We start from the raw sequence: 576,716 nt of genomic DNA, 5'->3' as shown, positions 1-576,716 counted from the left end.
GAGATAAATGGACTTTCACTGGAATTCAAAGTCGTTGTTTACATTTATTCAGCTGAAGAAAGAAACGATGAAATTCAGGTTTGAATATATTTAGATATTAATCAATGCAATTACGATAATTGCGAAACATGACATATGTCACTACTGTCACTACCTGTACAACTTCTACTCCCCCTCCTACCACCATCTCCAGTAGAGCTTCCACTCCCCCTCCTACCACCATCTCCAGTAGAGCTTCTACTCCCCCTCCTACCACGATCTCCAGTAGAGCTTCTACTCCCCCTCCTACCACCATCTCCAGTAGAGCTTCTACTCCCCCTCCTACCACCATCTCCAGTAGAGCTTCTACTCCCCCTCCTACCACCATCTCCAGTAGAGCTTCCACTGCAACTACCGCCATCTCCAGTAGAGCTTCTACTCCCCCTCCTACCACGATCTCCAGTAGAGCTTCTACTCCCCCTCCTACCACCATCTCCAGTAGAGCTTCTACTCCCCCTCCTACCACCATCTCCAGTAGAGCTTCTACTCCCCCTCCTACCACCATCTCCAGTAGAGCTTCTACTCCCCCTCCTACCACCATCTCCAGTAGAGCTTCTACTCCCCCTCCTACCACCATCTCCAGTAGAGCTTCTACTGCAACTACCGCCATCTGCAGTAGAGCTTCCACTGCAACTACCGCCATCTCCAGTAGAGCTTCTACTGCTAGTACCACCATCTCCAGTAGAGCTTCTACTGCTAGTACCACCATCTCCAGTAGAGCTTCTACTCCCCCTCCTACCACGATCTCCAGTAGAGCTTCTACTCCCCCTCCTACCACCATCTGCAGTAGAGCTTCCACTGCAACTACCACCATCTCCAGTAGAGCTTCTACTCCCCCTCCTACCACCATCTCCAGTAGAGCTTCTACTCCCCCTCCTACCACCATCTCCAGTAGAGCTTCTACTCCCCCTCCTACCACCATCTCCAGTAGAGCGTCTACTCCCCCTCCTACCACCATCTCCAGTAGAGCTTCTACTCCCCCTCCTACCACCATCTCCAGTAGAGCTTCTACTGCAACTACCACCATCTCCAGTAGAGCTTCTACTGCAACTACCACCATCTCCAGTAGAGCTTCTACTCCCCCTCCTACCACCATCTCCAGTAGAGCTTCCACTGCAACTACCGCCATCTGCAGTAGAGCTTCTACTGCTAGTACAACCATCTCCAGTAGAGCTTCTACTGCTAGTACCACCATCTCCAGTAGAGCTTCCACTGCTAGTACCACCATCTCCAGTAGAGCTTCTACTGCAACTACCACCATCTCCAGTAGAGCTTCTACTGCAACTACCACCATCTCCAGTAGAGCTTCTACTCCCCCTCCTACCACCATCTCCAGTAGAGCTTCCACTGCAACTACCGCCATCTGCAGTAGAGCTTCTACTGCTAGTACAACCATCTCCAGTAGAGCTTCTACTGCTAGTACCACCATCTCCAGTAGAGCTTCCACTGCTAGTACCACCATCTCCAGTAGAGCTTCTACTGCAACTACCACCATCTCCAGTAGAGCTTCTACTGCAACTACCGCCATCTGCAGTAGAGCTTCCACTGCAACTACCGCCATCTCCAGTAGAGCTTCTACTCCCCCTCCTACCACCATCTCCAGTAGAGCTTCCACTGCAACTACCGCCATCTGCAGTAGAGCTTCCACTGCAACTACCGCCATCTCCAGTAGAGCTTCTACTGCTAGTACCACCATCTCCAGTAGAGCTTCTACTGCTAGTACCACCATCTCCAGTAGAGCTTCCACTGCTAGTACCACCATCTCCAGTAGAGCTTCTACTGCAACTACCACCATCTCCAGTAGAGCTTCTACTGCAACTACCGCCATCTGCAGTAGAGCTTCCACTGCAACTACCGCCATCTGCAGTAGAGCTTCTACTGCAACTACCACCATCTCCAGTAGAGCTTCTACTGCTAGTACCACCATCTCCAGTAGAGCTTCTACTGCTAGTACCACCATCTCCAGTAGAGCTTCTACTGCTAGTACCACCATCTCCAGTAGAACTTCTACTGCAACTACCACCATCTCCAGTAGAGCTTCTACTGCTAGTACCACCATCTCCAGTAGAGCTTCTACTGCAACTACCACCATCTCCAGTAGAGCTTCTACTGCTAGTACCACCATCTCCAGTAGAGCTTCTACTGCAACTACCACCATCTCCAGTAGAGCTTCTACTGCTAGTACCACCATCTCCAGTAGAGCTTCTACTGCTAGTACCACCATCTCCAGTAGAGCTTCTACTGCTAGTACCACCATCTCCAGTAGAGCTTCTACTGCTAGTACCACCATCTCCAGTAGAACTTCTACTGCAACTACCACCATCTCCAGTAGAGCTTCTACTGCTAGTACCACCATCTCCAGTAGAGCTTCTACTGCAACTACCACCATCTCCAGTAGAGCTTCTACTGCTAGTACCACCATCTCCAGTAGAGCTTCTACTGCAACTACCACCATCTCCAGTAAAGCTTCTACTGCTAGTACCACCATCTCCAGTAAAGCTTCTACTGCAACTACCACCATCTCCAGTAGAGCTTCTACTGCAACTACCACCAGCTCCAGTAGAGCTTCTACTGCAACTACCACCATCTCCAGTAGAACTTCTACTGCAACTACCACCATCTCCAGTAGAGCTTATACTGCTAGTACCACCATCTCCAGTAGAGCTTCTACTGCTAGTACCACCATCTCCAGTAGAGCTTCTACTGCTAGTACCACCATCTCCAGTAAAGCTTCTACTGCTAGTACCACCATCTCCAGTAGAGCTTCTACTGCAACTACCACCATCTCCAGTAGAGCTTCTACTGCAACTACCACCATCTCCAGTAGAGCTTCTACTGCAACTACCACCATCTCCATTAGAGCTTCTACTGCTAGTACCACCATCTCCAGTAGAGCTTCTACTGCTAGTACCACCATCTCCAGTAGAGCTTCTACTGCTAGTACCACCATCTCCAGTAGAGCTTCTACTGCTAGTACCACCATCTCCAGTAGAGCTTCTACTGCAACTACCACCATCTCCAGAACAGCTTTTCCTGCAACTACCGCCATCTGCAGTAGAGCTTCTACTGCAACTACCACCATGTCCAGAACAGCTTTTACTAATACTACCACCATCTCCAGTACATACGGATACAGTGTTCACACTCGGGTACATATACAGGTACGGTGTTCACATTCATGGCACACCGGTAGGGTGTTCACACTCAACCTGCTTGGTCTGGGAAGCACGAACCTACTCACAAAACACCCAACAGATATCCAAAATGAGGGTTTAAACTAGCATAAGATACTTCTCTGTATAGTTGTATGGAAACCAAATGCCACACTTAAATTGAATAATTCAAATAGGTTTCATGATTGCAGCAAGGTAATTATAGATATGTTCCTTTGTCAACATTTTCACAAAATACACCCACGTGTTAAGATTGGACGTCCAGACGGAAGCATTCCATTTGAATCAAATTACTGAATCACCCATCCACCAGAAAGACTTATGCAAACAATGTTGCAATTCAGAGAAACACAATTTTATACCATGGAATAATCAAGATATGTTCAGCATAATCTAAGCCCCATGTAAAGATTTCAATCATCTTCCCAATACAGTTCCATTCTTTAAAGAAAGATAAGTATATTATCTTCATGGGCATGTTATTGTCGTCAATTTCTCAAATCTCAGAAAAGGCAATCTCATTCTCCTGATTACAACTTGATGCAATTCTCATGGTATTTAGCCATTAACTTCACCATGTAGTTCATCCCCCGTTACATTGTCCACTTCTTGGTTTGCAGCGCTCCAAACCTGCACTCCATGTGAATTGGATTCTCCTTTCCTAAACCAAAATATACAAAGCAGAAATTATTACACTAAGATCTCGAATCTTATGAACGTCTTGATACTCCCAACCCATCGCGATTGTAACCAACCGTTCTCATGGTATTCGATCAATACCTTAAAATGTTCACAAAATGTTCATCCCGTCTCATCATCAAGACAGTAACCCAAGTTACACATTGCAACCGCCGATGTCCCCTTTCCGTGACTACTCTTCAACAAGGTGGTATCGGAGACACATTCTGAGTACAGGGCTGTCCTTATTACACATGACTTGCTCTAAACCAAATTTTATAATTGCTCTATAAACATATCTCTGTAAATTGCTCGTCTTAAAGTGCAAGTAACCTGACAAAAACTTATTGTAATTTTGTTGCAAATATCAATTTTCCCAGATTCAATTCAATTCAAGTCAATTCACGAGAGAAATAATTCATAACATTCAAAGAAAGTATTTAATCCAGATCCATAATCGGATTCCAAAATAAAACTACTTTGGGGGCGTGGCCTAAAAAATGCCCTGAGGAGCTTGACATTAGTTTTTATTGCCTGATATGTGGACTCGGTTGTAGCGTCTATCGACTATAGAATCTTTTTTTTTCTGTTTAGGGGACGATTTCGCCTCACACGTTTTATCGTCTCGAGGTTTTCAACTGTGTACATCACTATCCCAGATGACAAACGTAAGGGAAAACTTCATTCCTTGATCCATTGATCTTTTGAAACGAAACGTGGCGAGCAAAGATACAGTCACATATGTATCTTCAGAGATTCAGGTCAATTTATCAAAAATGAAAGCATTTATGCCTTCTGAAGTTTATTGAGAAATAAAGGAGACCAGTGCGACCACTTCATCTGTTTTATATTTATTTTATGTACAAAGATTCAGACCGACAAAACACTCCCCACAAGACTGTACAACAAGAGGTATGACTTCAACTTTCCAATAGTCAACTTTTCCTTTATGCCGAGAAATATTCCTGCAGCTCCAGCCCTTGGTGTTTACATTTCACAACTTTTGAGCAAAAATCGAGAATGCTCTTTCTACCAAGATTTCAGAGAGCGTGATACGACTCTTGCTCAGAAGCTGTTTCGTCAAGGTTACTAAAGGCCACAGTAATCCTTTCGAAACGTTTTATGGTCGCCACGTGGACGACGTTTCCAAATTTGACGCATCAGTGACAAAATTGATGTCCGATGCAATTCCTTATTGTGACTTATAGCATATGCCCTGTGTTTTCAAGTGAACAAATGACTTGCCTTTGCATGTGTTTGTTACCGTTGCCACTGGTTGGGGCAGGATACGCACACCGTTTCGCGAACACCTGGTACCATTACTATTTGATAGTGATTCATAAACACATGCTCATGATGCAGTCGGAGTCGTACAATTCCTTACGTGAGTGAGTGAGTATGGTTTTACGCCGCTTTTAGCAATATTCCAGCAATATCACGGCGGGGGACACCAGAAATGGGCTTCACACATTGTACCCATGTCGGGATTCGAACCCGGGTCTTCGGCGTGACGAGCGAACGCTTTAACCACTAGGCTACCCGACCGCCCCCAATTCCTTACGAGTAAGGAAGGAGTTTTGTCGCTTTAATTTACGCTATTTCCGTTTTTCAAATATAATTTTGGTGAAGCATTTGTTATAAGGTATGGCCTATAGTATCAATGTCTGTCAAGTTACTAAACTGACGGCCAAATGAAACTTTACAAAAGGTATGCATGAAGTAAATTGTATTGAAAAGATCAAAATCTCAACGAAATCAACGTTTTAAAATGACAGTCATACAGCATACGATGTTGGCATAACAGTTGCCTGAATTGAGGTGGGATAGCAAAAACAAGGTTTCGGCGTAAGGGACAAAGGGCACACGCATCTAAAGTCGCTCAAGTTCAATAACACGTCACATTATTAGCTTGTGTGTCCAGACCCTGCTACAAGACGCACAGAAAAAGTCAGTCGTCTGATGACATCAAGAGGGACACGTCGCCATTCTTTTTGGGATGGACTGGATCAATTGTGTTGGTTGGCTGGAGGGTGTGGTCGCTGTCGAAAACGATGATCCGTTGCGTCCAAGAGGTGTTCTATGGGGAACATGTCTGGGGGGGGGGGGGGGGGGGGGGGTAGGCCTGGGACCCTACGTGCTACGTCGCAGCTTTTGCAGAACTGGTAGGACAATCGGACGAAGAAAGTCATCCATGTAATGCTGAGGTGTCAAATGTCGGTTAACGATGACCACTGGTGGTGGTGATGACCAACACATTCCTTCCAAAAGCATGCGAAGTACCGTTCTTCATTTGTTGTTTGTTACCCGAGGTCTGCCTGATCTTAGCCTGTTTGATGCCTGCCCTGTCTGTCTGTTTACGTCGCATCAGGTTATTTACATCATCACGGGAGCAACCAACAGTCCTAGCAATGTGGGCATGGGTGGCTCCCATCTGTATCATACCCAGGGTCTTTTGCGTTGTCGGGGTGTCAGTCGTGGCATTTATGTAGTGTTTTTTATAAGTGTGCCGTGGACGTGTGTCACTTTCTGCATAGAGCATTGTTGTGTTAGGACGATGTATTTTGCATTATTTACTTTGAACTTGTGTTTTTAAACTTTTGCAATTTAATTTTTAAAGTGGTAAAATTTCTTTTGGCCGTCCGTGTATGTTGAGTTGACTTGTGCTGCGACTCGTGTGCAGCCGTCTTTGACCGCGAAAGGGGATGGGCTTGTGTGATCAAGAGTGAAAATTTGGAGGACATCAACTCCAAGAGAAACCATATATGGAGCCTCCATATATAAAATCTCCGCCTTCACAGTATTTTAATTTCAGGCTTCGAAACTGAAACTAGACTAGACAGGACAAACCTATCAATTGATTTTATTTACGTTTTGAATATGATCTATCCATTTCTACAAAGTTCTACCAACCCATTTGACTTGTGCTTATTCGACCCAAGGAAGGTACGTAAGTGATATTTAGGATCTCTTTCATATAAGTTTGCTCATTCATTTTTGCCTAATATTATTTCTTTCTAATCTAAATACAACGTGGTTAATACTAACTCTTCTCATGTCATTCAACTGTTAACTTATAAAGACTGTCAACTTATATGTATATTATGCTCTTTTCCCAGACGGAAATAGACTAAGACGAAAAATGTAGTGTAACCTTTTGAAATTTGGTGCTTGATGCAATAAGACAAAGTATATACTCAATACATTATGCTGCTGATACCACGTCTAGCCACAGCATCATTTCTTTTCCACGATAGAATATCAGCTGGACACCTTAGATCTCTGGGTCTCAAATCTCTCCTTTGTCAAAGATGAAACACCAGCATTTACAACACACGTTCACTGAACTCTGGTGTTACAAGCATGACGAATGAAGAACAATAGATGGACGAGGGAACACCTGGCTCACTCCTGCATGCTTCTCGCAGAGTGGGTTCCCAAGCCCTCAGGTCTGTTTATATAGAACATCACAGTGGCATATTTTAAGAAGAAAGGGTGATCGTGGCGTCTTGGAGAGTCTAGAATCATGGATGCGTGGTGATTACGTTAATCAAGTGCGCACAAAGAAAGTTGGGCAACCATTTCCTTGGCTGAAGGATGGGGGTGGGATAGAGAACTAATGGTTTATTTTGTTTCGTAATTGACGTCAGTTATCACGTCAGGTTTCTCCATTTAGAAGATTAGTCGTTGTGGCTAAATATCAGACATTTCAATTTGGCAATAAAGAAAATTACACAGATGAACACTAAATACAGGATCGTTGAACTAAGATATTATTTTTGACGTTTGACGTAAAATTGCGACATAGGCTACTCAGTTGAGCCTTTAGAGAAAAACAAGACATAAATCTAGATATACGTGAAACACAACTCCATATTTCTATTTTCATCAGAATATACAAAAGACATTGTATATAGAAAATGTATTTTCAAACCCAAACCAGTAAGTTGGTGAGTGAGGTAGGTTAAACGCCGCTTTTAACAGTATTCGAATTTCAACACCGCGTATCAGCTTTGTTTGGAGGAAAGCCCGAGGTGATGCAGGTCTTAGACGTTTTCCACTATGGTGAAACCCACCAGCACGAGCATGGTGCAGACAAACCTAGAAACATGAACGGGGCGATCCGGGGTTCGAACCCAAAGTCATAGATTTCTGGCGCCACTCTGCACAGGGAATTGCGGCGCCAAAAAAAACTGGGCTACCTTCTCCCCGAAACCTTTAAGATAAATATATGACAGTGCGTATCAAATTATACACACCAAAGCAGTCAACACAAGGTACTGATGGATAATAGCAACTCAAATCAACAACATAATTACTCATTTTGCTTATACAATATCAATATCACCGATACGAAATCAACATATAAGGAAACTTGAATCACACGCAAAGGTGTATACCTCTGTGTTATAAATTGCAGGATCAAAATTTTATTGTGACACCAGTTCTACTGACAATAATCTGACAACAATCAGACAAGTCCTCATTGAATACTGCCAGAAAAAACATGAGACACGAGTTATTAATCAAGCGGATCTTGAAAACTTCAAAAGATTTATTTTTATGAAATCTCAGACCAGGACAATTTAATCAAGTTTTAAACCATTCCTTTTTTCTATACTTTTCGTGAAAGAAAAATGCGATCTCCAATTGACAGGATTTTTGTTTCCATGAAAGGAGTTCTGAAATTGAATATTATTATTTATTTGTAATGTGATAAATTTATTAAAACAGAAAGTAACTCTACTAAGAATATTCAGAATGTGGGTTGCTAGATTTCATGATATGTCCAATTTGAGGAAAGGGATCACGACATGCGGTTGGTATCGCAATGAGTAGTAATTGTGCCCCTCTCCCAGCTGATCTTTTTGTTTGGGCATACAAATGGATTTTGTAAACGCCAGTTTTCTGTTAACTCCCCATAGAAAGTCTTTCGTCTGATAATCGAGACTGGTTATTCTCTGGCTTTGAAAGTCTACATTTCAACAATGCCAAGATAAGTGAGTATCTTCACCTTATGTATCCACAACATTTGGAAATCAAGGAAACACCTGAGACTCTATATTAATTGTGGTATGTGGATCTATGCATAAACATTGAATATGATGGCAACCTCAGTACCAAGCAGTGTGACAAGAGGGGGGATTTACATCTGTGACATCGTGTTCTCACTAATGTCGAAAAAATTACTTTAGCTCCAGCATATGGCGTTCATATTTCCCAGTTACTCAGGTACATAATATTTCAATCCGAGTTTCATAATCAAAGGCCTGGTTAAATCATTCCAGATATTGTCCGGGGTACATTTAGAGGAATTTACTTAATGTGACACGTTGCTTGTGAACATGAAACAATGCCGATGGACGTTAAACTCTCTCACTCAACATGATGCGCAGTGCTATCCCATACTATGGCCTCTGCGGGATGTGTTCACACCTCCCCACCCGCTGTCACGTACTATGACCTCTACTCGCTGGCACGTACTATGACCTCTACTCGCTGGCACGTAGTATGACCTCTCTTCTCGCTGGCACGTAGTATGACCTCTCCTCGCTGGCACGTACTATGACCTCTTCTCGCTGGCACGTACTATGGCCTCTACTCGCTGGCATGTAGTATGACCTCTACTCGCTGGCACTTAGTATGACCTCTACTCGCTGGCACGTACTGACATCTACTAGGTGGCACGTACTATTACCTCTACTCGCTGGCACGAAGTATGACCTCTACTCGCTGGCACGTACTATGACCTCTACTCGCTGGCACGTACTATGACCTCTACTCGCTGGCACGTACTATGACCTCTACTCGCTGGCACGTACTATGACCTCTACTCGCTGGCGCGTAGTATGACCTCTACGGGGTGTGTTCACGCATACCTACTCTCTAGCACGTACTAGGACCGTGTGGATCGGTAGGTCAGGCTTGATGACGTGTCTGGCAGCGTGGTGTCCAACCCCGATGGCGTGGATCATTGCTCATGATAGTGATCACTGGATTGTCTGGTCCAGCCTCGACTGTTTCCTGGCCGCCGTCGAATGACAGATGTGTTGGGTGTATGTTGGACAACAAACAAACACTTACTTTCTATTGAAAACTGTGAGTGGTGGCAGCACCCGGTAGAACAGAACATGCTTGTCCAGCATCTGTTATCACTGAGTTTCAATTATCCATTCATATAATTTTCACCACAATTTTGCCTTTTACGCCCAACTGAATTTGTTTTCGCAGATAATCGAGACTGAATATTCTCTGGCGTTGACAATTTGAAATTAAATACTTTAAATATGATTATTCTTCTTGAATAAGTTTGACATATTCCTGAAACAATGTGTGACTGCAGCCACAAAGTCCCCTCTATAGATAGCCACTACAGATACATCCGGCAATGTTGGGAGATTAACAAGAAACATGTGACCACCTATCCAGCCGCTTCGATACGTCAGGCAAAGTCAGGAGGAAAACTAACACATTGTAAAGATCTGTGAAGGAAATGTTATCACGTGCATGTGTATAAATGAAAAGCCTTAACTTTTAATCAAAGGTAAGTGCATGAGGATTCCAACGTCATGTTCCTCTTTCTACTATTAGTTCAGAAGCTATGAATGTATACCTATCATAGAATGATATACTTATATAAACTTAGTTTTTAGAAGATGTAAAACGCGAACGCCTGAAAATACCAGTCTCGATTGTCCGATGAAACAGATTTAAAATATTTTATCTGTTTAACAATTGAAAGAAATATGAAACACACTTTAAATAACACGTCTGAATTAATAGCTGATGGCTAGTCAAGTATATACTGAACTAGCTTTTGTAACGTTCTCATGAAGAGATTCGTATTAATGAATTTGTGGAAATATAGAAGGCAGGTTTGACAGCTTGGGAATGGCCAGCAGTCCGAACTTGACCACATAGGTGGGATCAAGTTACAAGAACAAACTTCATATCATTGGAATGCTCTGGATGAGATCAAAAGGATCTGGTTTATGTCCCAATGTGAAATGATGTTTTACTTCAGAAACAGCGTGCAGAATTAACGTTTTTCACAAATATTACTTCATTTGTATTATGTACTTCAGAAATATCACTCAGCTGTCATTTGGCATTAACAAATCTGCTTTAGAGTTCAAACATTAGGCTCTGTGGTAAATCAGTCCATTTAGCAGTGAGAGCAAATCCCGTGGTCTGACAGATGGGGGATTGATATATAGACAGCCCACAAATCATTCCACAAACTCACCTGGCTTGAAGAGCCTGATGAGCTACAAAGGGAAACCATCAGTTGATTTGTTATACGTTTTTTATTATTAGTATGATACAGCACAATAGTGTGACACTTTAGTTCATGAAAGCAGCCTCACAAGTATGATATTGCAACCACCAAGTACCCAGCATAAACTACAGGGTGGACATTTGTATATGCTACGCAGTCTGGCAATACGATCTTGTCCAATACGTTGTGTCCTTGTACCCAGTCAACCTCATTTGTCCGGAAACCGCTCATTATGGACGTTTGCTGATGGAAAGGTTTCTGTATTCACGAGGTGGACGTATTATATGACACCAGCATTATTATGTTTCAACGGGTGCCAGCTGCTTACCCTTATTCCCGGCTTCATGTTGTCCAAAACCGTCATCACTTGGGCCGTCCTACCACACCACGCCGTAATGTAACTGAAATTCACTCGTGAATCATTGGACGACTTTAGATAAACAAACTGAATCATTGTTCGCTGTTTGACATTAAAGACACAGAATTGCGTTCCTGCGAACCCTGTTCGCTGATATTTTTCATTAAAAATTAAATCCGGACGATTACATAGAGAACTGTGTTGTCCGTATTATAAAGGTTTCTCTGTACAGACAATTGTCTCTTAATAGTTGAGCCTCTTTGTTCAGGTGAATTTAATATAAACAAGAGTGACTAAGTATAGTTTTACGCCGCTTTTAGGAACATTCCAGCAATATCACGGCAGGGTACATCGTGTTGGGAATCGAACCCGGGTCTTCGGCGTGACGAGCGAACGCTTTAACCACTAGGCTACCGCCCCTGATAACTAACAAGAAGGTTCATCAAAAATGAGTTCATGCATTTTGCACTTTACCTGTCAAAATGCAATACAATTGTACAGCTGTGGCGTTGGGGAAGCGTAGTCGTTAAAGTGTTCGCGCTTCACGCCGGTGGCCCTGGTTCGATTCCCTGCATATGACAATATGAAGCCCCTTTACTGGTGTTTCCCCCCGTAATACTGCGGTCATATTTCTAAAAGCGGCGTAAAGCCATACTCACCCACTCATTTCACGGTTGATGTATAATGTACATGCTTGTATGATCAAACATTGGCACATGAAGATCCGGGTTAGAATAGGTCTTCAAAAACCCATGCTTGTCGTAAGAGGAGTGGTGAGGCTCGCTGACTTGATTGATTCTTGATGTTCATGAAATCAATCACTGGAATGCCTTGTCCCGACTCGATTATTTACAGACCGTAGGTGGAATATTGCTGAGTGGGGCGTTCAACAACAAACAAACAAACAACGAACACACATTGATAAAAGGAGTGATTTACAGTTCTGAAACAGATGGCAGAGGGACCTCTGTGTCAGGAATTTATATACAAAAGGTGCAAACGTTCGTCATGTGGTATTTATCGATAAGTTCCTGATGAAATGAAATGCTAGTAATTTCTATTTTAAACAGGTTCTATTTTAACACTGTCATGCTAGTGTAGAACATCGCTATTTCCTACCATATAAAACCAATGTTTTATTTTTCTGATGGTGTGTTGTAATACGATTTTGTTTTGTATCCAGTTCATAGTTTCTTTTCTAATTTCATTTGTCGGTTTCAGTTAAAGGACAGATGTGCTGAGCGTCTTTTATTTTAGCGCTTTACAAAAAGAAAACATTTCGGTGTCTAATCCATCTTAAAAAGTTGTGTAAGAGTCGTTGTGCATACTGTTGTAACCAATTACATTGTGTAGTTTGTTGTCATCTAATGGAACTTTCCATTCCCATTTGTTTATGTCATGCCCGTGTTTCTTCATGTACATATTAGTTTTGCTTCATTTGTAGCGTTGTCAGTTATTCCCTGTGAGAACAAGTACAAGAGACATTTCTAATTTGCTACTTTTTCACCCCCTTCTCCTTGCAGTAATATTTGATTTGACCTGACAATATTTTCCTACACAAGGATATTTGTTTTGCACTGCCATATATTTCTGAATGGGTGACAGGTAATGATATTTCCGTACTTAACCCCAAGTGTATTTTCAAACGTCACACCTGTTGCCGAGTAGTATGTGTAAGCAATTACATTTGATCTCCAATAAGTATCTATCTATCTATCTATCTATCTATCTATCTATCTATCTATCTATCTATGAAAACAATATTTCAGTCACATTATGTCGTGCCTGCTTTATGTGGGAGGGAAGCCCGAAGTTATGCAGTTACCACTTTGGTATCTATCTATCTATCTATGAAAACAATATTTCAGTCACATTACGTCGTGCCTGCTTCGTGTCGGAGGGAAGCCCGAAGTTATGCAGTTACCACTTTGGTGAAACCCACAAGCACAGGTATGGTGCCGATAAACCTAAAATATAATAAGGGAGAACCGGGAAATCTGGGTCCCTGAACCGGGATTCGAACCCACAACCGCTGGTTCCTGGGACGCCAAGGGAGGCACCTGCACATCATAAACTACTCGTTCACTCATACACTATTAGAATACTCCCACTGGACTATTTATAATAGAGACTCACACATCATAAACCATTGGTGGGTTGGTGTCCCACACTACCAACAATAGAAAGTCTTTTAAATCCAACATGTAACCTTTTTTTAAATACACATATCCCATAGGCGGATAAAACCCACGACACATAAAACCAGGTGAGGTGTACCTTCATCACAGAGAGCACTGCAGCCAACATCAAAGTCCACCTCGTTGGTTAAATCTCCACAAACTGTTATAAGTGGCAACCATTGAGAGTACAAGCGTGAGGCAAGTGCTATCAATACTCATCCATTAGCATTACAAACAAGGTCGACCGACAAATCTTTTGGTCAAGTAACTACAATTGGTAATCAGTATAAATGACGTTTGTGATTAGTAAATGGAGCATCCACGATCAGCAACCACTTACAACGACATAAATACGGCTTTCTGAGAGAGTATAGGATCATGTTCTAGCGGATACAGTATTCAGAAACAATCCATTTTATAAGGGATAGATTCCCCTACTAAATCATCTGTTTGATATTTCAGGGAGCTCGGTTCAGATCACTATTCCGGCGTTATCATATCATGGCGTTTCTCTGGCTCTTTTGGTGTGTGTACTTCGTGCGTGTGAGAGTACGTGCGTGTGTGTCTGTATGGTGTGTATGTGTGTTTGTGTGTGTGTGTGGGGGGGGGGGGGGGGGGGGTGTCGGGGGGGGGGAGGGTTCGGGGGGTGCGTCAGCGTGTGTTGAGGGAGTGGTATGTGCGTTTGCATTTGGGGCAAAGGGGTGTGTGTGTGTGTGAGGTTGAGTGTATGTGGGGGCGTCTGCGTGTGCGTGTATTCACTCGTTGCCTTAGTAACTATTTAAGATGGTTTGTAATAAATGAAGACTTGGCGTTATTCTCCAGTGTATGTCACTGTAATGAGGCAGTGGTCTGGACTCCCAGTGTGTAGTTTTCATGTATCACTACGCCTGTACAGGAAGGCGGACTCACACAATAACTTGCGATGGTGTTCGACCACTTCCTCCTGTACAGTATCCCTTGTAATCACTGTACTTATTGAACTCATGTTTCTTTTAGCATAAATAGATGACTGACAATTTGCGCTTCTTTGTGTCCCTCAGCTCAATCAAGACGCGTTATTTTCTTTTTCTTTACTGTAATGAATAGGAAAGGTTGCTTTATGTGTTTTCAATTAGAAGGTTAAAAACTCGATACACATGACTAGAAGAGATAACTTGCCCATGTTCTACAGTACAAACATATCAAACACAAGCCCATTAGCAATTTCAGATATTCAGAATATAATGCCGCCACTTTAGGGCATAACGGGAAAATTGCTGCATTAAGTATTTATTCCGAGGCATACCAAGCTGGTACCAATGACTGGTTCCACTCCTTCTCTCGCGGGTCAAGGAGGGCCGAAGGTAATGGTTCTTAGAGACAATACCTTTACACTAACAACTCCTTCTCTCGCGGGTCAAGGAGGGCCGAAGGTAATGGTTCTTAGAGACAATACCTTTACACTAACAACAATTCTAACGCCTCGGAACCCGGGATGGAGCGGACGACTGTTTTAAGTGCAAACCTTGTACACTTGTGTAAACCAAGGTTGTCCATTGATTCTAATAACTTGAGTTTCGTCATGGGAACTCGATATTGAATAGTGTTTACTGAATGTAAATCTCTCATCATTAAAGAGTGGGCGCACCATCTACCGTCCAAGTAGCTGGGATGCTTTGTGGCGCCACTCCCCGATAAGATTCCCATGTTCAGAATATTGTTACAGGTGACAGGTAACGTTTCAGTCAATAACTTATCGCTCATTAGAAATACATCAGCGTCTCTGTTACTCGCTATCTGTGAGGGCGCCCACGTCCGACTGCAGGGACGGGCACAACATGCAAGACTGATCGCTACGCTCCAACCCAATCGTCGATAAACCGTATTAGGCTGATAAGCTTCTGAATGCTTTGATGGGTAGTGGCTTTTCTTATGTTATTGATAAATGTTCCACTCGAAAATAATATTCCCTCATCTCCCCTCAGCTTGCCCTGCTCGAACATATTATATGGTTATCTCTTTAAGTGGCACTGTAGTAGTGGTAGCATCAATGAATCACCTGATAGAGGCACTAGCATCTCTACCGCATGTCGCATGGACAGACTGAAAGTTGAAATATTTGAATATTTTACTTACTATGCATCGTTCTCTTTGGCGAGGGATCATCATAAAATACCAAGTCTGTTATAAGGTAAATTATAGCAACCAAACGATTCCAATAATGCTATCGTATACTGTAATTACGCAGTTGATGTCCCTGTTTCTACTGATGTTTGTCTTTCTCTTGTGAACAGATATTTAGTATCCTCATAGATAGTCACGGCCATAGATAAATTATCACGGCCATAGCTATAAAATTGTTAAATCTGACTTAAATTGGGCATTGTACCCAATTGCACATCTTTGACATGGATGTTATCAAGCCAAACGTCCTGAGAGGGTTTTCCCTTAACTATGTTCATCAGATTAAACACATTTCCTCAACAGATTATAAAGATTTCATGTACTTCAATTTCGCTTGAACAGTTAAGAAACAAGAGCACTTTAATTTATCTTGGGCTGACCGGAAACGTGCAGCACTCAAAAATATCCCGGCTGCATGACTGCGGTCTGTAAATAATCGACTCGGGACCAGACAATCCAGTGACCATCGATACAGTCATAGTCGTCACAGGAAAGGAATAAAGGATTTGCAAAGAAGGATTTGACCAAAAACAGTATTAACTCGATCAAAACGTTACTAGGCTTGGTTACTTGAAACGTTATGCATAGATCCAGAAATGACGCCGAATACGGTTTCTCTATATATGTTTCTTTGATTTCCAACATTGGTTGACAGATGAGATAATAGACTCAATTGTCGTGGCATTGGTGACAGGAATGAGGTTATCTATGTGTATGAATTTCGAGGGTAATCATCCTATTATTCAAGCGATTTTATTGCAAGTAAATTGAGGAGGTATGGCAGTATGATTCATTACTCTAAGAAATTAAGTGCATAAAATGTCTTTGGGGGAATTTCTCGTATAAATGGATATATTTCGGATTCCAAATGATACCAAACCATGCAATATATATTAATATCCCTCAAACAAGATAACAAGCCCAGAGTTGGCAAGTTGTAGGAAAAAATCTTGTCTCAGTTTCGTTGATTGCAGTTTAAAAGAAGGTATTTAGAGGACGGCGGTCGGTCCTTTCTTGGAACAAACAGACGTTTAATTCTCTGCAAATAAGAGTCATTTTAGGTCTTATACGCATTTGACTTTCTCTTATGAGATTCAAGCTTTATTGCGTTGAACGTAGGCTTTATAAGAGCAGGGGCCTTCCCATGAAAGGAGTAACTAGTCGATAAATCACAAACCTCTGGTCCAATTATATCGCCCCTGTATTCATGACGACTGAATGTGTGTTATCATACGACGGTTTCTCCATGACATCGTATAGTTACAGGACACGTGTCCCCGTGGTCGTGCATACTTTCTCAACAAGAAACTTTGTGGTCTTTGGTTTTAAGAACAAGAAGATGTCGCCTTAGTTCTTTCCTATCTTAACACCGAGATCCAACGAACATGACATCTTATCGACTGTAATGCCTGGACCCCACTTTACAGCAGTTAAAGCTGCATGTTCCCAAAACAAGCCCATTTTCTTAAGACCACAATAACGATTTGTGATCGACACCATCACAAGATGTAAGAATTCTGTCCTGACATACGTTATAGCATTACATCTGCGCACGCGCATTTTTTGGCACTTGTAAATGTAGTGTCTCATCGAGATGCTTGTCTCCATTGTTTGTAGAGTATCAGGATTTTAACCTTGTCGTGTGCGTCTTGTGTAAAAAAAATGAGACATTGACACTACCTGATAGAGATTTTGCTGGCTTGATCAAGATGATATCAAGACCAGCACTGATTGACCTGAGTCAAACCAACAAGGACTGTAACCCCATACCCGCCTCTTCTCAAAACTGATTTTAAGAGGACTTGTTCAAGTTAGGACAGTAAAGTTAAACAGGCTTGATGATTTAGCCATTTTTTTCTTCATTGATAAGAAACTTAAAAAAAGTTGACAAGATAATATTGACAAATAATTTGTACAAATATTCTTATATGAATAACAGTTTTGAAAACTTCAGAAAAGAAAGGTAAGCCCATTGTTTTGTCATGAAAAAGAGAAATACAAACTACAGTTTAATGAAATGTATGTAAAGACATTCAAATGCGAGAAAGAAAATCACATTTGAAAAGAAATAAATGAAAGAGAGATGTCATTATCATCATCAATCTATGAAAATATCTTCATATATATTGTCTTTGATTTGTCTTTGATAAGGCCTTTAATCTATATTCATTCAATTGAAAAAAGACCCCTTCCTTTACAGATATCATTATATTTGAAAATACATCTCTTAGAATATGGATTAACGTATCTGGGGAATACGGTCTCAAGTTAACCCGTTTCTTCTCTCTATACAGTATTTTATGTAAGTGATTGTCTTTTAGCACCGTACATTTCCTCCCTCCGTCTCTCTCTCTCTCTGCGTTTAACAGATATTTCTTATGAAATGGATTTGGTTGCTTTTACTTATATATGTTTGATCCATATCATTAGAAATTGTTGGGTCACAGAGGCAGAAAGTGAATGAACCTGAACGTCTTTCTTCAAGTGAGTGAGGGGGCCAGGCGAAGATGAAATCCAGTTGTAATCTATCTGTCTTGTGTCTCGTCTTGTGTATAAGTTTGATCAGATAATACAGGAAATGAGTTTACAAGAAAACATAGGAATAGTTTGTGGCAAAAGAAGGTTATTTTTTAAACTTTATTTTCATCAGTACATGTGGCAAAACAAAATTCAGAAAATACCCCAGTTCTTCCCAGCGCAAACTGTAATTCCAGGATCCTACACAATGAGAAGTGACAGTAGATCCTATAATGCAGCTCTTTCATAAGGATGCCAGAAGACATGCAGGCTTTCTCGTAATCTTATTTGATATTATGGATCAATACAAATGTTTAAGTAATAGGATTTACGACGTCCTAAAAATCTTTTAAAATTAAGTTTAAATTGATGTGTGTGCACTGTGCCATAGTATGTTACATGTATTCCTCCTACAAATGTATATTCATAAACAACATGTGTATAATCATCCTCTTCAAAGGATTCATCAGTAAGGTAATAGTTATTAATCAGAATATCATAACATGTACTAATCCTTTGAGTTGATATTACAGGCGAACAGAACAATATTGTTTGCCATCACTATTTTTATTAGACTTCAACTTTCTAATTGTCAACTTTCACTTCAACTTTTGAGGTACAATCGAGCATGTTTTTTAAAAAAAGAAAACGTCATACGACTTTTGCTCAGAGGTTGTTGATCAAGGTCACAGCGTTCAAGGCCTCAGTAAAGCTTTCTAAAGTTTTATGTAAGACATGTGAAGGACATTTCCAAGTTCGTTGTCCAATCCCTATTTTAGACTTACCATATGTTCTCGTGTTTTTTCGGTCAAACAATCGACTTACGTTTTCATGTGTTTGTGATATGTGCCAGCGGTGGGGCAGGATACGATTCTCTTTTCGCCTGTTATCATCACAGTGCTTCAAAAACAAAAACAGATGTTCATTATACAGTCGGAATCGTAGATCGACACTGTCTTCGGCAGTGATTTCTTATGAAAATAGAAGGGGTTTTGACGCTTTTTTATTAAAAAATGCATGCATGCACGTGTGTGTGTGTGTGTGTGTGGGGGGGGGGGGGTGGTGTGTGTGTGTGTGTGTGTGTGTGTGTGGGTGTGGGTGGGTGTGTGTGGGTGTGGGTGGGGGGGGGGTGTGTGGGGGTGGGTGGGGGTGTGGGTGTGTGTGTGTGTGGGTGTGTGGGTGTGGGTGTGTGTGTGGGTGGGTGTGTGGGTGTGTGGGTGGGTGTGTGGGTGTGTGGGTGTGTGGGTGTGTGCTTGCTTGTTCTTGTCCGGACTGATGCTGATTTTTATTGCTAGCCAAATGAGATAGCATGTCAGAGTTTAACATGAATACCCCACTCAAACACTGTATTCTGACTCCGAACGCCAGGTAGGGAAACAATAAGTACCATCGTCATACGTCTTTTGGTATGACGCGACCAGGAATCGGACCCCGAATCATCCGCTCCCCGGGCGGATGCTCTAGACAGTATAAGAGGGTGATTAGAGAATATATTAGGCAATTGCGCGTACTGCTTTGGTATGTACAATTTGCGATGAAGTACGGACATTTGGAAATGTTCAGATATTCGCCTGCAACATGATTTACATCACATAGGTTACTTATTCGTTCATGGATTGGGAAGTCCAAGGTTGGAGTTTGTTTGACATGGTGGAGTGGGTCTGTGGCTTGACTTCACCAGATTTAATCGTCCTGTAACCCTATTGCCGGACGTGTCTCTAGTAGCTCTTGTGTATGTAGTCACGCAGATTGTCTCGACGCGATGAGCAACATGTTTAAAATTTGATTCTCATTTGTGGGAGTAAAACCACCGTTAAACTATGTAAAACACGTGGACCAATACACTTTTACGTCTGATTCAATTTTACTTAAAGGCCATATTGATTGCTGGCACGAGTGGAATGAGTGAGTGTATCGGAGCCTCGATTACATCTATCCATATCAATTGTGTCAGTGCTATTGCATCCTATCCATTGGTCGTGTAGAGTTTGTATGCGCTTTCCTGTTGGTTTTTTTAGTGTTAGCCACTGAGACACCACGCCCCGAGTTCACATGGATACCCTCAGACACAGTATACTGACCCTGAGCCGACCAGCCATTGTTTTACCAGATAAATGCCGAGCTCCATGCCGGGTCCCATCAAGTATGTCGCGGTCAGACGATCGAACAATAGACCTTTCACTTTACAGACGCATTATTCACTAGACTAAGGAGGCGCTCTCCGGACAGATGCTCTATCCACTAGACCACGGAGGTGGGTCCAGGCAGAAGCTCTATCCACCACACTCAGGAGTCGGTCTCCAGGGAGACGCTCTATCCACCACATCACGGAGACGGTCTCCAGTCAGACGCTCTATCCACCACACCACGGAGACGGTCTCCAGGCACACACTCTATCCACCACACCACGGAGACGGTCTCGAGGCACACACTCTATCCACCACATCACGGAGACGGTCTCCAGGCACACACTCTATCCACCACACCACGGAGACGGTCTCGAGGCACACACTCTATCCACCACATCACGGAGACGGTCTCCAGGCACACACTCTATCCACCACACCACGGAGACGGTCTCCAGGCACACACTCTATCCACCACATCACGGAGACGGTCTCCAGGCACACACTCTATCCACCACACCACGGAGACGGTCTCCAGGCACACACTCTATCCACCACACCACGGAGACGGTCTCCAGGCACACACTCTATCCACCACACCACGGAGACGGTCTCCAGGCACACACTCTATCCACCACACCACGGAGACGGTCTCCAGTCAGACGCTCTATCCACCACACCACGGAGACGGTCTCGAGGCACACACTCTATCCACTACACCACGGAGACGGTCTCCAGGCAGACTCTGTCCACGCCAAGAAGATGGTTGCAAAATGAAGAGGAAGTTCTTTAACTAGGTTGAGCCATCTAAATTGCAATCCAAATTAGTAGCAGGCTGAATAGATGACGAAGGTCGTTATTGGCAACAATAGAGAAGTCACATGTGATTATATGACCAATAGGTTGGTAGCAGTATGATGAATCTTGGCAGCCCCAAGTAGTGGAATTTTCACCATGAGCTGCCAGCTTCACGTTCAGCAACACGTTCCTACAATACAACAATTTCGATGAGATGGTTTTCACACAGGAGAATGGTAGTTCCTGGAATTTGAAATATTGTGGGACATTTTGGGAAAGGTATCTTTGTCTGAGACTGTCACTTAAGTTGATAGCGTCAATTCCCATGTTTGCATCATGAGGATTTAGTGGAGACTGTTTCTGGGCCAATCCTTTCAAAGCAATGTCAAGAACTATCATCTCTAAACCTTACTGTGGGCTCTTGCTGTTTGTGCACCCATCAGCAAATGTTCCAACGACACAGAGTAGAGTCGTGTTCTTACTTTGAGCAATCCCAATGGTTCCTGAAGTCGGGGAAACATTTTTTTTCAAATCAGTTGCATCATTTGGCATTTAGCCTTTCTTGTGACAATGGATAAAGTAAAATTTAAATATTTGAATATGAGAAAGAACCAACTAAAAAACTGATTGTGCAAATAATGAGGCAATTCCGAGAAACATATTGTTCGTGATATGTTTAACAACTGAAACAAATTTATATAAGACTTACTTATTGCATGTCTGTTTCATTCGTCATCACTCGGCTGTTCCTTGGCGGGATTATATGCCAGGTCATAATGCCCAAAGGTTTACGTTAAAGGAGGTCCTGGCAGTTTCGGGAAAAACGAATTATTGTATGCCAATATTAATTCCTGTGGTTCAAAAAAATATTAAGCGTCGTTAAACCAAATGTAGCTATCTTAAAAATATGAGGTTAAACTTTAAATCATTAACGTTTTGTGGAAAAAATAAAGTATACATTTTATAACATATTTTCAAATAAACGACAAATATATATATTTCATTAAAAAAACGCTGAAGTTATGAAATGTTGAGTTTTAAATACATTTCAATGCTGAAAGGATTTATATTCTCAAGTATCGAAAGGCCAATGTTAACACAAGGTTGATTCCATATGTTTCAACGAAGCAGCCTCAGATCAACCACGTGTCCACATTGAAACAATGTCATGTGGTTGTTGGGAGATTATTGAAATTGTAGACGCAGCATACGGATCCCATGGAAACTTGAACACGTCCAGTAAAGGTAATGTCTGCCGGTCACATATCTGCCGGTGAATCAAATACCAGAAACGTAGATGACGAGTATTTCAAATATCAAAACACTAAACAAAGAAGAAACTTAACTGAAGAAAATTATTTACACAAATATTCACAAAATTGATGAGAGTTTGAAAGAGCTTCCATACAAATAACCACAAACAATTTTAATAAGAAAGTAAAATATTTCCGACTAATGAAGTAACCTTCTGAATTATTACACATTTCCTACAACCATTATTTTGCTTCCGGCAATATTCAGTCCCGTTTCATGTCCAATATCTATTGCTGTAATGTTTTTACAATGAAGACGCTATGTTTTCTATTTCATTAGAATTCTAAGAAGCATTTCAAATAGGCTACGGCTTCCGAGTCATCTTGAAGGCGCCCTTCAGTGACGCTCTTTCACTTGATTGGAATCTGTTGGTCGATCATAATTTTAATAAAACGTCTTCTTTAATGAATATACACCCTCTTTTCAATTTAAGTCATTGAATATCGAGTCGCTATTCATACACCAAAATATTAATATTCTAAACTGTGCTCAGGGTGTTTTTCCAATAAATATCATAATATTATATTGTTTTATGGCAAGTAAATCCAGGAGGTATGGCGGTATTATTCATTACACCAAGAAACTAATTGTATAAAATGTCTTTGGTGGAGCTTCTCGTATAAAATGATTAATTTCGGATTATCTGAGCAAATGATACCAGACTATGCAATATATTAATATCTCAAAGCAAGACAAAATTCCCAGACGTTATTTCAAATGAAATTCGCTTTAGATTTTCCCTACCGAATTTGACTTTTTCGCTTGGAATTTATAGGAACAAATTTGGTCTCAATTTTGTTGATTGCAGTTTTATATGTGGACTGTAGAAGAGAGGACTGCGGTCGCCACTTTCTTGGAGCAAACAGACATCTTAATTCTTTCCAAATAGCAGTCATTTGGGTCTTATGCGCATTTGACTTTCTCTTATGAGATTCTAGCTTTATTGCGTTGAACGACGGCTTTAAAACAACAGCGGCCTTCCCACGAAAGGAGTAACTAGTCGATAAATCACAAACCAGTGGTCCAATTATATCGCCCCTGTATTCATGACGACTGAATGTTTGTGTTATCATACGACGGTTTCCCAATAACATCGTGTATTTACGCCTACAGTTGACTCTGCAATTAGTTACATCTTGTGAGTTTGCTTTATTGAACACCACACGTCTTGCCGTGGCCATGATAAACATAGCTGAAACAAAAGAGAACGTTTCATCTTTAATTCTCTTCTTAACCTAACCCTGAGCCTAAACGAACTTGAGACCGTGACGCCTGTGACCCGAGCCCCACTTTACGGTGTTTATTTGTGATTACAATAGCTAAAGACGCACTGTCCTCGAAATAACTGTACACATGTCTGGAGAAGCCTATAACTTTAAGACCACAATAACAGTCTGTGATTTTAACTGATCATGATGTTAACATCACAAGGAATATAAAAAAGAATACATGCTCTCCTACCCACGGTGCATGCCATGTCCCGGCAGCACAGCTTATGTCTATCATAAAACTGAGACTGTGTCCACATAATCAGGATACTGCTAGCCTGGTCTAGATAACACAAACTAAGTTAGCACCGGAGTGTACTGAACTGATTCAATCTCGCAAGGAACGTCCCCCAAAACCTGTCTCGTCTGTCACTTCTTCTACCCGCAGGCACAGGCCACAAGTTAGGGTGCGTTAGCTTCTAAACTTGTGGCATGTTTTTTTTTGTTTCAACATTGTTGTGTCTGCAGGGTTAATTTTCATTTGTTGGATGTCAACATGGAAGTTTTTCTTGGCTGTATTATATAATTGCCAGCGGTCCAATCGCCAACATTCCTGACGTTAGGGGGGGGTAGCCCCACATTTATCTTGTGAGTGAGTGTCAGCTTATTGTGGGAGGAAAGACCGAAGTGATGCAGGTCTCAGACCTTTACCATTTTGGTGAAATCCACGAGCAAGGTGTGCGACTGATAAACGTAGAAACTTAATTGGGGCGAATCGAGATTCGAACCCACAATCATAGGTTCCTGGGACGCAACTCTGCAAGGCGCATTGTGACGTCTTATAATATTTCGAAACCCTTGCCCCGAATGACGTTCGTAACGCTAGTAGTAGAAGTTGTTTGTGGCCGTGGCGGCGGTGTCAGTAGAAGGTATTGGCGGTGAGAAAATGACTCATCCATATATTAAAAATATGAAAATTACAAACATGGTACCTACATGTATCAGTCATTGGTATAACCATTCCCATATAAAGGAAATTGATGGTCTCAAGAAAAGTGGGCATATTGTTTTGTCACAAAAAAAAGGTTTTCGAAAACTACAGTTTCATGATTAATATTTTAAGAGCACCACTCGTGAAAACATTGACATGAAAGAGAGAATTGGTAGCACTGAAAAAGAATTATGATAGGAAGAGGAAACCTGGCGTTATCAAGTTATGAAAATGTCAAATAAACTACAGATTTTGTTTCATACTCATACAACGTGTATAGAGTAAGGAAATGAGAAAGTCTTGTATCAGTTTGCTTCAGTTGTTAAACATACCACGAGTATACATAGGTCGAACAATATGTTTCTCGGAATTGCCTCATCATTTGCACAATCAGTTTTTAGATGGCTCTTTCTCAAAAGACAAACCACTATGTAATGATACCAGGACAAGAGAGAGAGGGAATCAATGGTGCTAAAAGACAATCACTTACATATAATACCGTAAACAGACAAGAAACGGGTTAAAAAATATACCTTGCGGCAGTATTCCCTAGATACATTAATCCATATTCTAATAGATGTGATTCCAAATATAACAATGTCGGTGAAAGAAGGGGTCTTTTTTCTATTGTATGAATAAAGATTAAAACATTATCAAAGACAAATCACAGACAATATATATGAAAATATTTTCATAGCTTGATGATGATAATGACATGTCTCTTTCACATAGTTCTTTTCAAATGTTAATTTCGTTCTTTCATTGGAATGTCTTAACGTACATTTCTAATAAAATATTTATCATTAAACTGTAGTTTGTATTTCTATTTTTCTTATTACAAAACAATGGGCTTACCTTTGGAGACAAGCATCTCGATAAGACACTACCTTTACAAGTGCCCAATTTCCACGTGCGCAGATGTAATGCTATAACGTATGTCAGGACAGAATTCTTATATCAGGTGATGGTGTCGATCACAAATCGTTATTGTGGTCTTAAGATAATGGGTTTGTTTTGGGAACATGCAGCTTTAACTGCTGTAAAGTGGGGTCCAGGCTTTACAGTCGATAAGATGTCATGTCCGTTGGATCTCGGTGTTAAGATTAGAAGACAACTAAAGTTCTTGTTCTTAAAACCAAAGACCACAAAGTTTCTTGTTGAGAGGGTATACACGAACACGAGACCACGTGTGCTGTAATATAAAGCAGCCCCATAAGCAGCGACTAATTCCAGAGTGAACGATAGTCGTGACTTTACCATGTTATTGAGAAACCGTCGTTTGATAACAAACACATTCAGTCGTCATGAATACAGGGGCGATATAATTCGACCACTAGTTTCTGATTTATCGACTAGTTACTCCTTTCGTGGGAAAACGGATACTGTTTGAAAGCCTTCGTTCAACGCAATAAAGCTAGAATCTCAAACGAGAAAGTCAAATGCGTATAAGACCTTAAACTATTTGGGGACAATAAGAACGTCTGTTTGCTCCAAGAAAGTGCCGCCCGCCGTCCTCTAAATATCATCTATTAAACTGCAATCAACGAAAATGAGACAAGATTGTTTTCCTATAACTTGAAAGGGTAACAGCTTAAGTGAATTTCATTTTCCAATAATGTCTGGGCTTGTTATCTTGTTTGGGGGATATTAATATATTGCATGGTTTGGTATCATTTGCAATCAGAAATATATCCGTTTATATGAAAAAATTCACCAAAGCCATTTCTTAAAGTGATGAATAATACTGCCTCGTTCCTGTCAACAATGCCACGACAATCGAGTATATTCACCTCATCTATCAACCAAAGTTGGAAATCAAAGAAACAACTGAGAAACCATAATCAGCGCCATTCTGGGCCTGTGCATAAATGTTTAAAGTAACCTAACGTTAGTAATACATTGATCAAATCCATATTTGCATCTTATTGCTGTTCTGTGATGATTATGACCATATCGATGGCCCCTGGAGTGTCTCGTCCAGACTCGATTATTCACAGACCGCCGTCATACAGCTGGAATATTGCTGAGTGCTACACGTTTCCAGTCAGCCCACTCTAAGTTAAAGTGCTCTTGTTTCTTAACTGTTCAAAGCGAATGTGCACTCAAAAGCACATGAAACCTTCATACCTGTTGAGGAAACATGTTTCATCTGATGAACAGAGTTTAGGGAAAATACTTTTAAGGATTTTCACAATACCAGGCATACATAACGTTCTGTTGTTACTCTAATTGCATTTTATTGACTAAACACAACAGGATTCAACAAAGGCGATACACATACGAGATCTTTTCCTCACTGGCATATCAAGACATTGACATCAACTAAATCTACATGTTGGCTGTAAAACATCCATGTCAAACCTTCTGAATTGGGTACAATGCCCAATGCAAGTCATATTGAACAATGTTATAGCTATAGCAGTGATAATTTAGCAATGGGCGTGACTGTCTATGAGGATACTAAATATCTGTTCACAGTTGTAAGACCAGCATCAGTAGAAACAGGGACATCAACTGTGTAATTACAGTATACGATAGGATTATTGGAATCGTTTGGTTGCTATAATTTACTTTATAACAGACTTGGTATTTAATGACGATCCCTCGCCAAAGAGAACGATGAATAGTAAGTAAGGTATTCCTATATGAAGAGCGAGTTAATGGATTTCAACTTTCAGTCTGTCCATGCGACATGCGGTAGAGATGCTAGTGCCTCTATCAAGTGATTCATTGATGCTACATCTTCTACAGTGCCACTTAAAAGGATAAAAATAAAATATGTTCGTGAAGGGCAAGCTGAGGGGAGATGAGGGAATATTATTTTCCAGTGGAACATTTATCAATAACATAAGAAAAGCCACTACCCATCAAGGCATTCAGAAGCTTATCAGCCTAATACGGGTTATCGACGATTGGGTTGGAGCGTAGCCATCAGTCTTGCATGTTGTGCCCGTCCCTGCAGTCGGACGTTGGCGCCCTCACAGATAACGAGTATCAGAGACGTTGATGTATTTCCAATGAGCGATAAGGTATTGACTGAAACGTTACCTGTCACCTGTAACAATATTCTGAACGTGAGAATCTTATCGGGGAGTGGCGCCACAAAGCATCCCAGCTACTTGGACGGTAGATGGTGCGCCTACTCCGATGATCTATAATGATGAGAGATTTACATTCAGTAAACAATATTCAATATCGAGTTCCCATGACGAAACTCATGTTATTACAATTAATGGACAACCTTGGTTTATACAAGTGTACAGGTTTGCAATTAAAACCGTCGTACGCTCCATCCCGGTTCCGAGGCGTTAGAATTGTTGTTAGTGTAAAGGTATTGTCTCTAAGAACCATTAACTTCGGCCCTCCTTGACCCGCGAAAGAAGGAGTGGAACCAATCATTGGTACCAGCTTGGTATGCCTCGGAATAAATACTTAATGCAGCAATTTTCCCGTTATGCCCTAAAGTGGCGGCATTATATTCTGAATATCTGTAATTGCTAATGGGTTTGTGTTTGATATGTTTGTACTGTAGAACATGGGCAAGTTATCTCTTCTAGTCATGAGTATCGAGTTTTTAACCTTCTAATTGAAAACACATAAAGCAACCTTTCCTGTTCATTACAGTAGAGAAACAGAAAATATCGCTTCTTGATTGAGCTGAGGGACACAAAGAAGCGCAAATTGTCAGTCATCTACTGATGCTAAAAGAAACATGAGTTCAATAAGTACAGTGATTACAAGGGATACTGTACAGGAGGAAGAGGTCGAACACCATCGCAAGTTATTGTGTGAGTCCGCCTTCCTGTACAGGCGTAGTGATACATGAAAACTACACACTGGGAGTCCAGGCCACTGTCTCATTACAGTGACTTGACACTGGAGAATAACGCCAAGTCTTCATTTTTACAAACCATCTGAAATAGTTACTAAGGCAACGAGTGAATACACGCACAAGCAGACGCACGCACATACACTCAACCTCACACACACACATACACACACCTTTGCCTCAAACGCAAACGCACATACCTCTCCCTTAACACACGCACCTTACTCACCCCACCCTCTCAAAACTATACACACTATACAGACAAATACACCAAACGAGCCGAGGTCAGGCCGAAAGATGATAGCACCGGAACAGTGATCTGGACCGATTCCCAGAAATATCAAAAGTGATGATTTAGTAGGGGAATCTATCTATATAAAATGGATTATTCCTGAATACTGTACCCACTAGAACATAATCCTGTACTCTCTCAGAAATCCGTATTTAAGTCGTTGTAAGTGGTTGCTGATCGTCGATGCTCCATTTACTAATCACAAAAGTCATTTATACTGATTACCAATTGTAGTTACTTGACCATAAGATTTGTCGGTCGACCTTCTTTGTAATGCTAATGGATGAGTATTGATAGCACTTGATCACGCTTGTACTCTCAAGGGTTGCGACCAATATCTGTTCGTTGAGATTTAACCAACGAGGTGGACTTTGATGTGGGATTTCAAGTCTGCAATGCTATCTGTAATGAAGGGTACACCTCACCTGGTTTTATGTGTCGAGGGCGGTCGGGTAGCCTAGTGGTTAAAGCGTTTGCTTGTCACACCGAAGACCCGGGTTCGAATCCCGACATGGGTACAATGTGTGAAGCCTATTTGTGGTGTCCCCCACCATGATATTGCTGGAATATTGCGAAAAACGGCGAAAAACCTCACTCACTCACTAATGTGTCGTGGGTTTTATCCTTATATGGGATCTGTGTATTTAAACATGGTCACGTGTGGGATTTTAAAGACTTTCTATTGTTGGTAGTGTGGAACACCAACCTATCAATGGTTTATGATGTGTGAGTCTCTACTATAAATACAACGGTGGGAGTATTCTGTAGTGTAATGGCGACTGAGGAGCCGAAGGTGTGCAGTTGCAGTTGCAGGGAAGTACTCTCCCATCCAGTCTGAAGAAGCGAAAATACACTTATTGGAGATCAAATGTAATTGCTTACACACACTACTCGGCAACAGGTGTGACGTTTGTAAATACACTTGGGGTTTAGTACGGAAATACCTCACCTGTCAGCCATTAACAAATATACACCAGTGCAAAACAAATATCCTTGTGTAGGAAAATATTGTCAGGCCAACTCAAATATTACTGCAAGGAGAAGGGGGTTAAAAAGTAGCAAATTAGAAATGTCTCTTGTACTGGTTCTCACAGGGAATAAGTGACAACGCTACAAATGAAGCAAAACTAATATGTACATGAAGAAACACGGGCATGACATAAACAAATGGGAATGGAAAGTTCCATTAGATGACAACAAACTACACAATCTAATTGGTTACAACAGTATGCACAGCGACTCTTACACAACTTTTGAAGATGGATTAGACACCGAAATGTTTTCTTTTTGTAAAGCGTTAAAATGAAACACCTTCAGCACATCTTTCCTACAACTGCACACGACAAATGAAATTAGAAAAGAAACTATGAACTTGATACAAAACCAAATCGTATTGCAACATGCATCAACCAAGTCAGCGAACCTGACAACACAGTCCCGTTTGTCTCCTCTTATGGAAAGCATGGGTTGTTGAAGACCTATTCTAACCCGGATCTTCATGTGTCATGTACATTATACCTTAATCGTGAAAAGAGTGAGTGAGTATGGATTCACACTGCTTTTAGAAACATGACAGCAATATAACGATGGGAACAACAGAAAAGGGGCTTCATATTGCAACCATGTTGAGAATCGAACCAGGGCCACCGGTGTGAATAGTTAACACTTTAACCACTATGCTACCTCAACGCCGGTCACCAACATTGAAGTGAAATTGTCACAACAGCTGTACAAATGTATCGCGTTATGACAAGTAACATGTAAAATGTACGAAATCATTTGTTTAACCTTCTTGTTATCAGGAGCGGTGGGGTAGCCTAGTGGTTAAAGCGTTCCCTCGTCACAGCGAAGACCAGGTTCTATTCCCAACATGGATACAATGTGTGAAGCCCGTTTCTGATGTCCCTCACCGTTATAATATTGTTAAAAGCGGCGTAAAACTATAGTCACTCACTCACTCTTGTTAGTTATCAATTCACCTGAACAAAGAGGTCCATCTATTAAGAGAGTGTTTTCAGAAGAGAGAATCCTCTATAATACAGACTGCACAGTTGTCTATGAAATCGTCCGGACTTACTACAAAATCAGCCTACAGGATTCACAGGAACGCAATACTGTGTTAAATAGGGAGAGACAGGGAAACCTCTAAAATACGGGCAGCACAGTTCTCGGATTTTTATTTTTAATGAAAGAAATCAGTCCACATGGGTCATTGGAACGCAATACTGTGTCTTTTATGTTAAATAGTGAACAATGATTCAGTTTGTTTATCTAATGTAGTCCAATGATTCACGATTGAATTTCATTTACATCACGGCGTGTCAGCTTGGTGCGGGGGGATGGACAGGAGACAGGTTTGGGGGACGTTCCTTGCGAGATTGAAACAGTTCAGTACACTCCGGTGCTGACTTAGTTTGTGTTATCTAGACCAGGCTGGCAGTATTCTGATTATGTGGACACAGTCTCTCAGTTTTATGATAGACATAAACTGTGCTGTCGAGACATGACATGCACCGTGCGTAGGAGAGCATGTATTCTTGTTTATATTCCTTGTGATGTTAACATCATGATCAGTTAACATCACAAACCGTAATTGTGGCCTTAAGGTTATAGGCTTCTCCAGACATGTGTACGGTTATTTCGGGGACAGTGCGTCTTTAGCAATTGTAATTACGAATAAACACAGTAAAGTGGGGTCTCGGGTCACAGGCGTCACGATCTCAAGTTCGTTTAGGCTCAGGGTTAAGATTAGAAGAGAAATAAAGATGAAACGTTCTCTTTTGTTTCAGCTGTGTTTATCATGGCCACGGAAACACTTGTGCTCTTCAATAAAGCAAACTCACAAGCTGTAACTAATTGCAGAGTCAACAATAGGCGTAACTACACGATGTTATTGGGAAGTCGTCGTATGATAACACACACATTCAGTCGTCATGAATACAGGGGCGATATTATTGGACAACTGGTTTGTGATTTATCGACTAGTTACTCATTTCGTGGGAAAGCCGTTGCTGTTATAAAGCCGTCGTTCAACGCAATAAAGCTAGAATCTCATAAGAGAAAGTCAAATCACTGCTATTTGGGAAGAATTAAAATGTCTGTTTGCGCCAAGAAAATGTCGTCCGCCGCCCTCTGCTCTAACTACCGCACATCAAACTGCAATCAACGAAATTGAGACCAAATTTGTTCCTATAAATTCCAAGCGAAAAAGTCAAATTCGGTAGGGAAGAGCTTAAGCGAATTTCATTTGAAATAACGTCTGGAAATTTTGTCTTCTTTGGGAATATTCATATATTGCATAGTGTGGTATCAATTGCTCAGATTATCCGAAATTAATCCTTTTATACCAGAAGCTCCACCAAAGACATTTTATACAATTAGTTTCTTGGTGTAATGAATAATACCGCCATACCTCCTGGATTTATTTGCCATAAAACCGAATAATATTATGATATTTATTGGAAAAACACCCTGAGCACAGTTTAGAATATTAATATTTTGGTGTATGAATAGCGACTCGATATTCAATGACTTAAATTGAAAAGAGGGTGTATATTCATTAAAGAAGACGTTTTATTAAAATTATGATCGACCAACAGATTCCAATCAAGTGAAAGAGCGTCACTGAAGGGCGCCTTCAAGATGACTCGGAAGCCGTAGCCTATTTGAAATGCTTCTTAGAATTCTAATGAAATAGAAAACACAGCGTCTTCATTGTAAAAACATTACAGCAATAGATATTGGACATGAAACGGGACTGAATAATGCCAGAATCAAAATAACGATCGTAGGATATATTTAATAATCCAGACGGTTGCTGTATTAGTCGGAAATATGTTACTTCCTTATTAAAATGGTTGTGATTTATTGTATGGAAAATCTTTAAAATTGTCATTAATTTTGTGAATATTTGTGTAAATATTTTTCTTCAGTTAAGTTTTATCTTTGTTTAGTGTTTTGATATTTGAAATACTCGTCATCTACATTTCTGGTATTTGATTCACCGGCAGATATGTGACCGGCAGTCCATTACCATTGCTGGACGTGTTCAAGTTTCCATGGGATCCATATGCTGCGTCTACAATTTCTATCATCTCCCAACAACCACATGACATTGGAAATTAAGTTGATCTGAGGTTCCGACATTGAAACATTTTGAATCAACCTTGTGTCAACATTGACCTTTCGTGCTTGAAAAATCTCGAAAGCTAAATTTATTTCAACTTTGAAATGTAATCTGAAAACTCAACTGTCATAAATTCAGCAAATTTTTTATATAATATATATTTTTGTCGTTGATATCAATATATTTATAGAATTTTGACTTTATGTTTTCTACCAAACGACAATGATTTAAAGGTAAACCTCACATTTTAAATACAGACACATTTGGTTTAATGACGATATTGATCCGTGTTAACATAGGTCTTCAACAACCCATGCTTGTCGTAAGAGGCGACTGACGGGATCGGGTGGTCAGGCTCGCTGACTTGGTTGATGTATGTCATCGCATCCCAATTGCGTGGATCAATGCCCACGATATCAATCACTGGATTGTCTGGTCCAGACTCGATCATTTACAGATCGCCGTCATATAGCTGAAATATTGCTTTTCTCAACCGCAGGAGTAAATATTGACATACAATAATTCGTTTTTCCCGAAACTGACAGGGCTGCCTTTAACCTGAACCTTTTGGCATTATGACCTCAGACCTTTGCCAATTTGGTGAAAGCCACGAGCACGGTATGGTGTTGACAAACCTAGAAACATCATTGGGGCGAACCGGGATTCGAACCCAAAATCATAGGTTCCTGACGTGCCCAAGGAACGCAACTCTGCACAGCCAATTGTGACGCCTTGTAAGTCACACATGCCTAGGATGACGTTCCTAACGTTAGTAGTTGAAGCTTTTGTGGGCGTGGGCGCGGTATCAGCAGTGTCAGTGGAATTGGTATTGGCGGTGAGAGAATGACTCACCCTTATATTATAAATGCAAATATTGAAAAGATGGTATATACATGTATCAGTCATTGGAATAGCCATTCCCATACAAAGAAATTGATAGTCTGAAGTGAAGTGAGAAGAAAAAGAGTTTCACAAACAAAGGTTTCAGAATAAATATTTGAAGAGAACCATTCGCGACGACTTTGCTTTGAAAGGGATAATTGTCAACTTTGGAAAAAAGGTTTTTGACAAAGACGAAACCTGCCATCATCAAGTTATAAAAATGTCAAATAAGCTACAACTTTTGACTAAAACTCAAACTTGCATTAAGTAAGGGAATGAGTGAGTCGTATATCAATTTGCTTCAGTTGTTAAACATGTCACGACTATACATTGGTCGAACAATATGTTTCTCAAAATTAACTCATCATTTGCACCAGTTATTCAGATTATTCTTTCTCATATTTTAATCTCTAAATTTTAGTTTATCCATTGTCACAAAATGACCAAAGGCCAAACTGAGTTGAAAAAAATATGTTTCCCCTCCTTCAGGGGACATTGGGATTGCACAAAGTAAGAACACGACTCTACTCTGTGTCGTTGAAAGACATCAAACGACCCCAGCCACATTTGTTGATGGGTGCACAAACAGTAAGTGCCCACAGCATCGACGAGGGAGTATAGTTCTATACATTGCTTTGAAACAATTGGCCCAGAAACAGCCTCAACTAAATCCGCATGTTGCAAACAAGGGAATTGACGATTTAAACTTAAGTACCATTCTCAGACAAAGATCAGATTCCCAAAATGTCCCAAAATATTTTAAAATTCAAGAACTACCACTATCATCATACTATTACAAATCTGTGGGTCATATAATCACAGGCCACTTTCCTACCTTTGACAATAACATCTTTCGTCAGTTATTCAGACTGCTACTATTTGGGACCAAAAGATGATTATTGTTGCTGCAAGTTAGTCAAAAAAGACAAAACCCCTTCTATTTTCATAAGAAATCACTGCCAAAGACAGTGTCAGTTTACGATTCTGACTGTATAATGTGCATCTGTTTATGTCACAAACACATGCAAAGGGTTAGTAAAAGTTTACCAAAACAAACAGAGAAAGTATAGTGAGTTCAAAATAGGGAAATAAATCTGTCACTGATCTTGAAAATGCCCGTTAGATGTTTAACTTAAAACTTGTGATCTCGGTCAAACAACCTTTTCGCAAGAGTCGTGAGATGCTCTAAATCTTCGTCGAAAAAACATGCTCAATTGTACCTCAAAAGTTGAAGGGAAAGTTGACAATTGGAAAGTTGAAGTCTAATAATAATGATATGGATGGCTAACAATATTATTCTGTTCGCCTGTAATATAAACTCAAAGGATTTGTACATGTTATGAGTTTCTGATTCATAAACAACCACTATAATCGTACTGATGAATCCTTAGAAGAGGATGATTATACACATGTTGTTTATGAATATACATTTGTAGGAGGAATAGACGTAACATACTATGGCACAGTGCACACACAACAATTTCAACTTAATTTTAAAAGATTTTAAGACGTCGTAAATCCTATTACTTAAACATTTGTATTGATCCATAATATCAAATAAGATTACGAGAAAGCCTGCATGTCTTCTGGCATCCTCATGAACGAGCTGCATCCAGCATCTACTGTCACTTCTCATTGTGTAGGTTCCTGGAATTACAGTTCGCGCTGGGGAGAACTGGGGTGTTTTCTGAATTTTGTTTTGCCACATGTACTGATGAAAATAAAGTTTTAAAAATAACCTTCGTTTGCTACAAACTATTCCTATGTTTTCTTGTGAACTCATTTCCAGTTTTATCTGATCAGACTTATACACAAGACAAGACACAAGATAGATTGGTTTCAACTGGATTTCATCTTCGTAGGGTTTCTTGAAGAAAAACGTTTAGGTCCATTCATCTTCTACCTCTGTGAACCAACAATTTCTAATTGCCTGGATCAAATATATAAGCGACAAAACCCTTTCCATAAGCATACGAAATCTCAGTTAAAAGCAGATTCTATTGTACGATTCCAACTATATCATAAGCATGCGTTAATGAATCACTGTCACCAGGTGTTCACGAAAAAGGGAAATATTTAAAAAAAGAAACGATTCTACAGTCCCTATGGAGGAAACGTTTTTGTAAAATTAACCACCAAACTCACCGTCCTTCTGTGAACAATCATCTAAAGACAAACCACTTTGTAATGATACCAGGTCAAGAGAGAGAGGGAATCAATGGTGCTAAAGGACAATCACGTATATATAATACCGTATGCAGACAAGAAACGGGTTAAAAATTTACCTTGAGGCAGTAATCCCCAGATACATTAATCCATATTCTAATAGATGTGTTTCCAAATATAATGGTATCTGTGAAGGAAGGGTCTTTTTCTATTGTAAGAGTATAGATTAAAAACCTTATCAAAGACAAATCAAAGACAATAAATATGAATATATTTTCATACCTTCATAATGATAATGGCATGTCTCTTTCATACATTTCTTTTCAAATGTTAATTTCGTTCTTTCATTGGAATGTCTTCACGTACATTTCCAATAAAATATTGATCATTACTCTGTAGTTTGTATTTGTCTTTTTCTTATGACAAAACAATGGGCTTACTTTTCTTATATTTACTTTCAAAACTGTTATTTGTATTAGAATATTTGTACAAATTATTTCTCAATACTCTCTTGTCAGGTGTTTTTGTAGTTTTGTAACAATGGAGAAGAAAATGGCTGAATCATCAAGCTTGTTGAGTTTTACTGTCCTAACTTGAACAAGTCCTCGTGAAATCAGTTTTGAGAAGAAGCGAGTATGGGGTTACATTCCTTGGTTTGAATCAGGTCAATCAGTGCTGATCTTGATTTCATGATCTAGATCAAGCCAGCAAAATCTCTATCAGGTAGTGTCAATGTCTCATTTTTGTACACAACACGCACATGACAAGGTTAAAATCCTGACTCTCTACAAACAATGGAGACAAGCATCTCGATAAGACACTACCTTAACAAGTGCCGACAAAATGCGCGTGTGCAGATGTAATGCTATAATGTATGTCAGGACAGAATTCTTACATCTTGTGATGGTGTCGATCACAAATCGTAATTGTGGTCTTAAGATAATGGGCTTGTTTTGGGAACATGCGGCTTTAACTGCTGTAAAGTGGGGTCCAGGCTTTACAGTCGATAAGATGTCATGTCCGTTGGATCTCGGTGTTAAGATAGAAGGGAACTAAAGGCGACATGTCCTTGTTCCTAAAACCAAAGGCCACAAAGTTTCTTGTTGAGAGGGTATGCACGATGAATCAAACCTACAAGCAGCGACTAATTCCAGAGTCAACAATAGTCGTAACTATACGATGTCATGGAGAAACCGTCGTATGATTCATTCGGTCGTTATGAATACAGGGGCGATATAACTGGACCACTGGTTTGTGATTTATCGACTAGTTACTCCTTTCGTGGGAAGGCCGCTGCTGTTTTAAAGCCTTCGTTCAACGCAATAAAGCAAGAATCTCATAAGAGAAAGTCAAATGTGACCTAAAATGATAGCATTGGGGGATAATAAAAACGTCTGATTGCTCCAAGAAAGTGTCGACCGCTATGCTCTAAATACCGTCTATTAAACTGAAATCAATGAAACTGGGGCACGATTTTCTACTTTAACTTGAAAGGGGAACAACGCATACATATTTCATTTTTCAAAAAATGTCTGGGCTTGTTATCTTGTTTGGAGAATATTAATATATTGCATGGTTTGGTATCATTTGCAATCAGAAATATATCCGTTAATCTGTATATTCGAGAAACTCCACCAAAGACATTTTATACACTTAATTTCTCAGAGTAATGAATCATACTGCCATGCCTCATCAATTGACTTTCCATAAAATCGCATGATAGTAGGACGTTTACATACCCTCAGTTTGAGATACACAGATAACCTCATATCTGTCAACAGTGCCACGACAATCCAGTATATTCACCTCATTCCTGTCAACAGTGCCACGACAATCCAGTATATTCACCTCATTCCTGTCAACAGTGCCACGACAATCCAGTATATTCACCGCATTCCTGTCAACAATGCCACGACAATCCAGTATATTCACCTCATTCCTGTCAACAGTGCCACGACAATCCAGTATATTCACCTCATTCCTGTCAACAGTGCCAGGACAATCGAGAATATTCACCTCATTCCTGTCAACAGTGCCAGGACAATCCAGTATATTCATCTCATTCCTGTCAACAGTGTCACGACAATCCAGTATATTCACCTCATTCCTGTCAACAGTGCCAGGACAATCGAGAATATTCACCTCATTCCTGTCAACAGTGCCACGACAATCCAGTATATTCATCTCATTCCTGTCAACAGTGCCGCGACAATCCAGTATATTAACCTCATTCCTGTCAACAGTGCCACGACAATCCAGTATATTCACCTCATTCCTGTCAACAATGCGACGACAATCCAGTATATTCACCTCATTCCTGTCAAAAGTGCCACGACAATCCAGTATATTCATCTCATTCCTGTCAACGGTGCCAGGACAATCCAGTATATTCATCTCATTCCTGTCAACAGTGCCACGACAATCCAGTATATTCACCTCATTCCTGTCAACAGTGCCAGGACAATCGAGAATATTCACCTCATTCCTGTCAACAATGCCACGACAATCGAGAATATTCACCTCATCTATCAACCAAGGTTGGAAATCAAAGAAACAACTGAGAAACCATATTCAGCGTAATTTCTGGATCTGTGCAGAAATGTTTTAAGTAACCTAACCTAGTAACGTTTTGATAACGTCAGTAACGTCTCATCAAATCCATATTTGCAGTTTATTGCTGTTCTGTGAAGACTTTGTCATTAGGAATCCCCACAATACCAAACAAACAAACAAACATATTCGTATTTTATTGACTTAACACAATTGGATTGGACAAAGGTGATTCAAATGTGAGATACTCTCTTTATTGACATCAACTAAATCCACATGTGTGGCTTTATAACTTCAATGTCACCTATGTACTTTTGGGTACAATGTCCAGTGCAAGTCATATTGAACAATTTTATAGCTATAGCAGTAACAATTTAGTTATGGCCGTGACTGTCTATGAGGATACTAAATATCTGTTCACAATTGTAAGACCAGCATCAGTAGAAACAGGGACATCAACTGCGTAATTACAGTATACGATAGGATTATTGGAATCGTTTGGTTGCTAAAATTTACTTATAACAGACTTGGTATTTTATGATGATCCCTCGCCAAAGAGAACGATGCATAGTAAGTAAGGTATTCCTATATGAAGAGCGAGTTAATGAATTTCAACTTTCAGTCTGTCCATGCCACATGCGGTAGAGATGCTAGTGCCTCTATCAAGTGATTCATTGATGCTACCACTTCTTCAGTGCCACTTAAAGAGATAACAATAAAATATGTTCGTGAAGGGCAAGCTGAGGGGAGATGAGGGGATATTATTTGCCAGTGGAACATTTATCAATAACATAAGAAAAGCCACTACCCATCAAGGCATTCAGAAGCTTATCAGCCTAATACGGGTTATCGATGATTGGGTTGGAGCGTAGCCATCAGTCTTGCATGTTGTGCCCGTCCCTGCATTCGGACTTTGGCGCCCTCACAGACAGCGAGTATCAGAGACGCTGATCTATAATGATGAGAGATTACATTCAGTAAACAATATTCAATATCGAGTTCCCATGACGAAACTCATGTTATTACAATTAAAAGACAACCTTGGTTTATACAAGTGTACAGGTTTGTAATTAAAACCGTCGTCCGCTCGATCCCGGGTTCCGAGGCGATAGAATTGTTATTCGTGTAAAGGTATTGTCTCTAAGAACCATTAACTTCGGCCCTTTTTCACCCGCGAAAGAAGGAGTGGAACCAATCATTGGTACCAGCTTGGTATGCCTCGGAATAAATACTTAATGCAGCAATTTTCCCGTTATGCCCTAAAGTGGCGGCATTATATTCTGAATATCTGAACTTCCTAATGGGCTTGTGTTTGATATGTTTGTACTGCAGAACATGTCCATGTTATGTCTTCTAGTCATGAGTATCGAGTTTTTAACCTTCTAATTGAAAACACATAAAGCAACCTTTCCTATTCATTACAGTAGAGAAACAGAAAATAACGCTTCTTGATTGAGCTGAGGGACACAAAGAAGCGCAAATTGTCAGTCATCTATTGATGCTAACAGAAACATGAGTTCAATAAGTACAGTGATTAGAGGGGATGCTATACAGGAGGAAGAGGTCGAACACCATCGCAAGTTATTGTGTGAGTCCGCCTTCCTGTACAGGCGTAGTGATACATGAAAACTACACACTGGGAGTCCAGACCACTGCCTCATTACAGTGACATACACTGGAGAATAACACCAAGTCTTCATTTATTACAAACCATCTGAAATAGTTACTAAGGCAACGGGTAAGTACACGCACACTAGACGCACACACATACACTCAACCTCACACACACACATACACACACACCTTTGCCTCAAACGCACATACCTCTCCCTTAAGACACGCACCTTACTCACCCCACCCTCTCAACACTATACACGCATGCACATACATTCACCCCTCGCATACACACAACGCATTCACACACACACACACACGCACGCACGCACGCACGCACGCACGCACGCACGCACGCACGCACGCACGAGGCAAATACACCATACAAGCCGAGGTCAGGCCGAAAGATGATAGCACCGGAACAGTGATCTGGACCGATTCCCAGAAATATCAAAAGTGATGATTTATTAGCGGAATCTATCTATATAAAATAGATTATTCCTGAATACTGTACCCACTAGAACATGATCCTATACTCTCTCAGAAAGCCGTATTTAAGTCGTTGTGAGTGGTTGCTGATCAGCTGTTCTCCATTTACTAATCACAAAAGTCATTTATACTGATTACCAATTGTAGTTACTTGACAATAAGATTTGTCGGTTGACCTTGTTTGTAATGCTAATGGATGAGTATTGAATGCACTTGATCACGCTTGTACTCTAAAGGGTTGCGACCAATATCTGTTCGTTGAGATTTAACCAACGAAGTGGACTTTGATGTGGGATTTCAAGCCTACAATGCTATCTGTAATGAAGGGTACACCTCACCTGGTTTTATGTGTCGTTGGGCGGTCGGGTAGCCTAGTGGTTAAAGCGTTTGCTTGTCACACCGAAGACCCGGGTTTGAATCCCGACGTGAATACAATGTGTCAAGCCCATGATATTGCTGGAATATTGCGAAAAGCAGGGTAAAACCTCACTCACTCACTCACGTATGTGTCGTGGGTTTTATCCTTATATGGTATCTGTGTATTGAAAAAAAGGTCACGTGTGGGATTTTAAAGACTTTCTATTGTTGGTAGTGTGGAACACCAACCCACCAATGGTTTATGATGTGAGTCTCTATTATAAATACAACGGTGGGAGTATTCTGTAGTGTAATGGCGACTGAGGAGCCGAAGGTGTGCAGTTGCAGGGAAGTACTCTCCCATCCAGTCTGAAGAAGCGGAAATACACTTATTGGAGATCAAATGTAGTTGCTTACACACACTACTCGGCAACAGGTGTGACGTTTGTAAATACACTTGGGGTTAAGTACGGAAATACCTCACCTGTCAGACATTAACAAATATACACCAGTGCAAAACAAATATCCTTGTGTAGGAAAATATTGTCAGGCCAACTCAAATATTACTGCAAGGAGAAGGGGGTTAAAAAGTAGCAAATTAGAAATGTCTCTTGTACTGGTTCTCACAGGGAATAAGTGACAACGCTACAAATGAAGCAAAACTAATATGTACATGAAGAAACACGGGCATGACATAAACAAATGGGAATGGAAAGTTCCATTAGATGACAACAAACTACACAATGTAATTGGTTACAACAGTATGCACAGCGACTCTTACACAACTTTTGAAGATGGATTAGACACCGAAATGTTTTCTTTTTGTAAAGCGTTAAAATGAAACACCTTCAGCACATCTTTCCTACAACTGCACACGACAAATGAAATTAGAAAAGAAACTATGAACTTGATACAAAACCAAATCGTATTGCAACATGCATCAACCAAGTCAGCGAGCCTGACAACACGGTCCCGTTTGTCTCCTCTTATGGAAAGCATGGGTTGTTGAAGACCTATTTTAACCCGGATCTTCATGTGTCATGTACATTATACCTTAATCGTGAAAAGAGTGAGTGAGTATGGATTCACACTGCTTTTAGAAACATGACAGCAATATAACGATGGGAACAACAGAAAAGGGGCTTCATATTGCAGCCATGTTGAGAATCGAACCAGGGCCACCGGTGTGAATAGTTAACACTTTAACCACTATGCTACCTCAACGCCGGTCACCAACATTGAAGTGAAATTGTCACAACAGCTGTACAAATGTATCGCGTTATGACAAGTAACATGTAAAATGTACGAAATCATTTGTTTAACCTTCTTGTAAGTTATCAGGAGCGGTGGGGTAGCCTAGTGGTTAAAGCGTTCCCTCGTCACAACGAAGACCAGGTTCTATTCCCAACATGGGTACAATGTGTGAAGCCCGTTTCTGATGTCCCTCACCGTTATAGTATTGTTAAGAGCGGCGTAAAACTATAGTCACTCATTCACTCTTGTTAGTTATCAATTCACCTGAACAAAGAGGTCCATCTATTAAGAGAGTGTTTTCAGTAGAGAGAACCCTCTATAATACAGACTGCACAGTTGTCTATGAAATCGTCCGGACTTACTACAAAATCAGCCTACAGGGTTCACAGGAACGCAATACTGTGTTAAATAGGGAGAGACAGGGAAACCTCTAAAATACGGGCAGCACAGTTCTCGGACTTTAACTTTTAATGAAAGAAATCAGTCCACATGGGTCATTGGAACGCAATACTGTGTCTTTTATGTTAAATAGTGAACAATGATACAGTTTGTTTATCTAATGTAGTCCAATGATTCACGATTGAATTTCATTTACATCACGGCGTGTCAGCTTGGTGCGGGGGGATGGACAGGAGACAGGTTTGGGGGGACGTTCCTTGCGAGATTGAATCAGTTCAGTACACTCCGGTGCTGACTTAGTTTGTGTTATCTAGACCAGGCTAGCAGTATTCTGATTATGTGGACACAGTCTCTCAGTTTTATGATAGACATAAACTGTGCTGGGGAGACATGGCATGCACCGTGCGTAGGAGAGCATGTATTCTTTTTTATATTCCTTGTGATGTTAACATCATGATCAGTTAACATCACAAACCGTAATTGTGGCCTTAAGGTTATAGAGCTCTCGAGACATGTGTACGGTTATTTCGGGGACAGTGCGTCTTTAGCTATTGTAATTACGAATAAACACAGTAAAGTGGGGTCTCGGGTCACAGGTGTCACGATCTCAAATTCGTTTAGGCTCAGGGTTAAGATTAGAAGAGAATTAAAGATGAAACGTTCTCTTTTGTTTCAGTTGTGTTTATCATGGCCACGGAAACACTTGTGCTCTTCAATAAAGCAAACTCACAAGCTGTAACTAATTGCAGAGTCAACAATAGGCGTAACTACACGATGTTATTGGGAAGACGTCGTATGATAACACACACATTCAGTCGTCATGAATACAGGGGCGATATTATTGGACAACTGGTTTGTGATTTATCGACTAGTTACTCATTTCGTGGGAAAGCCGTTGCTGTTATAAAGCCGTCGTTCAACGCAATAAAGCTAGAATCTCATAAGAGAAAGTCAAATCACTGCTATTTGGGAAGAATTAAAATGTCTGTTTGCGCCAAGAAAATGTCGTCCGCCGCCCTCTGCTCTAACTACCGCACATCAAACTGCAATCAACGAAATTGAGACCAAATTTGTTCCTATAAATTCCAAGCGAAAAAGTCAAATTCGGTAGGGAAGAGCTTAAGCGAATTTCATTTGAAATAACGTCTGGAAATTTTGTCTTCTTTGGGAATATTCATATATTGCATAGTGTGGTATCAATTGCTCAGATTATCCGAAATTAATCCTTTTATACCAGAAGCTCCACCAAAGACATTTTATACAATTAGTTTCTTGGTGTAATGAATAATACCGCCATACCTCCTGGATTTATTTGCCATAAAACCGAATAATATTATGATATTTATTGGAAAAACACCCTGAGCACAGTTTAGAATATTAATATTTTGGTGTATGAATAGCGACTCGATATTCAATGACTTAAATTGAAAAGAGGGTGTATATTCATTAAAGAAGACGTTTTATTAAAATTATGATCGACCAACAGATTCCAATCAAGTGAAAGAGCGTCACTGAAGGGCGCCTTCAAGATGACTCGGAAGCCGTAGCCTATTTGAAATGCTTCTTAGAATTCTAATGAAATAGAAAACACAGCGTCTTCATTGTAAAAACATTACAGCAATAGATATTGGACATGAAACGGGACTGAATAATGCCAGAATCAAAATAACGATCGTAGGATATATTTAATAATCCAGACGGTTGCTGTATTAGTCGGAAATATGTTACTTCCTTATTAAAATGGTTGTGATTTATTGTATGGAAAATCTTTAAAATTGTCATTAATTTTGTGAATATTTGTGTAAATATTTTTCTTCAGTTAAGTTTTATCTTTGTTTAGTGTTTTGATATTTGAAATACTCGTCATCTACATTTCTGGTATTTGATTCACCGGCAGATATGTGACCGGCAGTCCATTACCATTGCTGGACGTGTTCAAGTTTCCATGGGATCCATATGCTGCGTCTACCATTTTTATCATCTCCCAACAACCACATGACATTGGAAATTAGGTTGATCTGAGGTTCCGACATTGAAACATTTTGAATCAACCTTGTGTCAACATTGACCTTTCGTGCTTGAAAAATCTCGAAAGCTGACAGGGCTGAAAACTCAACTTGTCATAAATTCAGCAATTTTTTATATAATATATATTTTTGTCGTTGATATCAATATATTTATAGAATTTTGACTTTATGTTTCTACCAAACGACAATGATTTAAAGGTAAACCTTACATTTTTAATACAGACATATTTGGTTTAATGACGATATTGATCCGTGGTAACATAGGTCTTCAACAACCCATGCTTGTCGTAAGAGGCAACTGACGGGATCGGGTGGTCAGGATCGCTGACTTGGTTGATGCATGTCATCGTATTCCAATTGCGTGGATCAATGCTCATGATGTTAATCACTGGATTGTCTGGTCGAGACTCGATCATTTACAGACCGCTGTCTACAGCTAGGATATTGCTTTTCTCAACCACAGGAGTAAATATTGACATACAATAATTCGTTTTTCCCGAAACTGACAGGGCTGCCTTTAACCTGAACCTTTTGGCATTATGACCTCAGACCTTTACCAATTTGGTGAAACCTACGAACACGGTGTGGTGTTGACAAACGTAAAAACATAATTGGGGCGAACCGGGATTCGAACCCACAATCATAGGTTCCTGACGTGCCCAAGGAACGCAACTCTGCACAGCCAATTGTGACGCCTTATAAGACTGTGCCACCCATGCCTAGGATGACGTTCCTAGTAGTTGAAGTTTTTGTGGGCGTGGTCGCGGTATCAGCTGTATCAGTGGAATTGGTATTGGCGGTAAGAGAATGACTCACCCTTATATTATAAATGCAAATATTGAAAAGATGGTATATACATGTATCAGTCATTGGAATAGCCATTCCCATACAAAGGAAATTGATAGTCTGAAGTGAAGTGAGAAGAAAAAGAGTCTCACAAACAAAGGTTTCAGAATAAACATTTGAAGAGAACCATTCGCGAAGACTTTGCTTTGAAAGGGATTATTGTCAACTTTGGAAAAAAAGGTTATAGGACAAAGACGAAACCTACCATCATCAAGTTATAAAAATGTCAAATAAACTACAACTTTTGACTAAAACTCAAACTTGCATTAAGTAAGGGAATGAGAGTCGTATATCAATTTGCATCAGTTGTTAAACATGTCACGACTATACATTGGTCGAACAATATGTTTCTCAAAACTAACTCATCATTTGCACCAGTTATTCAGATTATTCTTTCTCATATTTTAATCTCTAAATTTTAGTTGATCCATTGACACAAAAAGACCACAGGCCAAACTGAGTTGAAAAAATGTGTTTCCCCTCCTTCAGGGGCCACTGGGGTTGCACAAAGTGAGAACACGACTCTACTCTGTGTCGTTGAAAGACATCAAACGACCCCAGCTACATTTGTTGATGGGTGCACAAACTGTGTAACAGCCCACAGCATCGACTAGGGAGTATAGTTCTATACATTGCTTTGAAACGATTGGCCCAGAAACAGCCTCAACTAAATCCGCATGGTGCAAACAAGGGAACTGACGATTTAAACTTAAGTACCATTCTCAGACAAAGACCAGATTCCCAAAATGTCCCACAATATTTTAAATTTCAAGAACTACTACTATCATCATACTAATACAAAGCTGTGGGTCATATAATCACAGGTCACTTTCCTACTGTTGACAATAACATCTTTCGTCAGTTATTCAGCCTGCTACTAATTGGGACCAAAAAATTATTATGGTTGTTGCAAGCTAGTCCAAAACCCAAATAAAGAACTTCACCTTCATTCTGCGACAGCCTCCGTGTTCTAGTGGACAGAGTGTCTACCTGGAGACAGCCTCCGTGTTCTAATGGACAGAGTGTCTACCTGGAGACAGCCCCCGTGTTCTAGTGGACAGAGTGTCTGCCTGGAGACAGCCTTCGTGTTCTAGTGGACAGAGTGTCTGCCTGGAGACAGCCCCCGTGTTCTAGTGGACAGAGTGTCTACCTGGAGACAGCCTCAGTGTTCTAGTGGACAGAGTGTCTACCTGGAGACCGCCTCCGTGTTCTAGTGGACAGAGTGTCTGCCTGGAGACAGCCTCCGTGTTCTAGTGGACAGAGTGTCTACCTGGAGACAGCCTCCGTGTTCTAGTGGACAGAGAGTCTACCTGGAGACCGCCTCCGTGTTCTAGTGGACAGAGTGTCTGCCTGGAGACAGCCTCCGTGTTCTAGTGGACAGAGTGTCTGCCTGGAGACAGCCCCCGTGTTCTAGTGGACAGAGTGTCTGCCTGGAGACAGCCTTCGTGTTCTAGTGGACAGAGTGTCTGCCTGGAGACAGCCCCCGTGTTCTAGTGGACAGAGTGTCTACCTGGAGACCGCCTCCGTCCTCTAGTGGACAGAGAGTCTACCTGGAGACAGCCTCCGTGTTCTAGTGGACAGAGTGTCTGCCTGGAGACAGCCTCCGTGTTCTAGTGGACAGAGTGTCTGCCTGGAGACAGCCCCCGTGTTCTAGTGGACAGAGTGTCTACCTGGAGACCGCCTCCGTGTTCTTGTGGATAAAGCATCTGTCCGGAGACCGCCTCCGTGGTGTAATGGATGGAACGTCTGCCCGGAAAGCGGAAGGTCGATGTGTTGATCCTCTGCGAGCGAGATACGAAAATACGTCAAAAAAAGGAATTTGTTGTGACCCCACATGGCGCTCGGCACGAATCTGGTAAAACAATGCCTGGTCGGCTCGGAGCCAGTATACTGTGCGGGTATCCATGTTAAATAGGGACATGGTATGTCAGTGGCTAACAATATAAAACCAGGAAAGCGCATACAAACTCTACACGATCAACGGATAGTATTCAATAGTCCTGACACAATTGATATGAATAAATGTAACTGACGCACTCATACACTCACTCATTCCGCTCGTGCCACCAATCAATATGGCCAAAGTAAAATTGCATCAGACGTAAAAGTGTATTGGTCTACGCGTTTTACAGTTTAAAAGTGATCATACTTCCCACAAATGAGAATCAAATTTTAAACATGTTGCTCATCGCGTCGAGAAAATCGGCGTGACTACATACACAAGGGCCACTAGAGACACGTCCGGCAATAGGGTTACAGGACGATTAAATCTGGTGAAGTCAAGCCACAGACCCACTCCACCATGTCAAACAAACTCCAACCTTGGACTTCCCAATGAATCAACGAATAAGTAACCTATGTGATGTAAATCATGTTGCAGGCGAATATCTGAACATTTCCAAATGTCCGTACTTCATCGCAAATTGTACATACCAAAGCAGTACGCGCAATTGCCTAATCTATTACAGTTCCACCCTCTCTTAAACTGTCAGTACTAATACCATCACTAGATTTACCATAATATTATGAAAAGACTTCCGGCTTACCCCTGCGCGCCAATACAAGCCCATTTTATTTTGTACGGCCTGAGAGAAATAAAGTTCTGTTCTGACTGGTTTATTAAATGAAAAAGCGACAAAACCCCTTCCATTTTCAAAAGAAATCACTGCCAAAGACAGTGACGATTTACGATTCCGACTGTATAATGTGCATGTGTTTATGTCACAAACACATGCAAAGGTTAGTCAAACGTTTACCCAAAAAAACAGACAAAATATAGTGAGTTCAAAAAAGGGAAATGAATCTGTCACTGATCTTGAAAATGCCCGTTACATGTCTAACATAAAACTTGTGATCTTGGACAAACAACCTATGAGCAAGGGTCGTATGATGCTCTAAATCTTCGTTGAAAAAACATGCTCAGTTGTCCCTCAAACGTTGAAGGGAAAGTTCACTATTGGACAGTTGAAGTCTAATAATAATAATATGGATGGCTAACAATATTATTCTGTTCGCATGTAATATAAACTCAAAGGAATAGTACATGTTATGAGTTTCTGATTCATAAACAACCACTATTACCTTACTGATGAATCCTTAGAAGAGGATGATTATGCACATGTTGTTCATGAATATACATTTGTAGGAGGAATAGATGTAACATACTATGGTACAGTGCACACACATCAATTTAAACTCAATTTTAAAAGATTTTTAAGAAGTCGTAAATCATATTACTTAAACATTTGTATTGATCCATAATATCAAATAAGATTACGAGAAAGCCTGCATGTCTTCTAGCATCCTCATGAACGAGCTGCATCCAGCATCTACTGTCACTTCTCATTGTGTAGGTTCCTGGAATTACAGTTCGCGCTGGGGAGAACTGTGGTGTTTTCTGAATTTTGTTTTGCCACATGTACTGATGAAAATAAAGTTTTAAAAATAACCTTCGTTTGCCACAAACTATTCCTATGTTTTCTTGTGAACTCATTTCCAGTTTTATTTGATCAGACTTATACACAGGACGAGACACAAGATAGATTGGTTTCAACTGGATTTCATCTTCGTAGGGTTTCTTGAAGAAAAACGTTTAGGTCCATTCATCTTCTACCTCTGTGAACCAACAATTTCTAATTGCCTGGATCAAATATATAAGCGACAAAACCCTTTCCATAAGCATACGAAATCTCAGTTAAAAGCAGATTCTATTGTACGATTCCAACTATATCATAAGCATGCGTTTATGAATCACTATCAATCACTATCACCAGGTGTTCACGAAAAAGGGAAATATTTAAAAAAAGAAACGATTGTACAGTCCCTATGGAGGAAACGTTTTTGTAAAACTAACCACCAAACTCACCGTCCTTCTGTGAACAATCATCTAAAGACAAACCACTTTGTAATGGTGCTAAAGGACAATCACGTATATATAATACCGTATGCAGACAAGAAACGGGTTAAAAATTTACCTTGAGGCAGTAATCCCCAGATACAAATAATCCAGATGTGTTTCCAAATATAATGGTATATGTGAAGGAAGGGTCTTTTTCTATTGTAAGAGTATAGATTAAAAACCTTATCAAAGACAATTCAAAGACAATAAATATGAATATATTTTCATACCTGCATGATGATAATGGCATGTCCCTTTCATATATTTCTTTTCAAATGTTAATTTCGTTCTTTCATTTGAATGTCTTCACGTACATTTCCAATAAAATATTGATCATTACTCTCTAGTTTGTATTTGTCTTTTTCTTATGACAAAACAATGGGCTTACTTTTCTTATATTTAGTTTCAAAACTGTTATTTGTATAAGAATATTTGTTCAAAGTATTTCTCAATACATTCTTGTCAGGTGTTTTTTGTAGTATTGTAACAATGGAGAAGAAAATGGCTGAATCATCAAGCTTGTTGAGTTTTACTGTCCTAACCTGAACAAGTCCTCGTGAAATCAGTTTTGGGAAGAAGCGAGTATGGGGTTACATTCCTTGGTTTGAATCAGGTCAATCAGTGCTGATCTTGATTTCATGATCTAGATCAAGCCAGCAAAATCTCTATCAGGTAGTGTCAATGTCTCAATTTTGTACACGACACGCACATGAAAAGGTTAAAATCCTGACACTCTACAAACAATGGAGACAAGCATCTCGACAAGACACTACCTTTACAAGTGCCAACAGAATGCGCGTGTGCAGATGTAATGCTATAACGTATGTCAGGACAGAATTCTTACATCTTGTGATGGTGTCGATCACAAATCGTTATTGTGGTCTTAAGATAATGGGCTTGTTTTGGGAACATGCAGCTTTAACTGCTGTAAAGTGGGGTCCAGGCTTAACAGTCGATAAGATGTCATGTCCGTTGGATCTCGGTGTTAAGATAGAAGGGAACTTAAGGCGACATGTCCTTGTTCCTAAAACCAAAGGCCACAAAGTTTCTTGTTGAGAGGGTATGCATGATGAATCAAACCTACAAGCAGCGCCTAATAGTCGTAACAATAGTCGTAACTATACGATGTCATGGAGAAACCGTCGTATGATAAGAGACACATTCAGTCGTTATGAATACAGGGGCGATATAACTGGACCACTGGTTTGTGATTTATCGACAAGTTACTCCTTTCGTGGGAAGGCCTCTGCTGTTTTAAAGCCTTCGTTCAACGCAATAAAGCAAGAATCTCATAAGAGAAAGTCAAATGTGCATAAGACCTAAAATGATAGTATTGGGGGATAATAAAAACGTCTGATTGCTCCAAGAAAATGTCGACCGCTATCCTCTAAATACCGTCTATTAAACTGCAATCAATGAAACTGGGGCACGATTTTCTACTTTAACTTGAAAGGGGACCACCTAAACAAATTTCATTTTTCAAAAAATGTCTGGGCTTGTTATCTTGTTTGGGGAATATTAATATATTGCATGGTTTGGTATCATTTGCAATCTGAAATATATCCGTTTATCTGTATATTCGAGAAACTCCACCAAAGACATTTTATACACTTAATTTCTCAGAGTAATGAATAATACTGCCATGTCTCATCAATTTACTTTCCATAAAATCGCATGATAGTAGGACGTTTACATACCCTCAGTTTGAGATACACAGATAACTTCATTCCTGTCAACAGTGCCACGACAATCGAGAATATTCACCTCATTTCTGTCAACAGTGCCACGACAATCGAGAATATTCACCTCATTTCTGTCAACAGTGCCACGACAATCGAGAATATTCACCTCATTCCTGTCAACAGTGCCACGACAATCCAGTATATTCACCTCATTCCTGTCAACAGTGCCAGGACAATCGAGAATATTCACCTCATTCCTGTCAAGTGCCACGACAATCCAGTATATTCACCTCATTCCTGTCAACAGTGCCACGACAATCCAGTATATTCACCTCATTCCTGTCAACAGTGCCACGACAATCCAGTATATTCACCTCATTCCTGCCAACAGTGCCACGACTATCCAGTATATTCACCTCATTCCTGTCAACAATGCGACGACAATCCAGTATATTCACCTCATTCCTGTCAACAGTGCCGCGACAATCCAGTATATTAACCTCATTCCTGTCAACAGTGCCACGACAATCCAGTATATTCACCTCATTCCTGTCAACAATGCCAAGACAATCCAGTATATTCACCTCATTCCTGTCAACAGTGCCACGACAATCCAGTATATTCACCTCATTCCTGTCAACAGTGCCACGACAATCCAGTATATTCACCTCATTCCTGTCAACAATGCCACGACAATCGAGAATATTCACCTCATCTATCAACCAAGGTTGGAAATCAAAGAAACAACTGAGAAACCATATTCAGCGTAATTTCTGGATCTGTGCAGAAATGTTTTAAGTAACCTAACCTAGTAACGTTTTGATAACGTCTGTAACGTCTCATCAAATCTATATTTGCAGTTTATTGCTGTTTTGTGAAGACTTTGTCTATATCGATGGCCACTGGATTAGCCAATCCATTATTTATAGACCGCCGTCATACAGATGTAATACATTTCCGGTCAACCCACACTAAGCTAAAGTGCTGTTGTATCTTTACTGTTCAAAGTGAATTTAAACTCAAAGTACATGAAACCTTCATACCTGTTGACGAAATATGTTTCATCTGATAAACATAGTTTGGGAAAAACCCTCTTTAAAATCCCCACAATACCAAACAAACAAACAAACAAACAAACATATTCGTATTTTATTGACTTAACACAATAGGATTGGACAAAGGTGATCCACATACGATATACTCTCTTTATTGACATCAACTAAATCCACATGCGTGGCTTTATAACTTCAATGTCACCTATGTACTTTTGGGTACAATGTCCAGTGCAAGTCATATTGAACAATTTTATAGCTACAGCAGTAATAATTTAGCTATGGCCGTGACTGTCTATGAGGATACTAAATATCTGTTCACAATTGTAAGACCAGCATCAGTAGAAACAGGGACATCAACTGTGTAATTACAGTATACGATAGGATTATTGGAATCGTTTGGTTGCTATAATTTACTTATAACAGACTTGGTATTTTATGATGATCCCTCGCCAAAGAGAACGATGCATAGTAAGTAAGGTATTCCTATATGAAGAGCGAGTTAATGGATTTCAACTTTCAGTCTGTCCATGCCACATGCGGTAGAGATGCTAGTGCCTCTATCAAGTGATTCATTGATGCTACCACTTCTTCAGTGCCACTTAAAGAGATAACAATAAAATATGTTCGTGAAGGGCAAGCTGAGGGGAGATGAGGGGATATTATTTTCCAGTGGAACATTTATCAATAACATAAGAAAAGCCACTACACATCAAGGCATTCAGAAGCTTATCAGCCTAATACGGGTTATCGATGATTGGGTTGGAGCGTAGCCATCAGTCTTGCATGTTGTGCCCGTCCCTGCAGTCGGACGTGGGCGCCCTCACAGACAGCGAGTATCAGAGACGCTGATGTATTTCTAATGAGCGATAAGGTATTGACTGAAACGTTACCTGTCACCTGTAACAATATTCTGAACATGGGAATCTTATCGGGGAGTGGCGCCACAAAGCATCCCAGCTACTTGGACGGTAGATGGTGCACCCACTCCGATGATCTATAATGATGAGAGATTACATTCAGTAAACAATATTCAATATCGAGTTCCCATGACGAAACTCATGTTATTACAATTAATAGACAACCTTGGTTTATACAAGTGTACAGGTTTGTAATTAAAACCGTCGTCCGCTCGATCCCGGGTTCCGAGGCGATAGAATTGTTATTAGTGTAAAGGTATTGTCTCTAAGAACCATTAACTTCGGCCCTTTTTCACCCGCGAAAGAAGGAGTGGAACCAATCATTGGTACCAGCTTGGTATGCCTCGGAATAAATACTTAATGCAGCAATTTTCCCGTTATGCCCTAAAGTGGCGGCATTATATTCTGAATATCTGAAATTGCTAATGGGCTTGTGTTTGATATGTTTGTACTGTAGAACATGGGCATGTTATGTCTTCTAGTCATGAGTATCGAGTTTTTAACCTTCTAATTGAAAACACATAAAGCAACCTTTCCTATTCATTACAGTAGAGAAACAGAAAATAACGCTTCTTGATTGAGCTGAGGGACACAAAGAAGCGCAAATTGTCAGTCATCTATTGATGCTAACAGAAACATGAGTTCAATAAGTACAGTGATTAGAGGGGATGCTATACAGGAGGAAGAGGTCGAACACCATCGCAAGTTATTGTGTGAGTCCGCCTTCCTGTACAGGCGTAGTGATACATGAAAACTACACACTGGGAGTCCAGACCACTGCCTCATTACAGTGACATGACACTGGAGAATAACACCAAGTCTTCATTTATTACAAACCATCTGAAATACTTACTAAGGCAACGAGTGAATACACGCACAAGCAGACGCACGCACATACACTCAACCTCACACACACACATACACACACCTTTGCCTCAAACGCAAACGCACGTACCTCTCCCTTAACACACGCACCTAACTCACCCCACCCTCTCAACACTATACACACTATACAGACAAATACACCAAACGAGCCGAGGTCAGGCCGAAAGATGATAGCACTGGAACAGTGATCTGGACCGATTCCCAGAAATATCAAAAGTGATGATTTAGTAGGGGAATCTATCTATATAAAATGGATTATTCCTGAATACTGTACCCACTAGAACATAATCCTGTACTCTCTCAGAAATCCGTATTTAAGTCGTTGTAAGTGGTTGCTGATCGTCGATGCTCCATTTACTAATCACAAAAATCATTTATACTGATTACCAATTGTAGTTACTTGACCATAAGATTTGTCGGTTGACCTTGTTTGTAATGCTAATGGAAAGCACTTGATCACGCTTGTACTCTCATGGGTTGCGACCAATATCTGTTCGTTGAGATTTAACCAACGAAGTGGACTTTGATGTGGGATTTCAAGCCTGCAATGCTATCTGTAATGAAGGGTACACCTCACCTGGTTTTATGTGTCGAGGGGCGGTCGGGTAGCCTAGTGGTTAAAGCGTTTGCTCGTCACACCGAAGACCCGCTTTCGAATCCCGACATGGGTACAATGTGTCAAGCCCGTTTGTGGTGTCCCCCGCCATGATATTGCTGGAATATTGCGAAAAGCGGCGAAAAACCTCACTCACTAACTCACTAGCTCACTCTGTGTATTTAAACATGGTCACGTGTGGGATTTTAAAGACTTGCTATTGTTGGTAGTGTGGAACACCAACCCACCAATGGTTTATGATGTGAGTCTCTACTATAAATACAACGGTAGGAGTAGTCTGTAGTGTAATGGTGACTGAGGAGCCGAAGGTGTGCAGTTGCAGGGAAGTACTCTCCCATCCAGTCTGAAGAAGCGGAAATACACTTATTGGAGATCAAATGTAATTGCTTACACACACTACTCGGCAACAGGTGTGACGTTTGTAAATACACTTGGGGTTAAGTACGGAAATACCTCACCTGTCAGCCATTAACAAATATACACCAGTGCAAAACAAATATCCTTGAATGGGAAAATATTGTCAGGCCAACTCAAATATTACTGCAAGGAGAAGGGGGTTAAAAAGTAGCAAATTAGAAATGTCTCTTGTACTGGTTCTCACAGGGAATAAGTGACAACGCTACAAATGCAGCAAAACTAATATGTACATGAAGAAACACGGGCATGACATAAACAAATGGGAATGGAAAGTTCCATTAGATGACAACAAACTACACAATGTAATTGGTTACAACAGTATGCACAGCGACTCTTACACAACTTTTGAAGATGAATTAGACACCGAAATGTTTTCTTTTTGTAAAGCGTTAAAATGAAACACCTTCAGCACATCTTTCCTACAACTGCATACGACAAATGAAATTAGAAAAGAAACTATGAACTTGATACAAAACCAAATCGTATTGCAACATGCATCAACCAAGTCAGCGAGCCTGACAACACGGTCCCGTTTGTCTCCTCTTATGGAAAGCATGGGTTGTTGAAGACCTATTTTAACCCGGATCTTCATGTGTCATGTACATTATACCTTAACCGTGAAAAGAGTGAGTGAGTATGGATTCACACTGCTTTCAGAAACATGACAGCAATATAACGATGGGAACAACAGAAAAGGGGCTTCATATTGCAACCATGTTGAGAATCGAACCAGGGCCACCGGTGTGAATAGTTAACACTTTAACCACTATGCTACCTCAACGCCGGTCACCAACATTGAAGTGAAATTGTCACAACAGCTGTACAAATGTATCGCGTTATGAAATGTAACATGTAAAATGTACGAAATCATTTGTTTAACCTTCTTGTAAGTTATCAGGAGCGGTGGGGTAGCCTAGTGGTTAAAGCGTTCCCTCGTCACAACGAAGACCAGGTTCTATTCCCAACATGGGTACAATGTGTGAAGCCCGTTTCTGATGTCCCTCACCGTTATAATATTGTTAAAAGCGGCGTAAAACTATAGTCACTCATTCACTCGTGTTAGTTATCAATTCACCTGAACAAAGAGGTCCATCTATTAAGAGAGTGTTTTCAGTAGAGAGAACCCTCTATAATACAGACTGCACAGTTGTCTATGAAATCGTCCGGACTTACTAAAAAATCAGCCTACAGGATTCACAGGAACGCAATACTGTGTTAAATAGGGAGAGACAGGGAAACCTCTAAAATACGGGCAGCACAGTTCTCGGATTTTAATTTTTAATGAAAGAAATCAGTCCACATGGGTCATTGGAACGCAATACTGTGTCTTTTATGTTAAATAGTGAACAATGATTCAGTTTGTTTATCTAATGTAGTCCAATGATTCACGAGTGAATTTCATTTACATCACGGCGTGTCAGCTTGGTGCGGGGGGATAGCCAGGAGACAGGTTTGGGGGACGTTCTTTGCGAGATTGAATCAGTTCAGTACACTCCGGTGCTGACTTAGTTTGTGTTATCTAGACCAGGCTAGCAGTATTCTGATTATGTGGACACAGTCTCTCAGTTTTATGATAGACATAAACTGTGCTGGGGAGACATGGCATGCATCGTGCGTAGGAGAGCATGTATATTTTATATTCCTTGTGATGTTAACATCATGATCAGTTAACATCACAAACCGTAATTGTGGCCTTAAGGTTATAGAGCTCTCCAGACATGTGTACGGTTATTTCGGGGACAGTGCGTCTTTAGCAATTGTAATTACGAATAAACACAGTTAAGTGGGGTCTCGGGTCACAGGCGTCACGATCTCAAGTTCGTTTAGGCTCATGGTTAAGATTAGAAGAGAATTAAAGATGAAACGTTCTCTTTTGTTTCAGCTATGTTTATCATGGCCACGGAAACACTTGTGCTCTTCAATAAAGCAAACTCACAAGCTGTAACTAATTGCAGAGTCAACAATAGGCGTAACTACACGATGTTATTGGGAAGACGTCGTATGATAACACACACATTCAGTCGTCATGAATACAGGGGCGATATTATTCGACAACTGGTTTGTGATTTATCGACTAGTTACTCATTTCGTGGGAAAGCCGTTGCTGTTATAAAGCCGTCGTTCAACGCAATAAAGCTAGAATCTCATAAGAGAAAGTCAAATCACTGCTATTTGGGAAGAATTAAAATGTCTGTTTGCGCCAAGAAAATGTCGTCCGCCGCCCTCTGCTCTAACTACCGCACATCAAACTGCAATCAACGAAATTGAGACCAAATTTGTTCCTATAAATTCCAAGCGAAAAAGTCAAATTCGGTAGGGAAGAGCTTAAGCGAATTTCATTTGAAATAACGTCTGGAAATTTTGTCTTCTTTGGGAATATTCATATATTGCATAGTGTGGTATCAATTGCTCAGATTTTTACGAAATTAATCCTTTTATACCAGAAGCTCCACCAAAGACATTTTATACAATTAGTTTCTTGGTGTAATGAATAATACCGCCATACCTCCTGGATTTATTTGCCATAAAACCGAATAATATTATGATATTTATTGGAAAAACACCCTGAGCACAGTTTAGAATATTAATATTTTGGTGTATGAATAGCGACTCGATATTCAATGACTTAAATTGAAAAGAGGGTGTATATTCATTAAAGAAGACGTTTTATTAAAATTATGATCGACCAACAGATTCCAATCAAGTGAAAGAGCGTCACTGAAGGGCGCCTTCAAGATGACTCGGAAGCCGTAGCCTATTTGAAATGCTTCTTAGAATTCTAATGAAATAGAAAACACAGCGTCTTCATTGTAAAAACATTACAGCAATAGATATTGGACATGAAACGGGACTGAATAATGCCAAAATCAAAATAACGATCGTAGGATATATTTAATAATCCAGACGGTTGCTGTATTAGTCGGAAATATGTTACTTCCTTATTAAAATGGTTGTGATTTATTGTATGGAAAATCTTTAAAATTGTCATTAATTTTGTGAATATTTGTGTAAATATTTTTCTTCAGTTAAGTTTTATCTTTGTTTAGTGTTTTGATATTTGAAATACTCGTCATCTACGTTTCTGGTATTTGATTCACCGGCAGATATGTGACCGGCAGTCCATTACCATTGCTGGACGTGTTCAAGTTTCCATGGGATCCATATGCTGCGTCTACCATTTTTATCATCTCCCAACAACCACATGACATTGGAAATTAGGTTGATCTGAGGTTCCGACATTGAAACATTTTGAATCAACCTTGTGTCAACATTGACCTTTCGTGCTTGAAAAATCTCGAAAGCTGACAGGGCTGAAAACTCAACTTGTCATAAATTCAGCAATTTTTTATATAATATATATTTTTGTCGTTGATATCAATATATTTATAGAATTTTGACTTTATGTTTCTACCAAACGACAATGATTTAAAGGTAAACCTTACATTTTTAATACAGACATATTTGGTTTAATGACGATATTGATCCGTGGTAACATAGGTCTTCAACAACCCATGCTTGTCGTAAGAGGCGACTGACGGGATCGGGTGGTCAGGATCGCTGACTTGGTTGATGCATGTCATCGTATTCCAATTGCGTGGATCAATGCTCATGATGTTAATCACTGGATTGTCTGGTCGAGACTCGATCATTTACAGACCGCTGTCTACAGCTAGGATATTGCTTTTCTCAACCACAGGAGTAAATATTGACATACTATAATTCGTTTTTCCCGAAACTGACAGGGCTGCCTTTAACCTGAACCTTTTGGCATTATGACCTCAGACCTTTACCAATTTGGTGAAACCTACGAACACGGTGTGGTGTTGACAAACGTAAAAACATAATTGGGGCGAACCGGGATTCGAACCCACAATCATAGGTTCCTGACGTGCCCAAGGAACGCAACTCTGCACAGCCAATTGTGACGCCTTATAAGACTGTGCCACCCATGCCTAGGATGACGTTCCTAGTAGTTGAAGTTTTGTGGGCGTGGTCGCGGTATCAGCTGTATCAGTGGAATTGGTATTGGCGGTAAGAGAATGACTCACCCTTATATTATAAATGCAAATATTGAAAAGATGGTATATACATGTATCAGTCATTGGAATAGCCATTCCCATACAAAGGAAATTGATAGTCTGAAGTGAAGTGAGAAGAAAAAGAGTCTCACAAACAAAGGTTTCAGAATAAACATTTGAAGAGAACCATTCGCGAAGACTTTGCTTTGAAAGGGATAATTGTCAACTTTGGAAAAAAAGGTTATAGGACAAAGACGAAACCTACCATCATCAAGTTATAAAAATGTCAAATAAACTACAACTTTTGACTAAAACTCAAACTTGCATTAAGTAAGGGAATGAGAGTCGTATATCAATTTGCATCAGTTGTTAAACATGTCACGACTATACATTGGTCGAACAATATGTTTCTCAAAACTAACTCATCATTTGCACCAGTTATTCAGATTATTCTTTCTCATATTTTAATCTCTAAATTTTAGTTGATCCATTGACACAAAAAGACCAAAGGCCAAACTGAGTTGAAAAAATGTGTTTCCCCTCCTTCAGGGGCCACTGGGATTGCACAAAGTGAGAACACGACTCTACTCTGTGTCGTTGAAAGACATCAAACGACCCCAGCTACATTTGTTGATGGGTGCACAAACTGTGTAACAGCCCACAGCATCGACTAGGGAGTATAGTTCTATACATTGCTTTGAAACGATTGGCCCAGAAACAGCCTCAACTAAATCCGCATGGTGCAAACAAGGGAACTGACGATTTAAACTTAAGTACCATTCTCAGACAAAGACCAGATTCCCAAAATGTCCCACAATATTTTAAATTTCAAGAACTACTACTATCATCATACTAATACAAAGCTGTGGGTCATATAATCACAGGTCACTTTCCTACTGTTGACAATAACATCTTTCGTCAGTTATTCAGCCTGCTACTAATTGGGACCAAAAAATTATTATGGTTGTTGCAAGCTAGTCCAAAACCCAAATAAAGAACTTCACCTTCATTCTGCGACAGCCTCCGTGTTCTAGTGGACAGAGTGTCTACCTGGAGACCGCCTCCGTGTTCTAATGGACAGAGTGTCTACCTGGAGACAGCCTCCGTGTTCTAGTGGACAGAGTGTCTGCCTGGAGACCGCCTCAGTGTTCTAGTGGACAGAGTGTCTACCTGGAGACCGCCTCCGTGTTCTAGTGGACAGAGTGTCTACCTGGAGACAGCCTCCGTGTTCAAGTAGACAGAGTGTCTACCTGGAGACCGCCTCCGTCTTCTAGTGGACAGAGTGTCTACCTGGAGACAGCCTCCGTGTTCTAGTGGACAGAGTGTCTGCCTGGAGACAGCCTCCGTGTTCTAGTGGACAGAGCGTCTACCTGGAGACAGCCTCCGTGTTCTAGTGGACAGAGTGTCTGCCTGGAGACAGCCTCAGTGTTCTAGTGGACAGAGTGTCTACCTGGAGACCGCCTCCGTGTTCTAGTGGACAGAGTGTCTACCTGGAGACAGCCTCCGTGTTCTAGTAGACAGAGTGTCTACCTGGAGACAGCCTCCGTAATCTAGTGGACAGAGTGTCTACCTGGAGACAGCCTCCGTGTTCTAGTGGACAGAGTGTCTACCTGGAGACAGCCTCCGTGTTCTAATGGACAGAGTGTCTACTTGGAGACAGCCTCCGTGTTCTAGTGGACAGAGTGTCTACCTGGAGACCGCCTCCGTGTTCGAGTGGACAGAGTGTCTACCTGGAGACCGCCTCCGTGTTCTAGTGGACAGAGTGTCTACCTGGAGACAGCCTCCGTGTTCAAGTAGACAGAGTGTCTACCTGGAGACCGCCTCCGTCTTCTAGTGGACAGAGTGTCTACCTGGAGACCGCCTCCGTGTTCTAGTGGACAGAGTGTTTGCCTGGAGACAGCCTCCGTGTTCTAGTGGACAGAGTGTCTACCTGGAGACAGCCTCCGTGTTCTAGTGGACAGAGTGTCTGCCTGGAGACAGCCTCCGTGTTCTAGTGGACAGAGTGTCTACCTGGAGACCGACTCCGTGTTCTAGTGGACAGAGTGTCTACCTGGAGACAGCCTCCGTGTTCTAGTAGACAGAGTGTCTACCTGGAGACAGCCTCCGTAATCTAGTGGACAGAGTGTCTACCTGGAGACAGCCTCCGTGTTCTAGTGGACAGAGTGTCTACCTGGAGACCGCCTCCGTGTTCTAGTGGACAGAGTGTCTACCTGGAGACAGCCTCAGTGTTCTAGTGAACAGAGTGTCTGCCTGGAGACAGCCTCCGTGTTCTAATGGACAGAGTGTGTACCTGGAGACCGCCTCCGTGTTCTAGTGGACAGAGCGTCTACCTGGAGACCGCCTCCGTCTTCTAGTGGACAGAGTGTCTACCTGGAGACCGCCTCCGTGTTCTAGTGGACAGAGTGTCTGCCTGGAGACAGCCTCCGTGTTCTAATGGACAGAGTGTCTATCTGGAGACAGACTCCGTGTTCTAGTGGACAGAGTGTCTGCCTGGAGACAGCCTCCGTGTTCTAGTGAACAGAGTGTCTACCTGGAGACCGCCTCCGTCTTCTAGTGGACAGAGTGTCTACCTGGAGACAGCCTCCGTGTTCTAGTGGACAGAGTGTCTGCCTGGAGACAGCCTCCGTGTTCTAATGGACAGAGTGTCTATCTGGAATCAGCCTCCGTGTTCTAGTGGACAGAGTGTCTGCCTGGAGACAGCCTCCGTGTTCTAGTGGACAGAGTGTCTACCTGGAGACAGCCTCCGTGTTCTAATGGACAGAGTGTCTGCCTGGAGACAGCCTCCGTGTTCTAGTGGACAGAGTGTCTGCCTGGAGACAGCCCCCGTGTTCTAGTGGACAGAGTGTCTGCCTGGAGACAGCCTTCGTGTTCTAGTGGACAGAGTGTCTGCCTGGAGACAGCCCCCGTGTTCTAGTGGACAGAGTGTCTACCTGGAGACCGCCTCAGTGTTCTAGTGGACAGAGAGTCTACCTGGAGACCGCCTCCGTGTTCTAGTGGACAGAGTGTCTGCCTGGAGACAGCCTCCGTGTTCTAGTGGACAGAGTGTCTACCTGGAGACCGCCTCCGTGTTCTAGTGGACAGAGAGTCTACCTGGAGACCGCCTCCGTGTTCTAGTGGACAGAGTGTCTGCCTGGAGACAGCCTCCGTGTTCTAGTGGACAGAGTGTCTGCCTGGAGACAGCCCCCGTGTTCTAGTGGACAGAGTGTCTGCCTGGAGACAGCCTTCGTGTTCTAGTGGACAGAGTGTCTGCCTGGAGACAGCCCCCGTGTTCTAGTGGACAGAGTGTCTACCTGGAGACCGCCTCAGTGTTCTAGTGGACAGAGAGTCTACCTGGAGACAGCCTCCGTGTTCTAGTGGACAGAGTGTCTGCCTGGAGACAGCCCCCGTGTTCTAGTGGACAGAGTGTCTGCCTGGAGACAGCCCCCGTGTTCTAGTGGACAGAGTGTCTACCTGGAGACCGCCTCCGTGTTCTTGTGGATAAAGCATCTGTCCGGAGACCGCCTCCGTGGTGTAATGGATGGAACGTCTGCCCGGAAAGCGGAAGGTCGATGTGTCGATCCTCTGCGAGCGAGATACGAAAATACGTCAAAAAAAGGAATTTGTTGTGACCCCACATGGCGCTCGGCACGAATCTGGTAAAACAATGCCTGGTCGGCTCGGAGCCAGTATACTGTGCGGGTATCCATGTTAAATAGGGACATGGTATGTCAGTGGCTAACAATATAAAACCAGGAAAGCGCATACAAACTCTACACGATCAACGGATAGTATTCAATAGTCCTGACACAATTGATATGAATAAATGTAACTGACGCACTCATAAACTCACTCATTCCGCTCGTGCCACCAATCAATATGGCCCAAGTAAAATTGCATCAGACGTAAAAGTGTATTGGTCTACGCGTTTTACACAGTTTAAAAGTGATCATACTTCCCACAAATGAGAATCAAATTTTAAACATGTTGCTCATCGCGTCGAGAAAATCTGCGTGACTACAGACACAAGAGCTACTAGAGACACGTCCGGCAATAGGGTTACAGGACGATTAAATCTGGTGAAGTCAAGCCACAGACCCACTCCACCATGTCAAACAAACTCCAACCTTGGACTTCCCAATCCATGAACGAATAAGTAACCTATGTGATGTAAATCATGTTGCAGGCGAATATCTGAACATTTCCAAATGTCCGTACTTCATCGCAAATTGTACATACCAAAGCAGTATGCGCAATTGCCTAATGTATTACAGTTCCACACTCTCTTAAACTGTCAGTACTAATACCATCACTAAATTTACCATAATATTATGAAAAGACTTCCGGCTTACCCCTGCGCGCCAATACAAGCCCATTTTATTTTGTACGGCCTGAGAGAAATAAAGTTCTGTTCTGACTGGTTTATTAAATGAAAAAGCGACAAAACCCCTTCCATTTTCAAAAGAAATCACTGCCAAAGACAGTGTCGATTTACGATTCCGACTGTATAATGTGCATGTGTTTATGTCACAAACACATGCAAAGGTTAGTCAAACGTTTACCAAAAAAAACAGACAAAATATAGTGAGTTCAAAAAAGGGAAATGAATCTGTCACTGATCTTGAAAATGCCCGTTACATGTCTAACATAAAACTTGTGATCTTGGACAAACAACCTATGAGCAAGGGTCGTATGATGCTCTAAATCTTCGTTGAAAAAACATGCTCAGTTGTCCCTCAAACGTTGAAGGGAAAGTTCACTATTGGACAGTTGAAGTCTAATAATAATAATATGGATGGCTAACAATATTATTCTGTTCGCATGTAATATAAACTCAAAGGAATAGTACATGTTATGAGTTTCTGATTCATAAACAACCACTATTACCTTACTGATGAATCCTTAGAAGAGGATGATTATGCACATGTTGTTCATGAATATACATTTGTAGGAGGAATAGATGTAACATACTATGGCACAGTGCACACACATCAATTTAAACTCAATTTTAAAAGATTTTTAAGAAGTCGTAAATCCTATTACTTAAACATTTGTATTGATCCATAATATCAAATAAGATTACGAGAAAGCCTGCATGTCTTCTAGCATCCTCATGAACGAGCTGCATCCAGCATCTACTGTCACTTCTCATTGTGTAGGTTCCTGGAATTACAGTTCGCGCTGGGGAGAACTGTGGTGTTTTCTGAATTTTGTTTTGCCACATGTACTGATGAAAATAAAGTTTTAAAAATAACCTTCGTTTGCCACAAACTATTCCTATGTTTTCTTGTGAACTCATTTCCAGTTTTATTTGATCAGACTTATACACAAGACAAGACACAAGATAGATTGGTTTCAACTGGATTTCATCTTCGTAGGGTTTCTTGAAGAAAAACGTTTAGGTCCATTCATCTTCTACCTCTGTGAACCAACAATTTCTAATTGCCTGGATCAAATATATAAGCGACAAAACCCTTTCCATAAGCATACGAAATCTCAGTTAAAAGCAGATTCTATTGTACGATTCCAACTATATCATAAGCATGCGTTTATGAATCACTATCACCAGGTGTTCACGAAAAAGGGAAATATTTAAAAAAAGAAACGATTGTACAGTCCCTATGGAGGAAACGTTTTTGTAAAACTAACCACCAAACTCACCGTCCTTCTGTGAACAATCATCTAAAGACAAACCACTTTGTAATGGTGCTAAAGGACAATCACGTATATATAATACCGTATGCAGACAAGAAACGGGTTAAAAATTTACCTTGAGGCAGTAATCCCCAGATACAAATAATCCAGATTCTAATAGATGTGTTTCCAAATATAATGGTATATGTGAAGGAAGGGTCTTTTTCTATTGTAAGAGTATAGATTAAAAACCTTATCAAAGACAAATCAAAGACAATAAATATGAATATATTTTCATACCTGCATGATGATAATGGCATGTCCCTTTCATATATTTCTTTTCAAATGTTAATTTCGTTCTTTCATTTGAATGTCTTCACGTACATTTCCAATAAAATATTTATCATTACTCTCTAGTTTGTATTTGTCTTTTTCTTATGACAAATCAATGGGCGTACTTTTCTTATATTTAGTTTCAAAACTGTTATTTGTATAAGAATATTTGTTCAAAGTATTTCTCAATACATTCTTGTCAGGTGTTTTTTGTAGTATTGTAACAATGGAGAAGAAAATGGCTGAATCATCAAGCTTATTTGAGTTTTACTGTCCTAACCTGAACAAGTCCTCGTGAAATCAGTTTTGGGAAGAAGCAAGTATGGGGTTACATTCCTTGGTTTGAATCAGGTCAATCAGTGCTGATCTTGATTTCATGATCTAGATCAAGCCAGCAAAATCTCTATCAGGTAGTGTCAATGTCTCAATTTTGTACACGACACGCACATGAAAAGGTTAAAATCCCGACACTCTACAAACAATGGAGACAAGCATCTCGACAAGACACTACCTTTACAAGTGCCAACAGAATGCGCGTGTGCAGATGTAATGCTATAACGTATGTCAGGACAGAATTCTTACATCTTGTGATGGTGTCGATCACAAATCGTTATTGTGGTCTTAAGATAATGGGCTTGTTTTGGGAACATGCAGCTTTAACTGCTGTAAAGTGGGGTCCAGGCTTAACAGTCGATAAGATGTCATGTCCGTTGGATCTCGGTGTTAAGATAGAAGGGAACTTAAGGCGACATGTCCTTGTTCCTAAAACCAAAGGCCACAAAGTTTCTTGTTGAGAGGGTATGCACGATGAATCAAACCTACAAGCAGCGCCTAATAGTCGTAACAATAGTCGTAACTATACGATGTCATGGAGAAACCGTCGTATGATAAGAGACACATTCAGTCGTTATGAATACAGGGGCGATATAACTGGACCACTGGTTTGTGATTTATCGACAAGTTACTCCTTTCGTGGGAAGGCCGCTGCTGTTTTAAAGCCTTCGTTCAACGCAATAAAGCAAGAATCTCATAAGAGAAAGTCAAATGTGCATAAGACCTAAAATGATAGCATTGGGGGATAATAAAAACGTCTGATTGCTCCAAGAAAGTGTCGACCGCTATCCTCTAAATACCGTCTATTAAACTGCAATCAATGAAACTGGGGCACGATTTTCTACTTTAACTTGAAAGGGGACCACCTTAACAAATTTCATTTTTCAAAAAATGTCTGGGCTTGTTATCTTGTTTGGGGAATATTAATATATTGCATGGTTTGGTATCATTTGCAATCTGAAATATATCCGTTTATCTGTATATTCGAGAAACTCCACCAAAGACATTTTATACACTTAATTTCTCAGAGTAATGAATAATACTGCCATGTCTCATCAATTTACTTTCCATAAAATCGCATGATAGTAGGACGTTTACATACCCTCAGTTTGAGATACACAGATAACTTCATTCCTGTCAACAGTGCCACGACGATCGAGAATATTCACCTCATTTCTGTCAACAGTGCCACGACAATCGAGAATATTCACCTCATTCCTGTCAACAGTGCCACGACAATCCAGTATATTCACCTCATTCCTGTCAACAGTGCCAGGACAATCGAGAATATTCACCTCATTCCTGTCAACAGTGCCACGACAATCCAGTATATTCACCTCATTCCTGTCAACAGTGCCACGACAATCCAGTATATTCACCTCATTCCTGTCAACAGTGCCACGACAATCCAGTATATTCATCTCATTCCTGCCAACAGTGCCACGACAATCCAGTATATTCACCTCATTCCTGTCAACAATGCGACGACAATCCAGTATATTCACCTCATTCCTGTCAACAGTGCCGCGACAATCCAGTATATTAACCTCATTCCTGTCAACAGTGCCACGACAATCCAGTATATTCACCTCATTCCTGTCAACAATGCGACGACAATCCAGTATATTCACCTCATTCCTGTCAACAGTGCCACGACAATCCAGTATATTCACCTCATTCCTGTCAACAGTGCCACGACAATCCAGTATATTCACCTCATTCCTGTCAACAATGCCACGACAATCGAGAATATTCACCTCATCTATCAACCAAGGTTGGAAATCAAAGAAACAACTGAGAAACCATATTCAGCGTAATTTCTGGATCTGTGCAGAAATGTTTTAAGTAACCTAACCTAGTAACGTTTTGATAACGTCTGTAACGTCTCATCAAATCTATATTTGCAGTTTATTGCTGTTTTGTGAAGACTTTGTCTATATCGATGGCCACTGGATTAGCCAATCCATTATTTATAGACCGCCGTCATACAGATGTAATACATTTCCGGTCAACCCACACTAAGCTAAAGTGCTGTTGTATCTTTACTGTTCAAAGTGAATTTAAACTCAAAGTACATGAAACCTTCATACCTGTTGACGAAATATGTTTCATCTGATAAACATAGTTTGGGAAAAACCCTCTTAAGAATCCCCACAATACCAAACAAACAAACAAACAAACATATTCGTATTTTATTGACTTAACACAATAGGATTGGACAAAGGTGATCCACATACGATATACTCTCTTTATTGACATCAACTAAATCCACATGCGTGGCTTTATAACTTCAATGTCACCCATGTACTTTTGGGTACAATGTCCAGTGCAAGTCATATTGAACAATTTTATAGCTACAGCAGTAATAATTTAGCTATGGCCGTGACTGTCTATGAGGATACTAAATATCTGTTCACAATTGTAAGACCAGCATCAGTAGAAACAGGGACATCAACTGCGTAATTACAGTATACGATAGGATTATTGGAATCGTTTGGTTGCTAAAATTTACTTATAACAGACTTGGTATTTTATGATGATCCCTCGCCAAAGAGAACGATGCATAGTAAGTAAAATATTCAAATATTTCAACTTTCAGTCTGTCCATGCGACATGCGGTAGAGATGCTAGTGCCTCTATCAGGTGATTCATTGATGCTACCACTACTACAGTGCCACTTAAAGAGATAACCATATAATATGTTCGTGCAGGGCAAGCTGAGGGGAGATGAGGGAATATTATTTTCCAGTGGAACATTTATCAATAACATAAGAAAAGCCACTACCCATCAAGGCATTCAGAAGCTTATCAGCCTAATACGGGTTATCGACGATTGGGTTGGAGCGTAGCCATTAGTCTTGCATGTTGTGCCCGTCCCTGCAGTCGGACGTGGGCGCCCTCACAGACAGCGAGTATCAGAGACGCTGATGTATTTCTAATGAGCGATAAGGTATTGACTGAAACGTTACCTGTCACCTGTAACAATATTCTGAACATGGGAATCTTATCGGGGAGTGGCGCCACAAAGCATCCCAGCTACTTGGACGGTAGATGGTGCACCCACTCCGATGATCTATAATGATGAGAGATTACATTCAGTAAACAATATTCAATATCGGGTTCCCATGATGAAACTCATGTTATTAGAATTAATGGACAACCTTGGTTTACACAAGTGTACAGGTTTGCAATTAAAACCGTCGTACGCTCCATCCCGGTTCCGAGGCGTTATAATTGTTGTTAGTGTAAAGGTATTGTCTCTAAGAACCATTACCTTCGGCCCTCCTTGACCACGGAGAGAAGGAGTGGAACCAATCATTGGTACCAGCTTGGTATGCCTCGGAATAAATACTTAATGCAGCAATTTTGCTTTTATGGATGCATTATATTCTGAATATCTGAAATTGCTAATGGGCTTGTGTTTGATATGTTTGTACTGCAGAACATGTCCATGTTATGTCTTCTAGTCATGAGTATCGAGTTTTATACCTTCTAATTGAAAACACATAAAGCAACCTTTCCTATTCATTACAGTAGAGAAACAGAAAATATCGCTTCTTGATTGAGCTGAGGGACACAAAGAAGCGCAAATTGTCAGTCATCTATTGATGCTAAAAGAAACATGAGTTCAATAAGTACAGTGATTACAGGGGATACTGTACAGGAGGAAGAGGTCGAACACCATCGCAAGTTATTGTGTGAGTCCGCCTTCCTGTACAGGCGTAGTGATACATGAAAGCTACACACTGGGAGTCCAGACCACTGCCTCATTACAGTGACATACACTGGAGAATAACACCAAGTCTTCATTTATTACAAACCATCTTAAATAGTTACTAAGGCAACGAGTGAATACACGCACAAGCAGACGCACACACATACACTCAACCTCACACACACACACACACACCTTTGCCTCAAACGCAAACGCACGTACCTCTCCCTTAAGACACGCACCTTACTCACCCCACCCTCTCAACACTATACACGCACGCACATACATTCACCCCTCGCTCGAGTGAATACACGCTCATCCAACCTCACCCACAGATACATACACACACATACAACGCAAACGCATATACCACTCCCTCAACATCCCCCCCCCCCCCCCCACCCCTCAACACTATACACGCACATACATACATTCACCCCTCACACACACACAACACATTCACACACACACACACACGCACGCACGCACGCACGAGGCACACACACACCAACGAGCCGAGGAGAGGCCGAAACGTGGTAGCACCGGAACAGTGATCTATACCGAGCTCCCAGAAATATCAAACACATGATTTATTAGGGGAATCTATCCCATATAAAATGGATTATTCCTGAATACTGTATCCGGTAGAACATGATCCTATACTCTCTCAGAAAGCCGTATTTATGTCGTTGTAAGTGGTTGCTGATCGTGGATGCTCCATTTACTAATCACAAAAGTCATTTATACTGATTACCAATTGTAGTTACTTGACCATAAGATTTGTCGGTTGACCTTGTTTGTAATTCTAATGGATGAGTATTGATAGCACTTGCCTCACGCAGTTTGTGGAGATTTAACCAACGAGGTGGACTTTGATGTGGGCTGCAATGCTCTCTGTGATGAAGGTACACCTCACCTGGTTTTATGTGTCGTGGGTTTTATCCGCCTATGGGATATGTGTATTTAAACATGGTCACGTGTGGGATTTTAAAGACTTTCTATTGTTGGTAGTGTGGAACACCAACCCACCAATGGTTTATGATGTGTGAGTCTCTACTATAAATACAACGCTAGGAGTATTCTGTAGTGAAATGGCGACTGAGGAGCCGAAGGTGTGCAGTTGCAGTTGCAGGGAAGTACTCCCCATCCAGTCTGAAGAAGCGGAAATACACTTATTGGAGATCAAATGTAATTGCTTACACACACTACTCGGCAACAGGTGTGACGTTTGTAAATACACTTGGGGTTAAGTACGGAAATATCATTACCTGTCACCCATTCAGAAATATACGCCAGTGCAAAACAAATATCCTTGGGTAGGGAAATATTGTCAGGTCAAATCAAATATTACTGCAAGGAGAAGGGGGTGAAAAAGTAGCAAATTAGAAATGTCTCTTGTACTGGTTCTCACAGGGAATAAGTGACAACGCTACAAATGCAGCAAAACTAATATGTACATGAAGAAACACGGGCATGACATAAACAAATGGGAATGGAAAGTTCCATTAGATGACAACAAACTACACAATGTAATTGGTTACAACAGTATGCACAACGACCCTTACACAACTTTTTAAGATGGATTAGACACCGAAATGTTTTCTTTTTGTAAAGCGCTAAAATAAAAGACGCTCAGCACATCTGTCCTGTAACTGCAAACGACAAATGAAATTAGAAAAGAAACTATGAACTGGATACAAAACAAAATCTTATTACAACACACCATCAGAAAAATAAAACATTGTGTATGTATGGTAGAACGCAGCGATGTTTTAAACTAATATGACAGTGGCAAAATAGAACCTGTTTAAAATAGAAATTACTAGCATTTCATTTCATCAAGAACTTATCGATATATACTACATGACTACGTGTGCACCTTTTGCATACGCAAGTCCTGACATACAGGTCTCTTTGCCATCTGTTTCAGTACTGGAAATCACTTCTCGAAGTCCGTTCTGTGTTTGTTTGTTTGTTTGTTTGATTGTTCGTTGTTTAACGCCGCACTCAGCCATATTCCAGCTACAGGACGGCGGTCTGTAAATAATCGAGTCTGGACCAGAAAATCCAGTGATTGATATCATGAGCATCGATCCACGCAATTGGGATACGATGACATGCATCAACCAAGTCAGCGAGCCTGACCACCCGTTCCGTAAGTCGCCTCTTACGACAAGCATGGGTTACTGAAGACCTATTCTAACCCGGATCTTCATGTTTGTTCATACAAGCATGTACATTATACATCAACCGTAAAAGGAGTGAGTGAGTATGGCTTATCGGCGATTTTAGAAATATGACAGCGGTATTACGGTGGCAACAGCAGACGAGGGGCTTCTTATTGCAACCATGTTGGGAATCGAATCAGGGCCACCGGCGTGAAGCGCGTACACTTTAACCACAACGCCTCTCGGGGGCACGGGTGGCCCAGTCGTCCAAGGCGCCGCAATTCGCTGTGCAGAGTTGCGTCCCTTGGGCACGCCAGAAACATATGATTGTGGGTTCGAATCCAGGTTCGCCCCGATTATGTTTCAGCACCATACCCGTGCTGATGGGTTTCACCGAAGTTGTAAACGTCTGAGACCTGCATCACTTCGGGCTTTCCTCCCACATTAAGATGACACGCCGTGATATAACTGGAATAATGTTAAAAGCGGCGTTAAACCCAGCTCACTCACTCACTCACTTAAAGCCTTTCATCGACATTGTGAAATTGTCACAACAGCTGTACATATGTATTGCGTTTTGACATGTAACATGCAAATTGCTTTTGTTTAACCTTCTTGTTATCAGGGGAGGAAGGGTAGCCTAGTGGTTATAGCGTTCGCTCGTCACACCGAAGACCTGGGTTCGATTCCCCACATGGTGTCTCCTGCCGTGATATTGCTGGAATGTTCCTAAAGCGGTGTAAAACTATACTCACTCACTCTTGTTAGTTATCAATCCCCTGAACAAAGAGGTTCAACTATTAAGAGACAGAGAAACCTCTATAATACGGACTGCACAGTTCTCTACGAAATCGTCCGGATTTATTTTTTAATGAAAAAGATCAGCGAACATTGTTCACAGGAACGCAATACTGTGTCTTTAATGACAAATAGTGAACAATGATTCAGTTTGTTTACCTAAAGTCGTCCAATGATTCACGAGTGAATTTCAGTTACATTACGGCGTGGTGTGGGAGGACGGCCCAAGTGATGACGGTTTTGGACAAAAGGTAGCCAGGAATAAGGGTAAGCAGCTTGCACCCGTTGAAACATTATAATGCTGGTATCATATAAAATGTCCACCCCGCGAATACAGAAACCTTTCCATCAGCAAACGTCCATAATGAGCGGTTTCCGGACAAAGGAGGTTGACTGGGGACAAGGACACAACGTATTGGACAAGATTGTATTGCCAGACTGTGTTTCATCATCATTACTTCCCACCTGGGTGCCAACACACCTGGGTGCTGTATCTCCATCCTCCTGTACGTGGTGTGGACAACATGTCACCGGCCGCTCAGGCGTCACTTGGCGTCGTGTTTCAAGACGTTCAAGAAATCGTATAATATTAAAAGAAGTCAATATGTTGGGTGGGTTTAGGAGGCGATCAGGCTTCGCGTGATTGATAAATTGCACTTTGAAGATATTAGTAACTGGTGAATCTGATAGAGAGCACGCATTGCACCCTGATCGTGTGAACTAATGGATTTTACAAATATGCATGTACAAGGCAGGAGACTATTCAACTCGGTGTTCACACATTGCTATTGACGCTGTGCAGTATTATGTGCATATGTTGAAGAGAGTCGAGCACCTCTCAAGCCGGGATATCAATATATATAATGGATCATTCTCTGTGTCCATGGACAAATGTGCTATATTTGTTACAAGTCAGAGAGTGCATGTAAAGTAAAAGCTTTTTACAAACCCTATCAGCAGATTACAACGCCGGCCTCTGTTAAAATGTTACAACGCCGACCTCTATCAAAATGTAAATGTTGCAACGCCGTCCTCTGTTAAAATGTTACAACGCCGACCTCTATCAAAATGTAAATGTTGCAACGCCGTCCTCTGTTAAAATGTTACAACGCCGACCTCTATCAAAATGTAAATGTTGCAACGCCGTCCTCTGTTAAAATGTTACAACGCCGACCTCTATCAAAATATAAATGTTGCAACGCCGTCCTCTGTTAAAATGTTGCAACGCCGACCTCTATCAAAATGTAAATGTTGCAACGCCGTCCTCTGTTAAAATGTTGCAACGCCGACCTCTATCAAAATATAAATGTTGCAACGCCGTCCTCTGTTAAAATGTTACAACGCCGACCTCTATCAAAATGTAAATGTTGCAACGCCGTCCTCTGTTAAAATGTTACAACGCCGACCTCTATCAAAATATAAATGTTGCAACGCCGTCCTCTGTTAAAATGTTGCAACGCCGACCTCTATCAAAATGTAAATGTTGCAACGCCGTCCTCTGTTAAAATGTTACAACGCCGACCTCTATCAAAATATAAATGTTGCAACGCCGGCCTCTGTTAAAATGTTACAACGCCGACCTCTATCAAAATATAAATGTTGCAACGCCGTCCTCTGTTAAAATGTTACAACGCCGACCTCTATCAAAATGTTGCAACGCCGTCCTCTGTTAAAATGTTACAACGCCGTCCTCTATCAAAATGTTGCAACGCCGTCCTCTGTTAAAATGTTACAACGCCGACCTCTATCAAAATATAAATGTTGCAACGCCGTCCTCTGTTAAAATGTTACAACGCCGACCTCTATCAAAATGTAAATGTTGCAACGCCGTCCTCTGTTAAAATGTTACAACGCCGACCTCTATCAAAATATAAATGTTGCAACGCCGTCCTCTGTTAAAATGTTGCAACGCCGACCTCTATCAAAATGTAAATGTTGCAACGCCGTCCTCTGTTAAAATGTTACAACGCCGACCTCTATCAAAATATAAATGTTGCAACGCCGTCCTCTGTTAAAATGTTACAACGCCGACCTCTATCAAAATGTAAATGTTGCAACGCCGTCCTCTGTTAAAATGTTACAACGCCGACCTCTATCAAAATATAAATGTTGCAACGCCGTCCTCTGTTAAAATGTTACAACGCCGTCCTCTATCAAAATGTTGCAACGCCGTCCTCTGTTAAAATGTTACAACGCCGACCTCTGTTAAAATGTTACAACGCCGTCCTCTATCAAAATGTTGCAACGCCGTCCTCTGTTAAAATGTTACAACGCCGACCTCTATCAAAATGTTGCAACGCCGTCCTCTGTTAAAATGTTACAACGCCGACCTCTATCAAAATATAAATGTTGCAACGCCGTCCTCTGTTAAAATGTTACAACGCCGACCTCTATCAAAATGTAAATGTTGCAACGCCGTCCTCTGTTAAAATGTTACAACGCCGACCTCTATCAAAATATAAATGTTGCAACGCCGTCCTCTGTTAAAATGTTGCAACGCCGACCTCTATCAAAATGTAAATGTTGCAACGCCGTCCTCTGTTAAAATGTTACAACGCCGACCTCTATCAAAATATAAATGTTGCAACGCCGTCCTCTGTTAAAATGTTACAACGCCGACCTCTATCAAAATGTAAATGTTGCAACGCCGTCCTCTGTTAAAATGTTACAACGCCGACCTCTATCAAAATATAAATGTTGCAACGCCGTCCTCTGTTAAAATGTTACAACGCCGACCTCTATCAAAATGTAAATGTTGCAACGCCGTCCTCTGTTAAAATGTTACAACGCCGACCTCTATCAAAATGTTGCAACGCCGTCCTCTGTTAAAATGTTACAACGCCGACCTCTATCAAAATATAAATGTTGCAACGCCGTCCTCTGTTAAAATGTTACAACGCCGACCTCTATCAAAATATAAATGTTGCAACGCCCTCCTCTGTTAAAATGTTACAACGCCGTCCTCTATCAAAATGTTGCAACGCCGTCCTCTGTTAAAATGTTACAACGCCGACCTCTGTTAAAATGTTACAACGCCGTCCTCTGTTAAAATGTTACAACGCCGTCCTCTATCAAAATGTTGCAACGCCGTCCTCTGTTAAAATGTTGCAACGCCGTCCTCTGTTAAAATGTTACAACGCCGACCTCTATCAAAATATAAATGTTGCAACGCCGTCCTCTGTTAAAATGTTACAACGCCGACCTCTATCAAAATGTAAAGGTTGCAACGCCGTCCTCTGTTAAAATGTTACAACGCCGTCCTCTATCAAAATGTAAATGTTGCAACGCCGTCCTCTGTTAAAATGTTACAACGCCGACCTCTGTTAAAATGTTACAACGCCGACCTCTATCAAAATGTAAATGTTACAACGCCGACCTCTGTTAAAATGTTACAACGCCGACCTCTATCAAAATGTAAATGTTACAACGCCGTCCTCTGTTAAAATGTTACAACGCCGACCTCTATCAAAATGTAAATGTTGCAACGCCGTCCTCTGTTAAAATGTTACAACGCCGACCTCTGTTAAAATGTTACAACGCCGACCTCTATCAAAATGTAAATGTTACAACGCCGACCTCTGTTAAAATGTTACAACGCCGACCTCTATCAAAATGTAAATGTTGCAACGCCGTCCTCTGTTAAAATGTTGCAACGCCGTCCTCTGTTAAAATGTTACAACGCCGACCTCTATCAAAATGTAAATGTTGCAACGCCGTCCTCTGTTAAAATGTTACAACGCCGACCTCTGTTAAAATGTTACAACGCCGACCTCTATCAAAATGTAAATGTTACAACGCCGACCTCTGTTAAAATGTTACAACGCCGACCTCTATCAAAATGTAAATGTTGCAACGCCGTCCTCTGTTAAAATGTTACAACGCCGACCTCTATCAAAATATAAATGTTGCAACGCCGTCCTCTGTTAAAATGTTGCAACGCCGTCCTCTGTTAAAATGTTACAACGCCGACCTCTATCAAAATGTAAATGTTGCAACGCCGTCCTCTGTTAAAATGTTACAACGCCGACCTCTGTTAAAATGTTACAACGCCGACCTCTATCAAAATGTAAATGTTACAACGCCGACCTCTGTTAAAATGTTACAACGCCGACCTCTATCAAAATGTAAATGTTACAACGCCGACCTCTATCAAAATGTAAATGTTACAACGCCGACCTCTATCAAAATGTAAATGTTACAACGCCGTCCTCTATCAAAATGTAAATGTTGCAACGCCGACCTCTATCAAAATGTTACAACGCCGACCTCTATCAAAATGTAAATGTTGCAACGCCGTCCTCTGTTAAAATGTTACAACGCGTTCTCTATCAAAATGTAAAAGTCACAAGGCCGGCCTCTGTTAAAATGTGACAACGCCGACCTCTATCAAAATGTAAATGTTGCAACGCCGGCCTCTGTTAAAATGTTACAACGCCAGCCCCTGTAAAAGTGTTGCCACGCCAGCCCCTGTTAAAATGTTACAACGCCAGCGTCTGTTAACATTTCACGTAACACCCTGTTAAAATGGTACAACGCCTGTTAAAATGTTATAATGCCGAGCTCACTTAAAATATTGCAACACCGGCCCCTGTTAAAATGTTGCAACGCCAGCCTCTGCTAACATGCTACAATGCTAGCTCCTGTTTAAATGTTACTATGCCAGCGCCTGTTAAACTGTTGCAACGCCATCCCCTGTTAAAATGTTCCTATGCCAGCGCCTGTTAAAATGTTGCATCAGGAAAACCGAACCCGGGCCTGCGGTGTGACGATCGAACGCTTTAACCACTCGGCTACCCTACCGCCTCCTGAGATTATTAGGCAGGGTAGTCACACGCAATATACCAACATTTCTTTCTGTTTGTTTGGTATTTAACGCCGCACTCGGCAATATTCCAGTGATTGATATTGTGAGCAAAGATCCACGATGTCGGGATAAAGATGACACGCAATCAACTGTCGATTTAGTCAACTGTCACGGAAAGCTGCAATGTCTGCTGGGACCTATTCCAACCTACCCGTGAAGATCCGGAGTGGAATAGGTCTGCAGTAACCCATGATTGCTGTTAAATGGCGACTGTGCTTGTCGTAAGAGGAGACTAACGGGATCGGATGGTCAGGCTCGCTGACTTGGTTGATGCATGTCATCGTAAACAACAAACAAACATAACAATATATCAAAAACATCGATGTAGAAAATGAACATTATCAAAACCTAGCTTATACAGTGAGTCTAGGCAATCACATTTGAAATGATCACATGACGTGTTCTTGACCCACCTTGTCCACCACTAACGTAACAGTTCACATGAACTTCCCAATCGTATCCCAATTACGTAGATCGATGCTCATGACGACAAACACTCGATTTTCTGGTCCAGACTCGATTATTTACAGATTGCCGCCATGTAGCTGAAATATTGCTGAGTGCGGCGTTAAACAACAAACAAACAAACAAACCTATTCCGGAATCCCCACGGGATAATTCAGTCCATGTCCCATTATGATGTAAACCTCCGGTGCATGTTACCTTATTTATTTTCTTCAAAACACACACACACACACACACACACACACACACACACACACACGCTGGCAACGGCTTTCGTAAATATGAAGGTTGAGAACAGAACAAACGGGATTCAAAATGGTGCTTGATATCTGGAATCGAGACCAAGACGTCCACTTTCGAGCGCTTGGTGTCTCCGCGCTTAAAGCGATCGCTCGTTAAACGGACGGCCTGGGTTCGACATTAGTACTTAGTCAGAAATGGAGTCCCCACCGTGATGTTGCTCACTGGCTGTTCCATGGGGCAAGCGACTGCATCCGTCACTGTGATACCGCGTGGTCCCCGACATTGACTTCACGGTTACAACAAGATTTGACTGGTTCTTGGTTTCCGTCTGTGAAGAGAAGACGCGATAAGCCACAATTTTTAAGGCTGTCTGTGAATCCTTTTAATAATTGCTGTTGAGATCAAGGGAACATTTATCATCCTTTGTACAAGGAAACAGAAATTGATCAATTCAAACTTGACATTTTGTTATCTTTTAAAGCAAGCAAAATAACGCAGTCGATATCAACTGAAATATTGAGTAGCGCTCTTTCAGTGTGTTGCCGCTGGATATCCTTGAGATGGTATTCAGACATTAACGCGAAGTTCAACCATGAAATATGCATTCATTGATCGCGATATGTTCTCGGTTGCTGGGTACATGGTTAAAATATGCTCACTTTTGTAGCGTAACTGATCTGAAGAGCACAATGGTGAATGGGGTAATAGAAACCCATTTGCGTTGAGCTTCAATGGTAAACTGTTACGGATCTGCCATTTGACAAATGGAATGAATAGAGGCTTTGTATAGTGAAGAAAACGTATGGAAAATACCAATAAGGTTACCCGCTCCCTTCTCTGAAGTAATATCGATGATTATTCTTCGTGAAGTGACTTAGCGAATGATGTTTCAGTTATGTCACGGTGACCTGTCTATAATGGAGTCTGGCCAAGAAAAACAGGTGTTGATAGCATGAGACACGCCCCAGGCCGCCAGGTCGCGATGACATACGATCAGCCAGTTCAAACCGTGTAACTATCCTATCATAATCAGTACACTCAGAGACCACAAAATAGATTTTATGGTGTCTGGTACATGATTGACCTGTCTCAGTAATATACTACTCGAAAGAAGTTAAGAAGTAAGATTGTTTCATAGTTAATCTGCCGTGACTGGTGGGTGTTGCAAACCGCCTTCCAATTGTTCTTTAACTTGTTTTGAGTAGTATATTTCTGTGTACACGACTTTGCGGAAAGTGTCATCGTTGCCGGCTGTTCATGCTATCAATTACTCCTTTATCCAAACCAACCTCGATTATCCATACCGCTATGTATTGGCTGCAATATGCTGACTGCTGTGTAAATGAAGTCTGTCATATAATCGACTTATTATTGGGTTTACTGATTCTCGACCCAAAATATTGTGATAATGCAAATAAAAATTGTCATTCTTGTAAATATGTATTTATCACTGACTAGCCGAAAAAAAGCTTGGTATGAGAATTAAAAAGAAACATATTTAGATTTTGTAACGCAGTTACGAGACGAAGTAATCGCCCCAGCACTGATTTATCCGACAGTGAAGACAGCATTAAAGGGGAGGTAACTCCAGACACATCCGGGAATATTGACTTATGACAGAATGTTTTCTTTCGTGTTTTCCCTCAACCGAACCGAATGACATGGGGGAAATATCCGAAAACTAGGGAAAAGGGAGCCTATGTATTACACGCATTGTAATAATTGCCGTGTAGATGAAGTCGACCATATGATCGTTCACGGAGACACAAGACAGATCGCAGCTGAGAGAGACGGCCGTCCACACAGACGCTGGCCATAAGCAGGGACCATTGTGACCACCCGATATTCTGTCGATCGTTGTTTGTTTGTTTGTTGTTTAACGCCACACTCTGCAATATGACGGCGGTCTGTAAATAATCCAGTCGGGACCAGACAATCCAGTGATTGACATCATGAGCATCGATCCACGCAATTGGGACATGATGACATGCATCAACCATGTCAGTGAGCCTGACCATCTGATCCCGTTAGTCGCCTCTTACGACAAAAATTGTCCCCTTTTACGGCAGCATGGGTTGCTGAAGACCTATTCTACCCCGGTTTTTCACAGATTCTGTCGAACTTTGAAACTTTGAAAATATGCAGTATACAAGATGCCATGTTAGATTAAACCATTAAACGTCTTGTAAAGTTTCTCCATGACGTAAAGTGATTGGTAAAGCTTTTGACCAGGAGGCAACTAAATTGTAAGTTTGACAGCGTGGAACTATTATATTCTGTAGATGATAAAGAATTTTGATGAAAAACGTTTTTTCCAGTCGTGTTCGACAATCAGAAGTCTACAAATGAGGGTATTGATATTGCCATGGACGATATAGTGTTAAAATATACATTAGACCATAACATGGTTGATAAGCGTTCAGTTCAATGCTTGGAGACAATTAATTGAACCACAGTAGGTTTATTTCACTTTACATCTAGATTAATATTTAATTCATTTAGGAGATAAACCTACTTTTTAAAATTTAATGTAGTCCCACTGTGGGGTAGATATTTCTTATTTTCATTTGGAACTAAGCGCTTGAGATATGTAATCGTGTCAAAACTTTGGTTGATTCACGGCTAAAGAAACTGATCGACGAAAATACACCTTTCTTTATCACGAAAACAGCAGCTGAGTAGTCCCATCAACATGAGCATATATGATAGCTATAGTGATAGCTACAGATATATATGATAGCTACAGTGAACAGTGAAGAACGAAGAGTGCTTTATTTCACGATAAAACATTGTTCTATCATAGCGTCCTTTCTGGGGATTCGAACACGCGCTCGCAACTCCATGCCGTCGTATATTGATTAGACGACGTTATTTTTGAGAGGGGGGTGTCTAGTGAGTTGTTCCCCATAGATGAAGCTGGGCATAGGATAGGGCTTCAACGGGTCCAAGAATATAAACTCGAGTACCCGAGGGGTAAGACTCTGCTTCTGCACGAGTACCCGCAATTATACATCTACTCAATAAAATTGGCAATTATCCTGTCGTATACAAAATGAAAGAATCACAATGACATCGTAGACCACTAAGAAAACCAATGTGATCGCGTATCAAATAAAATACCTTTGACATTTGTATGCTGATTCGCTGAAGCTTCATTGAAATAAGAATTGTCAACTTGGGAAAAGAAATCCTTTACATCTCAATGTAACACGCGCCATGTTCGTAGGGGGGGGGGGGGGGGAATATTGCACACGTGATCGTCACATGATGTATGTTGCGATTGGTGATTGGCTGGATTTGGGCGGGCTGGCTTCTTGGGTATACCTTAAGATCATTTGATGCCAGCGCCGAAGGAAATTGTCAATAAATGACAAAATATAGATAATAAGTTAAAAGTAACGTTTTCAATGTTATCACAAATTCACAAGTCAGTATTTACCTTTTTTTTCTTAATTGATAACATAACATAGAAAGATTACTAGGCTTGTAAATTAATGGTTGACTTCTTCAAGACGTTTTCCCGACAATTGAAGAGATAATTAGAATTAGATACAGTAACACAATGTGTTATTATTCAATAATGTGATGTCCAGTTATAAATATCTTATGAAAATATTGAATTGATAATGATTAACGTTGCGACGCTAATTTAGAATGAATAGGTCTACAGCTTGCGACAGTTTAATAGTTTCGTAAAACACCCCTTTTAAACAAGAAATAAAGTACTTTTTTTAAACCAGGAAATATCCTTAATAAATGGTTGTAAATATGTGCATTGTTTCGAAAAATGACGAAAAGAAAAGCTATTGACAATTTCATTTGATTTAATTGATTACTCATGTACGTTTCAATTAACGTATTGAAAGTCGATCAAATTAGAGTTATCTCCCTTTGTCGAGTACCCGAGTCCTTCAAACTGGCGTCATTCCCACTAAACTCGGCCCGTGCCCAAGTACTCTTTGAAGCCCTACTGCGCAACGCAGATAAACGCGATGGCGAATGCCTTCAAAACTGGGAGATATATGACATGAGATATAATGTGTTTGTTGTTAACGCCGCACTCAGCAGTATTCCAGCTATATGACGGCGGTCTGTAAATAATCGAGTCTGCACCAAACAATCCAGTTCATGAGCATCGTACCGCGCAATCGGGATACGGTGACATGCATCAACCAAGTCAGCAAGCCTGACCATCCGATCACTATAGTCGCTTCTCACGACAAGCATAGTCACCTTTTACGCCAAGCATGGGTTGCTGAAGACCTTTTCTACCCCGGATCTTCACGGGTCGACATCATGTCGAGCAGTAATAGTGAAGCAGTACATGGCTACACTTTCCCAGCTACAAAATATATTTACTTAGGTCGGTGATCAATACAGTTGGTCCACTATGTATACTTGCCCCGGGAGATACCTTCGCGAGCATGGTCGCCACAGAGCGAGGGACACACGTGGCCACACTTCAGCATGAATGATATGTTATAATACACAATGCCATGGAAGGCACAATCTTCAACGGACCTTCGGTAACATGAATATTTTTCACAAGCCGACATTTCCGAGAAAGAATACTTCAAATATGCCGGTTTCCGTATATTTTAGGGGCGCTTCAATTATTATCTATTTTTTTACGTCTGTGGTAGATTTCGAATGGTCATAATTTCACTTTAAATAAATCGGGTCTAATTAAATAAATTTCACTTTTCCAAAATAGGGTTTTAACATTGCGTGCATGTGTGTGTCCGGACTAATACTGGTTTATAAGTGCTAGCCCTGAGCTTCCATGCTGTAGTTTCACATGGATACCCCACTCAAATACAGTACAGGGACTCCGAGCTGACCAGTCGTTATTTTATTTCCTAATGACCTGCGCCAGGCAATGTTACAACAGCTACCATCCTATAACGTCTTTTGGTATGACGCGGCCAGGGGATCGAAGCATCGACCTTCCGTCTCCGGCCAGACGATCCAGACACCATAAAGGCAGTTGAACAATGCAATACGTATATATATATATATGGAACATATAAAGACAAAACAGTATAGACCCGTGAAGATCCGGGGTAGAATAGGTCTTCAGTAACCCATGCTTGCTGTAGAAAGGCGACTATACATGTCGTAAGAGGCGACTTACGGGATCGAGTGGTCAGGCTTGCTGACTTGGTTGATGCATGTCATCGTATCCCAGTGGCGTGGATCGTTGCTCAAGATGTTAATCACTGGATTGTCTGACTCCGACTCGATTTTTTTACAGACCGGTGTTTTACGGCGTTAAACAACAAACAAACATAACAGTATATCAAAAACATCGTTCTAGAAAATGAACATTATCAAAACCTAGCTTATACAGTGAGTCTAGGCAATCCCATTTGAAATGATCACATGACGTGTTCTTGCCACATCTTGTCCACCACTGACGTAACAGTTCACATGAATTTCCAATCTCCTCTTGCCTTAACCGTAACAGTTCATCGCCCTCACTTCGACCTGTTAAACAGTAACTGGATTACCAACCGTTTATGAATCTTACATAAGATCCCAACAAGCCTACAATTACTGGACAAGCACGGGGAGAATATCTCATTACCTCTTACAAACTTCCATGGAGGCATGTTCTTAATGGTACTGCATATGGAGATAAAGCGTGAGTGACTTGTTTCACCCAGGAGTCTGTGTTGTTCATGCTACCGGGGTCAGGCCACACGGCCTGACAATATCTGTTTTAGTGGTTCTTTCCTTGACAGGTATTGGACTCCAGGGACCTCTTCTGTCACAGAAACACCAAAGGGAGACAATCATGGAGTACCTGAGGCCAGGTATCCCTTAAAATCTTCAAAGGGAGACAAGTAAAGGCACTAGGGACCTATTCTTCCCCTAAAATCCCCACATTAATACAAGCATGGCAGACTAGGAACCTATTCTGTCCACATCTCAAAGGTGGAGGAGATAAGCACGGGGCACCAGGGATCCATTCTACTTGGAGACAAGCATGAGGCACCTGATCTTCAGTCTGATCCAACAGCCTTTCCTTCTTGTGTATGTATGTCAAGAAAAGAAAGAGAAAACAAAACCAGCACAAGACAAATTTATCATTTATTCGTACAATCACAAAAGTCAATTGTTTCATGATTTATGGCAAAAATAATTAGAAAAACAATTTATTTATTAGATGAAAAGGAAAACTGATAATAAAGCATGGAATACTACATAGCCTGCAGAGCTCTCTGTAATCATCACACACCAAACAGCATGTCGTGTAAAAAACTTACAATTTTCACATAATGAATCATATACAAGGCATACATTTGTTTCACAGTCAGTACAAATCACAAACTTGAATTTTACTTTGAGTCTCATACTGATGGTCATAGGTCAAGCAACTATCCATGATTTAATGACTGCAGAGAGAATGGTAGAACTTTAAAGTGCTGGTCACATATCACTGATATTGTTAAATTAGAGAGACAGTTCCATTGATATCAACATCTGTGGCTTTAGTTCGCAATGCCATCAATTGGACATTTATAGTATGTATAGTTGTAACATGCTTCTATCATACACTGACCAAGGAGAATCCAAGGTTGCACAAGCTTTGACCAACAGTAGATGTTTCATTAATAACAACACCCCCGGTTATCCACACTGAATTCAACATTACACCAGAGATTTATCTACAATTCAAAACTAAGTGTCCCTGGCATGCAATTCGGGAAAAAATCATCATTTTATTCAAAATTGGGATTACTTCAATCCTTTTAACATTGTATGATAAGATTGCATGCAATTTAACAATATAAAACCAAGCATTGAAACCTCTTCCTATTTATTGATCCTATTATCAGTGAAATGCAGGTTACCTCTCCAAACCCATACACTTAGTTATGAGTTATAACATAATTGGAAAAATATAAATTCCAAATTGGGAATTTTTAATGACATTTGCCATGGACTTGGGGCAAAATATATCGGCCCCCGCACAGGTCCATATAAATCCCTGTACACGGAGAGGGTCGAGATCAAATCAAACTGAAGAATGGAACTGTTTCAGGATAACGTCATGTAAAACATATTTTCTCTTTGAAATTGACATTAGTATTAAGCTGAATATTTTGTGAAGTTAGGTCTAGCATTGCTTTTGAACAGTATTACAGGTGAATCATGAGGTGTGAGAAAGTGAGTCGGGTATTACACCACTTTGAATAGTGTTCCAATGATATCACGGTGTGTCAGCATAATGTGGTAGGACAGCCTGAAGTGAAACAGAACTCAAGACGTGCTGACAAACCAAGTATCTCAGTTCAATCTGAGATCCAAACCTACAACTAACTGATCCTGACACAGCAAAGGAACACACTCTTACACTAATGACAGACTATTGCGGAACCTTGACTAGTGTGAATGCCAATGACCTACCTATGTTGGTCTAAAATCTCTTTAACCAGTAACAGATTTCAGTATATATCCTATCAAAGCAGATAACTTTGCTTAGTTTAAGTTTATTCAAAAATCATGTCCTGTTATCTGATTCAGTTTTTCCTCAATGTATACCATTGTATACAGGATGTGGTGGTATTGAACCTGTGATGCCATCAGGGGCGAGAGCCCTGTCATAGTCACTAGGCAACTGGAACACCTCTCAAGTAGGATTTCTAAAGCTATATTTGAAATTAAACCGGTATTCAGTAAAAGCAAATAAAAATAAGTTCCTATTTGTGATTTATCTAGACTGGTAACTTCAAAGCAGCAGTCAGCCAGCAGTCAAGCAGCATTTCATTCAGAAAGTATATAATATTTACACTCCTATCATCTGACTGTTTACAATACCACACATCATAGCACAGGGATAAGGCATATATATGCATATTATATACAAATATCCTGCAATAACATCATACATTAAGGCAATGGAAAAGATGAACATGTGAATGTTGGTTTTATTAATTTTGTTATCTTGTTGATAAGAACATGACTAATAAACAGTATATACATGACATTATTGCTAAATTGTGAGGTCTCTTCTCACTATGTTAACAGGACCAGAAAGTTTTCCTCAAGTACAAAATAATGTATCATGATAGGATTAGTCTAATATATCACCATGCCGCGATTCACAAAGCATGACATATTTCATTGGGGAGTACACCAATAACTATGGACATCTTGGCCAGACCAACGTTTGCCTTGTATCATCCTCGATTATCCAGGGTATTATATTCTGTAATGACCAATATCCAGGACCCATAGCTCCGTTTTGAGTTCAATATGATTAACTAGATACTAAATATAGCCATCAAATTACACTCATGAGCGAGAGAAATGTGGGAAATTTTCTATGAGTGAAGTCACTTTCAAGCAAGTGGGCCCCAAGGTACTTATCATGAATGACTGGCGACATAACTGGGTTCCTGAGGGTCTTGTATCAGTCACATTTCAAAATTCGCAAATCTTATGTTTACATGGAATGTTCTTTCATGAAGATAACAAACAGTTTCTCTTCCCAAAAACTGGCATAGAAAACTCCACAACATGAGTGAGTTTCAAGTTGTTCAGAGCAACATCCAAGCCCTATCTCAACACTGAGCACACATAGTGGGCTTTACATATAATACCCATGAATTGAAGACAGGTCTGCAGTTTTAGACTCAACATTTCGCCACTTCACCACCCTGCTGCAAAACATTGGTCCGGCCCCAGGCTAAACAAGACGAGCAAGGTTTGAGAGACAAATCCTTGGCAGACACCCCTACTTGATTATAACACTAGTGAATCCTGTGAACACTGGGTGGCCCATCACAGAGTTACACGTATCTCCCTTCGCCTGTGGTCCAGGATAATATAATATAATATATACACACATTCAGGGAATTACAGCTGATGATCAATGACATGGTGCGAAACAGGTTACATGGAGTTAAAATTATACAGAGGGAAAATATATAAAATTTCACACAACTTCATATTTAGAAGTCCGGTTCATTGGTATTTTCGACAAAGCAAATCTGCTTAATTTCTGTTAAGTTGATAAATATGAAACAACAAATGTTAAAATGTTTCTCGCCTTAATAGTTCCAGAAGCAGAATGATCAAGAATTCCACCTGCAGTAGCAGGATGGTTGGAAGTGAAGCAACAAGACATGCAGTCGACACGGCTCACAGCAAACAATACTACCATGATTACTGTAATTGTTAAAATCAGTTGTGTTCACTAATTAGAAAAATGATTTTCCGTCATAACAATTCATTAACATTAACATGATAAAACACATGTCAAATTCTCTAAATGTATGCAATCAATCTGTGTTAATGGGATGCTAAAAGGCACTTAAACCACACATCATATTGCCACAGTGAACTTCATCACCAGGAACAACTTACAAGATAAAATTCATATGTCTTACCAAAATAAATAAAAGTGAAGTTCCATTCTTCTTAATATGCCCTTGAAATTCAAAGATACACAAGACTCAACAAAGAGAATCATGACATGACTGGAATTGCTTAAGACAACCTACACAAGGATACAATACACATGGAATTGGTATAGATATAAAACCTGTGCCCACCAAACAGACACATCTTGCTCCGGGGAGTTATCTCCCTTTGACCACACCACCACCCCCACGCATCCATCACCATTCAGTGACTAACATGTAATGCTGCATCACTCATGCCACATGGGCAACATATTCATAATCCAAGCTGAAGATTTCTTAAATGCAACAGGTCATGTGAGTAAGTTACTGGTGTTTTATTATAAATGGATGAATATAATGACTTGATGAGTCAGTGCGTAAATCCTGACGCCTCTTTCGCAGAATGTTCTCATAGAATGGTATCTACTTCTAATGTGTTTATCAACATGATATGTGACGTGAATGCAAATGCTTAAATGACACAAACCTCAGCTGACAAAACAACATGACACCTGTGCCATCTCACATACTGTCAGTAAAGGACCTCCCAGCTAACACTATCTGGATACAAACATTCAATAATATTGAGATAAAAACATAAAATCAAACTGCCATTTACAAATAAAGTGCCCTCAAATCTGTGATACATAACAGAAATATATGTAAAGAAATAGGAAATGATAAAATATCAAAACAAAAAACAGCTTAGGTCATCTGGAATTATTTCAATGTTAGCAGAAGTGTTCATAGATATTCGTAAAGACAATAACCACAAACTGCCATTCACAATTGTCCCAATGAAGTCAGGGTTGTAGCAACATAGAACTGTTTACCGTCAACCAAACCCACCTCCAGAACAGCATACTACTAAAACACATTCACTCTAACATGGGGTTGAAGTTCAGAATCTATGACTTTGATAAAGTTTCAGGTCAGCTCTCTTTGACATCAGCACATCACATATACAGAGTACAAATGTATAAGATGCATGTATGTGGGTATATTCAATCTGGCATACCTGGATGTGTAGCAGACTTCAGTGCTGATTTGAATGACTTTCAACAATGATGTTTTATAGAGATTCAAGGAGAGAATTATGCTTGGGCATCTAATCCTATCTATGACATCTCCATGGTTACTGGCAACTCCTTCACTCATCCTCCTCCCCACAAATAGATCTTGGTGTTGCTGTAAGGATACGCACCCCCTTCATATCATCCTTCCGTCCAGTTTGAGTTCCGAAGGTCTGAGTTTCAACAGAGTCTTTTGATGGTGTTGCAGTCTGAGTTTCACTTTCAGTGGATATCCGCCGCAATGCCAGGTTTTTAGCAAAATGACTTTTCACGGCTTCGTTCTTTGCAGCCTGGTTGACTTTAGCTTTTCCTTTAACAATTCCACCTTTCTTCAGCTTTGGTTTTGTGGGGGTCTCTGCAACTTGCTCCTCAGCCTCTGCAGCGTTGCCAGCATCAGCTTCCACATCCATAGGCTCGACACCATTCTCAGTCTCTACAGCCACTTGTTTAGGAGGTCTTCCTCTCACCCCCTTCTTCTGAGGCACTTCGGTCTTCCCACTGTCATCATTCTGCTTCCTCTTCTTGGAATCTTTACCAATTTTAACCTCAAGCTTCTTACCGGCAGGTTTCTTTGTTGTTTTCAAACGAGATGAAGCTCGACCTTTATCATTAGCCTTTTCCACTTCAACAGGCTTAGCTTTCTTCCCTTTCTTCACTGGACTTGGTGTCACCTCCTCCTCTTCTTCTTCTTCTTCTTCCTCCTCTTCCTCAACTCCCGTAGCCTTGACTATTGTCATTTTCTCCATCTCTCCTCCTTCAGCAGCTACAACAACCACAGCTCCGTTCTGAGAGTCTTCCAGCAGAGACGTGTCCACCCCCTCCAACTCCTCCAGATTATGCTTGGTGTAATGCTTCTTGAGGTGGTGGGATTGGGAAAAGGCCATTTCACAGATAACACACACAAATGGCTTCTCCCCAGAATGAACACGCTCATGTCGGACTAAATCTGCCTTCTTCACAAACTCCTTCTTACACACACTGCATGTGAACATCTTGTCCCCTGTGTGGATGCGGATGTGGGCCTTCAGGTTCTGCACGCTGGAGAAACTCTTCCCGCAGACTTGACAGTCAAATGGCTTGTCATCTGAATGAAACGTGAGATGCTTCACCAAGTTCTGCTTCTTACTGAAACTCTTCCCGCACTCGTCACATGAGAACTCCTTGGTGTTTGAATGTTTCTTGATGTGGGTCTTCAAGTGCTGTAGCCTCATGAAGCCTCGGTCACACTGGCTGCAGTTGTAGGGCATAGTCTCGCCATGAGTCTTCACATGCTCCAACAGCTCCTCATGCAGGGTAAAGACCATGTCACACGTCTCACACTTCAACACATGGGTTCTCACGTGTCTCAGCATGTTAGCCGACTGGGCGAACCCTCTGCCACACAGCTGACACTTGTGGGGTTTGTCGCCAGTGTGGGTACGCTCGTGTCTCTTCACATCGAACGACTTGGCAAATGCTTTGTCACAGTGGCTGCATTTGTAGGGCTTTTCTCCAGTGTGTACTCTCATGTGTCGCTTGACATCAGTGGAATTGGGGAAGCAGCGATCACAAAGTGGACAAGCATACGGCTTCTCTCCTGTGTGTCCTCGTGTGTGGTTGATGACACTGTTAAGTTGGGAAAATGTTTTTCCACAGAGCGTACATTTATATGGACGCTCACCAGTGTGGATTCTACGATGGATGATAAGATTTTGGGATTGTGTAAAGCCCTTGCCACATGTCTCACATTTATAAGGCCTCTCACCAGTGTGCACACGTCTATGTTTAACCAGTCCTTGAAACTTAATAAAGCCTTTGTCACAGTATTCACATTTGTAGACCTTGATTTTCCCAGAAGGAATTGATGAATCACGCTTCTTTCCTTTTGACACTTTGATAGGATGGTCAGAACCTCCCTTGTTCATTTCTTCAAAGAGATAAGGATCCTTTGATACTGGTTCATCTTTATTCTCAGACACTTCAACATTTTTCTTTGATACTTGTTCTTTAGGTTTTTCACGTACCTTTGACACTTGTTCTTTAGCTTTCTCACGTACCTGAATACTTTTCAGTTGCAGAGCAGTCCTTGGTTGTATGCCACCCGCCTCCACCTTGGCAACTTGTTTTTTCCCAGCAGATTTTGTTACCATTGGTTCCAACACTGGGGGACCTTCTTCATCATCTTCCTCATCATCATCATCTAACGCATCACCTTCATTAACTTGAACAGTATAATCTAAATCCAAATCATTATCTGGTTCTTCTTCCTCCACATCTTCCACATCTTCCTCCACTTCTTCATTTTCTTTAGAAGTATCAATTACTACCAAAGCAACATCAGACTTGGAAACAGGTTTACGCCCCCTTTTCTTTGGAGCAGATTTGGGTTTTGGAGCAGGCTTAGATTTGGCAGCAGATAGCTTAGCTTGTGTTGGCTTTGCAGTTGACTGCTTAGCTACAGCAGACTTGGCACCAGAAGCCTTGGCGCTACCCTTCGCTGTTGTTCCCTTGCCTTTAGCTGAGGCTGCTTTTGACTCTTTAGCATTTTTGTCTGCAACAACCTTTGACACTTTGGCGGCAGCAGCCTTGCCTTTCTTTACAATCTTTACAGGTGCAGATTTGGTTTGTTTTGCTGTCTTTCCTTTTGTAGTCCTTGCCTTTGTCACTTCCTCCTCTTCATCATCACCCCAAACAAATTTCTTCACTGGACTCTTGGTCTTCATTTTTCCTAACTTGGAAATAGTTTCCTCAATATCCCCTTTAGATGCCCTTGATGGCCTGCCTCTTTTCTTCACAGTCTTTTGTTTGTCAGCTAACACCTCATCATCAGACTTATCTTCGTCCTCCAGATCCATGTCTCCCTCTTGCATATCTTCTCCTTTCTCTCCTGCTTCCTCACCAGCTGCCTTCTCCTGATCTTCCTCTTCCTCCATTTCTTCACCAGTCTTTGCTTCCTCTTCCCCTTCTTTCTCTCCATCCTCTTCTCCAGCGGACTCTTTATCTTTATTTTCTTCTTCCGCTATCTCTTCTTCCGCTATCTCTTCTTCATATTCTTCTTCTTCAGGCTCCTCTTCGTCCTCCATATAAAATCCTTCCTCTGACCTCTTCCTAATAAGCTCCTCTAGTTCCCTGGACTGACCGAACTCTTCCTCTTCTTCACTCTCATTCATCTGACTGTTGTCTTCATCATGGACCTCCACCCTGATCTCAATCTCATTTTCATCCACGCAACCCTTTGGTGACCTCCGCGGCGACCGACCCCGAGGAGAGCCTCGAGCTGACCTTCGAGGCGACATCGATCCTTCTGCTCTTGGGGGAGTCTTTGAAGGTTCTTCTCCTTGAGGAATTGTCTTCTGTACATCTGCTTTCTGGGGCGCCTCCTCATTCTTGACACGTTCCACTTCCGCCTCCTTCGTTGACATTGTTACTTAACCTGGAAATTCAATGACAAATGTTTATTAGGCAAGTGAGTGAATGATGTTTTACACTGGACTTACAATACTGTTAGTGTCTTCACATGTTAATAGTGAGTGAGTGAGTTGGGTTTAATGCTGCTTTGAACAGTATTCCTCTCATATCACGGGATGTAAGATTAAGGAGGCAGGAAGGCCTAGAGCAATGCAGGACCTACACATATACCACTTTGGTGAAACCCACGAGAACGGATATGGTGCTGACAAACCTAGAAACTTAATTTGGGCGAAACAGGGATTCGAACCAACAATCATAGATTTCTGGCGTGCCAAAGCTACGCAACTCTGACAGCGAATTGCAGTGCCATAGATGACTGGGCCACCCCCATGTTAAAAACACAAATAGTAGTAAAATTACAACATAACATATATTACATGATTGACAATGTGATCAAATATAACATGAACTTATAGGGGCCCATGAGGATTCTTTCCATAAACTCCTAAATCATATACATCTTTAATATTTAACAAATAGGTATAACAAATTTTATTTTATTCTTCATTTCAAACAGTTATCAAGGTTATCTTTTAAGAAAGTCTATTGAATCATACAGAATTATAAGAATATTGAATTATTCTTAACCTCAATCATCATAATCATCCATATCCTAACCTAATCAATCAAGCTTCCCTCTCCATCAGGTACATAGACCAAACCAAGCACAATCTGATGACAAATGTTACAGTCATCATCTACAGAAATCTTTACCTTCAGGCAAACAGACAGGATCAATCTCTTCCTTGCCAGGCTATCTCCTGACTCCTATCCTCTACTGTCCACAGTTACTTGGAATCTGAAAGACAACAGGAACATGAACACAAAAAGAATATTTACCATGCTTACATTTAAAAACATACTGTAAATATATCATAGGCCTATCAAATGATGTATTTTGAAAGTTATCAAACCGTCATAAGGGGAGACAATAAATAATCAGATAGTTATCTCCCTTAGACCATGACTTTCACATCACAATGGCCATGATGACTATCCACGAAAGAATCTTATAGAATCGCTGAAATTAATTATTGGGGGTCCCCTGGATCCCCAGTTTTGTGAGTAAACTGCTGTGTTTATTAACTGTTTACATCAAATTGGTTTACCATCTTTACTGCAACATCGATGTTTCAATATCTATAACTGTGGTAGATTGCTATTTGTTAACAGTAATCTTATCTGAAGAAAACTAGACTTTGACACAGCTACCACACCGTTCTCATTATCATTCCTAGAAACTGAACCTAGGCAATGGCGGACTGCATTTAGCATGTGTTCAGGGAAGGCATTCATATAATTCAAGGGCAACAAGGGAACAGCTGTAATTATTATTGAACTTTCATTTGAACCTTGGGTAAATGTTGTGGTCAAATGATGAGTCGTTCCGTGAAGATCCGGGGTAGAATGGATCTTCAGCAACCCATGCTTGCAGTAAAAGGCAACTATGCTTGTCGTAAGAGGCGAGTAACAGAATCGGGGGTCAGGCTCGCTTACTTGGTTGATGCATGTCATCGATCCCAATTGTGTGGATCTATGCTCATGCTATCAATCACAGGATTGTCTGGTCCAGACTCGATTATTTACAGCTGAGTGCGGCGTTAGACAATAAACAAACAAACAAACGTTGAGTCTATGACTTCAATAACAGTCTGCCCTCATACAGCTGAGTGTGGCGTTAGACAATAAACAAACAAACAAACGTTGAGTCTATGACTTCAATAACAGGCTGCAGCTACAGCAAGCAGCCCAAGGCAGCCTCATCACTGTATCTATCCCTAGTCCAGTGTTAGAAATTGGCACTAGTCCTGTAGTCCTTGACAAATTGTCCAATAGTAAAGGTATCATAACGACTAGTAAATATTTGCCAATTTCTAAGGGTTTTGCTGTATGTTTTCATTATAAGGGCTAGTGGCCCCAAAATGTTTGTTTTAACCGCTGTAGTCTGTGTGATAGGGCCAAGGTCAGGTACCTTCATAATGGTCACCAGCTAATGATCACCATGAACAGATCTTTTACCATAACATGAAATTCAGGTGCAATTTGGACTATCAACAAATATCGTACAGCTGTTGTCCTTATGTCTAAATACCACAGTACAAAAGGAAAGCATTTCAAATTTCAGATATTGTCAGTTTTTCATCCATTTTCTCTGCAGTCTACCACTTTCAAAACCATTTGCTCATCCAAGTTAATGACATTTTCCCCCCATGACATCCACAAGAGTTCTAGAGACGTTGTGTCGAATAACTATTCCTTTCCAATCTACCGACACGGAAATGTTGGTAAGTACAGATGATAATAAAACAATATAACATTACACGGTAACTGTACAGGGCTGTCGTACAGTTACACACTAACCTACTATGTAATGCACAAATGATTCTGAATGGATGACAATTACATATGGCTTCAGGAAAAAACTTTTCAGTCACGAGTGGAATCTTTGGCATTTTCTTCTAGTTGAACTGATGAATTAAATGATCAGTGAATACACAAAATGAAATCGAATATTTAACCACAAATTTCGGTGCAGTTTCCTTATATCCATGAATCAAGATTATGCAAGTAAATATAACATGTTAAATCATAACTCTATCAAATAGAGCATCATGACAAAGTGCATCATATGTAATGTCACAGATCACAATCAGACTTCCCATGTGTAGTGTTGGAAATTAAGGGGATTCCAGGGATTTGCTCCTGTAGTATTTGAATCCTCCTTCAATCTCTAACATTTAACATCAGGGTTACCACTAGCAGTCCTTGACTCATGCTTAATTTCAAACACATGCATTAGAAACAAGGAGTCTGACAGGTTCTTGTAAAGTTATATAATTGTGTTGGTTTGTCGGTTTATTGTTTTACGCCGCACTCAGCAATATTCCAGCTGTATGATGGCTGTCTGTAAATAATCGAGTCTGGACCAGACAATCAAGTGATTGATATCATGAGCATCTATCCATGCAATTGGGATCAATAACATGCTTCAACCAAGTCAGCGAACCTGACCACCTGATCCCATTAGTCGCCTCTTACGACAAGCATTTATCTGTGTGTACTGACCACACAAAGTGACTAGCAGTGTGTATGTGTACTGACCACACGAAGTGACTAGAAGTGTGTATTTGTACTGACCACACAAAGTGACTAGAAGTGTGTATGTGTACTGACCACACCAAGTGACTAGAAGTGTGTATGTGTACTGACCACACAAAGTGACTAGAAGTGTGTATGTGTACTGACCACACGAAGTGACTAGAAGTGTGTATGTGTACTGACCACACAAAGTGACTAGAAGTGTGTATGTGTACTGACCACACCAAGTGAATAGCAGTGTGTATGTGTACTGACCACACCAAGTGACTAGAAGTGTGTATGTGTACTGACCACACAAAGTGACTAGAAGTGTGTATGTGTACTGACCACACGAAGTGACTAGAAGTGTGTATGTGTACTGACCACACAAAGTGACTAGAAGTGTGTATGTGTACTGACCACACGAAGTGACTAGAAGTGTATGTGTACTGACCACACGAAGTGACTAGCAGTGGGTATGTGTACTGACCACACGAAGTGACTAGAAGTGTGTATGTGTACTGACCACACAAAGTGACTAGAAGTGTGTATGTGTACTGACCACACCAAGTGAATAGCAGTGTGTATGTGTACTGACCACACCAAGTGACTAGAAGTGTGTATGTGTACTGACCACACAAAGTGACTAGAAGTGTGTATGTGTACTGACCACACGAAGTGACTAGAAGTGTGTATGTGTACTGACCACACAAAGTGACTAGAAGTGTGTATGTGTACTGACCACACGAAGTGACTAGAAGTGTATGTGTACTGACCACACGAAGTGACTAGCAGTGGGTATGTGTACTGACCACACGAAGTGACTAGCAGTGTGTATGTGTACTGACCACACTAAGTGAATAGCAGTGTGTATGTGTACTGACCACACTAAGTGACTAGCAGTGTGTATGTGTACTGACCACACGAAGTGAATAGCAGTGTGTATGTGTACTGACCACATGAAGTGACTAGCAGTGTGTATGTGTACTGACCACACGAAGTGACTAGCAGTGTGTATGTGTACTGACCACACGAAGTGACTAGCAGTGTATGGGTACTGACCACACTAAGTGAATAGCAGTGTGTATGTGTACTGACCACACCAAGTGACTAGAAGTGTGTATGTGTACTGGCCACACTAAGTGACTAGCAGTGTGTATATGTACTGACCACACCAAGTGACTAGCAGTGTGTATGTGTACTGACCACACCAAGTGACTAGCAGTGTGTATGTGTACTGACCACACTAAGTGACTAGCAGTGTGTATATGTACTGACCACACTAAGTGAATAGCAGTGTGTATGTGTACTGACCACACTAAGTGACTAGCAGTGTGTATATGTACTGACCACACTAAGTAACTAGCAGTGTGTATATGTACTGACCACACTAAGTGACTAGAAGTGTGTATGTGTACTGACCACACTAAGTGACTAGCAGTGTGTATATGTACTGACCACACTAAGTGACTAGAAGTGTGTATGTGTACTGACCACACTAAGTGACTAGCAGTGTGTATATGTACTGACCACACTAAGTGACTAGAAGTGTGTATGTGTACTGACCACACCAAGTGAATAGCAGTGTGTATGTGTACTGACCACACGAAGTGACTAGAAGTGTGTATGTGTACTGACCACACGAAGTGACTAGAAGTGTGTATGTGTACTGACCACACGAAGTGACTAGAAGTGTGTATGTGTACTGACCACACTAAGTGACGAGCAGTGTGTATGTGTACTGACCATACAAAGCAAGTACAGTAAACACAGAATACATGTATGTCAGAGTCCAGGACTTGAATGTTACATGTATTACATCAGGGTTAGAAACTAACAGCTTTCATCCACTAGTCCTTATAATGATAACATGTAGCAAAACCCTTAAAAATGGCAAATTTCTACTAGTCCTTATGATACCTTTACCATTGGGCAGTTTGGCAGGGACTATAGGACTAGTGCCAATTTCTAACGCTGTACATGGATGTTGACTGCAGTGTACAAACTCCTCCATAAGTTGCTGACCAGACAGACTCTCCTATAGTACTGGGATACTTCTATCACACGAAAAATACTCCAGTCAGAGCCGACGAGTCCTTATTTCAACCCCTTTAATGCCAAACGCCAGTCAGGGTAACAACAAGTACTATCTTTTAACATCTTTTGGTATGACGTGTCCAGGGATCGAACCCCCCGACCTTGCACTGTCTAGGCAGATGCTCTACCACAGAGGCAGTCCTAGTTACACCACGAGTGACAGAAAGATGGGTGTTCACAGGAAATGCATATGCATGATCATGTACGATTGATATAAGGGTAACGCTTTGTTTCAGGGCATTATCATTTGCAGAAGCCTGAGGTCTTCCATTAACTAATTTGTTATCAAATAAAAATAAATTAATAACAATATCAGTTTTGAAACATTTACTGAATGTCACTGACCCACTTTCACAAATATGGAAACATAATAGAAGAGGTGAGGTGAAATTGGGTTTAACGTCGCGTCCAAGATTATTGCACTTATATAGCGACGTGCATGCACGTGTATGTGTGTGTGTGGCTGCTTGTACTAGTCCGGACTGATGCCGATTTATAGTGCTAGCTCACTGAGATACCATGCCGCAGTTTAACATGAATACCTCACTCAGACACAGTATACTGACTCCGAGCCGACCAGTCCTTGTTTTAGCCCCTTAATGCCGAGCGCCAGACAGGGTAACAACAAGTACAATCTTTTAACGTCTTTTTGTATGACGCGGCCCGGGATCGAACCCTGGACCTTCCGCTCTCCGGGCGGACGCTCTACCACAAGACCACGGAGGCGGTCACATAATAGAAGAAACCAGATGACGTCACTATTGAACGTCAATATGGCGTCTGTTACCAACGGGCGTGACAATGGCCTGTCGTCACATCAAGCAATATGAGGGCATTATCAAGTTACAGTGGCCCCCTCATTTCGTTTAACATGCAGGCGGTTTAATGATAATTTTATCCATTTTAGCTATAATTCATAATAATAGTTTTTACAGTTGAGAATTCTTTATAGTTTAATCTCTGGTGTTACCAAGATTTATTTTCCTAATTACAACACTTCAAGCCTAAAAGTATCAATGCTGGCAATAGTGACGAAACATATATAAGTTGATCAGAAACTCAGTTAAAAATGTAACTAGATTGATGTGATAACACATGAATTTTTTGCACACTACAGATACTACTGGCCACAAGCTATATCAATCTGTGGTTATATGACATCACACTGTTCATGTAATCATGTACCGGGGTTTCATCGCACAGCACAGGTAGATACTAGTGATGGACGATGCATCGCAATGTTTTTACTTCTCAATGCAAGCATCGATCACAGTCGCACTCTAAGTAAAACATATTGTCATACCTTCAATGTTTGCTTAAATAAATGTTACACAAAACACAAATTAGTATTGAAAACATAAATAAGCTTGTAGACTGGATCATAAAATAGCTGAAGCTTACAACGTCCCAAAAACCACTATGCCATACTTGACACTGCCAACTGTAAATCATCAGTGCGCCAGGTATTTGGCAATCCTGTCAGTGAAAAAGATGGCTCATGCACCAAAGATTAGAGCACACGCAAGTATCATGATACATACAGGATCGGGAGCAAGATATGTATCGGATCACACAGTTGGTGTATCATCCCAAGCCTAGTAGATAAGGGCAAATGCCAAACAAACATCTGACCTAACAAGTTTCATCTACGACAAGTGTTTGCGGAATCAAATTTTTGGGAATCAACATGTCAAAGGATTCAATGAGTGCATCAAATAGGTTGACAATAGACTAATACATTAAGAGTTCACATTCATCAGGCTCCTAGATCCTTGAGGTTTACACCTAGCAATTGAAACTAGGACCCCTCAGATTTTATCTGTTAACATAAAGGATATGACATGGACTTCTTGTCTTTCGCGCTTGCTTCAAATACCATTTTCAATACTTCACTTAACATACACATAAAACATATTTCCTTAAATAATGTTGGTATGTGAACATTCATTCTATTAATGTGTATTGTGTGACTGCAAAGTAAACATGGACTTTGATATTGAGCTTCTAAATAGAAGCACAAGGACAAGAAGATCACAAGGATATGGATATCTGCATCCTAATTACATACAAAAACTGCTTATATCATCAGTGTTTTAGGTATAAAGTTATGGGCAGGACCTGCACATATTCAACAAACCTTGATGTTGCGACGAGACCTACCTCAACACATGGGCGGGCCACTAACAACATGCCTATGGCTCATACATATCATTTTTTCTGGTAATGAAACTTTAAACTTTTGGGTGAAATCGTGATAAATCTAAAATATGAGTGATTTTATGGCATGCGATGAACCAATTGTTGATTTTATGAGTGTAAACCCGTCAAAATCCAAAGGGGAGCAAGTAAAATCATGATCGGGCAAGTCTCGGTTTATTTACAGTTGAAATTGATAAGCCCACGAGTAGCGTACATTCCAGAAATCGATACTGGCATTCTGAAGTATCATTGTTTCGTCCTCTCGCTAACAAAGCACGTATACATCACCTGTTAATGCAAGGAAATGAAGCAATTGCACACCCTAATGATTTTACGAATGGTTTCAGAAAATCAAGATGGATGCCGAATTTCAAATGAAGTTCCCATTTCCCGGATAGCAAAAGGTTAAGTTCTCAGTGAAATCAACCTCATTACTTGCGGGGACAATTTTCCCAAATGTTGCAAAAAATTTAAGTAATTTACAAATATTGCAGAGTTTATTTACACATAGATCCAATAAGTTATAATGAATTACCCGTAGAGGAAGATTTACAGTGTTTTGCACACGAACGAAAATATCGACGCGACAACACAAAATGGCTAGGAAAATGGAAATCCCGCCCAGTACGCGCTTCCGGGTCGTAAATGCAGCCAAAGACGAGCGCAATCATAATATTTAACATTCAAAAAAATATTGCAACATGTTTTTCCCACTTAGAACACTTATTACCTGCAGCAAAATCTGGAACAAAAGTAGTTGAAGCGTCGTTATTGACCTGTGTTCTCGCCATTAGCAAGGTACGCGGAAAGGGAGGTAATTTGATTGGTTGGCAAGACTCCGTGACAATTCGGACTGGTACGGAAAGTGCCGAAGTCCGATAACTACCTCGGCGACAATGTAAACAGCCAGTGTCCTCGTTTTCACAATCTAGCACTCCACTTCGGCTCCAGTTCGCGAAACGCTCACTGTCAAGTTCAAATTCAAAACTTCTCTTGTAATATATCACCACCACTTATCATCGAAGTGTAAACGTGTAGATTTTTCAACACATAAATATTTTCATTCATCTGTTTTAATTTCCTTAAACAGTAGACAGTCGAAATATTAATCAGACATTTAAGTTTGGCATATGACTCTTATAGACATGATATGTGAATAACTATAACATCAGTTGAAAGGTTTAGCTTATAATTGTCGTTTCGGAAATGTATTCATGAATAAAACATTGTATGATTTGAATTTTATAGCTGAGTGCAGCATAATTATCATGCATTTAGTTATTATGTCAGGTAGCCAAGTGGTTAAAGCTTCGCACGTCAAGCCGAAGACCCGGTGCGATTCCCGACATAAGTACAATGTGTGAACCCCCTTTCTGGTGCCCCCTGCCGTGATATTGCTGGAATATTGCTAAAAAGCGGTGTAAAACCATACTTACTCATTATGTCATTTAGTCCTACCTACTGTTTGTTGGTTAACGCGGCACTCAGAAATTTAATGTTCCAGCTACCTAACAGCTGTATGTAAATTATCGACTAGGGACCAGAGAAACTTGTGGTTGATACTATGAGCACCGGGTTACGATGACACGCAATCAACCGAGGCAAATTTAGGGTGCTTACAATTTGGGACCAAATTCCATCCCAGAGTTCTCCGCAGGGTATGGCAATTGTGAGAAAGGAACTAACACACACATTTGGCTTTATAGATACGACACAATGTGAATGAAATAGCGTCCCGGGGTATATTCATGTGTCCCGTCGCTAGGAACAATTGCAATCCCCCCCCCCCCCCCCCCCCCCCCCCCCCCCCCCCCCCCAATTGGAAATCCACGCAATTGGAATTAATACTTGACCTTGACATGCATCAACCAAGTCAGCAAGCCTGACCACCCGATCCCGTTAGCATAGTCGCCTTTTACGGGAAGCATGGTTTCCTGAAGTCGTATTGTACCTCGGATATTCACGGGTCTCAAAGCATTGTATTCATGTTTTACATGTGAATACAACATAATTAGGACGAAGCCATTGGTGACGTTTTTCAACAAAAATAAAAATAAAATAATTTTTAAGGTCAGCTTAATGAGCTATACAAATTTATTTGGATTTTTCCAAGATAATATTCCAGCTATATGATGGCGGATTGTAAATAATCGACTCTGTTACAGACACACCAGTGATTGATATCATGAGCATCGATCTACGAAAATGGGATACGATGACATGCATCAAGTCAGCGAACCTGACCAGGCGATCCTGTTACTCGCCTGTTACGACAAGCATGGGTCGCTGAAGATACATTCCGAACTCAATTGGGTTGCCTTTCACGACAAGCATGGGGGTGTTGGGCACACCCCGGATCCCCACGGTGAACAATGCATTTACAAACAATTGAATAACAAACGTAAGTTGTAATAGGTCTTCAGCAACTTATGCTTGCCACAAGAGGCGAATATGCTTGTCGTAAGAGGAGACTAACGGGATCGGGTGGTCAGGCTCGCTGACTTGGTTGATGCATGTCATCGTATCCCAATTGACTAGATCTATGCTCATGATGTCAATCACTGGATTGTCTGGTCCAGACTCTATTATTTACAGAACGCCGTCATATAGAGCTTGAATATTGCTGAGTGCGGCGTTAAACAACAAACAAACCAACAATCAAAATTAATTACTATTTCAACAATGTAGCTACAACGCCGAAAGGATTAATTATGATTATTTTTCAAAACAACTTTACCGCTGGAGATATGTCAACGTCAACAGTGTCATGCATATTATATTATATTGTTTATTCACAAAAAGTGTTAAGCCGTATGCCTATTACACAGAACTATTTACAGAGAGAGGGAGAAAAAAGAATTACCACTATTTTACATATATATCCATATCCATACACATTCATACACATACACATGCATATATACAAATAAATATTAAGACTGCATGCAATGAACGAAGTCGAAAAGCTTTGTAAACGTAGACTGCTAGATTTCGTATGATTTTGAAATTAGTGGATGACATAAGAGCATTAAATTTATTTTAGAAGAGGAATGTATTCAGCTCTTAAATCACTATAAGCATTGCATATAAGCATAAAATGATATTCGTCCTCAATAAAATTCTGGTTACAAATCAAACACAGTCTCTGTTCTCTAATTTCCTTAATATATCGACCGGTCTCAATTCGCAGCCGATGGGAGGAGCATCTCAACTGAGCAAGTGCAGCTCTGAATTTTGAAACATTTACTACATTGATATAGCTTTCTAAGCCAAATGAAATTTTGTAAAGAGAGTAACTTTGGGATTGAGTGCTAGATGAAACAGCTGCATGCCAATCTTGCTCAGATGAGGCTTTTGAACGGTTTACAAATTCCGAAATAAAACTTCTACGATTATTACTAAATTGCATCTCCCAAATGTAGCCAAAACCAAACGAATAAAGAATGTGTTTGATTTTAGAGACCCAGTTGATCTTACCATTATTAACATCATTAACAGTGTCATGCATACCACTATGATTGTGTCCATACTTAATACCCCATGTTTCTTAAAAACAATAACAAAATGTTTCAGGAAGTCATTGTGAAAACATATTACTAGTTTTGTTTTCATAATATGTTAGAGGGGCGGTCGGGTAGCCTAGTGGTTAAAGCGTTCGCTCGTCACGCCGAAGACCCGGGTTCGATTCCCGACATGGGTACAATGTGTGAAGCCCATTTCTGGTGTCCCCCGCCGTGATATTGCTGGAATATTGCTAAAAGCGGCGTAAAACCATACTCACTCACTCATAATATGTTAGGTTTCTACTTCTTTATGACATAAATATCTAAACTGAAATGTGTCATACTCTCATTCCTGATTCTGAAGGTACCACATGCAAATTACAGTTTGTTTTATCTTCTGGGTTACACACGTGCGCCTTATGGCAGTATAGGAACATGCATCAGTATAGGCGGGTATGCTACAAAATGTATTGGCGCCGTGTCACTCCTCTTGATCCAAGTTATCTTGGACATCTAGTTATAGTCTAGCTATTCCATACGCCAAGAAGTAACTGTGTCGGTATAGTCCAAGACAGATAAGTGGCCATTGATGGGTCTGTCCTTAGCTCTCAGCTGCCCTGGTCGACTGCACCATAGCCACGTGCTCTAGGTGGTTGTCGTGGGTGACAAGACTGCTCGGCACGTTTCACCTCGGTTGTGGATTGCTCACGCTTAATCAGCTTCATAGACTTACATCTAGTCTCTGAAATGAACATATCGTACATAAAAAAAAAACAGTTGTTCAGTTATCTTAATAAAAATATAATAAAAAGGAGCCCAGTGACTCTCTTCATTTTCTGATACTGCAGTGATCTAGACTTGCAAAACATTATAGACTTGCATGGGCTGTATTTGATATATATTTTTATTACTTGCCCGTGAAGAGATCACCCGTTTAATAAACATACAGCTGTATTACACATTGTGTAATACCAAAACGCGTGCTTATGTACTCTCGGAACACGTTTCACGAACAAATATTGAAAGCTCTCAACATCCCTTGGCTTATTCAACGACATTGCTTGTGGAGATGATAGATCACTGAGAGGAGCTTATGCACACTGGATGACCCCAGCAACCTTGTTGCTAGGTTGACGTCACATGGCATTGTTTCGCCGAAGGATCTTGCAACAAAATTCCACAAATTACGTCATCGGGTATTGTGACGTGATTGTAAACTTTGAGGCGCAAGGCCCCGTTCCACAAGGCGATCGTACGGTAGCGCGGCGACAGTCGTTGGTCTAAGTTAAAGTATATGAGTTGCGATAACCTTAACGCTACGATAATTTTGTGGAACGGACGCCTGAATTCTAAAGTTGGACCGTTGGATGGTATTAAATTCATACGTTTCAACTTTTGACGTATTTGAAGTATTACTGAAGTATTACTGTGTTAAACTCAGTTGGATTATGCCGTGGATCGTGTAGGTGTCAGCCTATTCACACTCAACAGTATAATTCTAAAAACGTTATAAATGGCCAGTAATAAATAAAATACTAAACTCGCTCCCGTGTAAAACCAATTTTATGAAACTCGTGAATAGTTATGGTATCTGACTCGCTTTCGCTCGTCAGATACCAGAACTATTCACTCGTTTCATAAAATTGGTATTACACGGGAGCTTGTTTAGTATTCTATATGTATCAGTGTCTGTAGGACAGACTATCAGCTTCACTAAATGAAAGATGTATGTCGTTAAAGAGTGCAGTTTGTTATGGCACCTTCGATGTTGTTGTCGGTCCGATGACCGCTGTTGGCAAAGTGGTTCCACTGCACTTTATCCAAGTGAACACTCTCTACCCAACTTGTCGTCATATAGTCCATCAACTTAGTGACTGTTCTCCTTGTGGACTATCGGCAATTGTATCCAGTCTTCTCAAAATCAATCTGGAATTCTACAGGAATATTGCTCGAAAAAAAGGGATATATGACTGTTGGAAAGTTGAAGCCACTTTTCTTGTCACATTCTTGTGGAGAGTGTTTTGTCACTCTGAATCTTTATGCATTGATCTACATTAAGTACATATTTCTACTTCAGGTGGGTAAATCAGTGGAAGGGAATTGGCTATTTTGATGGTCATTGAACGATATCAGATCATCGATATACCTGAAGCTTGGGTTAAATTTCTTAGCCAAAATACCTTGTTTTGACTTTGTCAATCCGAGCAGAAGTTCCAAATCACACGCACAAGAAACAGATCAGCAAGAAGGGGAGGGCAGCTGGCGCCCATGGGGATGCCTACTTCTTGCCCAAATGTCTTACCCCAAAATGTTACATAGATGTTGTCAACGAGGAAGCCCAGCACTTCACACATTTTTTTTCCAATAAACTTCAGGTGGCACTTGCTTTCAGTTTTGACAAATTGCCCCGAACCTCTGAAGATACACATGTAACTGTATCTATGGTCGCCACATTTCGTAACAAAAGTCCCTCGGATCAAGGAATGAACTTTGTCACGTGGGATAGTGGTGAGTGAGTGAGTATGGTTTTGCGCCGCTATTGGCAATATTCCAGCAATATCACGGCGGAGACACCAGAAATGGGCTTCACATATTGTACCCATGTCGAGAATCGAACCCGGGTCTTCGGCGTGACGAGCGAACGCTTTAACCACTGGGCTACCCGAAAGCCCCGGGGATAGAGGTGAACATTGTTGAAAAATCAAATGTTTTGACAGAATTGAACCTGGTTTTTTTATGAGGTTTTAAAAAGTCAAGCAAATCCTTTCAGTTTTTGAGAATCCACATGTGTTGATTCCTCTTGTCTCAAATACTTTCTGTGTATAATATAAAGAAAGTCCTTCCTAGATTGTATTAAGAATAATGGTTAATCGTTGAGACAGGGATCTGGTGGAACATTAGCTGGACCGAGCAACAATTACTGTTATCTCTCTGTGTATGGATTTTTATGGAGCTTTGGAATCCAGTAAAAAGGGGAATGGACATGTCCTCAGGTGAAGAGTCACGTCAAAAGTTGATAGTACTTATGCATGGTTTGGGCAGATTTCTTTCTGAGTTGCCACTTTTACAAAGCTAGAAAATAAGTGCAATGATTCTTACATATAATGCTGCTTTTATCTGAGGCCTTATCAGTGGGAACAACTACAGACGTTTTATGTTGGGCAGCCCGACTTTGGATGACAGCTTGCTGGGTGAGGTGAGGTGAAATATGGTTTAACGTCGCGTCCAAGATTATTACACTTAGATATAGCGACGTGCATGTACGTGTGTGTGTTTGTGTGGCTACTTGTACTAGTCGGACTGATGCCGATTTATAGTGCTAGCTCACTGAGATACCATGCCGCAGTTTAACATGAATACCCCACTCAGACACAGTATACTGACTCCGAGCCGACCAGTCCTTGTTTTAGCCCCTTAATGCCGAGCGCCAGACAGGGTAACAACAAGTACCATCTTTTAACGTCTTTTGGTATGACGCGGTCTGGGATCGAACCCCGGACGTTCCGCTCACCGGGCGGACGCTCTACCACTAGACCACGGAGGCGGTCCCTTGCTGGGATAGAATGGGTCTGTTCTGTATTTTGCTATGTATAATGCCCCCAGTGTATACGCCTTTGTATAATATACTCAGTGTGTACTCCTTTGTGTAATGGTGTCAGTGTGTATTCTGTTGTACACTTTGCAAAAAATGAAACGCAAAAGTAGTAATATCGTAAATACCTGACAGAGTGTTGCCGATATCCATACAAACATTATACCAAACATTTCTCCATGGATTTGGATTACTATGTGTGGAAAGAATGAGGTACTGCAGAAATTTGGACAAAAGTTCGAAAAATCGCAAAAACACAACACAATATGACATGTGCAACATCACTTGTTTGGCTATAAAAACGTTGGGTTTTCATTTGCATGCCATCACAATCTTACAGCAAGTGAACAGCGAAAACATGCCACGACTAACTGAAGCCAAACTCAACAACGACATCGGCCGAGTGCAAACGGGAGAATCACCTTCAGCTGCAGCCAGATAGCACCACTACAAAACTGTGGACTCATTATCAGAGACACAGGACAACATGTGACCTTCCCAGATCCGGTAGACCATGTATCACTACCACCATGGTCTCTGTACCAGAACACAGGACAGATTCATACGGCTGCATCACTGACGTGAAAGAACCACCACGGACACCTCTACAACTACAGCAATACCAAGACTGCGTAGAATATCAGCCAAAAGTGTGAGGAACCGTCTATGCGTTGAATGAGTGAGTGAGTTGGGTTTAACGCCGCTTTTAACAGTATTCCAGTTATATCACGGCGTGTCAGCTTAATGTGGGAGGAAAGCCCGAAGTGATGCAGGTCTCAGACGTTTACCACTTCGGTGAAACCCGCGAGCACGGTATGGTGCTGACAAACCTAGAAACATAATCGGGGCGAACCGGGATTCGAACCCACAGTGGTTTCTGGCGTGCCCAAGGGACGCAACTCTGCACAGCGAATCGCGGCGCCTTAGACGACTGGGCCACCCGTGCCCCCTCTACGCGTTGAAGGTATTCGCGCCAGACGACCAGTTCGAGGTGTCATTTTGACGGACCTTTATTTGACATCTGCAATGTCAATGGTGTCAAGGTCACAAGGTATAGTCACAGCTGATGGTGACAGGTTTGATTTAGTGACGGTCACGTTCTTATGCTTCGCCATGCTGATGGTAGATGTTGCTTTTACAGGCGTTGCGAGGAATGTTATGGACGAAACTGCATACAGGAAGTGGACAGATTTGGTGGTGGTAGCGTGATGATGTGGGTAGCCATCTCCTACGCACGCTGGTGCGAGTTTGGGGGAATTTATCGGCATAACGTTACACAGATAAGATTCTTCTGCCAAACGTCCTTCTCATTAAGGCAACCCCTGACCTCACACAGCAAGATTTCAACCCAGTCAACATTTGTGGGATACACCGCGAGCACGCCAGCAACAATCACAGAACCTCTGACAGTTGGCACAAGCACTGCAGGCAGAGTGGGTGGCATAGGTCTTCAGGAACCCATGCTTGCTGTAAAAGGCCACTAGTGTTGTAAGAGGCAACTAAAGGGATTGGGTGGTTAGTCTCGCCGACTTGGTTGATGCATGCCATCGATCCCAATTGCGTAGATTTGATGCTTATGATGTCAATCACTGGATTGTCTGGTCCAGACTCTAATGAGGGAAAGAATAGGACCATAGTACCCATTGTTAAGCCTTGGCGAAAAGCCTATAAAAACTGATCAGGATAACATCAGGATAAGCTGTTTTCAGTGTGTCACAATTGCTCATGTTATCAACCACTAGTTTTGGAGCATTGTTTACTCCCCAGGGAGCTGAGAGTAAAAATCAAGTGTACACTGATCCACTGATTGCTAATCATGTTAGAGCTTCAAGCATGTATCTCATGTATGGAGGCTAGCACAACGTAAGTACACACATTATTATTTTTATTATTATTTTGTTTGCTTTCTCCAACTTCAGGCCAACCTAAGTGAGATAGAATACTGCTGACTCAGGGATAATCCTCGTAAGTATTGGACAAAACTTAGGAATGAGTGAGCATAATTTTAAGGGTTTGAGGTATTCCTGGTATATCAGTAAATTGAGGTTCATTCTTTCCACGATACGTATCACAATATCATTTTCATGCTCAATATATCGAGTGATTTCAAATTGGGATTTTTATCATGTGTTTAATGTTATATACTTGACAAATACCTTTGCGAACATCCAGGGCCCAAGATAGCTGCATATTCATTAACTGAGCAGTCTCATTAAAATCAGATCTGAGGACATCCCATTAGGGTCACGTCAGACCAACTTTGCGCGAACTCTGACCGACCAATGGAATGACCAATCAGAAGGCATCTTTCTCGTGCTTTACGGCACTAATTTCAAATTGGCCACTATGCTTCGAAACATATTTTGACAAATTCTTGTTAACAAATTTGAAACCTGAACAAAAGAACATTTTGGAATGGCTAATAGATGGTCTAGATTGTATGGATTCAGTCGTTAAACCTATAACTAAAGTTAGCTAAAGTTTTCGAGGTTGCCTGATCAGAAATCACATTCCGACTGTCACTTTCATAATCTCGTAAGCGATGCTCTGATTGGTCGGATGAAAGGTCGATCTGATGTGGCCCCTAATGGGATGTCCTCAGATCTTTGTTTAGCGGTAGCTAAAACTGAAGTCTGATTTTAATGAGATTGTTTTCTGAGAAAACATTGTTGTACCATCATCTTGTTTTGTTCCATTTATGAACTTCTGTTCACACCTTAATGTATCAGATTGCTTCTTGATAAAAAATATAGAAGTAGATCTATACCATATATCGTGATACATATAACAATACAGCCTTGTGCATTGTAAAATATTGTGATACACTTTAAACATCTCATACCAATGCCTAATGGTTTTACCTTGCTTTTAGCAATATTCCAGCAATATCACAGCAGGGGACACCAGAAAAAAGCTTCCAGGTGTTTGGCGTGCTGAGCTAACGCTTTAACCACTGGGCTACCCGACCACCCCTAAACAAAAGGACTAAAACAAAGCCACATATAAAGTATAAATCACATTTACTCACAGTAGCATGGCATTTGATTCTACATGTATATCACACAATAAAATACTGGCAAGTCGAGAACGACTAATGAGCTATAAGACAGAGCCTTGGGGGTGGGTTGGGGGGAGGGGGTGTGTTTACCGTCGCATCCATGATTATTGAACTCAACCAGCAACATGTGGGTATGGCTGCTTGTACTAGTCTGGGCTAATGTTTAATGGTTATCGCCCACCATGCCGCAGTTTTAACATAGCCCACTCAGACACACTACACAGACTCCGAGCCAACAGTCCTTGTTTTATCCCCTTAATGCCGAGTGCAAGGAAACTATAATGAAAGGTCTGTCTGGCAGTCCAGTACACTAGCTGTTGTCATAGTAACATCTTGGTACCAGCTGCAGTGCATCATGTCACCCTACCTGGCAGTGCATCACACAACAACTGGAAACAGCAACAATCACACAAGCTTGTCAAACACAGAATGAGGTAAACTTTGCTGAATTACCGTATTTTCTTGAGTAAAGTGACACTTTTTTCCCCAAAAACACAGCTGTGTTAAAGTTATATCATTGGGTAAGTTTTAACCGAATCACTGGTAGATTCCAAGAAAACGTGTGTACAGCTGATTGCTGTTTCCTGCTTAGTTTACAAGAAAATACACAAGGTAATCTAATCCCTGCATGTAAAACAATGCCTAGTGGGACAAAAAAATACAATTTAAACGGTAAATCAACATGTCTGGTGATTTTATATCTCAAATTTCAATTTTTTACTGACCAAGTTTCTTATCACCTGTTCGTTTACTGGAATTCGCAGAAGGGGTAATTATATTCTTAGTATATTATTAATTTATTTTTTTTAAATACTGAATCCGCTAGATGGGGGTACACATTATACTTGGGTGAGCACTACGCACAAGAAAATACGGTATTTGACATGTCATGTAAACTGGCAATGCCAAACTTCAACAAAGACATGAGGTATTATCTCCAACCTAGCAACACCCACTTGCAAAATAATGCCAATGCACAATTAGCACACAATAAAACAATAAAAAACATTTAGAGACATAGAATATAACATGTGGAAACCACTTATATATATATAAAATATATGAATGCATATATATGACGCAGAATAAAGAAATGATCTGACACCTGACAGTCAGACATGTAAGAGCACATGTCCACTTCTACTTGTGTAAAACTATGTAACGACATGATTCTAACTACAAATTGGAACTAAAAATGTCCAACTTCAGACCAGAGCTCCAGATCACTTTTTGAGTAATTGAGTTTTTACTCTAGGGTTTCTAATTAATTGAGTTATTACATTTTTCATTGGGTAACCAATATTTTTTCACTCATCTATTCATCCCTCTATTGGGTTTTTCCCAAAATCAGTGAACATATTAAGATTAAAAAAATGAAATAATGTTTTAGATGTATAAAACTGTTCTAAATATATAGGCTTGACTCAGAAAGTAAACTAGCTTATAACTGTGTTTCGGAAATTAGCTCCCATGTACAAATGCAGGAAAAACTTCATTGGGTATTTACACATGCTGTTTTTATACATTTGAGGTTTTCATTTAATGCATGAATTTCTGTATGCAAGTTGATAGAAAGTAATTGGGTTTGAATATTTTGGGGGGGTATTTTATGCAAATATGCTTCTTATCTGTAGCTCTGTCAGACTATTAATCAAACTAACTACTAATGTCTGAGCTCTGAACAGGTGATTTGTATTGAACTGAAAACAGAACAAAGAATGTTTTAGTGCTACACAATTACATTGAATTTAATATTAGAATACCCTTGAATTAAAAAAAGTAAAAAATTCTTAATAACATATATCCCAATTTGTACATGCATTGGTATCAAATCCAAGATAATATCCTGTTTATAACTGACCTCTCTTAATTTATCTTTCAGTACAAAGTTCCTCAGAAGAGATAAAAATCTATTCTCTCCTGCAGTACTTGTTCAAAGATTGCACACATGAATTCTTTGGTAAATCCGTCAAATACCAGTAACACCACAGAGAGCATACAGCACTGATGAACCATCTTTAGAGTGTGCAGTGATGACACTAAAGCTGGACTGTCCTCACTGTATGGAGGGCATGGCCACTCTGAAAGTCTATTTTACCCAGGGCTCCTAACTGCAAGAAGCAGAAACAGGGAAACAAGAATCAGGACATTTGGGCAAGTTGCTATAAATATTGGCCATTTGACCAGTAATCATATCAGAAAGTATCAAGATGCTACATTTTCTTCAAGTCTACTGACTAACATATACCACTAATCCAAGAAATATCAATGCAATCTAAACATATCTTTCAAAGCTTGTCAGCAGTGTTGTCCAAATCATCAGGTAAGAATTCCACTTTCAAACTTTCTGGCAACAAATCTTGTTCAGATACATGTTGAAGATTGTTTTCTGTTGAAGATGGAGAGGACAGCTGCTGGTCCATTGAAACACATGGACTGGCGGCTGGTGTAGGACTGCAGAGAATGCCCACCACTTTCAGCCCTTCAGGAGAAAAACCTGTCGGAAAGGAGATCGGTTGTGGAGGTAGTTCACTGGGGACGTTCTTCGGGGTATGTTTCTCCAGTATTAATGGTGACTTATATTTCCGTACGTTTCTTTCTTTCTCAGTATGGGACATTTCGTGTTTTCGCTTCTCAGCCAGACTGCTAAATGTTGTGTGACAGAAACTACAAGTTTTGCCCTGTTCGAGTTCGTGCATCATTATGTGGAGTTGATACCTGTGTCTTTGTTCAAACTCCTGGCCACAGTAGCTGCACGTCAGTTGAAACACTGCACCTTGACCAGCGAGGGGCTCATTTGTACAAACCAAAGTGGAATCCTTGTGTTCAGAGTCTGTCAGTGTTGGAGGGAGGTATATTCGAACCTCGTTTGATGTCACTAAATCTTGAGATTCTGTTTGTTTTGTCACATCTGGGACAATTTGTGTAAAGAAATGTTTGGTGTTTCTTCTCCCCGGTTGGACTTGTCCTCGTTTACATGGAGTATATTGGTCAGGGTGATATTTTTTCATATGTCGATTTAAATAGATCTTTGAGGTCAAGGACTTTCCGCACATCTCACACTTGAAGGACGCTGATGTTATGTGAGTCGCTGCATGCTGATTGCGGTTGCCGTAGTGTGCGAATCTCTTCCCACATACATCGCAAGGGTAGGGCTTGATTCCGGAGTGTATCCTCATGTGACATTTGAAAACATCGTTGCGATAAAACACTTTGTGACATATTTCACACTCATGTCTTTGATTGGCGTAGCGGCTAGAGGATGCAGGACTTTCTTCAGCCATTATTCATATAGTTTTTGTGCTGTCAGCAAACTGGCTTCTACCATTTACTTCAGTCAAAGCACCCTGTAATTATTCTGAAAACTGAAACAGAGAAGAACTGTTGATTCATACTGGGAATGGTTATGACTGGTACTGGAAATACATCTTCCCGAGGCAAGAGAATTAACTGACTGTAAAAGTCCAGTTTCCACCCTTGCCGAACTAGGCTGGAATAATGGAGTTACATTTTGGCTGGACTAATGAGTCTATGCATAGTCCTATCAAAATCACTTAAAGAAATCAACATCCTGTTCGGTCCATTGCAGGAATTGCAAAGCATGTGTACCGTTGCATAGCATCAACAGATATATTCCAAATCTTTTCATGTTTTTAATCAAGGTGCTGACATGATTTGATGTACTTCGCGAGGTAAGACTCGTTATATTACAATTTAAATCTTGATTATCAATCAGATCAGCTTTACTGGGCGCCGCCATTTTGTTTGAGGCAGATGCAAGTGATATCAGAATTGGAATCTGATTGGTCAATAGGAGGGACATTAAAGGGACATAACTCATAATAGCCACTGGCGGCGCTACGGTTGAACACAGAAATTCCATCCAAGTTTCGGCAATGGTGGAATTTACAGATAGTTAATTCCCTTGCCTAAGGAAGATGCTGGAAATATTGGTCTAAGGGTCACTATACACATGATACAACACTGCTAAGTTGATACATCATGTTTCAATGACTGCCTTGCTACACACCAGGTCTTTTCACTTGGGAAAATAAAATCATAAACATAAATGAAAGATTACGTACAAGTCATTCAACATTGTAAACAGCTGAGATGAATATTGTGCCGTTGCTGATATTCAGTGAAGTCAAGGAAATCTCATACCATTGTGCTTTCTGATCACATGGCCACCATTACACTTCAAAAGAGAAATGACTTTATTGCTTTTTTCAATCCAAGTTTAATCACAGAGCCCAAGAACGAACTATAACCAGTGATGATCATACTAGATTGGATTTCGCTCATCAGTAGCATATGGAATTTCATAATTATCTGCATGTGTGAGTGAGTGAGTTGGGTTTAAGGCCACTTTTAACAGTATTCCAGTTATGTCGCGGCGTGTCAGCTTAATGTGGGAGGAAAGCCCGAAGTGATGCAGGTCTCAGATGTTTACCACTTCGGTGAAACCCACGAACACGGGTATGGTGTTGACAAACCTAGAAACATAATCGGGGCGAACCGGGATTCGAACCCACCATCATAGGTTTCTGGCGTGCCCAAGGGACGCAACTCTGCACAGCGAATCGCGTCGCCTTAGTTATCTGTATGTAATTCATGATAGATTGATGATTGATCACGACTGTCAATAGATATGCTTATGCTTATGCTTAAGACCCACAAATTGTGTAAAATGAAGTAGGATAACTGTAAAATATTTGACACATCAACTTGTTTCTTGTGTAGATGTTTTGGAGCAGAGCAGGTCAATGAAAGGCATTATGAGAAAGGACCTGCCAATGCTGTGACACTGTGACTGCACTCACTGTGACTTATAGGTATATACAACAGGTCAAATGTTGGCAGCACATACACACAAAGGCAAAATTTATTGTGATAGATTCGTTTTCACTTTCAAACCATTATATGAAGTTCTGGATTTTAACCAGAGAAAATACTTATAAAAAAGTGTGAAGAAACACAACCAACCACTTTTTCCTGGTATTGCATGTTTTTTTGGTAAGAAATAACAACTTTGGGGTGACTACTTCAACAGGCCAGATATCCAACTTTACATAAAAAAAACACTACTGTTGATTGTTTTGATGAGATTTCACCATACCACACTTGTGGCACTCACGGCGATGTTATCAAACAGAACAACCACGTCCCATAGTGTCTGCCACTGTGACAACTTTTCAACAAGACAAAAGGATTTGAACCATGCATCTTCGACAGACAGCAACTCACACAGCCTCTACCATGGCCAGCACCACATGCATACCTGTCCTACGACAGCTACAGTATTGGCGTGAGTCGCCCTGCCAGACAGCCCAATCTCAAGAAAATCAGATCTTTGTTTTCGCTACCGCTAAACAAAGATCTGAGGACATCCCATCACGGGTCACGTCAGACCGACCTTGCACGAACTTTGACCGACCAATGGAATGACCAATCAGAAGGCAGCTCTCTCGTGCTTTACGGCACTAATTTCAAATTGGCGACTACGCTTCGAAACACATTTTGACAAATTCTCGATTATAAATTTGAAACCTGAACAGAAAAAAACATTCTGGAAAGGCTAATAAATGGTCTAGATTAAACCCGTAACTATTGTTCGGAATACCTCATGCTAAAGTTTTCGAGATTGCATGATTAGAAATCACATTCCGGCTGTCACTTTCATAATCTGGTAAGCGATGCACCGATTGGTCGGATGAAAGGTCGTTCTGACGTGACCCCTAATGGGATGTCTTCAGATCTTTGTTTAGCGGTAGCGAGAACTAAGGTCTGATTTTAATGAGATTGCCAGACAGCCAGTACTGATGGCAGAACATTGACGTTGATGTCTCCAGCGGTGCAGATGTTTCTGGAACTCTGGCTCATCCTTCTTCAGACAGGGAATGCCATTCTCCATGACTGTCTTCAATGCTTAGTGGCCTCAATGAGGCGAAGCCGTCAGGTGTGCATCAATGCACAATGTGGACACATTTGTTACTCAGTGGGTGAACTTATCTCTGTATGAACACCCTCGTGTGACATGACAGGAGAGCTCATCCTTGGGACTTTTGCATGTTAACATACCTTCAGGCATTGTTTTGTCCATGTGATCTAATTCCATCCACAGCAGGAATTTTTTTCACCAATTTTCATTATTTTTTTTATGTTAGAATAATTTCTGCCTTTGGGTATACATATATAAAATGACACACAATAGGTTTTCAGTCATATGTTCATGTAATAAACCAGACGTTTCCGCGGTAAAATAGTAATATTAGTCCCTGCAGATAAAATTAAAAACATTCTTTACTGAAGCCAGCCACTGTATCTAACTGAGACAACACACTCTGCAAAATAAATTAATGACATTCGATCTCTCCTGAAGGCTATCAATCAACCTTCATGCATTTACCTCATTGTTGTGAAATCACAATTTCATCATGAAGAGCTTCCCATCATCACAACTGTGTCAACTGTAAACTGCGCACTGAAGAATAGAACACATAGCAATAAGCATGACATGCGTTTCCAGTTGTCTAACAGACCAACTTGTGACACCAGAGACCAAATAATAATTATAATTATATGGTTTGGTGACACCAAGTGACAATGACACAGACCGACTGATCCTATTATAAATTCTTTTTCTTTCCAATTGCTTCATCTAATCTGAGTCATTAGAAACCAAATTACAAAGCATTAAGTGCTTAAACATCAATTATTAACACACAGAAAAAAAAAGATAGACTGTTATCGTCTCATTTACTTTTCGTTAGCCTACACGAAGGAAAATATTCTTGATACTTTACAAGTATATGGTAATTGCACATTAATAGCCATCCGATCTAGACGGGTTTCATATATTTTTGTCAAATTGATATGGCTCTTATCATACAATCGCATATCGAAATATACTTTACCAGCTATCAAATAGAAAAGGGAATTTAATGCTAGAAGTTATTGTTCCTTATTGCAGGTGCTTGGACATTGCCAAGGGACTTCACTCTCGTTTATTTACAATTCTGATAGATGGCGCTGGTGGGAAGTCGACCAATCGCAAATAACATGACAATCTCCTTGCACGGCCATTGGCGGTCATTTCAAATCACAAAGTGGTCGGATTTCTCAATCTACATGTGTCGTTGTTGACATCGTTCGGTAAGGAAATGCTGTTGTTTTGTTGATTACATGATATAAAACTACCCTGCTAGATTGTTTCGTACTTTATGAGTATCCGATCGGAATAACTAGAGGGTAAAGTTTATATATTTGTGTATCTCACTGCGGTCTCCCTCCAAGAAGTCATTAGTCAGCTAAAGAGTGAATTCGTCACAAAAATAGCGATCGGCAGCCTTGATCTATTCTACTCATCTAGCTGTCGAGATGTACTGTGGGTGGATGGTCAGATTCTTTCGCATGACGCACTGTCAGATATATCAGACACCAGGGTTTGTTTTTTAGTGTTGATAAATGCAAAAGAGGAACCCACTGTTCCCAGCTGTGTCCATGACAGCCAGGTTGATGTTTCAGGGATCAACCGGCGATGACCTCGACTTGGGATCTTTGTGCAATAATTGTTTATTACAAAGCATCTGGTCGGCTGATTCAAAGGGATAATTGCTTAGACCAAGCCTCCAAAGGCATCACAACTCCTTGTCTGTTCTAAATATTAGGCACACATGCATTATATTGGACACCTATCCCCATGTTTGTTTGATGCTAGGCCTACTAATAAAGCCACACGCGACAGCATCAGTATTTCGAAATATGACAATAAAGTTCAAAATAAACAGAAAAATGACCCCACATGCTTTTGTATGGTTTAATTTGATTAAACTTTGAAATTGAATATCAAAGCAATCCATAAAAGTCGAAAGTTTGACATTAGCATGATTAGCATCGAAAAAAGTACTCGAAAATAGAAGTTCCATCATGGCATGGGACACCCTCATCAGTAGCATCCACGGGAGCCACATTTCAACAAACACATATTTTGTATCTCATTTGGTACTTAAACATTATATTTACTTACGAAAGCACTTAATTCAAGTCATTGTGTGTGTGTGTAGGGGGCAAGTCCCCCAAACCCACTGTTAAATTAGCGGGGCGACAGAAAAATGGCGTCTGAAAAAATCATAAGCCGCTATTAAGGAATGAGCTTGTGTACATCCCTGAGCAAAATGGCGGAAGGTGTCCGGTATACTGCATTCTTTCTTAATTAAAGGGTCATAGGTTAATTGTAGGTGGGCATCGATTGCTCTGTCATAGGAATCAAATAATATCTTGAGTGCTAACAGAATCTTCTAGGCCTAACTTTAGAGTTCAGCACCACAAAATTTTATGCAGTGATTACATATTAACAGAAATATTGATCACAAATATGTGTAAATATTGCTAATAAATAGAAGTTCCATCAGTGACGTCCATAAGGGACACATTTTAACAAACATGTAGTATTTTCATTTACTTTGGCAAGCACACAGACTCCCCGTTATTTTAGCATGGCAGATAAAAAAAACCCTTATAATAAACCATTACTAAGGCAGCAGCTCTGCACATTCTTTGCCATATGATAATTATGGAAAGTATTGGGTATTCTGTACTCTTCTTAAATAGTTTATGATGTGTACTTTTACCATGTTTACTACATACAACAGCAGACTCAACCTTGTGGCCTCAATATCAGGGATCGGGGTGGTCGGGTAGCCTAGTGGTTTAAGCGTTCCCTCGTTACACCGAAGACCCAGGTTCGATTCCTGACATGGGTACAATGTGTGAAGCCCATTTCAGGTGTCCCCCGACGTGATATTGCTGGAATATTGCTAAAAGGGGCGTAAAACCATACTCACTCACTCACTCACTCACTCGATATCAGAGATCACGTTGATCATAAATTAGAGTTTTCACTATTTGTTTAGTAAATATAGCCAGCAACGTATTGAATAGCAAGTGCTGGTTTATGAAAGCACTTATTTTTTCCATATATTTTATATTTTGACTTAATTCATGGGGATAATAGGATTATGGAGGGAAACTAATATACACATATATTTTTTTATTGATTCTGTAGTTTTCATTAATATGCACAGGAATGCAGTTTATTAGATATATGCTTATTGATGCTGCACATATCCAAACATCTCTGGTCCGAACACTATCTTCCGCAGAACATCTTTTGCAATAAATCAATTTGGTTTGTAATGAAATAATGCTGTGAGTCTAAAGGAGGTTGTACCCCTTCTGATACATTTTACAGGACGGGAGCTTAAGCAAATACATGCAGTAGTCAAGACAAGATTAGTCAACTTTCAGCATTATCATGATTATGGAAACTTTGAACTTTGATGTCTTATTATGAACATTATCATGAGTATGACTTAGTTTCACTTCTGAACATAACAGAAACAAACCTCAACTAGATCAGCAAGATCAGTAATATTTTCACAGTGTGATGTCTCCTAACCATGCCAGCCCTCTCTGTTTAAGTATCCCAAAGTATCCTAAAAGGAATCACAAAATGTTCAAAGAAGTTGAAAAGTGTCACTGAAAATCCTGTTTGGTATCAGTGTTGTGTGGTATGCTTTTAAGACGCTGGTTTAAAACATCCTTGCCACCTATATCACGAAATAAAGGTGACATACTGTACCTCCAATACTCTAGTATACAAAATAAATGAACCCCAAAAAGGTGACAAGATAGACCCAATTTTATGGATAACAACTTCTTTAATACTGTAAAAAGCAACGTTTCGGTATAGATCCTGCTTGACAACGATATATGCTTTTACAGTATTAAAAAAGTTGTTATCCATAAAATTGTGTCTACCTTGTCACCCGTCAATATCTAAGTAATGCCTATCAAACAATTTCCCCCCAAAAGGTGTTAACAGACACAATGTAGTACTCAATTATCATGTCTTTTTTTTGTGTGTGTATCGTTATTTTTTAGCACATGAATCTCTAGGCTTCACATTCGGGTTCCAATTCATTTATTGCTGTCAAAGATGCAGATAATAGCTGCGTTCTTCTATTGATGATTTGATGAGTTGGCTGCCAGGAAAGTTCACTGTAGTCCGATGGGTGAGGCTACCTAAAAATGCTGGGGACATCTCAAACGCTGGTAGTCCTTTTCGACCAGAACCATTTGAGGGCCATAATTCAGAACCACTTCTGAATGCTTCAATTCTGCCACAAATTGCAAATAAAGAAACTTACAAGATGTTTTCACGTTCAAGCAGGACTAGCTTCCACTAGTTTCTGGTCTTAAAAACTAATTTCTAAGTCTGTTTTGAACAAATTAATGATGAAATCCTAACATATTCCCTTCTCCACAATGTACTTCCTGCACTGTACCAGTGGTTCACAGGGATGATGTTCTACTTCAGGTTGTTTGAAGATGCCGGCTGACAAGGTGATCCCGGTGCGAGTGGCAGTGAGGTGTCGCCCGCTCATCCCGAAGGAAGTAGGCGAAGGATGCCAGCTGTGTGTGAACTTCACCCCAAATGAGCCCCAGGTTGTCATCGGCAGAGATCGCGCTTTTACCTATGACTTCATCTTCAAACCCTCCAACTACCAGTGTGAAGTTTATGAAAACTCTGTGAAACCACTGCTTGACAGTTTGTTTAAAGGTATTCATCACTCATTGCAAGTTAGATGCTTTCTCAATGTCTATGAGGCCGTTCCCATGCTCTAGTGGTAGAACGTTCGCCCGGAGAACCTAAGGTTGGGGGTTCGATCCCTGGATGCGTCATACAATAATACTATAAAAGATGGTATTTGTAAAAGGGCTAAAACAAGGACTGGTTGGCTCAGAGTCAGTATACTGTGTCTGAGTTGGATATTTATGTTAAACTGCAGTAGGTACCTCAGCATGTTCAGTGGGCTAGCACTATAAACTCTGCATCGGTCCGGACTAGTACAAGCAACCACACATGTGCATGTACATTAGGGCTGCAACGAATACACTATGAGGGGAATACGATTCATATCATGAATATAGGGTGACGAATACGAATATTTATTCACAAATACAATAACAAGTCAGCAGTTAATGTACAATTTATTATATTCAGTGAAAAATAACAACATTAATTATTTGACATGGTTGGTTAATTATTAATATATTATACATTCATATACTGCATTTATCCAGGTACTAGTATCTGCTCAAATACCACAATGACCAATGACCACAATATTGTCAAATTATATATATGAGTGTTGTCTTCAAAGAAATTTCTGCATATTTCTGGATATTTTTAGGTACAGGGTATGTAGATGCACATGACTGCATATACATAAATATTCGATTCTAGTGACCATGAATAACGAATTCAATTCATGAATGGATACGGTTCGATTCACCGAATACGCGAGTGAATTGTAAAAGCCCTAATGTACGTTGCTGTTTAAGTGCAGTAATCTTGGACGCGATGTTAGACCCATTTCACCTCACCCAATGTCTTTGAACTTCTGGGATAACAGGAAAGAATAGGTCCCATTTACCTAACAGGACCGGTGTTTGTCATTAGCACTGAGTAAGGAAGGCTGGCTCGTCAGCCTCAATGACTGTCAGTAGTTGTATGTCATCAGTCGCCAATGGCATTGATCGTTGCACATTCTTTCAGCCACTGATTTGTGGTGTCCAGACTTGATTGTTTACTGGTCGCCAGGATTAAGCAGGAATATTGCTGACATGGCATAAAACAACATTTACCCTTTTCCATAATTGTTAGTTGTACATAATGTATTAGGCATGTGTTGTCTTCTAAAACACAAAGTTTGTTTGGTAAGCATGGTAAGTGTATCTGTTCATTTTGTACTTTGCTGAAAGTTGACAGTCTGAAATGAGTGCCAGCCTGGAGATACCACATGTTATGTTGGTTGGAGTAGAGGAAACTAATGAAATTCACTGGTAGTATATTATTTGACACTTGAAACAAGCATAGATTAAAGGAACACATTCAGTGTTTGAGCCCCTCTGTCCTAGGTTACAGTGTTTGAATCCCTCTGTCCCAGGTTACAGTGTTTGAGCCTCTCTGTCCCAGGTTACAGTGTTTGAGCCACTCTATCCCAGGTTACAGCGCAACAGTGTTTGAACCCCCCCTCCCAGGTTACAGTGTTTAAGCCCCTCAGTCCCAGGTTACAGTGTTTAAGCCCCTCTCTCTGTCCCAGGTTACAGTGTTTAAGCCCTTCTCTCTGTCCCAGGTTACAGTGTTTGAGCCCCTCTCTCTGTCCCAGGTTACAGTGTTTGAATCCCTCTGTCCCAGGTTACAGTGTTTGAGCTCCTCTGTCCCAAGTTACAGTGTTTGAGCCACTCTATCCCAGGTTACAGTGTTTGAGCCCCTCAGTCCCAAGTTACAGTGTTTACGCCCCTCTCTCTGTCCCAGGTTACAGTGCGACAGTGTTTGAGCTCCTCTGTCCCAGGTTACAGCGTTTGAGCCACTCTATCCCAGGTTACAGTGCGACAGTGTTTGAGCTCCTCTGTTCCAGGTTACAGTGTTTAAGCCCCTCTGTCTGTCCCAGGTTACAGTGTTTAAGCCCCTCTGTCTGTCCCAGGTTACAGTGTTTGAGCCCCTCTGTCTGTCCCAGGTTACAGCGTTTGAGCCACTCTATCCCAGGTTACAGTGCGACAGTGTTTGAGCCCTTCTCTCCATGGTTACAGTGTTTGAGCCCCTCTGTCCCAGGTTACAGTGTTTGAGCCCTTCTCTCCCAGGTTACAGTGTTTGAGTCCCTCTGTCCCAGGTAACAGTGTTTGAGCCCCTCTGTCCCAGGTTACAGTGTTTGAGCCCTTCTCTCCCAGGTTACAGTGTTTGAGTCCCTCTGTCCCAGGTTACAGTGTTTGAGTCCCCCTGTCCCAGGTTACAGTGCGACAGTGTTTGAGCCCTTCTCTCCCAGGTTACAGTGTTTGAGTCCCTCTGTCCCAGGTTACAGTGTTTGAGTCCCTCTGTCCCAGGTTACAGTGCGACAGTGTTTGAGCCCTTCTCTCCCAGGTTACAGTGTTTGAGTCCCTCTGTCCCAGGTTACAATGCAACAGTGTTGGCGTACGGCCAGACGGGGAGTGGCAAGACCTTCACCATGGGGGGATGCTACGAGGCGTCTCTGTCCGAGGATGAGGAGCATATGGGGGTGATACCTAGAGTGCTGCGGGAACTCTTCCAGGGGATCGACGACAGGTGCAACGAAAGCAACTTCAGCATCGCAGTGTCATACCTTGAGGTGAGTTAAACAGCGTTAGAAATTGGCACTAGTCCTGTAGTCCTTACCAAACTGCCCAATAGTAAAGGACTAGTAGAAATTGGCCCATTTTAAGGCTTTTGCTATATGTTATCATTATAAGTACTAGTGGGCAAAAACTGTTAGTTTCTAACCCTGGAGTACTACACAGTTCTTGCTGGAGACCATTTTGTTTTTCATTGTTACCAAGTTCTAGGTTTAGTTTGGCGTCCATGCTGATTTGATTCACCCTGAATTTGTCTAATGGCTACCTCACGTTGACCCCACATCAATAATGTCATATTCACTCTCAAGTTTCTACTCTTTGGGATTTTGGTATCCTAAATAACATGATTTGATGTCGTGACAAATGTTACTTTATGTGTAAAAGTCAAACTCTAATCTGAATCCTAATTTATTTTTAGAATATTTCGTACATTTTGAATTTTGCTCCTTTTTAAATGGTGACTGCTAAAATATTGCATGGGCTACTAGGTAACTATAACTACCCTGCGTGGTAGGCGTCTACCTCGGCAAACGAGCACTTAGCATGCTGAGTAATGCGAGAGTGCTGCTGTAAAGTCAACTTCTGATTTTCTATTTTATTATTGCTGCATATTTAGAAACATAAAGGTACCACTATCTTCTGTTTCTATCTCCCCCCTCTCTCCTATCCACTTTCTCATCTATCTTACCTATTATATCTTTTTATACTGTATATCTTGCCTACTTCTATTTCACATGATTGAAAATGTCCCACCACCTCCTGGTCACGTGGGGTTGTAGGGGCTACATGTTTCTCGTGGCTATTTATCTGTAAATATGAGATCGCAAAGACCAATTAAAAACGAAGCGTGGTTTATTTTACGATAAAACATTGTTCTATCATGATGTCAGTTCTGGAGATTCGAACATGCGCTCGCAACTTGATGATGTCGTAAATTGGACAATGTTATTTCTCAGAGGGAAGTATCTTGTGAGTTGTTCCCCGTAGATGTAGCTGGGCAGTGCAGATAAACACAATAGCCGAACGATCACATCCACAAGTGGGAGAGATAAGACAATTGGTATTGGGAGAAAAGGTACAGATAATTGACGTGATGATTGTGAAAATACCACACTTAACCCACCTGTTCGTAAAATGGAATTGTCCAACATTTCCAAAGTCGGATTCTATTCAGGGAGTCATCATTATTAACATTTGGGTAAATATTTTTAAAGCTTGTACATTTTATCAACATCCTTAGTGAGCCTGTACATAATTTTGATATCTCCTATAAGATAAACGACTAATGGTCGTTGTTTATCGTACGATAATTTTTTAATTTGAAGTTTACACGATATACATTTTTTCCATTGGACGAGAGGTCGGTCACATGACTGCGAAATTGACGTTCATAAGTGTATGAACAACACAATTTGACGTTCATACGTTTTTCACGAGCCCCGTATCCTTGAAATGACGTAAACACTGACAGACTACTTCCACATTCCTGGGGAAACCCCTGGGAATTCCCTATCATACACATACATAAGCGTTCATCAATTCTTAAAATATAATACATACATAAGCGAAGGTCAATTCTTAAATAAAAGCTCTGCCGGGAAAATAAACTACTCGGGGCTGTGCTGGCTCCCACTTGTCGTTTATTTCTTAACTTGCTTAAATAATAAAAAGTTGATAAAAATCTTCTAACTCTTCTTTACTTTCTGGTAAATCATTCATGAGCAGGCGAGTCGAATCTGATGAAGTTCATGATTTGTCAGTTAAACGATTTTGTCAATTCTAAGAAATGTTTATGTTGTAAACTTACTGTGGTTACAGCAAGTTCAAACTAATGTCAAGATAATAAACCAACCTGTAGTATGGCATCTTACACCGCCCCCTTTAATACCTGGTGTCATCCAGTGTGGTGGAGAAAGTGGACAGCCCTGAGACTCCCAGATCTAGGAGTGAGGACTGTGAGGTGTCTCTACAGTTAAGAGATATGTCCAGTAGTGTCAACTGTCGTTGGGAATGTCATCATCATCTTGTAGAAATTTATTAGACTACCAACTCACTTGCAACATTAAATAGTTAGTACCCTTTGCTCCCTAGTCTGAAATGTATCTGTGCTTCAGGTTCCACTGTCCCTTTCCTCATTATGGGTTCTCTTTGACAGAGCTTGGAAACATACAAATAGAAAAGATCAATGGAAGTCATAATCGCTGTCTGATGTAGCTTGCGCCAAGAAACGTTTGAGTTTTCCTGCCCAAACCAGCCACTTAACATTTTATGTAGATCTTAGGGGCCGACCATTTGATATCCTTGTGAGGCCTGGAATTTTAGCCCCCCCCCCCAAATTGTCTCTGAAAATGCTTCTCAAAATAAATTATGTTCCAGACTGTTGGACAAAAAGAAATTATAAGCAAAGCTTTCTAGACAAAATGAAATTTTACTAGACTCTGGCTTTGGACTAGTGGATAAACTTCAGACTGCTGATGATTTAGAGGTTTAACCAACTGTTTCAGATTCACAAGGAAGACCTGCATGACCTACTGTGCCATCCCTCCAAGAGGGAGAACCTCGTCATCAGGGAGGAAGTCAGCGGAGGAATCGCTGTGAGTTCATTGTCTGCAAATTCTTCCTGTTTCTTGTTACAATAAACATTGTATAACACTGACATGTTGTAAATACTAAGCATTATTTGCACAGTCCAACAATTGTGATTTGACAAAGAACTGATCCAGTGGTACACGTGAAAGATTTGTTGAACTGATCCAATGGTACACGTGAAAGATTTGTTGAACTGATCCAGTGGTACACGTGAAAGATTTGTTGAACTGATCCAATGGTACACGTGAAAGATTTGTTGAACTGATCCAGTGGACCACGTGAAGGATTTGTTGAACTGATCCAGTGGACCACGTGAAGGATTTGTTGAACTGATCCAGTGGACCACGTGAAGGATTTGTTGAACTGATCCAGTGGACCACGTGAAGGATTTGTTGAACTGATCCAGTGGTACACATGAAAGATTTGTTGAACTGATCCAGTGGTACACATGAAAGATTTGTTGAACTGATCCAGTGGTACACGTGAAAGATTTGTTGAACTGATCCAGTGGTACACGTGAAAGATTTGTTGAACTGATCCAGTGGTACACGTGAAGGATTTGTTGAACTGATCCAGTGGTACACATGAAAGATTTGTTGAACTGATCCAGTGGGTCAAGTGAAAGATTTGTTGAACTGATCCAGTGGTACACGTGAAAGATTTGTTGAACTGATCCAGTGGTACACGTGAAAGATTTGTTGAACTGATCCAGTGGTACACGTGAAAGTTTTGTTGAACTGATCCAGTGGGTCAAGTGAAAGATTTGTTGAACTGATCCAGTGGTACACAGGAAAGATTTGTTGAACTGATCCAGTGGTACACAGGAAAGATTTGTTGAACTCATCCAGTGGTACACGTGAAAGATTTGTTGAACTGATCCAGTGGCAGAGCTCCAGATAAGCTTTTGGTGTTGTTGGTATTTTACCCATGCATTTTAAAATCATTGGGTATCAGTAATTCTATCTGGGTATACAAATTTCTGTTACCCACTAGTTTTTACACATGTGGGTATTTAAGTTAAATATTTAAAAACACTATTCATCTTGTCCCTGCAAACTAGTGTCGTGTGGGTTCGAGAGCTTTATAGGACTCAAAAATACGATACTTCCACAAGTAAGTGTGATGGCAAATGATCATGATGTAACTGTCATTTTGGAGTTTGGCAAGCTTGACGGAATGTCCGTTTATAATTTCAAAATAAGTTGCTGATTTGCTAATCGAATACGCAGGGTTACTTCACAACATTTTGATGATACGCACAAGTTATATTTTGTAGCGTATCTGTAATGCTCCTTGCGTATTTGATACGCTTGAATTTTATTTTACTGCGTACTTCTGCATTTCTGATGCGTATTTTACGCAGTTATGCATCTTATCTGGAGCTCTGCAGTGGTACACGTGAAAGATTTGTTGAACTGATCCAGTGGTACACGTAAAAGATTTGTTGAACTGATCCAGCGGGTCACGTGAAAGATTTGTTGAACTGATCCAGTGGTACACGTGAAAGATTTGTTGAACTGATCCATTGGACCACGTGAAAGATTTGTTGAACCCTTAACTTCAGATATCAAGAAACTCAGATTTACTTTTTTACAGATTTACAGATTTTTGCATGGATCCTAATGGATTTCATGACATTTTTGTTTGTTATTAATGCCACACACAGCCATCAATATTCAAACTACATGATGGTGGTTTATAAATAATCGAGTCTGGAACAGACAGTCCAGTGATTGACATCATGAGAATCGATCTAAGTAATTGGAATACAATGACATGCATCATTCAAGTCAGACCACCCAATCTTGTTAATCCCTTCTTAAGACATGCATTGGTTGCTTAGACCAATTCTACCCCAGATCTTCCCAGGGTTATTATGTCAAGGGTGATTTTGTGATACACATTAACCAGAATAACACCCCTCCGACCCTCCACCCCTCCACCCCCTCCACCCCCTCCACCCCCTCCACCCCTTCCTCCCCACTTCCTCCCCACTGCTCAGTTGTCTTATGTTGGTGTGATTTAAAAAAGAAAAAAGAAACAAAGAAAAAAACTGTTCAAATAAAGGAACATAATTTGGATTACAGATAGCTGGTCTAAGGGAAGTAAAAGTGAAGTCCTATGCAGAGACCATGAAATGTTTGACCCAGGGGTCTTCATCCCGCACCACGGGGTCCACCGCCATGAACAACACCTCCAGCCGATCTCACGCCATCTTCACCATCACCGTGGACCGAGTCAGTAAAGACAACCCGTAAGTAACTGCGGAGGGGGGATAAATAGAGAATCTCACCCAAGTGTCTTTTGATATCAAATATATCAACACGAGTTGATAAAAGTGGAAAAATTCCGAGGCTTGCTTGATACATTTGATATCAAAAGACACGAGGGTGAGATTTTATTTATCATCCAACATCATTCTTCCAACTTTTTCAATTTGTAGACAGTAATTAGCAGCTTCAGTAGCTGAGCCATTAGTGATGTCATTTGATTGTGACGTCATGGTAACCAGTGACGTCACAATGGTCTGCAAAGCATTGTGATGTAATTTCATTGCAGCGATATCTACAGTGTAGATATCGCTTGATCTCATCCAAGCGATATCTCCTGTGGGAGCCAGTTTTGGATGATAATATATAATGTACATAATGTTTGAAATTAAGCATAATGGTCATGTGATCCTTGTTATGATTAACCCTGATGTTATTTGTGTTAATAGTTCAGGATTTAATTTATTTGAAGAAGTTCAAAAGTTAGGAGTTCCTAATACCAGGAGACAAACTGACATTAGGATAGTCTACAACATTGGCAGGATTTTCTCACTTCTTACTAAGACACTCTTGTATCATCAGCAATTTTGAATGGTATCTGGTAGGGCTGCAACGAATACACTATGAGGCGAATATGATTCATATCATGAATATAGGGTAACAAATACGAATATTAGTTCACAAATACAATAACAAGTCAGCAGCTGATGTATTATTTGTTATATTCAGGGAAACAATAACAACATAAATTATTTGACATGGTTGGTTAACTATTAATATATTATACATTTATATATTGCACTTATCCAGGTACTAGTATCTGCTTAAATGCAACAATGACCAGTGACCACAATACTGTCAAATTAAATATTATGAGAGTGTTATCTTTTAAGAAATCTATGCATATAATATGTTCTTATGGATATTTTTAGGTACAGGGTATGTGAATGCACATGATTGCATATTCATAAATACGAATTCAATTCATGAATGGATACGGTTCGATTCACAGAATACGTGAGTGAATCGTAACAGCCCTAGTATCTGGGAAAACAAACGATCTTAGAATTTGAACCGATGAGAACCCCCCGACATGCATGATTCAGATGCTGTAGCAGCAAGCCACAGGGACTGTGGACCCCTGGAAACTTGACACTGTACAGTGCTACATGATTCAGATGCTGTAGCAGCAAGCCACAGGGACTGTGGACCCTGGAAACTTGACACTGTACAGTGCTACATGATTCACATCAAGCTGTGATGGTTGTGGCTGTGATACAAAACAGGAAGACTCTTTTGAGACCTGTGTATAGTATGATTCTATATTATCGCGGACTCTATATTTTTGCGGTAAATCTCATGATCTACATCCCCTGTCGACTGTTTACTTATGCAAAACTAAGCACAACATTTCATCGCACGTTAACATTTTTTTGATAGTTTCTGGAATGTCAATCTCATTAAAATCAGATCTTAGTTCTCGCTATCGCTAAACAAAGATCTTAAGACATCCCATTAGGGTTCACGTCAGAACGACCTTTCATCTGGCCAATCAGCGCGTCACTTACCAGATCATGAAAGAGACATTCGGAATGTGAATTCTGATAATGCAACCTCGAAAACTTCAACCCGTATTGCGAACAATAGTTACGGGTTTAGCGACGGAATCCATACAATGTAGACCATCTATTAGTCATTCCAGAATGTTCTTTTGTTCAGGTTTCAAATTTGTAATCGAGAATTTGTCAAAATATGTTTCGAAGCGTAGTGGCCAATTTGAAATTAGTGCCGTAAAGCACGAGAAAGTTGCCTTCTGATTGGCTAATGTTGACTTCTTGTCAGTCCTTCTATCGGTCGGTCAAAGTTCGCGCAAGGTCGGCCTGACGTGACCCGTAATGGGATGTCCTCAGATCATTGTTTAGCGGCAGCGAGAACTAAGATCTGATTTCAATGAGATTGCTCGAATGTTGAAGTGGATTTACCCCTACCTTCATTCGAAATCGGTTAGGAAAGAACAAGAAACATTTTGCGTATGACATTGTCAATGTGTTTGTTAGCATTCGCTATTATGATCCACAATATAGCGTAGATATTGTGTTACCACGTCAACTCTCATATCTTTGTGATATCAATACGTATACTGCAGACTTCAAATTTCACACTAGTTTGCTAGCCCGAGGCGGAGGCTACTAAATAAACCTGAACCAGGTCTCAATGCTTCAAATTTTGTTAGAAATTGGAACTGAATAAAACTGACAGAAAATGTAAACAGAATTTAGTTGTCTCTTCAAGCAGAACAAGCTACAAACTCAGAGGACTAGTGAGATAAGGTTTACACTTGTCTCTGGACTAAAAAATAGGCTGAGAGAGTTGTATCTTGTCTCACCTGGCCTATCGAGGCACAACATATCGGATGCAAATAGATCTACATCTGGGATGTCCCAAATTCTTTTCACATTTCACCAATATGTCAAACTTTAGTGAAGGACCTTTAATTGTGTTGGAAACATTGTGTGAATGTTCCAGAGAGGACGCATGTAAGGCTAAATTCCACCTCGTGGATTTGGCCGGCTCCGAGCGGATCAAGAGAACGCATGCAGAAGGAGAGAGATTAAGGGAAGGTACTGTGTGCTACATTCAACACTGTTTGTTACAATGTCGTGGCATTGGAAGCTTCATTTACCTTTGCTTGGATTTACCTTTGCTTGGATTTACCGTTCGTGCCTTGTGTTGTACTCCGTGGTCGAGGGGAGGTAATTTTGACATCCAACAATACCAATTGTCTCCCCTGGGTCATGACCTCCTTCCTTGTGACATACTTAAAATCTCATATTCATCATAATGGGTATTTCATTCTACTCGTACATCATGTAGACTTCTTTTCTGCCATGATGTGTTTCACAGACAATATTGTTTACAAAACAAGAAAATCAATTTTTTTTCACCAAGAATAACTTAGTTTGTTTTGTTTTTGGCGGGTTTTTTTTCTTTTCTTGTTTTTTAAAAAGAAGTACCTGTTACATCAAATGTGCTTCCGCCCAGGGTAGCAGAAAGCCCATGACATATAGCACAACTCATCAGTACATCTTAGTTTTTTTTACAGAAAATAACATGCTTCTCACTCACACATTCACTCTAGTAATACTGCTGTGATATTGCTGGAATATTGCTAAATGCGGCGTTAAACCAAACTCACTCATTCACACTCTATTAATACAAACAAAATGCATGTATCAAGTATACATAAACTATTAAAGTTTATATATCATATTGCAGTGCAGGAAAGTACATGTTTTGTTGTTGTTTTTTTTGCAATATTTATCTTATCAAATTTTGGGCCATATTGTATTTCGACTGATACATTCACTTGCAGGTATCAACATCAACCGTGGTCTGCTGGCCCTGGGGAACGTGATCAGTGCCTTAGGAGACGACAGTCAGAAGAGGAACCATATTCCCTACCGAGACTCCAAACTCACTCGACTGCTGCAAGGTAGGCCAAACCCCCCTTTTAACTAACTCTGGTTTTCCTGTCCCAGACTTGATTTTGCTGTGACCAGTCTGGGGTAACTGTCCTCAGTAACCTCGGCTTGACATACGAGCCAACTAAATGGATCCATGATCGGGCTAGGGGACTTGTTGATAGTGTGCCATCATACCCCATGGCAAGGACATTGATCATAATATCAATCACTGGTTTATAGACCGCTTCCGTGGTCTAGTGGAAGAGCGTCCGTCTGGAGAGCGGAAGGTCCGATGTTCAATCCCCGGCCGCTTCATACCAAAAGACGTTAAAAGATGGTACTTGTTGTTACCCTGTCTGGCGCTCGGCATTAAGGGGCTAAAGCAAGGACTGGTTGGCTCGGAGTCAGTATACTGTGGCTCTGAGTGGGGTATTCATGTTAAACTGCGGCATGGTATCTCAGTGTGCTAGCACTATAAATCGGCATCAGTCCGAATTAGTACAAGCAGCCACACAAACACACACACGTACATGCATGTCGCTATATAAGTGCAATAATCTTAGACGCGACGTTAAACCCCATTTCACCTCACCTCACCTCACTGGTTTATATTGTCCAGATTTGATTAGTTACAGGCTGTAAAAACCAAGCAATACTATCCGTCCAAAAAAATATTGACAACACTTATAGAAACAGCTGAAGTATTTGCATCAAACGGCTGATCTCATGTGCCAAGTGTTCCTCTCCATCAGACTCGCTGGGCGGCAACAGCCACACCCTGATGATTGCCTGCATCAGCCCTGCTGACTCCAACATGGAGGAGACCATCAACACGCTGCGGTACGCGGACCGCGCCAGGAAGATCAAGAACAAGCCCATCATCAACCGAGACCCCCAGCAGCAGGAGATCATGCGTCTCAAGTCACTGGTGAGAACATGTCTCTCCCCACCACTTTCCACACGCTTTGTGAACTTGGCTAGGCTGAGATAAAAGTGAAAATATGTTTCAGTAAATAAACATTTCTGTTGCACAATGTTGTGTTGATCAAGATGGGAAGTAGATGCCAGATTAGGATGCAACATATTGAAAGTATCTTCTATATAAAGAAGTATAAATGTCTGTCAGAAAAGTTGTTTTTCTCTTTGCTGTTGAAAAACTAAAGTAAAATTTTGATCTGTTATTTTCACTACAGATAAACCATTTTAAAAGATGGAAAAAGTAAAATACAAAAACTACAACCAGCTGAAATAGAAAATAAACATGTAAAGTTGATATGATTCCCGCTCCCAGTGATGAATTTATAACATATCTCCAGGTGATGACATTATGACTTATATATCCAAGTGATGACGTTATCTCCAGGTCCTGGTGATGACATTTTGACATTGATCTCCAGGTCCTGGTGATGACATTAAGACATTTATCTCCAGGTCCTGGTGATGACATTAAGACATTTATCTCCAGGTTTTGGTGATGACATCATGACATTTATCTCTAGGTCCTGATGACATCATGACTGATATCTCCAGGTCCCAGTAATGACATTATCACATTTATCTCAAGGTCCTTGTGATGACATGATTTTATATCTTTAGTGGGGGCACAGGTGGCCCAGTCTTCGCTGTGCAGAGCTGCTTACCTTGGGCATGCCAGAAACCTATGATTGTGGGTTCAAATTCTGGTTTACCGCGATTATATTTCTAGGTTTGTCAGCACTATACCTGTGCTTGTGGGTTTCACTGAAGTGGTAAACGTCTCAGACCTGCATCACTTCGGGCTTTCCTCCCACATTAGCTGGCACGCCGTGATATAACTGGAATAACGTTAAAAGCTGTGTTAAACCCAAATCACTCACTATATCTTTAGATCCAGGTAATGACATTATGACTTTTATCTCTAGGCCCAGTTGATGACATTATGATTTATATATCCAGGTCCTGGTGATGACATTTTGACTTACAGCTTCAGGTCCAGATGATGACATTTATGACTTATATCCTCTGGTCCCAGTGATGACATTATGACATATCTTCAGGTCCTAGTGATGACATTATGACTTGTATCCCCAGGTGATGACATTATGACTTATATCTCCAGGTCCAGCAGCTGCAGGTCCAGATGATCCAGGGTGGTCCAGGAGACGTGACGGTCACAGTCAAACAGCAGTCCAGGTGAGACCGGCAGTATATCTCTCTCCGATTACCCACTCAAACAATGGCTTGTTGCATCAGTGTACATGGGCTAGCACTATAAATGGCATTAGTCCAGACTAAGTACAAGCAGACACGCACACGCACACACACACACACACACACACACACACACACACACACACACACACACACACACACACACACACACACACACACACACACACACACACACACACACACACACACACACACACACACACACACAATCGCTATAAATTGCAATAATCTTGGATGCAACGTTAAACCCCATTTCACCTCACCTCTGATATTCAGCTGAAACATTGTGAAAAACTGAAATACTGCTTAAAGCTGTGTAAACACTAACTTGTAAAGAATTTACTGATATTGTTTTTCGAGCATGTGTCAAACAACATATTTGTTTCTATGTAAGTATTCCCTAGCCGCATCATACAACACCACGTTAAAAGATGGTACTTGTTGTTACCCTGCCTCGCACTCAGCATTAAGGGGATAAAACAAGGAGGGGTTGGCTCTGTGTCAGTATACTGTGTCTGGGTGGAGTATCCATGTTAACATGCAGCTTGGTATCTAAGTATGACCAGTGCTACAAAGCCGACATCAGTCAGGACATAGCAGTGCATGTGTAAAGGAAAGTAACTGTATGCTTGGATCGCATTGTTTTAGGATTTTTAGGATTTGGTTTATTTTTAAAATGGAAATGAAATGAAACATGCTGCAGACTTTATGATGATACGGGCGGTGCCTGAGAACCAAGACTATTTTTTTGTTTAGGCTAAGATCCCTCTGTTGTTTGTGTTCTCTAGCCCGGTTGGCAGCAGCAGCAGTGAGTACAAAGCCATGCTGGAGAGGCTGAAGCTACTGGAGGTGGGTGGTGGCTCTCACACAGTTACAGTCCTTTTTTATTGAACCCGCAACGCATAAAAATCTTTTCTTCTTGCTGTTGATATTGTTGCATACTGTATAATCATTTATAAACAACAGCAGTACCTCATCTCAGCGTAAGAAATTAGCACTAGTCCTGCAGTCCTTACCAAACTGTCCAGTAGTTAAGGGATCATAAGGACAAGTAGAAATTTGCCATTTTTCAGGGTTTTGCTATGTTAGCATTATGAGGACTAGTGGTCTAAAACTGTTGTTTCTACTGCTGCATCTGTTTTATTTGTTTTTCACAGTCTAGAATCTCAGGTCAAAAGTTTGATGTCGGAAAAATCTTAATTACTTTTGAATCCTACAAAATCAACTTTACAAGCCTTTTACAGTTCGAGCCAATAAATGATATCTCTGATCGATGTGCAGAGCTACAGATAAGCAGCGTATTTGTGTAAAATACCTCCCCCCCCCCCCCCCCCCCCCCCCGGAAATATTCAAAACCCAATTACTTTCAAGCAACATGCATACAGAAACGCATGCATTAAATGAAAATCTCAAATGTATAAAAACAGTTCGTGTAAGTAGCCAATGAAGCTTTTCCAGCATGCGTAAAAAAGAGCAAATTTCGGAAACACAATTCCGAGCTAATTTACTTGCAGAGTCAATCATATATATTTAGAACTGTTATATACATCTAAAACATTATTTCATTTTTTGTCAATCTTCACTCATTTTGTGATAAAACCAATAGAGTGATGAATACATGAGTGAAAAAATATTGGCCACCCAATGAAAAATGTAACAACTCAATTAAAATAGAAACCTTCGGGTAAAAACTCAATTGCTCAAAAGGTTATCTGGAGCTCTGTCAGTGCTTATCATTGTTTTAACCTGAAAATGAACGTCATGTTCATCTTGGAAAAATACGAGTTGAATTAGAAAGCTGTGCCGCAACACTACCACTGGCTGCTGGTCCAGACTACCTACTGGCTGGTGTTGTATAGCAGTGGCATGGATACATGTAGATCACTGATCACTCACTCACCCACTGGTGACCTTGACCTCAGGAGGAGAACACGAAGCTGACGAGGGAGCTGCAGTCTTCCGTGGACCAGAACACCACCAACCTGGAGCGGTCCATCAAACTGGAGCTGAGCAGAGACAGACTCAAGGCCAAACTGAGGGAGTTCAAGTCACACACTGGGTAGGCAGCAGCAGCAGCAGCAGCAGCAGCAGCAGCAGCGGCAGCAGGACATGTCGAGCACAGTTACAGCTCAAACACATGGGGCATACAACAAGCTAGATCTTGCCTTATTCATTGTCACATCATTTTGGGCTGAGTCACTACATCTGTTTTATTTGTTTTTCACAGACTAGAAGCTTGGTTCAAACGTTAGGGGCCAGGGTGGCCCAGTCGTCTAAGGCGTCGCAATTCGCTGTGCAGAGTTGCGTCCCTTGGGCACCCCAGAGACCTATTACTGTGGGTTCGAATCCTTGTTCACCCCGATTATGTTTCTAGGTTTGTCAGCACCATACCCATGCTCGTGGGTTTCACTGAAGTGTTAGACGTCTCAAACCTGCATCACTTCGGACTTTCCTCCCACATTAAACTGACACGCCGTGATATAATTGGAATACTGTTAAAAGTGGTGTTAAACCCAACTCACTCACTCAATCACTCAGGATGGTCAGGTAGCCTAGTGGTTAAAGTGTTCGCTCGTTATCCCGGGTTCAATTCCCAACATGGGTCAATGTGTGAAGCCCATTTCTGGTGTCCCCCGCTGTGATATTGCTGGAATATTGCTAAAAGCGGCGTAAAACCATACTCACCCAAGTTTGATGTCAGAAAAAACTTTATTCCTTTTGTTTTTGGGGTCTGAATATTTACAGCTATGTTGGGATACAACAAAGGAGGTCTCGACATATTTATTGTCACTGGAAGTGATGACGTTCGCTTCGTTTGGGTCTGAGTAACTGTTCCAAGAAAAGTGCTGTCTTTGTTTCTTTGGCTTCTTTGGAAATTGACACTGTTTGTTTTTTAAAGAAAACCCAGAGGTGGTCAACTAGTATGAACACAGGGATAGATGTATTGAGGAATGCAGTATTTGGCAACATGGTCAGAGTCTTCTAACCCGATGTTGTCCCTTCACATTACATTGTGGACTTGGTCTGCAGACTTGTGGCTACTGACAGACGGGGTCAGTGTCACTAGGGTGGACCCCACTGGTCAAAGCCAAAGCTCATTTAGACAAATGGTATCTGCAAAATATCTATGTTGTCAACAAGTCCCTCTAGATTTTCACTAGTCTCAGACTAGCAGACTGGTATCCGTGTCTGTCCCCGAGTGTGTCTCGGACTAACAGACTAGTGTCCGTGTCTGTCCCCGAGTGTCTCGGACTAACAGACTAGTGTCCGTGTCTGTCCCCGAGTGTCTCGGACTAACAGACTGGTATCCGTGTCTGTCCCCGAGTGTGTCTCGGACTAACAGACTAGTGTCCGTGTCTGTCCCCGAGTGTCTCGGACTAACAGACTAGTGTTCGTGTCTGTCCCTGAGTGTCTCGGACTAACAGACTAGTGTCTGTGTCTGTCCCCCAGTGTCTCGGACTAACAGACTTGTGTCCATGTCTGTCCCTGAGTGTGTCTCGCACTAACAGACTAGTGTCCGTGTTTGTCCCTGAGTGTCTCGGACTAGCAGACTGGTATCCGTGTCTGTCCCCGAGTGTCTCGGACTAACAGACTTGTGTCCATGTCTGTCCCTGAGTGTGTCTCGCACTAACAGACTAGTGTCCGTGTCTGTCCCTGAGTGTCTCGGACTAACAGACTGGTATCCGTGTCTGTCCCCGAGTGTGTCTCGCACTAACAGACTTGTGTCCGTGTTTGTCCCCGAGTGTCTCGGACTAACAGACTTGTGTCTGTGTCTGTCCCTGAGTGTCTCGGACTAGCAGACTTGTGTCCTTGTTTGTCCCTGAGTGTCTCGGACTAACAGACTTGTGTCTGTGTCTGTCCCTGAGTGTCTCGGACTAACAGACTTGTGTCTGTGTCTGTCCCTGAGTGTCTCGGACTAGCAGACTTGTGTCCTTGTTTGTCCCTGAGTGTCTCGGACTAGCAGACTTGTGTCCGTGTTTGTCCCTGAGTGTCTCGGACTAACAGACTTGTGTCTGTGTCTGTCCCTGAGTGTCTCGGACTAACAGACTAGTGTCTGCTGTCCCCGAGTGTCTCGGACTAACAGACTTGTGTCTGTGTCTGTCCCTGAGTGTCTCGGACTAACAGACTTGTGTCCGTGTTTGTCCCTGAGTGTCTCGGACTAGCAGACTTGTGTCCGTGTTTGTCCCTGAGTGTCTCGGACTAACAGACTTGTGTCTGTGTCTGTCCCAGAGTGTCTCGGACTAGCAGACTTGTGTCCGTGTTTGTCCCCGAGTGTCTCGGACTAGCAGACTTGTGTCCGTGTCTGTCCCTGAGTGTCTCGGACTAACAGACTAGTGTCTGTGTTTGTCCCTGAGTGTCTCGGACTAACAGACAAGTGTTCGTGTTTGTCCCTGAGTGTCTCGGACTAACAGACTAGTGTCGGTGTTTGTCCCTGAGTGTCTCGGACTAACAGACTAGTGTCCGTGTTTGTCCCTGAGTGTCTCGGACTAACAGACTAGTGTCTGTGTTTGTCCCTGAGTGTCTCGGACTAACAGACTAGTGTTCGTGTTTGTCCCTGAGTGTCTCGGACTAACAGACTAGTGTCGGTGTTTGTCCCTGAGTGTCTCGGACTAACAGACTAGTGTTCGTGTTTGTCCCTGAGTGTCTCGGACTAACAGACTTGTGTCTGTGTCTGTCCCTGAGTGTCTCGGACTAACAGACTAGTGTCCGTGTCTGTCCCCGAGTGTCTCGGACTAACAGACTAGTGTCCGTGTCTGTCCCCGAGTGTCTCGGACTAACAGACTAGTGTCTGCTGTCCCTGAGTGTCTCGGACTAACAGACTAGTGTCCGTGTCTGTCCCCGAGTGTCTCGGACTAACAGACTAGTGTCTGTGTCTGTCCCTGAGTGTGTACACAGCAGGCTAAATGAGCTGGCAGAAATAACATGACCTTATGCTTTCGTGTTTTCTGTTTTCTATTGATAACATATTTTTCCATAAAAACGTTCATTAATTAAATAAATGATTCTGAGTTGTGGGATGTTGAAGTGTAGGTTTGCTACCAGCAGATCTGAATGGAGTTGTGTTAGTAGAAGCTGTTATTGCTGTTTCTCTACTTCTCCCTACTCCCCGTTACACAGAGTGGACTTCGAGCTGCTGAGTCAGAGCATCGACGTAGACAACAACCCTCAGATGAAGGAGGAGTTGGAGAAGCTGCGGAGGCTGGCTGACAATGTCAGGACGGACGTGAGTAGCAGTGGCACCAGTACATCTACTGTAGAGTTCATGTGTAAATGTAGGTGTATGATTTCAGTCATTAGTCAACCAAATGCTGGTATATAATTCCTTGTCTCATAAGCTGTATTTGATAGGACACTGTTTTCTTGTATGGTTTTAAGAACATGCAACAAATGTTTCTTTTTGTTTCAGTCGGAAGAAGAACGGAGTGATGACTTGATTGATGAACCCCTTGAGCCGGAGGTAGGTGCCTGTGTGGGTTTCAGTTGGGTATGGCAATGAAGTAGGGCCATTGTTAAACCCCTGCAGAAGTCACAGTTAATGGTATGCCTATTCTGATTGGCTACTTTATTCCAATCCCACCCAATCAAATATTTTAATATTCAGTTTATAAGGCAAAAGGAACTGGGTCCAAAGAAATGAACATAACAGGTGATGATAATTAGAGTCTAACAGTTTGAAAAACATTTGAATGTTTGAGTGAATGTTCACGGCATTGAATAGGTCTTCAGCAACCCATTCTTGCCATAAAAGGTGAATATGCCTGTCGTAAGAGGCCACTAACAGCCTCGCTGACTTGGTTGATGCATGTCATCGTATCCCAATTGCTAGGATCGGTGCTCATGATGTCAATCACTGGATTGTCTCATCCAGACTTATCGATCGTCATATAGCTGGAATATTGCTGAGTGCGGTGTTAAACAAACAAACAAACAGACCCTTTAAAGTTGTTGTTTTCCAAGAGTAATGAGTCCTGCAGTTTTCTGTATGTTAGGTCTGAGTGCAGGCATTCCGTCACTGTCTTGTTGTTGGCAGGATGACGACGGTGAGCCACTGCCGTCAACGCCAGACAGCCGTGCAATATCTACACAGTACGCCTTGAAGCAGGCTCAGATGAACCGTGAGCTGCAGGAGCTGAACCGACTCCTGGCCAAGAAGGAGGAGCTGGCAACTCAGATGACAGACAACGACGGCAAGATGGAGGCCATGAAGATGCACTATGAGGTCAGTTGAAAAGTTCAGTGTTCGAAATATGGTGGTCCTGGAGGTCAGTAGAACACCATGGTGTTCAGTGGTAGACGGGTATTTGAGGTCAGTAGAACACCATGGTGTTCAGTGATAGACGTGTTTTGGAGGTCAGTGAACAGTGTGGTGTTCAGTGGTAGATGGGTATTGGAGGTCAGTAGAACACCATGGTGGTAGACAGGTATTGGTGGTCAATAGAACACGGTGGTGTTCAGTGGTTGATGGGTTTTAGAGGTCAGTAGAACACCGTGTTCAGTGGTAGACGGGTTTTTTGAGGTCAGTAGAACACCGTGGTGGTAGACAGGTATTGGTTGTCAATAGAACGCGGTGGTGTTCAGTTGTTGATGGGTTTTGGAGGTCAGTAGAACACCATGGTGTTCAGTGGTAGACTTGTTTTGGAGGTCAGTAGAACAGTGTGGTGTTCAGTGGTAGATGGGTATTGGAGGTCAGTAGAACAGTGTGGTGTTCAGTGGTAGATGGGTATTGGAGGTCAGTAGAACAGTGTGGTGTTCAGTGGTAGATGGGTATTGGAGGTCAGTAGAACAGTGTGGTGTTCAGTGGTAGATGGGTATTGGAGGTCAGTAGAACACCGTGGTGGTAGACAGGTATTGGTGGTCAATAGAACACGGTGGTGTTTAGTGGTTGATGGGTTTTGGTGGTCAGAAAAACACCGTGTTCAGTGGTTGATGGGTTTTGGAGGTCAGTAGAACACCATGGTGTTCAGTGGTTGACAGGTTTTGGAGGTCAGTAGAACAGTGTGGTGTTCAGTGGTAGACGGGTTTTGGAGGTCAGTAGAACACAGTGGTGTTCAGTGGTACACAGGATTTGGAGGTCAGTAGAACACCATGGTGTTCAGTGGTAGACAGGTTTTGGAGGTCAGTAGAACACCATGGTGTTCAGTGGTAGACAGGTTTTGGAGGTCAGTAGAACACCGTGTTCAGTGGTAGACAGGTTTTGGAGGTCAGTAGAACACCAGGGTGTTCAGTGGTAGACGGGTTTTGGAGGTCAGTAGAACACCATGGTGTTCAGTGGTAGACGGGTTTTGGAGGTCAGTAGAACACAGTGGTGTTCAGTGGTAGACAGGTTTTGGAGGTCAGTAGAACACCATGGTGTTCAGTGGTTGACAGGTTTTGGAGGTCAGTAGAACACCATGGTGTTCAGTGGTAGACAGGTTTTGGAGGTCAGTAGAACATTGTGTTCAGTGGTAGACAGGTTTTGGAGGTCAGTAGAACACCATGGTGTTCAGTGGTAGATGGGTATTTGAGGTCAGTAGAACACTGGTGTTCAGTGTTATTTCAAACATTGCCTGTGAGAATGTATTCTAGATGTGTATGTCTGTTGCCCTGTGTTCTAGCTCTCTGTGAAGGAACTGGAGACGGAAATTACAGACCTGCAGAAAGAGAAGGAGAATCTGTCCCACGCCCTGTTGGATGCCAAGATGAACTCAGCTGCCAACAAGTAAGTCCTGAAGCCAGGAATGTGAAGAGTTTCTACACTTTGTGATCAGCTGTAGTGAAGAAGTAATGTTTGTTGAATTCTTCCTCAGAAACTACTGGTGTCTGTTTGATATATAAGCAACTGGAACTTGTCATTAGATTGTAGGGTGAGACTCTGTGTTGGACATTGCCGGTGTTCTTTAACCTGTCAGGGTTATGTTTCTGCTACTGATGGTGGTCTATACAAGTTGTGTGTGTGTGCTGCTATTGATGGTGGTCTATACAAGCCGTGTGTGTGCTTATATAAATGCTGGTGGTCTATACAAGCCGTGTGTGTGTGCTGCTATAAATGCCGGTGGTCTGTACAAGTTGTGTGTGCCTGCTCGTGTGCGTGCATCCGTGAGTGCATGTGTTGCTGCTGCTGGTGGTCTATACAAACTGTTTGTGTCCCCAGGGTCAGCGAGCAGCGGCGAAAGCGCCTTCAGGATCTGGAGACTCAGATCGGGAAGCTGAAGAAGAAGATGGCGGAGCAGAGTAAGATGGTGAAACTGAAGGAGCAGACGGACAAGCATGTCTTCAAGCTAAACACAGACATCCAGGTACAACATGCCACAGACAGGAATCGAAAAAGTCTTCTCTCTCCACCAATTTGCAGGGATGTGAAATCTGCGGAAATGCGGAAAATCGTGTATTTTAAAACAGTAGTCCATGGAAAAAATCATCTTCCGCGTAAAAATATAATCAGATTAAAAAAGAACACTCCAAAAAATGAGTCGCGGATTGTCCTGTTTTCGATCAGAGCTTTCAGCATCATAGGTTTTTGGACATCATACGTTTTCTATCACGAATACTTGCACTATAACGTGGGGTGTGGCGTGGCGTCACACAGAAATTGTAAATACTCAGTCAGATGATGGCTTGTTTTTAAGATAAAGTTTTCTTTTAGCCTATAAGTAAATGAGATGTTTTACAGTTGTTCATGTGATTAGCAAGAAAACTATGAATGTTTCTTCGGCGACCGACAACCAATAACACAGGGATATATAGTGTATTAATATCTTATGTTTGCAATGGGTTTTTTGGGGGGTTTTTCAATAAAAGGTAAGTACAAGGTCATTGCGAGCTTGTGTCTGAGGAATGGGTGGTGGGGGGATGAAGGTTATTGCAGTATTGATCCCAAACCTGGCGGGTAGCTGAGTTAACTTAATAATTTTACTGCATCCGCCATCTTTGTTTATTTGACTTATTCACTTTTGCCATTGACTTGTTACATTACATTTGAATGTTGTACAAACTGCACTGGTATGCCCCCAGACCCCCCTAGACATTTCCTCTCTTTTTTCGGGAAAACCTGCTCACATCCCTGAATTTGTCTGTCTTTCGACAAAATCTGTGTTGCTCTGACATATCTGTGTTGTGTCTGTCTACTGATGTATCTGTGTTGTGTCTGTCTACTTATGTATCTGTGTTGTGTCTGTCTACTTATGTATCTGTGTTGTGTCTGTCTACTGATGTATCTGTGTTGTGTCTGTCTACTGATGTGTCTGTGTTGTGTCTGTCTACTGATGTGTCTGTGTTGTGTCTGTCTACTGATGTGTGTGTCTACTGATGTGTCTGTGTTGTGTCTGTCTACTGATGTGTCTGTCTACTGATGTATCTGTGTTGCGTCTGTCTACTGATGTGTCTGTCTACTGATGTATCTGTGTTGTGTCTGTCTACTGATGTGTCTGTGTTGTGTCTGTCTACTGATGTGTGTGTCTACTGATGTATCTGTGTTGCGTCTGTCTACTGATGTGTCTGTCTACTGATGTATCTGTGTTGCGCCTGTCTACTGATGTGTCTGTCTACTGATGTATCTGTGTTGTGTCTGTCTACTGATGTGTCTGTCTACTGATGTATCTGTGTTGTGTCTGTCTACTGATGTATCTGTGTTGCGTCTGTCTACTGATGTGTCTGTCTACTGATGTATCTGTGTTGTGTCTGTCTACTGATGTGTCTGTGTTGTGTCTGTCTACTGATGTGTGTGTCTACTGATGTATCTGTGTTGCGTCTGTCTACTGATGTGTCTGTCTACTGATGTATCTGTGTTGCGCCTGTCTACTGATGTGTCTGTCTACTGATGTATCTGTGTTGTGTCTGTCTACTGATGTGTCTGTCTACTGATGTATCTGTGTTGCGTCTGTCTACTGATGTGTCTGTCTACTGATGTATCTGTGTTGTGTCTGTCTACTGATGTGTCTGTGTTGTGTCTGTCTACTGATGTGTCTGTCTACTGATGTATCTGTGTTGCGTCTGTCTACTGATGTGTCTGTCTACTGATGTATCTGTGTTGCGCCTGTCTACTGATGTGTCTGTCTACTGATGTGTCTGTCTACTGATGTATCTGTGTTGCGTCTGTCTACTGATGTGTCTGTCTACTGATGTATCTGTGTTGTGTCTGTCTACTTATGTATCTGTGTTGTGTCTGTCTACTGATGTGTCTGTGTTGTGTCTGTCTACTGATGTGTGTGTCTACTGATGTATCTGTGTTGCGTCTGTCTACTGATGTATCTGTGTTGCGTCTGTCTACTGATGTGTCTGTCTACTGATGTGTCTGTGTTGTGTTTGCAGTCCATGAAGCAGCAGAGGGTGAAGCTGATGAAGCAGATCAAGGAAGATGCCGAGTTGTTCCGGAAGTGGAAGCAGCAGAAGGACAAGGAGGTGCTGCAGCTGCAGCAGAAGGTGGGTCACCTGGGTCACTTCGGTCACCTGGGTCACATCGGTCACCTGGGTCACATTGGCCATCTGGGTCACATCCGTCAGATGGGTCACATCGGTCACCTGGGTCACATCGGCCATCTGGGTCACATCCGTCAGATGGGTCACATCGGTCATCTGGGTCACATCCATCACAGGCATCTGGGTTACATCCGTCACCTGGGTAACATCCGTCATCTGGGCCATATCCCTCAGATGCATCTGGGTCACATTGGTCATCTGGGTCACATTCGTCACATGCATCTGGGTCACATCCATCACATGCATCTGGGTCACATCAATCACATGCATCTGGGTCACATCTGTCACAGGCATCTGGGTCACATCGGTCATCTGGGTCACATTCGTCACATGCATCTGGGTCACAGGCATCTGGGTCACATCGGTCACATTCGTCACATGCATCTGGGTCACATCCATCACAGGCATCTGGGTCACATCTGTCACAGGCATCTGGGTCACATCGGTCATCTGGGTCACATTCGTCACATGCATCTGGGTCACATCCATCACATGCATCTGGGTCACATCGGTCATCTGGGTCACATTGGTCACATGCATCTGGGTCACATCCATCACATGCATCTGGGTCACATCGGTCATCTGGGTCACATTCGTCACATGCATCTGGGTCACATCGGTCATCTGGGTCACATCCGTCACATGCATCTGGGTCACATCCGTCACATGCATCTGGGTCACATCCATCACATGCATCTGGGTCACATCGGTCATCTGGGTCACATCTGTCACAGGCATCTGGGTCACATCGATCATCTGGGTCACATCCATCACATGCATCTGGGTCACATCGGTCATCTGGGTCACATCCATCACATGCATCTGGGTCACATCCGCCACAGGCATCTGGGTCACATCCATAACAGGCAACTGGGTCACATCCATAACAGGCAACTGGGTCACATCCATCACAGGCATCTGGGTCACATCAGTCATCTTGGTTACATCCATCACAGGCATCTGGGTCACATCCATCACAGGCATCTGGGTCACATCCATCACAGGCATCTGGGTCACATCGGTCATCTGAGTCCCATCCATCTGGGTCACATCTGTCACAGGCATCTGGGTCACATCGGTCATCTGGGTCACATCCATCACATCTTTAACAGGCATCTTGGTCACATCCGTCACAGGCATCTTGGTCACATCCGTCACATGCATCTGGGTCACATCCGTCACATCGCATCTGGGTCACTTACGAATGTCAATGTCGAATGCATATATATTAGTAGATCTGTCATCTCTCTGTCTCCAGGACCGCAAGCGTCAGTGTGAGATCCAGAAGATGCAGAAGACCCATGAGAAGCAGCAGACCGTCCTGCGACGGAAGGCGGAGGAGGCAGCGGCAGCGAACAGGAGGCTGAAGGACGCCCTGGCACGGCAGAAGACGGTGATGGACGAGAGGAGTAAACAGCTGAACAAGTGTGACGGCAGCAGCATCGGCAACAGAGTCAGGGTCAGTATCTGGGTGCTGTATTTACTGGGAGATGGGTGCAGTTATAAAGGGAGGTGCCAGTACGTGGATGCTGTGTGAAAGGGAACGGCCAGTAGGTGGGTGCTGTATTTACTTGGAGGGGCCAGTAGGTGGGTGCTGCGTTAAAGGGTGGGGCCAGAAGGTGGGTGTGGGGATAAAGGGAGGGGCCGGTAGGTGGGTGCTGCATTAAAGGGAGGGGCCGGTAGGTGGGTGCTACATAAAGGGAGGGGCCGGTAGGTGGGTTCTGCGTTAAAGGAAGAGGCCAGTAGGTGGGTGCTGTATTTACTGGGAGGGGCCAGTAGGTGGGTGCTGCGTTAAAAGGTGGGGCCAGTAGGTGGGTGTGGGGATAAAGGGAGGGGCCGGTACGTGGATGCTGTGTGAAAGGGAACGGCCAGTAGGTGGGTGCTGTATTTACTGAGAGGGGCCAGTAGGTGGGTGCTGCGTTAAAGGGTGGGGCCAGAAGGTGGGTGTGGGGATAAAGGGAGGGGCCGGTAGGTGGGTGCTGCATTAAAGGGAGGGGCCGGTAGGTGGGTGCTGCATTAAAGGGAGGGGCCGGTAGGTGGGTTCTGCGTTAAAGGAAGAGGCCAGTAGGTGGGTGCTGTATTTACTGGGAGGGGCCAGTAGGTGGGTGCTGCGTTAAAAGGTGGGGCCAGTAGGTGGGTGTGGGGATAAAGGGAGGGGCCGGTAGGTGGGTGCTGCATTAAAGGGAGGGGCAAGTAGGAGGGTGTGGGGATAAAGGGAGGGGCCAGTAGGTGGGTGCTGCGTTAAAGGGAGGGGCCAGTAGGAGGGTGTGGGGATAAAGGGAGGGGCCGGTAGGTGGGTGCTGCATTAAAGGGAGGGGCCAGTAGGAGGGTGTGGGGATAAAGGGAGGGGCCGGTAGGTGGGTGCTGCGTTAAAGGGAGGGGCCAGTAGGAGGGTGTGGGGATAAAGGGAGGGGCCGGTAGGTGGGTGCTGCATTAAAGGGAGGGGCCAGTAGGAGGGTGCTGCGTTAAAGGGAGGGGCCAGTAGGAGGGTGTGGGGATAAAGGGAGGGGCCGGTAGGTGGGTGCTGCATTAAAGGGAGGGGCCAGTAGGAGGGTGCTGCGTTAAAGGGAGGGGCCAGTAGGAGGGTGTGGGGATAAAGGGAGGGGCCGGTAGGTGGGTGCTGCATTAAAGGGAGGGGCCAGTAGGAGGGTGTGGGGATAAAGGGAGGGGCCGGTAGGTGGGTGCTGCATTAAAGGGAGGGGCCAGTAGGAGGGTGTGGGGATAAAGGGAGGGGCCAGTAGGTGGGTGCTGTGTTATAGGGAACGGCCAGTAGGTGGGTGCTGTATTATAAAGGGTGTGTCTTTGTTGCCATTGTCAACTGTTGACTACACATGATATACGGATAACAAGGATGTAGATAACATGGATGTTGTGTGTCACAGGCTTGGCTCAGCCAGGAGCTGGACGTCCGGGTCAGCATCCGAGAGGCCAAGTATCACCTGGACAGTCTACTGGCTGACCGCAAGACACTCGCTGCACAGCTGGCAGACCTGAAGGCCAAGCTCGACGATACACCCCCGAAGAAAGTGAGTACAGCGCTCACTAAATATCCTCAAACATGCATGCATTCGACATACCTGCAATATAATTGGGTGTTCGGTAAGATGAATTTGTTGTCCTCTTGGTCCGGGAACATTTAAAACTAACACTGAGGATACTATCTTCCCAAGGCAAGGGAGTTACTTACCATAAAAGTCCAGTTTCCATCCTTGCCGAACTACGCTGGAATGTCGTGACTCGATCGTAGCGCCACCAGTGGCTAATACAGGTTATGTCCCTCTATGTCCCTCCTATTGACCAATCAGATTCCACCTCTCTTATCACTTGCATTGCTTCAAACAAAATGGCGGGTGCCCAGTCAAGATGATCTGATCGATAATCGATATTTATATTAAAAGAAAATGGGTCTTACCTTGCAATTTGCATCAAATCATTTGAGCACCTTGATTTCAAACATGAAATGATTTGGAAAATATCTGTAGATGATATATGATGTGAGGGTCCATCATCCATGTCCCTCGGGACTGGTGGACAACTGACACTGTAACCTGCATCCTGCTGAAGCTGTGTGTATTCCTGGATGAGGTTCAGTAACACATGTATCCTTCGTTGCAGAAAATGGCCTGGGTCAACTCTGAAGGATCAACCGAGGATGTTAGCTTTGAACAAGACAGTGTCATTTCACAAATAAAGGCTCTGGAAACAGAGATTGAGTTGAGGTATTTATCGTTGTAACACTGCAGGTGTTCAGTAAATTCAGGATCAAAATATGTCCCCGGTGATAATCAAAGTCTCCATACTTTCTTCATGATATGATGTACAGATTCACTAAATCTCGAGGAAATGCTAAATCTTGATCTTAAGTCAATAACTTCAATGTTTATGAAATACTGTTTAAGGCAGCATTAAACCCAACTCACTCACTCCCTCTGAGCCGGTGATGACTGGTGTGTTGCATCATCCATGTATCGTCATCAGAGTCTAGGTTTCCAAACAATCTCATTAAAACCAGGGGTCCGTTCCACAAAGCTGTCTTTGCGCTGAAATGATCGTAACTCCCACACTTTAACATAGATTTACGACTGTCGTAGCTACAATCACTCTGTGGAACGGGGCCCTGATCCTCTACATCCAATACAATACCTCTCTGCATGAACATCTCACACCAGAGAACCCTGAGTGAACACCCTATCCAAATGAAGGATGTTGGGGCTCTGGAGCCAATCACATGTCAGCTTACTAAAACAATTTGGCTCCATCGCCTTGATTTGAAAATTGTGATTTTAACAGAAAACCCACATAACACAAATGACAGTATGTCACAAATCCACAACCATGTGTTGGCATGACCTTTATCAGTTACATTTGGATTACGTTTGTGTTTGAGATAAAGAAATCAGATATGTTGGTCTGAATGCTTTGTTATTTTGTTCCAAGAATTTAGAGAAGCTTGACACTGACTGGCTATTAGAAAACTCACCTTATGCGACCTACTATGAACTGTCCTTAGATCTTCACACATAGAAGTATCATATCATAGCTAAAGATCTGATTTTGATACGATTGGATTGACAAGTGATGATCTTACTCTGCTGAGAGCTTCATCTCTCTATGGACTTATTTTCAGGAACATCCAGATATCAGATCTACAGCAAAAAATTGTGGACGCAGATCAAGGTAGGATATTTGCGGGATTTTTCAAGGCTCTCCCAGGAGTTTATAGCTTGGAATATAACTGTGGAAGTTGCTTAGCTTAAATGTCCCAGTTTGTTGCTCACATCTACAGAACTGTATATACCTGTAGTATACATGGCCCTGCTCCACAAAGCCATCATAGCCCTATGATTGTCATAGGTCTATGTTAAAGTATGGCAGTTATTATCTTCTTAGCGCTGTGATTGCTTTGTGGAATGGGGCAGCTATAGTGAAGTGACCATCTTATAATATTAGAAGTAGTAGCTTCCCTAACCTGTTAGTTGTGACCTGAAAAACATTTTGCACAATGGGAGTATTATTAAAAGCATACATTTCCAATCATCCTGCAAGAGGCTTCATATCCAAACTCATGCATAAGTCTCAGGAAGGTTACTCTGGTTTAAGGGGTGGTAGGGTAGCCTCGTGGTTAAAGTGTTAGCCAAAGACCTGGGTTAGATTCCCCACATGGGTACAATGTGTGAAGCCCATTTCTGGTGTACAGTGTGTTGTGTTACAATAAGGAGGCAGTGTCTGTACAGTGGGTTGTGTTGCAGTAAGGGGACACTGTCTGTACAGTGTTATGTTGCAGTAAGGGGGCACTGCCTGTACAGTGTGTTGTGTTGTGGTAAGGGGACAATGTACAGTGTGTTGTGTTGCAGTAAGGGGATACTGTCTGTACAGTGTTATGTTGCAGTAAGGGGGCACTGCCTGTACAGTGTGTTGTGTTGTGGTAAGGGGACAATGTACAGTATGTTGTGTTGCAGTAAGGGGATACTGTCTGTACAGTGTGTTGTGTTGCAATAAGGAGGCATTGTCTGTACAGTGTGTTGTGTTGCAGTAAGGGGATACTGTCTGTACAGTGTGTTGTGTTGCAATAAGGAGGCAGTGTCTGTACAGTGTGTTGTGTTGCAATAAGGGGACACTGTCTGTACAGTGTGTTGTGTTGCAGTAAGGGGACACTGTCTGTACAGTGTGTTGTGTTGTGGTAAGGGGATACTGTCTGTACAGTGTGTTGTGTTGCAATAAGGAGGCAGTGTCTGTACAGTGTGTTGTGTTGCAGTAAGGGGATACTGTCTGTACAGTGTGTTGTGTTGCAGTAAGGGGATACTGTCTGTACAGTGTGTTGTGTTGCAATAAGGAGGCAGTGTCTGTACAGTGTGTTGTGTTGCAATAAGGGGATACTGTCTGTACAGTGTGTTGTGTTGCAGTAAGGGGATACTGTCTGTACAGTGTGTTGTGTTGTGGTAAGGGGATACTGACTACAGTATGTTGTGTTGCAGTAAGGGGATACTGTCTGTACAGTGTGTTGTGTTGCGGTAAGGGGATACTGTCTGTACAGTGTGTTGTGTTGCGGGAAGGGGATACTGACTACAGTATGTTGTGTTGCAGTAAGGGGATACTGTCTGTACAGTGTGTTGTGTTGCAGTAAGGGGATACTGTCTGTACAGTGTGTTGTGTTGCGGTAAGGGGATACTGTCTTTACAGTGTGTTGTGTTGCAGTAAGGGGATACTGTCTGTACAGTGTGTTGTGTTGCGGTAAGGGGATACTGTCTGTACAGTGTGTTGTGTTGCGGTAAGGGGATACTGTCTGTACAGTGTGTTGTGTTGCAGTAAGGGGATACTGTCTGTACAATGTGTTGTGTTCCAATAAGGAAGCAGTGTCTGTACAGTGTGTTGTGTTACAATAAGGAAGCAGTGTCTGTACAGTGTGTTGTGTTGCAGTAAGGGGATACTGACTGTACAGTGTGTTGTGTTACAATAAGGAAGCAGTGTCTGTACAGTGTTGTGTTGCAGTAAGGGGATACTGACTGTACAGTGTGTTGTGTTGCGATAAGGGGACACTGTCTGTACAGTGTGTTGTGTTGCGGTAAGGTGATACTGACTGTACAGTGTGTTGTGTTGCAGTAAGGGGATACTGTCTGTACAGTGTGTTGTGTTGCAGTAAGGGGATACTGTCTGTACAGTGTGTTGTGTTGCAGTAAGGGGATACTGACTGTACAGTGTGTTGTGTTGCAGTAAGGGGATACTGACTGTACAGTGTGTTGTGTTGCAGTAAGGGGACACTGTCTGTACAGTGTGTTGTGTTGCAGTAAGGGGATACTGTCTGTACAGTGTGTTGTGTTGTTGTAAAGGGATACTGACTGTACAGTGTGTTGTGTTGCAGTAAGGGGATACTGTCTGTACAGTGTGTTGTGTTGCAGTAAGGGGATACTATACTGTCTGTACAGTGTGTTGTGTTGCAGTAAGGGGACACTGTCTGTACAGTGTGTTGTGTTGCAGTAAGGGAACACTGTCTGTACAGTGTGTCGTGTTGCAGTAAGGGGACACTGTCTGTACAGTATGTTGTGTTGCAGTAAGGGGATACTGTCTGTTGTGTTGCAGTAAGGGGATACTGTCTGTACAGTGTGTTGTGTTGCAGTAAGGGGATACTGTCTGTACAGTGTGTTGTGTTGCAGTAAGGGGACACTGTACAGTGTTTTGTGTTACAATAAGGAGGCAGTGTCTGTACAGTGAGTTGTGTTGCAGTAAGGGGATACTGTCTGTACAGTGAGTTGTGTTGCAGTAAGGAAGCATTGTCTGTACTGTGTGTTGTGTTGCAGTAAGGGGACACTGTCTGTACAGTATGTTGTGTTGCAGTAAGGGGATACTGTCTGTTGTGTTGCAGTAAGGGGATACTGTCTGTACAGTGTGTTGTGTTGCAGTAAGGGGATACTGTCTGTACAGTGTGTTGTGTTGCAGTAAGGGGACACTGTACAGTGTTTTGTGTTACAATAAGGAGGCAGTGTCTGTACAGTGAGTTGTGTTGCAGTAAGGGGACACTGTCTGTACAGTGTGTTGTGTTGCAGTAAGGGGACACTGTCTGTACAGTGTGTTGTGTTGCAGTAAGGGGATACTGTCTGTACAGTGTGTTGTGTTACAATAAGGGGATACTGTCTGTACAGTGTGTTGTGTTGCAATAAGGAAGCATTGTCTGTACTGTGTGTTGTGTTGCAGACAGCAAGGGCAAGTCGGCCTGGGAGTCCCTGCACACCATGATGGAGGCCAAGTGTGGACTCAAATGGCTACTGGAGCAGGTAAATCCCTCATCTTCATATCTGGTGCTCACACAAATACACACATGCCCGTGGGTTTCACAAACACACACATGCCCATGGGTTTCACTAACACAAATACACACATGCCGGTGGGTTTCACAAACACACACATGCCCGTGGGTTTCACAAATACACACATGCCCGTGGGTTTCACAAACACATATGCCCGTGGGTTTCACTAACACAAATACGCACATGCCCGTGGGTTTCACAAACACATACACACACATGCCCGTGGGTTTCACTAAAGTGCTTAATGTCTGGTTACACTATACTTTTGTATCGAATTGATGAAGCCACAATACCAAGATAAATGGCTGACGACAGTGAATGGTCTTTATAGGTTGACAATGGTTTGTTATTGTGTATGTTTCCCTTCTAGGCCGTGTCAGCAAAGGCCGACATCTCCATCACCAAGACTGAGCTGAAGGAGGCACATGCATCAAACGAGGACTCGAGTCAGGTAGCCGAGCAGATGGAAGACCACATCAACAAGCTGAGGAAACAGTATGACTCCAAGATGACCATACTGCAGAGGGAGCATGAGTCCAAGGTGGGTGGATCAGTACGGGGAGACTGAGGGGTGGATCAGTACGGGGAGATTGAGGGATGGATCAGTACGGGAAGATGGAGGGGTGGATCAGTACGGGGCGATTGAGGGGTGTATCAGTACGGGGAGATTGAGGTGGGAGGATCAGAACAGGGAGATTGAGGGGTGGATCAGTACGGGTAGATTGAGGGGTGTATCAGTACGGGGAGATTGTGATGGGAGGATCAGAACAGGGAGATTGAGGGGTGGATCAGTACGGGGAGACTGAGGGGTGGATCAGTACGGGGAGATTGAGGGGTGGATCAGTACGGGAAGATGGAGGGGTGGATCAGTACGGGGAGATTGAGGGGTGTATCAGTACGGGGAGATTGAGGTGGGAGGATCAGAACAGGGAGATTGAGGGGTGTATCAGTACGGGGAGATTGTGATGGGAGGATCAGAACAGGGAGATTGAGGGGTGGATCAGTACGGGGAGATTGAGGGGTGGATCAGTTCGGGGAGATTGAGGGGTGGATCAGTACGGGGAGATTGAGGGGTGGATCAGTACGGGGAGATTGAGGGGTGGATCAGTACGGGGAGATTGAGGTGGTTGGATCAGTACGGGGAGATTGAGGTGGGAGGATCAGTACGGGGAGATTAAGGGGTGGATCAGTACGGGGAGATTGAGGGGTGGATCAGTACGGGGAGATTGAGGGGTGGATCAGTACGGGGAGATTGAGGGGTGGATCAGTACGGGGAGATTGAGGGGTGGATCAGTACGGGGAGATTGAGGGGTGGATCAGTACGGGCAGATTGAGGGGTGGATCAGTACGGGGAGATTGAGGGGTGGATCAGTACGGGGAGATTGAGGGGTGGATCAGTACGGGGAGATTGAGGGGTGGATCAGTACGGGGAGATTGAGGGGTGGATCAGTACGGGGAGATTGAGGGGTGGATCAGTACGGGGAGATTAAGGGGTGGATCAGTACGGGGAGATTGAGGGGTGGATCAGTACGGGGAGATTGAGGGGTGGATCAGTACGGGGAGATTGAGGGGTGGATCAGTACGGGCAGATTGAGGGGTGGATCAGTACGGGGAGATTGAGGGGTGGATCAGTACGGGGAGATTGAGGGGTGGATCAGTACGGGGAGATTGAGGGGTGGATCAGTACGGGGAGATTGAGGGGTGGATCAGTACGGGCAGATTGAGGGGTGGATCAGTACGGGGAGATTGAGGGGTGGATCAGTACGGGGAGATTGAGGGGTGGATCAGTACGGGGAGATTGAGGGGTGGATCAGTACGGGGAGATTGAGGGGTGGATCAGTACGGGAAGATTGAGGGGTGGATCAGTACGGGGAGATTGAGGGGTGGATCAGTACGGGGAGATTGGGTGCCAAAGAAGACCATGGAGATAGCAGTGTTGAGGATGAGGAGAACTGGTAGTTGTATTGATTAATTTTGGTAACAGGTAAAGTTTGGATTCGTGGTATTTGTATATGAAGTAGGTACTGGTGGATGTGTTGTCTCAATGTGTGTTCAGTACTTGTGTGTTTGTGTTACAGGTACTGTTCTTGCTGAAGAAACTCAACTCTGTGTCTGGTAATGCCAACATGTCTGCAGACCAGGACACAAGGGAGAGACTAGAATTCCAGGTAACAGTCCTTAAATTTGATGCATGTTCTTTTATGTTCTGAGTCCATTGTCAGTCAGTTAACTGATATTTGTAACATTTGTTACATTTGATCACTTTCTAAATGGCATTGCTATTCATACCTTTCGACCAAATCGAGCCATGCCAATTAACACTTGTCAAAGTATGTGATATAGACTAACAGTTGTCGGACTTTCATTTTTGTGGAAGCCTCGGTTGCTGAGTGGGTTAGATTGCTGACTTTGTGTGCTGGTGATTAGGTGCCTCAGTCTAGCAGTGTGGGTTCGAATCCCGGATGGGACACAACCCCAAAAAGTACAAGAATCTGTACTTTACTAAGAAAGTGGTATACCCAATATAACATTTGTTATAAATAATATGCTGTTCAAAGCTGCATTTCACCAAACTCACTCATTCCTCTATCAACATAATTTGTAGTAAGAATGTCTGATGTTCCAGGAAAAGACCATCGACTCCCTCAGTGAACTCAGCGACAGGCTGCAGCAGGTTACAGAGGAAAATGAAGGCCTTAAGAAGGTAGCAGTGCACTCTCACATGAAACATTGTAGGTCTTCTTAGACAGACTGTCCTGTGCCTCCCACTAGGAGATGAAGTGGTCACTCGGGTAGCTCATTGTGTTCAGTGTTAGAAATTCGCACTAGTTTTGTAGTCCTTGCCAAACTGCCCAGTAGTTAGGTATCAATGGACGACTAGTGAAAATTTCTGATTTTTAAGTGTTTTGCTATATGTTATCATTATAAGGACTAGTGGACTAAAAATGTTAGTTTCTGTCGCTGGTATTGGTTGATAGCCTCTCGAAAACCAGAGCCAAAGCAGAGGCAAATATTTACTTCAGCAGTTTATGTTTCAAACAAGACATTGGCCCGCTCACTCTCCAATGTTTTCTCCACATATTATGTAGTAATTAATGAATAAACAAAACTATCTCCGAACTTTAGGGGGGCCGCGCGGCCCAGTTTAAGGCGCCGCGATTCGCTGTGCAGAGTTGCGTCCCTTGGGCACGCCAGAAACCTATGATTGTGGGTTCTAGGTTTGTCAGCACCATACCCGTGCTCATGGGTTTCACCGAAGGGGTTAACGTCTGAGACCTGCATCACTTCGGGCTTTCCTCCCACATTAAGCTGACACGCCGTGATATAACTGGAAAAGCGGCATTAAACCCAACGCACTCACTCACTCAGAACTTGAGATAGGTGGCAAAATTGTATCTTGCATTTAATTACTCAAGTGTTTGGACCTTCTGATCAATCTTTGATTATTTCAGTTTATGAGAACACTGCTATGACTGGGGGTTGAATCACTGGGTTTGAGATTGGCTGGTAGGTAGGCTGGGTTTTACAGTGAAGACATTGCTGCAACCTCAGCTCAGATTAGGAATTGTGACAGTCAGCATGTGTTATTTATTATCGGCAGCAACTGACGCGGGCGATGTACCAGGGCAAGCACATGGCTCTCATGCCCAGCATATCAGAACCCGGGTCCTCTCCCTTCCTCAGCCCCGTCCTCAAGCCCAAGACAAGGCAGAAGGTGAGTGACGGCATTGTCATATGACCCTTGTCCAGTTAGTTGTGGATAGTCTTGCTTTGTGTGATATGTACATTGTCATGTGACCCTTGTCCAGTTAGTTGTGGATAGTCTTGCTTTGTGTGATATGTACATTGTCATGTGACCCTTGTCCAGTTAGTTGTGGATAGTCTTGCTTTGTGTGATATGTACATTGTCATGTGACCCTTGTCTAGTTAGTTGTGGATAGTCTTGCTTTGTGTGATATGTACATTGTCATGTGACCCTTGTCTAGTTAGTTGTGGATAGTCTTGCTTTGTGTGATATGTACATTGTCATGTGACCCTTGTCCAGTTAGTTGTGGATAGTCTTGCTTTGTGTGATATGTACATTGTCATATGACCCTTGTCCAGTTAGTTGTGGATAGTCTTGCTTTGTGTGATATGTACATTGTCATATGACCCTTGTCCAGTTAGTTGTGGATAGTCTTGCTTTGTGTGATATGTACATTGTCATATGACCCTTGTCTAGTTAGTTGTGGATAGTCTTGCTTTGTGTGATATGTACATTGTCATGTGACCCTTGTCTAGTTAGTTGTGGATAGTCTTGCTTTGTGTGATATGTACATTGTCATATGACCCTTGTCCAGTTAGTTGTGGATAGTCTTGCTTTGTGTGATATGTACATTGTCATATGACCCTTGTCCAGTTAGTTGTGGATAGTCTTGCTTTGTGTGATATGTACATTGTCATATGACCCTTGTCCAGTTAGTTGTGGATAGTCTTGCTTTGTGTGATATGTACATTGTCATATGACCCTTGTCTAGTTAGTTGTGGATAGTCTTGCTTTGTGTGATATGTACATTGTCATATGACCCTTGTCTAGTTAGTTGTGGATAGTCTTGCTTTGTGTGATATGTACATTGTCATGTGACCCTTGTCCAGTTAGTTGTGGATAGTCTTGCTTTGTGTGATATGTACATTGTCATGTGACCCTTGTCCAGTTAGTTGTGGATAGTCTTGCTTTGTGTGATATGTACATTGTCATATGACCCTTGTCTAGTTAGTTGTGGATAGTCTTGCTTTGTGTGATATGTACATTGTCATATGACCCTTGTCTAGTTAGTTGTGGATAGTCTTGCTTTGTGTGATATGTACATTGTCATGTGACCCTTGTCTAGTTAGTTGTGGATAGTCTTGCTTTGTGTGATATGTACATTGTCATATGACCCTTGTCTAGTTAGTTGTGGATAGTCTTGCTTTGTGTGATATGTACATTGTCATGTGACCCTTGTCTAGTTAGTTGTGGATAGTCTTGCTTTGTGTAGTAGGTACATTGTCATATGACCCTTGTCTAGTTAGTTGTGGATAGTCTTGCTTTGTGTAGTAGGTACATTGTCATGTGACCCTTGTCTAGTTAGATGTGGATAGTCTTGCTTTGTGAGATATGTACATTGTCATGTGACCCTCGTCCAGTTAGTTGTGGATAGTCTTGCTTTGTGAGTCAGGTACATTTTATTCATATCTTGATCATATTGCCTTGGCTGAAACTGTATTGTATTGTCAGTCAGAAGCTAGTGTAATGTCATGGAGTAACCTAGCAGTCACAACATTCATGTTCTTGTCATTGATAGGTGCATGTTTGCAGTTTATTGGGTTTTGTGTATGAACACAAAACTTGAAGTCATTTTGTAACTGTCACATGACCAATGATACTGAGATGTCAGTCACAAAGTGAGCAAAGCCAGTCATACAAAACTGATGTTTCATCTCGGAATTTCCCATCTGCCATTCTCTTGTCTTGGCTGTCTCATCTAGCAGTGTCTCGATATTATAGCTGTTAGGGTGTCTCATCTAGCAGTGTCTCGATATTATAGCTGTTAGGGTGTCTCATCTAGGATTGTGTTATTTAGGGTGTCTCATCTAGCATTGTCTCGATATTATATCTGTTAGGGTGTCTCATCTAGGATTGTGTAATTTAGGGTGTTTCATCCGGGATTGTGTTATTTAGGGTGTCTCATGGAGGATAAGCTGTCATATAGCTTGAATATTGCTGAGTGTGGCGTTAAATAACAAACTTTATAGAGGATTTTTTCATCTAAAGTCTCTCGGAGGATTGTCTCATCTTGAGCGTCTCATGGAGGATTGTCTCATCTTGAGCGTCTCATAGAGGATTGTCTAACCTAGAGCATCTCATGGAGGATTGTCTCATCTAGAGTGTCTCATGGAGGATTGTCTAACCTAGAGCATCTCATGGAGGATTGTCTCATCAAGAGTGTCTCATGGAGGATTGTCTCATCTAGAGTCTAATGGAGGATTGTCTGATATAGGTTGTCTCATCTAGAGTGTCACATCTGAAGCGTCTCATCTGGTGGTCACATGTTTCAGAAGTCGACAGCGGCAGCAGAGAACCAGGCAGCTCTGACGTATGATGAATTCATGGATGAGTGGGATGATGATGTCATGGTGGAAGAAGACACTAGCGACGAGGACTGGACGCGAACCCCCATCTTCAAAGCAAAAGCCAAGGCAAAGAAAACAACCAAACAGACAAAAGGAAGGAAGGTAAGATTTCAAGGTCATGGTCGCGTACCTGTGCAGTGGGGCTCTCGTCACATGTGAATGAACTACCACAAACTGATAGCGGTCATTAGCAGTGCAAGGGTTAAAAAATACCAAATTATATAGTTCTGTAACATTTTACTGAATTTATTACCTTGATTTTGGGCAAGTACATTTTAAAATAGGGCAAATAAGAATGTTGGTGATACTTGTCCTTGGTCAAGTCACAGTTTTCATAAGTTTTCAAACCCTGCAGTGATACAAACAAGTGCCACTCTGGTGTGTTGGGAACCCTGGTTTGGGTAAACCCTATTTAGTTGACTGTAACCTATTGAAGGCTTTCATTTGTTAAAAAATGTGGCTGGGTAGCCTAGTTGTAAGGGTGTTCACTCGTGACACTGCAGCCCTGGTTTGGATTCCCCATGAGTACAGTGTGTGAAGATCCCAGTAACTATGCTTATTCTTACGGGCAACTGAACTGGTTCAGGTGGTAAGGCTGTGTTGATTCTGGCAATTCTGATTGGTCGAGAGCTCCCAGAAACTTGCATATATATTCAATAAGTACATCATAAATGCACATTTTCCTGGAAGTGACGGTACTACTTTCTAAATGACATCGACCTTGTTTACGTCCATACATAGCTTGATGACAATATTCCCTTCCGGAATGCCAACGGATTTTTCGTAAAAGTTCCATTTCATATTTTAATTTTTTGTGCATGCATCTAAGTGTAACTGTCACAAATTGATAAATTATCGCTACAATATACGTGATATACTTATTACTTGCTCACCAAACTACCTACAAATCCCTTGTTTCCTCAAACATCAACTGTCCTGACACTAGACGTTGAGTGCTGGCCGCCACATTTCCAATGCAGACTAAAACTTTTAGGCCCAGATGTCCCCAGCAGACTTGAAAATCACTTTCTGCTTCTCATGGCAATTTGACTACCTCGAATTTTGAAAACTGTATGACATAGCGTTTAAGTTGTATTCTTGTATTCTTGCACGTGTTACGATGTGCAGCAGATTTGTCAACAAACCTGATAAATAGAGTAAATATGTCAGATAAGAGTCGATTTTGTAATTTAAGAATTGTTATTTTTATTTTCTGTGCATGCATCGAAGTATAACAATCACAAATGTTTCATTAAATTTCTCTGCTAAGCTACACGATTTTATCAAATTTGTGACTGTTATACTTCTATGCATGCCCAAAAAATGAAAAACAGTTCTTGAATAACCTCAAGGCTGGGGGGCGGTGCTCATTATATCCACAATGTTGTTTATGATACCAAGCACTTGGTTCTAGCCCTGATTCAGGGTAGAATAGGTTTTCAGCAACCCATGCATGCCATAAAAGGCGACTATGCTGGTCGTAAAAGGCGACTAACGGGATCGGGTGGTCAGGCTCGCTGACTTAATTGATGCACGTCATCGATCCCAATTGCGTGGATCGATGCTCATATTAATCACTGGATTGTCTGGTTCAGACTTGATTATTTACAGACCGCCGTCATATAGCTGGAATATTGCTGAGTGCGGCGTTAAACAACAGAATCTATAACACGCTGTCATGTCTTCCCTTGTGTTGCCAGGCAACTTCCCAGTCTTCACTCAACAGCACCTTCAGTTTTGATGAGGACAAGTCCAAGACCAGTGAAGACACGCCGGTAGATGTTCAACAGCTCAAGACAGGCAAGTCTCGGCGAATCTTCCAGGCCATCGAGTCCACGGACAACACAACGCGCAGCTCCGATGAATTTGAGAAGCCAAAGCCCAGGGCATCGATGGTGACAAAACGAGGCAGTGAACCCAGCGACGGCGATGACAGCATCCGCTCCACCACGCTGGGCGGCGGGGTGAAGAAGAAGAGGAAGCTTCACAACTCTAACAGGTCGAGTCTGTTTACACCCCTGGCATGAACTGCCGTCAAGACTGCTACAAATATGTTGTTTCCCTGACAACAAGTAGGTCATGAAAACACCTTCCAGGAGAACAGTGATCAGCACGGACACTAACATCTTCCCGAGGCAAGAGAGTTAACTGACTGTAAAAGTCCAGTTTCCATCCTTGCCGAACTAGGCTGGTATTATGGAGTTACATTTTGGCTGGACTAACGAGTCTATGCATAGTCCATTAAAAAAAAGTGCAACAAAATCGAAATCCTGTTTGTAAACTGTCATGCAGATTTTGGTCGATTGCTGAATTTGCAAAGCATGTGCACCACCAACTCATCAACAGAAATTTTTAATCAAGGTGCTGACGTGATTGATGCACTTCGCGATGTAAGATCCGTTTCATCATAATATATCTTGATCATCAATCAGATCGATGTCAGTTAACACTCATCCCTCTGGAAGATGGGAGACTAAGTGTTAGATCAATGCTGAGCACGATATATTACCATCAGTATAGCTGCGTATTTCTGGGAGAACATGCAATGTCTAAATTTGTCGTGGTCCCTCAATGTCATTCTCTTCAATCGTGGAAACTGTGACAACTTTATGTTCTACCAACATGAACACAGTCCTACATGGAAGGAAGCAGATTTCATGTTCGGCAGAACTTGAACAAGTTCATCTCTGATTAAATGATCTGGTTTGATGAGTTGATTTCATTGAATAATGATCTGGAAACATACTACATGTATCTTTTAGATGCTGAAAGACTGGATAGCTGTGTAATGCAGACCTTATGTACATGATGGTTACGGTGTAGAACACATTAACAGATAAGTGAAGTAGCGCTGGGACGGGTAACTCAGGTACTCGGGTTGGGTTGGTACTGACCTGGGTACCAACAGGACTTCTCGGACTCGTGTTTGGTCATGTGATATATTGTTTAATGAAAAAAACTCACTATAGCTCAGTGGTTACACTACAAGTCGCTTATGTTCACATTTCTGGCGATTCAAACATTCCTTTTGACTTGTATATGTTTGAGTAAAGATAAAGCTTCAGTCAACTTCAGTGTATGCATGATCTGATCGTTTGATACATGTGTCTGAATAGTTTTTGCCAGGGCTGTGGTAAAACTATTCCCAATCAGACATTTTGTTACCAACTACTGCGGGTTCCCGGGTAGGGTAGGGTAAAGTGGAGTAGTAAATTTAGACTTGTCCCAGCCCTAAGGTGAAGGTATGCTTACAGCTATCTTTTGAAGTGCTGTTATATAAATGTTACAGGAAAAAAAGTATTGCTTTTTTATAGGTTCGCATGTTTTTGTACCACTTAAACAGTGTTGAAATGCGTCAACTATAAACAGTTTCATGTGAAATTTGAATCGGTTGTGCTGTTCCACATGATTTATCATGACATATATCTCACCAACACGAAGATATCGGCTGATTTCTCATTTTGACTGTCATCGGAGTTATGTATAAGACTGATGACATTATTCCCGTCACTGAAATATACACGCCTTGTACATACGTCAATCACACATTATCACCTTGTGTCTGTAATTTATGAGGAATGGGTGCTTTTGTCACATGAAATCTACTTTTTTTCATTTCTAATTGTAACATTTGTTTGTAAATATGTACAGGATTATTTGCTGAATGAAACACAAACGTTCACAACTCACGAGGGACATTAGTGGCTAAGTGGTGTAAGGCAATACAATTCGCTGTGCAGAGTTGCATCCCTTAGTTGTGTCAGGATCCACAAGTGATAGGCTGAAATCTCAGATTTGGCCCAACTATCACTGGTGTGTCAGCACCATTCCCTCCTCCTCGTGGCTTCCTCAGTCGTGGTAAACACCTCCGCCCTGCGTCACTCTGGACTCCCTCACACATTAGACTGACACACCAAGATACTGTTCACAATAGCATTAAACCAACTCACAACTCAGTCTTGCCACTCTGCTGTCAACAATAATTGTGTCATTCCATAACCCAGATACTGGGGTTATGAGGTAGCACAGTCTTTAAAGCGTTTGCTTGTCACACCGAAGGCCCGGGTTCAATTCCCCACATGGGTATCCCATTTCCGGTGTCCCCAGCCATGATATTGCTAAAAGCAAAACTATACTGACTCACTTATTAACTGCTTTTCAAATGTTATAATTATTATAAAAATTTACACTGTCCTATTTCATGCAAGTAAATGCAGTCATGATCATGGATGCATAGGGATGTTGTCCATTCCAAGTATGAATGCTGAAACTGCTGTGGAAAGAGAGTCTGCTTGATGACTACAGTTGGTAGTGTTTGTATCTTGGCTGTGAAACATGAATTATATCCTCAACAACTGGAATGGCAAGGAGAATAAACTTGCTAGCAGTTTTCCTGTCCAAGATTGAGTGGTGTATTTGACATTGCGTCTTTATGCTGTCCTGTCGGTCTTTCTTCTGTCTGTAACTTCTATCCGGTATCATGGTTTGCGTGTCACATTTAGATGTAAATATTGATATGATTGTACAGACAACCATGAATAAAACCAATGCTTCCAGCAGATCATTCACTTTGTCATCTTGTGAACCGGTAAGTTAGGCACAAGCCCAACATGAAACTGCCGGTCCGTGTGATCTAGTGGACAACCTGCAGACTGGAGGAACCAATGCTGACACAACTAGAAAGCAGCGTTAGAAATTGGCACAAATCCTGTAGTCCTTGCCAAACTGCCCAATAGTTTAAGGGGTTTGCTATATGTAATCATTACAAAGACTAGTTTCTATCGCTGGAAAGGCATCTCCATCATAAGTATTCATCTGAAAGCATACCGTATATGACTGTAGATTTCGAGATCTAGACAAAAGATTCTGTAGAAAGGGATCGGCTTATGTAAACATCAAACTCTTTTTCTGAAAAAAACTACATTGTATTGCTCCAGGTGAATGTAGCAAATGGCAGACAGTCATACCGGAAGACACTGACTTGTCAGATCTACAACGTATGGTACCAGTACTCATCATTGACACATTTTAATCACTTACCAGGGTTAGAAACTAGCAGTTTTTGCCCACTAGTCCTTATAATGATAACATATAGCAAAACCCTTAATATGGGCCAATTTATACTAGTCCTTAGGATACCTTTACTATTGGGCAGTTTGGTAAGGACTACAGGACTAGTGCATCACCATCTACTCGACAATCACACAGACAAATGGAAGAAAACATTACTAGCTTGGCAATTGGGTGCTACAGGTATTTCAATCTACTGATTAATGGAGCATAAATGGTACACAAAATATACAAGACTTGTATTTAATCATTTATTCAAGAAGCTGGTAACATGTATACAATTGTACGATTTCATTCTGAAATTGTAGCAGAGTTAAACCTGCATCACACTGGGGCATTCAGGGTCATCAGCCTGGGCCGATAACATCCCAATGGTGAAGTGACAAAGTAAATCTTAGAACAAACACATTCAGTTTCCCTCTGGTCCGGTAATGGCAGTTTTCATTTGTAAATGAATGACTCTAATTCCCCTTCAGATTTGGATCATAAGACATGAAGCGACTTGGGCACAAGCAGGCCAGATGAACCAGCATCACAGCCCCATGATATCGTTAGGACATGATTCCCGGGTTTGACAAACCATGGTGACTGCAACGGTGGAAGCATGTCCTCAGTCTGGTGCTACAACATCTGCATGCCCTGCTCTGCACTGTTCCTATGACAACGCCCTGTCACAACACATCAGGACGAGCAGGGCACAGCACATCACAATCCTGCTGACATTGTCACTGTACAAATACTGACACCAGGGGAGACTTCAGTACTTGATGCGTTTCTCCCCATCCCCCGGCTCCGCCACCTTCCTCTTCTGGATAATGCGGTTGATCTGCTGCAGTTCGCGGTCCAACTTGGCTTTCTCATCCTTTGGACCTGTCCTCCGAGTTCGGCGACCATCAGCCATTTTAACACCATATTGGAAGGCAGCTCTGAAAATACAACAATATTCATGATCAGCAACTCAACAACTCAGCACAAATTATGTGTCTTGTCTTGACAACTAAAACTGAAATCTCCATTGTATTGATAGCTTCAGGCAGATATTCTTGGAGAATGGATCCACCGATCTTAGAAATCCTGCCAAGTGTGTTACTTATTTCATGGATGAAAAATACTTAAAGGCAAGGGAGGGAATCCATTGAAATAACCCCAAAATAATGATTAAACATTTTAAAACATTAACTGTTATTATTTACTGTTATGTTAAAACTTTAAGAAAAACAATTCTATTTTGTTGTTAATATCTTCCCCACCAACACCATGCCCTGGCTGACTGCATGTCATCATAACCCAATGGCATGGGATGTTGTCCATGACATCAATCACTGGACTGTCTGGTCCAGACTCGATTCCATTCAGTTTGAACATTGGGATGTTAACAAACTTCACTTGAAACAGATTGTTTCTTGTTTGTTGCTTAACACTTCACTCAGCAATATTCCAGCAATAGGATGGTGGCCTGTAAATAATTGAGTCTGGATCAGACAATCCAGTGATTGATATTGTGAACAATGGTCCACGCAGTGGGGGAAAGATGGCAACCAATGCACCGAGGCTGACCAGGGGACCTTCATGGGGACCTTCATGGGGACCTTCATGGGGACCTATTCTGACCCAGACTCCCCATGGGGAATTGCTTATCAACTAGGCCCTGTTGAACATCAAAGTAAATAAAGCACAGTTTGGCTACTAGACACGTACTTGGGCAGGGCTTCCTTGTTGGACATGTAATCGCTGTATTCCTCCTGGGTGTCGAAGTCCCAGCGGCCGATCGGACCTTTCTTGTTGCCCTGGTCCATCTTGGTGTAGTCAACCTCATCGTCCGACTCGTCAATGGCATCAAAGGCTTCCACCATCCTACAACAAGAACACTTCATATTGACATGCAAGCAACTTAACAACTGTAATAGAACTTGGTACTTCCACAAGAGTGCCGACACACAACAAAACTACTCGATCCATATCGTGGATGGGAAGACATGTTTACACTGCAACTCCCACACGACTGTAAGAAAGTACCTACTGTAACTCTGACATGATATTCATTAATTGCACCAGTAAACCAAAGTGACCAGAACATTAAATATATTGTGAAATTAATGCCAGTATCTCTATCTGTGAATCTAACAGGGTTCTGTTCCTTCAAGAACTGTTTCCAGTAGGTGCAGTGACACTGATGTGATAAGCTCCAGTACGTCCAGACAAACATGTCACATATTATCCAGCAAGTGGAAGCTCTTGTATTAGGTTCATCATTTCCAGCATACAAATCTCATGCTCTGCTACACTGTGGACGCTGAAATGTGAGGTGAGGTGAGGTGAGGTGAAATGGGGTTTAACGTCGCGTCCAAGATTATTGCACTTATATAGCGACGTGCATGTACGTGTGTGTGTTTGTGTGGCTGCTTGTACTAGTCCGGACTGATGCCAATTTATAGTGCTAGCTCACTGAGATACCATGCCGCAGTTTAACATGAATATCCTACTCAGACACAGTATACACCGAGCCGACCAGTCCTTGTTTTAGCCCCTTAATGCCGAACGCCAGACAGGGTAACAAGTACCATCTTTTAACATCTTTTGGTATGACGCGACCGGGGATAGAACCCCAGACCTTCCGCTCTCTGGGCGGACGCTCTACCACTAGACCACGGAGGCAGTCGACGCTGACATGTGTGAGATGGGGGAGTGTCCAGTGGGGCGTGTTGCTCTACTTTCACCACACTACCTGCTAACTTTACATCATGTGACCTGTCCAACTCACCCTGGGTAACACTCGGCGTAGCTGTCTATCTCCATCTTAGACTGGAGCTTCTTCAGCCGATCCTTCTCTGCCTTCTCATTGGCCCTGCAGCAGGAAGAATGGCATAAACAACACAGACATAGGTGCAATTATCTTCAGTAAGTCTCACCGAGTGACCTCGTTCCAACAAGAGACTCACTGAGCTGACGTCTCCTACTGAGACCAGGAAACCCAGTTTTCTACATAATAAAAGAATAAGGCTTAAAAAAATAAAATAATTGGTTCTCAAGCAATGAGTTTTGAAAATATAGTGCAGGCCGGCAGGGTCTTTATTTTTTTGCTTGTTCAAACCAGTATGTAACAAGATGAACAGTTGTGTACCATCAACCTGGGAAAGGGCCTCTCCACACAAAAGCATACAAACTCCTCGTGACGACAACATGAGATGTGCAGTAAAGCAGTGCGTATGTAAAGGGAAGTAACTGTGTGCTATATTGGATCAAATTGTTTTTAAGTATTAGGATTTAAGAAAAAAAAAATTTAAAATGGAATTATAAATGAAACATGCGGCAGACTATTTGATGATGCGGGCGGTGCTAAGAACCAAGACTATTATTTTTTTTAGCATGATCTCTCTTGGAAGTTGCAAAAGCAGTTCACAAGGGACAGATAATGGGTTAAAGTCACTATGGTAATATCAAGGTGTCTATCTTCACTAAGCTCCCTCTGCAACACAGTAATGAATGGCAATTCTCTATCATACTCAGACAACATCAACCGGCACGAGCCTCGTTTTTCAAACAACTTACTTTTGTTTCTCATCTTCCATGTCGGCGTAAGTCTGAAACAAGGAAGAGTATCAATATCAACATGCCTCTGCTTACCATGAGTCTACATACTTATAAACACAAACTGACTAATCCATCCCATAACAAGAAAACAGCGCTATCACTATCCCCCGCCATGGGGCACATTAGAATTATGTTTGTACATATAGTAGTGAATAAAAACAATAAAGAAAAGTCCAATAAAGCCTTAAAAAGATATAGGAAATTGGGCCACTTTATGTCATCAGAAAAAATTATTACAAGTGAAATTAATACACACAAAAGGCCCCTTCTCTGGAAAAAATAACTCAGTCTTGATAAGTGTCTCTTAGATAAGCTGACTTCAGCAGTGTCTGAGAGAACGTGTCCCCATTATACACACATTGCAGTAAGTTGAAAAGCACGATGCAAGGGCACAATGCTGGAAAAAAGTAAATGACGGGACCAATTTTCTTGTCTTGACAAGTATCACTCAGATAAGCATATAAATTTTCATTCATATAACTTCATTAGCTTCTGAGAAAACTCGTCCCCATTTCACACAGAATGCACAAAGCACAAAGAATGCGCAAGGGCCATAACTCTGTAAAAAATGAATGTACGACACCAATTTTCAAACTCATTTGAGATCGGGACCAGTCACATTAGTGTGTAAACTTTCATTTCCATAACTTGGAATAGTTTTTGAGAAAATTTGTCTACATTGAGAAGCGGATGGACGGAAGGAGGGACGACCTCTCCGGGCAGGGGATAATAATCTAACAATGCGATCCTAATGACATTAAACATATCTGATATATCTGCAATGTAATAACTGAATTGTTTCTATTAAACAGGTAACAAACTCTTAACACATTGTACTCTGACATGACATGACAAGAAAAACTGAGAGTTGTGTTTACTACAGCTTTCAACAGTATGACACTTACGTAGTGGTATATTCTCATATATCCCAGTGTGTCACTATGACACGTATATCCTTGTATATCCCAGTGTCACTATGACAGTAACATATATCCCAGTGTGTCACTATGCCACGCATATCCTTGTATATCCCAGTGTCACTATGACAGTAACATATATCCCAGTGTCACTATGACACTTACGTATATTCTTGGATATCCCAGTGTGTCACTATGACAGTTACATATATCTCAGTGTGTCACTATGACACTTACGTATATCCTTGTATATCCCAGTGTGTCACTATGACAGTTACATATATCTCAGTGTGTCACTATGACACTTACGTATATCCTTGTATATCCCAGTGTGTCACTATGACAGTTACATATATCTCAGTGTGTCACTATGACACTTACGTATATCCTTGTATATCCCAGTGTGTCACTATGACAGTTACATATATCCCAGTGTGTCACTATGACACTTACGTATATCCTTGTATATCCCAGTGTGTCACTATGACAGTTACATATATCCCAGTGTGTCACTATAAAACTTACGTATATCCTCATATATCCCAGTGTGTCACTATGACAGTTACATATATCACAGTGTCACTAAGACAGTTACATATATCCTCATATATCCCAGTGTGTCACTAAGACAGTTACATACAACAAACTGTGGCACTAAGAGCATGACCCACCCACGTCACAGCATGACAAGAAGGCATCTGATGAACCTGATACAACACTCACCTTAAATCTATCATTGATGCTCTTCATATATCCCAGTGTGTCACTAAGACAGTTACATATATCCTCATATATCCCAGTGTGTCACTAAGACAGTTACATACAACAAACTGTGGCACTAAGAGCATGACCCACCCACGTCACAGCATGACAAGAAGGCATCTGATGAACCTGATACAACACTCACCTTAAATCTATCATTGATGCTCTTCATATATACCAGTGTGTCACTAAGACAGTTACATATATCCTCATATATCCCAGTGTGTCACTAAGACAGTTACATACAACAAACTGTGGCACTAAGAGCATGACCCACCCACGTCACAGCATGACAAGAAGGCATCTGATGAACCTGATACAACACTCACCTTAAATCTATCATTGATGCTCTTCATATATCCCAGTGTGTCACTAAGACAGTTACATACAACAAACTGTGGCACTAAGTACATGACCCACCCACGTCACAGCATCTGATGAACCTGATACAACACTCACCTTAAATCTATCATTGATGCTCTTCATATATCCCAGTGTGTCACTAAGACAGTTACATATATCCTCATATATCCCAGTGTGTCACTAAGACAGTTACATACAACAAACTGTGGCATTAAGAGCATGACCCACCCACGTCACAGCATGACAAGAAGGCATCTGATGAACCTGATACAACACTCACCTTAAATCTATCATTGATGCTCTTCATATATCCCAGTGTGTCACTAAGACAGTTACATATATCCTCATATATCCCAGTGTGTCACTAAGACAGTTACATACAACAAACTGTGGCACTAAGAGCATGACCCACCCACGTCACAGCATGACAAGAAGGCATCTGATGAACCTGATACAACACTCACCTTAAATCTATCATTGATGCTCTTCATATATCCCAGTGTGTCACTAAGACAGTTACATATATCCTCATATATCCCAGTGTGTCACTAAGACAGTTACATACAACAAACTGTGGCATTAAGAGCATGACCCACCCACGTCACAGCATGACAAGAAGGCATCTGATGAACCTGATACAACACTCACCTTAAATCTATCATTGATGCTCTTCATATATCCCAGTGTGTCACTAAGACAGTTAAATACAACAAACTGTGGCACTAAGTACATGACCCACCCACGTCACGGCATCTGATGAACCTGATACAACACTCACCTTAAATCTATCATTGATGCTCTTCATATATCCCAGTGTGTCACTAAGACAGTTACATATATCCTCATATATCCCAGTGTGTCACTAAGACAGTTACATACAACAAACTGTGGCATTAAGAGCATGACCCACCCACGTCACAGCATGACAAGAAGGCATCTGATGAACCTGATACAACACTCACCTTAAATCTATCATTGATGCTCTTCATATATCCCAGTGTGTCACTAAGACAGTTACATATATCCTCATATATCCCAGTGTGTCACTAAGACAGTTACATACAACAAACTGTGGCATTAAGAGCATGACCCACCCACGTCACAGCATGACAAGAAGGCATCTGATGAACCTGATACAACACTCACCTTAAATCTATCATTGATGCTCTTCATATATCCCAGTGTGTCACTAAGACAGTTACATACAACAAACTGTGGCACTAAGAGCATGACCCACCCACGTCACAGCATGACAAGAAGGCATCTGATGAACCTGATACAACACTCACCTTAAATCTATCATTGATGCTCTTCATATATCCCAGTGTGTCACTAAGACAGTTACATATATCCTCATATATCCCAGTGTGTCACTAAGACAGTTAAATACAACAAACTGTGGCACTAAGTACATGACCCACCCACGTCACGGCATCTGATGAACCTGATACAACACTCACCTTAAATCTATCATTGATGCTCTTCATATATCCCAGTGTGTCACTAAGACAGTTACATATATCCTCATATATCCCAGTGTGTCACTAAGACAGTTACATACAACAAACTGTGGCATTAAGAGCATGACCCACCCACGTCACAGCATGACAAGAAGGCATCTGATGAACCTGATACAACACTCACCTTAAATCTATCATTGATGCTCTTCATATATCCCAGTGTGTCACTAAGACAGTTACATATATCCTAATATATCCCAGTGTGTCACTAAGACAGTTACATACAACAAACTGTGGCACTAAGAGCATGACCCACCCACGTCACAGCATGACAAGAAGGCATCTGTTGAACCTGATACAACACTCACCTTAAATCTATCATTGATGCTCTTCATATATCCCAGTGTGTCACTAAGACAGTTAAATACAACAAACTGTGGCACTAAGTACATGACCCACCCACGTCACGGCATCTGATGAACCTGATACAACACTCACCTTAAATCTATCATTGATGCTCTTCATATATCCCAGTGTGTCACTAAGACAGTTACATATATCCTCATATATCCCAGTGTGTCACTAAGACAGTTACATACAACAAACTGTGGCACTAAGAGCATGACCCACCCACGTCACAGCATGACAAGAAGGCATCTGATGAACCTGATACAACACTCACCTTAAATCTATCATTGATGCTCTTCATATATCCCAGTGTGTCACTAAGACAGTTACATATATCCTCATATATCCCAGTGTGTCACTAAGACAGTTACATACAACAAACTGTGGCACTAAGAGCATGACCCACCCACGTCACAGCATGACAAGAAGGCATCTGATGAACCTGATACAACACTCACCTTAAATCTATCATTGATGCTCTTCATATATCCCAGTGTGTCACTATGACAGTTACATATATCCTCATATATCCCAGTGTGTCACTAAGACAGTAACATATATCCCAGTGTGTCACTAAGACAGTTACATACAACAAACTGTGGCACTAAGAGCATGACCCACCCACGTCACAGCATGACACGAAGACATCTGATGAACCTGATACAACACTCACCTTAAATCTATCATTGATGCTCTTCATATATCCCAGTGTGTCACTAAGACAGTTACATACAACAAACTGTGGCACTAAGAGCATGACCCACCCACGTCACAGCATGACACGAAGACATCTGATAAAACCTGATACAACACTCACCTTAAATCTATCATTGATGCTCTTCATACATCCCAGTGTGTCACTAAGACAGTTACATACAACAAACTGTGGCACTAAGAGCATGACCCACCCACGTCACAGCATGACACAAAGGCATCTGATGAACCTGATACAACACTCACCTTAAATCTATCATTGATGCTCTTCATATATCCCAGTGTGTCACTAAGACAGTTACATACAACAAACTGTGGCACTAAGAGCATGACCCACCCACGTCACAGCATGACAGAAGGCATCTGATGAACCTGATACAACACTCACCTTAAATCTGTCATTGATGGTCTTCATATATCCCAGTGTGTCACTAAGACAGTTACATACAACAAACTGTGGCACTAAGAGCATGACCCACCCACGTCACAGCATGACATGAAGGCATCTGATGAACCTGATACAACACTCACCTTAAATCTATCATTGATGCTCTTCATATATCCCAGTGTGTCACTAAGACAGTTACATATATCCTCATATATCCCAGTGTGTCACTAAGACAGTTACATATATCCTCATATATCCCAGTGTGTCACTAAGACAGTTACATATATCCTAATATATCCCAGTGTGTCACTAAGACAGTTACATACAACAAACTGTGGCACTAAGAGCATGACCCACCCACGTCACAGCATGACAAGAAGGCATCTGATGAACCTGATACAACACTCACCTTAAATCTACCATTGATGCTCTTCATATATCCCAGTGTGTCACTAAGACAGTTACATATATCCTCATATATCCCAGTGTGTCACTAAGACAGTTAAATACAACAAACTGTGGCACTAAGTACATGACCCACCCACGTCACGGCATCTGATGAACCTGATACAACACTCACCTTAAATCTATCATTGATGCTCTTCATATATCCCAGTGTGTCACTAAGACAGTTATATATATCCTCATATATCCCAGTGTGTCACTAAGACAGTTACATACAACAAACTGTGGCATTAAGAGCATGACCCACCCACGTCACAGCATGACAAGAAGGCATCTGATGAACCTGATACAACACTCACCTTAAATCTATCATTGATGCTCTTCATATATCCCAGTGTGTCACTAAGACAGTTACATATATCCTCATATATCCCAGTGTGTCACTAAGACAGTTACATACAACAAACTGTGGCACTAAGAGCATGACCCACCCACGTCACAGCATGACAAGAAGGCATCTGATGAACCTGATACAACACTCACCTTAAATCTATCATTGATGCTCTTCATATATCCCAGTGTGTCACTAAGACAGTTACATATATCCTCATATATCCCAGTGTGTCACTAAGACAGTTACATACAACAAACTGTGGCACTAAGAGCATGACCCACCCACGTCACAGCATGACAAGAAGGCATCTGATGAACCTGATACAACACTCACCTTAAATCTATCATTGATGCTCTTCATATATCCCAGTGTGTCACTAAGACAGTTACATACAACAAACTGTGGCACTAAGAGCATGACCCACCCACGTCACAGCATGACCCACCCACGTCACGGCATCTGATGAACCTGATACAACACTCACCTTAAATCTATCATTGATGCTCTTCATATATCCCAGTGTGTCACTAAGACAGTTACATATATCCTCATATATCCCAGTGTGTCACTAAGACAGTAACATATATCCCAGTGTGTCACTAAGACAGTTACATACAACAAACTGTGGCACTAAGAGCATGACCCACCCACGTCACAGCATGACACGAAGACATCTGATGAACCTGATACAACACTCACCTTAAATCTATCATTGATGCTCTTCATATATCCCAGTGTGTCACTAAGACAGTTACATACAACAAACTGTGGCACTAAGAGCATGACCCACCCACGTCACAGCATGACACGAAGACATCTGATAAAACCTGATACAACACTCACCTTAAATCTACCATTGATGCTCTTCATACATCCCAGTGTGTCACTAAGACAGTTACATACAACAAACTGTGGCACTAAGAGCATGACCCACCCACGTCACAGCATGACACGAAGGCATCTGATGAACCTGATACAACACTCACCTTAAATCTACCATTGATGCTCTTCATACATCCCAGTGTGTCACTAAGACAGTTACATATATCCTCATATATCCCAGTGTGTCACTAAGACAGTTACATACAACAAACTGTGGCACTAAGAGCATGACCCACCCACGTCACAGCATGACACGAAGGCATCTGATGAACCTGATACAACACTCACCTTAAATCTATCATTGATGCTCTTCATATATCCCAGTGTGTCACTAAGACAGTTACATATATCCTCATATATCCCAGTGTGTCACTAAGACAGTTACATATATCCTCATATATCCCAGTGTGTCACTAAGACAGTTACATATATCCTCATATATCCCAGTGTGTCACTAAGACAGTTACATACAACAAACTGTGGCACTAAGAGCATGACCCACCCACGTCACAGCATGACAAGAAGGCATCTGATGAACCTGATACAACACTCACCTTAAATCTGTCATTGATGCTCTTCATATATCCCAGTGTGTCACTAAGACAGTTACATACAACAAACTGTGGCACTAAGAGCATGACCCACCCACGTCACAGCATGACATGAAGGCATCTGATGAACCTGATACAACACTCACCTTAAATCTGTCATTGATGCTCTTCATATATCCCAGTGTGTCACTAAGACAGTTACATACAACAAACTGTGGCACTAAGTACATGACCCACCCACGTCACAGCATGACAGAAGGCATCTGATGAACCTGATACAACACTCACCTTAAATCTATCATTGATGCTCTTCATATATCCCAGTGTGTCACTAAGACAGTTACATATATCCTCATATATCCCAGTGTGTCACTAAGACAGTTACATACAACAAACTGTGGCACTAAGAGCATGACCCACCCACGTCACAGCATGACAAGAAGGCATCTGATGAACCTGATACAACACTCACCTTAAATCTGTCATTGATGCTCTTCATATATCCCAGTGTGTCACTAAGACAGTTACATACAACAAACTGTGGCACTAAGAGCATGACCCACCCACGTCACAGCATGACAGAAGGCATCTGATGAACCTGATACAACACTCACCTTAAATCTATCATTGATGCTCTTCATATATCCCAGTGTGTCATTAAGACAGTTACATACAACAAACTGTGGCACTAAGTACATGACCCACCCACGTCACAGCATGACAGAAGGCATCTGATGAACCTGATACAACACTCACCTTAAATCTATCATTGATGCTCTTCATATATCCCAGTGTGTCACTAAGACAGTTACATACAACAAACTGTGGCACTAAGTACATGACCCACCCACGTCACGGCATCTGATGAACCTGATACAACACTCACCTTAAATCTATCATTGATGCTCTTCATATATCCCAGTGTGTCACTAAGTCAGTTACATACAACAAACTGTTGAACTAAGAGCATGACCCACCCACGTCACAGCATGACAGAAGGCATCTGATAAAACCTGATACAACACTCACCTTAAATCTGTCATTGATGGTCTTCATATATCCCAGTGTGTCACTAAGACAGTTACATACAACAAACTGTGGCACTAAGAGCATGACCCACCCACGTCACAGCATGACAAGAAGGCATCTGATGAACCTGATACAACACTCACCTTAAATCTATCATTGATGCTCTTCATATATCCCAGTGTGTCACTAAGACAGTTACATATATCCTCATATATCCCAGTGTGTCACTAAGACAGTTACATATATCCTCATATATCCCAGTGTGTCACTAAGACAGTTACATATATCCTAATATATCCCAGTGTGTCACTAAGACAGTTACATACAACAAACTGTGGCACTAAGAGCATGACCCACCCACGTCACAGCATGACAAGAAGGCATCTGATGAACCTGATACAACACTCACCTTAAATCTGTCATTGATGCTCTTCATATATCCCAGTGTGTCACTAAGACAGTTACATACAACAAACTGTGGCACTAAGTACATGACCCACCCACGTCACAGCATGACAGAAGGCATCTGATGAACCTGATACAACACTCACCTTAAATCTATCATTGATGCTCTTCATATATCCCAGTGTGTCACTAAGACAGTTACATATATCCTCATATATCCCAGTGTGTCACTAAGACAGTTACATACAACAAACTGTGGCACTAAGAGCATGACCCACCCACGTCACAGCATGACAAGAAGGCATCTGATGAACCTGATACAACACTCACCTTAAATCTATCATTGATGCTCTTCATATATCCCAGTGTGTCACTAAGACAGTTACATATATCCTCATATATCCCAGTGTGTCACTAAGACAGTTACATACAACAAACTGTGGCACTAAGAGCATGACCCACCCACGTCACAGCATGACAAGAAGGCATCTGATGAACCTGATACAACACTCACCTTAAATCTATCATTGATGCTCTTCATATATCCCAGTGTGTCACTAAGACAGTTACATACAACAAACTGTGGCACTAAGAGCATGACCCACCCACGTCACAGCATGACCCACCCACGTCACGGCATCTGATGAACCTGATACAACACTCACCTTAAATCTATCATTGATGCTCTTCATATATCCCAGTGTGTCACTAAGACAGTTACATATATCCTCATATATCCCAGTGTGTCACTAAGACAGTAACATATATCCCAGTGTGTCACTAAGACAGTTACATACAACAAACTGTGGCACTAAGAGCATGACCCACCCACGTCACAGCATGACACGAAGACATCTGATGAACCTGATACAACACTCACCTTAAATCTATCATTGATGCTCTTCATATATCCCAGTGTGTCACTAAGACAGTTACATACAACAAACTGTGGCACTAAGAGCATGACCCACCCACGTCACAGCATGACACGAAGACATCTGATAAAACCTGATACAACACTCACCTTAAATCTACCATTGATGCTCTTCATACATCCCAGTGTGTCACTAAGACAGTTACATACAACAAACTGTGGCACTAAGAGCATGACCCACCCACGTCACAGCATGACACGAAGGCATCTGATGAACCTGATACAACACTCACCTTAAATCTACCATTGATGCTCTTCATACATCCCAGTGTGTCACTAAGACAGTTACATATATCCTCATATATCCCAGTGTGTCACTAAGACAGTTACATACAACAAACTGTGGCACTAAGAGCATGACCCACCCACGTCACAGCATGACACGAAGGCATCTGATGAACCTGATACAACACTCACCTTAAATCTATCATTGATGCTCTTCATATATCCCAGTGTGTCACTAAGACAGTTACATATATCCTCATATATCCCAGTGTGTCACTAAGACAGTTACATATATCCTCATATATCCCAGTGTGTCACTAAGACAGTTACATATATCCTCATATATCCCAGTGTGTCACTAAGACAGTTACATACAACAAACTGTGGCACTAAGAGCATGACCCACCCACGTCACAGCATGACAAGAAGGCATCTGATGAACCTGATACAACACTCACCTTAAATCTGTCATTGATGCTCTTCATATATCCCAGTGTGTCACTAAGACAGTTACATATATCCTCATATATCCCAGTGTGTCACTAAGACAGTTACATACAACAAACTGTGGCACTAAGAGCATGACCCACCCACGTCACAGCATGACAGAAGGCATCTGATGAACCTGATACAACACTCACCTTAAATCTATCATTGATGCTCTTCATATATCCCAGTGTGTCACTAAGACAGTTACATACAACAAACTGTGGCACTAAGTACATGACCCACCCACGTCACAGCATGACAGAAGGCATCTGATGAACCTGATACAACACTCACCTTAAATCTATCATTGATGCTCTTCATATATCCCAGTGTGTCACTAAGACAGTTACATACAACAAACTGTGGCACTAAGTACATGACCCACCCACGTCATGGCATCTGATGAACCTGATACAACACTCACCTTAAATCTATCATTGATGCTCTTCATATATCCCAGTGTGTCACTAAGTCAGTTACATACAACAAACTGTGGAACTAAGAGCATGACCCACCCACGTCACGGCATCTGATGAACCTGATACAACACTCACCTTAAATCTATCATTGATGCTCTTCATATATCCCAGTGTGTCACTAAGAGTTACATACAACAAACTGTGGCACTAAGAGCATGACCCACCCACGTCACAGCATGACCCACCCACGTCACGGCATCTGATGAACCTGATACAACACTCACCTTAAATCTATCATTGATGCTCTTCATATATCCCAGTGTGTCACCAAGAGTTACATACAACAAACTGTGGCACTAAGAGCATGACCCACCCACGTCACAGCATGACCCACCCACGTCACGGCATCTGATGAACCTGATACAACACTCACCTTAAATCTATCATTGATGGTCTTAACAAGCTCCTTGGCAGAGTCCGCTGGCTTGTCTCGGAAATCCTCCTACAGCAGAGATTATGTATGAAACACCAGGTACAAATACAAGTCTTCACTCAATAAACTCATCTGTATCCCATCCTCCAATTTAACCATTAAATCTTCAAACATATCAAGTTCTTACAATATCAAATTGTAAAACTTGGAGGCAATTTCTGATCTCGGGAAACATCCCCTCCATCTTAAGAGAAGAGACCCACATTACTGTCCCAAGTAGAATATCCAGATGAACCAACTTCCAGGGTATTGGATAATGTGTACATTGACATGTCCCTTGATATGACATGGCATATATAGTAAAAGTGATCATCTGGAAGGTCAGGTTACTCTGAACAATTGACAAAAACTGCCATGGTTCCTGCAGCTGTTGTTGTCATCCAGATTTATCTCTCTCACCATCTCACACACCATAGTTGCTACAGGGTTTAAAACAAATCTGTCACACTCTTGCACACTCATCTCTCTCACAGTCCGCTGACCTTGACAACAGCTACCTACCTCAACAATGAACATCGGCTATCAACAACAGCTACCTACCTCAACAACGAACATAGTCTATCGACAACAACTATCTACCACGGCGACCAACATCAGCTGTCAACAACAACTACCCACCTCTTCAGATGGCTTCTCAAAGTAGGATCTCTTCTTCTTCTCATCCCTGTCTCGGTCCCTGTCCCGTTCCCTCTCTCGTTCCCGGTCTCTATCCTGTTCCCGATGTCTGTCCCTTCTGTCCCGTTCCCGATCTCGATATTCTCTCTCACGGTCCCCCCTGTCTCTGTGACTGTCTCTATCTCTGTGGTCCCGATCTCGATCCCTCCCTCTTTCACGTTCCCGATCTCTTTCTCTCTCTGGAAGCCTGTCCCTGTCTCTCTCCTTCCGATCCTTCTTATCCTTTGACTTCCCGACTTGAGGAGCATACTGACCAATATCTCCATAGATGCTGCAGACAGGATACATTTGTTACCATCTCAACTCAAACTGTTCATAACAGTCTTTTTCCTTCCTGCCAGGTTTGTTCACAAGTTTCAGTAATAGGCAAACAATTAAAAACGATAAAAGTAAAATGTGTAGTAATGCATTAACTTATTACAAACCCCAAAAATGTTTTCTCAAAATTACATTCTATTTTCATTTTCATTTCACACCTTTCTCATCAACGTATGTATATTCTCTACAAAATCAAAGTGACTGTCTATAAGCCTGGCAATGTAGTTTTGTTTGTTTGTTTGTTGTTTAACGCCGCACTCCGCAATATTCCAGCTATATGACGGCGGTCTGTAAATAATCGAGTCTGGACCAGACGATCCAGTGATTGACAACACAAACATCGATCAATGCAATTGGGATGCGATGACATGCATCAACCAAGTCAACGAGTCTGACCACCCGATCCCATTAGTCGCCTTTTACGGCAAGCATGGGTTTCTGGTCCCTGGTAATGTAATACACATGTAATGGTGGGAGTCGGCTGCAGAGGACTGCGGTACACCATGTTCTGCCCCCCAGTCTTGTAGATGGAGAGTTCACCTGTCATCTGCTCCAGGCAGCTTCTCCTTTGGCTTATCCTCTTCCTTCAGCTTCCCTGCAACACAACAGGCAGTGAGTTGATTCACAAACAGAGCTACTGGCACACCTATTTACTGAACGACCTCTGGAAAGTCATATTTACAGAAAGAAATACGGCGTCCTATTTACAATCAGAGCTCTAGAGTCCTATTTACAGACAGAGCTCTAGAGAGTCCTATTTACAGAGCTCTAGAGAGTCCTTTTTACAGACAGAGCTCTAGAGAGACCTATCTACAGAGCTCTAGAGAGTCCTATTTACAGACAGAGCACTAGAGAGTCCTTTTTACAGACAGAGCTCTAGAGAGACCTATTTACAGAGCACTAGAGAGTCCTATTTACAGACAGCTCTAGAGAGTCCTTTTTACAGAGAGTGAGTGAGTGAGTGAGAATGGTTTTATGCCGTTTTTAGCAATATTCCAGCAATATCACGGTGGGGGTCACCATTGTACCCATGTCGGGAATCGAACCCGGTCTTCGGCGTGACGAGCAAACGCTTTAACTCGACTGCCCCATTTACAGACAGAGCTCTAGAGAGTCCTATTTACAGATAGAACCCTGGGGGGTCATTTCTACAGACAGAGCTCCAGAGAGTCCTATTGACAGACAGAACTTAAGACAGTTATATTTACAAATAGAACTATGTAGAGACATATTTACAGACAGAATTTTGGACAGCTGTATTTACAGAGATACAGACAGGCAGGACTAAAAACAAGACTACACTTTAACCACTAGGCTACCATCTTCTCCTCCCACCTTTCTCCTTCTTCTTGAGTTTCTTCGTCTCCCGCTTGCCTTGTCGTAGGTAGGACAAGATCTGGGTTAGTTTGTTGATCACAATGTCATTCGTAGTCAGTGTTGTTGTTGCCTGTGCAAATTTCATTATAATGGCATGTAGAGGTCATTTTCAAAGGGACAACATGAAGTAACAGTCACAATAACAAATTTTTTTCTGAATTCTGAGATAACAAGTCATGGAATTTTGTTGCAGACAGAATATTTTTTCAGTCATCTCTTCAAACATACAACATTTTTATCTGAAAATATCCAATCTTTTTTAGAACATCTTGCAAATTATTTATTCCCAGCATTTTCTGAAACACCCATCCGCCAGACTATTGAATGTTTGACCCCAACTGCAGCATCCCCATCTCCACCGTCTCTCACCAACATGAGACATGGGAGATCTGGTTTGCACAGCTGTCTACTCTTGACACAGATATTCTAATGTCAACATTATTCTTTTCCAGGTTTGTCACTGAGGATGGCTGATGACATAACAATCTAGATCTCACTTGCTATGATATGTGCATTTTCCCGAGGCAAGGGAGTTGACTGACTGAAAAAGTCAGTTTCCACCCTTGCCAAACTAGGCTAGAATTTCTGGGCTTGATCGTAGCGCCTCCTGTGGCTATTACGAGTATGTCCCTTCTGTGTCCCTCCTATTGACTACTCAGATTCCACCTCTCATATCACTTGCATTTGCTTCAAACAAAATGGCGGTGGCCAGTGAAGATGATATGATCGCTGATCAAGATCCTTATTGTAATAAAATGGGTCTTACTTTGCGAAGTACATCAAATCACGTGAGCACATTGGTTAAAAACATGAAAAGATTTGGAATAATTATGTTCACAATAAATTGTCCACTTGCTTTGCAAATGCTGCAATTGACTGAAATCTGAAAGGCAGTTTAATAATCAGATGTTGATTACGTTATGCGGTTTTGATTGGAATATGCATAGACCTGTTCGTCCAGCCAAAATATGACTTCATAATTCCAGCAAGGCAAGGCTGGAAACTGGACTTTTAGAGTCAGTTACCTTCCTTGCCTCAGGAGATGTGATATGTGTAGATGCTATTGACATGGTGACCATGTTTCCTACAGTATAGACTGCAGTTCTTTCACTCACTTCCAGACTGGGGCAGTCAGCTTTGCTTCTGATGAGAGTGGTCGGCACGTCGGACTCGGCAAAGTCGTCCTCCAAGTCTACAACGTACGCCATACGACGTGGCAGAAACAACTCATTCCTGTCTGGGAGGCGGGCTTTGAAGATTGTACGATACACATTCCTAGCTGGAGACAAAGAGAAGTTCTCAAATGTAGGGTAGTCAGTGACAAACACATCTTAAATCTACTTCTCAGCAGATTCTAATATTAATACATAGGCTATCATTAATTGACCTTCCAGAGTGATATTTTTTCAAGATATGAGCACCAGACCAAATGCAAATAATGCAGTGTTGGGGTTTAATTCCAGTTCATGAGTTCATAAGTGAGTTCATGGTGAGTACATGAGTGAGTTCATGAGTGAGTTCATGTTAAGTTAACGAGCGATTTCATGGTGAGTTCATCAGCAAATTCATGGTGAGTGCATGCGTGAGTTCACTAGTGAGTTCATAGTCAGCTGGTGTGTTCATGAGTTAACAAGCGAGTTCATGAGTTCATAAACGAGTTCATGGTGAGTTCAAGAGCAAGTTCATGGTGGATTTGTGGTGAGTTCATGAGTTCACAAGCAAGTTCCTGAGTGAGTTCATGCGTTAGTTCATGGTGAGATCATGAGTACATGAGTGAGTTCCTGAGTGAGTTTATGGTGAATTCATGGTGAGTTCACCAATGAGTTCATGGTGAATTGGTGGGAAGTTTATGAGTGAGTTCATGGTCAGTTCATGAGTTCACAAGCAAGTTCATGGTGAGTTCATCAGGTTATGACTGAGTTCATGGTGAGTTCATGAGTGAGTTCATGGGTTCACAAGTGAGTTCATGGGTTCACAAGTGGGTTCATGAATTCATGGTGAGATGAATGAGTGAATTTATGAGTGAGTTCATGTTGAGATCATGAGTGAGTTTATGGTGAGATCATGAGTGAGTTCATGGTGAGATCATGAGTGAGTTCTCGAGGTTATGAGTGAGTTCATAATTGAGTTCATTGTGAGATCATGAGTGAGTTCATTGTGAGATCATGAGAGAGTTCATGGTGAGATCACAAGTTCATGAGTGAGTTCATGAGTTCACAAGCAAATTCATGAGTGAGTTCATTAGTTCACAAGCAAACTCATGGGTTCACACAAGCAAGTTCATGAGTTCATGGTGAGATCATGAGAGAGTTCATGAGGTTATGAGTGAGTTCATGGTGGGATCATGAGTGAGTTCATTGTGAGATCATAAGTGAGTTCATCAGGTTATGAGTGAGTTCAATGTGAGATCATGAGTGAGATCATGAGTGAGTTCAGTGTGAGATCATGAGTGAGTTCATGGTGAGTTCATAAGTGAGTTCATGAGTGAGTTCAGTGTGAGATCATGCGTGAGATTATGAGTTAGTTCATTGTGAGATTATTAGTGAGTTCAGGAGGTTATGAGTGAGTTCATGGTGAGATCATGAGTGAGTTCATGAGCTTATTAGTGAGTTCATGAGAGTTTAAGAGTGAGTTTATGAGTGAGTTTATGAGTGAGCTCATGGTGAGTTCATGTGGTTATGAGCGAGTTCATGGTGAGTTTATGAGTGAGTTCATGAGTAAGTTCATGGTGAGATCATAAGTGAGTAAGTGAGGTGTTTTAATAATTTACCCATTTTTGTCTTGAACTGCATCTGGTTCTCCGGATCTTCTTCCTCCCTGAAAACAAACTGCCAACTTCAGTTTCATGTCACAAATATACTCGAACCTAATATCCCAACTATGTGTGAACAAAAAAGGTTTGTATGTTTGTTGTTTAACACCGCACTCAGCAATATTTCAGCTATATGATGGCGGTTGAACAAACTAAGTACGCTTGAACCTAACATCCAAAAAATGTGTGAACAAACTAATTTATCAAACCTCCATGTCAGAATGACGTGATCTGATTGGTTCACATGACCTTGATAAAATATGATGTATCCTGCCTTGGAGGGAAAGGGAAATAAATCCCTTATACCCCGCCATGAGCAAGGCAGGATGCATGTGGATTTCTGAGAGGCAGAATAAATCCCTTATACCCTGCCATGAGCAAGGCAGGCGGCATGTGGTTTTCTGAGAGGCAGAATAAATCCCTTATACCCCGCCATGAGCAAGGCAGGCGGCATGTGGTTTTCTGAGAGGCAGAATAAATCCCTTATACACCGCCATGAGCAAGGCAGGCGGCATGTGGTTTTCTGAGAGGCAGAATAAATCCCTTATACCCCGCCATGAGCAAGGCAGGCGGCATGTGGATTTCTGAGAGGCAGAATAAGTCCCTTATAGCCTGTTTCAAAGCAAAAAGCTGCACGCTTTTTTCTGAGTCACGTGACACAGCACAAGCTAACCTTAGCTATCAATCAATTTTGAATTTGTTATATTAAAACATATCGGTAATATATATTTGTTGTAGCAGGATCACTCGTGGCACATGGGGTTTTATGCATCCCTCGTTCCGGCTCATGGTATAAAAACCAAACGCGGGACGCATAAACCCCATGTGCCCTGCGTGATCCTGCTACAACTTATAGTATGCTCCAACCTAATACCCCAACAATGTGTGAACAAACTAATGTGTTTACAAACAACATCATAAATACACCAGTGTGAACAACTAGATAAAGTTGCTGAAATAACAAAATTTCACATTTCAACTAAAAAGGACACACACACCGGCAGCCAACTACACTCCACATGAGCAATGATCCATCACAGTGACTCAGAGACAGAACACCTACTTTTTCTTGGGTTCGGGCGGCGGCGGTGCTGGTGCGGGGATTGGGACGGGGGCAGCAGAGTTGGCGGCACCAGGAGGGGCGGGGGTGGTGGTGCTGGTCACGGCATTCTCCATAGCATCCTCCTCTTCCCTTTCCTTTGATGTGATTTCCGCTCGTACCTGTCAGTTTGAAATGATTGATAGTACATCGAGAGTCGAGTCATTTGTCGTGTTTGTTTGTTGTTTAACGCCGCACTCAGGAATATTCCAGCTATATGATGGCGGTCTGTAACTAATCGAGTCTGGACCAGTCAATCCAGTGATTGGCATCATGAGCATTGATCCACGCAATTAGGATAAGATGCACTCAGCAATATTCCAGCTATATGATGGCGGTCTGTAACTAATCGAGTCTGGACCAGACAAACCAGTGATTGACATCATGAGCATCGATCCACGCAATTGGGATAAGATGATATGCATCAACCAAGTCAGTGAGCCTGACCTCCCGATCCCGTTATTTGCCTCTTACGACAAGCATAGTCATCTCTTATGGCAAGCATGGGTTGCTGAAGACCTATTCTAACCCAGACCTTCATGGGTCCATTTGTCATGTAAATTAGTAAAATCTAAATATTTTTTACATTTGTATACTTATCCTGCATTACTACGCTTAAGGAGTAATGCAGGATAAGTAAAAAATATAGTGTTTTTATGAACTTGTATAGTCTTGGCATCCTTGTCAAGGAGTAGTAATGAGACGAGATGATTGTATGACCCAGGCCCATTGTATCCAAGGTACACTCAACTGCCCTGTGTTTGTCTGTGCTTGTGCGTGAGTGCGTGCGTGTGTGTGAGTATGTGTGAATGTTAGTGTGTGTGTATGCATGTGTGTCTCTATGCTTGCATGTTTGTGTGTGTGTGTGTGTGTGTGTGCATGCGTGCGTGCGTGTGAGTATGTGTGAATGTTAGTGTGTGTGCATGCATGTGTCTCTGTGCTTGCATGTTTGTGTGTGTGCATGTGTGCGTGAGTGCGTGTGAGTATGTGTGAATGTTAGTGTGTGTGCTTGCATGTTTGTGTGTGTGCGTGCGTATGTTAGTGTGTGTGCATGCATGTGTGTCTCTGTGTGTCTGTGTGTTACCTTCTCCAGCAAGGCGTAGTCCAGCCCCTTCACCAAGTGGGTGTGCATGCATGTGTGTGTGTGTGCATGCATGTGTGTCTCTGTGTGTGTGCGTGTTACCTTCTCCAGCAAGGCGTAGTCCAGCCCCTTCACCAAGTGAGTGTGCTCCATGTCACCTCCCAGGTACTTGGACTCTTGGATCAGCTGCTTACGACGCTCAGCATAGTTCTCTCCCCTGAAATAGTCAATTTCATGGATTCTCCAAACATGGACAAAAAGCCTCAATCAAATACGCTGGTAGCCTTTTTGAATACTGACTGAAAATCATAAACAATATTTTGGTTGCTTACAAAAAACTTTTATCATGCTCATGCTCATGCAAATGATTTAATAGAAAGTATTCGGCTGTTTAGCAGACACAGCAGAGCAGTGCTTCTACTTACGCCTTGGCATCCGGGGCCACTGCTCGGTAGTCTGCAGTGGTGCTGATAATCTCCGTCTCAGCGTAGTCCTTGTTTGACCCTTCACGACGTTCCCGAGCCTGCAGACAGACAGATTCATGACTTCATGACAACAACATATCAGAGGATTAGATTCTTTCTAAATTCTACCCCAATGGCAGCACCTTTCAAAACATTTACATGTGGATTGTTGATTTTTCACATATCTAGGACAGATGTTTAATGATTCGTATGGAACTTCAAACTGATGTGAATACTTCTCAGTTAGGAGTGAGTGAGTATGGTTTTAGGCCGCTTTTAGCAATATTCCAGCAATATCACGGCGGGTCTTCGGCGTGACGAGCGAATGCTTTAACCACTAGGCTACCCGACCGCCCCTTCTCAGTTAGGAAGGCTGAGCTAGGGAATAGTACTGGTTGTATCCCAGTTTCAGATACTTCACACTGTGTCAGGATTACACTGTCAATAGGCCTAAAAATCTTTATGTAGACAGTACTAGTCTGACCCTTCTTTGACACAACACGTTGATGAGTGTGGATATCTTTAATCAAAACTACTTGCAGCATTCTTTTTATCTTTACTCCAGATCAGTCTAAGCAGACTTATATAGTCAAAATGAACTTAATATGTCTCGTCTCATTGTGGCTCCTGTAAAACACACCAAGTGTAACAGAGTTACTTACTTTACAACAGGGTGTGATCTACTGGATCAACTGGACTCACCCTGTCACGGTATGAGTGTGTGATCTACTGGACTCACCCTGTCACGGTATTAGTCTGTGATCTACTGGACTCACCCTGTCACAGTATGAGTCTGTGATCTACTGGACTCACCCTGTCATGGTATTAGTGTGTGATCTACTGGACTCACCCTGTCACAGTATGAGTCTGTGATCTACTGGACTCACCCTGTCATGGTATTTGTGTGTGATCTACTGGACTCACCCTGTCACAGTATTTATGTGTGATCTACTGGACTCACCCTGTCACAGTATAAGTGTGTGATCTACTGGACTCACCCTGTCACGGTATTTGTCTGTGATCTACTGGACTCACCCTGTCACGGTATTAGTGTGTGATCTACTAGACTCACCCTGTCACGGTATTAGTGTGTGATCTACTGGACTCACCCTGTCACGGTATTTATGTGTGATCTACTTGACTCACCCTGTCACGGTATTTGTATGTGATCTACTAGACTCACCTTGTCACAGTATTTGTATGTGATCTACTAGACTCACCTTGTCACGGTATTTGTATGTGATCTACTAGACTCACCTTGTCACGGTATTTGTATGTGATCTACTGGACTCACCCTTCACGGTATTAGTGTGTGATCTTCTCGACTCACCCTGTCACGGTATTTGTATGTGATCTACTAGACTCACCTTGTCACAGTATTTGTGTGTGATTTACTGGACTCACCCAGCCACAATATTTATGTGTGATCTACTGGACTCACCCTGTCACGGTATTTGTCAGCCAGCTCCTTCTGTCGCTCTTCTTCCATCCTCTTCAGCTTGGCATAGTAGCTGAAACACGACACCTCACACATAACGACTCTCAAATAGCCTTCATTACGACTGATAGATGTCTCCTTGATGCTGATTGGCTGCCTCACTCTCACGAGACATCAGACATGGAATTCCTCCTGATCATCTTACACAAATTCATTTGATTAGATCTGGGTGGGGTAATAAAGTAGAGAGCCAAGTCTGATACTGTACACACAAGGCACCTGAGCATACTGATACCGCCCCTTCTGTTTCCAAGCTGCTTTGCATAAAGAAGTAAAAGACAATTGAAGGTTTTGTGTCATATTGAATGAAAGTTGCTTTCAGGGCAAGATTTTGTTTCAAATTTACATAAATTTACACTCACTCAACATAAGGAGAATGTGGACTTCACAAACTTGACATGGAGCACAAGATGAGCCAGTTTTGCAGCATTAATGAATGCTATCTATATGTCATCTCCAAGCAACAGATCACAGTCAGTCCACATTTGCACACACGCTACATTCCTGTCAACAGTTGCAGTTTTAGAGGATACACTCTTGGACTGGACTGACTAGAGTTCCCTGAAGATAATGATGCATATCACAAAACATGTGTTCACCTTGATAACCATTATCTTTCAGAGGCATACCTACCTTTTCTTCTTCTGCCTCCTGGTGGCAGGGTCTTCATCCTCTTCTTCCTCCTTCCTCAGTGCCCTGTAACCATGGTAACATATACATAGTCAGCAGGAGACACCCCAGTAATGTCTTCAGAATATATTTTACTAGTTCTGCAGGATCACTAGTTTATTTACTGCCTTCACTACTACTACTACTACCACCACCACTACCACTACTCCTGGGTTCGAATGCTGACATGGGTACAATGTGTGAAGCCCATTTCTAGTGTAGTGTCCCCCACCATGATATTGCTGGAATATTGTTAAAAGCAACGTAAAACCATACTCACTCACTCACTACTACCACTACCACTTCTACTGCTACTACTTCTTCCATGACGACTACCACTACAACGACTACGACAACTACTCCTATGACTACTACTACAAACATGTTTTCCTTTTATAATACTGATAAACTTCACAACATAAAAGAATTAGAAGAAGAATATGGCTGCTGAGCCACATGGTCAACATTTCACACACAACATCACAGACATAACTTTGTAATTTTGACAGGAAATTGCTGTACAGCATGAGCTACAATTGCTTTATTCATGGTTTGGGTAACTCCACAGCAAGTGCTTCCTCCATCATCAACTGCCAAACAGCAACATGTCAACTACTGTACAACTTCCAAACATGCTGTTGAGGTGCCATGTGGTCAGATGTGCACAGATCACAAATCAGGTAAAGTTAAGCAACGTCGGCCCCAGGAGTCCTTGGATGGGTGGCCGCAGTTTGACTCCTGAGTTTCTAGGGCTTCAGTCCTGCCCCACACTAAAGCACACGTAGCACATGTTGTGTCTCCTAGGGCAAGTGACTTTGTTCAAAATGTGCCTCTGTTCACCCAACAATGAATTGGTACCTTGTAGGTTGAGATGTGACTGGTCGTTAACCTTCTAGCGCCCAACAAGAAGCTTGGTTTATATACTCCCCAGGGAGCTGAGAATGATTCTTGAAAGCGCAATGATCCAATGACCCGGGTAATAATAGTGCTTCGAGCATGCCCCAGACTGGTGTGGAAATATGCGCAATATAAATAGCCTATTATATTATCTTTGAAACAAATTAAAAAACATACTCAGTTGCAACACCTTAACACACCAACAACCCATGCCAATACATGCTGAGTTGCAACACCCACTGACAACCCATGCCAAGACCAGTTGAGTAATTTTTCCATGTTGAATGCTGTTTACAGGACTTACGTTGCCTTGTTGATGGTGGCTGTGTAACTTGAAGATGAACCCCTAGGGGTCATCAGCATCTTCCGGAAATCTTCATTTGTGAGAGGATGGGCGTCGTCATCATCCGGATCCTGCTGGTGATTGACAGGTGGGAGGGGGTTGGAGAACACCTCCATCTCTCCTGAAACATACACCGCAGAAATCAGTTACCTGGCAACAATGGCTGATCATCGTCCAGAGCTCGTGATTAGCTGCATATTTGTGTAAAATATGCATTAAATAAACTGAAATATGAAGATAAATAGAATTAATGAGTATATCATGACTACATGTATTAGATAAACGATTGCGTAAATTACAAAGGTTACATAAATTGTTTATGTATCAGCCAATCGTCAAATTCACTTACCGGCAGTTAAATTCAGAATTTTTTTTGCGACAAACATACTGTTAGATGCCAATTGAAAGGTGAGGTGAGGTGAAATGGGGTTCAACGTCGCGTCCAAGATTATTGCACTTATATAGCGACGTGCATGTACGTGTGTGTGTTTGTGTGGCTGCTTGTACTAGTCCGGACTGATGCCGATTTATAGTGCTAGCTCACTGAGATACAATGCTGCAGTTTAAAATGAATACCCCAGTCAGACACAGTATACTGACTCCGAGCCGACCAGTCCTTGTTTTAGCCCCTTCATGCCGAGCGCCAGACAGGGTAACAACAAGTACCATCTTTTAACGTCCTTTGGTATGACGCGGCCGGGGATCGAACCCCGAAACCTTCCGCTCTCCAGGCGGATGCCAATTGAAAAGCGCATAGTGCTGAGTCAATGTACACGTTGAATCCTAATTAGTCGCTTATTGGTGATTAAAACAATAGTGCTATTCTTACAATGCTAGGTTTTGTAAACAAAAAATGGATTCATGGAGAGGATGCCGCACGCAGATGGAGACGAGTATACTTCTATTCACATAGTCTTAAATGATTTACAGGGATTGTTATGAAACAGGTTTAAAGTTAAATACCGAAATGTCAAGAAACAGGTGGGTAAAAAAATATGAATGCCCTCTAAAACTTGTGAATACCCAATCAAAATTAAAACCCTGGGTAAAATACCCAAATAACCAAGAGCTTATCTGTAGCTCTGATCATGTACAACTAGCTGACTGTCATGATTTCCATGTCACCAGATCCTAATGAGAACTGATGTCATGTCATTATTAAAATAAATTCACATATAAAAGAGATTTTGCTAGATATATATGTGATCTGAATTAGGATTTGAAATTCACATTTTTGCAAAATATTGTCACATTTTCCCAGTCAAAACTGTCATGTACACATGTATATATGTATCAAAAACATAAGTATGTTCCAAATTTTACGCAAAAGAAACCTTTTCCACGATTGGTCCATGTGATCTTGATAAAATATTATGTATCCCATCTTAGAGGGTAATAAATTTCTCAGCAGGGGAATTAATCTTTTATACCCCGCCACGAGCAATACAAGCTGCACGTGGATTTCTGAGAGACAGAATAAATCCCTTTTACCCTGCTTCAAAGCAAAAAGCTGCAACGAGTCAACTGCGGTTATCTAGTTCACCGTATAAATTTGAGCAGGATCACGAGGGGTACAAAGGGTCTAGTGCGCCCTGAGTTAGGATTCATATCACTCGACTCCAGCTCGTGGTATAAAACTTAACGAGGACGCATAGAACCGCAGGCTATATTTAGTAAACAAATATTGAAAACTCTCAACATCGCTGGGCTTATTCATTGACATCACATGTAGAGATGAAAGATCACAATGGGGAGCTTATGCACACTCAATGATCCCTGACATCACAGGGCATTGTTTCGCCTGTCAGAACGACCTTTCACCCGACCAATCAGAGCATCGCTTACCAGATTATGAAAGTGACAGTCAGAATGTGATTTCTGATCATGCAGCCTCGAAAACTGTAACTCCTAACGATAGTTACGGGTTTAACGACTGTATCCATACAATCTAGACCATCTACTAGCCATTCCAGAATGTTCTTTTGTTCAGGTTTCAAATTTGTAATCGAGAATTTGTCAAAATATGTTTCGAAGCGTAGTCGCCAATTTGAAATTAGTGCCGTAAAGCACGAGAAAGCTGCCTTCTTATTGGTCATTCCATAAGTCGGTCGAAGTTCGCGCAAGGTCGGTCTGACGTGACCCGTAATGGGATGTCCTCAGATCTTTGTTTAGCGGTAGCGAGAACTAAGATCTGATTTGAATGAGATTGCACAATTTCACAACTTACGCCAAAGGGTATTGTGACATGTGGCTGATCAGTGTTTGTGTTTACGGCATCACATATACAAAAATATGCACTGAAAAAAACTACACTTCCCCTTATGTGTGACACGTCCAATGGGAAAAACACAAGGGTAATCAGCCACCTCTGAATAGGATGTATGAAGGTGGTGTTGGTGGCCGTGATGTAGGGTCTAGGGCTAGGAAGTTAACTCGGGTACTTGGGTGGGTACTGAGAAGGACCCGGGTACCCACAGGACTACCTGGACCTGCGGCTAGTCATGCAATATATTGTTTAAAGACAAAAATTATCTGGAACTATATGACAGGGGTTGAAAAGTTATTTTAAAATGTACTTATCAAAGATTAAGCTTATATACTCAGTTAAATGTTACATCTACAGAACACTAACTCGGTAATAGCGCGGTAACGCATGGCTCCCAAAATTGACTTACATATTTAATAAACTAAAGTTTTACACTGACACATTTTTCCCCAATCTCAAAGAACATGATCACTGCGAGCACGTAAATCTGGAAATACCAATCAACAAATCCGAACTGAAGTACACAATTTAATCCCATTATTATACTATCTGGTTATAAAAATGTGCTCATTGTATATCTGGACTGGCATTGTGTGTACGTATCTGGACTTATGTTTGTAATATATTTTATTCATTTTATTCAAAATTTCATTCAACATTTTTTTACATTCATTACAGCGAAATCGTGTGTGAAGTGATCAGTAGATCATTACCCTCCTGGTAAATAGAGGTGCCGTTTTCGCCTGTCACATAGTAGCCTTTTTCGCCAAATGCGGTGCCGTTTTCGCCAGAGAAATCGGTGACGTTTTGCTGAGGTGCCGTTTTAGCCTGCACCCTTTGCAAGTTACCATGTAAGTCAAATTTCATTTATTTTACCGAGGTAAATAAAATAAGGTGCAGTTTACGCCAGACAATAGTAGCTGTTTTCATTTTCGCCAATCGGTGCTGTTTTCGCCCGGTGACATTTTGCTGAGGTGCCGTTTTAGCTATAACCCAATAAGGTTACACTACAAGTTATTAATGTTCGCATTTCTCTCTGACTATGCAACAATTCCTTCTGAATTTTACATGTTTGAATAAAGATAAAACTTCAGTCAAATTCAGTGTATGCATGACCAAATCGTTTCATAATTGTATCTAAATACATTTTGTCCAGGGCTACGGTCAAACTGTTCCCAATCGGACATTTTGTACCAATTTCTTGAGATCTACATCGGGTACCGGGGAGTAAATTTGGACTCGTTTGTTTGTTGTTTAACGCCACACTCAGCAATATTCCAGCCATTTGACGGCCAATTTGGACTCGTCTCATGCCTAGTAGGGTCATGTCTTGACTGTAGGACCCCATCGCGTCTCTCGGCTAGTGCATCCGATGAAGTGTAGTGAGTAAAATTAGGCAAATGTCTTGTGCATAAAACTTGAGCTTGGACCTGGTCATGTGATATCATAGCGTGTATGTGTTTAATTCATCAATCTAACAGGTCTCTATTGCAGTCTTTTCCTCAACTACATTCCTCAAAGCAACTGCATATGTACAAAAACTTCACTTGAAAGTATTGTTTTCAACTGCCAACATAGTTTAAGTGAAAATAAACATACGTTCTGGCATGTTGCTGTCTTTGTTTATCAACCTGCAGTGCCAAACGTTTACGTTCTTAAGTTGACTTCCGCTTCGTGAAAAGATCAACAACGCGATATCTCGTCAAGAGCGAGAAAAATATGGATGTACTATATTCATATCAACCCCTTCAAATATAAAACATTAAGAACGAGCGTCAGTAAGTTTCCGATAGAAGTAAATACGTGGTCACTTTATTAACGTTTACACTCCATCATTGAAGTCAAAACATTTTTGCAGCTTTTTTTCATCATATTTGATGTCCTGTTATAAACCATAACTGTGTCGCGATGATAATGTAAAAGCAGAGACCATATACCGATATATATGGTCTCTGGCAAAAGGGACAACAAAACAGATACAATTTACGATAACATTTACGATAAATTAATAATAGTATGGTCTTGTCCAAATATCAGAACGTTAAGAACCTTTTTTCATATATATAAAAGACTAGACCCATTATATTTTATATTTATTAATTTTCTGGGCTCATATGCCAATAAACAAGCGCCTAGGTTCATTGGAGGTCAACTATAAAATAATGTGTCAGTTTATCAAATACGATTTCTCTTATTGTGCAATGGGTGTTAATTTAGCTTGTCAAAACAAATAAAGAACTTGCCAGAGTTAATTTTACTGTTCATCCTTAAAAGACGAATGAATTTGGCCCGCATGCTCTGTTGTACTGAATGATATGTTCTCTGTATATATGTGTTTTAAGCAGACTGTTTGAATTGGGTTCAATTGTTATGGTGTTGTTTAACGCCGCACTCAGCACCATTCCAGCTCTATCGCGGCGGCCTGTAAATGATCAAGACTGGGTAAGGAAAAACAGTTATTGATAACATGAGCAACATCCCCTAAATAGTATCTAAAAAGTAAATGGTTTGGCTGAAACGGGGTAATAAAATGCACCACACATTTTCATACATTTATAATAATAAAAGAGTTTTAAATATATACCTGATATCTGTGGCTATACTGTAGGTAATATTAATTTGGGCCTAAACAAATGTATTTCAGTTGGAGTACAATGCAGTATTCCTGAACCACGAGTATTTATAGAATAATATTGACATTTGTGTTAAATGTGTTGTTTATTGTTTATATTAATCATGGATGCATGGTTACGTGGATACAATATCTACCAACATTTCATAACCAAGATAATATCTTGATGCAAATATTTGACAATATTTCACAGGCATCATATGCGTTAAATAAAACAACTGAAGTTTGTTCGAAAGGAAGTAGTATCTCATAACCGGAAGTGATATTTGATTGGCAGGAGAGCACCTGTACTACTCGGCGGTTGCTTCAAAATATTTTTGTTGTGGTAGGACTAGTCTATGGGCTTCTTTGTTTGAAATCTGTTGCATTCCTGCAGGAATCGCTATGTCGTTTTCAAAAGCAAGTCTGAAACGATTCAACGAGGTCAGAGGTGTGTATGTTCCCCACAGGGCGATTCTCATTAAATGATCCATCAAGAAAAACAACACATTTTTTTATAGCCGGTGACACTAATACGAGTTATAGACCGCTTTAAACTTACCTTTTAACTTTATATTGTGTGCATGACATCTTGAGGAAAGAAATAGGGTTTTGTGTTATTTGTTCAATGTCTATTTGTTAGATCCTAACCTATTCCTAAGCTAATTCGTAAGCAAAAACCCTATTCAAAGGCCATGATTTACAGATATGGCATATGCCCAATTTTATTATGTCACCTGTGTTAATTGTCTTTTCACATCAAAAGTTGAAATCTAGGGAATTACAGACCTCAACAGTCTTTCCACCATGAAAGGTCTACGTCCTGACTTATGAAAACCCTTACCATGCACATTATCTGCGACCTCAAATGAACAAAATACTAGGACGAGTCCAAATGTACTACCCAGGTACCCGACCCCCTATTATCCAACCCTCCCCGGGTAGCCACTGCAGGTCTAAAGAGGTGGGAACAAAATGTCTGATTGGGAATTTTTACTGCAGCAATGGCCAAAATTATTTAAATATACATCTATCACACGATCAGATCATGCGTACACTAAAGTTGATTGAAGCTTAATCTTTCCTCAAACATATACGGATACAAGTCAAAATGAATGCTTGCATCGTCAGGAAGCAATGCGAACATTAGTGACCTGTAGTGTAACCACAGAGCTATAGTGAGTTTTTGTCATTAAACAATATATCATGTGACTAACCACATGCCCGTATAGTCCTGTGGGTACCCAGGTCCTGCTCAGGACCCACCTGACCCGAGTAGCCGAGTTACTTGTCCCAGCCACAAAATACCCTCAAGTACACACCTACTCTTAATGCTTATTAGCATGCACAAAGATCATCTTCCCAAGGCAAGAGAGTTAACTGACTTTATAAGTCCAGTTTCCATCCTTACCGAGCTATGCTGGAAATTCCTAGGCTCGATCGTAGCACCACAAGTGCCTATTACAAGTTATGTCCCTTCTAGCCTCTCCTATGGACCAATCAGATTCCACCTCTTGTATCACTTGCATTTGCTTCAAACAAAACGGCGGCACCCAGTCAAGGCGATCTGATCGATTATCAAGATCTATATATATTGTGATAAAATGACTTACCTTGTGAAGTGCATCAAATCACGTGAGCACCTTGGTTAAAAACATGAAAAGATTTAGAAAATATCTGTTGACAATGAGTTAGCGGTGCACATGCCTTGCAAATCCTCCAATCAACTGAAATCTGCTTGACAGTTTACGAACCGGATCTCGATTTCGGAGTGCGATTTTGATTGGACTATGCATAGACTCGTTAGTCCAGCCAAAATGTAACTCCATAATACCAGCCTAGTTCGGTAAGGGTGGAAACTGGACTTTTATAGTCAGTTAACTCTCTTGCCTCGGGAAGATGACAATAGATTAGCTGTGCACCAGTTTAGTTATGCTCTGCTTTTAGTTTTACATTAAGGGTTAACGGTCGTTAATACATTAATACAAGTCATGCCTTCATTACATTCTGCCAAAGCCAACCGTTGGATACAGTCTGTTCCTTAAACGTTTCCTTCATTGTAAGTACAGTATAGTGTTATCATATGGTATTGTATTAGCTGAGTTTACAAGACATCACCACAACTCCCGTCCAATGACGATTTTACACCAGACTTCAGAATAGCTCCTTCAAAGTGCAAAAGGGGCGGTCGGGTAGCCTAGTGGTTACAGCGTTTGCTCGTCACGCCAAAGACCCGGGTTCGATTCCCGACATGGGTACAATGTGTGAAGCCCATTTCTGGTGTCCCCTGCCATGATATTGCTGGAATATTGCTAAAAGCGGCGTAAAACCATACTCACTCAAAGTGCAAATTAAGGTATAACATGACAATTTTCACAGCTTGATCTTAAAGCTTGTATATTGGTATGATTATATAATAAGAGGACCAATGCCCCCATTTTCTACTAGAAAGACATTTTTTTATATAATTCTCCTGTCTTAAGCATCAATAAAAAGCTTATCCATCATTGATATATCAGCAATATTAAATGTGTAATCTAAAGCAGAAACTGTCACAGCTAAATGTTAATTCGCAACAAGATTCAAGTTACGTTTGACAACTACCCAAGTTCAACAATAAATAGCTGGGTGAGGTAACCATAGCAACAATATTTTGAAGTATTGTAATATCCAGTTTTGCATTGTGTTGTAACACATTTTACGAAGTTTTTAATCAATATCAATTATTACCCCTATTTCCCAAACCATTTACATGAAACAAGTCACTGTTTGTTTAGCTGTTAGCAACATAGGTGGTGTACAATGGACATGATGGAGTAAATATATGTTTAGATTTGAAAGAAACTACTTATTTCATCAAAATGTGTCTGCCAAACATGGCAAAAGGATTCTACACTGTCATTAAGCATGCTAAGTGTTTGTATCGATCCCTCAGTCTGTGCCCCACCTGTTGGTGCTTATGACCCTAGAGAGCTGAAGTCTGCACATGGTGGCGCCTTCGTGAAGTCAGACAGGTTCAACATTGACAAAGGTAAGAAAAGAGCAATTTGCATGTTGATGTACCACATCACTTAATCATCCAGTATGTAAGTCCCCACCCAAGGGACGGGCGGTTAGCCCAGTGGTTAAAGCGTTCGCTCATCACGCCGAAGACCCAGGTTCGATTCCCGACATGGGTACGTTGTGTGCCCATTTCTGGAGTCCCCCGCCGTGATATTGCTGGAATATTGCTACAAGCGGTGTAGAACCATACTCACTCACTCACTCACTCCAGTATCACCCAGAATACAGGTCATATGGCTATTACCATGGTTACTGCCTCATTCATTAATGAACAGTGTAATTTCAGCCGTATAGCGACTGGGGTCCTGGATTTGAATCTAAGGACTCTAAATCTTTAACTTTTAGCACTGAGTTAGGACTAGGACCCCTTTGATCTGGTGTAGAATAGATCTTCAGCAACCCATGATTGCCGTAAGAGGCGACTAACGGGATTGGGAGGTCAGGCTCGCTGACTTGGTTGATGCATGTCATTGATCCCAAGTGCGTGGATCGATGCTCATGATGTAATTCACTGGATTGTCTGGTCTAGGCTTGATTATTTAGTAGAATGGTGGTGCTCTACACCGAATACTAGATATAATATAGATATAATAGATATGATAATAATATATTATGACACACTGTTAAGTTAAAAGCATTTGACTTTTTGAGTCAATCAGTAGATATTGATTATCACTCTTGATTATTGGTGCAATTATTTTCAAGAAATCTCAATTATCAATTTAATTTTGAAATCCACACCCTCCGCGAAGCAGTACACTCCAGTTGTTCTATGGAATTCTCACTTGGGCAATTTACAAAATGTCTAAATATTTCAGGGTTTTTTACAAATTGACTGAAAAATATTTCCTTTTGTTTTATTATGACGATGAATTCCAAACTGTAAATGTTATGATTAAAAGAAAACAAAAGTCAATGAATATTTTTGTAATTTTTTTGGCTTCTAATCCCAGCATAATTAGCCTGTTGAGATGGTTTTCAGCCCTTTTTAACTCAATAACTTTCAGCATATTCAGTCAATCTGTCATATAAATGGATAGATTATTCAGTCAATTAGTTAATGACATTTTAAACTTTGACTGATTTTATACATTGACTGTAGCATGTATATAGACTATATATAGAATAAAATACAAGCCTCGAGGAATTACATATGACCCTCATGAATATCGAAAATCACACCCCTTTGTATAAAATCTGTTCAGGGTTCATGGATAATCTATAATTGGTTATTCTTGGTTATTCTGTAAATTAATAGCTGAGCTCCTACTAGACAAATAAAGTTTTGGGTAAGTAACATAGTGCCAAAGCTGACATTCAGTGTTTGATTCTTTGTTGTTAACAGAGTTTGGCCCCAGCCCTGCAGACTTCGACATCAGTACATGTAGCGTCATCAGTGGCGCTGGCGTCAGCATGTTGGCGGGGAACCAGCACGGCCCTGGGGTGTTCTCCAGCACCCCCAGGAAGAAATCCTTGTCCCACGCTTCCAGCACAGAAGTAGGTCATCAAATTAACTGTCGGGCAGAATTTTGTGAAGCTGATTTGTTAATGCTAACATCACAATCTTAATACCTGAAACATTTCGCTGTCTTTGGACCTGGGATGGAACAAGTCCCCACACCACGTTCCTGGGCATGTTTCTGATTGTGTGTTTCTTATGGCTTGGGTTGATGCTCATGCTCTCAGTCACTGGTTGGACTGACCCAGATGTGTTGTTTGTTGTTGTTGTATAGCTGGGCTATCGCTGATGCATTCACAATACTTTGGGTTTTTCTTGTGTCTTGTCTAATTTTTTTGGGCAATATTTTTCAACACATTTTAGGCTTAACATGTTACAGTAGAACATGGATAGAACGAACATGGATATAACAAACATGGATAGAGCAAACATGGATAGAGCGAACAAATGGATACAAGGAACTTTTACAAAATCCTGATTTGTCTCCGCTATATTATCATATAAAATGTGCGTATATAACAAACTCTCTACAGCCAACTAACGTATATAGCGACCTGACATCTGATCCCTGACAAGCCCATCTACCACTAATTAGTGACGTGTATAGCGAACTGAGAATTCCGACTCAGTGTCAAGTGTCACGGACAATTGGCTATATGCAATCAGCGGCAAATCAACACAATCAAGATGATTCAAACTTGTTGAACTTGCTTTATGCTTATCTTACCTGTAACTAAACTAATCTTGTCTGCAGTGTAAGACAAACATAAATTCACGAGATTATGTCAAAGCGTCACTTCACTAGCACATGCTATCATGGCGGGCAATGCTGCGATTATGTGCATTGTGTTTGTTTTATCCAAGATGGCTGACGTTTCCGAGCGAAAATGTATGTAACAAACAATATATATAACAAACTGATTTCACCGGTCCTTTGTAGTTCATTATATCCATGTTCTACTGTATTACATTTGTTGAAATTTTGTTAGCTACAAGTCCACAGCCTAATTCTAAGTTTCTGCTTGCTGAACTGGGTACGAACCTATTTATCCTACCTCCATGTCAGAATGATGAGATCTGATTGGTCCACGTGATCTTGATAAATACTGTGTAGGGTAATAAATTTCTCAGCAGGGGAATAAATCTTTTATACTGCAGTGAGCAATAGAAGCTGCACGTGCATATCTGAGAGGCTGAATAAGTCCCTTATACCCCGCTTCAAAGCAAAAAGCAGCATGCTATTTTCAAGTCAATGGAAGTCACGTGACTTAGCACATGTATGTCACTGATGTCACACTGTGTGTCACACTATGCTTCCAGTCACTGAAGGAGAGGAAGGGGAGATCACTGGAGGAGGCTATAATGCAGAGTAAACTCAAGGAACTTGAGCGAGAGGTAAGGATAATGTTTCATGAGACAGGGTTCGGAAGTACTCGTGCTGCCATGCCCGCTGCACACCTAAAACAGGAAATGGCATACCGTACTCGACGTAATAAGCGCCCAGGGAGCTCTCAAAATTAGAAATAGAGGGCTCTTATTAGAATATAATTTTGGTGAGATTAAAAACGAGGTTGAAAGATTGTAAATTTTGTGGTTTATGCAGACAGCCTGAAATGAAATAAAAAGAAGAATCTGTGTGTTATACACGATAGATATATTTTCGAGAATTTAATTGCCCATAATTAAGGGTGTATATATAACAAACGAGTGCGTATTATACACGAATAAATAAGTCTTGTGTACATTGATCAATCGGAAAGGGTGCTAACTGGGATTGTTCACTAGCCAATATATTAGCGAATAACGCCGTTGGCGTTTATTACGTCGAATACGGTGCTTGAATTCTATGTACAGTGCCTCGTGGGCGCGGTCATTTTCATAAAAAGTACTTATGTTAACTTTCTTTGGTCTCTGACAAAATTCAACGGTGAAATGAAAGAGTTTCCCCCATTAGTTGCATGTTCCACTATCGCTAAACGACTTCCCTTTGAAATATTAATCGGCATTATTCGGTGATGTCTGTTGACTGTATCTTACAGGGGAGATGGTTAAGATTGCATGAAATACATTTGAATGTAATCGAAGGTTTCCATATTTTGATGGAATATTGTAAATATTACTTAGGTCTTGCGTTTTAAACACGTGGTTATTCGTGTTGACTGTTGTGAAACACCTAGCAGACAATCACTATATTGTTATAATAATTGGGTAATATTGCGCCCTTTGAAATAAAAAGCATTTTGATCAAGTCAGTATTGTCAGATTTAGTGCCAGTTGGTGGTTGCTGTTGTTAACGAAAGACACAAGTAAATCAACCATACCATTTCCATTGAGAGTTGATATGAGTGAGTGAGTAAGGTTTTACGCCGCTTTTAGCAATATTCCAGCAATATCACGGCGGGGGACACCAGAAATGGGCTTCACACATTGTACCCATGTTGGGAATCGAACCCGGGTCTTCGGAGTGCCGTGCGAACGCTTTAACCACTAGGCTACCCGACCGACCCTGGAGAGTTGATATGAAATTACTTGTTATGGCCTAGACCCTTAAGCTGGGGCCATCTTAATATAATAAACATTAATAAAAATGAATACAATGGAACACAATGAGCAAGGTGACTGTAAACCAACGTCTCTTAGTCACATTTGACAGCACTGACCTCAATGACCAGAGTGTTCTGAAGGATCCTGATGTAAGGTGCGTCCTGAGATGCCACAGATGGTTCACAATTCCCTGTGTCCGAGCGCATAGCCTAGGGTAAAATGAGGGGGCACGGGTGGCCCAGTCGTCAAAGGTGCCGCAATTTGGTTTGCAGAGTTCATTCCCTTGGGCACATCAGAAACCTATGATTGTGGTTTCAAACCCCGGTTCGCCCCGATTATGTTTCTAGGTTTGTCAGTACCATACCCGTGCTCGTGGGTTTCACCGAAGTGGTAAATGTCTGAGACCTGCATTACTTAGGGCTTTCCTCCCACATTAAGCTGACACGCCACGATATAACTGGAATACTGTTAAAAGTGGCGTTAAACCCAACTCACTCACTCACTCGGGTCAAATGACTTCTTGGCGCCTGCATGACACACTTTGAAATCTGTTTGTTTAATAATGTGTATTACATAAATGTACTTTCATACAAATATACTGGAAAGACACGTATAAATTGAAATATGAATTCTTTGCACAAAGTTAAACGGGTATGATTAATCTCAATGAGAAGGAACTCCAGGAAGGAAGGAGTTCTTTAGCTCCTGTTGAAAGGTCAGGCTGGAGACACTGAAGTAACCATGGTAACTGTTGTCAGATCAAGAAGCTTCTACAGGACAAGACAGATCTCAACAAGCAGGTCGGCACCAAGGAGGAAGACATGAAGAGGCTGGAGGGACGCCTGCAGCATGCACAGTCCGACCGCACCGCCCTCATTGCCAAGGTGGCCACGCTCGAGAAGGACATCAAGGATGTCAACAAGAGCAACTCCGTACTGAAGAATAAGGTATGTTTCACATAGATATTCCATACTGAAGAGACGTCGCTATATAAGTGCAATAATCTTGGACGCGACGTTAAACCCAATTTCACCTCACCTCACCATACTGAAGAATAAGGTACGTTTCACATAGCAATTCCATACTGAAGAATAAGGTATGTTTCACATAGCAATTCCATACTGAAGAATAAGGTGCATGTTTCACATAGCAATTCCATACTGAAGAATAAGGTGCATGTTTCACATTGCAACTCCCTACTGAAGAATAAGGTACGTTTCACATAGCAATTCCATACTGAAGAATAAGGTATGTTTCACATTGCAACTCCCTACTGAAGAATAAGGTACGTTTCACATAGCAATTCCATACTGAAGAATAAGGTGCATGTTTCACATTGCAACTCCCTACTGAAGAATAAGGTACGTTTCACATAGCAATTCCATACTGAAGAATAAGGTGCATGTTTCACATTGCAACTCCCTACTGAAGAATAAGGTACGTTTCACATAGCAATTCCATACTGAAGAATAAGGTGCATGTTTCACATTGCAACTCCCTACTGAAGAATAAGGTATGTTTCACATAGCAATTCCATACTGAGGAATAAGGTACATGTTTCACATAGCAACCCTGTACTGAAGAATAAGGTACATGTTTCACATAGCAACTCTGTACTGAAGAATAAGGTACGTTTGACATTGCAACTCTGCACTGAAGAATAAGGTACATGTTTCACATAGCAACTCCATACTAAAGAATAAGGTACATGTTTCACTTAGCACCTCTGAACTGAAGAATAAGGTACATTTCGAATAGCAGCTCTGTACTGAAGAGTAAGGCACATTTCACACTACACTGGTGTGGCCTTGTCCTTGTGTAGTGTGACCTTGTCCTGGTGTAGTGTGACCTTGTCCTGGTGTAGTGTGACCTTGTCCTGGTGTAGTGTGACCTTGTCCTGGTGTAGTGTGACCTTGTCTTGGTGTAGCGTGACCTGGTGTAGTGTAACCTTGTCCTGGTGTAGTGTGACCTTGTCCTGGTGTAGTGTGACCTTTTCCTGGTGTAGTGTGACCTTTTCCTGGTGTAGTGTAACCTTGTCCTGGTGTAGTGTGACCTTGTCCTGGTGTAGTGTGACCTTGTCCTGGTGTAGTGTGACCTTGTCCTGGTGTAGTGAGACCTTGTCTTGGTGTAGCGTGACCTTGTCCTGGTGTAGCGTGACCTTGTCCTGGTGTAGTGTGACCTTTTCCTGTGTTTTATTTCAACAAGACACGGTGACCAGTATGAAGTTTACTCCTGTAGGTGACGGTGACGGAGGGAACTGTCAAGAAGAAAGATGACAAATTACAGGCAGAACTGACAGATGCGAGGAATAAGTTGGAGAAGAAAGACAAGGAGATCAGTGGTCTGAAACACGACATGGAGGAGGCCGTCTCCCTTCTGCTACGTGACCTTCGAGAGGTCACCTGCCTGGCAGACAAACTTAACAACAAGGTGTCCGAACTAGGTGGGTGGTATGACCATTTATCCTTCAAGTTTGCAGGGGGCAGTGGTGGCCCAGTCGTCTAAGGCGCCGCGATTCGCTGTGCAGAGTTGCGTCCCTTGGGCACGCCAGAAACCTATGATTATGTTTCTAGGTTTGTCAGCACCATACCCGTGTTCGTTGGTTTCACCGAAGTGGTAAACGTCTGAGACCTGCATCACTTCGGGCTTTCCTCCCACATTAAGCTGACACGCCGCAATATAACTGGAATACTGTTAAAAGCGGCATTAAAAACCCAACTCACTCAAGTTTGCAAATTAGAAACGGCACTGTTCAATATTTTTAGTGATGCTAGTGAACAAGAGTTTACAAGCAGTGAACGACATGGATGTCTTGGCAAATCGACTTTTCCTATAATAGTTATAGGATTATTTTTGCAACACTAAGCTAATGAATAAATGTATCACTACGCATAATGTACCGTAAGACTTCAACAATTTGGGTGTGTTTGTTTCTATATGAGGAAACCTTTAATGTGGCAATGACAAACAGATTTCATCTTTTCTCTCAGAACGAAGCTTTGAGGATGAAAAAGATCAAGATTCCACAGAAAATGCAAAAGGTTGGTGAAAGAGTTTGTGTCCTGCACGACCATTATGACTCTAGTCTTAACGTGTCTTATGACCCGTGAAGATCTGGGGTAGAATAGGTCTTAGCAACCCATGCTTGCCGTAAGAGGCGACTAACAGTATCGGGTGGTCAGGCTCGCTGACTTGGTTGATGCATGTCATTGTATCCCAATTGTGTGGATCGAAGCTCATGATGTCAATCACTAGCTTGTCTGGTCCAGTCTCGATTATGTACAGACCACCGTCATATAGCTGGAATACTGGTGAGTGCGGCATTAAACAACAAACAAACAAACTTAATGTGTCTTATATGTTCAAACCGTACTTTGTCCTCATAACAATATAAAGGGATTTTTCCCTCAAGATTTGTACAAAAATGAATTTATGGAGAGGAAAGAGGAAAGGGTATGGGGTGGCCATAAGCCTACTTTCAACCAAGGACACCTTTGTTCCAGAAAAACAGATAAGTGAAGTATGGCTCTCTGTTATACAAAACTGAAATTAGTCTGGCATGAAGGAGATGTGATCATTAAATGTCAGGATGTGTGTATGCTTCAGAGCAAAGATCGACGGCAGCAGGGAAGGGTGACCTTGACCTTCTGGGGAAGGTCAACAAGGCAAGAGATGATACTCAGGTAACACCAAAAGCTGAAACCTTGTGCATCCTTGAGATAGTAAGGTTGTGCTACAATACCTGAAAACTCACTATTTGGCATTTTGGAAACACTTCATTAAACCTATGCTGGTTGTAAGAGGTGATGGTCATGCTGAGTGTCTTACTGCGTGTCATCGTACCCTGACGGCGTGGATAGCTGTTCACAATATCAATCACTGGATTGTCTTGGCCAGACTGGTTTATTTGCTGCTGCTGTCATATAGTTGGAATATAGCTGAGGGCGGCGTTAAACAACAAACAAACAAACCTTTTTCGGAACCCCCTCAGGATAATTCAGTCTATAACCCATTTTGAAGTAAACCTCGAGTGCATGTTACTTTATTTATTGTCTTCAATAACAAACAAATAATGTTGATGAAGTACTGAAGATTCTATGGTGATGTTTCTTAAAGAAAATCAAGTTGTCGCTGCACGAGATCCGTGGGACGGCGGAGCGGAAGGTGCGTGAGATGAAGATGCGGATGCGGGAGAAGTACGAGGGTGCGGTGGAGAAGCTGGAGCAGCTGGCGGAGGACCTGCAGCGGAAGGACGACAACCTGGAGAGCTCAAAGATCTGTAGTGAGGCCCTGCAGACCTACAGGTACCAGTGAACACGTTCTTGTTTCTTGTTGTAAGTACAGACCACATTGACACCCTATTGACTTACTCAAACCAAGGCCAATTACATTAAGTAATACGTTACCACCAATATCACATGTACTGAATACTATATCTTGTTGTATAGTACAGACCACATTGACACCCTATTGACTCACTCAAACCAAGGCCAATTACATTAAGTAATACGTTACCACCGATATCACATGTACTGAATACTATATCTTGTTGTATAGTACAGACCACATTGACACCCTATTGACTTACTCAAACCAAGGCCAATTACATTAAGTAATATGTTACCACCGATATCACATGTACTGAATACTATATCTTGTTGTATAGTACAGACCACATTGACACCCTATTGACTCACTCAAACCAAGGCCAATTACATTAAGTAATACGTTACCACCGATATCACATGTACTGAATACTATATCTTGTTGTATAGTACAGACCACATTGACACCCTATTGACTCACTCAAACCAAGGCCAATTACATTAAGTAATACGTTACCACCGATATCACATGTACTGAATACTATATCTTGTTGTATAGTACAGACCACATTGAAACACCCTATTGACTCACTCAAACCAAGGCCAATTACATTAAGTAATACGTTACCACCGATATCACATGTACTGAATACTATATCTTGTTGTATAGTACAGACCACATTGACACCCTATTGACTCACTCAAACCAAGGCCAATTACATTAAGTAATACGTTACCACCGATATCACATGTACTGAATACTATATCTTGTTGTATAGTACAGACCACATTGAAACACCCTATTGACTCACTCAAACCATGACCATTTACATTAAGTAATACGTTACCACCGATATCACATGTACTGAATACTATATCTTGTTGTATAGTACAGACCACATTGAAACACCCTATTGACTCACTCAAACCAAGGCCAATTACATTAAGTAATACGTTACCACCGATATCACATGTACTGAATACTATATCTTGTTGTATAGTACAGACCACATTGACACCCTATTGACTCACTCAAACCAAGGCCAATTACATTAAGTAATACGTTACCACCGATATCACATGTACTGAATACTATATCTTGTTGTATAGTACAGACCACATTGAAACACCCTATTGACTCACTCAAACCATGACCATTTACATTAAGTAATACGTTACCACCGATATCACATGTACTGAATACTATATCTTGTTGTATAGTACAGACCACATTGAAACACCCTATTGACTCACTCAAACCAAGGCCAATTACATTAAGTAATACGTTACCACCGATATCACATGTACTGAATACTATATCTTGTTGTATAGTACAGACCACATTGAAACACCCTATTGACTCACTCAAACCAAGGCCAATTACATTAAGTAATACGTTACCACCGATATCACATGTACTGAATACTATATCTTGTTGTATAGTACAGACCACATTGACACCCTATTGACTTACTCAAACCAAGGCCAATTACATTAAGTAATACGTTACCACCGATATCACATGTACTGAATACTATATCTTGTTGTATAGTACAGACCACATTGAAACACCCTATTGACTCACTCAAACCAAGGCCAATTACATTAAGTAATACGTTACAACCGATATCACATGTACTGAATACTATATCTTGTTGTATAGTACAGACCACATTGAAACACCCTATTGACTCACTCAAACCAAGGCCATTTCTGTACTTAGCATAACACAGTTGTGGAGATGAACAAAGCCAGTCTCCACATGATAAAATCCTATATCACATGTACTGAATACTATATCTTGTTGTATAGTACAGACCACATTGAAACACCCTATTGACTCACTCAAACCAAGGCCAATTACATTAAGTAATACGTTACCACCGATATCACATGTACTGAATACTATATCTTGTTGTATAGTACAGACCACATTAACACCCTATTGACTCACTCAAACCAAGGCCATTTCTGTACTTAGCATAACACAGTTGTGGAGATGAACAAAGCCAGTCTCCACATGATAAAATCCTCAAATGCTTTGTTTGTTGTGTGTATGTGAAGGGTTCGCATTCACTTGATTCAGCTGTGATGTGTAGTCCATGGATTGTTTTGTGTTCACAGATGTAACATTCACTTGATTCAACTGTGTTGTGTTGTGTTGTGTTGACAGAGATGCTCTGAAGTCCCAGAACAAAGGCCTGCAACTGGCGGTGACTCGTCTCCGCATGGAACAGTGGGAGTGTGAAGACACCATCAGGTACTGAATACTATGTCACATGTACTGAATACTATATCACATGTACTGAATACTGTATCACATGTACTGAAAACTGTATCATATGTACTGAATACTGTATCACATGTACTGAATACTGTATCACATGTACTGAAAACTGTATCATATGTACTGCATACTATATCACATGTACTGAATTCTGTGTCACATGTACTGCATACTATATCACATTTACTGAATACTGAATACTGTATCACATGTACTGAAAACTGTATCATATGTACTGCATACTATATCACATGTACTGAAAACTGTATCATATGTACTGCATACTATATCACATGTACTGAATTCTGTGTCACATGTACTGCATACTATATCACATTTACTGAATACTGAATACTGTATCACATGTACTGAATACTATATCACATGTACTGAATACTATATCACATGTACTGAATACTGTATCACACGTACTGAATACTGTATCACATGTCCTGAATACTGAATACTATATCACATGTACTGAATACTGAATACTATATCACATGTACTGAATACTGTATCACATGTACTGAATACTGAATACTATATCACATGTACTGAATACTATATCACATTTACTGAATACTGAATACTATATCACATGTACTGAATACTGAATACTATATCACATGTACTGAATACTATATCACATGTACTGAATACTGAATACTATATCACATGTACTGAATACTGTATCACATGTACTGAATACTGAATATTATATCACATGCACTGCTGATACATTTATGATACTTCAGAGGACTTTCCGTAAGCTTAGACAGGAAATCAAATATAAATAACATATTTCATAAGTTCATGTCCTTTGAAATTAAAACAATAATTTAAATAACTTTAGAGCAATGGGGACATGAATATGCCATCAATCATGTCCCTTTTGAACTTAATAAACTTGAGATGTCTTGGAGTAAAAGACTCAATTTTTCATCTTATCCTATCTCACACTATGCATTCCTTTTTATTCTTCTATCCTGGTGTGGTGTCTGAAGTGTTGTTGAAGTCGTGTAAAATTGAAAAAAATAACAATATTCTCTGTTCGCGTATGTGCCCGAACACCGGGTGATAGATTTGAGAGTGAGGGGTGCTGGATATGTCAGATGATGAGATCGCAGGGGTCGTGTAGCACGGGATTGCAGTGGTTCGTGACCCGTGATCACAGTGGTGACTTGGTGGTGTATGGGATGTGTTGGGTGAGTGGTGTTTTTTGAAGCTGGAAACTTTGAAACCAGTTTCGAAGAATAAGAAGAAATGCATAGTGTGAGTTAGGATAAGTATATAAATATACAATTTATTAGAATATTTACAATTTACCAAATTGTAGGTCTCTCAAGGGTGAGATTTTTGCACTGAGCGATGAGAAAGAGATTTATGAACAACAGTCGTTCGAGTCGAATGCAGAGCTGGCAACACACATGGAGAAGATAGAGCAGCTCGAGGAGTAAGTTCAAACATGGCGTTAAATGGGATTAGATCCCAAAATCTTTCTGACTTTTCACTGTATGAACACTGTGTAAGAATGCTTTACTTGGTTAGTACCTATGATTGTGGGTTTGATTCCTGGTTTGCACCGACTATGTTTCTAGGCTTGTCAGCACCATACCCGTGCTTTTGGATTTCACCAAAGTGGTAATTTTCTGAGACCTGCATCACTTTGGGCTTTCCTCCCACATTAAACTAGCATGCCATGTTATAACTGGAATAATGTTAAAAGCGGTGTTAAACCCAACTCACTCGCTCTTTTTTCATTTTGACAATCGAGAACGTTTGTCACTCTGCATGGCAAAATGGATACCACATTAATCCAATATTATGTCAGATAGACACAATCTCTCAAGGTCAAGTCAGTAGAGGTAGGTGTCGTTAGAGAATCTCTAACGGTCTTGTCAGGAGAGGTAGGTGTTGGTAGAGAATCTCACAATGTCAATTCAGGAGAGGTAGGCGTAATCTATGTGTTTTTGTTTTTTCAGTTCTATACATTCTGAAGATGTCCATCACGTTCCTTGTTGTCCACTGTGGTTTTCAAACTTTGAATGTCTTTGTTTTACAGAAGAGAGGAGATGATGAACGTGAACATCCGAAGTCTGACTGAGAAGTATCAAATGTTGGAGCAGACGTTGGGTGAGTGAGGCTTGCAGGACATCAACAAGTGTCCTTATCATTTTTTTATATTTTTTGGGGTTGTTATAACACCATACCAGCTCTAGGACGGTGGCCTGAAAATTATCAAGTCTGGAGCAGACAATCCAGTGATTGATATTGTGAGCGACACAACACCATGGAGGTAAGATGGCACTCAATCACCTATGTCACTGAGCCTGACGACGCCTGATCCATGAAGCTGCCTCCCATGACAAGCAATGGTCCCATGACCAATGAATAGGAATCCCCATGGGGTGGTTCTTATCTTTCAACTATAGCATTTATCTATGAAATAAGCTTACCACATTGTTGTTACATTATACATGTACACCCCAATGGGATCCAAGAACATCCGGGGTAGAATAGGTCTTCAGCAACCCATGCTTGCCATAAAAGGCATCTTTGCTTGACCACACCACACCACGCCCACACCACACACGTGCATGCACATCGCTATATAAGTGCAATGATCATGGACATGACCTCAAACCCCATTTCACCTCACCTTGTGTACCTGGAGCAAATGTCCTCTCACTGTAAGCCACCAGTTTGCCAGGTCTAGGTCTTGTATGGCTGTGTGTGGCTGTGTATGGCTGTGTATGGCTGTGTGTGTTTCTGTGTATGGCTGTGTGTGGCTGTGTGTGGCTGTGTATGGCTGTGTATGGCTGTGTGTGGCTGTGTGTGGTTGTGTGTGGCTGTGTATGGCTGTGTGTGGCTGTGTGTGGTTGTGTGTGGCTGTGTATGGCTGTGTGTGGCTGTGTATGGCTGTGTATGGCTGTGTGTGGCTGTGTGTGGCTGTGTGTGGCTGTGTATGGCTGTGTGTGGCTGTGTATGGCTGTGTGTGGCTGTGTGTGGCTGTGTGTGGTTGTGTGTGGCTGTGTGTGGCTGTGTATGGCTGTGTATGGCTGTGTGTGGTTGTGTGTGGCTGTGTATGGCTGTGTGTGGTTGTGTGTGGCTGTGTGTGGTTGTGTGTGGTTGTGTGTGGCTGTGTATGGCTGTGTGTGGCTGTGTATGGTTGTGTGTGGCTGTGTGTGGCTGTGTATGGTTGTGTATGGCTGTGTGTGGCTGTGTGTGGCTGTGTGTGGCTGTATGTGGCCGCGTATGGCCGTGTATGGCTGTGTGTGGCTGTGGTACTGCCGACTACAACTTGTTTGTTTCCCACAGCGGAGGAGCAGAGCCACCACAAGGCTGAGTACGAGAAAGCCGCTGCCGAGCTTCAGGTGACCAAAGCGAGTCTACAGGAGGTGAGAGTGGAGTGTGAGACAAGTCAGAAGACCAACAAGGATCTCATACAGTCACTGAACAAGGCCAAGGTGGGGCTCAGATGGGGACAACTTCCAGAAATAACTTTAATCAGGGCAGCTTCCAAACTCAACAACTTCACACCTTGTCTGGAAGCTGGATTAGGTTTGGTGGAATTGCAGGATTTGATGATAGCCTTGTCTTACTTGAATGCACACTTCAGAAAGCCCATTATCATTTTGTATTTCTACTGATAATTTACTGAATCTTGAAGTCTACTGAAGTCCAGTATCTATTTCCAATACACCTAAACAGACACCAACAGACACCAACAGATACATTTGTCTGATATAGTCTGCTGTACATATTTGTGATGTTCGAATTGTTGATGTCATTGTGCAACCAAAGATTCCACAGTGACATCTGTGGTCAATTACTTGAGATCATTTTAAGATGTTAAATGAAATGTGGCCGCAATAACATTGAATAGAACATGTAAAACCACTGTAGTGTTATTTCCGTGACTGATACTGGAGTTTTGTTTCTCAATAGAGGAGTGTACAATTTTTCTAAGAAAGAAATCACATCATTACTTTTTGCTATTTGCGTTCATGATCAATCATTAATCTCTCATTAACTGTTTGTTTTTGTTGTTGTTGTTTAACGCAATATTCCGCTGTATGACAGCAGTCTGTAAATAATCGAGTCTGGACTAGACAATAGTGATTGACATCATGAGCATCGATCCATGCAGTTGGGATCGATGACATGCATCGACCAAGTCAGCAAGTCTGACCGATCCTGTTAGTCACCACTTACGGCAGCATGGGTTGCTGAAGACTTTAACCCCGGATCTTCAAAGGTCTCTTATTATCTGGGGGCATGGCATGATATAAGTGACATATTGATCCAGCAGCTTTACTCACTCATTGGTTGCTTTTTTGAACCAGTGATGCCCCTGTGAAGATCTGGATGAGAATTGGTCTTCAGGAACCCATTTTTGTCGTAAGAGGCAACTAAGGGGATCTGGTGGTCAGGCTTGGTTGCTGCATGTCATCATATCCCAATTGCATAGATTGATGCTCATGTCAAATACAGGAGTGTCTGGTCCAGGCTTGATTATTTACAAACTGCGGTAATATCGTTGGAATATTGCTGAGTGTGGCGTACTAACCAATGACGATACCTGAGATTTTGACCAATTCCCAACACTAGTGCATGCTTGTTTCCAGGGTAACACAGAGAATGTGACAGCTGAATTAGACAAATGCAAATCCTCACTGCAGGAGATTCAGGAGCTGGTTGATTCTCAAGCAAGAGATGTGAAGTCCAAAAATGCTCTGCTTCACGAAACACAGGACAAAATTGACAGCCTCACACAACAGGTTGCTTTAAAATCATCTCACATAGAAACACTTCAGAGTCGGTTATCTGAGACGGAGAGATCCGAGTCATCTGTGAGTTCACAGCTGTCGGAGGTCACGGGATCACACAAGAAAACTGTTGAGCTCTATCTGGAACGAATCGAGAAACTGGAGGAGGAGAAGGCTGAACTGTTGGAGGCGAAGCACAGCCTCTTGAGTGAGGTGGACAAACTGAAAGCTGAGAAGCAGGATCTTGATGTTGACCTTGAGATTAAGGAACAGCTGCTGGAACACTTAAAGATGCAGCATGAACGTGATCTTGTGCGAGAAGGTGAGAAGCTGAGTGAGCTTGAGGAGAAGTACCGTGAGTCTGAGAGTGACGTCTGTGGGAAGGTTGAGCGACTGGAGCAACAGCTGCAGATCATGGCGGTGAAGAGTGAGGCTGAGGGGACAGCACGGGAGCGGACGCTGACACAGCTGGAGGAGACACTGGAGCAGGTGAAGGCCGAGAAGGTGGAGACGGTGGCACAGCTGACGGAGTACAAGCGGAACCTCAACATGGTCACCGAGGAGCTCAACGCGGCGATGGAGGATGTAGCAAAGTATGTGTTGTAGGCATCGGTTGTTGATCTGTGGCCCTGGGTCAGCTGTTTCCGAAGTGTCTGGAGGGCCAGTTGTTTCTCAAGTGTCCCTAGGCCAGCTGTTATTGAAGTGTTCGTACTTCCAGCTGCTATTGAAATGTCTGTAGGGCCGGCTGTTATTGAAATGTCTGTAGGGCCGGCTGTTATTGAAATGTCTGTACGGCCGGCTGTTATTGAAATGTCCGTAGGGCCAGCTGTTATTGAAATGTCTGTAGGGCCAGCTGTTATTGAAATGTCTGCAGGGCCATCTGTTATTGAAATGTCTGTAGGGCCAGCTGTTATTGAAATGTCTGTAGGGCCAGCTGTTATTGAAATGTCTGTAGGGCCGGCTGTTATTGAAATGTCTGGAGGGCCAGCTGTTATTGAAATGTCTGCAGGGCTTGCTGTTATTGAAATGTCTGTAGGGCCGGCTGTTATTGAAATGTCTGGAGGGCCAGCTGTTATTGAAATGTCTGCAGGGCCAGCTGTTATTGAAATGTCTGTAGGGCCAGCTGTTATTGAAATGTCTGCAGGGCCAGCTGTTATTGAAATGTCTGTAGGGCCAGCTGTTATTGAAATGTCTGGAGGGCCAGCTGTTATTGAAATGTCTGCAGGGCCAGCTGTTATTGAAATGTCTGTAGAGCCAGCTGTTATTGAAGTGTTCGGACTTCCAGCTGTTATTGAAATGTCCGTAGGACCAGCTGTTATTGAAATGTCTGTAGGGCCAGCTGTTATTGAAATGTCTGTAGGGCCGGCTGTTCTTGAAATGTCTGCAGGGCCGGCTGTTATTGAAATGTCTGTAGGGCCAGCTGTTATTGAAATGTCTGCTATTAATGTGTTCAGCTGAATGGGGCATTGAACAATCAACAAACAAATCTCACATTGCAGTCATGTCAGTTTGGGTTGTGTGTGACCGTGCCATCTGTGGACCTATGTCACTCCACACACTGTGGGTCTGTCACTGCTCCTGCTTCAAGTGTTGAGGTGACCATTTCAGGTTGGCTGCGGAGAAGGAGAGTGAGAGACAGCAGTATGAGGAGAAGCTGGTTGTCTTGGGTCAGGAAGGAGAAAGAGAGAGGGGACAGTGGGACAGTGTGAGACAGGACCTCGTCCAGAAGCTAGAGGACATGCAGCAGCAGGCCAACGAGCTGCAGGAGCTGGTCAACAGGTATGTTGTTAGATTAGCTGCAGAAGCTGGTCAATAGGTATGTTGTCAGATTAGCTGCAGGAGCTGGTCAATAGGTATGTTGTCAGATTAGCTGCAGGAGCTGGTCAATAGGTATGTTGTCAGATTAGCTGCAGGAGCTGGTCAATAGGTATGTTGTCAGATTAGCTGTGGGAGTTAGTCAATAGGTATGTTGTTAGATTAGCTGTGGGAGTTGGTCAATAGGTATGTTGTCAGATTAGCTGCAGGAGCTGGTCAACAGGTATGTTGTCAGATTATCTGGTCAACAGGTATGTTGCCAGATTAGCTGTGGGAGTTAGTCAATAGGTATGTTGTCAGATTAGCTGCAGGAGCTTGTCAACAGGTATGTTGTCAGATTATCTGGTCAACAGGTATGTTGTCAGATTAGCTGCAGGAGTTGGTCAATAGGTATGTTGTCAGATAAGCTGCAGGAGTTGGTCAATAGGTATGTTTTTAGTAGGATGAGCTGTAGTAACGAGTCAATGTTGTCAGAAGAGCAAGGTTGGATTTTGGTACTAATTACCACTTCTTTCCACCCATGAAGATCAGGGGTAGAATAGGCCTTCGGCAACCCATGCTTGCCATAAAAGGCGACTATGCTTGTTGTAAGAGGCGGCTAACGGGATCGGGTGGTCAGACTTGGTGACTTGTTTGATGCATGTCATCGCATCCAAACTGTGTCCATTCATGCTGATGATGTCAATCACTGGATTGTCTGGTCCAGACTCAACAAATTTACAGACCGCTGTCATATAGCTGGAATATTGCTGAGTGCGGCGTTACAAAACAAACCACTTTTTTCAATCCGCCACCAAAATTGTTGTGAAATCCCTACATTGTCACACTATGATTGAGCAATTTGTGCTGAGATTAATACAAGTGTCTCCTTATCCTTCAGGATAGAGACGGAGAAGGAGATGGCAGAGCATGCTCTGAAGGAGAAACTACGAGATGCCAGGAATTCACTGACCCAGGCCCAGTCCACGCTGCAGTCCAGTCGGGCGGAACTGACCACGGAGCTCCAGGACACCAGGAACACATTACTGAAGACAGAGAAGGCACTTGGCAGGTCGGTACTCGACACCTGGGCAGATGTAGGGCTGCAGGCTGCACACAATATCCCGACACCTCACTCGGTCACCTGTAGACCCAAATATTCCGACACATGACTCATTCACCTATCGACCCCAATTTCCCGACACCTGACTCGTTCACCTGTAGACCCCAATATCCTGACACCTGACTCGGTCACCTGTAGACCCCAATATCCCGACACCTGACTCGGTCACCTGTAGACCCCAATATCCTGACACCTGACTCGTTCACCTGTAGACCCCAATATCCCGACACCTGACTCGGTCACCTGTAGACCCCAATATCCTGACACCTGACTCGTTCACCTGTAGACCCCAATATCCCGACACCTGACTCGGTCACCTGTAGACCCCAATATCCCGACACCTGACTCACCTTACTCGTTCACCTGTAGACCCCAATATCCCGACACCTGACTCGGTCACCTGTAGACCCCAATATCCCGACACCTTACTCGTTCACCTGTAGACCCCTATATCCCGACACCTGACTCGGTCACCTGTAGACCCCAATATCCCAACACCTTACTCGTTCACCTGTAGACCCCTATATCCCGACACCTGACTCACCTTACTCGTTCACCTGTAGACCCCAATATCCCGACACCTGACTCGGTCACCTGTAGACCCCAATATCCCGACACCTTACTCGTTCACCTGTAGACCCCTATATCCCGACACCTGACTCGGTCACCTGTAGACCCCAATATCCCGACACCTGACTCGGTCACCTGTAGACCCCAATATCCCGACACCTGACTCACCTTACTCGTTCACCTGTAGACCCCAATATCCCGACACCTGACTCGGTCACCTGTAGACCCCAATATCCCGACACCTTACTCGTTCACCTGTAGACCCCTATATCCCGACACCTGACTCGGTCACCTGTAGACCCCAATATCCCGACACCTTACTCGTTCACCTGTAGACCCCTATATCCCGACACCTGACTCGGTCACCTGTAGACCCCAATATCCCGACACCTGACTCGTTCACCTGTAGACCCCAATATCCCGACACCTGACTCGTTCACCTGTAGACCCCAATATCCTGACACCTGACTCGGTCACCTGTAGACCCCAATATCCCGACACCTGACTCACCTTACTCGTTCACCTGTAGACCCCAATATCCCGACACCTGACTCGGTCACCTGTAGACCCCAATATCCCGACACCTTACTCGTTCACCTGTAGACCCCAATATCCCGACACCTGACTCGTTCACCTGTAGACCCCAATATCCCGACACCTGACTCGGTCACCTGTAGACCCCAATATCCCGACACCTGACTCGGTCACCTGTAGACCCCAATATCCCGACACCTGACTCGGTCACCTGTAGACCCCAATATCCCGACACCTGACTTGGTCACCTGTAGACTCCAATATCCCGACACCTGACTCGGTCAACTGTAGACCCCAATATCCCGACACCTGACTCGGTCACCTGTAGACCCCAATATCCCGACACCTGACTCGGTCACCTGTAGACCCCAATGTCTGGTGAAAGTGTTCGCTCGTCTTGCTGAAAACCTGGGTTCAATTCCGACATGGGTACAATGTGTGAAGCCCAATTTTAGTGTCCCCAGTGCTTGTATTGCTGGAATATTGCTAAAAGCGGAGTGATACCATGCTTGCTCACTCACTCACTCACTATTATTAGTTACATTACTGTATTTTTTATAAAGAAAGTGTCCATGATATACAAGCAAATATTGTAGGTAAGCCTGTTGCTATATTTGTCATTGAACTCTCGTCCATGAAAGTATGAGGACTGTATCGGTGCGTGTGTTGTCCACAGCCTGAGGGCGGACATGATGGAGAAACAGGGGGAGCTGCAAGGCCACCTGGTGGAGGCTGAAAGGGAGGTAACCCAGTTGAGGGAGGTGAAGAACAGTCAGCAGCAGAGCCTCAAGAAGCTGGAGGCTGAGAAGGAGGCTCTTAGGGAGGAGAGAGACAGGTACATACAGGCCATTTGATACATGACTCAGATTTTACTGATTTTCAACATCACTTTTATTATATTGGTTGATATATGATTACACAAAAGACATTTTTCGCCGCAAATAGCTGCAAAATTGCTGAAGCGGGGTTAAGCAATATTCACTCACTCACATACAGGCCATTAGCAGGAAGGAGAGAGACAGGTACATACAGGCCATTAGCAGGGAGGAGGTAGACAGGTACATACAGGCCATTAACAGGGAGGAGAGAGACAGGTACATACAGGCCATTAGCAGGGAGGAGAGAGACAGGTACATGCAGGCCATTAGCAGGGAGGAGGGAGACAGTTACATACAGGTCATTAGCAGGGAGGAGAGAGACAGGTACATACAGGTCATTAGCAGGGAGGAGAGAGACAGGTACATACAGGCCATTAACAGGGAGGAGAGAGACAGGTACATACAGGCCATTAGCAGGGAGGAGGGAGACAGGTACATACAACCCCATACAACCACTTATGATGATACAACCCCACTTATGATGATACAACCACTTATGATGATACAACCCCACTTATGATGATACAACCACTTATGATGATACAACCCCACATGATAGATACCCATGAAGATCCAGGTTAGAATAAGTCTTCAGCAACCCATGCTTGCCGTAAGATGCGGATTGGGTGGTCAGGCTCGCTGACTTGGTTAATGCATGTCATTGTAACCAAATTGCGTGGATCAATGCTCATGATGCTCAACCACTTATGATGATACAACCCCACATGACAATACAACCACTTATGATGGTACAACCTCACATAATGATACAACCCCACATGACTATACAACCACTTATGATGATACAACCCCACATGACAATACAACCACTTATGATGGTACAACCTCACATAATGATACAACCCCACATGACAATACAACCACTTATGATGGTACAACCTCACATAATGATACAACCCCACATGACTATACAACCACTTATGATGATACAACCCCACATGACAATACAACCACTTATGATGGTACAACCTCACATAATGATACAACCCCACATGACTATACAACCACTTATGATGATACAACCCCACATGACAATACAACCACTTATGATGGTACAACCTCACATAATGATACAACCCCACATGACTATACAACCACTTATGATGATACAACCCCACATGACAATACAACCACTTATGATGGTACAACCTCACATAATGATACAACCCCACATGACTATACAACCACTTATGATTGTACAACCACTTATGATGGTACAACCTCACTTCCTGTAACTGTGCAGTAGCCTGAACCCTCTGTAGCGTCTCTGCATCTCTCGATCGTTTGATGTGTAAGGTGTGTTGTTCAGGCTGTCGTCGGAGAACCTGTTCGACACCGCCTGCACCAGTGAGAGGTTTGCTGCCCTGGAGGAGAAGACGAGCAACGAACGCAAACTGTTTGAGGAGTTCAAGTCTGACCTGGCATCTCAGCTGGCAGAAGCTCAGGCTGAAAACACTGCACTTTCAAAGACGTTTGACACGTAAGTCTTCACATGAAAACTTTTGTTTGTCAAAGTTGCTAAAACTGTTAATTGTAGTCATTGTTCAGGGCAGTATTTTTCATGTCAGATCAACTGAAAGTCAAGTAAGCTTTTGTCATCGCCTGTCTGTCTGGCCTGTGTCCGAAATATCTCCTCAGAAACCACTAGACCAGTAAACTGAAACATCTCCTCAGAAACCACTAGACCAGTGAAACTGAAACATCTCCTCAGAAACCACTAGACCAGTGAAACTGAAACATCTCCTCAGAAACCACTAGACCAGTGAAACTGAAACATGCTTTTGTTTTAGTATTTGATAAATGAATTGCAACTCCTGTGGAAGCCAGTTTAGGATACGTAAAAACTTTCCACGATCACGGAGGCAGACCTGTAGATATGATCTGGGTTATGTTCTTGTGCAGGTACAAGACGACCACCGAGTCAGACCTGTAGATATGATGTGGGTTATGTTCTTGTGCAGGTACAAGACGACCACCGAGTCAGACCTGTAGATATGATGTGGGTTATGTTCTTGTGCAGGTACAAGACGACCACCGAGTCAGACCTGTAGATATGATGTGGGTTATGTTCTTGTGCAGGAACAAGACGACCACCGAGTCAGACCTGTAGATATGATCTGGGTTATGTTCTTGAGCAGGAACAAGACGACCACCGAGTCAGACCTGTAGATATGATGTGGGTTATGTTCTTGTGCAGGAACATGACGACCACCGAGTCAGACCTGTAGATATGATCTGGGTTATGTTCTTGTGCAGGTACAAGACGACCACCGAGTCAGACCTGTAGAAATGATGTGGGTTATGTTCTTGTGCAGGTACAAGACGACCACCGAGTCAGACCTGTAGATATGATGTGGGTTATGTTCTTGTGCAGGAACGAGACGACCACCGAGTCAGACCTGTACATCTGATCTGGGTTATGTTCTTGTGCAGGTACAAGACGACCACGGAGACAGACCTGTAGATATGATGTGGGTTATGTTCTTGTGCAGGTACAAGACGACCACGGAGTCAGACCTGTAGAAATGATCTGGGTTATGTTCTTGTGCAGGTACAAGACGACCACCGAGTCAGACCTGTAGATCTGATCTGGGTTATGTTCTTGTGCAGGTACAAGACGACCACCGAGTCAGACCTGTAGATCTGATCTGGGTTATGTTCTTGTGCAGGTACAAGACGACCACGGAGGCAGACCTGTAGATATGATCTGGGTTATGTTCTTGTGCAGGTACAAGACGACCACCGAGTCAGACCTGTAGATATGATCTGGGTTATGTTCTTGTGCAGGTACAAGACGACCACCGAGTCAGACCTGTAGATATGATCTGGGTTATGTTCTTGTGCAGGTACAAGACGACCACGGAGGCAGACCTGTAGATATGATGTGGGTTATGTTCTTGTGCAGGTACAAGACGACCACGGAGGCAGACCTGTAGATCTGATGTGGGTTATGTTCTTGTGCAGGTACAAGACGACCACCGAGTCAGACCTGTAGAAATGATCTGGGTTATGTTCTTGTGCAGGTACAAGACGACCACCGAGTCAGACCTGTAGATCTGATCTGGGTTATGTTCTTGTGCAGGTACAAGACGACCACCGAGTCAGACCTGTAGATCTGATCTGGGTTATGTTCTTGTGCAGGTACAAGACGACCACGGAGGCAGACCTGTAGATATGATGTGGGTTATGTTCTTGTGCAGGTACAAGACGACCACGGAGGCAGACCTGTAGATCTGATGTGGGTTATGTTCTTGTGCAGGTACAAGACGACCACCGAGTCAGACCTGTAGAAATGATCTGGGTTATGTTCTTGTGCAGGTACAAGACGACCACCGAGTCAGACCTGTAGATCTGATCTGGGTTATGTTCTTGTGCAGGTACAAGACGACCACCGAGTCAGACCTGTAGATCTGATCTGGGTTATGTTCTTGTGCAGGTACAAGACGACCACGGAGGCAGACCTGTAGATATGATGTGGGTTATGTTCTTGTGCAGGTACAAGACGACCACCGAGTCAGACCTGTAGATCTGATCTGGGTTATGTTCTTGTGCAGGTACAAGACGACCACCGAGTCAGACCTGTAGATCTGATCTGGGTTATGTTCTTGTGCAGGTACAAGACGACCACCGAGTCAGACCTGTAGAAATGATCTGGGTTATGTTCTTGTGCAGGTACAAGACGACCACCGAGTCAGACCTGTAGATCTGATCTGGGTTATGTTCTTGTGCAGGTACAAGAGGACCACGGAGGCAGACCTGTAGATATGATGTGGGTTTTGTTCTTGTGCAGGTACAAGACGACCACGGAGGCAGACCTGTAGATCTGATCTGGGTTATGTTCTTGTGCAGGTACAAGACGACCACGGAGGCAGACCTGTAGATCTGATCTGGGTTATGTTCTTGTGCAGGTACAAGACGACCATGGAGGCAGACCTGTAGATATAATGTGGGTTATGTTCTTGTGCAGGTACAAGACGACCATGGAGGCAGACCTGTAGATATAATGTGGGTTATGTTCTTGTGCAGGTACAAGACGACCACCGAGTCAGACCTGTAGATCTGATCTGGGTTATGTTCTTGTGCAGGTACAAGACGACCACGGAGGCAGACCTGTAGATATAATGTGGGTTATGTTCTTGTGCAGGTACAAGACGACCACGGAGGCAGACCTGTAGATATAATGTGGGTTATGTACTTGTGCAGGTACAAGACGACCACGGAGGCAGACCTGAGTTCCCTGAAGGGGGCTGTGAAGGAGGGGGAGAAGACAAAGACTGTTGTCGCTGACCTACAGGTGCAGGTGGAGTTGCTTCAGACGGAGAAGTCGAAACTCTTGGAAGATGTAGAAAGGTTAGTGGAGATATTTGATGGCAGTCAGTATTTTCACATATACTGGGAAGAATATGTAAATGAATTTCATATTCATTAGATACTGAGAACAATTTACTAACACATACAGCAGGAAAATGACAAACAAATGATGGTATCTCACCCAATCCCCTCTTCACCCTTGACACTAGGGCATGATAGAGGTTGAATTGTCTCCCTTGGAATGCTACACCATTGTGAGGCATCGTCAAGTTGCTCTAGATTGGCTGGTAAACGTAACGGATTTGATTAGCAATGGTAATATGGTCACTCCCTGCTGATGAAGGTAATCCAGTCCCACACGGTCTGGAACTTAGTTTCATTCAACTCTCTCAGAACTGGTGCAACAATGGGCAGGAAAGTAATGTAACGTTGGCCTGTCAAGTCACCTTGACTTGTCAGAATACATTGTGTGAAACCCATGTTGCCTGTCATGTCCGTCAAACTGCTGGGACCATTGCACTTCTGCTGCATGGATGCTTTCATTTTATGACAGGGGCAGTCGGTTTCACTCACTCACTCACTCACTCACTCACTCATACACTCATACACTCACTCACTCATTTTATAACAACAGATTCCAGTTTTTTCTTGCGGTACATGTTGAAAATCATGTCTCTGTTTGCAGTTACACGCCATTTCTAAAGTTCATTGAATAGTGATAACAGGACTTGGTTGCCGTAGCACTTTGAATAAATTCTGTTACTGTATCAGCAGCAAGTGTCATTTGTGCTTTAAAGGGTGTTTCAGTCATGGTGTTGATGTTTCAGCATCAGGCTGTCGTCAACGCAGGCGGTGGGCGAGGTGCGGAGTCAGTTGGTGATGGCAGAGAGTGAGGTGGCCCAGCTGTTGGTTGTCAAACTGGAACAGGAGCGGAGAGTGGCATCGCTACAGCAACAGCAGCAGGCTGTCAGTGAGGAGCGAGACAGGTACAGCTCTGACAGACAGTAGGTGGTTGGGTATCGGGGAGATGCAGGCTCTCAGTGAGGAGCGGGACAGGTACAGCTCTGACAGACAGTAGGAGGTCGGGTATCAGGGAGATGCAGGCTGTCAGTGAGGAGCGGGACAGGTACAGCTCTGACAGACAGTAGGAGGTCGGGTATGGGGAGATACAGGCTGTCAGTGAGGAGCGGGACAGGTACAGCTCTGACAGACAGTAGGAGGTCGGGTATCGGGGAGATGCAGGCTGTCAGTGAGGAGCGGGACAGGTACAGCTCTGACAGACAGTAGGAGGTCGGGTATCGGGGAGATGCAGGCTGTCAGTGAGGAGCGGGACAGGTACAGCTCTGACAGACAGTAGGAGGTCGGGTATCGGGGAGATACAGGCTGTCAGTGAGGAGCGGGACAGGTACAGATCTGACAGACAGTAGGAGGTCGGGTATCGGGGAGATGCAGGCTGTCAGTGAGGAGCGGGACAGGTACAGCTCTGACAGACAGTAGGTGGTCAGGTATCGGGAAGATGCAGGCTGTCAGTGAGGAGCGGGACAGGTACAGCTCTGACAGACACTGTAGGTGGTCGGGTATCGGGGAGATGTAGGCTCTCAGTGAGGAGAGAGACAGGTGCTTGTCCTTGTTCATGTGTAACAGGTGCTTGTCATTGTTCAGGTGTTGCAGAGGCTTGTCATTGTTCATGTGTTGCAGGTGCTTGTCATTGTTCATGTGTAGCAGGTGCTTGTCATTGTTCAGGTGTTGCAGTTGCTTGTCATTGTTCATGTGTTGCAGGTGCTTGTCATTGTTCATGTGTTGCAGGTGCTTGTCATTGTTCATGTGTAGCAGGTGCTTGTCATTGTTCATGTGTTGCAGGTGTTTGTCATTGTTCATGTGTTGCAGGTGTTTGTCATTGTTCAGGTGTTGCAGGTGCTTGTCATTGTTCATGTGTTGCAGGTTCTTGTCATTGTTCATGTGTTGCAGGTGCTTGTCATTGTTCATGTGTTGCAGGTGTTTGTCATTGTTCAGGTGTTGCAGGTGTTTGTCATTGTTCATGTGTTGCAGGTGCTTGTCATTGTTCATGTGTTGCAGGTGCTTGTCATTGTTCATGTGTTGCAGGTGCTTGTCATTGTTCATGTGTTGCAGGTGCTTGTCATTGTTCATGTGTTGCAGAGGCTTGTCATTGTTCAGGTGTTGCAGGTGCTTGTCATTGTTCAGGTGTTGCAGAGGCTTGTCATTGTTCATGTGCTGCAGGTGTTTGTCATTGTTCAGGTGTTGCAGAGGCTTGTCATTGTTCAGGTGTTGCAGAGGCTTGTCATTGTTCAGGTGTTGCAGAGGCTTGTCATTGTTCAGGTGTTGCAGGTGCTTGTCATTGTTCATGTGTAGTAGGTGCTTGTCATTGTTCATGTGTTGCAGAGGCTTGTCATTGTTCAGGTGTTGCAGGTGCTTGTCATTGTTCAGGTGTTGCAGAGGCTTGTCATTGTTCATGTGTAGCAGGTGTTTGTCATTGTTCAGGTGTTGCAGAGGCTTGTCATTGTTCAGGTGTTGCAGAGGCTTGTCATTGTTCATGTGTTGCAGGTGCTTGTCATTGTTCATGTGTTGCAGGTGCTTGTCATTGTTCAGGTGTTGAAGGTGCTTGTCATTGTTCAGGTGTAGCAGGTGTTTGTCATTGTTCATGTGTTGCAGGTGCTTGTCATTGTTCATGTGTTGCAGGTGCTTGTCATTGTTCATGTGTTGCAGGTGTTTGTCATTGTTCAGGTGTAGCAGGTGTTTGTCATTGTTCATGTGTTGCAGGTGCTTGTCATTGTTCATGTGTTGCAGGTGCTTGTCATTGTTCAGGTGTAGCAGGTGTTTGTCATTGTTCATGTGTTGCAGGTGCTTGTCATTGTTCATGTGTTGCAGGTGTTTGTCATTGTTCATGTGTTGCAGGTGCTTGTCATTGTTCATGTGTTGCAGGTGCTTGTCATTGTTCATGTGTTGCAGGTGCTTGTCATTGTTCATGTGTTGCAGGTGCTTGTCATTGTTCATGTGTTGCAGAGGCTTGTCATTGTTCATGTGTTGCAGGTGCTTGTCATTGTTCATGTGTTGCAGGTGCTTGTCATTGTTCATGAGTTGCAGGTGCTTGTCATTGTTCATGTGTTGCAGGTGCTTGTCATTGTTCATGTGTTGCAGGTGCTTGTCATTGTTCATGTGTTGCAGGTGCTTGTCATTGTTCATGTGTTGCAGGTGCTTGTCATTGTTCATGTGTTGCAGGTGCTTGTCATTGTTCATGTGTTGCAGGTGCTTGTCATTGTTCATGTGTTGCAGGTGCTTGTCATTGTTCATGTGTTGCAGGTGCTTGTCATTGTTCATGTGTTGCAGGTGTTTGTCATTGTTCATGTGTTGCAGGTGCTTGTCAGAGTACAACACGCTGGCTCAGGAGGTGGAGCAGATGCAGGACCAGCATCAGCAGCAGGTGGAAGTGCTGAGACAGCAGTTTGAGGAGCAGGCTGCAACAGCTGATGTTGATGCTCTCACACAAGAAATACACAAGTAGGTGTTGCTACTGGTACTCAATCACTATGTTAAATTTGTAGAACGTTTTGTAAAAGTTATTTATACAAATTTAAACTTAAATAAGAGGCCAGAAACATGATAGATAATGTTAACCAGATTTCCTCTATTTAGTGATTCAGTCTGTAAGTTATAATGAGGGTCCTGTCCATTATTCTACAATGTGGTAGAACTATTTATGAAATATTGCCTGTGTAGAGGTGTAACAGGCAGAGGCAGCTATGCTATGCAAGCTAACCCTATCGGTGGCTTATCACTGGTTGATACGTTTGTTTTTCTCCAGGTGGCAGACCCTGTACCAGGAGCTCCAGGAGAAGGTGGCGCCCTTCATGGATCAGATAGATGCCTTTGAGGCAGAGAGGCAGTATTTACTGGGTAAGACGCAGTGGTGTGGGGAGGGGCGGTTGGGTCCTGGGGGTAGGCACACTCCTTGAAATGTGAAAAGAAATGTTACCTACCATGAAGACATCCCTAATTTGGTTGTTGAAGTAAAATTAATAATGGTTTACATGTGGTGTTTGTGACCTCCTTTCTTCTGGGGCCCTGGGGGAGTGGGGTAGCCCAGTGGTTAAAGCGTTCGCCGCCACGTTGAAGACCGGGGTTCGATTCCTGACATGGGTACAATGTGTGAAGCCCATTTTTTATGTTCCCCGCCCTGATATTACTGGAATATGGCTAAAAGCGACTAGAATCAAACTCACTCACTCAGAGTTAGACTTGTGGGGCCATGGAATAGAAAAGGTTATTATTGATATCAATTCTTTTGTGGTACATATATCCAATGGGGTTTGTAGATGCATCATGTTGATGTTTCAATGTGACGCTGGTGAAGACTGACATGTTCCGTTGTTGCTGTCAGGTTGTAGTGCTAATGCGCAGGCAGAGATCAACAAGCTGAGTACCGAGTATGCTCGACTACTCGGACACCAGAATCAAAAACAGAAGATTAAACACATTGTCAGGATCAAGGAGGAAAACAACACGCTCAAAAAGGTTTGGACCTTTACAAGTCAAGGGCCCACTCACACAAAACAATCGTAGCGCTAAGACTATTATAAGTCTGTGTTAAAGTAGGGGAGTTACAATTATCTTAGCGCTAAGACTATTGTAAGTCTGTGTAAAGTAGGGGAGTTACGATGATCTTAGTGCTAAGATCCCTTTGTGCTGGTGGGCCAAAGATATTAACTCAATCTTTAACCTTTGATTAAGCCTGAGATTTGTCTAGTAATTTGGTAGGTTCACAAAGATATTGATGCTTGTCTTCTGGAGTGTCTTCATATTGTTACTTTTGTGATAAAGGATGCAGTAATTATCAAATTTTTCAGCTTATCCTAACTCACACTATGCATTTCTTGCTTCTTTCAATCCTTCTATGGAAACCCTCTAGGAGGTGATGCAGTTGCGAGAGCAGGCCCGCAAACAAAAGAGGCAGCTGGATCGGCGGAGCGAAGACCGACTCTCCCAGTCACAGTGCCGCACCAAGTTCGACCCCTCCAAAGCCTTCCAGCACACTAAGGAGAACAAAACCCCGGCCATGAGTCCGCTAAAATCAGGTAACTAAAACAGCCATGTGGCAGTGACCCCATCCTCCATGTCTTTTAGCACACTAAGGAGAACAAAACACCGGTCATGAGTCCGCTAAAAACAGGTAACCACAACAGCCATGTGGCCGTGATCCCATCCTCCATGTCTTTTAGCACACTAAGGAGAACAAAACACCAGCCATGAGGCCGCTAAAAACAGGTAACCACAACAGCCATGTGGCAGTGAGCCCATCCTCCATGCCTTCCAGCACACTAAGGAGAACAAAACACCGGCCATGAGGCCGCTAAAAACAGGTAACCACCACAGCCATGTGGCAGTGAGCCCATCCTCCATGCCTTCCAGCACACTAAGGAGAACAAAACACCGGCCATGAGGCCGCTAAAAACAGGTAACCACAACAGCCATGTGGCAGTGAGCCCATCCTCCATGCCTTCCAGCACACTAAGGAGAACAAAACACCGGCCATGAGGCCGCTAAAAACAGGTAACCACAACAGCCATGTGGCAGTGAGCCCATCCTCCATGTCTTTTAGCACACTAAGGAGAACAAAACACCGGCCATGAGGCCGCTAAAAACAGGTAACCACAACAGCCATGTGGCAGTGAGCCCATCCTCCATGCCTTCCAGCACACTAAGGAGAACAAAACACCGGCCATGAGTCCGCTAAAAACAGGTAACCACAACAGCCATGTGGCAGTGAGCCCATCCTCCATGTCTTTCAGCACACTAAGGAGAACAAAACACCGGCCATGAGTCCGCTAAAAACAGGTAACCACAACAGCCATGTGGCAGTGAGCCCATCGTCCATGCCTTCCAGCACACTAAGGAGAACAAAACACCGGCCATGAGGCCGCTAAAAACAGGTAACCACAACAGCCATGTGGCAGTGAGCCCATCCTCCATGTCTTTCAGCACACTAAGGAGAACAAAACACCGGCCATGAGGCCGCTAAAAACAGGTAACCACAACAGCCATGTGGCCGTGAGCCCATCCTCCATGTCTTCCGGTCTTTGACTGGTAGGGTTGGTATGTTGGTTTGTTGTTTAACGCCGCGCTCAGCAGTTTGTGTGGTTTGGTTATTATTGTAGAAGTGAAATGAAGTCACACATGAGGCCTTCAAGAAAGTCAGTGCATTCAACAGATAATTGAAGGTGGTTTGATTTTGTTACTCGCAAAAGGGGCGGTGGGGTAGCCTAGTGGTTAAAGCAGAAGGCCCTGGTTTGATTCCCACAACATGGATACAATGTGTGAAGCCCATTTCTGGTGTCCCCTGTCGATATTGCTGGAATGTTGCTAAAAGCGGCCTAAAACCTCACTCACTCACTACTGACAATAGTTCATTCATTTAAGTGTCCATTGTTTTGCATATAGATTTTATTATCATATCACCTTTTTCTCTTCACAGGAAACAGACTGTAAGCAGAAGATCCAGACCCTCATTCCTCAATGAGAACTGTGTTATAGATGGGACTTGTGAATGTTTGGGTGCTGGCATTGATTCAAGGAATGAGGCAAGGATTGATGGAGCAGTGAGCCTGTGCTACAAGGGTATCATCTCAGGGATGTCTGTTCGTCTTACAATGTATAGAAGGGAAGTAACTCTGTAGGAGCCTGACGTGTAAAGTTTGATGATAATGGTACAGAGACGGATAGTTCTAACGACATTGATAAGAAAACAAGTTGTTGTTTTTTACTTGAAATAACTTGTCTGCTCATAGAAGTGAATTCTCTGCTCTGCATGAATTCATACCACTGAAACTAGATCTGTAACACTGATCGTACATGAACAAAACAAATCCCCCGATGTGCTACGCTTGTGTGTGTTCATCAGTGTGCTTCCCTAACTGTATGTGTCGTAATTACTATCACTGATTTTATGTTGATTGCATTAAACTACATCAACTATACTCAGTATTATCAACTTGCTTTTAGGGATTCAAACTAATTTTGTTTTTTATCTGTTTTTGTTTTTATTGTTCATCGCTGTCTTTGTCTTGTAATGTTTCGGACTCAATTGTTTTCTCCAAGGTATACAACTCAAAAGCAGTTAAAGAACATCCAATTTATTCATATGATTATAGTCAATCTGTCATGTCATGCGATGACAAATTGACTATATTCATATGACAAATTTGGGTGTTGTTTAACTTCTTCTGAGTAGTATACCTTGAAGATTACTATAGTTGTATTGAAAGATCGGGTGTTGTTTAACTTCTTATGAGTAGCATATATGAAATGGAGATTTCCTAAATGTGGTGATCGTATCGCTGAAGCATGGCTCAATGTTAGATATCATCTTGGCTGTTTGTAAGATCATGCATGATGTCACTTGTCTGGGCGTTGTGGATCCCGGCGCTTACTGAACTGCTCAATACAGTATAAGCCTGACACATATACATGTATATAGGTGGTGAATAATCGAATAAACGAAGGCATCTTTGGTCCAGAGATTGTTCCTTGTTACATAAGCATCTGTGTTATGCTTTTGAAGTGTGTGGAGTATGTCTACACTCTCATCGTCCTTCCACCAATGAGGAAGCTGCAAGCACAATATATGGAGGCATGATTATATTTATATATAGACTTTGATATGATATAGCTGATATTCCCTGGCATGTAATTATCGTAACATCTTACTGTGGTTCATCAATGGTCTTTCATCTGACTTATCTATCCTGTCTTCATCTTCTGGTTTGTGACAAATGTGTTCGAGTTGGCCATCATGTAAAGTATTTGTTATTTTAGCCAAAACAAAACACCAACCTCCAAACCTCATCAGCATTCCCGATCATTCTGCAACTACTTACAACCAATGTCAACTGAAAGCTGATGTGAGGGATAAAACATGTTATCTGACTCCTATAAAACCTAATGAGGGACGAATAAAACCCCATGTAGCCCTTGTGATCCTGCTACAGCGAATTTATCCTACTGACATGTTTTAAGATGACTTTGTAAAAGAATTCAAACAAATTCAAAATTGATAGAAAACAGCTTTTCGATTGAGCTGAGGTTAGATTGTGCCATGTCACATGACCTCCATTGGCTCGGAAAAAGGAAAAAGCGGTGGCTTTTTGCTTTGAAGTGGGGTATAAGGGATTTATTCTGTCTCTCAGATATGCATGTGCAGCCTGTATTGCTCATAGCGGGGTATAAGAGATATATTCCCCCACCGATAAATTTATTCCTCTCCAAGGCAGGTTACGCAGTATTTTATCAAGTATATGATATACATTTTGCATTTTGCGTTTTCAATCCATAACGTGATAAACTGAAAATATTCTGACATTGCTGATCTATCTGTACATATTAACAATATCGTTCAGTCAGGAAAGTCTGACATAAGTGGAAATTGGGTTGTTTGGTTTATCATTTTGTTGACATGTGTGTAAAGGTCTAGTTCTTATCAAGCCAAACATACCCTAATACGACGTGTTTAAACAAGTGCCACTGTTGTCAATTATAGGATGGAAACATGTTTTTTTGGTTTGATGGGCCAATTTGGCTGTCCTCGTACATGAAAACCTTCTCTTTGTCTTGTTCATTGTTGTGTTCCCCAGTTTGTGCTCATGTCATTGTTACTTGGCTCGTTCACCTCACACTCATGTACAAATATTGATACATGTACCATCAAGTTGTTACTCCGCTCGTTCACCTCATGCTCTCATGTACAAATTTTGATACCATCAATTATAAGTATAAAAAGTGTTACTCAGATTATGCAAGAGTATTATGACGTGGTATTTATTGTTTTTATACCGTATTTCATTTATCATGTTTACTTATTGGATGACTGTCATAAAGTACACTTATAGCCGTCATTTTAATTTTGTAATTCCATTTAAATATACAACAGTAATTTAAAGAAAGTATTTTTCTTAAATGTGAATGTCATTATTTTGTCAAAAGAAACAAGAGACCGTTATGAGAGCATATTTGCAGAAACTCATGAAGTTCATCAAAGAAGGTTAATTTGACTTCAAATTTGTACCATTCACAGACAAATTAATGCCACATGTGTTGTTCCTGAAAGTCAAACATGCTTTCACAACAAAATCATATAAAAGTATTCGATGTAACAATGCTTCTTTGAAGTTGAACAAGTGAAATAAATTTTTATTTACCTTATGTTGCCTTTGTTTGGTTTGTTGGTGGACATTTCATTGATCAGGGCTTTAGGAGCCTATTGTCCTGAGGATGGGTGGTTCTTGCCTCAAAGAGCACTAGACTGTGGCTTCCAACATCTCTCACCACAGTGGCCTGAGAGCTGCTACTGCAGGCTTTCCTCCCACATTAAGCTGACATGCCGTGATATAACTGGGGTGCTGTTCAAAGCCGCGTTAATCCAAACTCACTCACTCACTCTGTCGCCTGAGGTTCATCATGTGCCAGGTGTGATGAGAGACGGCCAAAATGTACATCACCATTCAAAGACACAACTGATTTGTTTCTCGGTTGTTTAACGCCACACTCAGCAATATTCCCAGCTATATGACGGCGGTCTGTAAATATTCGAGTCTGGACCAGACAATCCAGTGATTGACCGCATGAGGATCTATCCACACAGGTGGAATACGATGACATCCATGAACTAAGTCAGCGAGCCTGACCACCTGATCCAATTAGTTCCATGAACTAAGTCAGCGAGCCTGACCACCCGATCCCATTAGTTCCATGAACTAAGCAAGTCTGACCACCCGATCCCATTAGTTCCATGAACTAAGTCAGCAAGCCTGACCACCCGATCCCATTAGTTCCATGAACTAAGCAAGTCTGACCACCCCATCCCGTTAGTTCCATGAACTAAGTCAGCGAGCCTGACCGACCGATCCCATTAGTTCCATGAACTAAGTCAGCGAGCCTGACCACCCGATCCCATTAGTTCCATGAACTAAGTCAGCGAGCCTGACCACCCCCTTCCCATTAGTTCCATGAACTAAGTCAGCGAGCCTGACCACCCGATCCCATTAGTTCCATGAACTAAGTCAGCGAGTCTGACCACCCGATCCCATTAGTTCCATGAACTAAGTCAACAAGCCTGACCACCCGATCCCATTAGTTCCATGAACTAAGTCAGCGAGCCTGACCACCCGATCCCATTAGTTCCATGAACTAAGTCAGCGAGCCTGACCACCCCATCCCATTAGTTCCATGAACTAAGTCAGCGAGCCTGACCACCCGATCCCATTAGTTCCATGAACTAAGTCAGCGAGCCTGACCACCCCATCCCATTAGTTCCATGAACTAAGTCAGCGAGCCTGACCACCCGATCCCATTAGTTCCATGAACTAAGTCAGCGAGCCTGACCGACCGATCCCATTAGTTCCATGAACTAAGTCAGCAAGCCTGACCACCCCATCCCATTAGTTCCATGAACTAAGTCAGCGAGCCTGACCGACCGATCCCATTAGTTCCATGAACTAAGTCAGCAAGCCTGACCACCCCATCCCATTAGTTCCATGAACTAAGTCAGCGAGCCTGACCACCCGATCCCATTAGTTCCATGAACTAAGTCAGCAAGCCTGACCACCCGATCCCATTAGTTCCATGAACTAAGTCAACAAGCCTGACCACCCGATCCCATTAGTTCCATGAACTAAGTCAGCGAGCCTGACCACCCGATCCCATTAGTTCCATGAACTAAGTCAGCGAGCCTGACCACCCGATCCCATTAGTTCCATGAACTAAGTCAGCGAGTCTGACCACCCGATCCAATTAGTTCCATGAACTAAGTCAGCGAGCCTGACCACCCGATCCCATTAGTTCCATGAACTAAGTCAGCGAGCCTGACCACCCGATCCCATTAGTTCCATGAACTAAGTCAGCGAGCCTGACCACCCCATCCCATTAGTTCCATGAACTAAGTCAGCGAGCCTGACCACCCGATCCCATTAGTTGACTCATCCAACAAACACAGTCGCCTTTTAAGGTACCATAAGAATGGGTTGCTGAAGACCTATTCTAACCTGGATCTTCACGGTGCATACTCTGCAATATTGCTAAGTTTATGTAAAGCATACACACCCGGAATATAACTCCATAATTGTAACTGATTTCAAACAATATGAATGTTAAAATTGTTAATTGCTACTTCTGTAGGTTCTAAAATCAGTCTGAGAAAATGACATCGTGACCAGAAATATTTATAAAATGTCTTATCGGATATATAATTGGCCACCCTTTTTAATGAACTTAATTGTCTCTTCACACTTTCTGCAAGACAGGGTATCGTATTCGACGTAATAAGCGCACAGGGCGCTTTCAAAATTAGAAATAGGGGGCTCTTATTAGAATGTTATTTTGGTGAAAATAACAGTTGAAAGATCGTAAATTTCGTGGTTTATGCGGACACCCTGAAATGTTTATATACGACATATATAATTTTCCAGAATTTAATTGCACATCATTAAGGGTGCATATAACACACGAGTGCGTATTATACACGAATAAATAAGTCTTGTGAACATTGATCAATCGGAAGGGGTGCTTATTCACCGATAATTGGGATTGTTCGCTCGCCATTATTTTAGAAAATATCGCCATAGGCGCATATTAAGTCGAATACAGTACTTTATATACCACTGTAACCAGCGGAAATAAAGTTTCTGTGCATCACAGACTCTCGGGGGAAATAATAAATAAATGCAAACAAAAAACGATTTTGCAACAGAACAATATTTTGATGTTTGTTTGTTGTTTAACGCCGCACTCAGCAATATTTCAGCTATATGACGGTGGTCTGTAAAATAATCGAGCCTGGGCCAGACAATCCAGTGATTGACATCATGAGCATCGATCCACGCAATCTGGATCGATGACATGCATCAACCAAGTCAGCGAGCCTGACCACCCGATCCCGTTAGTCGCCTTTTACGACAAGCATAGTCACCTTTTACGGCAAGTATGGGTTGCTGAAGACCTATTCTAACCCGGAATCTTCACGGGTCAATATTTTGATGTCTATGAAACATGAATTCATCATGTCAGTGTCAACACGTCCTCTGTCCGTATTGTGTGTGATCAGTTTGACCATTAGCAGTGACACAAGCTTGACAACGGCGTCTCATTTATGACACAAGATGGTCGAGGAAGGCTCGATGCAACATCGTCTCGTGCAATTGCAGTTTCAAGCATTCAAATGTGCACAACCGCACATTTTCGGATATATGCGCCGCATAACGTTACGAGTTTTTGTCGTCAACTCAAAGTTAAATAATTTCATACTTTGAAGTTAACACTTTCTTTCATGCTGATTGGCTGAAGGGGTAGTCACGTGATCTGATATTCTGATCACTGGTGGAATTTTATGCGTGCAATGACCAGGATGCACGTGCAAATTCAGGGTCATCATGAGTGATGACAAAGTGGCTGCAAATGTGATTACCATGCATTATTCTGAACAATCCACAGCACGAAATATAGCTGAGTATTAGGCATAATAAATTACATTTTCAATCTGACTGCCATGTTTGAATCTGTTTGATATTCTGTGAGCAAAGTTTTAGAGATCACCCAATAAATGCCCAGTCCCTTATCTGTCACGTGTGAATTATTTTTGTTAAGTCTCTAGCCTTGACGAGGACACTCAGCGTTGTTTCACACGGGACACATAACCCGTAATTCCACTGTGTGCGAGTAGGTTATTCCTCACTATGGTGCTACCTACATTCTCGTTCTTAGAAAATGTATTGAAATGATTTTTCCTCAGGACAACGGACCAAAATAACTTAATATAGGTGACAGGACACAACAGTTCAGTCAGTCTATTGTTCGAACGATATCACGATGTCGATGACGTCATAAACAAGCAATTTCCGATTTAAGCTGAGAAGAAATGGGTTTATATGATTGGACTTTTCTGTTTGTTGTTTAACGCCGCACTGAGCAGTATTCCAGCTTTATGACGGCGGTCTGTAAATAATCGACTTTACACCTGACAATCCAGTGATTGACAGCATGAGCATCGATCCACGCAATTGGGATACGATATGACATGCATCAACCAAGTCAGCGAGCCTGATCACCCGGCCCCGTTAGTCGCCTAGTTCTAACGACAAGCATGGTCGCCTTTTACAGCAAGTATGGGTTGCTGAAGACCTATTCTACCCCGGATATTCACGGGTTGGACTTTTCTGAATATTCTACAATATGACCCTTTCGACAATTCTTGTTCACAAAAATGTCTAAGCTTGGGATGAGGTCTATATTTAGGGGAACTTGTCCCGGGTAGTCTATGTTGATTCACTCCATCATGCTTGCTCTAATGAAGAAATAAATTTGAATAAATGAATTTCCGAACATATATTGTAATTTAACAAAATATCGATGCTTGAAATTTGCGACTATTTGTAAAATTGAAATTGGAAAGGTATTAAGTGAAAATATATTTCGTGTTCCCAAATTCCACGTGCCATGTTATTGTCCTGCAAGCATGTGTGTGAAAAGGTCAGAACAAGTGTCACCCCTTAACTGTCTGTTTGAAGGGGGTCAGCGGAACGCCACGACATATAGATCGATATAGACCACATTAATTATTATATAAACAAATAATAACTAATTTACCATTAGCTAATAATTGCTTGTGAGAGGATGACACAAACCATCTAATGAGAAAGCACACATCAGTGTTGTACTAGTGTGTTAATGTCTACCTATTCTTCAGGAAGGGAAAGTTAGAGACTAGTTTATTTATGTTGAATATGGGTTTCTTTTTAATAAGATTTTGTTTGTTTGTTGTTTAACGCCGTACTCAGCAATATTCCAGCTATATGACGGCGGTCTGTAAATAATCGAGTCTGGACCAGACAATCCAGTGCTTGACATCATGAGCATAGATCCAAGAAATTGGGATACGATGACATGTATCAACCAAGTCAGCGAGCCCTTTTGATAAGTAAAATACGATGGGAGCAGTAATTGTGTGTTAAACATTATTGATCTTTTGTGTGTCCCATGTACGGTGCTATTGTGAGAGAGGAATCCTTAATCAATTTCATTATTCGTAGTAATCACTCGTTTCCGAAATTATGTCACGTTGTCAGTAGTTTCATATCTGCTTTTTGCGTTTAAATAGCGCTCCCCTAGTCACGTGATCTAAGTTTCCCGCAATATTTTGAGAGCTGTGCCGTGAGCGAGATAAACGTGCAAACATATTATTGAAAAGTTGACAACTTGTCATGGATGGAGATACAACGCAGCCGAACGGGTAATACGAAGTCATTGAAGCACATGTTTAGACAGCTGCATGCTGAGTTATCACCAGCAACACATGACCGTTGCATGAGTTTGTGCTCGAGAATATCGGTGAAAGTTATTTTTTCATATTGAAGATTTATGTAACAGCTTTAAAGTTATGTGAAGATTATCAGAAATGTATCCACATCAATACATTTACTGTTAACCAACAGTATAGTTATCCCATGAGGCTGAATTATGTCTCCATGAACAAACTATAACGACCTGGTCGGTGGTCAAAGGGAGACAATCAAGTCGATTTGTCAAAAGCACCTAAACAAGTGAAATATAGATATATGAAATAATATATAGGCCTACATGAACACCATAATTTTGTTTCCAGGCTCATATTTCATCTAGAATTTAAAATTGTGGTAAACTATTATTGTGTATACAATTAATAAACTAAAGATTGTTTTAAAGTTGTTTGCTGTGCCATCCTCAGCTCGGCTGATAGGCCTAACTTTGACAAGATCAACGAGGCTTTTGAAACTCGTGGTTTAGTCTAATGACATATGCTGGTTTCCGTGATGTACAAAGGCATGCATGTGTAGCCGGGTGGTGGTGCTAACTCTGAATGAGTTATAGCCACATAAGTACCACCCACTTATAACCCCCTAGTATTCATTCTATACATATATACATACATGTTCATCTATTATCACCATCACTTCATTCTGTGTTCATTATATGTTCATTATATGTTGTCCTTGTCTGCAGTTGAATGTCAGCCAACTAACACCAACCTGATACCCTTCTGCAGCCTCTGTAATTTCTCCAGCTTCACCTGGACTTCCCCCTATCTATTTTTAGACATGTCCACCACTTTATGTGACTGAAGCATCTTGACTTCCTTTTAATACCTGTCAGATGCTACCTTTCTTCTGATTGGCCCTTTGGTCCACTTCTTTAAACTTCCTTTCTCACCTGCCCTCCTCATGCATTCTGCATGAACTCTTTATGGAGGGAGGACTCTTGTTTACAGCTTCCCTCCCACCATCTACTACCAAAGAATAAATATCATCATCATCTTCAAGAACTGCCTCATGTTTTGACTAGCAGCCCAGTGGCTGGACACATCACACCACGCCCGGCTACACTTGCATGCTCATGATGTCAATCACTGGAATGTCTGGTCCAGACTCGATTATTTACAGACCGTCGTCATATAGCTGGAATATTGCTGGGTGCTGCGTTAGACAACAAACCAAACCAAAAGAAGGCATGCAGGGTAGCCGCTAGGTATTCCATGCTAAATACATATTAGAGTAATCCTTTGAATTGTTGGAAAGATGCTATCAATACTGTAGTTGGTTGGTTTGTTGTTTAACGCCGCACTCAGCAGTATTCCAGCTATATGACGGCGGCCTGTAAATAATCGAGTCTGAACCGGACAACCCAGTGAGTGCGGCGTTAAACAACAAACAACAAAAATCTGTGAAAATCCATGCTTCAGATAATTCTGCTAGTGATGGAGCAAAGGATGAGGGGTCAAGTCGGACCTGCCGGGGGGCTCGTGATTAGCTAAAGGAACACAGGATGACATCTTGTCAATTTGAGTTGGCGGTACATTTTGCCACAGATACTGTTCCTGTAGCACAAGAAAACTGCATTTACCTTTAAACCACAAGTTGGTGAGACTCATGGCAACATATTCACATGACTTTGTCTTTATCCATGTTTATTTCACACCAACTGACCAGGATTTTGCACCCCAAAAAGTCATGAAGAAATATGACAGTGTAACCTGACAGGTGATGCCAGTTTGTAATTGCTGATGTTTTTTGTACAGGGGGGTGACTGGCAGTGAGAAGAGGGAAGGGTACCTGGAGTGGCCGGAGTACTTCATGGCCATCGCGTTCCTCTCCGCTCAGAGAAGCAAGGACCCCAGAACACAGGTACCACAGCTCCAGATAAGCTTTTGGTGTTGTGGGTATTTTACCCATGCATTTTAAAATCATTGGGTATCAGTAATTCTATCTGGGTATTCAAATTTCTCTTACCCACTAGTTTTTACACATGTGGGTATTTAAGTTAAATATTTAAAAAAACACTATTCATCTAGTCCCTGCAAACTAGTGTCGTGTGGATTTGAGAGATTTATAGGCAAATGATCATGATGTAACTGTCATCGTGGCGTTTGGCAAGGTTGACGGAATGCCCGTTTATTATTTCAAAATAAGTTGCTGATTTGCTAATCGAATACGCAGGGTTGCTTCAAAATATTTTGATGATACGCACAAGTTTTATTTTTGTAGCGTATCTGTAATGTTCGTTGCGTATTTGATACACTTGGATTTTATTTTACTGCGTATTTCTGCATTTCTGATGCGTATTTTACGCAGATACGTAGCTTATCTGGAGTTCTCGGTACACTATACAAACTGTAGATCTCCTCAGAACACAGGTGAACTATACCTCTGTACACTAATAGGTAACTTAAATAACTTGTATACATCTCAACTCATATATAAATGGCAGACAATTTTGACGTGAAGTATTTTATGAGCCTAAAAATCTACATTGATGGCCGGTCCATGTGGATTGTACATTTCATCGTGTTTATGTGTATGTGTATCTGTATAAAAAAATTACTGACCATCTTGGTGTTTATGTCAACTATTGACAGCCATGTTCAACGTCGATATACTGTCCTCGTATGAATAATTGTGGAGTTGATACCTTTACTATTGGGCAGTTTGGCAAGGACTACAGGACTAGTGCCAATTTCTAACGCTGGAATAAGACCTGTGGACTTCTGGGGTAGAATAGGTCTTCAGCAACCCATGCTTGCCGTAAAAGGCCACTATTCTTGTCATAAGGGTGACTAATGGGATTGGGTGGTCAGGCTCGCTGACTTGGTTGATGCATGTCATCGGTCCAAATTGTGTGGTCCAGACTCAATTATTTACAGACCGCTGTCATGTAGCTGGAATATTGCTGCATGCGGCATTAAACAACACACAAACAAACACAACTTCTATTCATCAGTGTACTGATTGACCCAGAGTGGTGGCATAAAAATATCATGGTACAGTAAACCACATTTCTAACGAACTCTAAGGGAACACTAATTTTAGTTCATAATAACCGTAGTTCGTTATAAGCATATATACAATATTTATACAACAAATTGTCGGGACTAAAAAATAAGTTGGTTATATGCGTGTTTGTTATAACGGTAGTTTACTGTATGTGAATCCATGGATCAACTAACAGCAGATCCTGGCAACTAAGGGGCATAACTGCACATAGGATTAGACCACTAACAGCAGATCCTGCCAACTAAGGGACACAACTCTGCACATCGAATAAGACTACTGACAGCAAATCCTGGCAACTAAGAGACACAACTCTGCACGTCAGATTAAATCGCTAACAGCAGATTCTTGTAACTAAGGGACACAACTCTGCACATCAGATTAAATCGCTAACAGCAGATTCTTGTAACTAAGGGACACAACTCTGCACATCAGATTAGACCATTGTCCTGCAGGTGCCCCTAGATCCCCCGAGATGCTGAGTCCTTGTGTATTGGTGTTGCAGGTCGGAGCATGTATTGTCAACAAGGAGAAGAAGATTGTTGGGATTGGCTACAACGGGATGCCCAATGGCTGCAGTGACGACCTGATGCCATGGGGGAGGGATGCGGAGAATGTACTCCAGACCAAACATTTATATGGTGAGCTATCTCAACCATTTGCTAATTTTTATGTTGTGCCGTATCCATTCAGAGCTACAGATAAGCAGCATATTTGCGTAAAATACACCCCAGAAATATTCAAAACCCAATTACTTTCAATTAACTTGCGTACTGAAACACATACATTAAATGAAAAACTCAAATGTATAAAAAACAGCATGCGTTAATAACCCAATGAAGCTTTTCCAGTTTGCGTACAAAGGAGCTAATTTCAGAAACATTATTACGAGCTAATTTACTTATCGAGTCAAGCCTATATATTTAGAAAAGTTGTAAACATCTAAAACATTATTTAATTTTTTAAAAATCTTAAAATGTTCACTAATTTTGGGAAATACCCAATAGAGTGATGAATAGATGAGGGAAAAAATATTGATACCCAATGAAAAATGTATTAACCCAATTAAAATAGAAACCCTAGAGTAAAAACTCAATGGCTCAAAAGGTTACCTGGAGCTCTGTCCATTTCATTGCATCAAGTTGGAGCCTATCTACATTGGCAAACAGGAACAGAGTCGTGTATATGTAATGGTGTCTGTGTCAGTTTCCACCTCCCCTCAATGTGCCGTTATTTGAGCTTCAGTGCCTTTCGTCTGTCGGGTAGTTTTAGTATTTCATCCCAAACATCTGTGGGGGCCATGGTAGCCTAGTGGTTAAAGCTTTTGCATATCATCCTGAAGACCCGGGTTCGATTCCCTACATGGGTACAATGTGTGAAACCTATTTCTGGTGTCCCCAGCTGTGATATTGCTGGAATATTGCTAAAAGCGGCGTAAAACCAAACTCACTCAAAGTCATCATCCGTTTGACACAATTTTGCTGGTTGTCATGTAGTGTCTTCTCTGTACTATACTGCTCAAAAGCAATTGTTTTCAATAGTTAATCGTTTGTACTTTAACCTCTTTGTTCAAGAACTGTGTTATGTTTGTTACAGTTTGTCATGCCGAGCTGAATGCTGTGTTAAACAAGAACTCTGCGGACGTGAAAGACTGTACCATATATGTGGCTCTGTTTCCGTGTAATGAATGCGCCAAGGTCGTCATCCAGTCCGGCATCAGGGAAGTGGTGTACTATTCGGACAAGTACCACGACAAGCCCGAGTTCATAGCGTCCAAGAAGCTGCTGGATTTAGCTGGAATTACTTACAGGTGCACATAGAAAGTTTCAAATCTAAATAAGTGTTTTTCAAATTTATCAACATACCGTATTTGACGTAATAAGCGCCCACGGCGATATTTGCTGATATATTGGCTAGTGAACAATCCCAATCAGCACCCCTTCCGATTGATCAATGTTCACAAGACTTATTTATTCGTGTATAATACGCACTCGTGTGTTATAAGCACTCTTAATTATGGGCAATTGAATTCTGGAAAAATATATCTGTCGTGAATAATACGCACAGACTTTTCTTTTGTGTCATTTCAGGCTGTCAGCATAAACCATGAAATTTACGATTTTTCAACTCCGTTTTTTGTGTGACTAAAATTATATTCTAATAGAGCCCCCTATTTCTAATTTTGAGAGTCCCCTGGGTGCTTATTACGTCGAATACGGTAAGTCGGTAAATTAGGCATGGAATCATCACTTGAATATTCAAGATAATTCTGTGTTATTTTGCACAAATGGATCCAACTCATGTGTTTCAGTGCCTTGAGTAGGTCAGCTGGTGCCAAATGAAGACCAATACACTTTACTGAACATTATCATGGGGTGTGGCTAACATTAAACTTGACCTGTATCACTCTGCGCTGTATCCTTCAACATCAAGTTGATGCACCATTGTAAACTGAAACACTGTTTAATGCCATGATAAACTAAATTCACTGTCATTAACCATGTTTACTGAAAACTGCTTTGGAAATAGTATTTGTAATAGTGTTTGTTTGTTTGTTTGTTTGTTTTTTAATGCTGCACTGAGCAATATTCCAGCTGTATGACGACGGTGAGTATAATGTGGAAGAATCAGCAGTTCCATCTGGTGACTTCTCCCCACTCTGTTGGAGGGGGAGGTTGTAGTTAAAACCCCACTGTTTTCACTGCAGACCTAGGTTACCTGTAGATTTAACCGCACAAAATTGAGTTTGGAACCAAACATAGAATTACGTAGCAGCCATTATTGTGATTTGATACCTCTGACGGACCAACAACAATCGAGGAAATTCCAAATTCATAGTGGAATGTTGGTTCAATATGACCACACAACTAAAATGTTATGTTGTATCGCTATAATATCTCAGATGTAAAACGCGGTGATCTTGATTAGGGCTGGGACGGGTAACTCGGGTACTCCGGTCGGGTGGGTACTGAGTAGGACCCAGGTACCCACAGGACTACAGAGACCTGTGGTTAGTCACGTGATATATTGTTCCATGACAAAAAATATCTAAGACTCTATGGTTACACTACAAGTCACTATTGTTCGCATTTCTTTCTGACTATGCACCCATTCCTTCTGACCTTCAGGTTTGAATAAAGATAAAACTTCAGTCAACTTCAGTGTATGCATAACCAGATCGTTTTATACCTGTATCTAAATACATTTTACCAGGGCTATGGAAAAACTATTCCCAATCGGACTTTTTACACTAAGGTCTTGAGACATATAGCGGGTATCCGGGTAGGGTCGGGTAATAGCGTGGTGGGTACCTGGGTTGTAAATTTGGTCTCGTCCCAGCCTTAATCTTGAGTAATATCATTGAACTCAAACTGGATGACCAGGAGTTATTGGTGTTGCATCTTGCTGTGCAGAGTTGTGTCCCTTGGCTGACAGGGAACTATTGGGGCCCAGATTGTGATGTTCGGTCTGTCACATGATCTTGGTGATGACATCACATAAATGTGAAAAAATCAGATAAGATTTGAAGTTAAAGTTTCAACCTGTCATACATGTCGGCCGGCCATGAGGTCATACAGTATCTGGTATGACGTGCTCATCATCAGAGTTGTGAGATCCACAGTGCAGATATTTGCTATTTGAAACAAGTATACAAATAAGTTTACTTTGCACTTTTTCTGCATTTGAGGCAAAGAATTGTGGTCATTGACCTTCGCAACATGAGGCCACACTTTTTTTAACTTTTGTTTCAAGGGCCCGCCGACCCAACTGAAAAGCAGCTGGAAAGGAAATAAATTAAACAAATCTCCCGCTAGTAATATAGATCCTCTTCTACAATATAAAATGCTTCTAATGTTAATTCCATGTCTACATCACCATCAGTGATCCATGAACCCAGCTGCAGTTTTAACTCCACGGCAGAATGACTTTCATATAAATAAATAAGTGATTGACACAGCTATTTATTTTTATTTTTGTTGACTGCATCTGTAGTCTCGTGGTAGAGCGTCTGCCCGGAAAACGGAAAGTCCAGGGTTCGATCCCTGACCTTGTCATACCAAAAGATGTTAAAAAATGGTTCTTGTCACCCTATCTGGCGCTCGGCAATAGGGGTCTAAAACAAGGACTGGTCGGCTTGGAGTCAGTATACTGTGTCTGAGTTGGGTATCCATGTTAGACTGCAGCATGGTATCTCAGTGGGCTAGCACTATAAATTGACATCAGTCCGGACTAGTACATGCAGGCACACACAAAAACTGGTACACACACGCACACACATTGCTTATAAGTGCAATAATCGTGAACGCGATGTTAAACCCAATTTCACGTCGCCTCACCTTTTATTTTTGTTTCAACCGACCTTGTGTGGAATAAATCCGTGAAGCATAAAAGTGTGGCTTTGTGACATCTAGCTGTAGAAAATTGTGTCTTCAGTGTTCTGTAAATGCTTTATGGTACAACAACCTTCATATGTTTGCTGTGAGAAATTAGTTTTTTAACAGCGTGTTTGTTTGTTTGTTTGTTTCAGACAATATCGGCCAGCCAGACAGCAGATTGTGATCGACTTCAGCTCCATCGAGGCCCTGAACAACAATGTGGCAGAAGACCTAAAGAAGATCAATCTGGACGAGTCCGGAACTCAGTGATGACTCAGTGATGACTTGTCGGGAAAGACGATTGTGGCGGGAGCCAAGTGGAACATGCTTGGGCTTCATCAGCAACTGGGGCGTTTTGTTCTCTCAAGTGTCTGAACGTCGTCAAGTTGTCATGAAGCTTGAAACTTGTTAGGTATAGTGTGAGTGAGTGAGTGAGTGCGTGAGTGCGTGAGTGGGGATTAATTGGTATGCCACTTTTAGCAATATTCAAGCAATATCACTGTGAAGTGTTGGATAGGTCGTGTGTTTATGAGTAATTGAGGCAACATGTGGAATTGTAATGCTGATTGCAACGTTAAACAACAAACAAACAAACAAGTAGAACATCCATGTCAGGATTCTTCTCCATATTAGTTTGATCCATGTTTCTGTTCATCAATAGGAAGGATGTCTCAGTGTCCTGTCAGTAAGGCTGTGTCAGTTTGATAAGATCCAAACGAAAATCCTACCTGGCGTCTACCAGCCCTCTGTTTTTTTTTCATGCCTGCTATATCCATGGATAAAAGCATGCCATGATATATCTGACATGCTATTCAAAATGGGGTTGAGCCAGAATCATTCTCTCTCTACTGACATTCAGAGTTCAAGGGGGGTGGTCGGGTAGCCTAGTGGTTAAAGTGTTCGCTCGTCACGCCGAAGACCCGGGTTCGATTCCCGACATGGGTACAATGTGTGAAGCCCATTTCTGGTGTCCCCCGCCGTGATATTCCTGGAATATTGCTAAAAGCGGCGTAAAATCAAACTCACTCACTCACACTCAGAATTCAAGGAGAGAAAGTTCAGTAGGTAAGATACCTCTCCGGACCAAACAGCACTGGTATGACTAAAGTCATACTAAAGACTAAAGTCTGAGCAAAACATCTTGCTGGTTAAAGCTTGTAAACTACACACTAAACAATGACCCTCGGGAAGATCCATTGAAACAGTTGTCGCCTATAGGACAGAAATAACACTAGTATAGGTGCTGATATGAAATTTTGACATCTTACTTGGAAAAAAATCAACGTGTGGCTGAAAAAGTAATAGTCTTGGTTCTCAGGCACTGAACGTATCATCATAAAGTTTGCCGCATGTTTCGTTTATATTTCCATTTAAACTAAAAAACAAAAAAATCTTTAAATATTCCAAGTCCAATGGTAGACAAATGTTCCATGTATATTCCAGTATTTTACTCATCAAGAAATACATCTACGTAGGGAGGCCCTTTCCCAGGTTGATTGTACACAACTGTTTATTTGGTTACACAACTGTTTACATACAAGTTTGAACCACTAAAAAAGAAAAGAAAAAATCACCGCCTGCACACACTATATTTTCAAAAGCCATTGTTTGAGAACCGATTCTTTTATTTTTTAAGCCTGATAATCTTGTTCCTATATATTGACCTGTGAAGATTCCGGGGTAGAATAGGTCTTCAGCAACCCATGCTTGCCATTAAAGGTGACTATGCTTGTCGTAAAAGGCGACTAACAGGATTGGGTGTTCACACTCGCTGACTTGGTTGATGCATGTCATCGATCCCTATTGCGTGGATCGATGCTCATGATATTAATCACTGGATTGTCTGGTCCAGACTCAATTGTTTACAGACCGCCGTCATATAGCTGGAATATTGCTGAGGGCGGTGTTAAACAACAAACCAAACCAAACCAATGTTCCTTATTTTATATATTTGATCATGGTTTGATCAAATGTTTCAGAAACAACTGGAAGCCATTGTATGCCATCAAGTCTTAATGTCAATATATTTTGCAGCCAGTTATTCACTGGTGTGTAAATGAACAAAGTTCTTCTGGGACGTTCTAAGGAAAGCTGTGTATCCTGGTGATGCAGAGATCCGTTCATACCTTTAAGAAGCCTTGGTGCTAGTAAAGTTGTATTTGTGTTTTCAATACACCACTTGTAGGAGGTATTTTGTTGTGAAATAGCACCAGAAAACAAATTCATCTGTCAATGCGATGTCCATGCTTGCAACTGACCCGGAAAGATGCAGGGTAGACACTCCTGGGTAATATCTGTTTTCATCCATAACAAAACGATGGTTGTCCCAGTCATCAGTGACAGATCTACAAGTAAATTATGTTCAGCAATGAGTGATGATTCTTTGTTTGAAACAGAAAGAGTATAAGTTTCTGTGTTTGTATATTTATTATAAATTGCATTATGTTTACATGCTTCATTTTAATAAAGCTTTGTGCTGTTTGATTTGTTGTTGAAACTGTTCTTGTCTTCCTGATTGTGCCACTAGTGAGTCCAGAGGAGACGAAGTGGGTATGTTTTCTAGGGAATTCTTCACTTGTGCACGATTGACCAGAGCGTCTCCGATTTTGCAGGAGATTGCGGAAACTGATATTGTCTGCAGTTGTTGTACTTTTTGTCAGCATTTAGTTTGAGAATGCTGACTTACATCTAAAAACTGCACTTCGTGTACATGTTTCCAGTGCATGGTCTCTTGAAACTTGCTCATCAGCTTAACTGGTGACTTTTGCATTCTTTAGATTTTGATTTTTATGTTTCCATGTGAACGATTTAGACGTAATCTCAAACAACTCAAGTCTTCATTTCGAGCCACAACCCTCAAAATAATGAATATTTTTGCACAAAACTATACATGTGCAATGATCATAGGCTCAACTATTGCCTTTCCATATTTTGATTTTTTATACCCCCAACAAAATGTCGGGGGTATATAGTCATAGATCTTCCTGAGGCAAGTGAGTTAACTGACTATAAAAGTCCAGTTTCCACCCTTGCCGAACTAGGCTGGTATTATGTAGTTACATTTTGGCTGGACTAACGAGTCTATGCATAGTCCAATCAAAATCGCGCACCGAAATCGAAATTCGGTTCGTAAAGCGTCATGCAGATTTCGGTCGACTGCAGAATTTGCAAAGCATGTGCACCGCTAACTCGTCAACAGATATTTTCTAAATCTTTTTTTATAGTTTCTAATCAAGGTGCTCACGTGATTTGATGCACTTCGCGATGTTAGACTCGTTTTATCACAATATAGATCTTGATTATCGATCAGATCGTCTTGATTGGGCGCCACCGTTTTGTTTGAAGCAAATGCAAGTGATACGAGAGGTTGAATCTGATTGGTCAATAGGAGAGGCAGAGAAAGGACATTACTCGTAACAGCCACTGGTGGCGGTACGGTCGAGCCCAGGAATTCCAGCCTAGTTCGGCAAGGGTGGAAACTGGACTATAAAGTCAGTTAACTCTCTTGCCTCGGGAAGATGATAGTCATACCAACATTCCGTCCGTCCGTCCGAAAAGTTTCTCTTAAACTATTTAGTGGATTCATCTCAAACTTAGTACATATAATCTGTGTCATATGGAGGGGTGCAGTCAAAAGAAAAAGAAATTGTTTTTATTACTTTTCCAATTTTTATGAATTTTTCAAACCCTAAGTTAACCCTATCCTAGCTATTTAATTTGTAACAACTGACACACTAGGCGGGTCGGGGGTATTAGTGAGCCACGCTCACTTTTGCACTTGTTTATTTGCTGTGTTTCCATGGAAACAATTTGGACTAAGTTTAAAACAAGAAGCGTTTGTTTCCCGCCCCAAATCTACAGCTAATGAATATTTCTGCATGGAACCATTATCTTACAGGCTAATATTTACATGATTGTTTTTCGTATTAGCAAACACATTTACAGTAACAACTTAAACAAATGTATCCAAAAAAGGAGGAAACATGTTTTTGAGTTTAAATCACATTCTAGTTACTGTCGTTATATAATCGGGTCTGGCAGCAGTTTCAACAGCCAAGCCGTGGAAAGAGATGCTGTGGCGTCGGGAGATGTCCCCAAGTGGTACCATGTACATGATGAAAAGGAGTGGCCCCAATACAGATCCTTGCGGGACTCCGTAGGGCAACTGGATCGGTTCGGAAATAGACTTGCCAACTGTCACACTGGGATCGAACATGCAAGTAAAACTCCAGCCACACTGAGGCTGTACCCAAGGTACCAAAACACGTTGTCAACCGCTTTAGAGTCAGTGAGTGAGTTGGGTTTAACGCCGCTTTTAACATTATTCAAGTCATATCACGGCGTTGAACCACTTTAGTAGTATGATTTGGTCTACCGCATCAAAAGCGGCTGGCGACTTTTGCTGAGGAGAGAGAATTAGTAATGACGATTTTTACTGGTTACACCTTGTTCATTCCTCAGATGATGTCAAGTCTCTCACGAGAGATGCGTAATGTATTGGTCATGTCAGGCGACGATTCATAATAATATAAATCTTATCAATATTTTCGTTTGTTGGAACTTCCTGAACTTGTTCGTCCTCGAGGTTCTCTCTTCCCCCATGATCTCAACGGCCCACCTCTTAACGTGATAGAGGGGCGGTCGGGTAGCCTAGTGGTTAAAGCGTTCGCTCGTCACGCCGAAGACCCGGGTTCGATTCCCGACATGAGTACAATGTGTGAAGCCCATTTCTGGTGTCCCCCGCCGTGATATTGCTGGAATACTCACTCACCCATTCACTCACTCACTCTTAACGTGATAGGATTGGTTTGTTTGTTGTTTAACACCGCACTCTGCAATATTCCAGCTATATGACGGCGGTCTGTAAAAAATCGAGTCTGGACCAGACAATCCAGTGATTGACATGAACATGGATCCACGCAACTAGGATTCGATGACATGCATCAACCAAGTTAGCGAGTCTGACCACCCGATCCCGTAAGTCGCCTCTTATGACAAGCATTGTCGCCTCTTACGGCAAGCATGGGTTGCTGAAGACCTGTTCTACCCCGGATCTTCACGGAACAGTGTGCCACTTTGTCCGCACCGATGACTGTTGGCCATTTCAGCTGAAGATACTTGCACGTCGAGTTATTTTCAACACAATACATAGTCACTTTGGTGCCTGCAGAAATATGCTGCCTGGGTGTACATTTGCTTCGAATGCAGCATGTAGCATGGGAACTGTTGTTCTTAATACATTGCACACTGTTGATGGTGGACTTTACATCCTTCATAGCTGGGTTCAGAACGTTCCATCCACCACTGGTTAATATCAAAGCGTTCAGATTTATCTGGTCAATGATGCTGATCCTTAGAAAAAATGTTTCATCTCTTTTCGGAATTTGACATAGTAAGGGGGTTAGAACAGGTCTTCAGCAACCTATGCTTTTCGTAAGAGGCGACTATGCTTGTCGTAAGAGGCGAATAACGGGATCGGGTGGTCAGGCCCGCTGACTTGGTTGATGCATGTCATTGTTTCCCAATTGCGTCGATTGATGCTCATGATGTCGGTCACTGGATTGTCTGCTCCAGACTCGATTATGTTTCAGACCGCCGTCAAATGGTTGGAATATTGCTAAGTGCGTTTAACAACAAACAAACAACATGATCAGGACACATCACAGGAAACTGAATGCAAACAAAATGGAAGTAATATATTCTAATTATTGTAACGTTGCAGTGGCACTAGTAGAGGAAAATGCTTTACTAAGTAATGTCAGAAATAGAAAAAAATGTGTTTGATATACTACTTCATTAACCTTATTATTAACAGCGTAAACAGTTATTAACTCAAAAGTATTTGATATAATTTAGCATTTAAGTTTAAAATAATATTCTAAACTGCCAGGCAAAATAAAAGTTTAACCAAACGATTACAAATGTTATACAGCTTGTTCAATACCGTTAATACAGACCCGACCCTATGTTACAGTTTAACTTACGGTTTGGATTTCCAACCGAAAAGCACTGACAGTGTTTATTTTCTTAGAAATTTGAAGGTCGCTTCAAATGAGTGGCAGGTGTGACAAACGCCCGGCTCTGGTTCCCAAGATGCATATCTGTGTCCCCTGTGTGGAGTTCGTGGAATAGGCCCCAGTCCACACTCTTTGTCATATGAGCCGCCTAGTGCGGATTGGCTGGTGACTGTGTGTCCCGGTTGATTGTGTGTCATCGTGCCGCTACTGGTTGACTGTGTCATCGTGCCGCTACTGGTTGACTGTGTCATCGTGCCCAAACTGGTTGATTGTGTGTCATCGTGCCGCTACTGGTTGATTGTGTGTCATCTTGCCCCAACTGGTTGATTGTGTGTCATCGTGCCGCTACTGGTTGATTGTGTGTCATCGTGGCGCTACTGGTTGATTGTGTGTCATCGTGCCGCTACTGGTTGATTGTGTGTCATCGTGCCGCTACTGGTTGATTGTGTGCCATCGTGCCGCTACTGGTTGATTGTGTGTCATCGTGGCGCTACTGGTTGACTGTGTGTCATCGTGCCGCTACTGGTTGACTGTGTGTCATCGTGCCGCTACTGGTTGACTGTGTCATCGTGCCGCTACTGGTTGACTGTGTGTCATCGTGCCGCTACTGGTTGATTGTGTGTCATCGTGCTGCTACTGGTTGATTGTGTGTCATCGTGGTGCTACTGGTTCACTGTGTGTCATCACGCCGCTACTGGTTCACTGTGTGTCATCGTGCCGCTACTGGTTGATTGCGTGTCATCGTGGCGCTACTGGTTGATTGTGTGTCATCGTGCCGCTACTGGTTGATTGTGTGTCATCGTGCCGCTACTGGTTGATTGTGTGTCATCGTGCCGCTACTGGTTGATTGTGTGTCATCGTGGCGCTACTGGTTGACTGTGTGTCATCGTGCCGCTACTGGTTGACTGTGTGTCATCGTGCCGCTACTGGTTGACTGTGTCATCGTGCCGCTACTGGTTGACTGTGTGTCATCGTGCCGCTACTGGTTGATTGTGTGTCATCGTGCCGCTACTGGTTGACTGTGTCATCGTGCCCCAACTGGTTGATTGTGTGTCATCGTGCCCCGACTGGTTGATTGTGTGTCATCGTGGCGCTACTGGTTGACTGTGTGTCATCGTGCCGCTACTGGTTGACTGTGTCATCGTGCTCCAACTGGTTGATTGTGTGTCATCGTGCCGCTACTGGTTGACTGTGTGTCATCGTGCCGCTACTGGTTGACTGTGTGTCATCGTGCCGCTACTGGTTGACTGTGTGTCATCGTGCCGCTACTGGTTGATTGTGTGTCATCGTGCCGCTTCTGGTTGACTGTGTGTCATCGTGCCGCTACAGGTTGATTGTGTGTCATCGTGCCGCTTCTGGTTGACTGTGTGTCATCATGACGCTACTGGTTAACTGTGTGTCATCGTGCCGCTACGGGTTGACTGTGTGTCATCATGCCGCTACTGGTTGACTGTGTGTCATCGTAGGCGGCCAGCCAGCCAACCCACTAACCAACCAGCTAACCAACCTTCCTTCTCCGGGCACAACGTTCAAACCTGTCCATTGTCTGGACTCAAATCAGCTAAATGTATTGATATTATAATGAACTACCCCAAGTATACCAGTGCATAAAACACAACCACTTTTTACCTTTTGCACAGGTGGGTATATTTACCCTTTGGGCAAAGAGTTTGCACGTAAACAGACGTACATCAAGTACATTCAGCCAGAGGTAGGCCATATGTTCATGAACAGACAGACAGTTTTCAAGACCGCCGGATTCATTTTGTTTATTTGGATGGACCCATCTTTTAGCCACCGCATATGCCTCTGTTAATGCCGTTTCGGTGTTAAATTCTAACTCAAATACCCTATCAACATGCTAGTACACCAGAACAAGAAAGCCTATTTTATTCTGTTTATTTATTTTTCAAGCATAAAATACCAAGGGCAAGAGAGTGAATACAATGCAAGCATATCACACAAAAGAAGTGTAACAATTACATGTTAAGTCAACTATGGAAGGACAACGATTACATAGACAGCAAAAGGCATGTTATGTAAATGAAAAGGCAACATCTCTATCACATGTCTACCCGAAAGAAGACATATATGTTTCACATTTGCATCTATGCAGGAAGATTCAGGGTGAAAAGAACTATCCACAAAACTGTTTGAAAAGAGAAAGGACTTCCATTTTCAACTTTCCCTTTGTGCAGAACAGTATCACAGCATCTGGTAGTGATTTATAAACACGTGTGTAATACATGGTCGGAACCGTACAATGGACCCTACTCTTTTCTACTTTAAGCAGATATGTGTAATTATTACAAATATATCAAATTAAATTCTCCCAAATAAAGTTAAACGACACAATTTAAACCAATCAAAAGGCGAGTGTCTATTTATAATTATTATGAAGTTCCATATTTTCTTTTGTGTCATGCTTAACTGATTTATAGTGGAGGGTTTGGACCAACATCATCACGCACGAGAGTTATAGGGCAGCTGGTTTTCGCTGAGATAGTATAAGTATAAGTAAAAGTATAAGTAAAAGTATAAGTAAAAGCGTATAGATAAAACAACCTCCACCCAAATACTGCCATGAATAAATTGAAAAAAAAAATCTCCCGGAAACATGAAAGTGGCATTATCAAAAGAGATCACCTAAAGTGGGCCTCTTTGGTTTAAAAGTATATTGGGAGGATTACCACCTTCTCGGGGAGGATGGATGCTGGAAATCAGTAAAATCTGTGCACGGTGAAGCAAGAGGTGTTATGTCTTTTACAAACTTGAAGAATTTGAGCAGTGAGTGGCCCATGAATCTAAGACAGCAGTTCACATACAAATTCATTCCAAAATACTTTGCTTATCATGAATCTCGGACTACAAATTCATCGTTAAACAATGTACTGTTGATTTGGAAATCAGTGTTATGTAAACATGTTCCCCTCATTAACCAGATGAAAGAAACACTTTTTGATGAGATTTGAGTTCAGGTAACCATTCCATCTCTGACAATCAGTGGGACCTGGAGGCAACTGTACCTTGATTGGTTCCATCTTTCCACGAACATCAGTGGAGCCTGGAGGACAATGAAGCGTGATTAGGTCCATCTGTCCACGAACATCAGTGGAGCCTGGAGGAAACTGTAGCAGGACTGGGTCCATCTTTCCACGAACATCAGTGGAGCCTGGAGGAAACTGTAGCAGGACTGGGTCCATCTTTCCACGAACATCAGTGGAGCCTGGAGGAAACTGTAGCAGGACTGGGTCCATCTTTCCACGAACATCAGTGGGACCTGGAGGCAGCTGTTCCTTGATTGGGTCCATCTTTCCACCATCATCAGTGGGACCTCGAGCAAACTGTATCTTGATTGGGTCCCTCTTTCCTCGATATGGTCTGAAATACATATGTTTACATTCTAGATGCACATTGCAGCTGTCAATGATGAAATTGTTATTACGGTATTCAAATATTCGTATGCAATGATTTTTTGTCATAGTAGCGTTTCATCAGGACAGTTAGGCTGCTTGACTCAAACTCAACTCAAGTACAAGCAGAAAGTAAATATGCTCTACAACAATCACTGACCTGTGTTCGACACCAGCCATGCCCAGAAGTCTCTTTGATGCTTTCACATCGACCTTTTTCTTGTTCTCATCTGACAAGTAGACAACCTTACGGATTCCAGACTGAATGATCATCTGGGAGCAGTGGTTACATGGGAACAGAGTCACGAAGATCGTGCAGCCGTTCAAGTTAGCAGAATACTTGTTCATTATGGCGTTCAGCTCAGCGTGGCAGACTGGAAATAAATACTTTCATAACAAGAAGTGGCTCGAACTGTTTTCTTCTCACAATAATTCACTTTCTCCTTAATCCTACTACTCACTGCCCACCATGTCATAAAATCCCCACCATTGCATGCCCTGATAGCGTGGCTCGTTGTTCACTCACTCACTGTGTTTATGTGGACTTAATGAATAAAAATACTCTGTTTCCAAATATCATATTTTGTCATTGAGTACATGAAGAAAGTTAGCATTCATATGAATTTGTTATTTAGAGAATAATGATATCAAGTATGCTTAAATGACATTGACCTTTAATGGAGACTATTCTGATAGTAAATATCATACCATAACGTTTCTTATTCTTGTCCCAACCGTCTTCCTTGCCCCACGGTAGTTCGTCATTACCGCAGTTATTGGGCATTCCGTTGTAACCGGTACCGACGATCCTCTTATCTTTGTTCACAATACAAGCTCCGACCTGTAACACAAGATGTAAAACAAGATATAACATAAGATGTAAGACAAGATGTAAGACAAGATGTCAGACAAGATGTAACACAAGATGTAACACAAGATGTCAGACAAGATGTAATACAAGATGTAACATGAGATGTAAAACAAGATATAATACAAGATGTAACATAAGCTGTAAGACAAGTCGTAACATAAGATGTAACACAAGATGTAACATAAGCTGTAAGACAAGATGTAATACAAGATGTAACACAAGATGTTACACAAGATGTAACACAAGATGTAACATGAGATGTAATACAAGATGTAACATGAGATGTAACACAAGATGTAATACAAGATGTAACATGAGATGTAACACAAGATGTAATACAAGATGTAACATGAGATGTAACACAAGATGTAATACAAGATGTAACATGAGATGTAACACAAGATGTAATACAAGATGTAACATGAGATGTAACATGAGATGTAACACAAGATGTAATACAAGATGTAACATGAGATGCAACACAAGATGTAACACAAGATGTAACATGAGATGTAACATGAGATGTAACACAAGATGTAACACAAGATGTAACATGAGATGTAACACAAGATGTAATACAAGATGTAACATGACACGTAACACAAGATGTAATACAAGATGTAACATGAGATGTAACACAAGATGTAACATGATATGTAACACAAGATGTAATACAAGATGTAACATGAGATGTAATACAAGATGTAACATGAGATGTAATACAAGATGTAACATGAGATGTAACACAAGATGTAATACAAGATGTAACACAAAATGTAATACAAGATGTAACATGAGATGTAACACAAGATGTTATACAAGATGTAACACAAGATGTTACACAAGATGTAACACAAGATGTAACATGAGATGTAATACAAGATGTAACATGAGATGTAACACAAGATGTAATACAAGATGTAACACAAAATGTAATACAAGATGTAACATGAGATGTAACACAAGATGTAACACGAGATGTAACACAAGATGTAACATGAGATGTAACACAAGATGTAACATGAGATGTAACATGAGATGTAACATGAGATGTAACACAAGATGTAATACAAGATGTAACATGAGATGTAACATGAGATGTAACACAAGATGTAACACAAGATGTAACATGAGATGTAACACAAGATGTAATACAAGATGTAACATGAGATGTAACACAAGATGTAATACAAGATGTAACATGAGATGTAACACAAGATGTAACACAAGATGTAACATGAGATGTAACATGAGATGTAACATGAGATCTAACACAAGATGTAACACAAGATGTAACATGAGATGTAACATGAGATGTAACACAAGATGTAATACAAGATGTAACATGAGATGTAATACAAGATGTAATACAAGATGTAACATGAGATGTAACACAAGATGTAACATGAGATGTAACACAAGATGTAATACAAGATGTAACATGAGATGTAACATGAGATGTAATACAAGATGTAACATGAGATGTAACACAAGATGTAATACAAGATGTAACACAAAATGTAATACAAGATGTAACATGAGATGTAACACAAGATGTAATACAAGATGTAACACAAGATGTTACACAAGATGTAACACAAGATGTAACATAAGATGTAATACAAGATGTAACACGAGATGTAACACAAGATGTAACATGAGATGTAACACACGATGTAACATGAGATGTAACACGAGATGTAACATGAGATGTAACATGAGATGTAACATGAGATGTAACACAAGATGTAACATGAGATGTAACACAAGATGTAACATGAGATGTAACATGAGATGTAACACGAGATGTAACATGAGATGTAACACAAGATGTAACATTAGATGTAACACGAGATGTAACACAAGATGTAACATGAGATGTAACACAAGATGTAACATGAGATGTAACATGAGATGTAACATGAGATGTAACACAAGATGTAACATGAGATGTAACACAAGATGTAACATGAGATGTAACATGAGATGTAACATGAGATGTAACATGAGATGTAACACAAGATGTAACATGAGATGTAACACAAGATGTAACATGAGATGTAACATGAGATGTAACACGAGATGTAACACAAGATGTAACATGAGATGTAACATGAGATGTAACATCAGATGTAACATGAGATGTAACACAAGATGTAACATGAGATGTAACACAAGATGTAATACAAGATGTAACATGAGATGTAACATGAGATGTAACACAAGATGTAACACAAGATGTAACATGAGATGTAACACAAGATGTAATACAAGATGTAACATGAGATGTAACATGAGATGTAACACAAGATGTAATACAAGATGTAACATGAGATGTAACACAAGATGTAACACAAGATGTAACATGAGATGTAACATGAGATGTAACACAAGATGTAACAGAAGATGTAACATGAGATGTAACACAAGATGTAATACAAGATGTAACATGAGATGTAACACAAGATGTAATACAAGATGTAACATGAGATGTAACATGAGATGTAACACAAGATGTAATACAAGATGTAACATGAGATGTAACATGAGATGTAATACAAGATGTAACACAAGATGTAACACAAGATGTAACACAAGATGTAAAACAAAATGTAATACAAGATGTAACATGAGATGTAACACAAGATGTAATACAAGATGTAACACAAGATGTTACACAAGATGTAACACAAGATGTAACATGAGATGTAATACAAGATGTAACATGAGATGTAACACAAGATGTAATACAAGATGTAACACAAAATGTAATACAAGATGTAACATGAGATGTAACACAAGATGTAACATGAGATGTAACACAAGATGTAACATGAGATGTAATACAAGATGTAACATGAGATGTAACACAAGGTGCAACACAAAATGTAACATGAGATGTAACACAAAATGTAACATGAGATGTAACATAAGATGTAATACAAGATGTAAAACAAAATGTAATACAAGATGTAACATGAGATGTAACACAAGATGTAATACAAGATGTAACACAAGATGTTACACAAGATGTAACACAAGATGTAACATGAGATGTAATACAAGATGTAACATGAGATGTAACACAAGATGTAATACAAGATGTAACACAAAATGTAATACAAGATGTAACATGAGATGTAACACAAGATGTAACATGAGATGTAACACAAGATGTAACATGAGATGTAACACAAGATGTAACATGAGATGTAACATGAGATGTAACACAAGATGTAATACAAGATGTAACATGAGATGTAACACAAGATGTAACACAAGATGTAACATGAGATGTAACACAAAATGTAATAGAAGATGTAACACGAGATGTAACACAAGATGTAACATGAGATGTAACACAAGATGTAACATGAGATGTAACATGAGATGTAACACAAGATGTAACACAAGATGTAACATGAGATGTAACACAAGATGTAATACAAGATGTAACATGAGATGTAACACAAGGTGCAACACAAAATGTAACATGAGATGTAACACAAAATGTAACATGAGATGTAACATAAGATGTAACACAAGATGTAACATGAGATGTAACATGAGATGTAAGATGAGATGTAACATGAGATGTAACACAAGATGTAACACAAGATGTAACATGAGATGTAACACAAGATGTAACATGAGATGTAACACAAGATGTAACATGAGATGTAACATGAGATGTAACATGAGATGTAACACAAGATGTAACACAAGATGTAACATGAGATGTAACACAAGATGTAACACAAGATGTAACATGAGATGTAACATGAGATGTAACACAAGATGTAACACAAGATGTAACATGAGATGTAACACAAGATGTAACACAAGATGTAACATGAGATGTAACATGAGATGTAACATGAGATGTAACACAAGATGTAACATGAGATGTAACACAAGATGTAACATGAGATGTAACATGAGATGTAACATGAGATGTAGTACAAGATGTAACATGAGATGTAACATGAGATGTAACATGAGATGTAGTACAAGATGTAACATGAGATGTAACATGAGATGTAACACAAGATGTAACATGAGATGTAACACAAGATGTAACATGAGATGTAACATGAGATGTAACATGAGATGTAACACAAGATGTAACACAAGATGTAACATGAGATGTAACACACGATGCAACACAAAATGTAACACAGGATGTAAAACAAAATGTGAATGAGTGAGTATGGTTTTATGCCGCTTTTAGCAATATTCCAGCAATATCACGGCGGGGGTCACCAGAAATGGGCTTCACACATTGTAACCTTGTCGGGAATCGAACCTGGGTCTTCGGCGTGACGAACGAACGCTTTAACCACTAGGCTACCCGACCGCCCAACACAAGATGTAACACAAGATGTTACACAAGATGTTACACAAGATGTAATACAAGATGTAACATGAGATGTTACACAAGATGTTACACAAGATGTAATACAAGATGTAACATGAGATGTAACACAAGATGTTACACAAGATGTAATACAAGATGTAACACAAGATGTAATACAAGATGTAACACAAGATGTCACACAAGATGTAAAACAAGATGTAATACAAGATGTAACATGAGATGTAACACAAGATGTAATACAAGATGTAACATGAGATGTAACACAAGATGTAACATGAGATGTAACACAAGATGTTACACAAGATGTAACATAGGATTGATGTAGTAGCCTGTACATGTTTAGAGTTCTGGTTCATAGAAAGTTCTGATGATGTTAGAATTTAAAACTTACCGCCTGTAAAAGCTTTGCTCCATTATGGAAACTTAGGGCGTTCATCCTCACACGAGGCATTAAATACACATGACAGATTTTGTAAGCTTATACCTCATCTTAATAGAGCCTCTCCAAATATTGTAGCTGGAGGTGAAATGGGACGTTTTCATCAATATGGACCTTACCTTACCTGTGTTTTGGGGTCTTTGCTTCTCTGTGAAGAGAGACTAGCGACGGCCATGAAGTATTCCTCCCAACCTAAGTACCCCTTCCTCTTCTCATTCTTAGCATTTTCACAGCTTGAAACACAAAAGTACAAGAGAGGGAATTGTAGAATAGGTAACTGATGACGTCTCGAATCTGTACGGGTCAAGCTGGAACTATTAGTGTAGGTACACTATCAATAAGAGTGCAGGTTACACTGGTACTATGAGTGCAGGTTACACTGGCACTATGAGCGCATGTTACAATGGCTCTATGAGTGCTGGTTACACTGGCTCTGTGAGTGCAGGTTACACTGGTACTCTGAGTGCTGGTTACACTGGCACTATGAGTGCATGTTAAACTGGCACTATGAGTGCTGGTTACACTGGCTTTGTGAGTGCAGGTTACACTGGCACTATGAGTGCAGGTTACATTGGCACTGTAAGTGCATGTTACACTGGCTCTATGAGTGGATGTTACACTGGCACTATGAGTGCATGTTGCTCTGGCTCTATGAGTGCGTGTTACACTGGCACTCTGAGTGCATGTTACACTGCCACTAAGTATAAGTGCAGGTTACACTGGCACTATGAGTGCTGGTTACACTGACACTATGACTGCAGGTTACACTGGCTCTATGAGTGCATGTTACACTGGCACTATGAGTGCAGGTTACACTGCCACTATAAGTGCATGTTACACTGGCTCTATGAGCGCATGTTACACTGGCTCTATGAGTGCATGTTACACTGGCACTATGAGTGCATGTTACAATGGCTCTATGAGTGCATGTTACACTGGCACTCTGAGTGCATGTTTCACTGGCACTATGAGTGCATGTTACACTGGCACTATGAGTGCAGGTTACGCTGGCACTATGAGTGCCGGTTACACTGGCACCATAAGTGCATATTACACTGGCTCTGTTAGTGCAAGTTACACTGGTACTATGAGTGCAGGTAACACTGGCTCTGTGAGTGCAGGTTACACTGGCAATATGAGTGCTGGTTACACTGGCTCTATGAGTGCATGTTACAATGGCTGTGTGAGTGCAGGTTACATAGGCACTATGAGTGCAGGTTACACTGTCTCTGTGAGTGCAGGTTACACTGGTACTATGAGTGCAGGTTACACTGGTACTATGAATGCAGGTTACACTGGTACTGTGAGTGCAGGTTACACTGGCTCTGTGAGTGCAGGTTACACTGGCTCTATGAGTGCAGGTTACACTGACTGAGTGCTGGTTACACTTGCTCTGTGAGTGCTGGTTAAACTGGCACTGTGAGTGCAGGTTACACTGACACTATGAGTGCAAGTTACACTTAAACAATGAGTGTTGGTTACACTGGCACTATGAGTGCAGGTTACACTGGCTCTGTGAGTGCTGGTTACACTGGCACTATGACTGCAGGTTACACTGGCACTATGAGTGCAGGTTACACTGGCACTATTTGTGCAGGTTACACTGGCTCTGTGAGTGCTGGTTACACTGGCTCTATCAGTGCAGGTTACACTGGCTCTGTGAGTGCTGGTTACACTGGCACTCTGAGTGCAGGTTACACTGGCACTATGAGTGCTGGTTACACTTAAACAATGAGTGTTGGTTACACTGGCACTATGAGTGCAGGTTACACTGGCTCTGTGAGTGCTGGTTAAACTGGCACTATGACTGCAGGTTACACTGGCACTATGAGTGCAGGTTACACTGGCACTATTTGTGCAGGTTACACTGGCTCTGTGAGTGCTGGTTACACTGGCACTATGAGTGCTGGTTACACTGGCTCTATGAGTGCAGGTTACACTGGCACTATGAGTGCAGGTTACACTGGCACTATGAGTGCAGGTTACACTTGCACTATGAGACAAGGTTACACTGGCACTATGAGTGCAGGTTACACTGACACTATGAGTGCAGGTTACACTGGCACTATGAGTGCAGGTTACACTGGCTCTATCAGTGCAGGTTACAGTGGCACTATGAGTGCAGGTTACACTGGCACTATGAGTGCATGTTACACTGGCTCTATCAGTGCAGGTTACAGTGGCACTATGAGTGCAGGTTACACTGGCACTATGAGTGCAGGTTACACTGGCTCTATGAGTGCAGGTTACAGTGGCACTATGAGTGCTGGTTACACTGGCTCTATGAGTGCAGGTTACAGTGGCACTATGAGTGCTGGTTACACTAACACTATGAGTGCAGGTTACACTGGCACTGTGAGTGCAGGTTACACTAGCACTATGAGTGCAGGTTACACTGGCTCTATCAGTGCTGGTTACACTGGCACTATGACTGCAGGTTACACCGGTACTATGCATGTTGTATAAACTGTCAATATGCGTCTATGTTAAATTGACAATATGTGTGGAGGTTAAACTGTCAATATGCGTAGAGGTTAAACTGTCAACGTGTGTATGTTAAACTGACAATATGTGTGGATCGGGTATACATGATGTAATGGTAGGGTCTATCAGTGCAGGTTACAGTGGCACTATGAGTGCAGGTTACACTGGCACTATTTGTGCAGGTTACACTGGCTCTGTGAGTGCTGGTTACACTGGCACTATGAGTGCAGGTTACACTGGCACTATTTGTGCAGGTTACACTGGCTCTGTGAGTGCTGGTTACACTGGCTCTATCAGTGCAGGTTACACTGGCTCTGTGAGTGCTGGTTACACTGGCACTCTGAGTGCAGGTTACACTGGCACTATGAGTGCTGGTTACACTTAAACAATGAGTGTTGGTTACACTGGCACTATGAGTGCAGGTTACACTGGCTCTGTGAGTGCTGGTTAAACTGGCACTATGACTGCAGGTTACACTGGCACTATGAGTGCAGGTTACACTGGTACTATGAGTGCAGGTTACACTGGTACTATGAATGCAGGTTACACTGGTACTGTGAGTGCAGGTTACACTGGCTCTGTGAGTGCAGGTTACACTGGCTCTATGAGTGCAGGTTACACTGACTGAGTGCTGGTTACACTTGCTCTGTGAGTGCTGGTTAAACTGGCACTGTGAGTGCAGGTTACACTGACACTATGAGTGCAAGTTACACTTAAACAATGAGTGTTGGTTACACTGGCACTATGAGTGCAGGTTACACTGGCTCTGTGAGTGCTGGTTACACTGGCACTATGACTGCAGGTTACACTGGCACTATGAGTGCAGGTTACACTGGCACTATTTGTGCAGGTTACACTGGCTCTGTGAGTGCTGGTTACACTGGCTCTATCAGTGCAGGTTACACTGGCTCTGTGAGTGCTGGTTACACTGGCACTCTGAGTGCAGGTTACACTGGCACTATGAGTGCTGGTTACACTTAAACAATGAGTGTTGGTTACACTGGCACTATGAGTGCAGGTTACACTGGCTCTGTGAGTGCTGGTTAAACTGGCACTATGACTGCAGGTTACAGTGGCACTATGAGTGCAGGTTACACTGGCACTATTTGTGCAGGTTACACTGGCTCTGTGAGTGCTGGTTACACTGGCACTATGAGTGCTGGTTACACTGGCTCTATGAGTGCAGGTTACACTGGCACTATGAGTGCAGGTTACACTGGCACTATGAGTGCAGGTTACACTTGCACTATGAGACAAGGTTACACTGGCACTATGAGTGCAGGTTACACTGACACTATGAGTGCAGGTTACACTGGCACTATGAGTGCAGGTTACACTGGCTCTATCAGTGCAGGTTACAGTGGCACTATGAGTGCAGGTTACACTGGCACTATGAGTGCATGTTACACTGGCTCTATCAGTGCAGGTTACAGTGGCACTATGAGTGCAGGTTACACTGGCACTATGAGTGCAGGTTACACTGGCTCTATGAGTGCAGGTTACAGTGGCACTATGAGTGCTGGTTACACTGGCTCTATGAGTGCAGGTTACACTAACACTATGAGTGCAGGTTACACTGGCACTGTGAGTGCAGGTTACACTAGCACTATGAGTGCAGGTTACACTGGCTCTATCAGTGCTGGTTACACTGGCACTATGACTGCAGGTTACACCGGTACTATGCATGTTGTATAAACTGTCAATATGCGTCTATGTTAAATTGACAATATGTGTGGAGGTTAAACTGTCAATATGCGTAGAGGTTAAACTGTCAACGTGTGTATGTTAAACTGACAATATGTGTGGATCGGGTATACATGATGTAATGGTAGGGTCTATCAGTGCAGGTTACAGTGGCACTATGAGTGCAGGTTACACTGGCACTATGAGTGCAGGTTACACTGGCTCTATGAGTGCAGGTTACAGTGGTACTATGAGTGCTGGTTACACTGGCTCTATGAGTGCAGGTTACACTAACACTATGAGTGCAGGTTACACTGGCACTATGAGTGCAGGTTACACTAGCACTATGAGTGCAGGTTACACTGATTCTATGAGTGCAGGTTACACTGGCACTATGAGTGCTGGTTACACTGGCTCTGTGAGTGCTGGTTACACTGGCACTATGACTGCAGGTTACACCGGTACTATGCATGTTGTATAAACTGTCAATATGCGTCTATGTTAAATTGACAATATGTGTGGAGGTTAAACTGTCAATATGCGTAGAGGTTAAACTGTCAACGTGTGTATGTTAAACTGACAATATGCGTGGATCGGGTATACATGATGTAATGGTAGGGTATATATGATGTAACGGTGGGTATACATGATGTAATGGTGGGCTATATATGATGTAGTGGTGGGTATACATGATGTAATCGTGGGTATATATGATGTAATGGTGGGTATACATGATGTAATCGTGGGTATATATGATGTAATGGTGGGTATACATGATGTAATCGTGGGTATACATGATGTTATGGTGGGTATACACGATGTAATGGAGGGTATACATGATGTAATGGTGGGTATACATGAGGTGAGGTGAGGTGAGATTGGGTTTAACGTCGCGTCCAAGATTATTGCACTTATATAGCGACGTGCATGCACGTGTATGTGTGTGTGTGGCTGCTTGTACTAGTCCGGACTGATGCCGATTTATAGTGCTAGCTCACTGAGATACCATGCCGCAGTTTAACATGAATACCCCACTCAGACACAGTATACTGACTCCGAGCCGACCAGTCCTTGTTTTAGCCCCTTAATGCCGAGCGCCAGACAGGGTAACAACAAGTACAATCTTTTAACGTCTTTTTGTATGACGCGGCCCGGGGATCGAACCCTGGACCTTCCGCTCTCCGGGCGGACGCTCTACCACAAGACCACGGAGGCGGTCGCGGGTATACATGAAGTTATGGTGGGTATACATGATGTAATGGTGGGTATATGTGATGTAATGGTGGGGTATATATTATGCAATGGTGGGTATCCATGAAGTAATGGTGGGTCTAGATGATGTAATACGGGTCTACATGATGTAATGGTGGTTATATATTATGAGAGTACCATCATGTTCAGATGAGCATGATAATTTAACTGCTTAATGGTATAAAAGAATTTTCATGAATTCACCTTGTCTCTATGTGATGTAATAAACATCATTTTTGCGGAGGAGACATTCAAAGTGGACATGGCGTTGTGTGGCACAAGGACACGTGCAAAATATAATGTATCATTGAACTTCCATAGCAATGTATGGAATATGCTTGTGAGAGATTCTAATTTGGGTGTTTTCATTTAATGTGTGTGTGTGTGTGTGTGTGTGTGTGTGTGTGTTTGTGTGTGTGTGTGTGTGTGTGTGTGTGTGTGTGTGTGTGTGTGTGTGTGTGTGTGTGTGTGTGTGTGTGTTTGTGTGTGTGTACTCGCATTTGTGACATCGTGAGGACCAAGAAAAAGTAGAACACCAACGTTGTGAGGACGTTTTCAAAATAGAGGACTTGCACCCCAGTCCTCGGATTGACATTGCATATGTGGCATCAGTGAGAGCCCACATGTCTGTAGCATAAGTTTTATGACAGTCCTCAGATTGGGGTATTTTAAGACTTTCGTTACACACCCATCATGCGCTAAACACACTTTACTCGCTCGAAAACGTGTACGATTAAGAGATGTGCTTAACCCCTCAGCCAATCATATTTGCTTCCTGTATCTAGAGCCAATCAGAGACGATCTTACTACCATCCAATCAATTGTGTCGAAACTCGAAAGGCAACATTACTAACACAAAACACTGCGTGCAACAATAATAATGATGAAGACAACTGCGACCTCGCTGTACGGAGCTGATTTCCCCGCGTATTAAGTCCTCCATTTGCCGCCAAAGGTAAGTTTGTGTTTTTATATTTTTTGAACTGATTGAAACAGATTTTTAAAGACAATGAGTGATGTACCATCATAAAATGCCTAGAATATTGCTCTAGTAGACAATTTGAGTTGTCGGATTTAGCCGTTTTATGGTTTGATTACATTATAATTAAATTTTCGTTGTGTTCATGGAAATTCCTGCATTCTGATAAGCTGAATTGGCTTTATCTGTAAAAACATCAGCATCCTGCATAGACTCACTGCCAATTAGCTGTAAGTTGATAATCTTGTGGTATGTTTAAATTAATTTTATTTTTGTTTTGTGCATTTGGTGTATTTTTACTCTTTCTGAATATCTCATTTATATCATATAGCGTATTTCTACTAATGTATTTCTGTATGCCTCATTATTCTCAACATTTGACACATAAAATAAGAATGGCTGCGTGACAAGATGGTTTTAAGTTCTTTTATGTGTTGATGTTATTAGCTGTTGGCTTGAAAGGCCTCAAATAGCTGTAAAGTACATTATAAAACTGTAAAGTGCATTGTGAACAGAAAAGGTTTGTCAAGGGCTTTCTCAGTTATTGTGGTGTCCATCAACACTTGTCTAGCGTACTCCAGCTTTTTATTTTTATGGCTGTTGGTCCTTAGGTCCATTAACTTTTGAATCTGGATTTCAAACATGGTCTCAGGACAACAATTGCTCTCATTAGACTAAAGATTTGATAATACTTACAGATAAACTATTTCAGTTTTGATTTAGTGGATGATTAAGACACAACTTGCATTAGTTGTTTGTTGGAATTGATCTTCCAATGTTGCGGGCGGAAAATCTTAGTACTGGAGTGTGCATGCACCTCTTTCAGCATGAGTTTTTTTATATGAGACCAATAAACGTGTTAAATCTATATGTATCAAGTACATAAGTACTTAAATTTCAGTGTCAGTCTATCGATAAGGAACTGTTAAAATATTATTTACAAATTGGTCCTCTCTTTAATGGTTGTTAGTTGTTAATAGTGATATTTATAACTCGGCACCTTAAGATATATGTGCATGTTTTATTCTATGGAAACATTCCACATTTCAGAACCCGCCGACAGACCTCCTGTTAAAAGACCACCGATCAGTAAAGTTCATACGTCCATCGGTACTTCAGTAGAAACCCCCGACAGACCTCCTGTTGAAAGACCACCGATCAGTCCAGTTCATACGTCCATCAGTACTTCAGTAGAAACCCCCGACAGACCTCCATTTGAAAGACCACCAATCAGTCCAGTTCATACGTCCATCAGTACTTCAGGAGAGACCCCCGACAGACCTCCTGTTGAAAGACCACCGATCAGTCCAGTTCATACGTCCATCAGTACTTCAGGAGAGACCCCCGACAGACCTCCTGTATGCACCTCTTTCAGCATGAGTTTTTTTATATGAGACCAATAAACGTGTTAAATCTATATGTATCAAGTACATAAGTACTTAAATTTCAGTGTCAGTCTATCGATAAGGAACTGTTAAAATATTATTTACAAATTGGTCCTCTCTTTAATGGTTGTTAGTTGTTAATAGTGATATTTATAACTCGGCACCTTAAGATATATGTGCATGTTTTATTCTATGGAAACATTCCACATTTCAGAACCCGCCGACAGACCTCCTGTTAAAAGACCACCGATCAGTTAAGTTCATACGTCCATCGGTACTTCAGTAGAAACCCCCGACAGACCTCCTGTTGAAAGACCACCGATCAGTCCAGTTCATACGTCCATCAGTACTTCAGTAGAAACCCCCGACAGACCTCCATTTGAAAGACCACCAATCAGTCCAGTTCATACGTCCATCAGTACTTCAGGAGAGACCCCCGACAGACCTCCTGTTGAAAGACCACCGATCAGTCCAGTTCATACGTCCATCAGTACTTCAGGAGAGACCCCCGACAGACCTCCTGTTGAAAGACCACCGATCAGTCCAGTTCATACGTCCATCAGTACTTCAGGAGAGACCCCCGACAGACCTCCTGTTGAAAGACCACCGATCAGTCCAGTTCATACGTCCATCAGTACTTCAGGAGAGACCCCCGACAGACCTCCTGTTGAAAGACCACCGATCAGTCCAGTTCATACGTCCATCAGTACTTCAGGAGAGACCCCCGACAGACCTCCTGTTGAAAGACCACCAATCAGTCCAGTTCATACGTCCATCAGTACTTCAGGAGAGACCCCCGACAGACCTCCTGTTGAAAGACCACCGATCAGTCCAGTTCATACGTCCATCAGTACTTCAGGAGAGACCCCCGACAGACCTCCAGTTGAAAGACCACCGATCAGTCCAGTTCATACGTCCATCAGTACTTCAGTAGAAACCCCCGACAGACCTCCAGTTGAAAGACCACCGATCAGTCCAGTTCATACGTCCATCAGTACTTCAGGAGAGACCCCCGACAGACCTCCTGTTGAAAGACCACCGATCAGTCCAGTTCATACGTCCATCAGTACTTCAGGAGAGACCCCCGACAGACCTCCTGTTGAAAGACCACCGATCAGTCCAGTTCATACGTCCATCAGTACTTCAGGAGAGACCCCCGACAGACCTCCTGTTGAAAGACCACCGATCAGTCCAGTTCATACGTCCATCAGTACTTCAGTAGAAACCCCCGACAGACCTCCAGTTGAAAGACCACCAATCAGTCCAGTTCATACCTCTATCGGTACGTCAGGAGAGACCCCCGACAGACCTCCTGTTAAAAGACCGCCGATCAGTCCAATTCATCGGTACTTCAGTAGAAACCCCCGACAGATCTCCAGCTGAAAGACCACCAATCAGTCCAGTTCATACCTCTATCGGTACTTCTATATGCTGTTCTGCATCACTCAACCTGCTTCAAGACGCAGCCAGACCAGGTCCTATTGACACACGTAAGTTGACTATACTATACACACATAACTCCAGTTATGATCTGGTATTTTATCATTTTAGCTCTTCTGTCCCGCAGCGGTAGCCGTAAACCTTGCACGTTTTCTACTTATGAAACCGCTTGATAGATTGAGGTGAAATTGTGTGTGTATCTTTGTCACCCACAAGGGGGTGCAACTTTATTCAAAACATGAAAATGACAATTTCCATATGACAATCTTTGATTTTCTGCATAAAAAAAACCTTAGCCCTGGTGATTTGTTGAAGACATTTGCATCACTTTTGCAGATTAATTTCATAATTAGGCTCTGAAATTAGGCCACATCCACTTTCAAGTCTTCCTAATTTACCAAGTGTCTCTAATACCTGTAAATATAAACTGAATTGAACCACACTTTGCCTTTAGATTTTGTTTGTCATTGTCCATGTATATTCGACCATCTACATATTAAATATGTGATGTCATTTGATTAGTTCAATTTGAAGCTGGGCTAACTTTTAACATGGCCGTGGGCTTATTATTTCAATGTGTGTGTTTAGTCCAAACCATTTATTTAAGTTTTACCTACTAATCATTTGTCTTCTGATTGGCTGAATTTGAAATAAGGCCTACATATAGAAATAGGGACATAATGGGATCAAACTTAGCCTTTGGGTTTATAATGACAATGTCTCTGTGTATACCTAACAATATTTCCATATTGATTTGGTCAAATGTCATTTGCTCATGTCGCTTGGCTGTATTATAAATGATTTGCTGCTTTCACAGTTTTTGTCTTACACCTGTCAGATTGTAAACAGGTGCAGATGGGAATGGCAGGATGATTTTAAAATCTACTTGAGGAAGCACCCAAAGTTCCAATCCTACATGACCCTGTACAGTTTTTTTCAGTTATGATTTTTCTGTTCAAGGTACTGGTACAACATGTGAAACAAGAAACGAGAAACGAGTCTATCAAGCTGTAAGGCATCAAAAATGGTCATAAGAAGAGAGAGAAGCTTTTGAAAGACAATTGGGAAAATTCTACTATTTGAAATCACTGCCAGGAAAACTTAACTGTGAAATGGCAAGTCAAAACGAACCTGTTCTCCTGCAACGGCCTTGGAAGCAGATTAAGTATTACATAAATAATCACAAGTAAATGTGTCAAACTGTTTGTCCCTGACAGTTTACATTGTAATTATGAAGCTCACTTTGACTCACAAAAAGGTCTTTAGCAACAGTAATGTCATTATCATTGTCTGCTTTGTGAGGTTACCGTCCTTACTTTTAGACATCGAAGTGAGCTTGGGTTTTGTTATGGCCCTTTGTCCGTCCACCCGTCTGTAAACTGTTCACAAAACTTCTTCGCACTAACTACTGGGTATATGTTGCCGGGCAACAATGAGTGTGGTTTTAATTGTCTTCTCATGTTGCAGTACATTGTAAACTCAATTTTCATTGGCCAAGTTATGTGTAACCACCAACCAATAAATCATTTACAATTACTGAATTGTAAACAGGGGAGTACTGTTTTACAGCAATAAAACTATGTGTGTTCAGGTTATGAGCAAACCCGGGCTGTTTTTGATGATATTTATTTATTATTTATATAGCTTGGACCAAAGAGTTACTTTTACCAAATTTTAACGAAATGTTATAGTTATATTTGGGATATTACTTTCTCGTTAAAGGACATATTATATGACTTCTTCTGGGGTTGCATCAAACCTGGGGATCACACCCACAGTACTCAATGGCAGCGATCTGTACCACTTTGCCACGTTAAGAAGCAAGTTCAACAACTGGTAGTCTGGAACACTTAAACCAGTCTTATAGATGTAATTAGCACTGATGGGACACGACCCCTAAACAAGTATTAGATCCGGTACCTTAATCAGAAAGTGTTTTTCCCTATTACAACATATATGCTAGAATCTCTACAGATGTTTATAATAAAGTGGAAGCTTTCAAGAAAAGGACCTGGCGAGTTAGACAGGGGATATAGAAACATGTTCATTTGTCTGTCAAGTTGCTATTGCTTTCACAGAAATGTAAATTTTGCAATTCTGTAACTCTGTGCTGAATTTGTCTGGGGCTGAACTACTGTGTGTATCACTATGATCATTTGGGTACATGTTCTCGGTGTAACTAGCTACAGTAAAGTAGGGGGAGGTCGGGTACATGTTCTCGGTGTAACTAGCTACAGTAAAGTAGGGGGGAGGTCCGGTACATGTTCTCGGTGTAACTAGCTACAGTAAAGTAGGGGGAGGTCGGGTACATGTTCTCGGTGTAACTAGCTACAGTAAAGTAGGGGGAGGTCCGGTACATGTTCTCGGTGTAACTAGCTACAGTAAAGTAGGGGGGAGGTCCGGTACATGTTCTCGGTGTAAATAGCTACAGTAAAGTAGGGGGGAGGTCCGGTACATGTTCTCGGTGTAACTAGCTACAGTAAAGTAGGGGGAGGTCGGGTACATGTTCTCGGTGTAACTAGCTACAGTAAAGTAGGGGGAGGTCGGGTACATGTTCTCGGTGTAACTAGCTACAGTAAAGTAGGGGGAGGTCCGGTACATGTTCTCGGTGTAACTAGCTACAGTAAAGTAGGGGGCGGTCGGGTAGCCTAGTGGTTTAAGTGTTTGCTCGTCATGCCAAAGACCCGGGTTCGATTCCCGACATGGGTAAAATGTGTGAAGCCCATTTCTGGTGTCCCCCGCTGTGATATTGCTGGAATATTGCTAAACGCGGTGTAAAACCGTATTCACTCACTCGCTCACTACAGTAAAGTAGGGTTTTTGATTTGAAAAATTCAAAATGTCCACTATGGCAACAGTCATAAATATGAAGTATAGCCTGCAAACTCCAAAACTACTGCATATATTATGTTTTTTCATATTTTAGGAATATGTTCATGATCAAACTTCTGGTACATGTATTTTCTTTAAAAACAATCATAACAGATTACGAATAATTGATCATGTTAAAAGGTCAAAGGATATTTCACTTCAGATTCAGATGTGATTTTTGTCAGTCATTAATAAATTCAATAAAATACAACATAAAACATACTGACTTGTTTATTAAAGTTTGCGTTTCCTTCTACGAAAGATCTTCGTAGCTTGTTTGACAGTATTGTTGACTTCTGCGTGTAGATTCAACAGCATCAGGTTGTTTATCCGTTGTTGGGAAAGACGATTGCGACTGGCAGAGTGTATCCTGTTTTGCAAACTGAATCCACGTTCAGCATCAACGCTGCTAACTGGGATAGCAAGTGCTATCGAGCACAGAGTGGAAAAGCTGGGATAAATATCTGAAAGTTCAGAAATAACTGTCTTGCAACTTTGTTCGAACGAGTCGGCTCCTATGTTGTTGACCGCCATCTTGAAAGGTGTGAAGTCCTGCTGCGCCCGGATGCGATTGATGATGTCATTTTCAGCTGGACCAATCGGGAGGCAGAATTTGTCCAGTAATTTCTCGAGGGATTCCCTTCCGTGAGCTGTCAGTTCCTCTTGCGTTTGGGGAAATCGGCTTGGGTTGAGCACTTTGTCCAGACAAGTAACGATATCAAGCGAGTCATCCGGAAATCTTTTTCTCAGAGAGTTACAGAGTTCCTCAATAAACCCACAACAGGTTTTCACAAACGCATTGATAGATCGCGGGTCCCCATATGTGACCTGAATTCCACAAAATTCCCCGTTGTTCAGAATATCCAAGAAATTCTGTTCATTTTCACCTGCGGCGTTTTCTAGACTGGCAAGGGAGTCAATCGTAGAATTCACAATTGGCATAATCATGCCCAAGTTGATATTCTCTCTCTGAAAAAGAGTAACAATTTTGTCCATCACATGGAGCACGTCAGTCATCATGTAAGGAAGTCGGATAAAGGAGTACGTTCGAATTTTCTTCTGAATATTCGTGGCAACAGCGTTGTTTCGCTTGGCAGATTCCTCTTCAATTTCGAGAACAAGAGCTGGCCAGTTAGATGTCACTGCTTTTACCGCCCGTCCCACGGAAAGCCAACGAACACTGCATGGTTGTTTTAAACTTGAAAAGTCAGAATCTTCAAGGACCTCTGAAAGTTTTCGCAATCTGTTGTATTGCGTTGCTGAATATTCAAACAGTTTGTAGATATCATTCAATGTCCTATATTCCGCTACGACCTTCGAAATCTTCGCTGCATCGGCTGAAGCAAGTGCGACAAGATGGGCTATGCAATGGACCTGCACAAGATATGAATTATGATCCTGCAACCTCTTCCCAACTCCTGAGTGTTTCCCGGTCATAACAGACGCACCATCCGATCCTAGACCGACCACTTTTTCCAAAGGAATGTTCCATTGAGGCAAAACAAACAATGTTTTATCGGACATGTTAGCCGACAACGTTCATATTTATCGGCTTGTTGATATTTTTATCGGTAAAATACCGGCAATTACCGGAGAACGGAAACACTGTTATTGCAGATAATTTTGTGAAGTAAGGCATATCCCTTCATTTTGCAAGAAACCCAATACGGTGGACAAGTCCATTTCCCACTGAATGGAGTTTGATGAGTGTCCTGATTTCATTAAATCTGTTTCATCTGCATTTCTTCAAGCTATTATCCTTTCTTATGTTTGCTCATATGTCAAGTACATACAAATATGAAGAGAATTGGCATAAGACATGCTTTAGAGCAAATGGCTCTTTTTGGTTTTGACACTTCGTCTAATGTATCTTGTTACATTAATCATTGTTTATGATAATGGGTTTCATTTGAATTTTATTGATGATTTTGTGGTTCCATTTGTATCAATGTCCATTTCTTCCTCAATTTTTGTGGCATGTGTTAACATGTGTAAGTTAGTACACATTGCTGTATTACGGTTAGAAGTTGGATTGAGGTATAATGTGCCAGTGTGTGTACATAGCAGACTTTAATACATTAACATTAATGAGGTCAGCTACCTTGATTTACTTGCAAACAGATGCTCCAACTCTTTCAAATAGCATATAACATACAGCCAGCTACATAGTTCTTGGACATATTTTTTTATGGAGTACTGCAAAATGTTAAATTGTTATTTGAATGTTAGTCAACTGAATTAAAACTCAAATGCCCTGATGCTCCATGAAATCGTATAATTGAAACAGCTGAATGTTCCATGAAAGACTCACTGATGTCCTCATCAAGGCACAGCTCAAAATAGCACACACTTTAGGTCTCGTTTGTGATATCCAACAAGGACCTCACGATGAAGTTGTTTGAACATCGAAGTAATTTCACACCAAGGTCCGTGCCTCGTTATCAAAATAGTACACACAAACACACACACCCAGGTCCGTGCCTCACCATCAAAATAGTACAACACACACACACCAAGGTCCGTGCCTCACCATCAAAATAGTACAAACACACACACCAAGGTCATCAGTTGAGTTTCTTCAAGCCATTTATCTTTAAAAGAGCCAATAGCTCTTTTTGTTTTGAAACTAAATATAATGTTTTGTTAGGTTTGGGTAAGATTTCACAATGTTCTTTTGTTTTTGTTAGTGATGTAGACAACTGTCTTTTTCATACTGGCTTTAGACTGCAAAGACCACTTTACTGTTTTTACCTTGTATTTTTCAACTGATGCAATTCAGAAACTGTTTTTGTGTGGTTCTTCAGGTTTTTTTTTTTTAATATTATTACTTTGTTGACATCTCTGCCCACCCTTAATTTAAAAAAAAAATGTTTACCGGTACATAAAATTAAACTTTCAGCAATAAATTCTTTTTTTATTTTGCTAAGTCCATGAAGATTTCAGCAATCTAAAAATTGATATTTTTATTTTACCTGCAGATCATATTTCTTTATGAAATAACTTTCAAAATGTGTTGAGATTTTCGACCATTGACTCTGAGAAAAAACAAAATAACTGCCTTAAATATAAGAGGAGTGACAGTAAGTATCACCATATGTGTGCATAGCGATATGTTTAACACAATAGGCTCTTATTGAGAGAAATGACTGATCTTAAAGGTGATTTTACCAAATTTCATCATGAAAAGTTGCATATCTATTCCGGAATAGCCTGTTTTCATGGCTTTGATAGACAGGATTTTTATGTGATGACATAAAACTTCATGATGCCTTTTTTCTGTATTTAACAGGATTGTATGGAAATTATCAATATTTTGTATTATACTTGCGTGATAATGTTTTCAAATAGTGTCCCATCCCTGCCATTGAGGTAATTCAGAAATGGTTAGCTGGCCTAAAGGGACAACGTTTTGCTTTTTGTCATAATGGACAAACTCCAATTTTTATATATTTTTAGAACTTGTTTAAGGATTTTCATTTGGAATAAAACAAATTTATCAAGATGCTGCATTATATATTTTGGGGGCATGCAACATTAATCTACGACAATTACAAAAGTGGAGACAAGTTACTAGAGACGGAGACCAGTCTTCCTCTTTTCTCATGAATACAAAGTTGGTATATGTATGATATGTAATAGTAACACTAACAATTTGATGGGTTCGAATCTCAGTTCACCCCGATTATGTTTCTATGTTTGTCAGCACCATACATGGGTTTCACCAAAGTGGTAAATGTCCTGCATCACTTCAAGCTTACCTCTCACATTAAGCCAACATGCGTGGTATAACGGGAACACTGTTAAAAGCGGCATTAAACCCAACTCACTCACTCACTCACTTGCTCAAAACATTTGCCAAATGACTTAAGTTTCCACTGTGGGCTATCAAACAGTTGTTCGCTGCTGGACTTTTGGAATTTGACAATCAATCACAATCAATTATCAAATATGAGATTGGGATATTGAATATGATTTAGCATATGGATATTAAAAACAAGTTTTTTAAGGAAAATAGTGTTAAAAACGGATTTTGTAAGGAAAACCATTTCCATAAGATGACTTCTGAGCTCACCTTGACCTTTTGGCCCAAGTGAGCCAATGTCATGGATTGTTTGTCCATTGTTATTTGATTTAAAAACAACTTTTAAACCACTAAACCTGTGAAGGTGAAACTTAGTGAGTACATATTCCTCTCCTATACTGAAAGTGTGAAGGCCCACCTGATGTTTTTCATATTACTTTTGTTAATCATGTTATGCCATGACACATTGATGATAGTAATTTAAAAGGATCGGGTGGCTTTTAATCCTTTTTGAGTTGTATAGGATGACACCATGATCTGTTCAAATAATGTTGATCCAAATTTCAATACCCCATATTGATAAAGCTATATTTAGCAATTAGTCTAGTTTTGAAGTAAAAAGTATGTAGCAAGTGTGCAGTTGGTCTTATCAGGTCGTATGGTAGGCCAGTCTCTAGATTATTAACCCCATTGTAATCTTTTCCTTTTCACTTTTCCAACATGTTATATGCAAGTATAGGAGGACAGAAGTGCAATTAAATTTTAAATGGCTATATTTCTTGTTAATGCTACAGATATTTGGTCATTACTGGACAGGCTTATTCCACACACCAAGGTTATTACACATCCTCATTAAGATGACTATGCTTGTCGTAAAAGGCGACTAATGGGATCGGGTGGTCAGGCTCGCTGACTTGGTTGATGCATGTCATGATATTAATCACTGAATTGTCTGGTCCAGACTTGATTATTTACAGACCACCAACACAAAGCTGGAATATTGCTGAGTGTGGCGTTAAACAAACAAATATCCATCCAACATCCATCCTCATTATGAAGGCATTGTTATACACCGCAAGGGCACACGTAATCATGGTACTCACAATGAAGGCTTTGGTGTATTAATCGCAAGGGCTAACACACTGCCTCTCTTATAATAACACATCCAAGTCCTCGAGATGAAGGCATTCTCATACATCGCAAGGACACATACTCAGGTCCACGCTTATCACACATCCAAGTCCTCGTACTGAAGGCATTGCAATACATCTTAAGGGCATACACACTCTGGTCTTTGTACTGAAGATATCGCAATACATCTTAAGGGCATACACACTCTGGTCCTTGTACTGAAGGTATCGCAATACATCTTAAGGGCATACACACTCTGGTCCTTGTACTGAAGGTATCGCAATACATCTTAAGGGCATACACACTCTGGTCCTTGTACTGAAGGTATCGCAATACATCTTAAGGGCATACACACTCGGGTCCTTGTACTGAAGGTATCGCTATACATCTTTAGGGCATACACACTCTGGTCCTCGCTAATAACACATCCAGGTCCTCGTACCGAAGGCATCACAATACATCTTAAGGGCACACACCAAGGCGTTCGCGATGAAGACATTTCTGACAGATCAGAATAGATAGATACTTCACTCTGCCACGAATAAAGACGTAAAAGGACTCAGCAGCCTTCTCTCTGTTTTAAAGGTGATAGCCGAGTAATCAGCTCTACCAAGTTAATTCCCCCACTATCTTGGCTATTGTGACGTAGCAAACGGGACCACGCCCACACAAGGCAATGCCCGAAACACAAGCTACGTCATACATATCCATTATTAATATACATTGCGAGGACCAACGAAATGCATTATGGGAATGGTCCTCACAAGTAAGTCCTCATTTGTCATGCAGGTCTAGAAAAAACGCTATCTCAGACCAGTTTACCTTAGGAATAAAACTAAGGGCGAAACCGAATTATCTGTGGTTCGAGAAGGGAGCTAACTCCGTTTGCCCACAGGAGTCCGTATCTAAAAATAGACGCCCTCATGCATATTCATGACCATCTCCACACACGAGCCCGGGATGTGGAGATGGTCATGAATATGCATGAGGGCGTCTATTTTTAGATACGGACTCCTGTGGTTTGCCTAACCGAAAGTTCGAGGTGGGCCCACATTCGAAACTAAACGCACTTGTTCTTGAGAATATATACTAAGTAAACAAACCCGCATAACGAACTCATAATTTGTCTATTTTAAATAAGTATTATGACTTATAATTGGATTAAAATGTACAAATAAGATGGCAATACAGCAGAACTCACTTCTACGAACATCGCCAAACTAGGTCGTGGGGTCATTAATATTCATGAGTTATTTCTTTTATGGAACAAGTTCTCGGAAACGTTTGAGGCTTGTATCATGTCATGTCAAGTGTAGACATATTTTCAGGCTTATATCGCCACCAACACTGATGGTTAGATTGATGTGTTATATTGGAAAATGTAGAATGAGTGGTATTGCCTCTGTAAATTAATTTGAAGTAGATTTAAGTTTCTTGCTTGGTAGCTATTTTTGTAAAACTAGTGTGGTCAGCTATGACGCAGTTATTCAAACTTCAAAGACTTTTGTGCCTTTCATGGAATTAATGTCACACGAAATGATTTATAAAGATATTTCCCATCAATATTACAAAATATGAATAATATAAAATGTCACATAATGACAAACGTGAGCCCAATAGCCCAAATGACTTCGTCAACCTAATGAAACCCAGCGATTTAAAAATGTGGGCCCACCTGTTTCGATCACTATAAGACGGGAACAATGTGGGCCCACATTTTAGAAAATGGTTATAAGTAAGCCAAGCTAATGAAGCTAGCGATTTTTTATGTGGTCCCTCCTTTTGCAATCACTATGACGGAAGAACGTCTACCCACTAGGCGATATACAAATGTGGGCCCACTTGTTTCGGTCACCATATATGACGGGAACAATGTGGGCCCACATTTGAGAAAATGATTATCAATATTTAAGTAGAATTTCGCGATTAATAAATGTGGTCCCTCCTGTTGCAATCAATATGACGGAAGAACGAAAGATGTGGGCCCACATGTTAGAAAATGGTTATCACCACTAAACCAACCTTAGAAGATGTACTGATGGAAACATAAATATATAATGCATTCAAACATTTAATTAAGAAAACGTTTTACCTTAGGGATAAGCTGGGCATTTAATAGCTGGACCAACAACGTACAGCGTGGGTGACGCCATTGCTCGCAAATACGAAAACAACGGAGATAGCTCCCGTTTGAAATTAGAGTGACCTCCCTTTCCCAATATGAACCCAAGCTCCTTCCGAGCGCGTGACACCTTCGTTACACTCTCGGTAATATCGCTGCCACTCCAAGCATGGTTGTGGCCACCTATTCACAGTGGGAAGTTTTGACTGGTGGCAGCGATAGTATAGAGAGCTCCGCGAACGTACTATCGCTGTGAGGAGCTTGATATGAACCACTGATAATGCAGTTTCGCCAAACTAAGTGATGAAGTTACTTGTGGACTTGGACAGATTCAAATTACAAACAATCATGCATCTAGCACCACTGGAACTAAGGGTCCTCATTACGGGGTTTCAGTATATGGCCCTCACTCCGCCGTGAATACAAGTGTGTGTGTGTGTGTGTGTGTGTGTGTGTGTGTGTGTGTGTGTGCACTAACACGTTGCCACACATTATACTGTCTCCGAACCGACCAGTCCTTGTTTTATCCCCTTTATGCCGAAAGCCAGGCAGGGTAACAGCAATTCTACCATGACATTGATGAATGCTTGATTCTGATTGGTTAAAAAGAGGTTTCTTTTTGCTACGGAAACCCCTTTCAAATATATTAAGCCTTTTCACACAAAAAACGTGCGTATGAATACATAGAAAGCCTACATATCGATTCACAGAAAAAGGCTGCCGATCGATCACCCCCATATGAACTGTAAAACATATCTATATTTCCTCTAATACACGCTGGGTCTCTAATACCAGCCAGGTCTCTAATACACGCCGAGTCAAGGGCTCTCGCGAAATTAATAGACGGCGTTTTGTGTCAAATAGAGGAAATATGGTAGTTTGATATCGGATGTTTGGGGCGTTCTAGGCCGCAAACCTGGTTGTTCGATGATGACTTTAAAAGATTTAACGAAGGCATATCTTTTGCATACAAATGAAATGTTTATGAAACTGTTAGAGAAATGTTCTATGGTGACCAGAATCAGAACAATTTAAGCTATTTCCTCATTGAAACAACCGACAATGAAAGTAAAATATAACATTATAAAAATTGTTTGAAAAAACAACATCACATCAGCAGGGATAGTTAGTCAACGTGTTAATGTTGAACAGCATCACACTGTGCATCAGGACTGGGTTGTCTTCTGGTTTCCTGCAATTCTTTAACAGCACTGTTACTGATAATTTCTTTGGCAACCATAACTGAGAGTGCAGTGCAGATACAGTGACAACCGGGACACGTTAGGACGGTTCTCATTTCAGGGTGGGGAGGTATCGATTCAGCAGTACCATGCTAGCTGGCTGCCGGCCGCATGGAACTCTGGGTAGGAGAGTGATCGATTCACAGAAAATGGCTGCCGATCGATCACCCCCATGTGAACTGTAAAACATATCTATATTTCCTCTAATACATAATAACACAGGTGCACAGATGCACAGGTCCGCGATCTTAGAACATTCCGAAAAGTGGTCACAGGTTTAGTTATATATGTAACAAATATTACTAAAGTTCAAGATTAAAATACGTATATCATATGGATTTGATTAATAGCATATAATAAAATATACCATCACACAGTTATTACGTTAGTTGTGGTGTTATGAGATGTCAGTGTATCTCAAACACCAATGGTATAAACACCACTCTTATGTAACACATGTATAATTATGGCAATCGACGTTTACCTGGTGTTTTCAGTTGGGTTTTCTGAATCCATGGTAGAACTTCTTGTTTCAGCAAGTGTGCAGACCTGGCGTATGATCACCAACCCCGACTGCAGCTGTTATATATATGCCTTACATTCTCGTCTTGATTGGTCAGGTTGTGTCAAGACAAGCCCTGACATGATTTACAGTAAAGATACGAACTGTATTCTAATGGGTTGCTTTGTAATTGTTGGTTCCCAACAAGTCCAAACTAGCAGATAAACATCCGCCCATTTTCTGCGAGGTAGTATATTTTTAAAGAAGTAAAAGGAATCTTTGAAACAAACACACCTTATCCGCCTCGTAATAGTACATTGGGATGGTCCAGTTCAATAAATGTTCATGTTTGGAGATGAAATCAATGGATGTTCTTAGTATAGAACTCAATTCACGTTGTCCTACTTCTTGTCTGTTTAGTATGTCTGGTTTTATTGATACTGGACACTGGTTAACACTGTTTCAATGAAGCGTTTCCTAGTATACCTTACTTGTAGTAGATGAGCGATGTGATACAAGGAAAAACGTAAATTACACATATCAATACACCGATTATTCCTATCCTGATGACAGCATTACATTCATACAATGCATATTTTGTTCTGAATCTTCCCCTTTACTGCTAGGAACAGAGAGGTGCAGGGAAATTGAAAACAATTCTAGAAGATGTACTCTTGAAGTTCCTGTTTTCACCCTCGATTTCAAGTTCAATACGTTCTGTCAGAAAATAAATCGATGTTAAAAGTTAGAGCCAGGGAATGTGGCAGTTTGAGGCGGGCCCTAGGTTATGTTGACCCAAGTATTGCAGTTACGAGCTGATCACTGCTGAGCACTGATCCATCCCTGTTGTGAGTTTAACGATCGAGAATTGTTCGCCAGTTTGATGTTTGAGTTTCCAATTTATATAGTGTTATGTAAGCAACCTGTGCCAAGTTAGAGTTAATACCGGAACGCACGGGTTGTATTTACGTTAACGTTAACTGAGACATTTTAAGTTGGAAGTGCTAGTGGACATTTGAACATCGTGTAAGCAATGGCACATTTTTTATACAGGTTTTATCTTGAATAATATGTAAATGAAACGATATAAGGTTCCACAACGTGCCGTCAAGAACTACATGGAACCGTGGTAAAGTGACATAACTTTATGTATTAGACTCATGTGAACGGGGATGGATATTCATCTCTTGGTGTTGTAATTAGTCAGATTATTAACTTTGTTTGTGTCCGTTCATAATACGATAATATATATACCCTGCACTACACACGTAGCAGATTTTTGCAAGTGGTTAAAGTTTATCTGCGGTAACGGTATACTGTGTTGCTCCCTGTCAATATGAAAAGTTTATCTTCGTCCACTCACATTAATGACCTAATGTGACCTAGTTGTAGTTTACTTTTGCTTACAGTTCTTGGAAAGGGTGGATCGATATTTGCTGATCGCCTGAACAATAGACAGACATGGGGCTGTGGTTGCAAGCAAAGCACACACAACAGGTTATCGTGTGTCCTATTTGAAATGAAAGAAACGAGTTTCCTTAAAATGTCTTAGTTACAAACAGATAGCCGGTACCCGGTTGTTACAGACATTGGCAAGAAAATATTTCATCTCAGTTCTGTAGAAAGTTATCAGCATCTCATTATATATGTTCTTGTTTTGTTCAATTCCGATTGTCTTTGTTGTTATTTATATCTGCTGAATGTTTTCTTTGTTAGTTATTTGAAAAGTAGATATTGCTGATTTTTAAGTGACTGACATTATTTATATCTGCTATATATAGTACTACCACTCTATTGTGTACTGCCATTGAATATGGCACTACCACTCTATTGTGTACTGCCATTGAAATTGCGGTTCAGTAATTTGTGTTGATTTGTAAACTAAGACGTAAGAGGCGACTAATGCGATCGGGTGGTCAGGCTCATTGACGTGGTTGATGCATGATAGATAGATAGATCAATGCTCATGATATTAATCATTCGATTGTCTGGTCCAGACTCGATTATTTATAGACTGCCGTCATATAGCTGGAATATTGCTGAGTGCGGGCGTTAAACAACCAACCAACCACCCAACCAACCAACCTTCTCCGAGCACAACGTCCAAACCTGTCCATTGTCAGCTAAATGTATTGATATTATAATGGACTAACCCAAGTATACCAGTGCATATAGCACAACCACTTTTTACCTTTTGCACGGGTGGGTATATTTACCCTTGGGGCAAAGAGCTTGCACGTAAACAGACGTACATCAGGTACATTAAGCCAGAGGTAGGCCATATGTCCATGAACAGACAGACAGTTTTCAAGATCGCCGGATTCATTTTGTTTATTTGGATGGACCCATCTTTTAGCCCCCGCATATGCCTCTGTTAATGCCGTTTCGGTGTTAAATTCTAACTCAAATACCCTATCAACATGCTAGTACACCAAAACAAGAAAGCCTATTTTATTCTGTTTATTTATTGTTCAAGCATGCAATACCAAGGGCAAGAGAGTGTATACAATGCAAGCATATCACACAAAAGAAACGTGACAATTACGTCCAATGAAGTGCAATAACCCTATCAGGGCTTGCTATCAGGGGATACATTCAGGGCATGCTATCAGGGCATGCTATCACAGAGCCTGACCGTATTATTGTATAACATGGCTGGAAGAGAGGAGTGAGATTGAGCAGAAAGTGGATTATTGTGAAAAGGGAACAGTTCTAGTCACTTCTTATTATGAAAGTATTCATTTCCAGTCTGCCACGCTGAACTGAACGCCATACTGAACAGGTTCTCTGCTGACTTGAAAGGCTGCACGATTTTCGTGACTCTGTTCCCATGTAACCACTGCACCCAGATGATCATTCAGTCTGGAATCCATGAGGTTGTCTACTTGTCAGATGAGAAAAAGGAAAAGGATGAGGTGAAAGCATCAAAGATACTTCTGGAGATGGCGGATGTCAAATACAGGTCAGTGATTGTTGTGGAGTTTGAGTCAAGCAACCTAACTGTCCTGAAGAAACGCTATCATGGCGAAGAATCATTTCCTGCGAATGAATATATGAATACGGTAATAACAATATCATCATTGACAGCTGCAATGTGCATCTAGAATGTAAACATGTAATTCAGAGCATATGAAGGAAAGATGGACCCAATCAAGATACAGTTTGCTCCAGGCTCCACTGATAATGTGGACCCAGTCCAGGAACAGCTTCTTCCAAGTTCCACTGATGATAGTGATTACTGAAGTGTTGCGAGGTGAATTTGTATGTGAACTGCTGTCTCAGTCTTAGATTCATGGGCCACTCACTGATCACATTCTTCAAGTTTGTAAAAGCTGACTTTACTGATTGTAACCAGACACAAACGTAGCATCTTTTGCTTCATCGTGCACAAATTTTACTGATTTCCAGCATCCATCCTCCCCGAGAAGGTGGTTATCCTCCTAATATACTTTTTAAACCAAAGAGGCCCTCTTTAGGTGATCTCTTTTGATGAGATTTGTTTTTTTTCAATTTATTCATGGTAGTGTTTGGATGGAGGTTGTTTTATCTATACGCTTTTACTTATACTTTTACTTATACTTATACTATCTCAGCGAAAACCAGCTGCCCTATAACTCTCTAGCGTGATGATGTTGGTCCAATCCCTCCACTATAAATCAGTTAAGCATGACACAAAAGAAAATATGGAACTTCATAATAATTATAAAAAGACACTCGCCTTTTTGATTGGTTTAAATTGTGTCGTTTAATTTTATTTGGGATAATTTAATTTGATGTAATAATAATTACAAATATCTGCTTAAAGTAGAGTAAAGAGTAGGGTCCACTGTACGGTTCCGACCATGGCTTATACACGTCTTTATAAATCACTATCAGCTGCTGTGATACTGTTCCACACAAAGGGAAAGTTGACCACTGGAAAATGGAAGTGCTCCCTCTTTTCAAGCAGTCTTGTGGATAGTTCTTGTCACCCGAATATACCTGCATAGATGCAAATATGAAACAGATGCGGCAGTTCCACCGACTCAACCTTTCTCTAGATAGACATGTGATAGAGATATTGCTTTTCCAGTATACCTGAAATGCTATTTGGTATCTATTTATTCTTTGTCATTCCACAGTTGACTTAAAATGTAATTGCTATGCTTCATTGAACGTAATTGTCACGCTTCTGTTGTGTAACATGCTTGCATTGTATACACCCTCATTCCCTTCGTATTTCTTGAAAAATAAATATAGAGAATAAAGTAAACTTTCTTGGTCTTCTGTATTATCATGTTGTTAGGGTATGAGGGCTGGACATCGTAACGGCAATATCTGAGGCATATGAGGTCGCCAGCAGCAAGCTCCATCCAAATATACAAAATGAGGCCTGTGTTATTGTGTCGAACTTAGACTTGAAATATAATATGAAAGGTCAACGCAAGAGAATATCCATGGTCCGGGTAGAATGGGAAATACATTTTCAAAAATCAACAAGAGACAACAGACTGACTGAAGTATTTAACAAAAGGAATCTAGATATCACACAAGAAGAGGGTCAGATTGTATTGTCTCTTCATTGACTACTCTAAGGCCTTTGACTGTGTTAAATGTTGGAGTCTCCAGCAAATGACAATCAAAGGGGATCTCTTGTAAGTTTATTGTTTCTATGTACTCCAAACTCTCAGCTTGTGTTAGGACGGACACTGGGTTGTCAAACTATTCAACGTGCAGTGTAGGAACAAACCAAGGGTTAAATAAAGCCTCAGATCTTCACAATATATATCAACATGGAGTGAGTGATTGAGTATTGTTTTACACCGCGTTTAGCAATATTCCAGCAATATCACGGCGGGGGACACCAGGAATGGACTTCACACATTGTACCCATGTCGGGAATCGAACCCTGGTCTTCGGCCTGACGAGCGAACGCTTTAACCACTTGGCTACCCGACCGCTCCTATCAACATGGAACTAAAATGGAAGAAAATGGCGGAATGGGTATAATTATGTCCTCGGAAAGTCCTTCTAGTTTTGCCCTATTGTATCGTGATGATGTTGCAGAAGTGTCACTCACAATGATATAACATCTCAAAGGCTTGGAATCCAGGCTTGCCGTCAGATAGGATGCAACACTTATGTTGGACTGAAGTTTCTAGGGTGAGAAGTGCTTAGTGGCCACAGTGATTGAAAGTGCCTCACCGTGGCAAGGTAACCTGCTTACTTGTCTGCCACGTAGCTTTGCGCTAGGCTCAGGCTTGTCACAAAGTATAACCCTTATTTATCGGTCACAACCTGTCTAGGGACCGGTCATTTCCTACAGGGGAGAATGGGGTGTCAGAGCTTGTATCATAAACGTCTGTGACGAGTCGTACAGTTGGTACTGTAATGGTGTCTTGAGTGAACTGCTTTCTGACTTCAAGTGGGTTAGCTGTCCTGACATTCAAGACTGTGTGGGACAAGAATCAGCACCATTTTATAAATCTTAGAATTGGCAATATTTTACTTGTCATTCGTAAATACTATGACCAGAACGAGTTATTTAGTTTGAAGTGTCCATAATATTAACACAGTGCTTTAGATTTCGTATTTCTGTATTTTCAATATTTCAGGATATTTCTGTTACATACCTTTATACTACTGACAAGAAATAAGGTAAGTAATGATGTGAATGTAGCTGTCGTTGAGGTGCACACCGTCTTATCACTGTAGGGGCGTCGGGTAGCCTAGTGGTTAAAGTGTTCACTCGTCACACCGAAGACGCGAGTTCGATGGGTACAATGTGTGATATTGCTGGAATATTGCTACAAGCGGCGTAAAACCATACTCACTCACTCACTCACTCACTCACTCACTCACTCACTCACTCACTCACTCACTCACTCACTCACTCACTCACCCTGAAATTCACATCATGCATCAACAAGACGCGATGCACACAGAAGCCAGTAAGTGTGGTCCATAGGGGAACTCTCAATAACAAATGCAACTGAGCTAAGCACACGCTTACAAATGCCTCGGAGTATCTCAATCAATAAACACAATGGCGGATTGTGGGTACGATAGATGGAGGCACTACACAAAAGATGCAGATCTACACCTGTTATCGATAGAGAACTCCGCACAATAGATGAAGGTGAAAACCGTCTCTACACAGCTGCCCGAAAGCAAGGCGTGCTGTGAAGGGTGTGACCCTAGCAGCATACCGTAGGCGGCAAAGATTGGGGCAGGCCTGGCAACACCAGGGACGGGCAGTGCGCCAATGTCGCGCACCATGTTTACAGACGAATCAAGGTTTTGCCTCCGTTTCATAGATGGCAGAACACGTTGTTGGCGACGTAGCGGTGAGCGGTATGCCAGAGCAACAATTCTTGACCCTGATCAGTATGGGCGCAGTAGTATCATGGTGTAGGGCGGTATGGCATATGATTCTGCGTCCTGTCGTTGTTCTACTCGCTAGATTTATTGGTAGAAATTTTGAACTGCAAGAAGACAATGCAAGACCAGATCGTGCTCAGGTCGTCACCGGTTGTCTCCGAAAAGAAGGCATACTGACATTGGTCTGGCTGTTACCTCCCTTAACATGAGAGATGGGATGCTCTCGGGCAGAGTACTCTTCAGGCGGAACGGCGGTCAATACCAAGGGCAGCTGAATGCAAATTCATCAACAGTATGCCATCAAGGTGTCGTGCATGTATCGCCCAACATGGTGGACACACCAGAAATTGATCTACAGACCAGACATTTATTTATATGCATATCATAATATAATTATAGGCGAGGGGAACACAAATTAACATAGAGGGTACAGCAAAGCGAAGGACCGGTGGAGCGTACATCAACCCATATCACCTGACGTTCCCGTGGACAATGAATGTATCTCACCGCACACCCAAAGGCTAGGGGAACATAGACTAACATAGAGGGTACATCAACCCCTATCACCCGCGGGTCCCGTGGACAATGAATGTATCTGACCGCACACCCAAAGGCTAGGGGAACATAGACTAACATAGAGGGTACATCAACCCCTATCACAAGAGGGTCCCGTGGACAAGGAATGTATCTCACCGCATACTCAAAGGCTAGGGGAACATAGACTAACATAGAGGGTACATCAACCCATATCACCCGCGGGTCCCGTGGACAATGAATGTATCTGACCGCACACCCAAAGGGTAGGGGTACATAGACTAACATAGAGGGTACATCAACCCATATCACCCGAGGGTCCCGTGGACAAGGATTGTATCTCACCGCACACCCAAAGAGTAGGGGAACATAGACTAACATAGAGGGTACATCAACCCATATCACCTGACGTTCCCGTGGACAAGGAATGTATCTCACCGCACACCCAAAAGGTAGGGGAACATAGACTAACATAGAGGGTACATCAACCCCTATCACCCGCGGGTCCCGTGGACAAGGAATGTATCTGACCGCACACCCAAAGGGTAGGGGTACATAGACTAACATAGAGGGTACATCAACCCATATCACCCGAGGGTCCCGTGGACAAGGAATGTATCTGACCGCACACCCAAAGGCTAGGGGTACATAGACTAACATAGAGGGTACATCGACCCCTATCACCCGAGAGTCCTGTGGACAAGGAATTTATCTCACCGCACACCAGGAGGGTAGGGGAACATAGACTAACATAGAGGGTACATCAACCCCTATCACAAGAGGGTCCCGTGGACAAGGAATGTATCTCACCGCACACCCAAAGACTAGGGGAACATAGACTAACATAGAGGAAACATCAACCCCTATCACAAGAGGGTCCCGTGAACAAGGAATGTGTCTCACCGCACACCCAAAGGGTAGGGGTACATAGACTAACATAGAGGGTACATCAACCCATATCACCTGACGTTCCCGTGGACAAGGAATGTATCTCACCGCACACCCAAAGGGTAGGGGAACATAGACTAACATAGAGGGTACATCAACCCCTATCACCCGCGGGTCCCGTGGACAAGGAATGTATCTGACCGCACACCCAAAGGGTAGGGGTACATAGACTAACATAGAGGGTACATCAACCCATATCACCCGAGGGTCCCGTGGACAAGGAATGTATCTGACCGCACACCCAAAGGCTAGGGGTACATAGACTAACATAGAGGGTACATCGACCCCTATCACCCGAGAGTCCTGTGGACAAGGAATTTATCTCACCGCACACCAAAAGGGTAGGGGAACATAGACTAACATAGAGGGTACATCAACCCCTATCACAAGAGGGTCCCGTGGACAAGGAATGTATCTCACCGCACACCCAAAGATTAGGGGAACATAGACTAACACAGAGGAAACATCAACCCCTATCACAAGAGGGTCCCGTGAACAAGGAATGTGTCTCACCGCACACCCAAAGGGTAGGGGTACATAGACTAACATAGAGGGTACATCAACCCATATCACCTGACGTTCCCGTGGACAAGGAATGTATCTCACCCCACACCCAAAGACTAGGGGAACATAGACTAACATAGAGGGTACATCAACCCCTATCACAAGAGGGTCCCGTGGACAAGGAATGTATCTCACCGCACACCCAAAGGGTAGGGGAACATAGACTAACATAGAGGGTACATCAACCCATATCACCTGACGTTCCCGTGGACAAGGAATGTATATCACCGCACACCCAAAGACTAGGGGAACATAGACTAACATAGAGGGTACATCAACCCCTATCACAAGAGGGTCCCGTGGACAAGGAATGTATCTCACCGCACACCCAAAAGGTAGGGGTACATAGACTAACATAGAGGGTACATCAAACCCTATCACCCGCGGGTCCCGTGGACAAGGAATGTATCTCACCGCACACCAAAAGGCTAGGGGTACATAGACTAACATAGAGGGTACATCAACCCCTATCACCCGAGGGTCCTGTGGACAAGGAATTTATCTCACCGCACACCCAAAGGGTAGGGGAACATAGACTAACATAGAGGATACATCAACCCCTATCACAAGAGGGTCCCGTGGACAATGAATGTATCTCACTGCACACCAAAAGGGTAGGGGAACATAGACTAACATAGAGCGTACATCAACGCATATCACCCGAGGGTCCCGTGGACAAGGAATTTATCTTATCGCACACCTTAAGGGGTAGGGGAATATAGACTAACATACATGTAGAGGGTACAGCAACGCATGTCCCTCTCGAGACTCGTGAACAACTTATATTGTTACTAACAACCCTTGCATGTCGACAACACTATATGTTGACAATGACACACTTCTACTATTTCTTTGTGAACTTTGCCTTCAGCAGAAACAGCTCCACCCTTTCCAGGAACTGTAAGCAAAAGTAAACATAACCTAGGTCACGTGAGGTCATGTTGATCAATTGTTGAGGCGATCAGCAGAAACAGCTCCACCCTTTCCAGGAACTTTGAGCAAAAGTAAACATAACCTAGGTCACGTGAGCTCATGTTGATCAATTATTGAGGCGATCAGCGGAAACAGCTCCACCCTTTCCAGGAACTGTAAGCAAAAGTAAACCTAACCTAGGCCACATCAGGTCATGTTGATCAATTATTGAGGCGATCAGCGGAAATAGCTCCACCCTTTCCAGGAACTGTAAGCAAAAGTAAACCTAACCTAGGCCACATGAGGTCATGTTGATCAATTATTGAGGCGATCAGCGGAAAGAGCTCCACCCTTTCCAGGAACTGTAAGCAAACTGAAACTAAAACTACGTCACGTTTTCAACAATAGACAACAGTGGGCTGTTGAGAATTCTCGCCAGATAACCGGCCTCACTTGTTTCATATTTAGATCTATGTATAAATATTCAGAGTGATAAATCAAACTCCACCAGACTATATGACAAGAGGGTTGATTTCAACTAACCAAGAGTCAACGTTAGCAGGTGAAGGTAGTTTAGACCAGATCATGCAACAGATGCGCCTTTGTGAGCGGCTGATCTGCATTAGCTGATGGTTCACACGAACGTTACTGAAAGGGTTGTCGCCAAATACATGAAAAGACACCAGGCGTGTAAAGAAAGTGTATCATTCAAAGTTTGTACAAATGAATTGCTTATTCGATATGGAGCGTTATAATCAAAATAAATACAGATTCAGAGTGAAAATTAGGGTGGCTACAACATGTCAACACACATTCCCACAGCTCCAGGCTTTCACAACTTATGGGATACAATCGAGCATGCTCTTTCTACCAAGATTTCAAAGAACGTCATACGACTCTTTCTCAGAAGCTGTTTGATCGGGGCAACATGATTCAAGGCCTCAGCAAAGCTTTCAAAATGTTTTAAGTAGACATATAGCTGGCTCTGCTTTTATTAGAGATTTCTTTTGATTATTGAAAATAAAATTCACTTGTGTATTTACTTGCTGCAAAAGATTTAATCTTAGTTCAGTAGAAATATATCAGCATCTCATTATAAATGCACCATTCTTGTTTTGTTTTGTTTTGTACACATTCTTACATCAAAATAAAAGTCACTGAGGGTACAAAGACTATCTGCTAATCATGAATTATTTGTTGTCATGAAATAAAAACAGGCAGTCTTTAAATGAGTTCAATCTAGACAGATATTTAGTATTTTACAATACAGCAGAACTTATTCACATATTGATTTCAGTCTTTAACAGCTATGCTAATCCATGATATAGGGTATTAAGAAGGAAAGTTAATATCATAAGGGGCGTTGTTGAAAAAGCGCCTCAAAATATGATACATACAAGGGACAAACATATTTTCGGTAAGTAGAATCATTATTTACATGGCACAGTTGTGTATGTACAGTAGATGGTAAAGTCTGACTTACTTGATTTAAATGTTATCTGGACCAACAGTGGTAAAATGTTATGCCACACACGTACAATAATTCGAAACAATGCTCTTAATTATGTCTGATATTTACCATGACGATCAGTGACGTACTTTTTAGCCTCGATTATCTGACGCAACGTGTATGCCATCGGGTGTAAAAAGCAAACTAGTGATGAAGGAATATATGAATGGATTACTAGAACTCGGAAAGGGTATGCATGTACTGTATTATCGGTAGCGCCCGCTCATGGTGAGTCTCGTCAGGGTCAAGAAAGTTTTGTTTTAGCAACTAAATAATGATCGTAAATGTAATACATGTAGTGTTATTTGAACTTGTGCCGCGTTAGAGTTGACACGCGATTGTCAATCTCTAGACTCTTCAGTTCAAAGTCTCCCCCTACATAATCTTGTCGTTATCGTTTATCGTGCAAGCGTGACATTTCGAAAGCGAGGTCTGCATGTTTGCCATGTTGTTCCTGAATCTTGTCAATCATATAAGGGTAAAAAAGGGACCGGAATGATATGAATGATTTCATTGGATTTTCAAAAAGGACAAGATCAGGTTTGATGGCCTGGACAGGTCTGGAGGCCTATTCCAAAGAATTTTGCATTTATCATTTGCTATGACGCCTTCTATTTATTCTGGGTCGTGCCATGGATGGACCTCTGAGTCAAAACCAAAAGCATGATGAAGAAAATGTAATAAAATAATTCAGAGGTTTTCTTCCACCATTTCGCAAGGGGCGGTGATGGCGACATAAAGGTTAGATACTGAACGTCAACGAGAACAATCGATTATCTGCCGAAACAGATTCCGTTTGGCGCAACAGGCAAAAGAGTGGAAAACAGAAACGTTTCATTTTAAACAGGAGCAGAAGCAATAGGGGCACAAAAACATGTAAGAACAAAACACTGAAACATTTTATAGAGAAGGCAGAAGTTCGTCATACTTGAATTTGATTGGTCACAATATTACATCAGCAAGTGGTACTACTATATAAATGATTGTACTTGGTGTTGGAACCATTAATAAATGAAGGTACATGTGTAACGAGCAAATCGTCTGTTATCACAGACCTTATCTTTGGGTCACGTTCCACAGGCCAGAAGGAACAAGGTTGTGGGGGGAGGGGTTGGGGGATAAGGCAACATCTGGGCGAATTGTTTTCAATTTCCCCAAAACTTCCTTTCCTTACAATAAAGAGAAACATTCACAACATATGCTCTGTATAAATATAATGCTTTCATTACATCAGATTTATTATCATTGTCGAGTCATTGATATCAGTATAAATATAAACATGAATTGGGTATTTTACTTTTATATGTGTATCACATCGCTCATCTACTACTTTTAAGGTGTACAAGGTAACGCTTCATTGAAACAGTGTCAACCAGTGTGCCATATCAATAAAACCAAACACACTAAACAGACAAAAAGCAGGACGACGTGAATTGAGTTCTTTTCTTAGAACTGCCCCTGATTTCATCTCAAAACATGAACATTTATTGAACTGGACCATCCCAATGTACCATTACGAGGGGGAGAAGTTGTGTTGGTAATAAACATTATTCTACTTCTTTAAAAAAATATAATACCCAGCAGAAAATGGGCTGATGTTTATCTGCTAGATGTTTGGGCTTGTTGGTAACCAACTGGTAGCACCTTCCTCATTGATAATCTAAAAAAATGTTTGTCAGATGAAACTATGTGGTTTTCATTCAACTGTTTGGCCGTCTTTGTTGGTTCTCAGAACGTGCTATGTTATGAGCGGCGGAATTTATCGATGTCAACTTCTTAATTATTATCAACACAACGTTTCAGAGAATATGCGTACTCCTTCATCGGGTGAATTCATCTGATGAAGGAATAAGCATATACTCTGAAACGCTGCCATTGGAATACGTGCTTTGTTATGTTATTCAATACGAAATAACTGCTTCTGGTACACGTGTACGTGTCTTTAATGTACTATGGGGGATAAGTTATGTTTGGAGTAAAGATTTCTTTTCTTCTTTAAAAAAATATAATACCTCGCAGAAAATGGGCGGATGTTTATCTGCTAGTCTGGACTTGTTGGGGACCACCTGGTAGCACATTCTTTACTACAGTGTGTGCATTCAGTGATACTGTGTGCATTGTCCATTGTCGCCATGTGTAGGGATCTTGAGAATCTGAATGAATGCTTGTCCGATGTCAATTTGTATTTTTGTTAGTAAAATTACAAAATAACCCATTCGAATACAGCTCGTATATTTACTATTACACCATGTCAGGACCTGTCTTGACACAATTTGTCTATCAAGACGAGAATGTAAGGTGTAAAGATATCAGCTACAGTCTGGGTTGGTGATCATACGCCAGGTCTGCGCACTTGCTGAAACAAGAAGTACTACCATGGCTTAAAAAAAACGAACAGAAAACACCAGGTAAAGGTCAATTGCCATAATAATACATGTTACATAAGAGTGGTGTTTATACCATTGGTGTTTGAGATACACTGACATCTCATAACACCACAACTAACATACTAACTGTGTAATGTCATATTTATTTTTACATACGAACAATCAATTTCCCTATACTATATAAGTTCACACTTCTGTATTGAAGGTAAGTTATAACTGTTCATTCGTGAGGGCGAAAGTACAGTTATGGATGGTGTTCGCGAAAAGATAAGTGTATCCTGTTCCACCACCGGTGGCACCCGTCACAAACACTTTGTAAAGGCAAGTCAGTTGTTCACAATGCATTATGTATTAACTTAGTCACATAAATCATATTGGGAGACAAGACCTAACTTGCTACCAATAGGTGATGTCATGCCCCACTTGTTATTAACTGGTGTTGCTTCAAATCTAAACTGGACTAGAAACATCTGCTTGAGAAAATACAGTTTCCATTGCATAGTTTACCAAGGAGCAACATAGTTTGACCAATGTATCCTAGTAATGATACTGCACCAATTGTATCTCTCACTATCTTCATCAGGCACACGTATGCGCTCTATCTATCTCATGGGACAGTTATTAGGTCACACAGTGTACAGATACACGTTGTGCAGCTGGCTGATAAAACTAAATTAAAACTTACCACTAATTATGTATAATAAATATATGTTAAAGTGGGAGTGAAATTAGTACGCAATAGAGTGGTAGTACCATATTCAATGGCAGTACACAATAAAGTGGTGGTACCATATTCAATGGCAGTACACAATAGAGTGGTGGTACCATATTTAATGGCAGTACACAATAGAGTGGTAGTACCATATTCAATGGCAGTACACAATAGAGTGGTAGTAGCATATTCAATGTCAGTACACAATAGAGTGGTAGTACCATATTCAATGACGGTACACAATAGAGTGGTTAAACCATATTCACAGGAAGTCATAAAATTATTATATAATTGTTTTCTATGCATTATCAAAGACGATGGATTTAGCTGGTGATTACTGTTATTATGGCTCAATTTGAGCTGTCGTATTGTGGTATGTATCCCCTTATTGATGCTGTATTTAAACTGTTTGTATAAATGTTGCTGTTATACAGCAGGCGTAATTATAATTTAGCTGGTAGGACAAACCTGCAAAGTATTATGTAAGAGCAATTGGATTATTGATGACACGTTATTCATGTGTATTTAGTAGTGGTTGAACATCAGTGAATAAAACACTGTACAAACTAATTTTGAACTCATTGGTTTCAGGAATGATGAACCTCGACCACCAAAGAAACCCACCAGTTTATGCAAAAGACAGTGCATAGTAGGTATGTATCACTAGAACCTATTAAGCTTAACAGCATGGTAGAATATCATGTTGTGGATTGTGTGACAACACACTTGCTGTTACTCTACGTGTGTGGTGAGACGTCAAATTGTACCGCATCCATTCAAAAGGTATTTCGTTTCGAGCAGGACATGTTCGCCTCCGAACTCTGGTGTCATCACTTTAAGTTATACATGTGTCTTTTGCGCCTGATGGAGTTTCAGCAGATGTTCGAGGCTGATTATTCCCTGGCGTTCACGTTTTCAATTTAAAGCAAGATATACACAATAGCTGGCACAATTAGAGATAAACTATTGCTGTACATCATTATTAGCTTCTCGTAGGTTGTAGGTGTACAGTGGTAGGAAGACGTACATGTGAAAATGGACATTCGAGACAATGTTGATATTTATTCTCAATGTATTATACAATGCTGAAAGGACAAAGAAAGTCTGATCTTAGGTATTTTATAGTTTTGTTCATGATCGACAAACCTTAGAAAAAACTTCATTCCTTAATCCATGGGGCTTTTGTTACAAAACGTAGTGACCATAGATATCGTCACATATCTAACTTCAGAAGCTAAGGTAAATTTATCCAAAATGAAAGCAAATGCCATCTGAAGTTTACTGAGAAAACATTATGTGAAATGCTGGACTTCCTTATTGATAACAGCTTTATACAATATGGGGGTAGACGTTTCGGCAAGAAGGGGTGATTCATAAACGTATCCTCATGATATTGTCGGAACCGTACAATGGAATATGGAAATAGTTTTGTCACTTTTATTTTTTGCCATAAAACTTTTGAAACCTTCACTGAGACTTTACAACACCAAACTCCTTGTTTGAGATGTCAGTCACTTAAAAATCAGCAATATCTACTTTTCAAATAACCAACAAAGAAAACATTTAGCAGATATAAATAACAACAAAGACAATCGGAATTGAACAAAACAAGAACATATATAATGAGATGCTGATATATTTCTACAGAACTGAGATGAAATATTTTCTTGCCAATGTCTGTAACAACCGGTTATGTGGCGAGAACACTATATATGTTTATAGCTAAGACATTTTAAGGAAACTCGTTTCTTCTATTTCAAATAGGACACACGATAACGTGCTGTGTGTACTTTGCTTGGGACCACAGCCTCCATGTCTGTCTATTGTTCAGGCGATCAGCAAATATCGATCCACCCTTTCCAAGAACTGTAAGCAAAAGTAAACTACAACTAGGTCACGTTAGGTCATTAATATGAGTGGAGGAAGATATTCACAGGGAGCAACACAGTATACCGTTACCGCAGATAAACTTTAACCACTTGCAGAAATCTGCTACGTGTGTAGTGCAGGGTATATATATTATCGTATTATGAACGGACACATACAAAGTTAATAATCTGACTAATTACAACACCAAGAGATGAATATCCATCCCCGTTGACATGAGACTAATACATAAAGTTATGTCACTTTACCGTCGTCCCATGCAGTTCTTGACGGCACACACGTTGTGGAACCTTATATCATTTCATTTACATATTATTTAAGATAGAACCTGTATAAAAAAAATGTGCCATTGCTTACACAATGTTCAAACGTCTGCTAGCACTTTAAACTTAAAATGTCTCAGTTAACGTTAACAGTAACGTAAATACAACCCGGGGCGTTCCGGTATTGACACTCGCGTGTCAACTCTAACTTGGCACAGGTTGTTTACATAACATTATATGTATTGGAAATTGGAGATGCAGACATCAAACTGGCGAAATGTTCTCGATTATTAAACACACAACAGGGATGAACATTACACGATTGAATCAGTGCTGAGCAGCGATCTGCTCGTAACTGCAATACTTTGGTCAACATAACCTAGGCTCGACTCAAACTGCCACATTCCCTGGGTCTAACATTTAACATTGATTTATTTTCTGACAGAATTTCTTGAACTCGAAATCGAGGAGAAAAACAGGAACTTCAAGAGTACATCTCTGAGAATTGTTTTCAATTTCCCTGAACCTCTCTGTTCCTAGCAGTAAAGGGGAAGATTCAGAACGAAATATGCATTGTATGAATGTAATGCTGTCATCAGGAGAGGAATAATCGGTGTATTGATATATGTATGAATATAGCTGTGAACTGGGTATTTTACGTTTACAATATAACACAATCTAGCATCAGCAGGTGGTACTACGAAATAAATGATTGTACTTGGGGTTGGAACCATTAATAAATGAAGGTACATGTGTAACGAGCAACTCGTCTGTTATCACAGACCTTATCTTTGGGTCACGTTCCACAGGCCAGAAGGAACAAGGTTGTGGGGGGAGGGGTTGGGTGGATGAGGCAACATCTTGGCGAATTGTTTTCAATTTCCCCAAAACTACCTTTCCTTACAATAAAGAGGAACATTCACAACATATGCTCTGTATAAATATAATGCTTTCATCACATAAGATGTATTATCATTGTCGAGTCATTGATATGTGTATGAATATAGCTATGAACTGGGTATTTTACTTTTATATGTGTATCACATCGCTCATCTACTATATTTAAGGTGTACTGGGTAAAACATCATTGCAACATTGTCAACCAGTGTGCCATATCAATAAAACCAGAAACACTAAACAGACAAGAAGTAGGACAACGTGAATTGAGTTCTATACTAAGAACATCCCTCGATTTCATTTCAAACCATGAACATTTATTGAACTGGACCATCCCAATGTACTTTTACGAGGCGGATAAGGTGTGTTTGTTTCAAAGATACCTTAGTAGTATAGTGTCACTAGTTAGAGTCTGGTTTTGGTGGAGGGAAAAGTGGAGGGAGCCTGAAAGGGTCCCCAGCCTACCGGTACTTTCTGAAAGCTACAGTATATACGATGCTGAAAAAAAGCAAACAGTCCCGACCTCGAGTTGACAATGCATGAATACAGTGTGGAACTGCAACCCTGAATGAATCGAACTGTGTCAACACCATGAGGTCTCCAGCTATACGAGTTCGCGAATATAAAATATATTTAAGAGAATATTTTATCCGTCAACTTTACGAAAATAGTTTCATCTCGTAGCAGTTGGGCTTGTAACGGCGGCGGCGGTATGCTATGTTTATTTCTCCTGTGTCGTAACATGACATCTCTCCTTGAAAACATTTTTTCACAGTCCGGACAGGTGGCAACCCCCATGGTGATCCAATACGGTGTGCGATTAGAGGTTATGAAGCTTTCTTTTATACCCTTGACTCTGTTGACGCTTCAAGGCAGCAAGTGTCCGTTCCACCACAGCCTTCATCTCCGACACATGTTGTATTTTCACGGGTTGGGGTGTTGTCTTCAATCCCTGTTTGGTTGTCATCGTTTTCATTTTAGGTGTTACCTGTCTCTTCTTTGTCTTCAGCGTCGACTTCTTGGCTGCTTGTGGTTTCTTTCTCTGTTGTGATTTTCTCAACGTAGTCTTCCTAAATATATCTCTAGAGTCAAGTCTAATCTCTGATGCTTTCTTCATGTTGTTCACGTCCAATCCGTTTGCTGGCGAGAGTAAAACTGTTTGTCGGGCTACACTACTGTAGAGTTTATACTGTCTTACACGTGCAGGGAATCTTGGAAGACACTCTTTTCTTCACAGCACACTTGTGAGTATGTTAAAAAAGCGATCATATTAGTATAAAGTCTTCGTCATACTACACCCGTGAAGGGCCGGGTTATAGAATCGACCTTCAGTAACCCATGCTTATCGGCGACTGACGGGGATCGGTTGGTCAGTCTCGCCGACTCGGATGCCACGTGCCATCGGTTCCTAGTTGCACAGATCGCTGCTCATGCTGTTGATCACTGGATTGTCTGGTCCAAGCTCGTTTATTGACAGACCACCGTCCTAGAGCTTGAATAATGCCGAGTGTGGCGTAAAACTAAATTCACTCACTCACTGATACCAATACATCTAAAAAAGTAATGTCATCGTTTAAATGGTGAGTTTAAACGCGTATTTTACCCTTACAAGGACGAGTGCATTCCACACACCCTTCCTGTTATCAAATGTGTCACTGTTTACAGTTCGGGCGAACATAACCCTATAGACATGTGTGCGGGCGAGTTCATTCATCAGAAATATGTCATTTACGATGTGTTTATATATATGAACTGCTAACCACGCTCATAGCCATGTTGCGTGTCGTGGTTAGAACCGTAATTGATCTATTGAAAGGTGTCATACATTCGTGTTCGGATATAGGTACAATATCTACACGCACATACTTTCCTACATCATTCAAATGTATTAAATACCGGATACGTTTAATAGACACCAACGAAAGAAAGGTTTAATGAGGGGAATACCCATATATATCCTCTCTGAACTAACTCCTTTTTAAAATAACAAATGTACAACACAATTTCCCTAACATATCATAAATACGGGACACTGGTCGCACAATTTATGAATGGGAAGCTTCAGGCGAGGCTGGTATGTTAACATTAATTGTAAGGCCGGGGTATGTTGACATTGTTATGGGCGGTCGGTCGCTTAGTCTCTCTGCTATACATTAGCTATGAATAAACCTGCTTCGACATATATTTCCAATAAAACATTTTCCTCGTGAAACATTTTTCCATGATAAACTCTGTTCTCTCTTCGAATTAAGAGTGACTATTGTAAACATGAAAATGTCCTATAGATTGCTTCCATCACTTTCCCAACAAACCTAGCTTTGTGCCGTCACACAGCTACATGTACTTATCAGTTTCTTATTGAACAGTGACATGGTTCTAACTATCTATTTTCAAAATAGCACGTTCTGAAGTAAAACTGTGCACATCATGTTACACGGTTAAAACTCAAACCACACGGTTTATTTGTCATCGCGTTAAATGGAAAAGCTTGCATTGAAACATCAACTATGCAAGTCGGGACAGGGCTGAATAATTCTATACAAATGGTTCACAATAGAACGCAGCGCGGGTGATTCGAAATCCGGCTGCCTTCAGCGTTGCAGTCAATGCAGGGTGACGTGACTACCTCGTTGTTGCGCGCTAAACTTAAACTACACCGCTAGCTGACACAGTTCGATTCATTCAGCTTTCAGAAAGTACCGGTAGGCTGGGGACCCTTTCAGGCTCCTTCCACTTTTCCCTCCACCAAAACCAGACTCTAACTAGTGACACTATACTACTTACCTTTACTTCTTTAAAAAATATAATACCTCTCAGAAAATGGGCTGATGTTTATCTGCTAGTCTTGACTTGTTGGGGACCAACTGGTAGCACATTCTTTTCTCCAGTGTGTTCATCCAGTGATACTGTGTGCAGTGTCCATTGTCGCCATGTGTGGGGATCTTGAGAATCTGAATGAATGCTTGTTCGATATCAATTTGTATTTTTATAAGTAAAATTTCAAAATAACCCATTCGAACACAGCTCGTATCTTTACTGTTACACCATGTCAGGACCTGTCTTGACACAATTTGTCTAATCAAGGCGAGAATGCATATATATATATCAGCTACAGTCTGGGTTGGTGATCATACGCCAGGTCTGCGCACTTGCTGAAACAAGAAGTACTACCATGGCTTAAAAAAACCGAACAGTAAACACTCGGTAAACGTCGATTGCCATAATAATACATGTGTTATATAAGAGTGGTGTTTATACCATTGGTGTTTGAGATATATTTTTTTAAAAAAGGTCATTTATTGCTCTTCTGTTTACAGCGGGATCACGAGATGTCCTTAAATAAGACATTTGTGAACTTTCATAAAAGTTCAGCAATTCACATTCAGGGAATTCTAAAGTTCCATGGCAACCTGCAATGTTGATAAATGTAACAATGATGATTGAATGGGTAATTGCAACTGAACATTTAACGTTGATGCAGTATTGCCAGGATGTTTGAACAAGTCGAGTTGTGACGGAAAGTATGTTTCCAATGTATTGCATTGATAGCTACTTGATAGTAGCAATGATATGCCGTCATTGAAATTGAACATGGTGGATCGGGTACAGCGCTCTCATTGTAGACCTATGTTTATTTTATGGGACAAAACTACATTTGACACCGAAATCGCACAGTATGTTCATCTCAATTCTACCTTGACCATGAAGTGTTCCTAGAATCGCCTACAGAGGTGGGGATAATGGAGTATACTAGTGCATATTACGGACAAGCATTATCAGAATAGCAGGAGAATCTGGTCTGTCAGAGCAAGGCTGATAACAGACATCAGCCAGACCAGGAACTGCACTAGAGAGACACTTTTATATGATCGTTCTTGTTGCATGTAGAATTTGAGCAAAGCTACCCCTTCGTTAATATGTGTCCATATCTAAAAACATTGAATGATGAAGACTCTAAACATCGGTGACTATCCTCTTGATGTCGTTTAAGTCAAATAACATTAATGTCCTTAAATTATATTAAAATGTAGATTAAACCATAATGATTGTGAATATGAAGTAACAATAAATATGTTGGTAGGGTGTATTGGACATATCATTAGTAACGTGCATGTTATCTTGGCAACAGGATGTTTAGTACACAAATGGCTTCACCGCTCGCCTCAAACGTCACTGCATTGACACAACTGAACACATCTGCCCATGTATTGCATTGACAGCTACTTGGTGGACCGCTACTGTATGCAGTAATTGCCTCCTTATATGGAAAGTAATAGAAACTACAACCCACGCTCGCAAACTGATATGTCCCCTCGTTTTATAGTGGAAATAGCTAACGCTCCGAATATTAACGCGGCCCAGATATATGAAGGCATTAAGTTCAGAATTTCAATGAAAGATTTATTTACGGTTGTTTGAATCGTTACAACGCGATAGTGCATGTGCAGTATATTTTCTCATGCACAATATTAGAACGCTGAATGGGAGAGGGTTTGTATCGGATATAGTTAATGCTACATTAAGAACCCGTTATGGGGCAGGGTTTTCTGTATACAATATTATTGATATTAATACTTGTAGTCTTCATGGCAAAACAGCTCAGTCTTTGTGGTCTAGTAGATATAGCGTCTGTCGGGAGAGAGGAATGTCGTTGGTTCAATCCCCAGTCGCGCCATACCAAAAGGTGTTACTTGCTGTTACACTGCCTGGCATTAGGCATAAAGGGGATAAAACAAGGGCTGGTCGGTTCGGAGTCAATATAATGTGTGGCAATTTTGCGAAAGTCAGTAAAATGAAGCTTCCTAAATGAAATAGAGACAAGTAAGTTGAATTCATAATAATTCCTTTATAACAGCCAGCTGTTACTTTATCATACTGGTCTGCACTTGAGGATACTCTCATCATGTAAACCCACCATTACATTGTATACCCAAAGCACTAGCTATTGGTAATCCTCTAGTCCATTCTGTAATACAACTGTTCACAAGTGCAGTACGTAGATGAAATGCCAGTAAAGGTAGATACTTTGTTAGGTTTTTGTTGTTTTACATACAACAGACAGTTTGGTGAAAGTGGCAAGAGAGAGAGCCAACTGGACTGGGAGGAGTACTTCATGGCCATTGCATTTCTGTCTGGAATGAGAAGCAAAGACCCCGTCACGCAGGTAAAATTGGGATTCATATATATCACGTGCTTTTAGTGAAAAGAAGCTATGGGTCTTAAAGAGGTTGTTTGCACTGCAGTAATACAACAGTTTTTGCGAAGAACTTTAAGCATAAGTCAACAGAAATGAACAGTATTATCAATTACCCTCGCCGTCGGGTAGCACACAGTCTGGTCACTGTAACGAGTCCATCTTGTGACATGTACCCTACCCTGCAGTACCCCTGACAGTTAAAAGGACACTGTTGTGTAATGACACACCTATCATCCAAAACTGGCCCCCTCAGGAGATATCGCTTGGGTGAGGTCAAGCGATATCTACATTGTAGATATCGCTGCAAAGAAATTGCATCACAATGCTTTGCAGACCATTGTGACGTTACTGGTTACCATGACGTCACAATAAAAAGACATCATTAATGGATCTGCTACTGAAGCTGTTAGCAGTACGTTTTATGACTGTTTGTTACTGTCTACAAACTGAAAAAGTTGGAAGAATGATGTTGGATGATAAATAAAATCTCACCCTCGTGACTTTCGATATCAAATATATCAACACTCGTTGATAAAAGTGGATAAACTTTTTTTCAACTTTTATGAACTCTTGTTGATATATTTGCTATCAAAAGACACTCGGGTGAGATATAGAGAATCTCACCCTCGTGTCTTTTGATATCAAATATATCAACACGAGTTGATAAAAGTGGAAAAATTCCGAGGCTGTGGCAGCCATTTTTGGATGATAAACTCTCTTTAACACTGCTAATGTATTAATTGTGGGCGAGTTGTAGGTCGGAGCGTGTATTGTCAATCCTAAGAAAAGGATCGTCGGAACCGGTTACAACGGGATGCCTAACAACTGTAGCGATACACTGCTCCCCTGGGAAAAAAAAGATGCTGCCAGCCAACTGGGAACTAAATATTATTACGGTAAGTCATAATAATGAAAATTGCTACATGTTAACATTACAGAATTACATACACACACATGCACACGCATGCACACACGCACACACACAGACACAGACACACAGAAACAGACACACAAACACCCACACACAGAGAAAGAGACACAGGCAGACACACACACAGAAACAGACACAAACACACAGTGAAACAGACACACAGACACAGACACACAAACACACACACAGAAACAGACACAAACACACAGTGAAACAGACACACAGACACAGACACACAAACACACACACAGAAACAGACACATGCAGACACACACAAGCAGAAACAGACACAGGCAGACACACACACACAGAGAAACGGGCACAGGCTTGTTTCCATGTAACGAGTGCGCCAAGATCATCATCCAGTCGGGCATCAAGACAGTTGTCTACTACTCGGACAAGAAACATGACAAGGAGGAAGTAAAAGCCGCGAAGATCCTGTTTGAGGAGGCTCGTGTCGAAACAAGGTTTATTACGATTTCAACCAGAATTCCTCACTTACACCTATAAGCTCTGAATGCTGTTTCTAGAATTGTAGTTAGTTTTTATTCAATTTTTAGACTAAGCCACGCCTTGACGTGTTTCGGCCCAAAGTGACAGTTCCCAAACAAACGACAGCCAACCGCAACACGTCTGCAGTTTCCCTCCGGGAAACCAAGCTGCACTGATGAGTCCTGGTGGGACGAAACGTGTCTAAAGGGATTACTCTAATCGGATTAAACGGATTAACGCTTGAAAGGTAAGAATTGGTGGCTAACCCTAACCCTAAACCCTAACCCTAAGGACCCCCAAGGGGGTGTTTGACCCTAAAGACGTGTAAGTTTCCCTAAGACCCCCAAGGGGTGCTTGACCCTAAAGACGTGTAAGTTTCCCTAAGGACCCCCAAGGGGTGCTGGCCCGGCAAGGGGTGTTGGAGTCACTGGAGCGTGAGCCACGGTCACGGTATAGCGAGACACCGGCCGCGGTAATTGAGCGGATGGTAGAGGCCGGGCTGCGCCCGGTAAACTGCATTGTTGCCCTGTTATGTTTGTGATTTATTTGCATAGACAAGATAGTTGTATTTTGCTATTGTTTTTTTGTGAACTGCAATGCGCCGTGAGACTGCTATCCTCGCGCATCCCGTGACATGTGACTATTTTGTTTGGTGCATATGTTAGAAGAATGGGGAGTACCGCCGTACTAATCCGCAAGGGGCGTGCGTGTACTAGTGGTCATACTCTGTGACGGTTCCGCGATTAGAATGCGCTGCGAATCATTTAGCGCGAAGTTCAAGTAGAGCCGTAGCCAAGTCTATGTAAACATGGCCGGCCAGTACCTGCTATGGTCCGTGCCAAAACTCAAATGTGCGCTCTTTCAACGAAACGCTTCGACAGCTGGAAGGAAACTTAAACTGATCGAGAGGTATGTAACCCATTTTTTTAGTTATCAAGTATGCTTACATTCATAATCTGCGATATGCACCGCAATTTCTACTAGGCCCTTTTCTTGCCTGTCAAATAAGTGCCATCTCTGTCAGGCCTACTGTGACTGACAAAATCAACTATCGATATATTTCAGTTGTTGCCTTCCATTAAACCATGACCTACTGTATAGTTACCCATAACCAAAGTACCAACTGTGGCTCCCGGTCTCAGATTATATAAATCCTCGATAAAAGGCGCAGTCTCCATTGCGTCGTCTGTTAACATTCACCGCACTCCTGAGACGTCACTTGTTTTCGAACACCCGATTGCTTTTGTAGTTTAGCGGGGCTATTTATGAATATGATCAGCAGTGTTTTGACACGTAGTTCTCAACAAAATTCGGTACGACTTCCGCCCGTATCTGCCAACATTTTTTTCAAAAATAATTAAAAGTACTGAGCGTCAACGCATTGGACATATTACTTTAGGATGGGGGTTTCGGGCGGAAGATTTTCCCATAATGCTTGCAAGTCGGCAGTAAAACACAGAAGGTTTATACAACTTTGAAACCTGTTGTATTCACAAAATATAGACGTTTTTCAAATTATAGTGTTATATTTTACTCTTCCTTTTCGTCATGATATGGGCACCAAAATTCTGAATGACTTATGATAGGTGTACAGTGCAGTGCTTACTGACATTTCTGTGTCCATGAAATGATTATTGAAACTTGGCAACTCTATGTCACATTAACAATTACCATATTTTTATCCAGGTATTTTATAAAACAGGAAATGAGTTTTCAGATAGTATCAGTATATCTGGTAATAATTTGTCTTCTGGCTATATAGGCATGAGATTATCAAACACAGTTTAATCATACAGGTTTCATTGCTTATTCATGATGCATGTCATTTATAAGATAAATTAGTCATAGTGATAATGATGTGAATTATTTTCCTATAATATTATGCCCTTATGCAAATCTGAAATAGTAGTTGCACACATTAAAATGTATTTAATTTTCATTTCAGACTTGAATCTTATGACAGAAATGATGATTTTGTTGGGCCATCTGTCTCCATCCCACGTCCAGAAGATACATCATGGCCAGTGTCAGGATTTCAACAGCTGATGCCTTCCCATCGTCAACTACTGCCTCCCATTTCCAAAGAAATCATTGAGGGTTACTTCATCTACCGTATGACAGGAGACAACCAAGCTGCCCATGATATCAAGGCCATAGAGAAAGGTTCTCTGATGTTTGAGGGGGACAGGGTGCTGGCATGCAGTGTTCACATACGTGCATCTACTGATGTATACTTAAGTGGCATCGTCAGTGCATCTATGAAAAACAAGGTAAAATATTTACACACCATAAAATAAAAATAAAAAATAAAACCTTTTTAAATTATAATGAAATTTTTACTCAAAGATGAAGCTAATCCAAAATACATTCTTGACATAATACCGATTGAAAGTGAATTTATTAATGGGAAATGTATTTGCGTTTTCATATTGTATTTTACGGTGTATAACACAGTACATAAAATGATTTTAAAAGACCATTACCAGTAATAATCTGTAGCTTAGGATCGGTGTTTCATGCAAAACACGAGTTAGCTCCCTTTGCCCTTTGTTTAGAATGGTTTTGCTTGTAATCGCCCTCGTGCACTTTCAGTTGTTTATTTCATCGTCTCATCTAAATTTATATACTTACAAATTGTTTAAAGACTTTATTGCCATTTACCATTAAAGTAATCATAACGTTTTAGCTTGTGTAGTAAACTGTAATCTGATAGTACTAACCATGTTGCCGATGTAAACACAGGAGTTACTTCCCTTAGCTTCAGGAATTGTGAACTGTCTTGTGTCGTTTTGGATGATGATGTCGAGGTGTTGCAAAAGCAGTCAATTAGTTTTCCTTTTTGTATTTTAACCTAGTCCGTAAACATAAATGTTTTACTTCTAGACTGATAATAATATCACAATCTGGACTGTGTCGTGTGATCATTGTTGGAGACAAAACCATAACAGTAGTTTTGTTTTCCTGCATAGGAGTCACCATGGAGATTTGTTGCTCCATCTGAAGTGTCTCAGCTGTTTGTAGACTCCTTGGGGGTGAGTGCTGATCAGCAGCTACATTAATAATATTTCAACTTTTAATTACCAATCTAATCACTGTCCATTTTTTATTATCAGTATTAGGTTGTTTTCAACTATATCATTCTATTTCATCAACCTGTTATTTCATATAACATTCCTTAGTTGTCACCATGTTGGTATGAACTATTCAGAGTAGGATATGTTGGGTTCTCATGTAATTGAAATGTATTTTCATCCTGGTGACTGTAACATCCTAACAGGAGAAATATCTACGTCTGAATAATGTTGTGTGAAGTTTGTTGTGAATTGAAATGCTTTTCACCATAATAACTTATGTACACTGTTACCATATGGCCATGTTTATAAGAAATGTTATATGTATTTGTTTTAGGTGACGCCATGGGTGGCTACAATTCTGGCTACTACGGCGAATAAAAGTGATGGAAGAGTGATATTTTACTTGGTCCTCTTTAACCCCCCACACAAACACAACTTATCCGCCTCGTAATGGTGCTTTGGGATGGTCCAGTTCAATAAGTGTTGATGTTTTGATCGAGGGATGTTCTTAAAATAGAACTCAATTCACGTTGTCCTGCTTCATGTCTGTTTAGTGTGTCTGGTTTTATTGATATGGCACACTGGTTAACACTGTTGCAATGATGTTTTACCCAATACACCTTAAATATAGTAGATGAGCGATGTGATACACATATAAAAGTAAAATACCCAGTTCATAGCTATATTCATACATATATCAATACACCGATTATTCCTATCCTGATGACAGCATTACATTCATACAATGCATATTTTCTACTGAATCTTCCCGTTAACTGCTAGGAACAGAAACGTTCCGGGAAATTGAAAACAATTCTCAGAGATGTTCTATCAGAAAATATATCAATGTTAAATGTTAGACACAGGGAATGTTTGAGTCGAGCCTAGGGGAATTCCTGGGGTGTTTCTGGATTGGATGTCAGAAATGTCACAAGACCGAATGTGGAGAACCTCATCCTGTCCTGGGTGTTGATGGGGATCACGTTATACAGACACCCGCTACCGCCTGAGTCTCGTGAACCAACACCCTGAGGTGAAACGGGTCATCACCCTGTGGGAATGCGAGTTTTAAAAAATGCAACAGGAGGACTCACTGCATGCTTTCTTGCAGGGACCCCACTGTATCCACTTACCTGGTCCGCTTAACCCTTGCGACGCCTTCTATGGAGGACGAACCAATGCCACTCGATTACGCCAAGAAGCCCAAGAAGGTGAAACCATCAGGTATATCGATATATGTTCACTTTATCCTTACATTTGTAAGACCAGAGCGTTTCCCACGGGACACCCAACCCTTCATCAGCCCCCTGTGGACACGTTGTTTGAGCTGAAAGGACAAATCCAATGTCGTGTCCTACACACGAAACGACTCTACAATCCGCTACTGCCCTACAGATCGGGTGGAAAACTGCTCTGTCCTTTGTGCAGCACATGTGCCGATACCCGGTCAGACTCACCCTGTGAGCACACCAACGAAGAGAGGTTTTGTGTGGGCACGTACGCCGTAGAACTCCATGAAGCCGTGAAGAAGTATCGACACCTTTGCAAAGCATGACCCCGACACCCAGCAACCAGGGCTGTGCTTTCTCTCTCATGCTAAAAGCCTGACCCTTTGAAAAAGAAACACAATGGGTGTGCCACACTGGGGTGGCGTGTGGGACAGAAACCAACCAGTCAGGAAGCAGGGATTCAGTGCCTTAAACATGTTAAAACCAACAGACGCTCTCTGGTCATCTCTTTTCACTGAACTGTCCAAGCAACAACATCGTCCCTCTGATTGATGTTCCTCACGTTGTGATGGCTGTTGGCGTTTTATCTGGAAGAAACGCGTGTTTTGAGAGAGAACCATCAAGTGTTGACTCACATCCGTGAAGACTTGGAAAGAAACAATGGACAGAAAAGTGAATCGACAACATCATGTCCAAACTTATGAATGCCAAGACATGGGGGGGCACGGGTGGCCCAGTCGTCTAAGGCGCCGCAATTCGCTGTGCAGAGTTGCGTCCCTTGGACACGCCAGAAACCTATGATTGTGGGTTCGAATCCCGGTTCGCCCCAATTATGTTTCTAGGTTTGTCAGCACCATACCCGTGCTCGTGGGTTTCACCAAAGTGGTTAACGTCTGAGACCTGCATCACTTCGGGCTTTCCTCCAAAATTAAGCTGACACGCCGCAATATAACTGGAATACTGTTAAAAGCGGTGTTAAATCCAACTCACTCACTCACTGAAGCGACATGGGTGGTAAAGGGAGTGGTGAAGGGAACGGTGAAATGACCGCTGAACTGTGGGGTGAAGTGTACGATGTGATGTGCGAAGATAAAGGCCGACGATGTGTACGCCAAGTTACGTACAAAGGCCGACGAAGTGATGTGCGACATGATACGATCGAAGATAAGGAAACTGACTGAACCCAAGAAAGTATCACCGAAGAAGAAGATAAAGAAGACCCAATAGAAAAAAACCCATCAAACCAGCGGCGGCAGTATCAACAACTGTAGCAGCAGCAACCACAGCAACAGCAACCACAACAGCAGCAGCAGACACCGAAATGAAAGAGACATCCTTTTTGAAACCTGCAACACCTGCAAAAAGGCGACCACGGAAGAAATTGTCTCGGAAGATCTCTCATCAAGAACATCTGTAAGTACCATGCTATTCTTAGGGATGTGTATGTCATTATGATGATGATGATGAGTATCACGAATGCATGACTATGATCGTGGGTATACTTAAGGGTTCTTTTCTTGTTGGATTGACAGGACACCCATCCTTCCTTCCCCTGATGTCAGTTCAGTGCAGACCCTATTGGAACAGTGGTGTGAACAAACCCCTCGGGAGCCAACCTATTCGCCCAATGCGTCTGTGACGGTGATGATCATGAAGCGCTCAAGCTGACAGCCCTCCCTTCCATGGATCTGGACACACCCACCCTGCTTGATGCTTCTTGGTCACCAGCATCACCAGAGGATGTCATCTCTTCAGGTATGGCCATGGTTTGCCATGACGACAACGTTGACGACGATCCTTATGTAGAAGCTCAACTCACTTCCATACAAAGTGAATGTAATGCCTGTCGGCACAACAATATGCTGAGATACACAAGCTGCAACAGTTGTCAAGTGATGTGTCATCTCTGTGTCAGGGAGGCCATAGACTGTACTTGTTTTACTGATGAGGAGTCCCAAACATGTTTGGAACCTATTTGGGCAATATGATGGACCACATCTCTTGGTGATCCCATCTTCACTCGAAGAGTTTGAAGATGAAAGATGAAAGGTTTTTGCGTTGTTGAAGGGACATGCAAAGCACTCCCTCCTCAGTTGTCTTTTCGTATTTCCTATGTATCTGGTTGTTGTTGTTGTTCATTATTAAACAGTGATTGATTGAACTGACTCTTTGTGTCTTGATTGATCCAATAGGGTGCCGAACCGAATGTAGAGGCTGAGTTGAGATGTCATCTACATTGTCTGTCTGTCTGTCATGTCTGTGCACATGCTCGTAGTTAAAGTTAAGAAAAAATAAAGAAAAAAATAGATAAAAGAGAAAAGCCATGCTTGAAAGATGAGTTGCCTTGTAAGACGTCAAGGAGTCCACATGGTGTTCAGACTGTGGTAAGACATTTTCTAAGATGCCTTACCTAGCATCGGCGACGCATGGAGTCCACCGGACGTTATCTGGAGGATGTGGAAGACGACGCAGACGGCGCTCCATTTCATCCCACACATGCTCTATTGGGGAGAGATCTGGAGAATTTGCAGGCCATGGTAGTAACATGACATTGTTATGGTGAAGGAAATCCATTGCGACCCTAGCCGTGTGAGGACGAGCGTTGTCCTGTTGAAATGTCAATCCCGGGCCATGACGTTGCAGGAAAGGAATGACCACAGGCCTCAGAATCTGATCTCTGTAGCCAACACCGGTGAGATTGCCCTGAGCAACCACCAAAGGGGTTCGGTGCCGTGCTGTTATCCCACCCCAAATCATCACAGAGCCACCTCCAAAACGATTCCTCTCCACAATACAGTTGCGTGCATAACGTTCTCCCAAACGCCGGTTGACACGTTGGCGCCCGTCACTGTGGGAAATGTTGACAACATTTCTCCACCATCTTCGAGGTTGGCGAACATGATTTCGACACCATCTTAGACGGTTGACTCGATGACGGTGTGTCAGGATGGGACGTATGGCAGGGCGTCGTGGTCGAATCCCGTACTGAGGTAAACGATTCCTGACAGTGTTGGGATGGATACGGCGCAGTCCAGGAATTGTCTGGGACGTCGTTACTGCCGTTTGGAACCTGTGTCGGAGATGTGTAACTCGAATCGATCTGTCCTGTCTTGGCGTCGTTACTCGGGGACGTCCTGAACGTGGGTGGTCGGCAACGTCATTTGTGTTCTGATAACGCCTCACCAATGCCGATATCGTGTTACGATGGCATTGGAAATGTGTTGCCACCTGTTGTTGCCTCATTCCCGCTCGGATCATTCCAATGGCTTCATGACGCTGTGCAGCTGTCAATCTTGGCATGATTTGCTTGTGATATGCTTGTGTCTGCGCCTGAGAAGTTTTGAATTTTTGAATGACAACAGATCATGCTATCCAAAGTGACAGCCAATTTTGAGTTGCACATGCTGTGTACAGCTGCACAGGATGCACGTGCAGTAACACATTGCACGTCCATGGGCCCCCATCAATGACGTCATATCGCATGGCACGCGCATGAGCGTTTGTACGTCTCCAAAAATTGCTGTGTTCAAACCTATATTTCATATATGGACGGTGTGCCCTTATATCTTTATTTTCTCCGTGCACAGTTTCTTTATGTGGCTAGTATAGTTCCAACTAAAATCTGTTTCTTATACAGTGGCGAAACAACATATACGCAAAACAACAGTTGTTTTTAATTGCCTCTCTCGGCAATCCATCGGTCTGTCCGCTAGAGTAACTGCCCTTGGTCAAAGGGAAGCTACTCTAACCCTAGTCTATGAGACGTCACGGCCACGGTCAGACGTTGTTGACAGTCGGTCTGTCCTGTCATTACGTTAAGAAGTGCAATCGGATGTACACACAGCGACAAAACGATACAAGGTAACAATTGAAACATATTTCGGCCAAATCCAACTATTTTAATTTGTGGAGAAGGTTTCAAGCCGCAGAGGTCTACAAGCACAGATATGGCTACTGATCCCGCTTGGCTAGGCCTCGTGCCCTCGCAAAATTGTTTCGAAATTTACATCTCCAAAGTTGCCAAAACTTATAAAAATGCCTTAGCTACGTCACAGTTAAACACTGATTTTCAGTATATTAGACTGTTCTTTTGATAATGATAGCAATTATCCCTGTAGACTATCCATATTCCCGATGGTTAATTCTGTCTCGATCGCCGAATGACGAGGGTGACGCCATGTTTGTTTATAAACAGTGAAAGTAGTCCTACTTGACCTTTGATATTTGCATCTCTATCCGCATATGACCCCAACGGATATCTTTTTTATCCGTTGGCTTTATCCTGCCGAGAAACCTACCCATTATATGATAAATTTGGTTACAAATACAAACAGATAACTTGAGAAAATAGGGCTGTGTTGTGTGAACGGTCTGACATTGTTCGTCTCCGAAATCATTACCTTCATACCATCAAGCAGAAACGTGAAGAAGGATATGAGCCCGTCTTCTTAGATGAGACATGGGTAAATGCGTCACACACAGCCAGCAGTCAGTGGGTACCCAGTGGTGACTGTAATGAGTCTGGTAGAAAGTTACCAATGGGAAATGGCGAAAGACTCATAGTTCTCCATGCTGGTTCTGCTAATCAGGGTTTTCTCCGAGACTGTGACCTCGTCTTTAGAGCCAAGTCCAAAGACAACAGGGACTACCACACAGAAATGAACGGCAATGTATTTCTGGAGTGGGTGAAAGATAAATTAGTCCCTGCTTTGCCTACCATGTCACTCATTGTCATGGACAATGCACCGTATCATAGTGTGCAGGATCCAGAAAGCAAGACTCCAACCTAACCGTAAAGGAGACATGGTTACTTGCATGCAACGGAGGAACATTACCTTTCCTTCTCGAGCGACGAAACCACAGCTCTATGAAATCATCAAAACTATGAAACCTGACCCCGTGTATAAAGTTGACAGTTACATCAAGGGTCAGGGTCACGCTGTCTTACGACTGCCACCTTATCACTGCAACCTGAATCCAATCGAGGTGGTATGGGGCATCGTCAAAGGTGACGTTGGACGATCGAACACAACGTTCAAATTACGAGACGTTGAACAACTCGTAAAGGTCGGGTAACAGTAGAAACATGAAGGCGTTGTGTGGCCACAGTCGTTGACGAGATAGGGCCACGTTATTGGTCACGACTATGGCCAGCAACAGTCCAACCTATAATAGTGGCAGTCGGTTCAGGCACCAGCAGTTCCGACGACGAGATCTATGGCATGAGCGAGTCAGATTGCGACTGAAATTATTATGAGACGGCCCCTCTAACGCTCTGTCATTTCCCCTACCACAGAACGTGCAGTGCATGCGTGCTTGCACTGTGCCTTCCACGGTTTGTCCCCCCTACGTGTCATGTACACATTTCTACACAAAATAACATGATAGTTTCTTAAAGAACTTCATCCGCCATGGGTCTTAAAATAAACAAAATTCAGATTTTGTTGGGTACAGGGTATTTATGGTCAAGTACCGTATTGATGTTTTATACACTTTTCTGGATTTCGAGTTATTTTGCAATTCATCGTTCTCATTTGGAGTCAAACGGACTGTAGGTTCTGTGAGGGTAGGGTTCATTTCCGGAGCATAACTCATAAACGGTTCAATATGTTTTCATGAAACTTTGCAGGTTTGTCAGGTACATGCTGAACTGGTGCCTTTTGCTTTTTAGAAATTTTAGAAATATTTATTTTTTTTACGTTTCCATGGCAGCAAGAAAGACTTAGGTTCCAAACTCTTCTGATTTTTTTACAATTTCCATGACAAGTTCCACCTCGGTTTTAAAAAAGTTAGGGTTTGTTCAGATTTAATTATGTCATACATTCTGCAACAGGGGCGACTAACGGGATCGGGTGGTCAGGCCCGCTGATTTGGTTGATACATGTCATTGTTTCCCAATTGCGTCGATTGATGCTCATGATGTCGGTCACTGGATTGTCTGCTCCAGACTCGATTATGTTTCAGACCGCCGTCAAATGGTTGGAATATTGCTAAGTGCGATTAACAACAAACAAACAACATGATCAGGACACATCACAGGAAACTGAATGCAAACAAAATGGAAGTAATATATTCTAATTATTGTAACGTTGCAGTGGTACTAGTACAGGAAAATACTATACTAAGTAATGTCAGAAATAGAAAAAAATGTGTTTGTTATACTACTTCATCAACCTTATTATTAACAGCGTAAACAGTTTAAATATTAACTCAAAAGTATTTGACATAATTTAGCATTTAAGTTTAAAATAATATTCTAAACTGCCAGGCAAAATAAAAGTTTTACCAAACGATTACAAATGTTATACAGCTTGTTCAATACCGTTAATACAGACCCGACCCTATGTTACAGTTTAACTTACGGTTTGGATTTCCAACCGAAAAGCACTGACAGAACGACACAGTTTGGACTGAAGAAGTGTTCCTAACAGTCGGGTCAGGCGGTTACACGGGTACACAAAGCTAACGGTGTTTATTTTCTTAGAAATTTGAAGGTCGCTTCAAATGAGTCGCAGGTGTGACAAACGCCCGGCTCTGGTTCCCAAAATGCATATCTTTGTCCCCTGTGTGGAGTTCGTGGAATAGGCCCCAGTCCACACCCTTTGTCATATGAGCCGCCTAGTGCGGATGGGCTGGTGACTGTGTGTCCCGGTTCATTGTGTGTCATCGTGCCGCTACTGGTTGACTGTGTGTCATCATGCCGCTACTGGTTGACTGTGTGTCATCGTAGGCGCCCAGCCAGCCAACCCACTAACCAACCAGCTAACCAACCTTCCTTCTCCGGGCACAACGTTCAAACCTGTCCATTGTCTGGACTCAAATCAGCTAAATGTATTGATATTATAATGAACAACCCCAAGTATACCAGTGCATAAAACACAACCACTTTTTACCTTTTTGCACAGGTGGGTATATTTACCCCTCGGGCAAAGAGCTTGCACGTAAACAGACGTACATCAGGTACATTAAGCCAGAGGTAGGCCATATGTCCATGAACAGACAGACAGTTTTCAAGATCGCCGGATTCATTTTGTTTATTTGGATGGACCCATCTTTTAGCCCCCGCATATGCCTCTGTTAATGCCGTTTCTGTGTTAAATTCTAACTCAAATACCCTATCAACATGCTAGTACACCAGAACAAGAAAGCCTATTTTATTCTGTTTATTTATTTTTTAAGCATAAAACACCAAGGGCAAGAGAGTGTATACAATGCAAGCATATCACATAAAAGTGTAACAATTACATGTTAAGTCAACTGTGGAAGGACAACGATTACATAGATAGCAAAAGGCATGTAATTTAAATGAAAAGGCAATATCTCTATCACATGTCTACCCAAAAGAAGACATATATGTTTCACATTTGGATCTATGCAGGAAGATTCAGGGTGAAAAGAACCATCCACAAAACTGTTTGAAAAGAGAAAGACTTCCATTTTCAACTTTCCCTTTGTGCGGAACAGTATCCGGCATCTGATAGTGATTTATAAACACGTGTATAAGCCATGGTCGGAACAGTACAATGGACCCTCTTTACTCTACTTTAAGCAGATATGTGTAATTATTACAAATAAATCAAATTAAATTATCCCAAATAAACGACACAATTTAAACAAATAAAAAAGGCGAGTGTCTTTTAATAATTATTATGAAGTTCCATATTTTCTTTTGTGTCATTCTTAACTGATTCATAGTGGAGGGTTTGGACCAAAATCATCACGCTCGAGAGTTATAGGGCAGCTGGTTTTCGCTGAGATAGTATAAGTATAAGTAAAAGTATAAGTAAAATTATAAGTAAAAGTATAAGTAAAAGCATATAAGTAAAACAATCTCCACCCAAATACTACCATGAATAAATTGGAAAAATCTCCCGGTAACATAAAAGTGGCATTATCAAAAGAGATCACCTAAAGTGGGCCTCTTTGTTTCAACATTATATTGCGAGGATAACCACCTTCTCGGGGAGGATGGATGCTTGAAATCAGTAAAATATGTGCACGACGAAGCAAGAGGTGTTTTGTTTGTGTCTGGTTACAATCAGTAACATCAACGTTTATAAACTTGAAGAATGTGATCAGTGAGTGGCCAGTTTATCTATGGCTGGGAAAGCGGTTTACATATAAATTCACCTCGCAACACTTCACTCATCACTATCATCATGGTGTTCCTCATCTGGGTCCACATCATCAGTGGGATCTGGAGGAAACTCTATCTGGATTAGGGCCTTGCTTCCTCGATATGGTCTGAAATACATGTATACATTCTAGATGCACATTGCAGCTGTCAATGATGAAATTGTTATTACGGTATTCAAATATTCGTATGCAATGATTTTTTGTCATGATAGCGTTTCATCAGGACAGTTAGGTCGCTTGACTCAAACTCAACTCAAGTACAAGCAGAAAGTAAATATGCTCTACAACAATCACTTACCTGTGTTTGACACCAGCCATGCGCAGAAGTCTCTTTGATGCTTTCACGTCGTCCTTGTCCTTTTTCACATCTGACAAGTAGACAACCTTATGGATTCCAGACTGAATGATCATCTGGGTGCAGTGGTTACATGGGAACAGAGTCACGAAGATCTTGCAGCCTTTCAAGTCAGCAGAATACTTGTTCATTATGGCGTTCAGCTCAGCGTGGCAGACTGGAAATAAATACTTTCATAACAAGAAGTGGCTCGAACTGTTTTCTTCTCACAATAATTCACTTTCTCCTTAATCCTACTACTCTCTGCCCACCATAGCATGCCCTGATAGCGTGGCTCGTTGTTCACTCACTCACTCTCCCACTCACTGTGTTTATGTGGACTTAATGAATAAAAATATCATAATTATTTTGTCATTGAGTACATGAAGAAAGTTAGCATTCATATGAATTTGTTATTCAGAGAATGGTGATATCAAGTGTATCAAATGGCATTCACCTTCAATGGAGACTACTCTGATAGTAAATCTCATACCATAAAGTTTCTTATTCTTGTCCCAACCTTCTTCCTTGCCCCACGGTAGTTCTTCATTACCGCAGTTATTGGGCATTCCGTTGTAACCAGTACCGACGATCCTCTTATCTTTGTTCACAATACAAGCTCCGACCTGTAACACAAGATGTAAAACAAGATGAAACATATGCTGTAAGACAAGATGTAAGACAAGATGTAAGACAAGATGTAAGACAAGATGTATCACAAGATGTAATACAAGATGTAACATGAGATGTTAAACAAGATGTAATACAAGATGTAACATGAGATGTAACACAAGATGTAACACAAGATGTAACATGAGATGTAACACAAGATGTAACACAAGATGTAACATGAGATGTAACACAAGATGTAATACAAGATGTAACATGAGATGTAATACAAGATCTAACACAAGATGTAACACAAGATGTAACATGAGATGTAATACAAGATGTAATACAAGATGTAACATGAGATGTAACACAAGATGTAACACAAGATGTAACACAAGATGTAATACAAGATGTAATACAAGATGTAACATGAGATGTAACACAAGATGTAACACAAGATGTAATACAAGATGTTACACAAGATGTAACACAAGATGTAACACAAGATGTAACATAAGCTGTAAAACAAGATGTAACACAAGATGTAGTAACAAGATGTAACATAAGCTGTAAGACAAGATGTAACACAAAATGTAACACAGGATGTAAAACAAGATGTGAGTGAGTGAGTATGGTTTTATGCCGCTTTTAGCAATATTCCAGCAATATCACGGCGGGGGTCACCAGAAATGGGATTCACACATTGTACCCATGTCAGGAATCGAACCTGGGTCTTCGGCGTGACGAACAAACGCTTTAACCACTAGGCTACCCGACCGCCCAACACTAGATCTAACACAAGATGTAACACAAGATGTTACACAGGATGTAACATAGGATTGATGTAGTAGCCTGTACATGTTTAGAATTCTGGTTCATAGAAAGTTCTGATGATGTTAGAATTTATAACTTACCGCCTGTAAAAGCTTTGCTCCATTATGAAAACTTAGGGCGTTCATCCTCACACGAGGCATTAAATACACATGACAGATTTTGTACGCTTATACCTCATCGTAATAGAGCCTCTCCAAATATTGTAGCTGGAGGTGAAATGGGACGTTTTCATCAATGTGGACGTGCGCTCTCCTTACCTGTGTATTGGGGTCTTTGCTTCTCTTTGAAGAGAGATCAGCGACGGCCATGAAGTATTCCTCCCAACCTAAGTACCCTTTCCTCTTCTCATTCTCAGCATTTTCACCGCTTGAGACACAAAAGTACAAGAGAGAGATTTGTAGAATAGATAACTGATGACGTCTCGAATCTGTACGGGTCAAGCTGGAACTATTAGTGTAGGTCCACTATCAATATGAGTGCATGTTACACTGGCACCATGAGTGTACGTTACACTGGCACTATGAGTGCAGGTTACATTTGCACTATAAGTGCATGTTACACTGGCTCTATGAGTGCATGTTACACTGGCTCTATGAGTGCATGTTACACTGGTTCTATGAGTGCACGTTACACTGGCTCTATGAGTGCATGTTACACTCGCTCTATGAGTGCAGGTTACACTCGCTCTATGAGTGCTGGTTACACTGGTACTATGAGTGCAGGTTACATTTGCACTATAAGTGCATGTTACACTGGCTCTATGAGCGCAGGTTACACTGGCTCTATGAGTGCATGTTACACTGATACTATGAGTGCAGTTTACACTGGCACTATGATTGCTGGTTACACTGGCTCTGTGAGTGCTGGTTACACTGGCATTATGAGTGCAGGTTACACTGGTACTATGAGTGCTGGTTACACTGGCATTATGAGTGCAGGTTACACTGGTACTATGAGTGCTGGTTATACTGGCTCTGTGAGTGCTGGTTACACTGGTACTATGAGTGCAGGTTACACTGGCTCTGTGAGTGCTGGTTACACTGGCACTGTGAGTGCAGGTTACACTGGCTCTATGAGTGCAGGTTAGACTGGCTCTGTGAGTGCTGGTTACACTGGTACTATAAGTGCAGGTTACAATGGTACTATGAGTGCAGGTTACACTGGTACTACGAGAAGGTTACACTGGCACCATGAGTGCATGTTACACTGGCTCTGTGAGTGCTGGTTACACTGGTACTATGAGTGCAGGTTACACTGGCACTATGAGTGCTGGTTACACTGGCTCTGTGAGTGCTGGTTACACTGGTACTATGAGTGCAGGTTACATTGGCACTATGGTGAGTATACATGATGTAATGGTGGGGTATATATGATGTAATGGTGGGTATACATGATGTAATGGTGGGGTATACATGATGTAATGGTGGGTATACATAATGTAATGGTGGGTATACACGATGTAATGGTGGGTATACATGATGTAATGGTGAGTATACATGATGTAATGGAGGGTATAGATAATGTAATGGTGGGTATACACGATGTAATGGAGGGTATACATAATGTAATGGTGGGTATACACGATGTAATGGTGGGGTATACATGATGTATTGGTTGGTAAATATAATGCAATGGTGAGTATACAAGATGTAATGGTGGGTATACATGATGTAATGGTGGGTATACATGATGTAATTGTGGGTATACATGATGTAATGGTGGGTATACATGATGTAATGGTGGGGTATACATGATGTATTGGTTGGTAAATATAATGTAATGGTGAGTATACATGATGTAATGGTGGGTATACATGATGTAATGGTGGGTATACATGATGTAATGGTGAGTATACATGATGTAATGGTGGGTATACATGATGTAATGGTGAGTATACATGATGTAATCGTGGGTATACATGATGTAATGGTGAGTATACATGATGTAATGGTGGGTATACATGATGTAATGGTGGGTATACATGATGTAATGGTGAGTATACATGATGTAATGGTGGGTATACATGATGTAATGGTGGGTATACATGATGTAATGGTGGGTATACATGATGTAATGGTGGGTATACATGATGTAATGGTGGGTATACATGATGTAATGGTGGGTATACATGATGTAATGGTGGGTATACATGATGTTATGATGGGTATACATGATGTAATGGTGGGTATATATAATGTAATGGTGGGGTATACATGATGTAATGGTGGGGTATACATGATGTAATGGTGGGTATACATGATGTAATGGTGAGTATACATGATGTAATGGTGGGTATACATGATGTAATGGTGAGTATACATGATGTAATGGTGGGTATACATGATGTAATGGTGAGTATACATGATGTAATGGTGGGTATACATGATGTAATGGTGGGTATACATGATGTAATGGTGAGTATACATGATGTAATGGTGGGTATACATGATGTAATGGTGAGTACACATGATGTAATGGTGGGTATACATGATGTAATGGTGGGTATATATAATGTAATGGTGGGGTATACATGATGTAATGGTGGGGTATACGTGATGTAATGGTGAGTATACATGATGTAACGGTGGGGTATACATGATGTAATGGTGGGTATACATGATGTAATGGTGGGTATACATGATGTAATGGTGGGTATACATGATGTAATGGTGGGTATATATAATGTAATGGTGGGGTATACATGATGTAATGGTGGGGTATACATGATGTAATGGTGAGTATACATGATGTAATGGTGGGGTATACATGATGTAATGGTGAGTATACATGATGTAATGGTGGGTATACATGATGTAATGGTGGGTATACATGATGTAATGGTGGGTATACATGATGTAATGGTGAGTATACATGATGTAATGGTGGGTATACATGATGTAATGGTGAGTATACATGATGTAATGGTGGGTATACATGATGTAATGGTGGGTATACATGATGTAATGGTGGGTATACATGATGTAATGGTGAGTATATATGATGTAATGGTGGGTATACATGATGTAATGGTGAGTATATATGATGTAATAGTGGGGTATACATGATGTAATGGTGAGTATACATGATGTAATGGTGGGTATACATGATGTAATGGTGGGGTATACATGATGTAATGGTGAGTATACATGATGTAATGGTGGGGTATACATGATGTAATGGTGGGTATACATGATGTAATAGTGGGTATACATGATGTAATGGTGGGTATACGTGATGTAATGGTGAGTATACATGATGTAACGGTGGGGTATACATGATGTAATGGTGGGGTATACATGATGTAATGGTGGGTATACATGATGTAATGATGGGTCTACATGATGTAATGGTGGGTATACATGATGTAATGGTGAGTATACATGATGTAATGGTGGGGTATACATGATGTAATGGTGAGTATACATGATGTAATGGTGGGTATACATGATGTAATGGTGGGTATACATGATGTAATGGTGGGTCTACATGATGTAATGGTGAGTATACATGATGTAATGGTGGGTATATATAATGTAATGGTGGGGTATACATGATGTAATGGTGGGTATACATGATATAATGGTGGGTATACATGATGTAATGGTGAGTATACATGATGTAATGGTGGGTATACATGATGTAATGGTGGGTATACATGATGTAATGGTGGGTATACATGATGTAATGGTGAGTATACATGATGTAATGGTGGGTATACATGATGTAATGGTGAGTATACATGATGTAATGGTGGGTATACATGATGTAATGGTGGGTATACATGATGTAATGGTGGGTATACATGATGTAATGGTGAGTATACATGATGTAATGGTGGGTATACATGATGTAATGGTGGGGTATATATAATGTAATGGTGGGTATACATGATGTAATGGTGAGTATACATGATGTAATGGTGAGTATACATGATGTAATGGTGGGTATACATGATGTAATGGTGGGTATACATGATGTAATGGTGGGTATACATGATTTAATGGTGGGGTATACATGATGTAATGGTGAGTATACATGATGTAATGGTGAGTATACATGATGTAATGGTGAGTATATATGATGTAATGGTGGGTAAATATAATGTAATGGTGAGTATACATGATGTAATGGTGGGTATACATGATGTAATGGTGGGTATACATGATGTTATGATGGGTATACATGATGTAATGGTGGGTATATATGATGTAATGGTTGGTATACATGATGTAATGGTGGGTATACATGATGTAATGGTGGGTATACATGATGTAATGGTGGGTATACATGATGTAATGGTGGGTATACATGATGTTATGATGGGTATACATGATGTAATGGTGGGTATATATGATGTAATGGTTGGTATACATGATGTAATGGTGGGTATACATGATGTAATGGTGGGTATACATGATGTAATGGTGGGTATACATGATGTAATGGTGGGGTATGCAAGATGTAATGGTGGGTATACATGATGTTATGATGGGTATACATGATGTAATGGTGGGTATATATAATGTAATCGTGGGTATACATGATGTAATGGTGGGTATACATGATGTAATGGTGGGTCTACATGATGTAATGGTGGGTATATATGATGTAATGGTTGGTATACATGATGTAATGGTGGGTATACATGATGTAATGGTGGGTATACATGATGTAATGGTGGGTATACATGATGTAATGGTGGGTATACATGATGTAATGGTGGGTATATATAATGTAATGGTGAGTATACATGATGTAATGGTGGGTATACATGATGTAATGGTGGGTATACATGATGTAATGGTGGGTATACATGATGTAATGGTGAGTATACATGATGTAATGGTGGGTATACATGATGTAATGGTGGGGTATATATAATGTAATGGTGGGTATACATGATGTAATGGTGGGTATACATGATGTAATGGTGGGTATACATGATGTAATGGTGGGTATACATGATGTAATGGTGGGTATACATGATGTAATGGTGAGTATACATGATGTAATGGTGAGTATACATGATGTAATGGTGGGTATACATGATGTAATGGTGGGTATACATGATGTAATGGTGGGTATACATGATTTAATGGTGGGGTATACATGATGTAATGGTGAGTATACATGATGTAATGGTGAGTATACATGATGTAATGGTGAGTATATATGATGTAATGGTGGGTAAATATAATGTAATGGTGAGTATACATGATGTAATGGTGGGTATACATGATGTAATGGTGGGTATACATGATGTTATGATGGGTATACATGATGTAATGGTGGGTATATATGATGTAATGGTTGGTATACATGATGTAATGGTGGGTATACATGATGTAATGGTGGGTATACATGATGTAATGGTGGGTATACATGATGTAATGGTGGGTATACATGATGTTATGATGGGTATACATGATGTAATGGTGGGTATATATGATGTAATGGTGGGTATATATGATGTAATGGTTGGTATACATGATGTAATGGTGGGTATACATGATGTAATGGTGGGTATACATGATGTAATGGTGGGGTATGCAAGATGTAATGGTGGGTATACATGATGTTATGATGGGTATACATGATGTAATGGTGGGTATATATAATGTAATCGTGGGTATACATGATGTAATGGTGGGTATACATGATGTAATGGTGAGTATACATGATGTAATGGTGGGTATACATGATGTAATGGTGGGTATATATGATGTAATGGTTGGTATACATGATGTAATGGTGGGTATACATGATGTAATGGTGGATATACATGATGTAATGGTGGGTATACATGATGTAATGGTGGGTATACATGATGTAATGGTGGGTATATATAATGTAATGGTGGGTATACATGATGTAATGGTGGGTATACATAATGTAATGGTGGGGTATATATTATGCAATGGTGGGTATACATGAAGTAATGGTGGGTATACATGATGTAATGGTGGGTATACATGATGTAATGGTGGGTATACATGATGAAATGGTGGGTATACATGATGTAATGGTGGGTATACATGATGTAATGGTGGGTATATATAATGTAATGGTGGGTATACATGATGTAATGGTGGGTATACATAATGTAATGGTGGGGTATATATTATGCAATGGTGGGTATACATGATGTAATGGTGGGTATACATGATGTAATGGTGGGGTATATATTATGCAATGGTGGGTATACATGAAGTAATGGTGGGTCTAGTTGATGCACGGACCTATATAACCTGGATAGGAAACGATACAGAATTCCTGAAACTATCTCTGCCGCGCATCCGCGAATTGAAATCCTAGCCCCATGTTATCGGTATCCCGCAGGCGCGATGCCAACCACATGTTATACAAGTCCGTGGTTGATGTAATATGGGTCTACATGATGTAATGGTGGTTATATATTATGAGAGTACCATCATGTTCAGATGAGCATGATAATTTAACTGCTTAATGGTATAAAAGAATTTCCATGAATTCACCTTGTCTCTATGTGATGTAATAAACATCATTTTTGCGGAGGAGACATTCAAAGTGGACATGGCGTTGTGTGGCACAAGGACACGTGCAAAATATAATGTATCATCGAACTTCCATAGCAATGTATGGAATATGCTGGTGAGAGATTCTAATTTGGGTGTTTTCATTTAATGTGTGTGTGTGTGTGTGTGTGTGTGTGTGTGTGTGTGTGTGTGTGTGTGTGTGTGTACTCGCATTTGTGACATCGTGAGGACCAAGAAAAAGTAGAACACCAACGTTGTGAGGACGTTTTCAAAATAGAGGACTTGCACCCCAGTCCTCGGATTGACATTGCATATATGGCATCAGTGAGAGCCCACATGTCTGTAGCATAAGTTTTATGACAGTCCTCAGATTGGGGTATTTTAAGACTTTCGTTACACATGCACCCACCATGCGCTAAACACACTTTACTCGCTCGAAAACGTGTACAGAGATGTGCCACACTCCGTCGCAGTGGTGACTCAGCATAACACCACTGCCACAGGCTAATTTGCATATCACGTGACCGGACTTTTCTCTTGTTTGTAAACAAACGCGCTTTTTCAGAAATCAGTATAGAACGGACTAATGCAAGTATTTGGGGGCGCTTTACATATTGTTTTGCATAACTATATAGATATGCTACTACAACTGCGACAGTGAGCTGCAGATATGCTACTACAACTGCGACAGTGAGCTGCATGACAATATATATTTATGCATCAAAGTGACCGTGTCGCTAGCTTTCCGTTGGGCTTCGATGACAGCACGTGGAGCCGTACAACCAATGTAAACATAGGATAACTACGCAAAAACAAGTAGATTTTTACGTATTTGCATACTTTCTCAATGAAAGTTAACCATTCTTTGACATTTGTTTATGAAAATGTGTAGACTTGTCAAACATGAAACGGATGAAAAGCATATGCAATATCTTGAATGGACTGTGAAAGATGTGACGAATCGTCACATGGCGCTGGCCTGTGGCAGAGGTACTATGCTAGCTGGCTGCCGGCCGCATGGAACTCTGGGTAGGAGAGTGGAGATGTGCTTAACCCCTCAGCCAATCATATTTGCTTCCTGTATCTAGAGCCAATCAGAGACGATCTTACTACCATCCAATCAATTGTGTCGAAAGGCAACATTACTAACACAAAACACTGCGTGCAACAATAATAATGATGAAGACAACTGCGACCTCGCTGTACGGAGCTGATTTCCCCGCGTATTAAGTCCTCCATTTGCCGTCAAAGGTAAGTTTGTGTTTTTATATTTTTTGAACTGATTGAAACAGATTTTTAAAGACAATGAGTGATGTACCATCATAAAATGCCTAGAATATTGCTCTAGTAGACAGTTTGAGTTGTCGGATTTAGCCGTTTTATGGTTTGATTGCATTATAATTAAATTTTCGTTGTGTTCATGGAAATTCCTGCATTCTGATAAGCTGAATTGGCTTTATCTGTAAAAACATCAGCATCCTGCATAGACTCACTGCCAATTAGTTGTAAGTTGATAGTCTTGTGGTATGTTTAAATTAATTTTATTTTTGTTTTGTGCATTTGGTGTATTTTTACTCTTTCTGAATAACTCATTTATATCATAAAGCGTATTTCTACTAATGTATTTCTGTATGCCTCGTTCATATCATAAAACAGTGTGCATTCACGGCTAATCCATAGATTTGGCGATTGCTGTACCCACAGCTGAATGACGACTTTCCCAGGAATATCTGAGCGTTCCCGGTCCGTAACCGTGTGACTGACCGTGTGTTCACAGCTAGAGGTATAACGATACGGGAGGGTCGCGATACGATAAATGATACAGTAAACAATGAATTGCGCATGCGTGTGACGTCACTGTCCGCTCTCCCATTCATCTTTTCTTGAAACCACGCCCGCAATTGTTTATGTCAACATGACCGACCAATGGGATTAACTGGATTAACGTTTGAAAAGGTAAGAATTTATGGCTAACCCTTGCCCAAAGCCAGCTGACCCTAATGACCGAAAAGGGGTTTGGGATCGTAAAGACGTGTAAGTTTCCCTAAGACCGAAAACGGGTGTTGGATCGTAAAGACGTGTAAGTTTCCCTAAGACTGAAAAACGGGTGTTGGATCGTAAAGTTGTGTAAGTTTCCCTAAGACCTAGAACGGGTGTTTGATCGTAAAGATGTGTAAGTTTCCCTAAGACCGAAAACGGGTGTTGGATCGTGAAGCGAGAAGCACCACAGCGTGAGGCACGGTAACGGTATAACGAGACAGCGGTGGCACTATAGCGCGGTAATTGAGCGGATGGTAGAGCTCGGGCTGCGCCCGGTAAACTGCATTGTTGCCTTGTTTTATATCCAGGGATTAAGAATACCTTGTGTATTTTCTCGTAAACTAAGCCGGACACAGCAATCAGCTGTACATGTACACACGTTTTCTTGAAATCTACCGGTGATTCGGTCAAGACACACCCAATGATATAACTTTACAGTATTTTAATGCAAGGATCGGCAAAAGTTTTATCTGAAACTATTTTTTTATCAGGAATAATATATTCCAGTATATTGTTAATTTCGATGCAGCTTTAACTAAACATATTTAAAATAATAATAACCCTAAGCGAAGCAGCTGATCGCTATTGTCGGGTATTATTTTTTACATGGAACCAGTCTGACCAGTCACCGTCAAGGCTCCCGTGCACGTGATCGCATGATCGCGAGAATTACATGTTGACATAGAATCGTCAAACAAAAACAAATCTGACTTTTAACGAATCAAAGTATGGCATTTATGATATATGTATCCATTCTCTGTCAACTAAAATTAGCGGTAATCTGACCGTGGTTGCTGTTAATAACGGTGAGTTGTGCGATGTTCCGATCGCTTCAGACACGATTTCGCCGAAATTAATTAAAACAATATTAAAAGGAATTTTGAATAAAATTAATGAAATAAGTTACAAACATGAGTCCAGATATTCAAAGAACACTTTTTTTTATAGCCAGACAGTGTAATTACATGAATAATTTGTGTACTTCAGTATGGATTTGTTGACATGGTATTTCCGGTGTTTCGTGCTCACGGTAATGTCTTTCCATGGGGGGAAAAAACATCAAAACTCATTAATTCGTGTATAATGCGCAACCCCTTCTACACAGCTGTGCTTTTGGAAAAAAGTGTGCACTATACTCAAGAAAATATGGTAGGTAAAACTGTGTTATGAAAATATCGTATGTATCGCGATACATGCTTTCCAAATCGATGCATCGTATCGTGGGCTGTGCATCGGGATACAATACTGTGTCGCCGTATCGTTACACCACTATTCACAGCCCTGTATTTTGATGCTAGACGAACCGACTAGTTGCTGCAAATTGCAACCAAATGTCCTTATTTCAGTACATGGAAAAAGTTTCAGTCAATTTCTGTTATAACGCAAAGAGAGGGAATCAAAACATTCAAAACAGATCTTTCCCATCGACTGATTGTACCAGTTATCGTCATCATCTAAAAAAACATGTGCCATATGATCATGCGCACCTCTTCAGTTATGCAAATTACATTTTTCATGCAGTTTTTGTGGTGTACAGATGTTAGAACAAGAATCATGTTAAATGACTAGATGATGTGCCGATAATGTCAATATATGTAATAAGTCATCCAGACAATAGCACATATGAACACGCCTTGATTATGTTAGTGTGATAAATGCGCAGTAAGTAGTGGCTCTATTTTCATTAAAATGTGGAATATTAAATTATATTTGCAATATCATTATCAATGAATGAAGGAATAAACAATATGAATAATTGTTTTTACGATTTTATTACATCATGCATGTATCGTTATCTATCGTGTAGTTGTGACTGTCCAATTTTAGATCATGACCGTTGATAATACTAAATTTCGTTTATCCAACATAGTCGTTAATCCTACATAATCATATTGGATTAACAGGACTTGACTGTATGGTACATTTGTGAAAATGTGATATTGGGGGTCACGGTTGGCCCAGTCGCCTAAGGCGCCACAACTTCCTATTACATCCCTTTCCTGCCTGGAACCACTGGTCAGTGATTGAATCCCAGATTCATCCTGAATATGTTGAAGTTCTGTCAGAACCAGAACCATGCTCGTGTGTTTCAATAAAGTGGCAAACATTGGAACCTGCACATCTTTAAGCTTTCCTCCCACATCAAGTTGACCACACTGATATGAATGTTACCCTGTTGAAATGGCTTTAAAGCCCATTCATTCACCATGCTCCCTGTGAATGTCTAGGGAAATATCTTTTAATTTTAGGATAAACTTTATTTCTATATGTATTTGAGTTGATAAATATACATATTTACTGTAGGGTCTACTATCATGCGATTAACCAGATATCTCTCTTGTAAGATCCAACTTTCTCCATTTTTAGATGCCACTAACTCGGAGGTCACAAGATAGTGACTCTGTCACACCTCATCAAGATGCTGTTGAGCATTGTATGACCAGATGGACAAAGAAGACTTCACAGTTCGCTTTATTAGCCAATATAAAGGTATGGTATCCTGATTAACACCAACACTTGAATTACCCTACTATAGTTTATATGAAGAGAAATGTTGCAATTTCAAAATATAATATTGATGCTGCACACAAGTATGGAGTTCTGTAAATATAAGCCAATTTTGCAAAAAATACAACTGTTTTTGTTTTTTTACCTAATTGTAAAATTTCTTCCACTACTAGGACAAGGCGTGTTTACAACAAAACACTTCCAGAGGGGTGACTTTCTGTTGGAGTACATAGGGCAACCCTTGTCTGCTGTTGAGGGGGAAGAGCACTTGACTTGGCCTGATGTGGGCAGTTTCTTATTTTTTGTGAACATGAATTTGTGGTAAATTTGTTATTTTTGGATCACCAGAATTTTAAGTAGCAACGCTAAAAAATAAGATACGTTGGTTAATTTTAACATTTGTTTATGAATGTAATCAATTCACTTTATGAGTTTTTATCCGATTCAGAGTCATTGGCCGATACTTCAATTTCAGTATTGATGCAACTGACAGCAGATGCTATGGTAAATTCGTGAATGACAGCATGACAAAAAGGAGAGCCAATGCCTTTATGAAGCCCCTTTACCTTCGAGACAAAACACATTTGTGTTTGTTTGCCAAGAGGGATATTTCACCAAACGAAGAAGTCACATACTATTATGGACCCACAGATGAACAGATGTACTGGAGATTGGTAAGCTATTTTTAAAAACCTAAGTGATGTGTTTATCTGCCATCTGTGTACGTGGGGAATGCTTTTTATATGAGCGTGGCTCATGTCAAGGGTGAAAGTGAGGGGTTACACATCATTCTGTTGTTGCCATAACAAAAAATAATTATCCTATTTTGATGAAGCTTGACATATTATAATGTATAGACTAGTGTCCCAAGCTGATTAGGTTTTGGGGGTTAAAGGTGAAGGGTATTGTGAAACATTGGTTATATTAGTCACTTTCTCAGGTACTTGACTGTTGCTTCTACTATCACGAGACTTTATATTTGGATGCATTGTAATGAGGCCTAACCTAAGCGTTAATTTAGGTATAGTTAATGCCACATTGATATTTGATTAAATGTTTAAGTCATCGAAATGAAGAGAATGGCACAGGGTTTGAGTGTTATTTTCAAACAATTATCATTATCATTATCAATTATGATTATGATTATAACAAACAGGCATACACATACACACAAAAAAGTGGTTGGAAAATGTAGGAAATGCCCCTTTTTACAATGTTTTAGGTTTAATTTGCACTAACGAGAGGAGTTACTATCCCCTCTCTTGTCGTTGGTCTGCAGTACCTTCCTATGAATACTGAAAACCCTTCTATGTACATTTCTATTGAAACCCTGGTCATACAACATGTACAAGGCTATATCAACCAAATCGGGTTACAGGACATTTTTAAGGAATAGGTGTCCCTTACATCAAGTTTTGATTGAAAATGGATGGTTCTTATGATAGATTACCTGTAGGACAATACACATGATACATGGGTTTCATTATTCTCAACATTTGACACATAAAATAAGAATGGCTGCGTGACAAGATGGTTTTAAGTTCTTTTATGTGTTGATGTTATTAGCTGTTGGCTTGAAAGGCCTCAAATAGCTGTAAAGTACATTATAAAACTGTAAAGTGCATTGTGAACAGAAAAGGTTTGTCAAGGGCTTTCTCAGTTATTGTGGTGTCCATCAACACTTGTCTAGCGTACTCCAGCTTTTTATTTTTATGGCTGTTGGTCCTTAGGTCCATTAACTTTTGAATCTGGATTTCAAACATGGTCTCAGGACAACAATTGCTCTCATTAGACTAAAGATTTGATAATACTTACAGATAAACTATTTCAGTTTTGATTTAGTGGATGATTAAGACACAACTTGCATTAGTTGTTTGTTGGAATTGATCTTCCAATGTTGCGGGCGGAAAATCTTAGTACTGGAGTGTGCATGCACCTCTTTCAGCATGAGTTTTTTTATATGAGACCAATAAACGTGTTAAATCTATATGTATCAAGTACATAAGTACTTAAATTTCAGTGTCAGTCTATCGATAAGGAACTGTTAAAATATTATTTACAAATTGGTCCTCTCTTTAATGGTTGTTAGTTGTTAATAGTGATATTTATAACTCGGCACCTTAAGATATATGTGCATGTTTTATTCTATGGAAACATTCCACATTTCAGAACCCGCCGACAGACCTCCTGTTAAAAGACCACCGATCAGTCCAGTTCATACGTCCATCGGTACTTCAGTAGAAACCCCCGACAGACCTCCTGTTGAAAGACCACCGATCAGTCCAGTTCATACGTCCATCAGTACTTCAGTAGAAACCCCCGACAGACCTCCAGTTGAAAGACCACCAATCAGTCCAGTTCATACGTCCATCAGTACTTCAGGAGAGACCCCCGACAGACCTCCTGTTGAAAGACCACCGATCAGTCCAGTTCATACGTCCATCAGTACTTCAGGAGAGACCCCCGACAGACCTCCTGTTGAAAGACCACCGATCAGTCCAGTTCATACGTCCATCAGTACTTCAGGAGAGACCCCCGACAGACCTCCTGTTGAAAGACCACCGATCAGTCCAGTTCATACGTCCATCAGTACTTCAGGAGAGACCCCCGACAGACCTCCTGTTGAAAGACCACCGATCAGTCCAGTTCATACGTCCATCAGTACTTCAGGAGAGACCCCCGACAGACCTCCAGTTGAAAGACCACCGATCAGTCCAGTTCATACGTCCATCAGTACTTCAGTAGAAACCCCCGACAGACCTCCAGTTGAAAGACCACCAATCAGTCCAGTTCATACCTCTATCGGTACGTCAGGAGAGACCCCCGACAGACCTCCTGTTAAAAGACCGCCGATCAGTCCAATTCATCGGTACTTCAGTAGAAACCCCCGACAGATCTCCAGCTGAAAGACCACCAATCAGTCCAGTTCATACCTCTATCGGTACTTCTATATGCTGTTCTGCATCACTCAACCTGCTTCAAGACGCAGCCAGACCAGGTCCTATTGACACACGTAAGTTGACTATACTATACACACATAACTCCAGTTATGATCTGGTATTTTATCATTTTAGCTCTTCTGTCCCGCAGCGGTAGCCGTAAACCTTGCACGTTTTCTACTTATGAAACCGCTTGATAGATTGAGGTGAAATTGTGTGTGTATCTTTGTCACCCACAAGGGGGTGCAACTTTATTCAAGACATGAAAATGACAATTTCCATATGACAATCTTTGATTTTCTGCATAAAAAAAACCTTAGCCCTGGTGATTTGTTGAAGACATTTGCACCACTTTTGCAGATTAATTTCATAATTAGGCTCTGAAATTAGGCCACATCCACTTTCAAGTCTTCCTAATTGACCAAGTGTCTCTAATACCTGTAAATATAAACTGAATTGAACCACACTTTGCCTTTAGATTTTGTTTGTCATTGTCCATGTATATTCGACCATCTACATATTAAATATGTGATGTCATTTGATTAGTTCAATTTGAAGCTGGGCTAACTTTTAACATGGCCGTGGGCTTATTATTTCAATGTGTGTGTTTAGTCCAAACCATTTATTTAAGTTTTACCTACTAATCATATGTCTTCTGATTGGCTGAATTTGAAATAAGGCCTACATATAGAAATAGGGACATAATGGGATCAAACTTAGCCTTTGGGTTTATAATGACAATGTCTCTGTGTATACCTAACAATATTTCCATATTGATTTGGTCAAATGTCATTTGCTCATGTCGCTTGGCTGTATTATAAATGATTTGCTGCTTTCACAGTTTTTGTCTTACACCTGTCAGATTGTAAACAGGTGCAGATGGGAATGGCAGGATGATTTTAAAATCTACTTGAGGAAGCACCCAAAGTTCCAATCCTACATGACCCTGTACAGTTTTTTTCAGTTATGATTTTTCTGTTCAAGGTACTGGTACAACATGTGAAACAAGAAACGAGAAACGAGTCTATCAAGCTGTTAGGCATCAAAAATGGTCATAAGAAGAGAGAGAAGCTATTGAAAGACAATTGGGAAAATTCTACTATTTGAAATCACTGCCAGGAAAACTTAACTGTGAAATGGCAAGTCAAAACGAACCTGTTCTCCTGCAACGGCCTTGGAAGCAGATTAAGTATTACATAAATAATCACAAGTAAATGTGTCAAACTGTTTGTCCCTGACAGTTTACATTGTAATTATGAAGCTCACTTTGACTCACAAAAAGGTCTTTAGCAACAGTAATGTCATTATCATTGTCTGCTTTGTGAGGTTACCGTCCTTACTTTTAGACATCGAAGTGAGCTTGGGTTTTGTTATGGCCCTTTGTCCGTCCATCCGTCTGTAAACTGTTCACTAAACTTCTTCGCACTAACTACTGGGTATATGTTGCCGGGCAACAATGAGTGTGGTTTTAATTGTCTTCTCATGTTGCAGTACATTGTAAACTCAATTTTCATTGGCCAAGTTATGTGTAACCACCAACCAATAAATCATTTACAATTACTGAATTGTAAACAGGGGAGTACTGTTTTACAGCAATAAAACTATGTGTGTTCAGGTTATGAGCAAACCCGGGCTGTTTTTGATGATATTTATTTATTATTTATATAGCTTGGACCAAAGAGTTACTTTTACCAAATTTTAACGAAATGTTATAGTTATATTTGGGATATTACTTTCTCGTTAAAGGACATATTATATGACTTCTTCTGGGGTTGCATCAAACCTGGGGATCACACCCACAGTACTCAATGGCAGCGATCTGTACCACTTTGCCACGTTAAGAAGCAAGTTCAACAACTGGTAGTCTGGAACACTTAAACCAGTCTTATAGATGTAATTAGCACTGATGGGGCACGACCCCTAAACAAGTATTAGATCCGGTACCTTAATCAGAAATTGTTTTTCCCTATTACAACATATATGCTAGAATCTCTACAGATGTTTATAATAAAGTGGAAGCTTTCAAGAAAAGGACCTGGCGAGTTAGACAGGGGATATAGAAACATGTTCATTTGTCTGTCAAGTTGCTATTGCTTTCACAGAAATGTAAATTTTGCAATTCTGTAACTCTGTGCTGAATTTGTCTGGGGCTGAACTACTGTGTGTATCACTATGATCATTTGGGTACATGTTCTCGGTGTAACTAGCTACAGTAAAGTAGGGGGAGGTCGGGTACATGTTCTCGGTGTAACTAGCTACAGTAAAGTAGGGGGGAGGTCCGGTACATGTTCTCGGTGTAACTAGCTACAGTAAAGTAGGGGGAGGTCGGGTATATGTTCTCGGTGTAACTAGCTACAGTAAAGTAGGGGGAGGTCCGGTACATGTTCTCGGTGTAACTAGCTACAGTAAAGTAGGGGGGAGGTCCGGTACATGTTCTCGGTGTAAATAGCTACAGTAAAGTAGGGGGGAGGTCCGGTACATGTTCTCGGTGTAACTAGCTACAGTAAAGTAGGGGGAGGTCGGGTACATGTTCTCGGTGTAACTAGCTACAGTAAAGTAGGGGGAGGTCGGGTACATGTTCTCGGTGTAACTAGCTACAGTAAAGTAGGGGGGAGGTCCGGTACATGTTCTCGGTGTAACTAGCTACAGTAAAGTAGGGGGCGGTCGGGTAGCCTAGTGGTTTAAGCGTTTGCTCGTCATGCCAAAGACCCGGGTTCGATTCCCGACATGGGTAAAATGTGTGAAGCCCATTTCTGGTGTCCCCCGCTGTGATATTGCTGGAATATTGCTAAACGCGGTGTAAAACCGTATTCACTCACTCGCTCACTACAGTAAAGTAGGGTTTTTGATTTGAAAAATTCAAAATGTCCACTATGGCAACAGTCATAAATATGAAGTATAGCCTGCAAACTCCAAAACTACTGCATATATTATGTTTTTTCATATTTTAGGAATATGTTCATGATCAAACTTCTGGTACATGTATTTTCTTTAAAAACAATCATAACAGATTACGAATAATTGATCATGTTAAAAGGTCAAAGGATATTTCACTTCAGATTCAGATGTGATTTTTGTCAGTCATTAATAAATTCAATAAAATACAACATAAAACATACTGACTTGTTTATTAAAGTTTGCGTTTCCTTCTACGAAAGATCTTCGTAGCTTGTTTCACAATATTGTTGACTTCTGCGTGTAGATTCAACAGCATCAGGTTGTTTATCCGTTGTTGGGAAAGACGATTGCGACTGGCAGAGTGTATCCTGTTTTGCAAACTGAATCCACGTTCAGCATCAACGCTGCTAACTGGGATAGCAAGTGCTATCGAGCACAGAGTGGAAAAGCTGGGATAAATATCTGAAAGTTCAGAAATAACTGTCTTGCAACTTTGTTCGAACGAGTCGGCTCCTATGTTGTTGACCGCCATCTTGAAAGGTGTGAAGTCCTGCTGCGCCCGGATGCGATTGATGATGTCATTTTCAGCTGGACCAATCGGGAGGCAGAATTTGTCCAGTAATTTCTCGAGGGATTCCCTTCCATGAGCTGTCAGTTCCTCTTGCGTTTGGGGAAATCGGCTTGGGTTGAGCACTTTGTCCAGACAAGTAACGATATCAAGCGAGTCATCCGGAAATCTTTTTCTCAGAGAGTTACAGAGTTCCTCAATAAACCCACAACGGGTTTTCACAAACGCATTGATAGATCGCGGGTCCCCATATGTGACCTGAATTCCACAAAATTCCCCGTTGTTCAGATTATCCAAGAAATTCTGTTCATTTTCACCTGCGGCGTTTTCTAGACTGGCAAGGGAGTCAATCGTAGAATTCACAATTGGCATAATCATGCCCAAGTTGATATTCTCTCTCTGAAAAAGAGTAACAATTTTGTCCATCACATGGAGCACGTCAGTCATCATGTAAGGAAGTCGGATAAAGGAGTACGTTCGAATTTTCTTCTGAATATTCGTGGCAACAGCGTTGTTTCGCTTGGCAGATTCCTCTTCAATTTCGAGAACAAGAGCTGGCCAGTTAGATGTCACTGCTTTTACCGCCCGTCCCACGGAAAGCCAACAAACACTGCATGGTTGTTTTAAACTTGAAAAGTCAGAATCTTCAAGGACCTCTGAAAGTTTTCGCAATCTGTTGTATCGCGTTGCTGAATATTCAAACAGTTTGTAGATATCATTCAATGTCCTATATTCCGCTACGACCTTCGAAATCTTCGCTGCATCGGCTGAAGCAAGTGCGACAAGATGGGCTATGCAATGGACATGCACAAGATATGAATTATGATCCTGCAACCTCTTCCCAACTCCTGAGTGTTTCCCGGTCATAACAGACGCCCCATCCGATCCTAGACCGACCACTTTTTCCAAAGGAATGTTCCATTGAGGCAAAACAAACAAAGTTTTATCGGACATGTTAGCCGACAACGTTCATATTTATCGGCTTGTTGATATTTTTATCGGTAAAATACCGGCAATTACCGGAGAACGGAAACACTGTTATTACAGATAATTTTGTGAAGTAAGGCATATCCCTTCATTTTGCAAGAAACCCAATACGGTGGACAAGTCCATTTCCCACTGAATGGAGTTTGATGAGTGTCCTGATTTCATTAAATCTGTTTCATCTGCATTTCTTCAAGCTATTATCCTTTCTTATGTTTGCTCATATGTCAAGTACATACAAATATGAAGAGAATTTGCATAAGACATGCTTTAGAGCAAATGGCTCTTTTTGGTTTTGACACTTCGTCTTATGTATCTTGTTACATTAATCATTGTTTATGATAATGGGTTTCATTTGAATTTTATTGATGATTTTGTGGTTCCATTTGTATCAATGTCCATTTCTTCCCCAATTTTTGTGCCAATGTGTTAACATGTGTAAGTTAGTACACATTGCTGTATTATGGTTAGAAGTTGGATTTAGGTATAATGTGCCAGTGTGTGTACATAGCAGACGACTTTAATACATTAATATTAATGAGGTCAGCTACCTTGATTTACTTGCAAACAGATGCTCCAACTCTTTCAAATAGCATATAACATACAGCCAGCTACATAGTTCTTGGACATATTTTTTTATGGAGTACTGCAAAATGTTAAATTGTTATTTGAATGTTAGTCAACTGAATTAAAACTCAAATGCCCTGATGCTCCATGAAATCGTATAATTGAAACAGCTGAATGTTCCATGAAAGACTCACTGATGTCCTCATCAAGGCACAGCTCAAAATAGCACACACTTTAGGTCTCGTTTGTGATATCCAACAAGGACCTCACGATGAAGTTGTTTGAACATCGAAGTAATATCACACCAAGGTCCATGCCTCGTTATCAAAATAGTACACACAAACACACACACCAAGGTCATCAGTTGAGTTTCTTCAAGCCATTTATCTTTAAAAGAGCCAATAGCTCTTTTTGTTTTGAAACTAAATATAATGTTTTGTTAGGTTTGGGTAAGATTTCACAATGTTCTTTTGTTTTTGTTAGTAATGTAGACAACTGTCTTTTTCATACTGGCTTTAGACCGCAAAGACCACTTTACTGTTTTTACCTTGTATTTTTCAACTGATGCAATTCAGAAACTGTTTTTGTGTGGTTCTTCAGTTGTTGTTTTTTTAATATTATTACTTTGTTGACATCTGCCCACCCTTAATTTAAAAAAAAAAATGCTTACATAAAATTAAACTTTCAGCAATAAATTCTTTTTTTATTTTGCTAAGTCCATGAAGATTTCAGCAATCTAAAAATTGATATTTTTATTTTACCTGCAGATCATATTTCTTTATGAAATAACTTTCAAAATGTGTTGAGATTTTCGACCATTGACTCTGAGAAAAAACAAAATAACTGCCTTAAATATAAGAGGAGTGACAGTAAGTATCACCATATGTGTGCATAGCGATATGTTTAACACAATAGGCACTTATTGAGAGAAATGACTGATCTTAAAGGTGATTTTACCAAATTTCATCATGAAAAGTTGCATATCTATTCCAGAATAGCCTGTTTTCATGGCTTTGATAGACAGGATTTTTATGTGATGACATAAAACTTCATGATGCCTTTTTTCTGTATTTAACAGGATTGTATGGAAATTATCAATATTTTGTATTATACTCGCGTGATAATGTTTTCAAATAGTGTCCCATCCCTGCCATTGAGGTAATTCAGAAATGGTTAGCTGGCCTAAAGGGACAACGTTTTGCTTTTGGTCATAATGGACAAACTCCAATTTTTATATATTTTTAGAACTTGTTTAAGGATTTTCATTTGGAATAAAACAAATTTATCAAGATGCTGCATTATATATTTTGGGGGCATGCAACATTAATCTACGACAATTGCAAAAGTGGAGACAAGTTACCAGAGACGGAGACTAGTCTTCCTCTTTTCTCATGAATACATAGTTGGTATATGTATGATATGTAATAGTAACACTAACAATTTGATGGGTTCGAATCTCAGTTCACCCCGATTATGTTTCTATGTTTGTCAGCACCATACATGGGTTTCACCAAAGTGGTAAACGTCCTGCATCACTTCAAGCTTACCTCTCACATTAACCCAACATGCGTGGTATAATGGGAACACTGTTAAAATCGGCATTAAACCCAACTCACTCACTCACTCACTTGCTCAAAACATTTGCCAAATGACTTAAGTTTCCACTGTGGGCTATCAAACAGTTGTTCGCTGCTGGACTTTTGGATTTTGACAATCAATCACAATCAATTATCAAATATGAGATTGGGATATTGACTATGATTTAGCATATGGATATTAAAAACAAGTTTTTTAAGGAAAATAGTGTTAAAAACGGATTTTGTAAGGAAAACCATTTCCATAAGATGACTTCTGAGCTCACCTTGACCTTTTGGCCCAAGTGAGCCAATGTCATGGATTGTTTGTCCATTGTTATTTGATTTAAAAACAACTTTTAAACCACTAAACCTGTGAAGGTGAAACTTAGTGAGTACATATTCCTCTCCTATACTGAAAGTGTGAAGGCCCCCCTGATGTTTTTCATATTACTTTTGTTAATCATGTTATGCCATGACACATTGATGATAGTAATTTAAAAGGATCGGGTGGCTTTTAACCCTTTTTGAGTTGTATAGGATGACACCATGATCTGTTCAAATAACACTGATCCAAATTTCAATACCCCATATTGATAAAGCTATATTTAGCAATTAGTCTAGTTTTGAAGTAAAAAGTATGTAGCAAGTGTGCAGTTGGTCTTATCAGGTCGTATGGTAGGCCAGTCTCTAGATTATTAACCCCATTGTAATCTTTTCCTTTTCACTTTTCCAACATGTTATATGCAAGTATAGGAGGACAGAAGTGCAATTAAATTTTAAATGGCTATATTTCTTGTTAATGCTACAGATATTTGGTCATTACTGGACAGGCTTATTCCACACACCAAGGTTATTACACATCCTCATTAAGATGACTATGCTTGTCGTAAAAGGCGACTAATGGGATCGGGTGGTCAGGCTCGCTGACTTGGTTGATGCATGTCATGATATTAATCACTGAATTGTCTGGTCCAGACTTGATTATTTACAGACCACCAACACAAAGCTGGAATATTGCTGAGTGTGGCGTTAAACAAACAAATATCCATCCAACATCCATCCTCATTATGAAGGCATTGTTATACACCGCAAGGGCACACGTAATCATGGTACTCACAATGAAGGCTTTGGTGTATTAATCGCAAGGGCTAACACACTGCCTCTCTTATAATAACACATCCAAGTCCTCGAGATGAAGGCATTCTCATACATCGCAAGGACACATACTCAGGTCCACGCTTATCACACATCCAAGTCCTCGTACTGAAGGCATTGCAATACATCTTAAGGGCATACACACTCTGGTCTTTGTACTGAAGATATCGCAATACATCTTAAGGGCATACACACTCTGGTCCTTGTACTGAAGGTATCGCAATACATCTTAAGGGCATACACACTCTGGTCCTTGTACTGAAGGTATCGCAATACATCTTAAGGGCATACACACTCTGGTCCTTGTACTGAAGGTATCGCAATACATCTTAAGGGCATACACACTCGGGTCCTTGTACTGAAGGTATCGCTATACATCTTTAGGGCATACACACTCTGGTCCTCGCTAATAACACATCCATGTCCTCGTACCGAAGGCATCACAATACATCTTAAGGGCACACACCAAGGCGTTCGCGATGAAGACATTTCTGACAGATCAGAATAGATAGATACTTCACTCTGCCACGAATAAAGACGTAAAAGGACTCAGCAGCCTTCTCTCTGTTTTAAAGGTGATAGCCGAGTAATCAGCTCTACCAAGTTAATTCCCCCACTATCTTGGCTATTGTGACGTAGCAAACGGGACCACGCCCACACAAGGCAATGCCCGAAACACAAGCTACGTCATACATATCCATTATTAATATACATTGCGAGGACCAACGAAATGCATTATGGGAATGGTCCTCACAAGTAAGTCCTCATTTGTCATGCAGGTCTAGAAAAAACGCTATCTCAGACCAGTTTACCTTAGGAATAAAACTAAGGGCGAAACCGAATTATCTGTGGTTCGAGAAGGGAGCTAACTCCGTTTGCCCACAGGAGTCCGTATCTAAAAATAGACGCCCTCATGCATATTCATGACCATCTCCACACGCGAGCCCGGGATGTGGAGATGGTCATGAATATGCATGAGGGCGTCTATTTTTAGATACGGACTCCTGTGGTTTGCCTAACCGAAAGTTCGAGGTGGGCCCACATTCGAAACTAAACGCACTTGTTCTTGAGAATATATACTAAGTAAACAAACCCGCATAACGAACTCATAATTTGTCTATTTTAAATAAGTATTATGACTTATAATTGGATTAAAATGTACAAATAAGATGGCAATACAGCAGAACTCACTTCTACGAACATCGCCAAACTAGGTCGTGGGGTCATTAATATTCATGAGTTATTTCTTTTATGGAACAAGTTCTCGGAAACGTTTGAGGCTTGTATCATGTCATGTCAAGTGTAGACATATTTTCAGGCTTATATCGCCACCAACACTGATGGTTAGATTGATGTGTTATATTGGAAAATGTAGAATGAGTGGTATTGCCTCTGTAAATTAATTTGAAGTAGATTTAAGTTTCTTGCTTGGTAGCTATTTTTGTAAAACTAGTGTGGTCAGCTATGACGCAGTTATTCAAACTTCAAAGACTTTTGTGCCTTTCATGGAATTAATGTCACACGAAATGATTTATAAAGATATTTCCCATCAATATTACAAAATATGAATAATATAAAATGTCACATAATGACAAACGTGAGCCCAATAGCCCAAATGACTTCGTCAACCTAATGAAACCCAGCGATTTAAAAATGTGGGCCCACCTGTTTCGATCACTATAAGACGGGAACAATGTGGGCCCACATTTTAGAAAATGGTTATAAGTAAGCCAAGCTAATGAAGCTAGCGATTTTTTATGTGGTCCCTCCTTTTGCAATCACTATGACGGAAGAACGTCTACCCACTAGGCGATATACAAATGTGGGCCCACTTGTTTCGGTCACCATATATGACGGGAACAATGTGGGCCCACATTTGAGAAAATGATTATCAATATTTAAGTAGAATTTCGCGATTAATAAATGTGGTCCCTCCTGTTGCAATCAATATGACGGAAGAACGAAAGATGTGGGCCCACATGTTAGAAAATGGTTATCACCACTAAACCAACCTTAGAAGATGTACTGATGGAAACATAAATATATAATGCATTCAAACATTTAATTAAGAAAACGTTTTACCTTAGGGATAAGCTGGGCATTTAATAGCTGGACCAACAACGTACAGCGTGGGTGACGCCATTGCTCGCAAATACGAAAACAACGGAGATAGCTCCCGTTTGAAATTAGAGTGACCTCCCTTTCCCAATATGAACCCAAGCTCCTTCCCAGCGCGTGACACCTTCGTTACACTCTCAGTAATATCGCTGCCACTCCAAGCATGGTTGTGGCCACCTATTCACAGTGGGAAGTTTTGACTGGTGGCAGCGATAGTATAGAGAGCTCCGCGAACGTACTATCGCTGTGAGGAGCTTGATATGAACCACTGATAATGCAGTTTCGCCAAACTAAGTGATGAAGTTACTTGTGGACTTGGACAGATTCAAATTACAAACAATCATGCATCTAGCACCACTGGAACTAAGGGTCCTCATTACGGGGTTTCAGTATATGGCCCTCACTCCGCCGTGAATACAAGTGTGTGTGTGTGTGTGTGTGTGTGAGTGTGTGTGCACTAACACGTTGCCACACATTATACTGTCTCCGAACCGACCAGTCCTTGTTTTATCCCCTTTATGCCGAAAGCCAGGCAGGGTAACAGCAATTCTACCATGACATTGATGAATGCTTGATTCTGATTGGTTAAAAAGAGGTTTCTTTTTGCTACGGAAACCCCTTTCAAATATATTAAGCCTTTTCACACAAAAAACGTGCGTATGAATACATAGAAAGCCTACATATCGATTCACAGAAAAAGGCTGCCGATCGATCACCCCCATATGAACTGTAAAACATATCTATATTTCCTCTAATACACGCTGGGTCTCTAATACCAGCCAGGTCTCTAATACACGCCGAGTCAAGGGCTCTCGCGAAATTAATAGACGGCGTTTTGTGTCAAATAGAGGAAATATGGTAGTTTGATATCGGATGTTTGGGGCGTTCTAGGCCGCAAACCTGGTTGTTCGATGATGACTTTAAAAGATTTAACGAAGGCATATCTTTTGCATACAAATGAAATGTTTATGAAACTGTTCGAGAAATGTTCTATGGTGACCAGAATCAGAACAATTTAAGCTATTTCCTCATTGAAACAACCGACAATGAAAGTAAAATATAACATTATAAAAATTGTTTGAAAAAACAACATCACATCAGCAGGGATAGTTAGTCAACGTGTTAATGTTGAACAGCATCACACTGTGCATCAGGACTGGGTTGTCTTCTGGTTTCCTGCAATTCTTTAACAGCACTGTTACTGATAATTTCTTTGGCAACCATAACTGAGAGTGCAGTGCAGATACAGTGACAACCGGGACACGTTAGGACGGTTCTCATTTCAGGGTGGGGAGGTATCGATTCAGCAGTACCATGCTAGCTGGCTGCCGGCCGCATGGAACTCTGGGTAGGAGAGTGATCGATTCACAGAAAATGGCTGCCGATCGATCACCCCCATGTGAACTGTAAAACATATCTATATTTCCTCTAATACATAATAACACAGGTGCACAGATGCACAGGTCCGCGATCTTAGAACATTCCGAAAAGTGGTCACAGGTTTAGTTATATATGTAACAAATATTACTAAAGTTCAAGATTAAAATACGTATATCATATGGATTTGATTAATAGCATATAATAAAATATACCATCAAACAGTTATTACGTTAGTTGTGGTGTTATGAGATGTCAGTGTATCTCAAACACCAATGGTATAAACACCACTCTTATGTAACACATGTATAATTATGGCAATCGACGTTTACCTGGTGTTTTCAGTTGGGTTTTCTGAATCCATGGTAGAACTTCTTGTTTCAGCAAGTGTGCAGACCTGGCGTATGATCACCAACCCAGACTGCAGCTGTTATATATATGCCTTACATTCTCGTCTTGATTGGTCAGGTTGTGTCAAGACAAGCCCTGACATGATTTACAGTAAAGATACGAACTGTATTCTAATGGGTTGCTTTGTAATTGTTGGTTCCCAACAAGTCCAAACTAGCAGATAAACATCCGCCCATTTTCTGCGAGGTAGTATATTTTTAAAGAAGTAAAAGGAATCTTTGAAACAAACACACCTTATCCGCCTCGTAATAGTACATTGGGATGGTCCAGTTCAATAAATGTTCATGTTTGGAGATGAAATCAATGGATGTTCTTAGTATAGAACTCAATTCACGTTGTCCTACTTCTTGTCTGTTTAGTGTGTCTGGTTTTATTGATACTGCACACTGGTTAACACTGTTTCAATGAAGCGTTTCCTAGTATACCTTACTTGTAGTAGATGAGCGATGTGATACAAGGAAAAACGTAAATTACACATATCAATACACCGATTATTCCTATCCTGATGACAGCATTACATTCATACAATGCATATTTTGTTCTGAATCTTCCCCTTTACTGCTAGGAACAGAGAGGTGCAGGGAAATTGAAAACAATTCTAGAAGATGTACTCTTGAAGTTCCTGTTTTCACCCTCGATTTCAAGTTCAATACGTTCTGTCAGAAAATAAATCGATGTTAAAAGTTAGAGCCAGGGAATGTGGCAGTTTGAGGCGGGCCCTAGGTTATGTTGACCCAAGTATTGCAGTTACGAGCTGATCACTGCTGAGCACTGATCCATCCCTGTTGTGAGTTTAACGATCGAGAATTGTTCGCCAGTTTGATGTTTGAGTTTCCAATTTATATAGTGTTATGTAAGCAACCTGTGCCAAGTTAGAGTTAATACCGGAACGCACGGGTTGTATTTACGTTAACGTTAACTGAGACATTTTAAGTTGGAAGTGCTAGTGGACATTTGAACATCGTGTAAGCAATGGCACATTTTTTATACAGGTTTTATCTTGAATAATATGTAAATGAAACGATATAAGGTTCCACAACGTGCCGTCAAGAACTACATGGAACCGTGGTAAAGTGACATAACTTTATGTATTAGACTCATGTGAACGGGGATGGATATTCATCTCTTGGTGTTGTAATTAGTCAGATTATTAACTTTGTTTGTGTCCGTTCATAATACGATAATATATATACCCTGCACTACACACGTAGCAGATTTCTGCAAGTGGTTAAAGTTTATCTGCGGTAACGGTATACTGTGTTGCTCCCTGTCAATATGAAAAGTTTATCTTCGTCCACTCACATTAATGACCTAATGTGACCTAGTTGTAGTTTACTTTTGCTTACAGTTCTTGGAAAGGGTGGATCGATATTTGCTGATCGCCTGAACAATAGACAGACATGGGGCTGTGGTTGCAAGCAAAGCACACACAACAGGTTATCGTGTGTCCTATTTGAAATGAAAGAAACGAGTTTCCTTAAAATGTCTTAGTTACAAACAGATAGCCGGTACCCGGTTGTTACAGACATTGGCAAGAAAATATTTCATCTCAGTTCTGTAGAAAGTTATCAGCATCTCATTATATATGTTCTTGTTTTGTTCCAATCCGATTGTCTTTGTTGTTATTTATATCTGCTGAATGTTTTCTTTGTTAGTTATTTGAAAAGTAGATATTGCTGATTTTTAAGTGACTGACATTATTTATATCTGCTATATATAGTACTACCACTCTATTGTGTACTGCCATTGAATATGGCACTACCACTCTATTGTGTACTGCCATTGAAATTGCGGTTCAGTAATTTGTGTTGATTTGTAAACTAAGACGTAAGAGGCGACTAATGGGATCGGGTGGTCAGGCTCATTGACGTGGTTGATGCATGATAGATAGATAGATCAATGCTCATGATATTAATCATTCGATTGTCTGGTCCAGACTCGATTATTTATAGACTGCCGTCATATAGCTGGAATATTGCTGAGTGCGGGCGTTAAACAACCAACCAACCACCCAACCAACCAACCTTCTCCGAGCACAACGTCCAAACCTGTCCATTGTCAGCTAAATGTATTGATATTATAATGGACTAACCCAAGTATACCAGTGCATATAGCACAACCACTTTTTACCTTTTGCACGGGTGGGTATATTTACCCTTGGGGCAAAGAGCTTGCACGTAAACAGACGTACATCAGGTACATTAAGCCAGAGGTAGGCCATATGTCCATGAACAGACAGACAGTTTTCAAGATCGCCGGATTCATTTTGTTTATTTGGATGGACCCATCTTTTAGCCCCCGCATATGCCTCTGTTAATGCCGTTTCGGTGTTAAATTCTAACTCAAATACCCTATCAACATGCTAGTACACCAAAACAAGAAAGCCTATTTTATTCTGTTTATTTATTGTTCAAGCATGCAATACCAAGGGCAAGAGAGTGTATATAATGCAAGCATATCACACAAAAGAAACGTGACAATTACGTCCAATGAAGTGCAATAACCCTATCAGGGCTTGCTATCAGGGGATACATTCAGGGCATGCTATCAGGGCATGCTATCACAGAGCCTGACCGTATTATTGTATAACATGGCTGGAAGAGAGGAGTGAGATTGAGCAGAAAGTGGATTATTGTGAAAAGGGAACAGTTCTAGTCACTTCTTATTATGAAAGTATTCATTTCCAGTCTGCCACGCTGAACTGAACGCCATACTGAACAGGTTCTCTGCTGACTTGAAAGGCTGCACGATTTTCGTGACTCTGTTCCCATGTAACCACTGCACCCAGATGATCATTCAGTCTGGAATCCATGAGGTTGTCTACTTGTCAGATGAGAAAAAGGAAAAGGATGAGGTGAAAGCATCAAAGATACTTCTGGAGATGGCGGATGTCAAATACAGGTCAGTGATTGTTGTGGAGTTTGAGTCAAGCAACCTAACTGTCCTGAAGAAACGCTATCATGGCGAAGAATCATTTCCTGCGAATGAATATATGAATACGGTAATAACAATATCATCATTGACAGCTGCAATGTGCATCTAGAATGTAAACATGTAATTCAGAGCATATGAAGGAAAGATGGACCCAATCAAGATACAGTTTGCTCCAGGCTCCACTGATAATGTGGACCCAGTCCAGGAACAGCTTCTTCCAAGTTCCACTGATGATAGTGATTACTGAAGTGTTGCGAGGTGAATTTGTATGTGAACTGCTGTCTCAGTCTTAGATTCATGGGCCACTCACTGATCACATTCTTCAAGTTTGTAAAAGCTGACTTTACTGATTGTAACCAGACACAAACGTAGCATCTTTTGCTTCATCGTGCACAAATTTTACTGATTTCCAGCATCCATCCTCCCCGAGAAGGTGGTTATCCTCCTAATATACTTTTTAAACCAAAGAGGCCCTCTTTTGGTGATCTCTTTTGATGAGATTTGTTTTTTTTCAATTTATTCATGGTAGTGTTTGGATGGAGGTTGTTTTATCTATACGCTTTTACTTATACTTTTACTTATACTTATACTATCTCAGCGAAAACCAGCTGCCCTATAACTCTCTAGCGTGATGATGTTGGTCCAATCCCTCCACTATAAATCAGTTAAGCATGACACAAAAGAAAATATGGAACTTCATAATAATTATAAAAAGACACTCGCCTTTTTGATTGGTTTAAATTGTGTCGTTTAATTTTATTTGGGATAATTTAATTTGATGTAATAATAATTACAAATATCTGCTTAAAGTAGAGTAAAGAGTAGGGTCCACTGTACGGTTCCGACCATGGCTTATACACGTGTTTATAAATCACTATCAGCTGCTGTGATACTGTTCCACACAAAGGGAAAGTTGACCACTGGAAAATGGAAGTGCTCCCTCTTTTCAAGCAGTCTTGTGGATAGTTCTTGTCACCCGAATATACCTGCATAGATGCAAATATGAAACAGATGCGGCAGTTCCACCGACTCAACCTTTCTCTAGATAGACATGTGATAGAGATATTGCTTTTCCAGTATACCTGAAATGCTATTTGGTATCTATTTATTCTTTGTCATTCCACAGTTGACTTAAAATGTAATTGCTATGCTTCATTGAACGTAATTGTCACGCTTCTGTTGTGTAACATGCTTGCATTGTATACACCCTCATTCCCTTCGTATTTCTTGAAAAATAAATATAGAGAATAAAGTAAACTTTCTTGGTCTTCTGTATTATCATGTTGTTAGGGTATGAGGGCTGGACATCGTAACGGCAATATCTGAGGCATATGAGGTCGCCAGCAGCAAGCTCCATCCAAATATACAAAATGAGGCCTGTGTTATTGTGTCGAACTTAGACTTGAAATATAATATGAAAGGTCAACGCAAGAGAATATCCATGGTCCGGGGTAGAATGGGAAATACATTTTCAAAAATCAACAAGAGACAACAGACTGACTGAAGTATTTAACAAAAGGAATCTAGATATCACACAAGAAGAGGGTCAGATTGTATTGTCTCTTCATTGACTACTCTAAGGCCTTTGACTGTGTTAAATGTTGGAGTCTCCAGCAAATGACAATCAAAGGGGATCTCTTGTAAGTTTATTGTTTCTATGTACTCCAAACTCTCAGCTTGTGTTAGGACGGACACTGGGTTGTCAAACTATTCCACGTGCAGTGTAGGAACAAACCAAGGGTTAAATAAAGCCTCAGATCTTCACAATATATATCAACATGGAGTGAGTGATTGAGTATTGTTTTACACCGCGTTTAGCAATATTCCAGCAATATCACGGCGGGGGACACCAGGAATGGACTTCACACATTGTACCCATGTCGGGAATCGAACCCTGGTCTTCGGCCTGACGAGCGAACGCTTTAACCACTTGGCTACCCGACCGCTCCTATCAACATGGAACTAAAATGGAAGAAAATGGCGGAATGGGTATAATTATGTCCTCGGAAAGTCCTTCTAGTTTTGCCCTATTGTATCGTGATGATGTTGCAGAAGTGTCACTCACAATGATATAACATCTCAAAGGCTTGGAATCCAGGCTTGCCGTCAGATAGGATGCAACACTTATGTTGGACTGAAGTTTCTAGGGTGAGAAGTGCTTAGTGGCCACAGTGATTGAAAGTGCCTCACCGTGGCAAGGTAACCTGCTTACTTGTCTGCCACGTAGCTTTGCGCTAGGCTCAGGCTTGTCACAAAGTATAACCCTTATTTATCGGTCACAACCTGTCTAGGGACCGGTCATTTCCTACAGGGGAGAATGGGGTGTCAGAGCTTGTATCATAAACGTCTGTGATGAGTCGTACAGTTGGTACTGTAATGGTGTCTTGAGTGAACTGCTTTCTGACTTCAAGTGGGTTAGCTGTCCTGACATTCAAGACTGTGTGGGACAAGAATCAGCACCATTTTATAAATCTTAGAATTGGCAATATTTTACTTGTCATTCGTAAATACTATGACCAGAACGAGTTATTTAGTTTGAAGTGTCCATAATATTAACACAGTGCTTTAGATTTCGTATTTCTGTATTTTCAATATTTCAGGATATTTCTGTTACATACCTTTATACTACTGACAAGAAATAAGGTAAGTAATGATGTGAATGTAGCTGTCGTTGAGGTGCACACCGTCTTATCACTGTAGGGGCGTCGGGTAGCCTAGTGGTTAAAGTGTTCACTCGTCACACCGAAAGCGAGTTCGATGGGTACAATGTGTGATATTGCTGGAATATTGCTACAAGCGGCGTAAAACCATACTCACTCACTCACTCACTCACTCACTCACTCACTCACTCACTCACTCACTCACTCACCCTGAAATTCACATCATGCATCAACAAGACGCGATGCACACAGAAGCCAGTAAGTGTGGTCCATAGGGGAACTCTCAATAACAAATGCAACTGAGCTAAGCACACGCTTACAAATGCCTCGGAGTATCTCAATCAATAAACACAATGGCGAATTGTGGGTACGATAGATGGAGGCACTACGCAAAAGATGCAGATCTACACCTGTTATCGATAGAGAACTCCGCACAATAGATGAAGGTGAAAACCGTCTCTACACAGCTGCCCGAAAGCAAGGCGTGCTGTGAAGGGTGTGACCCTAGCAGCATACCGTAGGCGGCAAAGATTGGGGCAGGCCTGGCAACACCAGGGACGGGCAGTGCGCCAATGTCGCGCACCATGTTTACAGACGAATCAAGGTTTTGCCTCCGTTTCATAGATGGCAGAACACGTTGTTGGCGACGTAGCGGTGAGCGGTATGCCAGAGCAACAATTCTTGACCCTGATCAGTATGGGCGCAGTAGTATCATGGTGTAGGGCGGTATCGCATATGATTCTGCGTCCTGTCGTTGTTCTACTCGCTAGATTTATTGGTAGAAATTTTGAACTGCAAGAAGACAATGCAAGACCAGATCGTGCTCAGGTCGTCACCGGTTGTCTCCGAAAAGAAGGCATACTGACATTGGTCTGGCTGTTACCTCCCTAAACATGAGAGATGGGATGCTCTCGGGCAGAGTACTCTTCAGGCGGAACGGCGGTCAATACCAAGGGCAGCTGAACGCAAATTCATCAACAGTATGCCATCAAGGTGTCGTGCATGTATCGCCCAACATGGTGGACACACCAGAAATTGATCTACAGACCAGACATTTATTTATATGCATATCATAATATAATTATAGGCGAGGGGAACACAAATTAACATAGAGGGTACAGCAAAGCGAAGGACCGGTGGAGCGTACATCAACCCATATCACCTGACGTTCCCGTGGACAATGAATGTATCTCACCGCACACCCAAAGGCTAGGGGAACATAGACTAACATAGAGGGTACATCAACCCCTATCACCCGCGGGTCCCGTGGACAATGAATGTATCTGACCGCACACCCAAAGGCTAGGGGAACATAGACTAACATAGAGGGTACATCAACCCCTATCACAAGAGGGTCCCGTGGACAAGGAATGTATCTCACCGCACACTCAAAGGCTAGGGGAACATAGACTAACATAGAGGGTACATCAACCCTTATCACCCGCGGGTCCCGTGGACAATGAATGTATCTGACCGCACACCCAAAGACTAGGGGAACATAGACTAACATAGAGGGTACATCAACCCCTATCACAAGAGGGTCCCGTGGATAAGGAATGTATCTGACCGCACACCCAAAGGCTAGGGGAACATAGACTAACATAGAGGGTACATCAACCCCTATCACAAGAGGGTCCCGTGGACAAGGAATGTATCTCACCGCACACCCAAAGGGTAGGGGAACATAGACTAACATAGAGGGTACATCAACCCCTATCACAAGAGGGTCCCGTGGACAAGGAATGTATCTCACCGCACACCCAAAGGGTAGGGGTACATAGACTAACATAGAGGGTACATCAACCCATATCACCCGAGGGTCCCGTGGACAAGGATTGTATCTCACCGCACACCCAAAGGCTAGGGGTACATAGACTAACATAGAGGGTACATCAACCCATATCACCCGAGGGTCCCGTGGACAAGGAATGTATCTCACCGCACACCCAAAGAGTAGGGGAACATAGACTAACATAGAGGGTACATCAACCCATATCACCTGACGTTCCCGTGGACAAGGAATGTATCTCACCGCACACCCAAAGGGTAGGGGAACATAGACTAACATAGAGGGTACATCAACCCCTATCACCCGCGGGTCCCGTGGACAAGGAATGTATCTGACCGCACACCCAAAGGGTAGGGGTACATAGACTAACATAGAGGGTACATCAACCCATATCACCCGAGGGTCCCGTGGACAAGGAATGTATCTGACCGCACACCCAAAGGCTAGGGGTACATAGACTAACATAGAGGGTACATCGACCCCTATCACCCGAGAGTCCTGTGGACAAGGAATTTATCTCACCGCACACCAGGAGGGTAGGGGAACATAGACTAACATAGAGGGTACATCAACCCCTATCACAAGAGGGTCCCGTGGACAAGGAATGTATCTCACCGCACACCCAAAGACTAGGGGAACATAGACTAACATAGAGGAAACATCAACCCCTATCACAAGAGGGTCCCGTGAACAAGGAATGTGTCTCACCGCACACCCAAAGGGTAGGGGTACATAGACTAACATAGAGGGTACATCAACCCATATCACCTGACGTTCCCGTGGACAAGGAATGTATCTCACCGCACACCCAAAGACTAGGGGAACATAGACTAACATAGAGGGTACATCAACCCCTATCACAAGAGGGTCCCGTGGACAAGGAATGTATCTCACCGCACACCCAAAGGGTAGGGGAACATAGACTAACATAGAGGGTATACAACCCCTATCACCTGACGTTCCCGCGGACAAGGAATGTATATCACCGCACACCCAAAGACTAGGGGAACATAGACTAACATAGAGGGTACATCAACCCCTATCACAAGAGGGTCCCGTGGACAAGGAATGTATCTCACCGCACACCCAAAGGGTAGGGGTACATAGACTAACATAGAGGGTACATCAAACCCTATCACCCGCGGGTCCCGTGGACAAGGAATGTATCTCACCGCACACCAAAAGGCTAGGGGTACATAGACTAACATAGAGGGTACATCAACCCCTATCACCCGAGGGTCCTGTGGACAAGGAATTTATCTCACCGCACACCAAAAGGCTAGGGGAACATAGACTAACATAGAGGGTACATCAACCCCTATCACCCGAGGGTCCTGTGGACAAGGAATTTATCTCACCGCACACCCAAAGAGTAGGGGAACATAGACTAACATAGAGGGTACATCAACCCCTATCACCCGAGGGTCCTGTGGACAAGGAATTTATCTCACCGCACACCAAAAGGCTAGGGGAACATAGACTAACATAGAGGGTACATCAACCCCTATCACCCGAGGGTCCTGTGGACAAGGAATTTATCTCACCGCACACCAAAAGGCTAGGGGAACATAGACTAACATAGAGGGTACATCAACCCCTATCACCCGAGGGTCCTGTGGACAAGGAATTTATCTCACCGCACACCCAAAGAGTAGGGGAACATAGACTAACATAGAGGGTACATCAACCCCTATCACCCGAGGGTCCTGTGGACAAGGAATTTATCTCACCGCACACCAAAAGGCTAGGGGAACATAGACTAACATAGAGGGTACATCAACCCCTATCACCCGAGGGTCCTGTGGACAAGGAATTTATCTCACCGCACACCAAAAGGCTAGGGGAACATAGACTAACATAGAGGGTACATGAAACCCTATCACCCGAGGGTCCCGTGGACAAGGAATTTATCTTATCGCACACCTTAAGGGGTAGGGGAATATAGACCAACATACATGTAGAGGGTACAGCAACGCATGTCCCTCTTGAGACTCGTGAACAACTTATATTGTTACTAACAACCCTTGCATGTCGACAACACTATATGTTGACAATGACACACTTCTACTATTTCTTTGTGAACTTTGCCTTCAGCAGAAACAGCTCCACCCTTTCCAGGAACTGTAAGCAAAAGTAAACATAACCTAGGTCACGTGAGGTCATGTTGATCAATTGTTGAGGCGATCAGCAGAAACAGCTCCACCCTTTCCAGGAACTTTGAGCAAAAGTAAACATAACCTAGGTCACGTGAGCTCATGTTGATCAATTATTGAGGCGATCAGCGGAAACAGCTCCACCCTTTCCAGGAACTGTAAGCAAAAGTAAACCTAACCTAGGCCACATCAGGTCATGTTGATCAATTATTGAGGCGATCAGCGGAAATAGCTCCATCCTTTCCAGGAACTGTAAGCAAAAGTAAACCTAACCTAGGCCACATGAGGTCATGTTGATCAATTATTGAGGCGATCAGCGGAAAGAGCTCCACCCTTTCCAGGAACTGTAAGCAAACTGAAACTAAAACTACGTCACGTTTTCAACAATAGACAACAGTGGGCTGTTGAGAATTCTCGCCAGATAACCGGCCTCACTTGTTTCATATTTAGATCTATGTATAAATATTCAGAGTGATAAATCAAACTCCACAAGACTATATGACAAGAGGGTTGATTTCAACTAACCAAGAGTCAACGTTAGCAGGTGAAGGTAGTTTAGACCAGATCATGCAACAGATGCGCCTTTGTGAGCGGCTGATCTGCATTAGCTGATGGTTCACACGAACGTTACTGAAAGGGTTGTCGCCAAATACATGAAAAGACACCAGGCGTGTAAAGAAAGTGTATCATTCAAAGTTTGTACAAATGAATTGCTTATTCGATATGGGGCGTTATAATCAAAATAAATACAGATTCAGAGTGAAAATTAGGGTGGCTACAACATGTCAACACACATTCCCACAGCTCCAGGCTTTCACAACTTATGGGATACAATCGAGCATGCTCTTTCTACCAAGATTTCAAAGAACGTCATACGACTCTTTCTCAGAAGCTGTTTCATCGGGGCAACATGATTCAAGGCCTCAGCAAAGCTTTCAAAATGTTTTAAGTAGACATATAGCTGGCTCTGCTTTTATTAGAGATTTCTTTTGATTATTGAAAATAAAATTCACTTGTGTATTTACTTGCTGCAAAAGATTTAATCTTAGTTCAGTAGAAATATATCAGCATCTCATTATAAATGCACCATTCTTGTTTTGTTTTGTTTTGTACACATTCTTACATCAAAATAAAAGTCACTGAGGGTACAAAGACTATCTGCTAATCATGAATTATTTGTTGTCATGAAATAAAAACAGGCAGTCTTTAAATGAGTTCAATCTAGACAGATATTTAGTATTTTACAATACAGCAGAACTTATTCACATATTGATTTCAGTCTTTAACGGCTATGCTAATCCATGATATAGGGTATTAAGAAGGAAAGTTAATATCATAAGGGGCGTTGTTGAAAAAGCGCCTCAAAATATGATACATACAAGGGACAAACATATTTTCGGTAAGTAGAATCATTATTTACATGGCACAGTTGTGTATGTACAGTAGATGGTAAAGTCTGACTTACTTGATTTAAATGTTATCTGGACCAACAGTGGTAAAATGTTATGCCACACACGTACAATAATTCGAAACAATGCTCTTAATTATGTCTGATATTTACCATGACGATCAGTGACGTACTTTTTAGCCTCGAATATCTGACGCAACGTGTATGCCATCGGGTGTAAAAAGCAAACTAGTGATGAAGGAATATATGAATGGATTACTAGAACTCGGAAAGGGTATGCATGTACTGTATTATCGGTAGCGCCCGCTCATGGTGAGTCTCGTCAGGGTCAAGAAAGTTTTGTTTTAGCAACTAAATAATGATCGTAAATGTAATACATGTAGTGTTATTTGAACTTGTGCCGCGTTAGAGTTGACACGCGATTGTCAATCTCTAGACTCTTCAGTTCAAAGTCTCCCCCTACATAATCTTGTCGTTATCGTTTATCGTGCAAGCGTGACATTTCGAAAGCGAGGTCTGCATGTTTGCCATGTTGTTCCTGAATCTTGTCAATCATATAAGGGTAAAAAAGGGACCGGAATGATATGAATGATTTCATTGGATTTTCAAAAAGGACAAGATCAGGTTTGATGGCCTGGACAGGTCTGGAGGCCTATTCCAAAGAATTTTGCATTTATCATTTGCTATGACGCCTTCTATTTATTCTGGGTCGTGCCATGGATGGACCTCTGAGTCAAAACCAAAAGCATGATGAAGAAAATGTAATAAAATAATTCAGAGGTTTTCTTCCACCATTTCGCAAGGGGCGGTGATGGCGACATAAAGGTTAGATACTGAACGTCAACGAGAACAATCGATTATCTGCCGAAACAGATTCCGTTTGGCGCAACAGGCAAAAGAGTGGAAAACAGAAACGTTTCATTTTAAACAGGAGCAGAAGCAATAGGGGCACAAAAACATGTAAGAACAAAACACTGAAACATTTTATAGAGAAGGCAGAAGTTCGTCATACTTGAATTTGATTGGTCACAATATAACATCAGCAAGTGGTACTACTATATAAATGATTGTACTTGGTGTTGGAACCATTAATAAATGAAGGTACATGTGTAACGAGCAAATCGTCTGTTATCACAGACCTTATCTTTGGGTCACGTTCCACAGGCCAGAAGGAACAAGGTTGTGGGGGGAGGGGTTGGGGGATAAGGCAACATCTGGGCGAATTGTTTTCAATTTCCCCAAAACTACCTTTCCTTACAATAAAGAGAAACATTCACAACATATGCTCTGTATAAATATAATGCTTTCATCACATCAGATTTATTATCATTGTCGAGTCATTGATATCAGTATAAATATAAACATGAATTGGGTATTTTACTTTTATATGTGTATCACATCGCTCATCTACTACTTTTAAGGTGTACAAGGTAACGCTTCATTGAAACAGTGTCAACCAGTGTGCCATATCAATAAAACCAAACACACTAAACAGACAAAAAGCAGGACGACGTGAATTGAGTTCTTTTCTTAGAACTGCCCCTGATTTCATCTCAAAACATGAACATTTATTGAACTGGACCATCCCAATGTACCATTACGAGGGGGAGAAGTTGTGTTGGTAATAAACATTATTCTACTTCTTTAAAAAAATATAATACCCAGCAGAAAATGGGCTGATGTTTATCTGCTAGATGTTTGGGCTTGTTGGTAACCAACTGGTAGCACCTTCCTCATTGATAATCTAAAAAAATGTTTGTCAGATGAAACTATGTGGTTTTCATTCAACTGTTTGGCGGTCTTTGTTGGTTCTCAGAACGTGCTATGTTATGAGCGGCGGAATTTATCGATGTCAACTTCTTAATTATTATCAACACAACGTTTCAGAGAATATGCGTACTCCTTCATCGGGTGAATTCATCTGATGAAGGAATAAGCATATACTCTGAAACGCTGCCATTGAAATACGTGCTTTGTTATGTTATTCAATACGAAATAACTGCTTCTGGTACACGTGTACGTGTCTTTAATGTACTATGGGGGATAAGTTATGTTTGGAGTAAAGATTTCTTTTCTTCTTTAAAAAAATATAATACCTCGCAGAAAATGGGCGGATGTTTATCTGCTAGTCTGGACTTGTTGGGGACCACCTGGTAGCACATTCTTTACTACAGTGTGTGCATTCAGTGATACTGTGTGCATTGTCCATTGTCGCCATGTGTAGGGATCTTGAGAATCTGAATGAATGCTTGTCCGATGTCAATTTGTATTTTTGTTAGTAAAATTACAAAATAACCCATTCGAATACAGCTCGTATATTTACTATTACACCATGTCAGGACCTGTCTTGACACAATTTGTCTATCAAGACGAGAATGTAAGGTATAAAGATATCAGCTACAGTCTGGGTTGGTGATCATACGCCAGGTCTGCGCACTTGCTGAAACAAGAAGTACTACCATGGCTTAAAAAAACCGAACAGAAAACACCAGGTAAAGGTCAATTGCCATAATAATACATGTGTTACATAAGAGTGGTGTTTATACCATTGGTGTTTGAGATACACTGACATCTCATAACACCACAACTAACATACTAACTGTGTAATGTCATATTTATTTTTACATACGAACAATCAATTTCCCTATACTATATAAGTTCACACTTCTGTATTGAAGGTAAGTTATAACTGTTCATTCGTGAGGGCGAAAGTACAGTTATGGATGGTGTTCGCGAAAAGATAAGTGTATCCTGTTCCACCACCGGTGGCACCCGTCACAAACACTTTGTAAAGGCAAGTCAGTTGTTCACAATGCATTATGTATTAACTTAGTCACATAAATCATATTGGGAGACAAGACCTAACTTGCTACCAATAGGTGATGTCATGCCCCACTTGTTATTAACTGGTGTTGCTTCAAATCTAAACTGGACTAGAAACATCTGCTTGAGAAAATACAGTTTCCATTGCATAGTTTACCAAGGAGCAACATAGTTTGACCAATGTATCCAAGTAATGATACTGCACCAATTGTATCTCTCACTATCTTCATCAGGCACACGTATGCGCTCTATATATCTCATGGGACAGTTATTAGGTCACACAGAGTACAGATACACGTTGTGCAGCTGGCTGATAAAACTAAATTAAACTTACCACTAATTATGTATAATAAATATATGTTAAAGTGGGAGTGAAATTAGTACGCAATAGAGTGGTAGTACCATATTCAATGGCAGTACACAATAAAGTGGTGGTACCATATTCAATGGCAGTACACAATAGAGTGGTGGTACCATATTTAATGGCAGTACACAATAGAGTGGTAGTACCATATTCAATGGCAGTACACAATAGAGTGGTAGTAGCATATTCAATGTCAGTACACAATAGAGTGGTAGTACCATATTCAATGACGGTACACAATAGAGTGGTTAAACCATATTCACAGGAAGTCATAAAATTATTATATAATTGTTTTCTATGCATTATCAAAGACGATGGATTTAGCTGGTGATTACTGTTATTACGGCTCAATTTGAGCTGTCGTATTGTGGTATGTACCCCCTTATTGATGCTGTATTTAAACTGTTTGTATAAATGTTGCTGTTATACAGCAGGCGTAATTATAATTTAGCTGGTAGGACAAACCTGCAAAGTATTATGTAAGAGCAATTGGATTATTGATGACACGTTATTCATGTGTATTTAGTTGTGGTTGAACATCAGTGAATAAAACACTGTACAAACTAATTTTGAACTCATTGGTTTCAGGAATGATGAACCTCGACCACCAAAGAAACCCACCAGTTTATGCAAAAGACAGTGCATAGTAGGTATGTATCACTAGAACCTATTAAGCTTAACAGCATGGTAGAATATCATGTTGTGGATTGTGTGACAACACACTTGCTGTTACTCTACGTGTGTGGTGAGACGTCAAATTGTACCGCATCCATTCAAAAGGTATTTCGTTTCGAGCAGGACATGTTCGCCTCCGAACTCTGGTGTCATCACTTTAAGTTATACATGTGTCTTTTGCGCCTGATGGAGTTTCAGCAGATGTTCGAGGCTGATTATTCCCTGGCGTTCACGTTTTCAATTTAAAGCAAGATATACACAATAGCTGGCACAATTAGAGATAAACTATTGCTGTACATCATTATTAGCTTCTCGTAGGTTGTAGGTGTACAGTGGTAGGAAGACGTACATGTGAAAATGGACATTCGAGACAATGTTGATATTTATTCTCAATGTATTATACAATGCTGAAAGGACAAAGAAAGTCTGATCTTAGGTATTTTATAGTTTTGTTCATGATCGACAAACCTTAGAAAAAACTTCATTCCTTAATCCATGGGGCTTTTGTTACAAAACGTAGTGACCATAGATATCGTCACATATCTAACTTCAGAAGCTAAGGTAAATTTATCCAAAATGAAAGCAAATGCCATCTGAAGTTTACTGAGAAAACATTATGTGAAATGCTGGACTTCCTTATTGATAACAGCTTTATACAATATGGGGGTAGACGTTTCGGCAAGAAGGGGTGATTCATAAACGTATCCTCATGATATAGTCGGAACCATACAATGGAATATGGAAATAGTTTTGTCACTTTTATTTTTTGCCATAAAACTTTTGAAACCTTCACTGAGACTTTACAACACCAAACTCCTTGTTTGAGATGTCAGTCACTTAAAAATCAGCAATATCTACTTTTCAAATAATCAACAAAGAAAACATTTAGCAGATATAAATAACAACAAAGACAATCGGAATTGAACAAAACAAGAACATATATAATGAGATGCTGATATATTTCTACAGAACTGAGATGAAATATTTTCTTGCCAATGTCTGTAACAACCGGTTATGTGGCGAGAACACTATATATGTTTATAGCTAAGACATTTTAAGGAAACTCGTTTCTTCTATTTCAAATAGGACACACGATAACGTGCTGTGTGTACTTTGCTTGGGACCACAGCCCCCATGTCTGTCTATTGTTCAGGCGATCAGCAAATATCGATCCACCCTTTCCAAGAACTGTAAGCAAAAGTAAACTACAACTAGGTCACGTTAGGTCATTAATATGAGTGGAGGAAGATATTCACAGGGAGCAACACAGTATACCGTTACCGCAGATAAACTTTAACCACTTGCAGAAATCTGCTACGTGTGTAGTGCAGGGTATATATATTATCGTATTATGAACGGACACACACAAAGTTAATAATCTGACTAATTACAACACCAAGAGATGAATATCCATCCCCGTTGACATGAGACTAATACATAAAGTTATGTCACTTTACCGTCGTCCCATGCAGTTCTTGACGGCACACACGTTGTGGAACCTTATATCATTTCATTTACATATTATTTAAGATAGAACCTGTATAAAAAAAATGTGCCATTGCTTACACAATGTTCAAACGTCTGCTAGCACTTTAAACTTAAAATGTCTCAGTTAACGTTAACAGTAACGTAAATACAACCCGGGGCGTTCCGGTATTGACACTCGCGTGTCAACTCTAACTTGGCACAGGTTGTTTACATAACATTATATGTATTGGAAATTGGAGATGCAGACATCAAACTGGCGAAATGTTCTCGATCATTAAACACACAACAGGGATGAACATTACACGATTGAATCAGTGCTGAGCAGCGATCTGCTCGTAACTGCAATACTTTGGTCAACATAACCTAGGCTCGACTCAAACTGCCACATTCCCTGGGTCTAACATTTAACATTGATTTATTTTCTGACAGAATTTCTTGAACTCGAAATCGAGGAGAAAAACAGGAACTTCAAGAGTACATCTCTTAGAATTGTTTTCAATTTCCCTGAACCTCTCTGTTCCTAGCAGTAAAGGGGAAGATTCAGAACGAAATATGCATTGTATGAATGTAATGCTGTCATCAGGAGAGGAATAATCGGTGTATTGATATATGTATGAATATAGCTGTGAACTGGGTATTTTACGTTTACAATATAACACAATCTAGCATCAGCAGGTGGTACTACGAAATAAATGATTGTACTTGGGGTTGGAACCATTAATAAATGAAGGTACATGTGTAACGAGCAACTCGTCTGTTATCACAGACCTTATCTTTGGGTCACGTTCCACAGGCCAGAAGGAACAAGGTTGTGGGGGGAGGGGTTGGGTGGATGAGGCAACATCTTGGCGAATTGTTTTCAATTTCCCCAAAACTACCTTTCCTTACAATAAAGAGGAACATTCACAACATATGCTCTGTATAAATATAATGCTTTCATCACATAAGATGTATTATCATTGTCGAGTCATTGATATGTGTATGAATATAGCTATGAACTGGGTATTTTACTTTTATATGTGTATCACATCGCTCATCTACTATATTTAAGGTGTACTGGGTAAAACATCATTGCAACATTGTCAACCAGTGTGCCATATCAATAAAACCAGAAACACTAAACAGACAAGAAGTAGGACAACGTGAATTGAGTTCTATACTAAGAACATCCCTCGATTTCATTTCAAACCATGAACATTTATTGAACTGGACCATCCCAATGTACTTTTACGAGGCGGATAAGGTGTGTTTGTTTCAAAGATACCTTAGTAGTATAGTGTCACTAGTTAGAGTCTGGTTTTGGTGGAGGGAAAAGTGGAGGGAGCCTGAAAGGGTCCCCAGCCTACCGGTACTTTCTGAAAGCTACAGTATATACGATGCTGAAAAAAAGCAAACAGTCCCGACCTCGAGTTGACAATGCATGAATACAGTGTGGAACTGCAACCCTGAATGAATCGAACTGTGTCAACACCATGAGGTCTCCAGCTATACGAGTTCGCGAATATAAAATATATTTAAGAGAATATTTTATCCGTCAACTTTACGAAAATAGTTTCATCTCGTAGCAGTTGGGCTTGTAACGGCGACGGCGGTATGCTATGTTTATTTCTCCTGTGTCGTAACATGACATCTCTCCTTGAAAACATTTTTTCACAGTCCGGACAGGTGGCAACCCCCATGGTGATCCAATACGGTGTGCGATTAGAGGTTATGAAGCTTTCTTTTATACCCTTGACTCTGTTGACGCTTCAAGGCAGCAAGTGTCCGTTCCACCACAGCCTTCATCTCCGACACATGTTGTATTTTCACGGGTTGGGGTGTTGTCTTCGATCCCTGTTTGGTTGTCATCGTTTTCATTTTAGGTGTTACCTGTCTCTTCTTTGTCTTCAGCGTCGACTTCTTGGCTGCTTGTGGTTTCTTTCTCTGTTGTGATTTTCTCAACGTAGTCTTCCTAAATATATCTCTAGAGTCAAGTCTAATCTCTGATGCTTTCTTCATGTTGTTCACGTCCAATCCGTTTGCTGGCGAGAGTAAAACTGTTTGTCGGGCTACACTACTGTAGAGTTTATACTGTCTTACACGTGCAGGGAATCTTGGAAGACACTCTTTTCTTCACAGCACACTTGTGAGTATGTTAAAAAAGCGATCATATTAGTATAAAGTCTTCGTCATACTACACCCGTGAAGGGCCGGGTTATAGAATCGACCTTCAGTAACCCATGCTTATCGGCGACTGACGGGGATCGGTTGGTCAGTCTCCCCGACTCGGATGCCACGTGCCATCGGTTCCTAGTTGCACAGATCGCTGCTCATGCTGTTGATCACTGGATTGTCTGGTCCAAGCTCGTTTATTGACAGACCACCGTCCTAGAGCTTGAATAATGCCGAGTGTGGCGTAAAACTAAATTCACTCACTCACTGATACCAATACATCTAAAAAAGTAATGTCATCGTTTAAATGGTGAGTTTAAACGCGTATTTTACCCTTACAAGGACGAGTGCATTCCACACACCCTTCCTGTTATCAAATGTGTCACTGTTTACAGTTCGGGCGAACATAACCCTATAGACATGTGTGCGGGTGAGTTCATTCATCAGAAATATGTCATTTACGATGTGTTTATATATATGAACTGCTAACCACGCTCATAGCCATGTTGCGTGTCGTGGTTAGAACCGTAATTGATCTATTGAAAGGTGTCATACATTCGTGTTCGGATAAAGGTACAACATCTACACGCACATACTTTCCTACATCATTCAAATGTATTAAATACCGGATACGTTTAATAGACACCAACGAAAGAAAGGTTTAATGAGGGGAATACCCATATATATCCTCTCTGAACTAACTCCTTTTTAAAATAACAAATGTACAACACAATTTCCCTAACATATCATAAATACGGGACACTGGTCACACAATTTATGAATGGGAAGCTTCAGGCGAGGCTTGTATGTTAACATTAATTGTAAGGCCGGGGTATGTTGACATTGTTATGGGCGGTCGGTCGCTTAGTCTCTCTGCTATACATTAGCTATGAATAAACCTGCTTCGACATATATTTCCAATAAAACATTTTCCTCGTGAAACATTTTTCCATGATAAACTCTGTTCTCTCTTCGAATTAAGGGTGACTATTGTAAACATGAAAATGTCCTATAGATTGCTTCCATCACTTTCCCAACAAACCTAGCTTTGTGCCGTCACACAGCTACATGTACTTATCAGTTTCTTATTGAACAGTGACATGGTTCTAACTATCTATTTTCAAAATAGCACGTTCTGAAGTAAAACTGTGCACATCATGTTACACGGTTAAAACTCAAACCACACGGTTTATTTGTCATCGCGTTAAATGGAAAAGCTTGCATTGAAACATCAACTATGCAAGTCGGGACAGGGCTGAATAATTCTATACAAATGGTTCACAATAGAACGCAGCGCGGGTGATTCGAAATCCGGCTGCCTTCAGCGTTGCAGTCAATGCAGGGTGATGTGACTACCTCGTTGTTGCGCGCTAAACTTAAACTACACCGCTAGCTGACACAGTTCGATTCATTCAGCTTTCAGAAAGTACCGGTAGGCTGGGGACCCTTTCAGGCTCCCTCCACTTTTCCCTCCACCAAAACCAGACTCTAACTAGTGACACTATACTACTTACCTTTACTTCTTTAAAAAATATAATACCTCTCAGAAAATGGGCTGATGGGATACAATCGAGCATGCTCTTTCTACCAAGATTTCAAAGAACGTCATACGACTCTTTCTCAGAAGCTGTTTGATCGGGGCAACATGATTCAAGGCCTCAGCAAAGCTTTCAAAATGTTTTAAGTAGACATATAGCTGGCTCTGCTTTTATTAGAGATTTCTTTTGATTATTGAAAATAAAATTCACTTGTGTATTTACTTGCTGCAAAAGATTTAATCTTAGTTCAGTAGAAATATATCAGCATCTCATTATAAATGCACCATTCTTGTTTTGTTTTGTTTTGTACACATTCTTACATCAAAATAAAAGTCACTGAGGGTACAAAGACTATCTGCTAATCATGAATTATTTGTTGTCATGAAATAAAAACAGGCAGTCTTTAAATGAGTTCAATCTAGACAGATATTTAGTATTTTACAATACAGCAGAACTTATTCACATATTGATTTCAGTCTTTAACGGCTATGCTAATCCATGATATAGGGTATTAAGAAGGAAAGTTAATATCATAAGGGGCGTTGTTGAAAAAGCGCCTCAAAATATGATACATACAAGGGACAAACATATTTTCGGTAAGTAGAATCATTATTTACATGGCACAGTTGTGTATGTACAGTAGATGGTAAAGTCTGACTTACTTGATTTAAATGTTATCTGGACCAACAGTGGTAAAATGTTATGCCACACACGTACAATAATTCGAAACAATGCTCTTAATTATGTCTGATATTTACCATGACGATCAGTGACGTACTTTTTAGCCTCGAATATCTGACGCAACGTGTATGCCATTGGGTGTAAAAAGCAAACTAGAGATGAAGGAATATATGAATGGATTACTAGAACTCAGCGATGGCAACAAGTGGTCCCGGAAAGGGTATGCATGTACTGTATTATCGGTAGCGCCCGCTCATGGTGAGTCTCGTCAGGGTCAAGAAAGTTTTGTTTTAGCAACTAAATAATGATCGTAAATGTAATACATGTAGTGTTATTTGAACTTGTGCCGCGTTAGAGTTGACACGCGATTGTCAATCTCTAGACTCTTCAGTTCAAAGTCTCCCCCTACATAATCTTGTCGTTATCGTTTATCGTGCAAGCGTGACATTTCGAAAGCGAGGTCTGCATGTTTGCCATGTTGTTCCTGAATCTTGTCAATCATATAAGGGTAAAAAAGGGACCGGAATGATATGAATGATTTCATTGGATTTTCAAAAAGGACAAGATCAGGTTTGATGGCCTGGACAGGTCTGGAGGCCTATTCCAAAGAATTTTGCATTTATCATTTGCTATGACGCCTTCTATTTATTCTGGGTCGTGCCATGGATGGACCTCTGAGTCAAAACCAAAAGCATGATGAAGAAAATGTAATAAAATAATTCAGAGGTTTTCTTCCACCATTTCGCAAGGGGCGGTGATGGCGACATAAAGGTTAGATACTGAACGTCAACGAGAACAATCGATTATCTGCCGAAACAGATTCCGTTTGGCGCAACAGGCAAAAGAGTGGAAAACAGAAACGTTTCATTTTAAACAGGAGCAGAAGCAATAGGGGCACAAAAACATGTAAGAACAAAACACTGAAACATTTTATAGAGAAGGCAGAAGTTCGTCATACTTGAATTTGATTGGTCACAATATAACATCAGCAAGTGGTACTACTATATAAATGATTGTACTTGGTGTTGGAACCATTAATAAATGAAGGTACATGTGTAACGAGCAAATCGTCTGTTATCACAGACCTTATCTTTGGGTCACGTTCCACAGGCCAGAAGGAACAAGGTTGTGGGGGGAGGGGTTGGGGGATAAGGCAACATCTGGGCGAATTGTTTTCAATTTCCCCAAAACTACCTTTCCTTACAATAAAGAGGAACATTCACAACATATGCTCTGTATAAATATAATGCTTTCATCACATCAGATTTATTATCATTGTCGAGTCATTGATATCAGTATAAATATAAACATGAATTGGGTATTTTACTTTTATATGTGTATCACATCGCTCATCTACTACTTTTAAGGTGTACAAGGTAACGCTTCATTGAAACAGTGTCAACCAGTGTGCCATATCAATAAAACCAAACACACTAAACAGACAAAAAGCAGGACGACGTGAATTGAGTTCTTTTCTTAGAACTGCCCCTGATTTCATCTCAAAACATGAACATTTATTGAACTGGACCATCCCAATGTACCATTACGAGGGGGAGAAGTTGTGTTGGTAATAAACATTATTCTACTTCTTTAAAAAAATATAATACCCAGCAGAAAATGGGCTGATGTTTATCTGCTAGATGTTTGGGCTTGTTGGTAACCAACTGGTAGCACCTTCCTCATTGATAATCTAAAAAAATGTTTGTCAGATGAAACTATGTGGTTTTCATTCAACTGTTTGGCGGTCTTTGTTGGTTCTCAGAACGTGCTATGTTATGAGCGGCGGAATTTATCGATGTCAACTTCTTAATTATTATCAACACAACGTTTCAGAGAATATGCGTACTCCTTCATCGGGTGAATTCATCTGATGAAGGAATAAGCATATACTCTGAAACGCAGCCATTGAAATACGTGCTTTGTTATGTTATTCAATACGAAATAACTGCTTCTGGTACACGTGTACGTGTCTTTAATGTACTATGGGGGATAAGTTATGTTTGGAGTAAAGATTTCTTTTCTTCTTTAAAAAAATATAATACCTCGCAGAAAATGGGCGGATGTTTATCTGCTAGTCTGGACTTGTTGGGGACCACCTGGTAGCACATTCTTTACTACAGTGTGTGCATTCAGTGATACTGTGTGCATTGTCCATTGTCGCCATGTGTAGAGATCTTGAGAATCTGAATGAATGCTTGTCCGATGTCAATTTGCATTTTTGTTAGTAAAATTACAAAATAACCCATTCGAATACAGCTCGTATATTTACTATTACACCATGTCAGGACCTGTCCTGACACAATTTGTCTATCAAGACGAGAATGTAAGGTATAAAGATATCAGCTACAGTCTGGGTTGGTGATCATACGCCAGGTCTGCGCACTTGCTGAAACAAGAAGTACTACCATGGCTTAAAAAAAACGAACAGAAAACACCAGGTAAAGGTCAATTGCCATAATAATACATGTGTTACATAAGAGTGGTGTTTATACCATTGGTGTTTGAGATACACTGACATCTCATAACACCACAACTAACATACTAACTGTGTAATGTCATATTTATTTTTACATACGAACAATCAATTTCCCTATACTATATAAGTTCACACTTCTGTATTGAAGGTAAGTTATAACTGTTCATTCGTGAGGGCGAAAGTACAGTTATGGATGGTGTTCGCGAAAAGATAAGTGTATCCTGTTCCACCACCGGTGGCACCCGTCACAAACACTTTGTAAAGGCAAGTCAGTTGTTCACAATGCATTATGTATTAACTTAGTCACATAAATCATATTGGGAGACAAGACCTAACTTGCTACCAATAGGTGATGTCATGCCCCACTTGTTATTAACTGGTGTTGCTTCAAATCTAAACTGGACTAGAAACATCTGCTTGAGAAAATACAGTTTCCATTGCATAGTTTACCAAGGAGCAACATAGTTTGACCAATGTATCCAAGTAATGATACTGCACCAATTGTATCTCTCACTATCTTCATCAGGCACACGTATGCGCTCTATATATCTCATGGGACAGTTATTAGGTCACACAGAGTACAGATACACGTTGTGCAGCTGGCTGATAAAACTAAATTAAACTTACCACTAATTATGTATAATAAATATATGTTAAAGTGGGAGTGAAATTAGTACGCAATAGAGTGGTAGTACCATATTCAATGGCAGTACACAATAAAGTGGTGGTACCATATTCAATGGCAGTACACAATAGAGTGGTGGTACCATATTTAATGGCAGTACACAATAGAGTGGTAGTACCATATTCAATGGCAGTACACAATAGAGTGGTAGTAGCATATTCAATGTCAGTACACAATAGAGTGGTAGTACCATATTCAATGACGGTACACAATAGAGTGGTTAAACCATATTCACAGGAAGTCATAAAATTATTATATAATTGTTTTCTATGCATTATCAAAGACGATGGATTTAGCTGGTGATTACTGTTATTACGGCTCAATTTGAGCTGTCGTATTGTGGTATGTACCCCCTTATTGATGCTGTATTTAAACTGTTTGTATAAATGTTGCTGTTATACAGCAGGCGTAATTATAATTTAGCTGGTAGGACAAACCTGCAAAGTATTATGTAAGAGCAATTGGATTATTGATGACACGTTATTCATGTGAATTTAGTAGTGGTTGAACATCAGTGAATAAAACACTGTACAAACTAATTTTGAACTCATTGGTTTCAGGAATGATGAACCTCGACCACCAAAGAAACCCACCAGTTTATGCAAAAGACAGTGCATAGTAGGTATGTATCACTAGAACCTATTAAGCTTAACAGCATGGTAGAATATCATGTTGTGGATTGTGTGACAACACACTTGCTGTTACTCTACGTGTGTGGTGAGACGTCAAATTGTACCGCATCCATTCAAAAGGTATTTCGTTTCGAGCAGGACATGTTCGCCTCCGAACTCTGGTGTCATCACTTTAAGTTATACATGTGTCTTTTGCGCCTGATGGAGTTTCAGCAGATGTTCGAGGCTGATTATTCCCTGGCGTTCACGTTTTCAATTTAAAGCAAAATATACACAATAGCTGGCACAATTAGAGATAAACTATTGCTGTACATCATTATTAGCTTCTCGTAGGTTGTAGGTGTACAGTGGTAGGAAGACGTACATGTGAAAATGGACATTCGAGACAATGTTGATATTTATTCTCAATGTATTATACAATGCTGAAAGGACAAAGAAAGTCTGATCTTAGGTATTTTATAGTTTTGTTCATGATCGACAAACCTTAGGAAAAACTTCATTCCTTAATCCATGGGGCTTTTGTTACAAAACGTAGTGACCATAGATATCGTCACATATCTAACTTCAGAAGCTAAGGTAAATTTATCCAAAATGAAAGCAAATGCCATCTGAAGTTTACTGAGAAAACATTATGTGAAATGCTGGACTTCCTTATTGATAACAGCTTTATACAATATGGGGGTAGACGTTTCGGCAAGAAGGGGTGATTCATAAACGTATCCTCATGATATAGTCGGAACCATACAATGGAATATGGAAATAGTTTTGTCACTTTTATTTTTTGCCATAAAACTTTTGAAACCTTCACTGAGACTTTACAACACCAAACTCCTTGTTTGAGATGTCAGTCACTTAAAAATCAGCAATATCTACTTTTCAAATAATCAACAAAGAAAACATTTAGCAGATATAAATAACAACAAAGACAATCGGAATTGAACAAAACAAGAACATATATAATGAGATGCTGATATATTTCTACAGAACTGAGATGAAATATTTTCTTGCCAATGTCTGTAACAACCGGTTATGTGGCGAGAACACTATATGTTTATAGCTAAGACATTTTAAGGAAACTCGTTTCTTCTATTTCAAATAGGACACACGATAACGTGCTGTGTGTACTTTGCTTGGGACCACAGCCCCCATGTCTGTCTATTGTTCAGGCGATCAGCAAATATCGATCCACCCTTTCCAAGAACTGTAAGCAAAAGTAAACTACAACTAGGTCACGTTAGGTCATTAATATGAGTGGAGGAAGATATTCACAGGGAGCAACACAGTATACCGTTACCGCAGATAAACTTTAACCACTTGCAGAAATCTGCTACGTGTGTAGTGCAGGGTATATATATTATCGTATTATGAACGGACACACACAAAGTTAATAATCTGACTAATTACAACACCAAGAGATGAATATCCATCCCCGTTGACATGAGACTAATACATAAAGTTATGTCACTTTACCGTCGTCCCATGCAGTTCTTGACGGCACACACGTTGTGGAACCTTATATCATTTCATTTACATATTATTTAAGATAGAACCTGTATAAAAAAAATGTGCCATTGCTTACACAATGTTCAAACGTCTGCTAGCACTTTAAACTTAAAATGTCTCAGTTAACGTTAACAGTAACGTAAATACAACCCGGGGCGTTCCGGTATTGACACTCGCGTGTCAACTCTAACTTGGCACAGGTTGTTTACATAACATTATATGTATTGGAAATTGGAGATGCAGACATCAAACAGGCGAAATGTTCTCGATCATTAAACACACAACAGGGATGAACATTACACGATTGAATCAGTGCTGAGCAGCGATCTGCTCGTAACTGCAATACTTTGGTCAACATAACCTAGGCTCGACTCAAACTGCCACATTCCCTGGGTCTAACATTTAACATTGATTTATTTTCTGACAGAATTTCTTGAACTCGAAATCGAGGAGAAAAACAGGAACTTCAAGAGTACATCTCTGAGAATTGTTTTCAATTTCCCTGAACCTCTCTGTTCCTAGCAGTAAAGGGGAAGATTCAGAACGAAATATGCATTGTATGAATGTAATGCTGTCATCAGGAGAGGAATAATCGGTGTATTGATATATGTATGAATATAGCTGTGAACTGGGTATTTTACGTTTACAATATAACACAATCTAGCATCAGCAGGTGGTACTACGAAATAAATGATTGTACTTGGGGTTGGAACCATTAATAAATGAAGGTACATGTGTAACGAGCAACTCGTCTGTTATCACAGACCTTATCTTTGGGTCACGTTCCACAGGCCAGAAGGAACAAGGTTGTGGGGGGAGGGGTTGGGTGGATGAGGCAACACCTTGGCGAATTGTTTTCAATTTCCCCAAAACTACCTTTCCTTACAATAAAGAGGAACATTCACAACATATGCTCTGTATAAATATAATGCTTTCATCACATAAGATGTATTATCATTGTCGAGTCATTGATATGTGTATGAATATAGCTATGAACTGGGTATTTTACTTTTATATGTGTATCACATCGCTCATCTACTATATTTAAGGTGTACTGGGTAAAACATCATTGCAACATTGTCAACCAGTGTGCCATATCAATAAAACCAGAAACACTAAACAGACAAGAAGTAGGACAACGTGAATTGAGTTCTATACTAAGAACATCCCTCGATTTCATTTCAAACCATGAACATTTATTGAACTGGACCATCCCAATGTACTTTTACGAGGCGGATAAGGTGTGTTTGTTTCAAAGATACCTTAGTAGTATAGTGTCACTAGTTAGAGTCTGGTTTTGGTGGAGGGAAAAGTGGAGGGAGCCTGAAAGGGTCCCCAGCCTACCGGTACTTTCTGAAAGCTACAGTATATACGATGCTGAAAAAAAGCAAACAGTCCCGACCTCGAGTTGACAATGCATGAATACAGTGTGGAACTGCAACCCTGAATGAATCGAACTGTGTCAACACCATGAGGTCTCCAGCTATACGAGTTCGCGAATATAAAATATATTTAAGAGAATATTTTATCCGTCAACTTTACGAAAATAGTTTCATCTCGTAGCAGTTGGGCTTGTAACGGCGGCGGCGGTATGCTATGTTTATTTCTCCTGTGTCGTAACATGACATCTCTCCTTGAAAACATTTTTTCACAGTCCGGACAGGTGGCAACCCCCATGGTGATCCAATACGGTGTGCGATTAGAGGTTATGAAGCTTTCTTTTATACCCTTGACTCTGTTGACGCTTCAAGGCAGCAAGTGTCCGTTCCACCACAGCCTTCATCTCCGACACATGTTGTATTTTCACGGGTTGGGGTGTTGTCTTCAATCCCTGTTTGGTTGTCATCGTTTTCATTTTAGGTGTTACCTGTCTCTTCTTTGTCTTCAGCGTCGACTTCTTGGCTGCTTGTGGTTTCTTTCTCTGTTGTGATTTTCTCAGCGTAGTCTTCCTAAATATATCTCTAGAGTCAAGTCTAATCTCTGATGCTTTCTTCATGTTGTTCACGTCCAATCCGTTTGCTGGCGAGAGTAAAACTGTTTGTCGGGCTACACTACTGTAGAGTTTATACTGTCTTACACGTGCAGGGAATCTTGGAAGACACTCTTTTCTTCACAGCACACTTGTGAGTATGTTAAAAAAGCGATCATATTAGTATAAAGTCTTCGTCATACTACACCCGTGAAGGGCCGGGTTATAGAATCGACCTTCAGTAACCCATGCTTATCGGCGACTGACGGGGATCGGTTGGTCAGTCTCGCCGACTCGGATGCCACGTGCCATCGGTTCCTAGTTGCACAGATCGCTGCTCATGCTGTTGATCACTGGATTGTCTGGTCCAAGCTCGTTTATTGACAGACCACCGTCCTAGAGCTTGAATAATGCCGAGTGTGGCGTAAAACTAAATTCACTCACTCACTGATACCAATACATCTAAAAAAGTAATGTCATCGTTTAAATGGTGAGTTTAAACGCGTATTTTACCCTTACAAGGACGAGTGCATTCCACACACCCTTCCTGTTATCAAATGTGTCACTGTTTACAGTTCGGGCGAACATAACCCTATAGACATGTGTGCGGGCGAGTTCATTCATCAGAAATATGTCATTTACGATGTGTTTATATATATGAACTGCTAACCACGCTCATAGCCATGTTGCGTGTCGTGGTTAGAACCGTAATTGATCTATTGAAAGGTGTCATACATTCGTGTTCGGATATAGGTACAATATCTACACGCACATACTTTCCTACATCATTCAAATGTATTAAATACCGGATACGTTTAATAGACACCAACGAAAGAAAGGTTTAATGAGGGGAATACCCATATATATCCTCTATGAACTAACTCCTTTTTAAAATAACAAATGTACAACACAATTTCCCTAACATATCATAAATACGGGACACTGGTCGCACAATTTATGAATGGGAAGCTTCAGGCGAGGCTGGTATGTTAACATTAATTGTAAGGCCGGGGTATGTTGACATTGTTATGGGCGGTCGGTCGCTTAGTCTCTCTGCTATACATTAGCTATGAATAAACCTGCTTCGACATATATTTCCAATAAAACATTTTCCTCGTGAAACATTTTTCCATGATAAACTCTGTTCTCTCTTCGAATTAAGGGTGACTATTGTAAACATGAAAATGTCCTATAGATTGCTTCCATCACTTTCCCAACAAACCTAGCTTTGTGCCGTCACACAGCTACATGTACTTATCAGTTTCTTATTGAACAGTGACATGGTTCTAACTATCTATTTTCAAAATAGCACGTTCTGAAGTAAAACTGTGCACATCATGTTACACGGTTAAAACTCAAACCACACGGTTTATTTGTCATCGCGTTAAATGGAAAAGCTTGCATTGAAACATCAACTATGCAAGTCGGGACAGGGCTGAATAATTCTATACAAATGGTTCACAATAGAACGCAGCGCGGTTGATTCGAAATCCGGCTGCCTTCAGCGTTGCAGTCAATGCAGGGTGACGTGACTACCTCGTTGTTGCGCGCTAAACTTTAACTACACCGCTAGCTGACACAGTTCGATTCATTCAGCTTTCAGAAAGTACCGGTAGGCTGGGGACCCTTTCAGGCTCCTTCCACTTTTCCCTCCACCAAAACCAGACTCTAACTAGTGACACTATACTACTTACCTTTACTTCTTTAAAAAATATAATACCTCTCAGAAAATGGGCTGATGTTTATCTGCTAGTCTTGACTTGTTGGGGACCAACTGGTAGCACATTCTTTTCTCCAGTGTGTTCATCCAGTGATACTGTGTGCAGTGTCCATTGTCGCCATGTGTGGGGATCTTGAGAATCTGAATGAATGCTTGTTCGATATCAATTTGTATTTTTATAAGTAAAATTTCAAAATAACCCATTCGAACACAGCTCGTATCTTTACTGTTACACCATGTCAGGACCTGTCTTGACACAATTTGTCTAATCAAGGCGAGAATGCATATATATATATCAGCTACAGTCTGGGTTGGTGATCATACGCCAGGTCTGCGCACTTGCTGAAACAAGAAGTACTACCATGGCTTAAAAAAACCGAACAGTAAACACTCGGTAAACGTCGATTGCCATAATAATACATGTGTTATATAAGAGTGGTGTTTATGCCATTGGTGTTTGAGATATATTTTTTTAAAAAAGGTCATTTATTGCTCTTCTGTTTACAGCGGGATCACGAGATGTCCTTAAATAAGACATTTGTGAACTTTCATAAAAGTTCAGCAATTCACATTCAGGGAATTCTAAAGTTCCATGGCAACCTGCAATGTTGATAAATGTAACAATGATGATTGAATGGGTAATTGCAACTGAACATTTAACGTTGATGCAGTATTGCCAGGATGTTTGAACAAGTCGAGTTGTGACGGAAAGTATGTTTCCAATGTATTGCATTGATAGCTACTTGATAGTAGCAATGATATGCCGTCATTGAAATTGAACATGGTGGATCGGGTACAGCGCTCTCATTGTAGACCTATGTTTATTTTATGGGACAAAACTACATTTGACACCGAAATCGCACAGTATGTTCATCTCAATTCTACCTTGACCATGAAGTGTTCCTAGAATCGCCTACAGAGGTGGGGATAATGGAGTATACTAGTGCATATTACGGACAAGCATTATCAGAATAGCAGGAGAATCTGGTCTGTCAGAGCAAGGCTGATAACAGACATCAGCCAGACCAGGAACTGCACTAGAGAGACACTTTTATATGATCGTTCTTGTTGCATGTAGAATTTGAGCAAAGCTACCCCTTCGTTAATATGTGTCCATATCTAAAAACATTGAATGATGAAGACTCTAAACATCGGTGACTATCCTCTTGATGTCGTTTAAGTCAAATAACATTAATGTCCTTAAATTATATTAAAATGTAGATTAAACCATAATGATTGTGAATATGAAGTAACAATAAATATGTTGGTAGGGTGTATTGGACATATCATTAGTAACGTGCATGTTATCTTGGCAACAGGATGTTTAGTACACAAATGGCTTCACCGCTCGCCTCAAACGTCACTGCATTGACACAACTGAACACATCTGCCCATGTATTGCATTGACAGCTACTTGGTGGACCGCTACTGTATGCAGTAATTGCCTCCTTATATGGAAAGTAATAGAAACTACAACCCACGCTCGCAAACTGATATGTCCCCTCGTTTTATAGTGGAAATAGCTAACGCTCCGAATATTAACGCGGCCCAGATATATGAAGGCATTAAGTTCAGAATTTCAATGAAAGATTTATTTACGGTTGTTTGAATCGTTACAACGCGATAGTGCATGTGCAGTATATTTTCTCATGCACAATATTAGAACGCTGAATGGGAGAGGGTTTGTATCGGATATAGTTAATGCTACATTAAGAACCCGTTATGGGGCAGGGTTTTCTGTATACAATATTATTGATATTAATACTTGTAGTCTTCATGGCAAAACAGCTCAGTCTTTGTGGTCTAGTAGATATAGCGTCTGTCGGGAGAGAGGAATGTCGTTGGTTCAATCCCCAGTCGCGCCATACCAAAAGGTGTTACTTGCTGTTACACTGCCTGGCATTAGGCATAAAGGGGATAAAACAAGGGCTGGTCGGTTCGGAGTCAATATAATGTGTGGCAATTTTGCGAAAGTCAGTAAAATGAAGCTTCCTAAATGAAATAGAGACAAGTAAGTTGAATTCATAATAATTCCTTTATAACAGCCAGCTGTTACTTTATCATACTGGTCTGCACTTGAGGATACTCTCATCATGTATACCCACCATTACATTGTATACCCAAAGCACTAGCTATTGGTAATCCTCTAGTCCATTCTGTAATACAACTGTTCACAAGTGCAGTACGTAGATGAAATGCCAGTAAAGGTAGATACTTTGTTAGGTTTTTGTTGTTTTACATACAACAGACAGTTTGGTGAAAGTGGCAAGAGAGAGAGCCAACTGGACTGGGAGGAGTACTTCATGGCCATTGCATTTCTGTCTGGAATGAGAAGCAAAGACCCCGTCACGCAGGTAAAATTGGGATTCATATATATCACGTGCTTTTAGTGAAAAGAAGCTATGGGTCTTAAAGAGGTTGTTTGCACTGCAGTAATACAACAGTTTTTGCGAAGAACTTTAAGCATAAGTCAACAGAAATGAACAGTATTATCAATTACCCTCGCCGTCGGGTAGCACACAGTCTGGTCACTGTAACGAGTCCATCTTGTGACATGTACCCTACCCTGCAGTACCCCTGACAGTTAAAAGGACACTGTTGTGTAATGACACACCTATCATCCAAAACTGGCCCCCTCAGGAGATATCGCTTGGGTGAGGTCAAGCGATATCTACATTGTAGATATCGCTGCAAAGAAATTGCATCACAATGCTTTGCAGACCATTGTGACGTTACTGGTTACCATGACGTCACAATAAAAAGACATCATTAATGGATCTGCTACTGAAGCTGTTAGCAGTACGTTTTATGACTGTTTGTTACTGTCTACAAACTGAAAAAGTTGGAAGAATGATGTTGGATGATAAATAAAATCTCACCCTCGTGACTTTCGATATCAAATATATCAACACTCGTTGATAAAAGTGGATAAACTTTTTTTCATCTTTTATGAACTCTTGTTGATATATTTGCTATCAAAAGACACTCGGGTGAGATATAGAGAATCTCACCCTCGTGTCTTTTGATATCAAATATATCAACACGAGTTGATAAAAGTGGAAAAATTCCGAGGCTGTGGCAGCCATTTTTGGATGATAAACTCTCTTTAACACAGCTAATGTATTAATTGTGGGCGAGTTGTAGGTCGGAGCGTGTATTGTCAATCCTAAGAAAAGGATCGTCGGAACCGGTTACAACGGGATGCCTAACAACTGTAGCGATACACTGCTCCCCTGGGAAAAAAAAGATGCCGCCAGCCAACTGGGAACTAAATATTATTACGGTAAGTCATAATAATGAAAATTGCTACATGTTAACATTACAGAATTACATACACACACATGCACACGCATGCACACACGCACACACACAGACACAGACACACAGAAACAGACACACAAACACCCACACACAGAGAAAGAGACACAGGCAGACACACACACAGAAACAGACACAAACACACAGAGAAACAGACACACAGACACAGACACACAAACACACACACAGAAACAGACACATGCAGACAAGCAGAAACAAACACAGGCAGGCACACACACAGAAAAAGAAACAGGCAGACACACACACAGAGAGAAACGGGCACAGGCTTGTTTCCATGTAACGAGTGCGCCAAGATCATCATCCAGTCTGGCATCAAGACAGTGGTCTACTACTCGGACAAGAAACATGACAAGGAGGAAGTAAAAGCCGCGAAGATCCTGTTTGAGGCGGCTCGTGTCGAAACAAGGTTTGTTACGATTTCAACCAGAATTCCTCACTTACACCTATAAGCTCTGAATGCTGTTTCTAGAATTGTAGTTAGTTTTTATTCAATTTTTAGACTAAGCCACGCCTTGACGTGTTTCGGCCCAAAGTGACAGTTCCCAAACAAACGACAGCCAACCGCAACACGTCTGCAGTTTCCCTCCGGGAAACCAAGCTGCACTGATGAGTCCTGGTGGGACGAAACGTGTCTAAAGGGATTACTCTAATCGGATTAAACGGATTAACGCTTGAAAGGTAAGAATTGGTGGCTAACCCTAACCCTAAACCCTAACCCTAAGGACCCCCAAGGGGGTGTTTGACCCTAGAGACGCGTAAGTTTCCCTAAGACCCCCAAGGGGTGCTTGACCCTAAAGACGTGTAAGTTTCCCTAAGGACCCCCAAGGGGTGCTGGCCCGGCAAGGGGTGTTGGAGTCACTGGAGCGTGAGCCACGGTCACGGTATAGCGAGACACCGGCCGCGGTAATTGAGCGGATGGTAGAGGCCGGGCTGCGCCCGGTAAACTGCATTGTTGCCCTGTTATGTTTGTGATTTATTTGCATAGACAAGATAGTTGTATTTTGCTATTGTTTTTTTGTGAACTGCAATGCGCCGTGAGACTGCTATCCTCGCGCATCCCGTGACATGTGACTATTTTGTTTGGTGCATATGTTAGAAGAATGGGGAGTACCGCCGTACTAATCCGCAAGGGGCGTGCGTGTACTAGTGGTCATACTCTGTGACGATTCCGCGATTAGAATGCGCTGCGAATCATTTAGCGCGAAGTTCAAGTAGAGCCGTAGCCAAGTCTATGTAAACATGGCCGGCCAGTACCTGCTATGGTCCGTGCCAAAACTCAAATGTGCGCTCTTTCAACGAAACGCTTCGACAGCTGGAAGGAAACTTGAACTGATCGAGAGGTATGTAACCCATTTTTTTAGTTATCAAGTATGCTTACATTCATAATCTGCGATATGCACTGCAATTTCTACTAGGCCCTTTTCTTGCCTGTCAAATAAGTGCCATCTCTGTCACTGTCAGGCCTACTGTGACTGACAAAATCAACTATCGATATATTTCAGTTGTTGCCTTCCATTAAACCATGACCTACTGTATAGTTACCTATAACCAAAGTACTAACTGTGGCTCCCGGTCTCAGATTATATAAATCCTCGATAAATGGCGCAGTCTCCATTGCGTCGTCTGTTAACATTCACCGCACTCCTGAGACGTCACCTGTTTTCGAACACCCGATTGCTTTTGTAGTTTAGCGGGGCTATTTATGAATATGATCAGCAGTGTTTTGACACGTAGTTCTCAACAAAATTCGGTACGACTTCCGCCCGTATCCGCCAACATTTTTTTCAAAAATAATTAAAAGTGAGCGTCAACGCATTGGACATATTACTTTAGGATGGGGGTTTCGGGCGGAAGATTTTCCCATAATGCTTGCAAGTCGGCAGTAAAACACAGAAGGTTTATACAACTTTGAAACCTGTTGTATTCACAAAATATAGACGTTTTTCAAATTATAGTGTTATATTTTACTCTTCCTTTTCGTCATGATATGGGCACCAAAATTCTGAATGACTTATGATAGGTGTACAGTGCAGTGCTTACTGACATTTCTGTGTCCATGAAATGATTATTGAAACGTGGCGACTCTATGTCACATTAACAATTATCATATTTTTATCCAGGTATTTTATAAAACAGGAAATGTGTTTTCAAATAGTATCAGTATATCTGGTAATAATTTGTCTTCTGGCTATATAGGCATGAGATTATCAAACACAGTTTAATCATACAGGTTTCATTGCTTATTCATGATGCATGTCATTTATAAGATAAATTAGTCATAGTGATAATGATGTGAATTATTTTCCTATAATATTATGCCCTTATGCAAATCTGAAATAGTAGTTGCACACATTAAAATGTATTTAATTTTCATTTCAGACTTGAATCTTATGACAGAAATGATGATTTTGTTGGGCCATCTGTCTCCATCCCACGTCCAGAAGATACATCATGGCCAGTGTCAGGATTTCAACAGCTGATGCCTTCCCATCGTCAACTACTGCCTCCCATTTCCAAAGAAATCATTGAGGGTTAATTCATCTACCGTATGACAGGAGACAACCAAGCTGCCCATGATATCAAGGCCATAGAGAAAGGTTCTCTGATGTTTGAGGGGGACAGGGTGCTGGCATGCAGTGTTCACATACGTGCATCTAATGATGTATACTTAAGTGGCATCGTCAGTGCATCTATGAAAAACAAGGTAAAATATTTACACACCATAAAATAAAAATAAAAAATAAAACCTTTTTAAGTTATAATGAAATTTGTACTCAAAGATGAAGCTAATCCGAAATACATTCTTGACATAATACCGATTGAAAGTGAATTTATTAATGGGAAATGTATTTGCGTTTTCATATTGTATTTTACGGTGTATAACACAGTTCATAAAATGATTTTAAAAGACCATTACCAGTAATAATCTGTAGCTTAGGATCGGTGTTTCATGCAAAACACGAGTTAGCTCCCTTTGCCCTTTGTTTACAATTGTTTCGCTAGTACTTTCGTGCACTTTCAGTTGTTTATGTCATCGTCTCATCTAAATTTATATACTTGTTTAAATTGTTTAAAGACTTTATTGCCATTTACCATTAAAGTAATCATAACGTTTTAGCTTGTGTAGTAAACTGTAATCTGATAGTACTAACCATGTTGTCGATGTAAACACAGGAGTTACTTCCCTTAGCTTCAGGAATTGTGAACTGTCTTGTGTCGTTTTGGATGATGATGTCGAGGTGTTGCAAAAGCAGTCAATTAGTTTTCCTTTTTGTATTTTAACCTAGTCCGTAAACATAAATGTTTTACTTCTAGACTGATAATAATATCACAATCTAGACTGTGTCGTGTTGCATTAGTGATCATTGTTGGAGACAAAACCATAACAGTAGTTTTGTTTTCCTCCATGGGAGTCACCATGGAGATGTGTTGCTCCATCTGAAGTGTCTCAGCTGTTTGTAGACTCCTTGGGGGTGAGTGCTGATCAGCAGCTACATTAATAATATTTCAACTTTTAATTACCAATCTAGTCACTGTCCATTTTTTATTATCAGTATTAAGTTGTTTTCAACTATATCATTATATTTCATCAACCTGTTATTTCATATAACATTCCTTTGTTGTTGGTTTGAACTATTCAGAATAGGATATGTTGGGTTATCATGTAACTGAAATGTATTTTCATCCTGGTGACTGTAACATCCTAACAGGAGAAATATCTACGTCTGAATAATGTTGTGTGAAGTTTGTTGTGAATTGAAATGCTTTTCACCATAATAACTTATGTACACTGTTACCATGTGGCCATGTTTATAAGAAATGTTATATGTATTTGTTTTAGGTTACGCCATGGGTGGCTACAATTCTGGCTACTACAGCGAATAAAAGTGATGGAAGAGTGATATTTTACTTAGTCCTCTTTAACCCCCCACACAAACACAACTTATCCGCCTCGTAATGGTGCTTTGGGATGGTCCAGTTCAATAAGTGTTGATGTTTTGATCGAGGGATGTTCTTAAAATAGAACTCAATTCACGTTGTCCTGCTTCATGTCTGTTTAGTGTGGCACACTGGTTAACACTGTTGCAATGATGTTTTACCCAGTACACCTTAAATATAGTAGATGAGCGATGTGATACACATATAAAAGTAAAATACCCAGTTCATAGCTATATTCATACATATATCAATACACCGATTATTCCTATCCTGATGACAGCATTACATTCATACAATGCATATTTTCTACTGAATCTTCCTGTTAACTGCTAGGAACAGAAACGTTTCGGGAAATTGAAAACAATTCTCAGAGATGTTCTATCAGAAAATATATCAATGTTAAATGTTAGACACAGGGAATGTTTGAGTCGAGCCTAGGGGAATTCCTGGGGTGTTTCTGGATTGGGTGTCAGAAATGTCACAAGACCGAATGTGGAGAACCTCATCCTGTCCTGGGTGTTGATGGGATCACGTTATACAGACACCCGCTACCGCCTGAGTCTCGTGAACCAACACCCTGAGGTGAAACGGGTCATCACCCTGTGGGAATGCCAGTTTTAAAAAATGCAACAGGAGGACTCACTGCATACTTTCTTGCAGGGACCCCACTGTATCCACTTACCTGGTCCGCTTAACCCTTGCGACGCCTTCTATGGAGGACGAACCAATGCCACTCTATTACGCCAAGAAGCCCAAGAAGGTGAAACCATCAGGTATATCGATATATGTTCACTTTATCCTTACATTTGTAAGACCAGAGCGTTTCCCACGGGACACCCAACCCTTCATCAGCCCCCTGTGGACACGTTGTTTGAGCTGAAAGGACAAATCCAATGTCGTGTCCTACACACGAAACGACTCTACAATCCGCTACTGCCCTACAGATCGGGTGGAAAACTGCTCTGTCCTTTGTGCAGCACATGTGCCGATACCCGGTCAGACTCACCCTGTGAGCACACCAACGAAGAGAGGTTTTGTGTGGGCACGTACGCCACCGTAGAACTCCATGAAGCCATGAAGAAGTATCGACACCTTTGCAAAGCATGACCCCGACACCCAGCAACCGGGGCTGTGCTTTCTCTCTCATGCTAAAAGCCTGACCCTATGAAAAAGAAACACAATGGGTGTGCCACACTGGGGTGGCGTGTGGGACAGAAACGAACCAGTCAGGAAGCAGGGATTCAGTGCCTTAAACCAACAGACGCTCTCTGGTCAACTCTTTTCGCTGAACTGTCCAAGCAACAACATCGTCCCTCTGATTGATGTTCCTCACGTTGTGATGGCTGTTGGCGTTTTATCTGGAAGAAACGCGTGTTTTGAGAGAGAACCATCAAGTGTTGACTCACATCCGTGAAGACTTGGAAAGAAACAATGGACAGAAAAGTGAATCGACAACATCATTTCCAAACTTATGAATGCCAAGACATGAAGCGACATGGGGGGGGGGGGGGGGGGGGGGGGGGGGGCACGGGTGGCCCAGTCGTCTAAGGCGCCGCAATTCGCTGTGCAGAGTTGCGTCCCTTGGACACGCCAGAAACCTGTGATTGTGGGTTCGAATCCCGGTTCGCCCCAATTATGTTTCTAGGTTTGTCAGCACCATACCCGTGCTCGTGGGTTTCACCAAAGTGGTTAACATCTGAGACCTGCATCACTTCGGGCTTTCCTCCAAAATTAAGCTGACACGCCGCGATATAACTGGAATACTGTTAAAAGCGGCGTTAAATCCAACTCACTCACTCACTGAAGCGACATGGGTGGTAAAGGGAGTGGTGAAGGGAACGGTGAAATGACCGCTGAACTGTGGGGTGAAGTGTACGATGTAATGTGCGAAGATAAAGGCCGACGATGTGTACGCCAAGTTACGTACAAAGGCCGACGAAGTGATGTGCGACATGATACGATCGAAGATAAGGAAACTGACTGAACCCAAGAAAGTAGCACCGAAGAAGAAGATAAAGAAGACCCAATAGAAAAAAAACCCATCAAACCAGCGGCAGCAGTATCAACAACTGTAGCAGCAGCAACCACAGCAACAGCAACCACAACAGCAGCAGCAGACACCGAAATGAAAGAGACATGCTTTTTGAAACCTGCAACACCTGCAAAAAGGCGACCACGGAAGAAATTGTCTCGGAAGATCTCTCATCAAGAACATCTGTAAGTACCATGCTATTCTTAGGGATGTGTATGTCATTATGATGATGATGATGAGTATCACTAATGCATGACTATGATCGTGGGTATACTTAAGGGTTCTTTTCTTGTTGGATTGACAAGACACCCATCCTTCCTTCCCCCGATGTCAGTTCAGTGCAGACCCTATTGGAACAGTGGTGGGAACAAACCCCTCGGGAGCCAACCTATTCGCCCAATGCGTCTGTGACGGGGATGATCATGAAGCGCTCAAGCTGACAGCCCTCCCTTCCATGGATCTGGACACACCCACCCTGCTTGATGCTTCTTGGTCACAAGCATCACCAGAGGATGTCATCTCTTCAGGTATGGCCATGGTTTGCCATGACGACAACGTTGACGACGATCCTTATGGAGAAGCTCAACTCACTTCCATACAACGTGAATGTAATGCCTGTCGGCACAACAATATGCTGAGATACACAAGCTGCAACAGTGGTCAAGTGATGTGTCATCTCTGTTTCAGGGAGGCCATAGACTGTACTTGTTTTACTGATGAGGAGTCCCAAACATGTTTGGAACCTATTTGGGTCAATATGATGGACCACATCTCTTGGTGATGCCATCTTCACTCGAAGAGTTTGAAGATGAAAGATGAAAGTTTTTTGCGTTGTTGAAGGGACATGCAAAGCACTCCCTCCTCAGTTGTCTTTTCGTATTTCCTATGTATCTGGTTGTTGTTGTTGTTCATTATTAAACAGTGATTGATTGAACTGACTCTTTGTGTCTTGATTGATCCAATAGGGTGCCGAACCGAATGTAGAGGCTGAGTTGAGATGTCATCTACGTTGTCTGTCTGTCTGTCATGTCTGTGCACATGCTCGTTGTTAAAGTTAAGAAAAAATAAAGAAAAAAATAGATAAATGAGAAAAGCCATGCTTGAAAGATGAGTTGCCTTGTAAGACGTCAAGGAGTCTACATGGTGTTCAGACTGTGGTAAGACATTTTCTAAGATGCCTTACCTAGCATCGGCGACGCATGGAGTCCACCGGACGTTATCTGGAGGATGTGGAAGACAACGCAGACGGCGCTCCATTTCATCCCACACATGCTCTATTGGGGAGAGATCTGGAGAATTTGCAGGATATGGTAGTAACATGACATTGTTATGGTGAAGGAAATACATTGCGACCCTAGCCGTGTGAGGACGAGCGTTGTCCTGTTGAAATGTCAATCCCGGGCCATGACGTTGCAGGAAAGGAATGACCACAGGCCTCAGAATCTGATCTCTGTAGCCAACACCGGTGAGATTGCCCTGAGCAACCACCAAAGGGGTTCGGTGCCGTGCTGTTATCCCACCCCAAATCATCACAGAGCCACCTCCAAAGCGATTCCTCTCCACAATACAGTTGCGTTGCTCCCAAACGCCGGTTGACACGTTGGCGCCCGTCACTGTGGGAAATGTTGACAATATTTCTCCACCATCTTCGAGGTTGGCGAACATGATTTCGACACCATCTTAGACGGTTGACTCGATGACGGTGTGTCAGGATGGGACGTATGGCAGGGCGTCGTGGTCGAATCCCGTACTGAGGTAAACGATTCCTGACAGTGTTGGGATGGATACGGCGCAGTCCACGAATTGTCTGGGACGTCGTTACTGCCGTTTGGAACCTGTGTCGGAGATGTGTAACGCGAATCGATCTGTCCTGTCTTGGCATCGTTACTCGGGGACTTCTGAACGTGGGTGGTCGGCAACGTCATTTGTGTTCTGATAACGCCTCACCAATGCCGATATCGTGTTACGATGGCATTGGAAATGTGTTGCCACCTGTTGTTGCCTCATTCCCGCTCGGATCATTCCAATGGCTTCATGACGTTGTGCAGCTGTCAATCTTGGCATGATTTGCTTGTGATATGCTTGTGTCTGCGCCTGAGAAGTTTTGAATTTTTGAATGACAACAGATCATGCTATCCAAAGTGACAGCGAATTTTGAGTTGCACATGCTGTGTACAGCTGCACAGGATGCACGTGCAGTAACACATTGCACGTCCATGGGCCCCCATCAATGACGTCATATCGCATGGCACGCGCATGAGCGTTTGTACGTCTCCAAAAATTGCTGTGTTCAAACCTATATTTCATATATGGATGGTGTGCCCTTATATCTTTATTTTCTCCGTGCACAGTTTCTTTATGTGGCTAGTATAGTTCCAACTAAAATCTGTTTCTTATACAGTGGCGAAGCAACATATACGCAAAACAACAGTTGTTTTTAATTGCCTCTCTCGGCAATCCATCGGTCTGTCTGCTAGAGTAACTGCCCTTGGTCAAAGGGAAGCTACTCTAACCCTAGTCTATGAGACGTCACGGCCACGGCCACGTTGTTGACAGTCGGTCTGTCCTGTCATTACGTTAAGAAGTGCAATCGGATGTACACACAGCGACAAAACGATACAAGGTAACAATTGAAACATATTTCGGCCAAATCCAACTATTTTAATTTGTGGAGAAGGTTTCAAGCCGCAGAGGTCTACAAGCACAGATATGGCTACTGATCCCGCTTGGCTAGGCCTCGTGCCCTCGCAAAATTGTTTCGAAATTTATATCTCCAAAGTTGCCAAAACTTATAAAAATGCCTTAGCTACGTCACAGTTAAACACTGATTTTCAGTATATTAGACTGTTCTTTTGATAATGATAGCAATTATCCCTGTAGATTATCCAGATTCCCGATGGTTAATTCTGTCTCGATCGCCGAATGACGAGGGTGACGCCATGTTTGTTTATAAACAGTGAAAGTAGTCCTACTTGACCTTTGATATTTGCATCTCTATCCGCATATGACCCCAACGGATATCTTTTTTATCCGTTGGCTTTATGCTGCCGAGAAACCTACCCATTACATGATAAATTTGGTTACAAATACAAAAAGATAACTTGAGAAAATAGGGCTGTGTTGTGTGAACGGTCTGACATTGTTCGTCTCCGAAATCATTACCTTCGTACCATCAAGCAGAAACGTGAAGAAGGATATGAGCTCGTCTTCTTAGATGAGACATGGGTAAATGCGTCATACACAGCCAGCAGTCAGTGGGTACCCAGTGGTGACTGTAATGAGTCTGGTAGAAAGTTACCAATGGGAAATGGCGAAAGACTCATAGTTCTCCATGCTGGTTCTGCTAATCAGGGTTTTCTCCGAGACTGTGACTTTGTCTTTAGAGCCAAGTCCAAAGACAACAGGGACTACCACACAGAAATGAACGGCAATGTATTTCTGGAGTGGGTGAAAGATAAATTAGTCCCTGCTTTGCCTAGCATGTCACTCATTGTCATGGACAATGCACCGTATCATAGTGTGCAGGATCCAGAAAGCAAGACTCCAACCTAGCCGTAAAGGAGACATGGTTACTTGCATGCAACGGAGGAACATTACCTTTCCTTCTCGAGCGACGAAACCACAGCTCTATGAAATCATCAAAACTATGAAACCTGACCCCGTGTATAAAGTTGACAGTTACATCAAGGGTCAGGGTCACGCTGTCTTACGACTGCCACCTTATCACTGCAACCTGAATCCAATCGAGTTGGTATGGGGCATCGTCAAAGGTGACGTTGGACGATCGAACACAACGTTCAAATTACGAGACGTTGAACAACTCGTAAAGGTCGGGTAACAGTAGAAACATGAAGGCGTTGTGTGGCCACAGTCGTTGAAGAGATAGGGTCACGTTATTGGTCACGAGATTGACTACGGCCAGCAACAGTCCAACCTATAATAGTGGCAGTCGGTTCAGGCACCAGCAGTTCCGACGACGAGATCTATGGCATGAGCGAGTCAGATTGCGACTGAAATTATCATGAGACGGCCCCTCTAACGCTCTGTCATTTCCCCTACCACAGAACGTGCAGTGCATGCGTGCTTGCGCTGTGCCTTCCACGGTTTGTCCCCCCCTACGTGTCATGTACACATTTCTACACAAAATTACATGATAGTTTCTTAAAGAACTTCATCCGCCATGGGTCTTAAAATAAACAAAATTCAGATTTTGTTGGGTACAGGGTATTTATGGTCAAGTACCGTATTGATGTTTTATACACTTTTCTGGATTTCGAGTTATTTTGCAATTCCTCGTTCTCATTTGGAGTCAAACGGACTGTAGGTTCTGTGAGGGTAGGGTTCATTTCCGGAGCATAACTCATAAACGGTTCAATATGTTTTCATGAAACTTTGCAGGTTTGTCAGGTACATGCTGAACTGGTGCCTTTTGCTATTTAGAAATTTTAGAAATATTTATTTTTTTACGTTTCCATGGCAGCAAGAAAGACTTAGGTTCCAAACTCTTCTCTTTTTTTTACAATTTCCATGACAAGTTCCACCTCGGTTTTAAAAAAGTTAGGGTTTGTTCAGATTTAATTATGTCATACATTCTGCAACAGGGGCGACTAACGGGATCGGGTGGTCAGGCCCGCTGATTTGGTTGATACATGTCATTGTTTCCCAATTGCGTCGATTGATGCTCATGATGTCGGTCACTGGATTGTCTGCTCCAGACTCGATTATGTTTCAGACCGCCGTCAAATGGTTGGAATATTGCTAAGTGCGATTAACAACAAACAAACAACATGATCAGGACACATCACAGGAAACTGAATGCAAACAAAATGGAAGTAATATATTCTAATTATTGTAACGTTGCAGTGGTACTAGTACAGGAAAATACTTTACTAAGTAATGTCAGAAATAGAAAAAAATGTGTTTGTTATACTACTTCATCAACCTTATAATTAACAGCGTAAACAGTTTAAATATTAACTCAAAAGTATTTGACATAATTTAGCATTTAAGTTTAAAATAATATTCTAAACTGCCAGGCAAAATAAAAGTTTAACCAAACGATTACAAATGTTATACATCTTGTTCAATACCGTTAATACAGACCCGACCCTATGTTACAGTTTAACTTACGGTTTGGATTTCCAACCGAAAAGCACTGACAGAACGACACAGTTTGGATTGAAGAAGTGTTCGCTAACAGTCGGGTCAGGCGGGTACACGGGTACACAAAGCTGACGGTGTTTATTTTCTTAGAAATTTGAAGGTCGCTTCAAATGAGTGGCAGGTGTGACAAACGCCCGGCTCTGGTTCCCAAGATGCATATCTTAGTCCCCTGTGTGGAGTTCGTGGAATAGGCCCCAGTCCACACTCTTTGTCATATGAGCCGTCTAGTGCGGATTGGCTGGTGACTATGTGTGTCCCAGTTCATTGTGTGTCATCGTGCCGCTACTGGTTGAATGTGTCAGCGTGCCGCTACTGGTTGACTGTGTATCATCATGCCGCTACTGGTTGACTGTGTGTCATCATGCCTCTACTGGTTGACTGTTTGTCATCGTGCCCCAACTGGTTGATTGTGTGTCATTGTGCCGCTACTGGTTGAATGTGTGTCATCGTGCCGCTACTGGTTGACTGTATGTCATCGTGCCGCTACTGGTTGATTGTGTGTCATCGTGCTGCTACTGGTTGACTGTGTGTCATCGTGCCCCAACTGGTTGACTGTATGTCATCATGCTGCTACTGGTTGACTGTGTGTCATCATGCTGCTACTGGTTGACTGTATGTCATCGTGCTGCTACTGGTTGACTGTGTGTCATCGTGCTGCTACTGGTTGACTGTGTGTCATCGTGCTGCTACTGGTTGATTGTGTGTCATCGTGCTGCTACTGGTTGACTGTGTGTCATCGTGCCCCAACTGGTTGACTGTGTGTCATCATGCTGCTACTGGTTGACTGTGTGTCATCGTGCTGCTACTGGTTCACTGTGTGTCATCGTGCTGCTACTGGTTGACTGTATGTCATCATGCTGCTACTGGTTGACTGTGTGTCATCATGCTGCTACTGGTTGACTGTGTGTCATCGTGCTGCTACTGGTTGACTTTGTGTCATCGTGCTGCTACTGGTTGACTGTGTGTCATCGTGCTGCTACTGGTTGACTGTGTGTCATCATGCTGCTACCGGTTGACTGTGTGTCATCATGCTGTTACTGGTTGACTGTGTGTCATCATGCTGCTACTGGTTGACTGTGTGTCATCATGCTGCTACTGGTTGACTGTGTGTCATCGTGCTGCTACTGGTTGACTGTGTGTCATCATGCTGCTACTGGTTGACTGTGTGTCATCGTGCTGCTACTGGTTGACTGTGTCATCATGCTGCTACTGGTTGACTGTGTGTCATCATGCTGCTACTGGTTGACTGTGTGTTATCATGCTGCTACTGGTTGATTGTGTGTCATCATGCTGCTACTGGTTGACTGTGTGTCATCGTGGCGCTACTGGTTGACTGTGTGTCATCGTGACGCTACTGGTTAACTGTGTGTCATCGTGACGCTACTGGTTAACTGTGTGTCATCGTGCCGCTACGGGTTGACTGTGGGTCATCATGCCGCTACTGGTTGACTGTGTGTCATCGTAGGCGCCCAGCTAGCCAACCCACTAACCAACCAGCTAACCAACCTTCCTTCTCCGGGCACAACGTTCAAACCTGTCCATTGTCTGGACTCAAATCAGCTAAATGTATTGATATTATAATGAACAACCCCAAGTATACCAGTGCATATAACACAACCACTTTTTACCTTTTTGCACAGGTGGGTATATTTACCCTTGGGGCAAAGAGCTTGCACGTAAACAGACGTACATCAGGTACATTAGGCCAGAGGTAGGCCATGTGTTCATGAACAGACAGACAGTTTTCAAGACCGCCGGATTCATTTTGTTTATTTGGATGGACCCATCTTTTAGCCACCGCATATGCATAACTCAAATACCCTATCAACATGCTAGTACACCAGAACAAGAAAGCCTATTTTATTCTGTTTATTTATTTTTCAAGCATAAAATACCAAGGGCAAGAGAGTGTATACAATGCAAGCATATCACACAAAAGTGTAACAATCGCATGTTAAGTCAACTATGGAAGGACAACGATTACATAGATAGCAAAAGGCATGTAATGTAAATGAAAAGGCAACATCTCTATCACATGTCTACCCGAAAGAAGACATATATGTTTCACATTTGCATCTATGCAGGAAGATTCAGGGTGAAAAGAACTATCCACAAAACCGTTTGAAAAGAGAAAGACTTCCATTTTCAACTTTCCCTTTGTGCGGAACAGTATCACAGCATCTGATAGTGATTTATAAACACGTGTATAAGCCATGGTCGGAACCGTACAATGGACCCTCTTTACTCTACTTTAAGCAGATATGCGTAATTATTACAAATAAATCAAATTAAATTATCCCAAATAAAGTTAAACGACACAATTTAAACCAATCAAAAAGGCGAGTGTCTTTTATAATTATTATGAAGTTCCATATTTTCTTTTGTGTCATGCTTAACTGATTTATAGTGGAGGGTTTGGACCAACATCATCACGCACGAGAGTTATAGGGCAGCTGGTTTTCGCTGAGATAGTATAAGTATAAGTAAAAGTTTAAGTAAAAGTATAAGTAAAAGTATAAGTAAAAGTATAAGTAAAAGTTTAAGTATAAGTATAAGTAAAAGTTTAAGTAAAAGTATAAGTATAAGTTTAAGTAAAAGTATAAGTAAAAGTTTAAGTAAAAGTATAAGTAAAAGTATAAGTAAAAGCGTATAGATAAAACAACCTCCACTCAAACACTACCATGAATAAATTGAAAAAAACCCCAAATCTCCCGGAAATATAAAAGTGGCATTATCAAAAGAGATCACCTAAAGTGTGCCTCTTTGGTTTAAAAAGTATATTGGGAGGATAACCACCTTCTCGGGGAGGATGGATGCCGGAAATCAGTAAAATATGTGCACGGTGAAGCAAGAGGTGTTACGTTTGTGTCTGGTCTTTTACAAACTTGAAGAATTAGAGCAGTGAGTGGCCCATGAATCTAAGACAGCAGTTCACATACAAATTCATTCCAAAATACTTTGCTTATCATGAATCTCGAACTACAAATCAATCGTTAAACAATGTATTGTTGATTTGGAAATCAGTGTTATGTAAACATGTTCCCCTCATTAACCAGATGAAAGAAACACTTTTTGATGAGATTTGAGTTCAGGTAACCATTCCATCTCTGACAATCAGTCGGACCTGGAGGCAACTGTTCCTTGATTGGTTCCATCTTTCCATGAACATCAGTGGAGCCTGGAGGACAATGAAGCTTGATTAGGTCCATCTTTCCACGAACATCAGTGGAGCCTGGAGGACAATGAAGCTTGATTGGGTCCATCTTTCCACGAACATCAGTATTACATACAGAAAACTGTACCTTGATTGGGTCCATCTTTCCACCATCATCAGTGGGACCTGGAGCAAACTGTATCTTGATTGGGTCCATTTTTCCTCGATATGGTCTGAAATACATATGTATACATTCTAGATGCACATTGCAGCTGTCAATGATGAAATTGTTATTACGGTATTCAAATATTCGTATGCAATGATTTTTTGTCATGATAGCGTTTCATCAGGACAGTTAGGCTGCTTGACTCAAACTCAACTCAAGTACAAGCAGAAAGTAAATATGTTCTACAACAATTACTGACCTGTATTTGACACCAGCCATGCGCAGAAGTATCTTTGATACTTTCACCTCGTCCTTTTCCTTTTTCTCATCCGACAAGTAGACAACCTTATGGATTCCAGACTGAATGATCATCTGGGTGCAGTGGTTACATGGGAACAGAGTCACGAAGATCTTGCAGTCTTTCAAGTTAGCAGAGAACCTGTTCAGTATGGCGTTCAGCTCAGCGTGGCAGACTGGAAATGAATACTTTCATAACAAGAAGTGGCTCAAACTGTTTTCTTCTCACAATAATTCACTTTCTCCTTAATCCTACTACTCTCTTCCCACCCTGTCATGAAATCCCCACCATAGCATGCCCTGATATCGTGGCTCGTTGTTCACTCACTCACTCACTCACTAACTCACTCACTCACTCTCCCACTCACTGTGTTTATGTGGACTTAATGAATAAAAAAATACTCTGTTTCCAAATATCATATTTTGTCATTGAGTACATGAAGAAAGTTAGCATTCATATGAATTTGTTATTTAGAGAATAGTGATATCAAGTGTGCTTAAATGACATTCACCTTTAATGGAGACTACTGTGATAGTAAATTTCATACCATAAGGTTTCTTATTGTCTAAGCCTTCTCCCTTGCCCCACGGTAGTTCGTCATCACTGCAGCGATCGGGCATTCCGTTGTAACCGGTACCGACGATCCTCTTATCTTTGTTCACAATACAAGCTCCGACCTGTAACACAAGATGTAAAACAAGATGTAACATAGATGTAAGACAAGATGTATCACAAGATATAACACAAGATGTAACACAAGATGTGAGTGAGTATGGTTTTACGCCGCTTTCAGCAATATTCCAGCAAAATCACGGCGGGGGTCACCAGAAATGGGCTTCACACATTGTACCCATGTCGGGAATCGAACCTGTGTCTTCGGCGTGATGAGCGAACGCTTTAACCACTAGGCTACCCGACCGCCCAACACTAGATCTAACACAAGATGTAACACAAGATGTAACACAAGGTGTTACACAAGATGTAATACAAGATGTAACATCAGATGTAACACAAGATGTTACACAAGATGTAACATAAGATGTAACATGAGATGTAAAACAAGATGTAACATGAGATGTAACACAAGATGTAACATGAAATGTAACACAAGATGTAACACAAGATGTAATGCAAGATGTAACATGAGATGTAACAAGATGTAACAGAAGATGATACATGAGATGTAACACAAGATGTAACATGAGATGTAACACAAGATGTAACATGAGATGTAACACAAGATGTAACATGAAATGTAATACAATATGTAACACAAGATGTAACATAAGATGTAACATGAGATGTAAAACAAGATGTAACATGAGATGTAACACAAGATGTAACATGAAATGTAACACAAGATGTAATACAAGATGTAACATGAGATGTAACATGAGATGTAATACAAGATGTAACATGAGATGTAACATTAGATGTAACATAAGATGTAACATGAGATGTAAAACAAGATGTAACATGAGTTGTAACACAAGATGTAACATAAGATGTAACATGAGATGTAAAACAAGATGTAACATGAGATGTTACACAAGATGTAACATGAAATGTAACACAAGATGTAACACAAGATGTAATACAAGATGTAACATGAGATGTAACAAGATGTAACACGAGATGTAACATGAGATGTAACACAAGATGTAATACAAGATGTAACACAAGATGTTACACAAGATGTAACATGAGATGTAAAACAAGATGTAACATGAGATGTAACATTAGATGTAACATAAGATGTAACATGAGATGTAAAACAAGATGTAACATGAGATGTAACACAAGATGTAACATAAGATGTAACATGAGATGTAAAACAAGATGTAACATGAGATGTAACACAAGATGTAACATGAAATGTAACATGAGATGTAAAACAAGATGTAACATGAGATGTAACACAAGATGTAACATGAAATGTAACACAAGATGTAACACAAGATGTAATACAAGATGTAACATGAGATGTAACAAGATGTAACACGAGATGTAACATGAGATGTAACACAAGATGTAATACAAGATGTAACACAAGATGTTACACAAGATGTAACATGAGATGTAAAACAAGATGTAACATGAGATGTAACACAAGATGTAACATGAAATGTAACACAAGATGTAATACAAGATGTAACATGAGATGTAACAAGATGTAACATGAAATGTAATACAAGATGTAACATGAGATGTAACACAAGATGTAATACAAGATGTAACACAAGATGTAACATGAGATGTAACAAGATGTAACACAAGATGTAACATGAGATGTAACACAAGATGTAATACAAGATGTAAAACAAGATGTTACACAAGATGTATCACAAGATGTAACACAAGATGTAACATGAGATGTAAAACAAGATGTAATACAAGATGTAACATGAGATGTAACACAAGATGTAATACAAGATGTAATACAAGATGTAACATGAGATGTAACACAAGATGTAACACCTGATGTAACACAAGATGTTACACAAGATGTAACATAGGATTGATGTAGTAGCCTGTACATGTTTAGAGTTCTGGTTCATAGAAAGTTCTGATGATGTTAGAATTTAAAACTTACCGCCTGTAAAAAGCTTTGCTCCATTATGAAAACTTAGGGTGTTCATACTCACACAAGGTATTAAATACACATGACAGATTTTGTACGCTGATACCTCATCTTAATAGAGCCTCTCCAAATATTGTAGCTGGAGGTGAAATGGGACGTTTTCATCAATATGGACGTGCGCTCTCCTTACCTGGGTACTGGGGTCTTTGCTTCTCAGTGAAGAGAGCTGAGCGACGGCCATGAAGTATTCCTCCCAACCTATGTACCCTATCCTCTTCTCATTCTTAGCATTTTCACAGCTTGAAACACAAAAGTACAAGAGAGAGATTTGTAGCAAATGTAAATGATGACATCTCGAATGTGTACGGGTCAAGCTGGAACTAAAAGTGCAGGTCCAACTATCAATATGAGTGCATGTTACACTGGCACTATAAGTGCAGTTTACATTGGCACTATAAGTGCAGGTTTCACTGGCTCTGTGAGTGCAGGTTACACTGGCACTATGAGTGCAGGTTACACTGGCTCTATTAGAGCAAGTTACACTGGCTCTTTGAGTGCAGGTTACACTGACACTATGAGTGCAGTTTACACTGGCACTATGAGTGGTGGTTACACTGGCACTATGGGTGCATGTTACACTGGTACTATGGGTGCATGTTACTCTGGCTCTATGATTGTATGTTACACTGGCACTATGAGTGCAGGTTACACTGGTACTATGAGTGCAGGTTACACTGGTTCTGTGAGTGCTGGATACACTGGCACTATGAGTGCATGTTACACTGGTACTTTGGGTGCATGTTACTCTGGCTCTATGAGTGCAGTTTACACTGGCACTATGAGTGTAGGTTACACTGGCACTATGAGTGCAGTTTACACTGGCACTATGAGTGCAGGTTACACTGGTTCTGTGAGTGCTGGTTACTCTGGCACTATGAGTGCAGGTTACACTGGTACTATGAGTGCAGGTTACACTGGCACTATGAGTGCAGGTTACATTTGCACTATGAGTGCAGTTTACACTGGCACTATGAGTGCAGGTTACATTGGCACTATGAGTGCAGGTTACACTGGCACTATGAGTGCAGGTTACACTTACTCTGTGAGTACTGGTTACACTGGCACTATGAGAGCATGTTACACTGGTACTGTGATTGCTGGTTACACTGGCACTATGATTGCAGGTTACACTGGCACTATGAGTGCAGGTTACACTGGCTCTATGATTGTATGTTACACTGGCATTATGAGTGCAGGTTACACTGGCTCTATGAGTGCAGGTTGCTCTGGCACTATGAGTGCATGTTCCACTGGCTCTATGAGTGCATGTTACACTGGCTCTATGAGTGCATGTTACACTGGCACTATGAGTGCAGGTTACACTGGCACTATGAGTGCACTTTACACTGGCACTATGAGTGCAGGTTACATTGGCACTATGAGTGCAGGTTACACTGGCACTATGAGTGCAGGTTACGCTTACTCTGTGAGTACTGGTTACACTGGCACTATGAGAGCATGTTACACTGGTACTGTGATTGCTGGTTACACTGGCACTATGATTGCAGGTTACACTGGCACTATGAGTGCAGGTTACACTGGCTCTATGATTGTATGTTACACTGGCATTATGAGTGCAGGTTACACTGGCTCTATGAGTGCAGGTTACACTGGCTCTATGATTGTATGTTACACTGGCATTATGAGTGCAGGTTGCTCTGGCACTATGAGTGCATGTTCTACTGGCTCTATGAGAGCATGTTACACTGGCTCTGTGAGTGCAGGTTACACTGGCACTATGAGTGCAGGTTACACTGGCTCTGTGAGTGCTGGTTACACTGGCACTATGAGTGCAGGTTACACTTGCACTATGAGTGCAGCTTACACTGGCTCTGTGAGTGCTGGTTACACTGGCACTATGAGTGCAGGTTACACTGGCACTATGAGTGCAGGTTACACTGGCACTATGAGAGCAGGTTACACTGATTCTGTGAGTGCATGTTACACTGGCACTATGAGTGCAGGTTACACTGGCACTATGAGTGCAGGTTACACTGGCACTATGAGTGCAGGTTACATTGGCACTATGAGTGCAGGTTACACTGGCACTATGAGTGCAGGTTACACTGGCTCTGTGAGTGCTGGTTACACTTGCAGTATGAGAGCATGTTACACTGGTACTGTGAGTGCAGGTTACACTGGCACTATGAGTGCAGGTTACACTGGCTCTATGAGTGCAGTTTACACTGGCTCTGTGAGTGCTGGTTACACTGGCATTATGAGTGCAGGTTACACTGGCACTATGAGTGCAGGTTACACTGGCACTATGAGTGCAGGTTACACTGGCTCTGTGAGTGCTGGTTACACTGGCACTATGAGTGCAGGTAACACTGACTCTGTGAGTGCATGCTACACTGGCACTATGAGTGCAGGTTACACTGGCACTATGAGTGCAGGTTACACTGGCACTATGAGTGCAGGTTACATTGGCACTATGAGTGCAGGTTACACTGGCACTATGAGTGCAGGTTACACTGGCTCTGTGAGTGCTGGTTACACTTGCAGTATGAGAGCATGTTACACTGGTACTGTGAGTGCAGGTTACACTGGCACTATGAGTGCAGGTTACACTGGCTCTATGAGTGCAGGTTACACTGGTACTATGAGTGCAGGTTACACTGGCACTATGAGAGCTGGTTACACTGGTACTATGAGTGCAGGTTACACTGGCACTATGAGTGCAGGTTACACTGGCACTATGAGTGCAGGTTACATTGGCACTATGAGTGCAGGTTACACTGACTCTGTGAGTGCATGTTACACTTGCACTATGAGTGCAGGTTGAACTGGCACTATGAGTGCAGGTTACACTGGCTCTGTGAGTGCAAGTTACACTGGCACTATGAGTGCAGGTTACGCTGGCACTATGAGTGCAGTTTACATTGGCACTTTGAGTACAGGTTACACTGGCACTATGAGTGCAGTTTACACTGGCACTATGAGTGCTGGTTACACTGGCACTATTACTGCAGGTTACACTGGCTCTGTGAGTGCTGGTTACACTGGCACTATGAGTGCAGGTTACACTGGCACTATGAGTGCAGGTTACACTGGCTCTGTGAGTGCTGGTTACACTGGCACTATGAGTGCAGGTTATACTGGCACTATGAGTGCAGTTTACACTGGCACCATGAGTGCAGGTTACATTGGCACTATGAGTGCTGGTTACACTGGCACCATGAGTGCAGGTTACACTGGCTCTGTGAGTGCTGGTTACACTGGCACTATGAGAGCATGTTACACTGGTACTGTGAGTGCAGGTTACACTGGCACTATGAGTGCAGGTTACACTGTTACTATGAGTGCAGGTTACACTGGCACTATGAGTGGAGGTTACACTGGTAGTATGAGTGCAGTTAACATTGGTGGGTATACATGATGTAATGGTGGATATACATGACGTAAATTCTGAACTTAATGCCTTCAGATAACTGTTCGCGTTGATACTCGGAAGGTCAGCTATTTCCACTGTTGAACGAGGTGACATATCAGTTTGCGAGCTTGGGTTGTAGTTTCTATTACCTTGGATTTTTTTGTTCCATATAAGGAGGCAATTCTCGGAACACATCAGGACTTAGTCAAGTTTGTGGCGGTAGGACTAATTATTAAGTAATGGTTATGGAAACGTCACTGTTTCACCAGTTAAGCTTAGACATTTAAAGTTGGAAGTACTAACAACTTGTACTGACATTGTCTGAGATTTCTGTGTCAAATTTAATTTAGTCCGACCACATCAACAGGCAACATGGGTCTCAAATATGAAAACAATACTTTAAACGAATCAGTGGTGCATGATGAATGATCAAACCTGCCTGGGCGGACAGATGCTCACACGTCACTTATTTCAGTTTCATAACTGCATACAATAGCGGACTACCAAGTAGCTGTCAATGCAATACATGGGCAGATGTGTTCAGTTGTGTCAATGCAGTGACGTTTGAGGCGAGCGGTGAAGCCATTTGTGTACTAAACATCCTGTTGCCAAGATAACATGCACGTTACTAATGATATGTCCAATACACCCTACCAACATATATATTGTTACTTCATATTCACACTTGTTATGGTTTAATATATATTTTAGTATAGTTTAAGGACATTAATGTTATTTGACTTAAACGACATCAAGAGGATAGTCACCAATGTTTAGCGTCTTCATCATTCAATGTGTATAGATATGGACACATATTAACGAAAGGGTGGCTTTGCTCACACTGTACATGCAACAAGTGCTATCATATAAAAGTGTCTCTCTAGTGTAGTTCCTAGTCTGGCTGATGTCTGTTATCAGCCTTGCTCTGACAGACCAGATTCTCCTGCTATTCTGATAATGCTTGTCCGTAATATGCACCAATATACACCATTATTGCCACCTCTGTAGGCGATTCTAGGAATATTTCATGGTAAAGGTATGATTGAGATAAACATACTTTGCGATTTCGGTGTCAAATGCAGTTTTGTCCCATCAAATAAACAAAGGTCTACAATGAGAGCACTGTACACGATCCGCCATTTTCAATTTCATTGGCGGCATATCATTGCTACTATCAACTAGCTATCAATGAAATAAATTGGTAACATACTTTCCGTAACAACTCAACTTGTTCAAACATCCTGGTAATACTGCATCAACGTTAAATGTTCAGTTGCAATTACCCATTCAATCATCATTGTTACATTTATTAACATTGCAGGTTGCCATGGAACTTTAGAATTCCCTGAATGTGAATTGCTGAACTTTTATGAAAGTTCACAGAATGTCTAATTTAAGGACATCTTGTGATTCCGCTGTAGTCAGAAGAGCAATAAATGACCTTTTATACAAAAATGTACCTCAAACACCAATGGTATAAACACCACTCTTATGTAACATATGTACTATTATGGCAATCGACGTTTACCTGGTCTTTTCTTTTGGGTTTTGTGAAGCCATGGTAGTACTTCTTGTTCAGTAGGTGTGCAGACCTGGCGTATGATCACCAACCCAGACTGCAGCTGTTATATATATACCTTACATTCTCGTATTGATTAGTCAGGTTGTGTCAAGACAAGTCCTGACATGATTGTACAGTAAAGATACGAACTGTATTCTAATGGGTTGTTTTGTAATTTTACATACAAAAATACAAATTGACATCGGACAAGCATTCATTCAGATTCTCAAGATCACCACACATGGCGACAATGGACACTGCACACAGTATCACTGGATGAACACACTAAAGAATGTGCCACCAGTTGGTTCCCAATAAGTCCAAACTAGCAGATAAACATCAGCCCAATTTCTGCGAGGTAGTATATTTTTTTAAAGAAGTAAGAAAATCTATATTACAAACACACCTTATCCGCCTCGGAATGGTTCATTGGGATGGTCCAGTTCAATAAATGTTCATGTTTGGAGATGAAATCGAGGGATGTTCTTAGTATAGAACTCAATTCACGTTGTCCTCTTTCTTGTCTGTTTAGTGTGTCTGGTTTTATTGATACTGCACACTGGTTAACACTGTTTCAATGAAGCTTTTCCTAGTATACCTTAAATATAGTAGATGAGCGAAACGTAAATAACATATATCAATATACCGATTATTCCTATCCTGATGACAGCACTACATTCATACAATGCATATTTCGTTCTGAATCTTCCCCTTTACTGCTAGGAACGGAGAGGTTCATCGAAATTGAAAACAATTCTCGGAGATGTACTCTTGAAGTTCCTGTTTTTAGACCCAGGGAATGTGGCAGTTTGAGCCGAGCCTAGGTTATGTTGACCCAAGTATTGCAGTTACGAGCAGATCACAGCTGAGCACTGATCCAATCGTGTAATTTTCATCCCTGTTGTGAGTTTTATGATCGAGAATAGTTTGCCAGTTTGATGTCTGCATTTCCAATTTCCAAATCATATAATGTCATGTAAACAACCTGTGCCAAGTTAGAGTTAATACCGGAACGCCCCCGGGGATATATTTTTCCCACGTTGCTACTCCCATCCTAGAACAAGGTTTCGGGTTACATGTCACCCTGCAAGTGTCAGTTGGGTAGATTGCGAGCACGGGTTGTATTTACCTTACCGTTAACGTTTGAAGTGCTAGTAGACGTTTGAACATTGTGTAAACAATGGCACAGTTTTTATACGTGTTCTATCTTAAATAATATGTAAATGAAATTATATAAGCTTCAACTACGTGTGTGCCGTCACGAACTGCATGGGACGGTGGTAAAGTGACATAACTTTATGTATTAGTCTCATGTCAACGGGGATGGATATTCATCTCTTGGTGTTGTAATTAGTCAGATTATTAACTTTGTGTGTGTCCGTTCATAATACGATAATATATATATACCCTGCACTACACACGCGGCAGATTTCTGCAAGTGGTTAAAGTTTATCTGCGGTAACCGTATGCTGTGTTGCTCCCTGTGAATATGAAAAGTTTAGCTTAATCCACTCAAATTAATGACCTAACGTGACCTAGTTGTAGTTTACTTTTGCTTACAGTTCTTGGAAAGGGTGGATCGATATTTGCTGATCGCCTGAACAATAGACAGACATGGTACGGTGGTCGCAAGCAAAGCACACACAACACGTTACCGTGTGTCCTTTTGAAGTGGAAGAAACGAGTCATCCTTAAAATGTCTTAGTCACAAACATGTAGTGTTCTCGCCACGTAACCGGTTGTTATAGACATTGGCAAGAAAATATTTCATCTCCGTTCTGTAGAAATATATCAGCATCTCATTATAAATGTTCTTGTTTTGTTCCATTCTGATTGTCTTTGTTGTTATTTATATCTGCTGAATGTTTTCTTTGTTGGTTATTTGAAAAGAAGATATTGCTGATTTTTAAGTGACTGACATCTCAAACATTTTGTACACATTTTACTAAAATCATTTATTTATGAAATAAACATGACCACTTAGGTAGAGGACTATCTGCTGATCATGAATTATCATTGTCCTGATATATAACAGGGAAGACTTAAAATGAAATCGATGTGGACAGATACTTAGTATTTAACAGTCGCGCATTACTTATTCACGAAGTGATTGTGCTTTTGTAATGGCAATGTCCATCAGTAAACATACGTTATTGACGCATTGTACTGAGAAGGAAATGTATGATATAAAATCACATGGAGTTTGACGTTGTAAAGTCTCAGTGAAGGTTTCAAAAGGTTTAATAAATAAAAGTGACAAAACACTTTCCATATTCCATTGTACGATTTCGACTATATCAATACGTTTATGAATCACTACTTCTTGCCTAAACGTCTACCCCCAAATTCTATAAAGCTGTTATCAATAATGAATCCAGCATTTCACACAGTGTATTCCTAGTAAACTTCAGATGGCATTTGATTTCATTTTGGATAAATTTACCTTAACCTCTGAAGATAGATATGTGACGATATCTATGGTTACTACGTTTTGTAACAAAAGCCCCATGGATCAAGGAATGAAGTTTTTCCTAAGGTTTGTCGATCATGGACAAAACTGTAAAATACCTAAGATCAGACTTTCTTTGTCCTTTCAGCATTGTATCATACATTGAGAATAAATATCAACATTGTCTCGAATGTCCATTTCAACATGTACGACTTCCTACCATTGTACACCTATATAGCTACAACCTACGAGAAGCTAATAATGATGTACAGCAATAGTTTATCTCTAATTGTGTCAGCTATGTGTGTATATCTTGCTTTAAATTGAAAACGTGAACGCCAGAGAATAATCAGCCTCGAACATCTGCTGAAACTCCATCAGGCGCAAAAGACACATGGATCACTTAAAGTGGTGACATGTGTATTTTTTTGTTAACAATTATTAAACAGCTTGTGAATATCACCCCAGATGCCCTGCCAAGGCCTTTCTTGGAAGCTTGACCACTGTCGCTGCTGGGTGCATGTATATTATTTTTACTATCAAAACTGTATTTTTGTATTTGATACTGACCTCTGTCATGATGTTATACACTGCCATTGAATATGGTACTACCACTCTATTGTGTACTGCCATTGAATATGGTACTACCACTCTATTGTGTACTGCCATTGAATATGGTACTACCACTCTATTGTGTACTGCCATTGAAATTGCTGTTCAGTAATTTGTGTTGATTTGTAAACTTAGTGAATATTGCAATACATTTGTTGATTGTGTATTCCATTTTGTTGGTTGGTTGTTGGTTTCACACTAAGCTCTTTTACGTGCTTATTTCTGGGTTAAGGTACTGTTTCAATTAGGGAATCGACCACTCACCAAATGATAATAACCTCACATTTGAAAAATACAATTGTACAAGTTATCAACGTTTCAACTGTATCATGGTGGACGTCACCTAGGAACAATCTCTAAACCTGACATCCTCCTTTTCACCCTTCACAGCACATTCACAGCAGACTAGTGAGATTACATTACGTGAAAGTAAGATTACTTTCGAGTGAGATCAAACTGCATTTACCAAAATCACAGGTGGTTTAACATTTATAAAACATAAATCACAATTCAGACAATCGGAATGAAACAAAGACTCATGTTTCATCTACTGATGCTTAAAGGGACTTGCATGTACAACAATGTGGATGTATTTCTACTGAACTGAGAGATTCCAATGTGAATTTATCCCATTTAAAATGAATAAGATGAATGTTCATGTCATGTAAACGAAAATCTTTTCTGAATCACATATTCAAGACCAACATGTTGTTTACGACCGCAGGACATGTTTACCTATTGTTGAAGCGATCAGCAGATGTAGCTCAACCCCTTCCAAGAACTGTACAAGGAAACAGAAACTAGGTCACGTAAGGACATGTTTATCAACCTATGAGGCGATCAGCAGAAAGAGCTCTACCCTTTCCAAGAACTGTAAACAAAGGCAACAAAAGCTAGGTCACGCTAGGTCATATATCAAGGGAAGCTTGTCAACTTGCATGAATCTGCCACTCGGTGGGTGCAGGGTATATGCACTACGCCAGTTGACTTGTCATATATCATTGACGAACGGACGAGCACTCGAGCGAACACTCACAGGGTTAATAATCTGATTAAATACTACACCTCGAGATGAATACTCCTGTTGACATGGGGGCGATCGGGTAGCCAAGTGGTTAAAGCTTGCTCGTCACGCCGAAGACCCGGTTTAAATTCCCCAATGTGTGAAGCCCATTTCTTGTGTTCCCCGCCGTGATATTGCTTAAATATTGCTAAAAGCGGCGTAAAACCATACTCACTCACTCACTCCTGTTGACATGACATTAATACATAAAGTTACTTCCTAACACGAGCATGCTACATTCAAAGGAGGCTGGACATGTAGATCTGGATGGTGCTCTTGGTTTTGCTCACTGGACGTTTGGGTTACTAGTATCTTTGGTCAAAGTTATCCCGAATGAGTGAGTTGGGATCAAACCTGCTTTTAACAGTATTTCAGTTGCAGCACAGCATGCCAGCTTTGTGTGGGTTGAAAGCCCGAAATAAACACGTGTCAGACGTTTACAACTTTGATAAAACCCACGAGGACGAATATTTGGCTGACAATACATAGATCATCATCACCTTGGATTCGAACCTACGTTCACAGGATCCTGACACGCCTAAGGGCCGCAAACCACTGCATGGAATAGTCACCTCAATCATATATAGGCTTGGAATAAACATTTAGTTAGTATTATATTAGCCATCGCAAATTTAAGAGACGTTAGCATAATATCGTCTTTTGAACTCATAATTTGCAAGATTTGTTGAAGAGAATTAACAAGAGTTACCTTGAAGAATATATATAATTTGTATTGAACTCTTATTGTCATTTTTGCGAGAGATGGAAAAATTACTTACTCGTGCTTTTCCCATTCACATTAAATATATTTACCAGACCCGATGAGACATGTGCACGTGCATCATTCAAGATAATCTCATGTGTTCTATGTTTTTGAATGATTTTCCGAATTTTCTATCATATTTTTCTGAAAATATAATAAATACAGATTTTTCTCATTACAAACACATATGCCAAGCATATCGCTTACTAAAATATTTTTTGGACCAAAACACAAACATTAACTCAAAATATGAAAATGTTTTAGTTTATCACTTGCTGAAGTAAATCTCGTAATATGACCTACTTCAGCAGAACCTTGAAATATCACTCCCCGGAGTCTGCATATTGTGCATACTGTTGGCTACAATCATTTAGAACGTTAAGGACAATACCACACTGGCTGTAATATCCCAGTCTGTGGCATCAGAAATAACATCCACTCACTCAAAGACATTCACAGTAATAGACCACAAGTCTTACAGAAAGTGGGAAGACTTTTATTGGAGAATATTAGTGATAACGTACAAGAGAGAGAACATTGAGTCATATATTGTGAAGCAACTAGCATGGGTGCCACCAGGATACGCTCACAGTGGATTCTTCTTTCAGCAAAGACTTCTTACGAATATATAACTGTTTTCGTTGCATTTATTGACAACGAATATAGAGGATATTCCATGTGTTCAGTGAAATACCATGTTTCTCTCATCGAGTGACATGACATTTCACTCGACACATGGATTATCCTATTTATTATATATTGTTTGTGTAGCTGTCTACCAGAAAATTAAATTATTTCATTACAAATGTAAAACCTTGAAACGTAAGGTCTCCCTACCTCACACACAGGGACGGTTCACTGCCCCTTGTATTTGCGACTTGCAAAGTGTTTCCCAAATCTTAAAGAATATAAACAAAAGTATCAAAAATATTTAGGGTCAATACATTTAGATATGATTATGAACTAAATCAACTTTAAAAAAAAATGTTCTTGAAAACTAGGAGACAGCTGTTGGAAGGGAAAGAAACACGCTGGCCAAGTAACAAAAGTGGTGCATTGCGAAACGAACGATTGACGAGTTAAATGATAAATTTACAGTTTATAAGGAAACATTTTCGAGAGGATAACAATCGGCAAAAAATGATATTAATTCCATAAACGACCATCTGACATTGCCTTGTCAATGTGGACCTAACGTAAAAAGAACGTCAACAGTTTGTGTACGTGCTAGTCACTTACGACAAAGGGAGATAATTTAAGGGGAGGTAACACTTGTATGACAACAGTTCCGTCAAAGTGTTCCGTAGAAGTTAAAGTATTGGCTAAATGTAACTATACAGATACTCAAAGGTCATTATAATCAAATACGTTGCAAAATAGAATATTGGAAGAAATACGATAATTATTTTTATACCTAAATACTGCAATAAAGGAGCCTTGTATTTTCAGTTTTGAATTGCAGATGACGGGCAAAAATCTGCAAATGAATACAAAGATTTCCTGGAGCCTTTCTTCCGGTCTTAGGCGGCGTCTTCAATGGACTGGAAATCCACCATAACCTGCTTCTTCTTTCCATTATATTCTCTGAAACAAGCACAGTTATTGTAAGTGAAACTCATTTAATGTGTGTTTAATCCAAACACACTTACTATATAATTCAAGTGTTAGTGGTATTTCTTTATAGAAACAAATACAACTATCTACATTTGTCATGTCACGTGACATTAAGGACTTGAAACCCAAATATGTAAACAAGACCATGTAATCCTTCTATACTTTTTATTTAACATAACCTGACATTCCGTTAAATATGTGCTTCGAATGTTTCATAGTTATGATATATGGAATACATGTACTGGTGACTTACAAATATCTGCCGTCGATAGAATTCGAGAGTGACATTTTCAGTCACGCGGCAGAGGTAGGGGATTTATCTCATTGATAAGTATACACTAGAATTCTTCACAGTCTAATCACTTTTTGTACAAGCTATTGAATAAAAACTGACTACAATTCTAGAAACAGTATTCAGAGCTTATAGGTGTAAGTGAGGAATTCTGGTTGAAATCGTAACAAACCTTATTTGAACACCAGCCTCCTCAAACAGGATCTTCGCGGCTTTTACTTCTTCCTTGTCATGTTTCTTGTCCGAGTAGTAGACCACTGTCTTGATGCCAGACTGGATGATGATCTTGGCGCACTCGTTACATGGAAACAAGCCCACGTACATAGTGCAGCCTTCCAAGTCTGCTGTGAACTTGTTTATCACAGCATTCATCTCTGCATGGCAGACTGCAAGAAAATTAAGGGACATACACCAAGGGTATATATACACTGATGATTGCATATCAACTACAGGCAAACCTGATTAATTAAAACACAGAACAAACATCCATCCCCACCCGCCCAAATATGCAAATGTACTTCAGCCTAAATTTCTTAAGTGATTTATTAACTGTTTGTTCTCTGGCGCTGAGATTTTGGATTTAACTGACTGAAAGCTCCATGTATTTAAACATGTCAAGAAAAGGAGACCAATTTCGAGCCAGATTTCAGTATGAGTGTGTGTGTGTGTGTGTGTCTGTGTCTGCCTGTGTCTGTTTCTGTGTGTGTGTCTGTGTGTCTGTGTCTGTGTGTCTGTGTATGTGCGTGTGTCTGTGTGTGTGCGTGTGCGTGTGCATGTGTGTGTATGTAATTCTGTAATGTTGACATGTAGCAATTTTCATTATTATAACTTACCGTAATAACGTTTAGTTCCCAGTTGGCTGGCAGGGTCTTTTTTAGGGGAGCAATGTATCGCTACAGTTGTTAGGCATCCCGTTGTAACTGGTTCCCACGATCCTTTTCTTAGGATTGACAATACATGCTCCGACCTACTCGCCCACAATTAATACATTAGTTGTGTTAAAGAGAGAATCTCACCCGAGTGTCTTTTGATATCAAATATATCAACACTAGTTGATAAAAGATGAAAAAAAGTTTATCCACTTTTATCAACGAGTGTTGATATATTTGATATCGAAAGGCACGAAGGTGAGATTTTATTTATCATCCAACATCATTCTTCCAACTTTTTAAGTTTGTAGACAGTAACAAACAGTGTCATAAAAAGTACTGCTAACAGCTTCAGTAGCAGAGCCATTAATGATGTCTTTTTATTGTGACGTCATGGTGACCAGTAACGTTACAATGGCCTGCAAAGTATTGTGATGCAATTTCTTTGCAGCGAACGCTTGACCTCACCCAAGCGATATCATCTGAGGGGGCCAGTTTTGTTGATAGGTATGTTATTACACAACAGTGTCCTTTTAACTGTCAGGGGTACTGCAGGGTAGGGTACATGTCACAAGATGGACTCGTTACAGTGGCTAGACTGTGTGTAATTGCTACCCGACGGCGAGGGCAATTGATAATACTGTTTATTTCTGTTGACATTATGCTTAAAGTTCATCGCAAAAAATGTCGTATTACTGCAGTGCAAACAACTTCTTTAAGACCCATCGCTTCTTTTCACTAAAGGCACGTGACATATATGAATCCCAATTTTACCTGCGTGACGGGGTCTTTGCTTCTCATTCCAGACAGAAATGCAGTGGCCATGAAGTACTCCTCCCAGTCCAGTTGGCTCTCTCTCTTGCCACTTTCACCAAACTGTCTGTTGTATGTAAAACAACAAAAACCTAACAAAGTATCTACCTTTACTGGCATTTCATCTACGTACTGCACTTGTGTACAGTTGTATTACAGAATGGACTAGAGGATTACTAATAGGTAGTGCTTTGGGTATACATCATGTAATGGTGTGTATAGGAAACGTAATTTTTACTGACTCGCAAAATTTCCGTAAAGTTTCTGAGGAGACATTCAAAGTACACATGGCGATGTGTTACACAAGGACACGTGAGTTAGTATAAAGCCATATCATGCACATGCAATTGGTTCCGCCTCTTCCGACAGGTCAGTTGGTAGCTCGGCTTGAAGCAAAAACGTTTGAGCTAATTTAGTATTTAATGCCTCTTTCAGCAGAACTATAATAGTCCCAAGAGTTTCGTTTGTTTGTGAATTGGTGTGTACACGAGACCTGCTTGTAGTTTCTACAGTGCAAAAATATAATGTATGATCGAACTTCCATAGCAATGTATGGAATATGCTTGTGAGAGATTCTAATTTGGCTGTTTTCATTTAATGTGTGTGTGTGTGTGTGTGTGTGTGTGTGTGTGTGTTTGTGTGTGTGTGTGTGTGTGTGTGTGTGTGTGTGTGTGTGTGTGTGTGTGTGTGTGTGTGTGTGTGTGTGTGTGTGCACTAGCCCGCTGCCACACATTATACTGTCTCCGAACCGACAAGTCCTTGTTTTATCCCCTTTATGCCGAAAGCCAGGCAGGGTAACAGCAAGTAACACCTTTTGGTATTGCGCGACTTGGGATCGAACCAACGGCATTCCTCTCTCCCGACAGACGCTATATCCACTAGACCACGAAGGCAGAGCTGTTTTGCCGTGAAGACTACAAGTATTAATATCAATAATATTGTATACAGAAAACCCTGCCCAATAACGGGTTCTTAATTTAGCATTAACTATAGCCGATACACACCCTCCCCCATTCAGTGTTCTAATATTGTGCATGAGAAAATATTTTATCTAATACAAAACTTCTCGATGCATATACTGCATATGCACTATCGCGTTTTAACGATTAAAACAACCGTAAATAAATCATTCATTGAAATTCTGAACTTAATGCCTTCAGATAGCAGGGTCGCGTTAATACTCGCAGCGTTAGCTATTTCCACTGTAGAACAAGGTGACATATCAGTTTGCGAGCGTGGGTTGTAGTTTCTATTACTTTGGATTTTTTTGTTTAATATTAGGAGGCAATTTTCGGAACACATCAGGACTTAGTCAAGTTTGTGGCGTTAGGACTAATTATTAAGTTATGGTTATGGAAATGTCACTGTATCACCAGTTAAGCTTAGACATTTAAAGTTGGAAGTACTAACAACTTGTACTGACATTGTCTGAGATTTCGGTGTCAAATTTAATTTAGTCCCACCACATCAACAGGCAACAAGGGTCTCAAATATGAAAACTATACTTTAAACGAATCAGTGGTGCATGATGAATGATCAAACCTGCCTGGGCGGACAGATGCTCACACACGTGACTAATTTCAGTTTCATAACTGCATATAGTGGATGACTACCAAGTAGCTGTCAATGCAATACATGGGCAGATGTGTTCAGTTGTGTCAATGCAGTGACGTTTGAGGCGAGCGGTGAAGCCATTTGTGTACTAAACATCCTGTTGCCAAGATAATATGCACGTTACCAATGATATGTCCAATACACCCTACCAACATATTTATTGTTACTTCATATTCATAATCATTATGGTTTAATCTATATTTTAGTATAGTTTAAGAACATGAATGTTATTTGACCTAAACGACATCAAGAGGATAGTCACCGATGTTTAGAGTCTTCATCATACAATGTGCATAGATATGGACATATATTAACGAAGGGTGGCTTTGCTCACACTGTACATGCAACAAGAACGATCATATAAAAGTGTCTCTCTGGTGCAGTTCCTAGTCTGGCTGATGTCTGTTATCAGCCTTGCTCTCACAGGCCAGATTCCCCTGCCTTCTGATAATTCTTGTCCGTAATATGCACCAATATACACCATTATTCCCACCTCTGTAGGCAATTCTAGGAATTCTTATGGTCAAGGTATAATTGAGATGAACATACTGTGCGATTTCGGTGTCAGATGCAGTTTTGTCCCATCAAATAAACATAGGTCTACAATGAGAGCACTGTACACGATCCGCCATTTTCAATTTCAGTGGCGGCATATCATTGCTACTATCAAGTAGCAATCAATGCAATAAATTGGCAACATACTTTCCGTAACAACTCAACTTGTTCAAACATCCTGGCAATACTGCATCAACGTTAAATGTTCAGTTGCAATTACCCATTCAATCACCATTGTTGCATTCATCAACATTGCAGGTTGCCATGGAACTTTAGAATTCCCTGAATGTGAATTGCTGAACTTTTATGAAAGTTCACAAAATGTCTTATTTTAGGACATCTCGTGATCCCGCTGTAAACAGAAGAGCAATAAATGACCTTTTATACCAAAATGTATCTCAAACACCAATGGTTTAAACACCACTCTTATGTAACACATGTGTTTTTATGGCAATCGACGTTTACCTGGTGTTTTCTGGTGGGTTTTGTGAAGCCATGGTAGTACTACTTGTTCAGTAGGTGTGCAGACCTGGCGTATGATCACCAACCCAGACTGTAGCTGTTATATAAATACCTTACATTCTCGTCTTGATTAGTCAGGTTGTGTCAAGACAAGTCCTGACATGATAGTACAGTTTAGATACGAACTGTGTCAGAATGGGTTGTTTTGTAATTTTACATACAAAAATACAAATTGACTTCGGACAAGCATTGATTCAGATTCTCAAGATCCCCACACATGGCGACAATGGACACAGTATCACTGGATGAACACACTGTAGTAAAGAATGTGCCACCAGTTGGTCCCCAACAAGTCCAAACTAGCAGATAGACATCAGCCCATTTTCTGCAAGGTATTATATTTTTCTTAAAGAAGTAAAGGAATCTTTGTAACAAACACACCTTATCCGCCTCGTAATAGTACATTGGGATGATCCAGTTCAATAAATGTTCATGTTTGGAGATGAAATCGAGGGATGTTCTTAGAATAGAACTCAATTCACGTCCTCCTTCTTGTCTGTTTAGTGTTTCTGGTTTTATTGATATGGCACACTGGTTGACACTGTTGCAATGATGTTTTACCCAGTACACCTTAAATGTAGTAGATGAGCGATGTGATACACATATAAAAGTAAAATACCTAGTTCATAGCTATTTTCATACATATATCAATACATCGATTATTCCTTTCCTGATGACAGCATTACATTCATACAATGCTTATTTTGTTCTGAATCTTCCCCTTTACTGCTAGGAACAGAGAAGTTCAGGGAAATTGAAAACAATTCTCAGAGATGTACTCTTGAAGTTCCTGTTTTCCCCCTCGATTTGAAGTTCAAGAAGTTCTGTCAGAAAATAAATCAATGTTAAAAGTTAGACCCAGGGAATGTGGCAGTTTGTGCCGAGCCTAGGTTATGTTGACCTAAGTATTGCAGTTACGAGCAGATCACTGCTGAGCACTGATCCAATCATTAATTTTCGTCCCTGTTGTGTGTCACGCGAGTGTCAATAGCGGAACGTCCCCGGGGATATATTTCTCCCACATTGCTACTCCCATCCTAGAACAAGGTTTCGGATTACATGTCACCCTGCAAGTGTCAGCTGGGTAGATTGCGAACATGGGTTGTACTTACGTTACCAGTTTGAAGTGGTAGTAGACGTTTGAACATTGTGTAAGCAATGGCACAGTTTGTATACAGGTTCTATCTTAAATAATATGTAAATGAAATGACATAAGGTTCCAGGTTACTTTTGCTTACAGCTCTTGGAAAGGGTGGAGCTATATTTGCTGATCGCCTCAACAATAGACAGGCATGGGACTGTGGTCGCAAGCAAAGTACACACAACACGTTTGTGTGTCTTATTTGAAATAGAAGTAACGAGTCTTCCTTAAAACGTCTAAGTTACAAACAGATGGTGTTCTCGCCACGTACCCGGATGTTACAGACATTGGCAAGAAAATATTTCATTTCAGTTCTGTAGAAATATATCAGCATCTCATTATATATGTTCTTGTTTTGTTCCATTCCGATTGTCTCTTTTGTTATTTTATATCTGCCAAATGTTTTCTTTGTTGGTTATTTGAAAAGTAGATATTGCTGATTTTTAAGTGACTGACATCTCAAACATTATGTACACATTTTACTGAATCATTTTAAAGGAAATGACCCCACAGGTAGTGGACTATCTGCTGATCATGAACTATTTTTGTCCTGATATATAACAAGGAAGACTTAAAATGAAATCGTTGTGGCCAGGTACTTAGTATTTAACAGTAGCGCGTTATTCACGAAGTGTTTGTGGTTTTGTGATGGCAATGTCCATCAGTAAACATACGTTATTGACGCATTGTACTGAGAAGGAAAAGTATTATATAAAATCACAAGGCGTTTGACGTTGTAAAGTCTCAGTAAAGGTTTCAAAAGTTTTATATCATAGATAAAAGCGACAGAACTATTTCCATATTCCATTGTACGATTTCGACTATATCATGAGGATACGTTTATGAATCACTCCTTCTTGCCTAAACGTCTACCCCCAAATTTTATGTAGTTGTTATCAATAGGGAAGTCCAGCATTTCACATAATGTTTTCTCAGTTAAGTTCAGATGGTATTTGCTTTCATTCTGGATAAATTTACCTTAACCTCTGAAGATAGATATGTGTCGATATCTATGGTCATTTCGTTTTGTAACCAAAAAAAACATGGATCAAGGAATGAAATGTTTCCTAAGGTTTGTCGATCATGGACAAAACTGTAAAATACCTAAGATCAAAGACTTTCTTTGTCCTTTCAGCATTGTATCATACATTGAGAATAACTATCAACATTGTCTCGAATGTCCATTTCCACATGTACGACTTCCTACCACTGTACATCTACAACCTACGAGAAGCTAATAATGATGTACAGCAATAGTTTCTCTCTAATTGTGTCAGCTATGTGTGTATATCTTGCTTTAAATTGAAAACGTGAACGCCAGAGAGTAATCAGCCTCGAACATCTGCTGAAACTCCATTGGGCGCAAAAGACACATGTATCACTTAAAGTGATGACACCAGAGTTCGGGGGCGAACATGTCCTGCTCGAAACGAAATACCTTTTGAATAGATGTGGCACAATTTGACGTCTCACCACACACGTAGAGTAACAGCAAGTGTGTTGTCACACAATGCAAAACATGATATTCTACCATGCTGTTAAGCATAATAGGTTGTAGTGATACATACCTATTATGCGCTGAACCTGTCTTTTGTTTCTTTGGTGGCGAAGTTTCATCATTCCTGAAACCAATAAGTTCAAAATTAGTTTGTACAGTGTTTTATTCACTGATGTTCAACCACTACTAAATACTCAGGAATAACGTGTCATCAATAATCCAATTGTTCTTACATAATACTTTGCAGGTTTGTCCTACCAGCTAAATTATAATTACGCCTGCTGTATAATAGCAACATTTATACCAACAGTTTAAATACAGCATCAACAATGGGGGTACATACCACAATACGGCATCTCAAATTGAGTCGTAATAACAGTAATCACCAGCTAAATCCATCGTCTTTGATAATGCATAGAAAACAATTTTATAATAATCTTATAATCTCATGTGTATTTTATTGTTAACAATTATTAAACAGCTTGTGAATATTACCCCAGATGCCCTGCCAAGGCCTTTCTTGGAAGCTTGACCACTGTCGCTGCCGGGTACATATATATTAATTTTTTTTATTATACTGTATTTTTGTATTCGATACTGACCACTGTCATGAGGAGATATAGCCATTAAATATGGTACGGCCACTCTATTGTGTACTGCCATTGAATATGGTACTACCACTCTATTGTGTACTGCCATTGAATATGGTACTACGACTCTATTGTGTACTGCCATTGAATATGGTACCACCACTGTATTGTGTACTGCAATTGAAATTGCTGTTCAGCAATTATTGTTGATTTGTAAACATAGTGAATTGTGCAATACATTTGTTGATTGTAGTCCATTTGTTGGTTGGTTGTTGGTTTCACACTAAGATCTTTGACGTGCTTATTTCTGGGTTAAGGTACTGTTTCAATTAGGGAATCGACACGTAACACTCACCAAATGATAATAACCTCACATTTGAAAAATACAATTGTACAAGTCATCGTCATATAGAACGTAAATAAAAACGACACAATAATGAGAAGTCTCTGCTGAAAGCAAAGTACGTTGCACCATTCCAACTATATCATGAGCATGTGTTTCTGAATACCTATCAAATAGTGATGATACTGCTTTCCCAGGAATGACATGTGTATCAATTAGTTCATCTGTGGGATTATACCAATGGAATAATGAAACTTAATATTGTCACGTCATGTCCATTTCCTGTGCTTGGGACTGTAAATGTATTTGCTGGATATGCTGAATGCGGCGCTAAACATCAAGAAGACAGAACTAGTAGAATAGTATGTACAGTACAGGAGAGCATACCTGTGGCAGATGGGCAGTGCATTTCTTGTATATTTAACCCGTCCTAACTCTTCGTCCTTATATTGGTTGAAGATATAGGCATTTTAAACATGATTGGTATTACTATATTATGCTGCCTACTTGTTTCCACGGATAGCGTTTGTTGTTCGTGCAGTCATTGTGTACAATATTAGATACTGACCTCGTTGGTGCCTTAATGTTCTTGAAGATAATACACAATGTCACTACACGTGTTTGTCTTGTACATGCTACATCTCTAGGCTTATCTCTGTATGATTTCCCATTGCATGCATCGATGTAGTGGTGGAATAAGACATCGATATGAAAGAACATGTTCCCTGATGACTACTTTCGATCTTCACTTTTGATGCTATCTTCTCACGTACATGTATGTCATGTTGCGACTTGATGGAAATGTCACCTGGGAAGGGATGCGATGAGATAGTCTTGCTATTTGATCTATAATCTGAATGAGATTTTTGTTACAAAATAAAAAATACTGATACATAAAAGTCAATCTCAACATGTAAAGGTCGTTTTGGAAGTGATCGACGATAAATAAATCATATAAATGTAATTCTACACACTCAGCATGTAACTTGCATGTAACTGTAATAACAAATTCAAAATAATGAAAATGTGAAGTGTATCTGTGTCCTATCTCGCGGTTGTCATTTTGGTTGCTGTTTACCCACACAGATCAAGTCCAATGTCATGGTCTTGTTAAGGCAAGATGTATTTTGCTTTGAAAGTTTGTTTGTTTCTTGTTTAACTCAGCAAAGTTCTATCTATATGACGGCGGTGTGTAAATAATCGAGTCTGGACCAGACAATCCAGTGATTAATATCATGAGCATCGATCCGCGCAATTGGGATCGATGACATGCATTAACCAAGTCAAAGAGCCTGACCACCCAATCCCGTTAGTCGCCTTTTACGACAAGCATAGTCACCTTTTACAGTAACCATGGGTTGCTGAAGACCTATTCAACCCCGGATGTTCACGGGAATGCTGGGAAAGTAAACAAATTGCATGTGCTACAGGAATTAGTTTCAGATAGGAATACTGAGGCCGTACATGATCAGGAAAATCAAATGTACAGTTGTCTTTATTCATCACAACTGAATCACCAATCGCAAGATGCAAATAGGCACAATAACCACAAATAGACACAAGTTACATCTGACTAAAATTGTCATGTTTGTCAAGATTGTATTGTTAGCTTATAACAAGTTCCTTATGCCAACTATCTTCAAAGCAGGACAAAAGAGGTGCAATGAGAAATAACACAACTGCAAATATATTATCCACTGCATGTTTTTTGCTTCGTCGCACATACCTGGTCGTCCAAAGTTGACTCTGTTATTGTGCGTTCCTGGTATATGGTGGCAGTTGATAGGTTGGTAAACGCTTTATCAACAAATATCAAATAGGTGTGTGTGTATCTATGTGGCCGATGTAGTTTGTTTATATATTTGTTATAATTTCACTCCCACTTTAACATATATTTATGATACATAATTAGTGGTAAGTTTAATTCAGTTTTCATCAGCCAGCTGTACTACGTGTATCTGTAATCTGTGTGACCTAATAACTGTCCCACGAGATAGATAGAGCGCATACGTGTGCCTAATGAAGATAGTGAGAGATACAATTGGTGCAGTATCATTACTAGGATACATTGGTCAAACTATGTTGCTCTTTGGTAAACTATGCAATGGAAGTTGTATTTTCTCAAGCAGATGTTTCTAGTCCAGTTTAGATTTGAAGCAACACCAGTTAAAAACAAGTGGGACATGACATCTGTTGGTAGCAAGTTGTCTTGTGGTCTTGTCTCCAAATATGATTTATGTGACCAAGTTAATACATTATGCATTGTGAACAATTGACTTGCCTTTACAAAGTGTTTGTGACGGGTGCCACCGGTGGTGGAATAGGATATCTTTTCGCGAACACCATCCATAATTGTAATTTTCGCCCTCACGAATGAACAGCAATAACTTACCTTCAATACAGAAGTGTGAACTTATATAGCATTGGGAATTGAGTGTTGGTGTGTCAAAATAAATATGACATGACACAGTTATTACGTTAGTTGTTGTGTCATGAGATGTCAGTGTATCTCAAACACCAGAGTGCGGCGTTAAACAACAAACCAACCAACCAACCAACTCAAACACCAATGGTATAAACACCACTCTTACGTAACACATGTGTAATTATGGCAATCGACGTTTACCTGGTGTTTTCAGTTGGGTCTGGTGAAGCCATGGTAGTACTTCTTATTCAGTAGGTGTGCAGACCTGGCGTACGATCACCAACCCAGACTGCAGCTGATATATATATACCTTACATTCTCATCTTGATTAGACAAATTGTGTCAAGACAAGTCCTGACATGATTGTACAGTAAAGATACGAGCTGTATTCGAATGGGTTGTTTTGTAATTTTACTAACAAAAATTCAAATTGACATCGGACAAGCATTCATTCAGATTCTCAAGATCACCACACATGGCGACAATGGACACTGCAAACAGTATCACTGGATGAACACACTGTAGTTAAGAATGTGCCACCTGTTGGTCCCCAACAAGTCCAAACTAGCAGATAAACATCAGCCCATTTTCGGCGAGGTATTATATTTTGTAAAAGAAGTAAAAGCAAATCAAAACTACAAACACAACTTATTCCCCTCGTACATTAAAGACACGTGTACACGTGTACCAGAAGCAGTTATTTTATATTGAATAACATAACAAAGCACGTATTTCAATGGCAGTGTTTCAGAGTATATGCTTATTCCTCCATCAGATGAATTCACCTGATGAAGGAGTACGCATATTCTCTGAAACGTTGTGTTAATAATAATTAAGAAGTTGACATCGAGAAATTCCGCCTCTCATAACATAACACGTGCTGAGAACCAAGAAAAACTGCCAAACAGATGAATAAAAACCACATATTTACATTGGACAAACATTTCTTTAGATTTTCAATAAGGAAGGTGCTATCAGTCCATTTTCTGCTAGGTATTATATTTTTTAAAGAAGTAGAAAAATGTTTATAACCAACACAACTTCTCCCCCTCGTAATGGTACATTGGGATGGTCCAATTCAACAAATGTTCATGTTTTGAGATGAAATCGGGGGATGTCCTAAGAAAAGAATTCAATTCACGTTGTCCCGCTTCTTGTCTGTTAAGTGTGTCTGGTTTTATTGATACTGCACACTGGTTAACACTGTTTCAATGAAGCGTTACCTAGTACACCTTAAAATTAGTAGATGAGCGATGTGATACACATATAAACGTAAAATACCCAGTTCATATTTATATTTATACTGATATCAATGACTCGACAATGATAATAAATCCGATGTGATGAAAGCATTATATTTATACAGAGCATATGTTGTGAATGTTCCTCTTTATTGTAAGGAAAGGTAGTTTTGGGGAAATTGAAAACAATTCGCCCAGATGTTGCCTCATCCACCCAACCCCTCCCCCACCAACCTTGTTCCTTCTGGCCTGTGGAACGTGACCCAAAGATAAGGTATGTGATAACAGACGGATTGCTCGTTACACATGTACCTTCATTTATTAATGTTTCCAACCCCAAGTACAATCATTTATATAGTAGTACCACTTGCTGATGCTATATTGTGATCAATCAAATCCAAGTATTACGAACTTTTACCTACTCCATAAAATGTTTCAGTGTTTTGTTCTTACATGTTTTTGTGCCCATATTGCTTCTGCTCCTGTTTAAAAGCGTTTCTGTTTTCCACTCGTTTGCCTGTTGAGCCAAACGGAATCTGTTTCGGCAGATGATCGATTGTTCTCGTTGACGTTCAGTATCTAACCTTTATGTCGCCACCACCGCCCCTTGCAAAATGGTTGAAAAAAACCTCTGAATCATTGTATTACCTTTTCTTCACCATACTTGTGGTTTTGACTCAGAGGTCCATCCATGGCACGACCCAGAATTAATAGAAGGCGTCATGCCAAAGGATAAATGCAAAATTATTTGGAATAGGCCCGTATACAGCCTCAGACCTGTCCAGGCCAACAAACCTGATCTTGTCCTTTTTGATAAATCCAATGAAATCATTCATATCATTTCGGTCCCTTTTTACCCTTATATGATTGACAAGATTCAGGAACAACATGGCAAACATGCAGACCTCGCTGTCGAAATGTCACGCTTGCACGATAAACGATACAGACAAGATTATGTAGGGGGAGACTTTGAACTGAAGGGACTTGAGATTGACAATCGCGTGTCAACTCTAACGAGGCACAAGTTCAAATAACACTACATGTATTACATTTACAATCATTATTTAGTTGCTTGAACAAAACTTCCTTGACCTTGACGAGACTCACCATGAGCGGGCGCTACCGATAATACAGTACATGCATACCCTTTCCGGGACCACATGTTGCCATCACTGAGTTCTAGTAATCCATTCATATATTCCTTCATCACTAGTTTGCTTTTTACACCCAATGGAATACACGTTGCGTCAGATATTCGAGGCTAAAAAGTACGTCACTGATCGTCATGGTAAATATGTCAGACATAATTAAGAGCATTGTTTCGAATTAATGTACGTTGTGGCATAACATTTTACCACTGTTGGTCCAGATAACATTTAAATCAAGTAAGTCAGACTTTACAATCTACTGTACATACACAACTGTGCCATGTAAATAATGATTCTACTTACCGAAAATATGTTTGTCCCTTGTATGTATCATATTTTGAGGCGCTTTTTCAACAACGCCCCTTATGATATTAACTTTCCTTCTTAATACCCTATATCATGGATTAGCATAGCCGTTAAAGACTGAAATCAATATGTGAATAAGTTCTGCTGTATTGTAAAATACTAAATTTCTGTCTAGACTGAACTCATTTAAAGACTGCCTGTTTTTATTTCATGACAACAAATAATTCATGATTAGCAGATAGTCTTTGTACCCTCAGTGACTTTTATTTTGATGTAAGAATGTGTACAAAATGTTTCAATTGTCAGTCCCTATAACACCACTTATGTCAATCAACATCAATGTTCAATTAACCAACAACGAAAACATTTATCAGATATAAAAAAGAAACCGGACAATCAGAATGAAACAAAACAAGAACGCTGCATTTATAATGAGATGCTGATATATTTCTACTGAACTGAGATTAAATCTTTTGCAGCAAGTAAATACACAAGTGAATTTTATTTTCAATAATCAAAAAAAATCTCTAATAAAAGCCCCATTTCTGGTGTCCCCCGCCGTGATATTGCTGGAATATTGCTAAAAGCGGCGTAAAACCATACTCACTCACTCACTCTAATAACAGCAGAGCCAGCTATATGTCTACTTAAAACATTTTGAAAGCTTTGCTGAGACCTTGAATCATGTTGCCCCAATCAAAAAAAACTTCTGAGAAAGAGTCGTATGACGTTCTTTGAAATCTTGGTAGAAAGAGCATGCTCGATTGTATCCCATAAGTTGTGAAAGCCTGGAGCTGTGGGAATGTGTGTCGACATGTTGTAGCCACCCTAATTTTCACTCTGAATCTGTATTTATTTTGATTATAATAACGCTCCATATCGAATGAGCAATTCATTTGTACAAACTTGGAATGATACACTTTCTTTACACGCCTGGTGTCTTTTCATGTATTTGGCGACAACCCTTTCAGTAACGTTCGTGTGAACCATCAGGTAATGCAGATCAGCCGCTTTCAAAGGCGCATCTGTTGCATGATCTGGTCTAAACTATCTTTTCCTGAAAACGTTGACTCTTGATTAGTTGAAATCAACCATCTTGTCATATAGTCTTGTGGAGTTTGTTTTATCACTCTGAATATTTATGCATAGATCTAAATATGAAACAGGTGAGGCCGGTTATCTGGCGAGAATTCTCCACAGCCCACTGGTGTCTATTGTTGAAAACGTGACGTAGTTTTAGTTTCAGTTTGCTTACAGTTCCTGGAAAGGGTGGAGCTCTTTCCGCTGATCGCCTCAATAATTGATCAACATGACCTCACGTGACCTAGGTTATGTTTACTTTTGATTACAGTTCCTGGAAAGGGTGGAGCTGTTTCTGCTGATCGCCTCAACAACTGATAAACATGACCTCACGTGACCTAGGTTATGTTTACTTTTGATTACAGTTCCTGGAAAGGGTGGAGCTATTTCCGCTGATCGCCTCAACAATTGATCAACATGACCTCACTTGACCTAGGTTATGTTTACTTTTGCTTACAGTTCCTGTAAAGGGTGGAGCTGTTTCTGCTGATCGCCTCAACAATTGATAAACATGACCTTACGTGGCCTAGGTTACGTTTACTTTTGCTAACAGTTCCTGAAAAGGAATGAGCTATTTCTGCTGATCGCCTCAACAATTGATAAACATGACCTTACGTGACCTAGGTTACGTTTACTTTTGCTTACAGTTCCTGGAAAGGATGGAGCTATTTCTGCTGATCGCCTCAACAACTGATAAACATGACCTTACGTGACCTAGGTTATGTTTACTTTTGCTTACAGTTCCTGGAAAGAGTGGAGCTGTTTCTGCTGAAGGCAAAGTTCACAAAGAAATAGTACGCCATGCAAGGGTTGTTAGTAACAATATGAGTTGTTCACCAGTCTCGAGAGGGACATGCGTTGCTGTACCCTCTACATGTATGTTAGTCTATATTCCCCTACCCCTTAAGGTGTGCGATAAGATAAATTCCTTGTCCACGGGACCCTCGGGTGATATGGGTTGATGTACCCTCTATGTTATCCATGTTCCCCTAGCCTTTGGGTGTGCGGTGAGATATATTCCTTGTCCACGGGACCCTCGGGTGATAGAGGTTGATGTACCCTTTATGTTAGTATATGTACCCCTAGCCTTTGGGTGTACGATAAGATAAATTCCTTGTCCTCCGGCCCTTCGCTTTGCTGTACCCTCTATGTTAATTTGTGTTCCCCTTGCCTATAAATATATTATGATATGTCTATAAATTAATGTCTGGTCTGTAGATCAATTTCTGGTGTGTCCACCATGTTGGGTGTAACATGCACGACACCTTGATGGCATACTGTTGATGAATTTGCGTTCAGCTGCCCTTGGTATTGACCGCCCTTCCGCCTGAAGAGTACTCTGCCCGAGAGCATCCCATCTCTCATGTTAAGGGAGGTAACAGCCAGACCAATGTCAGTATGCCTTCTTTTCCGAGACAACCGGTGACGACCTGAGCACGATCTGGTCTTGCATTGTCTTCTTGCAGTTCAAAATTTCTGCCAATAAATCTAGCGAGTAGAACAACGACAGGCGCAGAATCATATGCGATACCGCCCTACACCATGATACTACTGCGCCCATACCGATCAGGGTCAAGAATTGTTGCTCTGGCATACCGCTCACCGCTACGTCGCCAACAACGTGTTCTGCCATCTATGAAACGGAGGCAAAACCTTGATTCGTCTGTAAACGTGGTGCGCGACATTGGCATCCCTGGTGTTGCCTGGCCTGCCCCAATCTTTGCCGCCTACGGTATGCTGCTAGGGTAACCCTTCACAGTACGCCTTGCTTTCGGAGCATCTGAATAGAGACGGTTTTCACCTTCATCTATTGTGCGGAATTCTCTATTGATAACAGGTGTAAATAGAATCTATTGCGTAGTGCCTCCCTCTATCTTTCCCACAATTCGCCATTGTGTCTGTTGATTGAGATACTCCGAGGCATTTTTAAGCGTGTGCTTAACTCAGTTGCATTATTTATTGAGAGTTCCCCTATGGACCACACTTACTGGCTTCTGTGTGCATCGCGTCTTGTTGATGCATGATGTGAATTTCAGAGTGATAAGAGTGAGTGAGTGAGTTAATGAGTGAGTGAGTGAGTGAGTGAGTGAGTATGGTTTTACGCCGCTTGTAGCAAAGTTCCAGCAATATCACGACTTCAGAAACGGGCTTCACACATTGTACCCATCGAACTCGCGTCTTCGGTGTGACGAGTGAACACTTTAACCACTTGGCTACCCGACCGCCCCTACAGTGATAAGACGGTGCGCTCCTCAACGACAGCTACATTCACATCATTACTTACCTTATTTCTTGTCGGTAGTATAAAGGTATGTAACAGAAATATCCTGGAATATTGAAAAGACAGAAATACGAAATCTAAAGCACTGTGTTAATATTATGGACACTTCAAACTAAATAACTCGTTCTGGTCATATTATTTACGATTGAAAAGAAAAATATTGCCAATTCTAAGATTTGTAAAATGGTGCTGATTCTTGTCCAACACAGTCTTGAATGTCAGAACAGCCTACCCACTTGAAGTCAGAAAGCAGTTCACTCAAGACATCATTACAGTACCAACAGTACGACTCATCACAGACGTTTATTATAAAAGCTCTGACACCCCATCCTCCCGTGTAGAAAATGACCGGTCCCTAGACAGGTTGTGACCGATAAATAAGGGTTATACTTTGTGACAAGCCTGAGCCTAGCGCAAAGCTACGTGGCAGACAAGTTACCAAGTTACCCATCCTCCCCAGTAGGAAATGACCGGTCCCTAGACAGCTTGTGACCGATAAATAAGGGTCATACTTCGTCACATGCCTGAGCCTAGCGCAAAGCTACGTGGCACACAAGTTACCAGGTTACCTTGCCATGGTGAGGCACTTTCAATCACTGTGGCCACTAAGCACTTCTCACCCTAGAAAATTCAGTCCAACATAAGTGTTGTATCCTCTCTTACGGCAAGCATGGTGTCCAAGCCTTTGAGAAGTTATGTCATTGTGAGTGACACTTCTGCAACATCATCACCATAAAATAGTGCAAAACTAGGACTTTCCGAGGACATAGATATACCCATTTCGCCATTTTCTTCCATTTTAGTTCCATGTTGATAGGAGCGGTCTTGTAGCCCATTGGTTAAACCGTTCGCTCGTCACGCTGAAGACCCGGGCTCGATTCCCGACATGGGTAAGATGTGTGAAGCCCATTTCTGGTGTCCCCGTCGTGATATTGCTGGAATATTGCTAAACGCGGCGTAAAACCATACTCAATCACTCACTCCATGTTGATATATATTGTGAAGATCTGAGGCTAAATCTAACCCTTGGTTTGTTCCTACACTGCACGTGGAATAGTTTGACAACCCAGTGTCCGTCCTAACACACGCTGAGAGTTTGGAGTACATAGAAACAATAAACTTACAAGAGATCCCCTTTGATTGTCATTTGCTGGAGACTCCAACATTTAACACAGACAATACAATCTGACCCTCTTCTTGTGTGATACCCTCAAGAATAAAAGTATGATCAGTAGTAGATAGATGCGACCGAATGCCCGCTTACGATTCGATATTATATTATTAGTTTCACGTTAGTGTTTACGTCTTTGGTTTGACAAACCTTTTAACACTTTACACAATGAATCACTTAGAAATAAACTTCTGGATCATGCACGCTACCAGTCTTGTGAAGCAGACATATAATACTCTTTCGCCAGACATCGGGGAATGAAGAACTGAGATTCCTTTTGTCAAAACTTCAGTCAGTCTGTTGTCTCTTGTTGATTGTTAAAAATGTATTTCCCATTCCATCCGGACCATGGATATTCTCTTGCGTTGACCTTTCATATTATATTTCAAGTCTAAGTTCGACACAATCACATAGGCCTCATTTTGTATATTTGGATGGAGCTTGCTGCTGGCGACCCCATATGCCTCAGATATTGCCGTTACGATGTTCAGCTCTCATACCCTAACAAAATGATACTACACAAGACCAAGAAAGTTTACTTTATTCTGTTTATTTATTTTTCAAGAAATACGAAGGGAATTAAAGTGTATACAATGCAAGCATATTACACAACAGAAGCGTGACAATTACGTTCAATGAAGCATAGCAATTACATTTTAAGTCAACTGTGGAATGACAAAGATGAAATAGATACCAAATAGCATTTCAGGTATACTGGAAAATCAATGTCTCTATCACATGTCTATCTAGAGAAAGGTTGAGTCAGGGGAACTGCCGCATCTGTTTCATATTTGCATCTGTGCAGGAAGATTTGGGTGACAAGAACTATCCACAAGACTGCTTGAAAAGAGGGAGGACTTCCATTTTCCAGTGGTCATCTTTCCCTTTTATTTGTGTGGAACAGTATTACAGCAGCTGATTTATAAACACGTGTATTAGCCATGGTCGGAACCGTATAGTGGACCCTACTCTTTACTCTACTTTAAGCAGACATGTGTAATTATTACAAATAAATCAAATGAAATTATCCCAAATTAAATTAAACGACACAATTTAAACCATTCAAAAAGGCGAGTGTCTTTTTATAATTATTATGAAGTTCCATATTTTCTTTTGTGTCATGCTTAACTGATTTATAGTGGAGGGTTTGGACCAACATCATCACGCTCGAGCGTCATAGGGCAGCTTGTATTCGCTAAGATAGTAAAAGTATAAGTAAAAGTATAAGTAAAAGTATAAGTAAAAGCGTATAGATAAAACAACCTCCACCCAAACGCTACCATGAATAAATTAAAAACACACACCAAATCTCCCGGAAACATAAAGTGGCATTATCAAACAAGATCACCTAGAGTGGGCCTCTTTGTTTCAACATTATATGGGGAGGATTACCACCTTCTCGGGGAGGATGGATGCTGGAAATCAGTAAAATCTGTGCACGATGAAGCAAGAGGTGTTATGTTTGTGTCTGGTTACAATCAGTAACGTCAACGTTTACAAACTTGAAGAATGTGATCAGTGATCGGCAAATTTATCTAAGACTGAGACAGCGGTTCACATATAATTTCACCTCGCAACACTTCACTGATCACTATCAGCATCGGACCTTGGAGGACGCTGTTTCTGGACTGGGTCCACATCATCAGTGGAGCCTGGAGCAAACTGTATCTTGATTGGGTCCATCTTTCCTTTATATGCTCTGAAATACATACATATATATATATATATTCTAGATGCACATTGCAGCTGTCAATGATGATATTGTTATTGCGGTATTCATATATTCATTCGCAGGCAATGGGTCTTTGTCATGATAGCGTTTCTTCAGGACAGTTAGGCTGCCCTGACTCAAACTCCACCCCACATGTTGTACATGGTTGTTAGGACAAGCAGCAAGCAGTAAGTGGATATGTTCTACAACAATCACTCACCTGTATGTGACTTTAGCCATGTCCAGAAGTCTCTTGGAGGCTTTCACCTCATCCTTTTCCATTTTCTCATCTGACAAGTAGACAACCTCACGGATTCCAGACTGAATGATCATCTTGGCGCAGTTGTTACATGGGAACAGAGTCACGAAAATCGTGCAGTCTTTCAAGTCAGCAGAGAACCTGTTCAGTATGGCGTTCAGTTCAGCGTGGCAGACTGGAAATGAATACTTTCATGATAAGAAGTGACTAGAACTGTTTCCTTTTCACAATAATCCACTTTCTTCTCAATCTCACTCCTCTCTTCCAGCCATGTTATACAATCATACGGCCAGGCTCTGTGATAGCATGCCCTGATAGCGAGCCCTAATAGCTTGCCCATGATAGAGTGGCTCGTTGTTCATGCTTTCAATCACTGGTTTGCCTGACCGTTGAATGTAAATACACTTGCGCTAAACAACCTTCACTCACTCACTGTGTGTATGTGGACTTATTGGATAAATAAAAATACTCTGTTTCCAAAGGTCATGTTTTGTCCTAGAGTTCATGAAGAAAGTTAACATATGAATTTGTTATTTAGAGATTGGATGATAGTCAGAATGGATTCACCAGACATGCCCCTTCATGTGGAGAAAAGGGTAATACAAACACTGGTTCACGAAGAGACGGTGACATTGAAGCTGTTGAACTAATTCGGGCAATGGTGTATTTGAATCTTGACACACCTACACACTAAATAGTGATATTAGTTGTGCTTAAATGACAACAGAGTACTCTCATAGTAAATCTCATACCATAAAAATGTTTGCTCTTGCTTAAACCTATTCCCTTGCCCCACGGTAGCTCGTCATCACTGCAGCGATCGGGCATTCCGTTGTAACCGGTACCGACGATCCTCTTATCTTTGTTCACAATACAAGCTCCAACCTGGAACACAAGATGTAACACACAATGTAACTTACCACCGTTTAAAGCTGTGCTCTAATATGGATAATTTAGGACTTTCATCCCCACGAAATGGGTCGTTTTCATCAAAACGGATGCTCTCTCTCTCTCTCTCTCTCTCTCTCTCTCTCTCTCTCTCTCTCTCTCTCTCTCTCTCTCTCTCTCTCTCTCTCTCTCTCTATGTTGCATGTTCCCGTACAAAAAGATTAACGTACCTGTGTTTTAGGGTCTTTGCTTCTCTCTGCAGAGAGCAGTGCAATGGCCATGAAGTATTCCTCCCAACCTATGTACCCCTTCCTCTTCTCATCCTCATCCCTCTTGACGCTTGAGACAGTGAAGTACAAGAGAGTTATTTGTAGTTCAGGTCACAGATGGCGTCTCGAAATAGGACTGGTTAAACTGGCTCTATGAATGTAGGTTAAACTGGCTCAATGTGTTTAGGTTAAACTGGCTCTATGAATGTAGGTTAAACTGGATGGATCTATGTATATAGGTTACACGAGTACTGTGCATGTGGTTTAAACTATCTTGACGCTTGAGACACTGAAGTAAAAGAGAGTTATTTGTAGTTCAGGTCACAGATGACGTCTCGAATATGTACGAGAAAAACTGACATGTGGTTTAATCAGTCAATATACGTGTATGTTCAACTGTCAGTATGCGTGTAGGTTAAACTGTCAATATGGGTGTATGTTCAACTGTCAATATACGTGTATGTTCAACTGTCAATATGAGTGTAGGTTAAACTGTCAATATACATGTATGTTCAACTGTCAGTATGCGTGTAGGTTAAATTGTCAATATATGTGTATGTTCAACTGTCAGTATGCGTGTAGGTTTAACTGTCAATATGCGTGTATGTTCAACTGTCAATATGCGTGTAGGTTAAACTGTCAATATGCGTGTAGGTTAAACTGTCAATATACGTGTATGTTCAACTGTCAGAATGCGTGTAGGTTAAACTGTCAATATACGTGTATGTTCAACTGTCAGTATGCGTGTAGGTTAAACTGTCAATATACGTGTATGTTCAACTGTCAGTATGCGTGTAGGTTAAAATGTCAATATGCGTGTATGTTCAACTGTCAATATGCGTGTAGGTAAACTGTCAATATGCGTGTAGGTTAAACTGTCAATATGGGTGTAGGTTAAACTGTCAATATGCGTGTAGGTTAAACTGTCAATATGCGTGTAGGTTAAACTGTCAATATGCGTGTAGGTTCAACTGTCAATATGGGTGTAGGTTAAACTGTCAATATGCGTGTAGGTTAAACTGTCAATATACGTGTATGTTCAACTGTCAATATGCGTGAAGGTTAAACTGTCAATATGAGTGTAGGTTTAACTTTCAATATGCGTGTATGTTCAACTGTCAATATGCGTGTAGGATAAACTTTCAATATGCGTGTAGGTTAAACTGTCAATATGCGTGTATGTTAAACTGTCAATATGAGTGAAGGTTACACTGGTATTATGCATGTGGTTTAAACTGTCAATATGGGTGTAGGTTACACTGGTATTATGCATGTGGTTTAAACTGTCAATATGGGTGTAGGTTACACTGGTATTATGCATGTTGTTTAAACTGTAAATATGCGTGTAGGCTAAACTGCCAATATGTGTGTAGGTTAAACTGGCAATATGTGTGTAGGTTAAACTGGCAATATGCGTGTAGGTTAAACTGTCAATATGCGTGTAGTTTAGTGGGTATACATGATGTAATGGTGGGGTAAACATGGTGTCATGGTGGGGTATACATGATGTAATGGTGAGTATACATGATGTAATGGTGGGGTAAACATGATGTAATGGTGGGGTATACATGATGTAATGGTGAGTATACATGATGTAATGGTGGGGTAAACATGATGTAATGGTGGGGTATACATGATGTAATGGTGGGGTAAACATGATGTATTGGTTGGTATTCATGGTGTAATGATGGGGTATACATGATGTCATGGTGGGTCTACATGATGTAATGGTGGGTATATATTATGAGAGTACCCTCATGTTCAGATCAGCATGATAATGTAACAGCTTAATGTTTTTTTTAGAGCAAGCATGGGTTTCTGAAGACCTATTCTACCCCGGATCTTCACGGGTAACGTGAGTTAGTATGATGCCATATCATGCACATGTAATTGGTTCCGCCTCTTCTGACAGGTCAGTTGGTAGACGGCTTGAAGCAAAAACGTATGAGCTAATTTAGTATTTAATGCCTCTTTCAGCAGAACTACAATAATCCCAAGAGTTTCGTTTGTTGGTGAATTGGTGTGTACATGAGGCCTGCTTGTATTTTCTACTGTCTGTCTGTCTGTGTGTGTGTGTGTGTGTGTGTGTTTGTGCGTGCGTGCGTGCGTGCGTGCGTGCGTGCGTGCGTGCGTGCCTCCCAACAGACACTATATCCACTAGACCACGAAGACAGAGCTGTTTTACCATGAAGACTACAATTATCAATATCAATAATATTGTAAACAGGGAACCCTGCCCCATAACAGCGTTTTTAATTTAGCATTAACTATATCCGATACACACCCTCCCCCATTCAGCGTTCTAATATTTAGCATGAGAAAATATTTTATCTAATACAAACCTTCCCGATGCATATACTGCATATGCACTATCGCGTTGTAATGATTTAAACAACCGTAAATAAATCATTCAATTCTGAACATAATGCCTTCAGATAGCAGGGTCGCGTTGATACTCGGAGCGTCAGCTATTTCCACTGTAGAACGTGGTGACATATCAGCTTGCGAGCGTGGGTTGTAGTTTCTATTACTTTGGATTTTTTTGTTCCATATAAGGAGGCTATTCTCGGGACACATCAGGACTTAGTCAAGTTTGTGGCGGTAGGACTAATTATAAAGTAATGGTTATGGAAACGTCACTGTTTCACCAGTTAAGCTTAGACATTTAAAGTTGGAAGTACTAACAACTTGTACTGACATTGTCTGAGATTTCGGTGTCAAATTTAATTTAGTCCCACCACATCAACAGGCAACATGGGTCTCAAATATGAAAACAATACTTTAAACGAATCAGTTGTGCATGATGAATGATCAAACCTGCCTGGGCGGACAGACGCTCACACGTCACTTATTTCAGTTTCATAACTGCATACAGTAGCGGACTACCAAGTAGCTGTCAATGCAATACATGGGCAGATGTGTTCAGTTGTGTCAATGCAGTGACGTTTGAGGCGAGCGGTGTTGCCAAGATAACATGCACATTACTAATGATATGTCCAATCCACCCTACCAACATATATATTGTTACTTCATATTCACACTTGTTATGGTTTAATATATATTTTAGTATAGTTTAAGGACATTAATGTTATTTGACTTAAACGACATCAAGAGGATAGTCACCAATGATTAGCGTCTTCATCATTCAATGTGTATAGATATGGACACATATTAACGAAAGGGTGGCTTTGCTCACACTGTACATGCAACAAGGGCTATCATATAAAAGTGTCTCTTTAGTGTAGTTCCTGGTCTGGCTGATGTCTGTTATCAGCCTTGCTCTGACAGACCAGATTCTCCTGCTATTCTGATAATGCTTGTCCGTAATATGCACCAATATACACCATTATTGCCACCTCTGTAGGCGATTCTAGGAATACTTCATGGTCAAGGTAGAATTAAGATGAACATACTGTGCGATTTCGGTGTCAAATGTAGTTTTGTCCCATCAAATAAACATAGGTCTACAATGAGAGCACTGTACGTGGTTCGCCATTTTCAATTTCAGTGGCGGCATATCATTGCTACTATCAAGTAGCTATCAATGCAATAAATTGGCAACATACTTTCCGTAACAACTCAACTTGTTCAAACATCCTGGCAATACTGCATCAGCGTTAACTGTACAGTTGCAATTACCCATTCAATCATCATTGTTACATTTATCATTATTGCAGATTGCCATGGAACTTTGGAATTCCCTGAATGTGAATTGCTGAACTTTTATGAAAGTTCACAAAATGTCTAATTTAAGGACATCTCGTGATCCCGCTGTAGTCAGAAGAGCACTAAATGACCTTTTATACAAAAATGTACCTCAAACACCAATGGTATAAACACCACTCTTATGTAACATATGTACTATTATGGCAATCGACGTTTACCTGGTGTTTGCTTTTTGGTTTTGTAAATCCATGGTAGTACTTCTTGTTCAGTAGGTGTGCAGACCTGGCGTATGATCACCAACCCAGACTGCAGCTGTTATATATATACCTTACATTCTCGTCTTGATTAGTCAGGTTGTGTCAAGACAAGTCCTGACATGATTGTACAGTAAAGATACGAACTGTATTCTAATGGGTTGTTTTGTAATTTTACATACAAAAATACAAATTGACATCGGACAAGCATTCATTCAGATTCTCAAGATCCCCACACATGGCGACAATGGACACTGCACACAGAATCACTGGATGCACACACTGTAGTAAAGAATGTGCTACCTGTTGGTCCCCAACAAGTCCAGACTAGCAGATAAACATCCGCCCATTTTCTGCGAGGTAGTATATTTTTTGAAGAAGTAAAAAAATCTATATTACAAACAAACCTTATCCGCCTCGCAATGGTACATTGGGATGGTCCAGATAATAAATGTTCATGTTTGGAGATGAAATCGAGGGACGTTCTTAGTATAGAACTCAATTCACGTCCTCCTTCTTGTCTGTTTAGTGTGTCTGGTTTTATTGGTACTGCACACTGGTTAACACTGTTTCAGAGAAGCGTTTCCTAGTATACCTTAAATATAGTAGATGAGCGATGTGATACAAGGGAAAACGTAAATTACATATATCAATACACCGATTATTCCTATCCTGATGACAGGATTACATTCGTACAATGCATATTTCGTTCTGAATCTTCCCCTTTACTGCTAGGAACATAAAGGTTCAAGGAAATTGAAAACAATTCTCAGAGATGTACTCTTGAAGTTCCTGTTTTTCTCCTCGATTTCAAGTTCAAGAAGTTCTGTCAGAAAATAAATCAATGTTAAATGTTAGACCCAGGGAATGTGGCAGTTTGAGCCGAGCCTAGGTTATGTTGACCCAAGTATTGCAGTTACGAGCAGATCACTGCTGAGCACTGATCCAATCGTGTAATTTTCATCCCTGTTGTGAGTTTTATGATCGGGGAATAGTTCGCCAGTTTGATGTCTGCATTTCCAATTTCCAATACATATAATGTTATGTAAACAACCTGTGCCAAGTTAGAGTTAATACCGGAACGCCCCCGGGGATATATTTCTCCCACATTGCTACTCCCATCCTAGAACAAGGTTTCGGGTTACATGTCACCCTGCAAGTGTCAGCTGGGTAGATTGCGAGCACGGGTTGTATTTACCTTACCGTTAACGTTAACTGAGACATTTTAAGTTTGAAGTGCTAGCAGACGTTTGAACATTGTGTAAGCAATGGCACAGTTTTTATACGTGTTCTATCTTAAATAATATGTAAATGAAATTATATAAGCTTCAACAACGTGTGTGCCGTCACGAACTGCATGGGACGGTGGTAAAGTGACATAACTTTATGTATTAGTCTCATGTCAACGGGGATGGATATTCATCTCTTGGTGTTGTAATTAGTCAGATTATTAACTTTGTGTGTGTCCGTTCATAATACGATAATATATATATACCCTGCACTACACACGCGGCAGATTTCTGCAAGTGGTTAAAGTTTATCTGCGGTAACCGTATGCTGTGTTGCTCCCTGTGAATATGAAAAGTTTAGCTTAATCCACTCAAATTAATGACCTAACGTGACCTAGTTGTAGTTTACTTTTGCTTACAGTTCTTGGAAAGGGTGGAGCTGTATCTGCTGATCGCTTAACAATAGACAGACATTGTACGGTGGTCGCAAGCGAAGTACACACAACACGTTACCGTGTGTCCTATTTGAAATAGAAGAAACGAGTCTTCCTTAAAATGTCTTAGTCACAAACATGTAGTGTTCTCGCCACGTAACCGGTTGTTACAGACATTGGCAAGAAAATATTTCATCTCCGTTCTGTAGAAATATATCAGCATCTCATTATAAATGTTCTTGTTTTGTTCCATTCTGATTGTCTTTGTTGTTATTTATATCTGCTGAATGTTTTCTTTGTTAGTTATTTGAAAAGAAGATATTGCTGATTTTTAAGTGACTGACATCTCAAACATTTTGTACACATTTTACTAAAATCATTTTTTTATGAAATAAACATGACCACTTAGGTAGAGGACTATCTGCTGATCATGAATTATCATTGTCCTGATATATAACAGGGAAGACTTAAAATGAAATCGATGTGGACAGATACTTAGTATTTAACAGTAGCGCATTACTTATTCACGAAGTGATTGTGCTTTTGTAATGGCAGTGTCAATCAGTAAACATACGTTATTGACGCATTGTACTGAGAAGGATATGTATTATATAAAATCACATGGAGTTTGACGTTGTAAAGTCTCAGTGAAGGTTTCAAAAGTTTTAATAAATAAAAGTGACAAAACACTTTCCATATTCCATTGTACGATTTCGACTATATCAATACGTTTATGAATCACTACTTCTTGCCTAAACGTCTACCCCCAAATTCTTTAAAGCTGTTATGAATAATGAATCCAGCATTTCACACAGTGTATTCCTAGTAAACTTCAGATGGCATTTGCTTTCATTTTGGATAAATTTACCTTAACCTCTGAAGATAGATATGTGACGATATCTATGGTCATTTCGTTTTGTAACAAAAGCCCCATGGATCAAGGAATGAAGTTTTTCCTTAGGTTTGTCGATCATGGACAAAACTATAAAATACCTAAGATCAGACTTTCTTTGTCCTTTCAGCATTGTATCATACATTGAGAATAAATATCAACATTGTCTCGAATGTCCATTTCCACATGTACGACTTCCTACCATTGTACACCTATATCGCTACAACCTACGAGAAGCTAATAATGATGTACAGCAATAGTTTATCTCTAATTGTGTCAGCTATGTGTGTATATCTTGCTTTAAATTGAAAACGTGAACGCCAGAGAATAATCAGCCTCGAACATCTGCTGAAACTCCATCAGGCGCAAAAGACACATGGATCACTTAAAGTGGTGACATGTGTATTTTTTCGTTAACAATTATTAAACAGCTTGTGAATATCACCCCAGATGCCGTGCCAAGGCCTTTCTTCGAAGCTTGACCACTGTCGCTGCTGGGTGCATGTTTATTATTTTTACTATCAAAACTGTATTTTTGTATTTGATACTGACCTCTGGCATGATGTTATACACTGCCACTCTATTGTGTACTGCCATTGAAATTGCTGTTCAGTAATTTGTGTTGATTTGTAAACTTAGTGAATATTGCAATACATTTGCTGATTGTGTATTCCATTTTGTTGTTTGGTTGTTGGTTTCACACTAAGTTCTTTTACGTGCTTATTTCTGGGTTAAGGTACTGTTTCAATTAGGGAATCGACCACTCACCAAATGATAATAACCTCACATTTGAAAAATACAATTGTACAAGTTATCAACGTTTCAACTGTATCATGGTGGACGTCACCTAGGAACAATCTCTGAACCTGACATCCTCCTTTTCACCCTTCACAGCACATTCACAGCAGACTAGTGAGATTACATTACGTGAAAGTAAGATTACTTTCAAGTGAGATCAAACTGCATTTACCCAAATCACAGGTGGTTAAACATTTATAAAACATAAATCACAATTCAGACAATCGGAATGAAACAAAGACTCATGTTTCATCTACTGATGCTTAAAGGGACTTGCATGTACAACAATGTGGATGTATTTCTACTGAACTGAGAGATTCCAATGTGAATTTATCCCATTTAAAATGAATAAGATGAATGTTCATGTCATGTAAACGGAAATCCTTTCTGAATCACATATTCAAGACCAACATGTTGTTTACGACCGCAGGACATGTTTACCTATTGTTGAAGCGATCAGCAGATGTAGCTCAACCCCTTCCAAGAACTGTACAAGTAAACAGAAACTAGGTCACGTAAGGACATGTTTATCAACCTATGAGGCGATCAGCAGAAAGAGCTCTACCCTTTCCAAGAACTGTAAACAAAGGCAACAAAAGCTAGGTCACGCTAGGTCATATATCAAGGGAAGCTTGTCAACTTGCACGAATCTGCCACTCGGTGGGTGCAGGGTATATGCACCACGCCAGTTGACTTGTCATATATCATTGACGAACGGACGAGCACTCGAGCGAACACTCACAGGGTTAATAATCTGATTAAATACTACACCTCGAGATGACTACTCCTGTTGACATGGGGGCGATCGGGTAGCCAAGTGGTTAAAGCTTGCTTGTCACGCCGAAGACCCGGTTTAAATTCCCCAATGTGTGAAGCCCATTTCTTGTGTTCCCCGCCGTGATATTGCTTAAATATTGCTAAAAGCGGCGTAAAACCATACTCACTCACTCACTCCTGTTGACATGACATTAATACATAAAGTTACTTCCTAACACGAGCATGCTACATTCAAAGGAGGCTGGACATGTAGATCTGGATGGTGCTCTTGGTTTTGCTCACTGGACGTTTGGGTTACTAGTATCTTTGGTCAAAGTTATCCCGAGTGAGTGAGTTGGGATCAAACCTGCTTTTAACAGTATTTCAGTTGCAGCACAGCATGCCAGCTTTGTGTGGGTTGAAAGCCCGAAATAAACACGTGTCAGACGTTTACAACTTTGATAAAACCCACGAGCACGAATATTTGGCTGACAATACATAGATCATCATCACCTTGGATTCGAACCTACGTTCACAGGATCCTGACACGCCTAAGGGCCGCAAACCACTGCATGGAATAGTCACCTCAATCATATATAGGCTTGGAATAACATTTAGTCAGTATAATATTAGCCATCGCAAATTTAAGAGAGGTTAGCATAATATCGTCTTTTGAACTCATAATTTGCAAGATTTGTTGAAGAGAATTAACAAGAGTTACCTTGAAGAATATATATAATTTGTATTGAACTCTTATTGTCATTTTTGCGAGAGATGGAAAAAATACTTACTCGTGCTTTTCCCATTCACATTAAATATATTTACCAGACCCGATGAGACATGTGCACGTGCATCATTCAGGATAATCTCACGTGTTCTATCTTTTTGAATGATTTTCCGAATTTTCTATCATATTTTTCTGAAAATATAATATATACAGATTTTTCTCATTACAAACACATATGCTAAGCATATCGCTTAATAAAATATTTTTTGGACCAAAAAACAAACATTAACTCAAAATATGAAAATGTTTTAGTTTATCGCTTGCTGAAGTAAATCTCGTAATATGACCTACTTCAGCGGAACCTTGAAATATCACTCCCCGGAGTCTGCATATTGTGCATACTGTTGGCTACAATCATTTAGAACGTTAAGGACAATACCACACTGGCTGTAATATCCCAGTCTGTGGCATCAGAAATAACATCCACTCACTCAAAGACATTCACAGTAATAGACCACAAGTCTTACAGAAAGTGGGAAGACTTTTATTGGAGAATATTAGTGACAACGTACAAGAGAGGGAACATTGAGTCATATATTGTGAAGCAACTAGCATGGGTGCCACCAGGATACGCTCACAGTGGATTCTTCTTTCAGCAAAGACTTCTTACGAATATATAACTGTTTTCGTTGCATTTATTGACAACAAATATAGAGGATATCCATGTGTTCAGTGAAATACCATGTTTCTCTCATCGAGTGACATGATATTTCACTCGACACATGGAATATCCTATTTATTATATATTGTTTGTGTAGCTGTCTACCAGAAAATTAAATTATTTCATTTCAAATGTAAAACCTTGAAACGTAAGGTCTCCCTACCTCACACACAGGGGCGGTTCACTGCCCCTTGTATTTGCGACTTACAAAGTGTTTCTCAAATCTTAACAGGAGACTGCTGTTGGAAGCGAAAGAATAGACGCTGGCCAAGTTACAAAAGTGGTGCATTGCGAAACGAACGATTGACGAGTTAAATGAGAAATTTACAGTTTATAAGGAAACATTTTCGAGAGGATAACAATCGGCAAGAAATGATATTAATTCCATAAACGACCATCTGACATTGCCTTGTCAATGTGGACCTAACGTAAAAAGAACGTCTACAGTTTATGTACGTGCTAGTCACTTACGACAAAGGGAGATAATTTAAGGGGAGGTAACACTTGTATGACAACATTTCCGTCAAAGTGTTCCGTAGAAGTTAAATTATCGGCTAAATGGAACAATACAGATACTCAAAGGTAATTATAATCAAATACGTTGCAAAATAGAATATTGAAAGAAATACGATAATTATCTTTATACCTAAATACTGCAATAAAGGAGCCTTGTATTTTCAGTTTTGAAATGCAGATGACGGGAAACAATCTGCAAACGAATACAAAGATTTCCTGGAGCCTTTCGTCCGGTCTTTGGTGGCGTCTTCAATGGACTGGAAATCCACCATAACCTGCTTTTTCTTCCCATTATATTCTCTGCAACAAGGACAGTTATTGTAAGTGAAACTGATTTAATGTGTGTTTAATCCAAACACACTTACTTCAAGTGTTAGTAGTATTTCCTTATGGAAATGTGACAATATGGACTTGAAATCCAAATATGTAAACAAGACCATGTAATCCTTTTATACTTTTTATTTAACATAACCTGACATTCCGTTAAATATGTGCTTCGAATGTTTCATGGATATATGGAATACATGTACTGGTGACTTACAAATATCTGCCATGGATAGAATTCGAGAGTGACATTTTCAGTCACGCGGCAGAGGTAGGGGATTTATCTCATTGATAAGTATACACTAGAATTCGTCACAGTCTAATCAATTTTTATACAACCTATTGAATAAAAACTGACTACAATTCTAGAAACAGTATTCAGAGCTTATAGGTGTAAGTGAGGAATTCTGGTTGAAATCGTAACAAACCTTATTTCGACACGAGCCGCCTCAAACAGGATCTTCGCGGCTTTTACTTCCTCCTTGTCATGTTTCTTGTCCGAGTAGTAGACCACTGTCTTGATGCCAGACTGGATGATGATCTTGGCGCACTCGTTACATGGATACAAGCACACGTACATAGTGCAGTCTTCCAAGTCTGCTGTGAACTTGTTTATCACAGCATTCATCTCTGCATGGCAGACTGCAAGAAAATTAAGGGACATACACCAAGGGTATACACTGATGAGTGCAAATAAACTTCAGGCAAACCTGATTAATTAAACACAAAAAATACATCCACCCCTACCCGCCCAAATATGCAAATGTACTTCAGCCTTAAGTGATTTATTAACTGTTTGTTCTCTGGCGCTGAGTTTTTCTGAAAGCTCCATGTATTTTAACATTTCAAGAAAAGGAGACGAATTTCGAAGCCAGATTTCAGTATGAGTGTGTGTGTGTGTCTGTCTGTGTGTGTGTGTCTGCCTGTGTGTGTGTCTGCCTGTGCCTGTTTCTGTGTGTGTGTCTGTTTCTGTGTCTGTTTCTGTGTGTGTGTCTGCCTGTGTCTGTTTCTGTGTGTGTGTGTGTGTTTGTGTGTCTGTTTCTGTGTGTCTGTGTGTGTGTATGTGCTTGTGCGTGTGCGTGTGCGTGTGTGTGTGTGTGTGTGTGTGTGTGTGTGTATGTAATTCTTTAATGTTGACATGTTGCAATTTTCATTATTATAACTTACCGTAATAACGTTTAGTTCCCAGTTGGCTGGCATCGTCTTTTTTACCCAAGGGGAGCAATCTATCGCTACAACTGTTAGGCATCCCGTTGTTACCTGTTCCGACGATCCTTTTCTTAGGATTGACAATACACGCTCCGACCTACTCGCCCACAATTTATACATTAGCTGTGTTAAAGAGAGAATCTCACCCGAGTGTCTTTTGATATCAAATATATCAACACGAGTTGATAAAAGATGAAAAAAAGTTTATCCACTTTTATCAACGAGTGTTGATATATTTGATATCGAAAGACACGAGGGTGAGATTTTATTTATCATCCAACATCATTCTTCCAACTTTTTACAGTTTGTAGACAGTAACAAACGGCGTCATAAAAAGTCTTGCTAACAGCTTCAGTAGCAGAGCCATTAATGATGTCTTTTTATTGTGACGTCATGGTAACCCGTAACGTCACAATGGCCTGCAAAGCATTGTGATGCAATTTCTTTGCAGTGATATCTTCAATGTAGATATCGCTTGACCTCACCCAAACGATATCTCCTGAGGGGGCCAGTTTTGTATGATAGGTATGTTATTACACAACAGTGTCCTTTTAACTGTTAGGGGTACTGCAGGGTAGGGTACATGTCACAGGATGGACTCGTTACAGTGGCCAGACTGTGTGTAATTGCTACCCCGACGGCGAGGGTAATTGATAATACTGTTTATTTCTGTTGACATTATGCTTAAAGTTCTGTCGTATTACTGCAGTGCAAACAACTTCTTTAAGACCCATCGCTTCTTTTCCCTAAAGGCACGTGATATACATGGTTCCCAATTTTACCTGCGTGACGGGGTCTTTGCTTCTCATTCCAGACAGAAATGCAATGGCCATGAAGTACTCCTCCCAGTCCAGTTGGCTCTCTCTCTTGCCACTTTCACCAAACTGTCTGTTGTATGTAAAACAACAAAAACCTAACAAAGTATCTTCTTTTACTGGCATTTCATCTACGCACTGCACTTGTGAACAGTTGTATTACAGAATGGACTAGAGGATTACCAATAGGTAGTGCTTTGAGTAAACAATGTAATGGTACTACAATATTCCCAAGAGGTTCGTTTGTTCGTGAATTGGCGTTTACACGAGGCCTGCCTGTATTGTGTATTGTGTCTGCAATATGCTTGTGAGAGATTCTAATTTGACTGTATTCATTTAAAATTATGATATGTGTGTGTATGTGTGTGTGTTCGTGTGTGTGTGTGTGTGTGTGTGTGTGTGTGTGTGTGTGTGTGTGTGTGTGTGTGTGTGTGTGTGTGTGTGTGTGTGTGTGTGTGTGTGTGTGTGTGTGTGTGTGTGTGTGTGTGTGTGTGTGTTCGTGTGTGTGTGGCATTCCTCTCTCCTGACAGACGCTATTTCAGACCCTCCCCCTTTCAGCGTTCTAATATTTTGCATGAGAAAATGTTTTATCTAATACAAACCTTCCCGATGAATACAGTGCATATGCACTATCGCGTTGTAATGATTATAACAACCGTAAGTAAATCATTCATTGAAATTCTGAAATGTCAATTTTCTCCTATTTTAAATAAAGCTTTTTTCTGCAATTTATAACGTTGGCAAAACTAATTGATTTTCATATTCGGTTTATTAATTAGTAGTATTTTCACTTTCTATATCAGTTTTCAACGTTTCGACTTCATTTCCCAGAAAATAACGAGTAAGTACGCTCCCCATGCTGGCTTCCTTTTACTGTTATGTTTGTGATTTATTTGCATAGACAAGATAGTTGTATTTTGCTATAGTTTTTTTTGTGAACTGCAATGCGCCGTGAGACTGCTATCCTCGCGCATCCCGTGACATGTGACTATTTTGTTTGGTGCATATGTTAGCAGAATTGAATGTTGTCATCCAAATGTATTTGCGTTTTCATATTGTATTTAACGGTGTGTAACACAGTACATAAAATGATTTTAAAAGACCATTACCAGTAATAATCTGTAGCTTAGCTTAGGTGTTTCATGCAACACACGAGTTAGCTCCCTTTGCCCTTTGTTTACAATGGTTTGGCTAGTAATCGCCCTCGTGCACTATCAGTTGTTTATGTCATCGTCTCATCTAAATTTATGTACTTACAAATTGAAAGGCAACAATGCAGTTTACCGGGCGCAGCCCGAGCTCTACCATCCGCTCATTATCAATTACCGCGCTATAGGGCCACCGCTGTCTCGTTATACCATTACCGTGCCTCACGCTCTGGTGACTCTCGCTTCACGATCCAACGCCCGTTCTCGGTCTTAGGGAAACTTACACATCTTTACGATCAAACACCCGTTCTAGGGGCAACAATGCAGTTTACCGGGCGCAGCCCGGCCTCTACCATCCGCTCAATTACCGCGCTGTAGCGCGGCCGGTGTCTCGCTATACCGTGACCGTGGCTCACGCTCCAATGACTCCAACACCCCTTGGCGGTCAAACACCCCTTGGGGGTCCTTAGGGTTAGGGTTGGGTTAGGGTTAGGGTTAGCCACCATTAATTAGCCTAGCCGATGACCTGGCGAAACGCGTTCGAACCCCCACAGCGCTAATTGGATCTGAAAAAGTGCGCCCGGTAAAGTGCACTACTCCCCCCAGTCGGTTACGCTATTGGGACCGAGACTACAACTCTAACATTTAGGTACATTATGTGTATAAAATACATTACTATGTATTTCTGATAGTTACATACTTATTCTAAAATACAAAAAACGACCGTAGTTCGCTCAAAATTTTTTAGGCGAGCCGGGTCAAAATCGTTTTAGGCGAGTCGGATTTTAGGCGAGTTGGGTGTATCCCGTTTTGGATGATGATGTCGAGGTGTTGCAAAAGCAGTCAATTAGTTTTCCTTTTTGTATTTTAACCTAGTCCGTAATCATAAATGTTTCACTTCTAGACTGATAATAATACATGTATAACAATCTAGACTGCAGTGTCGTGTTGCATTAGTGATCATTGTTGGAGACAAAACCATAACAGTAGTTTTGTTTTCCTGCATAGGAGTCACCATGGAGATGTGTTGCTCCATCTGAAGTGTCTCAGCTGTTTGTAGACTCCTTGGGGGTGAGTGCTGATCAGCAGCTACATTAATAATATTTCAACTTTTAATTACCAATCTAGTCACTGTCCATTTTTTATTATCAGTATTAAGTTGTTTTCAACTATAGCATTCTATTTCATCAACCTGTAATTTCATATAACATTCCTTAGTTGTCACCATGTTGGTATGAACTATTCAGTGTAGGATATGTTGGTTTATCATGTAATTGAAATGTATTTTAATCCTGGTGAATGTAACATCTTAACAGGAGAAATATCTATGTCTGAATATTGTTGTATGAAGTTTGTTGTGAATTGAAATGTTTTTTTCACCACAATAATTTATGTACACTTTTACCATACGGCCATGTTTATAAGAAATGTTATATGTATTTGTTTTAGGTTACGCCATGGGTGGCTACAATTCTGGCTACTACGGCGAATAAAAGTGATGGAAGAGTGATATTTTAATTGGTCCTCTTTAACCCCCAACACAAACACAACTTATCCGCCTTGTAATGGTGCATTGGGATGGTCCAGTTCAATAAATGTTCATGTTTTGATATGAAATCAAGGGATGTTCTTAGTATAGAACTCAATTCACGTTGTCCTCCTTCTTGTCTGTTTAGTGTTTCTGGTTTTATTGATATGGCACACTGGTTGACAATGTTTCAATGATGTTTTACCCAGTACACCTTAAATATAGTAGATGAGCGATGTGATGCACATATAAAAGTAAAATACCCAGTTCATAGCAGTATTCATACATATATCAATACACTGATTATTCCTATCCTGATGACAGCATTACATTCATACAATGCATATTTCGTTCTGAATCTTCCCCTTTACTGCTAGGAACATAAAGGTTCAAGGAAATTGAAAACAGTTCTCAGAGATGTACTCTTGAAGTTCCTGTTTTTCCCCTTGATTTCAAGTTCAAGAAGTTTTGTCAGAAAATAAGTGAATGTGAATGTTAGACCCAGGGAATGTTTGAGTCGAGCCTAGGGGAATTCCTGGGGTGTTTCTGGCTTGGGTGTCAGAAATGTCACAAGACCGAATGTGGAGAACCTCATCCCGTCCTTGGTACGTTGATGGGATCACGTTATACCGACATCCTCTACCGCCTGAGTCTCTTGAACCAACAACCTGAGGTGAAACGGGTCGTCACCATGTGGGAATGCGAGTTTAAAAAGGGCAACAGGAGGACTAACTGCGTGCTTTCTTGCAGGGACGCCACTGTATCCACTTACCTGGTCCGCTTAACCCTCGCGACGCCTTCTATGGAGGACGAACCAATGCCACTCGATTATGCTACGAAGCCCAAGAAGGTAAAACCATCAAGTTTATCGATATCTGTTCACTTTATCCTTACATTTGTAAGACCGGAGCGTTTCCCACAGGACACCCAACCCTTCTTCATCAACCCCCTGTGGACACGTTGTTTGAGCTGAAAGGACTTATCCAATGTCGTGTCCTACCCCCGAAACGACTCTAGAATCCGCTACTGCCCTACAGATCGAGTGGAAAACTGCTCTGTCCTTTGTGCCGTACGTGTGCCGATACCCGGTCAGACTCAGCCTGTGAGCACACGGATGAAGAGAGGTTTTGGGTGGGCACGTACGCCACTGTAGAACTCCATGAAGCCGTGATGAAGTATCGACACCTTTGCAAAGCATGACCCCGACACCCAGCAACCGGGGTTGTGCTTTCTTTCTCATGCTACAAGCTTGACCCTATGTAAAAGAAACACAATGGGTGTGCCACTTGGGTGGCGTGTGGGACAGCAACCAACCAATCAGGAAGCAGGGATTCAGTGCCTTAAACATGTTAAAACCAACAGATGCTCTCTGGTCATCTCTTTTCACTGACCTGTCCAAGCAACAACATCGTCCCTCTGATTGATGTTCCTCACGTTGTGATGGCTGTTGGCGTTTTATCTGGAAGAAACGCGTGTTTTGAGAGAGAACCATCAAGTGTTGACACATCCGTGAAGGTTTGGAAAGAAACAATGGACAGAAAAGTGAATTGACAACATCATGTCCAAACTTATGAATGCCAAGACATGAAGCGACATGGGGGGGGGGGGGGCACGGGTGGCCCAGTCGTCTAAGGCGCCGCAATTCGCTGTGCAGAGTTGCGTCCCTTGGACACGCCAGAAACCTATGATTGTGGGTTCGAATCCCGGTTCGCCCCAATTATGTTTCTAGGTTTGTCAGCACCATACCCGTGCTCGTGGGTTTCACCAAAGTGGTTAACGTCTGAGACCTGCATCACTTCGGGCTTTCCTCCAAAATTAAGCTGACACGCCGCGATATAACTGGAATACTGTTAAAAGCGGTGTTAAATCCAACTCACTCACTCACTGAAGCGACATGGGTGGTAAAGGGAGTGGTGAAGGGAATGATGAAATGACCGCTGAACTGTGGGGTGAAGTGTACGATGTGATGTGCGAAGATAAAGGCCGACGATGTGTACGCCAAGTTACGTACAAAGGCCGACGAAGTGATGTGCGACATGATACGACCGAAGATAAGGAAACTGACTGAACCCAAGAAAGTAGCACCGAAGAAGAAGATAAAGAAGACCCAATAGAAAAAAACCCCATCAAACCAGCGGCAGCAGTATCAACAACTGTAGCAGCAGCAACCACAGCAACAGCAACCACAACAGCAGCAGCAGACACCGAAATGAAAGAGACATCCTTTTTGAAACCTGCAGCACCTGCAAAAAGGCGACCACGGAAGAAATTGTCTCGGAAGATCTCTCATCAAGAACATCTGTAAGTACCATGCTATTCTTAGGGATGTGTATGTCATTATGATGATGATGATGAGTATCACGAATGCATGACTATGATCGTGGGTATACTTAAGGGTTCTTTTCTTGTTGGATTGACAGGACACCCATCCTTCCTTCCCCCGATGTCAGTTCAGTGCAGACCCTATTGGAACAGTGGTGTGAACAAACCCCTCGGGAGCCAACCTATTCGCCCAATGCGTCTGTGGCGGTGATGATCATGAAGCGCTCAAGCTGACAGCCCTCCCTTCCATGGATCTGGACACACCCACCCTGCTCGATGCTTCTTGGTCACCAGCATCACCAGAGGATGTCATCTCTTCAGGTATGGCCATGGTTTGGCATGACGACAACGTTGACGACGATCCTTATGTAGAAGCTCAACTCACTTACAAAGTGAATGTAATGCCTGTCGGCACAACAATATGCTGAGATACACAAGCTGCAACAGTTGTCAAGTGATGTGTCATCTCTGTGTCAGGGAGGCCATAGACTGTACTTGTTTTACTGATGAGGAGTCCCAAACATGTTTGGAACCTATTTGGGTCAATATGATGGACCACATCTCTTGGTGATCCCATCTTCACTCGAAGAGTTTGAAGATGAAAGATGAAAGGTTTTTGCGTTGTTGAAGGGACATGCAAAGCACTCCCTCCTCAGTTGTCTTTTCGTATTTCCTATGTATCTGGTTGTTGTTGTTGTTTATTATTAAACAGTGATTGATTGAACTGACTCTTTGTGTCTTGATTGATCCAATAGGGTGCCGAACCGAATGTGGAGGCTGAGTTGAGATGTCATCTACGTTGTCTGTCTGTCTGTCATGTCTGTGCACATGCTCGTTGTTAAAGTTAAGAAAAAATAAAGAAAAAAATAGATAAAAGAGAAAAGCCATGCTTGAAAGATGAGTTGCCTTGTAAGACGTCAAGGAGTCCACATGGTGTTCAGACTGTGGTAAGACATTTTCTAAGATGCCTTACCTAGCATCGGCGACGCATGGAGTCCACCGGACGTTATCTGGAGGATGTAGAAGGCGACGCAGACGGCGCTCCATTTCATCCCACACATGCTCTTTTGGGGAGAGATCTGGAGAATTTGCAGGCCATGGTAGTAACATGACATTGTTATGGTGAAGGAAATCCATTGCGACCCTAGCCGTGTGAGGACGAGCGTTGTCCTGTTGAAATGTCAATCCCGGGCCACGACGTTGCAGGAAAGGAATGACCACAGGCCTCAGAATCTGATCTCTGTAGCCAACACTGGTGAGATTGCCCTGAGCAACCACCGAAGGGGTTCGGTTCCGTGCTGTTATCCCACCCCAAATCATCACAGAGCCACCTCCAAAACGATTCCTCTCCACAATACAGTTGCGTGCATAACGTTCTCCCAAACGCCGGTTGACACGTTGGCGCCCGTCACTGTGGGAAATGTTGACAACATTTCTCCACCATCTTCGAGGTTGGCGAACATGATTTCGACACCATCTTAGACGGTTGACTCGATGACGGTGTGTCAGGATGGGACGTATGGCAGGGCGTCGTGGTCGAATCCCGTACTGAGGTAAACGATTCCTGACAGTGTTGGGATGGATACGGCGCAGTCCAGGAATTGTCTGGGACGTCGTTACTGCCGTTTGGAACCTGTGTCGGAGATGTGTAACTCGAATCGATCTGTCCTGTCTTGGCATTGTTACTCGGTGACGTCCTGAACGTGGGTGGTCGGCAACGTCATTTGTGTTCTGATAACGCCTCACCAATGCCGATATCGTGTTACGATGGCATTGGAAATGTGTTGCCACCTGTTGTTGCCTCATTCCCGCTCGGATCATTCCAATGGCTTCATGACGCTGTGCAGCTGTCAATCTTGGCATGATTTGCTTGTGATATGCTTGTGTCTGCGCCTGAGAAGTTTTGAATTTTTGAATGACAACAGATCATGCTATCCAAAGTGACAGCGAATTTTGAGTTGCACATGCTGTGTACAGCTGCACAGGATGCACGTGCAGTAACACATTGGGCCCCCATCAATGACGTCATATCGCATGGCACGCGCATGAGCGTTTGTACGTCTCCAAAAATTGCTGTGTTCAAACCTATATTTCATATATGGACGGTGTGCCCTTATATCTTTATTTTCTCCGTGCACAGTTTCTTTATGTGGCTAGTATAGTTCCAACTAAAATCTGTTTCTTATACAGTGGCGAAGCAACATATACGCAAAACAACAGTTGTTTTTAATTGCCTCTCTCGGCAATCCATCGGTCTGTCCGCTAGAGTAACTGCCCTTGGTCAAAGGGAAGCTACTCTAACCCTAGTCTATGAGACGTCACGGCCACGGTCAGACGTCGTTGACAGTCGGTCTGTCCTGTCATTACGTTAAGAAGTGCAATCGGATGTACACACAGCGACAAAACGATACAAGGTAACAATTGAAACATATTTCGGCCAAATCCAACTATTTTAATTTGTGGAGAAGGTTTCAAGCCGCAGAGGTCTACAAGCACAGATATGGCTACTGATCCCGCTTGGCTAGGCCTCGTGCCCTCGCAAAATTGTTTCGAAATTTACATCTCCAAAGTTGCCAAAACTTATAAAAATGCCTTAGCTACGTCACAGTTAAACACTGATTTTCAGTATATTAGATAATGATAATTTTGATAATGATAGCAATTATCCCTGTAGATTATCCAGATTCCCGATGGTTAATTCTGTCTCGATCGCTGAATGACGAGGGTGACGCCATGTTTGTTTATAAACAGTGAAAGTAGTCCTACTTGACCTTTGATATTTGCATCTCTATCCGCATATGACCCAACGGATATCTTTTTTTATCCGTTGGCTTTATCCTGCCGAGAAACCTACCCATTATATGATAAATTTGGTTACAAATACAAAAAGATAACTTGAGAAAATAGGGCCGTGTTGTGTGAACGGTCTGACATTGTTCGTCTCCGAAATCATTACCTTCGTACCATCAAGCAGAAACGTGAAGAAGGATATGAGCCCGTCTTCTTAGATGAGACATGGGTAAATGCGTCACACACAGCCAGCAGTCAGTGGGTACCCAGTGGTGACTGTAATGAGTCTGGTAGAAAGTTACCAATGGGAAATGGCGAAAGACTCATAGTTTTCCATGCTGGTTCTGCTAATCAGGGTTTTCTCCGAGACTGTGACCTCGTCTTTAGAGCCAAGTCCAAAGACAACAGGGACTACCACACAGAAATGAACGGCAATGTATTTCTGGAGTGGGTGAAAGATAAATTAGTCCCTGCTTTGCCTACCATGTCACTCATTGTCATGGACAATGCACCGTATCATAGTGTGCAGGATCCAGAAAGCAAGACTCCAACCTAACCGTAAAGGAGACATGGTTACTTGCATGCAACGGAGGAACATTACCTTTCCTTCTCGAGCGACGAAACCACAGCTCCATGAAATCATCAAAACTATGAAACCTGACCCCGTGTATAAAGTTGACAGTTACATCAAGGGTCAGGGTCACGCTGTCTTACGACTGCCACCTTCTCACTGCAACCTGAATCCAATCGAGTTGGTATGGGGCATCGTCAAAGGTGACGTTGGACGATCGAACACAACGTTCAAATTACGAGACGTTGAACAACTCGTGAAGGTCGGGTAACAGTAGAAACATGAAGGCGTTGTGTGGCCACAGTCGTTAACGAGATAGGGCCACGTTATTGGTCACGAGATCGACTACGGCCAGCAACAGTCCAACCTATAATAGTGGCAGTCGGTTCAGGCACCAGCAGTTCCGACGACGAGATCTATGGCATGAGCGAGTCAGATTGCAACTGAAATTATCATGAGACGGCCCCTCTAACGCTCTGTCATTTCCCCTACCACAGAACGTGCAGTGCATGCGTGCTTGCGCTGTGCCTTCCACGGTTTGTCCCCCCTACGTGTCATGTACACATTTCTACACAAAATAACATGATAGTTTCTTAAAGAACTTCATCCGCCATGGGTCTTAAAATAAACAAAATTCAGATTTTGTTGGGTACAGGGTATTTATGGTCAAGTACCGTATTGATGTTTTATACACTTTTCTGGATTTCGAGTTATTTTGCAATTCATCGTTCTCATTTGGAGTCAAACGGACTGTAGGTTCTGTGAGGGTAGGGTTCATTTCCGGAGCATAACTCATAAACGGTTCAATATGTTTTCATGAAACTTTGCAGGTTTGTCAGGTACATGCTGAACTGGTGCCTTTTGCTATTTAGAAATTTTAGAAATATTTATTTTTTTATGTTTCCATGGCAGCAAGAAAGACTTAGGTTCCAAACTCTTCTCTTTTTTTTACAATTTCCATGACAAGTTCCACCTCGGTTTTAAAAAAGTTAGGGTTTATTCAGATTTAATTATGTCATACATTCTGCAACAGGGGCGACTAACGGGATCGGGTGGTCAGGCCCGCTGATTTGGTTGATACATGTCATTGTTTCCCAATTGCGTCGATTGATGCTCATGATGTCGGTCACTGGATTGTCTGCTCCAGACTCGATTATGTTTCAGACCGCCGTCAAATGGTTGGAATATTGCTAAGTGCGATTAACAACAAACAAACAACATGATCAGGACACATCACAGGAAACTGAATGCAAACAAAATGGAAGTAATATATTCTAATTATTGTAACGTTGCAGTGGTACTAGTACAGGAAAATACTTTACTAAGTAATGTCAGAAATAGAAAAAAATGTGTTTGTTATACTACTTCATCAACCTTATAATTAACAGCGTAAACAGTTTAAATATTAACTCAAAAGTATTTGACATAATTTAGCATTTAAGTTTAAAATAATATTCTAAACTGCCAGGCAAAATAAAAGTTTAACCAAACGATTACAAATGTTATACATCTTGTTCAATACCGTTAATACAGACCCGACCCTATGTTACAGTTTAACTTACGGTTTGGATTTCCAACCGAAAAGCACTGACAGAACGACACAGTTTGGACTGAAGAAGTGTTCCTAACAGTCGGGTCAGGCGGGTACATGGGTACACAAAGCTGACGGTGTTTATTTTCTTAGAAATTTGAAGGTCGCTTCAAATGAGTGGCAGGTGTGACAAACGCCCGGCTCTGGTTCCCAAGATGCATATCTGTGTCCCCTGTGTGGAGTTCGTGGAATAGGCCCCAGTCCACACTCTTTGTCATATGAGCCGCCTAGTGCGGATTGGCTGGTGACTATGTGTGTCCCGGTTCATTGTGTGTCATCGTGCCGCTACTGGTTGACTGTATGTCATCGTGCTGCTACTGGTTGACTGTGTGTCATCGTGCCCCAACTGGTTGACTGTGTGTCATCGTGCTGCTACTGATTGACTGTATGTCATCGTGCCGCTACTGGTTGATTGTGTGTCATCGTGATGCTACTGGTTGACTGTGTGTCATCGTGCCGCTACTGGTTGACTGTGTGTCATCGTGCTGCTACTGGTTGACTGTGTGTCATCGTGCCCCAACTAGTTGACTGTGTGTCATCGTGCCGCTACTGATTGACTGTATGTCATCGTGCCGCTACTGGTTGACTGTGTGTCATCGTGGCGCTACTGGTTCACTGTGTGTCATCGTGCCGCTACGGGTTGACTGTGTGTCATCATACCGCTACTGGTTGACTGTGTGTCATCGTAGGTGGCCAGCCAGCCAACCCACTAACCAACCAGCTAACCAACCTTCCTTCTCCGGGCACAACGTTCAAACCTGTCCATTGTCTGGACTCAAATCAGCTAAATCTATTGATATTATAATGAACAACCTCAAGTATACCAGTGCATAAAACACAACCACTTTTTACCTTTTTGCACAGGTGGGTATATTTACCCTTGGGGCAAAGAGTTTGCACGTAAACAGACGTACATCAGGTACATTCAGCCAGAGGTAGGCCATGTGTTCATGAACAGACAGACAGTTTTCAAGACCGCCGGATTCATTTTGTTTATTTGGATGGACCCATCTTTTAGCCACCGCATATGCCTCTGTTAATGCCGTTTCGGTGTTAAATTCTAACTCAAATACCCTATCAACATGCTAGTACACCAGAACAAGAAAGCCTATTTTATTCTGTTTATTTATTTTTCAAGCATAAAATACCAAGGGCAAGAGAGTGTATACAATGCAAGCATATTACACAAAAGAAGTGTAACAATTACATGTTAAGTCAACTATGGAAGGACAACGATTACATAGATAGCAAAAGGCATGTTATGTAAATGAAAAGGCAACATCTCTATCACATGTCTACCCGAAAGAAGACATATATGTTTCACATTTGCATCTATGCAGGAAGATTCAGGGTGAAAAGAACTATCCACAAAACTGTTTGAAAACAGAAAGACTTCCATTTTCAACTTTCCCTTTGTGCGGAACAGTATCACAGCATCTGATAGTGATTTATAAACACGTGTATAAGCCATGGTCGGAACCGTACAATGGACCCTCTTTACTCTACTTTAAGCAGATATGTGTAATTATTACAAATAAATCAAATTAAATTATCCCAAATAAAGTTAAACGACACAATTTAAACCAATCAAAATGGCGAGTGTCTTTTTATAATTATTATGAAGTTCCATATTATCTTTTGTGTCATGCTTAACTGATTTATAGTGGAGGGTTTGGACCAACATCATCACGCTCGAGAGTTATAGGACCGCTGATTTTCGCTAAGATGTAAAAGCATATAAGTAAAACAACCTCCACCCAAACACTACCATGAATAAATTGAAAACACACCAAATCTCCCGGAAACATAAAAGGGGCGTTATCAAAAGAGATCACCTAAAGTGGGCCTCTTTGGTTTAAAAGTATATTAGGAGGATTACCACCTTCTCGGGGAGGATGGATGCTGGAAATCAGTAAAATCTGTGCACGATGAAGCAAGAGGTGTTATGTTTGTGTTTGGTTACAAAACGAATACGTCATCTTTTACAAACTTGAAGAATTTGAGCAGTGAGTGGCCAATGAATCTAAGACTGAGACAGCAGTTCACATACAAATTCATTCCAAAATACTTTGCTTATCATGAATCTCGGACTACAAATTAATCGTTAAACTATGTATTGTTGATTTGGAAATCAGTGTTATGTAAACATGTTCCCCTCATTAACCAGATGAAAGAAACACTTTTTGATGAGATTTGAGTTCAGGTAACCATTCCATCTCTGACAACCAGTGGGACCTGGAGGCAACTGTTCCTTGATTGGTTCCATCTTTCCACGAACATCAGTGGAGCCTGGAGGACAATGAAGCTTGATTAGGTCCATCTTTCCACGAACATCAGTATTACATACAGCAAACTGTACCTTGATTGGGTCCATCTTTCCACCATCATCAGTGGGACCTGGATCAAACTGTATCTTGATTGGGTCCATCTTTCCTCGATATGGTCTGAAATATATATGTATACATTCTAGATGCACATTGCAGCTGTCAATGATGAAATTGTTATTACGGTATTCAAATATTCGTATGCAATGATTTTTTGTCATGATAGCGTTTCATCAGGACAGTTAGGCTGCTTGACTCAAACTCAACTCAAGTACAAGCAGAAAGTAAATATGTTCTACAACAATCACTGACCTGTATTTGACACCAGCCATGCGCAGAAGTATCTTTGATACTTTCACCTCGTCCTTTTCCTTTTTCTCATCCGACAAGTAGACAACCTTATGGATTCCAGACTGAATGATCATCTGGGTGCAGTGGTTACATGGGAACAGAGTCACGAAGATCTTGCAGCCTTTCAAGTTAGCAGAGAACCTGTTCAGTATGGCGTTCAGCTCAGCGTGGCAGACTGGAAATGAATACTTTCATAACAAGAAGTGGCTCAAACTGTTTTCTTCTCACAACAATTCACTTTCTCCTCAATCCTACTACTCTCTGCCCGACATGTCATGAAATCCCCACCATAGCATGCCCTGATATCGTGGCTCGTTGTTCACTCACTCACTCACTCACTCACTTACTCACTCACTCACTCTCCCACTCACTGTGTTTATGTGGACTTAATGAATAAAAAAATACTCTGTTTCCAAATATCATATTTTGTCATTGAGTACATGAAGAAAGTTAGCATTCATATGAATTTGTTATTTAGAGAATAGTGATATCAAGTGTGCTTAAATGACATTCACCTTAAATGGAGACTACTGTGATAGTAAATTTCATACCATAAGGTTTCTTATTGTCTAAACCTTCTCCCTTGCCCCACGGTAGTTCGTCATCACTGCATCGATCGGGCATTCCGTTGTAACCGGTACCGACGATCCTCTTATCTTTGTTCACAATACAAGCTCCAACCTGTAACACAAGATGTAAAACAAGATGTAACATAAGATGTAAGACAAGATGTATCACAAGATATAACACAAGATGTAACACAAGATGAAACACAAGATGTAACACAAGATGTGAGTGAGTATGGTTTAACGCCGCTTTTAGCAATATTCCAGCAAAATCACGGCGGGGGTCACAAGAAATGGGCTTCACACATTGTACCCATGTCGGGAATCGAACCTGGGTCTTCGGCGTGACGAGCGAACGCTTTAACCACTAGGCTACCCGACCGCCCAACACTAGATCTAACACAAGATGTAACACAAGATGTTACACAAGATGTAACATAGGATTGATGTAGTAGCCTGTACATGTTTAGAGTTCTGGTTCATAGAAAGTTCTGATGATGTTAGAAAGTTCTGATGATGTTAGAATTTAAAACTTACCGTCTGTAAAAGCTTTGCTCCATTATGAAAACTTAGGGCGTTCATCCTCACACGAGGCATTAAATACACACGACAGATTTTGTAAGCTTATACCTCATCGTAATAGAGCCTCTCCAAATATTGTAGCTGGAGGTGAAATGGGACGTTTTCATCAATATGGAGGTGCTCTCTCCTTACCTGTGTATTGGGGTCTTTGCTTCTCAGTGAAGAGAGCTTAGCGACGGCCATGAAGTATTCCTCCCAACCTATGTACCCTTTCCTCTTCTCATTCTTAGCATTTTCACAGCTTGAAACACAAAAGTACAAGAGAGAGATTTGTAGCAAATGTAAATGATGACATCTCGAATCTGTACGGGTCAAGCTGGAACTATAAGTGCAGGTCCAACTATCAATATGAGTGCATGTTACACTGGCACTATAAGTGCAGTTTACATTGGCACTATAAGTGCAGGTTTCACTGGCTCTGTGAGTGCAGGTTACACTGGCTCTATGGGAGCATGTTACACTATCACTATGAGTGCAGGTTACACTGGCACTATGAGTGAAAGTTCCACTGGCACTATGAGTGCATGTTACACTGGCTCTGTGAGTGCAGGTTAAACTTGCTCTGTGAGTGCAGGTTCAGGGAGCTATGACTGCAGGTTGCACTTGTACTATGAGTGCAGGTTACATTGGCTCTGTGAGTGCAGGCTACACTGGTACTATGAGTGCATGTTACTCTGGCTCTTTGAGTGCAGGTTACACTGGCACTATGAGTGCAGGTTACACTGGCACTATGAGTGCAGTTTACACCGGTACTATGAGTGAAGGTTACACTTGCACAATGAGTGAAGGTTACACTGGCTCTTTGAGTGCAGGCTACACTGGTACTATGAGTGCAGTTTACACTGGCTCTTTGAGTGCAGTTTACACTGGCACTTTGAGTGCAGATTACACTGGCAGTATGAGTGCAGTTTACACTGGCACTATGAGTGCGATTACACTGGCTCTGTGAGTACTGGTTACACTGGCACTATGAGTGCAGGTTACACTGGCACTATGAGTGCAGGTTACACTGGCTCTATGAGTGCAGGATACACTGGCTCTGTGAGTGCTGGTTACACTGACACTATGAGAGCATGTTACACTGGCTCTGTGAGTGCTGGTTACACTGGCACTATGAGTGCAGGTTACACTGACTCTGTGAGTGCTGGCTACACTGGCACTATGAGTGCAGGTTACATTGGCACTATGAGTGCAGGTTACACTGGCATTATGAGTGCAGGTTACACTGGCTCTGTGAGTGCTGGTTACACTGGCAGTATGAGAGCATGTTACACTGGTACTGTGAGTGCAGGTTACACTGGCACTATGAGTGCAGGTTACACTGGCTCTATGAGTGCAGGTTACACTGGCTCTGTGAGTGCTGGTTACACTGGCACTATGAGAGTATGTTACACTGGCTCTGTGAGTGCTAGTTACACTGGCACTATGAGAGTATGTTACACTGGCTCTGTGAGTGCTGGTTACACTGGCACTATGAGTGCAGGTAACACTGACTCTCTGAGTGCTGGTTACACTGGCACTATGAGTGCAGGTTACGCTGGCACTATGAGTGCAATTTACACTGGCTCTGTGAGTGCTGGTTACACTGGCACTATGAGTGCTGGTTACACTGGCACTATGAGTGCAGGTTACACTGGCACTATGAGTACAGGTTACACTGGCACTATGAGTGCGGTTTTCACTGGCACTATGAGTGCTGCTTACACTGGCACTATGAGTGCAGGTTACACTGGCACTATGAGTGCAGTTTACACTGCCATCATCAGTGCAGGTTACATTGGTACTATGAGTGCTGGTTACACTGGCACTATGAGTGCAGGTTACACTGGCTCTATGAGTGCAGGATACACTGGCTCTGTGAGTGCTGGTTACACTGACACTATGAGAGCATGTTACACTGGCTCTGTCAGTGCTGGTTACACTGGCACTATGAGTGCAGGTTACACTGACTCTGTGAGTGCTGGTTACACTGGCACTATGAGTGCAGGTTACATTGGCGCTATGAGTGCAGGTTACACTGGCATTATGAGTGCAGGTTACACTGGCTCTGTGAGTGCTGGTTACACTGGCAGTATGAGAGCATGTTACACTGGTACTGTGAGTGCAGGTTACACTGGCACTATGAGTGCAGGTTACACTGGCTCTATGAGTGCAGGTTACACTGGCTCTGTGAGTGCTCGTTACACTGGCACTATGAGAGTATGTTACACTGGCTCTGTGAGTGCTGGTTACACTGGCACTATGAGAGTATGTTACACTGGCTCTGTGAGTGCATGTTACACTGGCACTATGAGAGCATGTTACACTGGTACTTTGAGTGCAGGTTACACTGGCTCTATGAGTGCATGTTACAATGGCTCTGTGAGTGCAGGTTAAACTGGCACTATGAGTGCAGGTTACACTGGCTCTGTGCGTGCTGGTTACACTGGCACTATGAGTGCAGGTTACACTGGCTCTATGAGTGCAGGTTACACTAGCTCTGTGAGTGCTGGTTACACTGGCACTATGAGAGCATGTTACACTGGCTCTCTGAGTGCTGGTTACACTGGCACTATGAGTGCAGGTTACACTGGCTCTGTGAGTGCTGGTTACACTGGCACTATGAGTGCAGAGTAACACTGGCACTATGAGTGCAGGTTACACTGGCACTATGAGTGCAGTTTACACTGGCTCTGTGAGTGCTGGTTACACTGGCACTATGAGTGCAGGTTACACTGGCACTATGAGTGCAGGTTACACTGGCACTATGAGTGCAGTTTACACTGGCACTATGAGTGCTGGTTACACTGGCACTATGAGTGCAGGTTACACTGGCTCTGTGAGTGCTGGTTACACTGGCACTATGAGTGCAGGTTACACTGGCACTATGAGTGCAGGTTACACTGGCACTATGAGTTCAGTTTACACTGGCACCATGAGTGCAGGTTACATTGGCACTATGATTGCTGGTTACACTGGCACTATGAGTGCAGGTTACACTGGCTCTGTGAGTGCTGGTTACACTGGCACTATGAGAGCAGGTTACACTGGTACTATGAGTGCAGGTTACACTGGCACTATGAGTGCAGGTTACACGTGCTCTATGAGTGCAGGTTACACTGGCTCTGTCAGTGCTGGTTACACTGGCACTATGAGTGCAGGTTACACTGACTCTATGAGTGCAGGTTACATTGGCACTATGAGTGCAGGTTACACTGGCACTATGAGTGCAGGTTACGCTGGCACTATGAGTGCAGTTTACACTGGCTCTGTGAGTGCAGGTTACACTGGCACTATGAGAGCATGTTACACTGGTACTGTGAGTTCAGGTTACACTGGCACTATGAGTGCAGGTTACACTGGCTCTATGAGTGCAGGTTACACTGGCTCTGTGAGTGCTGGTTACACTGGCACTATGAGTGCAGGTTACATTGGCACTATGAGTGCTGGTTACACTGGCACTATGAGTGCAGGTTACACTGGCTCTGTGAGTGCTGGTTACACTGGCACTATGAGAGCATGTTACACTGGTACTGTGAGTTCAGGTTACACTGGCACTATGAGTGCAGGTTACACTGGCTCTATGAGTGCAGGTTACACTGGCTCTGTGAGTGCTGGTTACACTGGCACTATGAGTGCAGGTTACATTGGCACTATGAGTGCTGGTTACACTGGCACTATGAGTGCAGGTTACACTGGCTCTGTGAGTGCTGGTTACACTGGCAGTATGAGAGCATGTTACACTGGTACTGTGAGTGCAGGTTACACTGGCACTATGAGTGCAGGTTACACTGGCTCTATGAGTGCAAGTTACACTGGCTCTGTGAGTGCTGGTTACATTGGCACTATGAGAGCATGTTACACAGGCTCTGTGAGGGCTGGTTACACTGGCACTATGAGTGCAGGTTACACTTACTCTCAGAGTGCTGGTTACACTGGCACTATGAGTGCAGGTTACACTGGCACTATGAGTGCAGGTTACACTGGCACTATGAGTGCAGTTTACACTGGCCCTGTGAGTGCTGGTTACACTGGCACTATGAGTGCAGTTTACACTGGCACTATGAGTGCAGGTTACACTGGCACTATGAGTGCAGGTTACGCTGGCATTATGAGTGCAGTTTACACTGGCTCTGTGAGTGCTGGTTACACTGGCACTATGAGTGCAGGTTACACTGGCACTATGAGTGCAGGTTACACTGGCACTATGAGTGCAGTTTACACTGGCTCTATGAGTGCTGGTTACACTGGCACTATGAGTGCAGGTTACACTTGCTCTGTTAGTGCTGGTTACACTGGCACTATGAGTGCAGTTTACACTGGCACTTTGAGTGCTGGTTACACTGGCACTATGAGTGCCGTTTACACTGGCACCATGAGTTGAGGTTACATTGGCACTATGATTGCTGGTTACACTGGCACTATGAGTGCAGGTTACACTGGCTCTGTGAGTGCTGGTTACACTGGCACTATGAGAGCATGTTACACTGGTACTGTGAGTGCTGGTTACACTGGCACTATGAGTGCAGGTTACACTGACTCCATGAGTGCAGGTTACACTGGCTCTGTGAGTGCTGGTTACACTGACACTATGAGAGCATGTTACACTGGTACTGTGAGTGCAGGTTACACTGGCACTATGAGTGCAGGTTACACTGGCTCTATGAGTGCAGGTTACACTGGCACTGTGAGAGCATGTTACACTGGCTCTGTGAGTGCTGGTCACACTGGCACTATGAGTGCAGGTTACACTGACTCTGTGAGTGCAGGTTACACTGGCACTATGAGTGCGGGTTACGCTGGCACTATGAGTGCAGTTTACACTGGCTCTGTGAGTGCTGGTTACACTGGCACTATGAGTGCAGGTTACACTGGCACTATGAGTGCAGGTTACACTGGCACTATGAGTGCAGTTTACACTGGCTCTATGAGTGCTGGTAACACTGGCACTATGAGTGCAGGTTACACTTGCTCTTTGAGTGCTTGTTACACTGGCACTATGAGTGCTGGTTACACTGGCACTATGAGTGCAGGTTACACTGGATCTGTGAGTGCTGGTTACACTGGCAGTATGAGAGCATGTTACACTGGTACTGTGAGTCCTGGTTACACTGGCACTATGAGTGCAGGTTACACTGGCACTATGAGTGCAGGTTACGCTGGCACTATGAGCGCAGGTTACACTGGCTCTGTGAGTGCTGGTTACACTGGCACTATGAGTGCAGGTTACACTGGCACTATGAGTGCAGGTTACACTGGCACTATGAGTGCAGTTTACACTGGCTCTATGAGTGCTGGTTACACTGGCACTATGAGTGCAGGTTACACTTGCTCTTTGAGTGCCTGTTACACTGGCACTATGAGTGCAGGTTACACTGGCACTATGAGTGCAGGTTACACTGGCACTATGAGTGCAGTTTACACTGGCACCATGAGTTGACGTTACATTGGCACTATGATTGCTGGTTACACTGGCACTATGAGTGCAGGTTACACTGGCTCTGTGAGTGCAGGTTACACTGGCACTATGAGAGCATGTTACACTGGTACTGTGAGTGCAGGTTACACTGGCACTATGAGTGCAGGTTACACTGACTCTATGAGTGCAGGTTACACTGGCTCTGTGAGTGATGGTTACACTGACACTATGAGAGCATGTTACACTGGCTCTGTGAGTGCTGGTTACACTGGCACTATGAGTGCAGGTTACACTGACTCTGTGAGTGCTGGTTACACTAGCACTATGAGTGCGGGTTACGCTGGCACTATGAGTGCAGTTTACACTGGCTCTATGAGTGCTGGTTACACTGGCACTATGACTGCAGGTTACACTGGCACTATGAGTGCAGGTTACGCTGGCACTATGAGTGCAGTTTACACTGGCTCTGTGAGTGCAGGTTACACTGGCACTATGAGTGCAGGTTACACTGGCACTATGAGTGCAGGTTACATTGGCAGTATGAGTGCAGTTTACACTGGCATCATAAGTGCAGGTTACATTGGCACTATGAGTGCTGGTTACACTGGCACTATGAGTGCAGGTTACACTGGCTCTGTGAGTGCTGGTTACACTGGCACTATGAGTGCAGGTTACACTGGTACTGTGAGTTCAGGTTACACTGGCACTATGAGTGCAGGTTACACTGGCTCTATGAGTGCAGGTTACACTGGCTCTGTGAGTGCTGGTTACACTGGCACTATGAGAGCATGTTACACTGGCTCTGTGAGTGCTGGTTACACTGGCACTATGAGTGCAGGTTACGCTGACTCTCTGAGTGCTGGTTACACTGGCACTATGAGTGCAGGTTACACTGGCACTATGAGTGCAGGTTACACTGACTCTCTGAGTGCAGGTTACACTGGCACTATGAGTGCAGGTTACGCTGGCACTATGAGAGCAGTTTACACTGGCTCTGTGAGTGCTGGTTACACTGGCACTATGAGTGAGGGGTAACACTGGCACTATGAGTGCAGGTTACACTGGCACTATGAGCGCAGTTTACACTGGCTCTATGAGTGCTAGTTACACTGGCACTATGAGTGCAGGTTACACTTGCTCTGTGAGTGCTGGTTACACTGGCACTATGAGTGCAGGTTACACTGGCACTATGAGTGCTGGTTACACTGGCACTATGATTGCAGTTTACACTGGCACCATGAGTGCAGTTTACACTGGCACTATGAGTTGAGGTTACATTGGCACTATGATTGCTGGTTACACTGGCACTATGAGTGCAGGTTACACTGGCTCTGTGAGTGCTGGTTACAATGGAACTATGAGAGCATGTTACACTAATACTGTGAGTGCTGGTTACACTGGCACTATGAGTGCAGGTTACACTGGCTCTATGAGTGCAGGTTACACTGGCACTGTGAGTGCTGGTTACACTGACACTATGAGAGCATGTTACACTGGCTCTGTGAGTGCTGGTTACACTGGCACTATGAGTGCAGGTTACACTGACTCTGTGAGTGCATGTTACACTGGCACTATGATTGCGGGTTACGCTGGCACTATGAGTGCAGTTTACACTGGCTCTGTGAGTGCTGGTTACACTGGCACTATGAGTGCAGGTTACACTGGCACTATGAGTGCAGTTTACACTGGCACTATGAGTGCAGGTTACACTGGCTCTGTGAGTGCTGGTTACACTGGCACTATGAGAGCATGTTACACTGGTACTGTGAGTGTAGGTTACACTGGCACTCTGAGTGCAGGTTACACTGGCACTATGAGTGCAGGTTACGCTGGCACTATGAGTGCAGTTTACACTGGCTCTGTGAGTGCTGGTTACACTGGCACTATGAGTGCAGGTTACACTGGCACTATGAGTGCAGGTTACGCTGCCACTATGAGTGCAGTTTACACTGGCTCTGTGAGTGCTGGTTACACTGGCACTATGAGTGCAGGTTACACTGGCACTATGAGTGCAGGTTACACTGGCACTATGAGTGCAGGTTACACTGGCACTATGAGTGCAGGTTACACTGGCACTATGAGTGCAGTTTATATTAGCTCTATGAGTGCTGGTTACACTGGCACTATGAGTGCAGGTTACACTTGCTCTGTGAGTGCAGTTTACACTGGCACCATGAGTTGAGGTTACATTGGCACTATGATTGCTGGTTACACTGGCACTATGAGTGCAGGTTACACTGGCTCTGTGAGTGCTGGTTACACTGGCACTATGAGAGCATGTTACACTGGCTCTTTGAGTGCAGGTTACACTGGCACTATGAGTGCAGGTTACACTGACTCTATGAGTGCAGGTTACACTGGCTCTGTGAGTGCTGGTTACACTGACACTATTAGAGCATGTTACACTGGCTCTGTGAGTGCTGGTTACACTGGCACTATGAGTGCAGGTTACACTGACTCTCTGAGTGCTGATTACACTGGCACTATGAGTGCAGGTTACACTGGGACTTTGAGTGCTGGTTACACTGACTCTCTGAGTGCAGGTTACACTGGCACTATGAGTGCAGGTTACGCTGGCACTATGAGTGCATTTTACACTGGCTCTGTGAGTGCTGGTTACACTGGCACTATGAGTGCAGGTTATACTGGCACTATGAGTGCAGGTTACATTGGCTCTGTGAGTGCAGGTTACACTGGCTCTGTGAGTGCTGGTTACACTGGCACTATGAGAGCATGTTACACTGGCTTTGTGAGTGCTGGTTACACTGGCACTATGAGTGCAGGTTACACTGACTCTCTGAGTGCTTGTTACACTGGCACTATGAGTGCAGGTTACACTGGCACTATGAGTGGAGGTTACACTGACTCTCTGAGTGCAGGTTACACTGGCACTATGAGTGCAGGTTACGCTGGCACTATGAGTGCAGTTTACACTGGCTCTGTGAGTGCTGGTTACACTGGCACTATGAGTGCAGGTTACACTGGCACTATGAGTGCAGGTTACACTGGCACTATGAGCGCAGTTTACACTTGCTCTATGAGTGCTGGTTACACTGGCACTATGAGTGCAGGTTACACTTGCTCTGTGAGTGCTGGTTACACTGGCACTATGAGTGCAGGTTACACTGGCACTATGAGAGCATGTTACACTGGTACTGTGAGTGCAGGTTACACTGGCACTATGAGTGCAGGTTACACTGGCTCTATGAGTGCAGGTTACACTGGCACTGTGAGTGCTGGTTACACTGACACTATGAGAGCATGTTACACTGGCTCTGTGAGTGCTGGTTACACTGGCACTATGAGTGCAGGTTACACTGGCTCTGTGAGTGCTGGTTACACTGGCAGTATGAGAGCATGTTACACTGGTACTGTGAGTGCAGGTTACACTGGCACTATGAGTGCAGGTTACACTGGCTCTATGAGTGCAGGTTACACTGGCTCTGTAAGTGCTGGTTACACTGGCACCATGAGTGCAGGTTACATTGGCACCATAAGTGCAGGTTACATTGGCAATATGAGTGCAGGTTACACTGGCACAAAGAGTGCAGTTTACACTGGCACTATGAGTGCTGGTTACACTGGCACTATGAGTGCAGGTTACACTGGCAGTATGAATGCAGTTTACACTGGCACCATAAGTGCAGGTTACACTGGCACTATGAGTGCAGGTTACACTGGCTCTGTGAGTGCTGGTTACACTGGCACTATGAGAGCATGTTACACTGGTACTGTGACTTCAGGTTACACTGGCACTATGAGTGCAGGTTACACTGGCTCTATGAGTGCAGGTTACACTGGCTCTGTGAGTGCTGGTTACACTGGCACTATGAGTGCAGGTTACATTGGCACTATGAGTGCTGGTTACACTGGCACTATGAGTGCAGGTTACACTGGCTCTGTGAGTGCTGGTTACACTGGCAGTATGAGAGCATGTTACACTGGTACTGTGAGTGCAGGTTACACTGGCACTATGAGTGCAGGTTACACTGGCTCTATGAGTGCAGGTTACACTGGCTCTGTGAGTGCTGGTTACACTGGCACTATGAGTGCAGGTTACACTGGCACTATGAGTGCAGGTTACGCTGGCACTATGAGTGCAGTTTACACTGGCTCTGTGAGTGCTGGTTACACTGGCACTATGAGTGCAGGTTACACTGGCACTATGAGTGCAGGTTACACTGGCACTATGAGTGCAGGTTACACTGGCACTATGAGTGCAGTGTACACTGGCTCTATGAGTGCTGGTTACACTGGCACTATGAGTGCAGGTTACACTTGCTCTGTGAGTGCTGGTTACACTGGCACTATGAGAGCAGGTTACACTGGCACTAGGAGTGCAGGTTACACTGGCACTATGAGTGCAGTTTTCACTGGCACCATGAGTTGAGGTTACATTGGCACTATGATTGCTGGTTACACTGGCACTATGAGTGCAGGTTACACTGGCTCTGTGAGTGCTGGTTACACTGGCACTGTGAGAGCATGTTACACTGGTACTGTGAGTGCAGGTTACACTGGCACTATGAGTGCAGGTTACACTGACTCTATGAGTGCAGGTTACACTGGCTCTGTGAGTGCTGGTTACACTGACACTATGAGAGCATGTTACACTGGCTCTGTGAGTGCTGGTTACACTGGCACTATGAGTGCAGGTTACACTGACTCTGTGAGTGCTGGTTACACTGGCACTATGAGTGCGGGTTACGCTGGCACTATGAGTGCAGTTTACACTGGCTCTGTGAGTGCTGGTTACACTGGCACTACGAGTGCAGGTTACACTGGCACCATGAGTGCAGGTTACGCTGGCACTATGAGTGCAGGTTACACTGGCTCTGTGAGTGCTGGTTACACTGGCACTATGAGTGCAGGTTACACTGGCACTATGAGTGCAGGTTACATTGGCAGTATGAGTGCAGTTTACACTGGCACCATGAGTGCAGGTTACATTGGCACTATGAGTGCTGGTTACACTGGCACTATGAGAGCATGTTACACTGGTACTGTGAGTTCAGGTTACACTGGCACTATGAGTGCAGGTTACACTGGCTCTATGAGTGCACGTTACACTGGCTCTGTGAGTGCTGGTTACACTGACACTATGAGAGCATGTAACACTGGCTCTGTGAGTGCTGGTTACACTGGCACTATGAGTGCAGGTTACACTGACTCTCTGAGTGCAGGTTACACTGGCACTATGAGTGCAGGTTACGCTGGCATTATGAGTGCAGTTTACACTGGCTCTATGAGTGCTGGTTACACTGGCACTATGATTGCTGGTTACACTGGCACTATGAGTGCAGGTTACACTGGCTCTTTGAGTGCTGGTTACACTGGCACTATGAGAGCATGTTACACTCGTACTGTGAGTGCAGGTTACACTGGCACTATGAGTGCAGGTTACACTTACTCTATGAGTGCAGGTTACACTGGCACTATGAGTGCAGGTTACGCTGGCAGTATGAGTGCAGTTGACACTGGCTCTGTTAGTGCAGGTTACACTGGCACTATGAGTGCAGGTTACACTGGCACTATGAGTGCAGGTTACACTGGCACTATGAGTGCAGTTTACACTGGCACTCTGAGTGCAGGTTACACTGGCTCTGTGAGTGCTGGTTACACTGGCAGTATGAGAGCATGTTACAATGGTACTGTGAGTGCAGGTTACACTGGCACTATGAGAGCATGTTACACTGGCTCTGTGAGTGCTGGTTACACTGGCACTATGAGTGCAGGTTACGCTGACTCTCTGAGTGCTGGTTACACTGGCACTATGAGTGCAGGTTACACTGGCACTATGAGTGCAGGTTACACTGACTCTCTGAGTGCAGGTTACACTGGCACTATGAGTGCAGGTTACGCTGGCACTATGAGTGCAGTTTACACTGGCTCTGTGAGTGCTGGTTACACTGGCACTATGAGTGAGGGGTAACACTGGCACTATGAGTGCAGGTTACACTGGCACTATGAGCGCAGTTTACACTGGCTCTATGAGTGCTAGTTACACTGGCACTATGAGTGCAGGTTACACTTGCTCTGTGAGTGCTGGTTACACTGGCACTATGAGTGCAGGTTACACTGGCACTATGAGTGCTGGTTACACTGGCACTATGATTGCAGTTTACACTGGCACCATGAGTGCAGTTTACACTGGCACCATGAGTTGAGGTTACATTGGCACTATGATTGCTGGTTACACTGGCACTATGAGTGCAGGTTACACTGGCTCTGTGAGTGCTGGTTACAATGGAACTATGAGAGCATGTTACACTAATACTGTGAGTGCTGGTTACACTGGCACTATGAGTGCAGGTTACACTGGCTCTATGAGTGCAGGTTACACTGGCACTGTGAGTGCTGGTTACACTGACACTATGAGAGCATGTTACACTGGCTCTGTGAGTGCTGGTTACACTGGCACTATGAGTGCAGGTTACACTGACTCTGTGAGTGCATGTTACACTGGCACTATGATTGCGGGTTACGCTGGCACTATGAGTGCAGTTTACACTGGCTCTGTGAGTGCTGGTTACACTGGCACTATGAGTGCAGGTTACACTGGCACTATGAGTGCAGTTTACACTGGCACTATGAGTGCAGGTTACACTGGCTCTGTGAGTGCTGGTTACACTGGCACTATGAGAGCATGTTACACTGGTACTGTGAGTGTAGGTTACACTGGCACTCTGAGTGCAGGTTACACTGGCACTATGAGTGCAGGTTACGCTGGCACTATGAGTGCAGTTTACACTGGCTCTGTGAGTGCTGGTTACACTGGCACTATGAGTGCAGGTTACACTGGCACTATGAGTGCAGGTTACGCTGCCACTATGAGTGCAGTTTACACTGGCTCTGTGAGTGCTGGTTACACTGGCACTATGAGTGCAGGTTACACTGGCACTATGAGTGCAGGTTACACTGGCACTATGAGTGCAGGTTACACTGGCACTATGAGTGCAGGTTACACTGGCACTATGAGTGCAGTTTATATTAGCTCTATGAGTGCTGGTTACACTGGCACTATGAGTGCAGGTTACACTTGCTCTGTGAGTGCTGGTTACACTGGCAGTATGAGTGCAGGTTACACTGGCACTATGAGTGCAGGTTACACTGGCACTATGAGTGCAGTTTACACTGGCACCATGAGTTGAGGTTACATTGGCACTATGATTGCTGGTTACACTGGCACTATGAGTGCAGGTTACACTGGCTCTGTGAGTGCTGGTTACACTGGCACTATGAGAGCATGTTACACTGGCTCTTTGAGTGCAGGTTACACTGGCACTATGAGTGCAGGTTACACTGACTCTATGAGTGCAGGTTACACTGGCTCTGTGAGTGCTGGTTACACTGACACTATTAGAGCATGTTACACTGGCTCTGTGAGTGCTGGTTACACTGGCACTATGAGTGCAGGTTACACTGACTCTCTGAGTGCTGATTACACTGGCACTATGAGTGCAGGTTACACTGGGACTTTGAGTGCTGGTTACACTGACTCTCTGAGTGCAGGTTACACTGGCACTATGAGTGCAGGTTACGCTGGCACTATGAGTGCATTTTACACTGGCTCTGTGAGTGCTGGTTACACTGGCACTATGAGTGCAGGTTATACTGGCACTATGAGTGCAGGTTACATTGGCTCTGTGAGTGCAGGTTACACTGGCTCTGTGAGTGCTGGTTACACTGGCACTATGAGAGCATGTTACACTGGCTTTGTGAGTGCTGGTTACACTGACTCTCTGAGTGCTTGTTACACTGGCACTATGAGTGCAGGTTACACTGGCACTATGAGTGGAGGTTACACTGACTCTCTGAGTGCAGGTTACACTGGCACTATGAGTGCAGGTTACGCTGGCACTATGAGTGCAGTTTACACTGGCTCTGTGAGTGCTGGTTACACTGGCACTATGAGTGCAGGTTACACTGGCACTATGAGTGCAGGTTACACTGGCACTATGAGCGCAGTTTACACTTGCTCTATGAGTGCTGGTTACACTGGCACTATGAGTGCAGGTTACACTTGCTCTGTGAGTGCTGGTTACACTGGCACTATGAGTGCAGGTTACACTGGCACTATGAGAGCATGTTACACTGGTACTGTGAGTGCAGGTTACACTGGCACTATGAGTGCAGGTTACACTGGCTCTATGAGTGCAGGTTACACTGGCACTGTGAGTGCTGGTTACACTGACACTATGAGAGCATGTTACACTGGCTCTGTGAGTGCTGGTTACACTGGCACTATGAGTGCAGGTTACACTGGCTCTGTGAGTGCTGGTTACACTGGCAGTATGAGAGCATGTTACACTGGTACTGTGAGTGCAGGTTACACTGGCACTATGAGTGCAGGTTACACTGGCTCTATGAGTGCAGGTTACACTGGCTCTGTGAGTGCTGGTTACACTGGCACCATGAGTGCAGGTTACATTGGCACCATAAGTGCAGGTTACATTGGCAATATGAGTGCAGGTTACACTGGCACAAAGAGTGCAGTTTACACTGGCACTATGAGTGCTGGTTACACTGGCACTATGAGTGCAGGTTACACTGGCAGTATGAATGCAGTTTACACTGGCACCATAAGTGCAGGTTACACTGGCACTATGAGTGCAGGTTACACTGGCTCTGTGAGTGCTGGTTACACTGGCACTATGAGAGCATGTTACACTGGTACTGTGACTTCAGGTTACACTGGCACTATGAGTGCAGGTTACACTGGCTCTATGAGTGCAGGTTACACTGGCTCTGTGAGTGCTGGTTACACTGGCACTATGAGTGCAGGTTACATTGGCACTATGAGTGCTGGTTACACTGGCACTATGAGTGCAGGTTACACTGGCTCTGTGAGTGCTGGTTACACTGGCAGTATGAGAGCATGTTACACTGGTACTGTGAGTGCAGGTTACACTGGCACTATGAGTGCAGGTTACACTGGCTCTATGAGTGCAGGTTACACTGGCTCTGTGAGTGCTGGTTACACTGGCACTATGAGTGCAGGTTACACTGGCACTATGAGTGCAGGTTACGCTGGCACTATGAGTGCAGTTTACACTGGCTCTGTGAGTGCTGGTTACACTGGCACTATGAGTGCAGGTTACACTGGCACTATGAGTGCAGGTTACACTGGCACTATGAGTGCAGGTTACACTGGCACTATGAGTGCAGTGTACACTGGCTCTATGAGTGCTGGTTACACTGGCACTATGAGTGCAGGTTACACTTGCTCTGTGAGTGCTGGTTACACTGGCACTATGAGAGCAGGTTACACTGGCACTAGGAGTGCAGGTTACACTGGCACTATGAGTGCAGTTTTCACTGGCACCATGAGTTGAGGTTACATTGGCACTATGATTGCTGGTTACACTGGCACTATGAGTGCAGGTTACACTGGCTCTGTGAGTGCTGGTTACACTGGCACTGTGAGAGCATGTTACACTGGTACTGTGAGTGCAGGTTACACTGGCACTATGAGTGCAGGTTACACTGACTCTATGAGTGCAGGTTACACTGGCTCTGTGAGTGCTGGTTACACTGACACTATGAGAGCATGTTACACTGGCTCTGTGAGTGCTGGTTACACTGGCACTATGAGTGCAGGTTACACTGACTCTGTGAGTGCTGGTTACACTGGCACTATGAGTGCGGGTTACGCTGGCACTATGAGTGCAGTTTACACTGGCTCTGTGAGTGCTGGTTACACTGGCACTACGAGTGCAGGTTACACTGGCACCATGAGTGCAGGTTACGCTGGCACTATGAGTGCAGGTTACACTGGCTCTGTGAGTGCTGGTTACACTGGCACTATGAGTGCAGGTTACACTGGCACTATGAGTGCAGGTTACATTGGCAGTATGAGTGCAGTTTACACTGGCACCATGAGTGCAGGTTACATTGGCACTATGAGTGCTGGTTACACTGGCACTATGAGTGCAGGTTACACTGGCTATGTGAGTGCTGGTTACACTGGCACTATGAGAGCATGTTACACTGGTACTGTGAGTTCAGGTTACACTGGCACTATGAGTGCAGGTTACACTGGCTCTATGAGTGCACGTTACACTGGCTCTGTGAGTGCTGGTTACACTGACACTATGAGAGCATGTAACACTGGCTCTGTGAGTGCTGGTTACACTGGCACTATGAGTGCAGGTTACACTGACTCTCTGAGTGCAGGTTACACTGGCACTATGAGTGCAGGTTACGCTGGCATTATGAGTGCAGTTTACACTGGCTCTATGAGTGCTGGTTACACTGGCACTATGATTGCTGGTTACACTGGCACTATGAGTGCAGGTTACACTGGCTCTTTGAGTGCTGGTTACACTGGCACTATGAGAGCATGTTACACTCGTACTGTGAGTGCAGGTTACACTGGCACTATGAGTGCAGGTTACACTTACTCTATGAGTGCAGGTTACACTGGCACTATGAGTGCAGGTTACGCTGGCAGTATGAGTGCAGTTGACACTGGCTATGTGAGTGCTGGTTACACTGGCACTATGAGTGCAGGTTACACTGGCACTATGAGTGCAGGTTACACTGACTCTCTGAGTGCAGGTTACACTGGCACTATGAGTGCAGGTTACGCTGGCACTATGAGTGCAGTTTACACTGGCTCTGTGAGTGCTGGTTACACTGGCACTATGAGTGCAGGTTACACTGGCACTATGAGAGCAGGTTACGCTGGCACTATGAGTGCAGGTTATACTGGCTCTGTTAGTGCAGGTTACACTGGCACTATGAGTGCAGGTTACACTGGCACTATGAGTGCAGGTTACACTGGCACTATGAGTGCAGTTTACACTGGCACTCTGAGTGCAGGTTACACTGGCTCTGTGAGTGCTGGTTACACTGGCAGTATGAGAGCATGTTACAATGGTACTGTGAGTGCAGGTTACACTGGCACTATGAGTGCAGGTTACACTGGCACTATGAGTGCAGGTTACGCTGGCACTATGAGTGCAGTTTACACTGGCTCTGTGAGTGCAGGTTACACTGGCACTATGAGTGCAGGTTACGCTGGCACTATGAGTGCAGGTTACACTGGCACTATGAGTGCAGGTTACACTGGCTCTGTGAGTGCTGGTTACACTGGCACTATGAGAGCATGTTACACTGGCTCTGTGAGTGCTGGTTACACTGGCACTATGAGTGCAGGTTACACTGACTCTCTGAGTGCTGGTTACACTGGCACTATGAGTGCAGGTTACACTGGCACTATGAGTGCAGGTTACACTGGCTCTGTGAGTGCTGGTTACACTGGCACTATGAGTGCAGGTTACACTGGCTCTATGAGTGCAGGTTACACTGGCTCTGTGAGTGCTGGTTACACTGGCACTATGAGAGCATGTTACACTGGCTCTGTGAGTGCTGGTTACACTGGCACTATGAGTGCAGTTTACACTGGCTCTGTGAGTGCTGGTTACACTGGCACTATGAGTGCAGGTTACACTTGCTCTGTGAGTGCTGGTTACACTGGCACTATGAGTGCAGGTTACACTGGCACTATGAGTGCAGGTTACACTGGCACTATGAGTGCAGTTTACACTGGCACTATGAGTGCAGTTTACACTGGCACCTTGAGTTGAGGTTACATTGGCACTATGATTGCTGGTTACACTGGCACTATGAGTGCTGGTTACACTGGCTCTGTGAGTGCTGGTTACACTGGCACTATGAGAGCATGTTACACTGGTACTGTGAGTGCTGGTTACACTGGCACTATGAGTTCAGGTTACACTGACTCTATGAGTGCAGGTTACACTGGCTCTGTGAGTGCTGGTTACACTGACACTATGAGAGCATTTTACACTGGTACTGTGAGTGCAGGTTACACTGGCACTATGAGTGCAGGTTACACTGGCTCTATGAGTGCAGGTTACACTGGTACTGTGAGTGCTGGATACGCTGACACTATGAGAGCATGTTACACTGGCTCTGTGAGTGCTGGTTACACTGGCACTATGAGTGCAGGTTACACTGACTCTGTGAGTGCTGGTTACACTGGCACTATGAGTGCGGGTTACGCTGGCACTATGAGTGCAGTTTACACTGGCTCTGTGAGTGCTGGTTACACTGGCACTATGAGTGCAGGTTACACTGGCACTATGAGAGCAGGTTACGCTGGCACTATGAGAGCATGTTACCCTGGCTCTGTGAGTGCTGGTTACACTGGCACTATGAGTGCAGGTTACACTGGCTTTATGAGTGCAGTTTACACTGGCTCTGTTAGTGCTGGTTACACTGGCACTATGAGTGCAGGTTACACTGGCACTATGATTGCAGGTTACGCTGGCACTATGAGTGCAGTTTACACTGGCTCTGTGAGAGCAGGTTACACTGGCACTATGAGTGCAGGTTACACTGGCACTATGAGTGCAGGTTACACTGGCACTATGAGTGCAGTTTACACTTGCATTATGAGTGCAGGTTACACTGGCACTATGAGTGCAGTTTACACTGGCTCTATGAGTGCAGGTTACACTTGCTCTGTGAGTGCTAGTTACACTGGCACTATGAGTGCAGGTTACACTGGCACTATGAGTGCAGGTTACACTGGCACTATGAGTGCAGTTTACACTGGCACTATGAGTGCAGGTTACACTTGCTCTGTGAGTGCTGGTTACACTGGCACTATGAGTGCAGGTTACACTGGCACTATGAGTGCAGGTTACACTGGCACTATGAGTGGAGTTTACACTGGCACCATGAGTTGAGGTTACATTGGCACTATGATTGCTGGTTACACTGGCACTATGAGTGCAGGTTACACTGGCTCTTTGAGTGCTGGTTACACTGGCACTATGAGAGCATGTTACACTCGTACTGTGAGTGCAGGTTACACTGGCACTATGAGTGCAGGTTACACTTACTCTATGAGTGAAGGTTACACTGGCTCTGTGAGTGCTGGTTACACTGACACTATGAGAGCATGTTACACTGGCTCTGTGAGTGCTGGTTACACTGGCACTATGAGTGCAGGTTACACTGGCTCTGTGAGTGCTAGTTACACTGGCACTATGAGTGCGGGTTACGCTGGCACTATGAGTGCAGTTTACACTGGCACTATGAGTGCAGGTTACACTGGCACTATGAGTGCAGTTTACACTGGCTCTGTGAGTGCAGGTTACACTGGCACTATGAGTGCAGGTTACACTGGCACTATGAGTGCAGGTTACACTGGCACTATGAATGCAGTTTACACTGGCACTATGAGTGCAGGTTACACTGGCTCTGTGAGTGCTGGTTACACTGGCACTATGAGTGCAGGTTACACTGGCACTATGAGTGCAGGTTACACTGGCACTATGAGTGCAGTTTACACTGGCACCATGAGTGCAGGTTACATTGGCACTATGAGTGCTGGTTACACTGGCACTATGAGTGCAGGTTACACTGGCTCTGTGAGTGCTGGTTACACTGGCACTATGAGAGCATGTTACACTGGTACTGTGAGTGCAGGTTACACTGGCACTATGAGTGCAGGTTACACTGATACTTGGAAGGTCAGCTATTTCCACTGTAGAACGAGGTGACATATCAGTTTGCGAGCTTGGCTTGTAGTTTCTATTACGTTGGATTTTTTTGTTCCATATAAGGAGGCAATTCTCGGAACACATCAGGACTTAGTCAAGTTTGTGGCGGTAGGACTAATTATTAAGTAATGGTTATGGAAACGTCACTGTATCACCAGTTAAGCTTAGACATTTAAAGTTGGAAGTACTAACAACTTGTACTGACATTGTCTGAGATTTCGGTGTCAAATTTAATTTAGTCCCACCACATCAACAGGCAACATGGGTCTCAAATATGAAAACAATACTTTAAACGAATCAGTTGTGCATGATGAATGATCAAACCTGCCTGGGCGGACAGACGCTCACACGTCACTTATTTCAGTTTCATAACTGCATACAGTAGCGGACTACCAAGTAGCTGTCAATGCAATACATGGGCAGATGTGTTCAGTTGTGTCAATGCAGTGACGTTTGAGGCGAGCGTTGAAGCCATTTGTGTACTAAACATCCTGTTGCCAAGATTACATGCACGTCACTAATGATATGTCCAATACACCCTACCAACATATATATTGTTACTTCATATTCACACTTGTTATGGTTTAATATATATTTTAGTATAGTTTAAGGTCATTAATGTTATTTGACTTATAGTCACCAATGATTAGCGTGTTCATCATTCAATGTGTATAGATATGGACACATATTAACGAAAGGGTGGCTTTGCTCACACTGTACATGCAACAAGTGCTATCATATAAAAGTGTCTCTCTAGTGCAGTTCCTGGTCTGGCTGATGTCTGTTATCAGCCTTGCTCTGACAGACCAGATTCTCCTGCTATTCTGATAATGCTTGTCCGTAATATGCACCAATATACACCATTATTGCCACCTCTGTAGGCGATTCTAGGAACACTTCATGGTCAAGGTAGAATTGAGATGAACATACTGTGCGATTTCGGTGTCAAATGTAGTTTTGTCCCATCAAATAAACATAGGTCTACAATGAGAGCACTGTACACGATCCGCCATTTTCAATTTCAGTGGCGGCGTATCATTGCTACTATCAAGTAGCTATCAATGCAATAAATTGGCAACATACTTTCCGTAACAACTCAACTTGTTCAAACATCCTGGCAATACTGCATCAACGTTAACTGTACAGTTGCAATTACCAATTCAATCATCATTGTTACATTTATCATTATTGCAGATTGCCATGGAACTTTGGAATTCCCTGAATGTGAATTGCTGAACTTTTATGAAAGTTCACAAAATGTCTAATTTAAGGACATCTCGTGATACCGCTGTAGTCAGAAGAGCAATAAATGACCTTTTATACAAAAATGTACCTCAAACACCAATGGTATAAACACCACTCTTATGTAACATATGTACTATTATGGCAATCGACGTTTACCTGGTCTTTTCTTTTGGGTTTTGTGAAGCCATGGTAGTACTTCTTGTTCAGTAGGTGTGCAGACCTGGCGTATGATCACCAACCCAGACTGTAGCTGTTATATATATACCTTACATTCTCGTCATGATTAGTCAGGTTGTGTCAAGACAAGTCCTGACATGATTGTACACTAAAGATACGAACTGTATTCTAATGGGTTGTTTTGTAATTTTACATACAAAAATACAAATTGACATCGGACAAGCATTCATTCAGATTCTCAAGATCACCACACATGGCGACAATGGACACTGCACACAGTATCACTGGATGAACACACTAGAAGAAGAAGAGTTTTAAGTTGTGCCACCAGTTGGTTCCCAATAAGTCCAAACTAGCAGATAAACATCAGCCCATTTTCTGCGAGGTGGTATATTTTTTTAAAGAAGTAAAAAAATCTATATTACAAACACACCTTATCCGCCTCGTAATGGTACATTGGGATGGTCCAGTTCAATAAATGTTCATGTTTGGAGATGAAATCGAGGGATGTTCTTAGTATAGAACTCAATTCACGTTGTCCTACTTCTTGTCTGTTTAGTGTGTCTGGTTTTATTGATACTGCACACTGGTTAACACTGTTTCAATGAAGCGTTTCCTAGTATACCTTAAATATAGTAGATGAGCGATGTGATACAAGGAAAAACGTAAAATAACATATATCAATACACCGATTATTCCTATCCTGATGACAGCATTACATTCATACAATGCATATTTCGTTCTGAATCTTCCCCTTTACTGCTAGGAACAGAGAGGTTAATGGAAATTGAAAACAATTCTCAGAGATGTACTCTTGAAGTTCCTGTTTTTCTCCTCGATTTCAAGTTCAAAAAGTTCTCTCAGAAAATAAATCAATGTTAAATGTTAGACCCAGGGGATGTTGCAGTTTGAGTCGAGCCTAGGTTATGTTGAACCAAGTATTGCAGTTACGAGCAGATCGCTGCTGAGCACTGATCCAATCGTGTAATTTTCATCCCTGTTGTGAGTTTTATGATCGAGAATAGTTCGCCAGTTTGATGTCTGCATTTCCAATTTCCAATACATATAATGTTATGTAAACAACCTGTGCCAAGTTAGAGTTGACACGCGAGTGTCAATACCGGAACGCCCCCGGGGATATATTTCTCCCACATTGCTACTCCCATCCTAGAACAAGGTTTCGGGTTACATGTCACCCTGCAAGTGTCAGCTGGGTAGATTGCGAGCACGGGTTGTATTAACATTACCGTTAACGTTAACTGAGACATTTTAAGTTTGAAGTGGTAGTAGACGTTTGAACATCGTGTAAGCAATGGCACAGTTTTTATACAGGTTCTATCTTACATGATATGTAAATGAAATCATATAAGGTTCCACAACGTGTGTGCCGTCACGAACTGCATGGGACGGTGGTAAAGTGACATAACTTTAAGTATTAGTCTCATGTCAACGGGGTTGGATATTCATCTCTTGGTTTTGTAATTAGTCAGATTATTAACTTTGTGTGTGTCCGTTCATAATACGATAATATATATACCCTGCACTACACACGTAGCAGATTTCTGCAAGTGGTTAAAGTTTATCTGCGGTAACCATATACTGTGTTGCTCCCTGTGAATATGAAAAGTTTAGCTTAATCCACTCAAATTAATGACCTAACGTGACCTAGTTGTAGTTTACTTTTGCTTACAGTTCTTGGAAAGGGTGGAGCTGTATCTGCTGATCGCCTGAACAATAGACAGACATGGTACGGTGGTCGCAAGCAAAGCACACACAACACGTTACTGTGTGTCCTATTTTAAATGGAAGAAACGAGTTTTCCTTAAAATGTCTTAGTCACAAATAGATTGTGTTCTCGCCATGTAACCGGTTGTTACAGACATTGGCAAGAAAATATTTCATCTCAGTTCTGTAGAAATATATCAGAATCTCATTATGTATGTTCTTGTTTTGTTCCATTCTGAGTGTCTTTGTTGTTATTGATATCTGCTGAATGTTTTCTTTGTTAGTTATTTGAAAAGTAGATATTGCTGATTTGTAAGTGACTGACATCTCAAACATTTTGTACACATTTTACTGAATCATTTTTAAGGAAATAAACATCACCCCACAGGTAGAGGACTATCTGCTGATCATGAATTATTATTGTCCTGATATATAACAAGGAAGACTTAAAATGCAATCGATGTGGACAGGTACTTAGTATTTAACAGTAGCGTGTTACTTATTCACGAAGTTTTTGTGGTTTTGTGATGCAAAAAATAATCTATATATACAAGCTTGTATATGCTTTGGAAAGATGATATATTCAAAGCATATACAAGTTTGGAATGATGAGATATACAAAAATATACAAGTTTGTATATATGACATGTACAAAAATATACAAGTTTGTATATATGATGTATCCAAAATTGTTTTTCTTTGTATATATCAGTAAAGGGAGATAATTGTTATGTATTCGGGTATAATTATTGTATATGTGCAAACTGAAGAGTTTTAAGTTGAGCACTGTGTTGCTTTGTAAATGTTGGTAAAGGGGGATATTGCTATTTATTATTCTATAATTGTTTTGTATGTGCAGAAAGTCGATAAATTTTATTAGCAAGTTACAAATAAAACTGATATATTGGCGTGTAACATTACTGGAATGTTTAATTAGTACTCCTCACTGTTAGCGGGAGTCCTTTCTCTCCTTGCAATGATATTGGCGGGCAAGCGTTTGTGGCGTCTGGTACTTTTCCTGGCGCACCAACAATCGTCTAGCTATTCGCGTCGATTGTTCCCAAGAATTATGGCTCACATTTAACCGTCCCGTTATTTTGCAGATTGTTCTCTTCATTGGTGAAATAGCACACACCTAAATCCTATTCACTTCCTCCAACATTGTTAAATATGTATGCAAACTGATCAACATGTCTTTATGATATTTGATAAGAACGTGATTTTATGGAATGTGTCAAGGCTACCATAGTGCTTTACTAAGACGCGTGTGCACGTGCATTTATATTTGTGTACGCGAGGTGCTCATGTATATTTGTATATGCGAGGTGCTCGTGTGATATATTCTACGATAATCCATGGGATATGGGAGGGGAAGGGGGAATGGGGTGATCAGTACAAGATGTTAATGTATTCATACTTCTCACGATCTCCAGATAAGCTGCGTATTTGTAAATTACGCAAACTGCATTTGTAAATCACCATAAACCTTTTGAGTTGCTTGCGTACACAAATTATATAATCCAATATGCGTAATAACCTAATGTAGCTTTTCAGCTCGCGCACACAGATGTTTTTACATTTCTTTTCTTACGGGCTGAATGCAGGCATCGTGTACACAAGAATTGCACTGTAGTGAATAATGCACAACTGTGCAACATCTTGCTTATTGTAACTTGTATCACTGTAACGAAATTATGTAACACATCAACACATGTTGAGTAGAAGTTAAAAACTAAAACAGTATACAAGTACAATTATTTTGAACAGAACCACTCATAGGTTTGCAATTAAGGACTGACTGTGTATTGTTTTCGGTTCAAACTGTATGAATCCCTGTAGCGGATTCTTACAAAAGTTTGCACATCGGTTTTTCGATTCATGCCTCAATGAACCGAAAAGAAATATACAGTCAATGCTTATAATTAAATTCGACAACGCAAAACATGTTTTATCTACAATAGTTTAACAAAAAACAGTTGTATATATCAAAACAGACAAAAATGACGAGATTGAAAAACATTCCAGGTGTATGAATACATACGTGACAAGTATCAGGTGATCGTTTAATTTATGCACATAACTTGACACGCCTACACGGTCAGTAGCAAATAAACGGAGGGTAGGATCAAAACAATGTTCATTGGACCTGTCAATCAAGGCAAGAGACGAGAAGAACTGCAACAGTCAGACTGTAAACGAACCGGGAGAAATATGTCCGGGAGAAGGCGGCTGTTTCAAATGACATGGTCTGCAAAATAACGGTACAGTAAAATGTGAGCCATAATTCTTGGGAACAATCCACGCAAATAGCTAGACGATTGTTGATGCGGTGTTAAACAATAATCACTCAATCACTCAAAGGAAATAGATATGTTCCCTGAAAACGGGAAAACACAGTTGGAAGAATGCTAATTAGAAATGAAACCCGAAGACATGAAAGTTGTGGAACCGAAGCCAGTGGGGATAAAAAAATCAGGCGAGCGAGCCTGCACGTTTGCTGTTTTATTCCTTCTCGGCCTTCGGTTTCAAGGGTAGTTTGGACAATGAATATGCATGAATGTCGCTAAATGTCCTGTGCATGACGATACATGTAAGCAGAAAGGGAATTCCCTCGACTGTAATATTGGGATTCCCCGACATTCCGCAGTAATAAAAGTAGTCCGCCTCGGTGGACATGGCTTAAGGTTTTTACATTCTTTGGGAAAGGAATGCAATAACATGTGGACAATTAAGCTAATCGGAATGCAGGAATTTCAATGCACACAGCGAAAATTTAATAATTATTCTATAGACGGGACGAGAGTAATAATACACTGAATACCGCAACAAACTACCGATACCCAATGTGAATTATAACATGTGAGTGAACGCTCAATGGCTCAGTCATTTATCGGAAGCCCTGGTCTCCCACACTCCCACTCAATTGTCAAAGAGAATTGGCAACCTGGTGAAGGGAAGCGATTAAATTGTTGACCTAATGGGAACGTTTCAGCTTGCATAATATTGTTTTATTTAACCAGAACCTTCACAGAAAGGTTAATGAACCTTGATGGCAAAGGTTTCAGTATAAGTGAAATTAAAGTTAACCCAATATTTAAAATATTGGAAACGTATCATCATTTTATTTTAGTACCGATAATATGAGCATAAACTATTCAAATACATACCTTTGATATCCGGAATGATACATAACTTTCTAAGGCTTGAAAACATTTGAAATTTATATACTTACAAATGTTTCCCCACCTAAGGAAACGTTAATATTTCAAACCCTAGTACACTTAGAAAGGACCAGGAAAGCTCAGCACCTATTACAATAAAAAGGAATGCATTCGAATACTCTATTATCAAGTATTTACTGGGGTATCAGCTTTTTATTAAATGCCTTGGAAATGTCAGAAAATCCGATCAGAGCATTCAGGACAATGGTGCTTGTGCATACAACAATACACGGTGATCATATGTCTCAAAGTTGAAGCTCCATATCAAATAGAAGCCCAAAATTAGTTCATATCGGAAAACACCACATAAAGCCGGTCACAGCATACATTTCCTATTGTACTCGTATTTGCGTTTGTTTCAATGGTGTAAAATCCGGCTTTTAGAAACTTGTAATGTGTTTCAAGATAGAGAGCAAACGTGTTACGATTCAAGATATGTATATTAAATACTAATCACAAATAATCAAGTCATTGTGATCCTCACGAGTTATGCAGATTCACGTATTATTCAGTTATGTGTTATAAATATTACACTGACAATTATCTGGTCATCTCCATTTTATTTAATAACAGTAACTCAAACGTATGTTTCTTGACGTCCCCTGAGGCGGTCGGGTAGCCTGGTGGCTCGTCACGCCGAAGACCCGGGTTCGATTCCCGAATTGGGTATAATGTATGGACCCCATTTCTGGTGTCCCCCGTCGTGATTTGCTTGAATATTGCTAAAAGCGGCGTAAAACCATACTCACTCACTTACTCACTTGACATCCCCTACTGTGTGAAATTCGATGCTGAGTGAAAAGCTGATTTAAAGGGCATGTCATTCTTTGTTCTAATACAGTTAATCTATAAATTCCAAAAAGATATTTACTCTGGTAAAGGATCCGTATCATATGGATGATACATGTTTTTTTATTGCAGATACTGGGGTAATAAAAGCACAACAGAGATACATTCCCATGCCACTCTGCAGTACCGTCAAAAGAACCACCAAACTGAAGCGCTTGTAAATCATCCTCTCCATAGTCTGTTCCTGGTTCCTATCAAAACAAAGGATGAAGATCCTAAATGTCTACAGAGATGTCTGGTGGGGAAAATCATTCCGCATCTGACGGAGAGAACATCCCGTCACTGATAAGGCCTACATATACATGTACACCAAGATTTTACATCCTTGTTTTACAGGATCCTTGTTTTGTTAGTGAGAATATATCAGAAAGAATGTTTCAAAGTCCATGTTTGTGTCAGATGGCTACAAGGAAGTTCTATTTCATCCCTGCGAGTGAGTGTTTTGACGACGCAGTCAACAACGTTCAAGCCAGATCAGGAATCGAATCGTAGAAGTGTGACAGAAGTGTTCCTGTTGTGTTGGTTCTCTTGCACTCCTGCATTTTGTTCAACATGTTATAAGAAGATGGTCACTGAGAGGGGTCCTCGCCATATCGCTCCGAGAAATCCACACAATATCGCGCGACAAAGCGATAATACGAAACACAATGACAAAACAATAGAATTAGACGATGGAGCGATAGTACGACACGACAAGTTGATAGCATGACACGACATAGGGATAGAACGACATGTTATGGTGATAACATGACATGTTATCACGATGAATTCGAAGCAAAAAGGCCACAAGCGATATGGTCACGCGATACGATGATATGGCAAAAGAAAAACATGGTAATAGAGTAATATTTTGATATGACAATATGATGGTATGATTGTGTAATTGCGGTATGACAATGTGACGACATGACAACACTTTTAACTGAATCTGAGGCTGATTGGCCAATTGCAAATGCAAGGAGCATAATATTATTGAAATGACCCAAAGTAGTGGCAGAGCGACATCATTACCCGAACCATAACAATATACATGATATATTTCATACCTTGTTGTCTTCATATACATACTTAATAATTAAATTGTCATTGTTTTAAGCGTTCAAAGCGAGAAGTGTTCCTGTTGTGTTGGTTCTCTTGCACTCCTGCATTTTGTTCAACATGTTATAAGAAGATGGTCACTGAGAGGGGTCCTCGCCATATCGCTCCGAGAAATCCACACAATATCGCGCGACAAAGCGATAATACGAAACACAATGACAAAACAATAGAATTAGACGATGGAGCGATAGTACGACACGACAAGTTGATAGCATGACACGACAAGTTGATAGCATGACACGACATAGGGATAGAACGACATGTTATGGTGATAACATGACATGTTATCACGATGAATTCGAAGCAAAAAGGCCACAAGCGATATGGTCACGCGATACGATGATATGGCAAAAGAAAAACATGGTAATAGAGTAATATTTTGATATGACAATATGATGGTATGATTGTGTAATTGCGGTATGACAATGTGACGACATGACAACACTTTTAACTGAATCTGAGGCTGATTGGCCAATTGCAAATGCAAGGAGCATAATATTATTGAAATGACCCAAAGTAGTGGCAGAGCGACATCATTACCCGAACCATAACAATATACATGATATATTTCATACCTTGTTGTCTTCATATACATACTTAATAATTAAATTGTCATTGTTTTAAGCGTTCAAAGCGCAACAACGACCACATGCATATTGCAAAAGTAAGAAATGGTAACACCACATTACAATAGGATCAATGCACGTTCATGGTGGGGTGGTTTGACTGGTAGCAACTGTTTTACCTGTGACGTCGTGCCACGTCTCACTGAAGCTCAACAGAGCAACCTCGTAGGTCGATTGGAAACAGGAGAGTTACAGTCAGTTGGAGCCCGGATATTGAAATGTGTGCCAAGACACCATCAATTCCTCTAGTATCGATACGAAAAGCATGGGACGTCAATTGACTGACCCAGGTCGAGCCGTCCCCGTGTTACAATGGCTTCCAAGGTCCGCTTCATACGGCTACGTTATTTGCAATTCTCAAATTCTCAACTGAGCCGCAAGCAGTATATGCCCCAAACAGCGATGGAACATTGTTCAGCGACATTTGGGTAAGCGATTTATGCCGCACTGAGAATATGGGTAAGCTAGGGTGCACCGACATCGGCAGATCGACAGATTTGGATTTGGCAGCAAAATATTGTAGGCAAATTTCTCTCACACAGGTAGAATATACCTAGTGCCAGGCAACTGAACGACCCAACGCTATTGTGATGAAACCCTTCAGCCACATGTTGTTTCCATCAAGTTATCCTTCAACACGACAATGCTAGACTGCATACAACATGTTTAACTGTTGATCTTACTTCTATGAAATCAAAAGGCAGGAGAAGTATTCTCATTATTCAGGAAATAAAACATGAAAGAGTAAGAGTTTGAAAGAAAAACAGCCCGCTCACTGTTGAGAATTTATTTTACGCTGTTCCCCATTACACATAGTGCTTTTTGAAGATATCTACTTGTACTTTAGGGAACTAAAAAAGTGTACTTACCGCAAGCTCCCACTTTGATCTTGTCACTTCCGACAACGAATCGTAAAAGAGAAATCCTGTATATAAACGGACATACATAATTATATTGTAACAAAAACGTTGTACATGAATAGCGAGTGAGTATGGTTTTACGCCGCTTTAAGCAATATTCCAGCAATATCACGGCGAGGGACACCAGAAATGGGCTTCACACATTGTACCTATGTCGGGAATCGAACCCGGGTTTTCGGCGTGACGAGCGAACGCTTTAACCACTAGGCTACCAGACCGCCCCACACTATTTATCAACAATACTTGTTTTTGTGTCAGATGTGGATCTATGCCACTATTTTAATTATTCGAATACTTTTTGAGGTTTGTGTTCTGTAAAAAATACAGAGTTAATGTAATGTTATAACCAGGTAAAGATGAAATATCATTTGTTATAAAAAAATTATGAATATGCCAAACATGACGTCTGTTGTAGTCGCCCCAATACAATAAGTGCACATTGGCTGTCAGGATAATTATAATATGACAACTACATGCTGCTTATGATACTAAGTAATGGAGGACATAAGTGCACATCAACAAATGTTAAGTACAATTATTGTATATATATCATAAACGTTCTTTTATCTGAAGCACTTGTTTGAACTCCATTGCTCAATGTGTGAATGTGAATGTGTCAAAACGTAGATTCTTACATGTAGCTGTACACCTTGAAGAAGATTAAGGGTAGTCTTGATTTCTCAAGCAGAAAGGGAATGTCAAACAAACAACACACCGGGGACTGGCCATCCAAGCGGAATGACATACTTTATTTTGTAACTGATACTATTAACGATTAACTGAAACAGTTTACTATAAACATGCTTAAACATGTGGGTTAACTCCCTCACACGTTTATATGCATGCTGGTTATGTGTTGAAGCTATATATAATCCAATGACTATACTGGTGTGTTATCAACAGATATGTTTGTTTTGAGGAAATGATTCACATAAATACGTTTCCATAAATATATAAATAATCCTCGCCCCGACATACGCTACCCTCGGAATATTTAAAAGTCAATTCCTGAGTAAATACGAGGTTATGAATTTTCATTTGCGGTGGACAAATAGTTTGTTTTAGATCTAGTCTGTGTTTACAAAGGAAATTCATAGTCTTTCACCATCTGCTGGAATTGCCGCCGTGAACGATATAATAAGATGCAAGCTTTTTAAAGGATGGTAGATATTCAGAATTCAGTTGAATATCCAACCAAGCCTAAGGTTTCATTCTATGACTTTTCTGGAGTTTGTACAGAATTACAGCTTTTTAAACATTCTGACAACATGCACAAACCTGAAATTCACAAGTGTATGGTACTATCCGGGGGAACTACATGCATTCTTAAAAGAGGGATATGTCCTTATAAGTGAAGTTGTAACATCGTACCTCACAGTAACACTATTGCAAGTGTTGTTTCAATTTAATCCACTAGGTCACACTTACTAACATGCAACAGTCTTACCTTATTCACCTTGAAACTCAGATCTGTACAACTAAGAATACTCTTTCACAGAATGTAGGCGAATGTATTTGTAATAATTTATTATACATGTAAGTGTTTTATGCGTAATGTTTTCCTTTATCATTCAAGTTAAAGATCCATATAATTTGTCATTCTTGTTGACTCTTCGCTCACAACAGAAAACGTTTTTTCTCGTATCCTTCATTTCATGTATATTTTGTATTGGAATAACGATGATTATTTTTCAATGTCTGTGAAATGACTTTTGAAGATATTGGGATACTCAAATAGCATAAAATAATCTAATGATCTCTGTCTTTATATTAGTAGTGGGCACTTCCTTTCCCTAGAAGACGTCTAATTGGTATCAACGTTGTAAATAGTGTTTAATCCTTGCCCGATGAGTTAAACGGGTTTTAATGCCTAAATATGTTTGTATCCTAAGCTTGTTTCGGAATTGTTTAGAATGAAAACGTTTCAGATTTAATTAGCAAAGCAAAATGATACAAGAATCAGTTAATCAAGTACATTTAATATCGAAATGTGTTTGTGTCGGACGATATTATCTAGTAAGTATATGTGATTGATCACTTACAGTCGTTAATGGTGTCACTAAACGATTTACATTTCTCTTCTGATACGCTTGATTTAATTGCATTGTGATTAAATTTCACCAAGACCCCAAACATAAGTTAACTTTGATATAACGATTGTAACAGCAGAAGATTGACGCGCGAAAGACACACAGATTTTGTTATCGTACATTTGAGGGTAAACATGAATGAAGCCGTGCAGGATGCCTTACAGAGATTTGACTTCAGAACACACAGTGAAGTTTATCAATGATGATATGTTCATTCATTCGTGCAATAGATATGACAATCATGAGCGCTGACTCTATATGTGTTCGCAATAGAACATTTGGAAGAAATATAATTTACTTACAAGACTAGTACACAACAAAGTCATCAAGTAAATATTAAATAAATTGATTCATGATATGACAACATCAAATCCTATATTTGTTTTATGAAACAGGTTTAAAGCAATCCAAATTGTACAATCATTATCATAAAATAGAGCATGTTATATATGTGTCTCGCTACCCCTCTCACGTCAAATACATAAATGTATAAAAAGTTTTAATATAATTCAAAATCACAATTATTTTTACATTATAACTAAAACTATGGAGCTTAGCATGTCGAGCCAACAAACTATTGTATATATTTTCACCCTTAGAATTTATGTTTACTGTGTTTGCGGTGGGGTCCAGACAATTCCCCAAATGGACAACTCCAAATACAACTGCGTAAAATATTAATGCCAATTTGGAGAAAATTACCAATTGGATTAAAGCAAGTAAAATTTAATCCAAAGAAAACATAAACTATTCAATTTCAAGTTAAAGTCGTTAGAGGTTATGTACAAGCATATATTGACCATGTGTTTGCTCCCATATCTGGGATAATTGTACCAGTGAGTGAGTGATTGAGTATGGTTTTACGCCGCTTTTAGCAATATTCCAGCAATATCACGGTGGGGGACACCACAAATGGGCTTCACACATTGTACCCATGTCGGGAATCGAACCCGGGTCTTCGGCGTGACGAGCGAACGCTTAAACCACTAGGCTACCCGACCGCCCCTATAATTGTACCAAAGAACAAGAATCAATCCTAGAAAGTTTACACTTAGATTCATTACGGCCTTTTTTTGGTGCGACAAGGGGTACAAGCCATGAGGAACTTTACAGAGAAACTAACATAGCCAAATGAAAACACTATTTCACAAGATTGAAAACATCTGTTCTGTTAGTGATTACTTTTAAAGAAATCGAACCAATTTACAGGCTACAAGTTGCTGAACAGAATGCTATGCCAAGTCATTCCTTCCTGATACCATTAATAATTGGAATAGTCACCTGATATAGAGGATATAACTTTTGGGATGAATGAATACGGACTGCCATGTTGTCAGAGTAGATCTGTAGATCTTAATTTTATGAAAAGTCTCTCGTAACCCTGTATAGGGTGGCTCGTTACACTTTATACTTGTATACTTTTACATATGATATGTATTTGAGATATAAATTTTTGTATTTTAAAAGTATGTATAAATCATTGTAATGAGGTGAGACTATAATAAACTGTCTGTCTGTCTTAACTATCACCGGGTGTGACGATGTAGACAGGATTTCATTCGGGTTTCTGATTTTGACAATTACTCCATGAGCATACTGAGTATTGGTGCTTGGGGATATAAAATGTAACAGTTTGTTATCAGAGGAGATGGATAGTGAACTTTTAGTACCAGGTAGATATGATATTTGTACGATTTATGACCCTTTCTTTCTCTTTGTCAAAGGATTGTGGGTATATGTGTGGGTCACGTTGATGGCAGAAAGTCACTCAACCAGTTCATGTATTCCAGGTCAAGAAGACCAAAACCCTTGTATAATTACAACCTCCTCAGAACACCAATAACAATGAAATGTAGAAATTAACAAACATGACCAACATTATTATTTCATGTTAATCTTTGTGCCATGCATGTAAATATAGCTTTATAAACATATGTATACTTTTTCAGTTTGTTTGAAGTCGTGCATAAATACAGTTGATTCTGAAATTCTTAAATCATGTCTTTTTAAGGGTATTTTTAAGTACTTTCATCCCAAAACAAAAGTTGCACTTTTATCCTCAAAAGCGCAATAATATTCATGTTATAACCTATAAGTCAATTTTTGATTTAATACAAATTACGTATTCATGTTGCTTTGATGTTATAAAGTTGTTACAGACCCAGGGACTGACTAGGTTCATTACATGTCATAAAAGTGCCGGGACATATGGTGGCAATTCATTTTCTAATTAATAATACCTGAAACAAAGGGACGGCCGATTTGGGTTTGTGCTCTGGGAATGTGTTACGCAATATGTATTCACGAAACAACATTCAAAAAACTATTTACTTAGTCCTGTGATGTTGGCATTAATGAACATATAAGTAGATACAACACCGGTAGATGAATAGATGAATAACAATTCGTTCTTAACAGTGTGCGAAATACGCATAATGTCGGAAAGCGCAAGTTAAATCCCCAATTACTGACTTCGTTCTTAAATAAATCACAACTCGCCATTTATACCTGTATCACTGTGTAGATTCTTTTATATTTTCATGATGTAAATCACGTAAAATACGTCACTCAACCAGTTCATGTACTCAAGCTTCAGAAATACATAATCTTAACATGGAAATTGCATCCTTGATGTACTATTCTGTATTAGATATATGCTCCAGTACCGCCGCTGGTGGTTTAATTTATGAGAAATTAACATAATTTGGTTTGCACCCAACCATGCGCGTGCTAAATTATACAGACCAACGAAGCTTTTTTCAAAGTAGAAATTAAGCAAACCGAATATTTATCAAATTGATTATTGCTAGAACATATGCATGAACAACAAGTACTATAATTGGAAACATATTTACATGTCATATATGCACCCGGATGCTCAAAATCACAATGCAATGCTAATATCCAATATTTGTGTTCCAGCGAGTGAATACCCAATAGACAAGGACAAAACCAGCTCTACAGACACAGAATCTCTCAAAGGCAAAGGGCGCAGGCTATATAATTTGGATACTACTTATTCTGTTAAGGAATTGGCAACATCAGCAAATAGAGCTCTTGGTGTTCTTATCTGTAAATTTAAATTAGCGGGTGGTATGTAATTTTCAGTTTTTGATAAACTGTATGATAATCTTGTTCAGCCTATACTTTCGTACAGTTCGGCAACCAGGGGTCTCAAGCAATCCAGCTGTATTAATTCTGTTCATAACAGAGCTGCTCGTTTCTGTCTTGCGGTTATTAACAAAACTCCAAATCTATCAGTCCGTGGCGAATTAGGATGGACAAGCCCACTTACAAAACAGCATATTGAAATATTTCGTTTTTGGCGGCGAATTCAAGCGGTAGATCCAAATAGACTTCTTTGTTGGATTAGAAAATGGTCTACAAAATTCTGTAAACCCTGGGTAAACAATGTTTTGGATTTGCTTAATAGTTTAGATCTAACTGTCTCTGACAGTCTGCATTTAACCCAATTCGATTTTACCCGTCTAAAATATAAGCTATTAGCGTTAGATGAGCATAATTGGTATTCAGAATTGTGGAATGATAGAGGTTTACAAAATGGAAATAAGCTTCGTACTTATCGATTGTTCAAACACTCGCTGTCTCCTGAACCGTATGTAACATGTATAATGAACAGGTTTCATCGTAGTATCTTTAGCAAGTTACGCTTCGGCACATTACCCTTACAAGTTGAAATTGGTAGATTTGCTAAGCCTATCACGCCTTTACAGGATAGAATTTGTAAATTATGTAATAAAAAAGCCGTAGAAGATACATGTATGTATGTATGTATGTATGTATGTATGTATGTATGTATGTATGTATGTATGTATGTATGTATGTATGTATGTATGTATGTATGTATGTATGTATGTATGTATGTATGTATGTATGTATGTATGATGCCATGTATGTATCTATGATGCCATGTATGTATGTATGATGCCATCCTTCCCCACCATGAGCAGCGCATTGTACCGGCACAGACAGAAGACGATTCCTGTTTTGCCACAGACAAGATCGGAGGTGGATCTCCAGGATTCCTGGACGCAGACAGCAGATGGACGACCCTTCCTCCTGTTTGCTGACGGTGATGATGACAAGATTCTGGCGTTTGGCAGTCTAGAGAGTCTGCAAGTGGATAAGAAGAGCAGCTGGCCCACCCCTACTCCCCCAGAACAAGATCCAGGACACGTGGGTTGACGCAATGGACAACACACCAGATGTACCAAGAGCTGTCGCCTTCAACGACTACATCGTCACTACCTGGATCAATCACGGAGCACGATTCCCCCTACCACTGTGGAACCATGACGGTACAACAGGTCCCAGGACGAACAACAACCTGGAAGGCTTTCATAACCGACTCAACCGAGGTCACCCTCACCGACATCCCAACTTAACATCTACCGATTTGTCGAGGTAGTCAGGAAGGTGGAACAGGCAGAACGAGCTAAGATTTTACAGCTCGACTTTGGAGCAGCTCCAAGAGGCAGGTAGAGAGTGTACAGAGAGATGGAGAACCGTCTCTGCCGCCTGGAGGAAGAGTTGAATAGAGAGGTGAAATCCCCAATGCAGTTTCTAGATGCGGTTGGCCATCTCCTCAGGCTGGGATAAAGAGTGAATTGAACATTTGAGATGAAATTTATTATTATGTATTAAGAAATGAAAAATGAACATTTTGTTATAATGTATTATGAATTTTGAAAAATGAACATTTTATTATAATGTATTATGAATTTTGAATAATATCGTAATCGTAATTAAATATTTATCACAATCTATTCGTGTTTCTTGGGTTGTTCCATTGTATGAAATAGGTAACAGACTAGGGATTAGCAGTGCCATGGACCGTGAACTTTGTTGTCTTAAGCTGTAGGGGAAATGGGATGTAGGGGTTTTGGGAGGTTACCTTTATGGTGACTAAGGTTAATCCCTTATTTCCAGATATTATTTGACATGTCTCACCAACAACTCACAAGGGATCGATCCTTGTTTAAACGCGAAGAGATACAGTATACTGCAGGTGAACTATACTAATTAACTAATAGTAATTGAGGGTTAAATGACATTGTTTACTTAGTAGCTTACGTGGTTGGGTGCTTAAATAGTGACACATAAATAAACCATTCTTCTTCTTTTTGTTCATTTTCAAGATGCTGTGTATAACTTCCTAAACTGTTAACATATGTAATTTCTGAATTCTGTTGGAACGATAATTTAATGTCTAATTAAGAAAACATAATATATAAATTATCTTCCCTCACTCAGAAAAACAAGCACGGATATCTCCGTTCGTTTTCGAAAATTGGGTTTGCATAAAAGAGGCGATTAATAAAATACGAAACGAGTCTATGTGTAATACCATGTTTTACGAACCTTTCGAAACCAAACAGTTGATACCAAACTGTGCACTCGTTTCTTAGAAATGGTACGGCACGGGGGATCATTTAGCGATACTGTTGTTCTCTCATCTATTTTAATCATACACAATATATATCTTGAAGCTGCCAATGAAAGCATGAACTCAATTACTGTTCATTTTGTATGAGTATAAATATGAAGTTATCATTTTTTAACTTCAAATACTACGATGTGCCCACTAATACCGTCATTATGTTGACGGCCTGATTGTTAACAACCATGAGTTTCGATATGTTATATGAATGCTTTGGTACTTTCATTGGTACTGGATTCTTCTTTGCGCAATAACCAGAGTATTATTTGTTTTAAATGTAAGCAAGTTTTGTGCCTTGTGGAATTGTAGATGAAGAAACACAATAAATACAATTCGCATTTATATAAGTAAAGCAAAATATCAATTATATCTGAATACGTCAATGTGTAAATCTCTTGTTCTAAAAAGTACAGGTATTTGTATTCATATTCCACATGTTCATAATTTGGTTTTGTTATTTTCTTGCATCGGTTGTACAATACATTTACAGTCGTAGTTTGTTGACTGAGCCCCCAGAAATATTTTAAACATTGCACTTTTAGCAATTTCGTGCCGTTTTGGACAATATTCATACCAACAAATGTCATAAGTCAGTGGCAAAAGTAAAGTCAAATAAACAAAGATGGCGGATGCAGTAAAAATTCGAAATTAAATCAGGTCTTTAAAAAAAATTGGGAATAGCTTCAGCGCACCCGCCAGGTCAAGACAAGACAAGAAGTTTATTGTATGAAAGGCCTCCGGCCTATATACAAATACACACAATGTATACATACTTTCAAAATATGTGCATTCTAGGAGACATTTGTATTTACAAGTTCTTGACGAATATTGAGTGCTTGATGGAGAAATTGAGCTAGGCTGTAGATTACATCAGAAGATTGATTAGACATAAGTGATATAAGGGATGTGGTACATTGCTGTTTAAGGTATTTAGCGGGTACAAAACGTTTTTGGATATTTTGGTAAAACTCACAGATAAAAAGTACATGAAATTCGTCCTCAACACCCATATCACATAATGGACACAAACGCATAGATTTTAACGTATTTTGTCTTCTTCCGGTATTTACTCTAATATCGCTCAGTCCCATACAAAAACGCGTGAATGTTGAACGAAGATTTAAATTTCAAAGAACACTTAAATATTTTTCAGGCTCCAGTAAGGATTTGAAGGATCTATACACATCATATCTGCTACTTGCATTTAAATTAGACATCCATGTTTGATAAAAGGTATTTACAATTCTTTCTTGGAACATAGTTACAAACATACAGGTGTTACCAACTCCTTGATAAATACAAGCAAAGCCAAAGCCATTTGAGAACAAAAGTACCCGAATATTTGATGCCCAAGTTTTGTAACCCAGATTATCATAGTTGTATAACATATTGTAAGCTTTCCTTGGCAGTCGCTGTTTGTGCATAGTAAGTATTTTTAGCCAATATCTGATACAACGAATATATGAATTAACGTACAAAGGATATCTACCGCACTCTCCGTAAACAATATTATTAGGGGAGTTGACACCAATCATTAAAAAAAATTTACAAGCAAGAAGATGTACTTTTTCGATTGTATTAAAATGTTTAAAACCCCATAATTCAGAGCCATACAAAAGTATTGGTTGTATCTGTGTGTCAAACAATTTAAAGAATATACTTAGGGATAAAGGCTGGAGTTTAGATAAAGTTGACAATAACATGACCATGGCTTTTTCACCCTTTACAGATAAATCCTTAACAAGATTACCCATACTTAAAGTGTTGGTAAACAGAACACCTAGGTATTTATACTTACTAACAACTTTAACTCTCGAACCCTTATATAACCATTTTTCGACTGAAGCTAATGGGCCACCTCTTCTAAAAACGACTATGTTTGTCTTTTCTAAGTTTACAGTTAACTTCCAATCATCAGTGTAATCAGTCAAAATGTTTAATTGGTTCTGAAGACCCGAGACTGAGTGTGATATAAGAATAACATCATCAGCAAACAATAATAAGAACAATTCTATAATATCCGGACATAATTGGACCCCGTGTTTGCCACTATTCATTATTTCTATACACAGTTCGTTAATGAAGAATGAAAATAGAATGGGACTTAATACGCATCCTTGTTTCAAGCCAAGCGGACAATAAAAAAGTCAGTGAAATCACCTTTACAGCGCACACACGCCTTGACATTAGAGTACATACTTTTAAGAATCAGGTACATTTTGCCCCGTAATCCAGCTCTTCTAAGGCACATCCACAGTTTATGACGATTCACAGAATCAAAAGCCTTCCAGAAATCAACAAAAGCTACATACAGTTTTCTCCCACGTTTCATCAAATATTTTTCTATAATTGCATTTAATGTAAAAATATGATCTGTAGTCGAATAGTGTTTTCTAAACCCGGCCTGATATTCTGGCCTGCGAGCAATACTGCCACAAACGTGCAATGTCTGACCCTTTCCCATGTTAAAGCATATTGAGAAAAGCTTACCTTGTACTTACTTACCTTTTGTAAAACATAAGACATTAATACAACATATATCCCCGTTATATGAGTTTTCGGACGCTGAATAAACATTCATAGTTTTTTCAAATGAACAACAGTTACTGTAAAACATCTCATTCATTTATAAAAGACAACGTTATCATAAAAACAAGCCATGATCGGAGTATTTACAATTTCTGTGTGATGCCACATTCTTCGTTATAGTGCAAGTATTCGAGATAGAAAACGTATGATGACCGGAAACTTAAGATCAGACAATAATAGTATTGTGTTATGAATAATAATTAAGGTACGTTTGGTGCTGAAAGCTCTTATCAAAAACCAAGACAATCCGCGACGGTTTTTCGGAGTACTTTTAAATCTTTGATTATATTTTTACGCGTAGGATGATTTTTCCGAGGACTACTGTTTTAAAAAACGCGATTTTCCGCGAAGATTTTACAGTATAACAATGTATACCGTACAATTAAACCGTACAAACCAAATTCAACACTTTCAAATTATAATGATATAGCTTTCATCCTCTGTGCAATCCACTCAGTTGGCTAATCTCCTATGCGCACGAGAGCATTTTACAAATCACTTCGCGGCATCCCGTACAAACCAATCTGAGCTCAGCACAAATCGATTTCAACACTTTCCTGTGATAATAATAAAAAATGCAATGCAATCAACCCCGACTGAAAATGATAACCTATAGGACATTTAAAACAGCTATTTATACAGAGCCTTATGTCCTCCTTCCCCGTTATAAAAGGTCGGTTTTATCATCTTTAAGATGCGGTTCAATGAAGCTCGAGATTGAATTGGGACGTTATTCTAATCCTCCTGTGCCAGTTAACCAACGTTTTTGTAAATGTTGCCCTGGATGTGTAGAAGATGAAACTCACTTTCTTCTCCACTGCTCACTTTATGATGATATTCGTGTTACCCACCTTCCACAAGTATTTAACCCCACAAATGGCAACATAAGTGATAATATTGAGCTTGTATATATTCTAGATGATTATAATATTATTTCAACACTAGGTAGTATGTGCTATAAAATGGCTGTTCGAAGAAAATCTCACTACGAATAACACCATATATATTTATACTGCTTTTTATATGTTTTAACTCAATTTGTTTTACTATGCATTATGTATGGTCTCTTATAACCCATATGGTGGGTGGCAGAGATACTTTATAGTGTACCTTAATAATAATGTATATGCCTACAACCTGTATCTCCGATGAGACAAGACCCGTGAAGATTCCAGGGTAGAATAGGTCTTCAGCAACCCATGCTTGCCGTAAAAGGCGACTAACGGGATCGGGTGGTCAGGCTCGCTGACTTGGTTGATGCATGTCATCGATCCCACTTGCGTGGATCGATGTTCATGATGTCAATCACTGGATTGTCTGGTCCAGACTCGATTATTTACAGACCGCCGTCATATAGCTGGAATACTGCTGAGTGCGGCGTAAAACAACAAACCAACCAAACCAACCGATGAGACAAAAATAAACAATTTGTCACTTGTCACTTGTCACTGTCACTGTTAATCCGCTCTGTGCACTTGACCATTAAGTCTACATACATACTTGTTCTGTTTTTTGCAGTGTATCTAATATACTACACACAGGAATACGAGACATGTAATATGGTATGATGTGTGTGTGTTTTGTTATTTGTTCCAAATATATTTTATTGTCCAAGGAGACACAGGGATGGGGCACAAGTGCCATACTTATTGCCACTTCCACGCTATATACAATATATAGCGTGGAAGTGGCAATAAGTATATATATATATACACACACATAGACACGCACACACACGCATGCACCCGCACGCACACACACACATACGGTGCTTCACTCATCACAGAAATCGTTTGTCTCTTTTTCTCATTTGCTTGTAAATATTGTGTTGGAATAAGGATGAATATTTTCCACTGTCTGGGAAATGTCGCCTGAAGATACTTGGATACTGAAATAGCATATATTGAGTACATGAGGGGACTGCTACGTCATGCATTTCAAGAACTAATATCCTGAGAACTAAATCTAACAATATAGTTTATCTCATTCACAAACAATCTTTGCACACTGTAGCCATTGAAGCTAGGGTCCCAGGCTGTGTATTGTGTAGTATTTCAAGACTGTGAGTTCAGATTGTTTCATAACCTGAGCCTTATCACCATCTCATTAGTAATCTAATATGATCTCTGTTTTTAAGTAGTAGTTAGCACCTCCTCTCCCCCAAAATCACATACAAAAGTCGATCAAATGGATATCGCGTATATTTGGCTTAAGTCACTTGGACATTGTTTAGCTTCATAAACTGTTCATAAGAAACATGTCAGACAGCTTTGACATCATTGATGACTTAGTCTTATGAGATGATGTAATCATTAGGGGAAATGAGCTCAAGTAAATACAGAAACAGAGGGTCTAAAATTGCCACAGTGTAAGGCCCGAAAGTCTATTTGGGATTTAAATTGTGATTAAGGAAGTAGAGGGTAGAGAGAGAACAAGATAACAAATCTTAACAAAACCTACCTGCCAAACAAGTGCTAGTTCGTTCGTATCCGTAATCCGTCACAAACTGTGATGAACGCATAGTGTGTTCGATGAAGGAAATACAGCCCTTCAGATCTTTGTTTACTGAATACACCTTGACCTATGTTCAGTGATATAATTTACAAGATATTGAAGCTACATGGCCGCCCATAGTTTCGAGGAAATGTCCTGGCTACACTTCATGGTTTCGTGCTCAACAAATATATATGAATGTATATGATGTACTGTAATAATGCAATTCGACAAAGAAGATGTACAGATGCCTCGACAGCATTTTTCACACATGAATAAGTTCAACCTTGGCAGTCACCTAGTACAGGTAAACATGGCTATTCATGCTCATGTGTGTCAGGTTGCCCCAACCTCGCCGTCGTATCTGTACACAAAACAAGTGCATAGTCTAAACTAGGCTACTTATACATTTCTTCAGCCGTTTCAATAATGCAGTGCGCTGTCACAGCATGCTGCGTAGGTCTGTACAGCACAATGTATTTTATTAGTAATTGGTCGATCCTTCATAAATCATATTTTTGCGAGGTTCGACTGTATAGCGCGTGATACATGACAAAACAGATGTGTTAGGACCTGATTCGCACTTGCTGAAGGGATACCAATTGACCCTGATCATAATACATTGGTTGATTATTATTATTATTATTATTATTATTATTATTATTATTATTATTATTATTATTATGATTATTATTGTATTGTCCAAAAAGACAAAGGGATTGGGCCCAAGTGCAGCACTTATTACCGACTTCTCCCTTTATACAGTTATACATAATATTGCATAATGAAAATGAACAATTTACAGTTGAAGCATCACATTGTGGAAACATAGTGTGCAATATACATTTCTATACAGTGCTCATATGAAGGATATGTACAATGTGCTGGAAAGTGAAGACAGTGTGCATCTCATACATATGCTAATATTATACATGTACATGTTAGTGTTGTATATAGATTTAACAATATTAATGATGACCAGTTTGGAAACAAAAATATGCTAGCTACTGAATCTGTAAGTCGTTTCTATAAATTTGTGTACAGACAAGAATATTTTTGCATTCAGGAAAACATCTAAGTTTGGATCACCTAAAAGAATACTATGTAGAGTTTTTTGTCCTCCAAGATTATCGATAGCTGTCAGTAATGTCTCCCTAATATCATCATATAAGGTACATTCGAAGAAGAAATGGAATGAATTTTCACAAGGAGCTCCGCATTTGCAGGAAATAGTATCAGATAAATTAACACGAAACAGGTTGGAATTTAGTGTGCTACAATTGTGTCTCAATCTAGTGTGCAATATGTTCGTAGATCTCTCACCGCAATTATAGTGCATAGGTGGCGATGTAGGCTGCTCAGATGCGACAGCTTTACAATAAGATATTGACGGACTATCCCTGATTTCTGATGATAGATTATTCCATTGGCCTAATGTATCTATAATATAAGACCTTTTAAACGTAGATGTCCGTGCAAATGGAACTACAAAATCAAAATGGCTGTTTCTGAGATTATAATTGACCTTCTGTGACACAGCTGGTGGTATAAGATCAGTTACATATGAAGAACATTGCTTATTTATTATTTTATACATAGTTACAAGTTTGTTGACGTTTCTTCTATACGCTTATATATATGTATCCACGTCACACACACACCTAGAACAAGTACACTTATTTGAATATTACTAATATTACATGAATGTTACTGAGCAGTCAGTTAGAGTTTATATCTTTGCGCTTAATCAGCAACATTAAGCCTTTCACGTATATTACAACTTTGTAAGTTAACTTTCCTTTCCAGAAATACCATAGAATGGTGACAGAGATGAACTTCTACCCCAAGAGATGTGTCATTGACTAAAATCTGCTTTGTTAATTTGATTTTAAGTGATAGCCTTCACCTGGAAGAAATTTATATTTGTATTATTTCAATTTTTCTTTTCATAAATATCACTCTGAATTTTGGGATTTGAAATAGCATGTCGCAGAAACAACTCCTGTTGGACCCTTAAACTTGCAAGAATACTCTAATCATTGGCCGAAACATGCCCCATTTGTGCTTCTTGCTTTGTCAGACCAAACCCATACTGTTGAATTTCTCAAAAGCTTTAAAAGGGTTAAAGCTATTTTTTGAAGTATAAATGGGTTGTGACTACCACAGAAGTAGCAAATGGAGTTATCCTCACTGTTTGATAGTAGTTTAAACACTATATGAGCCTTGATGGCAAAGGTATCAACATATGTGAGATCAAAGAAACGTGAACCCAATATTTCAAATGTTGGAAAAAAGGAGAAAAACAGTACAGTCAGTACCGTTTCCCTCTCGCTTAATTGTCTGGCTTCCGTCACCATCCGGCAAAGTCCGGTGGTCGTCGCTGTCCAGTGTCTTTACATTCATTGTTAGAGAATTGGTGACCCGTAAATTTGGTGTCCTCTCATCTGTCAGACATCCCACTTGTTAGACACTTTTAGTAATGGTTGATTCATTACTAATACCATGCCTGTTACCTACGGTTTAAGTGGACTCAGCCCTTTCTTCACCCATTTATCAGCCAGTAAGGAAAGAACACCACAAACTGTTACTCATATGTTTATTTACAGCACTAACAATTCAAATGACATGAGTCATATCAACAGAATTTAATCAATGTCAGCACTAAAACACGCATATCAAGTATGTAATGTATTGATTTGATATATTTATCTCATACATGTTTGCTACCTTGAGGAAGCGTTATAGGGCCACGGTCTAAGAAAATGTATCTTCTACGTAGATGAAAGTAACATCGACGTCGCGATCGATGAAACTATAATCTACGTAGATGATGCTTGTCTGACTTTTATATGCCAATTAGAGTAGGCTGGTGGCAATGTATCCTACATAATAAAATAATATGCCTTTATGTGGTTTAAAAGGCATCGGTGACGAATACCAATATTTGTGTTTTTGTGTTCTACATCTAATAAAACAAGACGTAGATTGTTGACTCATGTCTTCATTAACCAAAGTTCTGTTCTGTTAGAGCGCCTCACTTCTAATTGATGTATTTATCATATATAATGGCTGCATTATTTAGTAACTATAATATTTAAATTCGTGTTTGGTTTGTTGTAAATGAGAATATCTGGTAAATGATTCTCATGTAACAGTTCTCTTAACTGACCAAACAACAATGGGATTATCCTCTTCTCCATCTACTGGGATAGAATATGCTCAGTTTCTTTTGTAACGCAAAGGTAGTAAAGATGTCATCTGCTTCAGTGTAACAATTAATCGTTTTGTCTGTTTGCAAAAACGGAAGATGTACAGCTATATGCATTTACCAAGGGTACAAATCTACGTTTGTACATAACTTCATAAAACATTGATGCATGAACATTTCCGTTGGAATTAAACTAACTGAACAGAATAAGTTGTGGATAAAATGATGTTCATGAAATCCCCTTCATATAATTACTTCACATTTGTTGTGTGTTCATGTAGTCTATGACACAGTATCATAAACGATCATATAGTTCATATAATTTAAGTATCTTAACAGACAACTTGCAATTGTGAAATAAGGTACGGCGATACTAATGGCAAATCTTCCCCGATCCGTCTTGTCCATGTGGAGACCCATTTGAAGATACAAAACTTTTTATGCTCGAATGTATATTATTTCCAAATTTTAGAACTGATGCTTACTTTAATCATGATTTTACAATTGGTGACATTCTTTATTGTATATATGACACATTTAGGATTTCCTATGTTAGTTATCTTATATTTATAAACACCGGGAGATTTGTGATTAAATACGTCTTCATTACATTTAAATTAGCAAAATAACTAATTTAGCAACAAAATCATTCTGGTTTCGATATGAAAAGAATAATACCTTATATTACCATACGATAATACAATAACACGTTGTCATAGATCCATATCTGACTCCAAGACACGTATTATTGATACATCATCTTCTTTTATTACGGGCTTCGAATTTCCCCAACGCCACTGCTTTGAGGCCATACAAACTAAGAACTACAATTTTGAAAATACCGGTCATGGTTTGTTTCATCCGAGTCTGTAATCTATCCCAGTAAGCAGATGGGCCTTGTGATAACATAGTCTCAATTTAAGTAATGATAAATAAGGCAATTTCATTATTGGACAGAGACAAGAGAACTATTTTAAAAAGTGTTTACGGGTGAACGACCTGTTCTCACTTAATATATGGATATAGTTAAAATTGCAATCGGGATCTGCCAATGGTGCTGTGCTATTTTCAAATTTTGGTGTGTATGTGCGCGCGTGTATGTGTGTGTGTTTGTGTGTGTGAGTTTACATGAACCTTGTAAGTTTTAAAAAGGAACGTGAGATTGAATAACTCTAAAAAAACACTGGGATATAATAATGATCTGTTGAGTTCATGCTGTGATACAAATCCACTGTAACAACTTACATGAACATCGATAGCACAGTTGCTGACATGGATTACTCTTCCTATATTTGGCAAAAATGGGTTTTTTGTTCTTATGACAATATCTGTGATGTATATTAATAATCTTGGAAACAAAATCCAGTAAAATACCTCTTGTTCCAAATTATTTTACCCTTCATAACGCCTGACTGATTATTTATATTTCAGTGTCCTACATTCATAACTACAACATAGACTTAAAACCTAAACAATATATGTGGTATTATTTCAAATTGCTTCAGTTTAACTTTATGCACACATATAACTTGACGATTTTTCATAAGTTGACATGTATCATGGTGACATGCAGTTCATACCGAAATAATCTTCCAGATATGATTTTGTTTCTTAAATGCGTGTTACACGAATATGTAGTGGGAGAAACATCCGCACACAAGTTGCACGTCAAGGTCTTTACACGTACACGTACACGTACACGTGTACCAGAAGCAGTTATTTCGTATTGAATAACATAACAAAGCACGTATTTCAATGGCAGCGTTTTAGAGTATATGCTTATTCCTTCATCAGATGAATTCACCCGATGAAGGAATATGCATATTCTCTGAAACGTTGTGTTAATAATAATTAAGAAGTTGACATCGAGAAATTCCGCCTCTCATAACATAGCCATTCTGAGAACCAACAAAGACAGCCAAACAGATGAATAAAATCCACATATTTACATCGGACAAACATTTTTTTAGATTATCAATGAGGAATGTGCTACCAGTTGCTTACCAACAATCCCAAACATCTAGCAAAAAAAAATCAGCCCATTTTCGGCTAGGTATTATATTTTGTTAAAGAAGTAGAAAAATGATTATTACCAACACAACTTCTCCCCCTCGTAATGGTACATTTGGATGGTCCAGTTCAATAAATGTTCATGTTTTGAGATGAAATCGGGGGATGTTCTAAGAAAAGAACTCAATTCACGTTGTTCTGCTTCTTGGTTTGGTGTGTCTGGTTTTATTGATACTGCACACTGGTTGACACTGTTTCAAATGAAGCGTTACCTAGTACACCTTAAAAGTAGTAGATGAGCGATGTGATACACATATAAACGTAAAATAACCCAGTTCATATTTATATTTATACTGATATCAATGACTCGACAATGATAATAAATCCGATGTGATGAAAGCATTACATTTATACAGAGCATATGTTGTGAATGTTCCTCTTTATTGTAAGGAAAGGTAGTTTTGGGGAAATTGAAAACAATTCGCCCAGATGTTGCCTCATCCACCCAACCCCTCCCCCACCAACCTTGTTCCTTCTGGCCTGTGGAACGTGACCAAAAGATAAGGTCTGTGATAGCAGACGGATTGCTCGTTACACATGTACCTTCATTTATTAATGGGTCCAACCCCAAGTACAATCATTTATATAGTAATACCACTTGCTGATGCTATATTGTGATCAATCAAATCCAAGTATTACGAACTTTTACCTACTCCATAAAATGTTTCAGTGTTTTGTTCTTACATGTTTTTGTGCCAATATTGCTTCTGCTCCTGTTTAAAATGAAGCGTTTCTGTTTTCCACTCGTTTGCCTGTTGCGCCAAACGGAATCTGTTTCGGCAGATAATCGATTGTTCTCGTTGACGTTCAGTATCTAACCTTTATGTCGCCACCACCGCCCCTTGCGAAATGGTGGAAGAAAACCTCTGAATTATTTTATTACCTTTTCTTCACCATGCTTGTGGTTTTGACTAAGAGGTCCATCCATGGCACGACCCAGAATATATAGAAGGCGTCATGGCAAAGGATAAATGCAAAATTCTTTGGAACAGGCCCGTATACAGCCTCAGACCTGTCCAGGCCAACAAACCTGATCTTGTCCTTTTTGATAAATCCAATGAAATCATTCATATCATTTCTGTCCCTTTTTTACACTGATATGATTGACAAGATTCAGGAACAACATGGCAAACATGCAGACCTCGCTTTCGAATTGTCATGCTTGCACGATAAACGATAAAGACAAGATTATGTAGGGGGAGACTTTGAACTGAAGGGACTGGAGATTGACAATCGCGTGTCAACTCTAACGTGGCACAAGTTGAAATAACACTACATGTAATACATTTACGATCATTATTTAGTTGCTTGAACAAAACTTTCTTGACCTTGACGAGACTCACCATGAGCGGGCGCTACCGATAATACAGTACATGCATACCCTTTCCGCGACCACATCACTGCCATCACTGAGTTCTAGTAATCCATTCATATATTCCTTCATAACTATTTTGCTTTTTATACCCAATGGAATACATGCTTCGTCAGATATTCGAGGCTGAAAAGTACGTCACTGATCGTCATAGTAAATATGTCAGACATAATTAAGAGCATTGTTTCGAATTCTTGTACGTCCAGATAACATTTAAATCAAGTAAGTCAGGCTTTACCATCTACTGTACATATACAACTGTGCCATGTAAATAATGATTCTACTTACCGAAAATATGTTTGTCCCTTGTATGTATCGTATTTTGAGGCGCTTTTTCAACAACGCCCCTTATGATATAACACGTCCCATTTTAATTCTGGAAACCCAAAAGTCCAGAAACTCTACGCTCTTTGCCCAGTCTCGGTTAAAGGTATTTACAAAATTAAAAATGCCGTTTTCATGGGAACATACCAAGGAAGAAAAAATGAAAAAAAAATTGTTCAAAAACTCAATATTTAGACTCTGTCGCCCATGGGCCTGCCAATGGGCGAAGTCTGGCCCATGGGTAGGCCCATGGGCGAGAATATGTTCCTTTACTTAAAACTCATGTTTTTGTTTCGCAAATACATTTAATGTATTCATTCAAATATCATGACACAAAAATTAACTCATTTTAACTTAATTCAACGATTTTATAGCGATATTGAAATATTTCGCCCATGGGCGAGAAAAAGGTTTGGCCCATGGGTAGGCCCATGGGCGAGAATATGTTCATTTACTTAAAACTCATGATTTTGTTTCGCAAATACATTAAATGTATTTATTTGAGTATCATGACACAAAATTTAACTCATTTTAACTTAATTCAACGATTTTATAGCGATATTGAAATATTTCGCCCATGGGCGAGAAAAAGGTTTGGCCCATGGGTAGGCCCATGGGCGAGAATATGTTCCTTTACTTAAAACTCATGATTTTGTTTCGCAAATACATTAAATGTATTTATTTGAGTACCATGACACAAAATTTAACTCATTTTAACTTAATTCAACGATTTTATAGCGATATTGAAATATTTCGCCCATGGGCGAGAAAAGGGTTTGTCCCATGGGCGAGAATATTTTCCTTTACTTAAAACTTATGTTTTTGTTTCGCAAATACATGCAGGTGTTCTCACTATTTTCATGGCACATAATGTAACTCAATTTTACTCAATTCAGCTATTTTACAGATTTATTGAAATATTTCGCCCATGGGCGAGAAAAGGTATTGTGCAGAACCTGTTTGACACTATGGGTTCCAGGACCACTAACACTCTGAGCTGAAAAAGTTTGGTCCTAACCGCACCCAACATCTTTATGAACCCGGCCTTATCTCTCAAAACGTTTTGGCAGTTTATCATACGAATTCATGTGCGTGTACAACATTACATTTTAGTTAGTTTCTATTTCATTTCCCATTTTATGACCCGTTGATACATCACACTGTGAAATTACGTGACAGGTACGCGTGCGCGTATTTTAATGGAAAGAAACTATTCGTCTTTTATTGCATTACGTTTGGCTGAATATCTTACATTCTAACGAAATCTCGAAATAATTATTTAATTACAAGCAGTGTCGAACTGACCAGTAGGAATTATGTTTCAATGCGATTGAGGAAAACGTGAGTGAATATTGTGACACTAAAGCAACTTTTAACTGCATTGTCACTTTTGGTATGAAAATGGTAATAGTTAAGAAAAACGTAACAGCCTTCTTATGATAATTCTCATATTCTCATTAGTACGTTGTGTCTAATTACAGTGTCGGCCTTATTTACAGGTGATTCTACAATACTTGTTGTCGGTCAATTACAATCTGCCACACCACGCGTGAATAAACAGTTATGCAGGTGTTGCTGTGGGCAAATACCTAGCCTGTACATGTATATTTTTGTGGATACATGTATTACATATTTTCGTTGATATGTGGATATATTAAGCACCAAGACACAAAAAGTTTATGAAAGATGAATTTGTGCCTTGATATATATATTCAACGCGAACGAAGCTTGTATTTTCTCCGCGATCCTGATGTGTATCATCGTTTAATTGGTCATTCATTAAAAGTATGTTGTGAGGCGATATCAAAAGAGCCGCTCAATTTACACAGTGTCGTCCGTTTCGCGTGAACTACCACCCTACCCTGTCAGTATGAGTTATGTAATCGGTACACAAATATATTTGGTGCGATGTCAGTGTGGAAGGAGTTTGAATTACGTCCGCCAGTGGCCACAGAAATCCTCAAAGTATAGTACCAATCAACAAGGCCAATGCCGTACTAATAACCTAGTGACTCGCGTGGCAACGGCTGTCAACTTCAACTTCACTTTATTCTCTGGAGAACCACGCATGGTGGTATTAGAGTACATTTTACATGTCAATCATTATTTACAAGCAGTCAAAATGGCGGCGGAATAAAACAATATATTGTAAACAGTGGTAGATATAATAAGCATGTCTATTATCTAAGTTTTGATATTACAGAGAAGATAACATTTATAAACTTTGCTAGGTTTCTTAAAACAGTGAAATCTGATGATGTAAACAACCGTCTATAAGATGCCATATTTGAAAATTTGGTTAGTTTTGTTGAAATAAATCTTTTTCTATTTTCATCAAAAGCAGGACAACGAAATATATAATGAAACTCGTCTGCAATTGTCGGAGAGTCACACAATTTACAAGTTCTAAATTCCCTTGGAGTATTATACCAACGCCCTGTCTCAATAGGTAAACAATGATTGGATGTTCTAAATTTTAATATTGGGTAGTAAATATATTTGGGCAATAAGATAAAGGAATCAAGTGATGGTAGGGTCTTAATGTGTTTATAATATTGTCCCTTGGGACTTACTTCTATTGCATTCCTCCACACTTGGTAAAAGTGATCTTTTAGTGTAGTTTCTACTTTATTAAGCAGCCATGTTCTGTTAAAATTACCTGGGAACATATAAACATTACTTAGCCCACATGAGTTAAGGGTATTTTCAACAAACTTAAGCCAAGAATAAGAATGATTATTTAACACACTATCTAAAGACATGAAGTTGTACAGTACCGAGGATAACTTGAAGTGAGACAGGGGCGTGTTGAGTTTATACCAATAACTAATAATTCTCTTAGAAACATTGATGCTGATAGGAAATCTTCCAAATTCACCATATAAGAAATAATTCGGTGTGGACATTCTGAGACCAGAGGCTAATTTTAAAAACTTGGTATGTATATTTTCAAGTATATCTATTTTAACATTTCCCCAAAATTCAGAGCCATATAACATAATGGGTAAAATCATTAAATCGAATGCTTTAAATACGCAGTCAAGTGGTAAATCATTGTTTCTTGCCATTTTCAGTAACAAAAACATACATTTCTTAGCTTGTGTGGCTAGAACACTTATACCAAATGTCAATTTTCTATTTTTGTGAAAGTTAAAACCTAGATATTTATAATTATCAACTATTTCAATTTCTTCTTTGCCAAAGTAAAATGATAGCTTGTTTACTCTACACTTACCACTTCCAAAAATAACAATTTTAGTTTTATCACTATTTACAGTTAGTTTCCATTTCTGACAATATACATGAAAATAATCCAGGGACCTCTGCAGCGCTGACGCTGAAGTAGCAAATAGCACTGTATCGTCTGCATATAACAGAACTAGTAGTTGTAGACAAACTAAATTCAAATCATGTTTGCTGGATATATCAACACCATTACAATCAAATGTTTTAGCCAGGATTCTAAATCATTTATAAAGATAGAAAACAATAACGGAGAAAGGTTTTCTCCCTGTCGGACCCCCGAAAAACTTGGGAAAAACGCAGATTTTTCATGATTAAACTCGATACAGGATTTAATATTGGAATACATATTTTGTACTAATGTAAGGAATTTCCTTTGGGTACCATAAGTTAACATTTTTGACCAAAGACCAACTCTCCAAACGTTGTCAAAAGCTTTGGAAAAGTCAATGAATGCACAGTACAATTTCTGTTTGTTGTGTTTTAGGAATTCTATAACTGAATTAATATGTCTGCTACATCTACCATACCATCATCCCTGTCACAACTGGCGTATTAACGGCTTATTCAAAATATTAATTGTAGAAATGTCGTTACCAGACTAACGTACGTCGTATTCAGTCCTCAACTGGATGTTACATTCCGTTACATATCAGTTAACAGCCCTGTTTGTGGAAATATTTACTAGACATAAGATTTAAAGACTAATAAAATCAATTGTAAGACCGCATAGACCATAAGACCGAATAAAATATGTCTTGGTATCATCTCTTGTGTATTAGATGATGGCAATGACCGGAAATGTTATAACGTTAGATTAAGAAGGAGAAACATTAAAGTGTTTTACAATACTTGGAAACATGAGCAATAAGATGTAGCAACATAAACATGCATGGAATAGGGAAAAAGGATGAAAACAAATTGAAAAGGATTTTAATACAAAATTATCGAACTAAATAACTTGCCTGAACAGAAGGGGTACCCAAACTTGTTTGACAGTTATTCGTGTGTTGTAGACTGTGGAATGGGACTCATGTGTGTACGTAGGGTACGCATATCTATTGCAAGTTTTAGTACTCATACACTTTCTCTTTTTGTGTTTTGTTTGTTTGTTAGTTGTATAACGCCACACTTAGCAATATTTCAGCTGTATGACGGCGGTCTGTAAATAATCGAGTCTGGACCAGACAATCCAGTGATTGACATCATGTGCATCGATCCACGCAATTGGGATACGATGACATGCATCAACCAAGTCAGCGAGCCTGACCACCCGATCCCGGAAGTCGCCTCTTACGACAAGCGCCGTCGCCCTTTTACGCCAAGAATGGTTTGTTGAAGATCTTCACGGGTCTATTGAATGCAGGGATTTGTGTAAAGTCATTCAGACAGCATACAATGCTGTGTCTCCGCAAAGTAATATAGTACGGTACTTAGAGTACATGTGAGATTATACTCAGATTAGGGAGATGTTTAATCCATATAACGTGTTATTATTCTACCTAACAATGTATTTAATGAAATGAATGCAAAACAAACTCAACGGCTAAAAGGTTTCATTGAAAAAACTACCCCTAGTCTTGACTAATAAAACAACTGCAACCCGACACAGATTAAACGCAACTTACAAACACAATCATAATCTGGTTAGTCTGTATCACTCAACGAGGTCGCTTACTCTGCCCACAGTATGACAGTATTGGGCAGTTCAGTAATTAGGAGCCAAAACCAGGCAGGTACGCTGGTCACACTTGACTGGTCTGACTGATGATTAGGTCGTCTGACAATTGGGAGTGAACCATAGCAAGAAGTATCTGCGAAACTATTTGCTCCTTTTATGGGACCGATTAGTTTTAAGACCATGGGCCTCGGCACAAGCGTGGTGTTGGAAGACAAATTATACATGTACAGCCGATATGGTGACTGTTTTTCGCTATTCATATTCTAAATACATTCATAATACCACAACATTTTAGTACTCCTTGAAACTTTACAATCACTTCAATATGTACAATAGATTGAACGAGAACACTTGATATATTGCAGATTATTAAATCATTGTCTCTATTATCAGCCGCTACGTTTGTATCGTTTGCATTGTACAAAGAAATATTTTATCTGTCCTTTTGCAGATTTTGCCTCAGAATGTGCTCATTCGAATTAGGAACGAAAATAATTGCTAATCATGAGTATATATGATACAGTTAAAAGTTACTTGTACACTGTAGACGTATTGACTTTAAAGTCGCATACGACCTTCGCGAGCGAGTTGAATGATCCAGGTTAATTGGAACGAAGTCTAGAAAGGGTTAAAAAGTTTTGTATTTGGTAATGTGTAGGTTTGTTAAATATAATTTTTTAAATTCCTTTTATTTCAATATGTAAAAACATAACTATGCGCTTAAAAACAGAGCTGACTTGATGGGAGATAGCCCGCTGAGATTGTCTGTTGGACACGGTTTAACCTTACTGTGTCCTCACCCTGGTTGTTGTTACCGTTGTTATAAGGGATTAAGAGCTACGGCTCATTGCATTTTTGGTTACAGTCTGTATCACTAAAGTGGACATGTGCAGGTGAACTCTGTTCAATTAGTATATGAAATGCCCCAAAATGTGAACTCCAGACAATAATAACCTGAGGGTAAATCCACGTGCGTCTGCCTTTCCCCTCGTTCAGCTTCGAAATCCTTGATTATTATATCATGCCAGAGTTCTGAAATTCAGTGACAATGTTGCTGAACAGTAGAATCTGATGGACGTTTTGTGCAGAACCTGTTTGACACTATGGGTTCCAGGACCACTAACACTCTGAGCTGAAAAAGTTTGGTCCTAACCGCACCCAACATCTACAAGTTTGTAAGCTTGTAGACATCATTAAGAAGTAATTAACAGTCCCATGCTGAGACCTTTCTCAAAATTCAGACCGGTGGCAGGCTGCCAACAAAGAGAAGAAAATATCGCAACCCCGACACGAGTGTGCTCAGTCAAACAATGAACTTACGACCGGCAGAAAACAACTCCAGTTGAATTTGCCGATGCTGTATCTCAGCCGTGTTGGCCTGAAAATTTAAACATGCTAATTAAATCCAAAATCGTATAATTATTTTTAATAGAAACCGTATCTTAATTTGTTCTTGCACTGCATCATATCGTGTATTTCATCTGTATATGTGTAATGTGTATATGTATCAATGACTACACTTATACCGCATATTCTGCAACAGACTATAATTAATCACCTTATTATTGTCTCTCCATTTACCATGGCTGACTGCACTAATACCCTTTTAACAGTGGACACCGATATCAGTATACATGTAGGCTTTTTGTTCAAAAAGGAATATGCAGGAAATTATATGTAACAATTAACTGTGTACTAATTACATGTTTGAATGTTATCAGTTTTACGTTCTGAGATACAGTGATGTAAGCATCTTCTAAAATCTTCTAAAAATATAATAAAATACAAAACTCTCTGCCGTAATTTTTTGTGGAAATCATTCGATCAAGTAAAAATGACTGCGTGACAAGACGAATCAACTATTTATACCCGATAAAAGAAACTGCTGTATTTTAGGAACAGTGCTATAACAAGACATTTGAAATTTCTAACAAGCAGATACATTAGAGACAGTGACTAGACTACAGGTACGTAATCCGTATCAATCAAAGGTGTAAAAAAACTGAAAATCATATCTGTCGGAGACCTACCAAATTACCAAGTTTTATCATTACTATATTTATTACAATGCAAATACTTTAGTGATACATTTTTTAGAGGAGAGGGCATACACACAAGTATATTGCTTCCGTGTGTAAATGCAGGTTGTACTTGGTATCTCAGTTCTCAGCTTCATACCGGTTGTATAACTGAATTTGTATATGGAACCATGCGTACAGCATGACAATTACTTGCTGTTCGTCAGTTTACAACACACATAACACGGTCAAACAATTTTAGGCACCGCTTTTGCGAGTTATTTAGTACAATAATGTTTTATTAAAATCTATTTCAATTTGTTTTCACCATTTTCCCTATTGACAGTCGTTGTTACGTGCGTCACTAGGTAATTAGTACGGATTGACCTTGTTTATTGTTTCTATACTTTGAGGATTTCTGTGGCAAGTGGCGGACGTAATTCAAACTCCTTCCGCACTGACACCGCATCAAATATATTTGTGTACCGATTACATAACTCTAATGGACAGGGTGGGGTGGTAGTTCACCGGACGACACTGTGTATATTGAGCGGCTCCTTTGATATCTCCTCCCAACATACGTTTATTTAATCACCCCATTAAATGATGATACACATCTCGATGAATATATCAAGGCACTAATTCATCTTTCATAAACATTTTTTTGTCTTTTTGCTTAATATATCCACATATCAACGAACATTTGTAAAACATGTATCCTAAAAAAAATAAACATTTTCAGGCTAGGTATTTGCCCACAGCAACACCTGCATAACTGTTTATTTACGCGTGGTGTGGTAGATCGTAATTGACCGAGAGCAGGTATTGTAGAATCACCTGTAAATAAGGCCGACACTGTAATTAGATACAACGGACTAATGAGAATTATCATAAGAAGGCTGTTGTGTTTTCTGAACTGTTACCATTTTCATACCAAAAGTGACAATGCAGTTAAAAGTTGCTTTAGTGTCACAATATTCACTCACGTTTTCCTCAATCGCATTGAAACATAATTCCCACTGGTCAGTTCGAAACCGCATGTAATTAAATAATTATTTCGAGATTTCGTTAGAATGTAAGATATTCAGCCAAACGTTATGCAATAAAAGACGAATAGTTTTTTTCATTAAATTACGCGCACGCGTACCTGTATATTGCATACCTAGTGTCACGTAATTGCCCAGTGTGATGTATCAACGGGACATAAAATGGGAAATGAAATAGAAACTAACTAAAATTTAATGTTGAGGAAAATAACTCCAATGAATTGGAGTACACGCACATGAATTCGTATGATAAACTGTCAAAACTTTTTGAGAGGTAAGGCCGGGTTCATTAAAGATCGCTACAATATGTAAAACAGGTGAAATTTGTAGAACTAAAGGAAACATCCAACCAAATGCCCTTTTTAAATAGTAATGTAATGATATAATATAAAGTATATTTCACATGCTACAATATACTTTGCAAACGGTTAGTTGATGCTTGAAAGGGACTGACGAAAACATGGGCGAAATATTTTAATAATGCCATAAAATAGTTGAATTAAGTAAAAATTAGTTAAATTTTGTTTCATGATACTTGAATAAATACATTTAATGTATTTGCGAAACAAAAACATGAGTTTTGAGTAAAGGAACATGTTCTCGCCCATGGGCCAAACCTTTTTCTCGCCCATGGGCGAAATATTTCAATATCGCTATTAAATCGTTGAATTAAGTTAAAATGAGTTAAATTTTGTGTCATGATATTTGAATGAATACATTAAATGTATTTGCGAAACAAAAACATGAGTTTTAAGTAAAGGAACATATTCTCGCCCATGGGCCCATGTCGACATTACTATCATATCGTGTATCATGGTGAAGATGTACACGTGTTATACGCGTTCTCAACGCGCGTTAGGGGAATGAACTTTTAGGCAGTAGTGTATTTGCCTTTTGGTAACCGAGGGGACATCCCCTCAACATAGGTAGATTCCTGAGCTGACTTCAACCAAACCAAACGGTTCGAATACAGGGCACAGCACATGTATGAATCATAGTTAAACTTTAATGGAATATCTGAATGAAATAGTCACTCAGGCAATATTTCTAATCGTTAAGTCATAAACAGCATCCGTTACTTGTCCCAACTGGAGAGTATGACGTCATCCCATCCTTTCCTGAAGAATCCACACATTTAGATTGGCTAAAACTTCTATATTTCACGTTGAAAACGCACTATACATATACTCAGGGTGGACTACATGTCCTTTATGGACTTGGAAACCGGCAATAATCGTGTCTTAATTTGAATATTATGTTATTCCCTTCCAACATGGACCTCTTATCCGATGTACATTTAGTTATGGATGAATACGGAAATATACTTAACTAAACTTTATATAGGTATTTAAATACCCAGCATCACTTAATGAAGTAATCGATTATAACGCACGTGTATTACTTCTTCAAGTCAACTGGCAAAGGTGACCACGGGCTAGGGTAGAATCAATCACATTTTTAACATGATAGACGTTTGATATGACAAATCTTCCTCGACACTGCACAAAAGGATGTGGAAGTGTGTGTTTAACAGTGAAGTAGTAATGTTGATTGTTAATATTTTTGGAACGTGTTTTCATTTATATCAACAATAATCGTTTGTCACCACGTTTTGTAAATCCATGCATGTGGTCAAATCACGCCACGAGACTCTTTACAAATTGCCATGCTCGCCTGTATAGATGTTAATTTGTTTAACCATTCGAAATTATAATGAAGTTTGACAAAGTAAAATGAAGATGAAGAAAAATGTTTATTCTCTTGAATCACTCAAACAATAATACAGAAAACTATAAGTGAGTAAATAAACTACAGATTATATATATATATATATATATATATATATATATATATATATATATATATATATATATATATTAACAGCGCTCCTTTAATTAATTTATTGTAAATGTTTATGAATGACTGAGTAAGCGAGCTGGGTTTAACGCTGTTTTGATACGTCTTTCAATTATATCATCATGTCAGCTTCATATGGGTGAAAAGATCGAAGTGATGCAGGTCTAAGACGTTTACCACATTGGTGAAACCCATGAACACTGATATGGTGCTGACAAATTTAGAAACATAATTTCAAAGAACAGTGTCATCCTTTCATGTATCCACCAGAATTGGAAATATAATAAACAACTTGAGTCTAGCTCGTCAGTTTCTTACTCCGGGCTTTGCACAGATTGTCCCATGTAGGGAATTAAACCCAGGCATTTGCAGGGACGGGCGAAACCTTTTACTACTAGGCTACACAGATGGAGGATTAAATGTCTTAATCATGACTTCAAACAGTCAATTTCGCTTCTTTCCATAATAAGCGTATGTAACTGCACTGAAATGGTAAGATTTTCCAGAAGAACATGATGTAATTGATCAGACTGTCTCTTCTCAGTACAGAGACGTGTAACCCGTGCAAGGGGAAGCCTGTCTCAGCTGCTCGTAGCCTCTGTCTTCCAACGATACTGCAGCATCTGGAATTGTTGCATACTGAGATCCAGTACTGTCTCGTGGTTCAGCCAAATCATACAGTGACACATCATCAACTGATGAGTAAACATTGTCCTCAAAACGGGGGGAGAGGTACACCGCTCTTGTCCTTTTAGAAACGCTGAAAAAAATATCGAAATTTTAAAACTTATTTTGGCATATCACCAAATATTGTCTAAATTGAAATGTTTGAAACATTTGGAAAAGGGTTAAACCTTAATCATGTCGACGATGAATTACCCTAAGATACAGGCGCGATAAACACTTTATTATGCAAATATTGGCGTAATAATTTCTTCAACAGTCGTATCAGGATATATTAATTGGATGATGTTCATTAAATCGGATATGACAAACTATTGCCCTGAAACAGTAACGCGAATATAAGCAGTTAATCATTTTCAGGGGAAACAGTAATAGTTTAAAAACAAGATTCCTTGTAATGAACAAACATGATTAAATCATATGTGTGTATTTTATAGAGCAACGTTAATGATAGAGCACACGAGGGGATAAAATTTACAACTGACAAACATAACAATTTCAGCATAATAAACAACATAACAATTACTCAGTCGGTAGGAAATCGTTTTAGAGAAGTCAAAATAGTATATGTATGTGACGTCCAAGGGGTACCCACACCGCAACACAGCGCTATTGGTGTAATGAACGAACACAAATATAGTTCATCTGTTTCGTTGAGGATATATTTGACATTAACCCAATCGCCGTTGCCTTTGGATGCCTTAACTGTTATCATTCACATGCTTTCAGTTTCTTTTTCCCAACAGCATCCTCAAGTATCAACTGTATTATATGTATGATGAATCCCTTGGACCCTTTCGCCAGCAGGGGCGGTCGGGTAGTCTTGTGGTTAAAGCGTTTGTTCGCCACGCCGAAGACCCGGGTTCGATTCCCGACATGGGTACAATGTGTGAAGCCCATTACTGGTGTCCCCCGCCGTGATATTGCTGGAATATTGCTAAAAGCGGCGTAAAACCATACTCACTCACTTTCGCCAACATGGCTTCGTTTTGAAGGGCATTCGAGAGACACGCTGCTAATAATAGCAGTCAAATCAGATTTTAGAAACAGCCATGGAATATCTCATATATATTGTGGTCGTTGTTTATTTCTTAAAAAAGAAACTGGATAATCGAGGATGTTAATTCAGATATTAATCCTATATTGTGACTGTAAGGATCCGGACTTACATCTTAATGGCCATGACCGCAATGATAAGCAGCAGAATTGCAACTACAGAGGTCCATACTAGTGTTGATGGCTGCAGACTCTTCGACGCTGAAATATGATACAAAAGAGATAGATCAATGGCACGGAACTTACAAAAGTTCTATTCATGTTCATATATTAAGATGTATTTGAAACTATGATTTTTCACTGGGAAATGTTGTCAAAATGTCTAACTGTTTGTCTTTGCCTATTATGTCGAAGGTCTACGTTTAGTGAGTTATTCTATGCTTTTTAAGATTTATTCCGCCGGTAAATAATAATTTATTTCATATGTCATAATTCTAACGTCATTTATTGACTTGTACAATCATGATGTCCCCCTTGTGTGTATTGTAATCGATCAAAATAACTGTGTTTCGTATAACGTTTAATGAAAATATATTTATTCTGATATTAGATAATGCTTCTCTTAATACATAGAAGACATCTCCTCGACTTTAAGGTCGTGATTCCTAATTTGCACGTACATGTTCATGCACGGCGCACAATTTCGATGTTTGCGTATTTGTTGGGAGCAAGATACTCTCACACGTGGATTTTTAATGTGAACAGCACACAGTTATTGTTTAGCTGTTAGGTGCTAAAAAACAACAACTTTTGTTTACCGTAAATAATGCTTACGCAATGCCAATGTTTGTTGAAAATTAACGTCTACGCGGCGTGGGTGTGCTGCCAGACATTTTAACATCGAAACACAATATATTCTCTTTGGAGACGTAATCTACTGCGGGCAACTTGCCACAGGCCGGTCCGTCCACGTATGTCGTCACGTCACAAAGATAACCATATTCGATTGAGGGAGCACAACATCCTGCTCCGACGTCCCACTGATAGCCAAATTTTGGTTTCACGTCACAGTCAGGCACGTCTAACTTGGTGTATACAGCCTCAAAAGCTTCATACGACAGGACTGGGACAGCATACTGTTCACAGCGGAGTCCATGTTTCATCTGGACAGCTATGATGGTCGTGCAAGGGTCTGCAGGCGTCCAAGAGAACGTTTTAGCAACGCTTGCGTTACTCAACGTCGTCAGTTTTGGAATTGTAATTGTATGGAGTTGCATCACAATTCATGGGAGAACACAAGTCAACTCTGAATGGGTGGGTGAGTGAGTGAGTGAGTGAGTGAGTGCTTATACAGACTATACACAGATATATTCTTTTCTAGAAACTCTATCATCTTATCAATAATCATATTTTCTGACACTCAAGACTAATAACGTATAATATTGTGTTTTGTTCCTTCATAGAAATAGCTGGTGGTGATGTGAAACGGGAAGTTATTTCGCTTTCAAGATTATTGCAACGAGCATGTAAAGTGTGTGTGTTGCTGCTAGTACTACCCACTGAGATACTATACCGCGGTTTTAACATGAATATCCCACTCAGACACAGTATACTGGCACCATGCCTACTAGTTTTTGTTTTATCCCGGGAAGAGCTCCACGCAAGGTAACAACAAGTTTATTATCTTTTGGTATGACGCACACGGGGGATCGAGTCTATACCTAGTGATGCTTATCCGCTTATCCTGAGAAGGCTTTGAATGTTGTAACCTTGATCAAGCAAGATTTTAAAGGGCCTCATACGACTCTTGCTCAAAAGTTGTTTGATCAAGGTTACAACATTTAAGGAAAATTATAACAATGGATCACTGAAAATTTCACTAGGGGTTAGTTAAAAGGTTAAGTATGTAGCAGCCGCAACTTACACAACATTAATATATATGTGTTTGTTGTTAACGCCGCACAACAATACTACTGCTATGCGACGGTTGAATCTTTACTGGCAATCCAGTAACACAGGAGCTCGTTTATGATTTTGTTGAAACTATAAATGATAGGTTACCTTTGAATTACTTACATACTTAAGAAATACGTTAGTTTCGCAACACAGTGGAGGGAAATGGTGTCTCGGCCAAAACGCCGTTTCTTTCTGTCAGGTGAGCTAACAAAAGGAACGTTACCATGACAGTTGTCTCCCTCCCAGCCTTCAGCACAGGTAAGACAGTGTCCTGTTCCGTCACAGCTGCCGCACCTGGGGGAACACCTGCTGCTACAGTTCTCTCCATAGTAGTTCTCCTCACATTCCAGACATGCAGCATCAACTCTATCACACCTGGCACAGTGTGACGGACATCTGCTGTTACACTGAGGCCCCCACCAGCCGTCCTTACATCCGTGTGTACAGTTTCCCGAGTCACGGAAACATTCTGTCTTTAAGCAGTTTGCATTACAGGTTCTATTACAGTGGTGTCCATAGCTACCCGGTTTACATCCATGTAGGCAGGCTCCATCAGTTATGTTGCATGTACCATTCAGACATGTGTTGCAAGATTTGCCACATGTTCCCCCGTACCAGTTAGCATTGCATGAGATACATGTATTTTCAGATTGGTGACAACTTGAACATTTATCTGGACACCGGGTGTCGCAGTGTGGACCTTTATAGCCAGGTTTGCATCCTGTGCAGGAAGCTCCATGTTGTTCACAGGCATCGGTGGCACAATTGTCTGGACAAGGTGTGTCACAGTGAGATCCCCTGTAGCCAACTTTACACTTGACACACGTACCATCCTTTTGTTTGCATGTCTTCGTAGCACAATTGTCTGGACAAGGTGTGTCACAGTGAGATCCGCTGTAGCCAACTTTACACTTGACACACGTACCATCCTTTTGTTTGCATGTCTTCGTAGCACAATTGTCTGGACAAGGTGTGTCATAGTGAGATCCGCTGTAGCCAACTTTACACTTGACACACGTACCATCCTTTTGTTTGCATGTCTTCGTAGCACAATTGTCTGGACAAGGTGTGTCACAGTGAGATCCCCTGTAGCCAACTTTACACTTGACACACGTACCATCCTTTTGTTTGCATGTCTTCGTAGCACAATTATGTGGACATGGTGTGGTACAGTTAGAACCCATGAAACCATTCTTACAGTGTGAACATGCACCATCAGTTCTGTCACACAATTCTGAAGCACAGTTTCCTGGACATCTGATGTCACATCTGCCACCATACCACCCAGCAGTACATCCCTCGTCACACTCGCCTGTGTTCCATTTACATGTGATATTGTTACATTGTTTATTACATGAGACCTGACACAAGTTACCATAGAAACCAGCCTTGCAAGTCTGTGTACAGGTTCCATCAGCCATGCACTTGCTCAGTAAACAGTTTACACAGGAGTGATCGCACATCTTGCCAGACCAACCTTCCTTACATCTCCTGTAACAGGTACCTTTGGTATCGCATACACCACCACAATTAAGTGAGCACTTTAAGTCACACGTTTCTCCATAATATCCTTCTTTACACATACATTTCCCGGCGGTTTGGTCACAGATACACCTGGCATGTATATGATTACATTTATGACCCCAGTAGCAGCGTTTACATAGACCAGTCCACCTGCGACAAGTAGACGTACACCCAATGCTGCAGGTTTTATTACAGTCAAGTCCCCACTTGCCATCGGGACACTCTTCTAGACAGGAACTGTTGTATGAGTCAGTACGATGTGATACCGATAGCGGCGGTTTGGCACAGGATTCACAGGTTCTCTCAGCTGTCCTGTAGTAACCTTTTGCACAACCTGCATAAGTAATGTCGTATTATTAGGAAAGTATTATGAAGAAACTGTAATTGACATTTGCATTGAATACTTATTAAACTCTGTTTTGGGCAGATATTGTATATCAACGAATATCATCAATATATTGTGTTTAGAAGTTAACATATATAGAAATACGAAACAACAACAGCAATCAAGATCTTATCCGAATTGTGATCTCTGTATACATAACATTTGGTTTAGTTTTGCATGTTAACCAAAGTTAAGGTTAACTTATGGAACGAGGAACAGATAAAGGAATAATAGTCCCATAAACCTTCTTCTCGGCAAATGGCACACGTCTTCGCACAGGTGACATCAATTCCTGGTTTTGAACAATCCGCTGTCTTGCAGTGATCCTCCAATGTGTCGACACAAGATTCTAGCCAAAGGCAAAATATAAGAAGATACTAGTGCGGTGTACACATGTACTGTTACAAAGACATATTACCTGTATCAACTGTATCACCAGGAACATTCTCTCGTTTACAATAACGCCGCAGTTAATTGCAAATTATGGCCCTTGATTAAGTTTTAACTTTTTGGTATCAATGATTCTAATTAATTGCTATATTAGTGTACATCAGGGTGGGTAGAGATCATAAACAAGTGACTCGGATACGATAAAATGCAGACGTACCAGATCCTGCTCTGAATGTTGCAATGATCACGATCCAGTAATATGCAAACATTCGTGTCTGGAACAGAGAAACAGTACAGGAAATAACGATACACTTACCCTTTCGCAAACACCTGGTATCATCACTATATTTGACAATGATTCATAAACGCGTGCAATGAACTTCTTTCTCCTTTTTATTATAATATTTTTGTCGCGTATATTTATTTCAGGGATTATATGTTAGTCTTACTGACATGCTACGGTTTGATTGAAAATTGTCCATTCCAATTGTTATTTTTTGCATTCAGATAATTAATATCCATTAGATGATGTTATAAACTTAACTATATATTACCTCCATGTTTCTTCTCATGTTGAAATCACATGTAGCCCCTCTGCCTCTCTTGTGAATTAAGTCGTCACTGTGATTATGTTGGTTTAGAAACAGCCTTCCCTCATGGTGTGTACATCACACTGCAACACAGCCGTCAGGATGATTCATAATTCTATTTCACTGTTCACTTAGATTCGACAATAGAACCACCTCTGTACCCGGAAATATGATGGGTTTACCCAAACTATTTATAGCCATGCGTGTGTACATATGAAATACATCAAAATATGCACCAGTTAGTAATTACAATGAAACAACTTGATGGATCGTCAACGCTTCGTAATATACAATATCAAATCTCGCATGTTAAAATGTCTGTATAAACAGTCGGGGTCCATACCATACATAAGTTTCCTACTGCAGTATTAGCAGCTATAACACATTGACAGTTTGCTTTTCTTTACATTTTCTTTACAATTTTTTTATATATTTTTCTAACAATTGATAATATTACCTCAGTCTAATGTAACACATAAAAGGGATCACAGTTGGTGTCGAGACTCTTTCCGACGGATTGTTTGTATGTGTAATTCAGTCTAGGTTGTTCAGAAGGAAGAGATAGTTCATATCAAACTGAAAAAAAACAGATATGTAGAGGGAATAAGTTTAATTTAGTCTGAGGTATTTGACAAGGGCAACATGGACAGTTGTGGTCAGATCTCAGTGAAATATCCAAGCTTGCGAGCGTAAGGAAACATTTCTACTTTCACTTGTGTGTACTCACGTGAATGCTCGCATTCCAGTTAAACAAGTGTCTCGCCATATGACAAATATTTACCAATGAAAGACTCGTTAACATTACTCAACGGAACCTTGGATTGTTAAAGGGCACCTTAATTTCACATATTTTTACTTCGCATCTTTTGCGTTTGTGTTTGGATCACAAATATGAACATTTTGTTTGTTTGTCTTGTCTTTTACGACCCAGTCAGCGATATTCCAGCTATATCACGGCGGCTTGCAACTAATCGATTCTTAACAGACTTATGAACCAGTGGATGACATTATGAACAATATCCCACGCCATATGTATGTTCTAGTGCATTCAAAACAAAACGATTAACGTACATTACCGCAGATACAACATTTGTTTTTAGTTTTTGTCTAAGTGTCTTCATATTAAAAAAATAATTAGCTTACGAATCCACACAAATTGATTGATTTTGGCACAAATACAATAATTAACAAAAGCAATAAAACAAAAAACAAACAAATAAAATCATTAGAAAGATAGTAGTATAGAACGGGTCGCCAGGAACCCCTTTTGGTTGAGGGAGGTTGAGGGAAAATAGGGAAGGTGATTGGTTGACTCATGCATCATCAGCGCGTCGGGAAAGCCTAGGGAATGAAAGGTGTGTGTTTATAAGGCAGAAAAGAATTCATAAGAAAACAAAAGTAAAGGGTTATGAATAGAGCTAAATGTATAGCGTGCTGTCCTGAATAGACAGACCGTACCCGTCAGCCCAGTTTGAATTGAGCGCGCTTGACAACTCACGTGGCCTCGTCGTTTAACCCGCGCTCGCTAGAGCGTGCGACCTGGTTTGATGAACACAGGGTGTGTGTTGAAAGTACATCATACCACAATAGAGACGGGTTGTGTCAACACGATATACGCCGGGTAATGTAGGGAAAAAAATGTACGTCTAGCTGGATCAAATTCATCTTGTACGGTCTACACGTTGTACACCATGAACGTTAGACAACCTGTATAGAAAAAAATATAGACAAAATAGATAAGACTTCACAATCAGCAAGCTAGCAGTGTCGTTTACATTTAGCGCACAAGAACGAGGTAGTCACGTCACCCTGCATTGACTATAATGCTGAAGGCAGCCGGATTTCGAATCACCCGCGCTGCGTACTATTGTGAACCATTTGTAAAGAGGGCGTTCACTTATTCAGCCCTGTCCCGACTTGCATAGTTGATGTTTCAATGCTAGCGTTTCCATTTAACGCGATGACAAATAAACCGTACGGTTTGAGTTTTAACCGTGTAACATGATGTGCACAGTTTTACTTCAGAACGTGCTATTTTGACAATAGATAGTTAGAACCATGTCTATGTTCAATAGAAAACTGATGAGTACATGTAGCAGTGTGACGGCACGAAGCTAGGTTTGTTGGGAAAGTGATGGAAGCCATCTATAAGACATTTCATGTTTACAATAGTCACCCTTAATTGGATAGGATGACTATACTATGTCTATACTAGCCTAGACTATACTACTAAAATTGAGGTCAGGCACCGAGATAGCCAACGCGCAGGTGTGTACATAATAATAATATCTGAATTGCTCAATGTTCAACATCTTTTCCCGTGTGAACGTACAGACAGATACACAGGTGCATCTATATGGGTATATGGGTGGTCCGTATCCCAAGCTGTCAGTCATGCTTACAGTGAGCTATACAGGTGCGTTGAATGGCCAGTTACTATATGGCAATCATTCATCATAGAAACATCCTATATAAACACCACCCCGATTATCAGAGCGTCATTTCAGTTTCAACAGTCAGCAAGGAAAACATGGATTCATCAAACGCGTAAGTGTATTTCTTAATGACTCATTTCGTTTATATTAAATGAGAATACTATACAGCTTACACATGTTTTAGGCTGAGTGAAAAGGTATGTGTTAGTAAAAGTGATTATGAGTAACTCTCATTACCAACTTTATGAAGAAAACAATGTTGTATCTCTAGCGAGAATTGAAAGGAATGTTTTGTCTTTCAGACCATTCACCTGTCCACAGTGCGGGAAAGGTTTTAATAGAAAAGATAACCTTTCCCGTCATATGCGATCTGTTCACCAGGGTGAACGTTACGCGTGTGACCATTGCACAAAATCGTTTGCTTCCAAACAAAAACTAAACAAACATAAATGTGCCCTGTCGCAACAACGCCTATCGGAATACCGTTGTAGCGTAAGTTTCATTTTCATTATATTTTCGTGAATGTAAGGGTAATTTCATTAGATTGAAGCGAATATGTGTGGGACTTTTATTTATCTTCCTATGCTTTTTAAAAGGTAATTTTCATTCTATGTTGAAAACAAGGACATCATGCTATGTTAGTACGAGTATCGTTACTAAACTCGTTCAGTCCCTTTAAGAACACTGCTTTATTTCTACATACAGAAATGCCCCGAGGTGTTCCCCTCTCCCCGTGACTTGGCCGTGCATTTTCGACGGTGTCATTCTAGCGGTAAGTTGAATGTTCATAATGCCATCTGAAGTAAAAGTGCGAAAGACATGGGTTATTGTATTGAAAACAACACATTCGTGACTTCGAGCTTATCATTTCACTCGAATAAAATATGCTCAGATGCTATAGATTGAACATATCTTTTTTCTCCACAGGCGCAACACAGACGTCGCGTCATGACGCACGGCCGTCTACCTCTAGAGCAGTACGGGTTAGTGGGGGTGAGTTCTATTTTGTATCTATCTATCACTTCATTCATCCATGGTTAGTTTTAACGAGGTTCATACCGCATAGGGTTTCAATATATGTGTGTCGTGTGTTTGTAGATAGCATTGACTGGGATGTTTTCAGTAAACTGTTTTGTATTTCAGGGACAACCTCTACAAACCAGCCTACACCGTCCACCTCCTCGGGGCAGGTTGCAAGGGTGGGAAACTCTCGTGCTAGTGGAGGTAGATATTGAATAGTATTTTATAAGCTATGGGTTTTAGCTAGCCCTGAATTATATGTATTAATTCAATCTGTCATGGTGTTCATATGTATTCGCTTTGGAAGTATTATATAGCACGTGTTAGTCATGCGGTTTCATTTGAAGCTTAAGAGCTCGTAGTGAGTGAGTGAGTGAACGATGCTGTTATAGGCGAGCACAGTATTCATACATTGAATTTTATTCTATCACCAGCTCCCTCGTGTTCCCGCATCGCAGCATCGGATGGTTGTACTACCTGCCGGACGTGTCATAGGCGTTTCGATGATCGGTTGTCTCTCTACCGTCATCAGATGATAGAGGGACACCGTGTCCTACCATCGCAGTGCGGCGGGAGTATGGATACCGATGCTGCTGGTAGTGAGCTCCAACCACGCCCATGGGGAGAAGGTCCCGCCCCGTGGGTAGAGGAGAGCACTGGCGAGGTGACGGAGCCCGGACTCCAGGAAGCCTATGACCTGGACGCTCCCTACATCCTCGCACAGGACCAACCCGGGGAGGTGTTTTCTACCTACAACCTTCCCGTCAGCAACAACTTTTCGATAGGTGAGTTGATGGAACGCGCTAGGGAAATCTATCAGTCGTTGAATTATAGTTTTAGGTTGAATCTAGCGTTCGGTGTCATCCTGCGTCACGTGGAGACGGGACGCTATCGCTATTTCCACCCTTACGCTGTCAATCCGATCTTTACTACTCCTCTCTATATCACCGAGCTGAGGTATCTCGAACGGTTGCGTCAGAGACTGGAAAGCTTAGATGTGATGTCTTATCTATTGAAACAACGCCCCAATACCAAATGGAAACCCGTTTTGATTACGAATGTACAGTTTTATGCGTACAGAATGAATTTTCCTTTAGGCCACCCCCCTGCTGCTCTCCCGGATTACATTAAACACCATAAAGCTATTATCTGTTTACATTATAATGCTAAGTCTGGTCGACGATACGAGGACCATTTATGTGCTTTCCGGTGTCTGGCTCTGTATTGAGATCCATCCGCTCGACAATCACTAGAAAAATCCACCAAAGCTCTTTACTATCAGTGGGTTTGCCTACTCTCGGGACCATCATCTCCAATCTTTGTATCAAGTTCGTCCCGAAGAGTACGCGGGTCTCCCCCCTTCTCTCCTGTGTCACTTTGAAGCCTGTTTCCGTGTGAATGTGAGCGTGTTCACTCTAGACGTGACGGGGATAGCTCAACCCGTGTATAAATCTAGAGGGTTGTATCAGGAACACATGTACTTAAATCAGTTCGAAAATCACCTATCCCTCATTACTAATATGAACATCTATTGTAAACGCTACCAGTGTCCTACGTGCGAACGCCTCTTCCGGCGCCAAAACAAATGCAACGAACACCAACGTCGTTGCACGGGTCAAACGACTTTGCGGTTCCCGGGTGGTTTTCACCACACCCCAAAGACTGTGTTTGACGAGTTGGAAGAGTTCGACTTCGTCGTCGAGCCTAGAGACAGATATTTTCCGTGGTTCGTGGTGTTCGATTTTGAGTGTTTTTTGAAACCGATGAATACCGGAACCCAGAAACTGAGATGGACGCAAGAACACCACCCCATCTCGGTCCGGATCGACTGATTGCTGTTGTCATACATGACGGAAATAGGAGAAGCCGTAACGAAGCTAGCCAAAGAAAAATATAAAGAGGTGTTAGAACGCTTGCGCGAGTGGATGCAATTGTTGTCTGACGAGGACCAGGCGACTGTTGACGACGACGATGACGATGATGATGATGATGATGATGATGATGATGTCAACGTCAGGGAGGGTGACAACCACCCCGCCAAAGGCAAGCCTATTCGCGCACACTCTACACCCGTGGCTAAGTGGGGAAAGCACGTGAGCGATCTCTGCGGGAAGCTTTTGGGGTACTGTTCTCAAGTCCCCGTCCTCGGTTTTAATTCAGCTCGTTACGATCTGAATATCATTAAGGAAAAACTCCCCAAACATCTCTCTCTCGACGACGTCGAATCTCAGGCTTTCACCGTCAAGAAAAACAATGCTTACTTGTGTCAAAGTAATCAAAGTTTCAAATTTCTTGACGTCACGCAATATCTCTCTCCCGGACCGAGTTATGCTCAGTTTCTGAAAGCATTCGGAGTGCAAGAGAAAAAGGGATTTTTCCCGTACGAGTATCTCGACACTCCGGATAAGCTAAACGAAACTCGGCTTCCCCCTCTGGGTGAGGCATGGTATTCCAGTCTCAAACAGAAGTCCGTCCTCGACGATGGTGTGAAATCGATCGAGGAGAATTTACGCCGAGCTCGAGGAAGTTTGGAGACGGGAAGGCATGTCCACGTTTCGAGATTTCCTCGAGTGGTATAACAATCTGGACGTGGGTCCCTTTGTGGAAGCCGTACAAGCCATGCAACGGTTTTATTTCCAGGACAGCATCGACCTCTTTAAAACCACTATGTCGGTACCCGGTGTGGCCCGTCAGAAACTATTCAGGGAGAGTCGAAGGTTAGGGGTCTCCTTTGCTCTGTTCGATAAACGCAACGAAGACCTCTATCACACCGTGAAGGGTAACGTGGTCGGCGGTCCTTCTATCATATTCACGAGGTACCACAAAGCCGATCAAACGTTGATTAGAGGCCATCCCGAAAAACGGTGTAAAAGGGTAGTTGGGTATGACGCGAACGCGTTATACTTGTGGGCTATAGATCAGCCCATGCCCACCGGTCCTTTCGTGCGTAGGAGAGCCGAGAATCGATTCAAGCCGGAACGCAGGGACAGGTACGCGTGCATGTACGATTGGATGGATTGGTTGAGGGAGCAGGAAGGGCGGGACATTGGGCACAACTTTAACTGGGGGCGGGAAAAACGAGTCGGGTCGTACTTGGTGGATGGGTTCATTCCCGGCTCCATGACCATATTCGAGTTTCATGGATGCTATTTCCACGGCCACCATTGTCACCTCACGGTGAAAGCGCGCGCTCAGGAAAAATCAAGAGAACGATTAGAACAAAAACTAAAGGCAACCAGAGCGCGCGTTGCTTACATCCGTGATCTGGGTTACACGGTCATGGAAATGTGGGAATGTAACTTTCGCGCCGAGTGCAAAACTGATTCCCAGCTCTCGTCCTTTATTCGAGATCGTCAACCACCTTTTACTCAAAAGAAGGCATGGAAGGAGGTCTCGGAGCGAGGTATGTTGAACGCTGTGGAAAAGGGAGAACTTTTCGGCATGGTGGAAGTGGACATTCGCGTCCCCGACCACTGGATGCCTGGACAGAACCCTCACAGCACTCGTCTCTCCCCGAGGGAGTACTTTCAAGAGATGACTCCCTTGTTTTGCCTTGCAGAAGTTCCGTTCGAGATTCTCGGGGAACACATGCAGGGGTACATCAGGGAGAACGACTTGAGTACAAAACCGCGCCGTATGCTCGTTGGCGGGTTAAAGGCGTGGAAAATCTTGATCGCCACCCCTCTGTTGCAATGGTATTAACAGCACGGCATGGTGGTCGATCACGTATACCAAGTCGTCGAGTACACCCCCAACGCGTGTTTTCAGCAGTTCGTTCGGGACGTGTGCTCGGCCAGACGAGAAGCCGACCGAGATCCCTCAGCAGCCATTCGCGGGGATACGGCTAAACTTACGGGCAACTCCACGTACGGTTCGGTTCGGTTTTGATCAATAAAGAAAAACATCAGACCGTCTCGTACGTGTGTGGTCAAGCGTCGGCTAGCACACAAGTCAATTTCCCTCAATTCAGAAAATTGACGGAACTGGGCGGGGGTAATTTCGAGGTGGAGAAAGCCAAGAAAGTCATACGCCTCGATGCTCCAGTGCAGCTGGGGTATTTCATCCTGCAGTACGCCAAACTGCGCATGCTTCAATTTTACTACGATTTCATGGACGTGTACGTGGATCGTAGCGATTTTGAATACATGGAGATGGATACGGATTCGGCTTACATGGCCTTGAGCGCGAAATGTCTGTCTGACGTCATTAAACCCACCAAACAGTCGGCGTACCAGGACCAGTTGAAGGGGCTCTGTGGTGACCATAACCCGGACGACAGCCACGTCACGCGTTGGTTTCCATGCAGTTGCTGTTCCGTCCACGCCCTTCACGACAAACGTACTCCGGGTTTATTCAAACTCGAGTACGAAGGAGACGAGATGATCGGACTATGTAGTAAAACGTACTTAGTCTCACAGTCCAGTCTCCAGCGAACTCCAAAGCCAACGCCGAGTTCGAGCGTACGTACAGCACAACGTTTACTACGCCGTGCTCGCCGCCGGCTCGGTCGCAACAAGCCCGTCAATAACAAGGCCCGACGCCTCCATTCAAGCACCCCTGTCATCGGTCATTTCGAACGCCGGGTAAAATTCTCCTGTAAAGGCATCTCGAAACGCACACTGAAAACACCACTAAGAGCGTTTAGAGATGTTTTACGTACGCGAGTACCCGGCGAGGGGTTGAACAGAGGTTTCCGACTCAAGGGGAATACCATGTGTTCCTATCAACAGACACGCCAGGGGTTGAGCTATCTGTATTGCAAGCGTCGAGTGCTAGCCGATGGCATTCACACAGCCCCTCTGGACCTAGAGCTTTGTCCTTGGCCTTCCCGTGATGACAGGTTGGATGACACCGACACCTTTTTGGCCGAACTTTTAGAAAATTTAGCAGAAAATTAAACAAAAAAAAGTCCCAAGCGCGTTCCCTCAACTCCAGTAGTGTACATATTATAGTTATTTATTTATTTATTATTATTAGAAGCATATTGTGATAAACATAAGTATTTCTTTCAAAAGTATTCTCTTTGCTACCTGTGATATTTTGGTTTCTCAAATGTATTTACATGAATAAATCTATGTTATTTTGGAAAGAGTGTTGGTTGTCTTGTCTTGTCTTATGCCATGTAGGTCTACTTTCTAGAAGTCGTGTATGAAATAATACATCCATTCACATACGAGTCCCGTACCCACTCGGAACAGAATGTACTGCCTTTTACACTACAGTTCACTACATAGTGCAAACTATCAGAAAATAAGACTGGTTTCCTTTGCTGTTAAGTGAGAAAATAAGACTGGTTTCCTTTGCGGTTGACGACACGCGTGAGAAAATAAGACTGGTTTCCTTTGCTGGAAGCAAAAGAGGCAAAGTTAGTTTCATGGGAGCCATTCTACATCTTAGTCTCGGAGGGCGATGCTATGCGCTATTATGTTTATTGTTAGCGAATTGGGGTGTAGGTAGGGTGCTTATTGTAGGCGCAAAGGGGACAGGCCCTTTAAGAGCGACTTCAGCGTACTGCGATTCTATATACCGCATAACATTCACACAAACAACACGAGACTTCCATTCTATCGATTCAGTGTTTATTACTAACAGCTCGTTATGGTGATACATAAGACAGTATAGTCATTTTAATACACAGTTTCCAGTGGCAAAATGAGACAAACTTTCTATCAATTCACGTTTAAAACTAACAACAAGAGAGATTCCATACTATTTTACAGTTTCTAAAGGTTTGAATTTCTTCTTCGCACCGGGAACACCGTCCCTCACTTTGCCACGCACGAACATGGGTTGAGTTCGTTTTCTCTTGCCTTTTCCCACCTGAGAGAAAAAGGGTTGTGAGTTGGGTAGATGTTTCAGTTGACGGGTAAATGCTTTAAATCCAACATCTTTTATATCGTTACTGTGTAACACAAACTGTCGAATGCAGTCAATCACATTAGAATGCTTTATAGGGTGTTCGTGTTTATCCAACCATTCGAGGTTAGCATTCCAGTTAATGCGGCCGAGCTCTTTTTGTTGGTTGAGATATTGCCATAGCGATACTAACTTTCCCTTTTGGTCGTTCGAGTGGACGCGTTGTAACAGTAGATATAAAACATCTTGACGGTATAGGGGTGGGTTCGCTACTGTTGCATTCCCTCCTCCTCCTGTTGTTTGTGGGATATGTGAGGCGATGTTATTGTGGATGGCCGTGTCCCGCTCAGCCGGTGGTTCCTCAGTTGTAGTGTTGTCTGGAGTCTGCTGCTGTTGTGGGATAGGGGCTGGTGGGGGTTTCAGGGCTGGAGGGGGGTTGGCTTCCATCTTCGGAGGAGGTTGGTTCGGGCGATGGTACGTCTCGCGAGATAACAGGATCATGGGTTTCATCATGTTCAGGTGCGAAATACCTGTCAAGCGCTCTCACACAAGGTGATAATATAAAGTGAAAAGAAACCAGCAACTCCCTTTTAGCTCTGTATCCTTCCCGTTTGCTGGCTAGTAACCGAATGATCTTTCTGTACCGGTACAAGGTCTTTTTCTCGCGATCCGTCACGGTAATGTGTCCGATGATAATGTTATGTAACAACGTGATGATGGCCTTAAACTGGGCTTTGGACAGATGAGACAGTAATGTTTTACGCTGTACAGGCTTAGACCGACCCAGTACGTGGAGAAAATCCACGTTATCTCGAATACATTCGCTCATGGTGTGAAGCGAACCTTTTTGTACGTATAACCTACAGGCCCGCCGTATGAATCGGGTAGATCCACTCCAATCCGCCAAGCTTCTTTAAGAGATGTGATGCACGCTTCCTTCGATGAAAACCACGTAGGGCTCTCTTTTAAGGTGATCTCTTCGGTCTGGTGCTGGGTAGCTCTTACGGACAAGGTAGAGGGTGGCGGGTTACACACGATCGTCCAAAAGTAGACCTTGCTCATAGCGCGGCTGCTGTAAGACTGACTCGATTAAAGCGTGTTTGTCGCTTTTTATTTGGGAAAATAGAGGGTGCAAAGTTCGCCGGGTGAGATACCCGTGCGTAAGCGTCCGAATTCCGGGTCACTGTACGGCGAGGCGTCCACGACTAAATAACCGTATTTCCTCCCTTCCACCGCATCCTTGTAAGATTCCGAAAAATACTTGCTTTGACCTGGAAATATTTGCGAGGCCAAAATCTTGTATTCGTGAGCGGAACGGGGATTGCTCATCAAGACGAATATATGCGTATTCACGCTGACCGTTCGTGAACAGGGACCTTTAGGGTAGACGGACTGTAGCAGATTGATTACGGTAATGCCCAGATTATGCGACAAGGTGGTGTATACGTTTAACATGAGTTTACTGGTACATATGTCCATCATGAGATCGTCTAACACGAGAATCATGTTTTTGCTCGACTGATCGGACCACAAACGCAGTTGGCTTTCCCTGGGCAAAGATTCGTGAAACTGAATGTTGGCAATAGATTGCTGCACGTCGGCGTACAGATCCTGCCACACCCCGTAACAGTACACGATGAGGTCGGGTGGCTTATCAAACACTGTACTGGCATTCTCTAACAGGCGTTTCGTCCAATAGGTCTTGCCGCTACACGTGCCCTCGATCACGGACAAGGTGGTAGGTGTGATGAAAGGGAGCAAACATTTCGCGGACATATTTCACGGAGTGTCTATGCGAACTGATACATTCTATCACCGGTGCGGGCTTATTTATGCAGCCCTCGGTACGAGTGTCCGTTGTTGACGTCTAGCAAATCTTTGGAGAGCTCTTTGGGCTTCGTCTCTGACGTGTTCGTACTCGAATATAAACTGAATCAAAGGAGTATGGTTTAACAGGGTTCGCTTAATGCTTCTATTCGTCGTGTCGGGACGAGCGATACGTCGCAATATTCTCAAATAATGGTGTGGGGATGAGGCTGCAGGAAACGACGATTCTCACCACGTGTTACGGGGATGCGAGCATCGAGCAATCGCTTTACGATGGCTTTAGTACCCTTGATTTGCTCGCCGTTCATGCTGCGAATATCTCGCAAGGTTTCTTGGTAATCATTCAACGAAAGAAGTTGTCTGAAAAACGTGTAATGTCGCAGGACGTATCTCGCCATGTCTGAATCGTACGGTGTCACACTCGACAATGAAACGTACTCGTGAGACTTTAATCTAATTATTAACTTTCCTTCTTAATACCCTATATCATGGAGTAGCATAGCCATTAAAGACTGAAATCAATATGTGAAAAAGTTCTGCTGTATTGTAAAATACTTAATATCTGTCTAGATTGAACTCATTTAAAGACTGCCTGTTTTTATTTCATGACAACAAATAATCCACGATTAGCAAATAGTCTTCGTACCCTCGGGGTGACTCTTATTTTGATGTAAGAATGTGTACAAAATGTTCCAATTGTCAGTCCCTATAACACCACTTATGGCAATCAACATCAATATTCAATTAACAAACAACGAAAACATTTATCAGATATAAAAAAGAACCCGGACAATCAGAATGAAACAAAACAAGAATGGTGCATATATAATGAGATGCTGATATATTTCTACTGAACTGAGATTAAATCTTTTACAGCAAATGTCTTTAATACATATACATAATACATATAATCAAAAGAAATCTGTAATAAAAGCAGAGGCCATTGCACGAATTTCCTACTTGACCACAAACATATGTTTATCAATCATTGTAAAATAGTGATGCCCTCCCCCCCCCCCCCCCCCCCTCCAAAAAAAAAAAACACAGAAAAAAAAACCCAAAAAACAAAACAAACAAAACAGAACCGTTTTGTTTGTTTATTTGTTTAACGCCGCACTCAGCAATATTCCAGCTATATGACGGCGGTCTGTAAATAATCGAGTCTGACCACCCGATCCCGCACAAAAACGTCAGCCTATGTTGCCCCACCGGTGGCACCCGTCACAAACACAACCAAAGGCAACTCAGTCGTTCACCTGAAAAAACAGGATTACATATGGTACAAGTCAAAATAGGGAATTGCATGGACATAATTTTTGTCACTAATGCATCAAATTTGGAAATGTCCTCCCTATGTCTACTTTAAAACAATTTTCACTCGAAATCTGTATTTATTTAATAATAATAACGCTCCATATCGAATAAACAATTCATTTGTACAAATTTGGAATGATACACTTTCTTTACACGCCTTGTGTCTTTTCATGTATTTGGCGACAACCCTTTCAGTAACGTTCGTGTGAACCATCAGCCAATGCAGATCAGCCGCTTTCAAAGGCGCATCTATTGCATGATCTGGTCTAAACTACCTTTATCTGCTAACGTTGACTCGTGGTTAGTTGAAATCAACCCTCTTGTCATATAGTCTTGTGGAGTTTGTTTTATCACTCTGAATATTTATGCATAGATCTAAATATGAAACAGGTGAGGCCGGTTATCTGGCGAGAATTCTCCACAGCCCACTGTTGTCTTTTGTTGAAAACGTGATGTAGTTTTAGTTTCATTTTAATTACAGTTCCTGGAAAGGGTGGAGCTCTTTCTGCTGATTGTCTCAACAATTGATATACATGACGTCACGTGACCTAGGTTATGTTTACTTTTGCCCACAGTTCCTGGAAAGGGTGGAGCTCTTTCCGCTGATCGTCTCAACAATTGATCAACATGACGTCACGTGACCTAGGTTATGTTTACTTTTGCTTACAGTTCCTGGAAAGGGTGGAGCTGTTTCTGCTGAAGGCAAAGTTCACAAAGAAACAGTAGAAGTGTGTCATTATCAACATATAGTGTTGTCGACATGCAAGGGTTGTTTGTAACAATATAAGTTGTTCACGAGTCTCGAGAGGGACATGCGTTGATGTATCCTCTATGTTAGTCTATGTTCCCCTAGCCTTTGGGTGTGCGGTGAGATACATTCCTTGTCCGCGGGACCCTCGGGTGATAAGGGTTGATGTACCCTCTATGTTAGTCTATGGTCCCCTACCCTTTGGGTGTGCGGTGAGATACATTCCTTGTCCGCGGGACCCTCTTATGATATGCGTTGATGTACTCTCTATGTTAGTCTATATTCCCCTACCTTTAGGTGTGCGGTGAGATACATTCCTTGTCCACGGGACCCTCTTATGATATGCGTTGATGTACTCTCTATGTTAGTCTATATTCCCCTAGCTTTTGGGTGTGCGGTGAGATACATTCCTTGTCCACGGGACCCTCGGGTGATATGGGTTGATGTACCCTCTATGTTAGTCTATGGTCCCCTACCCTTTGGGTGTCCGGTGAGATACATTCCTTGTCCGCGGGATCCTCGGGTGATAAGGGTTGATGTACTCTCTATGTTAGTCTATGGTCCCCTACCCTTTGGGTGTGCGGTGAGATACATTCCTTGTCCACGGGACCCTCGGGTGATAAGGGTTGATGTACCCTCTATGTTAGTCTATGGTCCCCTACCCTTTGGGTGTGCGGTGAGATACATTCCTTGTCCACGGGACCCTCGGGTGATAAGGGTTGATGTACCCTCTATGTTAGTCTATGGTCCCCTACCCTTTGGGTGTGCGGTGAGATACATTCCTTGTCCGCGGGACCCTCTTATGATATGCGTTGATGTACTCTCTATGTTAGTCTATATTCCCCTAGCTTTTTGGTGTGCGGTGAGATACATTCCTTGTCCACGGGACCCTCTTATGATATGCGTTGATGTACTCTCTATGTTAGTCTATGGTCCCCTACCCTTTGGGTGTGCGGTGAGATACATTCATTGTCCACGGGAACGTCAGGTGATATGGGTTGATGTACGCTCCACCGGTCCTTCGCTTTGCTGTACCCTCTATGTTAATTTGTGTTCCCCTTGCCTATAATTATATTATGACATGTCTATAAAATAAATGTCTGGTCTGTAGATCAATTTCTTTTGTGTCCACCATGTAGGGCGATACATGCACGACACCTTGATGGCATACTGTTGATGAATTTGCGTACAGCTGCCCTTGGTATTGACCGCCATTCCGCCTGAAGAGTACTCTGCCCGAGCATCCCATCTCTCATGTTAAGACCAATGTACGTATGCCTTCTTTTCGGAGACAACCGGTGACGACCTGAGCACGATCTGGTCTTGCATTGTCTTCTTGCAGTTCAAAATTTCTGCCAATAAATCTAGCGAGTAGAACAACGACACAACGCCCACATCGATCATGGTCAAGAATTGTTGCTCTGGCATACCGCTCACTGCTACGTCGCCAACAACGTGTTCTGCCATCTATGAAATGGAGGCAAAACCTTGATTCGCCTGTAAACATGGTGCGCGACATTGGCGCACAGTCCGTCCCTGGTGTTGCCTGGCCTGCCCCAATCTTTGCCGCCAACGGTATGCTGCTAGGGTCACCCCCTTCACAGGACGCCTTGTTTTCAGGCAGCTGTATAGAGACGGTGTTCACCTTCATCTATTGTGCGGAATTCTCTATTGATAACAGGTGTAGATCTGAATCCATTGCGTAGTGCAATTAATGACATGGGACGGAATTTGTCTCAAAGTTGAGAAATCACACTTTTTGATTCGCGAAACATTCGGGCAACCTGTGATATTGACGCCTCCCTCTATCGTACCCACAATTCGCCATTGTGTCTGTTGATTGAGAAACTCCGAGGCATTTTTAAGCGTGTGCTTAGCCCAGTTGCATTAGTTATTGAGAGTTCCCCTATTGTCCACACTTATTGGCTTCTGTGTGCATTGCGTCTTGGTGATGCATGATGTGAATTTCATAGTGATAAGAGTGAGTGAGTGAGTGTGGTTTTACGCCGCTTTTAGCAATATTCTAGCAATATCACGACGGGGGACAACAGAAATGGGCTTCACACACTGTACCCATCGAACCCGGGTATTCGGCGTGACGAGTGAACGCTTTAACCACTAGGCTACCCGACCGCCCCTACAGTGATAAAAGGGGGTGTTCCGATGTATTGTAAATGTGCACCTCAACGACAGCTACATTCACATCATTACTTCCCTTAATTCTCGTCGGTAGTATAAAGGTATGTAACAGAAATATTCTGGAATATTGATAATAGAGAAATACGACATCTAAAGCACTGTGTTATGGTCACTTCAATCAAAATAAGTCGATCTGGTCATATTATTTACGAATGACAAGAGAAATATTGCTAATTCTAAGATTTGTAAAATGGTGCTGATTCTTGTCTCACACAGTCTTGAATGTCAGAACAGCCTACCCACTTGAAGTCAGAAAGCAGTTCACTCAAGACACCATTACAGTAGCAACTGTACGACTCATCACAGACGTTTATGATACAAGCTCTGACAGCCATCCTCCCCTGTAGAAAATGACCGGTCCCTAGACAGTTTGTGACCGATAAATAAGGGTCATACTTTGTGACAAGCCTGAGCCTAGCGCAAAGCTACGTGGCAGACAAGTTAGCAAGTTACCCATCCTCCCCAGTAGTAAATGACGGGTCCCTAGACAGCTTGTGACCGATAAATAAGGGTTATACTTTGTGACAAGCCTGAGTCTAGCGCAAAGCTACGTGGCAGACAAGTTACCAGGTTACCCATCCTCCCCAGTAGTAAATGACCGGTCACTAGACAGCTTGTGGATGATAAATAAGGGTCATACTTTGTGACAAGCCTGATCCTAGCGCAAAGCTACGTGGCAGAGAAGTTAGCAAGTTACCCATCCCCCCCAGTAGGAAATGACCGGTCCCTAGACAGCTTGTGGATGATAAATAAGGGTCATACTTTGTGACACGCCTGAGCCTAGCGCAAAGCTACGTGGAAGACAAAAGGCAGGGCGGGACAACTTAGGAATGGCCAGGAGTCCGAACTTGACCACACAGAAGGAAGCGAGCTACAAAAACATGTTTTATATCACTGGAAAGCTCTCGAGGAGACGAATCCAAATAATGTGTGTCCCAGTGTGTTCACATGTTCATAAGCTAAAAAATTGGCTCAGAAAATGCATTACTGCAGAAATTTCTGGCCGAATTTTTTTTTTCCGCAGAAATTTCTGGCAGTATTTTTTTTTTCTACAGAAATTTCTGGCCGAATTTTTTTTTTTCTACAGAAATTTTTGGCCGAATTTTTTTCTGCAGTAATATTTAGCAGAATTATTTTAATTCAGGAGAAATAAGATTCAATCATTGGATAGTTTAACCTGGAGTTGCTTCAAATGACCTTTTTCCTCAAAACAAACATTTTTAGTTCTCATGATTACAAGCAATAAAATAAAACTAATTTCGTGAGATATTTCAAAAAATTATTTATTCACATGCTATATTACAAGACAATTCCTTGGGAGACTTTGCACTTTTCATTCTCATGAATGAGTCGTATTTTCTTGGGTGAGGTGATTTTTTCAGAGATGGGTCCTGTCACAAAAGAAAATAGATGTATAGATGAGTGGATCCATATTGTCTAATATAATGGAGAAATGGCAGCCTATACGCAGCTAGAGTTTAACTTTACAATAGAGCCTGCGGAATAAAATGTATTATGAATGTAAATAGTGTGCTTTACTTACGTTTTCTTCTCAACATACTTGAAATGAATTCTTTTTTTCGTCTAGTCATTGAAAGCTATGTGCACATATTCTGAAAAGATATGAAAAAAACATTAAAATGCTTTTCATTTCAGTAATTAACACATTCCACAAGCTTTAGGCACATGAACAAAGTAAGATAAGTGAGGTGAGTTGAAATTGAAGAGAATGTCGCGTCCAAGATAATTGCACTTATATAGCATGTGCGTGCGTGCGTGTGAGTGTGTGTGCGTGTGCGTGCTTGTACTAGTCGTCTGCATCTTCCGTTTTGTATAGGTCACTCCATCAGTTGTCAGTGACTGCATACTTGTGTAGGGGGCACTCAATGTTCACACTGTCATGAAGCTGAAATTATATAAGGATGAGTATACTGCGAAAATTAAATTGGATTAATTCGTTAAAAGAGACTTATGTATCATGTTTGGGAGAGGCATTCAGATAAGCAAAATTTGCTTGTTTGCCAATCCCTCCCCTTTATGGAAATAAATATGTTTATATCAAGAGACTTCTAAACCATAACCGAACTCAAAACTAACCCCATGTGTCGTAAATGGGTGCGCTAAGGTAAAAGGATGGTAGCACGTGTTTCATTGGCAAGGGGTACTCAAACCTTATGATCGGAAAGGGGGTCCAAGGACAAAGGAGAGACCAGACCTACTACCCAGAGGGGCCAGTTTGGTATAAGACTTAGTGTAAAGCTAGCCTAGTCTATGTCATCAGCAGCTGGTCACTGCGGCGGAATGTGGTTTTGGAGTTGCTGTTCAAGTTCGAATTTCCGATAGGCCTGTCTCCACTAAAAAAAATAGATAAATTTTCGGACAGCATAATCTGGTGTCAGATCTTAAAAAAGTTCCTAACGACTGTGAAACCATGGTAAGAAGTATTATTATTATTGAAGCAACCTTCCCAAATGTGTGTGCTGCATAAGCCGGAGTGGTTCCCCTTGAATTTCCAAAATATGAATCGACAGACGAAACGAAAATTAGTTCGCTTGACATATCCAGTTGGGGGGTTATTCTTTTTTAGTTTGGTGGGAAAATGATATGAAACACTGGGGTCTGACTGACTGATATAGGAGATTTAACGTGCGCTTTCCGACTGTAGCGTATTTCGCACACGGGCCTGGCCGGACCATTTATTGTATTCCGAATAGGGTGAAAGTGATGTGTGCAACCCAAGAGGGGGCTTTTAGGGGTTGCTTATATTGAAGTTTTGGAATTTTTAAATTTGGAATAAATGCCGAGGTGGGTGGAGGAGGGAACTAAGGGAGCCGGGTGAGGTGGGTGTTTGTATGTTTATTGGATTTTGGATTGGTAGATTAATTAGTTTTTAGATGCGCTTAATATGGTCTGTTTTGATTAGGAATACGCCTAGGGCCTTGAAGTTTTCTAGTTTATTTTGAGGGTTTAGTATTTCATCTAGAGTAGGAAACTTATTTAGATTGAGGGTGGTTTGTAGCGTGGTTCTGTGTGTTTGGTAGTGGGTGCAGTGGATGAGTGCGTGTTCTGTGGTTTCGGGTTGTTTGCAGTGGGGGCAGTTTCCTGTGGTGTGTCTTTTAAGTTTTTTTAGGTGGTTATTTAGGTTCGTGTGTCCTGTTTGGAGTTTTGTAATAAATCTGTCAACTTTTTTAGAGAGGTGTAGGATTTTAGGTTTGGCTAGTGGTTTTCTGAGCACTTTTTTGATTTGGCTATTTGAGTTTTGATATTGATTATGCCATTTTTTGGTTATTTTTTGTTTGTTTACACTTTTAATTTCTGATTTTGAGATGGGTAGGTTTAGGCTTATTACTGGTAATTTGAGAGATAATTTAGCTGCTTTATCGGCGCTTTCGTTGCCGTAAATTCCTACGTGGGCGGGGATCCACAAGAAGGTTATTTGTTTGTTTGCTTTTTTTAGGTCGTCGTAGCTTTTAAGTATTTGGTTTATTAATTTAGGTCGTTTTTTGGTATTTTTGTTTTGGAGGGCTTTTAGTCCACTAAGAGAGTCGGTGAGAGTTAGGATTTTATTGTTGTTTTTAGATTGGGGCTGCCCAAGGACTAAATATATCATACAATTATTGAAATACCCGTATACATAGTGATTGTCGAGTGACCCTGTGAACAACCAACACCCTCCTTTACCAACCCCCCCCCCCCCCCCCCCCAGGTAGCACGCTTAAGGTTTTCAATATATTCGATAACATACTACTTAGATGCGAACTGTTTAATTGACAGCTGTTAATTGGTAACGGTCAAGCTTCAGTGAATTTGCACTGGGAGTGTGTGTGTGAGGGGGCGTCTGAAATAAAGGTGGATTCAGTCGGAATAAAGATAAGATAATGATCTCATAAATTTTATTGAAGGCTTTGAAAGTTTAGAATCGGCGAGACCGTAACACAGAGTAATTAACAAAACGATCACGTGATCGTGGCGCTGATAGACAATACCCACCGACCACGTGCGCGAGACAATGTATCACCGTATGAAGTGACAATACCCGAGGATATTTAATTGCCAAGTTGGCAGGAAGTCTGGCGGCACGGCACGTAAAAATATGCGTCGTTTGGGTATTCTAAATTGTCTCAGCACCAGCTTTGATTGGGCAATATGAGAAGATGATATATATGTTTATTTTAGGAAAACATTACTACAACAATTTGTTATATTAATAAACATTGGGTCTATAAAGTTATTTTTATCTAAATATTTCTAACGTTATAAATAATAGAAAACTCGCATGTAAATTATCAAAATACTGCATGGATTGGTATTTTGTAATTTTCCGTGTTTTCACTGATCACCACAGGCAAATTCATGGTCACATAGCTACACTACAAGTGTCGCCATACAGCTACAATAAGTTGCCTAATGTACATGTAGACAGTATACAAGTCGCATTAACACCATAGGGGATGGAGATATCTCCTTTTCAGATTAGATTGTTTGCGTATTTTTTTTATCAAAAGTGGTAGAAATAAATACACTAAAATTAGACTCTTACAAAACGCGTTTCGCACGGCAGCAGAGCCAAACATTCACTGTTTGGAGTACAGGTTGTTATTTGGTTGTTGTTATATGAAATAACCGTGTTACCAAAATTCCACGTTTTAGGGTCGGCGTTTCCAGAAATAAAACAATAAATATTTTGACGTCTTACCTGTATCGTAACTGCAAGACGGTAACCAGACGCTGTAACTCTGCTGACTGCACGTGGTTCGGGATCTTTGCTGTGGCTGAAATAAAGAGTGCTATGTTTTACAGAAAGAGACCACGTTGCTTGTGCCATTGTGCAAAGACATTGTGCGTAGGTACGATTCTGAATATACACGAATATATACAAGTCACATGACAAAGAAGGTATTTACATGAAAGATATTTCAAATCTCGATGTTAGAGACCTTGAGAAATGTAGATTTAACTGAATCCAATCCGATTTAGTGTTACTATCATTCATTACAAATGGATAATACGATATTGCATTATGGAGAGGGTAATTATAGCTACCTGAAGGAGCAACCATATGTCCACTCTTTGAAGTTGCAGCCAAACCGGGACGCGTTATTGTAACTCGCAAGAACACTGTGTACACAGCTTCTTTCTAAATTTGGAGAAGCGTAAGTGTGGTGAAAGAACAATATGAATGTAAGTCAGGCATGAAGTTGCACGGAGGAACCAACGTGAGACTTTATAATCACATGGTTGTTCATATATGTTGTTTAATGCGTGATAGGTATTACCGCTTAAAAGGTGGTTTTGTATTTATAATAAAAACTGATCGTTTACATTTAACATAGAATATAAAAATAGTTTTGTCTGGGTAGCAACATAACTGTTGCATAGGGTATGTTGTTTAATGATAATACTATATGAAAATTCCTCGAGCCAGCTGACTTACACTATGGATAGTGTACAAGACAACAGTTATAGAACATCACGTGATAAGGTTGATGGAAATGGCAAAATATTTATTTACAATATATGTGTTTCCAGGGGAAGAGCCTGTTACAAAGTCTATGTCTAAAAAAAAGTAAACTCGCTCCTTGTCGGACAAAACTGAATGTAATTAAGTTAACTACCTATGTACATTATCAGTGGAGTACTTGAATTAATATCAAATTGTAACCCGAGATGCTGGTGCCACACCTTATTACGTGACCACCCAGTGAGGCGTGAACACTCAGGGGCATGATGTACACCCTTGTGTTTGATTTGATATACCAATCAGCCGTGGACGCCCGACCATAGAAATGGTATATATAGATTTAACCCTAATCAGGTATCGTTAAATATCGTTAAATCGTCGAGAACGTTCTGTCAGACGATCAAACGATAACTATTCAACCAGTCGGTAAATCACATCGAAAACCCAAGTTCTGGTCGCAGTGAGAAGCTCTGGATGCCTTGAGGAGGGTTCACCAGCTCTGCTTCAACAACGTTGACATGGGTAAGGCATTTTATTCTATTTTTGTACACCAAACACTGTATATATCTTGAAGAACCTTTGCCTTCTGTTTGGATCATGGTTTCTTTATGAACATATGTTGGATCGTAAAGACGTGTAAGTTTCCCTAAGACCTAGAACGGGTGTTTGATCGTAAAGATGTGTAAGTTTCCCTAAGACCGAGAATGGGTGTTTGATTGTAAAGATGTGTAAGTTTCCCTAAGACCGAAAACGGGTGTTGGATCGTGAAGCGAGAGTCACCAGAGCGTGAGGCACGGTAACGGTATAACGAGACAGCGTGGCACTATAGCGCTGTAATTGAACGCATAAACTGCATTGTTGCCGAATAATTATAAGATTTAATGGGTCATTATTGTGTTATTGGTATCCAAGCACAACATGTCTTTTTGTGATATTTCCTTTCCAGTTTCCAGTGAATTCTATGCTTGTCTTAAGAGGCGACTAACAGTATCGCGTGGTCAGGCTCGCTGACTTGCATTGATGCTCATGATATGAATCTCTGAAATGTCTGGTCCAGATTCGATTAATTACAGACCGCTGTCATATAGGTGGAATATTGCTAAATGCGGCAGTAAACAACAAACCAAACCAAAACATATATTACTGTCTACATATCCTATTGGTAGGGAGTTATGTAGATTCTTATTTCGAAACCTGTGGAGCTTAGTATCCACAGTGCACATATATGGGTTACGTTATTGTAGTTTGTCCAATATTATTAGTAAAGGATGTAATGGGATTTGTTTTGTAATGGGATCGTGCCATGTATGTCAAGACATTTGTTTGTACATTATATTTGTAACACACGTTTAGAAGGATAGAAATTTATCTTTGTCTTAGCTAAATGCTTGGTACGGGCCTGTTGAATAAATTCAATGTTTGTCTGGTAGGCTTGTCTAATTTTGGAGGAATTCTGGATATTTGAGAATGGAAATTGGCAATTGTTATGTTTGTATGACTATCCAATTACATTAAAGTTGCAATTTATGTATTGTTCAAATATTTATTTGACATTTCCAGGACCAGTAAAGCTGCAAGACTTTGTCGGCCAGTCAAAAGTGGACGCTGCAATCCAAGGTATCACTTTTAGTGCTATCATGAAGATAGTTATCAATGAAGTATTGGTATATGACTCCACATACAATATCATGTATAGCATATTTATTCCTTGAGGCTATACTATACAATTCAAAGTAAATGCTGAAGTCACATGTGGTTAATATTTTTATAATTTATGTAAATTGTTTTAAACCACATTAGAATTGTTTTGAAGCAAGTATTTCATGTCCAGTTGCTCATCCTAAGTATAAAAGAATCTGCACACAATGTTGAAACTTTTTAAATGCACAAGATTGATTTTTCTCTCAATATTCTCAATATTCAAATCAGTATTCTGTAAAAATAAACAAGTTTTGTACAATTTGATTTGTTTTCATAGTGATAATACTGATGTAAATACTATTTTCAGGTGAAACTTTCTTTCTCATGGTGGGGAACACGCATGAAGATGTGGATCAACCGTTTAGTGTATTTGCAAGGGAACTTAGACAGAAGCCTGCAACAACCCGCGATGCCCTCCTTCAAGATTGGGGACATCCGCACACCCACCACCAAGCCCTTCATGCCTGCCCCAAGGGAAGCGACAACCCTCCCAACTAAAGTTCAAGAGGCAATAGAGAAGAACAATGAAAAACTGCAAAAAAAATCAAAGGTAATTTCAATAAATATTGCAATTTCTTTGAAATATGTATTGTGATGTGTAATATTAGGGTTAGTCAGCGTTACTTAGAATATGTGTAATGTGGGCAGAGAAACAACCCAACTTCATGAGGTTACTATTTTTGCTTTTATTGTATAGATGCACTGTGATTTTAATTATGTTCTCATATTCTTTACATTTTTTTTCTTTACTTTCAGATCACTCTGACAAAGCACCGAAGACAAGCGTCAGTATCAGAACAATAAAGAAGGAGCAGCAAGTTTTGCTGAAATGAACATATTTTTTGTCTAAGCTATGTGGCTGAGATATTGCCGAGGATTGCATTGCAGGAGTTTTGTACTTTGTATGTTTTTGTTTCTTAGTAAAGCTGTGTATTTAGAATTGTATATATATATACATATATAAGATGAGATGTGCACAATGAAATTTATGAAACAATATATGCAGTTATATTGTAAAATCTTGGTTGTGTTCTATTTTTTTCCATGTCTGAAGTTAAACTACTTTCAGAGTACCGTATATCACATGTAGGTTGTTTCTTTGAATTCCAACCGGGGATTATATATTTGGTTGGCCCCATGGAATAATTATGAAATTTATTTTTTGAGAATCACATTCACCTTTATTGTTGTACACTTCAAAGTCGTCAAAAGGCCATTGAAGATGGTCACTGAAATTCTCATAATAATTAAGATAATTATAGGGTAAGCTCAAGGTTCAATGATTTGCATCTGTCTAGTATACAAAGGTATGAGGCCAACATGTTGGTCCATTGTTTAATTCGAGTGACGTCAACTTTTCTTGATAAATTTGGTAAATATAATACCAAGATAAATATCTTCAATTGCTGAATTCAATTTAAACTTTCCAAAGATTGATGGTTGAAATTACTGCAGAAAAAAATTCTGCCAGAAATTTCTGTAGAAAAAAATAATTCTGCCAGAAATTTCTGTAGAAAAAAAAATACTGCCAGAAATTTCTGAGAATCACATTCACCTTTAATGTTGTACACTTCAAAGTCGTCAAAAGGCCATTGAAGATGGTCAAGGTATGAGGCCAACATGTTGTTCCATTGTTTAATTCGAGTGACGTCAACTTTTCTTGATAAATTTGGTAAATATAATACCAAGATAGATATCTTCAATTGCTGAATTCAATTTAAACTTTCCAAAGATTGTAATCATGTGAACTAAAAATGTTTGTTTTGAGGAAAAAGGTCATTTGAAGCAACTCCAGGTTAAACTATCCAATGATTGAATCTTATTTCTCCTGAATTAGAATAATTCTGCAATAATATTACTGCAGAAAAAAATTCGGCCAGAAATTTCTGTAGAAAAAAAAAAATTCGGCCAGAAATTTCTGTAGAAAAAAAAAATACTGCCAGAAATTTCTGCGGAAAAAAAAAATTCGGCCAGAAATTTCTGCAGTAATGCATTTTCTGAGCCAATTTTTGAGCTTGTGAACATGTGAACACACTGGGACACACATTATTTGGATTCGACTCCTCGAGAGCTTTCCAATGATATAAAACATGTTTTTGTAGCTCGCTTCCTTCTGTGTGGTCAAGTTCGGACTCCTGGCCATTCCTAAGTTGTCCCGCCCTGCCTTACAAGTTACCAGGTTACCCATCCTCCCCAGTAGGAAATGACCGGTCCCTAGACAGCTTGTGGCCAATAAATAAGGGTCATACTTTGTGACAAGCCGGAACCTAGCGCAAAGCTACGTGGCAGACAAGTTAGCAAGTTACCAATCCCCCCCAGTAGGAAATGACCGGTCCCTAGACAGCTTGTGACCGATAAATAAGGGTCATACTTTGTGACAAGCCTGAGCCTAGCACAAAGCTACGTGGCAGCAAGTTAGCAAGTTACCCATCCTCCCCTGTAGAAAATGACTGGTCCCTAGACAGCTTGTGACCGATAAATAAGGGTCATACTTTGTGACAAGCCTGAGCCTAGCACAAAGCTACGTGGCAGACAAGTTAGCAAGTTACCCATCCTCCCCTGTAGAAAATGACCGGTCCCTAGACAGCTTGTGACCGATAAATTAGGGTCATACTTTGTGACAAGCCTGAGCCTAGCACAAAGCTACGTGGCAGACAAGTTACCAGGTTACCCATCCTCCCCTGTAGAAAATGACCGGTCCCTAGACAGCTTGTGACCGATAAATAAGGGTCAAACTTTATGACAAGCCTGATCCTAGCGCAAAGCTACGTGGCAGACAAGTTAGCAAGTTACCCATCCCCCCCCAGTAGGAAATGACCGGTCCCTAGACAGCTTGTGGCCGATAAATAAAGGCCATACTTTATGACAAGCCTGAGCCTAGCGCAAAGCTACGTGGCAGACAAGTTAGGAAGTTACCCATCCTCCCCAGTAGGAAATGACCGGTCCCTAGACAGCTTGTGGCCGATAAATAAGGGTCATACTTTGTGACAAGCCTGAGCCTAGCGCAAAGCTACGTGGCAGACAAGTTACCTATCCTCCCCAGTAGGAAATGACCGGTCCCTAGACAGCTTGTGGCTGATAAATAAGGGTCATACTTTGTGACAAGCCGGAACCTAGCGCAAAGCTACGTGGCAGACAAGTTAGCCAGTTACCCATCCCCCCCCGTAGGAAATGACCGGTCCCTGGACAGCTTGTGGCTGATAAATAAGGGTCATACTTTGTGACAAGCCTGAGGGGCGGTCGGGTAGCCTAGTGGTTAAAGCGTTCGCTCGTCACGCCGAAGACCCGGTTTAGATTCCCGACATGGGTACAATGTGTGAAGCCCACATCTGGTGTCTCCCGCCGTTATATTGCTGGAATATTGCTAAAAGCGGCGTAAAAACATACTCACTCACTCACTCACTGTGACAAGCCTGATCCTAGCGCAAAGCTACGTGGCAGACAAGTTACCAAACTACCCATCCTCCCCAGTAGGAAATGACCGGTCCCTAGACAGCTTGTGACCGATAAATAAGGGTCATACTTTGTGACAAGCCTGAGCCTAGCGCAAAGCTACGTGGCAGACAAGTTAGCAAGTTACCCATCCTCCCCTGTAGGAAATGACCGGTCCCTAGACAGCTTGTGGCTGATAAATAAGGGTCATACTTTGTGACAAGCCTGAGCCTAGCACAAAGCTACGTGGCAGACAAGTTAGCAAGTTACCCATCCCCCCAAGTTGGAAATGACCGGTCCCTTGACAGCTTGTGACCGATAAATAAGGGTCATACTTTGTGACAAGCCTGATCCTAGCGCAAAGCTACGTGGCAGACAAGTTAGCAAGTTACCCATCCTCCCCTGTAGGAAATGACCGGTCCCTTGAAAGCTTGTGGCTGATAAATAAGGGTCATACTTTGTGACAAGCCTGAGCCTAGCGCAAAGCTACGTGGCAGACAAGTTACCAAACTACCCATCCTCCCCAGTAGGAAATGACCGGTCCCTAGACAGCTTGTGACCGATAAATAAGGGTCATACTTTGTGACAAGCCTGAGCATAGCGCAAAGCTACGTGGCAGACAAGTTAGCAAGTTACCCATCCCCCCCAGTAGGAAATGACCGGTCCCTGGACAGCTTGTGACCGATCAATAAGGGTCATACTTTGTGACAAGCATGTGCCTAGCGCAAAGCTACGTGGCAGACAAGTTAGCAAGCTACCCATCCTCCCAGTAGGAAATGACCGGTCCCTAGAAAGCTTGTGGCTGATAAATAAGGGTCATACTTTGTGACAAGCCTGAGCCTAGCGCAAAGCTACGTGGCAGACAAGTTACCAAACTACCCATCCTCCCCAGTAGGAAATGACCGGTCCCTAGACAGCTTGTGACCGATAAATAAGGGTCATACTTTGTGACAAGCCTGATCCTAGCGCAAAGCTACGTGGCAGAGAAGTTACCAGGTTACCCATCCCCCCCAGTAGGAAATGACCGGTCCCTAGACAGCTTGTGGATGATAAATAAGGGTCATACTTTGTGACACGCCTGAGCCTAGCGCAAAGCTACGTGGAAGACAAGTTACCAGGTTACCCATCCTCCCCAGTAGGAAATGACCGGTCCCTAGACAGCTTGTGGCCAATAAATAAGGGTCATACTTTGTGACAAGCCGGAACCTAGCGCAAAGCTACGTGGCAGACAAGTTAGCAAGTTACCCATCCCCCCCCAGTAGGAAATGACCGGTCCCTAGACAGCTTGTGACCGATAAATAAGGGTCATACTTTGTGACAAGCCTGAGCCTAGCACAAAGCTACGTGGCAGCAAGTTAGCAAGTTACCCATCCTCCCCTGTAGAAAATGACTGGTCCCTAGACAGCTTGTGACCGATAAATAAGGGTCATACTTTGTGACAAGCCTGAGCCTAGCACAAAGCTACGTGGCAGACAAGTTAGCAAGTTACCCATCCTCCCCTGTAGAAAATGACCGGTCCCTAGACAGCTTGTGACCGATAAATTAGGGTCATACTTTGTGACAAGCCTGAGCCTAGCACAAAGCTACGTGGCAGACAAGTTACCAGGTTACCCATCCTCCCCTGTAGAAAATGACCGGTCCCTAGACAGCTTGTGACCGATAAATAAGGGTCAAACTTTGTGACAAGCCTGATCCTAGCGCAAAGCTACGTGGCAGAGAAGTTAGCAAGTTACCCTTCCCCCCCAGTAGGAAATGACCAGTCCCTAGACAGCTTGTGACCGATAAATAAGGGTCATACTTTGTGACAAGCCTGAGCCTAGCACAAAGCTACGTGGCAGACAAGTTACCAAGTTACCCATCCTCCCCTGTAGAAAATGACCGGTCCCTAGAAAGCTTGTGACCGAAAAAATAAGGGTCAAACTTTGTGACAAGCCTGATCCTAGCGCAAAGCTACGTGGCAGACAAGTTAGCAAGTTACCCTTCCCCCCCAGTAGGAAATGACCGGTCCCTAGACAGCTTGTGACCGATAAATAAGGGTCATACTTTGTGACAAGCCTGAGCCTAGCGCAAAGCTACGTGGCAGACAAGTTAGCAAGTTACCCATCCTCCCCTGTAGGAAATGACCGGTCCCTAGACAGCTTGTGGCTGATAAATAAGGGTCATACTTTGTGACAAGCCTGAGCCTAGCACAAAGCTACGTGGCAGACAAGTTAGCAAGTTACCCATCCCCCCAAGTTGGAAATGACCGGTCCCTTGACAGCTTGTGACCGATAAATAAGGGTCATACTTTGTGATAAGCCTGATCCTAGCGCAAAGCTACGTGGCAGACAAGTTAGCAAGTTACCCATCCTCCCCTGTAGGAAATGACCGGTCCCTTGAAAGCTTGTGGCTGATAAATAAGGGTCATACTTTGTGACAAGCCTGATCCTAGCGCAAAGCTACGTAGCAGACAAGTTAGCAAGTTACCCATCCTCCCCTGTAGGAAATGACAGGTCCCTTGAAAGCTTGTGGCTGATAAATAAGGGTCATACTTTGTGACAAGCCTGAGCCTAGCGCAAAGCTACGTGGCAGACAAGTTAGCAAGTTACCCATCCCCCCCAGTAGGAAATGACCGGTCCCTAGACAGCTTGTGACCGATCAATAAGGGTCATACTTTGTGACAAGCATGTGCCTAGCGCAAAGCTACGTGGCAGACAAGTTAGGAAGCTACCCATCCTCCCAGTAGGAAATGACCGGTCCCTAGAAAGCTGGTGGCTGATAAATAAGGGTCATACTTTGTGACAAGCCTGAGCCTAGCGCAAAGCTACGTGGCAGACAAGTTACCAAACTACCCATCCTCCCCAGTAGGAAATGACCGGTCCCTAGACAGCTTGTGACCGATAAATAAGGGTCATACTTTGTGACAAGCCTGATCCTAGCGCAAAGCTACGTGGCAGAGAAGTTAGCAAGTTACCCATCCCCCCCAGTAGGAAATGACCGGTCCCTAGACAGCTTGTGGATGATAAATAAGGGTCATACTTTGTGACACGCCTGAGCCTAGCGCAAAGCTACGTGGAAGACAAGTTACCAGGTTACCCATCCTCCCCAGTAGGAAATGACCGGTCCCTAGACAGCTTGTGGCCAATAAATAAGGGTCATACTTTGTGACAAGCCGGAACCTAGCGCAAAGCTACGTGGCAGACAAGTTAGCAAGTTACCCATCCCCCCCAGTAGGAAATGACCGGTCCCTAGACAGCTTGTGACCGATAAATAAGGGTCATACTTTGTGACAAGCCTGAGCCTAGCACAAAGCTACGTGGCAGCAAGTTAGCAAGTTACCCATCCTCCCCTGTAGAAAATGACTGGTCCCTAGACAGCTTGTGACCGATAAATAAGGGTCATACTTTGTGACAAGCCTGAGCCTAGCACAAAGCTACGTGGCAGACAAGTTAGCAAGTTACCCATCCTCCCCTGTAGAAAATGACCGGTCCCTAGACAGCTTGTGACCGATAAATAAGGGTCATACTTTGTGACAAGCCTGAGCCTAGCACAAAGCTACGTGGCAGACAAGTTACCAGGTTACCCATCCTCCCCTGTAGAAAATGACCGGTCCCTAGACAGCTTGTGACCGATAAATAAGGGTCAAACTTTGTGACAAGCCTGATCCTAGCGCAAAGCTACGTGGCAGAGAAGTAAGCAAGTTACCCTCCCCCCCCAGTAGGAAATGACCGGTCCCTAGACAGCTTGTGACCGATAAATAAGGGTCATACTTTGTGACAAGCCTGAGCCTAGCACAAAGCTACGTGGCAGACAAGTTAGCAAGTTACCCATCCTCCCCTGTAGAAAATGACCGGTCCCTAGAAAGCTTGTGACCGAAAAAATAAGGGTCAAACTTTGTGACAAGCCTGATCCTAGCGCAAAGCTACGTGGCAGACAAGTTAGCAAGTTACCCTTCCCCCCCAGTAGGAAATGACCGGTCCCTTGACAGCTTGTGACCGATAAATAAGGGTCATACTTTGTGACAAGCCTGATCCTAGCGCAAAGCTACGTGGCAGACAAGTTAGCAAGTTACCCATCCCCCCCCAGTAGGAAATGACCGGTCCCTTGAAAGTTTGTGACCGATAAATAAGGGTTATGCTTTTATATTTTGTGACAAGCCTACGTGGCAGACAAGTTACCTATCCTCCCCAGTAGGAAATGACCGGTCCCTAGACAGCTTGTGGCCGATAAATAAGGGCCATACTTTATGCCAAGCCTGAGCCTAGCACAAAGCTACGTGGCAGACAAGTTAGCAAGTTACCCATCCTCCCCAGTAGGAAATGACCGGTCCTTTGAAAGCTTGTGGCTGATAAATAAGGGTCATACTTTGTGACAAGCCTGAGCCTAGCGCAAAGCTACGTGGCAGACAAGTTAGCAAGTTACCCACCCCCCCCCCCCCCCCCCCCCCCCCCACCCCCCACCCCCAGTAGGAAATGACCGGTCCCTTGACAGCTTGTGACCGATAAATAAGGGCCATACTTTGTGACACGCCTGAGCCTAGCGCAAAGCTACGTGGCAGACAAGTTACCTATCCTCCCCTGTAGGAAATGACCGGTCCCTAGACAGCTTGTGGCCGATAAATAAGGGTCATACTTTATGACCAGCCTGAGCCTAGCACAAAGCTACGTGGCAGACAAGTTACCAGGTTACCTTGCCATGGTGAGGCACTTTCAATCCACCTAGCACTTCTCACCCTAGAAAATTCAGTGCAACATAAGTGTTGTATCCTCTCTGACGGCAAGCCTGGTGTCCAAGCCTTTGAGAAGTTCTGTCATTGTGAGTGACACTTCTCCACATCATCACGATACAATAGGGCAAAACTAGGACTTTCCGAGGACATAATTATACCCATTCCGCCATTTTCTTCCATTTCAGTTCCATGTTGATAGGAGCGGTCGGGTAGCCTAGTGGTTAAAGCGTCACGCCGAAGACCCGGGTTCGATTCCTGACATGTGTGAAGCCCGTGATATTGCTGGAATATTGCTTAACGCGGCGTTAAACCATACTCAGTCACTCACTTCATGTTGATATATATTGTGAAGATTTGAGGCTCAATTTAACCCTTGCAATTGGAATAGTTTGACAACCCAGTGTCCGTCCTAACACACGCTGAGAGTTTGGAGTACATAGAAACAATAAACTTACAAAAGATCGTCATGATTGTCATGTACTTGAGACTTCAACATTTAACACAGTCAAAGGCCTTGGAGTAGTCAATGAAGAGACAATACAATCTGACCCTCTTCTTGTGTGATACCCTCAAGAATAAAAGTATGGTCAATAGCAGATAGATGTGACCGAATGCCCGCTTACGATTCGATATTATATTATTAGTGTTATGTTAGTGTTTACGTCTTTGGTTTAACAAACCTTTTAACACTTTACACAATGAATCACTTAGATGAAAACCTTCTGGATCATGCACGCTGCCAGTCCTGTGAAGCAGGCATATAATACTCTTTCGCCAGACATCGGGAAATGAAGAACTGGGATTCCTTTTGTTAAAAACTTCAGTCAGTCTGTAATCTCTTGTTGAGTTTTAAAAATGTATTTCCTATTCAACCAGGACCATGGATATTCTCTTGCGTTGACCTTTCATGTTATATTTCAAGTCTAAGTTCGACACAGTCACACAGGCCTCATTTTGTTTATTTGGATGGAGCTTGCTGCTGGCGATCTCATACGCCTCAGATATTGCCGTTACGATGTCCAGCTCACATACCCTAACAACATGATAATACACAAGACCAAGAAAGTTTACTTTATTCTGTTTATTTATCTTTCAAGAAATACGAAGGGGATGAGAGTGTATACAATGCAAGCATATTGCACAACAGAAGCGTGACAATTACGTTCAATGAAGCATAGCAATTACATTTTAAGTCAACTTTGGAATGACAAAGATGAAATAGATACCAAATGGCATTTCAGGTATACTGGAAAATCAATGTCTCTATCACATGTCTATCTGAAGAAAGGTTGAGTCGGGGGAACTGCCGCATCTGTTTCATATGTGCATCTGTGCAGGAATATTCGGGTGACAAGAACTATCCACAAGACTGCTTGAAAAGAGGGAGGACTACCATTTTCCAGTGGTCAACTTTCCCTTTGTGTGGAACAGTATCACAGCAGCTGATAAGGATTTATAAACACGTTGATAAGCCATGGTCGGAACCGTACAGTGGACCCTACTCTTTACTCTACTTTAAGCAGATATTTGTAATTATTATTACATCAAATTGAATTATCACAAATAAAATTAAACGACCCAATTTAAACCAATCAAAAAGTCGAGTGTCTTTTTATAATTACTATGAAGTTCCATATTTTCTTTTGTGTCATGCTTAACTGATTTATAGTGGAGGGTTTTGACCAACATCATCACGCTCGAGCGTCATAGGGCAGCTTGTATTCGCTAAGATAGTAAAAGTATAAGTAAAAGTATAAGTAAAAGTATAAGTAAAAGTATAAGTAAAAGCGTATAGATAAAACAACCTCCACCCAAAGTATATTGGGAGGATGGATGCTAGAAATCAGTAAAATCTGTGCACGAAGAAGCAAGAGGTGTTACGTTTGTGTCTGGTTACATTAGAAAACGTCATCTTTTACAAACTTGAAGAATTTGAACAGTGAGTGGCCCATGAATCTAAGACAGCAGTTCACATACAAATTCATTCCAAAATACTTTGCTTATCATAAATCTCGAACTACAAATCAATCGTTAAACTATGTATTGTTGATTTGGAAATCAGTGTTATGTAAACATGTTCCCCTCATTAACCAGATGAAAGAAACACTTATTGATGAGATTTGAGTTCAGGTAACCATTCCATCTCTGACAATCAGTGGGACCTGGAGGCAACTGTTCCTTGATTGGTTCCATCTTTCCACGAACATCAGTGGAGCCTGGCGGACAATGAAACTTGATTGGGTCCATCTTTCCACGAACATCAGTATTACATACAGCAAACTATAGCAGGATTGGGTCCATCTTTCCACCATCATCAGTAGGACCTGGAGGCAACTGTATCTCGATTGGGTCCCTCTTTCCTCGATATGGTCTGAAATACATATGTTTACATTCTAGATGCACATTGCAGCTGTCAATGATGATATTGTTATTACGGTATTCAAATATTCGTATGCAATGATTTTTTGTCATGATAGCGTTTCATCGGGACAGTTAGGCTGCTTGACTCAAACTCAACTCAAGTACAAGAAGAAAGTAAATATGTTCTACAACAATCACTGACCTGTATTTGACACCAGCCATGCCCAGAAGTCTCTTTGATGCTTTCACCTCGTCCTTTTCCTTTTTCTCATCTGACAAGTAGACAACCTTATGGATTCCAGACTGAATGATCATCTGGGTGCAGTGGTTACATGGGAACAGAGTCACGAAGATCTTGCAGTCTTTCAAGTCAGCAGAGAACCTGTTCAGTATGGCGTTCAGCTCAGCGTGGCAGACTGGACATAAATACTTTCATAAGAAGAAGTGGCTCGAACTGTTTTCTTCTCACAATAATTCACTTTCTCCTTAATCCTACTACTCTCTGCCCACCATGTCATGAAAACCCCACCATAGCATGCCCTGATAGCGTGGCTCGTTGTTCACTCACTCACTCACTCACTCACTCACTCACTCACTCACTCACTCACTCACTCACTCACTCACTCGCTCACAGTGTTTATGTGGACTTAATGAATAAAAATACTCTTTTTCAAAATGTCATATTTTGTCATTGAGTACATGAAGAAAGTTAGCATTCATATGAATTTGTTATTTAGAGAATAGTGATATCAAGTGTGCTTAAATGACATTCACCTTTAATGGAGACTACTGTGATAGTAAATCTCATACCATAAAGTTTCTTATTCTTGTCCCAACCTTCTTCCTTGCCCCACGGTAGTTCGTCATCACCGCAGTTATTGGGCATTCCGTTGTAACCGGTACCGACGATCCTCTTATCTTTGTTCACAATACAAGCTCCGACCTGTAACACAAAATGTGAAACAAGATGAAACATATGCTGTAAGACAAGATGTAACACAAGATGTATCACAAGATGTAATACAAGATGTAACATGAGATGTAAAACAAGATGTAATACAAGATGTAACATGAGATGTAACACAAGATGTAATACAAGATGTAACATGAGATGTAACACAAGATGTAACACAAGATGTTACACAAGATGTAATACAAGATGTAACATGAGATGTATTACAAGATGTAACACAAGATGTAACACAAGATGTTACACAAGATGTAACATAGGATTGATGTAGTAGCCTGTACATGTTTAGAGTTCTGGTTCATAGAAAGTTCTGATGATGTTAGAATTTAAAATTTACCGCCTGTAAAAGCTTTGCTCCATTATGAAAACTTAGGGCGTTCATCCTCACACGAGGCATTAAATACACACGACAGATTTTGTACGCTGATACCTCATCATAATAGAGCCTCTCCAAATATTGTAGCTGGAGGTGAAATGGGACGTTTTCATCAATATGGAGGTGCGCTCTCCTTACCTGTGTATTGGGGTCTTTGCTTCTCAGTGAAGAGAGCTTAGCGACGGCCATGAAGTATTCCTCCCAACCTATGTACCCCTTCCTCTTCTCATTCTTAGCATTTTCATAGCTTGAAACACAAAAGTACAAGAGAGAGATTTGTAGCAAATGTAAATGATGACATCTCGAATCTGTACGAGTCAAGCTGGAAGTGCAGGTCCAACTATCAATATGACTGCAGGTTACATTGGCACTATGAGTGCAGGTTACACTGGTACTATGAGTGCAGGTTACATTGGCAGTATGAGTGCATGTTACACCGGTACTATGAGTGCAGGTTACACTGGCTCTATGAGTGCATGTTACACCGGTACTATGAGTGCAGGTTACACTGGCACTATGAGTGCAGGCTACACTGGCACTATGAGTGCATGTTACACTGGCACTATGAGTGCAGGTTACACTGGTACTATGAGTGCAGGTTACACTGGCACTATGAGTGCAGGCTACACTGGTACTATGAGTGCAGGTTGCACTGGCACTATGAGTGCAGGTTACACTGGCTCTGTGATAGCTGGTTACACTGGCACCATGAGAGCATGTTACATTGGCACTATGAGTGCAGGTTACAATGGCACTATGAGTGCATGTTACACTGGCTCTGTGAGAGAAAGTTACACTGGTACTATGAGTGCAGGTTACACTGGCTCTATGAGTGCAGGTTACAATGGCACTATGAGTGCAGGTTACATTTGCAATATGAGTGCATGTTACACTGGCTCTGTGAGAGAAGGTTACACTGGTACTATGAGTGCAGGTTACACTGGCACTATGAGTGCAGGTTACACTGGCACTATGAGTGCAGGTTACACTGGCTCTATGAGTGCATGTTACACTGGCTCTATGAGTGCAGGTTCCACTGGCACTATGAGTGCAGGTTACACTGATACTATGAGTGCATATTACACTGGTACTATGAGTGCAGGTTACACTGACTCTATGAGTGCATGTTTCACTGGCTCTATGAATGCAGGTTACACTGGCACTATGAATGCAGGTTACACTGGCATTATGAGTGCAGGTTACACTGGCACTATGAGTGCATGTTACACTGGTACTATGAGTGCAGGTTACAATGGCAGTATGAGTGCAGGTTACACTGGTACTATGAGTGCATGTTACACTGGTACTATGAGTGCAGGTTACACTGGTACTTTGAGTGCAGGTTACACTGGTACTATGAGTGCAGGTTGCACTGGTAGTATGAGTGCAGGTTCCACTGGCACTATGAGTGCAGGTTACACTGACTCTATGAGTGTAGGTTACACTGGCAATATGAGTGCAGGTTGCACTGGTAGTATGAGTGCAGGTTCCACTGGCACTATGAGTGCAGGTTACACTGACTCTATGAGTGTAGGTTACACTGGCAATATGAGTGCAGGTTACACTGGTACTATGAGTGCAGGTTACACTGGCACTATGAGTGCAGGTTACACTGGCATTATGAGTGCAGGTTACTTGACACTATGAGTGCAGGTTACACTGGCTCTATGAGTGCATGTTACACTGGCACTGAGAGTGCAGGTTAAACTGGTACTATGAGTGCAGGTTACACTGGCACTATGAGTGCAGGTTACACTGGCATTATGAGTGCAGGTTACTTGACACTATGAGTGCAGGTTACACTGGCACAATGAGTGCATGTTAAACTGGCTCTATTAGAGCATGTTACACTGGCACTATGAGTGCAGGTTACACTGGCACCATGAGTGCAGGTTACACTGGCTCTGTGAGTGCAGGTTACACTGGTACTATGAGTGCATGTTACACTGGTACTATGAGTGCAGGTTACACTGGTACTTTGAGTGCAGGTTACACTGGTACTATGAGTGCAGGTTGCACTGGTAGTATGAGTGCAGGTTCCACTGGCACTATGAGTGCAGGTTACACTGACTCTATGAGTGTAGGTTACACTGGCAATATGAGTGCAGGTTACACTGGTACTATTAGTGCAGGTTACACTGGCACTATGAGTGCAGGTTACACTGGCATTATGAGTGCAGGTTACTTGACACTATGAGTGCAGGTTACACTGGCTCTATGAGTGCAGGTTACACTGGCACTGAGAGTGCAGGTTAAACTGGTACTATGAGTGCAGGTTACACTGGCACTATGAGTGCAGGTTACACTGGCATTATGAGTGCAGGTTACTTGACACTATGAGTGCAGGTTACACTGGCACAATGAGTGCATGTTAAACTGGCTCTATTAGAGCATGTTACACTGGCACTATGAGTGCAGGTTACACTGGCACCATGAGTGCAGGTTACACTGGCTCTGTGAGTGCAGGTTACACTGGTACTATGAGTGCAGTTTACATTGGTGGGTGTTCATGATGTAATGGTGGATATACATGATGTAAATTCTGAACTAAATGGCTTCAGATAACAGGGTCGCGTTGATACTCGGAGCGTCAGCTATTTCCACTGTAGAACGAGGTGACATATCAGCTTGCGAGCGTGGATTGTAGTTTCTATTTCTTTGGAAAAAAATTTTCCATATAAGGAGACTATTCTCGGAACACATCAGGACTTAGTCAAGTTTGTGGCGTTAGGACTAATTATTAAGTTATGGTTATGGAAATGTCACTGTATCACCAGTTAAGCTTAGACATTTAAAGTTGGAAGTACTAACAACTTGTACTGACATTGTCTGAGATTTCGGTGTCAAATTAATTTAGTCCCACCACATCAACAGGCAACATGGGTCTCAAATATGAAAACTATACTTTAAACGAATCAGTAGTGCATGATGAATGATCAAACCTTCCTGGGCGGACAGATGCTCACACATTTCACTAATTTCAGTTTTATAACTGCATACTGTGGATGACTACCAAGTAGCGGTCAATGCAATACATGGGCAGATGTGTTCAGTTGTGTCAATGCAGTGACGTTTGAGGCGAGCGGTGAAGCCATTTGTGTACTAAACATCCTGTTGCCAAGATAACATGCACGTTACTAATGATATGTCCAATACACCCTACCAACACATTGTTACTTCATATTCACAATTATTATGGTTTAATATATATTTTAGTATAATTTAAGGACATGAATGTTATTTGACTTAAACAACATGAAGAGGATAGTCACCGATGTTTAGAGTCTTCGTGTAAACAGAAGAGCAAAAAATGACCTTTAATATAAAAATGTAAGACTCATATATCACATGGACTTGATTAATAGTATATAATAAAATATACCATCACACAATTGTTACGTCAGTGTATCTCAAACACCAATGGTATAAACACCACTCTTATGTAACACATGTACTATTATGGCAATCGACGTTTACCTGGTGTTTTCTGGTGGGTTTGGTGAAGCAATGGTAGTATTTCTTGTTTCCTCTTAGTTTGCAGACATGGCGTATGATCACCAACCCACTGTAGCTGTTTAAAGAAGTAAAAATATCTTTATTTCAAACACAACTTATCCGCCTCTTAATGGTGCATTGGGATTGTCCAGTTCAATAAATGTTCATGTTTTGCACTGAAATCGAGGGATGTTCTTAGTATAGAACTCAATTCACGTTGTCCAGCTTCTTGTCTGTTTAGTGTGTGTGGCTTTATTGATATGGCACACTGGTGAACACTGTTGCACTGATGTTTTACCCAGTACACCTTAATTATAGTAGATAAGCGATGCTATACACATATGAAAGTAAAATACCCAGTTCATAGCTATATTCATACACCGATTATTCCTATCCTGATGCCAGCATAACATTCATACAATGCATATTTCGTTCTGAATCTTCCCCTTTACTGCTAGGAACAGAAAGCTTCCGGGAAATTGAAAACAATTCTCAGAGATGTACTCTTGAAGTTTCTGTTTTTCTCCTCAATTTCAAGTTCAAGAAGTTCTGTCAGAAAATAAATCAATGTTAAATGTTAGACCCAGGGGATGTTTGAGTCGAGCCTAGGTTATGTTGACCCAAGTATTGCAGTTACGAGCAGATCACTGCTGAGCACTGATCCAATCGTGTAATTTTCATCCCTGTTGTGAGTTTAATGATAGAGAATTGTTTGCCGGTTTGATGTCTGCATTTCCAATTTCCAATACATATAATGTTATGTAAACAACCTGTGCCAAGTTAGAGTTGACACGCGAGTGTCAATACCGGAACGCCCCCGGGTTGTATTTACGTTACTGTTAACGTTAACTGAGACATTTTAAGTTTGAAGTGCTAGTAAACGTTTGAACATTGTGTAAGCAATGGCACAGTTTTTATACAGGTTCTATCTTAAAAAATATGTAAATGAAATGATATAAGCTTCAACAATATGTGTGCCGTCAAGAACTGCATGGGACGGTGGTAAAGGGACATAACTTTATTTATTAGACTCATGTCAACAGGGATATTCATCTCTTGGTGTTGTAATTAATCAGATTATTAACTTTGTGTGTGCTCGTTCATAACACGATAATTACAGTTGCCCTGTATTCCCTGCACTACACACGTAGCAGATTTCTGCAAGTGGTTAAAGTTTATCTGCGGTAACGGTATACTGTGTTGCTCCCTGGCAATATCAAAAGTTTATCTTCCTCCACTCACATTAATGACCTAACGTGACCTAGTTGTAGTTTACTTTTGCTTACAGTTCTTGGAAAGAGTGGAGCTATATTTGCTGATCGCCTCAACAATAGACAGACATAGGGACTGTGGTCGCAAGCGAAGTACACACAACACGTTCGTGTGTCCTATTTGAAATAGAAGAAACGAGTTTCCTAAAAATGTCTTAGTCACAAACAGATTGTGTTCTCGCCACGTACCCGGTTGTTACAGACATTGGCAAGAAAATATTTCATCTCAGTTCTGTAGAAATATATCAGCATCTCATTATATATGTTCTTATTTTGTTCCATTCCTATTGTCTTTGTTGTTATTTATATCTGCTTTATATTGTACTACCACTCTATTGTGTACTGCCATTGAATATTGTACCACCACTCTATACTGTACGGCAAATGAATATGGTACCACCACTCTATTGTGTACTGCCATTGAATATGGTACTACCACTCTATTGTGTACTGCCATTGAATATGGTACTACCACTCTATTGTGTACTGCCATTGAATATGGTACCACCACTCTATTGTGTACTGCCATTGAATATTGTACTACCACTCTTTTGTGTTCTGCCATTGAATATTGTACTACCACTCTATTGTGTACTGCCATTGAATATTGTACTACCACTCTATTGTGTACTGCCATTGAAATTGCTGTTCAGTAATTTCTGTTGATTTGTAAACGTGTGCAATACATTTATTGATTGTAGTCCATTTGTTGGTTGGTTGTTGGTTTCACACTAAGCTCTTTTACGTACATATTTCTGGGTTATGGTACTGTTTCAATTAGGGAATCGACACGTCACGCTCGTCAAATGATAATTAACTCACATTTGAAAAATACAATTGTACAAGTTTTCAACGTTCGAACTGTATCATGGCGGACGTCACCTAGGAACAATCTCTGAACCTGACATCCTCCTTTTCACCCTTCACTCACGTAGAGAACAAATTAACAGCAGACTAGTGAGATAACGTTACGTGAAAGTAAGATTACTCAACTGACATCAAACTGCATTTACCAAAAGTACAGGTGATAAACATTTATAAGACATAAATTACAAATCAGACAATCGGAAAAAAACAAAGACGCCAGGTCACGCTAGGTCACGCTCAAAGGAGGCTGGACATGTAGATCTGGATGGTGTTCTTGTATTTGGTCACGCTCAAAGGAGGCTGGACATGTAGATCTGGATGGTGTTCTTGTTTTTGGTCACGCTCAAAGGAGCCTGGACACGTAGATCTGGATGGTGTTCTTGTTTTTGGTCACGCTCAAAGGAGGCTGGACATGTAGATCTGGATGGTGTTCTTGTTTTTGGTCACGCTCAAAGGAGGTTGGACATGTAGATCTGGATGGTGTTCTTGTTTTTGGTCACGCTCAAAGGAGGCTGGACATGTAGATCTGGATGGTGTTCTTGTTTTTGGTCACGCTCAAAGGAGGCTGGACATGTAGATCTGGATGGTGTTCTTGTTTTTGGTCACGCTCAAAGGAGGCTGGACATGTAGATCTGGATGGTGTTCTTGTTTTTGGTCACGCTCAAAGGAGGCTGGACATGTAGATCTGGATGGTGTTCTTGTTTTTGGTCACGCTCAAAGGAGGCTGGACATGTAGATCTGGATGGTGTTCTTGTTTTTGGTCACGCTCAAAGGAGGCTGGACATGTAGATCTGGATGGTGTTCTTGTGTTTGCTCACTGGACGTTTGGGTTATCTTTGGTGAGTGAGACTTATAGTTTTACATCGCATCGGCAATATTGCAGCCACATCGCGATGAGAACAAGTTTATTATTATACAATTCCTGTCGTCAAAGGACAGTAAAACGGTAAGGTTAATATCACAGTGTAGACATGAAGCAAACCTGAGCAATATTAAAACAAATAAGTTCTCAGTCAATTTGTCAAATAGAAAGTAAAACCAGGCTATAGAGCACTGGCAACCAAAGCTAGACCACCTTACTGGTGATCATGGGGACTTACAGTGCTTTTGCTTCGTGCATGATTCCCAGCAGGATTTATGCCATAACTTTGGTCACGAGTGGTTGTACGAAGTATTAAACAAAATTAAAAATCAAAACACAATTAAGGAGTTAAAACACTAGTTGATATTAATTACGTCAATATATACTGCTCACACAAAGTAGGGGATATTGAAAAGTTACAACGAAAAGCTTCAGAATTATGTTTAATTTTCATTGGGTAACAATAATAATGTGGAAATGAGGATGTTAAGAAACAGGTTTGAAAGTTATGACTTTGATCAAGCTGCAAATTCATTTTGTAGACGCTGGAAAGTTCATGAGGGGTTCGAAACCCAAAAGTCATAAATGGTTTATTACCGGGTTGGCCCACCATTAGCAGCCAAACAAGCATTACACCCACGTCTCATACTCCTAATGATGCGACCAATGTCAACTTGGGGAATCCTCTGCCATTCCTCTTGGAGTGCCATGCCCAGTTGTTGCAAGTCTTGACATGGGGGATGCCGCCTCTGCACTCGTCTTCCGAGCATATCCCACACATGCTCTATAGGGGAGAGGTTGGGGGACATCGCTGGCCATGGAAGAGTTTCAATTTGGTGCCGCCGCAAATGGTTAAGGACGACGTGCGCACGGTGAGCCCTGACATTATCGTCCTTGAAGATGAAACCCTGTCAGTGACGGTGTGCAAATGGCAGGACATGTGGCGTGATGATGTTGTCCCGATAGTAAACACCCGTAACTCTTCCTTGGCAGATGTGGAGATCGGTTCTGGCTGTCACCGTTATTCCTACCCACACCATAACAGAACCCCTCCCATACCGATCATGTGGAATCATGGCAGCTGGCTGATGACGCTCACCAGGACGACGCCAGGCACGACGACGGCCATCATTCAAGTCTAAAGAGAACCTCGACTCATCACTGAACATCACATGGGACCACCGGGCATTGCTCCACCTCTTGTGACGACGACCCCACTCTCGCCGGTTTGTCTGTGACGGTTTGTTAGGGGTAATGTGATGTAAGGTCGCCTTGCTCGAAGTTCTGAAGCATGGAGCCAGTTTCGTACCGTTTGTGTGGAGATGAGATGCAGCTGTGTCGCATTTAAACGTCGATCACGTAGGGCTCCAGTGATGATCCGCCGGTCACACGTCTGTTCGTGCATTTTGGACGACCACTTCAGGATCTGTCTTGAACCCTTCCAGTGGCAATGTAACATGCCCACAACCGGCTGACTACTGACTGTGAGACATGCAGTTGTGCTGCTGTGTACGCCTGCGTTCTTCCGGCCTGGGTCATCCCAATTGCTCTCAACCTTTCGTCTTCTCGTAACCTTTGCATTGTGGAAAGTGGTGAAGTGATGGATGAACTTGGTCCAAGACTTATGTAAACACCCATTTTTTGCACGTGAGGCACGTGGATTTTGTCATTTGCATGTGTGACACAAGATGTGATTTCTCATCCCCACCCCCTGGTACGTCTGGGTGCAATTCTCCTGGATGCAAGGGCATCTGGTTGTCATTGTGAGGCATGCTCAGATGGACCTATGCTTTTCCTCAATCATACATAAATTATTTGTAGGCCTCTATATATCTGTCTTTGTGCCACTGATTTTAATTTCAATATCCCCTACTTTTTGTGAGCAGTATATAGATGAACTCACGTGCCACTGTCAGGGGGACAATAATTTTACACTACTGAGTGGCACCGCCTTCATTAATCTCAGTTGACAATAATACCCCACTATTCTAAAACTAAAACAATTCAAAATTTATCAAATAATACTATTTCTTTTAAAATGTTGTCATTTAAGAGACAGAGTCTGGGAATCGAACCCATGGCCAGTTTTCGTGTATGCCTAAGGAATGCATCCATGCACCGTGAATGCCGGCGTCTTAGTTGAATAGCCTGCTATGAGTCGATGTACCTGCATGTTTATAAATGCCTACATCGATCTTGGATGACATGTGAACGGGCATAAGAAATAAGACGTTACATGTGTAAACTTGACAGTTATAGTTACTTACGAATTACTGAAGTGATGTATCGTGCTAAACTGATGAGATGTCACGAAATGACTACAGTAGCGTCGAACGTGAGACCCGGCTCGTTGCAAGCCTCTTGGTAGGAAATGTGTGTTTGCTTGTTTATTACAAGCCCAACCAACCAGGAAAACTACAGACAAAAGTAGGTCCACCCCCAGAGATACGAGGGGTGGTTGATATGTGTAATCCTGGACTTCCTCATTGATAACATGTTTTTAAATCTATTTTTCAACATAAGCTCGCTACTTTTTAATATACTTCTCATATCGATAGTGAAGCTTTTCAATTCCAGTCAGGAAGACGTTTTCTTAACCCATCCTGAAATACCCTCTACTGCAGCTTTGAGGTCATAGCCCTTTTCACAAAGGCGTTCTTTCAGTTTAGGAAATCACTTGGTGCCAAGTCTGGCAAGTATGAAGGGTGAGGAAGCTTTTCGAACCAACACTGTCGCACAGCAGCCTTTGCAAATTGAGAGGACTGAGAAGAGGTATTGCAATGAAATAGTAGAACTCCAGCAGTCAGCCTTTCTCACCGCTTTTTTTATGGTGTAGTAGTGGGCAAGGCTCCGGTTAGGGCAGCAAAACACAGAAAAGGCTACTGGGGTGTGAACTGACAACTGGACTTTATTTCATGTGCAATGCACATACGCTAGTTGGTTCTAACTCTGCAAATATGCATAAAAATACAATGAAAATATCTAATAGATTAAATAAAACAAAAACATCACATAGTATCAACTCACCATGCATAAACTACATTTAGATTCACGGCTTGTCCAAATTAATAAGCTATGCATACTATAAATATTATTAATACTTGATATTATACACTGAACTACAAAAGTTCCTGTGACATTGAATAAGATTTAATGCAAAGTTATGTTTTTACCTAATCTGAAACAATTTCGGTTTGCAACAGATAAAAGACTCCTGTAAGTGTTCAAATGGTTTAATTTGCCATACTGACTTCAGAAAATGCGTGATTTCATAAAAAAACCCAGGAACATGCCAAAATGTCAATTTACAAATCAATAGCATGTGTGTCCACCTCTGGTTGCGACACATCTTCGTCTCATGGAATGGACCAGGTGTCGAACAAAGTCCTGTGGGATATTTGTCCATATCTGCTGGAGCATGTTTCGAAGTTCCTGGAGTGTCTGTGGAACACGTGGTTGACGTCGATCCATCTCATCCCACATGTGCTCGATTGGTGAGAGGTCAGGGGAGCGAGCCGGCCAGGGGATGACATTCACGTTGTTTTGTTGAAGAGAACCCTGAACAAGTCGAGCAATATGCTTTGACCAAAGGTTTTCAAACCTTGCTGATGTAACAAGCCAAAGGACCACTCCCTGCTCAATTTGCAAACAGACAAAGGCAGAGAATTTGTCAACCACCCTTTAAGGCTCTCATGACGAAGCACAGCATTCATTTCTACACCAGTCAAAATCCTGAAACGAAAGCAGCCATGGTGGGACGGTTTCAACACACGCTGAAAAATATATGGGGCGATACTTTACTCAGTATGGTACCTGACACTTTGTGAAAGTCTTACCCCAGTTGGTCAAGTCATACAACCGTCGTGTGCATAGGACAATCGGTCAGCGACCTGAGGACGTCCTCCCAGGAGATCCCCTGTCAGAAATCCGGGTGTTAGACTACATGCAGAAACAACGACAACGACGACGGCAGCAGCGCTGTGCACCCGTGTACGTCTGAACAAAACCAAAGGCACCTTTGAGAAAGGCTATCTCCCCAACTGGACCACGGAACTGTTTACGGTGACAGGGAGAAGACCTCCCGTGTATCAGATCAAAGATGATCATGGTGAAGTCCTCAAAGGAACCTTTTACCCTGAAGAAATACAGCCCATCTTGAAAACAGACAATGTGTATGCCGTGGATCGTGTGCTGAAAAGACGTTCAGAACCGAAACAGAGTCAAAAAGAGGTCTTGGTGACATGGTCCGGCTATCCTGCCAGTTTTAATTCGTCGATCCCTGAAGATCATTTATAGATATAAATAAGGAGCCTGCTGTCACTCGGGCTCATTCAGAGGGTGGACACACGCAATGACAGAACCTCCACCACCACCACCACCGCCGCCACTGCAGAGAAGCTTCTCTGCATCCGTGTGTACCACTGAACCTCCCCTTGCTGCTGCTGCACCACAACATCCCCAGCGTCGACACTCCCCTTGGTGTTGTTTTGGCATGACGTTACCTCACAGTGAAGTCATGCTTTTTGCTCAGATCATGGTGATATATGGCGTGATCATCATGAGCATGGTTCAGTTGGCATTGGATTACGGAGAGAAACAGTTGTGGACAGCCCTGTTCTCCAGTTGCTTGGGATACATACTTCCACCACCCACCTTGACCGTCTCACCAAACATCCCCACGACAACTGCCAGAAGACTTCAACCTGATACCTCATCTACCCAGAGTTTTTTTACCCTAGCTCACAACGTCATGGCTGCCACCTTTTTGCAAAACAAGACTTTTACATGACCCTGCCCAGCGATGCCTCCATGGACATCTATCCAAACAACACCGTCAATGCATATAAAATCAAGTTGCCTTATCCTCTGCATCTGGACTGCCAACAGTTGGAGGTGGCTGTCAGCGAAATTCACTTTCCGATGACATGGTACAACGTCTCCCCACCTGTTGACTGGTTTGCGCTGAACCTCAAACTGATAAAAGACACCCTTATGTATGAAAGCACGGAGAGCGCTATACCCCAGCCACAGTATGGTGTAGCCCATTACGAAAGCAAGAAGATTCCTATAGGGAAAGGCATCTATTCATCTGGAGATTCGGTGAAAACCCTCAACCGTTTGATTCAGGAACATATTACAGGTGTCTTGAAAGAACAGCCCTCAGCCCTAGTCAAAAGTGATGGCAAACGGTTTGTCATTGATGGGAGATGGAAAGATGCTTGGAGATGGAAAGCTGCGATTCCAAGCCCCTGAAGAAGTAGCAATCAATCATCCTATCATGGGAAATATTGGTGGACTGCTCTATTCCACGGAAGTGATCATGCCAAGTCCACTCTCGAGAATGCTCGGATTTGTTCAACTACCGCTCCTCGGTGAGGAAGACTATCAAACCTACACTGAGACGCCTGTTCCCTTGAGTGCCTTGGCCCAGTGGCAAGAGGGGGCTACTCCCATGACAGGTGGCTATGTGGAAATCACAGGTGATACAAAAGCGCATCGTCTGTCAGGATTTGATACCATGTACATTTACACCAACCTGGTCGAAGATCAAATTGTGGGCAATACGATGGCGCCATTGCTGATCCACGTGCCTGTGTCAAAGAAGATGATACAAGACAGTGTGGTGATTAAAAGCCCTCTGCACATTCGCTACCTCTGACTGTTGCATGGTTCCTTTGACGATATTAAACTCTATATCATGGACGACAAGGGACGATGGGGAAAGCCATCATGACACTTCACTTCAGATGTCGTTGATAACTCTGGCACACCAGATGGATCGGGACAGTTCAGTCAGCGTTGGAGTGGAATCAAAGTATACAAAGGATGGTATCATCAACATGGCAGTGGCCTCGGAGGTATCTTGAAGATGGCGTTGCCTTTCCTTAAATCTGCTGGAACATCAGTGCTCAAGATGGGTAAAAAGATCAAATCCGGTTTGGTGAGTGATATGGTTGCTGGCAAACGCAAATGGTCAGAGAGTCTGAAACATCATGGAACAGCAGCCCACCCCCCTCCAGAAACATTGTAAAAGGAAAAGAAGAAGGGTTTAAAGGTCAATCCTCATCAGACTTTCAACCTGACCAGACGTCCTTCAAGGCAGAGAGAGAGGGGGAGGAAGATCCATCCATCCATCCATCCATCCATCCATCATGATGTGCCCAGATGCTTGCTAATGTTCAAAGTTGGATCTCTTTACCGTACCCCCGGTGTCCACCTCGGTGCAAGAGGGTCAGTGGATTCGCTATAGTCCCTTGGCGCCATCCTCTGTGGCAGGACCATGTTTAACATTTCCAATCCCGTGAATGCTTACATTGATTTGAAACAGTGCTACCTGAGAGTATGTCTACGCGTGACGAAAGAAGATGGCACAGATACCACGCTGGCGGATAACCACGTATCAACAGTCAACAACTTGATGCATTCCCTGTTTTGCGATTGTCTCAGAGTCAGTATACTGTGTCTGAGTTGGGTATTCATGTTAAACTGCTGCATGGTATCTCAGTGAGCTAGCACTATTAATCGGCATCAGTCCGGACTAGTACAAGCAGCCACACAAACACACACACGTACATGCACGTCACTATTTAAGTGCAATAATCTTGGATGTGACGTTAAACCCCATTTCACCTCACCTCATCTCAATCCTGATGCAGATGTGAATGCAAGAAACACTGGCGTCAGTACGCGGTGTGATCTCATCATGCCCACTAAAAAAGTGGAACTGACAAGACGTCTACACTGTGACCTGTTTCTTCAAGACCATTATCTGCTGGATGGCATCCCAATGAAACTGGAATTGCTGCGAAGTCCCGATGAGTTCTTCTTCATGTGTGCTGGTGATGGTGTCTACAAACTAGCCCTGACCAAAGCCGAATTTTATGTCCATCAACTCAACATCGATCCTGCTGTCCGAGAAACTCACGTGTCCAGTCTGAATGCTGGGGTAACTGCCAAGTATCCCCTTTCCCGTGTGCAAGTGACCGCCTATGCCATACCGAGAGGCGATAGAGACTTTCACACGGAAATGAAAAGCGACTTCAGCAACAACACCGCCCATTTGAAACAAGTCTACATGAATCTGTTCTGAAACACGGGGCAGCTGTGGTGGCCTGAGACCTGCGAGCTGACTCCCAAGGTCTTGGCTCAAGGTTACACCTTGTAGGTGGTGGATCTCACCCCAGACCTTGGCACTGATGAAGGCATCAACTATCCTCGACACACTGGCAAGTTGGGTTTGGAAATCCAGTTTGGACAAGCTCTCGAGAACCCGGTCACCCTCATCTGCCATGAAGAATACGAAAATGTTCTGGAAATAGATCGTTTCAGGAGTGCGATGATGGTATAAAAAAGAACGGTGACAGACGGTCATGCCTCACTTTTTTTAAACCCCCTTCCTACCATGAATGAACCACTTAGATTGAGCACCTTAGAAGCCATCATGGCTGAGGATGAACCACTTCATACCATCTACCGAGGCACCCTGGCCAGAGATGACTTTGCCAGACTGGGATGGCAACAGGATGATCCCTTTTACCCCAAAGCCTACGTGGTCAACACAGATTTAAGCGATCAACCTGGCACACGCTGGGTAAGCATCTACCGTCCAGCTCCTGGATCCTTGGAAATGATGGATAGCTATGGACTGTATTCATTACCCCTGTTTAAAGATGTGTCAGATGGAACAACAATGAAATACACGCCCATGAACATGAATACAGCACATTGTGTTGGGCGTACTGTCTCTACATGCTAACCTATCGCGTGCATGGATGGACTTTTAATCAAGTGTTAGATACGTTGGACTGGAAGGGCACCGACAAGAATGATGCCAAGGTTTTAGAATGGTTTCATACCAAAGTGACTACCTCCGTTACTGTGGATGAGATGCCTGCCTTTCGACTGAGTGCCCAGACACGTACCCTACATCAAAAGAACCAACCTTTCTGCCGTTTATGACTGACACTTGTTCACTGCGTTTTAGTAGTGTACATACGTTTACACCCTAGTGGCAAAAAAGAAAATAGTTTCCTGTTCACAAAAAATCACAAGACGCCCCCTCATCCTGTGACTTTTTGTTTTATTTTGTTTTGTTTTGTTTTGTTTTGTTGGTTCATGTGAGTGGGGATTAAAAAGTTGAAAAAATAAGTATTGTGTTGTCTTTTTAGGATGGGAATCGCCATTCACACCCCAGAGAAAAAAACAGGATCGAAATCTGACCGCTCCCTGCATTCATACACCACGTCCATGTCTGTCCATGTCGGTTCACCTTTAGAATTCAGGCGTCCTGCCACAACATGATCGTAGCGCTAAGGTGATCACCACTCACATACTTTAACTTAGACGAAGGCATTTAGCATGTAGTTCAGGTTCATTTAGCAAAATTTGTGCTATAATTTGTTGATTTCTTTCCTTTTCATTTTGTGATATTGAGATTTAATACTTTTACTTTTAACATCGGTTAAAGTGTTTCCCAAGACAGTTTTCCATTTAAGTTAAATACATTTATGCTATCACTGCCCATGTATTTGATATATTGCAATTCAGCTTCCTTACTTTTTCAGCAGTTTGGTGTATTCAGTATCAGTCAATTGTAGTGTAATTAGATATTTGATCTAATCTATAGCTAGAGTTGGACTTTTGACAAGACAATTTCCTGACGTCCTCGAATATAAAATAGAGAACAGGAAATAGGCAGATTCATGGTTTGGACCGTACTATATGTGTTAGGTGGTGTGTTAGAAATTTTAGTCTGGCGTGCGTGATAATTTTCCTCACCAACGTACTTTTTTCTCTGACAAGATCAAAGTCAAATTATTCTTTGAATATAAACTAATTCTGCACTCATTTGAGTGTCATTAATATATTTGTGTCTCCATAACACATGTGAAGTGTGCATCCTGTAAACAATAGATGTGTGGTTTTCTGGTCTTAAGATGTCTTAACACAATCTACTTTTAAAGCTCTTGCTTTATTCCTGGCTATTTTAAATGTTTCCATGGTTAACGACATTCTTTTCCTTTCCAAGAAATCACTTTGTTTTAAATACTGATACTCATCATCAAAGTCATCTTGCTTGCATAAATTACACATCCTTTCACCATCTTTTATTTTGTTACATCTATGTGTTTCAACTTGTAAATAAAAGCGACAAAACACTTTGCATATTCCTAAGAAATGTGCTTGTTAAATAATTTTCAGCCACAACCCCTTTCCCCTGAAAAGATAAGTATCAAAACAAACATGAAGTTTCCATTCTGGAAGGTTTGTGATTCTAAATGCCAAACGTACACCCTAACAGATGATAATACTCACAACCTCACAGAGATTCTGCACTTTGATGCCTTCAGAGCGAGATTGGGGCGGTCGGGTAGCCTAGTGGTTAAAGCGTTCGCTCGTCACGCCGAAGACCCGGGTTCGATTCCCGACATGGGTACAATGTGTGAAGCCCATTTCTGGTGTCCCCCGCCGTGATATTGCTGGAATATTGCTAAAAGCGGCGTAAAATCATACTCACTCACTCACTCAGAGCGAGATTATACATCAAAACTGAAACAGCGCCAATTCCTGGGATATGTGAAGATGAATTTGCAAACATACAGTTGACAACTATCTGTTTTACACAACATACGTTTGCTACGAAATAGTTTTGTTACTTTATTACTCTTCAATATTTTGATCAAGTGTATATGTGAAGCTATACAATGTTTTCAGCACGCGTTTTTCTGATATTTAAATATAAGCAAGGCTTTGGGTCCCTTTTATACTGCGATAAAGTCTAACAAAGGACAAACATATTTTGAAATATTCACAGGGCTTGTTCATGGCTATTAATTTTCTCCTGACGTTCCACCCACGTTAACCTCGTATCTGTGCTTACTCCATGGCCTATGTGACAAACATTTAAAATATATGCATCATTTGGCTTAGAGCTGGTTAAATAAACATGTTAACTCTAAAAATAACTAAATGCATATGGTTAGATCGAATACCGTAAGTTTACTTAATGGAATGTGTTTAAGAATGTTGCAGTTGCAAAACATCAACATTTAATAGAAAAAGTTAGTTCTCATTATTTAAAGTTCTGCACTGATTTAAATATTTCAATAAGTGTTGAGTCACTATTCAAAATTATTTTATAACCAGATTATAACCATGGGTGTAAAAATGCATATTATTTCTGATATTTGCTAAGTATTTGCATGTAAATAGAAAATGTATAGCACCTTCAAAATGATAACAACATAAGCAGTCTTATCTCCCCCATACATGTCAGTTAGATTTATCAGCGGTTCACTCGCTACAACAGAGCCTGTGGCAACTATGAATAAGGTAACAAGACTAGTACCGAAGTTCAAGTGTGTTGTTTAAGCTAGGGGAAATGATTGTAAATTTTCTTCGTGACCAATCGTCAATACACTTCCCGTGCATAAGGTTCCACTAACTTATCGTATTAGGTAGAATCGGTTTAACATATCTCTGGGTCTTACAGTTGATTGTCTGGACATCAGATCTATTTCTCAGGTTAAAATTATTGTTTTCCTGAGGCAAGACATGGAAAAACTTCATTTAGATATTCAGGCGAAATACCTGTAATAAAATTGGTTTCATTATACTTTTTGTCATGACTGTTACAGCGACCTGCACCGCAAATAGTTCTCAGTGCGTTCAAATATATATTTTAAAATAAATAGTGACTTTTCGTTTGTGACAGTGTATCATATATGAAAACACTAGTAACTAAAAAGACACTATTATTACATTAATCTTTTAGCAATTTCATAACTATGCGTTGTCCATGAACAATAGCTTTGAAGTGTAATACGGCTTATTCATGTCATTCTGCTTCTTAAATGGAATGCTCTGCACTGACCGCTACCACCTACAGAACACTGCAGTGTCTACTTTATCGCAATTGTAACTTAAGCATGGCTTTGAGGGAGTTTAATGTGAAGTTGTGAGATGTTAAAAGAAAGTAATTAAATAAAGCGACAAATCTCTTTCCATATCCAATAGAAGTCACAGCATAATACAGAGGCGACTGTACGATTCCGACTATATCATGAACATGTGTTTATAAATCTTTCACTGGAAAGAAAAACACGGAACGTATCTAACATCATGCACATGGATCGGACATAATTTTTGTCACTGATGCGTCAAATTTGGAAATGTCCTCCACATCTCTACCATACACCTTTTTGAAAGCTTTACTGAGACCTTGAATGTTGATCTAAAAGCTTCTGAGCAAGAGTCATATGACGCCCTGTGAAATCTTCCAAGAAAGTGCATGCTCGATTGTATCTCAAAAGTTGTGGAACGTAAGCACCAAAGGCTGGAGCTGCAGGAATATTAATCGATATAAGGGGAAAGTTGACTGTTGGAAAGTTGACGTCATCCCTCTTGTCATACAGTCTTTTGGATAGTGTTTTGTCACTTTGAATCTTTATGCATTGATGTAATAATATGAAACAGATGAGGCGGTCTCACTGGTATCCTTTATTTCTAGTTAAGGTGGGTAAATCAGTGGAAGGGAATAGGCTATTTGATTGTTATTGAACGATATCAGATCATCGATATTCCTGAAGCTTAAGTTAAACCGCTTGGCCAAATTACCTTATTTTCACTTTTCTGAATCACAATTCTGATTTATATGCATAAAGAAACAAGTAGAATCAGCAAGAAGGGGAGCTCAGTTGGTGCCTACTTTTTGTCTAAATGTCTTAACCCCACATTTTACATAGATGTTATTTATGAGGAAGTCCAGCCTTTCAAATACTGTAATTCTGGCAAGTTTTGCAAGAAGGCAAGTTCTGTGAAAAATACGAGCGACACACACTCGCAATAATTTCATGCCGCAATTATTGCTGCAGACCAACAAGGAACAAAAAACGTAAGGATACATATTTCGTTTATTCACTTCCTCATATTGCCAAAAAGGCCAGAACATTATTAGGAAATAATCAATCACATCTGTTTCCTTAATACGCATTGTCATTCAGTGTTAGTAATCAAACCAGGAAAATTCTCTAACCTGCCACACCTAACTTTCCTTACATAACACTGAGTAGTCCAGTTATCCTCATAAAACTGCAGTTAGATAAACACGTTACTACAAACTTCCTTGTCAACTACAACAAAAAACACTGACTGACACTGAGCTAACTTTTCGCTGCTGCCTACTCATAAGATATAACAATGCAAAAGCAAATTTCATCTTTTGAAATCTTATTACCACAGTGTCGCAAAACTTTCCACACACAGTAGAGGATATTAAGTAAGGATAAGAATTTATGGATGAACAACTTCTTTATTACAATTAAGAGCGACGTTTCGGTGTAGGTTCTAACACCGTTATCAAGCAAGTGATTTACAGAGTGTGGTTGACAAGTATATATACATGTAGGAGGCAATGTTTATATGGTAGAGTAGATATTGTTATACCTGTACTGGAGTAGAGAAACCTGTTATGTACACACAAGAGTAGTGATGACAATCATCAGTGAAGTCAGTGACATAAACAAAGGATGAAGCTGGTAATATAAACAACGGGATTATGGCTGATTGGGGTCTTTGTTGAGTTGATGGTACGCCGGGGGTATGTACGTCGGGGGTATGGAATGTGGTACACTGCTCCTGATGGTTCTAGCTTGTGGCTGGATGGTGGTTTCCCTGTGGCTTAAATTGTGTTCTGAATGGTATGACTTCTCTTGAAAACTACATCAATGTTGGCCTGTTCTCGAAGAGTCTCTAGATTTTGTGGCTATCTTTTCCAAAGTAGGGGAGGCTGATCACAAAGGGTGCAGACTGTTGACCTAGGGATTTCTGAGATTTCTTGGTGATGTTCTTTATCGTCTGTTGTACTAGTTGCTCATGATTGAGGTTATACTGTGTAAATACTTGTTTGAGGTGGCTTAGTTCAGTAGTTAGAAATCCTCCCATCCCTAGACACCCCCCTAACAACTGACAGCATCATCCGACTCATACACTCCTGTATCAGCTCAACATACTTTACCTGGATGGATAACTTATTTCAACAAACCCATGGCCTCCCAATGGGACCCCCACTATCACCCTTGATCACCGAGATATTTATGACCCACCGTGAAGAAAAAGCCCTGGAAACACCCCAATAACTCCTCTCTGCTGGTTCCGCAAAGTTGATGATACCTTTGTTTATCCTAGTTCAGGTCGTATCCCACTTCTGGTCGCTACAGACGTATCTTAGAAATTTACGATTTTGATGAAACCCACGAGCACGGGGTATAGTGCTCACAAACCTTTTGCAGGAACACGGCTTGTCCGGTTGTCCAGCCCACACTTTACATAATGCTGGGGCTGTGGTGTAGCCTAGTGGTTAAAGCGTTCGCTCGTCACGCCGAAGACCCGGGTTCGATTCCTCACATGGGCAAAATGTGTGAAGCTCATTTCTGGTGTCCCCCCCTGTGATATTCCTCGAATATTGCTAAAAGCGGCGTAAAACCATACACACCCACGTACATGTATATAGTGCTAGCCCAGTGAGACACCATGCTGCTGTTTGCCATGGCTACCACACTCATACACAATATACTGACTCCGAGTCGAACAGCCCTTGTTTCATCCCCTTATCGTCTAGCGCCAGGCAGGGTAACAAGTACCATCTTTTAATGTCATTTGGTATGACGCGGTTGGGGCTCGAACCGCTGTCCTTCCGCTCTCCGGGCAGACGCTCTATCCACTAGACCACATAGGCAGGTAGGAGCTCGAACCGCTGTCCTTCCGCTCTCCGGTCAGACGCTCTATCCACTAGACCACATAGGCAGGTAGGGGATCGAAGCGCTGACCTTCCACTCTTCGGGCAGACGCTCTATCCACTAGACCACATAGGCAGGTAGGGGCTCGAACCGCTGACCTTCCGCTCTGCGGGCAGACGCTCTATCCACATCTTCCCGAGGCAAGAGAGTTAACTGACTATAAAAGTCCAGTTTCCACCCTTGCCGAACTAGGCTGGTATTATGGAGTTACATTTTGGCTGGACTAACGAGTCTATGCATAGTCCAATCAAAATCGCGCATCAGAATCGAAATCCGGTTTTCATAAACTGTCGTGCAGATTTTGGTCGAATGCAGGATTTGCACAGCATGTGCACTGCCAACTCGTTGTCAAAAGACATTTTCGGAATCTTTTCAAGTTTTTAATCAAGGTGCTCATGTTATTTGATGTACTTTGCGATGTAAGACCCGTTTTCTCACAATATAGATCTTGATTATCGATCAGATCGTCTTGACTGGGCGCCGTCATTTTGTTTGAAACAAATGCAAGTGATACGAGAGGTGGAATCTGATTGGTCCATAGGAGAGACATAGAAGGGACTTTATTTGTAACAGCCACTGGTGGCGCTACGATCGAGCCCAGGAATTCCAGCCAAGTTCGGCAAGGATGGAAACTGGACTTTTAAAGTCAGTTAACAACCTTGCCTCGGGAAGATGCTCTATCCACTAGACCTCATAGGCAGGTAGGGGATCGAACCGCTGACCTTCAGCTCTCCGGGCAGATGCTCTATCCACTAGACCACATAGGCAGGTAGGGGATCGAAGCGCTGACCTTGCTCTCTCCAGGAAGACGCTCTATCCACTAGACCACATAGGCAGGTATGTATGGTGGCCGAGAGGGGACATCGCTTTCTCGCTTTATCGCTTTCTCGGTCTATCGCTTTCTCACTTTATCACTTTATCACTTTCTCGCTTTCTCGCTTTATCGCTTTCTTGCTCTATCGCTTTCTCGCTGATGGGCTGATGTTGGTTTTAATCATAAATAAGAGCTGAGATTTTTCCAGTCGCATTTCAAATTATACATATGGACGGAATGTTGAAATTTTCTCACTATCTACTTAAATATAATTTAACAGTACAGACATATATGCTTTTATAACAATCCACGTATTTCCGCCACCGGGCCAAGTTATCAAAACAGATAGCAAATCACACCGCTCAGTGGCGCTTAGTAGTACGTACTTCCTAAAAAGCAATAGTGTTTTCCTAAAAACAACGCTTATATCAATGTTCATTCTGTTTGCGGAGTAGATGTTATCAAAGTGGAAGTCCTCACCCAAGCAATGGTAATACTACCGGATGTCCATTGTGTAATTTCTAGTTTTTGGGTGACATATTGTTCTCAGTAACCGTAATGTGGAAATAGATAGTTGATTGGTTTTATATTCAAGTTGGTATTTCCGCTATTCAACGTTTTCAGTGAGGCCGTCTTATCAACAGTCATTTCTGAGACATAAATGCAAAGTATAATTACCGTATTCGACGTAATAAGCGCCCCGCTCTAATAAACGCCAACGGCGGTATTTACTAATATATTGGCTAGTGAACAATCCCAATTAGCACCCCTTCCGATTGATTAATGTACACAAGACTTATTTATTCGCGTATAATACGCACTCGTTATATGCACACTTAATTATGGGCAATTAAATTCGGGAAAAATATATCTGTCATGCATTAACATTTCAGGCTGTCAGCTTAAACCATGAAATTAATCTTTCAACTCAACTTTTTTTTCACCAAAATAATATTCTAATTTTGAGAGCGCCTTGGGCGCTTATTACGTCGAATATGGTAATTAAGTCTACGCTTATTATTTTGCATTTATAATTAACTCGAACGTTAATTTCAAGATTTATAGTACATACTATTCAAAAGAAGTTAAAGAACACCCGATTCCTTCATATGACTATGGTTAGTCATTAGAGGAAGCGATAGAGCGAGAAAGCGAGAAAGTGAGAAAGCGAGAAAGCGATAGAGCGAGAAAGCGATAAAGCAATAAAGCGATAGAGCGAGAAAGCGATAAAGCGAGAAAGTGAAAGAGCGAGAAAGCGATAGAGCGAGAAAGCGATAGAGTGAGAAAGCGAGAAAGCAAGAAAGCGAGAAAGAGATAGAGCGAGAGAGTGTGTGTGTGTGTGTGTGTGTGTGTGTGTGTGTCCGACTCATTGTCTGTGTAAAAAGGTAGTAGATAACAACATAACTCACATCAGAACGCACAATTGTTAACCATACAGTTTAAATGGATAGAGAATTGCTACATAAATGTGTATATTCCTGGTTAATGACGCTCTCGAAAGTCGTATATGTGACTTAAGGTAGAGACATATATCTAATTCATCTGTATTTTGTAAGGGAAACATAACTGTGTACATGTATGTACATAATTGTGATCCCGAAATCGGACGAGCACAGATTCGGCTTCAATTCCAAATCTAATTAACCGAAAAAATAATTCTTTGGACGTTGCAAACAATACAAACTGGCTAATAAAACTGTATACCATACCATGAGAACAATATGTCATCCAAAAACTAGAAATTACATAATGGACATCCGGTAGTATTACCATTGCTTGGGTGAGGACTTCCACTTTGATGACATCTACTCTGCAAACAGAATGAACATTGATATAAGCGTTGTGTTTAGGAAAACACTATTGCTTTTTAGGAAGTACGTACTACTCAGCGCTATTGAGCAGTGTGATTTGCTATTTGTTTTGATAACTTGGCCCGGGGATCCAATATCTAAATAGGGCCATAAATCAATCAAATTCTTTTTTACGCAGAAATACGTGGATTGTTATAAAAGCACATATGTCTGTACTGTTAAATTATATTTAATCAGATAGTGAGAAAATTTCAACATTCCGTCCATATGTATTATTTGAAATGCGACTGGAAAAATCTCAGCTCTCTTTTATGATTAAAACCCACATCAGCACCCCCCCACCCCACCCCAACACACACACACACACACTGAGGACAATTCATTAATGTTGTTATACGTATATACTTTTTATCGTAAAGAAACACGTAACGCATGCGACCCATATCGTGGCCAAGATGGAATATTGCTATACCGCGAGAAAGTGATAGAGCGAGAAAGCGATAAAGCGATAAAGCAAGAAAGCGATAGAGCGAGAAAGCAAGAGAGCGATAAAGTGAGAAAGCAAGAAAGCGATAAAGCGAGAAAGCGAGAAAGCGATGTCCCCTCTCGGCCACCTTAACATTACCTCCCAATTGCAGCAGATATCACATGCGGCCCCTGTAGTGGTCAAGAGGGGATACTGCTTAACCGCGAGAAAGCGATAGAGCGAAAGAGCGAGAAAGCGATAGTGCGAGAAAGCGATAGAGCGAGAAAGCGATGTCCCCTCTCGGCCACCATAGGTAAGGGATCGTAGCGCTAACCTTGCTCTCTCCGGGCAGACGCTCTATCCACTAGACCACATAGGCAGGTAGGTGCTCGAACTGCTCTCCAAGTTGACGCTCTATCCACGTCACGGTGACGGTCCGGGGATCGAACCACCACCTTTCACCTCCCCGGCCGGACATCAGTTCCTACGACAAACTGGCGGCCTGCCTTGGAATCCACATACGGGACCTATCCCATTTCCACTGTGGACTCGTGCTCAAAGCCATCATCTGCACGCGTTCGATTCCCGACATGGGTACAATGTGTATTTCTGTGGCTATTTCTGGTGTCCCCTGCCGTGATATTGCTGGAATATTTCTAAAAGCGTCGTAAACCCATACTCACTCACTCACTCACTCACACATCAACACGATGTAATTTCAATTGTGTCAAAACAAAGAGGAAATTCATTCATGGTCGGAACTTTTATTCAAATAAACAGTGAACAATAGAATAATAACATATAAAAGAGATACCCTCTGTAAAAATACAAATGGCCCAACACCCATTTAACTAAACTTACCAACATCATGCAACCCCACAAGAAAAAGTATAACACCGTAGCAGAAAGTACCCGACTGTGTGTTTATCTATCATAGTGACATCTCAGGCTATTAACTTTAATTTCACATTCTAACAAAAATTGTCCATCATGATTTCCACTTAACGTGTTTCTTTCTATGTTATTGAGTTCCGTGTACTCATAAAATAGCCCGCATGCACGAAGGGACACATCTCCATTACCAACGACCCAGCAGTGTGAGGACAGCACGTGACCATCCAACAATCGCCGCAATGATCGCAGAAGATGCCCAACAGACTGTTACGCATTCGTCACCACCCGCCCCTTCCCGTAACCTGATTTCGGCTTGTCCCGGCTTAACACGAGTTGGTCACGAATGACGGTTCCGGTCTCAGTTCTGAGCACTACATCGACAGACTTAATCTAAAGATATCAAATGAGTTATTTTTCCATATGACCCCCTTTCCACATTGGTACACTTTTGCCAACGATGTTGGAGTGATTTTATCCCAGCTTCATCGAACTGTAACCAATGTTATATTTGGGATACCACTTTCTTAGTAGAGTACAGATTCTCGTACTTTTCTGGTTTGTGTCCCATCCGGGATTCGAACCTACATTGCCAGAGTGAGGCACACAAAGTCAGCGGTCTAACCCATTTAGCCACCGAGGCTTCCACAAAATCAAAGTCCGACAACTGGTAGTCTAGATCATGTACCTTGTGTACTCCTCATCGAAGTGCTCTGTCCACAGAGTTCTCAAAAGCAGCGCTCAATATGACGTCAGTGTTCAAGTTTATGGGCTCTGGCTAGAACTTTCTGTATGTTTAGGAACAGATGGAAGCCTGACGAAGCCAGAAGAACAGGAGAACAGGGAGAGTGCTGAAGGAGTTCAAAGCCACAGTCGTGGATTGTATCATGTTTGTTTGTTTGTTTGTTGTTTAACGCCGCACTCAGTAATATTACAGCTATGTGACGGCAATCTGTAAATAATCGGACCAGTCAATCCAGTGATTGACATCATCAGCATCGATCCACGCAATTGGGATACGATTACATGCATCAACCAAGTCACCGAGCCTGACCACCCGATCCCGTTAGTCGCCTCTTACGACAAGCATTGTGGCCCTTTACGGCAAGCATGGGTTGCTGAAGACCTATTCTATCCCGGATCTTCACGGGTCGAAAGAAGCGGTATCATGATTGTGCAACGCTTGCCTAACTGAAGCACATATTCCTGAGAGAAGAGAGATATTGGACCCTGTGGAAGAACCTCCATGCGGAGAAACTGGTTATTAAGAACTTTTTTGCAGGACTGGGTTGTTTGGATACGTGTCATCAATCAATCTAAAGTCCTTTCCTGCTTCTTAAGGCGTTTCAGCTCGGCTTCCGCCGTTGTCGATGTTGTTACTGTTCTTGTCTGAGTCGTCGCATCATAATTTACAGACAAGAATCCTACCCGTTGTGGCGTACTGTCTGAAACAGATAATAATAATAATAATAATAATAATAATAATAATAATAATAATAATAATGAGGAAAAACATGGCAAATATGCAGACCTCGCTTTCGAAATGTCACACTTGCATCCCAAGTACCAAGTTGTCCGATTCCCCATTGTTCTCGGTGCCTTCGGTTTGGTACCTCCCAATCTGTTGACTGACATAGGGAAAATACCCGGGTTTGCTACCAGGAATACAGCCCTTCTGACAATCTGGGTAATGCAGACGGCTGCAGTGGTAGGGAGTCTTCACATTCTCCGAAAAGTTCTGGGTGGGTTTGACGTGGCAGCGCTTCCGGGGAGAAGTCCCATTCGCTGTCTGGGCTGCGTGTAGAGGGGGCAAGGGCCCTGAGCTGATGATGAGCCTTACCAGCCTGACTGTGCCAGGATCAACTAAATCCTCTTTGCTGCATTTATTTAAATCTGTATATGATAATAACAATAATAATATTGTTTAATAAATTTGAAACAAGCATTCGTCTGAGCTACATGTCACAATGCGTATGTGAGCACGGTTTTCACTAGGTAAGGAATGGCACCAAATAAACAGTTATTCACATACTTTAATGCAACTCCAGATTTTTTAAGAATAATTCGTGAAGCTTGATAGCGTATATTATTGCGATCTTCCAGGAATATGACCTCCTT

At 41.2% G+C, this 576,716-nt stretch overlaps 18 protein-coding genes and 5 long non-coding RNA genes across 38 annotated transcripts; 12 read left to right on the top strand and 11 right to left on the bottom strand.

Moving 5' to 3' along the window:
• Positions 1–83,750: 83,750 nt before the first annotated feature.
• On the bottom strand, positions 83,751–99,813 carry LOC124151362 (zinc finger and BTB domain-containing protein 17-like). 2 transcript variants are annotated; one of them, XM_048384687.1, is made up of 3 exons: positions 99,711–99,813; positions 92,321–92,405; positions 83,751–91,568 (listed from the first exon to the last, which is right to left on the bottom strand). In XM_048384687.1, exon 3 carries the CDS (start codon positions 91,555–91,557, stop codon positions 88,234–88,236), a length of 3,324 nt encoding a protein of 1,107 aa, XP_048240644.1. In that variant the 5' UTR covers positions 91,558–91,568; positions 92,321–92,405; positions 99,711–99,813; the 3' UTR covers positions 83,751–88,233. The 2 variants fall into 2 exon arrangements, with proteins under 2 accessions (XP_048240644.1, XP_046379727.2); XM_046523771.2 differs by lacking the exon at positions 99,711–99,813 and adding an exon at positions 99,269–99,398.
• A 10,067-nt stretch (positions 99,814–109,880) lies between these two features.
• Positions 109,881–116,136, bottom strand: LOC124151363 (zinc finger and BTB domain-containing protein 24-like). Its single transcript, XM_046523772.2, has 3 exons — positions 116,051–116,136; positions 115,543–115,617; positions 109,881–112,498 (listed from the first exon to the last, which is right to left on the bottom strand). Exon 3 carries the CDS (start codon positions 112,415–112,417, stop codon positions 111,422–111,424), a length of 996 nt encoding a protein of 331 aa, XP_046379728.2. The 5' UTR covers positions 112,418–112,498; positions 115,543–115,617; positions 116,051–116,136; the 3' UTR covers positions 109,881–111,421.
• An 11-nt stretch (positions 116,137–116,147) lies between these two features.
• LOC124151350 (chromosome-associated kinesin KIF4A-like) lies at positions 116,148–159,541 on the top strand. Its single transcript, XM_048384731.1, has 28 exons — positions 116,148–116,288; positions 119,515–119,757; positions 122,151–122,347; positions 124,856–124,945; positions 127,028–127,194; positions 129,737–129,831; positions 130,584–130,703; positions 131,427–131,602; positions 132,773–132,846; positions 133,674–133,734; positions 134,808–134,944; positions 138,004–138,109; positions 138,293–138,343; positions 138,917–139,105; positions 140,481–140,584; positions 141,017–141,161; positions 143,173–143,283; positions 144,599–144,799; positions 146,223–146,366; positions 146,956–147,059; positions 147,968–148,017; positions 151,030–151,109; positions 151,513–151,683; positions 153,221–153,310; positions 153,769–153,846; positions 154,744–154,857; positions 157,221–157,397; positions 158,996–159,541. The coding sequence occupies exons 2-28, from the start codon at positions 119,526–119,528 to the stop codon at positions 159,320–159,322; spliced, it is 3,591 nt and encodes a 1,196-aa protein (XP_048240688.1). The 5' UTR covers positions 116,148–116,288; positions 119,515–119,525; the 3' UTR covers positions 159,323–159,541.
• Positions 159,542–162,602: 3,061 nt separating this feature from the next.
• On the bottom strand, positions 162,603–192,383 carry LOC124151364 (protein Red-like). Its single transcript, XM_046523773.2, has 17 exons — positions 192,293–192,383; positions 188,389–188,548; positions 187,152–187,214; positions 186,462–186,531; positions 184,982–185,079; positions 184,659–184,773; positions 183,440–183,597; positions 182,335–182,381; positions 180,680–180,843; positions 179,523–179,634; positions 178,728–178,782; positions 177,813–178,140; positions 177,135–177,203; positions 165,915–165,946; positions 165,127–165,210; positions 164,064–164,219; positions 162,603–163,291 (listed from the first exon to the last, which is right to left on the bottom strand). Exons 1-17 carry the CDS (start codon positions 192,300–192,302, stop codon positions 163,123–163,125), a joined length of 1,890 nt encoding a protein of 629 aa, XP_046379729.1. The 5' UTR covers positions 192,303–192,383; the 3' UTR covers positions 162,603–163,122.
• A 1,212-nt stretch (positions 192,384–193,595) lies between these two features.
• On the top strand, positions 193,596–230,195 carry LOC124151365 (hyaluronan mediated motility receptor-like). Its single transcript, XM_048384734.1, has 25 exons — positions 193,596–193,755; positions 196,240–196,335; positions 197,713–197,864; positions 199,147–199,221; positions 201,129–201,317; positions 202,609–202,813; positions 203,361–203,411; positions 203,977–204,053; positions 204,487–204,674; positions 206,869–206,955; positions 208,322–208,438; positions 209,048–209,118; positions 210,304–210,452; positions 211,614–212,347; positions 213,363–213,533; positions 214,450–214,620; positions 216,452–216,610; positions 217,984–218,154; positions 220,878–221,024; positions 221,813–221,971; positions 224,358–224,501; positions 224,806–224,897; positions 225,382–225,515; positions 225,910–226,075; positions 227,473–230,195. The coding sequence occupies exons 1-25, from the start codon at positions 193,710–193,712 to the stop codon at positions 227,484–227,486; spliced, it is 3,765 nt and encodes a 1,254-aa protein (XP_048240691.1). The 5' UTR covers positions 193,596–193,709; the 3' UTR covers positions 227,487–230,195.
• Positions 230,196–235,132: 4,937 nt separating this feature from the next.
• On the top strand, positions 235,133–243,158 carry LOC124151366 (deoxycytidylate deaminase-like). The gene is made up of 5 exons (XM_046523776.2): positions 235,133–235,272; positions 237,094–237,199; positions 238,848–238,983; positions 239,939–240,152; positions 242,871–243,158. Exons 1-5 carry the CDS (start codon positions 235,244–235,246, stop codon positions 242,986–242,988), a joined length of 603 nt encoding a protein of 200 aa, XP_046379732.1. The 5' UTR covers positions 235,133–235,243; the 3' UTR covers positions 242,989–243,158.
• A 7,464-nt stretch (positions 243,159–250,622) lies between these two features.
• Positions 250,623–279,186, bottom strand: LOC125374038 (deoxycytidylate deaminase-like). Of its 2 annotated transcripts, none has more exons than XM_048384735.1 (5): positions 278,710–279,186; positions 257,961–258,069; positions 252,857–252,989; positions 252,309–252,522; positions 250,623–252,116 (listed from the first exon to the last, which is right to left on the bottom strand). In XM_048384735.1, exons 1-5 carry the CDS (start codon positions 278,739–278,741, stop codon positions 251,648–251,650), a joined length of 957 nt encoding a protein of 318 aa, XP_048240692.1. In that variant the 5' UTR covers positions 278,742–279,186; the 3' UTR covers positions 250,623–251,647. The 2 variants fall into 2 exon arrangements, with proteins under 2 accessions (XP_048240692.1, XP_048240693.1); XM_048384736.1 differs by lacking the exon at positions 278,710–279,186 and adding an exon at positions 270,157–270,683.
• A 1,989-nt stretch (positions 279,187–281,175) lies between these two features.
• LOC125374040 (deoxycytidylate deaminase-like) lies at positions 281,176–282,962 on the top strand. The gene is made up of 2 exons (XM_048384747.1): positions 281,176–281,689; positions 281,852–282,962. The coding sequence occupies exons 1-2, from the start codon at positions 281,577–281,579 to the stop codon at positions 281,967–281,969; spliced, it is 231 nt and encodes a 76-aa protein (XP_048240704.1). The 5' UTR covers positions 281,176–281,576; the 3' UTR covers positions 281,970–282,962.
• A 10,321-nt stretch (positions 282,963–293,283) lies between these two features.
• LOC125374043 lies at positions 293,284–301,767 on the top strand. Of its 2 annotated transcripts, none has more exons than XR_007218496.1 (3): positions 293,284–293,307; positions 300,760–300,865; positions 301,656–301,767. It is a non-coding gene; the product is annotated as an uncharacterized LOC125374043 (long non-coding RNA). The 2 variants fall into 2 exon arrangements; XR_007218497.1 differs by lacking the exon at positions 293,284–293,307 and adding an exon at positions 300,499–300,522.
• Positions 301,768–302,479: 712 nt separating this feature from the next.
• On the top strand, positions 302,480–305,938 carry LOC124151372. 2 transcript variants are annotated; one of them, XM_048384746.1, is made up of 4 exons: positions 302,480–302,568; positions 304,267–304,591; positions 305,291–305,353; positions 305,730–305,938. In XM_048384746.1, the coding sequence occupies exons 2-4, from the start codon at positions 304,367–304,369 to the stop codon at positions 305,844–305,846; spliced, it is 405 nt and encodes a 134-aa protein (XP_048240703.1). In that variant the 5' UTR covers positions 302,480–302,568; positions 304,267–304,366; the 3' UTR covers positions 305,847–305,938. The 2 variants fall into 2 exon arrangements, 1 of the variants encoding a protein (XP_048240703.1); XR_007218495.1 differs by lacking the exons at positions 302,480–302,568; positions 305,730–305,938 and adding an exon at positions 303,218–303,230 and having other exon boundaries at positions 305,291–305,717.
• An 8,326-nt stretch (positions 305,939–314,264) lies between these two features.
• On the bottom strand, positions 314,265–342,388 carry LOC124151369 (deoxycytidylate deaminase-like). The gene is made up of 5 exons (XM_048384744.1): positions 342,119–342,388; positions 316,798–316,906; positions 315,588–315,720; positions 315,059–315,272; positions 314,265–314,868 (listed from the first exon to the last, which is right to left on the bottom strand). The coding sequence occupies exons 1-5, from the start codon at positions 342,148–342,150 to the stop codon at positions 314,766–314,768; spliced, it is 591 nt and encodes a 196-aa protein (XP_048240701.1). The 5' UTR covers positions 342,151–342,388; the 3' UTR covers positions 314,265–314,765.
• On the top strand, positions 326,718–333,868 carry LOC124151379. 3 transcript variants are annotated; one of them, XR_007218499.1, is made up of 6 exons: positions 326,718–326,757; positions 327,463–327,585; positions 327,777–327,924; positions 328,079–328,277; positions 329,773–330,616; positions 331,527–333,868. It is a non-coding gene; the product is annotated as an uncharacterized LOC124151379 (long non-coding RNA). The 3 variants fall into 3 exon arrangements; XR_007218500.1 differs by having other exon boundaries at positions 326,721–327,585; positions 327,777–327,886; XR_007218498.1 differs by having other exon boundaries at positions 326,721–327,585.
• A 2,203-nt stretch (positions 342,389–344,591) lies between the features above and the next one.
• On the top strand, positions 344,592–345,590 carry LOC125374041 (deoxycytidylate deaminase-like). The gene is made up of 2 exons (XM_048384748.1): positions 344,592–345,098; positions 345,261–345,590. The coding sequence occupies exons 1-2, from the start codon at positions 344,986–344,988 to the stop codon at positions 345,376–345,378; spliced, it is 231 nt and encodes a 76-aa protein (XP_048240705.1). The 5' UTR covers positions 344,592–344,985; the 3' UTR covers positions 345,379–345,590.
• Positions 345,591–366,606: 21,016 nt separating this feature from the next.
• LOC125374024 (deoxycytidylate deaminase-like) lies at positions 366,607–375,721 on the top strand. The gene is made up of 5 exons (XM_048384717.1): positions 366,607–366,644; positions 374,095–374,200; positions 374,991–375,129; positions 375,450–375,591; positions 375,685–375,721. The coding sequence occupies exons 1-5, from the start codon at positions 366,622–366,624 to the stop codon at positions 375,719–375,721; spliced, it is 447 nt and encodes a 148-aa protein (XP_048240674.1). The 5' UTR covers positions 366,607–366,621.
• Positions 375,722–375,966: 245 nt separating this feature from the next.
• Positions 375,967–440,049, top strand: LOC124126375. Of its 2 annotated transcripts, XR_007218501.1 has the most exons (4): positions 375,967–376,525; positions 377,565–378,658; positions 439,527–439,589; positions 439,968–440,049. It is a non-coding gene; the product is annotated as an uncharacterized LOC124126375 (long non-coding RNA). The 2 variants fall into 2 exon arrangements; XR_007218502.1 differs by lacking the exons at positions 439,527–439,589; positions 439,968–440,049 and adding an exon at positions 379,027–379,235.
• LOC124151371 (deoxycytidylate deaminase-like) lies at positions 388,914–416,386 on the bottom strand. Of its 3 annotated transcripts, none has more exons than XM_048384738.1 (6): positions 416,370–416,386; positions 411,388–411,441; positions 392,709–392,817; positions 390,485–390,614; positions 389,899–390,112; positions 388,914–389,706 (listed from the first exon to the last, which is right to left on the bottom strand). In XM_048384738.1, coding segments are annotated over exons 1-6 (870 nt in total). In that variant the 5' UTR covers positions 416,372–416,386; the 3' UTR covers positions 388,914–389,345. The 3 variants fall into 3 exon arrangements, with proteins under 3 accessions (XP_048240695.1, XP_048240694.1, XP_046379740.2); XM_048384737.1 differs by lacking the exon at positions 416,370–416,386 and adding an exon at positions 414,877–414,923; XM_046523784.2 differs by lacking the exons at positions 411,388–411,441; positions 416,370–416,386 and adding an exon at positions 397,480–397,859 and having other exon boundaries at positions 388,915–389,706.
• Positions 402,880–410,309, bottom strand: LOC124126368 (deoxycytidylate deaminase-like). Its single transcript, XM_048384745.1, is given in 6 exon segments — positions 402,880–403,983; positions 404,478–404,691; positions 405,139–405,164; positions 405,166–405,272; positions 405,949–406,054; positions 408,622–410,309. Coding segments are annotated over 6 exon segments (549 nt in total). The 5' UTR covers positions 408,654–410,309; the 3' UTR covers positions 402,880–403,919.
• On the bottom strand, positions 423,097–492,771 carry LOC124126367 (deoxycytidylate deaminase-like). 5 transcript variants are annotated; one of them, XM_048384740.1, is made up of 6 exons: positions 492,541–492,771; positions 479,890–479,945; positions 451,276–451,384; positions 450,547–450,676; positions 449,957–450,170; positions 448,428–449,764 (listed from the first exon to the last, which is right to left on the bottom strand). In XM_048384740.1, the coding sequence occupies exons 3-6, from the start codon at positions 451,324–451,326 to the stop codon at positions 449,458–449,460; spliced, it is 702 nt and encodes a 233-aa protein (XP_048240697.1). In that variant the 5' UTR covers positions 451,327–451,384; positions 479,890–479,945; positions 492,541–492,771; the 3' UTR covers positions 448,428–449,457. The 5 variants fall into 5 exon arrangements, with proteins under 5 accessions (XP_048240699.1, XP_048240700.1, XP_048240698.1 ...); XM_048384742.1 differs by lacking the exons at positions 448,428–449,764; positions 449,957–450,170; positions 450,547–450,676; ... (1 more) ...; positions 479,890–479,945; positions 492,541–492,771 and adding exons at positions 423,097–423,601; positions 423,834–424,047; positions 424,625–424,757; positions 424,991–425,099; positions 471,481–471,655; XM_048384743.1 differs by lacking the exons at positions 448,428–449,764; positions 449,957–450,170; positions 450,547–450,676; ... (1 more) ...; positions 479,890–479,945; positions 492,541–492,771 and adding exons at positions 423,097–423,601; positions 423,834–424,047; positions 424,625–424,757; positions 424,991–425,099; positions 428,914–429,173.
• Positions 492,772–509,419: 16,648 nt separating this feature from the next.
• Positions 509,420–516,012, bottom strand: LOC124143797 (cell death abnormality protein 1-like). 2 transcript variants are annotated; one of them, XM_046512912.2, is made up of 6 exons: positions 515,882–516,012; positions 515,545–515,602; positions 515,182–515,286; positions 513,252–514,886; positions 511,246–511,333; positions 509,420–510,152 (listed from the first exon to the last, which is right to left on the bottom strand). In XM_046512912.2, exons 1-6 carry the CDS (start codon positions 515,897–515,899, stop codon positions 509,933–509,935), a joined length of 2,124 nt encoding a protein of 707 aa, XP_046368868.2. In that variant the 5' UTR covers positions 515,900–516,012; the 3' UTR covers positions 509,420–509,932. The 2 variants fall into 2 exon arrangements, with proteins under 2 accessions (XP_046368868.2, XP_046368869.2); XM_046512913.2 differs by lacking the exon at positions 511,246–511,333.
• A 2,105-nt stretch (positions 516,013–518,117) lies between these two features.
• LOC124143796 (zinc finger protein 567-like) lies at positions 518,118–520,600 on the top strand. Its single transcript, XM_048384716.1, has 6 exons — positions 518,118–518,464; positions 518,655–518,844; positions 519,058–519,124; positions 519,280–519,345; positions 519,496–519,576; positions 519,807–520,600. The coding sequence occupies exons 1-6, from the start codon at positions 518,343–518,345 to the stop codon at positions 520,598–520,600; spliced, it is 1,320 nt and encodes a 439-aa protein (XP_048240673.1). The 5' UTR covers positions 518,118–518,342.
• An 11,983-nt stretch (positions 520,601–532,583) lies between these two features.
• Positions 532,584–536,332, bottom strand: LOC124114127. The gene is made up of 3 exons (XR_007218504.1): positions 536,013–536,332; positions 532,860–532,929; positions 532,584–532,707 (listed from the first exon to the last, which is right to left on the bottom strand). It is a non-coding gene; the product is annotated as an uncharacterized LOC124114127 (long non-coding RNA).
• A 765-nt stretch (positions 536,333–537,097) lies between these two features.
• Positions 537,098–538,927, top strand: LOC124124427. Its single transcript, XR_007218505.1, has 3 exons — positions 537,098–537,299; positions 538,338–538,394; positions 538,786–538,927. It is a non-coding gene; the product is annotated as an uncharacterized LOC124124427 (long non-coding RNA).
• Positions 538,928–548,342: 9,415 nt separating this feature from the next.
• Positions 548,343–559,205, bottom strand: LOC125374048 (deoxycytidylate deaminase-like). 2 transcript variants are annotated; one of them, XM_048384758.1, is made up of 6 exons: positions 559,088–559,205; positions 553,803–553,896; positions 550,464–550,572; positions 549,790–549,922; positions 549,182–549,395; positions 548,343–548,989 (listed from the first exon to the last, which is right to left on the bottom strand). In XM_048384758.1, exons 3-6 carry the CDS (start codon positions 550,512–550,514, stop codon positions 548,899–548,901), a joined length of 489 nt encoding a protein of 162 aa, XP_048240715.1. In that variant the 5' UTR covers positions 550,515–550,572; positions 553,803–553,896; positions 559,088–559,205; the 3' UTR covers positions 548,343–548,898. The 2 variants fall into 2 exon arrangements, with proteins under 2 accessions (XP_048240715.1, XP_048240716.1); XM_048384759.1 differs by lacking the exon at positions 553,803–553,896 and having other exon boundaries at positions 559,088–559,197.
• Positions 559,206–576,716: the final 17,511 nt, after the last annotated feature.

The sequence above is a fragment of the Haliotis rufescens genome, unplaced genomic scaffold (genome assembly GCF_023055435.1).
Source record: "Haliotis rufescens isolate VD_foot unplaced genomic scaffold, xgHalRufe1.0.p SCAF_50, whole genome shotgun sequence".
Taxonomy (NCBI): Eukaryota; Metazoa; Mollusca; class Gastropoda; order Lepetellida; family Haliotidae; genus Haliotis; species Haliotis rufescens.
The sequence above is the reverse complement of the archived record's forward strand: the minus strand, read 5'-3'. Positions and strand labels throughout refer to the sequence as shown.

What these genes read in the sequence shown, in the direction of transcription:
- LOC125374024 (XM_048384717.1), top strand. Translation starts at nt 366,622, where the DNA reads ATGCAAAAGACAGTGCATAGTAG. An exon ending in CAAAAGACAGTGCATAGTAG is followed by an intron (nt 366,645 to 374,094) that starts GTATGTATCACT and finishes TACATACAACAG; the next exon opens with ACAGTTTGGTGAAAGTGGCA. An exon ending in GCAAAGACCCCGTCACGCAG is followed by an intron (nt 374,201 to 374,990) that starts GTAAAATTGGGA and finishes GGCGAGTTGTAG; the next exon opens with GTCGGAGCGTGTATTGTCAA.
- LOC124143797 (XM_046512912.2), bottom strand. An exon ending in AACATTCAGAGCAGGATCTG is followed by an intron (nt 515,287 to 515,544) that starts GTACGTCTGCAT and finishes GCCTTTGGCTAG; the next exon opens with AATCTTGTGTCGACACATTG. An exon ending in TGCCATTTGCCGAGAAGAAG is followed by an intron (nt 514,887 to 515,181) that starts GTTTATGGGACT and finishes TTACTTATGCAG; the next exon opens with GTTGTGCAAAAGGTTACTAC.
- LOC124151350 (XM_048384731.1), top strand. Translation starts at nt 119,526, where the DNA reads ATGCCGGCTGACAAGGTGATCCCGGTGCGAGTGGCAGTGAGGTGTCGC. An exon ending in ACAGTCAAACAGCAGTCCAG is followed by an intron (nt 132,847 to 133,673) that starts GTGAGACCGGCA and finishes TGTGTTCTCTAG; the next exon opens with CCCGGTTGGCAGCAGCAGCA. An exon ending in AACAGACAAAAGGAAGGAAG is followed by an intron (nt 157,398 to 158,995) that starts GTAAGATTTCAA and finishes TTGTGTTGCCAG; the next exon opens with GCAACTTCCCAGTCTTCACT.
- LOC124151365 (XM_048384734.1), top strand. Translation starts at nt 193,710, where the DNA reads ATGTCGTTTTCAAAAGCAAGTCTGAAACGATTCAACGAGGTCAGAG. An exon ending in CTGCAGGAGCTGGTCAACAG is followed by an intron (nt 213,534 to 214,449) that starts GTATGTTGTTAG and finishes CTTATCCTTCAG; the next exon opens with GATAGAGACGGAGAAGGAGA. An exon ending in CTTTCAAAGACGTTTGACAC is followed by an intron (nt 218,155 to 220,877) that starts GTAAGTCTTCAC and finishes GTACTTGTGCAG; the next exon opens with GTACAAGACGACCACGGAGG.
- LOC124151371 (XM_048384737.1), bottom strand. Translation starts at nt 414,908, where the DNA reads ATGGCTTCACCAGACCCAACTGAAAACACCAG. An exon ending in GACCCAACTGAAAACACCAG is followed by an intron (nt 411,442 to 414,876) that starts GTAAACGTCGAT and finishes TATTGGTTTCAG; the next exon opens with GAATGATGAAACTTCGCCAC. An exon ending in GCAAAGACCCCAGTACCCAG is followed by an intron (nt 390,615 to 392,708) that starts GTAAGGAGAGCG and finishes CTTGTGTTACAG; the next exon opens with GTCGGAGCTTGTATTGTGAA.
- LOC125374048 (XM_048384758.1), bottom strand. Translation starts at nt 550,514, where the DNA reads ATGGCCGTCGCTAAGCTCTCTTCACTGAGAAGCAAAGACCCCAATACA. An exon ending in CAAGAATAAGAAACTTTATG is followed by an intron (nt 549,396 to 549,789) that starts GTATGAGATTTA and finishes ATTTATGTCCAG; the next exon opens with TCTGCCACGCTGAGCTGAAC. An exon ending in ATGGCTGGTGTCAAATACAG is followed by an intron (nt 548,990 to 549,181) that starts GTCAGTGATTGT and finishes TATGTATTTCAG; the next exon opens with ACCATATCGAGGAAAGAGGG.
- LOC125374040 (XM_048384747.1), top strand. Translation starts at nt 281,577, where the DNA reads ATGATCATTCAGTCTGGAATCCATGAGGTTGTCTACTTGTCAGATGAG. An exon ending in ATGGCGGATGTCAAATACAG is followed by an intron (nt 281,690 to 281,851) that starts GTCAGTGATTGT and finishes CATGTAATTCAG; the next exon opens with AGCATATGAAGGAAAGATGG.
- LOC124151363 (XM_046523772.2), bottom strand. Translation starts at nt 112,417, where the DNA reads ATGGCTGAAGAAAGTCCTGCATCCTCTAGCCGCTACGCCAATCAAAGA.
- LOC124126367 (XM_048384739.1), bottom strand. Translation starts at nt 471,512, where the DNA reads ATGGCTTCACAAAACCCAAAAGAAAAGACCAG. An exon ending in AGACAATAAGAAACCTTATG is followed by an intron (nt 450,171 to 450,546) that starts GTATGAAATTTA and finishes ATTCATTTCCAG; the next exon opens with TCTGCCACGCTGAGCTGAAC. An exon ending in ATGGCTGGTGTCAAATACAG is followed by an intron (nt 449,765 to 449,956) that starts GTCAGTGATTGT and finishes TATATATTTCAG; the next exon opens with ACCATATCGAGGAAAGATGG.
- LOC124151364 (XM_046523773.2), bottom strand. An exon ending in CTGACTGCCCCAGTCTGGAA is followed by an intron (nt 179,635 to 180,679) that starts GTGAGTGAAAGA and finishes AAATTTGCACAG; the next exon opens with GCAACAACAACACTGACTAC. An exon ending in TACGCCGAGTGTTACCCAGG is followed by an intron (nt 164,220 to 165,126) that starts GTGAGTTGGACA and finishes TTCTTGTTGTAG; the next exon opens with GATGGTGGAAGCCTTTGATG.
- LOC125374038 (XM_048384735.1), bottom strand. Translation starts at nt 278,741, where the DNA reads ATGGATTCAGAAAACCCAACTGAAAACACCAG. An exon ending in GCAAAGACCCCAAAACACAG is followed by an intron (nt 252,990 to 257,960) that starts GTAAGGTAAGGT and finishes CTTGTGTTACAG; the next exon opens with GTCGGAGCTTGTATTGTGAA. An exon ending in ATGGCTGGTGTCGAACACAG is followed by an intron (nt 252,117 to 252,308) that starts GTCAGTGATTGT and finishes TATGTATTTCAG; the next exon opens with ACCATATCGAGGAAAGAGGG.
- LOC125374041 (XM_048384748.1), top strand. Translation starts at nt 344,986, where the DNA reads ATGATCATTCAGTCTGGAATCCATGAGGTTGTCTACTTGTCAGATGAG. An exon ending in ATGGCGGATGTCAAATACAG is followed by an intron (nt 345,099 to 345,260) that starts GTCAGTGATTGT and finishes CATGTAATTCAG; the next exon opens with AGCATATGAAGGAAAGATGG.
- LOC124151372 (XM_048384746.1), top strand. Translation starts at nt 304,367, where the DNA reads ATGCCTTCCCATCGTCAACTACTGCCTCCCATTTCCAAAGAAATCATT. An exon ending in GTGCATCTATGAAAAACAAG is followed by an intron (nt 304,592 to 305,290) that starts GTAAAATATTTA and finishes TTTCCTGCATAG; the next exon opens with GAGTCACCATGGAGATTTGT. An exon ending in TGTTTGTAGACTCCTTGGGG is followed by an intron (nt 305,354 to 305,729) that starts GTGAGTGCTGAT and finishes TATTTGTTTTAG; the next exon opens with GTGACGCCATGGGTGGCTAC.
- LOC124151369 (XM_048384744.1), bottom strand. Translation starts at nt 342,150, where the DNA reads ATGGATTCAGAAAACCCAACTGAAAACACCAG. An exon ending in AACCCAACTGAAAACACCAG is followed by an intron (nt 316,907 to 342,118) that starts GTAAACGTCGAT and finishes TTGTGTCTCAAG; the next exon opens with CGGTGAAAATGCTGAGAATG. An exon ending in CAAGAATAAGAAACTTTATG is followed by an intron (nt 315,273 to 315,587) that starts GTATGAGATTTA and finishes ATTTATTTCCAG; the next exon opens with TCTGCCACGCTGAGCTGAAC.
- LOC124151362 (XM_048384687.1), bottom strand. Translation starts at nt 91,557, where the DNA reads ATGTCAACGAAGGAGGCGGAAGTGGAACGTGTCAAGAATGAGGAGGCG.
- LOC124143796 (XM_048384716.1), top strand. Translation starts at nt 518,343, where the DNA reads ATGGCCAGTTACTATATGGCAATCATTCATCATAGAAACATCCTATAT. An exon ending in TATCGGAATACCGTTGTAGC is followed by an intron (nt 518,845 to 519,057) that starts GTAAGTTTCATT and finishes TTCTACATACAG; the next exon opens with AAATGCCCCGAGGTGTTCCC. An exon ending in AAACTCTCGTGCTAGTGGAG is followed by an intron (nt 519,577 to 519,806) that starts GTAGATATTGAA and finishes TTCTATCACCAG; the next exon opens with CTCCCTCGTGTTCCCGCATC.
- LOC124151366 (XM_046523776.2), top strand. Translation starts at nt 235,244, where the DNA reads ATGGATGGAGATACAACGCAGCCGAACGG. An exon ending in GATACAACGCAGCCGAACGG is followed by an intron (nt 235,273 to 237,093) that starts GTAATACGAAGT and finishes TTTTTTGTACAG; the next exon opens with GGGGGTGACTGGCAGTGAGA. An exon ending in GCAAGGACCCCAGAACACAG is followed by an intron (nt 237,200 to 238,847) that starts GTACCACAGCTC and finishes TTGGTGTTGCAG; the next exon opens with GTCGGAGCATGTATTGTCAA.